Genomic DNA, 576716 nt, shown 5'->3' with positions numbered 1-576716 from the left:
AGCTAACCATCCTGCTTCTCAGTAATTGCTCTTTGGCTTCTTTATCAGAATGACTGTGCTATTGCCAGCATCTGAAGAGTTTTGTGTAAAAGAAATTCACATGTAATTCACCTTTGGTTATCTATGTATTAGTTGGCATTTCTTAACACCATAGGCTGTCTTCTTCAGGACACGTATTCTCCTGACAAATAAATAAATATATATTTTTCAGGGTAAATATCTATACTGAAAAAGCTATTTTAGCTTTTTCATATAATGACAAACTTCAATCAATACACTATCCAGGAACCTGTCTTGCCAAGATTCACCTTAGTTTTCAATTTGTTTCAAGTTAGACATCTTATTCACTAAGTATGCATTTATACTTAGAAAGTGAGACATGGGGTAAACAAAGTTTTCAATTACAGGCCATTGAATATGGCCTATATGACTGACATATAACAACCATATTTGGTTGTCCTTTATGGTGGTTATATAATAACAGAAAAAAAACAAAACAAAACAAAACTCTGTTTTTTCTCTCAGATCTGCTTTACCGCAGGAAATATTCATATTGGGTCATTGTTAAAAAATAAATAAAATGTTGAGGAGGGGGTGTTGGGGAGAAAAGTAACACAAACAAAATTAATGACGGTGATTTGAAACTTTAAATGTCACCCTTCCCCATGAAGCTGGCAGGAGAAAGTCACAGGGAAAAGATATGCTTTGCAGTCTATTGTGTGATAAAGACATGGCAACCTCCTAGGAGAGAGCTGCCTTGCTGATAAAAGGAAAGGTTCACTGGCTGTCCATGCCTCACAGATTACAGCCCCTCGCCTGAAGTGCTTCCTCCCCGACCTCTCCCTGCAGACCCCTGTTGATAGCACTGCAGCCTGAGAAAGCTGGCCTTCAGTTTTGGGATAAGAAGAGATGGTGATTCATTACCATATAATGACCTTCCAGAGTGGGAGCTCATCTCAATAGTATATTAAAGCAATCTATTCAGGTATAACAGAATAAATAGTTCAAACTAGATCAAAAATCCCTGAGCCATACACTATTTATTGCCAATTGAAAGATAAGCTTCACAGAAGAAGCTACTGTATATTTGCCTTCTGGTATAAAACTATTTTTAAATCTTCAAAGATATATTTAAAAACTCTTTCAAAGCCACCTGTCAGTCTAAGGTCCGTGGGAAGAATGGGCTTCTAGCTCAAAGCTTCCAACACTGAATAGCATTAGTTTTTGGATTAACATTCCAGAATTTCATATATTAAACTTCATATATATATATATATATATATATATATAACCATATACATATATATATTTGAAGTACACTGTCATGGCAAGAGGACTTGCTAACATTAAACTTAAGAAAATTGGGCAACATATACTCTAACAACAAGTAAGCAATCACCTGCCTTATTTACAAACATGGTTCAAAAGATATTTTTTGGCCATATACTGCCTTGCTATTACCACCTTGAGAAAGCAGTAGTTAAATTTAGGACCTGAAGCTGTAGTCAGAAATGAGCAACCACTCAGTGACAAATAGGCATGTATTAATATAATACCAATCTGTATTAAAAAAAACCTAAACATTTGTGATGTCTTCTGGAATAACAGGAACAACAAATTGTATACCAGCATTAGTGGCTGTGCTTACTCGCGTGCATGCAGCTCCGTCCAAGCCAACCTTCACCTTACTTCAGAAAAATGATGTATCTGCAGAACAGTAAGTAGAACTCTCTATTGCTTAGAGAACAGGCAGCTGAGTCTGCCACTGGAGATGAGAAAGAAACAGAATTTAAAAACAGCTTTTGCATATCCAATCACTATAAAGAGACTAGAGATCATAATTTGATTTTTTTTCTGAAACAAAACTGCTTTCTTTCTCATTATGTTTTAAAAAATAATTCCAAAGTTCTTGTAAAATGCTTTTAGAATCTAAGCAGTAAATGACTGGGTGGTGTGGAGAAGAGTTTGATAAAATGCATAAATGTGTAGGAATGAATGTCAAAATCCATATTTGTTACAGCTTATATTGTGGGAGGCATCCTTCAATTTGCCCATGTTGTGTTTGAATGAATAGTCTTAAGGTATAGCATAAATTTTAGGAAAGCTTTCTTCGTACAAATTCTCAACACTTTTAGGCAACACTGCTGTCTGCTGGGACCCTTGTTCAAACCATATTGAAGCCCATAGAAAGGGAACAGAATAAAATTGCCATGGCAGCAAACTTGGCAAGAAGTCCAAGGCGAGGGCTGGATGGTGAACAGCTGAACCCCACGGAGGAGCCACCGTCACGTTGTGTAAGAAATCAAACTGTGCACTTGTAGGGAACCAACAGCTAAAAATCCTGCTTGAAGGCAACGGGAACAAATACTCTGAAGGAAGTTTCTCCATGTTCTCCCAACACTGGTAGGTTTCTGCACCAGTACAAGGGCATAATCAGTGATAAAAGTTGTAAAACTTGTCTGAACTGCAAAACCAATAGATTCATGGGTTTCAACTGAAATAAAACCACTCTAGCAGCAGAGACAGATACTGTATTAGTCTTTCTAGGAGGTATTTTGTTCTGCAAGCCAAAACTTGCTCAAGATACCTGTAGTGTGATTGATTTTTAAAAATTATAGTTACCTGCAGAAGCAAATCAACTGTTATGAAAAGCTAAACATCTTCTCAACATACCACCTAACAAGTTTTTGTGCTAAGTGCTTTCAGAATAATTGTATTTAGATCATAAAAGCTGAAAATGTTAAAAGTAGGACCCTTTAAAGAGGAGGATATTGATTAAAATGAAAGCCACAAATGGTATAAAGTAAAAGTATCCTGGACATGCTTAGAAGCGTGCATACAGGCTCCAAAAGACTGAAGATATGATTATCTGTAGAACCAGTATGCTTTCAGTCTCATGAAGATTTGCTTTGGACCTGCTGGTCTATGATAAGAACACTGATGGTGACTACCAGCCACGAAGTCATTTAATGGCTCATCAACAAACCATGCTTAATTCTCTTTTGGGAGGTCACAGGAAGTGGAAAAAGCTCAGAGGGGTAGAAACGTTGCACTACATAAATTCAGTCCCTCCTGCTCTCTCCGAATGTCCAGGATCAGCTTCTCTCCCTTACATGCTTCAGGGATACAGAAATACTTGTATTGGCAGAGCAGTGAATGGATAAAACCAACTCTAACTGCTTTCATTCGCTTTTACATACTCCACCACCTTAGTTGCTACCTCTCCCTGGTACTAAAGGTTACTGGCAATTTATTCTTTAAACTAAAAACTTAATCTAGCTTCCAGAAAGGGAGGTCTTGTTCCCTTTCATTTGGGATTGGGAAGCAGAATGGGCTCAAACTGCAGCACCTTAACATATATTTTCAATTTACTCTAGTGAGCATTAGACAGACTATATCAAATCAGCCACAAACCAGTTGATATAAAAGAGACATTCTTTTGCCTAGATGATTATACCTATTAACACAAAAATTCATTTGATGTATATGTGAAGAATTCCAGCAGTTGTCTTTTTGATGTCAAGTATGAAAGAGAATACACCTCATTAAATGGCACATCAAAAAGATGATAATGCGATCATTAATCTATGTTTTATGACATTCTCCTAACAATCTATTGTAGAAATCCATATTGCATCAAGTAGCAAAAAAGTCCTGGAAAATTCCTTGCAGGGTAGAAGCATTCTTTTCTTTTCTGCCTTTGAAATTTCCTAATCTCTCCATTTTACACCTGAAGACAGCCATACTCGCCCTCTTCTCACTGATGCAATTTTAAAGTCTGAACAGCAGAGTCAAGGTTAGAGATGTGAAATGTAAACATATATCCACTGTGCTTAAATTCTTTGTTTTGGCAACAAATTACTGCGTTTGATCTATTTGGCACTCTGAGCATACTGAACTCTTGGTGCTGTGTGTATACCCAGCCCTAAATTAAAGCAGGCTAATTTCTTCTCTGACTCACTTAACTCCCCCTTCTAATGTACTAAGAAATGTCTCTACATCTGGTGACACCATCCCAATGTCAGAGTTAAATTCCATTAGATATTGCTTCTAATCAGCAAGGAAATCCATAGCTGGCAAGTGGGGCAGATCTCCATCCTCACTAGTAAGAGAAAAATGGGCTGTAGCTTTGGGTCAAGGTGTCCCTCACCAACTTTGGTGAGAAGTATTGTAGTTGTGGACAGTTTGCCTGACAGGACTGAGCGTGTAGCATTCAGCTGATCATCTCTGCTGCTCGTGGTAGGGAAAAAGAATTATCTGAAGTTTGAACATATTTGGAAAGAATCTGGCTAAACAGGAACAAATCCCCCCCAGGAAACACTGGTGGAGGCAGAACAGAGGGGATACAGAGTGGTCAGTGCATCACAGGCTGTGCAGTACTCACCTCCCAAAGAGCTGCTAGGGAAACTTTGAGTTAATACAGTGCTGGATCCCTCACCTGCTTTCCTGGCTGCATCTCTGTATCAGGACCTGTGATGATATGAGCCAGATGAGACACTGGAGGAGCTCATTTCCCAGTGAAAACCTGCTGTATCTGGCCACAGATATCTGAGCTCCTTTGCAGTATCTGAGCATTGCACTGCCTGGAGAACCCCAGCTTTTGTGGGGTTTGTTTTTAAAGAATGTCTCTATTTGTTGTGGGATTGGTCTTAAAAGTTCAAAACTATGACTATATTTTCCGGTAGTTCAAAACCACTAGAGCAAATAAAAACTCTAAAATGTACCATGTCTTTAAAAGTAAGATACTTTTTGAATAAAACAGTGAATTAAATCCCAATTTAGATGTTTAATATTTGAGAATGATAAAACTGATTTGACTGTGACTGTGTCCTGAAAGCAGCTACATGGATGATTTCTGACTTTCTTCATTTCACCCAGAGCTTGATCAATTTTCACCCGATGAAGAAATGTAGTTTAATTCACTGTTGTACCTTTCCTGTTTTATTTGCATTCCCCGAATGTGCTACTGAACAAGTTTTCTGGCAAGAATGTTCACTTAAACAGAAGCTGAAAGCAAATATTGCAGGAAATTCATGGAAGATTCCTTCTTCTCTGACCTGCAAATGAGAATTTTAACACTGGAAATATGCTTCCACAGTATAATATTTATCTAGTAACGATGATGTAGCCTATTTAGGCTATTAAAATCAATCAATATAGTTGGAAATAAACTTGTAAATGTTCATTAGACTAGAGAAGATACTCTACTGAAAATATTTTCTTTCTAACTACTTAGTAAAATTAAATACAAAAGAAGGAAAAACAGTTTGAAATACATACTACCACAGGGGAAGAAGGAGAATTTAAGTTTTCAGGTTGCAGGATTTGTCAAAGCAAATTTTGCTATTTAAAAATAGCAAAATTTTACCTATATTACCTACTTGTAGGGACATACATCATTCATTCATGAAACAAAAGTGATGTCATATGACTTAACAGGATAATTTGCTTTCCATGCTTCCATTATCAGATGCTAAGAATAATCTTGCAATATTTCTGAGATACCTGTTGTAATGGAAAATCTACTCTAAAAAATGTTAGTAATTCTGAATGAAGGATAAATTCAACATGTCTCTAGTCTTTACAAAAGCTTTTGGAAAAACACAGTTTTCCATGTAATATACCCTTTTGATAGCAGTCATTTACATATTCTTACTACAAATCCAGTGTTTAGCAAATAGGGATTGCGATGTTTGAAATATCTGCTTTATGTCTGTAAACCTACAGGTGAAAGACCTGACCAGAGGGCACCAAGGTCTTTCCAGGCCCACATGGGACCTCACTGAAGAGGAGAATTGTCCCTGAGACATAGACATTCCTTTCCCTCATCCTTTCAACGTTACACTACACAGCAGGTAACAGTATAATCTCACCTTCTGTATTGACTTTGACTCAAACTAGAGCTCTCTACCGTGTTTAAATCTGAAATTGGCAGCAGACATCCACAGAGCAGGTGGGGTGACAGTAAGGATGTCTGGAGATGAGAAGAAGGTCTTGGACCATCAAGGACCCAGAGGCTTTTGTGATCAAAAAAAGGCAAAATAAAGATAAGATAGTTCCTCAAAACCATGGACCATCTTGGAAAATGAAAACACATGACAACAACTCAAGAATGTACTATGAGATCTATCAAGGGTTGGTCTCCTGACCAAATGTTCAAATATTTTTGGAACTTAGAAGTATTAATCGATTGTGGGGATATAATACAACTGGCTTTTGTTTCCTTGCTAGGCTGACAGTGAGTGGTGATCTGCTGCCTGCCATTTTTAATGTGACAGGGCACATGCAGAGGTGTCTGTCCTATTACTGTCCTCAAGTGTGCATCATGCAGAAGAGCTGCACCAAGGCTGTGACTCAAACACAAGCTTGCATCTATCACAGAGGTATTGTGAAACATCTGTTTGGGGTGTTTGACCCACTGTCCTCACGCAAGGTAGGGAGCATCCCCATGCCTGGCCCTGGATGATGTGCCCAGGGTGAGGGACTTTGAGGTGTCCCCTGGTTGGGGGTGTGGGGTGAGTAGGCATCCATGGGGGCATATGGGAACCAGGAACAGCTAAATTCCTTGGGACAAGTGTTCAGGAAAGCTTTCTGTAGCAGTCAACATGTCAGAAGTGCATCAGCACGTTAGGTTTTGCAAGGGCAGTGGAGCTGGGTTCAGGTCTTAGAAGTTTTCCCCACAAGCCTCAGTGCTCTGTGAAACAGGCCCTTATTCTTCATGCAGACAAATGACTTAAATTAAACCCTGACATATGTACATTTAATGGCAATTTTGCCTATTAAACTCAGGCTGAATTCAACCCACATTGCTTTAGTAGAGCAACTGATATTAAATCACACGTGTGCGGGGGTGCAATGTCACCTGTATGAACCCACTGCTGCGTATCTGAACCATCACTCACCCCAGTATCAAAGCAAATGTGAACTACCAATTGCCAGGTGCCTTGAGCTGTGCCCAAGCCTTGCAGCTTGCTTAGCTGTGCTCCTGCTGCAACCCCTCCCCTACTGTTTATTTGCATTCAAAAACTGTGCTATATCAGATTATGCATTAAAATACACTTTGAATCAACTAAGACCTGTTTGAAAGCCTAAGAAGAGTGAGAAGGAGATTTTTTCCAGTAGTATTTCACAGGCAGGGAAGGATAAGTTTTAATATCCTCTGCCTAGGCTTCACAAAGGTGAGATTTTGTCTTCCATCACCATAAACTGTTCACAATCTTTATCTATCTCACATGCAGCAAATAGCTCAAACAGTAATATATCTGTCAATAAACCAGCTGAATCACTCATAAAATAATCGTAATTAAAGAGAAAATAGTACTTTAGAGTTTTCAGACTTTTCAGCATTCAGCTAGGGAACCATCTCTGAACATCCCCCTTTTCTTTCAGGTTTTTCTCCCTTCGCTCTGAAGGTCAAAGGTTTAATTTGTATGCTCGTCTGTCTCTTCCACTTTCCAACATATCCCTAATTGAAATTTGACACATATACCCATTAGGTGAATTTATTCTTTTTCCACACTTCATTAACAATGCTCTTTGCTATATTACAACGCTAATGCTCATCATAAAATGCTCTCCTATGCAATGTGGCTTACAATGGATGGTGATTGATGGTATCAAAGGTAACATGGAATCTAGAAGGTATAACTTTAGATGCTGAAATTGCAAGTCGTGGCAAGGATCTCAACAGTTAGGGACATATCCTGACTTTCCAAGGTCTATTAGAGGGTGTAAAATGTCAGCAACTTCTCTGATGCCTCAGCATCAGCCCAGCTAAAGCAGAATCCATCCACATCTGTGTTCTCCAAACCTGAGTCTGTCACAATGCACTTCTGGCTGAACCTGATCTTAATCTACATTATTCACCTCAAATGCAGAATATAATTTTCTCCACTAAATTGTCCACAATTGGGTCTTGTAACTAGAAAATGAAACTCAAAACCATAAATGCAAATGAGCTTTTCATTTTAAAACTGCCATTTCCTTTCTGATGTACTGTACCACTTGTCCATGAAGTTCTGTCTTTTCTAGAAAATGACATTTTCCTATGGTGTATAAGTTTCATAGGGTTGTCATGGAAACTGGTCTTCTCTTTTTCCTTCTTTCTCTCTGTCTCCAAGTCTTTCACCTTGAGAGGAAAATGGTTGTCATTTACAGCACATAATTTTGCAGGTTAAACTTTCTATGATCACTCAGATAGCGACGAAATACAATCCCAGAGTTCAGGGGAAAGGGAAGAGGGGAGAGTGCACTTGTATTTCTAAAGGGGACAGTTTAATCCTTCACTGTCTTTTACCCTCACTTTAGCTGCAGGGGCAAAGGGTGCAGGTCCAACAGGCTGAGTAAGCGACTCAGGCTCCCAGTTTTACAGTCTGTTTACACGGCAGAGCAAACAGGCTCTGGCTTCTCCTGCCCTTGCTCCAACAGATGCGCTGGGCTAGACCTGGCTCAGGAGCAAGTCAGTGCTTGGTGGCCCCCAGCAAATCCACACGTGCCCCAGGAGCCAGGCAGCCTGGCCATGGCCCCAGAAACATCGGAGATTGCCCTGAGGGAGGGGGAGAGGTGGCTGTTTACATGCAGTGACCCTGAAAGCTGAGCAGAACGGGAGAGCAGGGAGCGCACAAAGAGCCGCAGAGAGCGGGGAAATGCCTTTGTAGCTAAGGAAGCTCGACTCGGTTTTACTGTAATAGTGGTCAAGGTTAAAGCAGGCTCTCATAAGCCTAAGACTGGTTTGGTTTAGTCCTCATGCAGGGGTCTTAAGTGTCGCAAGCTGTATCCTGTTGGGAAACAAAATCTGTGATCCCAGGCACCAGCACAAAGTGGATATTCTTGGAGTGGCTGCACTTGAGGGATCAGACATCAGTGACAGTGTGCCCAGCTATGGGGGCTTTGCCATGGCCACATGACTGCATAAGCAAGTCCAGAACATATTGCCCTAAACTCAGAATCCAAAGGCATTCTCAATCTGCCGTCCACTTTGCCCACGTAGTCTGAAGTGTATAAGAGAAACATCTGTCTATATAGAAAGTATCTTAAGGAAAACTGGAAGGCAGCACCACAAGCAAGAGACCTACTGCTTTTTGTGGCCAACCTGAAACAAGGAAAAAAAGGCAATCCTTGCTGAGGTTTTAGCCAGAGGAGGCTGAGATGAGTTTGGATAAATTTTGGATAATCATCTGAACCTCTGAATGTTGCCAGTATTATCTGAGCTCTACAAACCACTCGCTTTAACCCCTGCAAACCAATTAGCTAATGTGTATGAATGTTTGAGGAATGATTACTAAAATATGCATTTTAGTAACACATATTTAGCAGGGAGAAAAATGGATGTTAAAAAGGAAGCTATTTATCAAATGAGTGCTTGAAAGGTAAAAGCAGTAGAAAAAAGGTTAATTGGGTTTTTTTTTTCTTTTTTTTGCACTACCAATTTCACATATGGGAAGCTGTGCAACTTTATATTCTCTGTGTTAGAATATTCAGGTCAATAGAGGATTTTTTTCAACTTGTAATGAATAGCACTGCTGTGTGCTGCATGATGTGAAGAGGTCTGAAAAAGGCTTTGTAGGAACAGTACATTGCATTTTTACTTGAAGAATCATCACCTGATATGTTTTCCAGCTGTTTCCTACAGATGTTGTACATATGCTTAAAGGTCAGTGTTCTTTTGAGAGCATCCATAGCCCCACTTACATTTAGATAACAAACAAACATCTCATGCCAAGATAAAGTGTTTTAAATTCGAAATGCTACAAAAATAGGAAATGTCTAATCTGCCTGTTATTTTGACTGCTGTCTCAGCTTGGAGTGCTGGGACTGGTTCCATGTGAAGACACCTTGCAGGTGGCACACTGGGAGATGGAGAAGCTGTGCTACCTTGTGGTTCTCTCTTCTCCAGCCACCCTGTCCCTGACAGAGCTACCTAAGCCCGTTCCCCTGCTGAGCCTCAATGCAGTCCACTCCAAGAAAACAATCTGCCTTGCAAACTACCATGAAATGGGAAAATAGCCACTGTCTCAGAAGAATGATGAGACTTTGAGACATCAAATGTTAACATTTCTATGATATTGGGGGATGGTGGGGAGTGGAAAGAGAGAAAGAAAACAAATCAGATTGATATCACTCTTGAATTTCTGAGAAACACAAAATGTAGAAGGTGCTCAATTCAGTGCTGGTTCCTTTAGGAGAATACAGTGTAGTCTGGCTGTAACATCCTATCTGCCCTGAGAATTACTGCAGACCAATAGAAATAAAGTTACAGGTTTCATTGTGGGAATTTTTTTTAATTATGAAATTTATCCTCTAATTGATGGCAGTGTCTTTTATAAAATATAATCATGTAAAACTGAACGGTAAGACTTCTGCACGTTGATGTTTGAGTCAGCAACAAATAGTTCTTAAGACTGGCCTCCAAATGACCTCCAAGAAAATCAGTGAGGAAGGTTATAGTTTTAGTAGTTCCAGATTAATTACTGAAAAGTAAATTGCAACTCACAGGAATTTACCTTGGGGTGTTTGGTCTTCATATCCTGGTGCAGCCTAGGTGGATTTATATCATGAAAGTAAGTGCCCTTTCCCTTGAATCACCGTGTCTGCCTGTGATCTCTGCATCCAGTCACCTACAGACCTGCTCAGGAACAGCTTGTACAAAGACAAAACTGAGCAAGTTACAGTACTATTATAATATCCCCTTATGCACCTGGCAGTTTATGAGGGGTTTCACAAATCTCTTTGCTTCAGGTATTTATTCAAATACAGTGGTACATTAGCAAGCTGTCATAGTACTTAAAGGTATCTCTCAGCTGCATACAAAGGAAGTGCACATAATTACCATTTCTTTCTTTATGGTGTTTTATTACAAGAAAGTAGCACAAATTGTCCTGAGTTCTGGTGTGGAATACAAATTCTTTTCAATATCCTGGTGAGTTAGTCAAAAATATTTTATAATTCCTCTCTCTTGGTGTGCCCATTAAACATTTTCAGGCATGTTTTTCTTTCCTAATGAAGACATCTAGTTCTCCTTAACAGCTCCTGCTCTTTAGATTAAGTACATTAATTTTTATCCCCAAATTTGTTGCACAGACTAGTCTCATGTTATGCTTATAGCCAGCTCTCCACAGGCTTAGGGTGACTGGGTTTGTCCCTCCACCTTTCCCTCTCACAGAGACTATGGTTGTCCAGGCTTCTTTTCACTCATGATGTGTCAGTCTACTGTATTTGCAATATAACTTTCCTTCTTGAATGTGTTTATACAGAAAAATGAGGCCATCATCCTGCTTAAGATTCCTCAAAACTAGCATGATATTGATAGATAAAGAAACAAACCACTGTGTATTGCTCCGAGGGGAGCTAATTGACAAGAATTCTGCATTTGAATTCTGATGCTGTCTCAAAGAAGGCTGCTGTTGCTTTGTTTTGATTTTTAAAACAACAACAAAAACACAAACAAACAAATTCTCCTCACCCAAATTAATAAGTTGTTGTTGTTGTGTATTAGTGGAGTTTTCTACAGACTCTCTTTCACTGAGTAGAAGGATGAGGGCATGAGATGTGGGTGCGTTCTACTAGCCCAGAGAGATCACTTATGTTACTGATCTGTTCTGTCTTTTGATAAAAGTGAATGGAAAGCCATTCACACAATTACTCTAAGCTGGGGAAAAAAAAAGAGTTCTTAGACCGAAGTGATAAAAGGTCTGAACCTTCTAGCAGTCATAAAGAAAAGCAGCTAAAGGCAGTCAGCCAAGAGGAGATAGCAAAAAGGACACTCAATGTCATGCAAATGTCTGTATTTTTGTAATACATCTCACATGGAGAAGCATTCTTTCAGGTTTTAAGACAAGATAACTTATGGAAAACAATGTAAAGTTTCCTATTAACTTCTGACTTCAAAATACATATTCAAAGGAACAGGGAATCTTCACTGTACAGAGGAAATTTTCATCACTTCTTCTGGTTCATCATTTCTCAGTGAAATACAATAAAAAAGGAAAAATCTTTTCTTTCAAAATTTCATCTGAATTTGTGGACAGGTGTTCTCATGCAGTATTTGCTACCAGCTCTTTGGTACCCTGAAGCAAACTTGAGCTTCCAACTGCCTGAAGAATGAATGCAGGATACTATGGAGTTGTAGAGCTCCTTTTGTCTGCTGCATTGATCCAGAACTTGCATCAGGGGAAAGAAAATTTAGTAGGCTATTCCTTCAGGCTACCTGCAGCCCATATAAATCAGTCTTGTTCCCATGAAGCACAATAAATATTGTGGTAATTGCCAAAGTCACTGCACTGATTTCTGCTGTTCTTGCACACTGAGCTGCAATATCCCAAGCTGAAAGCCTAAATGAACAGAGATGTTAGCTTTGCTCAAGCTATCAACCCCGTGTACAGGGTGATTAAATTTTCAATGAGAAGGCACTGTCCATTTGCAAAATTACCTTGACTTGTATTTAAAAGTTGCACTCTACCTACACAGTTGTAATTCTTGGTGGCTTTCCTTTCAAGTGGACCTCTCTGTGGGCACGGCAAGTTAATAAACTATAAAACAAAGGCTTAATTACAGGAAAAAATTATAAGTTGGCTATGACCAAGAGGTTTATATATCTAAAGTGTTTCTTTTAGTGTTTTCCAGTGTGTTATTGATCAGACAACTCCCCCTACATTAATTCAGTCACATTTGCAGAGTGCAAAATGCCACGGAGGCATACAGTGGTGCCCAGGCCACCCGGGTTATCTTCACTCCCAGTCAAACCCAAATCTGTTCCCAGTTTTGGTCACTGTAAATTGATGGTGGAGGATCCCCTCCTCTTGTCAATACACATGTACTGCTAATCCATAGCAGTATTACTGTGATCATGACTCTCTACATCTGTAGATGGGGAAAATGGAGTAAATCCGGTGCAGCTCCATAAATAACAGTAAATGTTCTTTTTTCCCAGGGATTTTAGAATGCTTTTGAAAGTGCTTTGCTTATTGCACATGGTAAGAAGTGACTATCCCGGAAAAAGTATTCCCAAGCCTCAAAGCTCTTGCTAAATACTCAGTATGAGAATAAAGCAATTATTTGCTTTATTATTATTATTTGATTACCTCTAGCTCTATTTTTAAGGGCTACACAGCGATTTAGCAGAAGTGTTCCCCTTCTGCTAAGAAGCACTTAAGACATTTGCTTGGTGTGTAGGCAAGTGACCTCTGGGACTCATCTGAGGATGAGGCAAGGCACAAAAGCAAAGCCACAGCAGCAGGGAGCTGACAAGCCAGGAGTGTACATGCTTAAACAAGTTTGACTTACTAAAAGAAAATTGTAAGCTTCTTTCCTGTGACTTGTAGTGCACAGACTGATTCCTATGATTACATGGTGTGCCAGTGTACCCTAATCTCCACCAGCCAAAGGAAATAGGTCAGCAGAACAAGTGGGACCAATGTAGTGTGTAGCCTCCTCAGCTCGAATTCCTCAGGTGACACCTGCAGGTTGCTTCAGCTTTAGGCACAGATAAGATGGGCTGCAGCCACAGCATAAAGGCAGGTGGATCCGAGATACTCCCCAACAAAAGTCCAAGCAAGTACCTGTCAGTTTGCTGGATTTTACTGATGGTGACATTCTTGACTATTACTCACAAAAGAAAACAACTTGGTCTATCTTTTATTACTACCCATAGCCATGGGCAATGAAATGTAAGGGCACAGTTATGGAGATATTTATTTGGCCTTCATCTCAGATGAAGTAACAAATATTTGAATTTTATTACATTCCTGATTCTAACACTGAAAGGAAATAGCATGTAGTTTATAATAGACAAGGAGAAAGACACTGGATTTTCTTGTATTGAAGATCTGACAGTTGGGAAACCACAGGAAAGCACAGGAGTGCAAATAAAGCAGCAAATAATGCAGACACACAAGCTAGCCGGGAGGGGAAAACCAGGCTGTTCAATAGCTACAAATTAGCTAAGATATAATAATTTGAGTGGGGAAGACTTTGATGATGTCTTAATTGAAAAAATAAAGTTTCTGTATATGGCAAAAACTGATAAGAAAAGGGGAGAAGGTAATCTTAAGAGATCTATTTAAACTTTCGTTGTAACTTTTTTTAATATAGTTATATAATCCTCCTATTTTAAATGCAAAAACTGCTAATGGGGTAATTATGATAACTGAAGTTCCCTATCTCTGGTAGCCTTGAGGTGAGGAAAACAACCACATTTAGCTGGATCTATCTTCTATTAAGTTAAGGCCCAGGAAAAATGTTGATGCCTTCTGGACTGCTTCTCCTGCTTAAGGGAGAATATCAAATATTTTAGTGACTTTTTTTATGCTGAAAGATTTCATGGTTGCTGTCAAATTCTTCTTCATATAGAAGCACTGAGTTCATTGAGGTTGATGAACATACTGGCTGCCTGTCTGTCATGCTGAAATAAAAAAAGCCCTTCTGCTCCTATAATGGATATGACAGGTTAAACAAGAGAAGCTGTTCACTAAGGTACAAGACCTTTGCAGACAACAAGTCAGGTTTTGGAGCGTTAGGTACTCCCAACCACATTAGGAGAACAGAGTCCATTTGCCTTCTCTGAACTAGTTTCTGATTTGGGGGGCTAATAATCATGCTCATAAAAGGCCCAGCTGAGAGGTGACCTCCATGTACAGTATTTAAAAGTGGCACACACCCTTTAGACGTTGGCAACTGGACTGCAGGGAAGCATCAGTCAGGCCTTAATGACTGGATCCCTGCAGAAGATGGAAACGGGGTTATCATCTGAACTATTAATGTATTCCCAGTAGAAACAATCTAAAATGCATTGAAAATAGGGAGAAGTAAAGGAAAGCTATGTCTGAAATTATAATGAAATGAAATATGGAATATGTGAATAGTGAAAGTGTGTGAGCAGAGAAGACAAGTGGGATCATCAGAGTAAATGGAGACCTACCAGAAATTTCCTTTAGAAGTTGTTGCTTCAGGATGCCTTTACACCCCTCAAAGACAAAATGGAGTCCAAGTACTTAATTATCTCTTATGATATGGAGGTAAACCACTCCTAATCCTTGCCTATTTGACCTGGCACTTTAATTTCTCACTTTTAAGAAGCCAAGAGTTCAGAAGGGTTTTGTTTGGGTTTTTTTTTTTAATTATTGCCAAGACTTCAAACTCCTTCGCAATGAAAGAGAAATATTTGCTGCCACTCAGAAATCTCCCTTTACCTTGCAGAATTAGTCCCTCTGTTAATTGCTAAGAGGCAGAAGGTTGCAGAAGTTAACTACTAATGCTTTCTCTAGTCAGGAAAGGGTCATATTACAGCTGAAATAAGATGTTTGTCTCATTAAGACAATAAATTTTGGACTAAGATTTAATTATTGATCCAGGCACAGATTTGTCACAGAGGTGAAATCAATTAAAATTTCTGTTACCCACCAGTAAATGGGATAATTGTTTGTTCTCCAGACCTTTTTGTATTTGCCAATTAACCCACACTTGTTTAGCCTACAAGTTCTTGAGGGGAATGCCTGTGCACATCTATGGTGGGGCCTTAGTACCATTCAGGATTAACCCATAGTTAATGCTCTTAGTGTGTGCCAGACAGCAGCAGAAAATTTAAGCAAAATGAGTGTCCACAGCTATTGCTCATTTAATTTATAAAAGCCAAAGAACAGAATTCAGGCTAATTATGGAAAAAGCAAGGCTACTGAACATAATCAGAAATAAAAGGTAATATTCTACGGATGACTCATGTTGATGCTCTATGTTAGAACTGCAACTGTAACTGACAGTACATGAAAAGAACAGAAACCGATTAATTTTTAATCTGTTTCCCGTTAAATTGTTAAACTGTTTTATAAAACCAGATTTCATTATTGAACTAGACCAGGAAAAGGATAATGACAAGATAAAACGAATACACAGTCTCCGATTTGAGCTCAGCCATCTGATATCATCCAAGTAGTGGAAACCTGGAAGAGTTTTTAAGAAGGATGTCACAAAACTACCGAGTTTAGTAAAGAAGGCAAAACTCTTTCACTGCAGATCCAGATTCTGTGTCAAAGCTGAGAGAAGGTAAATTCTCCTAATCAAAGTTACAAATTGACCTAATTAATTTTATAATTAACCTTGATAATTGAAAGGAAAAAGGGTCACCTTCACTGAGTTTGTTCAGTGTTTAGTTTCAGACTATAAGCAAATTCATTCCTGATAATAAGGCTACTACTCCCAAATGTTGATGCAATAAAGTAAAAATTAATTAGCACATGCAAATGAAGAGTACTTTTATTATACTGTGCCATAGTTCCTAATTTATTATTCCAAAACATAGAGCTATCTTAATACTAACTTTTGAGGATATCATGTCTTAGTCACATACAAATAATAGACTTCTATGAGAAAGCCTAAATAAACAAGTTTCTAACAATAAGCTTGGTATTTACTTTGAATATGTTTCGTATAAAATTAGGGGTACCCTATTTTTTTTTTGCCAAAGCTGTGAATAATTGCTACTCAAAACACACCATGTTATATACTTGGGCTTACCTGAAAGGTGGTGAGCAGCTTCTGCTTTCTTGTTAAACTGACTGGAACAGGAGAAGCTGGCACCTTACTAGTTTAAATCCTTCTCAAACCACAAAGCTGGTAGCTTGTGTACTTTATCAACAAAATTGTATTCACTTGACCTCCATATCATTCACCTGGGAAGAGTTCTCTCAGCTAGTAATACCCAGGGAGTTGGAAGTTAGGTTTTATTCTTAGGATTGCATAATAATATTTTGACTTTCTATAATAATGAGTTTCACACAAAGATCTCAAACTCTCTGAACAACCTTTAATGTAGATAAATACAACTGTATCTATAAAGTAGAAGCTCAGAGGGATTTGGTCAACACAAAAGGAGAGCTTGCCTGTGATCACGTAAAATATATTTTATCATTACGATGGCCAGCTGCAATAGAGCACCTTTACAGGCTCTATAAACCAGGGAGGTTTTACTATTTCCTTAGAGTGCAACTGAACATATTCTATATATTTTTTTTTCTTTCACACCCTGCATACAATAACCACACTCAGAATTCATTACACCTCCTTTAATTCTCTAGTACAAGGGATTGCAGACAAAAGCTGTATCACATCTAGTAGTACTGTGTCAAGAACCTGTGCAATTTTCTTGGTTAGACTACTCAGGGAATTATCTTGGTTTGTGATATAGAAATTTAGAATTATCCTCTAGCTTTTTTGAAAATGCTGTAAAATTATCTACCTATAGCCAACAGCAGGTTCTCAATATGACTTCCAGTTTCAACGAAGAATCTCTTCAACAGCTTGTAGTACACATTTCTGGTATCATTACACCCAGCTTTACTGAAGCAGATGCAATATTTTTAAGATATATATCTGTTCATCACTGAAGACTCATGGAATGAGAAAAGTGAAAGTACAGTGCATTCTGCCCCATGCACAACAACAGTACCTATCCTATGAAGAATCTGGAGACCTATTCTTTATTTCAATTTATAGTGTAATTTAGCTCTTGCTGTGTTACCTTTGAAAGAAAAAAAGCTAAAATTTCTAATTATCAGGAATAGTGAGCAACTTCACAAGCCACAAACCCCATTCCTTGAAAACTGAATGCCCTGTTCCCTTCAATGACTCCTTCCCAAAACCCTTTGCAAGCCTACTCACTTCAGACACCATTTGATCCAGGAGAGGAGCACAGAATCCTGGTCCTGACACCATGGCCAGCCAGGAGTGTTCTGCAGGCTGTCTCTGCTCCAGCAGCACAGCTGGGAAGGAGGCAGAATGACCCTGACTTACTTTACTAGCAGCATAATAAGTCATAGGGAGTAAAATTCCCATTAGCAAGACCCAAAAGAAGAAGAAGCTTAGAAGAGTTTAAGGCTGCTTTGCTTTATTTCTACCAGTGTTTTCAGGTTTTATCAATGTCGTTCTCTAAAAAATTATGATAGTCCAGCCTCCAGCTCAATATTGAAATTACATATTCTAGAAATAAATTTGATTTTGGCATTTATTTGTTGTGAAACTCAAAATTAAAAAGAGACCTCTGGGAACCTTAGGCTTGTATGTTTTATGAGTGCCCCTCATCACCCTTATGTGCAACACTGCCCTAAGCTCTGATCCCTTGCTGTGGGAAGGGTGACAAGCAAACAAAGGAGGGCTGCTTCATAGTTTCACTGCCTGGCTTGGACCACGTGCATCAGAAGTACTGCAGGACACCTTCAGCTTGACAAAAGCACCATGAAAGAAAGAGGAGCAGTGCTTCCAGATCTGGGCATGCATGTCCACACACCGACCTCCAAACACAGCTGCCAGCGCAGGCATTTATTATCACCCTCTATCATACTGTATGGATGTGCCCAGGGACTCACAGGAGCTCTCTGAACCCCAGAATGCTGCTCTGGAGCCCTTCTTTTCTGTACTTCTTTCCTTGGGCTACACAAATATCTCTCTCTTGTGTTAAGTAACATGAGTTCACCACCATGCTCAGGGCTATTCTGGACATTGTCCTGCAGTAGAGGAATAGCAACACCACCAGTGCAAGCAGGTTAGTCAGCCTCTGAGCCTTCAATTTTTTCCTGAAGAAAAGGGCACTTGGGACCTGTGAAAGGCAAAAAACGGCCCGGAGTCTTTCCTTCAAGAAACATGTTTCAGGAAGATCTTTTTGCAATGTGGTATCTATGGGCTCTCTCAGTCTGGCAAGGAGCTAATGTGGCCAATTGAGCTCTGTCCGTCTTGACAGGAGTTCGTGATGGTGTTACTGATTTATGTGATTATGAGGATTGCCTCTGAGGGAGCCAATTACTTCAGCATTCATCTGAGGGGTTGCTGCAGAACTGCTATGACTTCTGAGTTCAAAATTATGCAGATCAATGCCTTAAAATAATGTTACAGAATTTATTTGATCATACTAATTAATTAAGTGTTGGAAATGACCAAGTAATCAGAATTAATGAAAATAGGAAGCTGATTATCTTATTTATCACACATGAATGTTAAAATTATCACTCAACTATCCAGTTTTAGCTGTACAAAGAAGCATAATATGGTTACCTATAAAAAGACAAGAGAAAAAGAAAGACAATGCAATCTGTTCAAAAAAACAACTGTGTATGAAGGACTAACATTTGAATATTGTCAAAGACTTATTTTTCATTTTCTGGGGTAGTATGTAGGCATCTCATAAACTTTTTCAAGATTTCTTTTCAAATAAACTAAAATATTCTTTTTAGAAATCCTGATTTTGGTGAATGAAAAATTTTCTAAGCATCTTGAAAACACCAGCAAAAACGTTGTACAACATCTAACCTCTTGTAATCAAAAAGTTTAAGGTTTTTTAACCACTTCTGTTTAAGTCATTAATTTGAGAAAACTGCTATGAGGTTGAAAAATCCTTAGGATATTATTATTCTTTGACCAAAGTCAGCTTGTGTTTTTCTTAATTTGAATTGTGCTAAAACATGTATGTACTTAATTTTAAAGCACACAGAAAACCAAGAAGATAAAAGAACATGCATCAAGAATGATGGCCAAAAATACAAAGATGGGAACCACTGATTACCTTGCGTTTATATTTAGCTGCAGATTTGAATACTACGCTCCTTATATTTAGGGCATTAAAAGTATATTTACAGATTTCTGCAAGGTTTTTGTAAAATGTTTCATCCAAGACTGGTTGCATATCCCACTAAAGAGGAACAGCAGGTTCGTTGTTAACAGCACAGCTGTATTGAAGTGGTAAACAGGATTAGGTGCATTATGTTATGAATGGGATTGCTCTTCTTACCATATATCACACCAGTGAAGGAAAGGGTACAGATCCTCAATAAATCTGCAGCTGGGACTTGCTATATTCCAACACAGTGTAACTGCATTTAACTGGGACTGACTTACTTTTGAAAGTAATTTGCAAGTTAAAATCCTCTGCCAGACTTGTTTCTTCCTTCAGAACTAAGTCTACAGAATTGCAATGTCAACACAATTCCTGTGTTGACATTGAAATGATATAAAAATACATTAATCTATCACCATCTCCTAACTACTTAACAAAAATCTCCAGAACATTTGTAAACATTTTCTTTTAATAAAATAACTTGTTAAGTGGGGGGGGGGGAAACTGGATGATGCAGTGGGAGATGAATGGGGGAACATGACAACTTTTAGAAAATTGTTACATCAAGAATACACTTTTAATTGAAAAACCATGAATCATCTATAGAGGATGTATCTGCCCAAATATTGATATATATTCATCCATATATCACAGGAATTGACTAGAGGCAAAATGATATAAATCATCATTTATGGAAAGCCCAAGAAGGAATTACTTCCTGTTATTTAAAATTCATCTCAAGAGCAAAGAAATGCCATAAGAAAATTGCACAAGATTTCCTCTCCTGTGCATATGCAAATATTCACTCACTCATTTTTCTCCCTTTACTTGACATTTACTTTGTTCACATCCATGATGTAGCCCTTCCTTCTCTGTTGGGGAAGGAGGACATGAAGCCAAACAATTTAGCTGTTTAAGTTCCTAATCTGTAGATCTTGCAGATTTTTCCATTTCTGATCAGTGTTTATATATACATGAGAAAGGAATGACCTAGCAACCTCAGCAGAGTACTAATAATCCTAAATCTTTCAGACCAGTTGTTGCTCTTCTCTTTCTTTTGGACAAGCAGAGGGAACACAAGCTCTGGAAGTGGGTCTCTCCCTTATCCAGAGATTGGGTCTTTACTGCTAAACAGTTGTGTCCCTAGCTGAGAAACTGTCCAGAAAAGTCCAGGGAAATAAAAATTCTCCATCCTTAGAAGACAGCCTTATGCCCATGAGTGTTAAATGTAACCCAGCTTGTTATTATCTTTCCCAACAGCATCAGCTTCCACTCAAGAGAGTTACGAGGTGCAACACTCGAAGGCGACCAACAGGATAGCAAGGTATTTGTGGTTCACGACTGTCATAAGATACTGTTTGGGAGTGTCAGACTTTCTAATATTTCCTGAATTGGTATAGAAAACACTGATTTAAACACCAGCAAAGGTGTTTAGAACAAAATCTAAATTTCTATTTTAAGATAAATTCAATTCTATGACATAATAAAAGACAGCAGTAGTGCCTTCAGAAGCAGGACACGTGGATAAGCATCTGGGACTTAAATGAGATTACATGCTTATTCAACTTAAAACAACTACAGAAACTGTGATGAAGGTTGAGTCTACACAGATAATGTTTACACATGAAGATCGAAATGCAGATAACACACATAAGCATAGCAGGAAGATCAGAAGGATCATGTTATATCCAATTTTCTCACAGCTAATGCAAAACATTGAAAGTTGCATATGAAAAAAAAAAAAACCAAAAAAAAAAACAACCAAATCCTGCAGTTATAGTGCTTGGGGAGAACAAAGACTGGTGAGACTTTCCTCCCAGGAGGAGGATATCTACTGCCAGTTCCACACAGGCAGCCCTCTGATCAGGACAGAAGCAGAGGAAGGGGTGGATGGCACAGGGCTCTAGCAAGATGGGAGTCACAGTTCCCTGATCATCATCTCCCTTCCCTGCTCAAAATGTTCTGACTCCCTCTGGCACTGAGAGGGCAAAGCGTTGGGCTGCATTCTTGCCCTTTGCCTATCTGTATCTCATCTTGTATAAAAATTGATGGAAGGGCTCCTTGGCAGTGGCTGGATTTCTTATTGGACAGCTGCCAAGGGAAGGTCAGCATCTTTCTTTGCGTATGGACACACAGGCACACCCTCATCCATTTCAACATAGAGCCTTAGTATTAGGCAGCACTATCCCTCGAAGGCAGCACGTTCCTGCAAGGCTTGAAAAAGGGGAGCAAATTTCCACCATAGTCCACTGTGCCCTTTTTCAGCGTCTTTCACATTCACTAGAAGTCCCTGGTTAAAAGAATACTTTTAGCATATGTGTAAAAGAAAACCCTTCCAGGAATGGTGATTATTGGCTTCCCATTTAAAAGAAAATGGAAAGCAACTGAAGTGAGATAGGAGATATATTGCGGATCAAAGCTGCATCAGACACAAGTCACTGCAGGAGGCTGGAGGCTATGCCAAAGCACCAGCAACAGAGGAGAGAATTTTTTAGTGTGAGCTGTAGCAAAATACATTAAAAAAACAAACAAACAAGCAAACAAAAAAAAAAAAAAAAAAAAAAAAAAACAAACCTGAAAGCAAATAGTCAGAAAATTGATGTAAAAACCTGATTCATTGAGGGCACAAGCTCAGAAACAGCAGTTTCCACCCCTTCCTGCTCACGAAGGGCAGAGAACATACCAGCATAATAACTGATAACAGAGATCATAAAAGGAACTCAGGAAGTCCATGTTTTGGAGGAATTGCTTTAGAAAAATGGAAGCACTGACCAAAAGGCTTACAGCTATCAAGGTGCCTTTTTCACTTGTAGGCTGGTCTCTCCAACGCCAGCAGATGAAACGATATTCAGTTCATGCTCTGAACGGCACCTTCATTTCCTGTGGGTCTTGCAGAGCTCCTGTGCTTGGCCAAGACACTTTGCAGCCTTGCCCTGTTATCTTTTGGCATCTTAGGCTCCTACAAGGAATTACTTTTGAAGGAGAGACAAAAGTTGTTGCTGGTTTTCTGTTACACAACAGCCTTTTTTATGGACATGGGGGATTACAGCATTACTCACATCCACTTTAGGGCTTGTAAAATGTGACTCAAAGAGCGGTGCTGTAGGCAAGGAACTGCCAGCTACTGCAGCCATCCCACAGTATTTTGCATCAACACCTTACCAAAACTCCCTGGTACCCTTGGCATGACAGAGCAATGAACTCTGTGGTGTTTCAGAGACCTTGTAGGACATTTACCCAGGCAAGGTAGGGCCCCCACTGCTCCCTCTGCACATGCACAACCTGGCTCCTCCTGCAGGAGGCCCTGGAGTACAGGGGACATGCCCGACCCATTGGACTGCAGCAAAGGTGCTATTTTCCCCTTTGGTAACATGTTTTCTGAGGTCATGTAAGAGTTGTCAGGAAACACTGTTGTACTTTACCAAAACACACGCTATCATCCCTTTTTTTTCCTTTGGGACCAAAAGGAAACACATTAACATTTCACAAGGGAGTGACATGGCTCTGAGCTGTGTTCCCCATCTCATTACAAAAGATGATGTTTGTTAATCAAGAACTCAAAGACTGATAAATGGTCAATTGGAAATTAACTCATTTCTTAGAGAAGCAGCTGGTGTCAAACTAAAAGCTCCTGAGCTCCCTTATCATTAGAACAGAGAGCTGCCTAAATTCCTGTTTTGCTTGCAACCTTTATCATTATACTAGGCAGATCCAAGATAGCCTGAACTCTGTAGGACTTAAAATCTGAGTCCAAATCCAAATATCACAGCTTCTGCCTGTCTCTCTTTCTTGTGAGTTTGAAGTCATCAGTGTTTGAGATAATTTTTCATGACAGTGCCAAAGTAAAGCATCACAGCTGGCCTTTGCAGGAAAGCAGAATAGATCTGACTATAGCCAGTAGATACTGGCAGAAGTGCTAAGGAGAGACAGTCACAGCTCACATGGTCTGCTGGGACAGATAAAGCAAACCCACTTGCACAAAAAGGTGGGGAGGGAGGGAGGGAGGGAGGGAGGGAGGGAAAGAGAAGTAAGGAAAGGATTAAAAACTAAGCAGAAGTGTATTTATACATGTAAGAATAATGCTTGCATGTGCATACACATGAAAGCTCACAATAGCGTATTTAATAATTTTCTAAGAGCTCTGGGGAGGTCAGCTCAGGTCACAGAGCAGACATATTGTAAGCACAGAATGGAGAAGAAAAGCTCATAGGAAAAGGGAAACGAAAAAGTAAAGTGAAAAGAGGGCATTTAACTTTTTGGGGAGAAATTCTGAAAAGAGCTGGCTAAGATAAGAGAATCTAATGCAACCTGACTTCTTCATTTCTTATTAATGTGGAGCAAAAAGTGTAATGAGGATATGTGAGAGATTACAACAAACACTTTGCGGGGGCACCTAGGAGAGAGAGAAAATCCCTGAATCACTTGCCAAGTAGATAAGAAAGCTTTGATATAAAAATAGCAATGAATATCAGCTACAGATGCTTAGTACCTTTGTTCCTCTACCAAAGAAAAACCCATCAAGTGAGACCTGGTACTTCCAGTTTCATGTCTGATAACAGATCTACCTCGAAATGAGAGCTCAGGCGCTGGGGCACAGCTCACTGTAGAGGATTTCACCAGCACTCCCAACCTTTATTTTAATACCCTATACTGTAATAGCTGCAAAATAAAATAAAAGACTAACTTTTTTTAGACTTTCAAGTGGAAAGTTAAAAAGAGAAACTTAGGCAGTGGCCATATGCCAAAAAAGTAATCCCTGGGATGCTGTGCCCTGCACTGCTCGGCACAAGGGGAGGGCAGAGCAGGACTGCAATTTCTGACAGTCTGGGGTAGCCAGAGCTTCATCCCAGCTCACAGAGAAACCCAGGAAAGACCAAGGGAGAAACTGCCAGCAGACAGAAAAGTTCCTGGAGGCTTTTTCAGCAGCAGCACTCTCCTCTGGGCTCTCCAAAGAGCATTATTTTGGCCTCTGACCTATTTAGCTTATCCCCTCCAGGAATCTCCATGGCTAACCAAGAGGATGGGGTAGTGCAGGGATGTCTCCAGCAGCCCTGTGGTCTCTCTGCACTAGGCAACTTCTCAGTCAGCCCACGCTGCAGAAGTTTAATTTTCCCTATTGTGCTGCCACATCAAAATGAGAGGGAATGATGTGTGTGGAACTGCTCCTGCAGCCACATTATCCAGGCAAAAGTCAACAAGCCAACAAGTGCTGAGCCTTGAGATCATGAGTAATATGGTACTAATACTTCCATTATGCATTTTCAGAACTTTCACTTTAATAAAACAACATATTCCCCAGAGCACAAGGCAGCAATTTTCAGGCCAAATAGAATTAATGAGGCTGGGTAATGTTTATATCTTTCAGTATTCTCAATCCTGTGAGAAGATATGTTTATGTTCAGCAATCTGAACATTACAGAAAACATTTGTTTTTACCATATCACTTCAACTGGGCTTGGGTTAAAGACTAGCAAATTTTGCTTATTATAACTAATACTCCAACCAGAAAAGAACTTTAGCTGTGTGTTCCTGGTTTCTTCATTTTTGTGCACTTTTTAAACACATATACATGTGCCAGCATATTTCACAGGCCTTTTGATGTTTTATTATCTCTTTATGTGGGTGGTTTGTTTCCAGCTATAGTTTGAAGTGCAAATTTCCTTCTCAGTTTTGCTATGTGAAGGTTAAAAATACAGTCATGAAATATCCCCCACATATTTTTTTCTGGGTTTCCAAAGCAGAAATCTAAAACAAGGTACTTCTGTACTTCTCTTCAAACATTTTCCTTATGTAAAAAAAAAAAAAAAATCAAATAAATAAATACACTCAGCTTTTAAATAAACATAAAGAGGTTGAAGGACCACTGCCCCCAGATATTCCTCCTTATCCCTGAAGAACTAGCTATAATGCCCACCCTGACAAAAATCTCTTGGGAGCAACAAGCATAGCAGAAAAAGGAATCTCAATCGTTTGGAGATTAACTCAGTGTCTGCTCTTTCCAGCCCACTGTGCACTCCTGGGGCTTTGCATCTTATTGGGACTCACATGGAAATGAGGAGTTGGATCCAAAACAGAGCTTTACATTAAAAAAAACAAACATAAAATCCTCCACTTCTTAAATGAGCATTTCCATCTGACATACTGAAAATTAATATGAAAGTATTAACTATGAGTCATTTTTCATTCTTTATTTCATGTTCTTGCAAACCAGGACAGCATTTTCCCAAATCTGTTTGTCCATTGGCCAATGGTAGCAGCAATTCTATGACATGGCTCCTGGGAATTTGGCTGTCTGGAGGAATTTTGAAATCATATCAGCTGTCCTGTACATGCCAGTGAAGAAAGAAGGCAGCAGCATGCTATTTGAACATTTTGTTCTCCATGTCTGAAAAACATAGGAGTGTTTCTAGATTTTTCTATGGAAATGAATGTTTAAAAGTAATCCCAGCACTCTCAAACTTTAAGTGCTGTCATGAAGACTAGAAAGGGCTCAAGGGAACTCACTAACTTTTGAAATTAACACTTTTTTGAAAGATGAAAAGTTGAATAAGGGTCTTTCCAGGAAGGCAGGTATGAGCAGAGGGACCAGACTGTGCCTCAGAGGGGTGGTACTGCCCTCAGCCAGTCTGGCTGAGCTGGCTTGGAGCTGCCTAGCAAACATTTGCTGCTGGTGCAGAGCAGCAGTAAATTATTACTTCCATGCAACAAAGGACACCAGGGAGAAAAGTATGGTTTGTTCAGTCAAATTTTCTCCCTGCAATGATCTAGAGGCACTTTGCCACATATGGCCCTTTATCAGTGCAGAAACCTGTGAAGAAATTGAGCCTCTCATTGAAATAGTCAGGCAGTGAGAGAAAAGAACTAAAAAGTAGATTTTTTTTTCCCCCCAATTCCTTTAACTTCCAGAATACCAAGGTGCTTTTTTTTAAGCTTAATGAGAACAGACAGAAGTGTGATTTTCAGATTGTGGATGCTCCTTTTAATGGCATCATCAGAGGTGAAATAGTAGTTGCAGACACACAGCTCTGAGTGACCTGGTCCCATACTGCTGATATACTGTACCTTTCCAGAAGGTGTCTGTTCTGCTGCTGCCAAGCATAAGCAAAATAGGTGCAATACTGATGATGATAAGGTGGGGTTTTTTTTTAATCCATGCTGGCCAATGGTAATAGGATTCTTAATCCCCCAAATGCTACAGTGACAGAAGTGAATTTGATCTGAGGGTTGGTCTTTCCCTTATTCCTTTCAATTCATTTTTGGTTTGTCAACATTCTTAACCCTTGCCCTGCAGACAGCTTTTTTTTCCCCTTCTTTTCCTGGTTTGTGATCCTTTTTGTTTTGCTTACCTGAGACTTTCAGTGTCCTTCTGCCAATGCTCTGTACCTAGTTTACTGACACTGTCTTTCCCCTTTTTATCCACCCTCTCTCTCAGGATCATGTGAATTGTGTGTTTTCCAGCTAGACCAAACTGTAAGAGTGTGTCTTTTCATTTGTGGGAGATATGAAATATTAAAACCAACATTTGCTTGCTTCACTCTCAGTAAGAGCTTAAAGGAGCTCTTGCAGGGATTATTTTTCCTCTACTTACTGGAAAACAAAGATAAAAATGTAGCTTTCAAGTAGGTCATTTAATCTTAGAACATTTAATTGTGAGGTTGCCAGCCATGATTTGATTTCTCATCTTCTATTATTCCAAGGTTACAAACCTTCCAATTCATTTATATTTATAAACAATGTTCCCACTATATTACATGCATGGATTATTAGGAACACCTCCCAGTAGAGTACTGTCAACTTTTTGTACATAATTAATTAAAAGCCTTAAAGCTACCTTTTATCAAACTTTCACAGAGGTTTAGCATATCAGAAATCTCAAAATAAAAGAATTCTGTTTAGACCAAAGGGCTATCCAGCTTACCCAAGTAAGAAAATACTTTATATTTCACAAGATTTAAAAAAAAAAAAAAAAAAAGAATTAAAGCCAAAGTGGAAATCACCTAGGGAAGAATGTGGTTGCACTGATAACAGAATTATATTTCACAGTAAAGACAGCCAAACCCTGGCTCTAATTAACAGTCCAGTTCTGATAAAATAAGTCAAAGGAGAAAACTGCTAGACCAAAACTATGATCTTACCTGCAAAAGAATTGAGATGGGAGTAATAACTGACCCCTAACAGTTAAATGCTTATAAATCATCCATGAGAGGGAAAAGGACAGGAAATGCCAAGCTCTGCCTATCTGCATGGCTGCTGCTTTTTACAGTAGTTCCTCAAAAGCAAATTGAGCCTTTCAGCTTCAAATTAACTTGCAAAACTTTGGCTCGGAGGCCAGGACAATCTCACACAGGCCCTGTGCACATGGGAGTCCGCCCATTATCATCCTAATTTTGTACTTGCATGTGCAGCATGTGTGAGTAGGTCTGGGATGGCTCTTCAGCACCAGGGGTGAGCTGACTAATAGGAGAAACACACATTTGTCTTTGTATGCCTTAAAAAAACCATTTTTTAGTGTTTCCTTACCATCCTAACTCGTTCTGGATCACTAACTGTGAGCTCTCTGCCAAGGGAAGTACCATGGCCAACATGATTTATAGGCAGCAAATGTCCCTTTGATTCAGACCATCACTGGCACGTAAAAAGTAAACGCAAAATTCTCAACATCATGTTGCAATGTTTAGCATTTTACTGGGAGTTTTGGGGCAGGGCTCATTCCCTATAAGAGCATTATTACTTTGCATAAATTTTGCCATGAAAGTTAAAATGTTTGTGGAACTTAAAAGACTATTCCCCTTCTTTCCCTTACTACAAATTACCCTGGAAACCGAGGCAGCAGCGTGGTGTGTGCTCATGATTTCACAAGTTGGTGGCCTGGACCCTTTCACAGAGCTGGATTATATGGAATCAAACCAATGGTTACATTCCCACCATTCACTCTGATGGCCAGGAGATAACGTGAGATATGAGAGGAGGAAATCTTTGAGCCACACTGCCAGCTCTTATCTTTTTTAACAGCAGATTGAAACCATTCCCCAGGATCAACAACTTTGTGTTTTTCAAATGCTATATAAAGCAGCTTTGCAACGAGGCTGACTGCCAAGGAGTTCTCCTTCTCCTCGCAGGTCACTGCTGGTGCAGCAGCACTTTAACTGAACAGACAGTTTCTCTCTAGAGAAAGTCATATATTTAGTGTCCCAAATGCTAGGTTAAATGTCAGATTTAATTTGAAACCTGAGATGCTGTAATTCCAAAGAAACTCTTGGCAAAGTATTTGTGATTAAACAAGAGGACATTGGTTTAAGTAAAATGAGTTCTTTCATACTTCTTGATATTAATTATCTTTAATGAGTAATGATTTACCTAAAATAAAAAAAAATAAAAAAAAAAAGAAAAAAAATGAAAAGGCTATCAGGCTTCAGAGAAAGTTCCCTGTGGTACTAAAAGACAACAAAAGATCCTAATAGAGTCTTTATTCTTATCTGCTCTCTTACCAGTGCCCAGAGTACCATTACACTGCCTATAGCAAAGAAAAATTCCCCTTCCCAGAGACTGAAAATGGAATTTTGATGTAATAAAATAGGAATGCAAATAATTGCAGCTTTCTGAATAATTTACTACATGAACCTTGAACACAGTGATGCATTTTATATTGCACTTATCCTAAAATGTCTGTGTATCTGTTGTATACACGTAAGCCAAAATTCACATGTCTGTTCTAACAGAAATATCTTGGTCATCTTAGAAAGTGATCCTTGTTTTACTTCAGTGAATCAACTCACCATATTTTATGCATTCCCACTATACATTTCTACATCTAGGGTCCTTATCCTGGGTTTCATTCATATTCAGTGGATATCTAGCAAATGAGTCTAGTACACAGGCTATCTTAACATAAAATAGATGTTTACATTTGCTTAGATTTATCCTGACATCTACCAATGGTGACAACTAAATATCCAATGGTAATAGAGAGATCCGTGGGTAACTGCCTCAGATGTAGACACAAATACTCAATACCATGGCACCAAGTTCCTGTCACAGCTCTATATATACTGTCAAGCATGGACCTTCAGACTTAGAAATTTGAAGATGTATAAAATAGTCAAACATTTTCCTTTTCTTTGAGTAGATACAAAGGAAGGCTAATGTAACATACTAGCCAAAATCAATTACCTATTAGTGATCTATAGTTTTTCATCAAAGGGGTGAAAATTTTCTATCTGTGTAAGTAGCAGAAGTCACTTGAAAAGGCCTGAACCTTGCCAACTTCCATCATAATTTTCATAAAATACCGAGATTTTATGAACTGCAGTAAAAAGCACTGATTGCCACTTCAGGACTTCTAGTTGAAAGCACAGGACATTACTGTTTTTCTCCATCCTGTGTAATGACTTGCAGAAATTCTGTAAACCCATTTTCTCAAAGAAAAAAAATCATTGCCATTAGTGTCTTTTGGGACACCTCCTATAAATAGTTAAAATTGCCCTGCTTTACTCAGTTTAATTATTTATTTGCAGAATAATTACTTTAGATGTCAGATCCATTATCATGGAAGTTGTAAATGATCCTGAAACCAAAACAAATGCCATCTTCTCAATATCAGTAACCTTAGCATTATAGACATTATTTTAATTGTTGTTTCATTTTTGAATCCATATAGAATAAGAATTAATGTGAACCTCAGACTGCCCTGAATTTATTTTAGAAGAGCTAACAAAACCTACAGATAACAAGAAGTAAAAGATTTCCCATTGCAGATGCTTGTCTGAGCCTGTCAAAGTCTTGCAGAAAATAATATATCCCTCAGCAGCAGTGGAATAGGTAAAAGAAATAGCATTAATGGAGAGTCAGTATAAAATCTGAATATATTATGATAGAGTATTGTTTTTAAAGCTAGAGCCAATCAGTTTGAATTAATTTCTTTCCATCAAACTTCATCCTTTCAATCATACCTATGTATGCAAAGCCCATGCCTACCAAGACCAAAAGTGAAAATGCTTCTATTCATTAAAGGCAAAATTTATTTATTACATTTGTTATATATCCAGTTGAGTTCCTAATCATTTGCACACATCTGCCCAGTTCTGTGAAACATCAACCTTGCCCACCTCTCAAAAGGACACTGACTTTGTCTCTAAACATACTGTTTCTGTTAAGCACTTTTCACAACCTTCATCTCCTGTCACTAAACAGGAGAAAATGCAGACTGGGTGAGACCACAGATCTGTGGGAACCCAGCCACTGATCTCCAGGAGTGGCTGAAGGCAGATGGCCAGGGGAGAGCTGAAGGCTGTGGCACGAAGTCCGACACTTCCCACAACAATCCCTCAGCTGCCAATCATCCACAGTCCAGGGACTGCTGCAGCTCTGTGGGGTTTCTTTGCTCTTAGTCACATCCATCGGACATCCTCTCCCACAATGTCCTGAGTCTTCCCCTCGAGCCATGGAAATGTTCAGCTTTCAGTGCTTCTTTTAGCCCAGGACATTACATGAAGACTGATCCTTTCAAGCCTCTCTGCAGAGGAGTTGGCAGTAATTGCATTCTGTCTGGGCAGATTTTCCAGTTGTGCCTATTTAACCATTACAGCCTTCATTTCTAATTCTGTACTGCACTTCTCTGTCACATCCTCTTCTATACATGGCATATCTGCACTCACACATTTATGCTTTATTATTGTGCTATTTGTTTTTGTATTTTGGTGCTTATGAACTAGGAGAGATTCTTTATTCCTGGAGTACTAATTCAGAACTGCTATTGGAATTGTTCAGGTTGCACCACATAAAAATATTTTTTTCCATGCCCTAAAAGCAGCCCAAGTATTTCCCTTTACCCAGAAAATCAATTGTTCCTCCAAAGGAAACTTCCATAACATAGAGCGTAGTAAGAATGCTTTTAGGTACAGACTAAGGGGTTAATTTTGTTACTCAGAAAAGGGCCTACTGTCTGCCCTCAACTCATAAGGTTCACTTCCACACCGACCTTTATCTTTAGGGTAAATTAGATTAAAAACATTTAGGGCCAGGTTTTGTGTTACTTCTATCAGAAGCCAGCTTTCTAATTTCTGAACATATAAAGCATTGTTACTTCAACTATCTTTCAAGACTTATTATATTGGATTTGAAACCTTCTCTACACATTTACTATATGCCACTTTTTTTTGATTGCAACCAAAATACCATCTGTGCTGAAATTTGTTACATGAGATTTTTGCTGTGGATATCAACTGTTTCTATAAAACATCACTTAAAATCAATTAGTCATTTTGGACGTAAAGATAAACTAAACAAACAGTTCCACATATCTTCCTATGCTTTTTTCCTTTAGCTTTATGGTATTTTGAGAAGCACCAGATTCGCTTGATGAATGGCTGTCTATTTAACCACAACAGAAAAGAATCCTGTAACAGCAGTTGGAAAAAAGTATAGAGGAAAAAATATATCATTCTACTTATCATCATCCCAAATGAAGGAAAATATCCTGAAGCTTGGACTAGTGACTAAGACGACTCAGATCTCCATCTGTCTGCGAGGGTGGTGTCAGCCACGGGATGATGACTGATGAGGATCCCATCCCCTTCAGCAAGGTGGTTAGTCTGGGAGGCAGACTCAGATCCCAGCCAGGAGAAACTCCTGATGCAGGGGTGGGAACACAAAGTTACTGATACAGCTGAGCCAAGGAGGAGCGTGAGCTGGGAAGGTAGCTCAGGATCTGGGTTTGTATTCAGGCAGAAATACAAACTACAGAGGCTAGGAACAAGGTTTTTTGGGTTTGTTTTTTTTAATCGAGTTAGAGATTGTCTTTTCCCTCTGCTGCCAACATAATTGTTCTAAAATTGTAAATTGGGCCCCCAAATATGACAGGTCTGACTTCAAAAAGCATAACTTTAAAAAAAGTATTGGCCATCTTTGTCCCAGAACACCACTACAATAATGTTTCTGAGGCTCTGAGGGATACCAGCATTACATGTCTGAACTCCTATGGCTGCAACAGCTACAGACTTCACTGAAATTCATTTAGGGTTTTTTGCCACACTTGTGTTATTGGACATCTCCACAAAGCAGGCCTTTAATATCACACAATGCCTTGACACCAGACTCCCAGGGGCCACAGGTGACATTAGATAACCATTCTAGGGTCTGCAGGCTTCTTTGACTTTCACTAGGTAACAAAATTAGCCATAGAATACTCCTCCCTGTGCTCTTGCCAAAAACACCTTCATGAACTACATGTTAATATTTACTCTGCTGGTGTCTGTGGCATGCTGGGCACTGCCTACATTCCATCTGTGTGCTCATGATCAGGTTAATCTCATTTGGGTGTGGATAGCTACTAGGAAGGAAACTCCATCCTTCCTTGGAACTTGGCCAACCTGTAGAACAGACACTGTGACAGTGGAGGAAGCGGGCCATGGAAGTGGTCTGGTTGAAAAACTGACCTGCCAAAAAATTACCAGATCATTTTCAACATTGGCTCCATAAGGTAGTTCCCTGTGCAAATCTTAAACTATTAATGCCAGCACAGAGGAGAGCTCAGGGACACAGAGACATCTCTCTAGTCTGCAGATTGACACACTTGAATTGCGGTCATGGAAATAGAGATAAATTCCCTGAGGTCATTTGACAGTCCTGAGTGGTTTTCTGCCATGGTTAGATCCCAAGCTCTTTTTAAAGAGGACCCAAACATGGAATGAGAAAATATAGATATTATACTTTTTTCTGTCATATGTTTTCAGTCAGATGTTCAGATTACAAACCCTTCAGGGCAGGGTTCACCCATCTTCTTGCTTCTACAGAAAGAGCCTTGCTTTGCGTTTCAAATAAACATGCTGGGTAATAGGAAAAACAGAGGTGGAGGGTGGTGCTACTGACATTTCCAGCATTTCTTCCCATGTGCATGCAGTTTAGCCCTCTGATATGAATTTTACAGGATTGAAGATCTTGGGGCCTGTCACTAAGAGATGAGGGATTTGGGAAGTAAAAGAGCAAGCCTTGCTGTTAAACAGTTTACATTCATGTGTTAATTCTTAAAACACACAAACAATTGCCTTGAGAAGGCAGAGTCCCAAACAAAGCACACTCTGTAGGCCTGCAAATTAGCTGAGATCTCTTGGTATCAGTGAGATGATACCAATGTACACATCAAGGCTATGTTTTTATTGTTACTTTTTGCTATATAGCTTATATAAATGAAGATTAAAACTTCTTAAAGACACTCTAAGCTTAGGCCTTCATTTCAGGCCAATACAATGCTATATTTTGAAAGATAATTCAATAATTCAATATTAATTCAATGATTAAAAGGTAGTTTAGTTAAGATTTTGCATGAAAAACCTCACCATGTGGCATCTACTCACAAAAGCAGCACAGGGCAATGTAACCACATCTTTAATTTGCCTCTGCTACTGAGCACTTTGGCTTGCCCTTGTGCTGTGATTAGCTTTGGTTACACTTTTCTTGATAAAGTCTGCATCTGACAGCATAGAACACATGTATTTCAAATATGGAAAGAAATAACAGTAATAGGATCTGCTGCTTGCACGTGAGAGAGTGAATGAGAACATAACAAATTCACCTATGCTGTTATCTCTCTCAATAAAGTCAGAATTTCAGCTCCTGGGACCTTGTGGTCACAAGGATCACAAATTGCAAGGCAGAAGAGCTTAAAAGAAAAGGGCTTTAGTTAGTCACTTGTACATTGTTACAATACAGCTTGCAGTTGTTTTATCTCCAAAACTAGTTTTCTTAAGACAGAAATAAAGCTTCTCCTAGTTAGTGCTGTTCAATAGTTTACAAACCACAACTCACAATAATTCACACTGTTGTTCCAGAGCAATAACAGAAATACATCTTCATTTAAAGATGAAGAAACACCAAAATGGAAGAAAACAAAGAAAGTACCAAAAATACAGACACTAAAAATTTCACCATGTGAATTTGGCACAGCCCTGCATACAAGAAAGTCCTTTTTAAGGGAGTTGTAGCTGAAGTTCAGCCAAATATAGTAATATTGACAGGAATGTCACGGTAAACTTGATAGCAAGAAAAATCAAGATTCTAATACAGATAGAAAAATATGTTTGGTGGAATAAAATAATAGAAATGTTCCTACATACAGAATTAGTAATACATCCAGTTCTGTTTGCTTTATACCGTGTATACCAAGCTATAACCCATCTGGATGGAGCTATATGACTCCTAATAGAAGGCTCTGTCTTGTAGGCATTCCTAAACCCCAAAAGAGACCACAATCACATTTTGGTTCTTTCCAGGCTGTAAAGACACAGAGATGTTACCCCACAGCTTTGAAACTCACATCTCTCCCTGCTCATGAGCGGTCAGTCTGCCAGCTCATGGAATACCACATAGCCATCAACACCACCAAAATTAAAAATATATGGCTCTGTTATGAACACCAGAGTCTAGATCTCTGCTGCTGTTCACATCTAACTTTTCATGCCACCTTATTAGGACTATGTGAGTATATAATGTAATTTAGAAGAGCTTTTCTGCTCATAAAGCTACAGCCTCTCTAGAGGAGTTAATATTTGTTTTGGGGATCAACAGGCACTATAACTGAAATTAAAGATGACTTTTTCATCTAAAAAAGCCTTTCTAAGCCTCATTGACTTATTGCCCTATACACAATCTAGAGTGTGGAGCAAAAACAGAGACCACAAAGCCATGCAGTCTGATGACAGAAAAAAAAGCGGTTATTGGAGGGTTTTATCCAATTTGATCCTACTCACAGGATATCTCACACAATGTTTTAATCAAAGTAAGCTTTTATGAATATCCACTTCTACTTACTCTAATGGATCCTAGGACTGAGAAACCCACATGCTAGGAAGCAGGATCTAGCTATTAAAATAATTCTCATTAAGTAACATAAAGTTTAGAGAAATATATTTCAAGAGTCACTGAGTTAAAGGAACTAGGACACAGTTGCAATGACTAGGCATTTATTAACTTCCCTTAAAAAACAACTGTTAATTTCATAAACAGGTTACAAAGAATTATGCAGAACCAGATCAAGCAGGTGCACAGGCTGTATGTGATTTGTTAAGTATCAGAAATGCCATGACCTGTGTAAAAAGTGACACCAAAGTGGAAAGGCATCAGTCATCTCCATACTGTGCCCTGCCCTCCCAGGAAAAGTTTTTTGAGGTTGGCTATTTTGAATGGCAAATCTCTTCAAAGCCTCCAGATCCCAATTAAAATATGTTTCATTTCCCCAAGGATATTAGATTGAGAGAAAATTCAAAACACAGGATTACTTTCTAAATTTGTCTTTATGCAACTTCATGTTGCAAAGAATTAATAAACAGTGCCAAAAGCTCTATGCTAACAATGAGAACAATATCTCTGTTAGTCTTTTTCTTTTCAAGGCTAGTCAGTACAATATTTTAGGGAGGTATGCTACCCAGACCACCTTAGACCATTATTCCTTATTATATTTAATGGAAGTAAACAAGCATGAAAGATAGAAAGGTGTTTTCATTACAGTTAAACTGTTTCACATATTTGTTTTGTGATATGGTCTGCAGTCCAAATTTGATAAATCAGAATATATAACTAGTTAGGGCAGGGATGATCACTACAAACCTAGCCAATGAGACCCTTTTTAGAAAAAAAGGATTCGTTCTCAGAGAAGAATCAAAATCCCAGACTGATGAAATTAGGGCAAAATTCATTGTGTGGAATTGAGTATGGCTGGGTTTGTCAGGCCCATGCAACACTGCAAACACAACCACAATCACTGAATGCTTGCCTTGGGATAGAGAACATATTGAGCTTACAAAACCCATCCATCTCTCAGTGAAAGCAAATACCACAAAGGCTGTTCCACTCCATGATTGTTGAATGTTTCAATTCAAGTGTGCTCTGGCTCCCTGTTGTCAATACTTTGCACACATGTTTAATTTGACATACAGAGCCAAAGATTAGTTCCAGCAAAGTCCTGTGATTTGCTTAACAGTAGGATCAAAAAACACTCACTGACTTTAAGTGTGAAAGATCAGAGACTGAAGGATCAAACTTTATAGCAAGTAGGGTCAAGCAGCAAGTTCCCAATCCACAATATGAGTACTGTTTTTTGTTATATATCACTGCTCTCCTCTGAAGGACTATACTCTTTCCAGTGTGACAGTTTTTCATTTTTTCTGAATAGCCATTATCAGATCACAGCTTTACACTGAAGTTGTTTATAAATGTTCCTTATGACATTGCCTTTATTTTTTTTTATCGAGCCATTTTTCCCACCATGAAACAGGACATTTATTGTTCATATATAAGAGGCAATGAACCTGCAAAAGCAACATTCATAAAACCTGGAAACCTCCTCAACAAGCAAAATGACTAACTGTGATGGACATTCATAAATCACTCCATATCAATCATAATTCCTGGAGTTTCATTAATTCCTAGAGGAAGACATAAATGTAATGTGCATCTTAAGGAGCCAGCAGGCAGACTTGCTTTCTAGGCACAGAATAAATATGATGCTTTCTCTCTTACTGCAGAGGTGCAGGTTTTGCATGTGCACACAGCAGGAAATCAATGTCATTCAAAATGTTGGGATATTCTAGGTGGCCCTACAGGCATCACTTTTGCTTTCAGAATGTGCAAATGTTCACTCCTAATCCTGCCCCCGCTGAACTTCTCTCAGTGAAGCTCAGGCAGAACTATATGTATAATCTTTTAATCTACCTCTGACTTTGAACAATCAGGTTAAGAGTGCAGATTTGATTTCCAGAAGAACTGAGGGGTCAGCAGTGCCTGGGCCAGTGCAGGAGGTATCCTCTTTGAAGGGTCCTGAGCAGCAGTATAAGGTCTAGCTAAGCTGTAACAGCTTGGAGGATCACAGAGACAATGTACCTCTATCAGAATCCATAAAAAAAGGACAACAACAGAATCTTTTCTTTTAAAGCTGGCAAGCTGATATAAACAGACAAAACAAGCCTTTTCAGTGAAGCCTGGTGCTACACAAGAATCTGCGTTGCCTGCAAATGCTAAAGCAAGTTTGACATCCTGTGGCCAGAGCCAGCATGGGAATAACTCACCCTTTCAAACCCTGGGCTGGCTCACTCAGGAGATTATCCTGCTCCTGAGTGCATATATTTTTGTTTGAGATGGGTATGACAGTCTTGTGACAAGTGAGTAAGTATTCTGGAAGAAAGGATACAAATGTGCACACTAAATATTTCTGTCAGGGCATGACTGGGAGCTGAAAGAGAGCAGTATCACTTGAAAATCCTCAGAGTGTCATCAGAGGGTAAACACAGGATGGGTCCCAGAAAGTCTGTGTGGCCCCTCTGCTGGAGGTGAACCCCTGCCCTAAAAGAGGATGCAAACACAAATAGGGGACCAGAGACTGAGGGGGAGCAGAAAAAAAAAAAAAAAAAAAGAAAACTTAACACAGAAAGACTAATTTCTGAGACTAACAGGTGCAAGCTGAAATGAAAACATCTCTGGAAAGATTATTTAGTCATAATCATAAGGTCTGCTTAAAAGTCTGGTGTTTCTTTTTCCAGTCCACATTTCACAAAAGAAAGAGAAGCTGCCTTTAAAATATCTGTGATAATTGTTATAAAACAATCACATGTAGCAATCTCAGCTTATTGATGCACATCTAATGCATCACATCAATCTTTGTAAACCTTTCCAAACCTACACGTGCACGTAGTTTGGAAGAGCTCATTGTACAGCAAAGATAGCAAGGCAGTTTGCTAGAGCTTAATTTGTAACAAATTATTCCTGTTGAAAGAGCAAATGATAACAAAGGGATAACTCTAGATTTATGGATGTAAGACCCAGCGTTTCATCTGCACAATACCTTGGGATAAGTCATGTTCACACAATTTACGGAAGATTGTCTTTGAACTCTCAAAATTGTTGGTATACTTTTAAACTGAAGCTAATAGACTTATTGATTCATTAATATAGAATGAGTATTTATTTACCCTTCTTTTCTTTTCCAGGGCAAAAAGAATTAATAACAGTTACCCAGCATGTAGTATACGCTCAGCCATTGCAAACTTTCCAGGTAACAAACAGCCTCAGAATCAGATTTCAGACTACAAAATGGTTATGTTGGATAAAATAACCAATTTCTACATAATCTTACTCAAAATATTGACCCACTGTGAACTGCTTTCTAGTACCTTTGCTAGAGACAGATATAAACCGCTCACCATTTTTGAGTGGTGGTGTTTTTGAACTTACAAGAAGTAAATGGTTTTATTTTTTAACAGTTGTTATTCCAACTATTTTAAACCCTCTATATTTTATACTATCTTAGAATATGCAGCAGAAGGATAAAAATGAGAGACAAAATACAATCCTGACAACACAAAGGAACAAAGTATTTTGAGGATTCAAGTACTTCATCGTGTTTTGGTTTTGGTGGGGTCCTTTTCGTTTGTTGTGATTTTTTCCAAATGATTTCAGAATATTATGGTTTAGTTCATGTTGACCTCATCACTCTCTAAAGCTACCTGAAAGGGGGTCAGTCTCCTCTTAGGTAACTAGCAACAGGACAAGAGGAAACGGCCTCAAGCTGCACAAAGGGAGTTTCAGTTTAGATATCAGGAAGAATTTCTTCACTGAAAGGGTGACCAGGCATTGGAACAGGCTGCCCAGGGAAGTGGTGGAATCACCATCTCTAGAAGTGTTCAAGAAACAACTCAGTGTGGCATTTAGTGCTATGATTTAGTTGACAAGGTGATGTTTGGTCAAAAGCTGGACTTGATGGTCTTGAAGGTCTCTTCCAACCTGAATGATTGTGCATTCAGCCCAAAGCAGATTCCTAACTGGAAGCTTTAACTGTGTAGAATGAAATGTCATTAATGATAGGCAAGAAGATGCTGAAATCTATTCCAGCTCATCATAAAAAATAGGTTTTAAGTCTAAACATAGAATTAGTGTAGCTAATAATAATGTTCAAGCATGGTTTTGGATTCAAAGAAGAGTTCCTGGGCCTTCAAATTTTTTTAAAAAATTACTTTCATAAATTTATTATCAAATTAATTCCAAGAAAATAACCCCTGTGCTCTTATCTCACATAGCCATTCCCTTAACTATAAACCTCAGTTCAGCTGATTTGATTTCATTCCATGCCTTCACATCCAAAAACCTTCATTAGACCAAGATCGTGACCAATTGTCTGTTTAACCTAATCTATGTTTCATCCAAACTAAAATGAAGTTTTCAGCCACTTCTATTAGCCAATGCTGACTCAGTAACACAGGCCCCTGGTATTTTACACGGGTTCATAAGGTGAATAGGAGAACAGCACAACTCTTTGTGCTTAGTTTATTTATTGAAAAAAGTGTCATCAACCTAGACACTATACATTAAATAGAGTATAATCATGCACAAAAACATGTAATGTATGTTAACTAGGGATAGAGAGCTACTCTAGAGCTAAAAACACATTGGTGAAAATAATGCCTGCCTCTTTGTAGGGTTTTTCATTTACACTTTTTAATTATCCCATATTAGAAAATTATGTGCATATACTTACTATTATCCTTACAGTGGATAGTCAGTGAAGACAGGTGAATCTTATCCTACCCAGCAACATGCAGCCACTGATATTGTAGTTTGTGGAATGATGAGCTATTTAAACTCTCCTTGGTTAAAGATGAGTTCAGCTGTGCAGATGAATAATCAGACTATTGTTGAGAGACTGGGTTTCTTTAGCAGGTGTGCAAACACACAGGCTTGTGGCCTTCACTTTTCAAAAGTAGTCGATGGCAATTACAATCAGAGTGAGGATGTGTCACTCCAAATTTGTGAGCTGTTATTCATCAATACTTGGAATAGGAAACATTAGATTATTCTGCAAGATGCTGAGTGTTCCTGTTGATTGAAACTATTTAATGATGTCAAATCAAGGCTTTTCTCTATGCTGAACAAAACCTGTTCAATTTCTCTTTTATTGTTGTCACAACTGCAACAAAAATAAGCACTTCCTGTGCAAAAGGCCCCATTAATACTCCCAAAGACGAGAATTTGGTTTGCAAACTACCATGATTTGTGGACTAAAAATCTCAAGGGTACTTATATAATTTTCAAACAGCATCAGGCACCTTAGAACCAAAATTTCAATGGCATATAGTCAAAATTTTAGGTAAAATTAGATCTTTAAGAAGCAGCCTCATATCAAATATACATTGTTTAAATATGTGACCGTAAAAGCCACATTTTAAAAAAGGTTATAATTCTGTTGCATGCCAATGTCATTTCTGCTCTTATGACATTAACAGTCCCTCTAATGTATTACCCCAATCCTCCATACTGAGCATGTCACTACCAGACACTGGCTTCTTTACCTTTGTAAAAAATGCCACAGAACCCATGTCTTTCTCATTCCACACTTACCTTCAGGACAAAAGCTGTATGAGAAGCATTTATTGGACAAGCCAGCAGGCAAAATTAGGTGTGAGGGAAGTGGAATGGACTGGAGGGTCTGTTTTGGAGGGCAGTCCCCTTGCAACTCTCCTGCTTGTGGCTTAAACATCTTCCACAGGAGTACAAAGTTCTTTTAAGGCTTAATCCAGTCTGTGCCCATTTAGAGGGTTCTGGCTTCATCTATGCATGGAGCACATTGTATAAATGGAAGTCAAGCTTGTGAGAGACTGTTTCTGCTCCCTGGCTGGATGACTGAAGTTTTATAATTAGATTGGCAATCACATGCAGTATAAATAACAAATACCTCTCCAGATGCATATTGAGCTCTGCATGTATTTGTGCAATCAAAACACAATAGTGGGAAAAGAAAAATCAATAAAAGCTTAGGAACAAAGAAAAACCTGGGCTGCAAATAAACAGAACCGTTGCTGCACTGATAGATCTTTTCCAGCAGGTGGAATCTTGCTATTACACTGTATCCAAAATACAGCAAGAATTGTTTCATGTGCTGACACCTGGGCTGTCTATGCTGCACATAACTTCAGTGCAGGCTCAGATGAAATTAGGAACATGACTTCCCTGCAGAAAATAGGGATAATATTTGTTGGCTTATAGAATGAATGAATGGTGATTTAACTGCAGATTCAAAATGCCAGCAGTGAAATATTGGTGTATTTAGAGTTGGCCTATTTAGCAATTTAACTGACAGCTGGTGATTAATGTAGATATAAAACTTTGAAACTACTTTTTCTTGAAGTAAAAAGTTTATAGTAGTTTATGTTCCAGTTTTTTGTTGTTTTCTGAAATGAAAATTTTCTAGAAGCTGGAGAACATGAATGGGAATGCTGAAATACAGCAGCTTTCAAAGCTTTCAGAATAGCCATGATGAGAAGAAAGTTGTTTTAGGCTTTAATTGAATTGATAGTAATGGTGTGGGACAAATGTTTTGATTTGTTATTCACCATATTTTTGAAAACCGAATGACAGATTCAAGTGCATTTTTAAAAGTTAATTACCTGTTATCTCCATTGTGCTGCATTATATTTATATTTTCCCTGGTTACTAATACAGTTTTGTAATTGAGCCACTGGGTCCCTTATTCAAATCACTATTTTCAATTATTGACACATAAAGCAATCAAATGAGATGCTTCAGCAATAAATTAGCATCATATTAGAGGGGAAAAAATCTGAACATATTCACTAATGTTGTTACTTGATGACTCACCAACATGACTTCAATCTGCACAATTATGACTGTTGTACTAATCAGGTTTTCCAGCAGTTTGCAGGCAAGTTCAACAACAAACAAAGGTGCCTAAACAGTCTGAGGCAAGAATAGCTCTCCTTCAAGGATCCAGTCCAATGCTCATCCAGGCAAGAGGACACTATTTGCACAGGCAATAGATCACAGCTTTACTAATAGATTTGAGGGAGGGAGAAACCATCCTTTTCCTGGTCACTGAAAGAACTTCCAGTGATGGACAAGAAGGACTGTTTAAATCTGTGATAAGTTACAAGATCAACTGAAAATAAAGCAAAACTACTAGGCTGGAGATTTGCTGACTTGAATGCAGCCTTTTCAAACTTGCCCAAAACCATCAGCATTAAGGCTATTGACTGGTTTGCCCTATACACGCGCTCAGTAATAGGAGTAATAGGAGATGGGCAGACAGGCTTTGACCCCAGAGGAGCAGACAAACCAGTAGAGCTCAGCTAAGCTGGAATAAAAGGGGAAAATGGGCCAGAGCCTTTCAGTGTGGCATGTACTGATGGACCACAGTACCTTGCTGCTGCTGGGTACCAGCAGTGAGGGCTTACACACAACACTCTTCACGGCCTTTATCTGCTTGCTAAGACAAAACCCTTGAAAAAGCATTTGCTGTATGTGATAAAAGAATCTATGATCATGTGCTCTCTCGTGTCAAAATCTCAGAAGGATGATACATCAGAGCATTATGTACTGGGACTTGCACTGAAAATGAGAACCCATGAAATATGCAGGTCTTTGCAGTGTGTTTTGCTCCTCATGCCATCTATTCCCTCTCCTATGAAACTGCTCTGCTGTCGTTAGTGGTGATGTGAAATGTTTAGCACAGAGCCACTCCACCTTGGCAGGGAGAGAGCAGCTGGGAACTGAGTGCCACCAACACTCCTCTGATCTGTCCAGGACCTTCATGCAGCTGCAGCCTTGGCAGGTTGGCACTGTTACAGCCACTGTAAGATGTAACATTTGGATCTGCTTGTTCCAAATCGGATGTTAATATTTTCTCCCCACGCTTTTCAATCATAAATAATTATCTATGAAGAAACAAGTTGGGTATGAGATTTTTCTCACCTTTCTACAGTGTTTTGAAATTGCTTTTACATTGTCTTTTGGTTTTCTGCTCCCTCTTCTGCTCTTCCAACTGCTGCTTGGCAACACAGATTGTTGTGCAAAATATGAGCTCCTGAAGATTGTTCACTTCAATAAAACTTTAACCAGAGGCAAGCATGCAAAGTAATTGAAATGTGATGTTTCAAAAGCAGAAGTGTGGGTTTTTCATTATGAAAGATTCTATCTTAGCAGAGACAACATGGCTTTTGCTCAAGTGGACCACGTAAAGCATATGCAAGAACTTGCAAGATTAAAGCCTTGCCTTTCTGGGGACTGTTGTAACATCTCTACTGGGAAAGGAAACTACTCTCTGCCTTACACACTAGCTCCTAAGCACTGTCCAGTGCCCCGGATGTTATGGCATGAACTAATGCACACTGTTTAATGCTAAGCATACGAGGGTGTAGAGGACATTAGTTGCATGCTAAAAATTAGGACACATAAACAATCTCCTGCATATGCACGGCAATTTAATATGGCCTGGGGAAATTTCCATCACTGTTTGAGAATGCAAAATGGGTTGTTTTCACAGTCTTCACTGCTCCTTCTGTGATACAAGGTTTTTCCCTTTGCATAACCGGCTTTTTTTTTCTGAGAAATCACTTTTTTAAGGTATCTAATGAATGCCTTTTCCAGAAAAATCCTGGTTTTCCACTGGTACTTCTTTTCATTATATCATTTGCCTTTAAAATAGAGCTGGCATTAAAAAAATAACCAGGCTTCATATGGGATAAAATAGCTGAGAGATTTTGTTCTTAGATTTTTCCTTTTTTTTCCCCATATATTCTCTTCTCTTTGACTCATTCCTCATTTTGTTTTTCACATTCTGTATTTTTCACATTCTCAAATTATCTTATATTTTCCTTTTGATGTTTTTTGTATTGTTGCCCTGGGCTTTATAGTACAGTGTGTGCTAACTAGACCCCAAGTAGGTGAATTATACTCTCCAGGTTAGTTGGAGTTGTGAGAGAGTTTCTAGCAGAGTCTCTCTCTCTCTCTTGCCTCTCTCTCTTTTTATTAATCTTTGATAACCCTCTTTTTGATCTGCACACTACACCCTTCTAATTTACAGATGCTTTTAAACCTCAGGCATGGGATTACTTCATTTGATTCATGGAAGACCATGAGCAGTTCAAATTAACCTTTTGCTTCCTTGGGAAAAAAAAATTTACTTTGGGGATTTGGTTCACCTGTTGAGAAGGAAGCTGTCTCTTCTTATTTACTGAGATTGCCTCAGTACCATGGAGATGACTCATGCATACTCTGAAGGGTTTAGATGGCACCATAAATTCACTGCTGGACACCATGGACCCAGTCCAGAGCAAACTGAGGTCAAAAAAATCATTCCTGTTGACTCCAATGCCAAACCTACATTACACTGAGTGCACTTTGTTCCCACAGAAATTAATGGAAGATGGTGTTTGGTATATCAAAGAACTATCTAAAGGTGACACTGTGTTTGTCTACTAAAAAACAACTGGATGAAGTGACATCATCATAATACCAACAATTGTATCCTCTGAACTTTCCATATCTGTTTACCATCATTTTTTTTAAAAAGGTGTCCAGAAAGAAATGTGATCAGTGACCAAAGCTTGTGTTAAGCCCTGTTTTTCTGTCAGCCCACTGAGCAGGCACAAAGTTTGCAAATACCTCAGTAAAATGAGCAGAGGAATAACTGACTAAAGGAAAAAGACATAGAGACCACTTGAAAGGAAAGCTTGCCTGGTAAAGGTAAGGTAAAGATCTACAGGACTGATCAGTATGAACTTCTAAGAGTGCAAGGGACTGCTTTGTTGGAGTCTGCAGAAAAGAGCTAAGGAAAGCATTCACACAAATATCACCAAAAAGCTGAAAGAGTTATCCTGTGAGCAAAACAAATATGATGACTCCATTTCCTGATACCTACATCAGAATTGGAGTGTAATATCTGAAGCACTGGATGTGGTTGCTGTTTTCCAGAAACAGCTAGATCAGAGGTTTTTCATCCCTGTCTCTGTTTGCCACACCATAGTGCTGAGAAAATAAAGCAAGGCAAGGGGTGAAAGAAGAACAAACAATGAATTTTGTTTCTGCTTTTCTAAGCACTTTACAAACAAGAACATGGCAATTAGAAAATGAACCCAGAAACTGGGTCAGTATTCATGTAAAACGGCTTACTTTCTTCACAAGTTTCTCCTCTGTTCCCCTCAGCATTCAGAGACAAATCTGACTCTTTAAATCTGGTCCACAGCCTTGGTCTACTTGCTTGACTGCAAGCTCCTTTACATACCTTGATTGTATTGTTCTAAAACTGCCCGTGTGCATACCATTTTACAAGCCCACAGGAAAAGCCATGAACCTAGGAGGGCAACAGCACTTTATGAGGGTTTAATACAATACCACATTGTGTGTACCCAGCAAGGCAGAGCAGGGCAGTAGCAGAAGCCCTTTTTATTAAAGTGTTTCCACTCAGACCATCCATTTTCTGCCTCCAATAGCGCAGGTTGCCACGATATACAAAAAAATCTGAAAAAAAAGCATAAGAAATGTCAGGATGAATGTTGTCTTTTCATCTTCACAGAAGCTGCTTCCTGGCATTAAATTTGAGCATTACACCCTGCATAGCTTATCCTACTTCCTTCCTGTAGCCTGTCTGCCTCTTTACCTCTTAATGAATCAGGACTCAATAAAACCTGGCTGGGTCCATTATACTTGTTCACTTATTGCAGCTGACAATATACAGGGAATACCTTAACCTAGGGTTTATTGTGCCAAGTCATGGTGCAGATTAGTAGTTCGTACAAAACTATATATGATGTTCAAGTTATCTCATTTGAACATCATTTTCTTGCTTTTGATCCCCCAGTGTGAGGGCGTTCTGCACCAGGAGGTCCCAGTCGGTTTTGACTGCACTAAGAAAGCCTCTCAGGCTTTGTGAAGGACAATTCAGAATGCTATTTATTAGAGCTAGCATTATAAGAAGAAATTAACATAGATAATTTTATGTTCCTTTAGATAGTAGGAACCGTGAGAGGTTTAACGTCCAAGGGGCCTCTCTCTGATCTACATGCAGCACACCCTGTCCACAAAAGAGATTCCACCCTTTGTTGTTCAACTTATGTGACTTTTCTTACAAGGAAACAACTCTATTCATCCTTTCCACTGACAAACAACAAGGATATTCACACGGCAACTTCTTACTGTGTTCCTAGATAAAAGTCAGGCCATGCAAGTGAAGCAGTGGTGGGACCCAGTGGGACCTGCCACAGACTCCTCTGTTAGGCTGAGTTCACTGTGTTTATTCTGCAGCTGAGAGGTTTGTGCAGCACAACACAGGCCTGAAGGTCACACTGAGTGTGCAGCACAGCAGAGCACAGCAATACTGGCAATTTACACACTGTGGTTTCATTCACATTAACAAGGAAGTCTTTGGATCAGAGTGTTTTTCCTGGAATTGCATTGACTCTTTTCACATAAAAAGCTATCTGGGACACATAACCAAGCTTCTTCTTCCCTTTCTTCCTTCTCCTTTGTTTCTCTGCATAAGCCAAATACTCTCATAAATCAACCTTCTCAAGTTCTTCAGGAAATAACTCAAAGGCATGAAGGGACCAAAGAAAGACCAGTAACTGGTGACACCAAAATCCACAGCAGCACCTGGACCTGCACTAGCAGCAAAACATGCACGATGTATTAGGCATTACTGAGCCAATGCAGAAAATATGGCTGAATTCATCAGCCTAGAGTGAAGGAAACTCACTGTGCTGTGGTACTGGTGGAAGATTTTGCTTCAAGGTCAGGCGATCCCACAAGTTCCAGTGTTTTTTGGGAAGAAAATGTCTGTAACATACATGTATAGTCCTAGTTTTATGCTACTCTTCTTTATCTCCCCACCAACCTACTTGGAATTACTAGTGTGGCGAGACATATGAATGGATTATACACAGCCTTTAACTGCCAAACACTTGACTGCAACAAAAAGCATAAAATTTCAGCACAGTGTAGAAAGGATATAGGAAGAAAAAGGAAAAGAAGGAGAAAGAGTGAAGTATCAGGATAGATTGTTCTGCTCTGCATAATTCAAGTGACTATAGAAGAAGACTATGTGTCCTGCTGACACCCTTGCTACCTAGAGTAACTCTTTAATATGCATGCAGCTAGCAAAATCAAGCTTAAAGCCAGTGCAGTTAAAGACAGAGCAGAGTTGAGATTGTCTCAGTGTTCACAGTCAGATACATTAAAGAAGAGGTATGAGTGTTTATTTGTTCCTTGCAATGATATACTGCTAGATGTCCAGTATAAAAGTGTTTAGTTGTAGCTGACCTCTCTTACAAAATACTACATGTCTATGGGTTATGGGTTAGCTGTGGTTCAACCTTGTGAGTCATGGCTTCATTCATTTTTGATGAGCAACTGCTGTCTTTTCAAAAATTATTTCAGGAAATGGCAGAACACTGTCTCTCCTACAACCAGTGCAACAAGATAGTAATGTCAGTCATGTGTAGTCCTATTTTACAGTAAATAGACCAGAAAATAGGAAAGAATAACATGAATGTTTCCATGTGCAAACATAGAAAACTTCTCTTCACAGAATCATGGCTACATTACAAGGAAAATCAAGACCAAATGCCAGAATCACATAATTCTTTGAAATCCTCAGTAATCCAATATTAACACTTTCTTAGTACAGTGTGACATTATATACAAGTGTCCCAGCAGGAGAGACAAAACAGCAAGACAGTAAGCAGTGAGCAGAACTGCCTTTATTGTCCGCTTAAATTACATTTAGCAATGAACAAGTTAAATTGTCTCTGTTTGACTTCACTAGCAGCATGCCTCAGTACAAGCACAAGTGAGAGCTGAACAAAAAATGGACTCTGTTGCATTATTTACGGCTCTTAGTGCAAGTTGCTTTGCGTGAGCACTTATTAATTGCCTGCAAAATCAGCGAAATATGTTCCGTGTGTGTCAGCTCAGCATATATTGAACATAATTGCACATTTGAGCCACACGGTTGTTTATGTCACTTTGTAATCATGCTAATAATTACCGAACAACCAAGTAATTCAATGAACAGTAAATGTAACATTTAATTACTTTATTAATTTCCACATAACACGGAAGAAGGAAAATAACCAGCTCGATCTATAATTTCACTGTGCTTGCAAACCCTATCTTTATGCAGATATATGGGAGAAATTATCAAAACACAACACAGGAGATGCACAAACATAACTCAGTGTTTGCTTGATGTTTTTCATGTTGGCATCTCTCCTACATGGAGCTTTGAAAATTTATCCTATAACGTCAGGCAACTTCAAGGCATCCTGAACTTCGAAAATTAAAAGGAAAAGAAAAAAATAAATAAATTCTGCACTGAGATACAAATTCCACCTTCTGTCAGGAACTTACTGATTAGAAAACTCTTTATAGGTTAAGCCAACCATTACATTTTTATGTTGCTATATATTTCACAACATAAAAAATAAAATATTTTCTCCATAAAACCTTTCAAAACCGTAAATACTAGCACACTCCACAGCTCCAGACGAAGATGCAATTTATTATTTATCTGTTTTTATATTCTGCTATGGTATCTTTTCCTTTTATAAGCCTGGCAAGTTTCCCACAGAAGTTTCTTCATCAGCAGTTATTTTGAACTATAGTCCTTCATAGTCCATGCTGCTCATATGCTGAACCAGACCTCAAGAACCAAGTAATTTTTAGCAGCAACGTGTCTTGGTTTGGGGAGACACAACAAAACCTCTGCAGTTAATGAGCATTAAGAATGCCTTTTAAAATTCAAATGCATCATTCTGAACCACACCTGAACTCGTGCTGAGCGCGATTTTTTCCCAAGTATTTCTGCATTGACGCTGCGTGTGGTAAACATGTGCAAGACAAAACTCAAGTTTTCAGTGACAAATTGTGCAAGACAGTTGCATCCACTCTCAGAGGAGAGCATAAAATCCTGAACTCAAATTTCTCTGACTAGAGCCTCTCTCATCTAGAACATAAGCCAAAGAATGGGCTATTTTTAAGGGCCACCAGGAGAAATATGTTTGAAATCTATGCTAACATGGAAATATAGATGTAGCCTCTAATGTACATAAGGCTATTTCTCCTAGAAAGTACCATGGGTGTACCTGAGTATTACCAGAAGATTGCACCTTCCCTGGGAAGCAAGGACTGGCATCTCTGATCAGACTATTAGGCAGAAATAACTCTTTTGCAGTGCTACCACATAATGTGTTTCATTTTCAGTGACAATGGCAAAAGGTCCAGGCCAGCTCTCACAGAAAAGATGCTGTAATGGTCAAAGGACTCAACCAAACCTTCATTTGTACTAGCCTGCAAAGAATCAGGAAAAAAGTGATAATTTGTGCTTTTTTGAAATTGCACAATGATGTGATCTTTTATTGAGGTTGCTATTTAATAACAGGGCAAATGGGAAGGGGTTAGTACCTCTTAAACTACAGCTTAGACCTACTATGTAGATAACATACCTCAGATCAGAGCTGAGCCCCACCTGTGCCTACACCAGAAAAATCACACAAGGTGAGCCTGGAACCAATCTCCTCTCAAAATAATTTTTAACTTATCTGTTCATTTAAAAAAATTGTTTTAACTTGTTTTACAATTTTTCTACATTTTCAGATATTCCTTGACAATTGACCACCTGTATGGTTTACCAATAGATAGAAGAAGAAAATAGAACAAGAAAATAGTGAAATAGAATTAGTATAAAAAAGGATTTAGTGCAAAATGTAATTGCTTTGCTCTGTCCTTGATGTTTAATACTCATATCTTTCAGTTCATCTACTTTATTTATTATACTTTCACCTTATCCTTCATATTTACTCTCACACACAGAAATTCTTAGTTCAGAGAACAAATATAGTACAATGAAAAGGGTTATGAGCATAAAAAATACATTAGAGAAAAATGTAAATGCTCAGATTTTCCTTGATATTTAATACTCACATCTCTCAATTCATCCACTGTATTTATTAGACCTTCATCTTATCCCTCACCATTGCTTTGACAGTAAAAACTTCTTGTTCACCAGGAGGTAAAACTATTTGTGTTGAGTACTGAGCAGCAATCCTGCTGCAATTGCCAAACTTACCATGGGGTTTGTAGCTGGAGACCCTGCTTCTGAGAGAAGAATCTGAGAAGTTTTGAGTGAAGTCGTTGGTGCAGAGGCTGATATAACATCAGTTTGTTCTTGTAGTTAGAGAGGAATTAGTCATTTCTGTTTGAAAGTGTTGCACTGGGAGCTCTACACGCATGTTAGTATTGCTACCAGCGAGAGTCTGTGGCCATTTTCATTTTTAACCTCGTCAAAGAAAGTGATGGATCTCTATTTCCAACTGCATTAGGTGTTATAAAACTGAGATGTAAGTCAGCCTGGCTTCAAAGAACACGTTGACTGATCAATTCATATCAGTTTTTTTACTACAATTTTTTAAATCTACAACTGCAAAAACTATTTTTTTTTCCATCAAGTTAATAATTAGTGTGATATATAGGTGGATGAAGTTTGAACAAGTCAATCAACAACTACAAATGAGGGTGGAGTTGTGCTGGTCAGAGCTGTCCTAACAATCTACACCTTCCACCACTGTTGGGAGTAATTAGGATTTTGGACAGTCCAACACTCATTGGACTGACTTTAGTTTTTAAGAGCTAATTTTCAAAATTCTTTGATAATGTATCTAAAGATGCTTCACTGCTGATCTAGAACCAAAGCTGAAACAAAAATCTCACTAGTTTCCCAAAAGAGAGAACAATAAGGGTCTCTAGAACTGAGACAGTTTATAATAAATACTGCTATTTAAAGAAATAAGAAGTGAAAAAGAAGTAATGAAAAGATAATAATTTGATGAAGACAGAGTGTTGAAATGTTGATAAAAATATAACTTACATAATACAAAGACAAATGCAAAGGATTAAAATACCATATAATTTTGAAACCATTACAATATGCCTGAGTGATTCTTTATTAGGGAGTCTCAAAAAAGCATGTAATTTCGCCTTCCACAAAAGCTGTAATCTCTCTGCTGGGTGTGTTAAAAATGGCATTTCAACCTCCCCTGTGAAATTCTGATTTGGGGAGTTTCTGTCAGGCTGCTCTCATTACTTTAATGCATTTTGTGTATATTCTAATAACATAAATGTTTTAATGCATTTCTTCTCAGATCAGTCTGGACAGTTATCTCTAAATCACTCTTGTGTAACAATAGGTAAAGAAGTTATAATTGGATCAATGGGAACTGTTGGCAATGAAGAAGCATTTAAACTTTACTTTGTTCATTTCCCTTAGCAGAACTTGAAGTAATAGACTTCTGAAAATTACTCTTAATTATATTTTTTAGTTCTTGACTTTTAGAAAACATTTATGTGAGATAAATGAATTTGGAAATGAACATTAAGTGCAAGCTATAATGCATATTTCCCTCACAAATCACATGCAAACCATTTTTACAAAATGCAATTAGCCATGTACAATGATGGAAAGAGACTTACTTTTGAACAACTGGAAACCATCATACTGAACCTGTCAAGAAATAGCCTCCAGAGAATATGGAGCTGGGGAAGAAAAACCTCACTGTTCTTTAAAGTCAAGTTGATTTCCTAGAGTTATTAGACAGAGAAATTTTGTTTGACACGTGACATCATCACACTTTATACAAAAATTTGTAACTCAGTATCAGGAAGATAAAACCCTATCAGTTCTTGGAAAGACCTCAAACCTGCAATTTTTTTCTCATCCAAGTCCAGTCCCCTCCACTAAGATAACTAGAATTACCACAGAGTAACAGAGCATAGTGCTGGAAGCATGACTTGGGTCTAGAAAGCAAGTCATTCAGCACAATGGCCATATAAGCAGTAAACCACTATCACTATTTGGAAGCAAATATCACCAATGTGAGGGTCTCTCTAATGTCTTATACTCTTACATATAAAGGTGATGTCAACCTGACAATATTTAACCTCTGTCTTGCACACATAATTGAAGGAATAAAAATAAATTAGTTCATTTAAGAGGGATATCTTGAAGTTCCATTATAATCATTCACATGCCATTTTCCTTTCGTGTGCATACTCTACTTCTGTAAGCATATTATCATTCTAATGAAGTAAATAGCTTATTCATTAGAGAAAAATAAAAGGTTGAAGCTTTTAGAGTTCAGCTGGGCATAATTTACTGATAGTAGCAAGAAAAAGGTCAAATTTCCTATGTAGGCAGAACCATCAGGCAATTACTTAATGGTATATCAAATAATAACACCACAAGGCAACAGAAAAGTTTACAAGTTTTTGTATATTAGCTAAAACCCTTAAACTGGGTTGAAGATGTGTGAAGATACAGTTACTGAGTTCAACACTCCGTCATTTCAGAACCTCCCTGTTCCAATAGCCACTACTTTCAGTAGCCTAATGAGCTATTATCCAAATTGAATACTTGGATCAGGATTTAGCCCACTGAATGGAAGATGCTCACCCACATCAGGTTCCTTTTAGTGGTTTTTACTATTACCTATGTATCCTTGAGTGCTCCCTGAAAGGTTCTTGAATGAATGCTGATCAATAACCGTAAAAGGTTTTTAGAAGAGACAATTTAACACCAGCACTGCTGGCAGAGAAAGCCAACACACACCAAGTCCAGTGTTCAACCTGATCTAACCACAGTAATCAGACACTTCAGATGGGAGCCTTATGCACATGGCCTCTTGCTCAGTAGAAACAAGTTTAGCCTTTGGCTTGACCTCTGGCTAAAATCAATGTGAAACAGCTCACTCGTAATCTTCCTGAGGATTGTAATTTGATCCCACAGATCCATATTTCCTATCATTAGGGATATGTTGTATAATTTGCAGGAAATATCACTTTCTGAAGCTCTGTCATTCTGACTTAAAGAGTTTTCTGATGTTCCCAGTGAAGTCTTTCTTTGCCTGGAGACTGGGAATAGATTATGAAACAAGTGGCTTTTTGGATCCACTGCTTAACTCTGAGGTTTTGCTCTTACAGTTTGGCCAGGTTTTCATTCACACCATTTATTAGGATGAGGAACTGGGTTTTGCTTCACTTGAAAATTGGTTTATACGAGCAAAAAGCTGTGCTATGGCCTCAAAAGGACTCCTGACCAGCTCTCTTGGGCTAAATATACCAGTCCTAGATGGGGAAGATCATTAGGAGATACCTGTGGAGCTAAAGAAGAGAAAAACTATCTGAAGCCATAATCAATATCAATGAGACGAAATTAAGAGAAGGAAAAAAATTTTCTCTGTTTGTGGCATTTATTGTTTTAGTAAAATACCAGGTATCAGGCCTGCAATGGCAAGTCTCAGGCTCAGCTGAAGGGGCTCAGTGTTTAAACTGCCAGGATAGTCTAGGAGATGCATAAGTACAGTCAGCTGCACAGGGAATAGGATACCTTTAATATACAACTTAAGCAACTGAGTTATCACCAGAAAATTATTTTGGAAACTAAGTAAAAGATTTTTAAAAATAACCTCCAATGCAGAGAGCAGCTCTGTGTGAGGTACTCTGAAATGTAAGAAAATTATTGACTCATCCATGCCTACTGAAGATCAGGGCCTGATCTGCTCTGGGGCTGTTAAAACACTTTTCTAAATTATCACATATTTATGCATCTGGCCACTTTTTGACTCTGAGCTGCCTAAAATTTTTGAAAAGGGAAACTAATTCCTAAGCTATTAATCATCCCTGAGCAAGCAAAGCTTTACTTTCCTATTCCTGAACACAAAGTACTGATGAATTTGCCTTTGTAAATGTGGCCACTACACCCACTGGTTCTCTGTGCAAAATCAAGCTAAAGTTACTGCAAGTCAATATGTTTTTTCTTCTTGTTGTATTTTATAATTAGCCAGGATTATGACTCCTTTATATATGTGCTTTTATTTCTATAGCTCCCAGCATAACAGGGAATCTGTAGACACTGCTGGTTCATTGGTACATTTTCATGTACCAATCCACAGGACAGAAATAATGCTTTTGGAGTTACATCACTTCTCTCTTCCATTTCTAATATGGATTGGAGCAAATTCACTGAAGAGAAACTGGGCTCAGAGCAATAATCAGCAGAGCCAAGGGCCCTAAAAGCAGCAGATCAGACTGAAGAAAGTAGCCCATATAAAAGTTTTTATTTTCTTTTCTCAGAGAGAGCATTTCCTGGATTTCTTTGGGTGGCACAGGTGCTAGAGGTGAAGAGGAGGGATAAGCAGAGAAGACCTTAGCAGCTCGTTTAAAGTGTCCATGAAACTGCAGCCTTAACCTTTGCTAAGTGTTTAAAGGAAAAAGATGGAAGATGGAAGAACAAAATATCCCAGAATCTTTCTGTGCACTTTCACAAGAAAGTGTATGGGTGTATAGGTAAAATAATTTCTTTGTAAGGTTGAGAGCAATTAAAAAAAGGAGGACCATGTTTTCTATCAGCTTGCTAGGCAAAACATTTCTCCTTTAGCTATAGGTTAAACTGTATCTTTAGACACCTAGAGAATTTTTTTATCTTGCTGTATTTCACAAAAGGCTTAACTCTAAGGGTAACCAAACACTACTGTCCTTGCAGAATAAAGACTGTAGTTACAAGAAATTTAAAGAATCCTACTTGACCTTTAAAAACTGCACACTTAACAAACATATTTATGACTGCACACACATCCAAAAATCTAAACTTTGACTGTGATCACACTAAAAATCTTTTCTTTCTTTCTGTTCTAAATTGGGACAATGCTTAAGTATGTGTGGGAGCATCGCACAGATATAAAAACTTTACCTGTTTTTTCAAGTGTTGATGTGTCCTGCTAGTAAGACATAAGCAACTAAGACTATCCATATGTAAGGCAGCTGTTAGTGCTAGTTAAAAGAGAAAGTTGGGAGCTGGAATAGGTCTTTCTAACAAAATTTGTCTCTCCTTCCTTAGACAACAAACCTTCTTGTGGGGCATGTGGGGAAAAGAAAACTCCTGTATTAATTCCCTGACCATAAGCTCATTCAGTATGTGCTATTCTTTATGCATATTACCAAATATGTGTTAAAAACAGTGCCTCCTGGGACAAAGTCATGGGACTTGTCAAGGTCCAGTCCTTTGCAAACTGCAGTATTCAAACAGAGCTTTGGAGCACAGAACTGCATGGAACAGTCACTCCTCTAAGTACGTATTTTCAGTCTTCTCTTCTTGGGAATATGAAAGAATCTTTCTTCATACTTTGAAATGCTGACATTGGCATAAATCCAGAATGAAAATTGCAACACAAAAGGGAGATGTTTCATAAAGTTTTAAGTGATTGAAAACAGGGAGTTACAATGCTAACTACTTTTCAACGTTAATTATAGAAGCTGCTACCAGGCATATTCTATAAATACACACCCTCTTCTCTATAAGTAATAAGAGTGTTTTCTGTGATCCTGTTATCACATTGAAACAGGAATTCCCATCCTTTTGCATTGTTAGCTGTATTTTGATACAGAAATTTTCCTCGCATACAGAGAATTTACAATTCTGCATACCAGAAGAGGCTTCTTCTGTTCTTGACTGCATAATATATCTGAAGTAGAGTAATTATGGCAGTGTTTTATTTATTTGATTGGCAGACTTAGAACTAGTCATCTTTCTTGGACTGCTTACTCACAAAAGAACAAAATTTAGGAATCTGCACACATTTAAGTAAGATTTTCTGATTGAGGCATTTCCTGAGCCTGGTTTCTTAATTTGGCATGAAGAGGAAGCCAAGTTCTTCACAGGTGCAAGGACCCAGGAGAAAAAGATGAATGCACAAAAGCGGTACCTAAGTTAGTGTCAGACCACAGGCAGGGCTCTGAATTAACTACCAAGGTAGAGTGAGTGTTCCTGTATTTCCATCTCATTTTGTTTGCAGCCTTGGGCAGTCACTCCAAGTAATCTGGGTGTGTTCACTCATTATGCCCTGCTATGGTAATGTTAGGGTGTGCTGTGATAACAAGGATGTGATGGCAACCTGTGATACTCACAATAAAGCCCCTCCTCCTGATTCCAGGAGCTGAAATGGCCAGTTCAACCCCTGAATTCCACAAATGAGGAAAATAATGCTTAATTTGCTCTTGTTTTGTATTTCCAAGTTGCTTGAGTATAAGCATGGAGCAGTGGTTTTAGGAAAATAAAATTTTGATTGTATACTGTTAAGTCCAGTCTAAAAAGTATGAAAAAGAAATATTAAGCTCTACAGCAGGACTTCATGCTGTAATCTTTGGTGAGACAGTCTGAGATGTTACTTAATAGCTATCTTATTTTATACTCTTAATAAAATCTGTGTAGTCTGTATGTTGAGTATATTATCATTTCTTCTTCTTCCTTCATACAATCCATTCAATGTGATATATGTTGGTTGTAAATATCTTAATATCTTTCTACCAATGGAAAAACTTGCATAAGGGTGATTGATCTAAAAACTGATAAGCATTTCATCCTGGAGACATGTTTTTTTCCCTTTCTCCATCATAAAAATCTTATATTTCCTTACAACAGTAAATGCAGTGACTCCCATTGAGTTAGAGAACCCTATTTGAAAAAGTCATAATTAAATAGGTGAATTCTTCTCAGAGTGCACTCTAAAAATGTCAAGAGATATTTCTGATCAGCCCATAATTGGTCTTTCACACATTTCCTATGTCAAACATTTATAACTAACATAAAGCTCTTCTGTAGACAACTTTTGCCAGAACTAATATCATAGTTTTGAAGCACAATAGCATAAATACAAGATCTGTTTTTACTGCATAGCACAGAGGGAGGAAAAAATAGTTTAAATTAATGTTATCTGATGGAAATATACTCACAGGTACAAAAAAGTAAAATTCAGCATGAATTATGTTCTTAAGCTTCTTTGCAGCCTTTAAAAGTTTTATTCTCAACATGGAACTCTTTTACTGGGAAAACGTTAATAGCAACACTCTCTGAGAAACTTGAAGCTCTGGGATGTTGGACACAACCTCCCTGGTGGGTATCAAATATCTGATTAGAGATCAAAGCATGTGCATACACTTTAAATACCAGTTACAAATAAGGTTAATTGCTATACCAGGCTTCTCATGAGGTGGGAGGCTAAACCAGAACTAAACTATTTTTGTTTCATGAAGTGTTCGTTTTTTGACGGATTTATTAGAATGTTGTTCTCAGGCCACATATGAGAGCAGTTTTCTGGTTAGGCATCCATAGCTGGTCATTTGTCAGATAGCTCCAAAGAAAGTACACTTCTTTAAACAAAGCTATGGTGTTTTGGTTTGGTTTGGTTTTTTTCACATAAGTGATTAAATATGACTTAAAACTATTAGAACCCCCAAAATTTGGCATATTTGAAATGCCAGTGAAGGAATATTCAGATTGTATCATGGAGAACTTTCATGTTGTTCCTTCTCCCCTTTCTAACAATTATGCTTTTACATAAAGAATTTTGTGTGTTCCCTTTGTAAAAGGATTTAGTAGGGATGCATCTGATAGTACGTCTTACAAGGTATTTTCCAAGAAATTTCAGTTTTTGAGCATTTCTGCATGCTCATAAAAGTATGTGAAGATGATAGATTTATAGTTACTGTATACTACCAGAATAATCCCCAAAAACTATTTTAAATCAATGTCTGTTCTGATTTCTCCCTAATCAGACTTTTTTTCTTTAACTTCAGGCTGTAAATCCATGAAGAAAAACATTAGCAATTGCTCCCTGGAGTTAATACAGTGCTTCAAAGAAGGAGCATTTAATTCCCCTAAGTAGAGAGATGATTCAAAGAAATCCTGTAAATGATGAGCTAAAAAGAAAGAAGCATTTAACTGTGCAGAAATTACATGTTTCATTGTTCCAGTACCAAGAAATTGTGCTGTGCAATCTGGAGCTCCATCTCCTGGTACTTTTCAAATAAGTAAAATAATTTCCAACTGTCTCCTAATCTATACACAGATACCTCAGAGCACCAAGCCATGTTGCAGGGGTAATTGCAAGATTCCTCATGCCACAGCAAATCCAGTTTTAGGTTTGTAACCCCTGTGGACAGGGAAACACAGCTTTGCAGAATGCTTTTCAGGGTCTCGTGGGACTCACTGGAGCAGTTCACCAGCTCCTTCGCTGTACACTGTGCTTAAACAGCATTATCCTGCATTTAGTGAAAATCATGGGAGTGGTGGAGACTGCAACTCTGCTCCAAGGGTGGAGACTGCAACTATGCAAAAGCACTGAGCAGAACAAAATAAATATTATGCATTCTAATTTACTTATTTGGCTATTAAGTTGTGAAAAAACTGTCATTTGAGGGTCAGAGTGTTGTCTAGTAAAGAATTATCTGAATTTCTCAGTTAAACTTTTAATTTAAAGCCTTTTATATTTATATAAATATATATGTACGTGTATAATTCTCAGTGCAAATTTGACTCTTAAAACATGATTTCTACTTGACAAAATACAATGTGGCCAAAGGAAATACCATACAGGTGAGTTAAATGTACAATAAACAAGTGAATGTAGTACACAGGGGAATACATCAGTCAAGGTTAGGATGTCAGTTTGGAACAATGCATTGTATGTCACAATGGGAAGGAATTTTGTCTATGTATCAGCCACAAAAACATCAATAATAGGAAAAACACCACAGATAATACATTTCAGGAATTTTTCCGAATAAGAAAATTTTATGAATATTGCTTATTCTATTAGAATCTCTTTCTGTCATCTGGCTGATAAATGTGCCCATTCTTGTCATACTTGTATTAATTTTTCTCCATTAATAGATTTAGAAGAGAATATCTCATCATTTCTTAAGAAAGATCATTATATAAGTCACTTAGAATGGTTTTGCTTCTATTAAAGTATTTACAAGTAAATAAGCTATTTTATTCAGCCAATCAAAACTACTGTAACTAAAATACATTGCTACTGCTGTGTGGTATTTGGATCATTAATTTAATATACTGGCTTCCTTTTAGACACGGGCTTTTTATCAGCACTGGCAGTGCAAACCTAGTCAATCTAATACTTCAGTTTACAGCTTATCTATTTTTGTTTTATTTCTTCGTCATTTGCAGGCTTGCGGGATCACATGGAAACCTAAATCTGTTCAAGGGAGGACTCTTGTGAGAGAAACAGATCGTGCAGTGTGGGATGGTGGTTTCTTTGGCAGTGAGCAGTGTCTGTGATCTGCACTTAGCTGAAGCAACCGTCACTTGTGCACTGCTGACGAAGGGCACATTGCCCTCCCCATTTCATTTACAGGCTGGCTATCAACAGGTATTGAATCCAAGTCCTGCTTTGTTATCCCAGTGTAAAAAGATATTAGCCCCACCATTTTATTCCTGATTTGGCCCATGTGAGAGCAGACATTAACCTGTAAATTGGTATAACTCAGCAAAGTAAGGTGCACCCAGTTCTCTTTCAGGAGCTAGTCTTAAATTTCATTAACTGAATAACACATATGTTTAACATAAAGAGGAAAGAATAAATATGAAGGGGAATATGAAGAGAAAAGAATAAAACCGTGAGCAAATATTATTAAAGAGCTTTTACAATATTTTTTTAGAGTAGGAGTAGCATACACTTGTATCTACTCTGAAGTTTAATCACATGTAGTGTTGATCCTAAAAAGACAGCTAAGAATTGATTTGGGACTATGAACTGCCTTTCTTGTGAATCATTATGCAGCAAATTCCAGTAATATATGTCCATCCTCCCACAGGGAGCTGAAAGTACTGGCATTATGTATGTGGCAATTCTCTTAGAAACTATTATTGCTACTCAAATTATTGCAGATTCTTATTAAAAGGCACATGCTTGATCAATAGCAAGCTTTTATTGGTTCCCTTACCAACCTTTCAACACATTAGACATGGCTGATGTTGTAGCTTAAAACTTGTCAGGAACAACGCAGAAAATTTTCAAAGCACTGGGAAAGTTCAAGTAGCTATGCTTTTCTGCTCTTTTCTTGCAGCAGTCCGATAATCCTTTAATGAACTCTGGCCTCAAGCTCAGACTCCAACACACAAACACATAATAATTCTTGAAGGTGAGCTTGTAATTCTACCCTAATATTTCTCCAGGCATTTATCTCTCTGACTTTGTGTGGTTCACAGCTGAATGTGACAGAGAATAATGCTTGATCTGCATCAGGTTTGTTACACAACCTGTGATGATTTTTTTCTTTTTGATGGTATAATTTATAATTATTTTTATAAAATAATTATTGCACAGCTTGTATTATTTTGCCTGTTGCCACAGCTATTAGAGAAATGCAAGAGCTTTCCAGCTGAGGTTTCCTACAGGAATTCAATCATCTGGGCCTGGACCTAGTTAGGCCTGTATCCTAAAAAGGAGATCAGAGAGCTGGCTCACTGTTCTTACTGAAGGATGATCCAATGGTTAGAAACAGTATAAGAAGGAATGAACTGTATAGCTCTCAACAGACTTTGTGTGAAGCTTTTATACCACTTAGTATTATCTCAAATGTGTCATATGCCTGTAAAGATACCAAATCTAACTATCCCAAATATTCTGCTTAGCCAAACAATCTGTAAGCTGCTCTTTAGCTGTTCAACCTCACCCACTGCTATAGTGTGCAACTAGTGCTGTACCTGGCTCCCAGCAAGTATGTGCTAATTTTTACAGTGGTAGCATGTTCTTACATATCCACAGAGATCATTACAATCATGACCTTTTAAAAAAAACCTAGAGCTTCCAAATACTAGACCCAAAGACCTTTGAGATATTTATGATTCTGGAACCTTGTTGTAAAGAATTACAAATACAACACCAAACCAAGCAATCCTGATTGTGACTATCATTTTGCTTAACTTACTCTAGGATGGACAAAAAAAAGCTTCTCATAATAGAAGATCTCCTAAATACATTCCTTGTCCTCCTAATGTTTATTTCCTCTATTGATGAAGATTTCCAGCTTCACATCAATAACAATTTCAACAGCACATTCTCATTTTCTGTCACATAATTAATGAAAATATTGACTGATATCTAATGCCAGGTCAATCCTTCCAATAATATCTCCTCTGCAACCTAATTATTCCCACTGTTTATGACTTATCATTAGCTTCCCATTAGCTAGAAGCTTACCTTCCTTACTATCCTTGTGATGTTCTTCAGCTTGAACCACACAATCTCATGAGATGTATCAGTTGCATTAGTAGGACAGAGAGAAATTAATTCTACCATTTTCCCTAAACCCACAGACCAATTCTCCTCACCAAAGAAAGGCAGTAGCATGTTTTGCCACCACTGTCCTTGGTGAATCTATGGTATAATTTATTAATTATATTTCAGGGATTTTAATTAGTCATTCCTTCAAACTACTTTAAACCTATATATTATTGAGTAAGAGTCAACAAGAAGCCAGTTTGCACCTTAGGTGCATAATCAGTTGGCTACTACTCCCATTTTTATGCCATGGCAAGTACTACAGCTGTAGTCCAAAGGTACATACATATTCAGATTTGAACATTCAGATTACAGTGACCTGGTTTTTTATATTATCTCAGATTTACAGTGCCTAACATTGACAAACTCATTGCAAAAATATTAGCTTGTGAGTTTTGACCAGACATCTAGAGAGAACTAACATCTTCATCTACTACTATTACTGTAGCTAGTGTTTCAAGTATGTGTAGCACACTGACAGAGCACCTTGTTTAAGGAACACTTAATGTGTAATGTACTTACCAAACAAGAAGTAATGGCTACAATAAGCAGTGGACTTTAAGACAGGGTGACTGACAAGGAAACCACTTAATGTGAATATAGCAGGCATTACATACTGTGTAACCTTGGGCACCCCTCAGCTCTGGAGCCTGTTTCCCCACCTCTGTGTCACAGAGGGCATGCAAACTGCCTTCTTCAAGAAGTGCATTGAGACCCATTAATGTTACATGTTAAGGAAACTACTATTAACTATTTCACTAGACCAGAGTTTCCCAAAACCTCACTAAGTGAACCCAGTCAAAATCCCACAGGAGGTCTTCCAGCATGCTCCTTCTTGTATCCATGGGGTGTGGTTGTCACCTTTCTCTTCCAAAAGAGACCTCCAAGTCTCATGGTTAAGAAGTCACATCATTTCCATTAGGCATTCCTGTAATGTAGGATGTCATGACATGCCTCGGTCTCATATATGAGTATATCCATTGATGCTGAACAACCTCTAACCTTTTCTTCTTTTAGGTTCAAACTTGCAATGCCAGATTCGGGGACAATCAAGAATTTCCACTAACTGTGCAGTTCACCTGCAGATTTAACAAAACAAGTTTGTCTTGTGGGTTTTCTTCTTGTTCCTGTTAAATTGGCCTTCTGAAGACTGAGGGTTTCTGAGCTTTGCATGTTAAAGGCTAAAGTCTCATAAGGAAACTGATTTTTTTAAGGCTTGAGAGATATTGAAGGTAAATTGAAAAAACCACCATGGAGTCCTTGTGCAAGTCATTCACCTTGTAGAGCACTAGGCTGAGAGAGCTCAAATGCCACTCTACATAACAAGCTCAAAAACACTAATTTAAATAACAAGCACAAACTCCACTTGGGATCCACACTGAGGCATTTGTGGATTGTGCAGCCTGAACTTCCAAACAACATTATGTGAAGAAAAAAAAGGGTAATTCCTTTTTTAAAGTGGTAATTCTGGGATCAAGTCTCAAAAGCATTTGAACATTTCAAGGACTATTGCTATACTAAATTGTTCTTAACTACAACTATTAAACTTTAAAAGGGACAGAATGCTGTTTTCAAATTCAAATTATTAGCTTCATCTCTCACAAGGATAATAATTCTATGCATATTCTTGTCACTTCAACTTTAGCAGAAAGTACAATATCTGTGCTTTAAAGTTGGAAAGTTAATTCTTGCTAACAAGGGATGTAGAAGATGTCTCAATGGCTCAGAAATTATACACAAGAACGAAACCTAAAACTCCTATAGCTAATACTGATCTAGTAAAAATATTTTGGAGAGTGTAACAGTCAGATTTCATGGAAGGAAGGTGCAACATAAACCACTAAATAAAAAGATATCGCATCTGGCCAGTGAAGTCCTTTCATACGGACCTTTGTTAACTGGAATGCCACACCAAGTACTGCTGTACATCTGTTCCACCATTATAACTTCCTCAGGTCTGCTAATGCTGTAGTTAAACTCCAGTGGATGTGTTTGCAGCTAGTTTGGACACCTCTTCATGTTTAAAAATTTGTCATAACTAAAAAACATTGCATTTTCAACAGTATGGAAGAATATTTGCTGGTTTTCACAGAAAAACTTTGCATTTTGAATGAAAATATTTATCCATAAGACTGTTTAAGTTCATGTTAGAAATTCAGGTATTTCACTTGATCACCATTAGTGTTGAAGATTTTTAGTTCACAGTAAAAGGCAAGAGTCTAATCTTGTTTCTTTAAAATGAAGAAAAATGAATATTTAGAAATGGATCTTTTGTCTCTAAGATGACAAATTTTACAAAAGTCTCTCTTTTGAATCAGCTGAGCTCAGCATTTTATCGGGTCTGACAGATTCTTTTTCAATTCAAAAGTGATTTAAAATTTTTTTTCAGATCTGAGTGATACTCCTTTTTAAGAACTAGATACTGAAGAAAAAGAAAGTGAGCAAGATCTCCAGAGGTATCTTAGTTCCCATGACAAATTTTTAAGTACTTACGTTAAATTGAATTATCATTGTTAGAACTAGGCACCCCCTTTTTAGCTGATGTGAAGATGATGAATTGTGCAAGAAATATATGTAGATGTAATGCAAGTTCATGAATCAAGACAAAAGCAATAGGTAAGAAATTAAACACCTGTTTTCAAATTCAGTTATTTTCAGAACAGTGTAATTTTTCCTTATTAGTTTTTCAAGCCAGTTTTGAGGCAAGTCCTACGATTCATCCACAGTTAAAGCTCCCATTCAGTCAGTGGGAACTTTGACCACTTCCAAGAGTACAAGCTGTAGTACTTGGCCCTAGGAATTTAATATTGTTATAATGACTCATTATTGAATGTTTAGTTTAATAACTGCTGCTTATTAAGTGTATTAATCTCAGCTGTTGAATGCAAAAACTGTGAAAAGCTGTTTTTCTTTACATTAGTGTGCAATTATTTAACTGAAAGGTTCAAAGAGACCCATCTAATTACAGTGTTGCTTTAAAAGTATTTAAGCATCAGTTATTAAAATATCATTTGAAATATGCTTATAGACCTCCTGTAGTGTTGTTAAAATGCAAAGTTCTGTTTTCAGATTATTATTTACAATAGGTTTCCTTTCAATACTAAATAATTCCTTACAAAATCATCTTAATGTAGAGGATTGAACTGTTTCCTGTAAAACAGAACAAGAAGATGCAAGAATTTCTGTGTGTGCAGAATGTACATCTCTATGCTCAGGCTGAGATTACTGATTGAAAATCAAAAGTAGTGATGCACATTCACAAATTAAGAATCCTTTTGCTGAATTGGCATTTACAGGGAAAGCATCTATTAATACTAAAAGAAGCCTGCCAGGCAGTTCCCTATAATTAGGTAAATAAAGACACTTATCACTATCTGCAGCAAAACTAATTCTGCTTGCTATTTAGCATCTTCAAATATTTGTCCTCAAACTACATCTACTTGCCTATAAGAAAATGTCACAAGTATCTTAGTTGTTTACTGGTGTTTTAGTTGCCTGGTTTTTGGGGACACTTGTTCCTCCATCACGTGTTTCCAGCAGTTTATGGAGGACAGATGAACAGTGAATATCAATCCTGAATAATTCCTGCAAAGCTCTGTACACCTGACACATGTGAAAAGAACAATCAGAGAAGGTATCTTTGGGGGGTAATGTAGCATGACAAGCATCTACTAAAATTCTGGTTGGTCAAAGACAAATAAGGTGTCTGGATAAAAAGAGGCAGAGCCCTAAACAGCCATATGGATGATAAGGGCCGGGAACTTTTCCAGCAACTTCATCCTTCAGAGAAAGGGTGATGCAATAGAGCTGCTCATCTGCTGAACCTCATCAGGAGCCATAGAACTTTGAGAGTTCCCAGCCTCAGAAGAATTTCTCTGCCCCATGGCTTAGGCAGATAATAACTATCCTTGCTGAACTGTTAAAGTACAGGTTTTCAGTCTTTCACAGATGCAAGACGCTAAGAAAGCCTGTCATTTCTCACTAAGCCACTACACTGCTCAGTTAACCTCTTTCCACACTTAAGCTTCAAGCTTGCATATTATTCTGTCTTTCTTTTTCCTTCTTTCTTTCTTTCCTCACATTGGTGTTAATGTTATTGTTCTTTCTGACTCACACAGTAGTCCTGTCACTTCATTTTCCTCTCTGCCATCTGATTCTTATTCCTCATGGGGAGGAGATCTCAGTTCTCCTTGTTCAGGGCTCAGGCTGTGTACCTGGGTGCCTCCAAGGTCAGTACATACTGTGGTTGTTCCAAATACAGACAGAAAAGTTGCAGACAAGGAAGGAGTGCAGAAAAGCTCCAGTTAGAGTTAATTAGCCATAAACCTCCCTAGACTGCTGAACCCAGGAACAGGCTATTGGCTTGTTCTTTAAGATATCTTGTCATGCTGTCAGCTTTGTGTAAGTAATGACTAAACTGCAAGAGCTGTGAGTTTGTTGCCTCTTTCACAAACTGTATCCTTGATTTGCTTTGCTCCATGCTCCCTTTTTGCATGCATCTGTTTTCCCCTATTGTACCAGGATTGCTATTTTGTCCTGTGTTTCTATTGCTCTACCAGAATCAGGGTATCAGGTTCTGCCAAGTATCAGAGTTTATTAGTAGGACTGTGGATTGCACCTTCTAAACAGAAAAGCAGTATCACAGCACTCTTCTTTACCTTCTCTCTGTAGAGACAGTCACAGCAAGCCAAGCTCTGGATGGCTTTACGAGCCTTGAGAAACAGGACTTGTTTGGGGGACATTCATGTAAGAGGCAGGGAGAGGACCACCACCTGTGCAGAAAGCCCTGCCCTCAAAGGACAGGCACTACTCTCAGCTCCACACACACACAGGATTTCTGGCTTAGACAGTTTCCCCAGGTAGAACAGTCACAATACAAAGAATACACAAAGAATTCAATATCACATGGAAATTTCAGGATTAATTTTTCCAGTCAAATAATAACACAGTGGAAATACGAGTCATTTTCTGTGCAGGGCAGCTAATACAAAAGTTGTGACCAGTGCAAGAGGCTTTTACCTTCACTGTGGTCCAAGAGCCTTGGTGGCTCCTGCACTAGTGGCCGTAGCAGAGAGATTCTGGGTACATCACCAGTCATCAGCACCAGCAAACAAATAAACAAACAAACAAAACCAAAACAAAACAAAGAAAAAAATCTACCAGGTCTAGGACTTTTCAACATCAACTTGAAAGTAAACTTCTTTAACTTGTGATCTAATCCCAGACTCACTCTCAGGATTTGCAAACGTCCTACTCTATTACTAGACCTGGAGAAGATTTCTGTAAATAAAAACTGAAAAGCAGAAAAAAAGAAAACAGAGTGAAGTTTTTAGTAATAGCATCACAACATTTGCTTTCCCAGTAAGTAATTATTATAGTAAGTAATTAGTAAATATTAGGGGCTCAAAGTCATCAGGGGAAGAGCAGTTGGTGTTAAGGCAGCTCTATGGTAGGTGTACTGGGGAACCAGCTTTCAGACTAGAACAACCAAAATTGCATTCTATTTTCTTGCCCCAAAAAGTATCTAGATACACTAATACTCTACTTTAAAAATTACTGGATGCTAATTTGCAAAAGATATGCCAAGAATAGCATGCCTCATAGCAAAAGTTCAATATTATGGTTATTGTTCCACATTTCCTTTGCAAAAGTGGCCTTGCTGATTCCTTGCTTTTTGTCTCCTAGTTCTGCCTTCAGTACAGAAGGACTCAGAGAAGGGAATAGTAAGACACTTTCAGTCTCCTATAAAAATCCTAGCCTAATCACAGTGCTGGTGCCTCTTTAGACCCCAACAGCAGGATCTAAGGGGCTCTTAGAGGTGATTATGGGCAACTCCCCAACACAACACATGAAAAGAAGAGCAAAGTAGCAATAGGAGTCCTGGTCCCTGCTGCGAGACCTAACTGGGCCTAGAGGCAGCTATCAGACTCTCTGCATGGGAACCCAGCAGGGGAATGGCAACAGCTCTTAAACCCTCTGCAGGACATTAGAGATGAGTACTAAAAAATACTAGAAAATCACACAGGAGTACTTAAATATTACTTGATCATTAACATAGTAATTACATCAGTGCTGCTCCTGCCTGATGCCATAATTTAAGAGGTTTCAGCATTTTCATTATCATCAGTAGCAGTTATTTCCTGTGGTTCATTGCCCATAAAATGTTAACCATAGGAAAAAAAAAGAGACAAAGAGACTTTGCCATGATGGCAATTAACATCCACTGTGGTGCTTGTGCATCCCCTGAAATACAAATCACTCTGGTCAGTGCTTCATCAGGCTTCAGGGGGCCACACAAGGCACATTTTTTCCTGAAAGCTTTTAATAGAGGCTTTTAACTAAGATTTTTAATGGAACCTTTTCTGAGGAAGTAGGACGCTTTTCAAGTAGGCCTATATCTATTTTTGTTTCTCTTTTCACCAATATTTTACAGAAAAGGTTCTGTATGTAAAAGGTTATGTGGAGCTTGCAGTAGTGCTTCTACAATAATATAGACTGAGCTACTGTGCAGAATGCATTTCTTAAGAGGCTATAATTTCTGACATATAGAAAGTGAACGATCAAGCTCTGCTGCCGTCAAAATGAAACTTCAAAAAAGTTATCAGATATGAATTTATCAAACAAGCTCTCACACATTTTGCAAATGGAAATGTAAATGATGGCTTCTATATACCAACCAGATTGCATGATTAATTAATGCATTTCAAGAGAAAAAAGTTTTATGTTCAAAGCAAGACTGGGTGACTATCTCAGTGCATTAGTGTTTACAGTTTTGATCTGATCTGGGCAAAGAATTACATTCAATCAACTTCAACTGTTTGTATTGATCTGCATAGAAGATTGGGGGGGAAAAGATATATTGTCTCACTATAAGCTTTTTCCTGGTTTTATTTGCTTTACAAGGGAGCAATATTTTTCTGAGCACAGATTGAGTGCAATGGCTCCATAAAACTGCCCAGGAGGCTTCTGCAGCACCATTAGAAGTGTGTTCTCTCTGCTCAGAAGCTGCTGAGAAATACTGTTGAGGAAATGGAGTCCCCTGGTATATTATTCCTACAGCTGCCATGACGAACGAGCACTTGAAATTCACTTGAAATAATTCTGGGATTTGGTGACCAACACAGAAGTAGTGTATTTCTCCCCTAAAACTTAGCTTGCCATGTGAATGACTCCTTTAGATATTAAATACCTTGGGAAATCATTTGATATGAGAGAATTAACATTAGTATTATAATTGTTTTTCAACTTCTTGCACACAGCTTTATTTTTTTTCCCCTTGTTCTCCCTTCTTTTTTTTCTTTTTTTTTTTTTTTAATTATTTCTTGCTTTCTGGGCTCCAGTTTTCCAGGAGCAGATTGTGGTTGCCTTGAATTCATCTGTTAAGTGAAATTACCCTCCAATCACTGAAAGAATCTGTTGGACTCAACACAGATTTGGGCTCTGGCACACAAGGAGGTAATTTGGGAAGAAGCTCTGACTTAGAGTACAGTTCCTCCTGTTTTCCCTTCACTTGCATGAGTTAGGGAAGAGGTGGGGTGCAAAGTGTGTTCTCTCACTCGTTCGCAGGATGCAGCTGGCCCAGGCTGCCATAGCACACTGCTTTCATCTTCTTTGAAGAGGGTTTCAGGGACTAGAAAAGATGTTAGCAAGAAATGGTAGGCCAAGCATGGAACAAATTCTATCGTACTCTCCACAGAAAGACCAGGCAGTGAGAATTAACAGACCATCTATGCAACACTCTTTGCATGAGAGCAAAGGGGAACCTTCCTGAGAATATGTAGGCATCTCCCTCAAATTAATCCATGCCGTTGAATGGCTGTAACTGAGAAGACTGTTTGTTCCCAACTCTTTAACTTTGCTGTATTTTGTACCACCTGCAATGACATTTCATTACTGTGGAGTGACAGCAGCAAAACCACCATGCAGCTATCAGCAGGAAAGGAAATTAGTGATGTTATGATTAACAAAACAGCTTTGACTTGGCCAATGCTGAGAGAAGACAGCCTCTAAAGGGATCAAATGCTACAAGTATCAGGAATGAAATACCAGCACCACCCCGTGGTTCCCTGGATCTGCTTCCTCCTTTTATGGGTCAAAAGGGACTGGACGTGGCCAGGCAAACTCAAAAGGAAAAGCATTGTTTCCTTCTGGATTTCCTGTCCTGTTTCATATGGCTGATACTAAAAACTCACCCTTCTGCCCTCTGGACATGAAAGAAATCCAAAAAATATTCAGAAAAGACAGGAGGTTTTGTGGGGCTTGAGGCAATACCTAATGAATATCCTTGTCTGCAGCTGGCATTCTGTCCTGTCTTCTTCAGGTCTGCAGCTCTTTAAATTGTTCCCAAAGGGCTATACAATCTGATGGCAAGCTTAAAGAAACACAACTAAAATCTAATCAGGGTTCTGTCATAGTTTTTTTACAGATTTCCTTATCTTCGTAATCTCTGATTCAGATAGTTAAGTGGAAAATGGGTGTAAGTGTTGAAGAAAACCTCTCCTGTAAAATCCAACAAACACAACAAGTCTTGTCATAATTAGAGTGGTTTGGTTGTGCAAAGCAGTACACAAATGCTATCCTTATTCTAGCAGAGTCTTCGTTAAGGTATCAAATTAAGAAAAAGATTTTACTAGCTAGATATCCTTATGGTGTAATTTTCTTGATAAAACAACTACTGATGGAATTTCAGCTAAACTAATGGACTCATATAAAAACAATAAATGTCATTCAAGGAGATACTTATGATGCATCAACAGATGTGAGGCTATCTGTGCCTTCCCCATACAGCTTATTAGTTAAAACAACAAAATACAGACTGAGCTTCTATGCTACACTTTTTGGTAATAAAGGGGCAAAGTCCCTGTATATATTGATCACTAAAATAAATGTAAATTTTCTTTCATTTTCTCTTCACATTAACAAGTCTTTCAAGGATTTGATGTATTTGTGCATGAAATTCTGTTAATCTTTGTCTGCATTTTTCTGCCTCTTCAGAAAATCAAGGAGTGACATATGCATAACTAATAGCTGGAATTTAACACTCTCTAAATGGGTCACCCTTTCCTTTTGACTGAATTGTACAATGAAATCCAAATGATGTATTTGTCCAAGACACACAATAACTTTTGGTATGCATGTGACGAGCTGTAGTACAGGGTGCTGTTACCACCTCCACACTGGTTGACACAAAATGAGAACACTGCAGATGCACCCCAACAAAACATTTACTTACAGCAGATGCTCACAAATGAGCAGACAATCACAGCCATGGCAAATCACACCATTGGACCAGTCAGCTCAGCAATCTGTCCTGAGAAAGACCCATGTCACCAGTCCAAAGGGAACAGCAAGTATTAAACAGTAAACAACCAAGATCCCAGCACATCCTGTTCCTCACCATCATGAACAGGGGAATCTCTAGCAAGTCATTTTTATAAAAGTTCAGGTTTGTTGAATTGCTTCCTTCCTACTCTTTGAATTACCTCTAATTTGTTTGAGGTCTAACTTTTTGTAAGATAATGTTTTGGGGCAGTGTTGAGGGTTTTCTTCCCACAAGGAAAGAATGAGAAGGAATCTGTGTAGGAGTCTGTCGAACTGAGTGATTAGTTTAATACTGCTGAGATTTTATTGTAATATTAATGATGTGTTACAGTGCCTAAGGTCCTGGGTAAGCATAATTTATTATTTTTAATCTAAATAAGTAAATAAATACAAGAGTCATAGGAGAAGCTTCTTACTTAATCTTATCGTACTGTGGCATAACCACAGTCACCATAAAATTAAAATATTCTATATATTCTTCCCATTTAAGAACCCTCACACATCAAACCTCTGACTTCAACTTAAACATTAAGAAAAACATCAAGATGATGAAATTTATCACCAAGGTGTATGTTGCCATTCTACTAGTTTACTACAAGAGTAAAGAAGGAATTCAGGCCACCATATGGAAATGCAACTAGCACTTTCCCCTGATTACGAGATACTGAATGAACACTTTGAGGCTTGTTTGTACTGCAAACTAGTTATGTACATGAGAACCAGTAATGTCCTTATTTTATTTACACATTTTAATCGCTACACAACTTTCTTCAGACAACTCCATATCAGCTTTTAAACTTAGTAAAAAGAAATAATTTGCAGTTAATCTAGGAAAATAAACCCAGAAAAATAAATCCAGCTCAAGATTTACATTTTTCCATGTTTTCTAACCTTAAATTTAAGGAAAGAGAATAACTGATTTTCTCACTGCTATATTTTTTTCTTTTTAATATGAGTAGAAAACATCTGGCTATTGAATGTCATGTTTTTTATACATTTTGAAAACCTCATGGGCATTCTGAGTGCAGGTGTAAGGAAGCAATTGGTAATGCAGATGCTAAGCATGACCCTTTCTGTATTTGTCAGAAGCATGTAATCTGGTCCTTCACTGTGACAGAAAAAGTATAGCAACAATTAGGCCAGAAGTAGTTTCAAAATTAATTTCATCATAGAACTATCTTTATTAATATACTAATACCATATTAGTGATGTGTAGAGAAATAGCTTTTGTACATCCATTCCTAAGGCTTACTCAATCTAATGCCATATCAAAACCAGCCATTCAAATCAGGGAAAAAATGCACATAAATACTAAAAAAGACAAAATACTCTAGTCTATGATGCTGTCTTCTATATAGAGTTTTTTCATTAAGTTGAAGTCCCCTTCAGCTTGTACTCAGGGCCATGCTGCACCCTCAAAAGGCAAATGGGACTGACAGTGCCTGTCCGTGTGTAGTTCAGAATCACTACATTCTTTAGATAAATGGATTTAAAAGAATGACCTACTCCTCAATATAATTAAGCCAAACCTACAATACTCTCCACTTGGAAAAAAATATGACACTGGGTTTTCCTAATTCAAAAACCCAGAAACATGTATAATGTCGTGGTGGTATCATCCACTCTTATCTGTCTACCTGAGATTTCCAGACCCATCTTACATTTAGTGAGAAAACGCAAAGAACCAATGCTTCAGTTTGTTATCCTCTTCTCACCTCATTTTCTTTTAAATTTTCATTTTCAAGCCTTTCTGCATTGCAGAGAAGTGTGTGTCAACAGACCAGAATTAAAAAGGTGACAAACTGTGAAGAATTAAAACTTCTAATTTAACAGATGAGCAACTGCAAATAACAAAATCTCAGAAAAACACAATTTTAATGAAAGGTGACATGCTGGAGATAGGAAGTTTTCCCCTCTCTCTTCATCATGTAACAACAAATTAGTTTAGGAGGCCATACAATAATGCTGCAAATGCAATAACAAATTCATATCCTGTGCTGTTAGTTTTGTTTGCTTGTTTGCTTTCTGAAACCATATATGACACTTCTTTTGTAATAATACATTTTCTTCACTCTAAATGTGTCACCATTTGTTCATGTCTGGACTAGCTCTCATTCTTATTACTATCAGGTACAACTCTTCACCTTCTCGGCAGAGCTTTACATTTCATCCTGCTGAGTGATGGGGTGAGGGCTGGCACTGCAGCAGCCTTTCTTGGAGTTTTCTAGCACCTTGTGATATTTCTCATGTAGAAATTTGACTGGATACATGTTGGCCACTTGCTTGTCATGAAATTTTCCGGTGTGATAAACACCAGGAGGAAATATAAACATGCATGTAAATGAACATAGTGAGCATGAAGTAACACTCTTTTACTGCTTTTAGTGGGGCTACATCCAGGTAAATCATTAACATGAGTGGATTCCCTGAATCCAGGCCAAATCCAGACTGAATATAAAGTAAAAAAGCTTTAATGAGTAGCTACACTAATTTGTATATGTAATTTGGAATTTTGGCCTAGTCAAATGCATTCTACCTATCTTAAGGATGAATGCAGTATTCTTTGAGTACATCCAGCAGTGAATTAAAAAGCCAGCAGAGCGCTAAAAACTCCTTTTAAATAAATATCAGTACCTCCCTTACTCAAAGGGATCATTTGGATTAATGCATTTTATGGGCAATTCGCCTACCATTGGTGAGCATCACTTGGCTGTCTCTCTGAAGATCTCACTGAAATAGGTTTTCAGATGTATACAATTAAACTCAAGTGAGCAAAGAGAGCCTGAATAACTTCAAATGACTTATTAACAAAATGCTGTGTTTAGGACATAGCAGGTGGTCAGCACAGGTAGTCTTAAGAAGGTCTTAACTTAGAATGCATTGTCATATATAAGATTACTGAAACTTTTTGTCCTACTATGCTTCAAAATATGAAGTATATTAAGGACTTCTTAAAATTAAAATTATGTTAATCAAATAACAAAAAATTTTATCAGGATTCTGTGAATGAGCTTTCCAACCCAGTGACTGGGAGTCAGAATATCAGGGTACCTTCCTCAATAGCTCATAACGTGTGGCATAAATTCCCCTAGATAGAAGAGTACCCTAATTTTTACCTTTTCTCTACTTATATACTTGAAAAAACTCTCCTTTATTTCCATGCCCATGTGGCAGGTGCCACAGTAAATCAACCAGTGGGAGTCTCTCATATGCACCTCTGCCTTACTGAGTATTAATGAGATTTTTCATTTAACTTCCATTAGGGAATAGTTTCATGAATTCAGCATATGGGACTTACTGTTTAAACTGTTTATGAGCGACAATTTTGCTCTGCAAATGTAAAGTATATATGACAGTGGGGGCTGTTTTCCCATGTAAACCATCTGTGATTAATTGTTGTGTATTTTAAGCAATCATCTGAGTTTAAAGCAAAGGCTACAACTTACATTTTTCCCCTCTTGACACATAAAATATGTTACAGTATGAACCAGCCTTTTTAGACCTCAGCTAAATTTCATCATAAGTTAGTCTGTTTTATGTACGTTTAGGGAAAAAGGTCTTTAACAGTTAACAACATTGCAGAATAAATAATGGAACTAGGAGATCATTTTGCTGAAATTATACCTGGCAGTTGAAAGGCCAGGAGGTATTAGCAAGCAAATATTGGAAATTATTGGAAGAAAAATTAGATGTGTCCAATGTAAGCAAAGCAAAATTATGACTTACAACTTCCCATGAAGTCAAATGACATCCATTGTTTTTACACCACAGTGGAACTAAACACAAACCTTTCTCACAGCAGCTGGGGACAGCGGTCTGGACTGTTACCTCACTGTGCTGACTTGGTACAAACAAATCAGAAAGAGACAAACACTTTCTCTAATATTTGCATAAATGAGAATTAATGATTTGGAGGAGAACATAGCCCCACAGTAATATTTTAATCAGCAAGACAGGCAGCTGATTTTGCACATAGGGAAAATTAATGTCGGTGTTTGGGAGGCATTGTGGAATGCAGGGAATCTGATAAATATAAGAACTTTGATTGTTCATGGCAAATTGGTTCTGAGTTGGGGGTGTAACATGGAAAAAAAAAAAGACATTAATGTACTTGTTTGAGATATTAGCAACAAGATAAGGAAGATTAACATCATAGGCTAGAGATAACTTTATAAAGTACCTAAAAGGAGCTGGTATGAAAGAGACGGGTAATAAAGTGCCCAGTGATAAAGACAAGCAACTCATGTTTCTTATTACAGGAGCATGTTAGAACAAAGATAAATGCAACACAAAAAAGTGACACTACAAAAGGGACAAGGTAGGGAAGTGGTATGTAAAGCTGCATTGGGTTAATAAAAGCTGACAAAATTTAGAGACACCTGAAGGACCTTCCAATGGAAGGATCAGAAATTAAATGTGCTTCCTGATATTAGTAGTTGGAGATCTGGGCAAGGACAAAAATGATTCACTGGGTGGGAAAGTGTGAAAGTAAAATCATACTTTCATTACCTAGAGACAGAGGCTGAGACAAGTGAGTAGTTAAGACTATGGAAAAGTGGATGGAATAAACCAGGAAAGAACGGGAGATGGGTCAAATAGGTTTCTCCTCATTTCTTCTGACAGGAAGAAAGCATAGGAGAAACCTCTGAATATTTCTAATAACTTCAGCCCTACTACTGAAATCATTCCTGACACAACGAAGGAGAATGCGGACCCTGTCTTGAGAAGAAAAATATCAGTCAAACAAAATAACTAGTCGATACAAGTATCAAAGACAAGATTATCTTGAAGGTCTCTTACGACCTTGATGATTCTGTGATTCTGACCCTTGAGCAATCTTTAGCACAGCATATGGTGCCAGGACCATACCTGCACCATCTCAGTGACTGCTCAGTGAAGAGGATTCACAAGGCTGTGATTTGAAGTGGTCTGATTCCAAACCCTTCACATGGTATGACGGCACACCCATTACATTTATTGCTCCTTAAAAGAAAAAGAACACCCTCCCTGGTGAATTATAGTATTTGTTAGCTGGTCACATGAGGATTGCTATTTATTTTTCAAGCTCTCTGATTTTGCTGCCTATTGACACGACTTTTTATTCCAGAACATTTTTTCTCATCACTCCTATAGATTTTTTCAAGTGGGTGACAGAGCCTTATCATATACTTCCACTGTCACCTAAATCTTCCACACCTTCCACTGCCTTCTAAATCTCTAACATAGTAGTACATATTCCAGCCTATAGAAAAGCCTGGATCCTGGCTTTATCTATAAGATCAAAATCTAGTAACAAACTCCCACTCACTACAAAAATCAGATCCTGCAGCAGGGGGTCCTGGCTTTCCTCTCTCAAATGGAGAAGGATATCTTTAAATTAGACCTTTCCTTAAGAAATTAACTACGATACTGGCTTTATCAGAAAGAAAAAAAGAATAGATGTCCCACTTGTTGCAGCTTCTTTCTGTTGCACAATATACTGAATAATAAGCCGGAGTATTAATTCAACAGGGACAAAATGTAATGTAGAAATGATGTGTAAATTAAAACATTCATTTCAACTAACCAAAAAAAATGATGGTATGATGCAAAGCCATCTGTACAGTGCCATATGTCAGGTAGAAGGACAAATAAAAATCAGACAAGATCATTAATAATCTTTCAGGGAATAGTTAAATATTTTCAATACATTAGATTTCAGAGATCAGTACATTTTTTTAAATGGGAACATACTATTGCTGTTATTTATGTGTAAGATACAGACTTAATGTGTAATATGTCACCTAATTAACTTAAATAATACTACAGTATTTCATGGAACTTTCTTTATTATTTAGGAAATTTAGAATCCTGGGAACAGGCTATCCAAGTTCCTAACTATCCTAACTTTGACCTGAAGGGGAAATGGGAGCACAGGTAAAATTTAGGATCTGGAATCCTTGTAGGTGAAACAGATGTTCCTCGACTTAAAAAATCTAAAATTAAAGGGAGAAGGGAGGTTGTGAGTCACATAGGTCATGAGGAGTGCTCTTTGTGGAGTCCCAAGGACTCATGGAACCTTTGGAAACAAGTAGGATCTTGCTGCACAAAACTGTTCCTAAAAATCAGGTCTGTTTGTTATAGCTAAAAATAGAAAGTACCATCACTTTGATAAAGTAATCGTCGGAGAACATGAACGAGACAGTCAGGCTGCACATCTGCACAAGTTCCCTGAAAACAGAGTTGTGGGAACAAACCACAAAAAATAGTTTACGAGCACCTGCAGAAGGTAAGACAGAAACACCACTGAGACCATTTCCAACCCAGGCCCTTGGCTGCCTCGGTAAGACTGTACAAAACAGTGTAAAATATTCTGTGAGAAATAATCTAGTTTGAGATTTCCTGCACTGTCATTAACATGAGGTTTCCATTGATTGCTTTACTTCCCAACTGATACATCTTAATATACTAGAGGTTTTCCCAACAATTTTTTCTTAATCACATGCCTTCTCATGCCTTTCTCTTTTATAAAAGATCCATTTCCATTTTCTTCATGCACATTCAGCATTACTAGTTTCTAACATCGCTTCTTGTCTCCCAAATAAACCATATTTCTCTCTTTTAATCTTCATTTTATGTAAATTCCTCCAACTATAATAATGATTCTATGGCTCATTCATCCAATTTGCCCAGACACCTCTCTCCAGGGAAGATATCCCTTCTAAAAAGCTAGAGAGAACCCTATTTTTTTGCTCCACAGCCTAATGATTCTGCGTGCTTCTCTAAATTTTCACTGCTAAATTGCAAAATAATCTCTAATTTCTGATGTTATCTCCCTGAACCTCAGTACTGCTATGCTTTGCTGGATCTCTCCCTCCCTCTGTATTTTTTTCTACTAATGTCCTCTAGATACACTTTAATTTTCGAAGGTTCTAAAGATTCTAAAGCTTGCCTGTTGTTTCTTGTCTATATTTTAAGCTCTTTTTTCTTTGGTTTTGGTCTCTGGTATTTGCAACTCTTCACAAGTTAATGTCATCTATGGATTTCATTAATTTTATTTTTCTTTTATCAACTTTACTTTTCTGCTCTTTTTAAAACTCTAGAAAAATAATACAAGTATCTTATGAGATTAAGTACAGGAAACATTCTTGTAGCAGCCTGTACACTGCTACTTCATAATTCAGTAATTTATCCTTCCTCCAGATTCTAATGTACATTGCATGTCCATACACAAACCGATTGCTTTGGGTGCACATTTTCAGATACATAAAGAATTAATGTAATTCATATCACATGCATCATGCTCTCCTCAGTGCCTATTGCTGTAGTAGGTCTGCAAGAACAGTATTTGAGTTTAAGTGGCCAGGTCTATCCTCTGTGAACCCAAATCACTTCTGCTTTATGTCTCCAGGTCATTAAGGGCTTTCACCCATACTCACTTCCATAGTCAGGGGGAGGGGAGGGGGGACTAACTCCTTTACACACTGGTAGCCTCTGGCATCACAAAGAGGAGATCCTGTCACCTGTACCTGCTGCGCCTCAAACTCCACTCTGAGGCCTCAGACTCATGGAGAGATCGGGATTTCAGAGGAAAACAGGACCAAAGTAATGCAGAGGATTAGTTTCTGGACCTGCTCTATAGAAATGCTTTAAACCAACATATCTCTATGGCAGAGTATGCTACAACCTACTGTATGTACAAGATTCCTGGTTCAGATCATGCTGTTCAACTTAATTCACTGTAATTATTGACATTCAGAGCTAGTTGTGAGATCAAACCACAGGCATAAAACAGCAGAAATTCAGTCATAGACAAATGCAAGCATTGATAGGGTGTTGGGCAAATTATGGCATCAATCCTACAAACATCTACAACTGTGACATGCAAAAATGGAGGGAAGCAGCAAAAGCTCCATTGCCTTTAAAAGCTGAGATTGTCAGGCATTTGGAGCAGTACTACCCCATGAAATTTTCTAAGGAGCAAATTAATTTCCAGAAGTTTTGCAGATCAGTCTTAGAATCTACTTTGCCTGTCTTTTTAGCCAGGGAGAGATGGCCACAAAAGTTTGTGGCTACAAACAGCTGACAAAATGTAAGCACACAAGGAAGTTTTCAGCTCTTGAACATCAGATGTTGCACCAGCAGCCATTTCCTGACTCCTCCAAAGATAAGAGACAATGGGTGGATAGTAATATAGGGCATTACTAGGAAATTGGAGGTGTTGATCAGCATGGTAAGTTCAGCACACCAGACAGAGGGTATAACTGGCAGCCTTGCAACAGGGAGACTGACCTGGCTCAGATGTGCAGGTATTTATTGGGGCTCTCAGCTCTTCCCACCCACCGGGAGCCTGCTGGGAAAGATGAGCTGCTGTCCTTGGCAGGAGCTGGGGAACAAGGTCTCAGTTTGTGAAATAAGAGTGAGGAAGAGCTATGAAAGTGAAGTCCTCCTGCTTATTACATTCCCAGATATTTTGTGAAGTCCTGGGAATACAGATGGTTTAGAATTTAGAGTTAAAGTGTCAATATCAAAGATTTGCTTGATCTATGTAGTCTCTCCCTGGCTGGTGTTTATTTTATCTAGCTTGAAAAAGCAATTTTGTTTTCTCCCTGTGAGTGTATATATGTGTGTGTGTGTATATATATAAAAAAAATGCATATGTTTATAAAATACATATCTAGTACTTCCCCTAGTTTCAGAATGTCATTCCCTGTGGCCTTACCTCTATTACACACATCATTCATTAGATTATGAAAACCATTAATGTCAGGCAGCAGAACCAAAGGAATTCACTAAGGGAGCACCATTAGCATATCAAGTAGCTATTTCTCAGCTAAATATTCCTGACAGCCCTCATTACATACGATGGATGGGCTTTATAAGAGGTAGTATTTCCAGAAGAAAATAAAACCTCAGCATTCTACCACATGTGGCCCAATAACTAGATATCATTTTTTGACTGTCTGTTTGCATTTCTTTCCTTTTTTTTCTTTCAAAATGAAAGAGTTGTAAAACTCACAAATAGATTAACTGCATAATTCAAAATTCATTAAAAATTGTGAGCCTAATTTAGCCTAGTTTCTGAATTCTGCACGTGCTTTGGTTGTGGGATATCAAACAGTGTGTGTCATCCTGGCTATATTAGCAGCAACCTGTCAGAAATAAAAAGAGATCTAACTGAAAAAGCAAGTAAGGCTGGATTCTAATAGACCATGTAAAGCTGGAACTTTTTGTGAGTTGAAACCCAATATTTTCTGAGGTAACCAACCCAATTTTAAAAGAAAAAAACATAAGTGTAGCAATGTCTTCAGGAGTCAATGAATAGTTATTGCATCACCTCATGAAAAATGGGCAATTGCATGTGAAGCCACAAACAAGTGCACTTAAATATCTACTAACACTTGCAGTCTCCTGCTAGTTGGACACATCTGTGGTGACTCATAACACGTTTTTATGTGCATACAGACCCCCACACTCCATCAAAATATGATGGGAAATAGTTTGAAACTTTCTGCTTGCATTTCCCTGTATGTGACAGTAGTGAAGCACGTGCAACACCAGCAGATTTCAGCTTACATGCATAAAGACTGATTTTGCTATGCATTTTTAAAATTCATTTTTAAATTTCATTTTTAAAGTAGAAGGGACTTTTCTATTCTTGGACAGTTAAAAACAAATGATATTCAAGGGATCAAGTGATCTTTCACTTACACTCGTGATGACAGAGCAGGTGAGGAAAGTCTGAAAAAGTCAAGTGAAATCATGTAGGAAAAATCTGTATTCTCACTAAAGGAAAACCTGGCTAGCTATCTTCAAGTGGACAGTTCCCCAAACATCTACTAATCCCATGTGATAATTAATTATTCTATTTGCTAGTTCTAGATCTGGTTCAAAGTTGGATTCAGTATTTTATTTCCCTTCTTCTCTCTCCCACATAAATAAACATCCTGAGTGGAGATGTTTTACCTCCCCAAAAAAACCTAGTCACTGATACTGGGACAAATAAGATATTCTCAAAAGATGAGTTCAAATATGGTTTGCTACTCATTCACACAGTTTTGGCCTGCAACTGTCACTCAGGTTGAGGATATGAGCACAAAGTGAGCTCCCACCTTCCCTGCAGAAGCCATTTACACCTGTCTATCAGAGGATGTGTTTCTGCTGCCTTGGCTGCCCCCCTTCTTCTGCCAGTGACTGTATGAGACAAGACCCAGGATCTTCTCAAACATAGGAATTAGGACAAAGGGTGTAGTTTTGGGAAAAGTATATTTTGCATACTTGACCACTTTTCATTTTATAATACATTAATTTTGGAGTGTAGGAGAATACTATATTCAAATACCTTTAAATCCTGCTGAAATTTACACCCAAAGAAAAAAAATAATACTTCTAATACTTACTGACTTCTGCAAGTATCTGGTGAGCAGTCAGTGAAATCTGTCTAAACTTTTTTTATGGCAGTACTGCCTGCTAGACCAGCAAATCAAACTCTCACACACTAGCCATTTCCATCTCACCCAGAATGCCTTCAAATATTTATAGCTTATCAACAAATTCCTATGTGTAACCTTTCGGACATATTTTGCTGGATTATGTAAAATTTTCTAATTAATCAATTTCTCTAGCAACCTGATCCTTATTTTTTTGAATTATAGCTGTACTTAAAGTTAAATATCCTGTGTTTAGTGCAGCTGAGACAGAAGGAGAAGCCCTGGATAGCAATGGCCCTCCATGTGACATCAGGTCTTTGTACAAAAGCTCCAAAATATCTGATTTTTCCAAATGCATTATGGCATTAAAAACCATATTACATTTATTGGAGAACTTTCCTTTTTTTCCCCAGTTGGCTATATTTTTCCATGCACATTTATCACAAATTTCTCATTTTATATTTGCCATTCTAGGTCTCATTTTCTTATCCTTCACTCTTCTTTGCAACTTCTTTTGTTGTGGATTTTTTCTTCTTTTTGATTGCTTGTCCTGAATGCTCAGAAGTTAATGTCATTTACTATTCCATTCCTACCTTGCCTAATTCTCCTTCCATTGCATTCATGAAAATATTAGTTAAGATACAACTTCAGGGACACCTGCTACCCCCTTTATTGTCCCTCAATTATAATGCTTTATATGGGTTTTTCCTTGGCCCAAAGTGCATTGGTCATATTTTAAACAAAGTAAATTAACTTCCACATCTGTTTTCATGGAATCACTATCAAATGTTTTGCTAAAATCTAAGTACATATCTCTTGTGGTTCTTTCTTGTGCTGATTTCATTTTTTTCCCAAGAACTGCAATACCATTTGTCTAGCTTGATTTATTATCAACACTGCTAAAATTTCATGCTTCTCTTATCCTCTAAATCTGAAGTTATTTGACTTCAATAAGGCAGAGAACTTCTTTGCAAACCAAATTATAAAACAGCAGGGTATTAATTTATTATTATTCAGAAATGAATTTTATTGCAGAATCAGGAAATAGACTGGACACCTACTGCACAATGATCACCAGTGCACATGTTGATGTGGCAGGAGGATGTATTCAGCCAGTTTCTTTTCCCAGATTTGACTCCTGCCTACTACTTGTTAACTGGTTTCGGTTATTGTCTTTTTTCACTGTTATTTAGAAGAAGAGTCTCACCAGTAGCGGAAAGAGGTTCATTAAACAAGTCATTTAAAACCAGAGTGAGACAGAGAAGCCATTCCTCAGAAAATTGCTAAAATCATTGGAATAACACTGTTTAATTCCCCAAAGAACTTTTTTTCCTTCCAGTATAATTCTTTAGCATTTGAATGTACAAGCTCCAAAGTGGTTATAACACTTCTGAGGTACTTCCAACCAACCCAGGAAAGAGCCAAGACTTTTTAAATGTCTCAGCATTTTAAGAGCTACTTTTGTGGGGGGTTTTGTGCTCAAACTCTATAAGTGTGCTTTTTTTCTTAATGTATGATTCTTCAGAAATGCAGAATGCTCACATTTTGAAAATAAGTACTCCAAAGCAAATGAAATTTGCCACACAAGCACTAAAGGGCCCAAAATATATTTTCATCTTTGACAACCCTGTCTGATACAATTATAAGCAATTACAGAACCATTGAAAAGCAATTAGCTAGCATAGCACAAGATTCCTGGCCAAGATGCATATTGAAATATCTTAGATTTTAATGGAGTTTAATGAAATATAATGACAATAATACTTACTTCCTATGAAAGCACTAAAACGTTTACAATGACCTTTCCCAAGCAATTAATTTCAACATAATATTTAATACAATTGTGATATTTATTATGCAAAAATAAAACTGTAAGGGCATATTTTCAAGACATAGTCTGAATAATTTTCTTCAGACTACCTCACATTTATTCTGATATCAACAGTTAAATTTAAATGAAAATGAGCAACTACTGATGGAAGTTCAGCGTGGGAAAATCAACTCTGGCACATGTTGTTCCTAAAGTGTTAGTTTAAATACTCAGTTTTCATCAACCAGTGTGAACAATAAATCCCAGAACACTCCACAAATTATGTAAACTGTCAAATAAGAGTAAACATATTCATTGCTTTAACCTTAATAATTACCTGTGTGTCGTAATATATTAATACTCATAACTCTCACTGCCTGGACAATTGTTTAAGCAGAAGTTTATATCCAAAGATGTGATATAACTTGAGAATGTAGAGTTGAAAATTCATTTACTAGGGCCAAAACCTCAGTGTTCCCTAGCTTGATATCACTTCAGAAGCTGTTCCAGTGAACTGTAGGAGTCAATAGGACTGAAGAAAAATGTAGTATGTTTGAGATTTACCAAAACAGCCATTGGTCTAGTTCTGCCATGGAGTTGATTTTCATGTACTCTTCTTCATGGTATTTCATTTATTTATCATTTCATTTCTAAAGAAAACAGGGACACTAATGCTGGCTTCTTTTGTAAAATGCTTTCAGGCTTATGTAGAAGAAATATATTAAAGTGAAATCCAGAAATAGTTATAGATTAGTAGATATCACTTTTGTAAATCTTGAATAGCAGAATGTAGTAGTTGTTCTGTATTATTAGGAAAAAAAAAAGCACAGGGATCAGAAAATAGATCACACTTGTGTCTTCTTATAAGAAGTTTCTTATAAGATGCATCTTTTCACAAGGTGTGATTGATGATTCAGATGTCACCATCCTTATGGACCTCATTCTTGACAAATGTCATTCACCCTGCATCTTCAGTCACAAGATTCTTAGAATGCATTTGGAGACATTCAATATACAGACATTCCTGCAACACATCTCCAGATTACAGCAGAGAAATGTACAGTGCTACTGAGTTAGACCTGAGAGTACACAAAAGTTTACAGCATATTTTCAGTATGGTTTACAAAATATTGTCATGCTGTAGCGTGTTGTTTCAAAATCAAAGCATTAATAAGAAATATTAACTGGAGGTGCTAGATTTTACGTGATGTAAGTCAGCAGGCAGCATGCTTTATTTCCACTACCATCTTGGGCTGCTTGCTTTCCCCAGCCAGCCTCCACACACAGCAGTAATTGATGTTAACAGGAACACACAGTCGCAGTGGTGGTGCTCCCTTTTACCTTTGTTCAAGACAGGCTGCAATCAGGGGCAGTGCCTTGCAGATCCCCTGGACCCCTCCTACACGCTCCCCACGCTGCTGAGAGCGAGTGTGCTTTGCAGATACACAGCAGCAACCTTGTAAATGTTTGATGGCAGCGCAGCCAGTGGCACATGCATTATTTTTGCATGGGTTTACACCTGCACAGTGAATAAAAACAAGAGCAGTTCAGATATAAGTGGCATGTTTACACATTAAAACAGCAGGAGGCTGTAACAGATGAGCATATTGCCTTCATGGCAGCCCTGCTCATTGTGGTGCTTGCTGAGATGATCTTCAAGGGAAGCCATTGCCCATTCCCTCTCACTTTGACCATCTAGTCATTTAATCCCAAATGAATCCTTTCTCTCTTGTAGGATTGAGTAGTTTGTGTTCCCAGAGACATAAAGCCACAGCAGATCTCAGATTGAGACCAATTGCAAACAGCATTTCATTTTCACAGTGTGTGGTGCAGAAAAGGGAAAAGAAGCAGATAAAAAAATGCCTTATTCTTATCTTCATCTGCATTTGGGAAATCATGCAATGCACTTCCAGAAGAGGTAGTTTTCTTCTAACATGGTATAGGGCATTGGCTGGATCAATATTGTTCCCATCTTATTCCAAGGTCTCTTTTACAGATGAGAGTGTACATGATAATATCAGGCTCTGATATCTTGACATAGTATCTACTTTGTGGGAGGATATTTCAAAATAGGAGGTCTAAGTCTCCCCTGTGAATTTTCTATGCAACATTTCTGCGTTGCTTTCTCTCTCTCATGTTTATAGAAAACAGACATGTATTGGAGCCATCAGAAACTCTGTTTTTAGGAGATTCATATTTCTTCATGAAGCTTTTCAGACTGGCAGTTAGTCAGGAGGGAGAGGGAAGAGCAACATAAGGGTACTTCTTGAGGAATGAGACACAGGACTATAAAGAAAAATAAAGTAAAGGAGATAAGAGATAAACATGAAGGAAGGAATGAGGAAAGACCTGGAAAACAGACAAAGACAATGACAAACCCTGGTAGGGATTCATAAAGAAAAGCTGAAATCTTCAATAAAGGAGAGAAATGTAGAGAAAAGTACTATAAATCCTAGTGGGGAGTTGGGGATAGGCAGGCAGGAAAGAAAGAAAAAACAGGAAAAGTAACTATATAGGAGAAGGGATAAGTAAAATAGTAATAAGGGTTTCTTTGGGGCTGGAGTCTGTAGGAAAAGGAAGAAGATATTGAGAAAGCAAGTGCACAGACTAAAGGAATGATCTCAGGAGCAGGGAACTGGCTGCCTTAAGCAAATACACAGCGCTCTCTAATCCTAAGCAGATACTGCCCAGAGCCTAAAATTTGCCTGAAATAAAGCTTCAGACCAGAGGATAGAGAGAAGCTAGTGCAGGTACTGTTAATATATGATCTTCCTTTGACTGAGAATGATGATGAGACATGAAAGTTTGACCCTCTCCAGAACACCTGATATTGCAGTGGTATCTCTGCCTCACCAATATAATATTGAGATGATTTCTTTCGTTCTTCTCCAGTGATTTTTAGGCAATTATCCTTCTATTTCTAAACCCTTCATTAGCTGATTACCATAAATTTCCCATAGCACCTTCCATAATAACCTAAGATAAACAAAAGCACCAGCATGTGTAAGTTGGGGAAGAGAAACAAAACTGGAATTATATCATATAGTCATATCTCCTCCCTACAGAGACAAAAGGAAAATTAATCTTTTGTTGTGTATATTTGAGAACTTTAATGATATAGTAAAAAAAAACACTTAAAAACACTTTTACATTAGTTTATCTTTTAATTGATTAAGTAATACAGCAATACCATATTGCATAGGGAAACACTGGGTTTAAAAACAAAAGCTGCAGCTAACAGTATTTGAAACAGCAGTTTTAAAACAGTACCAAAATCCTCCAGTCCTCTGTGATATTTCAGATAGCTATAGAAGTTAGGTCTTTTCCAGTTCTTCCTCCCTTTCTCTTATTCTCTTCTCTCCCAAATGGGAGTGGAGAGATATGAAACCTGAGCAGAAAAAGAATAACTGTCTTCATGCAGAAATGTGCTCTTATCAGAACTGACATAAAGAAATGAACTGTCATTTTCATCCTAAAAAGAAGTAGGAAGTATAGGCACACAATTCTCATGAGACTCCCACCTCAAGTTAGGAAGAAGTATTCGGCTGACCATATTATTACATTGAGAATTACTGAGTTTAATTCTCAGGAAAGTTTGACTTTTTTCTTGCCCCTTTACTCCTTCCTTCCTACTAACCATGAATCTACTATTATCATGACTTGCACGTAAGCCTGAAGATGAATTAATAAACATGGCATGATTCCCAAGCATACTCATTCCGACAAAACACATATTTCAAATTTAGGATTCTCTCTGGGAGAGAAATAGGTATCTATCAATGGCTGTGAATTTGAGCAAGAGTAGCTGACTAAAGACTCAGGTGAAGAAGTGCAGAGAAATACCTTGTGGATCACGATGATTAATTTCTCTGTGTTTATAGACTTTCAATACATTAAAATTATTTACTTCCCTATACGTGCAAGTAAAGACTGTTCACTATTTGCCTTTGAGAGAAAGAGCTTGAATTAAAAAAAAAAAAAAGACAGACTAGTACTAATTCAGAAATACTGCACAAGTAAATACACCTCCTTTTTTTCCAAGTAATACTTCCATGCAAGGATATATGTTGGTGCAGTTTGCCCTTTGCAAGTGCTATATTTTTCCCTACATTCAATTATCCTCTTATATACATATCTCAGTAAGTTATGGCAAGCATAAAGCCCTTAGGTTTGCATGAAGTGCCATGCTCCTACTGCTCCAAAACTACAAAAAACATACAAGGCCACTTCTAAAATCTTCACCTTTAAGTCAACTTATATCTATTTCTTTACTAAGCACAAAAGATGCCTTATATGACAAACAGAATACTCAAGTTTTTCTCACCCTACCAAAGTGACATGAAATTCAAGAAGTTCAAATGAGAAATCATATTCTGTTTTAGTAGTCCAGGGCAGTTATGATTTGAATAAATTAGAAAGAAATTTTGTCCTTCCTCCCTCTGTAAAACAGTTCCACCAGAAAAAAAACATTTACAGGTTAGATGGGTCAAATTCTATGTCCTCTCCAGCAAAAAGATATTACTCTAAATCGTCTTTCATTTCTAAAAAAAACCCATAAAATATATTTAAAAATTCAAAATTATAAAATTTCTTTTATCGATGCGCAAGAGGTAAACATGCCATCCATATTGTCTCAGTGTAAAATTTCTGTTATTCAACATAATGAAAACCAAATTAAACTGCAGTTTATTTTCCTAAATTGTTCATGACTGGCTGCTGTCATGGTTTTCCTTTTAAAATGCAGTTGTTATTAAACCTGTGCTCCATTCAATTACACATCACAGTCTTCTTGATAGCATGAGATACTTCCTTGTTCTACAGAATGTGAGAGCTGAACTGTGCCCTTTTCTCTGCAGTATTCAGAGTGTGTTTTCCAACATCTAAAGTTGGAAGCAGTATCCAAAACACTACAACGTATCTTACTTAAGCAACAGAATGAACGCCAAATTCCTGAGTCTCAGCCTAAATCAACACATTCATTTTCATTTTTTTGGCCCTCAGAAGAACTGTGGAGCAAATAACACACCTTAATCTACTAATTTTTATGAAACATTGTGCCAGAGGAAATCTTTTGAAAGCATGGAGTATCCAAATGTTTTCTGCATGAGGATGTGATAGATATCATAAAGGTGCTTGCCACAAGAGACACACGAATCTTTAATTCCTCCCACAGTGGCTGGATTTTCTGTAGAGGAGATCCAGAAAAAATCCCCAAACTAATTAAGCAAACATCCAGCATTATTAAGCTTTGTCTTGCAAGGCACAGAAAAGAACAGCCTGATCTTAGCACTGCACAGCAACTGGGAAACAGAACAGCACTGCTTCAAACCCTTCTCTGCTCAGTAGTGTCTGAAAGGCTTTTGGTTCGACTGTTAACAGTGACTCACATTAAATGGGTCCATTGGATGCATTTTAGAGAATTAGTCATCAGTGTGCTTGGCTATATTCTGTCAGGATTGAGTCAGGTCCATATTACAAAATCACTTTCATAACTGAATAAAATGCCATGCTGACAGCCTGAGGAAAGACAAAGGACTGAAAAAAATGAGACAGAGTTGTCTTATGGTAATTCCTACAGATCATGATAGAAACAGCAGGGGAAAACTTTCTTTCCTCCTAACCTGCTTACATGCAAATATATCAATTCATTCTCCACAGCCAATGCATTCTAATTAATCAAGAAGTTGTGTGGGGAAAAAAAACCAAACAAACTGGAAATGGAGAAAGGAATGAAGACTTTTTTTCTCCAGTGTGGAAAAATGACAACATTTACCTGCATAGAGTTCCTTGTAGTTACACAGAAAAACGAGTGGGAAAATAGCAAGGGAAAATGATTGTGTGGTGGAAGGGGCCAGCAACATTCATTGTTGTTTTAGGGCCTGGTTTCAATTTGTGTAAAACTCCCTTTAATAAGTTTGCCTTAATAAGATGAACCAATAACTGTCCAAAATGTTAAGCTAATAGAAATAAATTAATTACATTTTATTAGATCCTCCCATTAACAATATTGAGCTTTAGTGGCTTTCTTAATTAGACATTAATGAGAAGAGAAAACAATTAGCAACAGATTGACCAGTTTAAGCTTGGGAGGTTTATGGACCTGACAGCTAAGAGTAAAACAGTTCCCACAGGTATCTTCTCAGGTTGGATTGGGAAAACACATTTCATGACGTCACTAGAGAGGAAGTTTAGAAAATGACCTTATGGGTTGCATTCTCTTGTTCATATTTCTAAACTTGAACATTCTAAAGCATCTCTCTTTAGTGTTGGATTAGCTGCTGCAGATACAGACCTGTGACTTAAGCCCAACCTATGCATTTTTTAAATCAAAGTCTGGTGAAAGCTGAAAATCTCAACTGAATTTTTAACCGTTCCCTGTCAGTATCAGAGGTTTTTCCCATTTCTGCAGAAAGGACTGTGCTTTCCCTCAGCAATATTGCCAGTGGTGTAGAACTTCTCTTGGAAATATTCTTTGAAGTTCATATAACAATGTGAGAACTGTTTCAGATAAAGAACCACAACCCATCTACCCACCTTTCTAGTTGGCCTCTTTCTTATTCTCCATATCTTGTCCAAAGTAGTATTGGAAATAAATGAAGTTTTGCTGCTGTTGCTACAGCTGCAGTTTCTTCCAAGAGAATATTGTCTTCAGCACCTGAACAACAAATCCAGTTTAGCAATGTCTGTTAAGTAAACACTTTTAACATCTCTGGATAAGCACAAGCTGTGTCAGAAGCACAGTTTTTAGGACATAGTCAGGGCACTGTGACGTTTGCTTCACCAACATGTTTAGTGCTTTTTCTTCTAATATCGGCATAAAGGTATTTGAAGTTCACTTATGCATATGCATAATCTGAAATAGCAGACTAGTATGCCTTGCCTTAATGTGGAAACGTAGTCTGAAAGACTTCACTTTAGTTATTGATGTTCTTTAAGTCAAGAAGTGCCTCAAGAACTCTATCTGACTGTGGTCTGCAAGAATTCTGGTAAGTGTCTCACAGTTTACTCTTTCTTGGAGGTAATTATTTCCAAATGCATTCACAATTTCTTTTTCCCATACACCTTCTGTCAAATCTCACTTTTGAAGTTATGAGAATTATGTACTTCTTGCTACAAAGCCTCATTCTTTTGGATTAGATTGCAAAATTGTCCCGAATATTGTCTTTGAGTTTGATGAAGTAGTTTTTCATTCTTTTCATCAACTCACTTTAACAGTCTTTTGGTTTTGGCACTATAAGGCATTTTTATAGCTTTCAGGACCATTTTTGTAGTTCTTTTTCATCCCTTCTATTTTTTAACAATATATAAGAGTCTGACGTTTTGATCACAACCGAGTATTGCAGGATCTGAGTCACCAGTGCCATATGAGACCAATCTTTTCCAAATTATTAACTCAAGTTTTCCATACTGCACAAACCAGAATGTCACTCAGAGGGATATGCTACATTCTTCTGTAGGCCAAGACCTCCTGACTACTACTTTCTGATACCTGGACAAGCAGACTATGTGTCTGGTTGTTCCTATGAACTTGAGGTCTGATAAGTTTTCAAAGTGAAGTGAGAAAGTCCTGGGTTTTTTTCTTTTATGTTCATGTCTTTTGACTGATTAATATGAAAGTCTAATTGATTTTTTTCTCTAATTGATCATCTAATTGATAAGGCAATTTTTTTTTTAATAAAAAATCACGAGGAAAGGAGGGGGAAGAACTTTGCCACTATTCATGACCTTATTGAGCCTTAAGTTCTCCAGAAAAACAAGACACATTGGACTGTTGTTTTCTGCCTCTCAGTTTGTTAACTATTTGCTCTTGGGTGCATTTTCCACAGCTATATCTTTTTACACTCGATTTTGCTGCTTGATATAGTCCCATCACATGCAGTCCCAGCACACATTCTGCTCAGCTGCTGTATGTGTCCTTCAGTCTTCTTTAATTGATGCACAGTTTGCACTCTTCACAGGGATTCCACAAGGACAAAATTTGTGCAGGCAAAATGCCAGAGCAATCTTCACTGGAAAGCCAGATGTTTCATTTCATCGGTTGGCTGGTTGGCATGGTTCTATCAGGGGAGAAAAGGAGAGATCTGGGCCTTTTTTTAAAATCAGACACAGAGTTAATTCACTACTAAGTTAACTGCTTCAGATTTTGAAGGGAATTGGGTTTTTTCACTGTTCATTTGGAAAGAATTTGAAAGCAAAACAAGCAGAGCCAATCAAAATAATTGCAACCCCGAGTAAAAAGAAAAAAAAAAAAAGAAAAAGGAAAAGAATTCCACTGAGGCTTTTATCACCTTATAAATTGCTTCTCAGTTAAGACATTCTTGAAAGACACATACAGCAAAATGCTGTCATCCAACTATAAAATAAAGTATGATGATTGTGCTTGCTAATTGTGTTTGTTTTCTTATGACTAATTTATTAAGGACAATTGAGAAAGCTAAAGCATTTGAACTGATTTTCCATTTGTTTGGCTATTAAAGTTCCTCTGTGAAATGTATGTTTACTTAAAGTATCTCCAGCTACCCATTTACAATGCATTTGTTAAATTAGTTAAGAGACTTTAATTGGTCATTGGGGATTTGTTGTGCTATTCCCAAATCCGTTTACTAAAAATACATGAGAACAGTGAGCAATTTATTTATAACCTTGTTATATTAGGACATTACCAACATCAGGATTTTTTCTTAACATGTTTTTAATTTGCATTGACAAAATTGAAACCATGTTTGCTTTTCTTTCTATTTTAATAAAGCAGCCTGAATACTGTTTCCAGTTAAATATAGTATGACCACCTGTTATATTTGGAACAGCATTCATAATATTTGCAACAGTGTTCATGGATGCAGAGCCCAGAAAAAAAGCAACAATAATGAATCAGCATTAGAGAATTCTGTCTTTCTTTTATATCCCATTAAGATCAACAATTTGAGCAGTTAAATATATTTGAGATTAAAAATCCACTGTAATCCATTGGCATTATCATCAAATATTCACTTCCTTATTTTGATCAGATCCCAGACATTTCATATCAATTAAAACACAGCACACCAGTAAAACTCCTATTACAAGGCTTTGATTAGTGACTGGCCTATTTTCACCATAATACTGAGCCAGTCTACCAGACCCTGACATTCCTATAGCAGAACCTTTTCCAAGAGACGAGAAAAAGGAGAAGGTTTTCAGAACCCTTAGCTCAAAAAAAGCTAGTTTCCTCCAAGGAAATAGGAAGGAAAGACAGGATCTTGGCTAGAGTTTTAAACATCAGAAGCCTAGATCTGTTTTGTTTGCCTCAGATATTAGAAAAATAGGTATTATTTACAGGGTGGTAGTTTGACAGATTTTCAGATTTTATTTATTTATTAATATTTATTTTATTTTCATTATGTCCCTTTATCATCCTACCAATTTCAGTATGTCGTATGCTACATATTCTGAAAAGAAGTGGGAACTTGGTCTTGCGTTTTCATGAGAAAAAAAAATGAAGAAAATACCTATAAATCTTTATGCTTTCTTTTCAAATATCTTATTTGATGCTTTTTCTTAAATATCTCAGTTGACCAACAGGCAGAGATGTATGTTGGAAGGATATAGATGTGGCTTAAGCAGGGGCAACCAAGGGAATTCTGCCTGAGTTAAAAGCCTTGGACCTGGCAGAATGAATGATGCTGAGCTTCTAGAATTTCAGTTCCACATCTTGTCTACCAGGCTTCCTGCTTAGCCACTACAGCTTTCCAGATGATTGTTATTTTATTTTATTCTAACTCCCCTCCTTTCATTAAACAATCATAAAAATCAAACTACCTCCACAGAAAAAGAAAAACATGTTAATGTTTTGGCTTTTTTAACCAAGGGTTATTTTGTCTGGTGAACCCCCAAATGAGTAAACTATGTACCATGCATTTGACTAAAGTTCATAGGTTAGGCCCTTTCTTTATTGAAATCAGTGAGAAATTTGAAACCCGTTGCTCCTGAAGTGGATTACACATATAGTATGGTCAAATAGGCTGGATTTGATATACACTGTCTCCTAAATAGTGAGTAAAAGGAATATTTTTCATGTCCCTGTAAAACTTTAGCAAGAAAATAAGCAAGAATTTTGACTAATCTTCCTGCATTACTAGGGGGGAAATTCTTCCACTTTAACACCAATTTTAAGTTTAAAGCAGAGACTCTGTGAAAAAGAAACCAGATTCAAAGTTTCATCCCTCTGCTGGCCTATTCTATGCCAGGGTCAAAAGAAAGCAATGGGATTCAAATGCCCCTCTGAGATGAGGATGTCTGCACACCTCTTCAGACAGGCCATTCACAACCAAGACCAAGTTATTTCTGAACCTGTCCTGCTGTTAGAACAACCCCATACAAGCAGATCTCTGTGCTCACCCAGAGACTAGGGAAAGTCATTGGATTGCTGTGCCAAGGCAAGTGGTCCATTCTCAGGAAACAGCATGTAATTAAATGTTCCAACTTTCCAGAACTAATTTTTTCTGTCTTGTTTAATCCAGTTGCTTTAACACAATTTTCACTCCAGTTGACACTGATCTGTTGTGATGGAATGAGTAAGTTAGCAGCTGTAAATGTTAACACACTAATTTATTTAAGCTGTTACAGAAGTAAGACTGCTTTCATGGTAGGGGAAATCAACACCATCATCTCTATGCCAAATATTTTTACTGAGCATAATGTTGTATGCAGTTTGAGCCATTTTCCATAGCTCAATGAAAAGTATTTCACAAAGGACTGCATAGCCCTGGTACAAGAGGATCGTCCTTACTGGTACAAATTAGTGCACAGGTCCATTTCAATGGAACTATTCCACTTCACACTGGCTGACTTCCCAAACAAATATGTATTGTTTAGTGAGAAAGAAAACATTAAGAAACACAAAATACTTCAGCAGGGTAGGTACAATTGTCATAGATACACTCCTATCATCCTTCAAAATGCATCCAAGATAAAGTTTTTTCCTCTTTTCCATCAAATTATTTTAATCTGCAGAAACTTGTATATGTACAAAACTTCTCCAGACTGTGCCCCGTATCTTCTAATTTAAGTTTTGGGGTTAATTTCTCTTCCTAGCTTCTCTTTGATTAGAGCTATCCTTGCTTGTTTGTTGAATGCTGTATTTTTCCCCTTATTGTGAGAACCTACAAACAATAACAGTTTGTGTGCAGACCAAAGCACTTCTTGAAAGACCACAAATTCTTTCTGCTGAACCAGAACCTGATTTTTAAAAACTTGTTCAGAACAGTTTTACTTAGGTTAAAACTTCTATTTCTTAAAAGTGCTCCAAGCACATGGAACTAAAACTGAAAAAAGCTTAATGAGTCCTTTTGGGGTTTATGACTACAATCAAAAGCTTAGAAAAAATAGAGGTAATAAACCAATTGCTAGTACTGTACATCCTAGCATAAGCAGCAAAGGGTATTTGCCTGACTTTGCAGGAAACTTACAGCTAAATCTGATATTCAAGAATAAGAAATAAAAAATAATATGATTTATAAATAAATAAATGTGATTTTTCTTAAAAGACCATAGATATTCAAAAATGTATAATAGCAGTGGGAAAATGTGGAGACAGTTTTAGTTAGTGAAAATGTTTAAATTGCCGAGTTGATATTTATGTTGTTTACTTACATGTTATCTCACATAGCTTAAAGCAAATGTAGTTTGAAATCCTGGGCCAGATAAACACTGACTAGAAACTCTGGGGGAAAAAAAAGGCAAAAAAATGACAAACATCTCACACAGCTTATCAGGAAGCGTCAAGAGCAGCCTTTTGGTGAACAAAGAGTTCAGCAGCTAGCAGCTAATATTCTCACAATGCCATCTTGACAAATTTAGCACTCCAAATCCTGAGAGCCCAGATTTATACCCATCTGGCAATACTGAGAGGCAAACACTCATACATCAGATGTGCTGCAGAGCTAACATTCCCATGCAGAGAGCAACACTGGTCCTGTTTTGATCTTGAGCTACCTCCAAACATCACGCATTTCCCGGTTTCCTTGTCCTGAGCATTGTTCTGTGCCTCAACAGGGGAGACAGATCCAGACATTTGAAGCTGCTGGAGAGCACTCATAAAAGGCCCATAGGCAATCTGGGGAAGAAAGCTCATGCCAGTAGTATCGAAAACTGTCTAAAAAGGACATGAAAACATGCTTGCTTCTGTGACACTGATGAACAAATGCATCTTTAGAGCAGAGAGCAAGCAGAGACGGCAGACACCTGTAGGCTGGCTGGCACTGCAGTTCAAGGAATGAATCTGGTGTTACATTTGAGTTCCAGTGAGTTTCCTGCACAAGAATTGTATTTTCAGTGATGGAGGAAAATGTCTCTTTTCTAATGCAATCAGTGTTGATTACACTATCTTTTCCAGGTGCATAATTTCATTTCTATGAAATTTCTGCAGTGGCAGAAGAACAAAAAATAGACGGGACCTGATCTGCTCCTTTTCTTCCTGTAGTAGGAAAACAGGGCAGCAGAACAACACTCCTTGGAGCAGGTGACTTTTCCTTCACCAAAACTGATCTTAGCAGAAGCTCATAGAGCACCAGAATGCCCACATTTACTTATCTGATATATAGGAATAGTGCCTTCCATATAGATTTTAAAGTTTACTGATTAAATCCCTGGCTGGAAGGTGTCTTTCTTTCACACTTACAAGGTGTCTAAAACAAATGGTCTGTTTTCACATAAGAACTCCTCTTTAGAGCTTTCTCACTTTGTTCACAGGGGAACTGTACAATTTAAGGGCCATTTTTATCAAACAAGAAAGCCCTATAGTGAAAAATAATGTATTATTTGCCATGGAATTCATTTCTTTGAATGAAAATGCTGCTTTTTCAGTGTAATTAGAAATCAGGCTCACCTCAGGCTTTTAGGAAATGTTCCTGACAAGGAAACAGAACTACAAACTCATCCACCAGATAGCACAAAGAGCCACAAGGAACAGTTAAGGTTAGGTTACCTTCTGTAAGGTTGTTCTAAACTTTTGGCCCTTCAATGGCAGGGACGAGGAAAGAAATTAAACTAAAAAATAAAAAAGAAAGGGCAGAAAAAAAAAGGTTGAGGCACACAGAGAACATACAAGAGAGGTAGTACTGTACAGATGTCTAACTTAACAAGTATGCTTTATGTATGCTCAAGGAAAGAAGTGAACAGAACAGCCAATAATTAATACCCAGAAAGAATATGAAAAAAATTAAACTTCTAGGGGAAAAAAAGGAGTCATGTTTGTTTGTTTCATGATTGTAATGATGAAATAATGATGATAGCTCAGTTGGGCTGCAAATGAAGTCCAGGCTTCCCAGTGTCACAGACATGTTAATAGTAATAATATTCATAAAATTATAATAATAAAATTAATAAATAATAATTGTAATAACAGCAACAAGAATGTCATAGTCTCAATGTTGATTTTGACTACTTTCAAAATATAAATTGTATTGTTTCAAGGGGCATCCTTTTCAAATATTCAGTAACATCCTAGAACAGGCCTTTTATAATATTGACATACTACGAAGTGGAAATGTTTATACATTCGTTGGACTTTAAATATAAACACATACCTACATTTAGAGGAGCAGTTCACTCATGCATAAGACCTTGCAGTTAAAGATTTTAAGCCATACTTATCTTAGCATGAGTAGCTAGATTTTCAAAGGGAACTCCAGCATATAAGCTCCTTCTTATTTCAACACCAACTAAATAGCCATGACATATTTAAGTTTCTTGCTGTACATACAGGTCTACAGTCATTAGCTTCCCCCCTCAAACATACCAACACCTACTACAATATATATGCATGTATATCTATCTATCAGTCTCTGAATACACACAGACACATTCAAATAACAAGGTCAAATGAGCCCTCATACACAAATGATTAAAAATATAGAACATCAAATTCTCGTGTTAACGACACCTCTAAAGGGAACAGCAGGAATAAGAAAATAAAAGTAGACCAAATACTCAACCTAACAACTCCCCAGTGCAGTATGGCAATCTAGGAAAGCATAATAATGAGAAATATACAAATTGCAATATGAAAAGTGAAAATTCAATATGCAAGTATGAATAATAAAAAATTTCATTAGCAAAGTGACATCTTCTATTAGCAGAATATCCTACAGTATATGAATCCATCTACTTTTGCAACACACCCAGGCTCTTTTGTATTTCCCAGATTTATATATACTAAAATACATCATGGTAAAGTAGCTGTTTTCATGTGAACTGGAATACTTCAGAGGCAGTAGAAAGCCGTATTAGCAGAATGCCTAACCTCCACCTTCATTCCTTTTCCTCAGAGCTGACTGCAGAGTGTAGCTGCACAAACACCCCACACAGAGCCCTGATGGGGCCCAGACAAAAACCCTCCACGTAAAGAAGGCTACACAAAGTTCATCCTTGTTGTATCCAGAATTACCCTTTTCAAAGAGAAATAGTGTTGTCTTTTTACCTGATAAGCAGTCCTCCAAAACCCCCCAAATTAAGTTGTAAGGAAAAAACATAATAATTCTATTTTCTTCAGATATATCAGGAAGTAAAACTAAAGGTACAGCATGGATATGCTTCCAAGATGACGGCCAAGGAACATTGCAGTAGCATACCTTAAATCTGCGACACTTGACAGGATGGGTTGTCCCTGGTCTTTATGGATACCAAAGAGGTCAAGTCTCCCCCTCCTTCCTGCATGTGAAGAGAAATCCCATGCAGCACAGTGTTGGCAATCTTTGGCTACACTATTTGCTCTCATTTGTATTTCTGTATTGGATTCAGCACAGTGGGGAAAGCTCCTGAGCAATTTATTTTCTCCAGCCATGCTGTTCAGCTCCTCTCACCCCTGGGGACTGAAAAGAAATCTTTGACAGGTAGACAGCTCCCTGTGTATAAAAAGAAATTCCTAATGTCAGAGGGAAATCAGTAATTGACCAACTACAGTAAATACAGTGAAGTAAGAGAAAGAGTAAAAGGAAGACATTTGAGATAAATTTGCATTCAGAAACAGTATATGAGACAAGTGGCTGCCTACCAATCCATTTGAGGGTGCAATGGGTATTGGGAGCAATGGCAATTGGGGGCAATGGGTATTGGGAGCTTGCCATGTTATCTGTATCTTAGCCCAAAACTTCTCAGCTGAAAGGTGGGATTTCCTGGTGAGATGGTCAAAGCTGTACACAGAGCTTTAATTACCATTAGCTGGGGTAATTTATTCCAGTAAAATAAAAATGTCACTGGTGAAAACTGCTCTTGCTGATGTGATGATTGTTAGGAACACCGACACATGCTAACTCTGGCTTTAATGAGGTCACTTGGTTGTTTCTCAAAGAAATGTTCCTTAAAATGATATATCATTAGGAAGCTGCCAAACACATAAAAAACAATCCTCTCTGCCATAAAAATATTCACTCTTGTAAAGAAGGCAGAGGAGGACCAAGACATTTAAGTTCCAAACATTTGCTTTGGCCAAATGATTACATTCAAACAGTAACACACAAGACATCATCATCATCATTTCAACTCTTTGCAGATATTCCATAATGCTGTGCTTCAGCACTAAAGTCCACAGGCACATGAAAATAAAAAAATATATAGCTGAGCATAAAATTGTGGATTGTCCCTCCACCATAAATGATATTCTAAATCTTTTTAATAAAAAGGGGTTTTTTTTGGTTGGGGGAGTGGGGTAGGGAGAGAAACTATTATATTAGGCTATCTAGTTTAGTGCAGGAATAGCTGGCAAATAGGTAAAATTTTCTACATAAGAATTTACTATCAGTAAAACTGGAGGCCTTGAACTTGCAGGCATTCCAGTAATTTCAAGTTCTATATTTGAGAAACAACACTGCCTTCATTATTTTCTACTTCGGTGCTTCTGAGCAGGAAGAATTTAGGTCAGTGTTGAGTCTGAGTTACTGCTGATAACTGTCAACAAATAAAATTCTGCCCTATACTTCATTCTTTATGAAAAATAAATGAGCACAGGGCAAGGAAATTGCCTATCTTTCTGAGACAAGAATCTGTTAGCCAGTGCATTTGCATTTTGAAATTACTTTTGAAGACATAGTAGTGGACTTTCCACATTGAGCTTGAGACACATAAGACAGCATCAGAGACCTGCCTATATTTGCCTCTCTTGGTCCATGGCATATGAATCTCATCTTCAGATAAGATCACAGGTATGTCTGGGAGATCTGGTATAAGAATTAACTAAACTGTAATAAGTAAATTGGCTTTACCTCTGCTAAATATGGCAGTGACAAAAGTACAGGAGGGAGAATTTATTTTCCCATGTGTCAGAGACTGAAATAGTTGATGTTTTATGCATTCTCGGGCTTTTGACACACCTGCTGGGGAGTCCTCCTAAAAAACAACAACGGACCTCGGGCTTTGACACACCTGCTGGGGAGTCCTCCTAAAAAACAACAACGGACCTCGGGCTTTTGACACCTCTGCTGGGCGATTAGTTACGCTGTCCTGAAAACAACAACTGACCTTGGGTTTTTGACACACCTGCTGGGCGATTAGTTACCTCTGATAGCCCATGAGGAGTCAACCTTGCAGGCTCTTGCCTATTGACACCTCTGCTGGGCAAACAACAACTGAAAAGACAATGTGCCTCTGGAGGACTAAGTCCAAAAAAGGGAGGCAACCCCTCATGCCAGGGAGGCGCCAGAGCATATAAACTTACTGGTGACTTTGGGAATTTGGGAGTTCTTCTCCCCCACCGCCTGCGAATCAAGACCATCAAGCATCGCTGGACCCCGTGGGCGGTGACTATGGACATCTATCTACTTTCAGCTTTTCTTTCCCTTACTCTCCCTGGCTCTTATCCTGCCTTTCTCTCCCCTATGCATTTTTCTCCTCCCCAGAAAGCTTATGACAGCACCCAAAGGTGTTAGTTTACCTATTGATTATGACAGCACCCAAAAATGTTAACCTATCTGTTGATACAAAACTGTTGAAATAAATCTTATATATTTTCATACACCGATTATTTAGTGTCGCTTCGCTTTAATCCACCCCAAAGGAATTTTTGATAAAACCTGAGTTACCCCCCCCCCCTCTCTTTTCCTGGGGCGGGTCGTAACATTTTTGGCGTCACGGACAGGATACTTTGGATGTGGTGGAGTAATCGGTGTAGTCTAAAACTGGTACCGAGGGCGAGTCAAATGGTGACTGTCCCCTCGCAGTAAAATTATAGTAAGAATTTTTCTCCTCTCGGTGTGACCCGGGCACATCAGACCTGTTGAAAGTTTTCCTGGTGTGGCCTGGACCTGTTGAAAGGTTCTCTGGTACCTGGACCTGTTGAAAGGTTTTCCAGGAGAGAGTCAAACCAGCCCTCAGAGGGTTAAGGGGGAGAAAGACATTAACCTAAGCTGGGTTAATGACTGAGGCGAAGGGGATGATGACACCCCGGGTTGAGTTATATGGGGATTATTCCCTCCTGATAGCTATCCTTGGTTTAGAACTGTTTTTTTTGGGTGCTGTCTTAGGCGTATTCCTTAGAGCAGTGCAAAGGCAAAAATTAGCTATTCAAAAATCTGTAAGTGAAGTGATAGAATCTTCCCAAGAGTCAATGAGAACTTTGCAGGACCAGCTAGGAAAAGAGGCTACTCAAAAATCTACCGGTGAGGTGATAAGGTCTCTTCAAGAGACAATGAAGGCATTACAGGAGCAATTAGAAAAAGAACGCCTGCAGTTAACTGCTGAACGCCAGGCACTGGAGAAAGAGAGAGAGATTAACTCATTGCTTAGGTCAGCCCTTGAAGATGAGGAGGAACAAAATGAAAGGCTTAAAAAGATACTGGAAATGAAAAATTGTGAATTGCGAGACATCAATTCAAAATACCCTAAACCGGTAGATGTTAACAAATCCCTGTACCCCTCTGGGGAATTAGAAGAATTGAAGCAAAGTTACCCGGAGGACGGGGTAATACATATGCGTCCCCTCATTAAAACTGAAACCACTGGCCTGGGGGCAGATCGGCAAACTACCACACGAACTACCCCGTACACGGGGGAAGCACTGGCCAGAATTCAGGAGAAATACAGCCGTAAGGCCAGCGAATCAGAGACTGAATATGTGTGGAGGGTGTCCCTTACTGGGGGAGACCGAATTTTATTAAGTGAAGATGAGGCCAGAGGATTTTGGGGCCCAGGGGTTTTCCTGACCACAAATGATAACCGAGCCCCGTGGTCCCTGACCCAGAGAGCTGCCTACTGGGCAGGTGGGTTAGACCCTATAGAAAGGGGAGATCCTTACACGATTAAAACACCCACAATTGGCCACATTGTAAAAAGTGTACAAAAAACCGCATGTCTCCAGTTAATGCATACAAAATTATTAGACCCACAACGACATTCCCCAATGGAACTCGAGGCAGATCCACAGAGATTTCCAGTTTTAATTCGAGGCCTGCCTGATGCACTAAAAGTTTATGCTAAACAATTACAGGAGCGCATAAAGGCAACCCCCAGACCTAGAAGAAGGGGTGCTCCATCAGGAATAACCTGGTTGGAAATAGCCCAAGAATTAATAGCTACTGGTCAGCAGCTGGGGCTCCCTGGTACCAATGGCCAGAGAATACACTGCAGGAGGGCAGGGAAAGTCCAAAAACCTGCCTCGCCAGGTATTTGTCAACAAAATGTGTCATCTAGCGGAAGAAAGAGATACAGTCTGTGGAGAGAAGGTGTTGCAAAAGGAATTCCTCTAGAAGTGATGGATAAATTACCCACTGCTAATTTAGAATACTTGATAAAGCACTGGGATGAGATCAAAGAGCACAAGGCACCCCCTAAGGGCAGCCCCTCTAAGGAGTCCAACACTGTGATCCCCTCAGCCTCTCCAGAAACCGGAATAACCAGTTTGACCAGTTCTGAGTCAAGGAACTGGACTTACTGCCCTCAAGTAAATAAGCCAAAAAATAGCCAGTGGGTTTATGAGAGAAAGCTTACAGAAAACAACCAGGGAGATTTGGTAATCACTTTTCCTCTTGGCCCTTTTAAATCTTTAGTTACATTCATGGTAGACACGGGTGCACAGGTCTCAGCACTCCAAACTGAAGCTGCTACCCAGTGTGGCATTAAGCCAGACAAAAAGGAAATATGGGTAACTGATGCCTTTGGCAAATCCCAACCCCAATACACTGCTCGAGTGAAATGCTGGTTACCTGGAGATGAGACAGCCCCAGAAACTACCATGATTGTGGGACCACTACCAGCTAACATCCTGGGGTTAGATTTATTAAAGGGTCGAGCCTGGAGAGATGCCAGAGGGAGAGAATGGGTGTTTGGTCTCCCACCCCTCTCTGTCCGTCTGAGTTTATTTGTTTTTTGGAGAAAACATGTTCCAAACTTCTCTATTATTATTGCCCTAGTAACATTATGCCAGATAAGAAAAGGAGTTGGATAAATAGATAGTTCCTTCTTTTTAATAATGGGTCTGTAGTGGGCCAGATTTGTTCTTTTGCAGAAACCTGCCAGCAGATGAGATCAAACTGCATGGAACCAATGGAGCCTCAATTACAGCAAGAGGCAGCATGAGAAAACGAAATAGCAACGAGACTGAAGACTTATACTGTTCTTAATGTTTTTATCTTAATAACTTTGTAATATGCATGCCTATATGTATTTTTGTCTCAAGTCTGCAATATGTAAAAGTTTGCCACAAACATTGTGTTTGTGCTCCCTCTACTCCCAGAATTACTTGTGTTATCAGCTTATTAATAATTGTTAACTTATCTAGGTTTTGTTTTTTTTTTTTATTATGAACAATTCACTGATAAGATTGTGTAGGACGAGCCATTTTATGTACTGCTAATTTCGTTTTGCCAAGTTTGTTTTATTATTTTGTTGGGGGGCAGGTTAGTTTGGGAGAAGCTTTTGAATGTGAACAACTTACTGGTAAAATTGTATAAGATGTACTGTTAATTTGATTTTTGTCAAGTTCATTTTGTCCTTTTAAATATCTCTCTCGATTGAGAAACTCAACCAAATATAACCTGGGAGTTAGTACAAGTATTTGTGCATATTTAGAGTTATATGAATATGCATTATATACATTAGCCTTCTGCCTTGAAAGGCATTGAATTTTATATTTGGTTAAATTTAACAAAAACGGAACTAAATTTAGGCCTAAAAGAAAACATAAGAAAGCCTTTTACCAGCTCCCAAGTAACTCAGTGTTTTTTGATGTATAATTTCAAATATTTGTATGTATGTTTGTAACCTCATTAATGTTAAGAAATTTGATTGTAGTCATTGAGATCCTATTACATCCCCTATGACTACTCACGGGGTGGAGAGAGTAACTAGTGCAAATTAGCTTACTATGTTATTATACAATTAGCTTGTTTTTTTTTTTTGAAGGGGGGGAGAATTGTAATGCATTAGGGCAATCTCTTCCTTTTCTTCACTCTTCTGTCTCCCTGTCCACTATACGAAAAGCACCGCCCACAAAGAAGATTCACAGAGAACGACAAAAGAAGAAAAACTATTGAATGCATAAATCACGGGGTGGTGTCAGAGACTGAAATAGTTGATGTTTTATGCATTCTCGGGCTTTTGACACACCTGCTGGGGAGTCCTCCTAAAAAACAACAACGGACCTCGGGCTTTGACACACCTGCTGGGGAGTCCTCCTAAAAAACAACAACGGACCTCGGGCTTTTGACACCTCTGCTGGGCGATTAGTTACGCTGTCCTGAAAACAACAACTGACCTTGGGTTTTTGACACACCTGCTGGGCGATTAGTTACCTCTGATAGCCCATGAGGAGTCAACCTTGCAGGCTCTTGCCTATTGACACCTCTGCTGGGCAAACAACAACTGAAAAGACAATGTGCCTCTGGAGGACTAAGTCCAAAAAAGGGAGGCAACCCCTCATGCCAGGGAGGCGCCAGAGCATATAAACTTACTGGTGACTTTGGGAATTTGGGAGTTCTTCTCCCCCACCGCCTGCGAATCAAGACCATCAAGCATCGCTGGACCCCGTGGGCGGTGACTATGGACATCTATCTACTTTCAGCTTTTCTTTCCCTTACTCTCCCTGGCTCTTATCCTGCCTTTCTCTCCCCTATGCATTTTTCTCCTCCCCAGAAAGCTTATGACAGCACCCAAAGGTGTTAGTTTACCTATTGATTATGACAGCACCCAAAAATGTTAACCTATCTGTTGATACAAAACTGTTAAAATAAATCTTATTAACTTACCTGTTGATACAAAACTGTTGAAATAAATCTTATATATTTTCATACACCGATTATTTAGTGTCGCTTCGCTTTAATCCACCCCAAAGGAATTTTTGATAAAACCTGAGTTACCCCCCCCCCCTCTCTTTTCCTGGGGCGGGTCGTAACACCATGGTAGTGAGAAGAAAAGTTACAGGGCTTTAATATATGTTAATTAACATGTGTTCAAAACCATTAATTTAGTCCATCCTTAGCCCTAATGGCCCCTGCCAGCTTTCTGATTGTGTATGTCCCGGTGAAACCATCAGGATTTAGGCACACACTTCAGCTCTGCGTGTCATTCAGCATGAGTGAGCATAAAAACTAAGGACCTAACCATACAGAAATCAGGCCTCACACTGTAGTAAATTGCCTTGTAAGTTTTACTGGCATTTATACTTCCAGCTCTTTCTTTTATTGCCTTTCACTACTTTTTCTCTCTTATATATAAAACATAATATGAAGAATTTCTTTTAACTGAGCTTACCTAAGTGCTCTTTCTTGGTAGTAAAGGAGAAAAACTAGAAACTCTAAGTAAAAGCCATTCCTTTTCAAGTACTTCTTCCTTTAGAAACATCCAAGGCATTGAATATGTTAATTAAATTTTAATTAGTCATTTTCTTTTTGCTAGGAAAATGCCTATTTAATTGTTAGAACAAGCAACTTAGGACAGCGTGACACTATCTTCAGAGAGCATGCTGCTAGTTCTTCTTTACAGGGGAAAATAAACCACCCTCTTAGAAGAGGAAAGTTATGCTGAAGTGTTTAAAACTGCAGCACATACCTTGAACTGGCACAGAGCAAATAAAGGCTTTGATGTTTTAATATATGTTTCTGTTGCTAGGTGTTTTGTGTTACCAGAGAAAACAAACACTTGGGAGAACCTCAGCAGTTTAGTCAAGGTGAAATCCTAGCTCCATCAAATCAGCAGTTTGAACTGATTTTACTGGGGTCAGGATTTCATCCAAGTCATTTGTCCCACCTTCCCTCTTAACTCTTCATGTTTACAGTCTTTTTAAATCAGAGTGTCAGAAGAGACCTCAAGAGAAACAGTCCTGGCCTTCACAGCCACAAAGTCTGAAAATAAACACAGGTAATACTCATCCCCTTCCCTAAGCCTATCCAGTCCAATCATAAAAGTTGCCTCTTTCCCTCAGTTTCTCCCAGATGCAGATGTATATTAGATCTCACACTTCACCTTTTAGAACTCATTTCTCACCTTGCTTAGGTGTTTATCACTTCTTGTGCTAAGATTCCCCTGAAATCAACCGTTCCCCTCCAAGACTTAGAGACACCATACACGTCCTCTGCACTGTGATTTTACCAGGCTGGGCAAGTTAAGCCTTTCAGGTATTTTCCATAAGGGTGTTCACTATTGCAGACACAAGCTGGCTCAGCCAAGACAATCCTGAAGTCTGAGATGCTTAAAGCCAAGGTCTGTGAACTTGAATTCAGCACTGCACTAACAAAGCTGACTAGTACACAGCCAACACCAGGCAGCATCAACCACAGTCATTCCCCTTCCTTCTGACCATATTCCTAGCCTGCTGCACTTCTTTCCAGTACAGCTGGAAAGAATAGGGCTGTGCAGAGCTCTACCAAACTCATACAAAGTTAGTATGCTACAACCCTACTTGTATTTTATCCCGTTTCCAATTCATCTGCCTGTTTTCAGACATGACTTGCTTTAAAATGTGTCTGAATTTTCCATCCTGCTAAATTTATATTAAAACTCCTGCTGCTGGCTAAACCACTTTTAATTCAGATGTGATAATGTTAGTTTCCTTATTTGCAATGAATAATCAGTGTTATTAACCCTGCTAAGACTGAGGTAAACCCTTCATTCTGCGTGGATATCATTCTACTTCACTTATGATCTCCGCCATCTTCACAGCAGAAAGATGTCATTTACTTCAGTTTTCTCCTAGGTAAAGCCACATTGCCAGTTATATTCTGTTAAACACTTGAGGTGCTTAATCATATTTGATTTAAAATTAAGTTCTTTGAAAGGTTTGCTTTTGAATTTCCATTCACCAGCAGCAGAAGATAGCATAATTCTTCATTTAGAGTGTGCAAGAAAAGAATTACTTTACAGAAGCGAGGTTCCTGTCTTGATCATTGTATTATTATCACATTAAATAAAAATAAATTTGTGCACAATATATATGCTCTGTGGTAGTATTGCAAGAAAGCCAGAAAGAAAGCCAGAAACCCCTGCTCTCTACCAGCTAAGATACAAAATTACAATGAGATTAATTATGTCCGAAAAGTGTGAAATCATTTGAACATAGAAATAAGATAGTACAAGTTTTCAAACTTGGAATAACTGAACATACTTTACTAGAATGTCATCTTAAAGGGACATGGCCAAGTGGAAAGGCACATTTCTAGCTTTGTAAAGTAATATAATTCCTTGAACCACTGGAAAGAATTGATTTATGTGTCTTTTATTGTAGAAGTGTAGTAAAAGTTAAAAGATTAAAAAAACCTATTATTTCATCCAACACATAGCAATATATTCACAACTGCCTTGTCCAAGGAAATTTTAATCAGCTCATAGAATAGCATTTCAGATATTTTCCTTATCAACTATTTTGCAGTCTGTTAAATTTTAGTGTAAGGAATTTTTCTTTTCCCAAATCTCTTTCATCCAACAATTTACAATCTTTTCAAAGTCAAATCCTGAAAAAGAGTTTTGTTATTGACTTCAAAGTATCTATGTTTTCCCCCTTAAGGTCTGCCTATTTTTGGTGGGTTTTTTTTAATGTATAATTATTGTGCAGTTCCATTAAAAGACATTACAGAGCTTCCCAGGTTTGGGACCATTTATCCAACTAAATAACTGTTTATCACTGTCAATAGCTGCTTCCCACTGGTGTCTGCAGGGCTATGCAGTCAAAATGTACATATTCCTTCCCATTTTCAGCCCATTCTCCCCCTCCCTTGATGATACATAAAAAGTCAATCTCTCTCATCGACGTCAGGATTCATATCTGCCATTCCTTTATCATCAGTCTGAGAAAAGAGTGAAAGGCTGAAAAAACTCTAATGTTGTTTCTAAACCTCTGTTCTAGGAACAGATGTGGAATAGAATATCCTTTTCTGATGGATTCTGTGATCATCTGCATTTCCCATCTTTCTGGCACTTTTACACGCTGCCAGGTTCCATTCTATGCATCACTGAGGGAGTAGCTTAAAAAAAAGGAAGAACCAGCAAGCTGGGAAAGCAGAAGCAAACAGTCAAATCTGGTTGTGACTTCCTACAATGGAAAAACAATTCTTGTTGGATTTCAACTTACCACAGCAAAAACCTGATGCATGTTTATCTGGATTTTGGCTTTCTGATGCCTTGCTTGAATGTTGCTTTAGTGTATTAACAGGGTTGGGTGATCATTTTCGTCATTCACTTCAAATGTGCACTGATGTGTCATTAACTTGTATTAATTAAAAAATTGCCATATAAGTTCAAAGACTATGGGGGCCTATTGTATGCCTCATTAAGCTAATACAGCTTAAGAAATTGACTGGACTTCCAAGCAGTAAGAATAAGCACTCAAAACTAAATTAAATAAAGTACTAAGTCAAGTAAACTATACAGATGGAGTACAATGAATTTTGCACTCTTGCACATTCCTAAGAAAAAGTTTTGCTGTATCTGTTAGTACTGAGTCTTCCTGTAAGTGTTTAAATTTCTAGTTATGAGAACACACATAGAGCTGTTCCTCCTAGGAATCCACCCTAAACGTGTTAAACCCAAAGGCTGCTGCAGCCTTATTGCAGAAACACAGAGATTATAATCCTAAAGTGCACAGCTTTGCTATCTTTCATTTAATTGCAAGATGTTTTAGAGATATCTTTGAGCAGGATTCAGAGTTCATTTTGATTATCATGTCATATAGATGTTTGGTGTCATGAAGGTCTAGAATTAGCCTTGATTTCTGTTGCTAGATTCAACAGTAAAATATGAACAGAGACATATGGCCTGCATATGCCTAAATGTCTGCATATTTGAGTTTACAATGGAGAACACAGAGTCAAAAAGTTAGATTTTATATATGATTTTCTGCGTAACTTTTTGTTTGGGAATTTCATTTTGTCAGGGACTTCAGCATGTAGAGATTGCAATACAAGATTAAGTTCTGAAAGGGGCTCCCTAAAATATCAAGTCAGTCTCAGCTATTAAAATTAACCACAATCATTAACCAATGGAGCTTAATGTCTTAGGTTTATTACAAAGCTTTATTAGAAAACTGTTCTCACATCTGATCCCTCTGAGGATTAGAAACCTTCTTTTAATGTATTCCTAAATGTATTCATGACCATTTGCTCCTGCATAAAGTCAGTCTTTGGCAAATGCAAGAGTTCTGTTTCCCTGATGTTTATCCACTGATGTAGTTAGAAACAATTCTCCAATCAGTTTTCACTTGACTGTATGTTAAAAATATATGTATTTTAATCCTTCTTATCCTGACCATATGAAAGTATGATAAATTAAAAAAGATGGAATAAAAGGAAGCTTTTGATGGGTTTGCTTTTTCTTTTAATTGAAACAGCTCAGATGTCAGTTAATGCTAAATTTCCTGTTTGTTCAGACTAGAACACCCATTCCTGAGCAATCCATGAGCAATACAAAAATTAGCATCTCAAATTAGCATCACAACCAATACCTAACCATAACATAATACATAAATACACTGGCTATTTCCTTCTACACTGGACAACTAGCAGCACTAAAATTACAGCCCTGTGGCACTTCTGAGAGAAGTGACTGGACTAAAAGCTCCTGAAAAGTGTGCTGCTAATGGTCTCAGAAGAACCATAGGTCAAGTGATACTAAGAAGACATAACTTTTCTGGCCGGGAAAAGCAAATCATGTTCCACAATAGCAGATGGAAAGGAAATTACTCTTTTATAGGCTTTAGAAACTTTCTTTAGCCTGTTCTGTCTTTTGCCAGTGTCTAGCAAGTTCAGCTGGATAAGAGGTGCAGGCTGACTGCCCAGGTCCTGTTTAGCAAGGCAATAGAGGCCTTCCTCATGATTTAATCAGCACTGGAATGCCTATTAGTGACAACTGGGTTTCGGAATGCAGAATAGACAAAAGAACTCAGCCTTGCTGTGTTAATCAGAGATTCTTATTGTTGAATTAATATGCATTGTCTGAGTAAATACTTTGTCCCAGTGATTTCAGCTTTTTCAGGACAAGCAGTTCAGTAAAATGTAACAGAACTGCTGCAGATATCTATAAGATAATATATTCAAGAATTGTGTGATAATAGAGATGAAATAAGCAGTCACGATAGTCAGTGTACCAGAAGAATGCAGCAACACAGATGCTTTCAGAAGGAACATCAAAAGTCAGTCAGCCAACCTGAAAATGAACTACAAGCCAGTACAGACTTCAGTGTAATGGAAAACACAGACAGCAAGCTACAGAATGATGCTTTAAAATGCAGAATTAAAATACTATTGAAAGCTATGAATCACTTTGGTTCTTTCCATAACTTGAGAGACTGATCAAATGATAACACCTAATAAAATATCTGGAATATAAGAATGCACTTGGGAAATAAAGAGGTGGTCAGAATTTACATGTGTGCAGGTATGATCTAAAATCCATTTTTAAAGTCATGCTGTTCCCTTTTCATTTTCTGCTTTTCTCCATGTTTCTGTGAGTAAAGATACTTTGAGGGGTAAGGGGGGTGGGGAGGATTTTGCCACAAACATACACAAGGTCAGGATCCTTCTGGCACATATTAACTCTCTTCATACTTTCTAGGGACGTGGTGAACAAAGAGGGTAGTAAAATGGCATTTTAGTTTTGCTAACTTTATCAACTTTAACTTAGAGATTTTAGCTCTGATCTACTGACACTTAGGAAGATAAGGATTGACATTTATGGGACTTCTAGCATTTCAGAGAAAACTGCTCAGTGTATGCAGTAATCCACTGAAAAGGAACCTCATGGAGCTCAAATGCCAAGTGAACATGTGAAATACCAGGTTTTAAAGTGGAGTTTGCACAGCTGCCATGCAGGTTTAGCAGAGAGTGACTGCAGCCACAGCTCTGAATAATAGGAAAACAGAACTTTGAATGGAAACTACCTTTCTGTTTTGGCAGAATAGACCAGTAATGCACATTGCCTTAGCTTTAGCTTTCCCTCCTGTTCATTCTTCTTTCTATTCTTCTGTTCTCTCTCTCCTACTATGCTCTGTATATTCTACTTATTAAAGATAATTGTTCAAATTACTTTGCATTTTTACAGATATTAAAGATTTAGTATCTGAGTCAGTTACAATGAAAAGGATTCCAGCTCCAACATCCAGCTGAGCTAGTTATCTTGTAATTTCATTTATGGTGCAGGAAGAACTGTAAAACATTTGCAGCAAAATCAGAGTTTATTTTTTTTGTTGTCACTGATTATAGATCCAGATCAAACAATTAAAATTTTTGTCACAAATACCAAATACTGCAGATTATAAATAATAATAGCGCCCAATTTCCTAGCAGCTATTATAAAAGTCAGACAATAGTCGTTGATATTTTGCATATTGAGACTCTAAACATCAGAGTTCCATTTTGTGCCTTGAACAAAACAACACTTTTCATATTTTTTTGCTGTATTTTGGATGCCACTGCCTTCAGTATTAGCATTTCTTTGGAATAAAAATACATAGGGAAAGCTAAAGGAGTCTTGCTACCATGATTAGATTCTGAGATGTATCAGTATGACCTTCTGTATGAAAGAGAGATTTAAGGCATGGGATCCCACAAAAGGGACCATTCACCCAGCAACTTTTCCCAATAATATATTGCACAAGGCATAATGTGTTTCACACTAAATTTATGTCTCAGGTTAGGCACAAATCTTGTTACTTTCTTGGCCTGACTAATATATCTTAGTTCATTGAGGCTCTGTGATACCCTGAATCTGTGAAAATTAAGCCAAAGAAGTGTTGCCTTCTGGATGTGCACTGAACAAGAAGACTTCACCTGAGACTCACTACTGCATCAAGAAAATTTGCAGTGTGAAATGTCAAAACACGTGAGAAGAAGACAATGTAAATCCACAAGGAGATAGAAAGTGTGTAAAAGGTTTTTGTTATTGATGAAAAGAAAAGAAACAACACACTGGGTTGGATGTGAGCAAATGTTTTGAGGTAAATACATGTTTCTGTGGAGGGTTTGGTGCTCCCATAAGGTTTTACGTACCAGATGGATTCGTTTCAATCCTGTTGACACAAAGAGACTAAATCCCTCATACATTTGCTTCATATTTGCTCGTTCAAAAATGCTGATTCTAATACAAACCCCTAGAATTTTACTTCTAAGAGGCTGTTTCAAAACAAACAAGAAAGAGAGAAACATTCAGATTTCAGATATATTTTAATGCATTCAGGATTTCCTTAAAGGATTATCCTCTGCTTTATTCCTCCCCATGCCTGTTTGTTTGGCAACCATGAGAAAAGACATTGTGTAGTCAATTCTGCTTCTTTTACATATGCATGTATTCATATTCTGATAAACTGGGCTGGTTGCCTTTGTAGCAAAATACAACTATATAAAATGGTCTCTAATGCTTTGCTTCAGAGACCTAATATGTAAACAGGGTGTGAAATAAAAACTCCCTTGGATTATAAGAAATAGAGTGAGTCTTTCTTGCATATTCTTAACTGAAATAAAGCTGAAACCATCAAAGTAAGAAATTTCAGCTTCAGCTGAATATGTTGATGCGATCAGAATTTTTAGTGTCCTTGAAACATAACTATTTAGAATTACATCAAGTGCAATGAATGTCTGAATTAATTTCTTGTCATTTGTGGTAGTATCTGAATTTTTATTTCAAGTGATTTTCACAATTCATAGAAATGTTGAGCTTTAGCACACAGATCACCTCATTAACTTCAAGATGGCTATTCATGGAATTAAGTTGTCTCACACTGAGTCCTTAGTTGGAAAAAATAAGAAAATAATATTTTATTTTAAGAAAGGTCAGGGAAAAAAAAACACTTTTCAAAAACTCAAATTCAAAAAATCAAATTCAAAAAATCAAAAAGATTTTTCACAAAAAGCAAAATTAAAAATACGTATTGCTTCACTATGACTTGGTAAACAAGCTTAATTCAAAATTTACTGATGTGATTTGGAAATATTTAAATTTATTTCAATATGATATTGAATTGAGCCCATATTACTAAACTATGTAAACAATTTCTTCAGCTATTAACTGATTCACCTCTTAATTACAACTTTGGTAACTCCTTTGATTTATATAGTTTGTCTTGATTTATACCAGCAGGTATCCACCAGGTATCCAGCAGGTATCCCACATTATCACTGGTTTTTTTTCTGTGTGTTCTAGTTATGTATAAGTACATGAAAAATTGACCTTACCTAAAGCCTGTAGACATTACAAAGGTTATCAGAGGCTCTACCTTCTCTTAAAAACACACTGGTTTTAATCTCCTCCAATGAAATTATGTTTATCACTCTTGAATAACCTTTTCTTGCTATCCTCTGCTACAGTACCATCTTCTGTCTGATGTAGCTGATGTCACTGAATTTGAATCATTATTCAGTCATATTACCAACTGAATGAGATAAATGAAATCAATATACTTTTCCTTACAGGTGAAATGAATTTAGCAATGCATAACAGCAGTAAACCTTTTCTTCTTTGTCCAGTTCTACACTGCAATCCATCAAAGTATTCTGCTTGGCACTTGAATTAACGTAACTTAATTTGTGGGCAACAACTCCTTCTTCGAAATGAAATCTTTCAGTCTTTGATTTCAAATCTATTCCATAGTCTGGGCATTTTCACCAACTACCAATGATCTTTGTTTGGATAGAGAATAAAACCCACATATCTTAACAGTGTATCACTTGTAGTTCTAATACCTAAACAAGAGTTTTGTTTATTTTTTAAGAAAGACCATCTTTACTTAATTGAGATTCAAGTTTATGCAAAATATTTTCATAGAATTTTGTTTGTATTGAATGAAAACACCAGGGTGCTTCTTTTTTTTTTTTTTTTTTCTGGCTGAAAAGATGCCAGCAGGAGCAAACTAATGAGCTCCAAAAAGAGAACATTTGTACAGCTCAAGCCTCAATGTTAGCAAGCTGCTTGTTTTCGATAGACACTGTAACAGTCATGGTAGTGGAAGGTGATCAATAATAACCCCTCTGTGACAATGTAAATAGTGTCATCCAAGAGTGATTGCCAAACAAAAATACTCAGACACTCGGCTCAATCTTTTTTCTAAGTGCCTACCCCATTGGGGTCTCCAAATTTCATTCAAAAAACAGATTGGTCAGTGGCTTGCTTAGAGCATTCAGGATTGCTCCAGCATAGGGTAGGCAGGAAGCACCCCAACGAACAAGAACAGTTTTTAAAATTAACATCTCTTAAGCTTTTAAAACATTGACTGTGGAAAAGGAGTTTTACTCCTGCTATTTACTGTGAGCTAGATCATTCTTCCAGTCTCAATTTGTTGTGTATTTAATAAACAGAGCAGCTACCATTGGTTTTCATGTTAATATATGCAGCCATGTACATGACACAAGTTATTCAAAAATTTACTGAACTGCATGATCTTAATTCAACTCCATTGGAGATAGACTTCCCTAGAAATAAGTAAAATAGAACCCCTACCTGAATACAAAGGGCAATAGTTTGTCACTCTGGCCAAAATTGTGCTTTTTTCCAATCAATGCAGGAGAACACTTAAAACAGAAAGATGGATGCATCAAAAGGGGAGGAGATAAGATTACAGGAATGAAGGTTATAGATATAGATGATGAAGGGCTGTAAGCAACACTTGTGTATGTTTTTCCAAGGTTGTAAGAGTGCTGTGCCCAGAGCTAAAGCAATAAGGTTCAATAGTTTGGAGAAGTAGAGGGTTTTTTTCATTTTTATTGTGCTTTTGGAGTATTTAATGCATCACTAGACCTAAAAAACCCTTGGGTCCCATGCTCATTTCAATTCAATTAAGATATACAGGCTGTGCAAAATATACATCGATAGGGAGCCACATTTTCAGAAATAACTGCTTATCTGTGCACTTTTTAGCTCATTATAACAGGCTCATGGAATCCAACTTTAAATAAAGGCTGTTGGTGGACTAAATTACAACACAGTATCAAGAGACTTCGTGAACTAGATATATTCTATTTTATTAAGCTTTCATTATATATAGCATGAGTCAGCAAAGTATTCAGGCACTGCTAACCAGAAACCCTGTACTTTAAATCTTGAAGGCAAATATTTTCTGCCAAGGGCAGCCTGTAAATGAACAGTAGGTTTTGGCCCTCTCCCTGTTAAAACAGACTTGACAGAGTGTCTGTCTCACAGGCATACTGAATCTCCATCCAGAAAGCCTGTTAAGCACCCAGGGAGAGAGCACAGTCCTCACTTCCACACCGTATGGCATCGTCCTTCCATGACAGTATTTCTGTGCAAATACACCAATTCCCAAAGACTTCATTTTCAAGATTATAAAGATTTTTTTATTTTTTTTTTAAATTCTGAATAAGTGAACAAGTTATTTCTCTTGTTAAATTGCTCTGGTTTCAGGCAAAGACAGGACCTTTGTGCCTAAGTCTTTCTACAGTGACAGCAACGATGCTCTGCCTCTTTCCCTCCATGTACAAGCAGCTGTCACTCAACATGCAATGGCTGGTTGGGGTTATAAATGTGTTGGTATATGCCAGAAGGTAAAAAAATGCTCCAATTCTGGTGATGCTTGTAGGAACTCAGTACTTTTTTACGTTCCTGCCTCTGTCAGATGCTTGAAATCAGCCCAGATTTGCAAGGTGCAGGGAGGCCTGCCAGGGAATGACAGCACATCTCCCCAGGCAAACACAAGTAGTGTCTGACATGGCTTCTAGTCCTTTTCTCCAACTCTTTCTTCTCCAGCAAGGAGGACCATTTATCAACAGCACAAACACTCACTATGTGCAGGTCAGGGAGCACTGGTGCCCCTCTGTCAAAATGCAGTAAACCCCTTCCAACCTGCAGAGAGAGCCCCTGTCAGCACTCACACCGTGACTCACTAGATGAAAGAATCACAGCCAGTGGAAATGTCTTTGATCGTTACATTAATTTCCTCCTTCTGGGTCCTTATCATTTAGGTTAGGAAGGTGCCTCTGGCTGCACCTGGGATGGCAGTCCCTGAACGCTGCCTGGCTGAGGCTGCAGGGAAGCTTTGAGTTTGCTCCCAGCACAGCTGAGGCCACTGAGTGGGGAGAAGGTGATGGAAGGGGCGGGGTGGTTAATTTAGGAAGAGTAGGGAGCCTTTCTCTTGTGGCAGGGTTTGAGTGTGCTGAGGGTGCCTGGGGGAATTCTGCTTTTGGGTTTGTGTGGTCTAGGCTGTGTTACCTCTGCAGCAGAGTTACTCACTCAGGTGTGTGCTCAGGTAAAGAGCAGTGTTGGTGCAGAGCTTTTCTGCTGGGTAGGGGAGCAGGCAGGTCCTGTTATGAAGTGTTGGACTTGCCTGGGGCCAGCCCATCAGCCAGGCTGTATCTGACCAGGGCAGTGTTTTGGGGGGCCAGCATTAAAGCATCAGCAAGTAGAGGGTTGGTAGCTTTTCTGTGTAATTCGTGGGGAGTCCCTGAAGCAGCGAGGAGCTGTAGGACACCCTCTTTGCTGAGACCAGCCCAGAGGAACAAGTGCACTGGTTGGGCTGCTGTGAGCCTGCACACCTCACAGAGTGAGGGACCTGGTGGGAAAAGGGGAGCTGAGATTTAGGGGAGAAAAAAAAGTCTTTTGCAAGAAAAGGTGGGAAAAAAGCAGCAAAATGGCAGACTGAGAGGAAACTAGGGTTTCAGAGGGAGCCACCAGGCTGGCCTGGGTCCCCTTCCCAGCTGGCTGAAGCACCTGTACCTCCAATGACTGGAGCCCAGCAGGAGAAAGGGAGAGCGCTGCTGGCACCGGAGAGGGACCTGCTGGAGCTGGTGAGTTACCTGTGCCTTGTTGTTTGTTTGTTTATTTGTTTCCCTGGAAATCATGTCTGACAGTAAACATGATACCAATACAGCCTGAAAGCACAGCCAGGTGTCTTCACACACCTTCAAGACTCAGTTTACTTGTTGCAAATGCTCTGTAAATGGTGATGATGAAAAACAATTCCTTTAGAGGAAATAAAAAAAAAACATAAGTAATGATTCAGTGTTGGTACAGTTCTTAAAGGGCCTGAACAAGGGACTATCTTATGCTATTATTTTCTTTTTGCATTTTCTTCTGGAAATATAATGGCAGAGGTAACAGTGGCGACTGTATTTTGCTCCACTTCCTTGAACTGTAACAACTACAAAATGTATCTCTTTTCTTTGCTAATGTTTCTGTTATAGCAACAACCTTTCTGCTTGTAAATGCTAATATTTCCTCACTGAAGGACATCAGAACATTCCCATTATAAATAATGATGGGACTGGATTCACCTTTGAAGTCAATAGGAAAACTGCAGTCAATTTCTTAAAGTATTTGATTATATTGTAAAGTACATGGAAAAATTATTTTTAAAATTGCACTACTCTAAAGGATGTAGTGAAAGGTAACACAAAATCATCAATCTCAATAGTATATAATTATTTCTCTGCTTTACGTACAAGATAAAAGAATGAAGAGCCTTGTCCTATTTTTTCTGATGTGCTTTCTGGAATCTTCTATGTCTCTCTTATATCACAAGTTGGTACAAGCATGTAGGTAGTTACAGTTAGCTCCGACATTAAAGTGATGTGTGACAACATCAGAAAAATAGTACCCAGTGAATCAACTGGTATTGTAATATGTAAAACAAGTATTGAACATATGTACAGGCAACACTAACAAGTCTGTCTTAATTACCAACAAAGTATGAAGTTCTTTACCACAAAAAACTTCTGATATAGTGAGGTCTGAGATAAGGCCTCATAATCGCTTTCTTAATCACTAAGAGATTTGCAAATTCATGAAACAACAATAGTTTAAATAAAAGAAAAAGAGCTTGCAGAACAGACACTACTTTCTTCTAAATGAGCTTGCCTGTCTTTCATGGCATTATTCAGAGGTTGGCTGATGTCACAGTTTACGTTCTTGTCAAAGAAATAATCCATATCAGCTGTTTCTTACATAATATAAATATAAAAATCAATTGAATACATAAACCAATAAGAAGTAATATGTGAGTTAATTTATTAGCAATTCTGAATTGCTAAAATGAAATATAGTACCTGGCACAAAGGTTGAGCATTATTTTTAACTCTTAAACATCATTCAGATGACTTCAGATGACACTGGATGCTGAAGAATAGTATAAATTTTAGCCTATCTACTTACAATCTATATTTTGCATGTTTCTGGTATTGTACCTTCCCAGGGTTTGCTGGTAACTGTGTAGTCAAATAGAGATGCAGTAAAATAAAGTAAGGGTGCCTCCAGTTGTGCTAGGGAGCTGGAAGATTTCACTCTATTCCTGTTCCACTGAGAGTACTGCAATTTTGAATTTGACTCTACCAGTGCCAGGTTTGAAGGCCATGGTGGCAATGAGTGGTTAGTCTGTGGATGTGCAAATTGCTCTATCCCTTGTTTCCAGCTACCAGGAGCTCTGAGATGGTCTTTTTTCTGTCTTCCACGAGAGAGAAGGGAAAAACCTCAGTTACTGCAGTTCCTATGCCTAATTCCATGTATCAGTTCATGTGAATAGAGCAAGTGCTGAATTTCAGTGACTGAGTGTAGGACGCATGTAATTCTGCTCTTGAACAGCTAAGAGCAATCATCTCTCTTGTTGTCCCAGTATGAAGTATCCCTAGTCTCATCTAAAGGTACCTTGAGTGAAGAAAATAGTTGGGGCTTTTTTGGGGGGATGAATATTTATTGTTTTAGCTCACCTTAGAAAAGCAAGTAAGGGGCAGGGGAGGGGGGAAGGATGGGGATCTGATTGGGTTTGTGTCTCACATTTGCATCACACCTCCCTAATTGTTCCCAGAAATTTGACTTACTTGCTGAAACTCGCCACTTGAATGCAACCGAAGTCAGCATAGAAAGTTGGAAAAAAACTTATGGGAGTTACACTGGAAAATTAGGGAAGATAAAGTTAACAGTGAAAAAATTTAACAACAGAATCAAAACATCCAATTCAGAACCTTTCAAATTTTTTTATTCCCTTCTTAAGCCATAGCAAAAGGCAATAAGCTCATTTCTTTCTTTTGGAGGTCACTGTTAAAGGTGATTTATAGTTTATGCTGCTACAGTAACTTCAGAAGTGATAGGGGGCTGAGGGAAAGCCACTGAGACCATCAAGATCATTGAAAGCTTGATGATAGTGGCATCAAATTAAAGACAGGCTCCTTGTATCTCAGGCAGTCCTAGGGGAAAAAGAAAGGAGTGGTTTTTATCTAAAGTAGTAAAAAGTATGGTAGTGGGTGTCATATAACTTTTTCATTATCCTGTCACACTTTGAAATTCTGCATTGCAGTACCTCAAAGTTAAGAGCAAAGCAAATTTATTGCAATGTATCAGTCCTTTAGGGTATTTGGGGGGGGGGGGTGGCCACTTTTCCTCTCTAGATTTCAGCTTTGGTATTAATAATTACCCATCTGCTCTTGAGATGAGATGAAATAGCATGGGACTGCAAAACTAAATTCAGATCAAAGGAAGATGCTGCTTTCCATTTTTTTGATTGCAAATCTAAAATGATGAGATAAAAGAATTATTTATGTTAATTTCAGTGCCAGTTTTGGGGAGAGGATATTCTCTATTCTCACAAAAAGTTGTCTGTGTATTAAATAGTTTCTGTGGCGTTTTGAATACGGCAAGAATTCTTTTGTTAATTTTTGGTGCTCTACTGAAAGTAAAAAACCATGCAATTTGGGCCTGGAAGACATTTTGTCTCTCTTGCATGGATACACACATTTGTGCATTCTTTTTTTAATCTAGCTGCAAAATAAGTCCTGTCTTCTTTACATAGCCAAATTTTTATGGTTTCATGAAGTTGGTTTACTTGTGTACAAACCCATGTTCAATTAATGATTACAATGTGTAAGGTTCTACACACGCATGTAGATAAAACAAAAAAAACCACTACAACACAAACAAAACAAAAAAAATAAAAACCCCCAAACAAACAAACACACAAGCAAAACTGAAACCAAAAGAAACCCACCACATGCACAAAAAACCCAACCAAAACAATCCACATAAACAGGCACCATGGGGGGCATTCAGACTCACGGCAAGGATTTGTGATGGGCAACTAAAAATAATGCATACAGGTGATTATTTCTGTAATTTTTTTGTAGTTTAAGGGGTTTTCTATAAACCAGAAAAGGTTTTATTTGTCTTTCCTATTTTAGCCTCAGTTTTTGTAAGCCAAGGTTAAAGGAGTGAGCTGAAGCACTGGGACAGTTCCTTTGTGCAGGCTCTGCCTTGGAACAGTAGGTGTCTGGAGTGGAAGACTGGGGAACCTGCAATGGCACATCATACCACTGCCAAATAGATGTCCAGGTAGATCCATCTATATAGTGTGTGTTTGAATATGGGTAGAAGTGTCTTAACTTTGGCTGTCTTAATGTCTGCCATGTGCCCCTTTAATCCAGAATGTCACTGAAATGTGAACTATAGCTAGGACTGTATCCTTTTGATGGAAGGTATGTTGCATAGGAGCTCTCCAGTAAGTCTGACTTTTTTACTCATATGGACTTATATGGGTTTTCCTTCTCCATGAACTAAAACCTAGTGTTTTTCATTTTGTGGTGCTCCTTTGAATGTTCATGAGGTATAAAGGGGTTTAAGTAATACCAGAATGTCAGGGTTTTGACATTTAGTATTCAAACAGGAGCAACAGACTTCTAATGCCCAAAGGAAACTAAGGAGGAATTAGATCATAAGAGTTCTGCTTAATTTATAGTTATATTAATTAGTAAATCACTTCTGAAATCATAAAGTTTTTGGAGTCTGGACAGTACTGAAGTTTAACTTTGTCTACATATCAGAAGAGAAAAACCTCTTCTTATATGAGAAGAAGAGTTAGATTTGAACAACTTTGGCAATCAAAGACCAGAAATTCTGTCATTGTCATTGTTTTTCAAAATTTGTCATTGTTATTCAAAATATACTGTTGTAGTTCCACTTACTTGAATAGGAACGATTTATTGAATTACCAATTTTGGATCAAAAGCAAGATTCTGTCATTCAGGTGATCATAGCAAAAGGAATAGAGGAGAGGATGAAAACTTTGAAGGTAGAATATTTTCATTCCTATCTAGTGGATGACTTCCAAACAAGGTCACAGCTAACAGAAAAGGTTTTATGTAGCTGTTTTAAGGAAAACACAGTGCTTCTCACAACCCAGTCCTTTTTTGCAGCCTTTATCTGTGATCAAAATAGAGAATCATTAGGGATTTGAAAGTGCATGTCTAGAAGTAAATTAGAAAAATGCAAAACTACTTCTGCATTTCAGAAATATGTAACGTTGGGAAAAAAAAGCAGGGTGCACCAGCTGTAACTATCAATACTGGTACAAACACTTCCTTCCCTTCCACTTTTGCTCTGTACACATACACAGCAATTACTTGCAAAAAGAGTTCTTGCAGCTGCAGTATCTGTTGTCACAGCAGGTACCACCCTAATGACAAAGCTGAAAGCTGGAACTCTGAACTCCACTCCAAAGCATGAGTTTATTCTGTGGGCTTCTTGTTAGGTTTTGCTTTACTCTTAAGAGCTTCAGCCTACATCAGAGGCAGGTGCATCTGAGAGGTAGTTCAACAACCTCAGCCCATTATGTCAAGAATTGATAAGAGCTCATGAACCTGAAAGGTAAACTACCTGTGACTGTGCAGCAAGTAGGGCCTGTGGTCTCACTGCTTCTCATCCTGCAAGATTGCAGTGTGTCATGGGCACATGCAGCTAGGACCCTGCAACTTGCAGCTGTGAGACTTGAAGCTTAGTTCCCACAAAAAAAAAAAGGCCAAAAAAAAAAGAGTACCTTTTAATGCTACAGGAAGCCCTTCATGTGTGACTCTCTTTCCAGTGTCTACTTGCTTACTGCTAAGCAGCTGACTATGTTCACTGCTTGTCTCCTGAATTTCTCCTCCTTAAACCAGTTGATCAGTCACATCACTGCCATTGTGACAGTCTGCTCTGGTATCTCTGTGTATGTTACCATGTCTTAATAGCAGGTGAATGGTTTTAGTGTTTTTTTTTTTTTCTTGTTCCAGATGAGAAAACATATGAAGGCTACCTTCCATTCTGTTGCCTTCAACACCACTAGACACATAGAACCTGAAACACGAAATAGGTAGTCTACATGCTTTAGTGTAGCATCTCTTCAATGGGAGTAGTGTTTCCTGCCTTCAGGATAAAGACCAAGTGAAGAAGAGAATAAAATGTTAATATCCTATATTAATGACAGTGAGCTAAGATAGAAAAGCAACTCCTTCCAACTGATGCAATAAATTTGAGATGGCAAAATATCAAACTCTGGGTATTTTGGGTACAGACTGATATTTCTTATAAGATTATTATACTTTCTAATAAGACTGCCCTTTCTGTTTGAGGTTATCCTGTCTGTAAAATGTTTGTTTCTTTAGGAAAAAGTAGGTATAACCTTTCCAAAAAGAAGCAGCAGAAAGAGACATTCCTGAGTTATTGTGGATGGAGCAAGAGGACCATGATTATTTAGAAAAAATGCTTGCTGAGCCCTTGTGAGCCATGCTTCAGCCCACAGTGGACTTGAAGGGTATTACAGAACAAGCATCTAAAAATGGGTTTATAATGGAAACCTTGGCAGGCCTAAAAGCAAAGCAGTACACAGGTGCCACTATAATTAAGATCAGTGACCCTTCAAAGAAAAGGGTGGCCAGAAGGTAAATAAACTGCCATTGTGCAACTCACCTCGTTAAACAGGAAAGTTTGGAAAATGATTGGAGGAACAGCATCAATCAGTGTTACCTTAGACAGTTGTAAGAGACAGCTCCCTGCTGTGGGATGAACATAGTGTACATACTATCAAAAACAAGGTCTTTGTTCTGAGAGCCATGCTACAGGTAATCTGAACCCTTGAATTTATATCCTGTTTACAGTTGTCAAGTTCTGTAATATAAGTTTTAATCATGTCTTATCCCACCTGCCCCAACTTTGATGTATGTAATACACTAGGTCAGGCAGACAGAAATATTCAGATGAGTGAGCTGAGCTTCAGACAGCATCTCATGTGTAGTTGATGTGCCAACATAAATCTGTAGGCATGCTTCCCCCCTCCCCCTGCCTTTTTCTAATTTTACATTTCAATATGTCAGGGTAATTGTGCCCTGTTTTGACTGTTTCAGGGGTTAACTGCAGCCAGTTAAATCTGGGTTGTTTTGTATGTTTTCTGGTTGTTGGGGTTTTTGTTACAGCATGTGTTGTTTCAGGCACCTTCAGAGAAGCTTGGTAAAATTGCTGAATGACCATGGCTGCTTTGGTTGGCTGTCACAGCTGAATCCTTGCATCATCATGGGCTGCAAAAGCAATATCGTTTTCAGACTAGTGAAAGAGTAGAGCTTGGAATAGTTTTGTTTGTTATCATATATCTCATTCTGGAGATTTATTTTGCACACTTTTCCCTGCTTGCAAGTTCTTCTATGGGGCAGTATGGTGGTGTGATTTCTGCATGGAAGGTAGCCAAGTTGTCTCAGTTACTGGGGTTACCTCCTGTTACTGGGGTTTTGGGTAGTTTGGGGTTTTTTTGGGGGGTGTTTTTTTTTCCAAACTATCTATGATGTATATGTCTTGAGAGGGAACACTCTGCTTTTTTTAATCAGGGATAATGATTTGGACTTGCTAGACACTGGTTTTAAGACACATTTAAAATTTAAATAAGCTTACAAATCAGTTGAGTTAAAGTGCTGCAAAATCTTGTATAATTGCTTTCAGTTAGTTTTTAACTTATCTTGTTCTGCCATAAGTTCAGTTTCTAAACCTTAACTGTTTCTGTGCTGGGAAATGAGAAGTATAATTTTACATTTAAATAGTGACATCTAGAAAAAAATCAATTTTTTTCCCCACTAATTTGATATTGTTAGATTCTCTTTCTTGAACTATTGCCAGAAAAAAATTATGCCAATCAGTGTGAACTCCAAACTAAGGACTGTGGGTTTTGAAGCAGCAAGATTTTTTTATTTTTTCCCCCTCTGGCAGTCTTCTCAGCGTAGCATGACTTGTTAGCATTTGCAGACTGGTACTGGGTTTCTTTAGCAAAACTGAACATGTAGGTTCAGTCTTTATGAAAATTAATCTATAAATCACCCTGTATTTTTTTTGAATGATTGGTTAATACCTGGGGCATGGATGTGTGTGTTCACAGTGATTTGAGAGAAGCTTAAAGCCATAAAACTTACAGCAGCTGTAATTTTGACCACTAAAGAAGCAAGCATGGTTTCTGAAGGTGTCACTTGCTTAATCCCTTTTTTAACTACTCACAGATTGCTTGTTTATCAAACTGGCTGCTTTGATAAAGCTGCTTATCTTGGATCAAGAGCACAGTATCTATCAACTTTAATTTATTAAATTCTAGGAATAAGAGTCTATCAGTTTTGTTATCTGGATCTTCACAATAATTTAATTTTGGAATAACAGGCTGCACTTAGCAGCTTTTTTCTTCTAAAACATGACATCCTGGAGCTGCTGTTTGACAGCTGGCTGAATATGAGCCAGCAGTGTGCCCAAGTAGCCAAGAAGGCCACCAGCATCCTCACTTGTATCAAAAATATTGTGGCCAGCATGACTAGGGCAGTGGTCATGAGGCCATACTTCAAATTCTGTGTTTGTTTTTGGGCCCCTTGCTACAAGAAAGACTTTTTGGTGCTGGAGTGTGTCCAAGCACCAATGAAGCTGGTGAAGGTTCTAGAGCACAAATCTTAGGCAGAGTATCTGAGGGAGCTGGGGGAGTTTAAACTGGAGAAAAGGATGTTTAGGGAAGACCTTATCACTCTCTACAACTACCTGAAAGGAGATTGTAGCAAGGCAGGTGTTGGTCTCTCCTCCTGGGCAACAAGAGATAGGATGAGAAGAAATGGCCTCAAGTTATCCCAGGAAAGGTTTAGACTGGATAGTAGGAAAAATTTCTTCACCGAAAGGGTAGTCAAGCATTGCAAGAGGCTGCCCAGGGAGGTGGTGGAGTCACCATCCCTGGAGGTGTATTAAAGACACGTAGGTGTGGCCCTTCAGGACATGGTTTAATGGTGAGTTTGGCAGTGCTCAGTTAATGGTTGGAATCAATCATCTTTAAGCTCTTTTCCAAACTAAATAATTCAGTGATAGGCTTTTATCTTTGTTGAATTTTACGAGGTCCCTCTTCTCCCATTCCTCAAGTATTTGGAGGTCTCTCTAAACAGCAGCCCTGCCTTCAAGCATGTCAAAAGGTGCCACCAGTTTGGTTTCATCTGTAAACTTTACAGCATACTGTCTTACCTCCTCAGAATCACTGATAAAGATGTCAAACAAAACAGGTCCCTGTGACATTTGGCTTACTGGGCTCAATACGAGTTATGAGCAGGTACTACACATGCAGAACAAACACAGCACGCTTTCTATGTGTGATCATCACTTGCATAGCTTGAGGAACTCATGCTGCATCTTTTTCATGACTGTTAATGGGCAACAAAGGTTGGTAACTTCACTTCCATTGCTTATGAGTTCAGTGTGACCTCACTATATTGTCCTCATGCTGTTTACAGTGGTAGCCCTGTGTTTCCCTTGGCCCCTTGCCTTGCTTCTCAGGCTGTTGGCTGTAGGTAGTCCTTGTACACATCTGTTCTGCAGCTGCAGCAGCTCTGACCAGGAAAGTGAAGTGGTCAGCAGAGGCAGTCTGGGAAGAGAATCCCATTTATTCTTAAATGTCTGTCCAGTTGCAGCTGGTTTCTGACCAGACCTTGTCTTGGGCAGTACAAGCTATGCAGTAAAAAGAGGGGAACCCTATGATAGAACCAAAATGTGCTAAAAGAGCAACTGCTGGTCTCATGGCATCATGGTCTCATGGCATCATTTTATCTCAGCATTTTAAGGTTTTTGATTGGAGATTGATACTTTGGGGGTTTGAGGTCTGTTCTAGATGCCTAAAATGCCTTTCCTGCGCCAGCTCAGAAAAATGCTGTCATTTAAAATGGAGAAAAAAGGTCCTACTAGCTCAGAATCAGACTTACTGTTGCAAGAACTCATTTAATGCAAAGAATGGGTTATCTTCCAGTTGTAAAACAAAATCGCAGTAGTGTGTAGCTGTTAAAGGGAAGAGAAAATCCAGGAGGGGTTGTTTTGGTTTGGTTTTAATTTCTGATTAGAAACCTATTATATAGGTTAGCTGGAATAATGACAGATTCTTTATTAATGCGTGCTGGAAGCATATTATGATAACAGCATAGAAAAAACTTGTACTTACCTTGTTTTCTTGTCTTGAAAGATATGTGAATCTCTAATGCTTTAAGTGAAATATTAAGCTTCTGGAGCCATCTGGTTTAACTAGTTCTAACACTTTGAAATAAGCTTGTTAGGAAGCTACTGAAATAAACGTAGCTGCTTCTTCCCCTCAGAAGCTTTTTCCTTTGGCAATTTAGCTTGCCTCTTTCACGTGAAATATTTTGAAGATACAAGATCTTAAAGAGACTACTCATTAATCCATATTTTGGAAAAGTATACTGACCTTGCACTTAGAGATGTGGGTGGGTGAGGGATGAGTGTGATCATCCACTGTCACATGTAGTGCTGGACAAAGTAGAAAGAGCAAATTACTGCACTCAAAAAAGAGGGTAAGCCAGTGATTCATGATATTACCTCCCAGAGCTGTTTTTCAAGCACCAGGATATGGTGTGGAGCAGCATGTTCTCTGTGAAAAGAAATGAAGATATAAACTTTTACTTCTTTGTGACATTGAGGAGCACATTCAACATTCACCCATGAAAATTTTGCAGCTGTTTATTCAACCTTTGGAGCTTGCTGTCTTTGCCTGAAGCCTGCCTGAATATTTGTGTGCTTCTTATAAGACTTACTCATAAGACTTGCTCTCTTGCCTGCTGCTTGGCCCCTGGGAGTATTGCTCACGAGACTTAAAATCCTAGTGACATTTGAGTTCATTGTTAGTGTCTGAAATTGAACATTACTTACCCATTTAGTGCTTACTGCAAACAACACAAGAAGGTATTCCCTACTAGATTGTAACAATGGTCCTTTGATCAGTGCTGGATTTTTTTAATTAGGAACAGTACACCAGTATCAGTTGTCCATTCCCTCATACTTGCCCAACATCCTGCATGGCTGTATTAGGGATTTGTCTGTTACACTTATCTGTCTATGGGTATGTTTTACAAGTACAGAAATAACAGTATTAATATGAGTGGTGAGAATAAACCTTTTGTCTTTTCAGGCTTCAACATGCAGTTTCTGAAGTGCTCCTAATGCCACAATGTTCTTTGTCTATGAACCAAATTACCAAGATGACACAACACTATTTTGTTGCAGAAATTTTTTTCTCCTTAAAATACTTTAACCCTTTAATATATTTCAAGAAACTAACATTTGAATTTCTTATGTCATAGAGGGTTAATCCATTCTCCACAGTGAAGTGAAGAAATTTCTGAAATAATGCACTCAGTTCCACTGCCATCCATATGAAATATTGTTTACACTCCAGGCCTATTGCTTCAGGAAATTATTGATAGGAACAGCTGCTCCTTCATGAAAAAAGTAGAAAAGTCCTTCCTCTCTGACCAGGGGCACTTTTCAGCCACCTTTACTTTATCACCATGACACAGAAGCATGGAAGATTGGATTTCAGACTTTAAATAATAATAAAAATGTGTAGGAAAGAAACTCTCTAAAACTTCACTCAGGAACTCTTGTGAAACTCTGAGCCATCTCCCAGTGCTCAAAAGGATTTGTTCAAAACAAAATGAAATTCGAAGCATAAGATAGACAGCACAATCAGAATCCAACTTCAAATGCACCTCATTGCTACTGAGTTGAACATTATAATTACAATTATAACTTTGTAGTGCTTTATGCATAAATTATTTAAATTAAACCACATCGATTATTCAAATTTTATCTCCAAGAAACACTTCTAAAAGCCTGCTAACACTCACGTTGCAACTCACTGCCAACACAAAAAACTCTTAAAGGCTTGATTATTTTTTTAAATCTTTTTGGAACTAGACTCTGTACAGTGACTTGACTTATTTCAAGTTGAATGAGTCTTGGGTTAAATGGATTTGGTGCTGGTAGTATATTTTCAGATCCACCTTCAAGCTCAGTTGAGCAAAAGACTAAGCTGGTGCTATTAAGTCTTTCCTGGTTAAAAAAACCCCTAATATTCTGTGAGGTTTTTTTTAATGCAAAGCAAAATGTCTACAGTAAAAAAAAAAAAGAACTAGCACTTTTTACCTTGTCACACCAGCCCTGGCTGGTGTAGTTATTTGACATGATATTGACAATTATTCACTTGAGACAATCCCATCAAAAGAATAATATTTGCAGGTGAAAAGATCTTCATGAAAGAAAGTCCAGGCAGGGTGAATCTGACTCCTGGAGGACATCCCCTGTTTTGAACATTTCTTATGGGTGGCTAGGAAAATAAACTTGATCATTTCATTCCTCTGTTATAAAAATAGCTACCAATACCTGCAGAGAGACAGGTTACAATACCTGTAGCAAACCATAACATTTTTATCTTTTCAGGAGAACTAAGATAAAATTTGCTTCTGGGAAGTAATTCAGTGAAGGCTTTAAACCTTCTCTCAAAGTCAGTACTTTTGTCCAGTAAAATCACCTTAATAATATAAATGTCCTTAAATCTGTTACTGGCTGTAGACAGTGTTAAAATAAATCAATGAATTGTAGTATACAAGAACCTGGTTTGCAATATACAAAAGACTCTATTGTAATTCTCTTATTCTTAGATATCTTAATTTTAAATTCCTCAGTGTCACTTAAGATTTTCATTTAGTATAGTTCTGTTTCCTGGGGGAAAAAAAAAGAAAAAAAAACCACAGAAAATAGAGTTAAGCCAGTGTAGAATGTGTCTAAAAATCTCATGCTTAACATCTGTTTTATTCATATTAGACTGACAATTTACTATTGCAGAATATGTAATGAAGAAGGGTATGCTTTTTAGTGTCATATTTTCTGAACAAATAACTGACATGATATTACAGTTGATTATTTGGAGAAGAAAATAGTATTGCTATGACCATTAGCTACCTGATGAGGGAGAAAAATAGACCAGTTCCAAGTTGCTGGAACTGTGGAAGATATCTGAAGACCTAAAATTCCTCTTTGGTTTTGTATTTCTTAAAGTAAAAATGAAAGGAAAAATTTTCAACTTCGTATCCTTCATCACAAACTGAATATTAAGTTAGCTATAAATATGTAGTAGCTTGTAAGTGGTCAATAAAACTACACAATCCCAGGCCGGGGGTAGAAGCTGAAATAGTTATTGAACATGCAACATGCAATATAAGGGTCTTGGAGGTAGGACATAATGCAGAGGATGGGTTATGCTGGTTTCTCCCAGCTGCTGCTGTCCACAGCCTGCTACATAATCTCATCAGCTCCTTCTCTGCTGATAGCAGAGTTTTGGATTCCAATAGTAACCCACTGAAAATAACACAAGGTTAGAGGGTCTGTATAGAGTTAAAACACTGCGTAAGAAACATTTCTGCTTTCTTTTGTGGGCAGCTCAAACCTTTAGTCTGCATGATCAAGTAATCAGGGCTGTATGGGGCAATTTTCCTCAAAGCAAATGGCCACAGAGTTAAGAACCTCATGAAACACAGCTGCTGAAGACCAGCAGCAAGGTGTTCCTTTCTACAGTGATGGAAATTATGATTTTTCCGAATGTTATTTCTTGCTGGTAAGGTTTTATTACCTCTTTCAGGTGTAGTATTTGTAGCACCACATGACTTAGATCTTGACTTGCACTTTTCATCTTTTCAGTTCTGGAAAGAACCACAACTGTTGCCTGGTTTTGCGGGGGATTTTTGGATAGGTTTTCTGTTAATTTGGTTTGGGGTTTGTTTGGATTTTTTTATGTGCTGTCCTAGTTAGGACAGCTGAGATCAGTTCATCATGGTGGGTGTAACCCAAAACTGTATTCTATAGCCTTCCATGTCATTTCCCAGAAACTAGACTATTGTTGTCAATAGACTATTTGCACCCTCTGCCCATAGAGCATGGTGGGTGTAACCCAAAACTGTATTCTATAGCCTTCCATGTCATTTCCCAGAAACTAGACTATTGTTGTCAATAGACTATTCGCACCTTCTGCCCATAGAGCCTGACTCCTCAGGCTATAAACTAGGTGTTAAGAGGCCTGTGAGATAGGAGGATGTTTCTGTCCTCACACCCTTTGTGAACTCCCCGCCCTGAGGAGAGTACCAAGCATTCCTGCCTGAACTGGAGGATATATAATCTTAGAGTTTTGGAACATTTTTCAACCCACTCGTGGGATCCAGAGGACGGCTGCATCTCATCGCTCTCAACCAGACTTAGACCACCACTGGACTGCGATCACCAGTTCTGGCCAGACTGCAGCAGCTCTCCCACCAGCAGGTTCTTCCCCTCTCCCTTTACTTTGGACTCAAACAGGGCCCAAGGAACACCACTTTGTTCAGGCCCCAGGGTACTGGGTTACACATTTGGGTTTTTGTGGGTTGAGACCAATTGTTTGTTTGTATTATTGTACTTACTGTATTATTTTAATAAATTGTTATTCTGACTTATAATCTCTCCTTTGAGTTGGGTTCATTCCCCCTGCTGGTTAACTTTTAAACCAGCACATGTGCCCAACCCAAACCTGTGTGTTTAGGACTCACAGGAAAGTTCAAACCTCAATACCCATTTCAGATCTGGTTTGTGATGAGTCAAAAGGAGAAACAATCTGGAATTTACTAGAGTCTCTGAAATGCAACAGACAGTTTGTATATCAAATCAGTGAGTATTTGTATACCTAATTCAGTGGATAAACAGGAATGCTATTTCTAAACAGAAGTTCGAAGATGAAAAACAATAAACATATTTTCTCCTCCCACCCTCAGTTTCCTTAAATATATGTTTAACTTTATTGGACTCAATAGCCCTGATGAACCCCTTTCAACTCAGCATCTTCTATTCTACTTCCTTCGTTGAGATTCTGCTTTCCAGTTTCAAATACTGCAACAAATCAAAAATAAACTTTAATGTTGCATGCAAATTCTAAATCCATCAGCTTTAGTTCCATAATAAAATCATGTCCAGGCACAGTGTGACATGCTAAAGATGGTGTTATTTCAAACCCCCCATGGTTTATAGCCCACAATTCTGTGATAATTCTTCCAAAAATATCTTTAAGATTCCCCATGATATCACTGAAAATACTTCTTTGTTGTCTTTAATTACTCTGACAGAACTGTGGTAGACTGTAAGTTTAATGTGTTATTAAACACACTACGATTAAATGTGTGTTTCAAAGGCGTAGTTCTCTACTTTTCACAAAGAATTGAAGGCAAGTATTCAATGAATTAACTCTGTTCAATAGCTCTCACCGTTCAATAATGGCAAGACATTGGTCTGCTGTTGCAGAGGTGACAAAAGGTAGTAGATTTAATGTTTCTTTTATCTATGCATACCAATACAGAGTATTCATATCTAATATTGTATGTGTAAAGTTGTTAAAAATAATCTTGTGAAGCGATTTGCACTTGAATAGAATCTGCTTGTAGCAGGGTTTGCCCACTGCCCTAACATAAAAGGCAAATCTTCATACACAACAGAAATATGATTTATTTAATAGGAAAAACCAGTGCAGTTTTCAAAATAATTAAAAGTTGATGAAATCCAAGTTAACTTTAAATCTTAGGCAAAGGTTTATTGAAAAGAGGAATCACTGTCTCATTTGTAGCATGAATTTTTCATAAATGCAAATGGTTATAAACACTTGTTTCAAAAAAAGAAACCATTTACCTGAACAGCAGCTTCTCTTCACCATTATTCTTGGTTACTGTTGCCTGCCTGATGAAGTCCCACACATGCATCATGAAAAGCTTTTAGAGAGGTTTTCTGTTGGTCTAATTTGTTTCTTTACTATCAGACAGTTAGTCAGCCAACACGTAAAATACAAGAAAGAGCTTACAGAGGTCCCAACAGCCTTTTCTATACTGATAGTGATCTTAAAAAACATTTTTCGAGGCACTCAAAACTGCTTTGTCTGAAGAAGCTCTTTTCTCTATCTTCTTTTCTCTTTTGCAGAAGCAGCCATGCTTTTAACTATTTGTTCTGAATGTGCTTTTTCACTAAAAGCATTTCCCATCTGCTGACCTTTATTTTAGCACTTATGTACTACTTTCATATTTTAATATGATGATCTGTAATGATAATGTTGAAGGATGAAACCATTTCTTAAAACAACTTCCTTTTCAAGTATTTTAGGTTTTATGTAAATGAAGTATATGTTTAAAATATGAAAAACAAAGTTTCTTGGAAAGAATTGTTACATGAAAGCTTTTTATTGCAGAAGAACAGGGATATTATGGGTCAGATACCGCTGAAGATCCCAAAGGCCTGTGCAAAGTAGAGAGATGCCTGTTTCCAATGAATAAGCGTTTTGTTTTTTTAAACCAGGTCATTCTACTATATTATAGAATCCTGTCTCTTCATTTCAGTAATAGGACAAAAAATCCTAGTAAGAGTTACCTGTAGGAGGGCATATTTTAGAGAGATTTATAACTTGTTATGGTCATATACTGTTAATTTTACTTCCAGTCACCTTAGTAATCAATAATTGACTCCAATTTATGAAGGTATTTATGTTGCCTTTTTTTTTTTTTTTTTTTTTTTTTTTTTTTTTTTTTTTGTCATTCATCAAGCTTCAGGGAAGCTGTTGTTAAAGGAAGCTTGAATTTCAGTTTCTCTGGAATTGGTTTCTGGCTGATGTGTTTTATAACTGGCTTATGCTAATGAACTCCATGTTGGAGTCTTCAAGTCTGTAAGTAAACTGCATCTGCAACCCCGGAAGCTATAAGTTAAGGAGTAGGTGTTGATCTGACAAAACAGTGGAGCCAGGTGGCTTCCAGTTTTCTGGAATTTACAGAGCTGAATGAAGGAGTAATGTTATTACAAAGGAAAGACAGCAGGAAACACATGAGTCAGAACAGGCTGTGAGCTAGAGGAGGACTGTTAAGATCTTAGATATGTCCCAGAATGGCAAGAAGAAGCATGATGCAATCTCCACCACCCCCTTGCATTTGCTATCTCAAGTAAAATAATTACAGCTTTTGAGAGCTTGGGTAAAGTTGATGTGTTGGTTTGCTTTCCAGTAGTACTAAGTAAATCACTGTAAACATAGAATTTATGAAGCTGCATCTCTAAAAGGAGTATATTATGAACTGTTTGAGGTATTTGAGAATCTGTTGTTTCTGGCGTACTAAAGCTGTTAAGCTGAACTTTCTCACTGATACAGAGTCAGTACTGAGGAGGAGCAAAAAGACTGAGAAATAGGGACTGGAGCCTACAAAGGCAGTAAACCTAAAATCTTACTAGATTATATATGGCAGTAGTATTTCAGCTTAATGCTTCATTTCCCTTTCTCCTAACAAAAAAAAAGACTGTAAACACCTGAGCCTGAATCTTTGTTGCCCTGTCTTTTGTGTCATCCTCAGTGCTGAAAATCGAAGTGCTTGTGCATTAGACCACACTGTCAGTAACAAGATATGATACATGTCAAAGGCAAGTGTGACTCAGTACATACAGCTCATCTTAAATAATTTATATCATAGAATGATAGAACATCTCAAGTGCAAAGGGACCCATAAGGATCATAGAACCCAGCTCCTCACTCTTCACACAGCTATGTAATGCTGTTATTGGATCATAATTCTGTAATTGTTCTTGGTCTTGTCTCAGTTATTTCACTACAGTGTGTCCTTTAAGACTCTTTTTTTCTGTTCCAATATTTCCCCCAAAGTTTTCCTCCTAAGTGTTTCCAAAGCAACAACAAAAATCAAAGGCTTTTTTCTTTCTTGCAATCTCTCTCTCCCCTGACATATGTTGACAGATTCCTATGCACTGAAAGGAGGCAGAAGATCATCTTGAATTTCGTCTGTATTCTAATTTCAGCTGTTTCCCTCCAAAAATCCAAGATACCTCTCATAGCAAAGAGGAGTGTGATATTTGAGTCAATTTTATGTTAGCAGAATCAGGTCAGCAAGGACAGCCTGACCTCTCTGCCAGGGAAGGTTACAGAGCAGATCACTTCAGTTATAATGTGGCACGTGCAGGATAACCTGGAGATCAGGCCCAGCCAGCAGAAATTTGTGAAATCCCTTGTGATCTCCTTTTATGGCAGGGTGACCTGCTTGGTGGATGAGGGTAAGGCTGTGGATGTTGTCTACCTTGGTTTTACTAAAGACATTGACACTTTCCCACAACATTCTCCTGGAGAATCTTTTCTAAGTCTCAGTGAAATATTTAATCTGGAGCTCAGAGGACTCTTTCTTGTTGTCCTTGCACTTTCAAGAGTATATCTAGAAGTTTTCTCTTATGTCCAATATGCTGGAGAACAAGTAGTGTCAGTCCTGTCTCCCAGTATGCATTCATGTAATCCTAGCATCATTTTCTCTTTGTGCTTCTAATGTTCTGGCTAACCTCCAGTATTGTAATATTTGCATCTGCACCACCTGTATTAAATTAAATTTGTAAATTAAAAATAGCACACTTGTTACAGTTTCAACTGTAGCAATTGCTAACTGTGTTATGTTCAGGCAAAGTAGTGAAACCAAAAAAGAACTTGTAAGCATTTTTCAAATTATTACAGGTAAATAACAAGCAACTTTTCCCTACTGCTGTTATATGTTGATAGCTCTTTTATTTTCCAGCGCTAAATTAATTTAACAGTTGCTTCAGACCTCAGTAATTTACTCACATTAAATGCACAACTGGGAGAATTCTGGGGATCTGGAATGGAGAGGTAAAAAATGCAGTGCACATTGTTATTATAAAATTGTTTTTCTTAGCTTTGTTCTGTGATTGTGGCTGTAAGTAGATGGAAAAATACAGAAACATAAATAATCTATAATACATATTAAAAGAGAAGATTGGTGAATTGAGCCTTTTGGTCAGGATTTTGAAAGACCTTCGGGAGCAGAATGCCTATTTCCTATAAAATTGTCATTAAGTTAATGGGAAATCCATCTCTTTAGATACATTTGAAAACCTTAGTCTTTTGTTAATTGCCACCATGAAATTACACTGAATTTTTGGTGTATTTTTTTTCTCAGAAAAAATGTGATATAAAGTTTAGATTTGTACCATACAACAAATGAAATCATAATGATCCCCCTTGGCTTTACTGGGCTTTGGAATAGACCTTTTCAAATAAGATCAGGGAGATATTTACATGGACATAGAATAGGATGCACTAGAGGAAAATCAGCATTATGTTGCTGATTTTCCTCTTGCTAAAATAAAATAACTTAAAAGATTAGGGATATAGCCTTTCTTGGATCCAAAGCATTTATTGCTTTGGTACCTTTCCTTTCTCTTACTGGATTTTTTAACTCAGGTGTTTGAAGAAAATGCCTGAATTGTAAGGAACCCAGCCCTGAGCATGATGGTAATATGATTGAGAAATAATTGTACCAGCACAACTTAAATGTTATAACCTCTCATTTTGCTTCCAGGGCAGGAAAAAAAAGGTGTTTTGCCTGGAGTGATTTCTTGTTTGCTCTTACAGCATACTTTCTTGATATTGTGGTTTGCTATACTCCAAGAACAAAATGTATTTTCTAGCAGAATCCCATTTCATGTTAAGGAAGAACAATAGAACAACAAAGAATTCCTTCAAACTCTACTGGAGAGAATGTATTTCACTCCAAGATGATTCTGGAAAGCTTGGTAGCATGTTTTTCCTCAAAGGCAAAAATGCAAATATAGTCATCAAGGTGTTACTCTTGCTTTCTGTGCCTTCCACAACTGGCTTTCCTAGAGCCAGCACTTATTCCAGTTTCATCAGTCTTGCAAGCCAGAGATACAATTTCCTTCTTTTGGCACACAGTGGAAGTTTTCTAGTTGAGTTTTTTTTTTCTGGATTTCTGTTGTCTGACAGATCTAATATGCTTCTGCTACCAACATTAGGTACAGCATCATCTTTTAAAGCTTGTCAGCGAACTGAATTCATTGGGCAAACTGGGGTCACCATCCTGACTTCCAATAACCTTTTTCCCAGTGGCACCTCAATGATACAATAGCTTTATGCTACCCTCAAATCTCCTGTTTTTCAGAAGGAAACACTAAAGTACCTTTCTCCATAAAATTTGAAGCAGCCCTTGGTCTGATTATGCCCCGTGACAAACTCCTTGCAGAATGCCTGTGGGATACCTGTGCTCGTGGTGATATGCTTTTGTTAGCAAAAACCAGTTGGGCTATCTAAATTGTATGTAATTTAGATATGTTTTGGAAATGTCTTTAGGCTCTTAACATATACTTAAGATTGCAGTTGCATGCAGGTACTGGAAACTGACTGCAACTGAAGGTGGTTTAGATTTAAAATGAAGTTCCTTAGAGGTTGTATAGTTGCTTGAGAGGATAGGGAGAGCTGCTCTCTTCTTATCTAATTCTGTTTATCTGTATTTATAATTGGTTTCTGTTATTGGAATTTTTTTTTTTTTGGTTTAGCACTGTTGTTAGCTTATTTTTTGCTTTATTGCGTGATACCATTGTGCTTTCCCACTAACCAGACATGCAGATTTGCATCTTGCCTGTATCTAACATTGATTCCTGAAACGATGAGGAAAATAGGGCTTTTACGGATCTGTCCCTGTAAGGCAGCAAGGAAGAGTCTTCCAACAGGAGAGAGTTACTTCAGATGCAGCTGGTGGAGTGCAGAATTTTAAACCTGAAAACATGGGTGAAATGTAAAGAAGTGGACAAATAATTCTTCCAGAGAAAAAGTACATTTCTTCCTCTTCCCTCCTGTGGAAGATATTTTTTGAGATTTTCATGTTGAACTCATAGAAACTGCTTCTTGTTTAATTTTTTATTAATCAGGATTTTACATGAATTACGTGTGATTCCAGGAACTGGAAGGTGTAAGGTGGTTACCCTTAGCAACCTCCTTAGTTACTCTCCTTGGATCACCAAAGAATGACCCCAGTATATGTAGCAGGTGTTCCCCATAATAACTGCAGGGGAGCAGAGAATACTACAGTAATATCTAAATTGGAAACAGCTCACTTAAGGAGAAGACTTTTAGTTTTCGCTTTACAACCTTGTGTTTTCATGTTCTGCAGTTCAGAAACTTTGTTTCAAAGCCAGTAGAGTAGGGGGAAAAAAAAAGAAATGTAGGAAAAGTAGAAAAAAATAAGCGACGAGAAAAGGCAGGAATCACTTTAAAACTCAGTGCTTTGTGACTAAGATATATATATCAGTGAGTGGAGTGGCTATGTGAAAAATATTTGGGTTTTTTAATAACCTAACATAAATGCTTATTTGTGATTCAGATAAAACTAGGAGGCTTGTTTTTTACCATGAGAAACTCATTTTTTTCCAGACTGACTTGCCAGTGGAAGGAAGGGAAAGCAATCCACTCATGGATTCCGAGGAAGGGATTTTGAAATCTCTTGATGCTTAATAATGAATATGGCCTTTTTCACTGTCATTCATACAGAGCTCCACAAAAGAGGGGTGGAAGTGGAGTAACTTACCTCTGTCTATTGGGGATCCTGGAAGCCCCCACAAGATAATAAAGAGGGGAAAGCTAGTGGATATACATGAGCTGCTTCATGGATATTGCAAGTCAGAATGACTAATGCTTTTTCTTCTCTGACTCTTTCCTGCTTCAAAGCAGACATGAGAAATGTCACTTAAGAAATTCTCAGGCACTCTGGCAAACAGGAGAGTTCTTTACAGCACAGTCCCATGGGAGCCATGCCCATATGGAAGGAGCCTGAAGGCAAAGAAGTTTCTTTTGACTCACTCTTTCCCTGGCAAACTGGCCTCTGGGGCAATAGTGACATGAGTTTTGGGTGTCATTTTTGCCTTCACATGGAACAAATTCTTAGCAGTTGAAATGAACAGCAGAAAACCAAGGCATAGGTCCAGAGCTTTGAAGGTCTTGGTTCTGTTACTTGTCTTCTGGATTTCTAGCCAGGGTTATTTAATTTACCATTTCTGGTTTCAAAGCCTCCTTCCCTAAAGAGGCTTCTGCACCATTAATCTGCTACGAAGCTTAAAAAGCCTAATATCTTGTCCTTTAATCTAACTAAAAACAGTCACCTAGAGACAGCAGTGATCTTGAGACCCTCCCCCTGTGTTCATATGTATGTCTGCCCTTCAGGTTGGTCAGATTTGAGAAATATCACTCCACAGGACAAGATAAACCTCTAGAAAAATAAGATCTGGGGGAGGGGAAGGGGGAAGATACTTAGATCTTTTCAGCCTAAATATTGGATAAATAGTTTTCCTCTGAATTCAAGCATTTAATTAAACACTGAATTAACTAGTCCAGCTATGGTAAACTTATATTTTTGTACTGGTTTTATTATGTGGGCTCAGAGTCAGAATGTTTGCACTTTACAGGTGAAAAAATTCTCCTTTACAGTTGGTACCTGCTATTGCTGCCTTTACTGTGGGGATGAAAAGTTTACTTCTGTGAGAACTGAATGTTCAGCATCTCTATGGAGAAGACTTGTAATCTACTTTTAACAAATTAAAATCTAATACGGTTTGTCTATATTTCATTTATGCCTCAGGACAAATTAATGTTAAAAAAAGCCTTTGAAATGAAAATGGTGAGACCTCAAATTAACCTACTTGTAGTGTTTTTATTTCAAGTTTCATCTGGGAATTGAATGTAGCTGCTAAATTGCTGGTAGGTAAAACATCACTAAAAATTTGCTTGCATTTTTCTGCAAATAGATTTTCACTCAGAAAAGTACAGTGGGATTTAGAAAAAGAAATTATGAAAGTGACTGCAGCTGGTCTTTTCCTTAAAGTTTTATTTTATGCTTCAAAACTTTAAGTTCCATTAATAAAGCAGTTGCAGTCCTAGAAAGTTGTATTGAGAGTAGTCAATAATTACTTTATTTAATGCCAGGTAGACAAGGGTCAGGTCATGTTAAGCTTCCTGTGCAGAGTTTGCTGTTCAAATGTGTTAGTCTTTTCTGTGCTGTAAGATGGCTACAAGTTGAAATGAAATCCGTTTTGATGTGCAAGGCCCAATAGAAAGAGGGATAGTGTGATTGTAGATTGACCAATGCCCAAAGGTGAGGACATCCTCCCAGGCACTTTTCAAAGGTTTTGTCAGTCAAAAGGAATCTTAATGGAGAGCAAAAAGTCCAGCAGATTGTGTTGGACATAAATCACTTCTTTCTGCAGAATGCCCCTCGTGATAAAGTCCTCTTGCCTTCAGGATTGTTACCTGACAGGCTGCTTAGGACACCAGAGCCCACTGGGACCATTTCCACTTTCTGCCTCTCAACCACTAGGACATCAATTTTCAGATATGTGTGGAGAGGGGACCTCAGCACATGTGACCATGTGTTTTTCTCATGATAAGAAATAGCCAGCAGTAAAAAAAAAAAAAAAATTTTCTTCTAGACTCACCGTCACATTTTCAGGTCTTAGAGTGAAACGTTCCTTTCAGCAGCAGCAGGTATTTATTCATTGCATCAGTGTGTGTTGTGAAATGAGGGGGACAGAGTGAGGGGCTGTCCCAGTTGCATTTTGTTTTTTTCCAACTGAGTTACAATATGTTGGTCTGACTTCTGTAGGCTGAGCAAGCCACTTCTGTATGTGATGCCTGACAGCAGAACTGCTGAATGCAGAATGGTAGCACTTCATCACATTATAATCAACTTTCAAAGTAGCTAAACAAAGCAGAATTCTAATGAGGAAAAAAGTATCAAAAATTATTTCCATTTTTGTTTTATTTTATTATATTTATAGTTTACATACTTGAAAGTTACTTATCTACGAGGCAGAAAAATGCTTCTGTTATAATCTGTTCTCATCTAAAGAAATATATACATGCATTACAATTTATTTAAAATACATGTGTTTTTCTACTCTCCACACAAAGTTTTCCAGGTTTTGGAATTAAGGTTAGCTTTTCACTTTTTAATATAACAATAAACCTAATTCTTCTACAGCTCACTGTCATTTCTTTTCACCAATTAAATCTGACTGCTTCAGTGTGTAAGGAACAAATGTGAAAACTTACTGTAGCAATTTCATCCATGGCATATAAGCCCAGAGGGTGAGTGTCAGGAAGCCAGCAATCTGCTAAATGCTTTATCCGTGTTATGCACAATATATTTCATATTAGTTGTGTTTTTCATGTTCTGATTTAAGAGAGTCCATTATTTTGTGAAGCCTAATTTGACTTGCTACATGGAAATGCGCCAGCTCAGTAGATACTCTTCTGTCTTGTCTGGGATAGTTACAAGGGTTGTTAGTCCATTTGCTTCAGGGCAAACAGATCACCTCAGAGATCAGAAAGCAATTGCTTTCCATGGTGAAGCAATACTCAGTGTAATAGTTGGCGTAATAAAAGGGATTAATTTTGCAGTATTTTGTATTGTGGTTAGCCATGGTAGGTTTCTGCACTCTGCATCAATCTCACTTTTGGCAGATAAGAAAATAGTGACTTGTGTGTAAAAGCTTTCCTACAAGACCTTTGGTATTAGACCCCACCAGAATGAAGATATCAGCCCAAATAGACTATTGATCAAATTCAGTGCAATATTGTTGCTTTTGCAACCAACAGTGCAATTAAAAGAATCCTATAAGCCTGATATTACCTACAGTCTTGCATATTACACAGACTTCTATTTGCTCAAGGTGTTGCAAGGTGATGTCACTGCATTTAACACTGGTATGAGTCACTTCGAATGGTAGAAGTTACTGAAAATGCAGGCATTGCATCTTTTGGTAAGGACTACACTTGGGAAGCAGACTGCAAGACATGGGTATCTATTATATATGCTGAATGGATACTTTTGACCTTTATAATTTGTGAAAAATAGGTATGAAGTGTTAGAAGTCATATAAGCATAAAATATCTCTGCCCTTTATTTTTATCTGCACCAATGAGTGTTGAAATAGTGTGTACAGAATCAAAAAAGCATATTTACTGTTTTTTCTTTTAATATATTATAGTTCCACTATTTAAAATTTATTGTACCATTAACAGCTTTTCATAGAAAGGGGTTTTTGTAATTTGGTCCTAGCAAACACTTTTTTTTTCTGTAGTGCTTAAGATTTGACTGCTTACATGCTGTATCCATGAAAGAAAGGTATACTCCAAGTTTTATGTGCTTGGGTCTGACTGAAGAAATTTACCAGTTTGGTCTTGTTCACTCCATTTCTAATTTAGAGAAAGGATTTGAATTGGTGAATGTCACCTACTTAATGAGCTCTAAAGTACTTTGATCTGACACGTTATTTTAGCAGGTTCTTATTATGCATGCAGGGATAAAAAGTTAGCCCTAACTGACTGCCCAGGCACAGTTCTTGAGTATATTGAAACACCTGGCTGCAGTTCCCATGTCAAACAGATTCTTGGCTTTAGCAGCACAATAAGCTGTGACAACAAGGATGCCAAAAAAATGCCAGAACTGACACAGAAGAAGTCAGGATTCCAGGATTCAATTTTGCTTACATTCATCATATCAAAGCACTTTAATCACACTTACACAGTGCATTCTCTTCCATACTGATTCCCTGTGCAAGAATTTTGTCATAATGGCATGCTCTAGTTTGATGTGGTGGCACTGTGAAGAAATATAGAGATTTGAACCAGATACAGGTTCTCAACATACCCATATCAGGAGAACAGTGGACAGGATAAAAGGAAAGATTGATAACACAAGTCTAAATTTGCAGGCAAATATTCTATAAGAGCTAGCTAAAGACAGTAATTTAATGCTTTTTTCTTAGAGGTCCCATTGAGCAATATTCTAGACAGATCTGGAAGATCAAGTCTCTTTACTGCAGTAGTAAAAAACCTCATTTACAGAGTGGATGGTTGTCCCTCACAGGAGAAACTGGCTATGACAGTTCATAAGGCTTTTTCACTTAAAAATTATTTGGTATAACACAGTGGAGTTGTAAGTCTGTTTTCCTGCTATCTATACTGAGCTGGAGAAATGTTACTATTTTTGTAGCGTTGCTATTAGTGGGGCAGGGGCATCTTTTTTCTCTCTGTAATAATTAATATAGGGAAATTTTTAGATGCTCATAGATAAACTTACAGAATTTTTGAACGATTATAAATCACGACCACCTACTGGCACTTGTGAAGGTGACTCATAAAACAGGATGTCAAGCTCAATGTGTTGCAGTCACAGCCCAGACCACACAGTCTTGCCCTGCTTCTATTTCCACAGCTTGGAAAGCTCCTTGTGTACAATCTAATCCACTCTACTTTGAGACACAAGCCGCTGTTTAGATGTCATTAATTAGCACACAAGCAGACAGGAAAGAAAGTGACCTTTCTGTGGCCTAATTCTCCAGCTTCAGTTCACCAAGAGCCAGTGAAGTGCCATGCAATTAATAAGAGTGCAGAAAGAAGTAAAGGTCTCATTTTATGGTCGGAGAGATTAATTTCACAAAAAGGGACTCGAAGTAATTTTAGAAGCAGTTAATATGCATGCTGTAGCACAGGTGCTTAATTGAACCATTCCCTATGATTTACCAGTATGTTAAGAGAAGAATACATTTAATAATGTTTTTTTCTGCATTATGTTTCTGTGTGGTTAGTTATCAAACCTGAAATTACATCTAGGCCTAATTGGTCTTTCACAGCTCCTCAGGGCAGTCATTCCTTGAATTGTCCATGTTAGTGTTTTTCTTGTTGAAGAATAGATGAAATGAAGCATTTCTCACTGGTGGTTTGGTAGTAAGGCAAATCCAAAGGAAGAAACTGCTATAGTTTCACACTATTTATTGCCTAGTAGTGTGCTCAGCTGGTATTGCTCTATACCTGTAATATTAGCTCTGCTTCCTTTTATGAGCAAGAATATGTCAAGAGTTAAACACCAGGGCACGTGTTGACAGAATTGGGCCATGCAGCATCAATATCAAGAGAAGTGTGTACTTCATTTCCTCCTTTCATTTTGATAGAGTTTTAGGCAACGAGCATGCAGGGGGAAACTCTGAAGCCATGGCTGCTGTCATTAGTATTTAGAGATAAAGGCAAAGGAAGAAGTAGAAACAACAGAGTTGCACCTGTCTGCAGTAAGGAAAATATTACCCTCTTTATTGTGACCAACATAATGGGACAGAAGTCTGGTATCAGAAGATGTAGTTGTTAGTGTCAGCACTTTCAGTCCTAAATCTTCTGTGGTCCAGCAGGAGTAGCTCCCATGGATACCATGCATATGCTTTTAAACTTGTGCCAGCCAAATTTCATTGCTCCAAATGTTCACAGAAGTAAGTTCAAAGGGGTGAAGGCATGGTTGGGGTAAAATCGTTTAAAAGTTTAAACGTATTTATTGGAAATGTTTCAGATGACTCCTCTGTCTCTATTGGCAGTCTACCTCAGGCTCATAATAATTATGGGAACCTACAATATAAGAAACAATTCCCTCCAGCACCACCATTTTCATTTGCATTTCTGTAGGTATAAAACCTGTTCTAGCAAAGCAGAGCAGATTTGCAGATGCAGTCAGCCCTAACCCAGAACAGCCTTGATCTACACATGTGTCTGTGTAGTAGTTCTAGTGTTCTACTGCCACCAGCTACATAGAACTGAGCCTCCAATTATACAGCTTTGCAGGCACATAAAATGTCTCCAGAGACACCCTTTTGTTTCAGGAGCCTAATAAATACTTTTAAGACAGTTTTTATGTCTATATCTACCAATAGCACATAACAGGAAGAAAAAAAATACAGCAGACTGTTGTCGCCACAGAATTACAATGAATCCTGGGGTGTTTTAAATTAAACTCTTCATAAATTTGGTTTTTGGTCCAGAAGCTCCTCAGAATAACTCTCAGATATAGGCTGGTCAAAGCAGTGATCAACTGGAGTCAGAGGTCAGCTGCATATGCAAAGGTTTTATGTCAAAGGAACAGGGGAAGGGGAATGGATGTATTTCTGTGTCTGTAATGTATGCATATGCATGCATATACTTCTGGTGTGGGTTAGGGTTTAATGAAGTGTGTTACTTTTCTAAAACAATTTATAGGTATCTGATGCACATCAGCTTGTGGTATTGAGGTATCTCTGAACATGCCCACCTATTAGGTACTCACATGCTCAGCACTAAACAGTTGCCAAATCTGGAGAAGGCAATATGTCTTTCTCTGACAACAGAGGGAGACCCCGTGCTTTGGATATGCATGTTTGACAAATTCTGTTATTTCCCTTCTGCTGCAGGAACTGAAGGTGTTAGCAGGGTAGCTGATGCTTCCTTCTTTTTCGCTCTAGTGCCTGATAGTCTTGTAGCATTTGTGCTTTGTGTTAAAATCTGTATTAATATAGACTGATAGCAATTAGCTTGTGATTTATAGTGTAAGAGGTGGAACACTTGTTTTCTGAACTTCTTTTGATTCATTTACTGTTTGAATTTTATGTTCTCTGTATCGGTTTAAAGTATAGTTGCAATTAGAGTAAGACGAAAACTAATACTAGTAATTTTTTTATTTTATACTTTCCATTATGTATATATTCTAGCAATTGTCTGTCACCATTCTAAACACACTTTCTGTGTAACCAGGCACTCTTTTATTGTATCATTATGCCTTCACTTTCAGTCCTTTTCCACATATTCAGGTGTGCACAAACAAAACAATTGTCAGGCTGGATTAACCTGCAACAAAATCCCTGATATATTTTTTTGATTCACACACTTTATTTTCCCTCTGCTTCCAAGCACTATGTTCTTTGACTTCTTACACAGTCACAAACATAATGCTTGCTGTGCTCATCTCATTGTGCTGCAGTGAGAAAGAGCAGTTTTGTTATAAACACTCCTGATGCAGCAGATGAAGCACGTAAGAGTTTTGGGGAAAAAACACAAACCACACTTAAAATTATTTCAAAAAGCACATGAGACTGTCACCTGGTTTCATGTGTTTTGCAAAAAGCAATTCAATAATCTCCCAAAAATCACCTAAATTTGATTCATTTTGTTTAACAGCTATATTATTTCTGCCAGCAATTGGAAATTCATGTGTCTGAAAAGCAAGTGTCTCAGCTTTTATTTTGAGATGTAATATGCCATAATATTATGAAAAATGAACAAGGCATGCCTGATTGGTTAAAAAGTGTGCATTTATGTAAAAATGTTCAATGGGTTGAGTATTATGTGGGAAATGCCAGCATTTTAAACTTTGATGTAAAGCTAATGTCATGAGACATTTTAATATAGCAATGTATCATGCAATAATGTTTCATTAAAAGAGGCATTTGGAAACATTAGGCAAAGTACAATTATGCAAAATGAAATATTTTACAATGTGGTTTCCACTCAAATATTAATCTCAGTACTTTATGGCAAAATGGTAATCACAGGTGAAGACAAAGCTGCCTACACCATAATCCACAACTGGTTCCTCTTATGTTTCTGTATTGCACATTATATCAAGAAAACAATAGAGAGGGGTTTTTTGAATGCAGTGCTGTTTAAAGTGCCCCATTTTGAATTTACTTGAAGTCTATGAAGATGTATGGTACTTGATTACTGAAACACAGTATTTTTTGTCTTTCTGCTATTAGGAGTTCTCTTTTTTATGTTTTCTGTGCTCTGGAAGAAAATATTGCTGTCACCTTCAGTGGCATTTGCCTTTCATCTCGCTGTTTTTCAATGGCTTTCAAGTCTCTAAGTGGTATCCAATTTATTTGTTATTCTGATGCCACTTCTGGGAAGCATACCTTTCTGTCAGCTGAGTGCAAGCTTTAGGTGGTTTGTATTTGGAAGCTGAGGTGTAAACAAATTGACAGTATCAAGTGCAGACTATTCTCTTTCAGATAATTTCCACATGTTTCCTTTAGACCATTATTCCTCCAATTCATTCAGCAAAACCGTTTACTTTGATCTGGGCAGGGTTGGGGTTGACTCAGTCCCCAGAGCTTGATTTAAAATCCCTTAAATTTGTGTGGAGGCCATATGCTAAACACGAAAGTAAGTCTCTGTATGTCAAAGACTGGAGGCAATTATTCCCTTCACTATATTTTTTCATCTCTTTTCTTCCAATATTTAAGTTTTCTTTGGTGTTTAAAGTGGTTTTTCTGCAACATCTTGTTGATGAGTTTGTAACCACCTTACTGGGGTCTAAATTTGCCTTCAAGCGAGCTCTTAAAGATGCTAAATTTTTGCTAGCACTTAAGAGTTTATTTTCATACTTGCTTTTCCTTTTCCTACATATCTCAGCCTGCTACAGCCTTTATAATTTACTGTTTATCAGCAATTGGCAGTAATTTGTCATTTATAGTACCTTCACCATTTTTGTGGGTGTCAACAGCTTTTTATGTGCATAGCTTTGTATATTTATCACAAAAGAGTAACATATATGTTTGCAGAATCAAAATATTCTGCCTAGTTTCATCAAGAAGAATAATTTGGGTCTTTTAAACACATAGGTATCGGTATGTTTTAAAGATAACACATGAATTACAACTAAAGATAAGGCAGATGGGAGAAGATCGTGGTCTTTTATCTTATAGGGATTTATTTTCCTGTGGGGTTTTTTTTCCAATATTTGAAGCTTAAATGATAGCCACAATGGAGTACAAATACTACTATTACTGTTTTTCAAAAATATATATAATTAATTACTAATATAGTGATTTAAAAATAGTCAAATAACCCTCTTCAATTTAAGGTCTAGCACTCTTTAGAATGTAAGTTTGGAAACATGATATCTTTCTACTTTCACAGTAATTCATTCCAAAAATAATGGAATCTGGATCACTTGGTCAAGGTTTTAAAACATAATTTAGGAAAGAGATATTTAAGATTTAGAAGAACAACAAATAAGAATTAATATTAAAATACATTCTATATAATGTGGTTTATGTCTGATTTGTTTTAATGTCTACAGCTTTATATTAGTGGGATATGACTAGGTCCTATACCTCTAATGTTTGCCTGGATATTTAAAGAGCTGCTAAGTCACAATGGGAACCAATTTTATCTCATTACTGTTTTAGTAAATTCTTCAAATTTACTGATCCTGACCCAGTACAAACAAGCATTGCCTATTATCACTTCTGAATTGTAAATCATTTTTATTTTGAAGGGTTGTTCTTGTTTATGTATCAATTATAATTGATACATTCCCTTTTGCCTCTTTTTTTTTTTCTTTTTAACAAAAGTTGCCTGTCTTAGGTGTCTTCTCAGGGAAAAAATCCTACCTATAATCTTCTCTGAAGGTCTATTTTGTTTCATAACTGGGTGTGCAAAGCTAGGTAATGAACATCTGAGAAAACTAATGATGTATTAGTCAGGGAAATTGTAGCTTGGACATATATAGGGGGAAGATAGAGAAATTATGTCTGCCTAACTCAACAACCAATAAAAAAGATAGATGCCAGAACACTGCAGTCTCCAGTGATGCTGTATTTATCTTGTGAAGGCTTGCTGAGACACCTGGGACTCCTGGTATCCCAGCCAGCTTGTACTTCAGTTTATCCCTATGTCTTCTGCAATTGGATCTCTGAAATATTCCAAGTCTGTGTATGTCTTGCTGCATAAAGAAAATCCTAGTTTTCAGAAAAACAATACATGGTAGTGAGTGCTCTTGAGAGATGCAGTGCTGTTTTGATTGATACATCTTGATGCCAAGTGTTTGTGTAGCTCGAGGATTGCCCAGATTTTGTTCATCATTTAATCCTATCCAAAACTCCTGAAGGAGAGAAAGCATAATGAAATGGATCCCTGCACTGCAGTTCAACCTCAGTCAGGCTTGGAAAGCATAAAGTTGTGAAGGCAGGCAGAAGACAAACTGTTAGCAAAGTTCACGACTCTCTCCAAGGCAAGCTGACATCAGTTGAAATCTTTCAGCAGATACCGATGATCTTTGTTTTGATACAAACAAAAGTAAACAAAAATGCTAACTGACAGGAAGGGAAGAGAAAGTGGAATAAAAACACCAAGGGAATAAGAATTTTGTCAGTAACTTACAGGGAGCCAAACCAAGCAACATCATCTTTGCTACTAATCATGAAGGATTTCCAGGCTATTTATCTCCCTCAGTTTTCCTGACAATACCGTAAAATAAGTCCTGAGGAATTTTTCTGCCAAAATTAACAAAAAAAATGCATTCTTCTTTGCTATTCCTTACTGGTTTTTTTATTGCACTCATGGTTATCATTAGGAGCACAAAGATGTCAAGAGAGCATGCCATGCCTCCAGCAGGCACTTGAGCAGATTTATGATGGCAGCAAGCTTCCAGTTTCCCTGGTCCCCTTTTATAGATTTACATGCTGGCTTAATAAGAATGAACAATGAGCTGTTTGTCAACTGGGAGAGATAACCTCTGAATTTTTAGTTTTTGCTTTAAAGTATATGTGGAAAAACAGTTTCTTGCATATAAAGTGAAGGGCATGCAGACTTAAAAGAAGCACTAGAGATCAGAAAAACTGGGAAGTTTGAAGAAGTTGGAAACTTGACTCACTTTAGAAAGTTATAAATACTTGTAAAGGGTGGGATGATAGGATACAAGGATAGTTGTAATAACACAAATTTGACTTGTACTTGTGTGAACGTCACTAGTGTAACAAGACTAGAAGATGCTTCTGTTAGGAATTGGCTCCTGATTAGTTTTACTTGCAGTTGGCATGAGGGGAAATTTCAGCATTTTGGTCTAGAATGCTGCTCTTATATTTCTGAAAGGACAGAGATCCAAGCTGGCTGCTGAATTTTCAGTGAGCTAGAGGACTCTGGGCATGTTAAGGTCCATTTGGGTCAAAAGCAAGTTAAGCTGTCTGTATAGACATAGTCACAGCAATTTAAAAATGAGGGCATTATTCTTTCACAGTATCAGTTTCATAACTTCTATTCTCAGGTTTTTGTAGTATGTGTTCTAGTGCAGTTCAAAGAACTCGAAAGTCTTACTTATACTTCTTGACTTAGATACTATATGAAATTAATGAGAAAGATGTGAAGATATTAACTGAGGGGAATTTTAAAGTGAAGGATGGGACATCTTTTAAGAAAGCAAAAGAATAGGTGGTCTAATATTAATGTGCCTGGAAAATTTCATCTGCTTCATTTTAGTACACTGCAGATGCAGTTATTATCTGAACACTCTAGTAAAGTTAGCTGTTAACTTCCCTCTCCCAAAAGAATTGAGCTGTACAAAAGCCTGAAAATTGGGAAGGTCTAGAAATTGAGAAGTTTTGCATTTGTTCACCTCTCCCTTAGGCCCTCTATCTATTCCATGTTCAGAATAGGAAATATGTAAAATACAGAAACTTATTTGATGTTTCTGATTATGTGTTACTAGACAGTTACTGTTTATGCAAAATAGCTACCATATGGCCACAACTAAACAAAATTTTGGTGGGCATCCAGTCTTCATAGGAGTAGGTCCTGTACTTGTGCTCCTGTCAACGAGTCAGACAAGAAATCCAGAACTCTCAAAAGTTAGCCCAGACTTTGTAGAGGACTGTCAGAATTTTCCAAGATTATAATTGTTACCTCTAGAGAGACTGATGTTTTCTCTTTACTCCTTGCATAAATCTTGCAATTTTTCAAATATGGAACATACTAAAGAAGTCAGTCAGAAATGTGTTTTTTTTCTGTGAAAGAGGATTCGTTTGATGTCTCTTTTGTGCATTTTTACTGTGCATGCAGTGTTTAATATGTAATGACCAAATGCTGAAGCACCTTCCTCATTTTTCTCCTGAGCAGAGTTCTCACTGATTTCAACAATAGTAGTTTCTCAGAACTTGGCCTTAAGTCTAGACACATACCTATTATTAGAACAGATTGCCTATAGTCTGTCTGGCTCTGAATATACTCCCTCTGTTATTGTGTCTTAGCCTCATCACAACTAAGAGGGTTGAGGGGGTTTTGTTTTGTTTTTGCATCCAGATCTGACCACAGTGTGTAATGGCTTTAAGCCCTCAAGCTTTAGGAAAATTTTAATTGGGATATTTTTCTTCTTATCTCTAATTTACACCCTAGAGTCTTATTAGGGTGGCTTTGTTGTTTCTGCTTGTAAACAACATTCCTGTATCTGAGCTGAACTGGCTCGGTTATGTTTAACCTCCAACCCTTCCAGTGTAGCACTGGACTGCTGCAGCAATAAATGAGACTGCCATTGAAAAAATGTGGGTTTGGTTGAACTTAAAAGATCATTTTGCCACATTTAATGCAAAGGCTTTTTCAGATATAAATTGTTACCTACTGGGAAAATACATCTTACAGCAGTCTCAAGGCTCCTTATTATTTTTTCCTCATAGACACATTTGGGAGTACCAGTCACTGGTCATAAAGGGATGCCATTGCAAGAAGTATGTTGCCTATTAAAATTCTATTATGTATGTAGGAAACTGAGTGCTCTTTTAAAGTGTAAAGGTTATGCTGCCCTCTGCATCGTCCAGCATCCAGACCTTGAATCTGAAAAAGGAATTTGAAGCTTGCAGAGATGACAACCTCCAACCCACCTCCATTCTGCAAATAGGAACCCTCCAGTTCCAATAACTTTACTTGTTCCTTAGACAGGAATAAATCTGTCTCAAAATGGGAAAAGAAAGGCTAGATTTGCTCTCTATTAGCCAGCTGTCTACAATGAGGAGATATCCATGCCAGGCCCTATGCTGGCATGTGTGAGGCATCCAGCAGAGCACAGAAGCATCAGCTTTGTCTTGGGTGCCTGACCAGCTGCATTGATTCGATGGCATTACTTCACAACTGAGCTTATCTGGTTTCAGGGGATGTGACCTTGGGGAGCTGAACTTGAGTTCCATCTTGACAGATAAAGTTGATCGTACAGACATCACCATGTTTGCCTCATATTAGTTTCTAAATCTGTCTAAAGTGAGTGCAAAGTTATGCTGTTGTACAGACAAGTTATTGGGAAAAGTGTACCAAAGCAGCAAGCCAGCTATTCCTACTCTGCCTGCATTGAACTGATGGAAAACAAAGGTTTATTTCTTTCTTGACCTAAGAATTTTCTCCTCTATGCAAATATAAGACAAGAAGGCACATTCAGCTAAGGAATATGTAAGAAAAAATATCCTCTGTCCTCCATCCTGCATTCTCTTCTAGCAAGCTGCAGTGACCTGTGTGTTTGCAGTGCCTGAAACAAAACACAGGTAGCATGCTGATAGTTTTGTAGAGGCTGAGGAGAAGATGTTATTGTTTTCCTTATTAATTTCTGTGAAGTTCTGTTATATAACCCAGCAGCAAATGTAATAATTTGCATTTCTGTTTCTGAGGAAAGTTCCACTGGGCAGAAGTGAACCTGCATAAGAAATGTAGCCATTGGTATGCAGAGCACGCTGCTGTGTCAGTGCCTTATTATAGCATTGCATTTGCCTTAAAACATGTGAAGCTGAATAGAATGCATATCTCACTGATATGCACCAAAAGATCTGTTTTCCCTTGCCTTGATAAGAACTTAAGAAAAAACACATTCTGGGAAGGAATAGCCTGTTGTAGCTTGTTTAAAATTACAGGTTCACAATTAAATGCTCACTGTGTCTAAGGAGATGTTTATATGTATACACTGTTGCTACGCTTCTCCTCCAAGGAATGTTTACTTGTTTTCTCCCTAATGTTGGGATAGAACATAACTATGTGGATTTCCAAACTGCACCTGAACTGCTAAAATTCATATGCCACCTCTGTACTGTTTTGTGATTCCTATTGTGGAGTTGTGCCTGTAACCTCTTCTATGGAATTTTGTGTGCTGCCCTGTGCCAAACAACACATCTTTAAAATAGTGTTATATACATCACCCTTTAGCCTAGGCCATGTCCCTTTCTCATGACAAGCAATTTGTTTTGAGGTTGAGGTGGCTTGCATGGGATCCTGGTGGAATGTTGTGGCATTATTGCTTATTACTTTGTTTAGATTCAGGCAAACATCTGCAAAGTTGGATTTAATAAAAATATGTAAAATAAGGTGGCAGTTAAGCTCCGACTTAAAAACAGAGTTGGGGTGGTGGGGGGATTTTCTTGGAGAGTCATTGTAATGTAGGAATGCTTTTATCTTTTTACTAAAGCAAAACATACAAAACCAATGAGATTTAGATAATTCTCAGAACTCCTACAATCTGTTGACAAAATAAATCTAAAAAAAAAATCCCTAAGCACCTCTTACAGGTGAAGAAATATGCCTGCTTTGGCAGATAAAGTGTAAAAAAAACAGGGAAAGTGCAGAGATATACAAATAACTGGAACATGAATGCTGTAAAAGCCTGTTTTCAAGCAAGAATATGAGCTGGTGCTGTAGTAACTTTTGCTGTTACAGCATCTTCTAAGACTTTCAGTGAATTTTACAAATTGCACCTTTGATTATAAACAGGAACATTTTCTTTCATCTTTGGGGATGACCTCTCACAGGACCTGACATAGTTACACTACTGTCAGTAACTTTGACAACACCTCTATTTGTCATCTGAACTTTTATCAGCAGTTAACAGACTAGTGCTTCACACTAAGACACAAGTGCCTCCTTCACCCTCATTTTTTTGCCTTTCCAAGCTCATCTTCACACGCCCTTCACTATTCCATACTGTAAGCCTCACAGAAAAAAGGATTTCAGGGAGGAGGAGTCAGTAAATCTGAAAGTTTGAAAACATTGTTTCTTGAGCCCATAGAGAAGTACAGCATCTCTTACAACCTCTTACAGACCTTTGATAATGAGCTGATTTGTAGGTTGGAATCTCAGAGAAGTGTTTGTAAAAGGGGAACATCTATCCAGCTATCTAAAAGGAAGAATATTTAGCAGCTGTAAAAATTTGCAGCACTTTGCAGACATAAACTTAGTATGCACAGTGTTCACACACTTGCTACTAAGAGTTCATTAAAACTCTGATCCTGCAAATGTATCATCTGAGAAATGAGAAACTAAAAGTAGCCACATGTTTTCTACCTGAAGTGATCAGTTAATGCTTTGGTGTTGGAAGTTGCTTTTGTAGTTCTGTATTCTTACACATTCACATGTGTCATTTCAGTTTTCATCTCCATCTTTGGACTCCTGGTGGCAATTGTTCAAAGTTTACAGGGCTGTACACTAACAATAATGATAAATTCAGGAAGTATTAGAGAAAAGGAAAAGCTCAATGATTTTGCATATCCCATAAATCTTTTTATTTTAGTGTAGAATTAATTTTTTGTAAAATTAATTTGGAAATTAAAATCCTTCACAGGACTGTGAAAGCAGAAAATTTAATAAATTAATTTCATTAGGTATATGAAGCTTTTTAAAACATGCACTTTTTAAAACTGGAAATCAGTATCCCACTTCAGACTGCAGATCCTGCACCAATAATTAATTCACATAAGAAGGAGCAAATGTTTAAGATGTCTTAATATTTTCCATCTGAATAATTTCTTATGTGTGTAAAAACTTGCTATCAACGTTGCCACGTGCCTGTTGCCTTCATACTTGCAAATACTGGTTCTAATAGATAAGTGGAAAAAGTGAGAGATGGCAGGAGTATGAACAGCCAGCATGAAAAACCAAGAAAAGTCAACTCCACTCACAAATAGTTCAGACCTTAGTTGGAGACACTGTGCAGTTACAGATGGCTGTTTGTAAATATGTCTTGTGTGCTGCAAACACTCATAACTTCTTTTTAAAAAAATAAAGGAAGGCAAATGTTTACTTTGATAAGTAAAACCAAAAAATTAAATTGAACATTCAAGTAACAATAGAATACATGTATCAATGTGCATAGATCACAGCTGATTCTGGCTTGGTGAGAGGGAAGAAAGTAAGCCAGATTCAACTTGGAGGCAAAAATAAACGTTTGCAATCTCAATCCAGTAGGAATTGCTCTGATAAAACTGGAGTAAATTTTGCCTACTGTACGGTGGGAAAGTCAATTCAATTAAAAAATAAATAATTTACAAGTTTTACCAATCATCTAATCTTTTATTTCACCTCTGCAGACTCAGAGCTCTTTTAGGGAAGTGCTGAGATTTCATATTCTCGGGGGGGCCCTTCCAGTTTTAGTTTCTCCTTAACCATGAACATTCAGGGTTTTTTCATTCATAGACCATAGATGAAAAAAAGCTGCTATCTAATTTGAAAACTTTCAGTGTCTGTGCTCTAGTTTCCTCTTTAACATTTTGACATATCACGTAAGGGGTGGGAGGGTAATAACATGGGAGAGAAGAGCAGCATCTTCTTTGTTCTGGTACTGGGAGTACAATTGTTTCACAGTATTTGTATTGTCTTGAAAATCTACACAGTTTTAAAGAGAAAGAAGGAATATTTTCTCTCAATTCTTTTGAGAAGCAAATTTCCTTTTGCTGCACTGATGAATTGATATTTCAATCAAAGTAAATGAGCTACTGAAGTACAGTAAATCACCTGCCTCTCCTCTTTGTACTAGCAGTGTTCTCCTAGGGGTGTTATCGCTCATTAGCAGTTTTGTTTTGCTGTTGTATCACTGTGTTATTTCCTGCAAGTCATTTTAATCATATCAGGGTGGATCAGTAAGGTAGACTCATGATTTCTCATGACTTCTAAAAGCAATTCTTAGGGAAGGAGAAAAGGCACATTTGGTTTTTCACCATGAACTGCTAGTACATCTTTGACATTCAGAACTCCTTGTAATCAAGACAGGCCTAAAAAAAGTTCCTGCCCACCAAGAGTTTGATCTAAGATTGCCTAGTGATCATTCATATATGTTTCCCACCTCTTACTAGGCACTTGAACATGATAGTCTAAGGATTCTTTCACATGGAGGTATGATTCACAGCTCCTAGTTCTATTGCAAAAATGTTACAAATGTTCCTCTCAGACTGATTCGTTTTATAAAGACAGAGGGGATAAATTAATCATCTGTTCTCAGATTTTGTTTAAATACAAATAGGATTTCAGTAATTGAATTCCCCTAGAAACTAGAGCATGTTTTTGGAGGATGATCTCACATTTTGGTGTTAGGTTTTTCAGTAGCACATATATGTCATCATCTAGAACAGTTCTCCATTATTCAAAGAGCTGTTCCAGACAGTTCTATTACTTCAGAACTGTCCTTTCCTAGCCAATTTTAAATTATTTGTAGCTTTGGTATTTTTTTCCTTTAAATTAGAAATGGATATATTGTTAAAATGACAAATTTTACTGCAGTTTTTAAACATGCTCTGTCACTTTATTACATGGAAAGTGTTTAATTTTTGTCCCATGACACAGATATGTACACTCTTTTTTTTATTTATTTCTATTCCCTTTTAGTTGTAGATCAGAGTTATTATAGAACTGTATTATTCCTGACATGAAGGTAAAAACCATGCCTTATATTCACTGATTCTGCTATCTGTAGATTCCTGTCCACTTTTTTGCTTTTTTTACTCCTTTTCCAAAATTTCTAGCTCTGGTTTATAGTGATTGCCATCAACTCATTCATATGTGATTTGATTCCAGTAGGAAAACACTGACTGAAAGTAGTTACGCTCTTCTCCTTTCAAATTCTATTTTCTAGTGCTTAAAGGTCAATCAATTCCCTATGGTTTGAGTACTACACTGTTTGTTTATACACTGTCTTAATGCTTTCATTACTTCAAGTATGTTTATGACAGTGGATATCAACACCTGCTAGACCCTCAAGAGAATCTTTATAATATTCACAATTTCATAGGCTCATTTCCTCTCCAGGCTGGAGGCTGCTCCTTACTGATGAAGCTTTGTCTATATATAATGTCTTGTATAGTGCTGGAATGAAGATTTCATCATTTGGTCTCTGATTTCTCTATTGATGTTTTTCTAAGCTGCTGCTTCACTACAAGGAGGAGGGTGAAATCATTCAGAAGTTGAGCTAACCACCTAATATTTAATTTTCCTTTCATTTGATTTCCCAGTAATTAGAAATTATTAGTCCCAAAGAAGGAAATCTCAGCATTCTGATCCTGGATATTGTCCCTGGTGATACCTTTCCTTCTAATGAGTAGATTACAATGTCTTGCATCTACTCAGAAATTCCAGTGCAATTTCTTCATCTATTAAGCTGGTTTTGTCTTTCTTTTTGCTTTTTAACAGAATTCTTAAGTAACTTATATAACAGTCCATATTTTTTTCTCTGCTCATGTGTTTATTTTGATATTTTACTCCATGGGCAAGCAAAGCCCTCAAAGACCTTTCTGATTATGTAATGTAATCTCTATAGACTTTGGGTAATGTTTCCTGAAACACAACTGTAAAGAAGCTTATTTGGTAGAATTTTAGAAATTGTAATAAGTACACTGTTCTCTTAATTACAAAATAGGCAATGTAGGGAGTATCTGAACACAAGAGATTCCCTAAATTCTAAACCTGAAAAAATAATATTCCTGGAAATCTCCTAATTAGCCTTTCTGTAGTTTGAGGAAAAACATATAAGAACTAGAATTCCATTTATGCACTGAGATGTAACCAATGAAGAAGAAATTTCCTGTCTTTTTTTGTTGATCTGTCCCATTGTTTTCTGCAGGATCTGAGAAAAATTCCAGATAATATCACTTACCATACCTTTGATTTCAGTTCTGATAGATATGTATTCTTGGGTGCCCTCTGAATTGAATCTTCTTCCAGGGACTGTTGGTACCTTTGTCTTCAGGCTGGAACATCAGCAGTTATGAGTTTCTTGGAGTCTGAAGTAAAATGCAATCCAATTTCTTCAGGGACAATGTTAGAACACAAAAGATAATAATATGGCCCTGTAACCAAGAGTTTTGAAAACAGATAAGGTGAAGAAAATTCTCAGAAAACAAAGAACTTTTTCACTGAAATTGTAATGAGTCAAGTTGACAAAGGATTAGACTTCAAATACTTGAAAATGAAACAATATTCTGTTGTTAAATACAGGGCAGAGTTAAAGTAAGAGCGTATACAATAACTTTCCTAAAATATTTCTTAAGGAACAATTTGAGAGACAGTAATACTCAGATTGTTAGCAACCCAGCTGTGTACATTTGTTGCAATTTCTAGTTGAGATGAATGTACATATGGGATTGAACATGCAGAGTTGAAAGAGCCTCTAGGCAACTAAACAGTTGGTTCTCAAAAATATTATTATTTTGTCTATATACAGATACATATGTGTTTATTATAAGTAGTCATGACCTTCATGAATAATTAAAAGCACACTTTCAGTGTTTTATTCCTTACAATAAAAGCACAGGCCTATAAACCTTTCCTTCTAAGGAACAGTTCTTAATACAAGTAACTGCCTAATTAGTAGGACATTAAGGGTTTAAGACTGGACTCAAGCTGATTTCTCAGTTGCATTTCAGGAAATTGGTTCTAAGTAAAAGACAGATTATTTGGACAACTCAGTACAGCACCAGATATGTAGTAATATATATGGGTTTATAGTAATAATAATAATAATACTGTTTCACCCCTGATCAGTGAACTGCAAAGTGCTGTAGTGATTAATGATGATATTCCCTTTTCAGAAACGGGGAAAATTAAGTATAGATGAGGGAGTAACTTTTCCAAGGCCCAACAGCAGGCAAGTGGCAGGGATGATAATAAAATGACTCTAGAAAAAGGCAATGGTGCATAACTTTTGAAAGCTAACATGCCCATCAAATCCAGGTGACTGTCTTGAATACCCTGCTGTTATTCATGCCTTGACATCAGACAGCAGATCTGCAGCACAGCAGTGGAACTGTAAATATGGCTTTTCTCTTACAGGGTGAAAATGTGGAATCAAACGTGATTCCATTCCAAGGGATCTTGTTTGCACAGGCCAGTAGTACTTACGCAATTATAACTCTTACCAACTTTAATGTTATTGTTCCCTGGTAAAATGGGGTTATGGCAGTAACAATCAAAACTGGAACCTGCAAGCTGGCAGAGACTGCAGGGTGGGCTTTTGTTTCTACACAAGTGTTCTAATAGCCTGTCATTTTATAGAGTTAAATTAACTAAGATGTGATATATTTAACTTAATTGTTCTTTCAGGTCAGAAGGACATGTGCATAAAATAAAACATGAGTCCTTATGATGAGAGGTATTGTTGTGGGTGGCTTTAGGAAAAAAAAAATGGATTTAAGTCATCTTTTTTGTCATCTTTGAATAGAAACTGTGGACTGTATAAGCATATAGAAGAACATGTCTTTCCACTTCAAACAACTGGCTGCTCCAAGCAGACCGAAGGCATATTAATGGCTTAGGAATTTTGGTATTTTCAATATCAGAGCAGTCTGAAAATCAAAACAGGTGGACCTTAAACCTCTCTTTATCCATTTTCTTCTTTTTGTGTCTTTTGACACACTCAGAAACACAGCAGCATATGTAACCAGTAGCACTGCACTCAAAATATCCAGTGAATTCTGGCAGCATATTTATTATGGGAACATTTTTGAGATGTACCTTCGCTTTCTTAGTTACAATCAACTGGCCAAGGATTTGACCTCTGAACCTCGAGCTGTGATTTTTATCATATTTCTGATTTTTGTAGATTAAGGGAAAAAAAATAACTTGTCTCTGAAATGTGTTTGTATGATTTTAATGCTGTCCTGATGAAGTAAAGCAGGAATACTCTAGTGCTTCTATGGAGAATAATTAATGGGTACCTTATTCTGAATTTTAAAGTACATTAATGCAGAGTTGTTCATGATGTACCTTATGTAGCGTAGAATTCAGGTTAAAGTCAATTTATTTTTTTCTGGTGGCTCATCCATGGTCCATTACAACTGTTCTCCAAGGTAAAAAATGACATGACGTCTGCTAAAAATAACTGCACATTGCACAGGCTTGATATCAAACATGCAAGGTGGAACCTGAGTCTCAAAGGGGAGCCTGTTTTCATGGACATATGTTTGAGTCAGCAGCCTAATGTCTAACCTAAAATGCTGCTGTTACTGATTAGGTCAGCGTTTTGACCTGGTGACAGGAAAGCAAGTTTTTAAGTCTCAAACAAACTGACATTTACCTTTGGGAAGGAGGAAAAATGACCCATGAAGTTTCCATCTGCTGATAGAATAAACATCTGTAGTTCTCATGACTGGCATGAGTTCAGTAGCAGTGGAGCTTGCAGTGAGTGATCTCTGGCCTCCTAAGTTACTATTGCCATCAAATAGCAATGGCTTCAAATGGAAATTACCTTCGAGACTCCTCGAAAGACTGGATTCTGTCTATTGAAAATACCGGGAAAAAATAGGGCTTGAGGAATGCACAGAGTTTAAAGACATATATGAAGGGTGAATAGGGAAAAAGAAATAGTCACAAAAATATATACTGAATAGTTAAAGGCAACCAAGCCACGAGGGCAATTTGGCAGATGAATGTGTTCGATGGTTTGGTGTTTGTGACCACAGATGTTTCATACTGGAAATTCCAGATTCTGTGTCCACTCATGCTTGTGAATATATTTCTCTATAGTAGTTCTTTTGATATATTAAATAATTATACAAATAAACTTCAATCAAATATCTTAGTTCTTTAGTGTCCAAGGACAAGTATTATTATACTGTAAATAATAGACACATCACTGCACTGTCCTGAAACCCAGAGATTTTCCCAGGACAGCTTGGAAGATAAACCTTTTAACACTTCACAATAAGAAAGCAGATATTCAAAGAGGAGGAAAGCTCTTGTGATTTAAAAGGAAAGCAAGTCTGGTTAAAAAGTCGTCCACCTTAGAAATGGCTAAACTGCTTTGTTTAGCAAAACTGCTTCTTGTATTAATAAAAGAAATTACATGACTGATTCTGGAGCCACAGAATTTAACACTAGCTACCCACTGATATTATGTCTAGTGAAGGCAATGTTAGGAAAAGGTGGAATCACTTGAAAGCAGAATATTATATTCTTTTCTGGACTTAATGCAAAAAAGCAAATTCAGTGGCAATAAACTCAAGCAGACAATTCCAGATTATTATGTTCATTCCTTAATTTCTACTGTCACTGCTGCATATTCAGCTCGCTATTCTAACTGCAGCATACACTTCTAGAAGTACGATCTACTAGGAGCACTAATAAAACTGTATTTAAATACGTCTAATATTCTGATTTATAAAATAGTTTTATGCAAAAATTCATAATTGACATGGTGCTCGTTCTTAGTCCTAAAAAATGTCATTAAGTTAGTTGCCAATGTTTATTCTGCAAGTGATATGTAATTACTTTGAGTTACTTTATCTGAGCACTGAAGGACTGAAACAAAAAAAAATCACCAAAAAAATAAAAAAAATCAAACAAACAGCAACAACAAAGAAACAGAAGTAGGATAATTAAAATTGGAAATCAGCAAATTGAAACAAGTATAAATTAAAGAGTCAAGAATTACTCAGATTTCCAGCAAAAATTTTGGCTTCAAAAGTTATTCAACTGTAAAGACTAATAAAAATGCAAAGCAATTACATACCAGGTATGCTTTTATTTTATAACTATTATAATTTTAAAAAGATGGAGACTAGCAAAATAATTCTATTTCAATATTGGTTTCTTTTTCTGCTTTTAATCTTTAAATGAATGTTCACTATTTCACACATTAATCTGTGTTCTATGTAAATCAAACTATTTGATAGCTCTTTTGAGAAATGGGGAACACAGACTTTCACAGAACTGCTGTCTACCGTCAGTTGTCTTAAACACTGCTGCTATTTCCCTGGTGACAATGTTTCTGTCATCATTACACTTTAAGAGGACCCAGGAGAAAAAAAATACCCATAGTCATCTTCCGTGGAAAGCTCATTTACATAATCAACTCAATGATCTAAACAAGTTGAACGCACATTTGAATCAATTAGACAGACAATCCCAGCTGTTTCAAGCCAAACCATTCTACCCAGTTGTAAATAGAAATGATAACATGGATTCCCTTCCATGCTTAACTGTCTTGTGTTTTGTTTTTGCAGGCTCTGTACCTCATAGTGAATACTATATGAACAGTTCAATATGTTTACTTAGTAAATGCATAGCTGTTCCATAAAATATTGCCTATGCAGTATAAAACTTTGCAGTATAGCATTCTCTGTCAAAGCCTGTTAAAATAGTTCATTAAACTGAACTTTTGATTGTACCTTTAGTAGCAGAAAATACCATAGTTTGGATAACAAAATAGTTTTGATTAGTGGATGTGTGGTTCAGGATCTGGGCTATAAAACGCCCTTTTCATCAATCCAGAGGTATTTCTTTGTTTGTTTTCTGGGTAAGGGTAGCCTCTTTGTGTACTTGTTGTTGTTACTCCTGTTTAACTATTTGATTACCAGGGCTCTTGTTCCACCAAGCTCACAAAATAAGCATGATTTATGATAATGTCATAATTTTCACCAAGTAGAGTTTTCAATCTCTAAAATTGATTTGATCCATTTCCATAATGAAAATAGGGATTTATTTGGAATTATCCTGCCCTATTTTTGGTGGACTTCCTTGCCCTGCAAAGGAATTGAACTACAAATAAAGTTATGCCCATAGAAATTGCACAGAGATTGGGACTGAGTGCACACAGGGAAGATTGATTAGTTTGGTTATCAAGTTAGTAGCCACTGAATTTAAAGGCTACATCTTCCTCAAGCAATATTGGACGTTCAAGTCCATGATCAACTTACCCTAACTTTGCAAAAACAACTGTGTGTGTCTTGCTTCCCTGCTTTGTTCTGTGACCCAATGAAAGCAGTGATCATTTGGTCATTTGGAATTATGGGGGACAGCTAAATATTAAATTGCTTATAACGATCACTCTCCAGTGGGCTGAAGTACAAGTATTTGGTCAAGCATGAAATACATGCTTCCCTGAAAAGTTATGAGGTTCCTAAATTTCACTAGCTTCAAGTTAGAGCGTTACACAATGTGTACTCTTAGTCTGTAGTTATGATATACCACGTTGTTAGTCCCTAGTAATTGCTGAAGCCAAGAAAATAAAAACTAGAGAGACGAGGTGTGAGATTTTCTGAGGTGAACTGTGCTTCCTTTTGAAATCAGATTATATTTCTTTTTATGTAAAAACTCATTCCTTCTGTAAAACTGAATTTTGTACCACCCTTCTTACCATCTGTGTCGTGGCACATTGAGGTATTAAAGCATGGTGATAGATGAATGCATACAACCATAATATTAAGAAATTCACCTCCTTAGTGCCCTCTGTGAAGGAGAAAGGTTTTACAGTTACTGTTCTTTGTGTTCTTACTAAATAAGTCAACAAAGGAATAATCTTCAATTATCAACTGGCTTGTTAAAAATCTTTATTACTAGAGTTTATGCAAGAAGTACTTGCTTTCTACACTTCAGGATATATTTGCCATGCTAATCTTTTACTTCTGAAAAGTCAGTGTGGTATGAAAATAAGAAAAAAAATATGAATGGAACGTTTAATTAGAGTACCTTAGAGAGCAAAATTTCACTGTAATTCCAGGCTCTGAGTGGACTGTGTAAAGAAATCAGCAGAAAAATAATTTTAACTCAGATCTAATGTAATTTTTTTTCAGCTTATAGGAAGGTGGGTGTTTCTTATAGCAAAGCAAGTATTAATTACATTTGATGTAAAGTGCATATGTATTATAACTTTTAGTTGCCTTCTAGTGTGTCATATTTCCACATGTGTTTATACATCTATATTTAGGGATCACTGAATGCTTATTGAGTGTGACATAAAAGTTCAAATAGTAGCACAAGAAGTAAACTTGCAGCTTAGAGAAAGCTTTGTACAATCTTGTTGCTTTTTATTTTTTTCCAGAATTTGAAACTGAAATATGGGAAGTCAATGTGAAATCTACATAGAATCTATTTTAAGATTGATTCTTTTTCTCAGTTCTTCAGATTTTAATAGAGAGTAATACAGGCTTTGTCCTTAGGGGGGAAAAATTATTACTAAGGAAGCACTTGTGATTTGTTAGTCTTCAGGACAGCTATAGTTGCAGCTTCTTGGTTGACTTTGAGCACCACTGAGATTGTAGGTCTTGGGAGCAGGTCTGTACAGAACCCAGAATGTGCAACCTTTGACTTCTTGAGGCTTCAAAATTTGGTGAGGCTGTAGTGCCTCACACAACTCTTGAGAAGAAGCACCAGCCAACCCTGTTCCACAGTCCTGTCCTTCTGCTGTCCCCTACCAAAGCTGTTTGTGTTATTGAGCAGTAAATGACAGCAGGACTCTAATTTGATTGAAAGAAGGTTGGAAGGGGAAGTGCCTTATTCTTCAGCCACATTAAATCCAGTTTCACTCATTCCTTTGCTGACAGCAAAATAGAGGGATTAACTATGTAGGCCGCCTTGAGCAGCACTAGTATTGAGTATGAAAGCACAGCCTACCACTGTAGATTCATCTCCAGTCCAGGATAGGAAAATAACTGAAACTACCCCTGTCACAACTGCAGTTAGTGTAGCTCAAATCCAGTGATAAAATACCATGTCACAAGATAGTGCAGCTGGAAGACACCTCAACAAATGATACTTAAATCCCAGGTCTTACCTTTGAACAGAAAAGAGCTATCTTAAAAGATCATAAGCCACAGTCTTGTGATGCATCTCTGGAGAACCTCAGTCCTGCAGAGGACCTTGCTTGCTGTTAGCAATGCAGGAAACTGTGGAAGGGAAAACACATTGCAGTTGCATGTTTTCCTAGTTCATTACTATTCCCTGGCAAGTGTGTTGTCCCCTAGCCACAGCCCACTGTCGTAACTCTCCAAATACCATGGCCACCAGGGTGATGAGCTGATGACCAGATCCCCTCTGTTTCTTGTCTGAGATGCATTCATCAATTTATCAGTACACTTTCCTGGTCATGTGGTGTGTTTTGCTGAGTTGAACAGCGGAATGACAGAGATATTATTTATAAGTCTTCTTTGTATGTTCTGTTAGTGAAGATGAATACGCTCCTAATTTAGTTTAATTTGCCACAGATCCGGGCACCTGTCTCTCTAGCTGAGCTCTTCCATATCTCAGCTGTGGATATTTTGAAGCACTTTGGCAACTGAGCTACAACTTCACTAGTTGAACAACATACTTCAGCTGCAAAGTTATTTACAAACTTTACTGATCAAGCTCCATATTCTTGGCTTGAATTTGCTACAGACAGCACTTTGCAGATGGAATTGAATTCTTTACTAATCATAAGCAATGAATTAATTTATTTGATTAGCAGTAATTTGCATTATTTGCTGATTATGTTCTTCAATTCCCACTGTAAAGAGCTGTGTTGTGTAGCTAGTGCTAGTTAATCACTTACTACACCCTACTCCAGGGAGGAAGGCATTTTGGTTGCAGATAAAGAGATCTTTCTGTCTTCAAATACTTCCTAAAAAACACTTCTTCCATGTCACGTGGGGCAAGATACCAGGTTTTTTTGGAAAATAAGAGTACAGGTGAAAGCCCATTTTCCTACGAAGGCAGTCTTTTTTAATTCTTTGTGCTACCATTTCTTTTATTTCTCATTATTTAATATGGTTATGCAGGTACTGTTTCTGTGGCCATTACTATAGCAATACCACTCTTTCTGTAACAGTGCCAAGAAGGGTTTTATGGATGTATGGGTGCACCCATTGGGGTCAGGTACCCTACAGGACTAGGTTGCAGTGTAAGCTCACACTAAGCTGCAGTCAGATGTGCAGGGCAGAGAGATGGGAAGGTGCAGCAGTTTACTTGCCAGTGGTGCATTATGAGGGTACCACAGTGCACTCTGCACAACTCACTGGACCAAACTGCCTTTTTTTTTTTCTTCTTTGGTGTGTATTGAAGCATATCACGGTGTAATTCCTCTGTGAACAAGCAAAATTTATGCAGGAAACAGTGTACAACCTAGTCTTCATAAAAATTTACCTCTACTCTCTCCTTTCATCCTCTGCTACACAGCTTTTGCAGGTATTTTTTACAAAACATCTTTACAATGCCCGACAGTCTCTGTTTTAGGGAATTAAGTCTTCCCCTCCACCTTGTGCAAAGAGAATATTCTTTACTTATCTATGTAGTGCTGAGAGTAAGAAATTTTTCTGAGTATCGAGTGTTCTCACCAACTTTAGTGGTTCCCAACCATCATTCACAGAACTCAAAACTTTTCAGGAAAGTTTGCATGCCCTTGCTGGCTGAGAGGGCTGGCACAGAGGCAAGTTTATCAGCTGGAGATGTACCCTATTCTTTCATTAACAAAGGGCAAACTTAGCTCACTGGTAAATAATCTGAAGAGTTAGATCAGTCCTGGCCCCTAAATTGGATTCGGGTAGGGAAATGAATTTTTGCATATTTGGCTAGTTAAGAAGACAGTATAAAAAGACTGAGGTTAAAGACTGCAAATGAGAAAAATGTGCCTATTGCTTAATAGAGGAAACAAAGTACAAGTGGAAGGGATATGACTTAGTCAAACACATAAAAATGTGGTGATTAATTTTTTTTCAGTTGACTAAAATTTATTGAAAATTAAATAAGGATAGAAATGGAAATATTTTTTACATTTCCGTGTTGGACAACTTCTCTTTTTAAGTTTAGTTTTTATTCCAGTTTTGGGTTCTTTTGCAGCACCAATCAGGGATTGCTGAAAAAATCATGGTTTCATTTCTCAAAAAAAAAGATGTTTCAAAAAATACAGTTTGCATCACAAGTACAATGAGAGCTTTCTGAAATCTTCACCAAAAGTATGCATGAAAAATGGAATTCAAATTCAAAGGCCTATCTATATGTCTAAAGTTGCAATTGTTTTCCCATGTATATCACTTTAGATTTTTGTACATTAAATTTTATGTGGCCTTTTATAGCTTTATCCTTTGATGTCATGAGATCATTCTGAAACTCCTTGTAGCTGGCTTTCTAGTCTGTAGTTCTCCAAATCCCCTAAGAGCTGTCTTGAAATCTTGGTATTACATTAGCTACCTCTATTTTTCTGGCACCAAGGTAGTTATAAGCAAAAGGTTACATATTACAACATTACAGTAATTTCATACCTGACTGCCTTTAGAACATCTTACTGAATATCACTTGGTCTTGGGGATTTGTTGCTTATTCATTTTACCAATTTGTTCCTGATGCTACTCTACTGACACTTCGATTTGAGATGGTCTGTCTGACATGTCCATCATAAAGGACATTTGTGGTATAACTTAACTAAATTTGTTTTCAATAAGTGTAGGAGGAAGAATTCATTCTCTTGGCTTCTTTAAGGACTTATTTCTTACTGTAAACATGTATTGGTCCTACAGAATCTCAGACACTAGCTCTGCTTCTGGCATGTTTGGAAGAAGCTCGTTTTAGATTTTATGCTGTTAACAAGTTTGTTGGTGGTTTTGGTCTTCCTATTACTTTTTATCTATCTTGTCTATATTTGTATAAAAATAGAAATTAAAAAAATACCTCCTTTAAAATTATATCATTGATTTCACTTTTCAATATCCCAGCTTTCTTTTCATTCTAAAACCTTTTAGTAACTAATGTGCATTTTCTCCAAGTCCATAACCTTGTAACTATTGTAAGCAATCTTTGCACACTTCCAAATTCTTTAACCTGTTGAATACACCTTTTAAGTAAGTTACCATAATAAAAGGAAAGATTTTTTCTCGTAATAAACTTACCCAATTTTATGTAGCTCTCACTCGGAAATTAAAAACTGATAGATCAGATCCCTTGGCTCTTTTCAGTGTGATCTGACAAGTATATTGAATGCAAACACATTACACTTTTTGTAAGAGTAGTTTTATTTTTTTGTGCATCACTTAAATGGAATTTTCTTCACAACATTACTCCTCAGTTTTCTTCTTCAGGTTTTTTTTTTCTTTCACTCTGTCCTTGACTTTCCAGCTGCAAGAGGCATCTGGGGCTGGCTGGGGCTTTCTGCCCTTTGATACCCCTTGACTTCCCCACATTGTTTCTGGTTACTGAATGACTTGCCAGTACAAATTCTACTTTCCATTGTAGACCATGTGGGATCCCAAGACTCAGGAATATGGGAACAGGCTTTTCATTCTCTGAATTCGAGTGATTTTTAAGTAAAGTTACACTTTTCAGACAGTGCAACTCTTTTGTTTAGCTCCAGTAGGTTTCGTATCATATTCTGAGACTTTCATATTCTCTCAATTGAATTATAGTAACTAATTCTGTTGTTCTCTCATTCTTGATAAAATTTTATTAGAGAATTTTTAATGCCTCCTGAAATCCACCAAAGTGGTAAAAACTTAAGGAAAAACAAAGTCTCCTATAAAAAGATGTATTTTCTATGTACCATGTAAAAACAGTGAATTCTAGTGAGAAGGTGCCCATGCAGTTTTGCATCTCAAGCAGAGCTGCTATAGATTGTTACTCTGTTCTGGTAACATAATTGGTCTGCTGGCATTACACCCACATTACTTCAAAGGATGAAAATAAATGTATAAAGTGCTGCATAAAACCTGAAATGGCCACCTTTAAGTTTAATCTTCCCCTTAATGCTGTAGAGTCTATAAAATATGCATTAATTCAAGTTTTTAATAGTTTTTATTAATCCATCTTTCCTTTGTAAAGGAGACAATATCTAATATGTATGGTCCCTCTTTTTATGCTTTTGACCTCATGATAAATCTCATTATCTTACCTCATTGTAGAGTTACTTCAAGCAATGCTTGGTTATCTGGAGCATGGAAAGCAATAAACATCTCCTTCTCTGCTGATATCCTTAGACCCAGGCAGTGAATACTCAAGGTGTATACTATGGGTGTACCCTGGTTCAACTGACTGAATATCAGTGCCTTTCCACACAAGCAGAAAGAAAATGGTTCATAAAATGTTAACATATTGCTGAAAGAATCATTGCTGTGTGATGTACACCAATTAATATGTTTCTATTGACTATGTACTTTTCCTCTAAGTACATGCTTTCAGTAATATCCCTCAGCTTACTGCTTTCCTAATGAACCTTCTGTATTATATAAGAAAACAGTGTAATAAAAGAAATTACATGAGTAGAACAAGACTATCACTGGTTTCAAGTATTCTATCACAAAATAATATTAAAATGTAATAATGGGATGTTGCTTCAGCACCTAAAAGTATAATAATTGCAGTAATGCTTAAAAATTGATATAAAATACATAAAAGCCAGGGTATGACCGGGAACAAAGAAAGGAAACATAAATGTCTCCTCTTTGAACTACATAGACTTTGTAGGGTTCAGCATCTTAGAGCTACCATCTTCCTGGGGGGTGAAAAAAAAGGGTGCAGGGAAGACTCCTACTGGTTTCTGTCAATCTTGTGATTTTTATCTGGAGCAATGCAGTTTGTCACACCCTCTGTCCGGGGCTTTCTTAATGATGGCTGGACAGAAGAGTTGTAAGACTGCCTTCACTCACATCTCTAACTACCCTTGAAGTGCATTAAATTCTTTAACTCTTGCTAAAATTTCATTATTATAAACCATTGAAAAAAATCTCTCTTGAGAATAACTGGTTAATATTTTTAACTGAACTTTTAAGGTCACAGTGAAACTTACTACCACCTACCAAATACTTGTTTAAATTCCATAAAGGGCAATACATTTAGACTTTTTTGAAATAATCAATGCTACATGAATAAGTCTCCAAAAATACTTCACGCTTCAAGACTTAATCCAAACCTTAAATACTGACATTAGTGTTAGATGCTTAGAATTTTATTTCACAAAAATACCAAACTGGATGCTTGTTTCTCTTCCCTTTCCACTCTCCCTTAGTTTTTTTTGGAGCTTCGAATTACTTCTTTAGGTGAGATAACAAAACAGGTGGCACTTATTCTGCATCCTGGTAGATTGAATCCAATCATCATATTTCACTTCACACTAAAAGTGTGGAGCAGCTAAAAAGCTTCAGCTTAGAGAACAGTGACCTGCAGCAATGGACCACAGCATGTTTGCCAGTATGTATGTTAGAGCTCTCCTTGATGGCTCTGGTGCAGCACACCTGAGTTTTAATGCAATTTTGTATCTTTTCATTCACTAAAATCCAGCTGAATCAACCAAAGTGTATTCCCTTTGTTTTGTAGGAAAGAAGGAATAGGGAACCTGCTGGAAAAAGTGAGGGGAGAGTGACAGAAAACTCAGGATCAGTGATTACAGGCATTTGTAGATGAAAGCAGGGTTTGTGCCAATGATCAAAAGACTAAACACTGAAGAGATTTGAGATAAAGGAAATGAAAGAGAACAGAGGAGATCATCCTTAATTTGTCCACTTCTGTGCATGTGGCCTGTTATTCCCACAACCTGGGTGCCAGGGAAAGCTGCCCATTGCTGGCTATTGTCAGAGGCTGTTACAGCTGAAAGGCAATCCCTGAATAGCCACCTGAAGCTACAGCTTGACATGTTAGGATGAACCAGCACTGATACTTATTTTCCAGTATCTGTGCATCATTAGCTGAGCTATTTTTGCAGAGGACAAAGTAACAGGAGGCACTGCTGCAGGGTTTTCTGAGGAGAGACGGCCTTACTCATGAATTTGAGTGCTAAATTGGAAAACAGGCTGTGTGGAACTGATGAAGGGCTGAAAGCCTCTGTGATGGGAAGACCAGTAGATGGTAGTATTTTGTCAATCTCAGCTGATGGGTTTATAGGCTGTGCCACAAATCCTGACAATAAAAAGGAAAATGCTGGCTTTGTGACTGAAATGAGCAATCAAACAATGACTCTTCGAATGGACCCTTAATAGCCCTCTTGAAGATTTCTTGTCTTTCTATGCCTGATTTAACCAGTTTGTACATGTTTATTGGTGGTCTTTTAATTTAGATACATTCTGAGTGAATGAAAATTGGTTTGATGCATCAATATGATGACTGACTTGTCAATGAGCTGAAAAGACTATTGTTTTGTGCTAGCAAGTTTTGTCAGGTGATGCCCTTGCTGTGAAACACCATTTCCGATAACTTTCCTTTTCTAGTAGAGTCCTGAGTCACCTGTCCTTGACTGCTTAGCACAGCTATGGATAACAGTGCATCATTAGTGCCCTTCCCTTCTTTCAAGGTGCTCAGCATTCTGGAGTTAATGTCACTATGCTGCAGATCAGCTTTCTGTAACATTACATTCCAGTACAGCTGTTGACTGCAGCTCTCATCTGGTTTTATTCCAACTCATAGTCAGAATCAGAACTGAACCTGAAATATGAAAATCCAAACAGGAGTCTAAAGTAGCCAATGAAGATAGCAAGGATGGAGCAGTGTAGCCTGACATTCAGTGGGCTTCAGTTCATTTCTTTGCTAATCCAAAGAATTCTTCTATAAAACTGAACAAACCAATCTTTTCCTGCAAACCCCCTTTCCTAAATTAGAATGAAACTTTGAGCTCACGGGAGAAAATCTGAAAGTAAAGTAGGTTAACTTAGATATTATCCAGAAAGACTGATAGCAAGAGAGGAGAGCTTACAAACTATTGCAAGAATTGAGAGTAGAGATACTAATGAGGGAGAAAGTGCCGGCTAAGCAGGGGATGGGGATAGCAGTTTCTTTCCTGCACTGCATCTCATTGAGTGACTTACCAGTAATGTTGTTATGATTCACTAGCACCATATTTGCCTTTCTGCTGCTAGTACCAGGAAGAATGACTTCACGTGGTGCTCAGAATTACCCAGTGGAAGAAAGAGGGAATTGAGCATTGAACAAGATGGTGGGATGAGGAAAGAAATAAGGAGAGGTAAGCTTCTTTTCTCCTAATACCTCTTGCAGTAGAAAACATGCAAAATAAGTAGAAAGATCTTAAATTTTAAGAAAAAATCTGATATGCTTTCCAAATATCCAACACCAGGAGCATTGCCAGTAAAAAGGAAACCTGCAGAGGAGACCTTTAGTGCTTTCTCATTACTTTGTTTTTTCTTGTTATCACTCAAGTATGAAAATCCAGGAGCATGTTATTTCTAAATTTTCATTAATAAGCCACACTATAAATATAAGTATGCTGTTTTATAAATACTGCCTTTCTAAATTCTCTGTGGGCAATAAATATGAAAGTCTATTCCCTGGAAACTAGCAGAATTAAGAAGCTGTAATGTTGTAGCAGTGTGCCTTCTCAGCCATCGTTTTTCAAGCAGTTTGTGATCAGGTGAGTGTTGCTCCTTCCATTATTCCCTCTTCATCCCATTGGAAAAGCCAAAAGAAGGGTGCATTGTCAGTGACATTTCTGCTGAGAAATAAAGCTATCTCACTCCAAGTAACAATGCCAGTGATGCTAGTGACAGCCAAATGTTGTTGCTAACATAAAGCTGGGGGAAAAGTATCCATGGTGGGACTTCATGATCTCCCCACTGCATTGTCAGGCAATGTCCTGTGCAAAGGCTGAACAGGATGACTGAGGTGGCTGGGATTGTTTTGCATGATGCTTGTTGGCATGGAATAGAGTGCTGTTTGCACTTGCCAGCATTAGTATGATCTATTTGATTGGGTTTAGCCTATGTATTATTTTAGGTGTCCTACGGGAGTGTAGATGTCAACCACCAATCTGGCTTTTGTGGCTACTATTTTAGAAAGTCTTAAATTGGTGGTTTGCAGGTTGCTCATATAAGAAGTCCAATCCTGCACCTAAAGCACAGTTATTCACTAACCAGAGTGATTAAGACTAGAGGGTTTTGACATTTTTCAAATAAGCTCATTTCTACTGAAAACAGTGCACAAAGGTAGCTGCTGTGGGACACTTCCATTTGTGATACCTGTTAAGAACTAGAGAGGGGATGGTAACAAATCAAACAGTCGGGTTTAATGGATAAAGTTTGCAGATGACAGGGACTGTGGTTGTTGTCTACTTCAGGGACAGAAAGTTGTGAAACATGTCTCCACCATGCAGCCTCTAGAGAATAGTTAGGTCAGTCTACTTGAATCTCTGAACATGTGAATTTTCTTTCCAAAATACAGCTAGTGAAATCCACCCCAGTTTGTCACTTTTCTTTATTACAGCTCAGTCTCCTGCAGGCATAGATAGTGCTGAGCTGACTCAAGCACGAGTTAAGAGTGACACCAAGTGGTTAAGCATTGTATTTCTATTTGATTTTTTTTTTCAAAATATCTTTCTGGTTTATCTTTTATTTTGAAACATCTCTCTTGGGTTTTTTCTTCTAAATAGTCCTGATTATGTCACTGAATATTTTTTCTTTGAATAAGCACACACAAGCTCTTGCTTGTTTTATAAGTAAGCATAATCCTCAGATTTATGCCCTAATTCTTTCTGCCCATATAATATTATTTGCATAAAATTTCTTTTCTCCAGAATGAGGCAGCTTCTGGGGTTTCATGTTTTATGTGTTGAGAAAGATTTGGCAGTGTTGTCAAAGAGAAATAGGAAAGCAGTAACTGCATTGTAATTTTTTATTGCAGAACAGTATAAAGAATCAGCAGCAAAATGTGCTTCTGGGTAAGGAATCTTCAGGGCAGTTATGCTAGAATAATGCACACCTCTCTTACACTTTGTTTTAAATGGTAGATATCTACTGGCAAGCTGTTCCCCTGTACTCTTCCTCATCTGAGCTCTGTGAAGGACAGGTGTGAAGTAGCACACTTACAACCCTACTGAGACAACCAAAATTGACAGAACTCTTGAATTAGAGCCTACTGCCAGAAAGCTCTTTAAATGATGGCCTCATTCATATAATCAGCAAAATAACAGCTCTGATGATAGTTGTCCCTTCCCTTATCAACCAAACAATGATTCCTGGTAGCTGTGTGAACAGCCATTTTTCTCAAATTAAGTATTCATAGTTCTTCCAGAAAGAAATTATCTACTAGCCTGAGCTATTGCTTCCTCTGTGGCAAGCAGGAAGACTAAGTAAAAGCAGACTTTCTTACCAAGTAACCTGATTATTGTAGACAAAACTTACAGTCCACAGAGGTCCAGTACTTTCCTATTTGTGGTTTAAACACAAAGGAAAGGGAAGCAATGTTAAAGAACACTCAGACAAATGATAGACAGAAAAAACATGTAACCTGCCTGAAGAAAAACCAAACAAAGGGAGTATTGGAGAGAATGTGGATATTGCAGAATGAACACTAGTTTGAAGAGGAGTATTTGGAAAGTCTCTGACTTAATGACCAGTTCTGCTACCCACAGGGAAAATAGTTGTAGAGTTGCTTGCATTAAAAATGATACCAAATACAGATCAGTTAAAGATCTGTGAATAACAAAATAGTTACTTAGGTCAATCTGCTACGATTTCTAAAAATATCATATTTAACTAACAGATATTAAAAAAAAAAGGCAGCTATTATAACTGCGGGCACAAATATGTTTCCATAAGTGAATTTTGGCATCAGTAAGCTCTCTGCTGTTCATGTAGGACAAGTGTATTTGTACCACTGAGTTGGAAGATGACAATGTTTTTAGATGATGCCCTTGTGATCTCAGTAATTATCACATCCCTTGCCAGCATAACAAACTGCTGGACTAAAATACAGTTTGCTGCTAGAGTTGTGAGAATTCATGTAATTCAACTGCTGCCTGATGTGTCAGGATGGACTGAGAAAAAACCACTAGGGATCACAGTGTGTGTGGAAACCTAAGAGCAGGATCATTATAAAGGCACTGTAGCCATTTTATATGAATTGCTCCAGTTGGTGCTGTAGTAATTTCAAAATTTTAACATTAAATTTTTTTGTATGTTTCAGTAAGTTCTGCGTTTGGGCAATGCTGTTATATTTTTGTTTCTTAGCAATCAGAAGCTGCTAATTGTGAGTCTTTCAATTTTGCAGTTAAAAGATTAGTATTTCTCAGTCCATGTATGTGTTTTATATAGAAAGTATGAAGCTCTTTATTAATGTTCTTTGTGTGCCCATTAACTGGCGTTGCTTTGGCAACCTCTTCTTCACGTATTCCATTTATCCACTTAATGGCTCAAGAACTATTATCTTTGTGTGATATTGTTATCAGTCTAATTTTGGAAGACATAAAATGAAGTTTGTTGGTAATAGTTGCTTTCATGATTTAATTTTTTTTTAGTTTTCAGTTATAACTGGGTTTGCACATGGGGGGTTTTATATACTTTTGAGTTTCAGATGAAAAGTAAATATTCTGGGCATGAGGCAGTGGTTGCCACATCAGCTGCCTTCACCTGCAACAGACAAGTGCATAAATGTGTTCTCTTCAGTGGTGACTTTTCATAGTATACCATAGTGTAACCTTGTGTTTTGGAGCCTCAGGTGACTTGATAAGGTATGAAGTGCCAGTAATGGCAAAATACCCAGCCATTTCTGGCCATGCCTCTCCATGCTCACCTTCAGGGACATGGTAGTTGTTTTAGTGCCAGAGTTGCTTGGTTTCCCTAGAGATTGGGTTTTCTCTCATTATGAATGCTGAAAGTTGCTTAATAAGAAACCTCCAAAGAAAATTCCATATGGCTTCACATTTCCCACATCAAAAATCATTTTGCTATTCCTCATTCATGGTTTAGCAAGTTGTGAGTTATGTTACCATCTTCTTTTGCAAAAGGGCATCAGAGGTAGCACAGAGAACATACTAAATGCAAGAAAAAAAATTATTGCTGTCAATCAGTGCCAAATTAGGACCATTCCAAATCTTTCATTTGAAATCTGTGTCTCAGACCTGAGGCAAGCATTGGAGGTTGTATCAGCAGGTGTTTGAAGATGCTGCTGTTTGTCTCCATTTGCAATAGGAAGTAGCTTTGTCTGAATTTAATTATTCATAAGCCAAGTTCTTCAGTAGTCCATGCCTGCAAATATCAAGAGAGTCCCAAGACCCCAGGTAGTAGTCAGGGAAAGATAAGTACTAAATATACCTCAGGTGTAAGCATAGAGCAACATAAAAATAGCATTTTTGCATGATAGAGATCCAAGGGAGAACATACTTGTGTTTGGTTTGTTGTAATGTAGATTTAAGTCCTACAGGAAAAAAAAAATCACCTTCACTTTCAAGATCCAGGCAGGTTTTGTGACATATGAGGCACCATATGGGATATTCCTGAATTGTGGGAGTCAATTTAGCTCTTTCAGCTAAAGCTGCTTTATCTAAGAGATATTTTGAATTGTTTTCATACAGTTTGCAGAAGTTAATAAAATATCGTATGAAACAGTCTCTGAATCCATCAAAAACATTTTGATTCTCTCTTCTACTGACAGGAAAAAAAAAAGGCAGAAAGCTGCTTAATATTTACTGGCCTCCCTTGAGGTGCCAATCAAATCAGCTGTAACAAAGTGACCATGAAATTTGACAATATTATAAGGAACACCTTAGAACTGTTACTATTTTAATGCCAATCAAATGTATATTTCTGGTAAGCTCTCTGTTGACCTCAGCAAAATGGATATGATGCATGACAATTCCAGTCATTTTTCTGCCTGGCACTAGAGTAGTGGAGCTCCAGACTTACAAGGAAAACTCAGAAAATATTTTATACAGTTTGTGTTTTCAAAAAACACGGGTAGGACCAATTTCCCAGCAAGATTTAAAAGTCAGTATACTCAGTTAGCTGAAGGTAAATAGGGTGAATTCTTGGCTTTTTTATTTTCAGGGAGTCTCCTTAGGTTCTATTTGCATAGTATTGGTACAACTGTTTTCTGAGACTGAGTACATCCTTAGCTATGCTCTTATTAAACTGAGAAAAAGTCATCCTTAAGCCCCAATGTAGGCAAGTGGCAATAATAAATGGTCTCTGACTCCATAACTAAGAGTTGCAAGCTGGTCTTTGGGTTAAGTACCCAGATCAAGCTAAGTTACCAGTTGTTTTAGGATTTTGCAGGATAGTTATCCTGTTTTATTGTCAAGAAAAATATCCTTCCTCTTAGTGAAGACGTAGTCTCATGCCTTCTCTGCTTATGTATTCTGTCTTAAGGTAGGCATCGTCAGAGATGCTAAACCTCAGCTACAGGAAGCCCCCATTTGCCTTTGTTCTTTTTTCTCTTTATTTTAAATAATTTGTCAAGGTTTTCAAAGGCTTTTATATACTTATCTCTTAAAGTCTCATTGCCATAATCTTAGCAGAGAATAATACAATACAAAAGAAAAACAATATGCTCTTTCTCTACCAGTACAATACTATCACCTCTCTCCCAGCTAAGTAAACTCTTACAGTTTTCCATAGAAATTCTGTATCTACCAACATAGAAGAACTTTAAGGGAAATGTGTTAAGGAGCCTAAAAGCAGCTGAGCAATCTGCTGGCAAATGCATATCATCAATATATAAAATAAAACCTGAACTTGTATCTCTTAATGATATACAGCTGATATATGACATGAGACTAAATTCTCTGTTAGGAATTCTTAGCTAGTTAATGTGCACTTACCAAAGTGCCTTCTCTGAGAGTGCTGCTTTTTCCAAGTTGCATTCACCTCCTCAGGTAGGGGTTAAACCAGTGTCCTGGTTTAAAAGTTAACCAGCAGGGGGAATGAACCCAACTCAAAGGAGAGATTATAAGTCAGAATAACAATTTATTAAAATAATACAGTAAGTACAATAATACAAACAAACAATTGGTCTCAACCCACAAAAACCCAAATGTATGACCCAGTACCCTGGGGCCTGAACAAAGTGGTGTTCCTTGGGCCCTGTTTGAGTCCAAAGTAAAGGGAGAGGGGAAGAACCTGCTGGTGGGAGAGCTGCTGCAGTCTGGCCAGAACTGGTGATCGCAGTCCAGTGGTGGTCTAAGTCTGGTTGAGAGCGATGAGATGCAGCCGTCCTCTGGATCCCACGAGTGGGTTGAAAAATGTTCCAAAACTCCAAGATTATATATCCTCCAGTTCAGGCAGGAATGCTTGGTACTCTCCTCAGGGCGGGGAGTTCACAAAGGGTGTGAGGACAGAAACATCCTTCTATCTCACAGGCCTCTTAACACCTAGTTTATAGCCTGAGGAGTCAGGCTCTATGGGCAGAGGGTGCGAATAGTCTATTGACAACAATAGTCTAGTTTCTGGGAAATGACATGGAAGGCTATAGAATACAGTTTTGGGTTACACCCACCATGATGAACTGATCTCAGCTGTCCTAACTAGGACAACCAGTATCAGCCCTTATTATTGCACATTTCTAATTAACAAGATATAAATGACTATTCATTATTTTTCAATGAGGTGATTATGCATGAAGTCTTAGCAAATCATTTAATGAAATCATCATGCTGTGCATGTTAACATGTGAGTAGTACCCTACTCTCACAGGGGAGAGAGGAAAAGAAAAAGAATCATTAATGAAGGACTGAAAACTAAAAATATTAACTCATTTTTCTACCAGAATTAAACTGCCTTGCATAAGACACCAGGAGAATCTCAGACATTTTTTTCCTAGGTTTTCTAATTCTTCACTGTATTAAAAAATACAACTAATCAACACAGTCTTGCCACCTTTATAAGTGGCTGCTGCATGTTATCTCATGCTTCTTAGGTTCTTACATATTTAGGGCTTGAAAATCAGTGGTACCTTTGTGCATGGGCCACTTTTACTCAAATTTCTTAGAGGAAAGATTAAATTGTTTTTACAGATTATAATTTTTAAAGAGAATGGGTTTACCAATTTTATTCACCACTTTTCACATATACCAACTAAGTTATTTTACCTTTGCTTACTTCTGCTTTTAATTACCAGGACAAATATGTCATTTGCATTTTTCATGAAAAGAGTGACTAGTTTGATAACTGGCGTAAATAGAAAATGGAATAATCAGGCATTTCAATAAATTCCTCAATGCTGGAATAGAAGAAGCAGTCATCTTTTGCTTTTTTCATGGTAGTGTTATATCAAGGAAAATCATTGTTCAGTGTACTCTGAACTCTTCTGTTAATTTTAGTGGAAATGTGAGTGTAAATATTCAGGAGAGTCTTGAACCTAGTGAGTAGTGTTTTTCTCAACTTTGAAACAGTCCTGTGTGTTCCTAAAAGAATTAAATATAATTATATAGAAATTGTTCAAAATGGGTCATCACTCTTTCTGTTTGATTTTTAATCTTTTAGAAAATAGGTCTATTATACTTCTTTTAAATGGTATAGATTGGACCAAAATACAATTAGGTTTATTTCTTTATATTAAATTATATATGACTATCTCCATTGAAAATTCGTAATGAAATTTGCAGTAATAGAGTTGTCTTTGTGATTGAAAAACATTCTGCATTCTGATATATTTTAATGAATATTTCAAAAACCTCAGAGATTAATTTAGATTTTCTGTGACATTTTGTAAGTGCTTCATTAGAGTTGTTTCCTTCAGCATTGGCAGACATTCTTAAAACTGAATGAATGAATAAACATTGCAACACTCATCTAAAAATAATTTATGTCCTTGTCCCTGTAAACTTCTTATACATTCCATAGCAACCAGAAAACATGGCCAATTATGGGAAGCTGCTTTATGGAGAGACTAGGGCAAACAGTATTGATTTCAGATATCAGAATTAAGAACAAAATGTTTACATTTTGTCTCAATTCCCACAACTGAGAAATATTTTGTTGCCTATTTCTTTAATTCCTGTGTCACTGTTTACTGTTGTAAGGCACATGGAGAATTTTTTACAGGGCTCTGTCACTCAGCCGTGATGGCCACAGAGCAAATCAAAGAGCTTTGTGAGATATTCCAACAGCCTGGTCAAAACTCTTGAGCAAAGGTCTAGTCTTCTTTCACTTTGAGAGTTTAAGGACAATGAGGAAGGGGGGGGGGGAAAGTGTCTTCATAGTATAATATTGATTATGGATATTTTGTATTCTTTTACCTCGAACTCAGTCTCTCTAGTCACCACCAGCTAAACAGTAGAAATATTTCCAAGCGTGGAAAATATGAATGCCCATTGCACACCAATAACAACAACATAAAGGTCAGCAGTAAGTAGGGGTGCAAAAGTACACCAAAGCTGAGGACTTTTAAGGCATGCTGTTCAAGACAACACCAACCCTCTGGTTTTTCCTATGTGGCCCCAATTATCATACTGAAGCATTGATAAGATCTGAACAATCAAATTTGTATTGCCTGCAGACTCTCTGCTGCAGCTTCCTTTGGGAATAATGAACACAGAGTGTGTTCCAGGGCAGCTGTAAGTCAAAAGTAGGAAGTTTTTCTCAGCAGCTGCAGAGATCACTAGACCTGCTAACATTGTGATTTGCAAGTAAATACTTATGAGGGACAGGGAGCATGGATGTATTGGAAGATTTTAGACTCTCAGGCACTGCAGACTGGATAGACTTAGACAATAAGGCACTTTAGCAGTCATAGAAAAGCAAATCAAAGATGTGATGCCATAAAAAAATGTTAACACGAGTTGCAGTTGAATTTTGTTTTCGAGGCAGAGACAGAAAGAGCAGCGAGGAAAAGGGATGGCTTCTAGGTAGCATTATTTCAAGTCTTAAAAAAGAGCTGTGGGATTTTTTTCCTTCAAAATACTAGTTGTTCTGTCTGTTTTTTCTTTTCTTCCATTGTGTGGGGGTTAAGAGAAAGTTAAAAATTCAGAGATGGTTTTGCTTGTTGAAAGTGTAATTATTATTGCAATCACTTATAATTAAGTACATAACATTTCTGGGGGTTTATTTTTATTTACTCGGTTTTTTGCATTAAGTAAAATAAAACATTTTCAGGATCTTCATAGCAGTGCCTTGGATTTAATATTAGAAAAATACTTTTATATAATGGCATAAATGGTTTCAGGATCAAGAGAGTAGCCTTTCACTTTTTATTTTCCAATTTCACTTTGGTTTATTGAATCCTTCTTGAGGTCTATACACTTCTGTGTTTTGTTGCAACTTTCCATGCAAGAGAAACACCAAGTTTATACAGTGAACATTCCCTTGGCATTGTCCCACCCAGTTCCTAGCACAGGTTCTGTAATCTGGACATACGGTCTCGGAGAAAAGCTTTAAGTGCTTTTTCCCAATTTTCAGTAGTAGTGGATGATGGATGATTCCCTGTCATCTTGTCAGTCAAGTTCATAGAAAGAGCTAGGATTTCAACTGTTCAGTTAGTATTTTTCTATACTGTCATTAATTTGTGTAAAAACCTTTTAAATTTAAGGTGGAATAGCTATTTCAAATTAATTTGGGGGGAGATTCTTACAATAGAATACTAGTGCTTTTGAGTCCAAGTTGAGAACAAAGCATTTTAAGCTCTAGAATAAGAGTTAACAAGGGTTACCTACTCAGGAGTTGTTCCCTCATGTGGATGATCTCCTTAGATTCCTTGCCTGGTTAGCTCTTGAGTGACAGGGTACTACTACTGTTTTTCAGGTTCAAATTGCTTCCAATCCAACCAAAATCAACACTGCCATCACAGTGAGCATGTAAACACTCACTGACATTTTTTGCCAGTGCATGTTTCATGCTTAAAAATAAACCCTTTCTAAAACTTCCTGAAATCTTGGGCCCAAATGACTAATCATGTGTGGTTTGTTTTCTTTTTTAGTCATTCATTATTTTGTACAATGGTTACTGCATTATATTCATTCCTTGCAGAGAAGTAAATCCATCTCTCAACACGGAAGCTGCTTTCAGCAGCTGCAATTTGTTGCTTTTCTGATTAATGTTAGCACTAGCTCAGAGAGGTCTGACACTTGGGAGGCAGCAGCTGGTTTCTAAAAGCCTGTGCCCTGATCAGCACTGCTGTGTGTGGCTGCTCTGGTGTGACCAGGAGCCCCCTAATGAGGGACCACTCCATCACCTGCCAACTGCTGCAGCATCCCAGCCATGTGAGCTCAAAACAAACAGCAGTGCTGTTTCAAATGGCAGGGGTTTACTAGTTTAAAAAGTTTTTAGTTAGAAATTGAAAAACACCTGTCTGTTCTGAAGAAGATTGTACTTGAACATCTTTGAGTTTTTGGGACTTCCACACTAGATCTGGCATTTGAGATGGAAGTGACTGTTTTATCAGGAATGAACCATGATGGACTCCAGGGCACTGGTGGGGTAATAAGATACAACTTTTGTGACCTGGGGGAAAAGTGTTGATAGACAAAAGGATTTTTAATTGCAAAGAGGCAAAATATTCCACGATTTTTGACAGAACAAATTAAGTGTTATATTTGAAAAAAAAATTGTTCTAAATCTTTTGTCCCTTTTTAAAGATCTACTTTAAAATGAAAAATGCTATTTTGAATAAATCTCTATTCAAAATGGAAGCATTTCTTGTAAAATTCCCTACTTTGAATGAAATTATTTGTCAAATTTCCAGATACTTTTAGCTTCCTGAAATGATAACAAGTGACAAATTTCCTGCTCAGCAAATACAAAATTTTGCCTATCTCTTTGCCAAATACCTTGAAACTCAGCAGAAAATATAGATAATTGCACTTCCTGCAAGCTCATCTTTACAATTAATTAGGTAGTAAAGATGGGCATGACTCCTGAGCCTAAATTAAGGCAGCCTGGGGTTTTAAGCATATTTCAGCACCATGACAGATGCCTTCAGGCTTTCAGGTTTTTTTTTTTTTTGGTCCACAATTAAGAGCTAGAAATATTGTCTCATTTTTCTGTTAACAAATCTGAGATTCTGATGTAATCGTGTTACTTACTGTGGGTGCTGGCTTTGAAAACTTGAGTATGCTCTGTTTTCTTCCTAATCTGGCTGTGACAATAGCAAAGATAAGTTATCCAAACAAATATTTTGTGCAACTGTCTGGTACAGTTACTTGCATTCCACAAATGAGCAACCACATGAAATTTATGTGCAATCAGATCAGTTCCTTCCACTCTCCGGCCATATGAGATACAGCAGCTCAGTGGTGATTTGGTGCTCTGCAGCACAGCAAACCTGAGTATATTCATGCAGAGAAACTGCAAGTGAAAATCAAACTGGAAAGATGGACCTGAACCAGAGGAAGGTTTTTAAAAATACAGTTTAGAACTCTTCAGGACTAATTTTTTTCCAAGATAGTTTCGTACTCCCTTGGGTTGGCAGGTAACAGAAGGAGAGCACAGGGAATAATTCCTGTCCCTGGGCTTTACTGCTTAGTTAACCAGCTGCAACAGCACTGCTGTGTTTTCCATAACAAAGGGCAACTGAATATTTTTGATCTGGTTTTTATTAACACTGTGAAAGAAACAGAAGTTGAGGTTTCCATGAGGAAGTGCTGCGTGTGTGAATGCTGTGAACCACAGTCAGAACAAAATGGTTCCTGCCTCCATGTAAGAATGGCTGCTCTTAGAAACTTCAGTTTTAAGTTTATGGAATATAAGAAATGTCAGTTCATAACTACTGCATGTCACAACAACTATATTTAAATGAAAGTTTGTTCAATCCATCCATCCCATAAGTTGAGTGTCCTGTATCCAATAAAGGAGGTAAGACTGACATATGATAAAAAAGATCTTCCTTTACTATAGGGACACTCAAAAATATGAACTAATTACTAGGCTTAAAGTTCCAAAGACATTGGCTGAAAACACATGTAGATCCAATATATACCTTAAACTGGATACACCCATCCAACCATGCTTTATATACCCATTCTGGCAGCATCTGTGAGAGAGACCAACTTCAACCTGTGTTTCAGTGGTGGTTCTCCAAGAGAGGGAGAAGTGCTGTGGGAAGGACTCCAAGTGCATAGCTATTAATCCTGTAAGGTGGCAAACTGTGGTTTCCAAACAGTTTTGAAAGTTCACTGCTGCAGACTTAGATGGGACCCTGAGTGAAGCCAGAGCCACAGGTGTATCTGGATGCTCTCGTTCTCTGGGCTGAGCGTTCTTTGGGCTGTGTCTCTTACACTTCTAAAATTTCCATCTTCCCTTTCATATGTGTACTTGGGGGATGAGAGAAATGCTCATGTTACACACTGCTGCCTTCCAAAAATAAGAGAGTGACTTGTTTAGAAAAGTGGAATCACAGTGGGGGAGGACTGGTTTTAGTTTAAAAATGAGGTATAGGTCAAATCTTAAATTCTAAAGCACAATCCTGAACTTCTGTACTAAATGGAAGAGAAATGAGAAAAAATAGGACAAGTGTATGCTCTGTAAAAGACTGCCATTTTTATGAGATGCAAATAATTGCTTTTAACTCTCTGGTAAGCTGAAGAAAATAGTGTCTCCAAAATTTATGATGTTTCTTCCTTTTCCATGAAGGTATCCAATTACAGAACTGTAACCTACAGGCAATGTTAACTTGCAAGCTGTGTTATCTGTATAGTAGGATGCAATGTTGCTGATAAAGTGAAACTTCTCTGAGATTGATCTGATTTGCAAAGAGATAAGAAAAGGGTCAAGACATGAATAAATACCTGGGTGTATCAGCGTTAGAATAATGAAAAAGGGAGTTTGGTTTAAGTGTTCTATCTGTACAAACAGCATTTCTTTTTTCTCTCATTGAGAAGGAAACTGCAGAAACAACTATGAGAATATTAGTGTGCTTGGTATTGTTCATAAAAGATCCTGAAAAATTAAGCATCTCTTAAGACTTAAATATTCTTCCATTAGACAAGTTTAGCAGAAAAGTAGTGGAAGTCTTTTACTTTTTCTTTTTTTTTCTCAACACCACATTAAATTTTATTTATTGAAACACATCTATGCTAAAGGCCAAGGCTGTTTTAAGCATTTCAGATGGGTTTTATTTATGGCCTTGCTGACTTTTTCCCAAGCCATTTCAGGAGGTATATCTCTTTCTCACAGGAATAGTTATTTCTGGTCTCTAAAATCTGCAGAAATTATGCTGTCAGTCCAAAAAACAGGTGGCCTGTCCAAGCTTGGATGCAGGAAATTTGAGGCTCCCCAAAGCCTCTCGTATCTTTGCACAGTTAGTCATCAGGTAGAGTTTGTTCCAAGGCCCTTGGGCATCTGTAGATGTTGTTTTTAATTCCCAAGTAAATAGGATCAGAGCAGTATCAAACAAAAAAGACACACCCCAAAAAATTAAATTCATTACCAATATTTGTATCCATTTTACTTGCTTCATGATTACGCTCTGTTATCCAACATCACCAGTGTTATTTTGTCCCCAGAGCTCTGCTCTTTTGAGGAGGCTGCTCTGAATTTCTAAAATGCTATTTGGCACATATTGACTTTATTAATGTCTGGCTGATGCTTTCCCATGCAAAGGAATATACCTTGAATGGGATTTGCTCAGCTCTAGTATTAAGAAAAGCAGAGCTTAGGTAATTCATGATCCATTCTCTTTCTGCATTCAACTGCATTAGTAAACCCACAGTAAAAAAAAATATATATATATAAATAAAAACTGTAACCTTAATGACCTCTACAAATCTTTAATCTCCCCTCTAAGGACATATTTCTGTGTATCCTGAATTGTGGTTCTAAGTAGGTAAATCAGCCTGTGAGCAAAACACAAAAGAACTATCCCAAATTTCAACTCTGAGTTTGATACCTTAAGGACAAGACCACCAACTGAGAATTTACAAAATGTGACTGAGAAATAAAGGCAAATGTTCCACTGAGAAAGGTTACAAGATGGACAGGAACAATGGGGAAACATTGGTTCAGCATTTTATCTTAGGTGAGAGTCAACAGAGAGCTGATGATTTTAAAGAGAGTACACATCTAAAATACTAAGGGGCATGAATCCATCTTTATTTGTGAAGCTGGGTATTTTAAGAAAGACAAATTTCCCAGTAGTCTAGATATTAAAAATACTATTGAGCAAAGAAGAGTGGAATACTAGAAGTCAGACTAAGTAAACCTGCAATAATTTTATAACAAAGGATTCCAAATTAACCTCCAAAATACCTCAGTTGCAGAAAAATCATAAAATAAAATTTAGAAACTGTTCAATGTAACTGCTTCTGATAGCATTCTTAATCACACAGCTGCAGTATTTTAAAACAATTCTGTAAGAAACTGGGGTGTTTTTTACATGATTGGAATATTCATAAATTGGTGAGTAGTACAACTAAATCTCTTCTAAATGAGATCCTTATAGATTTACAATGGATGCCTCCCTCAATGGAAGTTGCCATGGTTACGGCACAATTCTGCATGGAGCACACTTTCATCACAAATTGTTACACATTTCTATACAAATACTTTGAGCACATTTTTCCAACTTCTTTTTAAATGAGAGCTACAAGGATTGTCTTAAAGGAAAATTCCATATTTGTGCCTGGGCACAATGATGGTCCAGCCACACTCAGAGTCATCTGATAATTCAGACTGGGATGGGCCTCAGGAAGTCTCTAACCAGACCTTCTATCCAAAGCACAGTCAGCTCTCAGATAAAACCAGGTTACCTGGGGCTTTGGGAAATCTCCAAGGCTGGAAACAACACAACTTTCCTGGGCAATGGCCTTGTGTGCAAGGGATGATGATGCTCCTTTGAAAACTTGTCCTCCTTCCTTCCTGTGGCTGGGGTAGAAAGCACTTCTGTATCGTTTGTCTTAGGAGAAAGATGTTACTGACTCATACTCAGTCAAGTATACTCCAAGCCTGCCATAAGCCTTTCTTTCCACTTTTTGCTGTCCTGTTCACAATGTGAAGTACAAACAGCAGAGCCCTTGCTCTGGTCTCCTTTCCTGTAGTGGTGCTCAAAGGTAATTTCAAAAGCCACCTTCTGTAAAGACAAATGTTTGCTGAGTGACCAGTTGTGTCCTGCTAAGGAGGTGTTATTAAAACGTTTTTTTCTTTATTACTGTGCTGCATTTTATTGCTCTGGCTGCATCAGAATGTGCTATACTTACTGAACAGAATGGTAACTCCTGTATGATCTCGTGTCACAAAATGACTAGTGTTCAGAGGTTATCTTGTTTTTCAGTGTGGGTACTGGATGATTTGCCAATGTTTAAGATAAAATTCAACATCTAAACATTCATCTATCTATTTTTATTAAACAACCTTCATGGTCATCAGTGTCTAGACAAGTCTTTTTTTATAAAGTCATGTTAAAGTACTGAGGATTAATTCGGTTGAAGGCCTCATGCTATAATTCGGGGTTAAAATAGGAAATTTCCCATAATTTTGCTTTATGATTCAAAGGATAAATTGAAAACAAGCTAACAAAACCCCACAACTACACAACTCTGAGAAGGAGGGAGGACAATTTCTTTTCACCAGTTTGATAAATGCAGAAATAAACCAGCGTTTTTAATGATTTCCCTGTGATACTCATGTGACTAATTTGGCTCAAGGCTTCTTGGCATGGTTTAGAGTTCAGGGCACAATCTTTTTACATCTTTTCCCCCTCTCCCTTCCTGGTCCATGATAACTAACATAAATTAGAAAAACTTGTAGGGGGCCTAGATTCTCCTCTAAATGTGAAATAAATTTTCAACATATAATTATTGATGGTTTAATTGCAAGTACCTCTCAGAGGCAAGAAGGAAATTTAAATTTCTAAACGCACTAACATTTAGTATAAATCAGGCCCAACTGCTATCTATGCCTATTCCTAAATATTCCTGTTGAAATTTTTGCCTACTTACAAATATGTCTACATCGAAACACTTGAGCATTGAATGCAAATTTCTCTGCTATGAGGAACTCTAATCTTATTAAAGTGCTTGGAATCTGTCTTCTCTCTGTTTAAAACTGAGTGTGTCTTTTGTTCCTCTTTGGAGTTTTTTTAACAATTTTTGAAATAATTGCAAACCAAGTCTGCTTATCACTTACCCCAAGTCCAGCAAAAACCTTCACTGTGTGAAAGATGTTGTTCTATGTGTGTGTGTGTGTGTCTACACAGCATGCACTGCTCTTTCCTCATGTTCATCAAAAAAGAAACATTGACTTTGTTGTTTGACATGAGGAGTTTTCACAATACTCTCTGGCCAGCTCTGCAAATGATCACTTAAAAATAAAACTCCAAGTTTATTTGTTGATCTCATTGTTGAAGCTATCATTAATTGGCACTGTTTCCTCTACTTTAATGTCTTTCAGAATCTTCCTGTAGAGAAGAGAGGATTTTAGTGAAGTTATTTTCTTTATCGTTCAGCAATTGAAAAATCTAATCGCTGCTAAAAATCTTCTGGGCTTTTATTAAGTTAGCTCTGATTTATGTAATTTGCCATAAAGTTCATTAAAGACTTCATTAATTTTTCACCAATCTGTAACAGTCTTATCACTGCTGTTTTTATTAGCTGAGATAAAATTAACTAGGTTTGACTTTTTAAATTTGGGGGCAAGTCATTTACCTGCCCTATCACCACTTTAATAATAATTACATTTTGCTTTGTCAGATGTGAAATGGTTCTCTTCTTATCCCTCAGTTCCAGTGATTAGGACTCAATATTTCAGACCAATTGCTTGTACTGACACTTTGATCTCTTCAGTTTATGTTCTCATTAGCTGACTGAATCTTTGGTCTTGATTCTTTCCAAAAGAATCATGATACTTCTAATGCTTAAAAGACACAGAAAATTTCCATCAACCTGCAGTTCAACCATGAATCCTGAATGGATTGATGTCAACCTGGATTTCAGTTGTATTTTTCTGTCTGCCTTTCCTAGAGCTCAACAGTCCTTCCTTGGAGCAAGGGAATATGAAAACCCTGCAGAGGTACATTTCCTATCAGACCACAGCTCAGGGCATTCTGTAAAAAAGGATTTTTTTTAACCGTTTTCTGTACTCTGATAAAGTTTTTCCGTTTCCCAATGCGCCATCATCTGTGCTATACCAACACCATTGCATTTGACTTCAAATCTCTACCAGTGATTTCCAAAAAGACTGTCATTCCAGCACTATGAGGGGTATGGACTCATTAATGTCCTGGCAGATCAGCCTGACCATTCTGTTATATGGACCAGTGCCCACCAAATCTAGTAGGTCATATCTATTGACATTTTTCTTTCAACAGTCTAAAAATGGCTAAAAGTATGATAAAAGTATCTTCAGAGGAAAAATGAAGCCAGTATCTATTCTATTTTTCTTTCAGAACTGCCCCTTAATAGTCATTTCTCTAATATGTGTCAATAGTAATTAGAGAAGAAACATGATCTTGCAAGAGAAACCCTGTTTTATTCAGTATTATTGTTATAGTTTCAAATCCCCTTCCTTTGCCCCCTTCTGTTTGCACTTAGCCTTGACAGGGTAAAATAGCTGTGTAAAGGGTGACACTGTCACCATAATAGTTGGAGTGCCAAAGGAATGTTTCAATGCAAAAAGCAAAGCAATACCCTTGGTGGGCACAGAGGATGTTTGACACGTTCAAGTGAACTCTGTTACAAGCACAGTGACCTGGCAAATACGTGTGCAGTCTCTAATACCTTAAGTTCAGTGGTTTTAATCTCTACCTTTGTGAAGATTTTGACAAACTATCCATTTGAAGAACTCCTGGGATGCACTGGTAACTCTGGTTCACACAGTGATTTTAAAGCTGTGTCCCTTGTATTTACTTAGTAAAGAGAAGGCATGTAGAGAGGCTAAGGAGGAGACTCTGCACATATTTGAAACTCTACTTTGAAGCAGGAATATGTTCTGACATTTAACTGATAGTTTATTCAGGGATATATCCTTTAAATTTAAACTTTATTTAGTGGCAAAAGAGTGAAAGTATCTCAGTTACCCATACTTCTGATTTTTCCTTTCAGAAGTTGAGAAATTATGAATATATTTAATTTTTAATTCTCATGATTGCTACAAATAGTGCTTTCCTTCTGCACAATACTATTCAGCTGAAAACCTGGAATAGTCTTGGTCAGCATGGGCGACAATCACCATCCTGCATCCAGATCTTCTGATCAGACTCTCTAGAGGTTATATGCTCCAAAATGCAAAAGCTTCTAGTGCACATGAAAATTGAATTAGACTTGATTGAATGTCTAAATTAAAATATCTATTTAGGGTTCTCGATTAATCCTTTTACAACTATTGTTCCAATCTTCAGGTTTTGTCTAAATTAGAAATATTTCCTCTTCAGATTGCTCCTAAGAGGCAGACCTTCTATTTGCACCAAGCAACATTAACTCCAATGGGAACTGGAGCTTGCTTACATAGAATTCACAGCTTTGATGACAAAGATTTAACCTTTTGATAGTGTCCATGTCAGCTGAATTATCTTGCCTGCAAGGAAAATGCTGAACTAGGATTTCTTATTGTATACTTGAAATTTTGATTTCATAAAGATGAAAAGAAAACAAACAGAAGGAAAATTAAACAAAGTACTTCCTTCTCTCCTCTTCCATGTTTCTTGGAAGTGGGTGTTTTGTGTGTTGTTTCATGACTTTTTCCAACTTGAAGGTAAAACAAAAACATTATTGAGATAAGTTCTTAATGTCAAAAAATTAAAGAAAATCTGTCAGTCTGCAATAAAAAAAAACAATTTCTGCTTTGCAATTGAAAGATAATAGAATTTTTCTCACAAAAATGCAATTGCAGGAAGATTTTTTTGCAATTCCCTTTGAGACTGGAGTTTCAAGGGCTGAGCACCTCTAAAATCAGAATTTAAAAGCTTTTTAACGGCCACCATCTTTCAGGATAAGGAATCTAGACAGCCTGAAAAGCTGGAGAGAGCTGCCTGTGCTTTATGTCTGTTTGCAAAGACATTCTCCAATGCTCACAACAGACATGAAAACCACAGGGGATGAAATACCCCTACTGACTGATCAGTGCTTCTCACTGTGCTCCTTCTGATTTTCATGTGCAGCTCTGCATCATTTTAGCCACTGTGCAGTTAGTTGCAGTTTATCTTTTCTAAGGGCTGTAACAGGGTCTATTGTTGTAGCAGCTGACCAGATGTAGGTGAGGTTCTTTAAAAGCATCTAGTCCCTTCTGACGTATGTGACTGCATGCCTGTGACTCCTGCTGCCGCTTTTCCAAAGGCCTCTCAAGCTCCAAGGTAGTTGCAACCCACTGTTCTCCTCCCAGATTTTTCTGTCACTGAGTTCATGCCATCCAGACCAGGGAGATCTGTTGCTCTTTGCTGTCTCTCAATACCCCATCAGTGCTATCTTAATCCAGTTCTTCCATCTGTTACTTCTGTACTTCAAAGCCCTCTTCCCACTCTAAAAAAAAAGACACTCCTCACTATCACTACAGTTGAAAACAGAGGCATGCACAGTCTGAATCTGCACTTGTCAGCAAATTCTAGCTTGGTTATTTTTCTTTTTATTTTCCTTTTCCTCAAGTGGGTATTATGCAGGTGGAGATTTGAGAGCGACCTGAGCAAGTCTCTGTTGGAGACTTTTCTATGTCCTGCATTAATCTCTTATTCCAGCCTTATACTTGTCTTGTACACAGAATGATAAACCACAGAATTGCTTGTTCATTTCAGTCAGGCACACCCACATACAGACAAAAAAATCCTTTAGAGAATATAAAAAACATACAGACTCTTTTGAAACAAGATACATAAAATGTGGTCTTTAATGGGAGCAGCTGGTATGTTATTCACTCTAGCTGCTGGCTTACCAGTACAGATGCTGTACTTAAGAGTTCAGGTTCTTTTTCCAATGAACACTTCACTTCATCCTCATGAAATTTTTGCTTGGCCTTCTTCAATAGCCTCATGAATATTTTAAAATGCCTTCGACCAGCAGTACTCTTCTTACACACTATTTCCCCTAAGACTGGTTCTCAATTTGGCAAATGTCTTGCTCGGAACAATCATGCACTCCATAATTCTGATAAGCATTCGAAAAGGCATAAGCTTTGAACATGTGCATAACTATCCTGTGAGTCAAGTACAGCAAGGGAACAAAGATCTGTCCTGTGCACATGCAGGTTTTTCTCAGTATCTTCTATATTGCCCATGTTTTAAATGTGTTTTGTGCTGGGTTGTAAGAGCAGAATACCATGGGGTCTGCTGTGGTGTGAATTTTGTAATGTTAGCTACTCCCTGGTAAATATCAGTGCATAAGAATAAACAGTTAAATGTTATTTAGACATTTATCATGTACCACTGCCCATACATGCATTCCATTAAGCAAAGGTGTTTGATGAGTTTTTGTCTCAACTTTATTCTCATTATCTATTAACAGTAGTTCTCTGTAATGTCTTATTAGACCATCTTTCATTGGAGGATCTTAGAAGTTAGTTACAATATATAGCACCTAAGAGAGACAGTCAAGAAATACATTCTCACAGGAATCTCTTCAGTCATCAGGCAAAAAATGTCTTCTTTGAGAGAGAGTTGCAAAATATACAAAACAAGACATGGTGCATAGTGGTTTCCAACAATATGAAAAGGAAAAATTATATGGTATTGAAGCTGTTACTCTCAACCTCATTTTTTCCAGATGAATCCTGGAGAGTTTTTATGCATTCTTTTAAAGGCAATAAATTACATCATGTTGTCATCAGACTAATTTTTAATATAGAAATAGCATTTGCACAGTGATTTTCTTTGAAAACTAAAATCAATAAGAAATTGGTAAAGCCACCATTTTAATTGAATTTCAACACAGTGCATTATACATTCATTGTCTGATCCACGAATGTGCTTGTTTTATTACTGTTTGTCTCATGAGCACATCTGTTATTGCATGCACTCTTCCAGTATTTAAACCCATTGTTAGATGTGAAAGCACGCAATTTCACTTATGTATAGTCAGAAGAGAAGCTTACTTTTTTTGCCAAATCTACCTAGAAACTGCAGCCCTAATATCCTTTTTTAAATAAGGTGAAAGATAGAGGGAGCCTTCAGGCCAGTAGTAAAGGCATTTTTGCATTCATTGTACTTTTAATGAAAAAATCAGACTCTGATGATTTAAGGTTATTAATTTATGACAGGGATATGGAACTTGCTGAGGTTAGAAGTAGAAAAAGCATCTCTGTCACATTTTGGAGTACAAACAGGATATGGAACCCTGATCTTAGGAGAGTGTTTGGAAAGGACAACAAAACTTATTTATACGGTCATGATAATAACAGATGAGTTGCCAACAGGCCTTAAGGAAGTCTGATGAAGAGCTGGCAAAGCACTTGGACTACGGGGTGGGAGGCAACAGGGAGCAGAGTATAAGTGGAAAGCAAGTCTTTTTTTTCTCTTGTCGTTCAGAATCTGGGTTGTGTTTCTTCTCCCATCATTACGCTGTCTTCTGGATGTAGAGTTGAAAAGATTACTTGAATTTCCTGTAAAAATTACAAATTCTATCTTCCTTCTGCAGAGTGCCTTTCATAAGGCATTTTTGGCATGAGTGAGAATGTACTGAATTTTGGAGGTTTTTTTTTTTAATTCTAACTGAAGAGAAACAGAATATCAATATTTTTCAGACGGTAGCACTCTGCAAAATGCTGAGGTGACTATTTTAAGTGCTGTGTTTTTTTAGCAAGACTGTCATTTCAATTCAGGGTAAAAATAGGATACAGTCATTTAAATGCATTGTGCAACAGACATTTTAATATCTAGTGCATTATTTGTTAAACAGCAAGTAAAAGAGTAACTGAGTTTTTGAAGGTATTACAGAAATAAAAACCTTAAGAACATATAAAAAATAAGCTATATTTTGTAATTCTGATTCACTAATATTTTGAAATTTGGTGTCGTGTTCCCTAAGTGGATCCTTAACTTTTCCTGAGTAAACCAAGGATAAATTCTCTGGGCAGAACTTAAGACTACAAGATATTTTTTTTTAAGCTAATGAACTGATGCAATTTTCAAATATTTTGGAAGTATTTTCATGTTGCATACAGACATATATCTGAGTTTACTCAAGTCCTGTAGTCCTGAAATATTTATGTCATGCAGAAACTTGTCTGACTATAAATGTCATCAAAATCTGGTGCATTCAAATTGCAGCTTCTCAACTGAACATTATTTCTGTAAAGAACTACATCAAAACACAGATCTAAATACATCTAATCTTAGTTTAGACCCAGATCTGAGTTCCACATTCCTATTCTTAGTGTATTCTATCCTTAGTTGATCAATCTTGAACCTGCAAGAAAAATAGATTATATTTTTAAGTAAATATTATTCATATGTCTGTAATAGTACCCAGTGTTGTTGACTATAAAAGCCTTTCTTTAAATTTGAATGAAGAAGTCCAGTTTTAAAATTCTGTCCTATGATCAAATTGATTCACTGACTGAGCTGTATTTAAATAATCAAGGTGTATGCAGTTCTTGGAGTTGTAAATCATGGCTTTAAAAAGTAATTTTTTCTTAAAAGTTATGTAAATCCCTGTACAGACCTGTAGTAAATCCAAACCAACCAGGATTTTGTGTGATTTACTTTTGAAATATCTTTTCTTTGTTCTTTGCATCTAAAATAAGAAATATTTATATTTTCTAGTCTGCCAGAACAATCTGGTTTGTGTCATCAAAGAGGGAACCTATTTCCTACACATGAACCACGGTCTCTGACCATGTAAACAGGAAGAAGTGCAATGCTCAGGTCAAGTTATGGAAACATGAAAGAATAGACACTTCTAGAACTGTTTTTACTATAACATATAGTTCTTATTGTTGCTACATGCACACACATTTGGAAATAATAGCCAGTGAAACAGAGCAGAGGTGTGACACATTTGTATATAACAGATCTGTACTGTTCCCCTCCCACAGCTGTATTTCTTTGGATTTTCATCTATTGTCTTAAGCCCCTAAGCCCTCTCAAGAAGTCAACAATTGTAAAAAAATGTTTCCATTTCACCTAAGTATGGAATTTCCCCTAATCTTTCATATGTTAGCTCAGTGGGTGGCTTGTTCTTGGTGTGTTTTTAGAGCTACGCCTCAAAAGAATCATGATCAATCATAAATAACAAAGAAACGTGGGGGGAGAAAACTGGCAAAAGAAAGCCATTTTCTCTCTGTTTCCCCATAACTGAAAAATAGAGTGCAGTTTCAGTTTACAGCAGTGGGAACTAAAATGTCACAGTCACTGCAAACTCCTCTGCTCCATCCCTATTTCAAGCCTGCCTCCCCTGCCGGTCTGATTGTCCTTTTCTGTTCCTGGTCCTTGTTCAAATCTCATTTAGCAGTTTACCCAAATTCTTGACCAGCTTCTCTGTGCTCCTGCGAGGCCTTGAGATCTGATCACTTCTGCTTCCCTCCAAATTTTTCTTTGCTCTTTGTCTCTTGCCTCCTTATATGCCTGGACATGATACATTAAGACTGAAATATCATTATTTACTTATAGGTAACATGCCAGTGCAGCTTGCTGCTCATCACCACCAGGGCAACTATGAAAGTCTTGCTAACAGAAAATAGAGCCAAGTTTCTCTAACCCTTTGCTAAAGGTTGAATGAGCAGTTATCCTTGAAAAGTTCTTGGGCCAGATCTGAATTTCACCACGACACAAAAGACATGGCCTTATAGGAAATGCAGCTCAGCATGGGAAATACAGCTCCTTGACATTCTGCTGATGTAAAGCACTGCGGAATCCTGCCAGAGAGCTATGAAAAGAAATAGTAGGTTTCTCTTATAAAGCAGGCTATGAAAAATAGAGAAGATTATTCCAGCTATACAGCAGAACCTGGATTTAAATTAAACAGTGACATGCTGCATATATTTCTTAAACTCATTACAATTATTTAACAACATTTGTGCTCTGGTTGAATAAATCATGGAAAGTAATGCTCTGTCACAAAGGTACTCCATGATTACCATTGAATAACTGCTTTACTAAGCACCTCTTGCTACTCCTGATAACAGAAGTAGCTGCTTACTCTCCATTATATAATTATCAGGTTCTAATCCTTTTACAGACTATAATCTAGCTTTAGGATTTTCCCCATCCATAGCTATGTCTTTAAATGAGTTTACTTAGGAAGTGAATTATGCAGTTGTCAGTAACAAAACTGACAGGCTCATTTTTCTACCTCTCAAACAGCTAGCCGTGCAAACAACCATAATATCTGGCAGGATCTTGCTATTTGTCTGTCAACTCAACATTTTATCTTCATCGTTTGTCTAAAATACCTTCCCTCTCTAAAATAATTTACATTTTCCTATGGCTTCCTGAAAGGTAGGAAAGCCTGTAAAAGTGTTGTCAATGTGGTGTCCAACAACACAAACTGATCTAGTTATTGTATTAGTCTGCAAGTTTTTTTAAAAAGGAAATTTATTTACCTAAAGCAATCTATCCAGAGTCTAACAGAACTGTGTTCTGTCTCGGTTCCGCTCACAGAAGTGGTGTAAGCAAATCATAGGAAGACAAGTACTCCTCCCTTTGAAGCCAATGTTGAACCTGAAAATGGAGATAGAAAATACAGTTTTGTCATTGACTTGGATTGAAGTAATGCAGAGCCAAAAGGCAGTCCCTAGTTTCAAGGGACTTTCAAATGAAATAGTAAGAGGGAACTGATAGGAACAATGGAGAGACAATATCTCAGGAACAATACAGAAAGAACTGGCTTAGACATGGCTTAGACATGTCTCTGGAATCAAGGGAAGCACTTGGTTTATTGTGTGATTGACACAGAGGGTGGTGATATGTTCACAGAAATGCTAATGGATAGAGATTCTTGCCATGCCCTTTTGGTGATTTGCAAAGAGGAGAACTGAGGACATGCTGCCTACAGTCCAACACAGGCTAGCATGGATTGCAGTGTTCAGTCTGTTTCTGGGTGGACAGAGAGCTGCTGTGCACTGGGACCTGTTCAAAAAGTGGCCATTAAGAGAAATTGAAGGAGGTACAAAAAAAAAAAAGTGAAAATTAGACATGGCACGAGTCGTCTTTCAGGTTCAGATACCACAGTGCATCATCAACAGACATAAAGACGATTCCAGAGTGAAGAAAACCTTTAGCAATTCTGACAGTGACAGACTGAGACATGACTTGACACACAGAATGAGAGGAAGTAGAGGTGATTGTTTTTCCATCCCTCTGAACAAGGCTGCACTCCTACAGATGTATATAACTATCAGTGTGAAAGGTATTGTTCTTCTTCAGGGTTAAAGATCTTTTAATTTACCAGTATTATCATTTCAGCTTGGTACTGCCAAGGTACTTGTGGGCCTCAGATGAAAGTAGTGAGTGCAGTGAGTAGTAGTGAGTGCTCCCAGTGAATGCAGGAGCAGGCATACATTTCTTAGAAAATACTTATATAATAAAAAGCAAACCAATTTCTGATTTCAAACTCTTAAGTGCTCACCTTTGTTGCCCCATATTCCAGTAAAACTGAGGAGGGAGGATGAGAAGTGCTGTGAGTGGCTGTATATCAGTGATGCTGAGATGGTAATGTTGTGCCTGAATGGGGGAGCAGCTCAGAGTTTAGAAGCAGCACATAGAGCAGTTTATGCATTGAGCCTGAATAACGTATTTCACCCTCATGCTCACGAAAGAGGAAATCTTCCTGTGGGTGAACACTTGCTTATTGCAGTACAGGCCCAAGTTCTCTGTTCAGCAAAAATCATGTTTCAGTCTCCATCAGGTTCCAGCAGGTGTTTATATTTTCGCTTGTATTTGCAAAAATGTAAAGACTATGAATTTCTGTACTTACTTCATTGCTTTCCTAAATGGCGCCATAATGCCACTAAATAAACCTGTTCTCACCAGTGCTCTAGCTTCTCTGAGATTAGTTTCACAGTGTTTCATAACTGAGTTAAAAAGCATTTCCGCAGACATATAGTATAACACAAAATCTGCTGTTCATCTAATCTCCTGATTATTTGCAAGTATGACTGGCACTCTTAGCATTTGCCAAAATAATAATAATTAACTTTGTTTCTCAGGACACTTCTAGTGTCTAACACGAAAAATCTCAGCTTCTGAAGAGTTTTAGAAACATTTATTTTCTTACAAACTTTTAGAAATGGCACAGAAAAAGGACAGGTATTTTTTTATAGTGTGTGCATCTTTCTGAGTGCCAGTGGCAGTTTATCTGGCTAACCATGAATGGTAAGTAATCACACTAATATTTTCATTGTAATGACGCCTGCTTTCCCTTTTTAATTCCAAGTGGCTTTCCTGGGCAAGATAAACTTACAAATATAAAAATCCCAGAAATTACAAAGCATTATAGCTCCAGATACTGATTTTTTTTCCATCTGCTTATAATCTATAATTACTATAGTAACACATACAGTGCTCTTCTCATTGAAGTACATTATTTCTTAAATAAAGGTCAGAGTATCTAACATATTTCTTCAGAAGCAGTACATGAAGCACTGCTGTAATGAGTCAGAGAATAACCAACAAAATATTGTGGTTCATTTTACTTGAGCAATGCCTCAGCTCATAATTAGCATACATTTGTTTTAGACAGCTAAATGAGATTACCTCAATATCGCTAAAATCAGAATGCAGTCACATACAAAACCACAAAAAAAGTAAAAGTTTGTTACCTAGAGTATTACTTCTTTTTATTTCAATGCCACTGAACTCTGCAGGCAACCCAGAGTGCTCAAGTGTGATCGTTAAGCACTTAAGTAATACTGAATATCAGTAACTTGGGAGAATCAGGGAGAAATATGACCTTCAGAAACACAGAAAATTTGCATAAACCAATAGTTTGTACAAGACTTTTTTGTGTTACAGAACACCAGCAAGCTGAAAATCTAGATATTCTTTTATTATGTAATGATCAACATTAAAAATTCCATTATCAGAGCTAATAGCTTTGTGGTGGCCAAGGCATGATCAGAATATACTGTCTTTATTATCTGTATTAATGTCATCTTCCCATTTGCTGATAATACTAAAACCTATTTTTATTATGAGATTAGGCAGATTTGACTTAGAAAATATAAATACACTCTGATACATATGACATTGTTGAAGGTGCTTTTTCCTCGTTAAGTTTAAAATGTGTTTTTCCCCAGGAAATTCCCTGTTGTATATAAATTTTTGTTTAAAACATGCAGCTGCTTTTCTTCTCAGAGGCAAAATTGCTAGGCTTTTTATTTTAATTTCCTTTTGGACAAAACTTTATTCTACATCTCCTAGAGGCACAAGAAGCTCTGAAGTGAGATTGCTTGTGGAAAATTCTTTTGGAATGACTTTTTTCAGAATAAAATTAAAGTTTGATGATTTTATATAGGAGAAGAGGCACCATGCTGCAGCATATCTTCCTCTTGCTGTTTTATACAAGCATATCAAAGTAACATTCCTTTAACTTTGTTTTCTATGTATACAGACTTTCAAGACACACCAAAGGTCAACATCATTTTTGACTTGGTCTTTCAGTAATAACAAGTACTGCATCATTCTTATTTTGATGTATCTCATATCTAATGCTATTCATCAGCAGATGAACCTCAGACTTTTGTCAGTTAGAAAAAAAATAAATAGCTCAAATCTTTCCTCTTTGAGCAGAAAGCACTGGGAAAGCCAGCTGTTCCCCTCAGCCCTTCACAAGGGAATTCCAGAGAGGTTCAGTTCTCTTCCTTTCTCTAATCCACCTGTATGAAGCTACTGTTTGAAATGATGCTCGGTAAAGGGCAGCAATGCAGGGGCAACAACAAAGCACAAGGAAAGAGTATCACCTTAAAATACCACTGGCAGGTTGAAATTTATTAGAACCCCATTGAAGAATATGACTGAATTTAAAAAGAAAAAGAGAGATGATGGTAATAAATTAACAGGAACACAGTTAAGTCACTAGACCAGAGGCAGTGGCCTCTGTTCACTTAAGAGATGTGCTGTCTGGAGACTTTTGCTGCACCTAAATACCCACACTAGTGGCTGCTAAAATGTCCCCTTCTTTCTGCAGAGCACCAGAAGATTGTCCTTTCTTATCAAACTCTAATTTGGCAACAGCAATTCACACACACAACTTCTAGGCTTGATTACTGCAATCCATTACAGCCAGGGACGAAGCCATTTGCCTCGAGACAGCTCCAGTTATATCAACCCGCTCATTCAGCAGTCAGAGCTGCCACTTCCCTGCCATCAACTTCCCACCCTATTCTCTGCCCTGGATCCCTGCACAATCCAATTCCAGGGTCTGATCTTTCCAAAGGGCATGGGCTGCCTAGTCAGCAACCACCACTGAAGCTGGCACAGAGCAGCACCCGTGTTGGCACCAGCTCCTGAGCATTGGATGTGCCTGGAGAATGAGCTGACCACTCCCTCACAGATGGACTTTCTCCACCTGATTTCTAAGCCAGCTCCTGTATTCTTTGCCTACTCAAACCGCCCACTGAAATGAGGGTGATTTGCATGCACTCAAAATTAGCAGATTCCCAATCTCTTTCTTCTGGAGAATAATAGTTAATTAAGATGTTAAAATAGAATCAAGGCCTTTACAGTTATTACGTAAATTACTATTATATGTCAATATTTTTTTGTAAAAATAGCATCTTATGGTATTTGGAGTTCATAAAAGACTCTGAAAGTGTAGCTTGCCACTGTTGTTGTACAAACATACATTCTGTGATCAGAGGCTCGTGAGACTGAACTTGCTCAGAATGGACTAAAAGCCTCTGACAATAGCTAAAGGCAGATGTCTAAGCAAGAGCATTGAAACCAGGTAAGAACATAGGGACAGTTTCCATGATATTCCTTCCCAATTTCCTATAGTCTTTTCCTTAGGAACTTCCAGAAGGGATTACCCCTGCTTTTGCACTTAGTAGACCTTTCTTATATTACATATAAATTTTGTAGGAAACAGTTATGAACAAATAGTCATTCTCCTTGCCAAACACATGACGAGAATAGGTGTAAAAGTGAGACTACATTAATATTGTAAAACAAAATTGAAGGGCATTTGTTGGAGCAAAATTGGCATTTGTTGGAGCAAAAATTTTGAACCTGTGACCAAGAAGAAATGTTACTGTGACACCGACCTCCCCAGCTACCTAAACATAAGTACAGATGCTCATGTGGAACATGAGTTATCTTTCTCCTTTAATTGGACAGGTATTATAGCACATAAGCAGGTTAAAAGTCTCTTTGCTCTTTGGCCCAATTTTAGCAATTGCAGGGCCAAATCTAGTGCAGCCTCCTGGCAAAGTCTTGTACAGGTTATTCCCAAACCATCCTCTATTGAGGCAATAATGACACCAGGTTAGGCTTGAGGTTGAAGGACAAGAATGCAGCCATGGAAAAACAGCTGTTTCATTGATGTCTTCCTCAGCAGCTGATAGAGAAGAAAAAAGGTGCAGGACATGGGCTGCACTAACAATATTCTCCTGAAAGGAAAACTGAAAAATGTCAAATGTGAGTCTAAAGCCGCTAGAGAAAATCAAAGTTTGTTTTAAAACATTAAAACACGCGTGCTTACACAGTTAGCTGGATTTCCTTCTGAATGTTCTGCAGAGACACTTGACCACAGGATTTCCTGGTTCATCATAATACCTGGGGTAATTTGTTAGGTTGCCACCTATTTCATTAATGCTTGAAGCAGGATTGAATCTGGAAGCAGTGTTCCTTTAAATCCATAATAGAAATCAATATCCAGAAGGCTTTTCAAGGCTAGAATATGATGTGATTGTAAAGCAAACAAAGGAGCAGTAGCATGAATGACAGCTTTGCTAAAACATTAGGCTTCACCTAAGGCCAAAATCATGTGTAAGTGGAATAAAATTGCCACTAATGATCTTGGTCATTAATGTTTAATTATGCATTTCATTATGTAAAGTTCTTATTGTAAAGGACTTAATCAGTAACAATTAGAGTACCTCTCTTCTAATTTATATGCACCTGTTCTTAATTACCATGGTATTGAAATCAATACTGAAAAATGCTTAGGTACTTTATAATCGACATAATGTGCTGTATACAGCTAGGATTACAACAATTACAACACCTTCCATGAGCTCTGCTGACACTGGATATATCTCCTGCTCTTCAGCACCATACAGTTATTAGCTGACGATCAAGTCAACATCTGCTAAAATATGTCCCTATTTTTTCTAAAATGGGGTCAAATCATACTTTCTCTAAAATCCAAGTTCCTTAGTGAAGGCAGAAGTTATCTGCTAAGAATAAAATTGATCTTTGAAAGCCATTTTAAAATAACCTTTTCTGTTTTGTATCACTTTTAACTTCTCCATTCCAGAGACTCTGTCACTATTATATACCACTGCTGTGTACAGTATACATGATATAACTGCTTGGCATCCATTACCACATGATGTCCTGACAGAAAGAGTTGTTAGGGATCATAACTATGTGCAAACAGCAAGATAGTCAGCCTCAGATATTTCATGTGATGACACACCAGAAGCCCATTATCAATTCACTGCTCACACATACTGGTTCAGCTCTAAAAATAATTCTTATTCTTGTATTTTTTCATACATAGCCAGACATTCTGCGTGGAAATCCAGTTTCTAAAATATTTACATTGAATGGGTAATGGTGTTTTCTCATGCAATTAATGAAAATGTTTCTTGATATGTATCAGTGATTTTATTTATCAAGCAACCCTTCAATAAGTAGACAATCCTTCAGCAAGGCATCAGTGAAATTATGAGGCTGAACCCTAAAATTGCTCAGACAGAGCAACAAACATAGGAGTAGAATGAGAACCCTCCAAAGTTCTCTCTTCCCTCTAGCATTTGGGTTTTGAAACCATACAGCCCACTGAGATTTCAAACACATTGCTACTTAAACCATTGAAGCTAAAAAATTGCTTGTGGTAAATTGAACCCCAAACATACCAGACACCTGAAGGAAGCCTGGTGTGGCTTTCTAGATTGTATCTGGTTCCTCAACTGTCAGGCATGCTCCAGGCAAAAAGTGGCTTAGGGTGGCATTTCAGGTACCAGACCTGCTCTGGTTTAGTCTTAGGTGTATTTGAATCAGGTCAACCACACCACCTTTCTCTTTCTCACTTTCTTGGCCATCCTCCCACTTATTCAGCTACAGCAGCATTAGAGCAATGGTTCTAAGTGATGAATGGTCTTTAAACCACCTAAATCTCTGATCTGATCCGTGTGCTCACTTGTGTTCTAAGTAAAAGCATTTTGACATATACTCTTGTACACCTGTCCCATGATTCACGGTATGCTCTTCCCCTCTAAAAGAAGAAACATAGAAAGTGAGGAAATATCATAGCACCAATATGGTTACAGGAAATACTCACGATAGTCCATGCAGCCTTTTTAGCACTTGAAAGAAAACTGACCCATGATACACTAATGCACAGAAAGAACAGAATCAACCTGTTTTTCATAGTTACACAGATGAAAGTTCATTCCCAGTTATGACATAAAAGTATGATATGTCTATAATAAACTATAGCATCTTTTTCACATGAGAATGGAGTTCTCAGACACATTCCCTTGCATGAAGATTTTCTGTGCATCCTTCCACGCACTAAACATTTCCAGACAATGCCCCAAATTTTGCCTGTGAGATTCACAAGGTGATAGGGGGCAAGACTGTCTTCATAAGATGAGTCTAGAAGGAGGAAACTTCAAAGAAAAACTGACTGGTGTGGCAAATACATGCAAAGCATAAGAACAAAGCAATAAGCTCAGTTGTGGGGAAGTTAGGATTTGGATCTGAACACTTTACACTTAAGTAAGCAGTAACAAATCAAATTAGCACTGGCAAACAACAACTAGAGCTTGCTTCTAGTGCAAATTAAAGGCTATTCTTCGGGGTTTTCTTCTGAAATATGATTTACAGATGGTGCATTTACAACCCATATCTTAATTGCATTGCTCTGATGTTCTCGCTTTAACGCGTATTTTTAAACATGAAGCTGACAATCCAATGGCATTCCTTTAAAATATTAATTTATTGTTTTGCATTCATTTCTTTAATTATTTTTATTTAAATAGCCATTCAAATGAACAGTCCTGAAAGATCACTTTGTTCAGAAGGGCAATATCAACACTGTGGAAATATCTGCAATATAATTATATTGTCAATGTATTTTAAATTATGCAGATAATTACAGTTTATCTTCACAGAAAAATACTCTAGATAAAAACAATTGTCAGATGTAATCACAGAATCTACTTAATTGTCTTGCTCAAATGTGGTACATGTAGGTCTAGGGCTTGGTTTAGTGTTTGTGGAAGACTAAAGAAGGGAAGCAAGTAACATCCTTGCACTGGACAAGCATTTCTGATTATATCCTCCAGTTCACCAGAGACTGATTGTTTCTATTTCTGGGACTTTCCTGCATGAACTGTTACTTATACTGGACTGTGTAGCAATTTTGTGACATGCACAAATTATGTATCCTTCTCCCTTTCTCTTTGTACAGAGTCCCAGCTTTGTGATGCAGGACAAGGCTTTTGTCTGGTTTGGGATCAATCACTGAGACTCTTTTGCTATAAAGTGACTAGAATTGTTCATTCGTCTTCCAGACCAGTAGTTTTGTCCTTCATGAGGTAAAATTGATTTCCTTATCTGAGCTTGTGAAGAATGTGCACCTTCCTTGATTCATAGCTCAGGATGGACAGTAATGGAGAAGCTCTGAAAGCAGCAACTTTTAGGACCCCAGAAATGGCAGATCTATGTGCAACAGTCTGATATTTGCTCATGGATGAGCTGCATCTTACACTACATAGTACTTTGAAGATAGGATACTTATATTTTAGGAAATTAAACCCTTGGGAAGCATTAGCTTTTTTACAGATTTGGTTTATTCATTCTCTGCTGGAGAGCTTCACAACAGTTTATATAGCACAACAAATCTCTTTGATTGCAAGAGGGGTAGATTTATTCCACTGTGTTTGAATCATCTGGGAAAATTAGAAGTAAATTTGAGTTGAACTACTGAGTAATTTACAGCTTCCTTTTCAAGGATCAGCAAATCCAGGAATAGATAGAATCTTACCTATTTTCTGGCCACATGGCAGCAAGAGGCATTGGAAATCTGATTAATATCCTGTGGTGTTTTATACCAGCTCTCTGGTTACTGGCCTTTCAGACACTTCTCCAGACCTTTTGAGATTCTTCTGTTCTTCATACATTTGTACAACACACCTCTTTGGGCCACTAGAAAAAGGAGTCAAATCTCGGTTTTCTTCTTTGATGTAACCAAAGTTCTGTGGCAGTTTCTTATCCAGAAACTCACATTTGAGGAGCTATACTGTTTCTCATTCCTTTCTGGTGTAGTCTGAGAGTGATTGTGCAATCCTTGCGTAGACACCAAAATGAATTCTTGAATCAAAGCCTGAAAAAGAGAGTCTGCATTACTTTGAAGTTAGTCTAGACTTTAACCTTTTATTCGCCATCTACCTCATCTGTGCTGCAGTAAAAATTCAAATTATTTTTAAGCCTATAGTATAATTAGTATTCCAGACTTAGATCCCAGTTCCACGTGGCTGCTCTTTGACTAATTTCTTATTTTGTCCGTTTTCTTTCCACTGAAAAGATACTCAAAGTACTGCAATAATGTTCCATGGACATAAAAGAAACAGAGATAAATCAGCTAGGTATACGACAGTTATTCCCTGGTCTGCAAAATAATTGCCTTGAGAACCATTTTTCTTACTGTTTCCTCCTACTTCCAGAACCGTCTGCATTAATAATGAGGCTATGCATCTAGATACTACTATAGTAGGGCATAATCTCTGCCAAAGTAAAATTTAACATTCACTGTTTGTGCAAAGATACTTTTTACAGGTTCTGCCCATGTGGTTAGTTAGAAGAAGCAGGGATGTGCTTGCATCTGCATTGCACCAATAAACAGAGCAGGGAATATGTACCACTAATGACAGGTAGAAAACCCACAAAAAAGCAAATGTGTAACACAGACCTTTGAGGGTTCTAGCTTCTATTTCTTATTCAAATTAAATAGCCCTTTATCCCTTATAAATGCTTGTGATTACAGCAGGACAAACATTTTACAGAGGTGTTACCCAACATGTGGTGGTGTCACTGTGTAGGATTGCTTCCAACAGCTGGAATCAATAACTGAAACATAAGTCAGACACTGGAAAAGTAAAAGCTTTGAGAGTGGGTTCTAACAGAGCTTGGAATTGCAGCAGTGGGATCTCTGACCCATGGACACTTGCAGTTTGGGATCTCCTGACACAGTGATTCCTCTCTGAGTTCTTGTAGGACTTAGGACTTAGCTAAGCATGCAAGTCTGAAATAAGTACTCTTTGTGTTCCATACAGCCAGAATGTGAGGATCACCTTAGGAAAAAGGAAATCAATATATGCCAAGAACAAAGGGCCAACACAAAATATAACATACTATTATCCCAATGCACAGTGCTGTCCATAGCTTACTGTCAACAAATGCTCAGAAATAACAAGAGAGGTGGACTGAAATCCCTCTTATCATAGCTGTTTGGAAAGAAAAGCAACTGGAAACAAACACATTCAACCAGGAGGAAATCTTGATCTCCTCCTGTGAAGTGGCTGACAACTGAGCTGTCTTAGACCAGGGCACAGAAGGAGGATCGTAAATAGATTAAACTGGTTTTATTTACCTATTTATTTGATAAGTGTTAATTATCTCAATCTTCTTATTAACATGTAATCTACTGTACGTAGTCTTTCAGTGTTATAAGCAAGTTTTGTGCTAGATGCAGTTTGAAGGATCTGTTAAAATGCCACTACACAAAGAAGACTGGAACAACACAAGGTTATAATCAGCAGTGCCTTTTTATGGATTACGGTTCATCTTCGTTTACCACACTCTTAACTGACTTCTAAACTGTGGTAGAACTGACTCTGCAGACTCGGGCCCCTGCAGAACATACAGGGTACACAGTGCAGGAGACATGAACTCATTCAACTCTGCAGATATAGAAAGGCTTAAGCAACTGTGCCATTCAAAAGGCATTACCCAAATTCCTCTCAGAGAATTGCAAGCCTGGTGAACCACATAAAATCTAGATGAGATTTCTGAGGGCTAACTGCTTAATCTCAAAAAATCAGGATTTGTTCATCACTTCTGCAGGGATGAGTGAGGAGGGTGGTTTTGGAAGTACTTTTGAACAAAAGAACAGATCAGTTGAGAAAATACAGCTTTGGTATTTCCCATTTGCTTTGTCAGCTTAATGGAATCAAAATAAAGTGAGGTATTGAGTATTGCTTCTATGGGGCTGAAGTTAAACACCATTACTGTACAAATGCCAGCACTAAAAGTGAGGGGAAATCCAACTAAGAGTGCAAGGTAAATTCCTGCATAGGAAAAGAAAATCAATGAGCTATGGCAGTTGTCTGAAAACTTTATTAGTTCAATGAATCACATTTATACAGACACTAATAATTGTAATATAAATAAGGCAGTCAGAGTAATATAAAGTAGCCCATCATAAAATACTCAGTATGTCAATGTTATTACCATAGTGTTACAATTACTGAAGTTTAATAGAGAAATATAAGACACACACAGAAAGTAATTGAGATAAAAGAGCACAGTAAATTGGTACAGTATTGCAGAGAGTGATGAACCACAGTTATTAATTTCAACAATTACAAACTTACAGTCCAAGTTCTGCTCCTCTTATCCCAATGAATGATTGTGTTAAAGCAAATAGTCCACACTCCTAATGGAATTCCCTACTTCATAAAACTGGAAGGTCTGTTAAACATCCCACCTGGATTTTCTGCAATGCTGCACTGCCTGTATTTGAGTGTTTCTTCTGCAGCGTTAATTGCAGATGGGGAAATTCCTTGAAGTGCTGTAGATTGTCTCTGCACTTTGAAGTGTCTGTCACGAATGTAGCAGACGTGCCATCAGCCTGCCTCAAAGATAAGGACCTTCACAATTTTTCACATTAAATAAACTAGTTCTTTTTTGTGTTTCCCTTACTCTAAAAATACCTCTCCTTTACTGTCCCTGAAGTTATTTCATGTGCTCCCACCCTTTTGAGTGGCTTCTTCATAGGGAGGTAAAGAAAACTGACTGGCTGTCAAAACAGCATTAAGAAAGAAAAAAAGAAAAAAAAAAGGAGAAAATAATCCAGTAAGATACAGTAGTGGTCAAGTTTCTACATGGCAAGGAGAAAAGGCAGGACAGAGTTTGGATAAGCAAAATAATTGCCATTACAAGGCACAAGTCAAATCTAGAGAAATACTAAAAGTCTAACACTAAATTGAACCTGGTGGCATCTTGGCATGATTTACATCAGACATTTCCTAGAGAATTTCCACTGGAGAGAGACAGAGAGAAGCTCTGCTTGTAGCTTAAGGAGCACAGGATGCAGTCTGATCCAGTTGGCTTTGGAAGTCAGATGAATGAGATTTTATGATTAATCAGAAAATGCACAAAATAAAATACTTATATGGTAGGATATCCACCTTGTTAAGCTCCTCCTTGTTGAGCTCACACATCCTGTGAGCTCTCACAGTTGTCCAGATGTCTATGACTTGTCTAAGACTTGTCTAAGAGCCCCATCAAAACTCTTTGGCCTTATTACACTACTGGTTTCTGAGCAAGTATCTGATCTTAAAATAGACTAAAAATTAGGGTGACCTAATTTTGCACACAGCCACAACATTCAGCAATTAATTCTTCTGTTCCCAAAACAATATTTCCTCCTGGTAGCTGCACATGTGTTCCTTCTGCAGCTTGTTCATCACACCATCTCCCTTAATCCCAGAGGGCTGCAGAAGATTCTCAGCCTGACTGCTCCACAGAGCAGCAAAAAGTGCAAACAGAAAGCATAAGATTTAGTGTCTCAGCTGGGGGCCAAGGGGAAAAAATAAATATGCAGGTATCCTGAGATGCTTCAATGCTTTTGATGAATGAAATTGTGCTGTGAATGAAATGCTTTCAAAGAGAGACGGAAACCAATTTTTAAATGTTTGCAAATTCAATTTAGTAATTAATACTTTGCATAGATATTACTAGGGGAACAACTAAGACTGGGTGAGACTGAAAATACCTGTTCTGAATTTGAATTTTCGCGGGCAATCAGAAGGACAATTAAAAAGGATAATGTACAAGTGATAACAGCCTGAAAACTCATTGAATTAGAGCCTCAAAATCTTTTCATTTGCAGAACCCCTTCAGTACAGTATTTAATAACTTTTTGCGGCATTCTTAGGATTTAAAGTTGGAAATCTTTAGACTCTGGGAAAGATTAGAGGTTTCTGCCTGTTTAACAGTATCACCTATGAGTCTGAATAGAAGGAAAAACTACGTAAAGCTGGAGAGGGAATTACTGCTGGGACATATGTATGCATTTTCCTGCCACTGTAGGAATGTGCGGAATATCAGTCTGGGTCACTTTGTCTCTGGAAGAAATTCAAGAATTTATCTGTAGGCCTTGTTTTTCCAGCTGCTTTTCTTCAAAGGTATCCAAGTGAGCTCTGTCAGCATAAATCTTTCCATGAAAGAGCAGCATCTGCATCCTGCCCCATAATACTCACACACTTTTTCAGGCTGCTTCATGGGAGATTAAATGTCCTGTCTGATGAGGTGGAGGGGCAGTAACAATTGCCTATTGTATGGTTCCTCTAGAAAACTGTATCCAGGTTGAGATATTTCAGAGACACCAGAATAACTTCTTGCTCTTATGAGAAGTGTCTTTATGTTTCTCTGTCTTAGCTTAACTAGAATATGGTAACAGAGGTTGCTACTGATAAAGCCAGATCTGTCATGTGAAAAACTATAAAGTACTATTTCAAGTGTAAACTTGCATCTCTTTGAATACAGACCAATTCCTAGGATTTAATAGCATAAAATATAAAGTTGAAATATACTTTATATTAGAATAGAGTCAAAGCAAAAAAGGCATTACAGTTTCTTAAATGAGCTATTTCAAGCTTGAGAGCATTTTCGGAATTGCATTTCAGACACAGAAAATCCAAATCTTTCCACAATGGTTCATATCCAAAAGGGATGTAGAAACCTTGAAATGTTTCATACGATAGAAATCCTTTTCCCCTACTAATTATACTTTTATCTTTTATTCCTCCCCCATGCCCCACCCCCCCAAAATAAGCAAACCAACAAACAAAAAACACAATAAAAGGAACCCACGATGTTGGTCACCGAGGTATTCATACAAAAATTAAAAAGGAATCTCGGGTTTTCATAACATAGTTATGTATGCATTCCCTTTAAAGTCTGATCCAGTATCCACTGACATCAAAGAAGGGACCTTTATTGTCTGAGACTAGTCACTGATGTTTGGATGATATTAGTCACTGAAATGAAGATGCTGTGTTCCCAGACTCTCTGGCATATTATGAATCTTAGTTGAACACCCCATTATTAGTTTTTGCCCAAAACAAGCTTTACAAATTACCTCAGTATCATTAAGTTACAGTGGTATATTATCTCTGTAATGTTCGAATCTCTGCAAAATTCTCTCCGTGTCATTAAGAATTATATGTAAACATACTGTTAGCTCATAATCAGGCTGCAAAATTTATACATAAAAAAAGTATTTCTCTTTTGAGGAAGCTTACACTAAGCTGGGGAAAAAAAACCAGCAGAAATCTGTCTACCCATAAACTAACACATCATACTTTCAGATTTAAAAGAAAATGTTATAAATGTAGAAACTTAAGACATTTCCTTAGCTCAGTCAAGAAATTTCATGTAATCTATGGGCAGTTTTATCAGTGTTACATTAAATGATCCTTTCCTGCATTTGCTTCATTGAGCCCTAATAACATTTGTCTTTCCTTCTGAATTGAAATTATGTTAGCATGCCAAACATTAGAAGAGAAATCTGCTGGGAATTATTTATGAGGAACTTGGTAGAGCAGCTTTTAACAATACCTAGTGCTTGAACCTTAGCCATGACATTCATTAACCAGAGAAACACTGCCAATTACTAAAAAAGATGAACTCCAGGCACCAAATTTTACTTAAAAGCACAAAAAACCAACCCCACTAAAACCAAAATCTTCCCCACTGAGTGCCAAAACCAGGAGGCATCAAGTGGATCAGAAGGATTCTGTCCTGAAGGGTGTCTCCAGCACCCTGCAGAACACGGACTCAGACCTCACAGATAATATAGTCTTGTTCTTTTATACCAGGGTTGAAGAAGGGGGGGTTGAGGTAGCACCCATTCAGGAAGCTTTTTGAGAGGCATGTCAATAAACTGGAGAATCTGAGGGCAGCTAGAGCTGTTCTTTATTATGGTGGACAGGTATATTGATACAATACAATGTTAAGCCCGGCTAAGGTCCACAAAGTCTTTGCAGTAAACAAGGACATTTTTCCTTCTGGAGAAAGGCATTACTTGGATAGTAAGTGTGGGAAAACACTCCTTTATCATGCTCTCTGCTGACAGCCTGTGCTTCCTTGAGGGTGCTGAACAGTAGGTGCATGGCTGCAAATCCCAAGCAGGCCCTCCCCCGCTCCATTTGGAGGAGGCACAGAACAGATGAGACCGAGGCTGTGTTTTCCTTGGCTGTGACAGATTTGCACACTATCCTAAACTTGCTGTGTTTGGTTGTTTTCCTTCTATCAAAAGAAAGATGTTACAAAACAGTTTAGAGTACAAATGAACCCATACTCCATATGTTGCTATTTGTGTTTCTATATACTTAGGACACGCAGCAGACCTGGTTATGGAGCAGGTCCTTGGTGTTTTCGGTTACTATTTTGCTCATAAACATTTAAATGTGAACAACTAGGTATTGCCATGTCTGCACTTAAATTGCTCATTGTAATTTCACATCAGCTTCTATTCCATACCAATTTTCTATGCAACATATTATAGTACCTGCTCATGTATTTTGTGCAGACTGTGTAGGAAGAAGTTTAATCTAAAACATCTGCGGCAAGTCGAGATGATCACATAAACATTATTTCTTTCAGAGGTTCTGTCTATAAACTACACTGAAGTATGTTTCAACTGCATCAGCACAATCCTACTTTTGCATTTACCTTTTATCATCAAAATGGAGAACAGAAGGAAATAAAATACAAGAGGAAAAGTCAAATTCCCAGGCACATAAACAGTGTGTTCAGACAGAAACTGACAAAGCTCTGAAAATTATGTCCCTAATCTGAAACCTGTTCAATAAACTGCATTAAATATCACTGCTGAGTATCTGTTTATGTGCCTAAATTCCCAGTAAGCCATATGGAAAATTACTTTCTAATGTGGAATCGCCAGAGCTTTTTTGATAGGAAAAACTCCACACACATGCTAAACTGTTCCAGAGTAAGTCAATAGTCAGTGATTTGCAATTTTTAGAGCCTAATGGATACAATAGACACCTAAGGGATATCTCAACTTCAGCAGCAGCACTGTGCTCCATCACATTACCCTGCAATAGAAGCAGTGGCACACCACACAATCTCGTAAAAGAGGGTATAAACTATCCTTGTAGTTGAGATTTAACCTTGGAGGTTGGTATCCATACCCAAGCAATTTCTCTTCAATCATGCCTTTCAGGCATTTTACAAAAAGATAGCAAATTTACTTGTTATCAGATATGTTTCAGCTCTAAAGTTACTTAAATGCAGTCTTATCTGCATATAAAATATAATACGGAAGCAGCTTGCCATCAACACACAAATAGCTTTTGTCAGCAAACATGCTAATTAACAAAATTTGTGTTCCAAGACTTTCCATGTTAGTTCCTTAACAAACTAAGCACATTAGCTGTTTTCTCATTACATCATTTTGAATATGAGAATGAATGCAAGTCCCAACACATGTTTCAGGCACTAGAGAGGGTAGATTATAACGATTCACCTAATAGTTGAAAAATTTCACAAACAAAAGGATCATTTTTACACAAGAAAATGCTCTGAATGGAATATCTGTTAAACACTTAATGCATGCCCCTTGGAAGCCAGTGGAGCATTTGGATCCCCTCTACCCTTGTAAGATCTTTTCAATAAAAATCTAGTAAGTTTTCAGGATTTGTAGCCTCACATTTGATCTTTTTAATTCAGAATGTTTTTCAGCATCCTCAGTGGAACATAAGCAGAAGAGTTACATATCTGTACTTCTAAATGCACATGAGGATTTTTCTCTTTATTATGATCCACCAAACTGCAGTGAGATTGAACTAATAAAACATACTGCAACTGAACTATAATATTGTAAGTCAGAATATCAGAGACATTGGTGTAAAGGCAAACATGTCAAAACTTGAATGTCTGGTGACAAGCCATTAATTGGCTTCTATAATTTTAACCAAAACAAATTACTTTTGTGGGGGCATTTCAGAAGTCCAAGTAGACTGTAGGACTGTAGGAAGAAAACTACTCTGGCTTCTGCAGCTGAAATAGCAAATGGAGTAAGAGCAACATTCAGCAAACAGGAAGTAAACTTGAAGGAAAAAGGCTCATTTTCAAACCTCAAAACTTGGTTCTACGCCCCAGAGTAACCTGAGGACACAGTACTGTTACCCACTCATGAATTCTCTTCTTTCAACTTTAAGAAGCCTGGGGGTTGAATAACAATAAAAATCCATGGAGGATGGGAACGCCTTTTTTTTTCAGGTGGTTATGCAGGAATAAAAACACAGCCCTATGGTGCTGAGTTCAGTCTCAACTCACAGTGTAATCAACACTCCTGTGCTCGGTGCCCAGGCAGAGTCTCACTGATGAGAAGAGGTTCCTACACACACAGGCACTGACACGTCAGGAAACTGCGGGTTTAATCACTGTGCCTTCGGTGGAGGGGGGAAAGAACTGTGAGAAAAAAAACTTGAGGCCAAAAACTGCCTAGAGCCTAAACACTGACAAGGACTTCACTTTCCTATTTAGGACAGAAAGGAAGGTTGGAAGTCCTATTATGTGGAGGGAAGGAACAAAGTCATTGGCTCGTTGGTGAAGCCTATGAATTGAAAAGCACTAATTTAACACATAGATAGTAAGTGGAATGATGGAATCTCTTCAAATGAATTCATAAATTAAAAGGTATTCTACTTTTTTAAGGGAACATTTTTGTTGGTTATGAAGAAATTAAGAAAACTGAAAACCTCTGAGTAAGACATTATAATTGTATTCACAGATTATCACTGAACGCTTGTGTTAAATGAGGAAAATAATGTCTACAAAGGGTTTGAGCTTAAAATGAAAACTGCAGCAAGTCAGTCTAAAAGTCAGTTTAGTTCTTGGCAACTCTTCTAAGAACATATTGACTGATCTCTGCCCACATAAAAGAGGAGCCTATACTTAGTGCCTTCAATAAATTGAAGCTTTGGATATTCCAAGAAGGTGCAGAGAATACGGGGAAAATATAGTTTTTTTAAAAATGCCAGGTATTTCCTTCTGTACAGTTACTGTGCTCAACACAGTGAAAGCTGGATGAAATGCACTGTATATGGACTAGAAGTCAGACTAGATAAGCTCTTCTGATCTTAAAATGGAGACACAACTGCATTTTTGGGGACTCGGTAACGCAGGCATCTGGACAAAACAAGTTCTGTGAGAGTATTCCTTTGCATTATAGTTGTGTATTTAATAACACTTCATACTTTTACTGTAAAATAGTATCTGTATCAAAGTACCAGGTTGTCTCCCATCTGCTTCTTGGGTTTTTTGCTTCATGTTTCTCCTCCTTCATATTCTTGTCTCCAATTGTTTGTCCTTTTCCATTTTAATGTCCCCTGCTACTTACTTACTTTCAGTTTTTACTTGCATATGGCAATTCTTTTTGCTTCCTGTTTCTCTTCATCATCTTCATCACAAAATAGATACTGATAATGTGACATTTTGCTGCTCTGCCTGTATTACTAAACATATTTTACAGCTGGGAGACTGGCACAGGTAACAAACAATTTGCTGTTTTACTAGTGCACCTTTAACATACGTATCACTCCTAGAAACAGGAAAAAGATCTTCTGCCTTACTGGACAAAGCCCTCACTTAAATAATGTTTTTCTTTTATTCTACAAAACTGAAAGAACCCTTATTACAATTAAAAATATAACACACACTGTCAGAGATAAACACACTGTTTCATCGGTGAGAAATCTTGAAGAACAGTTTTGGAAGGCCTTTCTCTCATTCCCCATCTCTACTTTCGACAGGCAGCCATGTCAGATTCTCTGCCAGTGTTCAAGTTAGCGAATGCATTGGCACCACTGCCATTAAATGAAAGTTCTTTTACAAAACTACACCAATTCTAAATCTGCTCCCTCCTTTTTCATGCAACAGTTAAGTTTCATTTCTGTGGTTTTGTCATCTGCACTAACTAGTCATGCCATGCCCCAAATTAGACATTGACCTGGCTTCCAATATACTCTCTGTAGAGGATGCAGAAAACACAGAAGTGTCTCACAGAACTCACTGATCATGCTGTGATTTATTAAGAAGTAATGAAAAAAATGATTGACATTAGTTACAAAGCTTTGGCTCAAGCCCTTTGAGAATAGATGTAAATAGATTGTATGGTATTATAGCAGATTTAAAGCATTCTTCAATTTTGGGTTGTATTACAAAATATGCTGAAGGTATTTATTAAAAAAAAAAATCAAACAGCCATTCCCCTATTTGTGAAGGCAAGAGGAGCAAATCAACCACTTTACAAAGCTGAACTATGATACCCCTAGCCAACTTCATCATCTGCTTTGTAGTGAATTAAACAATTGTTTATACATGTGACATTATCACTACAGGATTAAATTCATATTTATTCATTGTACAGCAATTCAAATAGAAACACTGATTGAAAATATGAAGGCTCTAATCAAAACTATTTATAAACAATTGGTACTAAGGTAATTTTTCTCTATCAATAATTTACCAGTGGGGAAAAAGGAAACACTCTGAATTATTTATAACAACAAAATTAACTAGTTAATCAAATAATAATTAATTTGGTTCTTCTTCAACTGTTATTGCTGAGAATTGAAGTGCACGGGTGTTAAGCAGGATCTTGTTTCATGGCAGTCATAGATTTTATAGTGCATGAGAAACTGTCATGACTATAATTTAAACTTTTGCAGAATCAAAATTTTTTTGCTGCACAGGGTCAGGATTTTTTTTATGCCTCTTTGAAATCAAAAAGAGAGAGAGATTTTGTTTGTAAATGAGCATGTATTCATCTTTAAGCAAATGGGTGAGGCTACAACTTGTTCATTACCACAATTACTGACCTAGCCAGAATTAAATGAACTCTGCATTTAAACTAATATTCAATTAGCAATGAATAAGAGTACTTAAACAGCAATTTAAATATATCCATTTTGGTGGAATGAGTATTATAAAAGAGACACCTACTTCATATTAGAAGTAATTTCCTGCCTAACTCAGCATCTTAATATTATCTCCTGTGCTTATTTACTTTTCATATCATTACCACTGTGGCTTTGCCAGATCTTTTTTTTTTTAATGATAACATCAGTTCCCCTCAGCCAAGACTCTTATGTGCCATAATTGTTTTTCATATTAGAACTTTTCAGAAATTAATGTCAACTTGGCACTTATATGTGAGGTGATGCTGAGAACTTTCTAGACATCCAGAAGAGACAGTGGTAAGCAGTTCCACTACTAAATGTAGGTTCCTAATTCAGCTGGCAATGCTGACCAACACTAAGCCAGCAAGTGTGTTCAGAGTACCTCTGAATTAAGAGAAGATAACAAGGTTCTGTTGCCCTTGGTGTGTAGTTTAGGCATTCTTTCTCTCTGGTGAGACACTTTTTTGCTGCTTATTAGAGTTGATTCTCAATTTTATTTTTTTTATATCTATATGATTACTCTTTCAAAAAAACTAAATTTCTTGTAAAAGGGCAAAGGACACTGCTGTTAGAATTAGGTAGTGCAGAGAGAAAATCAGGATTTTTCAGAATGGCATTCAACTTTTCAGAAGAGAGATCAGGTTAAGACCAAATAAGGTCAGAAACAGTGACTTTATATTTTTACAATCGTTGCACTTGATACAGTCTTTTTTCATATTCTGAACAGTCAGAATTCAGTGATGAATCCAATTACTTTTTTTAGAAGTTTAACTTAATTTATCACTTAGTTTGTGTAAGGTGGAAAAATTATCTTTTTATAGTTGGGATGGGACAGATGAGTAGCTGCAGATTCAGAAAGCTGATGATGAAAAGACATTGTAGTTAGGAAAGTAATCCTACCACCTTATCAGAGCCATGCCAGGTTCAGAATAGTCCTAAAGGTGAACTGGAACACTGTATTCATTGTCCTTATTTAGCCATCTCCTCTCCTGTCCCTTCCTAGATCTCCTCCACCTAGAAATATGCATGAACACTATAGTAAGTATCTGTTGGTTTGGGCTGGGATAGAGTTAACTTTCTTCACAGTAGCTAGTATGGGGCTGTGGTTTGGATTTTTGCTGCAGTGCTGATAGCACAGGGATGTTTAATTACTGCTGAGCAGGGCTTACACAGAGTCAAGGACTTTTCTGCTCCTCACCCCACCCCACCAGCGAGGTGGCTGAGGGGCACAAGGGGCTGGGAGAGGACACAGCCAGGACACCTCACCCTAACTGACCACAGGAATATTCCACACTATATGGCATCATGATCAGCACATAAACCAGGGAGAAGAAGGAAGAAGTGGGGAATGTTTGGGGTGATGGTGTTTGTCTTCCCAAGTAACCACTACCCGTGATAGAGCCTTGCTTTCCTGAGGATGGCTGGACACCTGCCTGCCCATGGAAAGTAGTGAATGAATTCCTTGTTTTGCTTTGCTTGTGCATGCAGCTTTCCCTTTTAAACTGTCTTTATCTCAACTCACAAGTTTTCTCACTTTTACCATTCTGACCCCCTCCCTCATCCTGCCAGGGGAGGAAGGGGGTGGGAGGGGCACATGGAGTTGAGTGAGCAGCTCTGTGGTGTTTGGATGCTGGCTGGCATTAAAGCTTGACAGTATATCATCTGTTCTCCTCTGAATGAGGTGCCAGAGGGCAAGTTAAGCAACTGAACTAATATGAACAAATATTTAATTTTCCACAGCAATGCCTTGAACTCAGTAAAAATTCAGAAAAATTCCATTTGTAACAATATGACTGAATAAAGAATTTGATTATTTTTTTTATCAAGTTGGGGGGAAATAGCACAAATGTGAAGTTCAAAATCAGTGTCTCACAACAACCTTTTCCCCACACTGTTTTCTTACAAAGTTACAAAAGCAATCTTTATACCCTGTTGGGTATAAAGCAGAGTCTGGGAACACTGAAGACTTCTTGAATAAACGATGGGGAAGAAGGTTCTGCAAGTGTTTAGAAGCCCTCAGAAACAACACCTACTAAATCAAAATATTATTATCTTATAGTATTGATATTATGAGACAGCAACAGGCATATGCACTGATTCATTTTCAGGCCCAAGTCTTCCCTCAACCCACATTGTGGCTGTATACTCATGGTCAAATGCATCCTGTAGGCAAGTTGGACTACCTGCTGCTAAAAATCCACTCACTGCAGCATAGTTTGATGGGCATGCTGCTCATGGCATATTTCATGTATTCTGTCTTACAACATCCACTGGCCAGAATCAGGAAAAGAAAATATCCCTCGCTACATGTGCTGCAGGTTCAGGCTGCTGTTGTGGCAATGTGTAGTTAAGGACCTGAAAAACATCTGCCCTATATCTAGTATCAAGGACATGCAGTCTCCTGTTTGGACACTGTAATCAACAAAAATGTTTTCTGGGTAGTTCTAAAAATAGGCATGTATGTGTGGGAATACTGAGACATTAAAACCACCCTTTTTTAAATGATCTGAGTAAGGCCAATTCAATCAAAATCTAACACAGTCTGGGAAGACTTTTCCTATGATTGCAGCTCATGTTTAGGTCTTCTGAATATGCTACAGAAATTGCATAGCTGTATTTTAGGACTTCATCAGGTGACCCAGATTTTCTCACAACTCAGTCGTTGGTTCTATAAAATTATTCACATACTTTAAACATCTTGATGAGAAGTCCAAATATTCTTAGGCTAATGTTCTTAGGCTTTCTATAAACATTGGTGGAGGGTGGGGGCTATTATAGGACATGGTTCAGAGTAACTGCTAAATTAGGTTCAAAAGGAGCAGCATGAATATTCCCTCTTCCTTCATGACTCCCAAAACTGGAACTGAGATGGCACACTCCAAAACTTAGGAAGGACAGAGGCAGTCTTATGTTATCCCTGAATTGCCAGAGATGCCCCAGGTACTAAAATGGCACCCAAAATACAGTAGCATAGGCCCAGAGCCATTTATATTATGCTTATGTTGCTTTTGCACAGGTGGAATCCTGACCTGGCCCCTCCAATCCTGAAATCTTTCTGAATTTTATGTCCTGAAGTTAATGACCTGTAGAATCCAGAACATCTTCAGAGTGCCTGATGGCAGGAACCCCCAGGAGCACAGCCTCACTGCAGAGAACCTGGTAGGGAGTTTCCACAGGCTATAAATGATCCTCACTCCTTTGACAAACATAAGTTAAGGTTCAACCAGCTCCTCCACAGAACAGTTCTGCTGTTCACAATTGTCGGAACAGGAAAATGCTCCACTGGCAACACTTTATAACCTTTGAGAAGAGAAATCTCTATGGTAGCAGTCCTGCTAGTTCCTTCATGTAATAGACTCCTTGCTAGACTGCAGCAGAAATTTGGTGCTTGGAAAGGCAGGGCACGCGCTCTCGAGAACCCTTTGGGGTATGACAATGACAGTGCTTTTGTAAGTCTGTCTCATTTTATCCAGCATTAAGAAAGGTCTAATATATTTCATGGCGCTGTGTGGCATAATTGCTTGCATCTTTTTTTCCTTTGACTCTTCCAAAGTGAAGGATGTTATTTCCATACATCCTCACAGGCTATGCCTCATTAATGGTCATCCAGGCCACATCTGTATATTTATTTCCACGCATGATTTCACAGTGTCTCTTTGAAGTTTTTACTTTGAAAGTCATTCAGTCTTCTCTTGAAAATGTGAATAAGAGGCCAGCTGATTTGTCCCCAAAGATAATCAAATTCTGCAAGTCTCTGTGCTGTTTTTTATACACTACTCCTACCTCTAAGGACAGAAGTACTTTTTAGGTCGAAGTGTTAAAGCAAGTCAAAGGCAGGAAGGTGAATCAACCATGCACTCAAATGAGGATGAGATAACTCAAATGCTTTCATACTGCAGGATAGCTATTTCATTATCTTTTGCTTGCAAAGGGAAGCAGCAGTTCTGATTAAACAGTATTTTATCTGTGCTCTTTGTAAGCATAACTCAGTGAAGATGACGGTATGATATGGCTGAGATTTGAAGGCTTGTGCTTAAAAGACATATATCTTTAAGGCTGGTACCTTACGTGGATTCTCTCCTAATTAAGAACACCTGTAGAGGCCTGACCAGACCCTGTGGTTTGCAGCAAAACTGCCGAAGGGCTCTGAAAAGGCAGAAACTTTGTGTTGTCTTTTAACCTAAATTATAACAGGGTTCAAGCCTGTGCCAAGCAGAGTAAAACTATATAATTTATGAGCTATGAGGGCAGCTCTGGGCCCCTCTGAGGTGATTTTTATCAGTGCAGTAGCATAAACAGCTCTCCTTTACTTGAACATTGGGAACAGGGAGCAGTGGAAGGCCTGCTGTATAAAGGGGATCCAACCTGTGCTAGTACCTATGTAGCCCACGGATACTCAGGTAAGTGTGTTTGCACTCCTCTACTTCTTTGAGCAACGTCTGAGGAAGAGGTTACGCTGAGCTCCTCTGCAGTGTGCTAGAGACTGAGCATGGGCTGTGTGCTGCGGGGTTGGAGGAGCTGCACTTTGAAGCCAACGATTTGCTTTCTGCTGTTAAAAGTTTTAAGGTTGTTACGGAGGATCTACTTTGTTTGATTCATTGTCTGCCTTTGTTTTGGAAGGCTCAGTTGTGCCAAACCTCACCAGTGGTGTAATAGAACTACCCACAGTATTACAAACTCTAGTCAGCTCTGATGATGGGTTTGGGCCCTTGCTTTCCTTGTGTTTTAAAGAAGTCATATTCCTATGCACAAGCAGGTGCTATTTAAGAACTGGTCCTTGAGTCAAATGGAAAACTATTAGATATAAGCAGAACATATAAAGAATTCTTCTTTTTTTTTTTTTTTTTTTTGCTAGGTACTAATAATATAGTTATATATAAACCACAAAGGATAGTTTGTTACAAACTCAAAATGTTCTGTATAGAGCAGAACTCAATCTATTTATTTTTCCTGTCAGGGTTAGAGAGGCTTTGGAAGCCTTAAATAATAAGCTATTACTGCAGCTACATGTTCTTTTCAGTAAATAGTAGGCAAGAAGTGAAAATAGCCTAAAAATATCAACTATCTGGAAACAGAACTAAGGCAAAGTCCAGCTGACCCGGCTCCAGGGACATCTGGCTTTTGTTTCTGTTTCAGGTGGTTAGGTTTTTGCAGTGTGGATGTTGGGAGGGGAGCAGGGGGAGGCAGGGTTTTTGTTTGTTTGTTTGAAACCGTCATTTTGACGCTAATCTTTATAGGAAAACGGACGCCTTGAAATTCCTAGTGCTGTGCTTCCTTATTGCATATCTCCAGCAAGAATAAAATGTAAAATGACCTTAAAAGCCTTTGTTGGTATTGGTTCCTGATGATTACTATTAAAACAGCTACAGCAGTTGGTGTCTCAATTTGAAAAAGAAAAAAAAAAACCTCTTTGAAGTTGCGCTATTTTTTCATTTCTCTGTAATGTTAATTGCAGGCTGCTGCAGAGAGAGAGGTGGGGAGATAAATTTCAGGCTCAGCTTGCCAGTTGCAGCAGAAGGGGACTTGTTATTTAAAAGCTTTTTCTTGATGAGGAGCTGGAGCCCTGCCTTCATTAAGCACTGTCAGTTGGCATAGCTCTCTTGTGCTGCCCAGTTATGCCCCATAAGTCTGGGATAAGAAGCACTTCTTGCTAAATGATCAAGAGGGAGACTCTTAGAAACATTTTACAGCATTATGTAAGAACTGAGTCAGGCTGTAGGTTGTCCTTGGACTTGAAACAAGCAGGGTCACAGTTCCAGCCTGAACATGAGCTTGATGCTCTTCTGTATTTTAAGCCATTATAGTCTGTGACTAACTCTGCAGTATAGATTGGCACAGCCTCAAAGGAAGGTATTTCCCTGCATCTGGGAAAAAAGTGGACATGGCCAATGGCCTTTTAAAGCATACTTCAAGAAAACAATACAACAGCTAGAGGCATCATGTGTAGGTTGTTTAATTTCTTCAGCATAATTATTCTTTTAATAGATGTGTGCAAGTAGCATAATTCTCCTCTCAGAATTCCAGTAGAAGACTAAATGCTTGGCTAGTTCAGGCCTATGACTTCTATGGGATCTGTACTGTTGTTTGTTGCACATTTAATGTAATGGCCTTGTTCTATAAACAAAAGATCAAAGTCAGATTTCTCCTGTAGGATCTGAGCATCAAGAAAAGTTAAAGTCACTTTTGATTAAAAACTTGCAATATATGAAATATTTTATGTAATGCTGATAGCATTGTTCATAGTGTGATTGAATAATAGCATAACTTTATACAAACAACCTTATATGAGTGTATAAAAAACATATGGGGCTAGTTTGACTGGGTGATTATGCAAGTTGTATCATCCACTGCAGCTCATTTTTGTTGTACCTTTCTGCTCATTGTGCATCTGTTTAGCATTGATAATATTTTTTATCTTCTGTTTGTCATTTCAAATGTTCATTTTGCTTTCTGAATCAACGGTAGTTTGAAAGTTTCCCTCTCCTCTGGTCCCCAGGACTAGCTCTGAGATGGATATTTTCCTGTATCTGAATGGAGGAAAAGAAAGTTGTGCCTTAGAGCAGTACAATGCTATATTGCTAATAGAGCAGTACAGTGCTATATTAGGGACACCCTTTGTCCTTAAAATAATGTGTTTAAGTTATAAAAGCTGAGGTGGTTATCCTGTTTATCAGTGTGAACATGGCCAGAATGCTGACCAGATGAACCAGGCAGCATTCTTATTGTATATTTAAAAGTGTTTTGCTAGCTGAGGTGGATTTTTTTATAATACCTTACAGGATGATTCCCTGAAAGAGAAGAATGTGGAATCCAATTCTGTTTTTTCCCCATGCTATCCATGGTTTGCCACCTGACAGATAACAGGAGTTCGTGTAGAGGTTTTTTGTTGCTTTATATAGGTCTTCATTAAGCAAGCAAGTCTGCTGCTTTTGCCTGACAGTTGTAGTGGTCCTGGTGCTGAGAAACACAGAGATCTCCCTTCTTCTCAGCTTGTTTTCTGTTCTATCTGCATTTAAGACTCAGTGCTGCTCAGAGAATTGATTGGAGTCAACTATAACTAAGATCACTATCTACTGATCTCTAACAAAAAGTTCTGAAGATTTCACACTTTGACAAAGCCTCTTTAAAAGGCTATTTGTGCTTGAAGACAGATTACTGTGTGAAACAGTTCTTCTCATAGGACTGGACAGTGGAAGTCTGTCAAATTCCTTCTCTTCCTTCAAAAGCTTCTGTTGGATGTCCTCTGTCTTGTATGTCCTGTATGGATGTCCTCTGTATGTACCTTGTTGCTATGACTATTCTCCAGAACAAACAGAATTAGTTTATCTCACCAAACTGAGCAAGAAAGCTCAGAAAGACTGTAGGAGACGTCAGACCAGGATATGTATTACAGAGAACATATCTTCTGTAATGTGAATGGCCTGCACTTAAATGAGAAGGTAATATCTGTCTCAGATAAGTGCAGTGTGTTGATGAGTACAGAGATAAGCCCCCTCTGAAACAAAGCCATGCATGGTAGCTGCTGAAAGACTGCTGACAGCAGACATCAGGAATGTATCTTCATGCAAACAGGATCCCTGCAAGTGAAAGTAGTGCCATGACCTGAAAGGCCGAGAATTCATGCTGACAAAAGATGAACCTGTAAATCATCAGTTTGAACCAGCCTACAGTTTGAGGCAGGCAGGGCAGCAGGCTTGGGAAATCTGAGCTTTGTGTGCTTTGCACTACCTATGCTGTAAGGCCTTCAGGGGAGGGTATAACTTTCTGTGATGGTGGAAGATCACTCAGTAACAATCACACAGGAAGCTTAGCAGTCAGTTTGAACGCTGGCAAATTGTTGTCCAGCCACACTCCAGTCAGTACTGGTGGCATAGCAGCTGGGAACAATACACTGGGAGTTTGGGTAGGTCCATGATGAAATGTCTGTTTTACTAGAAGAGAAGCACAGCAAAACTTGGAACCCTTATTTTCACTACCCTCACCTCCAGTCGCACTGTAGAGAGCACCTGGAGAAGGATGTTTGCTCATCCTGTTCTTCTTTTGGTGGACTTGGCAGTGTTAGGTTTGCAGTTGAACTCAATCTCAAATGCCTTTTTCCAACCTAAGTGATTCTATAAGATCTGTATGCTTCCTATAATGGTACTGTTTCTAGCCTCAAAACCTGATAAAAGAGGGCAGGAAATATTTGGGGGTATGAAGGGAGGCAAACCTATTTTGCACAGGAATGGCATGTTCGAAGAACAAGCCTACAATGGATGTTGTCAGGCATGGAATACACAGCACTGGGAGGCAAAGCTTCGTATAGTATCATATAGCTTTGAGTTTTCTTCAAAAGAAAACAATAGGTAGCTGTCTCCTGGGTAACAAGAGAGAGGAAAATGGTGCCACATGGACTAAAAAGAATCAAATCCAAATTGTGAACTTTGGCTGTGCACATTAAACTCTCACTAAGCCAGTAATAAAGTACAGCTTAGGTTGGCAATCTCATTTAGGGGACAGAGATTGCTGTACTCCTATAATTAACTTCAAATGCAGCTGGTTGATTGTACTGAAAGGTGTAGGAAAACTGAGATAAATTGTTTTCTCTGTAAGACTTCTGTCATACTCAAGATAAATATTTCAATTTTGAAAAGAATTCTGCAGATTCCTTCCCTCCTTTACTTAGGCACTTCTTGTATAATGTTGATACAATCCTTTCTCTTTATCAAAATAAAAGTCTAACCCTGCAAACTTGCTTTACTCACTTTCCCTGTCAGCTAAACCATAAAATTCCATGTGTGTGAAGTAGCTTGTGTGTTTTACAGGATCAGAGCCATACCATGCTATAACTTTAATCTCTCAAACTCTTTGGTACTGCCATGCTCTGTCTTCCTTGGACACTTAATTGATGAACATTGCTTATTCACAGTAAGCTTCAGCACAGTTCAGCTGGAGCTGCTCTAGTTTTGATCCATTGTGCAAACAGAAATGTCAGTTTACTTTGCTAAATATTAGCTGTGCTTTATGATTTCTTTTTAATCTGTACTAATTTGGGGGATAGTTGGCAGTAGTACATAGTTTGAAAAAGAGCATTAGTGACTCAAATATTGTTGCCAGGTTTCTGTGGTTTACTTTTGCCCATACCAAGCATTAAGCAATTAATCTCAAAAGTCTTAGACAAAGCAAAACAAAACAACCTCTCAGATGTGGCTTACATTTGTTTGAGGAAAACTTTCATTGGAAATGAGGAATTTGAAAGAAAGAAGAACAGAATATTTATAAACAATAAGTATATGACAAAATGCTTCTGTAAGTAGAGATTAAACCTAGCATTTGTAAGATTTTAACCTGTTTTCTGAGTATTGTCAAGCACAGGTAAACCATTTGATAAGTAAAACAAAAGATCTTGTGCAAGTTGTCTACAGTCCTCACATGTATGTCTTTATAACATCTTCCTGAGAACTGCTTTTTTTTTCCTTTAAGACTTTTTTCTCCATTGGAGAATGTTTGATAGATGTGCCTCAGGAAAAAAGTTGTCTTTGAAATTGATGCCAGATATTGTAGAGATGAATTAAATTGCCCAGAGCAAATGTGGAGTGAACAGTGACTGTACAGCCTATGGCTATCCACAATGAAAGTGACTGTTCCTTTAGTGGTATAGACAGCCACACAACATCTACAATGCTGGCAACATTTGATGAGCCATATAATTGTGCATAGCTAAAATACTGTATTGTCTGGGATTTTTTCATGCTACAAATGCAGTGAACTCACTGGAAAACAATAGAAAAAGATCACAATAATTTTTTTTCCCTAGCTCTGCACCATCTAAATATGTAAGCCAGAATAAACCAGCTACAGAACTATGTCCAAAGTTTTGGACGACATAGGACAGTAACTATTTGCATACCTGAGCCAGGCATGAACTTTCCAGCACTGCTGCATGACTTGTGTAGCTTGTTTAAAATCAGGCTAAACCGTGGGACTCAGTAGATCCCAAGTTCACTAACAAACTGTGCACCATGCTAGCTCAGATACTGAGCTCACAAGTGTGCCTGCATGGTGAGGAACAAGTGAGAAGCTTTTCAAAATACTCCTGGAAAGCCTCTGGACTTCTCACCACCGGCTGGAGAGAGCAGCTGGGCTGGATCCTGGCTGTGCATGAATGCCTGGCACATGGGGCACAGCACCTCTTGCCTGAGACACACAAACCAAGGATCAGGGATCATTCATGTGCAGCCAAGTTCCATCCTCAGCTGTGAATCCCTGCACTGTGGCTGCAGGGTGTGCCAGCTGCCTGTGCCCCGCTCTGGCAGTACAGCAGTCCTTTAGATCAGCTGTGACCACAGGTAGCCGTGCTGGAGCACATCAGCCTGTCTCCATGACAAGCAGCAGACACTGCAGGCTCTGCCTTTCAGCTGAAAATTGTTCTTCTTCAGCAGAAGTTCACGACAAGGGCAGCCACTTGGGAAGCAACCTCATCTCTCTTATGTTTGCTGATGAAATCAGTCTTTTCAGCCTGCTTTTTGGGTGCTCTTAGGTTTCCTCCCCTTCTTCGCTAAAATCCCCGAAATTTGCCTGAGACCATCCTGAAGGATGAAATGTGAGTGCTGCAAATCTTCATGAGCCAAATCACATCAGCCTCAAGGGAGTTTTTCTAATAGGTCAAGATGGCCAAATGCACAGATGGACTGGCCAATGACTACTGCAAAAGGCCAAGGTTGGGCAGCCAGACAACAGCTCTGGAAAAGTATTTCTCTCTGCCTGATGTCAATACTTTGCTGAGAACCAGGATCAACTCTGTGTGTGTAGGTGACAACATAGAAAAAAAATATGGGTATTTAAACCACCAAATTACTTGAAGCAAACAAAGATTTTGATGATACAGGTTGATTTAAAAATATAACTGTGCCTCTAATGCAAGTACAAACAAGCTCTAATATTTCCTCTTCCCATCTGTCTCGGCACACATTCTGACTTCATGATGGATTGGAAGGGTTGCTGGTTTTGAGGGGCTGGAATTTTCTTTTGAGAAATGTGTGGGACTTTAAACAAAAAATATTTGAACAATACACTGTTGTTACTGGAAAGTTTCTTAATTGTGATAGTTCAGAAAAATCTTAGCAGTGTTATCAGAAACGTAAAGGAATCCAGGTAAAATGGCTTTTGCAGAGAAGGTAGCAAAGGTATTTCTGTTTCCTGTCATGAGGCATGCTTTTAAGTTCTTGTATGGGGAAATCAAAGAGGCTGGGAGGAAAGAACCATTAGCCAAATACTTTTGGTATTTCTAAAGTGTGTCCAAAAGGAACATAATTTGCTACAACCTTTGCAAGGTTCATTAGAATGCAAAGATAAGGACCTAGGATTAATTATATTGCCTCATTTTTCACAGCTTTGGAGATGTTGGACAGTTTCAAACAAATTTGACAGGAGAGCTTTTAAATATAGTGAAGTTCACCAAGGTATTATGAGAACTGTGGTATGAGCAAGGAAGAGAGTTCCTATAGTTGTTCCTAGAGAAGTTGCCCATGGATATGTTAGGTGTTGCCCAGGCTGATCCTGCTGAGATTTGAGACAAGCTGCAGGGTATTCCCCCAATAAGCACAGTGTAGCACAAGAAACACGGGGAAGCAGAGCAAGAGTAACTAAGGGTGTGGATCTGAGCATAAGAGTGTGGCTTGTCTTTCTAACAGGATTGTTCTATGCTGCTAACAAAGTAATTTTTAAACCAGCTTTTCATAACAGCTCACTAATATATGCTGTCAGTGATGTGACACAATTAACAATTAACATTTTGGAACTTGTGAGGATTCTGGACTGTCACTAAGAGGAACTGTGAGCTGGAGACAAGTATTTTCTCCAGAAAGCAAGGAACATATTTGCTCTACTGGAGAAAGAGCTGCTCTCTCCTCCTAACTGTTCCTACTATTTAGCAAAGTGGAGATCCCTCTTTTCTCCTCCTGTATGAAGCAATGGACCCAGCTTTCTCACAGTCTGTCTGCACCACCACTTTCTTCCTTAACACATGTAACCCAAACAAAGCTCAGCTATGTGGTTCCCCAAAAACCCTTTCCCCTACCTTCATGTTACCTGTTATCATAATCTCATTCATTTGAAATGGTTGGTCTCTATAGTTACACCTTATCTTTATCCCCTCAGAGGTCTTATCTGTCCTACATTTGTAGGCCCATTTCCTGTTCTGGTGAGTCCTTGGAGTGCTTTCTGCTTTTCCATGTAACTGTTTACAAGCTGCTTTTGAGGGCCCAGCTGTCACTATAAGACTAAAGACTGAATCCAAAATCAACTAAATATAGCTGTTCCACAGGGAACCATCTTTACTGATAAGACCAACAAATTACAGGAAAAAATAGAGATGCAGAACATAAGTCCTGTACAGCCAAGAGCTGAACAATGGCTAAAACAAAAAAAGGTTCAATACAGCCAGGAAAAAAAACCAACGCAGCAAGCAAAGTAATGCTGTTCAGGCAGCCTTACCTTGCCTCCTACCTAGGTAACTGAGATATAGCCTGGACTTTTGCTTGCTGCCCAGAAGGCATGATTATCAGGGGGTCCCTCAAGGAAGAAGGCCACAATGATGGTGGGTATCTGCTACAGGTGAGATAGGAAGGATAGCTGCTTAAGGAGTGGGGAAAAACTCAGATGTTTTCCAAAAGATGAGGCCATTCCTTTCTCTCAGCTCTGAGTGTCTGTACCCTCATGAGGAGGCACCACAGGGTCATGGGATGGAAGGAGGGGTCGAGGTAGGCAAAAAATAGCAATTTCTATATGAATCGGGTTGTATAGGTAAGAACTATATGAACCCTTGAGAGCACTGCAGTCACAATGATATAGATTGGCAGGGACCTCTGAAGATCATCTTGTCATCAGCACTGGAACCAATCAGCCATGTCTTTGTCTACACAACTCCTTAAAATCTCCATGGGGTGAAGATTCTTCAGTCTCTTTGGATAACTTGTTCTAGTGCTGCACAACTACATTCCTTGTGAACATTCTGTTAATATCCAGTCCTAATCTCCCAATTTGCCCTTTGCCATATCATCTGCTACTACTGAGAGGGGTTTTTTTTCAAGGCGGAAAACTAGCTATTATTTTCCATATGGAAGGCAGAGAATGAACTTGTACGTGTACACCGTGGGTCACTAGGGAGTCAGCTAGAGTGAATAACATGCCACACCAAATTCACCACTAATAGTGCCCAGAATGTTCACATGCCTAGGAATCCCATCACTTTCTTCCCTCACCTTAATTCTTGACTTAAAATTGGGATCCTGTGATGAACTAAACCCTACAGCTTCACCTTGTTTAATAGGATTTGATGGGGGGCAAGAGGACAGTAAATGAAGAGGCAGCTTTATTTCTACAGCTGCCACTTTAAAGCAATATGGAAATGATAGCCCTACAATAACTTTGGTGACTTGTAGAAGGTCAACTATCAGAAAATGGACTGTAATAGAGGTGCTATGTAAGGACAACAAGCTACAAGAAGCTCTGAAGCCTACAGTTCAACTTGGGATAGGATAGCTAACATAGCTAACGTATGTTTAACTTAAAAAGCAGGCACTCATTTGCATATTGCTGATATTAGGATAAGATTTAGAAGATAAAAATCTGTACAACCCATTATGCTGTTCTCCCTTTGTTAGCCTGCAGAGCTAGTAGCATGATGGGATTGGAAGGTATTTAGATTTTGCATTCATCTTAATGAGTGTAGTGTCACTCATCAACATCAGAAAAATAAGATTTTCCACAAAAAACAAATAGGAGCAGGGGAACTTGCAGACTCATTTCCTACACAATTTTGCAAGGGACCCAGCTAGTGAAAGAGTTAGCTTATTTACAAGTAGCTGAGAGGGTCTTGCAGACCCTTCCTTGACTTTCATTTCATTTCATTCCTCTTCAAAATACTTTCTGGCCTTCTGTCTTAAAACTGAAAATCTTTTTCCTCCTCTTCCTGAATGTCATAGAATCATAGAATTATAGAATCATTAAGGTTGGAAAGGACCTTTAAGACCATCTAACTGTCACAGAAAAGCAATCTTTAGGAATTTAGGAAAGGTTGACAGGCTGCTCCTGCTTTCAGTGCTTGCCATGGTCCAATGTTAGCTCCAGTAGGAATGCCCAGCTTTGTCACTTTCTGGTTTGAATAGATCCAATAAGTGCCAGGAACACTAAGGAACCTGGGCACAATCAGCAAGTGTAAACCTACACCTCTGTCAGACACTAAGATGCTGGCACGGGAGGGTCCAAGTGGCATTTATCAAAGAGCTTCTATCAAAGGCTCACAACTTGGCCAAACTTGGATGGATTTTTCTTTTTTTTTTTGCTCCTGAAGCAGCACATGATCGCTCTTTGACATGTGTTCCTCTCATTCTCTCATTTCGTTTTTGTACATATAGTCTGCTGTTTGAGGCATAAAAAAGTAATGTTAACATAATTCTTGGTAAATTGCTACAATTGACAGAGCTTTACACACACACATTAAAAAAAAAAAACCTAATTCAGCCATGCACTGGGCATGGAATATTTAAGCCCAAATGATAAAAAATTATACGGTAGAGAGAGGAGTGATGAGCAAGCATATTAATATGTGTTAATGTTACAAGCTTTGCCATTAACCATTTCAGATTATGCTTTATCTGTTGTGTTCACTTACCTGTTATGAGACTAGTTGAGTTAGAAAGAAAAATGAGACTTAGTTCTTGGAGGGTTTAAATTGTAACATCTGAAATGCAGAGTGCTATTGATGAGTGATTAGTACCTATTGGAAAACAGTATCAAACACTGCATCTATTTCTCTGTAATTCCACATCAAATATTATTAATCTTGTAAAATAGTAATAATAAGCTTTTCTTTTAAGTGTTAAGCTTGCTCTTAGTTTTAGAGATGGAAGCCAAGATAGGTTCCTTCATTTTGTTTCATCATCATTAATAAAATGGATGTAGGTCAAACTAGTTTTTCATTGGCAATTGCATAACTTTATAGAGTTGCTACTGATTGAAAATAAGCAATTATCTTTCAAGCCTCCTTTTTCTTTTTTTTTTCCCTTTTTAAATGAAGAACTAGGAAAAAACAAGTCTTCAGCATATTCTTGGCTGGACTTGTAGACCCTAAAAATTCTTGCATTAGTAAAGGAAGCTATTAATCTACCAGGACACAGAATTTATCAAATGAGTGAGCTGAATATAAAGGTGAAAGAAAGATGGAGTGCCAGATACTCTGAAATGTGGTGCTGCTATTGATTGGTGGCGTTGGAAATGCCTGAACCAAATGGTGCAAAGGTAGTGGAGATGATGAGCATCTAGACATTTGTAAGGTATAATGGTTTTGCATTTTAGAAGAGATAGCATAGGGGCAAAGCCAGGAACTCAGCTGGAAGTAACATTTATATGGCTATATTTTTCTGTGTAGGTAAATCAATGCATTTTTTTCCTAACAAAATCTCCAAAGGGTATCCTACTGGTCTGCATGACTACAGCATACATAGTAACAATAAGTCTCTAGAGGGTCAATACCACCTTGTGCAGATTTCAAGCCTCCAGCTTTTTGTGTTGCTTCGAGAACGTGGCTTCTTATACAGCCTGTCTAATCAAGAGCTTGCAAAAAACCCTTACAATTACTGTCTAGGAAGTAAAGTTTCTGCAGAAACGGAAACAGGATGTAAACTAGCACAAGTTCTGCAGCACAAAATGTGCTGACGGTAAAGATCCCCTGCGGGACCGTACACAGCTCCAGGCTGGAGGGAAGCTTGATAGATGGAGCACTTAGTTTCCCTTCTCTTTCCAGTCTCTCTGTAGGAGGGCAAAGCTCTGAGTGGTTATATACCATACCAGATGCAGCGGGGAGGGAGGATGTGGAAGAGATGTTTATTGTAAGAACTGAGTGAAGACACATATTAACTCCAGCAGTACGCTGTCTCATTCGTTGTGTTCAATTATTAACATCACAACTGAGCCGCAGATGTTCAGTTTAAAGTTGGTTTAAGGAAATTAGGGGCTAGAATTAAAAAGCTTCCAATTCACAAGTTTTAGGGAAATGAATAAAAGGACAGCGGAGAATGAAGACAAAATTGGGCCAGTACAAAAGAGAGTACAGAAATCTCAGCACACAAGCAACACTCCAGGAATCTCATGCAGAGCAGGAAATTACCTTAAAGCTCTTGGGGCTTTTTCTGCTCCAGTGAAGTAATGGAAATGGACATGGAAGAAGTATTTGACCTCCTTGACCTACAGGTGGCTTGAGCCTTGCTACTACTTCAGCTAGTGGTGACATGAAGCTCTCAGAAGATATAGTAACATAGTTATGGTTCAGAGAGAAAACAGACTTCTGTAGCAGAAAGATACTTAAGTTCTTAAGAGGTGGTAGCTGATGGTCAAGTAAATGACAGAGAACAAAACTCAAGACAGACAAAGGAGAGAGCACACTTATAAGTGTCCTGATGGAGGTAAAAGCAGTGCTCTAGGTTGACATCCAAATGAGTAAACACATGAGTGAGAGAAATCTTATCAGCACACTGCTAAAGGAGCAAGTTTTAATCAAGGCCTGAAACAACTACAAAAAATGGAGCGGTCAGAAGTGAAGGGCTGTCATGTGTGAAATCTTGAATTGCTCCCTCATTTTCTGCTCTCGTCAGTCAGATTCTTTTTCTTCTGGTTTTGCTTGCCCTCTCTCCCCTTCCCAGTAAAATTCCTTAGTGGTCAGAAATGATTAGTCAAATTTCCTTAGTATCAGTTCTAACATGATCTGATCTTATAATCTCGCAGCTGAGAAGTGATAACATGGTGGGATATCAAACGTGGGGGGTTTGTCATTGTTTTGGGGGGATTTTTTTAAATATTCAGCTCTAGACAGTACCCTGATCTGACCACTGATGTGTACAATTTGCTTTTGATTTAGTCTCATTGTAACTGAGTAGAACCAGCTTCTCTCCAATGATGTATTTTTACGTCATTAGTATCTAGACAAGCCAGCTGAGATCAGCTCGCTGTTTTTCTAAATACTGTGCTCTACACAAAACTAGACTGTAAAACCTTAGCAATACGAAGATTAAAGATGATCAGCCCTTAAATAACAGTCTGTTGGGGAGTAGGCTGCAAGCTGAAAATCTGAAATAAGAGATAGCAAATCTTTGTTCACAAACTGGCTGAACTGTGGTTTCAGCACACAATAAAATTACAACCTTTTACAAATAGCTGCCTGCCAAATGAGTCACAATAGTATCTACATGGATACTCTTTATCTGTCCCCACAGTGAGGTAATGCAGTTTAGCTGGAGTATGCATGGAAGAAAAACATACCACGTCTTTGGAAGAAATCTACTTCCACGTAGAAACACTGACAGTATCAAGGAAACTGAACAGACAACAAATCATTTTATTGCCTCTTCTATATAAAACTCAAATGAGAGCAGCAAGTCTTAGAGCATTAGGGAAATAAATTCTGGTGGTCTTTTTACTGAAACACAAGACAAATGGGTGCTTGGGCAGCACCCCCAAGCACAGGCTCTGAAGCTTCTAGAGATACACTATAAATTTTAGGAATAGAGGATGTGTACAGGGAAAACTGAAAGTCATCTCTTCAGTTCAAAACTCTTAATAGGTGAAGTTCATGTCACTGCTTTTCTCTCTAGTGAACAAGGAACCTACTATGTTACAAATTTGTGTGTTCATGTTAAAAATGGAGTGTTCAAGGTTCTGAGTAGTGAAAATCCGACATGCTTAGCTGTGGAAGAGATGAGCAGAAATTTGAGTCCATAGCCTTTGGAGACTTTCGTGTATGTTTATTTTATGCACATAAATAATCTTGTTTATTCCACTGGAGTACCTCCCATGTAAAGCTATGTAAGTCTTTGTGTGCCACTAAAATGCCTTCTGCTGATCCTGCAGGGACTGTCTGCCTCCGTTTGTAGAGCAAAGCTGCTTGCAAGCCTGTATTACTGAGTTTAATCCTCTGTGTGTATGTGCATTGTTATGTGACAGTGTTGCATCCCTGTAAGCATTCCAAAGCTTTAATCCTTTTCTGAGAACACTTTATTGCTGACCTAATGGTAAGCACACAGAAATGTGGAGAAATAGACTGCTGATCTACAGGTTAAAAATTTTAATAAACAGGAATTTTCACAGTCAAGTGGCAATAAATATTGTGGGTGTTCAGTAACAGCAGATTGATCTTACCCTGGTTTGAAACCTAACTGTAGTGTATTGTATAAGTATCATGAGCTATTATCAGCAGTAATTCTTGCTACAGTTGCACTGAAAAAGGTAAATAAACTTTAGTAATTGGGCCCTTACTTGAAATGCAAACATACACTTTAACAGATTTCTGGAACAGATTATATACATAAATGAACCTGGATCTTGTTACTTCTTTAGAGTATAAACTGAGGGCAACAAATGCTTCACGAAGAAAAAGAAATTCCCCAGAATTCCACTGTCAGCAGTTTAAAATGCATTTATTGCTAATCTTGAGAAAAGTGTGCAACCAACCTCAGTTGGAACTGGGGTTCTTGATTGTGTTGGCATTGTGATTGTTTTAAACTGAATTTCGGGCCCATCTCTCTGGTGTTGCCATACCATAAAAGGGCAATTATTATATTAAACTTACAAAGCATTCAGCATCCTCTAGATGTTGAAGAATTTTAGCAAGTGATGTGTTAGTTTATGATATCAGGATGAATAAGGTATGAGCTTGGAAATACATTTTAAAATGCCTTCTAGCTTTTCAATTCCAAAGGACTTAAAGCAAGGGAACAACAACAATCACATCCTGTATTGTCTTTTAATCATGTCTAGTGCCAGTAGCCATTACCATTCCTTCAGCCTTTCTGTCCATATTCCCAACTCTGCTAATCATTAAATCAAACATACTGGCTCTATTTAGAACCTCTGTAGTTATAATTCAACTCTTAATAGAGATACTTAATCATACTTCATTCTTTAAATTCATCTCTCCACTGGAAATGGCACTGATAACCAGACATTGCTTTTCCTTTTTGCTCTTTTCTCTTCTGGTATTTACTACATATAAATAGGGGGGGTTTGTTTGTTTTTTGAGTAGTGATGTTTTATGGATATGGGCTGAAAAGTAAAAGTAATTTTAGAGGTCAGGCAGAAAAATTTAATTCAAGGAACTGAATTTTCAAACTTAATTAGTGCTAGATTGTAAGGCTTGTTTGGGGTTTGTGTGGGGTTTTTTGTTATTGTTGTTGTAAGTACTAAAAAGCTCCATAATATTTGGTTCTTTTCTCTGTTTCACAGATAATGTTTTATTGAGAAAACTTAAGAGATCCAATAGCTTACAGAAGTATAATGCCCAGCTGTGTTTAGAATTGCTTGTTATCTGTACAGCAAAGTGGGAAACTCAAAGGGGCTAGTTTTTAAATTAACTACCTGAGCCATGTGATCTTGCAAGGCTTCCAAAGAATGAAAAGTATGTTTAATCTGGTAATGACTTGTTTGATCTCTTACTGCCAAAGCAACATAATTAGTGTTGATTTCTGGAAAGTTTCTCTCTTAAATCCACTTAACTTTACTCTCAATAACATGAAAAAGTTCTCCCTCAAACTGCTACAGCAAAAAAATTTAAGGCTGAGATTTTTGACCCCAGTAAAGCCCAGGTGCCCAATGCCTACTGAAACTCCTATGCTTTCCCATTTACACTAGCATACAGACCCATTTTAGTTCCTTGTACACCCTTCCTACAGTTGGCTGTTAAAGCATTTGCCATGAAGACTTTGTCTTCATTCTGGAGAAGTAGTGCTTAATGTCCAGCATTCTGTAGAAATATTGGTAATTAAGTTTTTCTTATTACATTTTTCTTCATAAAAATAGTATATTAAGAGATTCCTTAGAGTAGCTCATTCCTGTTGGAAATAAGGAGCAATCATTTTTTCACATAGCTCTTTGTGAATAAGGATAGCAGCTACAGCCAGACTGCATTGACCAGCATTAGGATGTGGTCCTGGACATCGTTGGCTTCTGTTCCACAACAGATCCTTCAGTGGCTCAGAAAACGTAGCAAAAATGGTGGGAAAAATCGTTTTCCTACCTTTTTGATGTCATGAGATAAATTTACATTTCACTCCTTTCCTGTACGCAGCTGCAAAATGATGAGGAGAGAGAGAGGGAGGGAGAAGATGAGAATCATCTTCATTATCCACACAGCTCTTCATCAGTAATTTGCCCTGCTGTCACCTCTGTTCTCCCTTGCATCTGTTCTCCATTGATAGGATCATTACAATTTGTAATAAAGTTCAATAACTATTGATGTAGATAGTTAATGGAATACCTCTGCATCTTCAGTTCTGCAGCTTGATCCACCTCACAGGTGACTTCCCAAGTGGCAAATGTTGCCCCATCTTCAGCAGAGAGCTTGTCTTTAATCCATCATCTGGGGCTACTATTTTGAATGGTGAAGTTTCCTGTATCAAAAGGAATCATGCGCATGTTTGTGTGTGGCTATCACTTGCCTGTTTTGCTGTCTTTCAAACACATCTTTATGCTATAACACATTAGCTTTTATGTCTAAACATTTGACAAAAAATTCACAGTTAACAGTGGTCATGAGCTGCAGAGCTCTGATCCATAGCTAATATTAGCATATCTCATAGCTGCTGAAGGGTTACTTAGATTTTGTTTGGGTCTATCTCAAAAAAGCCCATGCTAATAGAAATTTTCCACCTTTCTTCTGCTTCCACTCCCCCAAAGCATTTACAATATTTGCTTACCTTGGGGCTTGGGAGGGAAGCAGTCTTTCCAGCCAAACTGCTGTGTTAGCCTTTAATCAGTTGTTGGGAGGAGCCAAAGTTAAAACTTTTTTCCTAGATTGATGACTTCCTGGCTTTCCTTCATTCTTTGTTTCTTGCTTATGATTCCAAACCTATGCTTTTGGACTCAATGAGCACCAAAGGTACAGGGGACTTTGAAGGCCCATGAAGCAAGGACTGTTTCTTTTCAGCTTAGGAGCTAAAGAGAACAGCAAAGGCTAATCAGGAGCCCAGCTGTTGGACTAGATTGCTTTTACCATAATTTTCCTAATTTGTAGTGGTGAAAGTCAAACATATAAACTGATCAATAGCTTTAAAAGCCTGATGGATTCTCTGTCTTTGAAACCTTTTCTAAAACTTTCCTTCCCAAAAGCACAGGATAACTTTGGAAACTTCAAGCTTGCCAGAGCTTCGTCCAGTCTGCAGTAGAGCTAGTACTTGTTTCTATCTTCTTTCTCTTTTGGACATGCTAGAAGGAGATTGAGAGTCTAAAGAAGCTCCATCTCTGTAGAACTGTCAGTAAAAGTTTTTGTGCTCTGACAAGACCTTTCTACTACCTCTGAAACCACATCTCTGTGACCAGGACACTGATTTAGCTCCAGCTGTCTTAGTAGCAGGACAGGCATGACCTTTCCATTGACAGACACTCAGGCTTACTATAAGAGAGGACATAAAGATGACAGTCATAAACTTGGAGAAGCAGCTTGGAGAGTAATAAAAGGTTACCGAGTGAATGGAAGAAAATGTTTTTTCCACTGGAAGATATTTTCACTCTTGCCAGGGAATTACCTATCTCCTCCCAGTCATTAACCAGAATATCCACAGCTAAAATCTGTTGCCTGCACCATCTTCTCTGCCCCCTATATCCAGTCACAACCAAATGCAATGAGTAGCAGCTACTACTGTCAGTCTTATGGAGCCACATTTGCCCATCTGCCCTGCCTTCAGTTTTAGTACTGGCCTCAGGGTCTTTGCTTTACCTTCCTGTATATAACATAGACAAGTCATCAAATCATCACACTGCCTCATCTTACAGAGGAGGCTTTTCCTGATTTAGGATCATTGATTGCTTTGTCCTGAATGTTTCTTTCACAAACTGGTCCTTTTTTCCCTGACTCAAAAGTTGTAAATGTTGTCAAGAATACATTTCTGCACAGAAGGACAAGATAAGGTAACGTAGAGTGCCACTAAATATAGTGGCATAAACTTCTTATGAACATACGCAGTTTGCAGGAACCCCTTTTTAATTCAGCTGATTTAAAGAGCATGCAAACAAATATGTAATGCTTAAAATGTGTGTATATATGGGTGCCCATTTTAAGGATGGGAAAGAGCCTAGAAAATTCTTAAACTATACAAGATTTTTAACTAGGCTTCACAAACAACTTTCCCTTTGGGCTTGGGCCCAGTGTAACCATAATATGATCTCTTGGCATGAAACTGTATCTCTTATGGTTTAATTCTTCTGTGAATGACTAACACTTCACCAGAAACTTTATTTAAGCACAGAAGAATGGATGACCTTCAGACAAATCATTTTTCAGTACCTGAGAACCTGGCTAGGAGCAATACAGGAAGCATGTGGAGCTGAGCATTGTACCATGAACACCATCCCCTCCTTTTATCTTGTACTTCATGCCACCCTTAGGCCCTCTCTGATTGGTATTACTGCAGCAAAGTAGCTTATTCTTTGTGAGAACAAAGGCCTTCACAACCTGGTTGCAAATCAGATTACTTCTTGCAGCCTTTCAAAGGAGCTCACCAGGTGGTACTTTTTCTTGCCAAAAGGGAGGCTAAGCTCAGCTCTTGGGTTCCTGTTGACTTCCAGACTCACTTGGAACTGGATGCCCTCAGAGTTCTGCGTAAAGCAAAAAGATGCATCCTTGGTTACCAAATGGTTGTTACCTGCCATTACCCTTCAGCTGCTCATTAGTAAAGTAGGTAAATGGCTGTAATGCTTGGGGGGAATACCAAACAGGAAAACAAACATTTCCACATTTTATGTGAGCTGTTTCCTTGCTCACAAGATCCTAAGCTCCAAATACTGTTAGCACTCACTTTTGATGTTCACGTTGCTGTTTTACGAATAGGAGTGAAAGGAGTGAAATGGGCTTTATATTACTGTGGGGAAACATGTCTGATCTGGAAAGGGTCACAAATATATTGGCAGTGACACCTACACAATTCAGAAAACCCATTTCCTCCAAACCGCCAATAACCTTTCATGCTGGCAGCCTTCTTTGTCAAAAAATTAACTATAACAGGGACAACTGCTGACTGTCAATCAGCTCAAACCAAAGAGCTGCTGGATGAGAGGAGGTGGGTATGGCATTCTCCTCTCCTTGAGAATCTGCTAAGCCCCACGTTTCAGTGTGGTGCTACTGCTGGGCATAAGAACTCTGCTTTGACTCCACTATCTACAATTTATTACTCAGTTACCTTCCTTCAGTGCTAATTAGCCAAATTCATAAGTAATGCTGCTGAGTGAAGCAGCTCCAGGTATAGGCTCTGTGGAGATGACTTTGCCCTCAGAAAATAGTCCAGATTTTAATCACATTTTGTGAGTAAGTTAAGGCCACTGTGTTTCTTATTTAGGTGATAGATATGGTTCATTGTAAGTCACCTTGCTGAGAGACTGTTCTAACAGCTTGGGTTCTTACTGAACCTCAGTTCTTCTGCTGGTGGGCGTCCACATGAAAAAGCAGGGAACGCTAATTTTGTGATCCTTCAACACCAGGTTACCTGGTTGTGAAACACAGTGGTATTGCAAAAGCTGCACTTGATAATAAGTATATTAACTATCAAATGTATACCCTGCAGCATGATGTTCTTTCCAATAAAACAGGCGGTAACAAAACCAGATTGCACTGGATAGGGAGTGTTTAACAGCCCAAATGGGATTTTGGCAGGATGAACATCACAAACAGCAACACGCCCCCTCTTTTTTTTTTTTTCTTCTGCAAAAGACATTAAATTGTTAATGACCATATATAATCAGAGCTTTGATCTCAATTCCAAGAAAAGACACCTTAAGCCATTAGTTGAAATCTCTAAAGCAGGCACAGACATTGGTTTAATAATGGCACAGGCTAAGTTTAATGATGCTGCCTGCTGCTAGCTCTCCCATTTTGCTTAGCCTATGCCTACCTACTTAATGTACAAAATCTAGTAGGCTATTTGGTCTTTATTGATCAACAAAGACCCTTAGGGTTTTTAACTGCATTCTACAAAACAGATAACACTATTCTCTGAAAAAGGATGTCCTGTGGCAGTCCTAGCCATCACTCCCCTTGCTTCCTAAGCAAATCTGAAATGATTACAACAGTTTGTTTTGGTATTAACTTCCTTAATGGATAGCTCTGTTTCAGGGTGTGGAGTTCTTATCCTTTCAGTGACGTGTTATGTGTCAAATCCTAAATGTTCCAAATCTTACCTTCTTGAAAACAAATTAATTCTCTTGCTACTTCATATTTTGTGTGTGTGTAGAAACTGGAGGTTCTCTGACAATCCTCCAGACAGCTAAGAAATGACCTCCAGGACTGTACTTTTGTGTGGGTTTTCATTAAACAGTTTGTGCAGAACTCCTGTGAGCTGGTAAATGCAAGGTGAGCTATAAGGGCAACAGAATGACAGCAAGGAAGAGGAAGATTCAGCAGAAGCAAGTTGAGGCATTGAAATTACTGTGATTACAGCAAAAGTTAAGTATTGTGTGTCTTCAAAATTCAGGCCTTAAGCAACAGCTTTGATTTTGCTGTAAAGGATTCCTTGCACAGTTCCAACTTTTCTTCCTGAGCATTTTGAAATATATTTATATCTCAAGTCTGGTTTGTGTTGTAATTCAGAAAAAGGGTTGTATTAAGGGACATCTAAAAAAGGATAAAATCAAGCCTCTGCTGATGTTTACTATGTAAGAGGCAACTTGGACATTTCTTTGCTATAATCCACCCTTCATTAAATAGTGATGTTCTCCCAGATCACTTTGGCCATTTCAGGTGTATCTTGAACAAAAGATGTGCCTATTTTTACTTCCCCTGCACTCACACCTGTTTCTTTCTTATCAGTACCTATCTATTCATTGGTCCTATCTCATTCTTCTACATCCATCTGCATTAAATGCGTGTCACTCATTAACTCAGGATTTGTACATAAATTACAGTCTCCTGCATTTAGGAGTTTTATTATTTCTGGTTATTGTATCACCTAAAAAGAAAATCATTTTTCATTTATAGCAGATACCTGAATTATCTTAATAATCCCTTAACTATTTCTTAGTTTAACCAGTCAATTTTTGCAGTTAGATTGTGTTTGAAGTCCTGTGAGTTTGACAGAGTATTTGTACTCAGAATGTTCTCTTTCCAAACTTGAGGGACCTAGAAATCAGAAAACCTATGGTTTGTTTGGGTTTTTGGTTTGGTTTTGGTTTTGGTTGTTTTCATGCAAGAAATAAAAGGTTTATGACTCTTTTCTAAGAACTTTGAGAATTATTTGGATTGAAAACTCATGAGTTTACAAGCCTGAGCTCTACCAGCCTTCCTCAGTAATAAGATCCCAGCATCTAGAAGGCAGTTCATATTTAAAGATGAATTTCTAGTGAGTTACTTTTTGTTTTCTGTCCTAGAAGTCTACCTGACAGAAAATCTTTGAGCAGTCCTGCTAACTGCTATGTATTCATAATGACTTTTCACTTCTCAGTGTACTAAAATATTCTCTATGAAGGTATGTTCACATTGTTTTTTCACATAATTTAAAAATCTTACCATACATAATATAATTTCTTGTAATAGCATAAGATGTTCATGGCAAAATGTTATATTATACAGAGAATGCATTAGTGCAAAAATGAAAGGTAAACTTGATCATCTAAATTAGGTCTTGATCATTGATGCTGATGTGTAATTTCTGCCCAGTAGAAATGTAATAAGCCTTGACAAACAGTTGCATGAGATTTGTAGCATTTTATCCAGGTAAGTAGGTAACTATCCCAGTTTAACAAATATTTAGCATTTAAATATGGTTTTGTAATGGAGACAGTTTAATTTGTTTCAGTTACCCATACAAATAATTCTAATCTACTTAATCTATCAGTTGCCCTGGTTTGAATAATGTGCATATTTAGCACAGAAAAACATATGTCTAAACTTAGCTTGTAATGCTGTAGCAACTTATTAAGACAGGTAGATATTTGATATCTTAGATATGTACAGCTGATAACTTAAGTTCATCATACTAATTCTATTTAGTTAAATGTGCGGTTTTTCCAGCAGAAACACAAAGAATATTAGCATCATGTCTGAACAAACTACCTGTAATTAGTTCCTGTCTAAACTGATGTAAAAGCAAGAGGAAACAAGTTAACTCTCTTCATTTTTTGATAGTTGATTTCTATTGTCTAACGTGGGGGGGGGGGAAGAAAATCGTTTACTACTACCATAATCTTATTTCTGTAGTGCAGAAATGATTTCACAATTACATAACCATATCCTTTACTCACTTTGGTGCCTTTTGTTTGTAAATCATCTCAGGGGAATCCACTAAGCCACTACCGGCACTCAGAGAGGTGGGAATTTTACGTAGTTTTCATGACAAACTTTTTCCCAAAAGTGCCGTGTTTTATGGTCAGTTCCTGGTAGCAGTGTCACGTAAACATCCTCCATGTGTTTTAAACCTCCTTCTCGTTAAAATGTTGCCCCAGCAGCCTTCTGTGGCACTGCTGTGGGTGACAGGCTCAGGGAATGCTTTACACTTATTAGAGTAAATCTCTAGTCTCTTTTCTCTCCCTGTGAAGACAGTGTCCAGTCATCTCCAGGATAGTAAGTATAATGGGATATTTAAGTTCTTTCTGGTTCTCCTTGCTGAGCAGATAGTATGTTACCAGACAATGAAATGGTGAAATATAATAAACTTCTACAGAATTCTTAAGAAAGTTGCAGATGCAGAACAAGTATTTGAGTTTGTTCCAATCTCCTTAACTCTAAGGATGTAGGTGTAAAAGCAAGGATGAAATTTGGTTGCTTTATTAAACCAGGAGTTACAGCTTGTCTTGTCCCAAGGACTGCTTTTGAAACATTAGGGAGAGAAAAGAAAGAAGTATTTATTCAGCTTGTGAACAGAAACAATTAACCTGGAAGTATAGGCTTATACTTCCAGATTAAAATTTGTTGTTGGTATAAAATATTCTTCCAGGAAATCAGTTCACAAGTGGGAAACATGCTATCAGATGTAATAATGATATATCAGACCATTTCTTGTCTTAATTCAAAAGTGGTGTCAGTTTTGCAACTTCTTCACATAGCAGGGGGTTGGGTGTTAAAGCTCTAAATGGAGCTTTATGAGGTGGTTGGAAAGTCTATTGCACACTAAATGCACTCAGCAGCTTGATAAATAGCATGTGGCTGGCTAGCAGCATGTGTCATTTACTTTGTAAACAGGAAGCTTCATCAGTAAAGACCTGCTGGATGATCAGGAAATAAAAAGAATAGACATGTATGGAATAAGAGAAGACTGTAGATGTGTCAGGTGTGTTGAGCAGTAATGAATGATGGAAATATGCTGTTAGTGTGTTCAGCACCAGTCTTTAATGACACAGCATAAGTATTTTCCCATCATTCATGTATAGATGTTAATGGCATATACTCAGAAGCAGCTCAAAAAGGAACAACTAAATTACATCACTTTCCTTTTGAACAGTTCTTTAGAGCTGTTTTAGACATTAAACAGATGAATAGTTTGTGAAAGTGGTAGAGTAGAATATAACATAGTTGTCCAAAATGGATTCACCAAACAAAAAGGATTATTGTAAATTTGTTACATTTTGATCATGCAAGGAATGTTATATAGTGTGCATAAAAGTGTTTACTTCTTTTAGATTAAGAAATGTGTTATATAATTGAAAATTTAATTTGCCAGTGATGGCTTATCAGTAGCTAAAGACAAGCAAGAGTTAGAGCTGCCACCTCTAGGGGTGGCAAGATCATAGTATCACCCAAAAACAATTTTTGGAGGGAAAGACTTGAGAGAGCAGAAGGGATAGTCTTCCCAAACCCATTTTTACAAAATGGTGCAGGGTTTGATTTCAGATAAGGTCTGATCTTGCAAAACTCCAGATAAACTGAGTTATGCAATTAAATCAGACTGGCAGGTTGCATACGCACATGAAACATCAGGTTGCATGACAAACTGTGGGGAAAAAGCATCAGCCTCTGTCTTGAATTGCTTGAAAAGAAAAGGTGTTTTACATCACAGCAGGTTAAAACTTTATTTAGAGTTCTGGAGCACTATTAGCATAATCTGTTTACTGTCTAGGCAGGTGATGATTGCTCCTGGATAGTCCTAAAGGAAATGAACATTCTGAAGGCATAAAGGAGTGCTCAGTGGCAAGGAGGGAGGAATTCTGAAGTTATTTGGGACTGAACAAATATTATGAAATCCTTCTTAGCTGGGTGGAGTGAGGAGAAAGTTCTGAGTCTTAACCTTAAAATAAGGATTCCCAAAACCAGGCTCTCTGGATCCTTCAGGATACAAGCTGTGCAGAAGGAGCAAATCCCTGAACATCTGCATAACAGCATATTGGCTGGATAAAGGGGAAATAGAAGAAAGTCCTGCTTTTGCAATAAGTAGATTTTGTATGGCTCCCTCTCAATTCTCTCTTCTGTCTGTAAATGGTTTGTATGCAATTCAGTTATCTATTTTGCATGAACAATATTGCTACTTGCTCTTAAATAATCTGGATTTTAATTACTTAAAGACATGTAACTAATATCAAGGTATGCCACCCTTTACAGGCATGGTAAACTATAAACTGGGATGCTGGACTATTTTCATAATGTGCCCTCCCATTTCACTCCAATATCATTCTAAGATATCCAAAGAATCACCATGTGTACCTCCATTAAGGTGTATGGATTAGATTAGGATTGGCAGTGACAGCCAAAAAGCTCCTTGGCACACATTAAGACAGTGGGGCCTGTGCAACCAGTAATATTACTGAGCTTTGGTAGCTTCTGTTCTGTGTGTCAGCTGCTATGAGTGGTACATGTGCCACAAGGTATAGGAACATGAGGTGTATTTTACAGACAGGGTACATGGACTTAAGCATTGAAACATTCACCACGTGTGTTCCTCTTGAGAGTCTAGTCCTAGTTAATGTAGAGGCTTTCAAAATTGTAATCACCTTGCATAAACCCTACCTGTGTAAATGTTTTTATGTATTTACTTCTATATGATGAATATTCAGGCTCCTAACCAAAACTAGTAACTAATATTGAAGTAATACTACCTGCAATACCAAAGATGCCAATTAATCAACAATACCCTCTTTGGAAGTTATGTGTTTGGTAACCTTCAGGGAATTCAGAAGCAAAATCATAATCAAAGAAGGTTTTAGGGTTTTTTTCTTTTCTTGAACTGGAACTGTACTAGCTCAAAATCAATCCTGATAAATTGGAAAGAGTGTCTTGCCAGTTCAAATTTCTTCTTAAGGTTTGAAGTACTGCTTAACCTTTCACTCTATCAAACTTGTTCTTCAAAGGTCATTGCACTTGTTCAGGCAACAAAACATCCCCATGACTTTTTCACTAATCACTTTTGCTGTCTGTCAGTTCCCTTTTTCATTTCACCTCATATTTGCATTTTTAAAATCTATTCCTATTCATTGAATTTACACCCTCATGTTTATTCCAGAATATCCATTGCTTTTATGAACTCTTACTTGGTCCAAGAGACATATTTTGGTTTTGGTATTTTTGGTGGGCTTTTGGGTTTGTTTGGTGGGTGGTGGTGTTGTTGCTCTTTGGGGATTTTTTTGATTGGTTGGTTGGGTTGGTTTTGGTTTTTTTTAATATTTCTGATTATCATCTTCTCCCCCATCATTTTGCGTATTCCCATTATTATACTCTCTAACTCATTCTATTAAGCTTCCATTTAAACACTAATATCTCATTCCAGGTGCAGCTGTGTTAAAGTAATGCTGGCCACTAAATTATTTTAAAGTAAAGGCATGGGTTGTACTCCTTCTTTCTAAGCAAATTAGCATTTACTGTCAAAGAGCCAGGGTGAAACTGTTAAAAATCCTGTATTGTGTTTTCAGTTGTGCATCTCTCCTGCGATTTTCTTGTGCTTCTCATTTCAACCTCCAAGCCTAGACATTGCAATGCTTGTCTTAATTCTTGCTAAGGTATTTTAATTATTCGTATTCATTTACAAGTCTTGCTCCTCAAACCAGTGGAAATGATCCTGCTAATTAAGTGTGTCTAATTGAAACACTAGGTGTGCTTTTAGGTCCATAGAGGAAAACTACTAAAAGTCAAATATAGTAAATTTTCTGAATACTAGATATATTAAATGGCTTCTAGGTTTTACCCCTCCTTTCTCATCACTAGTTTTAAGTCAACTTTTCCTGCCTCTGCATAGGGTTGCAGTAGCACCAGAAATGACAGTGTGCTGTTTCTTTTTTTTTTTTTTAATGTCATAATTTATAACACAGTTAATGTTAAATTGAAATGTCAAGTGCCTGTTCATTGTCCAGAACAAGACCCTCTAGACACCATTGAAAAAGAGCTCTAGAAAAATATCCCTAAGATTTTATGCAGTTTGAAGGGCCTGTCTGCCCAAAGCTGCTCAAAGAGGAAGACTGGAATCACTGTATCTTCCTCTTTTTGCCTGGGGAGAAGTGGCCTATACAGAAACTGTCACACTTCAGGGTTACTGTCTGTCAGTGCAGGATGTCTGTGAGGATGGTAATGCAAGGGCACCCTTTGCAATGTCACACAGGAAATGTGACACATCCAGGGAACATCAGTCTTCCTGCATGTAAGCTGCAGTAGGATGCCTGCTCAGTGGATGCCACAGATTTCCAGACAAAAGACAGTTATGGGTGAAAACCCTCGTGCTATTGCATGTATCTGCAATAAACACAGGTGGGAAGGAGCTCTGAAGCCTTTCACTGAGAATGGGACCAAAGCTGCTCATTCTCTCAAACAAGATTCTATCTAGGACCTGAAGACTCCTGGAAAGCATAAAGGTATCATTGACTGGATCATCTCACGCCAGTAGATGTTCCCAGGGATGTCCATGTATGTCATACTTGAATAGTAGGACTGCTAGAGAGCTTGCCAAAGCAATTCTTGGACTTTTTTCCAGAGACATAACAGTGGGAGAAATTAGGATCTGGAATCTTAATCTGAATGGTGGGAAGAGGGACTTATGAATGACAAATAGTTAGAACTGCTTTCCAAGAGCTTCGGGGACATTACTACACAGTAAGAAAATTGCTGCAGCTGAAGCTGAAAAAGGATCTCTCATAACCTGTGTCACTTCAAAAATTGGTTAAACATGTCAAATGAGCTATTTTAATGTTCTCAGACACTTCCTTTCAGGCATTCTTCCAGCTCAGTAATGCCTTGCGAATTTTCCCTAAAATACTATTTAAACACATTGGGAATCCACCTTTGCAAAGGGAAAGGTGGGAGCAGAAATCTTTTTGACACTGCCAATTCCTTTAGGCACCTGACTCAAGTGGCACTTGTATGTTCCAGATTAGTTTTCATTTTCCATTTCAGGTCAAACCTTTTTTTCCTTCTATTAAAGCAGCGAACGTATAATTATGTGCGTTTTCCACCTCTTTAATTTTGTCTGAAACTGATTCTTACCCTTTGATTTTAATTACTCTGAGACAATCTTGAACTACATTTTCAAACCCTTTATGAAGCAGACCCATTATGTACATCTTAACTGTATTTTTCAAACTAAGGATTCCTGCTGTCCAGTCTTCAAATACATCTGAAATGCATCCTGAAATAGAGGTTTGTAGTTAACATACACCCACTCACACCTCCTGCCCCCACCAAGTCTTTTTATAGAGCAGTATCTCCAATCAGAAAGAACATCCCCAATCAGAAAGAACATCCCGTTCAGATGTGGAGCAGCTGGTAGACTGTTACCCTTCAATCTTCTCAGGAGAGAACTGAGGGCAAGGCAGTGCATCTGGTTAAGAGCATTAGTTGTTCACTTTGTGCCTTTCTTTTATTACAACTTTCAAATGTTTACCCTTAGCATAAACAAATGAGGCTCAAAAGAGCAATTAGATTAGCAGAATTTCAAAAACTCGTGGCTTTTTAAGACTGTATCTGTCTTGTCTTGGCCAAGAAGAATCATTATAATTCCATCTGCATAAAGGATGCTTACCACCTCCTCAACAATTTGTTCACTGTTATCTCTATTGGTGTGCATTCCCATATCCTTCTCCAAGTTCTTATCACTGGTTGCTAGCTCTGGAGGAAAACAGCAAGAAGCAGGACTAATGGGAGAGTTAAATTAGCCCACTTTCACACACCACCTCCAATAAATCTGCACCTGAGTAAAAGTCTTCAGTAGTAAGAAGGAATGATATAAGATGAAAATTATAGCTCGAGAGGGGAAAATCTCTGACTGAGTCCTCAGATGAAGGACATTGCTGGTATGCCCTGCAATGATGTTCTAAGTCCATCTCCTCTTACTGTGCACCTAATGCTACTCAATGCATACAGCTCTGGCATAATTATTGGCTTAACCTTAAACTGTCCTTTCTCATACAAAAGAAAGCACCTTGCCTCTGCATAGATGAGGTGTCAGCTCTATACAGTGAAGCACTACTACCTACTCCTGATACTGCAAGGAGAAACCTCATGCAGATAGTGTAATTAAGCTGTCTAAAAATACATCCAGCATCATCTTGTCTTTAACAGAGAAAGACAGATCACTGCTGGGATTAAAAACACAGCTTTACTGCCTGGAAGGGTTTTTCTTGTTCTTGTGTTTCATTCTGTGTTTAAAAAATCACTGAAAAAACTCTAAGCTTAGAGTTGATTGTATGAATAAATGTTCTGAATAAGGAAATAGAAGAAAATACCATCATTAATTTTAGTTAATGTGAGGAATCCTAAAACAAACCTGTTACTTACACAACAGATCTCACACTCTGGAAAGAACCTGGTAATTTATGCTTGACAATACAAAGTGTAATGCATGTATTTCCCAGATTTATGCCAGATAAATTATGAGCTATCATTTATTTTCAGTTTATTGATCAATAATCTATCTGGTAAAACCCCAAACTTCTAATAAAAAACCCCTGATCATATGAGAAGTGTCAATCATCAGAGACAAAGTCTGTTAACAAGCTGAATGCTGTGTACCTAATTAGGTTTGGATGAACTAACTGCTCTCTAAACGTGTCTTTCCAGGCTTCAGCTAGAAAACCATCCTCAGGGCACAGCTAGTTTTTTATTCCTGCTGTGCCGCCTTAATCTAGCAAACTTCCACCTCTGACCTAATAAATATTTTATTTCCTTAATTACAGGATGCTTGCTTCATTCTTCTGCAAGACCACTTACACTGATTCCATCTCTGCATTACCCATTTTTAGATTTGGCCATATCTGTGAAAAAAAATATATTTATGCATGGCCATATGACATATCTATGAATATATCATACGAACATGAGCAAGAGAAGGCAAAGCAAAGAAGCAGACAGTACATAATTTCTTGAATAGCTGTGCTGCATACTTTTTTGCAGCAACTTCTGGCAGTTGAAAGCAATCAAATGCCTCACTGCTTGCAATAAAATAAAGTCAGAAATTTTCTGTGGTAGCTCAAAGAAACTAAAAGCTAAAACAATTTTCTTGAAGGGAGTAAGAGGGAAGGGAACCTTTGTTCATGTGCAAAGATCTCTATGGGAAAGAAAGCAAGCCATGGCTCTTAATGATAGTTGAGCTTTACTGCTTCATTGTAGATGTTGGGTTTCTCTTTTACATTTTTCTCTTTCCTCGTTATCAAAAAATCCCTAGTGAAATTGAACCTTGAGAAACAAAACTAACTTTGAAGTTTATTCCAGAGTTTATTGAAGTGAGTACATTAATTTTAGTGGATTTTGTATCAGTTGTTTGGTATACTACATTTCTTATACAGACACGTAATATTTGAGAATATATTTCTCTGCCTACTAGAGGGGCCTAAATGTTACTATCGAATAGAGAAACACTGTCATCTTGGTTCATACTGAATTCAGTGTGTATGAAGTATTACTTTAAAAAAGTAGATTTGTTATGTTGTTATGGTGGTTGTTATGGTGTCGCGTGCCTGGCAGAAATTAAGGTGGGGGTTTTTTGTTTGGGTTTTTCTGTTGTTTTGTGGGGTTTTTCTAATGTGTACACAATGTACCTAAAGAAATAAAGTGTCTTTCAAAATGCCTGGCTTCTAGGATCTAGAACTTCTCTAGAAAAGTCAGAATCTGGAAAAGATCTAAATCCTTGGTAGTCTCAGAGCTGAAAACATTTATTATCCTCCCCCACCCCCTATCCCACCATTCACACACACACATACCAGATTGATGTCATGCCATGTTCTACCTTCCATAACAAATGTTCTTGTCCTAATTTGGTGTATGGTCACAACCGCATTTTTCAGTAATGACTTTGACATGCAAAGGACATGATTCAGCAAGGCCCTAAAGCATGTGCCTCACTGGTAGCACATTTACATTCCTATTGATTTGAAAGGAGCTACTAAGCAACTGAGTGAGGTAAATACTTGCCTGTGTAAAGCCAGGAAAATGCTTTAAACTCTTGAACTAGAGCCTGATAAAGGGTAAGTACTGTGTTCCTTTATAAACTTGTTTTATCATCATTTTCAGGAAAGAAATCAAACCAAGTGGACTTCTTTTAGGTTCACAAGGTGACTACTGGAAATTACTGTTTCAGGGTAATAGAAACCTTTAGAAAACTTTTTTCCATCTTCTCTTGGAACTCTACCAGCCACAAGCACAATGGGGGGCGGAGGGAGGAAAGTCTTACATCCCATTGTCTCCACAGGACTCCCTGTTCCCTACTGAACACCAGTGTCAATTTTTCCAATGGCTTACAGATTTGTCAGAGGGTGAGCGTCCTTCTGCCAAAGATAATGTATAGGTTTTGTGTATAGGTAAAAATGAAAATTGTGTCCATCACATTTCAGTAACAATTCTTTCCTTGTGGTTTGTGAATGCTTTGCTGTACTTAAGACTAAATTGTATTAAAACTTAGCTTTAAACATCTCAATGAAGTAGTTTAGCTATAGATATTTCAAAATACTGTACATCACTTTATATATATTTTTATAAGGATCAGTGTTGAAATAAGTTCTCTAAAAAAGCTCTAGCTGTCACCTTTTTTTTTTCTTTTTTTTTTTATGGGAGATTTCTGGTGTCTGGTTTTGCTCCTCCTAGAACACGACAAAGTGAAACTAAAGGAAAACATTTTCTGCCTCCTTCCTGAACTCATTTTAACAATGTGCTTTTTTTCCAAAAACAGAAGAGAGTTCAGGACCATAAAAATATTATTGCTAAATTTTAATCCCCTGAAAATAAGGTCAGGCTAAAGCAAACAAAGTCCATTGAGGAGAAGCTGTTTTCATTAGGGCATTGACCTCAGTGTTGCTGTGTGAAAGACAGCTTCAGTGTAAATTCACTATGCAAATGTCAAATAGGAAAGTGCTCTCAAGCTATCCCCTCCTACCTAGTATTGAAGGATAACTGGTTTAAAACCTAATGCTAGGAAAATTATTCCTCAGGAACAGAATGCATATGTATCATATAGCCTCTGTATCACCAGGGCATGGCTGGCTGAGAGAGACACTATGTAATGGTAGTCAGTGGCTGGAGACTTCGAGGGCCTGCAGTGAGAAGAGTGACGGGGCAGTGAAGAGAATAGTCAGCATAAGTTTTACATTTGAGCCCTTATCAGCACCAGATTTTTCTTATTCATTTCTCTGTACTCGTCATTCTGCTACAATCCCACCTTGGGAAGTGCTGCCACAGAGGGACTGTCAGTTTAAGTACTAGTTTAAGTACTGTGTTTCCTGTCCTTCAAAAAAACCTTCAACCAGCTTTGCACTTGGCCCTGTTGAACCTCATGAACTTCACATGGACCCACCTCTCAAGCCCATCCAGGTCCCTCTGGATTCCATCCCTCCAACGTGTCACTTGCACCACAGAGCTCGGTGTTGTCAGCAAATTTGCTGGGAGTGCACCCGATCCCACTGTGCCTGTCGTCAGGATGTTAAACAGTGCCCATCCCAATACCCACCCCTGAGGAACACCATCAGTCACTGGGCTCCACTTGAACACGGAGCTGTTGACTCTGAGTGAAACCATCTACCTATTCATTATCCACCAAGTGATCCATGCATCAAATCCATGTCTCTCCAGTTTAGAGACAAGGATGTCACGAGGGACAGTGTCAAATGCTTTGCACATCTCCAGGCAGGTAATGTCTGTTGCTCTTTCCTTATCCACCAGCACTGTAATCTCATTGTAGAAGACCGCCAGATTTTTTAGGCGTGATTTGCCCTTAGTGAAGCCATGTTGACTGTCATCACTCACCTCCTTTCCATATGCTTTAGCATAGTTTTCAGGAGAATCTGCTCCATGATCTTGCCAGGCACCAAGGCAAGACTGACTGGCCTGTAGATTATGCTCTGTTGAGCGCTGTCAGAAAAGCACATGGAAATGCTGTCCCCAGAAGAAACAGAATTGCTGGCCTGGTTTTCTACACCTGGAAACCAGAACACTTGTCTCTCTGGGGCCTCTGCCCCGGTGACACCGTAAATTTAACTCATGTTTGGAAAAAGAAGGTGGGTTGCTTTTGCAGATTCGTGAAAATATAAACTATTGCCTTATGAAGACTGAATCAGCTCTGAAAAGAGCCAAAGAGCTGAATATGAGCCGTAACAAGACAGAGAGCTGTGGGATATGTAAGGAAGACAGAACTGCTATGGGTGCAATGAACAGGCAGAGATGTTCGGCGTAAATTCCGTCTGCCTCAAATTCTTGATGTCTTGTTATTTCCTCCTCACTCAGGTTTCTGTACAGTTGCTGATCGGGTTATATAAGAATGAAAACTAACTCTGTCTTTTGCTGTCAGGAGACCATTGACTTTTCAAATGAATGCAGTTTCTGTGCTGTTTTGCAGTACAACAAAAGTGGCATTAAAAAAAAATGGAAAGAGTTGCAGTAATATTGATCCACCTCACTCTACCCTGTAAAAATCGCTTTCCTCTGGGTTATGTTTTGGATTACAATTAAAACCATCAGCAGTAACCTCTGAAAAATTGTCTACTGCTGCTTGGCTGTTCACTGTAACTGGGGCTTGTACGCTGCCTACCTCTCAGTGCTCAACAGTCAAAAGTTCTGTGCAGCAATTTGAAGTGTCCTCCTGTGAAAACAGCGGCTCTGGTTTTAGAACTAGAGCACTACCATAATATTGTTTTTACCAGCTCAAGGTTCAATTTCAATACAATAATAAATAAAAAAACCCCGTTCAAACAGTTCCCTAAAAATACAGTGGTTTAAAAAAGAAACTGCATAGATAGCAAGTCTTCCTGTTTAGGGAAGTGACTAAAGGCCATGCAGTCTCTCCCTTTTGTAAATGAGGAAGAGGAGAAAGAGAGAAATGACAAGAATCAGTCACTGCTGTCGTGAATGATGAAGTTGGCACTCACCATCCTGTAAGTGGCCTGATCTGATCTATAATGTGTGCATGCTGCTCTCAAGAAGTGGGTGCCTGCAGCACTTTCAGGTGCATTAGGGCTGGCAGTTCATTTTCTGATTCACTGGTTTTAGAAGCTGCATAACTACTTTTGTCTAATTAGTGATAACTGTGATAATCTTGATATCTTCTGAGATAATGGGGCTAAAATTTGTATACTTCTTTCAGGGTAAGAAGAGTAGATTACCTTAGAAGCAAAGCCCCCTTGGAGTAACAGCAATGAATTCTTGTCATTCTTATGTTATGAATTTGACACATCCTGTAATATAAATAATATTATCCCAGAATCATGCTGTCCAAACTAAGTACTTCCTGGTCATTTGAGATAACTTAAGTAAAACTCTATGAGCTGGTTTGGGATTGAGAATTTCTGAGAATCTGGCCTCTGCTTCACGTGGGAATTTGGCAATGAGCCAGTCCAACCCAGGTATACGTGAGCTGGAGAGCCCCAAGCAGTCTCTTTTAAAGTAACTGGCTTACCTAAAATATTCTTATTTCAAGCTTCCTTGCAAATCATTAGTAAGTATTGACTTTAGTTTTAGCTTCTGTTTATCTGTAAGAAGCAATGTCTTGAAGCTTCTTTGTACTATTTCCTTCTTTTCATTTTGTATATTGATTTACCAAAGGACATTATGTTGTGCTTCAGAGACTTATTCTCGGAATTTTAGTAAACTGGAAATTTGACAATTATAGGCTTTCAAACTTCAGATTGCACTTGCAATTAATCCAATGGATTTCTCTCATATATTTAATAATTAATAGAAAAGTAATTCTGAAAATGTAAATGAAATTAATGTCTACCCAGCTACATTGACTTCTACTAAACTACCTGCAAAAAACAGAGAAGGTTATTCTCTGAAGTATATACTGTTCAAAGTGAGGCTATGATTTTATGAACTATTTTAAGGTACTGGGTTTAGGTAACTACTTAAGTGGTCTGACAGCCAAATGCTACTGGGAGACTGCTTTCAGTGAGAATAACTACCCACTCACTTTCATATGTGTACAGGGTGAAGCACCTTTTTTTTTCTTCTGAGAAATAACTAAGAAACCTCAGCATGAGAGAAAAACTCTCCACATGTTTAGAGTAAGCTACATGTTGGAAGCAGTTACGTGAGCAGACATATTTGTTGAGAGATGGCACCATGATTAAATGAAAATATAAATATCAGTTCACTCCCAAGACCTTTAATTTTGCCTCCATCTGTCCATAAGGCAGTAGTATTTGGGTTTTTTCAATTAATTTTCAGCCTTGAATTAGATCACTGCATGCCTGTGGTGCATTTTGGTATACATTCAATAATGCAAACCTGTTATAAAGAATGAACAGCATTTACTGTTCAACAGTTTATTTTAAATATTCTTGGGGTGCTTTGCTTTACCAAGAAAAGGTATGATCTCAAACTCACATGTTTTTCTGGGAGAAGTCCACAATAATTTCATTAGCACTACCACAGAAGCTCATCTGAGTTTACCCTTTGTGTATATGGGAATGAATTTTTAGTTGTCTTTAGAGAGATAAGAGATACAAGAAGGGAAGGTTATCTGAAAGGAGTGGAAAGACATAAACACCATGAGTGAAATCAAACATTTTCAAATTTAACTTTTTTTTTTTTTTCTTTTCAATTTCAGTGTTGACAAAACTGGCATTAAGTTTGTCTCAGATTGGTTTTCTTTCCCTGAGTTTATCAGTCAATTTTCTTGGATGACATATCCATGGATGGACAGACTGGATGTCAGTACAACATTTCAGCAAAGTTAGTCCAACCCAACCATAGCAGAAAAGGCTTTATTTTCTACCTGCTTGTTTATTGGCATTACTACCCTTGAGTTCCCTCAGAGCCTTCTCAGTGCTCTAATACGTCACAAATAACATCACCTGATCTGTCAGCAAAGACATGTGACCACATCCCCTCTGTCACAAGCAGTGTCTTTCATTCCATGCTTGAGAAAATGCTTCGAAATTTCTCTTCCTTTTCTAACCATAATGGGATTTATTCATCACTGTATTAGTCTATTTTTCTGCTGCTATAGGTTGCTCTCAGAGGAGTTATCACTGTTTCACAGCAAGAGGTATCAAATGAGGTTACTAAGTCATGCAGATGAAAAACAGCCATGAAACAGGCCTCCCCATTTGTCTGCTCCCTTCCCAGTTTCTCGCTGTGTAACATCCACGTGGCCTATCTCTCCATGTAATTTCACTGATATTCACCCCTGATTTTTACATTTCTTGTCATTTAGACCCCATTTAGGTGTCCCTGTGATTCATCTTTTTTGTATATCAGTTAAAGTTTACTCTCTTCTTCATAGCTCTTTCTATTTAAATTCGCATTCCTACTTGTGTCATTAAAACTTAATTACCATCCAACTGTGCAAAGCATTTTGGGGCAGCAACATGGAAAATAAACTGCAGTACCTTGTAGTACTGTAAATAAGTGTAGTTAAAGATTTGGAAATCGGGGTGTTTCCTAGCATCATTCACATTGCTGGTGTGTCCTTATTTATTTTCTGTACAAATCACTAAATACAGGTGTAAAAATTAAAACCATGTAAATTATGGGAAGAAATTACCCAACTTCAGTGCATGTCAGCATTTTAAAGCTGAGGTCATGTACTTTTAATGGTGTCTGCCAATATCCTACTACTCCCTCCAATTCCCATTTATGAATTATCAGGCATGGATGGATAAACACAGCTTTCCCAAACTGTGGGCCAGTCATTGACAATTTTGATTTTGAGAGCCTGTCTGTTGATTTTAGACTTTGCTACTTGTACAGCTGATTTTCAGAAAAGCAAACAAAACACCCATTTCCGAATTTGCTTTATTTCTGCAAACAATACCTTTGTCTTCCCTGCCAGTGCATGTTCTTGTCACATGTCTTCTCTGGGAATCTCTTTGAGGTTTTGGACCTTTGATGAAGAAGGGATGAGGCTGTACAACATCCTTGTCCATTCATTCAAGCTCATGTTAGCTTCCCTTTCACTGCTGAAATTTCATAGATGAGTAATCCCTCCCAAGATAGCCAGTAGCTTAAGGATGTTTTGGCTTCCTGATTCTTCCTGCTGATAACAGAGGAATTGCAGGAGTTTAAAAATTTGTCATATCCACTTCTGTGTGTAACAGAGGCAAAATGGGGAAATTCATTCCAGCTGCCTGCTAAAATCCAGCTTTAGAAGAGCTATCCTTCTATTACTCAGCTAAGTTTAGGTCATATATAAAAAATGCCAATTCACCAACCTAGTGGTTAAAAATTGACAGGGACTGACAAACAAAAAAGATAGTGACCTTTGTTTTCTTATTTTGAGCTGCTCATTGATTCTTTCAAATAATGTCAGGGACAAGTCTCATTAAATTTTTCCATTCTGTTTGAGAAGAGGGTGTAAAACAAATTCCTCAGCATGTTAAGAGATTACACTAAAGTCAATATTTCTTCTTTGGTCAGGTGGGTCAGTTTTGGAATCAATCCAGTTTACTTTTATAACTGAAAGCCTTTAGAGGAATTTCTACCCCACCCAGCCAGCTAGCACAGCTTTGTTTGATGTTTTGAACCCTGCCTGGCTCCAGCAGATAATATCCATATTTATTGATACAGAGCTCTGGTGTGGCTATGACCATAAGCTCTTTGTGGTCAGCAATCTCAGCCCAGTCATGTGCTGAAGCAAGTAGCTGACTGGCCTTTACCTCCCATTACATCCTTTAGTATGAAGGTGATATCTCTCTACAACCAGTGTGTACAGAAAAGATGCAAACAGGTGACTTCAACAGGCAGGAAGGAAGGGAGAAAAATAAACGAACCCGAGCTTGCAAGAGAGGAAGAAGGCTGTGGCACACTGTCCTTGCTTTCTAATATCTTCCACTTAGAATTTTATCCCAGTCCTATGACCAGCAAATCCTGTCTGTCTCAGATCCAATGAAAGGGTTTGTGACTGCTTTAGAGAGTAGGACTAGAAAGTTATGTTTAAAACAAATAACAATAAATCAAAGGGATATTCATTTAACAAAGCAAAGTTTGCCAGCAAGAGTTTTCCTGTGGATAAGCTATACTAGCGTTTGCCAGCTTTGCAAAATCAACCAAAGGTCTATGAGTCATATTGGCTTCTTTTCCATATTGCAGGAACACCTCTGTGTTTACCAAAGATTTCAGTTGCTGCTGCAGCATCATGCCCTCTTGTTTATGTCCTTTGATGTTTATGTAACTTTAAGTCTTGAGCCAATGACAAAGGTTTTATATTTTTTCACCAAAAATATCAGCCCATGTTTAAAAACAAAACAAAAAGCCTAGCCCTTCCCTTCAAAGAGGCCAACTCAAAAACTTCTGAAACAAAGATCTTTAAAACCTATATCTTGTTTTGTCAGGTTAAAAAAAAAAATCATGGGTTTCTGTCTAAAGTAACTTCCTGCATTTACACAAGTACCATAGTTAAAAGTATGCAGACAATATCATTGACATTGACATTTTTGCTTCAAAACCTACACATATGCTCATACATATTTATATACTATCCAAACAGAGGGGTATCTACATGTTGTTGTAATGAGAAGGATAACAATAGTTTTTTTTAAAAAAAAAGTTAGATGGATTTATTTCCCTTTTTGTCCCATCTTATGAGTAAAGTAACTTTCAAATTGTACTTACTAGTTCATGCAAAACTGACCAGATCTACTTTGAATTATCATTGGAATTCGCACAGTTGAAACCAATTAGAGCTAAATAAAGAAATCTGCCAAGCAAAGGCTTAAACGAGAGCACCCAGTTTGGCAGGAAAAAATCATATATAGTCTCTACTAAAGGTACCATATTTATACACAGCCTTGGAGTTATATAAACTTGGGCATTAAATTCATTGCAAAAAATCCAAGCAGTCCTGAGGCAGTGAAATCCCCCAGAGAACATCATTGCCCATTTCTAAGCACAAGCTTTAATCACAGAATCACTACCTGCTTGTTTAAGTGCACTCTGATGCTTAAACACCTTCACTTATGTCCTTGCCATAAGCAAAGTCTCTGCTGCTTCAGCACCCAATCTCAGCCCTCTTATACAGCCTGGGAATGAGCACATTTCAGTGCCAGACAGTGAAAACGAGCAAATCTGTAAAACACAACTGACCATACAGATGGTTACAGTGTAAGTACATCAGTAAATTCAGAGCAGAAGAGATAACTTCAGTTAAACAGGTTATATTTGAGATACAGATTAGGAAATTATGTATTAAGGAAAGAAATGCCTTCTATGTGATTCCCTGATATTTCACTTCAGCAGCTCTTGTTAGTGCACTTCTGAGCAAAGCTTTCTGCAGTAAAGCTCTTTCACTCCTAAGGAATTTCGTAAAATCCTTCTGGTTTGGCAAGTCTGCATTGACACTAGCTATGTCCTGTTAGCTGTCCTCAAGGTTAATTCTGCCAAGGTTAATTCTGCCAAGGTTAACTCTTTAGCAAACTGATTAATACTTGTTGGTCATTGGTACACAAGAAATGGCGTTTCTGACTTTGTTTCAGGCTCTCAGAATTCCTGAAAGGCAGGTACAGAAGCTAGAAAAAATGTTTTAAAGAACAGGAAAGAAAATATACAATGTAACATGTGCCACAAACCCAGCTACGTTGGCGTTCACACTGCCTTAAATTCTGATTAAATCTTGGACAGATGGTTTAAAATAAAGAAGGAAGTTAATGTTTCAAGCCATTATCTTGGCTTTTTCATAAGATATCAATATTTCAAAAGTAAGAAAATTAAGTTGGGTTCTTCAACCAAAAAAGCTGAATTTGGCAGAGGGGTAAAAACTTTATTTTGTCAACAAGTAGTGACATTTTTCTCCTACTTAAATAACAGAAGGTTTGTGTACAACTTCAACCACTAGCTTTCTAAATTAATTTCTCCCAATTAAAATATTTTTCAGTATTATTGTTCCTGACCTCCAAGACTTTCACTTCTGTTTACAGTCAGTGGCAGTATCAGGATATAAGAACTAAACCTGTGTGCAGAATTACTAATTCTATAGCTTTGGGTTCTGGTTGGTTGGTTGGTGGTTTTTTGTTGGCTGTTTTTTTTTTTTTAATGGGGGGTTAATAGTTTGTCTAAACAAAGTACTTTTCTGTATACATATATATGTTAACCTTTTGTCCCTCACATGCAGTTGGATTGTTATAAGGGAGGACAGGAAATTAGTGTGGGAGATCTCACAAATTCTCTCTAATCTCACCCTCTTTAAGCCTGCATCTCACAGCTAAATCTTGGCACCATACCCTGTCTCTTACTTTCTCATCTGCTGTGCTGACACAGCCACCTGACTTCAGCTGGGCCTGCTGTCCAAACGCATCAGGACCTCAGGGCACTGGAAAGAGGTCAGAGCATTGTACTGGAGCTGGAGGTGTGCTGCTAGACAGGACCCCATTGTGAGACAAGCCCTGCTAGAAGATACAATCTGCTTTTGCAGCATTATATCCAAAGTCCTTCTGTATTACATATACATATAAAATAATTCCCTTCCTGCAGCCCAACGTACGAGCATGCACCGTGCAGTGTTACTCAGCAAGGAAGTGAGCTGTGAGAGGAGAGGGGAAAAAAAGACAGTTCTGTTCTAAAAGTATGGTGATATATCATTCTTTTTGAAGCTTGAAAAGGCAGTCTGGATTCGTTGCATACATTTGTATACTCTCAAGCTCTCAGCACTCTTGCAGTGCTGGCTTCCCTGCAGCACAGAAAGTTGTTCCACGGGCTTTACAGGGAAGCACACTTCTCAGCTGCATGCTTTTCATAATAATGCCTGATCTAATAGTTTTTGGTTGGGTTTTTGAACCTGTGTTATAGAAAATCATACCTTCTTTTCTTCAAATATTGACGTGCAGGCAGCTCTTGTACCAAAACGTCTGGTTAAAACTACTGAGAAGAAACATAAATGAAAGATACAATGTACAACTACTGGGAAAATATTCTAGATACAAACAGGTTTTTCAGTGTATCAGCAGAAAGCCATGAGCTGACTAACTGGGAAGGTTATAACCTAACTCAAACTACAAATTAGACTTTCATTTGTTAGCAGGGAAGGATACTCAGATGTCTAATGACCAGTATCAGAGTGCTGGAAGGCCTCTTAATGGTCCCTTCTAGCTTAAAAATTAACAGATACAAGTTAGAGTGTGTAACAGCTGGAACCCACTAACACAGATTTGTTTATTGGTACACTTTGGTTGGGTCAGTCTCTGGAAAGTATCTGTGTAGCATCAGCACATCCACAAGGCAAAGCTGCCTTCAGAGCAGCTTCCTTACCCACCAAGTTTTCTAAACACAGTAAAACGAGTACAAAATCAAGCAAACCTTAAATTTTAAGTGACCTTTCTGTATTAAACATAGTAATTTCTATTCATCCATTGCAGTGCTTTTACTAGAGTTCTTAATTTCTTTTTCTTTTAATGTGGTTTTACGTTATTGGAATTTTACACAGAAAAGCTAACAAACCCCATATGCTCTATTTTATTACTGAGTACAATTCACTCAATATACTCAGAAGGGGGAAGATACAAAACTTTGTATTTTAATTCTATTTTGCAGTCAATGGATTTATTTCTAGACTGAACGGCAATACAAATCAGTCATGTCTACTGATCAACAGTGGATATTGTGTTGATGTCTAATGACCAATGTCAGAATCAGATCTGTATTTTATTTGCTGTACCAAGAGACATTCTAAGAGATAAAGGACCTGCTTGGAGGAAGAAATCATTCAAATCAACATACAAATGATCTAGTGCAACAGTTTGGTAATCATAATCACTTTATTAGTCCCTAAAACTTGATATAAGCTACTGACTTTGGACTAGTAGTGTTTGAATTCTAGTCATGGATTCAATAGGACATATGGAAAAAAATGAAGGAAGGAATAGAAGTGTTTTTGTCCCTCAAAATAAATACTAAAGAGAGAAAAAGTCGTCGGAGATTTGAAATTAGAAATGGACAACCACAGGGTATGGCTTGGATTTAAGACAGGACTAGGATATGATTGGATAGGACTGGATTCTAGATCTGCCAGGCCTGACTTAAGGTAGTACTGGTGTGAATCATCCGGTTTAACAAGGGAACAGTTTTGGAAATAATTAGGTTAGTTCAATTCAAGAATATAAGAGAAAAAACGTGTGCCTTCTTAACAAATAAGGGAGAGGTTGGTTTGCCTCTAGATTGAAGCCCATTATGGAAACACTAGTTATTTTTGGAAGAAAATGTGGCAAAAATCGTATGCAAATTTCTCAAGAGAGAAAAATGAAGCAGCTTAAAACTTACTTGAAACGTTCCTAGAACCGTGCCTCAGCCTTGACATGCTTCTTATAAATAACCATTGCAAAACACGCTGCTCTATTTTAAAATATGATTTGTTGTGAAAGACTCCCACTATATTGTAGGTCTTACGTTATAAGCCAAAATGTCCCCTGATCTAGTGAGGTGTTGGATCTAGTGAGGGGCGTTGATTTGTATAAGGCTGGGGGGGAGAGGGGTGTTTGGGGGGGTTGTTTTTTTTTAGCTCTGTAGCTGTTCTATAGGAATGAAGTGTGTCGTGACGAGGGGCTCCACCTCGGAACGTGGACACGTTTATCGCCTTATCAGGTTTTCATTTCATGAGAAAGCCGGGCAGGATTTTCTGGAGTTAAATAAACGGGGGGTGATGCGATTCTCGCCCTCGGAAGGTACCTCGCTACGGAATGCCCCGTTCTTGCTGACGGACCCTCTCCCCAGGCGGCTGCAGAGGCGGCGGCCCAGGCCCGGCCCGCAGGCCCGGCTCCCCCCGAGGCCCGGCCCGCCCTCCCTCCGGCGGGGCCCGGCGGCAGCCCCGCTCCCCGAGGCCCGCAGGGCTGTGCCCGGGGCCGTCCCGGCCCGCGGCCATCGCTCGGCGTTCGCCGCCCGCCGCCGCAGCGAGGGGCGGGCAGGGCAGGGGCGCTACGCCACTTTCGTAGCGCCGGAGCAGGGGTAGGAAATGGCTCCGCCTCGGGCCGCGGGGCCGCGCGGGCAGGGCGAGCGTACGCGGGTCTGTGAATAGCGGCGGCGGAGCGGCGGGAGGAGGAGGAGGAGGAGGAGGCGCCGCGGCGGTTTGGTACCGAGCGGAGAGGGAGATGCACACGGCACTCGAGTGAGGTAGCTATAAAACCCCATTTGTTTACATGCCCTCCCCCACAGCCGCCCGGCTCCGCGGAGCGGGTGGCGGCCGGCCCGGGCCGGCCGGGGCTGGGGGGGTCGCGGGCGCGGGCGAGGAGCCAGCACGGGGGATCGATCGGCAGTAGCGGACACCACCTTCCCCGCGATGCGGAGCGGCGTGAGGGGCGACACGGCGGCGCGGCCGCCTCGTCACGTGGCGGCGGGGCCCGGGTGGGCGCGGGGGGCCGGCGGGGTGAGGGGGGCGGCGGGCAGGGGGGCCGCGCCCGGGCTCTCCCCCAGGCGGCGGAGCACGAGGCGCCGCCGCGGCCCTGGCGCGTCCCCCCCGCCCCCTTTCTCGCTCCTGCTCGTGCGGCGACCATGCGGCAGGTAAATCCTCCCCGCCCCCGCGCCCGGAACTGGGGGGCCCGGGTCGCGGCGGCGGCGCTGCGGCTGCCCTCGCTTTTCGGGCGGAGAGAGAAAGGGGGCCGGCAGGGGTCGGGGGGCGCCGCGGGAGGCCCGGCCCCGCCGCACGGAGCTCCTTAGAGCCCGCTCTCCCGCTTCGCGCCCGCTCCCTTCCTGCCGGCAGTGCGGCTCGGGAGCGTCCCGGCCCCGCCGAGCGCTCCCGGCGCGGCCACGTGGAGGCCCCGGGAGGGTGGAAGATGCCGGCCCTCCCTTCCCGCCTGGCTCAGGGGCCGCGGGGAATCGCGGGGTGTGCGAGGAGGGAGCTGCCCTGCGGGACCCGCGGAGGACACTCGCAGTACTTGGCAATATTTGGGGGCAATATAGTGGTTGTGGATGATGAACGAGCCACGCGAGTAAACCTCTCTGGGCTCGGAGTTCCGAGTTCGCGTTAACAACTGGGGGAAAAGCACTCGGGCTGTAACCTGCACATACCCTAAGGGTAAGAGATGTAGGATCAGGAGGCTTTTGTCGCTGGCTGTAACGGGCACTAAAATGATGGGCGAAAATAATTGATTTCCTGTTCTCGACCATTACAGCTGCTTGCGCTGCATCCTTTGGAAACATACACCTAACGTTGCAACTTTGGAATAAAAATCACTCTTCAAAATCTTCACTTATCTTTGTCGTTTTTGGGGCCCTCTGTAGAAAGTGCTCATGCCTGCTAGCTCTTAAACTCTTGCCTCTGAGGAAGAGTTGCCAGAGTTAGAAATAACTCTGGTTTCTAACACTAAACACTGTGTGTCTGTAAGTAGCAATCGTAATGAGGGTTTTTTTATTAAGATAGGATCTTGAAACACTGAGGGAACCTGTGATAACCTCAAGCCTGAGAAACGCACACTGGAAGGCCTGGTTAGTTTTCAGACAAGCAGAAGCAATTGTCAGCTAGTTAACGAAAGTAATACCTGGTGTGTTCCAACTGGTATATTCTTGTATCCCTTTGGGTAGTAGTAACCGATACAATGACATTAAAAAAAAAGAAAACTATTTCTTTACAAAACAAGTGTCAGATTTGGTTTCTAAAATTCGATTTTAACAGAATTATTTTCTTTACTTTAGAAGATGCCTTCTTTAACTGCGTGGGGGAAATAGGTATTTGGTGTGGACTAACGCTACTCAACTCCAAGAATTTGACTTATTAATGGTTACTATTTAGGCTAATACACTGGTCTGATAATGTAAGAAAATAACGTGAAAAAGCTCTGTGGTTTCCAAGAACATGACCAGTGCCTCAATAGACTTTACTGGCTAAATTTCTGTTCTATAATAATGGTTACAATAGAATTGGTGATACTCTCGTGCAGCACTTCTGTCTTAAACTGCTTTCAGCTTAAACTTTTGAGAAAAAAAGTATGCAGCCATGGATTCTATTTCTAAAGGAGATTAGGCCTGTATGTGTGTCTGTATATCTGTAGACTGAATCAATCATGCATGTTTAATGAGATTAATAGTGGCAGTTCCATATGGGGATGTGTCTTAGTGTCCACGGAGGGTGGACCTAGAGGATCATACACAGTTGTCTGGAATAGGCAACATGAGAAGAGATTCTGGCTTCACAAGAAAAATTCTCCGAAACAATGAGGTTTGTTTTAGTTAATACTTGTGTAGGTCTTTGTGGTTTCCAGATTGGCTTAAATAAAAACCAGGTACTAAGTTTGCAACATGTATCCAGTCAATCATAAAATGTGCAATTACAGCAAAGTTGTGGTTTAAAGCAGTGCAAATATGCTCACAGGCTTTGTCTTACAACTTGTTTTTCCCATTGCAAGAAATAATCTAATGAAAATGGATCATCAGGGTGATTCAGGCATGTTCCGGAAAGTTTATGTAAAGAAGCACAGATTGTGGTGCTGACCATTATCTACTACAGTGCTTAGAAATACTTTATAATTAGTGGTCTCAAACTAAGATTTGTGTGATGTGACAATATCCATCTTCTAGAGTTACATGCGAAAAGTCAGCAGGAGAATACTGAGTGCCTGTGGTACTTGGGCCCTGTATGTTAATAAACCATTCCTTTTGAATGTTCAGGAGCACGCCTTGGTAAGATACTTTTCACGTAGTTTGACTTGCACAAGCAACATAAATGTATGCACATGAAAAAATTAATATATCCAACTTGGCATAGATGTCCTTTGTGGTCTTCACTAAATAAGTCAAGCAACTGTAATTTAGCTATTTCTATTCATAATACATTTTTTGCAAAGCAATGGCTGATTCAAGTATGAAGAGACCTTTTAACTAGTGCCCAGTTCACATGAACTTCTAGCCTGGGTGTATATAGTCCCAAAGGAAGTATGTTTGGACTTGTTTACCTTGGCTGTCCAGTTTTAATGTCGTTTGATCATGATTGTGCCTATTATAAAGACTGTTGTTGCTGTCTCTGTCACAGTTCTTACAGAAGTGGAAGTTTATTTTATTATATGAGCACTTAATCGGTGATAAGGTAAATCAGTCTGGGTTTTGAAATATTTATGTTTTCTCATTAGGTGGAATTACTGAGTTAAAATTACATAAGCTAATTAAAAGATAAACTCCATGAAAGTTTTTCTGTTAAGTTACAATTCAGTCCTTCACTGTGGCAAAACTCAGTGAAAAGGTCATGGCATCTGTACAAACTGTTGCACAGTATCAGGACGGACAGATGTAACTGCATGTGTCACCAGTGAAACTGATACAGAACAAGAAAACCTCATTCTGTTTTCTTCACAGTGACTATGAGCTGTCAGAACGTTTGCTGTTTCATGGTGTGTTATTTTATGGCATGGTTTCAGAATTGTCAAATGAATGCATCTTGACTTCTCGTAACACATTGAAAAACGTCAGTAGAAGTTTCAGAGAAGGAAAGCTTGGCAGGTATGCTTTTCCCAGGATTGAGCTTTAGGTGCAGGGCAAGTTCTGTGAATACTGAGAATTTATGCCTTTTGAGAAGCAATTTCTGTTTTCCTAATAAGAAGAAAATCAGTATAACTTCCTATTTTTTCTGTGGGAGTCCAACTTAATTTTGAGAGCAATTATTTAAAACAATTTCATCATAGGAAAAGTATTCATCTTTGCAGGTGGGCTACTGAAGTTATCTTAAATGAGAACTAGTAATTTTGTCTTGCTGATAAAGGCCTGAAGTAACAGCACTTGATGCAGAAAGAATTTAGATTGTTCTTAGGTCATTCTTAAATTGCAACTGAGATATTTGAAATACACCTAATAAAGTCTGGTAAGGAAATGTGTACCAGTTAGGCTAAGCTGATAAAAAGAATTTTTTTCAAAGTTTCAAAAACTGATTGAAATACTGGAAACCATGTCCTGCCTACGTTGTAACCTCCTAAAGGAAGGAAAGATATGTCCTGCATCAGTCCACCTATTCATAATATTTTATATGCTATTGAATCAGTACCATTTCTCCCACGTTTTTTGATGTAATAAAAATCTGAGGAGTAAAGTTTTTTCCAGTCACTTTTGTTTTGTTACCTCTTGTGATAATCCAAAGTCTGTACAGGTTTTAATACCCAGAAAGCCGGAAGGCAGCATGAAAGACTTGGAAGATGATTGTTTCCTCATGTCGGTTTCAAAAGCTTACGGGAAGAAGGGATGTTGGAATTATGCGTAGTGTGTTACACCCATACTGGGGGATGCAGTTCATTTCACTGGAAATGTTCTCATCTTCTAGATATCACATTGTGCTGCCTCATCTTCTCTCCATTTCCTGGCTTTGTCCATTGCTGCAGAGAAGGAATGACTCAGCAGTTGTGGTTTTTCTCTCAGCCGTCGATGACCCAGAAGCTTCATTCTGTGGCTGTCACCTTGGCTGTAGCCTCATGAAGTTTGCTAAAGAAACCTGACCCTCCTTTTCTTCTGTATTGACAGTCACATTTCAGTATTAATCAATGTATCATATATATATACAAAATGTGGAATATTAACTAGAGAGGAGTTAGAGCTCTATAGTTTCTGGACTGTTAAGAGGTACAGAAAATTGTATTCTATAAGCATTGGTGCTGAGGTGATAAAGAGACATGGTTTTGAAGTCACTGATATTAGGTAGATAAAACAATCCAGAATTGAGATAAAATCCGTGTAATACCGGAAGTTGATGTAAAACTATGATCATGTCTGAAAGCCATTAATCAATCCAAGTCCTGTGGTTACTTAGGTAAGATAAAATTCGTATGTGAGATAAAATGCTCTTCAGATTAAGAATGTATGAAAGAAGTTTTATTCAAGATTGGAGAATTTGCATAGCATAGTATATATACTCAACAGAGACTTTGTACAGTGTTTCTGCATGTAGGCTTTAAATGCTTTAGAAATAGTTTCCAATCACAGTTCCTAGTAAAGACCACTATAATAAAACATGAATTCCAGACAGGTGCTGTCATACAGCTTATATATAAAGATAGATATCTCAAGATTACCTAACTTGCACCTTATTCATAGACTGATCTTTAGTGTGAGGATTATTAATGGGCAAATATAATAACCTTGAATTCTGAAAGATAACTAAATGATAAATTATTTACAGCTGGTGATTTGATAACTATAAATAGTTCCTCTTTTAACCAAGCTAACTGCTGATAATAACATGCAGCCATACTGAGATTGATGCAACAAAGGAAAAATACGTGTAATCTTCAAGGTAGTCTCTTTGAATAGACATTGTTCAATGTGATTCTTCATGTGGATTTTTTTTAATTAATACTTATCTCTTTATTAATATTGATTTGCATTTTAAATAGAACTGAGTAGCACTGTATCCTAGGATGACTGGTTTTAGGTTTTTTTGTTATGGTAGCCATATGTCATTTGTTCAGCTGAAAGCTGAGTTCAATTCACCTTGCAGAATAACTGATAATGCCACAACTGAGTGTTTCTGTAAGGGAGAGTAGTGAGTAGGGATGTCTCTTAAGTCTTTGCCACTGTAGGCAGTGCTTCATTCGTATTCATTCTTACACAGCAGTCCAGAAGAACTTCTTTACTGTCAAGTGGAATATTGTACTCTATATTTCACCTGGTGGTTACATTACTTCTCAAGACTCTATGCAGTTTCTGTAATCCATTCCTGCCAAGGAAGACCTGTTTTCGTCAGGGCTTCACTGCCCTGATAAGTACTCTCATTCCATGAAATGCAAACAGTATCATTTAGGCCATATATATTGACTAGTTCTTTTTGCAGAATATAGAAGCATTTTTTTGTACTGACCTGTATATCAGTCTATAGGAGACAGTATCTCAGCCTGAAGGTACAATTTTAAATCATGCTAGATTACATTAAAAGAAGAAATGGTACTTCGCTGCAGTCCAGATAATGTGGTAGCCTTGCATTAGTGCATTTTGATGCTAAAAATAAAATATTTCCATTTATTTGATGTCTGATATATGTAAACAGGACTGTTCATCATTCCTGTTCTGAAATGTGTTTTGAGACAATTGTCTAGCAGAGTCAATTAGCAGTGTCCACTTGCTCTCAGACTATATATTCAGTAAACACACAGTAGTTGTAGCAGGATGTATATACAAAATTTATCTTTTCATTGTAGTATGCCCAGAGCTAATTATTTTTCCACAGAGTTACTGTCTTTGTACTCCAGATAAGAGTTTTGTAAAGTGTGTGGTCTAAATTTATGCATCTGGAATTCACAGAATATTCTGAGTTGGAAGGTACCAGCAAGGATCATGGAGTCCAGCTCTTAAGCCCATGTGGAGATCGAACTCACAACTTGCTGTTCTCAACACCGTGCTCTGACCAGCTGAGCTAATCTCTGACCAGCTCAGCCAATCTCAGGGTATCTGCTCCTGCAGAGTGAGGTACAAAGTCAGAGAAGTTCATTTGTAGTGGCTCTACAATAAGGCAAAAATTCTTATGCTGGCTTTTGCTAACTGTATGTGTTCAGTAGTAGGGAGAGGTAGGTGAGGGGTTTATATGACTCTTAAAAGAACAGATTAAGATGAGAAGCTTTAATAAGAATGCAGCAACTATAGCAAATTATTATTCCGTTTCCTCTGTATCAAACTTTGTGGTTCAAATGAATTGCAGTTATGCTAGGTGATGTAAAATACTTTAACCATCTTTGAAGACCATACTTGGTCTTGTATTCCCTAAAAAAGGGCTATTTTGTCAGTGCTAAGTGTCTGCATTTGTCTAATGAAAGACTGTATTATGATACATTTAGACTTTGGCACATAGGAACACCTCTCAGTTTACCGTATAGTTTAAACCAACAACCCCTTAAAAATGTATAGATTTAATATTTTAATTTTGGGGGGCTTTTGCTATGTTTTTCGTTTTGTTGATTGGACTATGGACAAATCAAAATAATGTTTTGGAATATGGCAACATACTGCTGTTGTGTTCTTAAAGTAGTAATAAAATTGAAAAGGGCAAATTGTCACTTATTTGTGGAAAATTCTGAGAGTTTCTGCAAATTAATGAATTTACTGGAATTTTCTCTTTTATTGTAGCTTAATTGTTAACAATTCAGAATGTGGACATGAGAGGCAAGGGATTAGTTGAATTTTATAAACAAAGTATTCTCAAAGTGAAACATCTAGAGGAGTACATTGTTCTTCACATAAAAGGAATGTATTTTAACAATGAAAAAAACCACATTTTTTGCTGAATTATTGTCCATACCCTATCAAATATGTCATGCAGTAGTTCCAAGCAGTGATTGAAAAACAGTGAAATACCAAAATGATACCTCATGTGCTCTGCAGTTTTTTATTCTGTACGTGCAGTTATGGTTTGCTTCAGTTTTACTTTTCTTGACAATAAGCAAAGCAAGATCCTTAACATTTCTGCCTTACATGTTACCAGTAATATAATTTTTAAACATTACATTTACATTATAAAAGTACATGTAGTGTAATCAGAAATGTATAAACCTAGCGTATCAAGTTGGAAATTTTTTTTTTGTATTTTCACTTATTTGTTGTGCTTTCCTTTGAGGACACAGTTATGCTAGTCAAAGATTGGCTATATTTTTAGCCTTACCAAATTTCTGGGAAAAAAAGGCATTTCAACCTTTATTATTCTGGGATCAGGTTATGAGGTTTCCCCCTATATTGAGAACATCTCTGATCAGGGGTGTGTGTATAATATTCCTAGATGTGGATGACAAATGGCCATTGAAGTATTGTCAGTATTTATTCAACTCCTTAACCTGGCAATGAAGTGTCCTGCTAAATGATAGCATATTATTCTAGTGATCTAGAAATAACAAAAGTGAGGCCTCTGGCTTTTTTTAGCAGCACACAAATGTTTAGGTTTCTTCAGCTGTGATTAACTAGAATCAAAACTTTGTCTGTTCTCAGGATTAAACTCCCACACTTTTTAATGATATTTTAAACTGAACTATTTTTTATGTTAAAATAAGTTTGGAGGTGTAGATGGACTGTATTTGTCTTGATTCTTAACTGATGCTTCCAGTAGTTTTTAATTTTGCTGATGTGTATCACTTTAGTTTCTGTCAGTTTATCCTGATGGTTTAAACCATCTTCTACCACAGGTCTGTTTCTGTAGTCTGTTAGTTAGTTAAACACGTAATTTGAAATACAGTAGTTTTGTTTGGCTTGATTTTATAGAAAAGATGTGCAACCCTGTTCACATAATGCATTTCCTTTGGATAGTTGTAATATGATCTCAGTGAGTATTTTGTAATCTGGCTGTGATATGCTCAGCAGACTGGGAGGGTCTGAGGTACTCGTAATTACAGTAGCAAAAGGAGAGGGAAGGAGGGAGGATATTTTTAACAGAAAATGTTGACTCTGTGGAGTGGTAAAGCATTTGTTACAGAATCTCATGTTTACATTCTGTGACTCTCAAATATTTTTGAAGTTGAACCCATAAAGGTCACAACTAACTATTGACTCTTTGATTTTAGAGGCAGATGCCAGTTTTCATTTTGTTCCAGCTATGAGTGGCAAAGAGCATAAAACACCTTTCTCTGAGAAATTTGATAACCCATAATTTCAGTGGTAGGCTGCCAAACCATTTCTGTTCATCAAAAAGAGAACAACTACAAATATTTTACCATTGTGGAATGTGCCTCTTGCATAGTCAGAATAGTCTTATTCTTTCAAATTACTGGATTTGTTTTGAGATACACTTACTGATCATTTGTATTAAATGTTAGAGACAGCAAGTAGTTTTTTAAATTTTTTTTTAAACTGTTTCTCGTACCATAATATGGCAGTAGAACCAATTTCAAATTTTAATTCTGGAAAAATCAGAAGTTGGTTCATTTGCATATTAACTAAAATAGACAGGTTCACATAATTAGGAGGATCTGTTGAAGTAATATGTTCCTGATAAAAAGTATTCTTTCTTTACAGAAATGGCTTATGGAAATTACAGAGTCTGGAGAACTAATAGGATCATGTAAAACAAAGAAAGCCCCATTAGCATCAATAATCAATGAAGATGAAAGATGTCAATGATCCAGGGAGTGACATAGGAAACATTCATGGCCCAGTGATCCCACTGAGAAAGGCGGTGACCACACTAATATTAAACCAAATCAACAGTTAGTCAACAGAAAATCATTGTAATTAAAATTATAATGAAAGGAAGAAAATTACACTCAAGAAAAACTATATTTCAGGAGAAGCACTAGAAGAAGTATGTACCAAATTACAGGTACTGCAAAAGCCAGGAACTCATATTGGATCAAATTATGATGCTACACACTGCAGTGTAGGTTGGATAGATCTCATTGCAGTGTAGTTTTAGAAACACTGCAAACACAGCCCACTTCCCATAGAATCTGTCCTTACCTGTCTGCATTGCTGTTGGAATGTACCTGCAATTGCAAACTGATGCACACAGGGAAGTACATCTATATAATGACATTTTTAAGATTGCAATTTTAGCCTATCCGTATTTCTAATTTGGTTGACTAAGAAGCCATCTCTGCTTGCATTTTAGGTTAAGGCTCTAAGGATTGTGCTTCCTTTCCCTTCTTCTGTCTCTAATCTTACACTAAGAGTAATCTTGGGTATTAATATATGTTCACTATTTCACCTTAAAGTTGTCCCATCAAAGTTGTCTTAATACCTTGTTAAGAAAGGTTACTAGTGCATAGTAAGTACTTTTTGAAGCCAGTCAGTATTTGTATCAGTTTGAATGGTTGCTTCATCATCACACAGACCTGTTATGAGTAGCCATGTAGATCTTTCAGAATAATCTTGGCTAAAATAAATGAGAGCTAGAAAATGTCATGGCTTCTGTTGAGGTCTCACTAGGATTGTGGTGAACGGGACACATATTGGTTCAGCTGGGCATTGTCTTGGCAGATTTGCCTGTTGAAATGTGTAAAACTATTTTATGTCATGTGTCAGACAGGGTAAATGTTACTTCTGAATATGCCAAGACATCTTCATGAACACTTTTGTCTCTCACAGTTAGTGAATAAAGACACATTTGGGAGCCCACTAATTCAAGATGTGAATGGTTCCAGTAGCTGCCTATTGTCTTTGTAGTAGTTCTTCTGGTTTGTACTCTTGACTGAATAAATTTGTTTACAGGAATTTGAATGGCATGTTGACAGAAGGCCTTATAAAAGTCTGTGATGGTGGTTCATTAATTAAATCTATTAAAAAATGCAGATATGAGTCAATGGTATACGTTGTCAAGTAAAGAATTTGAAACTCTTTAATTCTAGAAATGGCCTTCATAGTCAACCAGGCACTAATTTGGCATAGCACGTGTAAGAGAAGCATTTGTTCATTCCATATTTCAGTGGACCTTCATAATTGATAGATTTTGTAAATTTATTTTTATGTGTTTTTAAAGTGAGAGAAGTCATCTACTTAATAGTAGACATGCATCATTCCTTTTTGGATTGTAGCTATGATAGAAGGGTTCTTATTATAATAGTACAGGTATTAAACACACATCAAAGACATGCCTTTTAACATACCACAAGTATTATATCATAATACCAGGATGAAATAGTTATGGTGGTTTAAGTTATAGTAAGAATAAAATTACTGCAACTGGTTTTAACACTTTATTGGAAACATTGTTATATTCTGTTTTGAAGGGAAAGCTTTCAGTAGGAAATATGTCCAGTGTTGCTTTTTCATTGTTATTTGAGTACATTTTGAGGTGACCAGTTGTTTTATTTGTGCCAGATCAAAATATTCTGTTAGACTGAAGATCAGTAACTGGTGTTCCCACCTAAAGCAAGGTGGCTCTTTTTTGTGTGGACTGTGGTGTTTGTGCAGCTGCACAGTGAACCAGATAGGAAAAGTAATCTGTCTTGAAAATAATCTTCTTTTCTTTTTCTAGGCTATTTTTCAGCAGAATCTAGTTGTACAGCTGCACGGCGAACAGATCAGCAAACAAATGTGCTGGTATACAAAAATGAGTTTTGTGGGAATGGGAATAAAGAGTGAAGCAGTGGGGGAGGGCAGAACTGCTGATTTAAGTGCAACACTGTCTTAAAATATTCTTTGAACATCAGCCTTAGTTCTAACCAAAACATTTGCTTACTTTCAGTAGAAAAATTACGTATTAAAATGCAGGTGTAACTGGATTGTCTTTCAGGTATTTCTTTCTTAGAAGCTCTGGTTGGTATCTTTTGATATCAGTTGAATAGTAGAATATTGGCACAAAAGCAAGCTAGCTCTGTTATAGATTTTGTGCATTAAGAGCTGTTTTATGGACTGCATACAGTTTCTATATGAAAGACTGAAAATTAATTCTTGGTAAGAAGAACTAATACTTATAGAGCTTCCAACTATTGTCAAGTTTTTATATTCTTGTGAGCTCTGAGAAAGAGCCCATTCTCAGCAATTTCTTACAAATAGCTAACTGTCCCTTTGAAGAAGGCTGTCCATTTTTTTATCCATTCCAAATAAAATAAATGCCCCTATCTGGATAATTGACCTAGTAGATTGCTACTGTATTGGTTTAGGATCCTTTTCTAGTTTGCTTGGGACTTTGCATTTCAAATACTTCCCAGCTGAGACTTTTTTAAAGTTTTCGTGGTGTGTTCAGTTATGCATAAATGCTTTCTGTACTATTTAAGTCTTATCTGGTATTAACTTAGCAAATAGGGCTTGGATCAGTTAGTTAAAGGTCTGTTCTTACAAAGTGCCCCTCCTACTGGGCTGTAGGTTTTCAAATGAATGAGTTTTACTTAAATCCACAAACTTGTTTCGCTGAAATTGAAGAGGGAAGAAAATACAGGAGATGGGTGAGAACTAAAGTTAGAAATGGTTAATTTTCACTTTTTGGATCTGTAGCATGTTTTCCCATTTGTATATGCAGAAGCTAATGGCAGTTTAAAACTGATAAAACACAAAGGGATTGTTATTTAATTAAAATGTTGTTATGGCTTTCTTAAAATGTCTTTCAATAACAACAGTGTATTAATTTCATATTAATATTTTTTAAATAATTTGTCTTAAAAATGTGTACTAGATTAATAGGACTTTGTATTCTAGTATTTGTTAAAAATGTAAAATTTAGGAAATAAAGAGTAGGTTCTTTGGATTTTCAGACTCCAGGCTTTTTTTTGAACCAAATACAAGTTTGAGATGGGGCAGAGGGAAGGGGGGCTGCAGACATTTCTCCTGCGTGTACGTTGGAGTGAATACCTGCAATATAGAAAGGCATTAAAATTTTCAAGAGTTGTAAGAAAAACTATCCTTATGCAGTCAGAAACTTTATTTCAAGAAATATTTCTCTTTTTTAAAAAATGGCATTTCTCACAGAGGTGTTACTCTGAGCAGTTCTTAGTAGAAATTAATTATGCAAGTGCTTAAATTCTCAGTGCTGAACAGAGAAAATGTCTTAGTTTGGTAGGAATATTGCTTTGTCTTTATTTTTAACACCTTTTGTCCTTCTGGGTTCTCTCTTACCTTAGCTGAAGCATGTGTTTGGTGTGGAACTTGTAGTTGCCCATGAAATATTGCTAAGACACTTTACTTATTGTGGCATTCAAGATGAGTAATTTAGAGGAGTCAAAGATGTTTTTTAAAGATGGGCGGTACATTCTTCAGACAAAACAAGGAAAGAAAGTTGAACAACAAGGGAGAGAAACTGAAATAATTTGGGAAGGAGCATGGGAAGGGGAGAAATCAGTGCATTTCTGTTACAAATATTTCAGGTTATTAAAATTGTTGGGAACAGACAAGAAAACAGGTTGGGGGAAGAAAGTTGGGCACTTAAAATATTCTAGTTAGCATTGTACACTAACAAAAATGCTGTAGTACGTGGGTTGCAAGCACTAAATGATAGATGTGGCTTTCAATTGAGTTTGCATTTTGTATGACCACATAATTTGAATCCAAGTTTGTTTTAAGTAAAGCCTAACTCTTGAACTAGTTTTCTAGTTTCAGTGAAGCAGTTGCTGATAGATAAACAAAAATTTCACCCAAAATCATGTTCGTATTCCATGCTCTAAGTCATAAATAAAATACAGTTGAAAGAGTAGGCACTGTGGGTAAGTTTCAGGAATCCAAGGGAAATTGAATCAAAAAGGCTTTTAAAAAACCCAAAACTAAACTCGACTATTGTCAGAGGTACCTTTAATTTAATAGATTAAATACCATAGGCAGGCAGTGGTTTAGCTTAGAGGTATGGTGAGTTTTCCATGCAGAGAGAAGGTAATTCTTTGCTTATGTACTGCTCAGGTACTGTGACCTCAAGCCTCTGATATAAAAGTCTTGTGTATGGATGTGCAGTCATGCTGCATTTAGTGTGAGTGATCTGCTTGCCCTGATGAATGGGGAGGGGGTGCACTGGGCAGCACTGTGAGCCATTTCTGAGATACCTGCTGGTAGGGCACACTGTTCATGTTTTCCACATGTACACATTGTTCTAATTTGGAGCTTATGTTAGGGTGGGGTTGTCCTGCTGCCTGAAGTGTCATGAAGGTCTCGTGTTGCAGCTCAGTGGAACATGGCAGGTGCTGTTGTTTCCAGCCCTGCCCTTTACAGTGCTGTAGTTTCTTACCAACATCCAGGAGATATTTTCCCTTGTGTCTCCCCTGTGTTGGGTGCCTGCCCATCAAAGAGCTGTGGAGGGAAGAAGGGGAGGCAGCAGGGAATCAAACAAGTGAACAGAATTAGGCAAAGGCTGACAGCAGTAATAGGCAGAACCTTTTTCAACTTTGGTGTAGCCTTGTCCTCAGGCTGCCCTTCCATATTCTCTTGAAGGGATTTGAGAGTCTTAATGTTCCTATGTTGAGATCAGCTATATAGAATTTTGTGCCACTGAAATGTACAGAATTTGGACTTCAGCCTTCCAGTATTTTAAACGTACAAACACTGCCTGAGAGGTTAAACATGTCAACTATTTATAGTTACCTAGAGAATAATTAAGCTTATTTTAAAAGAAACAAATAAATAATCGACTCTTTATGGTTGTTCTTTTTGAGACTTTTTATTATGGGTACATGTATTTTGTAAGCATCTTTGTTCTCTAACAAGAATTGCAGTAGAAGATGCAACATATTATATGATAGAAGATCTAACATATTATATAATAGAAGATCAAAAATATTGTACTAGGGTTATTACTATTTTAATTGAAAATAGTGAGACAGGTATTTGAATTTGAAATTGGTCTGATAATGCTCAGCTCTTGTATTTCAGCAATGAATCATGATCATAGGTCACAAACTATTTTAGCCATTAGGGCATGGAGAAAAGGTACCATTCAAAGCTAAACACCACAATTAGGGATGCATGACTAAAGTTTCCAAGTAATGTATTAGTAGTATTGTATGAGACAGTCACATGAAAAAGATCATGAGGTTGTGAAAAGGATTACGATCATGCTTTGGTCATGAATTTCCTGATAGAGATATTTTAGTCTGGATCGTGCTTGTTTAAATGAGAGTAATTTGACTTTGCTTGTTCTGGTTATATTACCAGTATATAGCAAAGAGGGAGAAAAGCTGTCTTGCTTACAAAAAAAAGTATCCTCTGAGTAACTGAATTCTACCTGACCTTGAAATGCTGTTTTCAGTACTGAGAAACTGAAGTAAAAAAGCTTCTTGAACAGTTTGTTTGAGCATGTACTTACCTGTTGCTGCCATCTCCTGTGCAAGCACATGGAAGTTCGCCTTTCTCCCAGGGCATTCATTGGTCTGGCTTGTGCCTTAACTGCTTATTCCAGATCCTGAACCTGCTCTTCACATTAAGTAACGTTCAACATTGTAAATCCTCAGTTGATGAAAATCAGCATATTCCTAAAGAAATGTGGAGCTGTCTTGATCTGTCAACAGTCATATTCCTGATTACTGCCAGAATGTTTCTGCTTCCTGGCATGCTGTAAGTCAGGGTCCAGATTCTCAGCCTGCATAAGAAAAAGCATATGTCCTTTATTTAAAGGTATTTCCAGGTGATCATACAGTCTGAGGGCTGACTCAGTCCAGTGACTCTTGGATAAAGATTTGCAACCTGTTTCATTCTACTCCACCAGTACCAGCATTTACCTGTTTCCTCAGAGGAAAATGGAAAAAACTTCTGGAAGATGTTTGAGAGACTTCTGATGGTTTCTTACTAATCCCAGTGATGTATTTATAACATTAGGGATGCCTTCAACAGACCCTGTGAGTGAAAAAGACTTTATGAAAATAATATCCCAGTAAATTTTGGGGGTTGAACTCATCACGATAAACTACTTGAGAAAGTTTGTCACAGCCCTTAAATCAGTAACTGGAATGTAGGTAATTGAGCTGGAGACAAACTGCAGTTATTCCAGACTGATGATTGAACAGTCGTTTATAAAAATAAAACAGTAATGTACAATGATTAGCCATTGACCTATCTGAGGTCCCTAGAACCAGTTTTGATGCAGATGCCTCCGTTTGACAGATATTCTTCTGGTCTTACATTTTTAAGTGGGACGGTATTGCAAAAGACAGTTCTGCCTTTTCTTAATTTCGTAAGCATTTGAAACTCCAGTGAAAATTGAATTTTCATATTTTGTATTTGTAGAAGTTTACGGGAGAAAGATTTTTTTTTCCCCCAGTCTTCTGTGTTGATTCATTTATTTGCTATATAAAGTCATTAGAACATATCCCTTTCCTGTTTTTCTTGAGTGCTTTTCTCTTCCTACCTGTTGCAAGTATAGGAGCTTCCAACAGGTTTTCTGTGTCTGTGTGTGTAATAATGTGGTTGCCAGTCCTTATGCACAAAACAATAAGCTGGTATTTTAGGAAATTAAGATGGACTTTAAATATTTGTGGTTTGGTGCAAATCACTTTCCTGAACAATTTCATGAAGCACATTTTAGTTAGTGGGGGGCTTGGGAAGGACAACTGATTTTACTGTGTTTTGTCTGAAAGTCAGTGTCATTTTAGGGTGTGTTCACCAGGTCACTTTTGTCTTTATGAATGGAGGGTCAGTGACAGCTCTAGTCAAGAGGCACATAAGAAACTAAAACTGCTGTCAGTGTTAAAAGACTAAAGCATGCTTGCCCTGTTTGCTGTTTTCTTACATCCTTGCATTTGCTGCAGTGTCTTGGTAGCATCATAGTGTACAGAAAACAGGGTGGATGGACCTTCTGTCCATGTCCTTTCTCTCAGCTCTGATTTCCTTATCAGCCATATTTTAATTTAAAAGCCCTACTTCTGTATTTGTTTCCTTTGTCTATTTTAGTCAATCCCATTAAACTGTTCTTAATCATCCTGTGGCTGTTCAGATTGGTTTGGAAGCTCTGTGCTACTTTCTTTTTGTTGTCTTCTCCTTTGCTGATAGAAGGGGTTGATTGTCTACTATAGTTATCTAGCAGAACTGTTGTGAATGTTACACATTTTATTTGGCTTGGTACCAAGCAGAACAAATTAAATGTTTCTAAAAAACCCTGGCGATGTTTATATGATTATGTATTTAAAAAGAAAACATGCATTTTAAAAGTTGTTCTCTACCCAAAATAAGTCTCTAGAAAATAGAAGTTATAAAGTACAGTTCTTGGCTTATATTTAGTTTTCTAGTTTGATAACATTTTTACATACACTTGGATTTTTTTCTTAAGTTTCATTTATAATACTTATTCCCATGTTATATATATATATTTGCTAGCAGATGTAAACAAGACAGCTGTTGTATTTTGTAAAATAATGAATTGTTTTCAACTCTAAACACAAGATACACTATTGCAGTGTCTTCTTCATAATCTGATGTTGAATCTTAAGTTTCTTATATGTACTACTAAATTGAAAACTACATTTTCTAGGTGATATAGTTTCTAAAAATCAGTATTAATTCCTTTAAGCTAGATAGTGTCAGCATTAACAGTATTTTTTGAGTTGCATAAGGAGGTGTTTTCCATATAACCTTACTTTTAAATGAATGTCCACGTAGATCTTTCAAGTCAGTGAACCTATGTAAGTAAAAGTGCTAAAAATATGAACATTTAAGCAATACACTGAAGTTGGTTAATGACATCTTATTTTTGAATTGGTAATGGCTGATTTCAAAGTAGGGAATTGTGCAGTGTCTGTGTTTAGTGGAGGTACTTCAGCAGCACAAAAGAGAACAAATGATGCATGGGATTTCAACTGTCTTGTCTACCTCTCACCCCTATGAACAAGAAAATACAGTATTGTTATTCTAAAACAATTTTTATTCTTTTATAACTTGGGTTTTAAGAAGATTTTCTATATTATAGGTTATCATAAGCATAGATGCCTCTGAATATATACACAAAAGTGTTATGACTGACTGTAAATGCTGTAAATCTTGTAATCATCTCCTGCAAGTATTGTACGTTAAACAGCATCTCTAAAATACACAGAGTCTATCTGACTGTTAGATAAGAAAAGTACACTGATAAAAGTACTGCAATTGTTATTCATTTAATGCCAATATATAAAAGGTTTTGTGAACCATTCAATTGGCATAAATAAGTACCAGACTGATATGTAGTACAAGTGTTGAGATTGCTTTTACACCTAAGTGCTTCCCCTTGTGTTTCTTGTAGGAAACAGAGATGAAGGTACACATGCACACAAAATTTTGCATCATTTGTTTGCTGACATTTATCTTTCATCAGTGCAATCATTGCCATGGAGATGGACATAACAATGGTCCTAAAAAGGATCGTGGACACTACCATAATGACTATCAGATCTCAAATGAATCGTACTTCCAGAGTGGAGGAACAGAATCTATGCCGAGTAAATTTTCAACGTTGGAAGCTGAAAATGAACAAAAATACTACATTGAAAAGATTTTTGATCGTTACGGTGAAAATGGAAGATTATCTTTTTTTGGCCTGGAAAAACTGTTAATAAGCCTTGGGTTAGGAGAGGTAAAAGTAGTGATGATAAATCATGATGATATTGGCCATGATCATGTTTCTCACTTATATGCTTTAGAAGTACAGGAAGGAAAGCATTTTCACTCTCATAACCATCCTCACAGCCACTCAGATTCAGAAAACCAAACTGTGATTGGTATGTCTGCAAAGAGAAATCATAAATGTGACCCAGAGAGAGACACAGTAGTGCCATCAGTAAAAGATGATGGCAAACACATTCATGACCAAAGTCGCCGTCACCACCACCACCACTCTCGGCCACATCGCCATGACCATAATGGCACCCATCACTCTCGTAATGATTCAGTCAGTCATCGTGAGCACGGGGAACAGAACCATGAACCTTCAACAGAGACAAACACAACTCAGGATCAACCAGAAAGAAAACAACGGAAACAGAAGAAGAAGCAAAAGAAGATCAGCGAGACTTCAGGAGATGCTACCTGGGATTATGCCCCAGATCATGATCCCGGTGATCAGTATGAGCACAATCGTGTTCATAAACATGATCATGTACATGATGCATCTCACTTGCATGTGCACCATCATGACCACAGCAGTGATCGTTCTAGTAGTCATGGACATCAAGATGCCAGTTTAGGTAATGACGATGGACACCGAAACACCAGCAAGCGAGAGGCACCTCGCAAGCAGATCAGTGTGAGGAAACGCGCCCTTGTTTCAGTGCGTAGTCACAAGGATCATGAAGAGGTGAGTATGAAATGGGGAGCTGGGAAGTTGAGTTCCGCTGTTGTTACATTTTGCTGTGTGGAACGTAATATGTTAGGAAATAATTGAAGGTGCATACCCACAAATAACAGAGAAGCACGTTTGTGACAGTGGTATAATACAAGTTGCAGAATGAAAATCCTAGAGGTTACTGTCACAATTTTGAGTTAACTTTATGAGTTTTCATTTCTGTCTGCCCATCACCCATCTTTTCTCAGAGATCTATCTTCTTGCCTATTTTTCTGTATGAAGTTGATCCTTAAAGGCTTTCTGAGATATGCTGCTTACAGGTGTGAGGTTTTTTCCCTTCCCAGTGTTGATGAATACTGCCATGACACACAGAAGGAAGCTTTGGACTTCTTTCTGAATCTGAGATCATTAACATTTTTGAAAGCTGCACGGACACTCTTTCCTTAAATAAATATCTGCATCTTTTCATAATGCTTCTAATGTGTTTGTCCTAAGAGATTATGAAGCAATTGTACATATAGCTTCTGTAGGACTGTGCTCAGTGTGAGATCATCTGTTTCTTCCTTCAGCATCCATTATATCTACTAGCACCATAAATAGCCCCTTACTACAGAGGCAGATAGGTTGGTAGATAAAGGTTGGTAGATAAACAGAAGTATTAGTAAACCTATTTTGGATTTACATTCTCCCACTCCTTACCTGTTGCTCTTTCTTCATTGCCTTAACTGTGTAATGGTAAAGAATATGGAAACTCATTTTCATTAATATTTATTAAGTATTATATAGGTGTTGGGAGACTTGAATTTGTAGTCCAGATATTTTTACTGTTTCCTTTCCCTCAAAAACCACTTAGGTCAGCTTAAAACATGTTTTAGCACTGGTGGAATGTTTTGACCAAAGGTTCTACTGTCTGTTTTGTGTTCTCAAATAATACGCTAAATTTTCCATAACTGTAGCTTTTAGTAAAACAGTTGCTTTTATATTTAATTTGTTTGTACAATTTGCTTGCAGTGCTTAAATGCTACCCAGCTGCTACGGTACTATGGTCTGGAAACCAGCTCTCTAATATCTCCTGAATTGTTCGTGTACATATGCCCTGCTTTGCTATACCAGATTGAGAGAAGGCTTTGTATTGTACATTATGATGAGTTTGAAGATATTATGAAAAGTAAAAATGCGTCAATTGACAATAAAGATAAAACAGGTGCATCAGGTAGGTGTGTAACATCTAAAGCTTTCTAAATCATTTTGCAATTTAAATATAAAACTTCAAAGTTTGACATGTCATACAGTTTATCGTTGCTTGTAAAGGAATGGTTGAAATTTAACATGCTAGAAGAACTTTAAGACAACATCATCCTTTAAGTCAGGAGACATAGCATTCTGTTAGGTGGTATAACAGGTTCTCCAAGGTAACCATGGATCAAGGAGGTATGTTTTTTTCACTATCATTTTCACTATTTTATGTTTGCTTATTTTTATTTCTTTTTTTTTTTTTGGTTTTCTGTCATTGAGGCCTAATGTCTTACCATTGGGCCTAGGCATTTTGCCATAGTTCTAAGCTAAAAATATCTTTACTGCTGTTAAAGCAATTACTTTAGGGGCAGAGTCATTGTTGTGATTTCATAACTGAAAGTACTTTTAAAATACATATTCAGTACTGCTATCTTTTATAAATGATAATGGAATTATGGTGTTTAGTTGCAGTGAAACATTAAAAATCTAAAAAATTTGCGTATAGTGTCTGTATTTTGAGAATAAAAGTATTGTAGTGGTGAATATTGATTAGTACATTGGTGCTTATTAGCATCACTAGAAATAAAGCTTGAACTAACTACATTCTCATAGATGTTGGCAACTGTTGGAAAGTATGCATTGTTCTTTCTTAACAATTCTGGAGTCGTTAAAATGGTTAACTTCTTATGCATAGATCTCCTACAGGGACACGTCTGCTATCTTGCTAACTGTTCCAAGATTGCTGTAAACCAAGTATACTGTGTGTTTCATATGGCAGCACATTGTTTTGTGGGGCAACCTCGTTGTAGTAAGAGTTGAACCCTGCCTTATCACCAAGAGCATTTCTAGAGCTGCCCTAAGCATTTTCTGCCAATTAAAATGTTGAAACCCTTTACAAAACTGTCATGTTGTTCATGCTTTGGACTGGTTTAATTAGAAAGTTTCTACAGTTGAGTGCTTCTTTTTAAAAGAACGCATTTTATTTCTCTGGAATGAGAAAGGGAGTTGATGAATAACTCAGCTTGAAGACCTTTAACGTTTTAAGAGACTTAATTTGCAAAATTAATGAAGCTTATCGTGAATATTTAACATTTTATGTCATCTGATACTTTGAATATAAATAACATCTTTGCCAGTTAGTTGTTAAAATTTGGGTTTTAACATTGATTTAGCTGTGAACATAAACAGTAACCCCTAAAACAGGTCAGCTTGATTAGATAATGATAAGTCATTCTTCATAACAATTTCCTCTATACTCTTGTATTAACCACAGCAAAATTTCAGTGATGTAATAATAATTTTTCCTTTTTAAGTAAGGAAGTGTATCACAAAATAACAAATTCTAACTGGAATGTGGGGACTGTGGGAAGTGTAGGACTACTTTCAGTCATAGGGTAACTGAACCTGCAGGTTATAGGATTTTACTAAAATGAGAATGTGTGCTCACACGAACTAATATAAACATTTTAGATAGAAGTATTTGCCAAAGTTAGGAGGATGCAGTCACTTTTAAACATAAGCTTTTGGTGATTTTCTTTAGTTTTAATTAGAACTTTCAAAAAAACTTAACAGACCAGTGGTGCTTCTTCTCACTGGTGAGGTTTCCCTTACCTCTGATAGTGCATTTTCTAAAGCAAAGTAATTTAATTAACTGATGACCAAAAACTTATGAAGCTATGTTGGGGTTTCTTCCTGTAATTTACAGATAGTTTCTGTAACATCTTCTAAGAGAGGAATTTCAAGGGCTTATACATACAACTGAACTTTCACAGTGTACCTGCTGGAAAAGGTGACATTGTCATCACTGAGGGCTCATAAGCAACTTAACCTAAAAGCAAAGACACATCTTACTATGAATCAAATTAGTAGAATTGATACAAGTAAACAGTGAGCAGTTTTTTAAAAGGTGGAGATCCCTTAGAGCTGATGGGTCGAAGTGTTTCAGATCAGATACAGCTTGTAATTCTGCCTGTGCAGATCCCAGTGTTCCCTGGAGGGGATCCGAGAGGTTCACAGATTCCGTATTCTAAATCTCATGTGCCTCATCTTAATCATGATGCCATGTTTAGGTACTGTATCATTCATAAGAGTATGTAAGCCCTTCAGAGGTGGGTTTGCCAAAATTATGCTGTGATATGTGAAACTTAAGCCAGTTTGCATAATCTCCTTTCCATTTTTCTCCATGTAAGGCTGTTGATCATCTAACCTGGCACTTAACATCATAATGTGTCCAGATGGAGTTCCAGTGTCCTGCCAAATGGCTGTGTGACTTTTTTTTGGGCTGCTTGTGCATGCATGCATGATTCAGCATTGAATGACAAGTCCATGTATGCTGTTTTTTTCAGCAGAGCCTATTAATCCAGAGCACGTGGCTGAAGTGCTCTGGGTATGAATCAAGGCTGTGTAGTGGCAGTATTTTGGTCCTCAAGGTCCACCTTAGACCTGCTTTCATATTCCCATTTTCCAACCTGTTTTTGAGTTCCTCATCTGATGGCAGACTTTGCCTTTTCACCAACTCTCTTTTTCCCTCTGTCTCAATGTGCATGTGTGTCAGTGCACACTGCCCACACTCTAAAGCTTTTTCCAATCAGTTTCTCCTCATGGATGTGGTCTTGTACCCTTTCATTTGAACTGAATTGTTTCCTTTTGTGCAGCACGGTGGAATGACAACTGCAGACTTTGTAAGAATGAATATCCCAAAATAAATTTTAAAACAGCGGATGTTGTAAGCTTTGGTGTTGAACTAGACCAAGCCTGCAAAGTCTTGGCAAATAATTCTGTAGTGAGTTTGGTACAGATAGATTTCTTGAGATGCTTGATATTTTAATATTAGCAGCTACAACATATTCATTTCTCCTCTCATCCATACTCAACCCTTGCTCCCCCATTTTCCAGGATGTTTTCCTTAAATGAGTGGGCCTTGAGAGATGTAAGGGAAGTCAAGTCGTGCTCTGAAATGTGGAAACACTAGTGATTTTGAATTAGGAGTTGTTGACTTAGATTAAAGTTGGCAAACTGTGTAGACATTTTTGATTAAAAACAAAGCTAGGAAAACCCTAGAAAAACCTGAGGCCTCTAGGCTAAAACTTAAAATAAAGAAAATATTTTATTGGGGTGAGATGCTGAGTGCAAGAGCCATGTCTCTTTGATTATAGAATCTGTTTCTTGAGTAATTCCTTCTTTTACATGTCATCTAGAAATTTGCACACCTTCCCTAATTAAGAGGATTATGTTGGGTGTACCACATCACATTATGACTTTTTTTTCTAATGACAACGGTAGAGGTTCTTAGATAAAATAAATGCTGCTTTTCATTGGTAGCAAGTTGCTTTCAGCTCTTCAAGCTCTTATTGTAGAATTAGATTTTAGAGTCAAAAGTTGAGTCTTGCTTCTTATTAATAAAAATGTATGTTTCAAAGCACCAGGTAAAATAAATAGTGCCAAACTAAACATGTGACTCCAAACAGAAGAGGAGATATATTGATTTCAGATAAATTTTGCATCAGAACCATGTTAAAAACAAATGTTAAATACATGTTAGTGTTTGTTAAGTTAACTTGACAAACTGAGCTTGATCTGAGCTTAAGTAGTGGAGGTGGTTCTGTTCCAATATGAAATCTTTTGCTTTTTGTGTTTCATTAAGGGCTGCAAAACTAAGCCTGGAACTAACAGTCAGGAAGAATTGCTGGGCTCTTTTTAACTAACTGTCTTCTGATGTCTTTCAGTATATCATACTGTACTATGAATAAGTCTGTGTATTTTTTTTGCTGTGGACTTCAGTACTGCTTTCATATTTTTCAGCACCTTTTGAATGAACAATCACACAGCTTAGGTTAAAGGAAAGTCACCTCTTTAAGAGATACTTGAAAGTCATTAATGAGTCTTGAAAGTTTTACAGGTGTTATGATAACCTTTCTGTATTCATTTCTTCCCACAGCCTGGTTTTGTGGTATCATCTCTATCACCGTCATTAGCCTGCTTTCCTTGCTAGGGGTGATCCTGGTTCCCATCATTAACCAATGGTGCTTCAAATTTCTTCTAACTTTCTTGGTAGCTCTGGCAGTAGGAACAATGAGTGGAGATGCACTGCTCCATCTATTGCCACATGTAAGTATTGTTTCCTTACCTTTTATTCTTAATTGTAAATGAGTCTAGAATTTTCAAGGAATTGTTTGATAGCGTCAATACATAAATGTTCACTGATACAGATGTAAAATGACTTGGCTATGAGGGGCATCCTGAAACACTGTTAGAGACTTTCTGTTAACAAAAAGAAAGAAAATGTGTTTTTCCTTAAAAAAAAAAAAAAAGAAAAAGAAAAAAGTAGTTGTGTATTCCTGGTTGAAATGCTGTCACTATTTTAAACTGCTGTTACTACTTTAAAACACCTCATGAGCCCAACGAGATTTTTTTAAAGTTAGCAGTATTGCTGTCTCGTGTCTACTGACAGTTGATTGTGTGTCAGTACCACCTAAAAGTATTTCCTGGGGATTCACCTTCATGGTTACTAGCTTTTGGGGAGAAAGTAACCTCTAACTTACTGAATCAAGAAATTGCCCAGGTTCTGGGGAAAGTAAGCACTTTTTAATTCATGATCATATACTGTAGTTCTTAAATGAGGAAGTGTTTTTTAAACTTTTGTTACCTTAATTCTTTTAACAGAAAGATTAGTGTTTACATGTTTTCTCTGTATAAATTCTAATACACATTTTTGGTCTTTTTTTTTTTAAGTTTGTATTTCAGAATTAAGTCTCTAATGGCCTATAATGGTTAAAAAAAATTCATAAGGTTTGGTTACTATTGGAAGTATAGGAATGGTAATTCTGTGTGATATTTCTGAGAGTTAGTCTCATTTATCATCAGCATTGTGAGAAAACATGAAGCTAGATTATCTCCCACTGTCCCAAAAAATTTCCCAGGTGGATTTTTTTTTTTTTTAATGATTAGGGTAATGAATAGTCCGATGAAAAATTTATATGGCAAAGTGTGTTAGTGTGGGGGAAAAAAAAAGGGGGGGGGGATTTTATGCTACTTTTCTGAAAGGTGGCATATTTTTTTAGTCTGAACTCAGAGCCATTTCAGTCTCCTGATTGCACCAGGTCGTGCTGTGTTATTATTTTCTCTCCTAATAGTCACATGGAGGCCACAACCACAGTCACCACCATGGCCAAGGTCATGTTCATGAACACAAGCGTTCCCATCGACATGCCCACGGACATGCAGTGCGGACTGAAGGCTTCCTAGAAGAAAATGATCCAGTGCTGAAAGGTCTTGTGGCGCTTGGAGGCATTTATGTTTTGTTCATCATTGAACATTGTATAAGAATGTACAAACATTACAATAAACAAAAGGTACGTACTGAAATTGCGTGCTGTTTGAAAACGTAGTACCTGAGGTTATCTTCTGAGAACTGAGTTGTTGTCTGGGTGATGAATTGTTATTCTGTGAACAAGTGCTGCTGATCTTTATTCTGTCCCATGTTATGTGAGAAAACTCTACTCTGTAGAGTGTAGAAATCTGGTGGGCAAAGTTGCAGCTTTCTGACCAGATACATTTGGAGGTAGATCTAAGTAAAAGAGATTACAACTCTCCCTCGAAAATGCTGTGATTTTATATTTTTTTCCCTCAAAATATGAAAAGCAGAGTGTAAGAAAGAACATAGCAATTGTCAGACAATTTACAAGAAATTTAGCAGTATATTGTTAGCTAACAATGCTGGTGTAACAGAAGTATTCAATTTTTCTACATCAGAAAATGCTAAACTTTTCAGACCTCCTGCTTTCTATAAATTGCCAGTCAAATTTTAACTTGTTTTTCTAAAAATTGTTGGACTATTAGTGCTAGAAGCATTCTGTATTCATGATGGTGGTACCAAAGGAGAGCAGGTATCTTGGGGAGTGTGAGTGTGCATGGAAATTCAATTTCAACTTTTGCCTTCATCAGTCGACTTTGAGGAGAAAATTATTTTGGTGAAACTGAAACTATAACTGCTTCTCCCAAAAGGACTGTGAAAAATTTTCAAGTTCTCTGTTTTCACATCAGACTTGCTGTCTTAGCTGGACAGGCAGCAAGAGATTTTCTGTGTTGGAGGAGGCATTTCTTACATCTGATAAAGGGATAAAAAGTGTCCCATTGGACATATCTTCTTTGAGATTAATTAAATAATTAAATCCCCTAGGCTGCTTTGGCAAAGCCATAAGCTTTGTTGTATGGCTTGCAGATAGAGAAAACCTTGCTATTTTCTTAAAGGAAAATACAAGCAAGTTCCAGAAGTATAAAAAAATTAAAGTTGAACAAATTAGAGGAGCTGTTCTTGCTGCATGCTTGCTTTCTTGAACAAAGTTAGCAAATATAATAGCTGCACACGCGTTTCTAGGCTGTGAGAGCAATCCTTGTCAGAGTATACTCTCTTACTAAAGTCAAATATCATCTGTGTGTGTTTGTGACATTCTGTGGTAGGTAGCTAATAATCTCCACTGGGATAGCTACTGTTGCTGAGCCTTACCTATTAAGCCTATGCTTAATTCAATATTCTGAAGTAACATACTTCTGTTAAACATGTTAAGAGAGAGTAACTTGGTCTCTTTAGAGGAGATTTTTTGACAACATTTCACTTCTGCTTATCTCCATCAGTGTCATTTTACAAACCAGATGTTACCTGTTTTCTGTTGCAGAGTAAGCAGAAATGGTGCAAAAAAAACCAGGCTGAAGAATCACCAATTGGAAGGAAACTTTCTGATCACAAATTAAATAATAGACCAGATGCTGACTGGCTTCAGCTGAAACCCCTTGCAGGTTGGCATTTATTTTCAGAATTTTCTCTGATTATGAGATTCAAAGTAGCAACATGTTACTTTGGTATGGTATTTAGCATGTAACATCTTGTACAGTTTGGCTGCTATTATGCAAATCATTGTTAATAAGACTTAATAGGCTTTCCCTATTAAATCTTTTTTTATTTTGTTGTCGTTAGATCTGAGAGCACTCTGAACACTTCCTAATGTGCCATAAAGATGGTTCTCAGACTTCTGAAGCAGTCAGGTTTTGGGTGGCTGTGGTTCTTCGGGAGTTTTTTTATTTATTTGTTTTCAGGGTGTTTTTTTGGTTCAGCTGTGCCTGAATAGCTCAACCCAGGCAAAAATTAGATCAAAAATGAACACCCACACAACCTGAATGCAGATATCTGTTTCACTTTGAAGATTCCAGCAGCTGAACCAATTATCATTTGGCTGAGGAAGCTAAACAAAATCTGTTTCTTTTCATAAATACAACTGAGTATCCTGAATATTCCTCAAGCATCCAAAACAACTTTCACATACTGTTCCTTCGTGACAGTCTGTGAATGCTCAGGCAGTGTGCACCCAGAAGGAATTGTGTATCCCCATAGGGGTGAGGGAAGGGCAAGGGCTTTGCTTCATAACCTTCCTGTTCTGTTGCCTGCATGGCTTCTGCATTAATTTGTTGATGAAGAGTCCATAGGCTGTATTTATACAAATTCAGTTTTGTTAATTTGATTGGTTTGTAGAAGGGAGAATTAGGACTGCAGCCTTCTCCAGTCAGTGGGATATGGGACATTGATATAGAACATAGAAAGACTTTAAACTGTATGGATAGTGGTAAATATATTTGAAATGTCCTCATTTCCTTTTAATGGGCAATCAGAGGAAGCCCATGCTGAATTTGAATTTTGAGCTGCAGTGCCACTACCACTGACCTGAATGGCCATTCCATTTCTTTTTAAACCACCTCCGCATGATGATTAAGACACTGTTTATCTAGAACTCTCTGCTGCTTAGGTACTCCATGACAGTTTTTTTAATTCCACTTATGATTTGCTTATTTTTGACTCTGAAATATTTTTTTTATGTGAGCTAATTGTCCAGAACTGCTTTTTTTTTTTTTTTTTTTTCCCCTCACAACTACTTTTCTTTCCTGGAGCATAGATTGCCCTCTTTGTTTATTTATTAATATTTTGGAAATATTAGTAAGCTTAAAATTCATTGTATAAGCCTTCTGCATTGTTTTCACTTTGTATTGCTTTGTAAAAATGGCTTTGATTGCTAGCAGGGTAATGAGCTACTCTGAAGAAGCTCAATGTGTGAGCACACAAGTGTGACACAAGGATTCATGCAATACAGCAGATCTGTAACTAGTGTCTGTGTCGGTGGCAGGTCATGGTATACTGCAGTGAAGGCTGAGCTGTGACCTGTAGGGGCATGTGTAGGCAGTAGCCAGTTAAGGTTTCCTGAGCCATTCAGATTCCATCTGCAGCAGATAAGACATTATTATCATCCTGGCAACTCTCCTTTGCCAATGTTGAACCATAAACTTTGTCAGTAGCAAAATTGCAGATACAAGCCTAGGCTGGGTTAAAACTGGCTTTGAGTGCTATGGACTCAGTGATGTTGCCTTGTAGTGGAGACTTTCATATGCTGTACATGCAAATTAGTGAAAAAAAGTATCAACGAGAGATTTATTTTTTTGGCTGAATATTGACAATGAAGTTACTAGACTTGGATGTGTTAAAATACTTTTTTTGCTTTCACAGAGCAGTTAATTCTTAGTTCGGTGATGCAGCAGTTGCTGGTGACGTGTTAAATACAAATTAACACAGTGTCTCTCTCCCAACTGGCTTCAATGCAGGAGCAGATGACTCGGTTTTGTCTGAAGATCGACTGAATGAAACTGAACTAACTGATCTGGATGGCCAGTTGGAATCCCCTCCCAAAAACTTCTTGTCTGTGGAAGAGGACAACAACATGCGCCACTCTCACAACGACGTCTCACATGCTGCTCAAGAGCATGATCTTCATGACTCAGAGTATGACAGCCATGGAGAAGATAAAATGATAGCTAGAAAACACAGTCACCACTGGCATCACAAACATTCCCATCATTCCCATGGCCACTGTCATTCTGGAAAAGACCTGAAAGATACTGGGATAGCTAATATTGCTTGGATGGTAATTATGGGAGATGGCATTCACAACTTTAGTGATGGCTTAGCAATCGGTAAGCAAAAGCACTGAGTATTTCTCAACAGTTTCTCCTTACCTTTAGTAACTCTGGTAATATTTTACTTATCAGTGATCATAGGTAAGGCTTCCAGTTAGCAGCCATGGTTACTGGCATTGCTTAATCTCCTTCAGGGCAGAAAGTAAAAGGCTGTCAATTGTAATAGTTACTACTTTGTTAATATTTTGTTCTATTTCCGCCGAAATTACTGTATTGGCATAGTGACAATCTCTGCCAAGTAAAGATAGGTGCAGGCAAACCTCTTTGTGATTTATGGAGCACAGTAATGCACATTTGTTGTTTGGATCTTAGTATTTGCCTTTGAATTATAAGTAAATTCAGTCTTATTTACAATTATATTTATTTATAATAATAATACTGCTATTTCTATTATTGTTAATACATAGAATTATACAGTACTTGTAAGTAAAAATACAATATGAGACAGGTTACAGAAATAATTTTTTTTAAATAATTTAATTTTTATTTAAGCAAAGTTTGGGTTTGGCTTATGGTCAGTATAGATTTATTTCTAGCCAAGTGCAGAACACATTGAATTACCAAACAGATTTTATTAGATTTATGAAATCAACTTTGATTCACATAATGCTCTAAATGTGATTTGAATCGTAAAATGCATTTAATTTCAGTATATGTCATGCAAGTCAAAATTACAGTGAGAGTACTGAAGTGCATACTTTTAATTTTTTACTTAAGTAGGTGCTAAGAATACACAGGGTTCTGAACTACTAGTAGGAGGAACACACACATTTTGAAGGATGGGGGATAAGCTACTTATTATGGTCTGTAGTTAACAGTGGAATCTACTCCACTTTCTCAAAACAATTTCTAAAGAAACTAAATTCTTTAAAAAAATAACTTTTTTCTTCATTTTCATATTAAACAGGTAAGACATTTAGACAATGGTTTCTAAGGCCAAAAGGATTACTATGACTACTGTTGAGAACTTCACTGTGTTGAAACTCCATTTCTAAATATTCCTGTGTCAAGTCCAAACAGCTGATTCTTTGGTAAAATGTAGATTTTAGAAAAGCATGTTCATATTTTTAGTGTATCAAGTTATGACTAATCCAGAGGAAAGTTAAATTTCCCCTCTGTCTTCAGATTGTGTCTTCTCTTTCTACTTTATGTTGCCTGTTTGACTGCTCACTGCAGGCTCTTTTTGTGCTTTTCTCTGCTACAGTACAGAAATTTAGTACCAGTTTTCTCATCTCAGAATTATTTAAGGTATGAACTTAAAGTTAATTGAATTAAATTAGCTTATGCAAGTTACTGAAAGACATTTATGGTAATGTTTTTATCTTTATTATTTTCCAGGTCTGGCTTATTAATATTGCTGATATGTGCTCTACATATAAGCAGAAAGGAACTAGAGAGGTTATGGGTTAAATATTAGTTTGGATTTCCAAGCTGGAAAGGAGAGGTTTAGACTCTTGCTCATGTGCATTCCTAACTGTCCTCATGTACTTGAGAGTTCCTAAAAATGTAAAAGTGGTGCTATTTATTAGCTTGTTGCCTTAATGTGTCCGTTTTGGTCAGTTGTGATCTCCTCTCCCAGGATTAGTCTTTCAGATACACTGAATAATAAAGCATGCAGTGGTAATGCACATCCAAGATACTTCCAGTACTTCCCATTTATATATGGACAGGGCCTAGACATACTGAAAAATATAAGAGTATGCCTCCTAACAGAAGGTTGTCATCCCTGGAAAGTCTGTTGATTTTCTGACTTGAAAATAGTGAAATATAATTTTAATTTTTTTTTCTTTTTTTTTCTAGGAGCAGCTTTTAGTGCTGGACTGACAGGAGGAATTAGTACATCTATAGCAGTATTTTGTCATGAGCTTCCCCATGAATTAGGTAACTAAGTCTAGAAACTCTGTGTTCAGTCTCTTCATATGTACAAAATATTTGTCTAAAAGCTGTTGTGATACGGTGATAAGCATAATGCAATGCAGACACTGAAGGGGTGACCAGAACTTCAGAGTGGAAGGGAGCAATGTTGCTTCACAGTACATAATGATGCAGGATTATATTGGCAGGTGTCTACTTACAGCAGCTCTGTGAAGCTATTTGAACACATTTTAAAAAATGTTCTTAGGAGCACACATTTGACATTTTGGTGTTACACCTCTGCATTTTATAGAGAATTTCACACTACTCTGTGTGGCCTTGTCTTACACAAAGTTAAGTTATATAAGTAAACACAAGCTTACCTATTACGAAATTGTGCTAGATTGAACTGTGCACATACTTACAGCTTGCTTACTTGGTGAACTGCTAGCTCTGAATGGTCAAAAGTGAGGTAAAACAAGTACTTCAAAAACCCTTAGAGGTGATGAGTGAAAACATTTTATATAGGCAGCTACTGAGCTATAGGTAAGTAGTGGGCACAGATGGGAAATAATAGAGCAGATGTTCATGGTCTGACACCAGTGGTACAATCATTAGTTAAGTGAAGCTGCTGCAGTATGTAAAGGATTGCAATACATAGTAGTATGCTTATAACTTGATAGCATAATGTGATTAAACTAACCCTGTGTAAAAGGTGAGTAGTTCACTGTACATATTTTTTATTTTTTTATTTTTATATGTTTTGATTCTAGACTAAGCAATTTATTTCTAGCATATGTGACATGAGAATATTTTGTTAATTACCGTCATGACTGTATATCATCTTACACTTCTGATATTCACAAGAATTCAGTATGAGTGGAGTAAAATGATTAAGCCTGATTACAAGACAGAAATCTAGATTTTTGTGGAATATCTACCTCTATCACCAGTTTTAGCAGAGCTGTCCTGAATTCAAAATAAATCAAGTTAACCTGGCATGTCTTAAACCAGAAAAGTGGTTCAGCATGATGTAAAGTCATTCTTTCTGAATGACTTCATCTGAATGACTACATCTCTTCCTTTCTCTGTGCTCAAATTCAAATTCATTGTTACCTTCTGTGGGGACTAATGCCTTGTTATCCTCTTCCTGAATTTGCAGGATGAGGTGTATATAGCTAAGAGGAATTTTCACAGGTATTGATAAAAAGTAAGCCTCTGGTTTTATGTGCCATGAAGAACTTCTGTGAAGTAAATGACTTGGACACAGGACTGGAAGGGATACTAAGCAGGTTTGCAGACGACACAACAGTCGGAGGAGCTGTTGACTCTTTTGAAGGCAGGGAGGCCCTGCAGGGAGACCTTGACAAGTTAGAAGACTGGGCAATCACCAACCACAGGAAGTTCAACGAGTGAAAATGCTGGATTCTGCACCTGGGATGGGGCAACCCTGGATATGTGTACTGACTGGGGAATGAGATGCTGGAAAGCAGTGCCAGGAAAGGGACCTGGGAGTCCTGGTCGATGGCAAGTTGGATATGAGTCAGCAGTGCCCTGGCAGCCAGGAGGGACAACTGTGTCCTGAGGGGCATCAGAGAAAGCATCACCAGCCAGTCGAGGGAGGGGATTGTCCTGCTCTGCTTTGCACTGGAGCGGCCTCACCTTGAATATTGTGGCAGTTTTGGTCACCACAATACAAAAAAGATATTGAGCTATTAGAGTGTCCAAAGGAGGGCAGTGAAGTTGGTGAAGGGCCTTGAGGGGAAGCAGTGTGAGGAGTGTCTGAGGTCACTTGGTCTATTCAGCCTGGAGAAGAGGAGACTGAGGGGAGACATCATTACAGTTTACCACTTCCTCGTGAGGGGAAGAGGAGGGGCAGGCACTGATCTCTGTGATGACCAGTGACAGGACCCCAGGGAATGGCCTGAAGTTGTGTCAGGGGAGGTTTAGGTTGGATATTAGAAAAAGGTTGTTCTCCCAGAGGGTGGTTGGACACTGGAACAGGCTCCCCAGGGCAGTGGTCACCAAGCCTGAAGAGTTCAAGAAGCATTTGGATGATACTCTCAGGCGCATGGTGTGAGTCTTGGGGATGGTCTTGTACAGGGCTAGAACTTGCACTCGATGACCCTTGTGGGTCCTTCCAGCTTGGCTTATTCTGTGATTCTGTGTATTCTCTGTGGGAGGACCAGATCTAGACTCCTCAATTCACCCTTCGTGATAAGTCACTATTACCTTTCTGACAATCAGCATGATGAATAGGTGCCTTTAAATCATATTTTAATCAAGGAATTGCTGCACATAAATACAGTTCTTACAAGAGTTGTCATTTTCTGTTGCTCAGCCTGACTTTGACTCTCTGTAGCAGCATTTTTACTTTGGCAGTTCCTTGGATTGGTGAGGTAGTAAGTGTAAGCTAATTTGTTTACTTGCTCTCCTGAGAAGAGTTTTACGTCTCCTGATGCCAAACCCCTGTGTTCTGTCCCTGTTGCAGGTGACTTTGCTGTGCTCCTCAAAGCAGGTATGACAGTAAAGCAGGCCATTGTGTACAACCTGCTGTCAGCCATGATGGCGTACATCGGGATGCTGATCGGCACGGCCGTGGGGCAGTACGCCAACAACATCACCCTCTGGATCTTCGCCGTCACCGCCGGCATGTTCCTCTATGTGGCCTTGGTGGACATGGTAAGGTTGGGATGGTGCTGTGCCATTTTTGCATGCCATGCATAAAACATAGGACTGCTGTGGCTGGGCCACTATGTGCTGGAGTTCAGCCTAGGGTTATCCTTCACTAAAATTTAACCTTGGTATATTCTGGGAAGTTCAGTACGGAACTTTAGCATGAGCAGCTGGTAATACATAGTTCTTGTGGGGATTAGCTTTTAAAGAAATTATCTTGTGGGAAAGTGCTACTGCTTTAGGAACTTATAGGTATGTTACCTTTAGTGTGTGTACACCATAGGTCCAGATCCTTCGGGCAGATTGTGTATTTATTGTCATGTAATTGTCAATTGATATGTATATGTAATGTGTCATTTTTTACATCAGTTTAGGTTCTTTTGTATATATTTAAATACTCAGTGAGTCAAATTAGTTGTCAGGTTATGTGTCTTTTAGAAATACAGTAATACAAGACCAGAAGGGTGTTACATATTTGGGTTTTTAGCAGCTTTGATATCATTGTCTCTTCAGAATTCAGGTACTCAGAATAACAAAAACTACTCTAGCCTATCTAATGAAGAGCAATAAATAGACTTGTGCTGTGTACTACCTGAAGTTTACATTTTCTTCTGTAGTATCTTTTTGCATACTGTGTCTTGAAGGAATTCCTTTGTTTTCACCTCCTGCTTTCATGAATTAATTTCTTTGTAAACATGTTATTTCTCTTCTGTATGTGTCGTAAAACATTTTGTAAGATTTATTTTTACATCTTCCAAGTCCACTATTATTTATTGCTTTTGTCAGTACTCTTTGACTTTTCTTCATAGATGAGGAACAAAAGGACTAGCCAGAACTTTCATAATTTCTTAGAGTTTCACATAGAATTTCTCTTTAATTGCCTGGAGCTATTATTCCTCTATTTTAAAGGGATGTGTATGTGAATATGTGTAAGCATCTAACATGACAAATGAATGGCTAAGTTAATCAGCAAAGTCATTATAAAGGGTATATTTATAGCAATGTAATTACTGTAGAAATAGGCAAAGCTTTTTATTACGTTTACTTGAGCATGACAATTTTAATTGAGTAGAAGTACTCAAGAGAGCAGAACTGCTGGGCTGGTCCTTATCTTGAGGAACTTAATGTTCAATTAGATGTGTGATCCAGTAAAAGCTTAAGAAAAAAAAAGTCCAAAGGAAAAGTGTTTTATGATATGATCGTGTTTTTATTGACTGTAGTGGTTAGGTAGACTTTAAGCTATGTCTTAGTGTTGTTTTGTAACCGAACCCTGGAGTATTGAGTCTTGACAATACCATCTTGTAAATTTGTCCATGTATAAATGGAATAGAGGTGAAAAAACTTTCTAAATTGTTTTTTTCTTTTTAGCTTCCAGAAATGCTTCATGGAGATGGAGATAATGAAGAGCATGGCTACTGTCCCGTGGGGCAGTTCGTTCTTCAGAATCTAGGCCTGCTTCTTGGATTTGCCATCATGCTGGTGATTGCCCTCTATGAAGACAAAATTGTGCTTGACATCCAGTTTTGACCTAATTCTGGTAATCACTGTGGTTACAATAATGTTGCTGTATGGCTTTGAGTCTGCACTGTTTCACTGTATGCACGTTGCTCGGAGGAAACGCGGTGGCTTGCACTACTTACACAAGTACAGGACATTCATTTCTGCCTAGATTAACTGATGCTTTTTTTCTAATTCAGATCAGATCAGGTCACCCAATGCAACTTCTACACTCGAGTGATCAACACTTAGGAAACACAAAATATGAGAAATAAAGGCCAAGTTCAGTGTACTGTATAGGGAGCACTGCTTGCTTAAGAAAGAAAAAGTACAGTGAATGATCTTCTTATTTGGGAAAATACCATTTCATTGGTACACTTGGACAGAACCAAGATGTTACAGTTAAAACTCAAACCTCTGCAAGGAACCCGAGCAAGCTTTTAGTGCCATATAAGTCCTGAGTAGTGCATATATGTATCTATATATGTATAGATCTATGTAGATATATACAGATATGCATACATATATATGTGTGTGTGCGTGTATGTATATATATATTAATTCTGCGCTGATTTTTCTGCATAGTGGTGACTTGAAATATTAAATCTTACAGCAGGACATGACTGGAAACCACTATGCCAGTTTAAATTTTTAAAAAGAAACCCAAAGCCTAAACACTGTTTAAATTCTCACAAGACATGTTAAGCTCACTCCATCATTTCAATCCTCCTGTGTAAGAAGGCAGGCTGTTGCCATGTACTCTGCAAAGTGTGACTTCTGTCGAGGGTCAGTTTGATGATGTTTTTCCCAACTAAGATTTATTTGATGTTTGTTCCTTGATATTAGTAGGAAAATGCAAAATGCAGTAGAATTAGTGTTAGCTTGGGGAAATCCCTGACGTTGGAGTTATTGAGCTATTTTTGGTTTTTTCTTACAGACGCTAAACATTTATTGTGTGCCACTTGCAGCATAAACTACTGAAGAATTGTGGCTGTGAATTTGTGCAAACTCTTTTAACAAAGAACCCATACAGGAATTTCTCCATTTTTTAAAAACAATTATTTTGAACTGTTTTCTTCTCTTCATGTTAAAACAATCCAAAGTTCAAGATGCTAGTTTCTGAACCTGGGCACAAAGGTTAAATTATGCTCTGTGTATGTTGTAATGGTAGGTTATTTACAATACTGTAATAGCAGATCAAATGTGTTTCTACAATGCCTTGTTATCAGACATTGCAACACCAGCCATTTCTGGCAGTAGAGAGTATGTAAGAAGATTTCTACTTCCAGTATAAAGGAGTTCATTTCTAAGATATTTTTTTACAATTTTGGTATTTAAATTAGATTATTAAAAAGCAGATGTGGTAGAGCAATGGTATGTGTCATTCGGAAGAATAGACTGAAACTTTGGGCCTTAACTTGCAGGGACCAGCTGTCCTAGATCAGATTGTGCTGATATGCGTATATTGCCAGACATGAGTTAGTTCTTCTTGTACCCATCTCCTTAAAAAAAATTGTGAGTTTGTGAGGAGTGCAAGTTGATTCTGTAGTACCAATCCTAAGCATGGTAGTAGCTTTTTTTAAAACATGCAGTTCGTCTATTTTATGTGTATGCCAGGTAAAAGCTGTATTTTGACTATGTGCCGTAAGTTTTGTTTCGGTCTGCTTGGTGCCAGTGTAGCTGCTAAGAACACTGATCCTAACGCCTTTAATGAGAGCCAGTTGGTATCTTCATTCCATTTCAAGTTAATGTGTTTCCTGTGGCCCTTTACTTTTGAAACTTTATTGGTCAGGTCAGCTTTTACTGAGAGCAGCTCATGTATTTTAAAGTAATCGGTCGGTCGCCAGTATTTCTTCCTAATTCAGTATCAGGAAACAGTATTAAGGGTCCATTTCAAAGAAGGGTGCAGTTTCTTCAGTGAAGAAGCCAAAAGCCCAGAGTTCAGGCAGGCAGCCATTTCATGTTCTGAACTCAGGTTTTATTTTTTGCTCTTTAAACATGTTTACTGTTGGACCCTAATTAGCAAACACACTGTTGTTAGCTTCAGATTCCTGAATTTCTGCAGTGTAAAGCTCCTGGGTGACATTTTAGCATAGTGTTCATGTTTGGTCACTGAGTACCGTTTTCAAAGAGACTTAACTCACTGGATACCTTCTGAGGATCTAAGTTTAAACAATCTGTGTTTCTTATGTATTAAACTGACTTAGTTTTTCTTTTCTGTTAATTCTGTCAAGTATAAAGGGGTCATTATGCAGCTGAACTGATGTTTTGTCAAATCATTTTTTAAAGCTTATTTCTCTTAATTCTTTTCAAATGAAGATTTCTGTATTTCAGGTAGTATATTTACTTTTTTAGTAGTTGTAATATGGTTATAGCTTAATACACTGCCTCTGTAGGAAAATAGTTAACTTCCTTCCAAGACCATCTTCAGACAAGGGAAAAACATGGTCATTGAAGGTAGGTACTGTATTTTTCATGGAATATAGGTTGTTTACTTTTATTTTCTAATATTTATTGCAAATGTAACAGAGCAGTGTAACAGCTGTGACTTCTTCTATGTGTTTCCGCCAGTATTGAATTCCAAAAGATTCTAATGTACACTTCTGTTACAGACAATCTGAATTCCACTACATTTCTACTTGGCTTCAACATTCCATTTTGCTTGAATCCAGAGTCTCATTTAACTTGTATTTGTTGGAGGGCATAAATGTTACTTGTATATTACAATGCTGTCACTGTGTGACATCCCATAAGAATTTTGATGTAAATCACATTGCACTCAATCCTCTGTGATTATGCTTAGAAAATGTTGTAGTTGCTAGATGCAGTGTGATTTTTTTTATTATTTTTTTTTATTTTTCTTTCCTCTCCCCATTAACAACTGAGTCTATGGTTTAAAATGTGATTATGGTCCAATAAGATAACTTGCTGAGCTATTGGTCTTTTTGTTATAACTAGATCATTTTTTAAGATTTTATAAAGCTGGAAATGATCAAATGCTGTTTTGTTCATTGTCAACAGTGTTGTGTTCATTTTATGTATGTTCCTTATACGTAAGGAGCCTTCAGAAAATAAAAGCTATTCAAGGAGCAGATATTTTTGTTGGCTTTTATAAGGTTTTGTTGTGTACTTCTGTATTTTAGTATTCTGTTTCAAATCTCGTGAAAGACACAAATGCAACATTGTAAAAAAACTCATTTTGATTTCTCTTTTTACATGGCATTGCAGGACTGACATGCACTCCTTATAAGTGGTCTGGAAAATGCCCCTACCTCCTGAAACTGCAATAGGTTTATGAGTTAAGCTGACATAATAATGCCACACCTGTCTGACCCGGTGTTCTTGTGGTTTGTCTGAAGAGAGAGTCATGACAACCACAAAGTTGGTGGAATGGCCTGTAGTTGACAGGATCCCTCTTCTCTCGCTGGTCTTGTACATTGAGGCCAGGTAACTTGGTCACTGTGGGATGTCTGCTCTCTTACATGGCTTCAGCCATGTCTGCAGCAAAGAACAAAGTAGTCCTTTTCATCTCTGACAGCCTTGGATTGGCCAAAGTATTTTTACATTGTTGGCAGGGTTTTTTATTTGCTTTTTAACAGATAGCTCTGAAAACTTCTTTCTTGTTTCCTCTTTCTTAGCAGAGTGCTTCCACTCCCAAGATACAAAACACCAAACTTCCCATTATTATTATTATTATTATTATTAGCAGAGGATTCTCAGCTCCTCTCAGACACTAATTTCTATTTCAACAACTTGTTTAGCACACTTACAGAGCCAATCCCAGTCATCAGTGATGCTGCCACCATAATTACATTCTCCAGTCATATAGTGAAGAACATCAGCTGGCACCTCTTAAAAAAAAGCCGGTGATCTGAGCAGCAGCTGAGCAATTCTCTAGGCAGCATATCCCTATCACTGTAATTTACTTGGAAGTCAACCAGAATTCTCACTGGAAAGTTTAAAAGCTGTTAATTCATGCTTGAACCATTTGATCTGCAGATCTTCAAATAATCATCCATCAGGTCATCCAGCATTGCTGCTTTTGAAGAATAATAGCACCAAAAATTTTCGTAGTAATGCAGCTAGAACTCTCCTGAGAACAAGTTTATGGAAAAATCTTCCAAAATTTTCTCTCCTTGTTTGGCATATTCCTAAAATAATTGTATGCTGTCACAGGGCCATAGCTGTGTTCATGATTTTTTTTTTTTTTTAGAAAATAAAGTCAAACATGCTTAAAGTCTTGAGGTTGGGAGAAACTGGACTCCTCTTAGCTACATAAAAGGAAAAAATTGTGACTGATAACAGATAAATTATTTGCAGAAAATCAAGGCAAGAGAGGGTGATACACTGAGAACTGGGATGAAGAAAACCAGTCAGAAAAGGTACCAAGAAATGTTTACTACATACAGGTTATTATCGTTAAGGGAAGGAAAAAAAAAAAGCCTCCCTCAGTGGTAGGAAGTATATTTGCTCCTAAGCCATCCCACTTCACTTAAACCTCTTATCTGTCTTCCACTGAAATACTCCAACTACACATCCATTTAATCTGGAACTATAAGATTCTGACAGTTTAAAAATACTCCTGAAAACAGTATGATCTTGCTCTTGAAGGATATAGAAAATCTACTATAAAATGCAAGATACCTTTGCAGTTTGGTGGCTGGAGACTTGAAGTATGTCTGTCATTCTCAACAGCAGAGAATGATAGTTCCTGACAGAATAATAGTCAGGAAATGCAAGAAATACATCTTACCCAAAAACAGCAACTTTCTAGTGTTCTAACAGTACTCTTGTTACATAAGAACTGATTTGGGCTACTGGGGATTTTTTTGTTGTTGTTGTTTTAAATGCCATAATAACGACAGTCAAAGTGAAAAAAATCCATACTTCAATTCTGCAATTCTGATGTGTAAATGTCACCCAAGATTCTAAGGTCCTATATTACTATGATGTTTTTAATTAAGTATTATATTACAATTAATGCATATTAGAAAAAAATAGCATTTTCAGATAAGATTACTTACAATAAACATTTAAACCATTACAGTTTTTTTCTTTTTTGCATTTTACATTTGAGATTACACAAACAAATTAGTTAAATAGATCATGACTTCACAAGATCATAAAATGTGCCAAAAATATTTAACCTACCATTTTCTTTAAATAATAGACAAATTATTCATTCCTGAAAAATGTCCTCTGCATTATTTAGTGCTTTTTGTTAAAGAGAATCAGAAGATCAATTTGGGGAGTTAAAAACTTTGGCATTTCAACTTTTACTTAAATAAAGTTCCTTGCTTCACACAAACATACACATATGTACACATATACACGCACAAACACCAACTATGTTAAAAAAGTCTGGAGATATTAAAATACTTGATCATCAGCAAACTACAGAAGGGCTATCATGGAGTCAGCACCAGGTGAAAGTGTAAATATCAGTGGTTGCACAGCCCAGGCTTTGAACTCTTCTACCATTTGTATCATCTAAAAGAAAAAGGAAAAATAGAATTAAATTGCCCTACTTAGGGTAACACATACTACTCTAAACATCTGAATATCAATTTCAAGGACAGCATCCCTGCATATAAAATTATATACAAGTACAGTCCCAGAGGAATCAGTGATTTAGCATGTGTAAATCTAGGCAAAAAAGATGCTCTAGTAAAGCTGAAATTAAAAGTCCTATGCAAATGTTCCTTAATCTCATTTCTGTCACCACATCTGGACTGACTGACATGCTGGGTTATTTTCTGCACTTATTCCATCTGTATTATGGAGAGGATTTAAATTTTTCAAGTCTCATAATGCAACACCTTTCAAAGGTGTTAAGATCTTGGCTTAGAAAGCTGCTGCATACAGCAGACTTGAACACACTGGTATTTAAAATTCCTGCTGAAGCTAACTGGGCTCTGTACCAAAATAAGAGACAATTTATAAAGTGACAGATTAATACTTTCATCCTGTAAACCCTTACAGATGTAATTCTTCAAAATATTATCACTAATTCTATCTCTGGACATACTCTAAAATATTTTAAAATAGAATAGAATATTTAGAATATTATAAAATAACCACCTCCTCTTTAAAGAAATACAATAGTATTTGCAAAGAGAATCCTAAGATTTAATATCTGAAAATGAAGTCTAAGAAACACTAAAGGATTCAACCCCTCTGTCACATTCTGTGTACTTGGTCACACTATATATTTTTTCCCTGAAAGCACCTGTGATAATTGCAGATTTTATAATTGAAATGTTAAAAACTTCATGTTAAAAATTCTAGTTACAAATACAGCAACTTAGCATATAAAATTTTAAAATATATTATCCTCGTTGTGACCAGAGGGGGGAAAAGTTCCAGTAGCTTCATTTCTCTTGATTGTCCTGCTCATAAACTCACCTGTGTTTTTGCTTTCTTTAAAAACTTACCCTGCTTTACAGGTGCAATGTGTCACCAATTAGTAATGCCTTAAATTTGAGAGCAGGAGAGAGGCTCTGGGCTCTGTTAACTGTGGGCTTTATAGATGGAGATGCTCTTGAAAGAGCTTAGTTCAGCTTCCAAGCTCTTGACTGATTTTAAGGAGATGTATGAGTATGAGAACCGTTTAAAAACCTTCACAAAGTGGCCTTTCCAAGAGAACTGCAAGTGCACTCCGGAGAATGTAAGTCTGAAAAATGGTTATTTTTCCTGTGCCTTATTTTTTATATACTGTGCCTAAATGTGGAGTCACTGTTAAGTATGTTCATGCTCAAGAAGAGTCCATTAAACTTGATGAAGATGAAAAGTTAAATACTCCAACTTTGCTCTGTTTGCTCCTCAGAAATACTGTAGTAGGATGACTGGCTTTTCTGTGTTCAGTCTACCAGTCTAGCTGCAGAACTTAATATAGTTACTTTTTTTTGTTCTTGTCACTGAAAAGTTGATTTCTAGTATTATGTAGTCTTTCTGATTGCAAACTTCTATTCATGGCGAAGCAGCCTACATTAGACTGGAAAAGTACACATCCAGCAGGAAGGATGAGGTAACAGAATGATGGCTACTTAAAATTCAAAAATGGAAAATATATAAACTTTAGAAAACTTAATGTTTCCGTCCCTGCAGGCTTCTAATTAGGCACACACATGAAACCTTCAAGCTGGATCTCAGATGAGTCATACTTCAGGAGTTATCTGAGAAGGTTTCGATAACTGAAATAAACTTAATTTTTAGTGTTCTGATCAGACATGATTCTAAAGTGACCGGAAAACATAGAAATCCAAGATGTAGCATTATACCCACATAATTTATATATAAAGGTTCTCTATGTCCAAGACATTTTTTTCTCTGAAAATATTCTCTAAAGTCCTAACTATGGCAGATCTCATGCACTGCTACAGGAATACCTGTGTATCATGGCATTTACTGGTTGTTATCTGGTACAACAAAGCTATTCCAGTTGCCTGCAGATACCACAGCTATGCAGAAATCTTTTCACTACTTGTAGCCTATTCCTTGTTCCTTTACTAATTGCTTTTTTACCTGCTTGCAGTCCTCACACTTAAAATTTCTTTTTCAGCCTGATCTGTGCTGATAGACATTGTGAGGAAAGGTGTTGTTTGCAAGCTCTTCAGAATTAAGTCTGCTCATGTAAACACGAGCAAATGTGTGGGATAAGGCTGTAAACTTCTAAACTGTCCCTTGCAGATGGCAAAGGCGGGATTCATCCACTGTCCAAACGTAAATGAACCAGATGTGGCAAAGTGTTTCTTTTGCTTGTTAGAACTGGAAGGCTGGGAGCAAAATGATGACCCATGGTAAGCACAGATGCAACAAAATTCTTGAAGTATTTCTCCAGACTTCTTTGACAACGTTCCCTTAGTCATTATAAAGTTACCAATTTCCTCCGCGACAGTTCACAAAACTGAAGTTTATCTTACCTAATAACCTTGAAATAGTTCAAATAGCTTTTGTCTGAGATCCACTACATCTATTTCTTGTGTCTTCTATATGATACTTGTTCTGCTGATAGACAGTAGAAGTCACTTCAGATCCTCATCTCTTGAAACATAACTTTTATGGGTTCAATATATGTTCTTATTCTGGGTTTATTTTGCAGGGAGGAACACACCAAACGTCACACCTGTGACTTTTTATCTCTTCCTAAGAACTTTGAAGACCTTACAATGGAGGAGTACTACATGCTGGAGATGACACGGCTGAGAACATTCATTGTAAGTGTTAACCAAATAATCTTCATATAAGATTCAAAGCGAGAATGTAAACAAGAACCTCTATCTCTAAGATTTCCAGGCGTCAGCCAGGAGTGATGGTATAAGGTTAGAACATGACTTATACTGAAGTAATGATTTACATGCATTATTGGCTAAGAAATCTGCACCCAGACACTTCTCAGTGTAGTCTATTGTCTGGCTTTTGAATGCAAACCTGTTTCCTTTAGAGAAAACCAGCAACTTATTACAGCAGAAAAAAATATATTGGGTACAATAACCAATGAGAAGCTCTATCATCTTCAGGAGGGATGAACAGCACATGTGAAAAAAAAAAAATTTGACCAGATCATTGCTTCACATGTCCAGTTTTACATATAAATCAGCCTAATTAATCTTTCAAACTTTAAAGCCCATCTCAAATGTTTTACAGTTCACCAGTTTTACTCCTTCTCCATCCCGGGGTTTTGTGCCACAGTGCTGGCATGTAAAAAAGCACACAAAACTGAGCTGCTCTGTTAATCAAGATCAGCTGATCTTTGATATATGAGCCCTACTCCCATGGATACTAAGAATCAAGTGACCCAAGCTCCCTGATAAGTTGCAGTAAAGGTTCTGCATCTTACTTCTTGGTGGGTTTGCACAAATAAGGTCTTTGCTTTGCTAATAATATTCTGTATTAAATACATACCTGGTGAACATTGTGGTGAGGGGTTAAGTATTTAAGGTCCCTATGCAACTGATTAAAATACATAAGAATAGGATCACATGGTGCAGTGGGAGCAGTCTGATAGCTTAAAAGGTGTCTCTAAGAGTGAGACGCTGATGTTATCCAGCCTGAACTGTGAATGATTTAGAGCAGTGTTTCAAGGTACAAAAAGGGTCTTAGAAATAATACTTTATTTCTAAGTAGAGTATATAGAAAACTTGAAGCAGCAGCTTCAAGTGGGAACACTTTGTGCCCAAGAATCCTGTCACCAATAGCTTGGAGGGCAATCCACTGGGCTTGTTTGCCCTCTTGAAGCACTGATGTCCTAACATGCCTTGAGGAGTGAGATCATGCCTCTTCACACAGAAGATCAAAGTTAAGTCTCCCTCCCTGATGTGATGTAAAATGCAGCTAAACAGTAGGGTCACATTTTACTTTAAAAGAAAAAGGTATACTATACATAGCCAGAAGTGGTCACTGAACTGACCCTTACTGGCAAGGCTGGTGGAGGAGTTTCTGAATCAAATGGGGGGGTGCATATGACACTTGCCAAACTGCTCTGCACCATTCCAACAGCCACAGACAAAAGCAGACTTCTAAGCTAGAATTTGTGGCAGATCAGTGGGGTTTTGAGGATCTAAGATTTGAATCAAGTTGAACTGGACAGTTAAATTTCTCAGTTGAAAGTCTCAATTTTTGCTTTGCTTTAAGTGCAAAATTGGCAGACGGATAATAAACTCTTTTGAAGAAGAAGTTGCCACAACTAGGAAGCATCTTGTGGATTATTTTGTCTCCAAGCATCAGTACACACCACCACTGCCACTGCCTCTCAGTGATGATCCATCCACTCAGCACTCAGAAGGCTCACACTGCCAGTCAAAATAAGACCAGGAGAAGTGAAGTGTCAAGTCCAATTCTAAAAGTTTCTCTTCTTTATGTGGTACAGTCATATCTTTATCTGAGTATGAATATAAAGGAGGAAATGTATGTAGAGAATTCCCTTCATAGGGTCTCTGGAACAGAGTTCAAAGCTGTTTATACTAACTCCTGTTTTTCATAATATGCTTTGTTGTTATGCTTAAGTGTGGACTAATAGTAGTCCCACTAACCTGTGAATATGTGAAAAATATCTAAGCAAATACTTATATTATTGTGGTTTTTAGCAGACTGATTTTTATTTTTTTTTTTGAATAAAGATTCAGAGCTCTGAGTACCTTTTGTGATATCTGTTAAAGGCTTATACCAAGACATACTCAAATCAGAACAGTTCTGCTTCACAACACTTCCCATAGAACCAAGTGGATCCCTCTGCTTTAAGTACCTACTTAAAGCACTCCTGCTTACTGTTAAATTATCTTTTGAGATTCGACAAAATTGTCACAGATAGTGACATCCAGCAGAAAGAGCAGGTGTACTGAATAAGGGAAGACACAAGGTTTGTAAGACAGTCACAAGGAAGAGCTCTGGGGATTTTTGGTGTGTACATTGAAACTTACAAAAGCTAAAGGCCTAATATTCTGTTCTGAAAAGTTTTTCTTGTTATAATTTCAAACTCATTGGGGTTTTTTTGAAATCTTATTAATTCCTGTTTTCCTTTATGAGAGGCTATTGTAGAATGGTTGTAGACAACACAGTTGAAATACATACATGCAAATACTTTTGATTTTTAAGATGGACAGACCTTTTTCAATAAGGTGAAAGTTTCATATATAGTTTGTCATGTCTTAGGTGATGAACAATAAGCATCCTTTGGAACTCCCCCCAACTTGTCTTGCCACTCTGTAGGAAAATCCTAAATGCTGGGGATCTTAAAAACATATTTCAAAGTTCTTTAAAGCATTTGTGAATTACCTGTAGTGAGAGTAAATTATGTTTTAACTTGACACATCATTCCATGAAGTGTTTTCAGTTACAGCAATGAGGCTGGCATGCTTAAGTCTTTTTTTTTTTAAAAAAAAAAAAACAACTTTAATTATAGGTTTATCTAAGAAACTTCTCTTAGAGAACTTAGAGTAATTTTTAAGTCTTCAAACAATAATAACTCAAAATCCTGCTCTAGGAAGTGAAGAAATGTTGTGGGGGAAACCTGACTATGCATTTACATCCCTCTTTCTGTTAGAACTGTATTCTAGTGTCAGTCTTTAATTATGATGATAACCATATAATCAATGAAAATCACATCACAGTATTACATGGTAGCTACAAGTTGAGTTGCAGCTGAATGCAGAAAATGATGGCAGGAAATCAAGAATCAGAAAATTAAAGTCCAACAATGCACCGGAGAACTTGGTTTGTAAATGGCCTGTGAACAATCCAGCTGTTACATTGTTATTGCAATTATCAGATTGGGAACAGCAGTTGTTGTGTGGCATTATTAGCCTGCAGTACAGTCCCACCTAGGTATGCCTTTCTGGAAACTGGTACTGCAGCTCTGCTGGTGAGCTTTTTGGGCTTGCCTATAGAGAGCTGGGCACAGAGCTATGCAGACAGACTTCATTCTGAGTAATTTTGATTTAACAAGTCATGAAGGAGCTCATGTTCTGCCTAGCATCCTCCTTCCCCAATTTCTAGGCATTTAGTTTCAGGTTCAAATTCAAAATGCTACATTCTTTTTATTTTAATATATGGGGGTAAATAGGGACCTCAGAGTTACATCTGTAACAGCTGTTGAAGAGTTTATCTAAAAATTTGCAAGCTTTATAGAAAACAGGGTGAATTAGGAAGCACTGAGGAGTTAATCAGGAAACCCTGAGGAGTGAAGGTTGCACTGAAGTGCAAAGTTGAGTTGTGCCACTGTGCCAAAAACTGTGCGCTTCTCTATGAGAAGAGATGGAGCAGTGGCTTTGGGATTAAGTCAGCCAGGCTGAGGAGAACTGAGTTGCAGTCCCTTCTTTGAGATATGCAGTACAACTTTAAATAAAACACACAGAATCCTCAAAGTAGGGAGTTGAAGTCAGGACTCCCCTCCTTTTTTGAAGTAACTGTCTTACAAGAAGAGAAGGATATGTGTTCCTTTGAAAAACATTCATATTCATTATATGGCTGATGATGATAAAGTGGCTCAAGTAACACTGATTTTGTGCCCTCTCTCAGATGTGCAACCATCCATGAAACTGCCCTTTATTTAAATTTGTGCATCACTCATAAGATAGGAAAAAGAGCTGGTTGCATATTACTGGAGAGAAACTATACCAGTATAAAAAAATTCAACTGTGAAAAAGGCATCTTCTCCAAGCCCTGTTAACTAGCATTTCTGAAAATTCTAGTATATCCATGTGTAAGTGGTAGTATTAAACCTAGATATGTAGTGAAAATGCTTTCACATAGCAAAAGGCATAGCAAATCTTCTACATCAGGAAGGTCTAGTAACTGTTCTTAGCTTCAGTGTTACTGTTTATTAGACTCATGATTACATGATTCTATAGATCTTATTGAATGGCACTTAAATGAAGGACTTCCTATAACTTCATTTTGTCTGTGTGAATGCACACATCTCAATTCCTTACTTCTGAAAGTCAGCACCTATCGCTTATTTTAGGCATTGCTTAAAAAAAGCTATAATCCCAGGATGCATAATAAAATAGTTCCCTCCCTCAAGCTTTTTCAAATGCCATCATTCATCTGTTCATTTTCCAAGTGACTATTTCCCAAAGAACTAAAGCCCTCAGCTTGCTGTATCTTTTTTGTAAATGCCCAAAGAAAGCTTTGTCTTGGCTATTTGCCCATTTCCTGCAATCTGCTCAAGTAAGCAGCTACAACTGCTTAGTTCCTTTAATGTGCCTCATTGTAGACTTATGAGTATTTCCAACCAAAAATCCATTCTATTCTCTCTGCATACTTTTTTTTAAAGTCCATTTTTTTAATCAGAAAGGATTTCTAAAGCCTTGATATTTACAATGAATAAAACACACAATATTTTTTTAAAGGGTGTAAGAAGTCCTGGGTCATTTGGCTGAATACTGGTGATAAATTTTCATCATTTAAATTAACAGTAATAAAAGTGGTTGAATGAATTAGCAAAAGTAGACAGTATTATCTGACCATGCAAAGTGGTTATGGTCAGATATGGTACAAGTAGGAAAGAAGGATAACTTTTTCAATTATTTGTTCAGGAGGTATGTGCATGATGAACACTTTGCATGTCAAGAAAGCTGAAGGGGGGAATGTTATAAAAATTAAAAAAGCAATTAACGGTAAGATTAAATATGAAGAAAGTGCCTAAATGAAGAGTAAAATTAATCCAAACATCTTAGATATTAAGGAAATAGCGATGAAGTTTGATAAAGCAAGTCATCAATGACTGTATCAGGTCACTGTGAGAATAGGGAGTCACAGGTCTCCTGAATCCCATTCTAATTTCTCTACATGGCAAAACCTGGTTTTTCTACTCTTATCTGGGAAAGTAGCATGCTACATAATAAAATACAAAGGCATCCTCAAAGCATGGTAAACAAATATATAGACTGACTAAGGACAGTGGTTGCTTGAAGTTCAGCAGATTTCACTATCACCTTACCACTCCAGGTTTTGTTGCCTTTTTTTCCATCCAAATCCAATCCAAGCCATGACTTGCCATTCAGAATCCACAAACTAGCAATGATCTACTACTACACACCACTCATGTATGTAAGAACATACCATGTGAAAGGACAGCACTTTCTTTTCGCAGAATCAATATTTTCAGTGAGTTAATCAGCTCATGAATGCAAGCAAACAGGACTGTTAACATACCGAGCTGTCAGATACCAACATCCATCCATCCTTCAGTCGTGTAAAATCCTTACGAGTATTTGTGGAGCCTGGAAAATCTTCTAGTGGACAAATTTCATCCCATGATTCTGGAGGAAGCAAGGTACAAGGATTAGGAAACAGATTGTCCAAACCTATGCCTCAAGTCAACAGAAATTTTCATTCATTCTCATTAAAGCAAAGTTGAAAATACTGCTCTCAGGACTAAATAAATAAAATCTAATGGGTTTAGTACATTATACAGTAAATCAAAACATTTATCTGAATTCTTGCATTAGTTCAGAAAGCTTCTAAACAACTACTAAAAGCTTATTTCTAAAGCATTCAGTGTCTGTTTTTTAGTTAAACACGAATTTAAGGAATCAAAAAACCTAATACATGAGCCAATTTAAAGAGTCATCTGCGTTCCTGACTTGGGAAATGAACAGTTTTAACCAATGAGATTTTTAGGCCAATTCTTGAAATCTAAAAATGTTGAAGGAAAAAAACTGGATGTATTTCAGGGAACCAAGCATTTTTCAACATGTTCCTATAATGCATGTCTAAATATGAAAAAGAAATATCAGCTTATTAAATGTCTCATTCTTCTCTATAAGTTTCTTTATTGGCTTGAATTTTTTAATCAGGTCCCTGGGAACGGGAGAACAATGTCCCATGATTATTACTGTCAACTCTTGAAATAAATGTATTCTCTAATATAAAAATTTCAAAAGTTTCTAAAATTTTAAATCTTTCCAGATTACACCAAAAGGAACAACTCTAAGCAGCTGTAAGTACTGTTTTGGTTTAAATGATGTTTAATGAAAAAAAATGTTTAGAAAAATTGTTATCACCTAGCTCAGTTTTGCCATACCTGTTAGTTAGGTATTTATTTTATTCTACAGAATCTTTTTCTATGCTTATAATTGCTTATTAAAATTAAAATAAAACAGAAAAAAATTAGACATAAGTACTGTAGTTATATGTAAACTAATTTTTCTATTCTTATCCTGCATGTTCCTATTATTGACAGTTTGTATATTTCATTTGATATATGTCATATCAAACTGCAAATTATTTTTAATTACTGACCAATCTTACATGTTTCAGGAGATTCACTGTTAGACAAAAAGAGAAGAGCAGCTTGTCCTTCTCAACGAGGGAACGACAGACATTGATATAAAGCAAGTAGACAAAATGATCCTTGAGAATCTTCAGCCTACAGGTGTCAGAAAAAAAACAACCTTCCATTAATATCACTTTAAAGAGTGTGCACTCTGGAGACCTATTACGAATCATTTAGATCTTCTTTTTTCTAATAAACTCTCTGGTCAGTTACCCCAAAGCAATCATTAAATGCATGTACCATTTTGTGAGCAAAATAATGTAAAATAAACCATTTAAGTGCAGTTACATCTCAGTAGTACATGACTTTCAGAGGAAGTGAGGGTTCCCTCTTGAGAGGGACAGAAAAGAGCAGCAATTTTAAAATTCGTTATGAATACCAGGGCCAAAATCAAGACTCCATCTCCAAAGGTAACCTGAAATATGTTTCCCACTCTACGGAGTATTTTTCTTAATACACTATAATACAAATATATTCAAAGCAAGAGGCCATCTGTTGTTTTATAAACATTTAAGTTTGAATACCTTGAATACCTCAGTAAAAATAAGGAAAAGTGTAAGAATTTGCACAACTACTTCAAATACTTTTTTCAAGGTAGGAACAAAGATGTGGAGAAGTGCTATGCCTTTTTCCCAGTTACCAAGGTCACCAATCCCTTTGCAGAGAGCTACTCAGAGGACTATTCCTGTATTTCAGGCATGGTGATAATTCTGAAACCTAAATGTTATTTATAATAGCTAAAAAGGGGAAAGCTTTTCACAGAAGATCGAGAACAAGAGCACGTTATGTTGTTTGAACCGTGTCTGCTTCTCAGTCTTGTGTTCAATCTATTTTTTTCTTCCATTCAGCTAACAAGAAACAGATCATTTTTAATATATAAATACTCCTGGTTTTTTATTAGCATTGTCCTTTCAAAGTTACTGGTTCCTCATCTGTTAAATGGATATACATACTATTTATGCACAAAATACTGACACAAAAATGACTGTGGGACAAAATGTAAACATTTTTCAGGTTACAGAAGTAATGTGGTTTCCATGAGACAAGAATGATTAAAAGAAAAAAATCTCAGCACAAAGCCTGTTGTAAAACAAGTCTGACTAGTGAAGATAGCCCAAGACAAACAGTCTTATGTGAATCATTAATTCACAGAGAATTTTCTGTGAGGCTTTGTGGACAAAATTATCAAAATGGGCTTACACCAATCATTCCCTGGGAATGCATATTGTTCAGCTGGGATTGAGGTCCTGTATGTTCATATTTCTGCTGACAGAAAGGGTCTGAATCAAAATGAGATGATTTTATTTATTGCTTACTTTAATTTAGGCACATAGGCATACAGGGTTTTTTTGAGATATAAAATAGTAAGATTTAAAGTCAAAGAGCTAAGTTTATAAAACACAGATTGCCCTGTTGGTAAAAGCTATCTCAAAGGTACATTCAAATATGATACCACAATATTAAGATCTGACTTAAATGATTACTAGCAGTATCTTTAATTTAACAGTTATGCTAAACTTGGATTGCCCAGACCTTGCACCTGACCCTAACTATACTACAGATAAAAAAGCTTATGTAGATTTTGCATTTGAGGTGATTATTATGTTAAGTCTGGTAAATATTGTCATAATAAAAGGTGACTAAATAGCATCAGGAGATCCAGACTGGGAAAGATGATAAAATTAATTAATTAATAAATTCCTGACTATATGAAAGAATGACAGTATTGCAAGGTGGAGGATTTGATATAAGAAACATCAACACTTTTAAGATGATACCAGTTATCCAGCAGTGAAAAAAAAAGTGTTGGCAAGGAATGAGGAATGAACAAATGCCAGAAACTCTTCCCTGGTTTTAGCCAAGGAACCATTTTAAAATTAAAACCTTGTTTTAACATTGTTAACATTGTTTTAACAAGTTGCACATTTATTTTCAAAATTCTCACCTTAACAGATGTTTCAGGAAGAGAGTGTGGATTTCCCAGCGTAGTTGTAATATAAAGTGGAACTCAGGAGCACACTCAATAGTGGATTCTCCAAGGCAAAGGCTTCCTGACTACTTAAATGTCTGAGTAAAAGTGGCTTTAGGATAGGATCAAGTTCTTCTCCAGTATTTTCCAGTAGCACTTCAAAATAACATAAGAATTAGTAGGACTTTCTTGGCTTTTATATTACTTATTGATTGTTCTTTACAAAACATATGAATAATGTGTATTTACAGTGTGCAAACAATAAAAATATTAAATGAGCAATATCTAGAGATAAGGAGAGTATTCAGGTGATTGAAAAATTAATCAAAGAAATGTACTTTTAATTTCTTTCTGTAATATGATATAAATTTGCAAGAAAGCAACTAAAGTGCTATCACTGTTACTGCTGCCAATGGCTTAGAACAGTAGTTTAGGGCTACCATTTCTAAAAAGCAAAATAACAGCAAACTAAATGCCACAGAAATCATTTTGGGTGACTAAGTCTGCTTCAGTTTTCACCATAAGCATATGAGAATGTCAAAATCAAGAAGAAAATAATGGAAAATAAACAATCCATCTCTACTTGAAGTCCAGTTGGCCTTTGAAAAATAGGTTGAATGTGTTTCATATAGTTTATTTCTCTTTGAGGTACTAAGAGTACTTGCAATAAAGATGCTACAGAGAACATGAGAAGCATTAATGGTCACAGCCTAGCAATCTGGTATTTATACTCTTGAAAAGAAAAAATAACATTATTTTCTAGAAATAATATTATTCCAACCTGAAAACAAAGAAATGGCAATTCTCATAAAGCAATAAAAAGATATAAATTAAACTGAGTATTATAGTGTGCTAAGAAGTATCTTATAACCTGAGGTGAGGGCTTCAATTACTATAGTACTCATTTCATTCAAAAGAAGGGGGAAAAAAATCTGTTTTCCTTAACTATAACATTTGATACTCACCAGTTTCATTTTTTAGCTAATTGTGCCCCCTCCAGGTCCTTCTGTAATTTACAGTTTGAGTCATTAACCCTCCAGGGTTGCCAAACTGAATCAGTTTTCCAGTGTTGTAATAAACTGAGGGTCACTGAGTTTGATTATATGCAAACTATTGGCTTTTTCCATATCCTTTATTCATTTATTCTAAGGATCTATCATCAGAGGGCATTTTCTTGCATTGCTGAAGGGAAAAATACAAACTTTCAAAATTGAAATGTAAGCTCTTCAAAGTATTTCTTAAGGCAATTTATTCCTTTTTGTCATTACAACAAAAGTGTGTCAGTGTGAAATCATAGTGGGCACATATTCATGTGCCCGTTCCCATAATCCTTGATGAATTTAAGAGGAGGTAGATGAATCCTTAAGTTCTTTGTTTACCAAAACCAATCTTCCTGCTTCAAAGACTGTACTTAGAATAAGAGTTACTTCCTAGAGAGTTTAGTCACATTTAATTTTATAACTTTCAAAATAATAATAATATCACTCTTAAGTTTTGAAACTTTGAACAGCTTTAATACAGTCATATACATTAGTGAGCATTTTCAAGTGAAAACAAATGGAATTTTCCACTAATGAAAATGGATATTGTGGAAGAAAGAGGGCACAGATTTAGGAGAGGAAGTTTTGGAAGAGAAATGCACCATGAGTGGCAGTAGCCTGAAATTATACACAGGATACTACAGAGGTTCCTTCTCCGTTATGGATCAGAACCTGTACGTGGGAGTGACCTTTCACCACCTGAAGGAGGATGGCTTTCTGCTCCCTTGTAGAATGATTTAGGAAAACAGGTCGTCTGAAAGGGATCCTGTCCATCTTACCCACTATGGAAGAAAGCTTTCATGGGTAAAATGCATGGAGAGATTCAGGAAATACATTTGTAATCTACCAGGACAGCAGGATATCAAAGCAGAAATGAAGTGTGGGCTTTGTAAAGTTACAAGTATTTTGAATAATTTAATACACACAGATAAGGGAAACTGTGGTAACACAGTAGTTCTAGAGAAGCAAACAGAGCATTTGAAACCTGAGTGTCTGTCACATGAGGCAGTAGCATCAGCAGTACTAGAAAGAAAATCTCACAGTAGGTAACAGTGTTCACCAGTGGATGAAAAGTGTACTGAAAGAATTGCTGGATTTCTAGGTGGTTCAGTCACTTATGAGGACCCAAAGGGAGACCCAAGGGATATATGGCCAGGTGATTTTAAGCATAGGATGATACAAGGCAATGCAGCAATTGCAAACTGTAAACTGAACATATTAAACTTATGTGTTAAGCAGAGTCTAAACCAGACTATATTTATTTAATTTTTCATAATAATTTTGCTTGTTCTTATTTTAAAACAGGAATTTAACATTTGAAAAGACCTCAGCTAAAACCTGCAGTATTTCTTTCCCCAATTACTTCAAAGTGTCAGTCACATATTATTTTCAGCATATTCCACTTCAGACATACTGTGTAAGAGACACAAAGTACTTAAGACTGAATAATTATAGTTCTCTAACAACAGCCAAATGCACACAGCTTTCATCTCTATAAAATCCTTCTTCATTGATGGCATTGCATAAGCAGTCCCTATGTATGTTTGCAAATTATCCTTGGATTGCTCACTAATTCTGCTTTTTAGAAAATTTGTTGTTACAAAAAGCTTGAGTTGCATTCTGTATGGTTCCTGTGGTCCATTAGCCTTAAACTCATAACTACAGGCATAATATGCATCATCAATTTGAGGTAGATTCTATCTCACCTTTCAAAATTAAGAGCTTTCATTATTTAGTTTTAAAATGCTAATCATCCTTCCATTAGTTCAAAAAGAATTTTGATCAAAGCTTTATAAAAGTTAAATGGTAGGATGTACTGTAGAAGTGTTGAATTCATTAACACTTGTTGACTGTTTAGCCAGAGTGATTGAATTGTTAATACAGTAATTACTTGAAAACAGTTACATATACAATCATAATCCCAGCATATATCCTCTAACTTCAATAAGCCATTTTGCTTCCTGAAGTACAGTCAATGCTAATTTTGAATGTCAGATGAACATACAGTGAGGTTCTTTAGCTAGGGCCTTATTTTTGTCTTACCTGTTTAATTTTTGTCACCTATCCGGTTGCCAGAGCTGAAGTGTTATCCACGCATCTCTACTTCCAAATGTGAACCTGTAATACACCATTTTGGTTATGTGTGAAACCTACCATTCACTCTACAGTAAAAGAGGTATTCAGTCACAGCACTATCCAAGGTCAGACTCCTCAAACAGTGAGGAGACTTTTCCTGTAAACAGTAGTGAAAATTAAAGATTTCTATTGGTAAGTTTGTGCAGTAGGATACTGTAGCATATGCAGCAGCATACTGTAAAATGATTCATAAATGGTAGGTACATCTTATCATAGACTTGATGCCCATTAACCTAGTTGTGGAAAACAATTATAAGAATACATTATGAATAGAATGAACAGATGTGAAGGACATGGGTAGCCATCACAAGAGGGAAAGCAGTTAAAGCAACACTGTTCCACGGTCAGTTCTGCCTCAGCTGTGCTAAGAACAAAAGCTACAAGTCAGTAGCAGTACATTGGCAAGCACGCTGGACAGAACTGAGAGGTTCTTTGTTCACGGTCATAACAAACACAAGTCTAAATGAAAATCTTAACTGCTTCTGCATGGCCACAAAGCTTAGCATTTTAAAACTAAATAATGACAGGACTTGATTTTGAAATGTGAGAGAGAATCTTCCTCAAGCCTCCAGGCTGGCATCCAACAAAGCTGTCGGTGCCATCTCAGTCATCAGTAGGCGTATTAAGGTAAGGCTAATTGCAGCTGAGCTGTGGGTATTTCTAGATGATAGAACATTAAGATGGTCAGTTCCCATGCTGTACACTGTCAGACAAATCACTGATGTTTGCACTGATTGTGACATGGATATATAGCAACACATTTCTGAAATCAGAGGTTATTGCAGGAAAGGACTACTTCACTTTTTCCTGTTGATGCAGTTTACAAGTACATAGAATACAATGCAAGAAAAAGAGGAAAAAACTGGCAAGAGCATATGGTTGGGATCATCCTCTGTAAGAAAGGAGACTAGAAATTCTCTCCATTCTAGCTTTTAGCACCTCCCCTAAGCCTTACTCATACACATGGGTATTTTGTTGTTGTTTTGTTACTGTGCCCTAGTAAATGATGATTCAGCTAATCAGTGTACAAACCAACACTTCCAACATGTCAGGGCTTTGCACACTTAATATGTTACAAGCCAGAATGTTTAAATCTCATACGAGGTGGCAACATAAACTGGAAGACTATTTATAAAGAGAAGTAATCAAGACATTATCTGTAGATACTTCATGGTAGCAGCTGATGTCAGCATATTTCTTTAAAAGCCTTTAGATTTGAAAGGAGAATTATTTCCATATCTACTGATTGCACATCAAGAATAGCGTTAAGAATTCTATTCCTGAAGCATTTTAAGATGTCTTAACCTGAATCCAGGATGCAGCACGTTTGTTAGAACAAAACAAAACCAAAAAGCACAAAAAAAAAAAAATAGGGGGTGGGGCAGGGGACAGGGGAAAGTATCATTTTAGGAATCCATAGGAGTTAGAAAGGAGGGAGGGAATTCACAGATCAAAAAACTTTACATTAAAAATTTAAAAGTATTATTAGTATTCCTTATAGACTTAAACGTTACAGTAATTTAATAATGTTGGTCATTAATCTGGATATACAGTAGAAAACTGTCTATAAAAAAATTACTTATTGGGGGTTTGTTTTCTTGTTTGTTTTTACTTATGGGACAATGATGCCATTATCAATAGAAACATGTCAGAAGGTAGTCCAGCAGTATTCCAAGCTCTGATTCTCCCAGGTTATTTGTTCAGGAAAAATGATCAGAACAAGGAATGTCTTTTGTTTTACACAGCAATACTCACTCTCTATTTTGCATCTAAATAAGAAGAAAACAAATATTAAATGAAGTTCTGTCTATTCACAAAACTTTCAAACTAATTAAAATGTATTTTTCAACCCATTTCCCATAACAGTTGCTATATACAAGATCACAATCTTCAAATGAAAAGAAACTCATTCTTCTGTATTAGATCTCTAAACATGCCTTTGTATATGATTTCCATATTTGAAATATAAGTTTATTTATTCAGAGCCTTGGCATGATTTTATTTACCCTTTCAGCAGGAGTCTTCTATGCTATGAAATCAGTGTAGGACAAATGCATATGTTCTATTGGAAAAAAATAGCTTCATTATTTAACCCTCGGGAAACACGTAATTTGCACTTGTCAGGACTTGACTAAATTTAACAACTTAACAAACATTTCAATAGCTTTTCGTAATACTCTTTATCATCTAACTCACTACTGTTGTGTAGACTGTAGGTTTTGTATGATGTGTAATAATAATGAAGACACACACCTTGAAATATGTAAATCAAGAAGCATATTTCACTAGGAAGAATGCTTCCAAAGAAGCAGAATTTATGGAAATAGCGTATTGATATGAAAGGCACAATCTTGTATGAAAGCTATGTACAAGGTCAGAGAAATAGTATTCTAAACTCAAATTTAGCTGTCAAAGCCTTACAGCAAAAAAAAAAAAAAAAAAAAAAGAGACAAAAATGCAACATTAAAGGAAACATCAAAGGTCTGGAGACATCGACAGAAGGGGGTGAATGAAGGATTCATCAGTTTGCATAAACAAAGTTGATATTCCAAAAGCTATTGTAACTTTTTCCTCTTAGGAAAACTGCAGGGGAAAAGAAAATATAGCAGCAGATGAAACGAAGAACTGCACGAAAGTGTTTATGCTATCCAACAATTTCTGGTGGAGATATCTACGTAGCATGTGCATGCCCAATCACGAGAGTAAGTAAAAGCAACCAGGAATCCATACCTAGCGTTGCACAGAGAAAGAAACTACACAGTCAGAGAGAATGAAAGTGCACTAAACATTTCAGGTGAAACCACTATGCATCCATTTTTTGTGAGGAGTCATGTGGATGTCTCTGCCCTTTATGAATATCATTTGCATCTGTAGCTACACTTGCCCAGAATACAGTTCAGCTCCCCTTAAGATGTTTCACCAGAAGTATTCCTGCCTACCCAGGCACAATGTTGTACACAATTCAGGTTGTGACCATAAAAGAGAACACTGAAAATTTTTTACTTTGGAACTCTATTTGGAACTGCAGACTATTTATCTACCCTATAAATAATCTTGCCATAAACTCTCAGTCTGTAAAGTTTTAAAATAATAACATCCCAACATGGATATTTTCAAGAAAATAATTGTTTGAAAGAACAGTACAAAATAAAGAAAAATGGCCAAAGTAAGTACATTGAAGGAAAAGGAGAAATAAGAATAATATCTAAATTCTATGTTCAAATGACAGACATTGACTTTTTTTCTCTCTTAATTTCTAGCAATTTTTGATAACTTGTACCTGATTTTCAAAATAAATGGACATTAATTTCTTCAGCTGCACTCAGTGGCAGGTTTTGATGTTCAAAAACACTCAAAGTCAGGGTAATTTTGACATCCAGAATTTCCAACATATCAAACCATCTGCCATGTAAAAATCTTCTTGTGTTCTGAATTTCTGTTTATTTCACTAAGAGTTACAGGCACAAATCACAGAATCATAGAAAGGCTTGGGTTATAAGGGACCTTAAAGATCATCTGGTTCCAATCCCTCTGCCATGGGCAGGGACACCTTCCACCAGACCAGGTTGCTCAGAGCCACATCCAGCCTGGCCTTGAACACTTACAGGGATGGGGCAATAACAGCATCTGCTTTATTGAGCTTCTGCTGTTATTTAACTACTGTTGCTTTAAGGAAGAAAAGTTCCACTTATGAATTCTGTGCAAGTATAATTTAAAAATATAAAATTTATATTAGAAGAAAAATTAATTAAATTTAATTTTTTTTTTTAAAGAGGGACAAAATCACTGTACATATCACTTGTCTGTAGCTGGATGTAAAAGCTCCTAGGTAAGGTTCAATTCCTGATGAAATAAGTGTATGTCCAGTCAAATTGATGTACTACCTTCCCAGCTCCAAAGCAGTCTCATGCCAGTGAATTTTCTCATCCCCAAGGCCACCAATCAATTGTTCTGTTCATTGTAGTTTTTTGCTGCATAAGTCAACCTCAGAATGGAAAAAAACACTGATTATATACATGATCACTTTGGAGACGTTTTACAAATAATAAAAGCATTCAAAGATTATTTTCCTGTGTTTTTCTTAAGTAATTTCACCAAATAAAAAGAAAACACCTTTTATTACAATGGAAACATTTAAAGAACAAAAACTATTATCAGGACCAGCGCAGCAAAGTCTGTTCAGTTACAGTGTCATGCAAATAAAGGAAGAAAACTGTGCAATAATTAAAGGAAATAAAAACATGCAATTCAAAATAGCTCTGTATACAATACAGAAAATATTAACAGCCAAGGAAATTATCTACATGTTATAAGAGAAACAAAAACATATGGAAAAAAACCCAAAAACATTGTCTCATAAAAGTAGTTACATTCTTTTCTGCAAAAAAAACCCTTGTGAATCCATAACTGACATTTATGTCGTCAGTTTTTAAACAAGCCATCTTTCCAGTTAGGTTTATAATCTAACAAAAAAATATATTTTAACAGGAATTTAATCCATCTCTGTTAGAATTCTTTACTCTCTAGTACAGACACATTTCAGACGTGGGATAGGAGGAAAATGATGACAACTCTTGCTGTGGTTACAATCCTCTCTTCTCGTAACCACAGCAGCCAGTTTACACCACAGTAACAAACTGCCTGTCTATCCCTCCCCTCTACTTCCAAACTATATCAGAATGCAGAAGAAACACACAAAGAGCTGACTAACTACAGACAAGGCTTAAGACTCCATTTCAAATTCCAATTCTATTTATAAAGAAAGAAAGTTGATGTACTGCAAATCTTAAAAAAAAAAAAAAAAAGAAAAGAATAAAATCTTCTTCCAAATGTTGCCAATTTTTGCACACATAAGCAGCTAATTACCAGTCAGGAACAGGGCTTACCAGAAACAGTCTCAAAATTGCATTAGCACAGAAGGTGTAAGTAAACTTTAAAAACTTTTAATGTGCTAACTTGCAGGTTAATAGATGAATCCAAACATTTAGTAAAATCACTGAAAATTTATCTCTTCACAAGAAAGCAGATATGAGTGAGGATGTAGGAGAGGGGTATCAGTTGGTAAATTAATAACATATACATTTTCTATTACTCTAAAGCATTTATTTTTCATGTTTTGCCCACTTATAAGTTTAGGACCATTACACCAAAATAAAACGATGGTTATCTAAAAGTAGGACTTGTTTCACATATTGGCAGTTAAAAGGGAAAATACTATTTGACAGAGAAACAAATTTTAAATCATTTTTCTGGATATCAATAGTTCACCTTTTGCATCATATACCTGATTTCCAAGTCAGCCTTCTCTTTTCTTCTTGGATTCCCATGTCTGGTGGAGTACAGCAACTTATCTTGAACCTCCCTCAGGTCTGCTTCTTTCTTTCTCAGACCAGTAGCAATCTTTAATTTTCCTTCATCTTGATTCAACTTCAGCTTTTTGGATGCAACATTTTTGTCACTCTAGATATAAAGTCAAAGAATAAATTAAATATCTGAAAGGTAGATCCTTCACTCCACGGTTATTATTTTAGAAAAAAAAAAACACCAAAGAAAGATAAAGGGAAACCTCAGCAACTCAGTAGCTCATGCAATATTCTGTTTCATAACTTGTTATCTGAAGACAATTGGTTTTTACCTTATCACTTGTTTCTGTGTTGATATTGACTGATTTATGCAGTCTTTACAATTTTTTACTGTAATAGCAAGTAATGATTCAAAGCAAAGAAGGGTTATGCTTCCACACTGTGTCCAGGTTGATCATAGTTTATAATCCATTATGGATTTGTGCCATAAGAAACACACAGATAATAATATATATAAAGTAACAATTACAGACACTGTACACACACATTCAGCTGACTGTGTACATAAAATAAAAGAAAAAATTAGCAGCTTTTTACATCCAAGGATCTATTTTCCACTTTTGAGGATTTCACGCTTTTGTACAGATATTTGAGTGAGGAGAATATTGGAAGTAACATGCAACTGAAAACAGATTGTTCATCTTTCCAAAAACAAGCATGAAAATAAGCTGGAATGTCCCTATGCCCAACTGAAACAGAATTTGACAAGTATTAGCCTCATCATTCATGAATCCCCTCTCATGTTGGTGTGAGTTGCAGATCTCCTTTAAAGTCCACCGTTTAAAATAATTCTCTAACAGTTGGTACTTGTAATGTTAACAATTTTCCTCAAATTGAGAAGTCTAACAAGTATGCATTTACTAATCTTTCAGCTGAGTAACAAAATGTCCTCTCAAATGAAGGCATTCACTGCCTGCCATGATTCAACTTTCAAATGGCACGCTGACCTTGGTCGCCCAGTACTGATTTACTGCTGAATGTGAGCTCCAGATGTTTCACATTAGGAAACACCATAAAAAGTAAGCACACTTTTTCAGTGCATCAAATACAATGCATAACAAAAAGTACCTTTGGGCTTGATATGACTACCAGAAGCTTCCAAAGACATTTAAATAATGTCCCAATTTTGTGCAACACTCCGAAAAGAAATTAACTTCATTTGCTAACTGAACAGATTGTTGCTTCCATGCCTTCTTAGAAAAATTCAGAACTGAGAATCAGCCTCTGCACCTTAACATCAGGTATCTTTTATGAATTAATCTTTGTTACTGTTTGTTTGCACAAGTACACCACTAGTAAGAAGTAATTTCATCTCTCTTTTGGTGTTAAATTACACTTATAGAGTGATCCCTTTAATCAAATGTACTTTAACTATTTTTTTAATACATACTTATTTGTCATAAAACTCCATGGCTATGACCCATTTGAAAAAAAATCCACACCCACCCTCAACACCATTTCCCAAGTTCTAAGAGGCCCAATGCTGTTAGAAACAACTGCATGGCAGACTCATGATTGCTCTGAGGCACTTGTTTCAATACAACACAAATTAAAAAAAAAATAAATTACAAATTAATAGATACTAAATTATCAAACAAAACGATCAGGTTTTAAACTGTTAATTAAAAAAGATCCTACTAACCATATTGCTGAGTAAAACTATCTTGTCTAGCTATTTAGAAAGTTAATGGACTTTCTAAAAGATAAACAGAAGCAATAGTGACCAGTAGCTGTAGTTATGGTCTAACTGATTACTCTGGCAATGTATAAGCCCAACATATATTTATTTTTTTTAAAATTTCATGTGCAATGTCTTTTGTATTATGGGAAATCTTGTCCTGTAAAATATTGTATCCTACCACTATCCAGTAAAAACATTGTTATTTTTCCAATAAATATAATGCACAAATAAAATACTATTGACAGGAAATCAGATTAAAATCTCTAACTGAAAATTGTCATCCCTATAACATTCTTAATCCTGCAGAATCACGAAGCCAAAATACAGTCTTTGAGTGAACAAATTCTGTCTGTAACACTCCCTGAAAATTCAGCAAATGTGCTGAGACTCAGCAGTGATGAAAAAAAGTAATTTTAATTAAAAACTGTTTATGTCTGGCTACCAGCCATTCTAGTTAGCAATCCATGAAATGATTGTTACAGGTATTCTCTTATCAGCAGAAATTCTCACAGTGGCGTAACCATTCTCTGTGTGAGCAAGGAAGCAGAAATTGAAAAACTGAACAGAAATTACCTTCTAATAGGATTGAGAGGTATCACTTAACTCCCAGTAGCACCTAAGCTGGCTTAACCATTCAAAGTCACTCTCATCTTTGACTTTTTTGCTTACTGGAGATGCAAGAACATTCCTAGCATGAACATCAAGCACAACAAGTGCTCCTCCAGTCACTCGATTCTGCTTAGACAGCTTTCCTTGCACCAAGGTGGCAATATCCTCAACCTATTATTCTGTTCCAGAAAATCCTCCAGTGCCTGCAAGAATTTTTAAAAGTTAAGAAGTTGAATGTCTGATCTAAGGCATGATTATTTTTTCTTATACTTCTTATTATATTACTTTTATTTCTCTGTATTAAAAAGTTCCATCTCAGTATAATAGTAGTACAATGTCCTTCATTCACTGGTAGCTCAGTAGGGTTTTGTGTTTGGAATGCTTTTTTCCTACTTTTCCAAAGCCATATGTAAAACATCAATGACACATATCTCCAAACAAAGCAACATAGACTACTTCATTCCTGCAACACAGGAAATAGTCCTTATCTTTTTACATCATTTCATATTAAGAAAAGGAAAATATCACATTGTGTTTTAAGGGTCTACTTATATGTGTGCAATATATTTGCAATATATGGTTAAGGGTCACTGTCACAGTAGAAAATCAGCTTTATGTCCCACAACAGTTAGAAACAATAATACACCTACAATTCAAAAAGTTAACAGGAAAATGCATTTTTTTATAATTTCTCAGTTTATTGACTTTTGGTTATAGTCTACGTTCAGTTAGCCTAGTTATATCTTTTCCACAATAATTAATAGTTCCTTTCATGCTAATAAGTTGCTGGTAAACAGGAAAGGCCCAATTAAGGAAAGCACTTGTATCAGGACGGTCCTTAAACGTGATGAAGTACCCTACTGAATTGAAATCAAAAAGTGTGAATGAACCTTGGTAATACATTCACACCAAAGCACGTTTCTGTGGAGAAATAGCTTCCATTTGAGTGGAGAAAAACTTATCTAGACCTGCTTTAGCTTTTTCTCCCTGCTAGCCTGCTGTTCCTCTCCAAACACAGTGGCACTGGTAACTCTTAATAGATTATTAAATGCTTTTGAGATCTCTTATCTCAACTAGTTACTTTTCAAATATTAAATTTGAATAATCATCTGCTTAGTAGGAATTCTTTTTATTTATGAGAATAAAGCAGTAAACAAAGTTCAAAAGCAGCAAAATGAAACTTGCACCTTTGATTTATGTACAACAGCTATTTGTTGGAAGCAATTAACTGAGAAATAGTTGAAAGGCAGAATGTGTGTGTATGCATGTGAATGTATATGTGAACATATTAACAAGTGGTTTAACAGAAAATACTGAAGTTCTTTAGGCAGGATGCAGTACTTTTGGCCTCTGACATGATCACTGACTGTCTATCATGTGTCTTTGATTTACAACATAGGAATGGAAAAGAGAAAGAACATCAAAGGCTGGAAGACAGAGTTCTTCTCCCTGCCAGATTTGTGACAGATTGTCAGGAGATTCAAGTACCTCTCCACTTCTTCACTACATACAAGCTGCTTTCCACTGCAGAATGAAGATTCTCTGGCCTGAAGCCAGATGAGCAGTATTCCCATTACAACAGAATTTGAGCTACAGGAAGGACAGGTTTTCCTGCCTGCTCATGTACAGAAAAGGCTGGATACAGACCAGCACAAGAGCTTTTATCTAGACTCAGAATTCTCTAACAAACATTCCCAAAAGCAAATTAATTTAACCCTTGCTAACTTCCTCTTTTAGTCACTTACTACAGGCTTGTTAAGCTGAGTATGGCTTTGATTTTTTTAAAAAAATCTAAAATCTGTAAGATTAGAATTTCTGTCTCCCTTCCTGAAAGCCTTTCACCAGTTGAGGATAAATAGTACAGTAAGCACAAGCCTTATTTCTTTTCCCAGGAAATGGAGGGTTTCATTTATTACTGGAAAAAGAAAATAATTTCAAATCTTTAGACATGTTGCAAGGTTCACTCCTTGTATTAGCAGATATTGTCCTCTTCTTCCTTTAAATCCCTCTTCCAAGACACTTGGAAGCTTTTTTTCCTTGCATGTCAGAATGCAGTTGCTCAAAAAAGCCACTATTAACAGGAGTCATTGCTTCAATTTGAGAATAAACATAAAATGTTACACAACCTTAAATATTGCTCCATATATGGATTAAAGATTAGATTAGATTTAACTTTGTGTTTGTGGTATAGCTCAGCTATATATGAACACGGAGAATCCAAAAATACAATACTGTAGAAGTTCTCTCGACTGATATAACAACTATTCACTCAAAAAAGTTATTCTCAAAGCTCTGATTTACTACTACATTTTATCAATTTGACATAAATTTAAATTTAAAAATATTGTTACCCTTGACCATTTCTAATAGCCATCTGTATTTGCATTGTCCAGAAAGTTTGGGATAGACAAAAAATCCCTATTTGTCCAGGCCACTCTCTTACACTACCAACACATGGAGTTTTAGGATAAGCATCAAGTGCATCCCCAATGATCTAGACAGAAAAAAGAACACTATAACTACATGTGAAAACAGGCAATATTCAGCTTTAGAATTAATCTAGATTAGACTGCTGAGAATAAAAAATAAATTTGTGTCTAGATTCAGCCTCAAGTTCAACTCTATAATAGCGACATCGCAAGGAATGTCTCAACAAAGCCCAAAATGACTTAACATGAACACAGTGATCACACCAAATTTCTGAGAACTGATTTCACAACACTTTCTACAATGATTTTGGCCATCAGGTACTTTGAATTGTCTAGTTCCATCTACAATGAAAATCGAAAACAAGTACAAATACAATTTAGTTAGACCAAAAGGTTGTTTTCATCTATTCCCCTATTTTCCCAAAGTGAAACCTTTTTTCATTTATTCATTCCAGAAAAATCCCAGAGCTTTTAATTTTGCTCATCATCTTATTTAAACTTATACCTAACTTTGAGTGTATTTTCTAATAATAGAATGATTAATCTGGTTCCAGCACCATTCAAAAACAATCTCATTCGAATCAAAATTTGCACATGAAAAAGTAGCAACAAATGACACTAGCACTTAAAAATTATATAACTTTTAAAGACTGAATTAATTTTTTTAATGTTCATGATGGATACAAAGAATAAAAAGCGATTCCAGTATATGTTAATATTTACTGAAGCAATCCGCACTGAATGACATTAGCCTAGAAATTAAGAGATTAGGACTTGTTACCTTGCAAACAGATTTCAACATAGCCATCTCAAATTCAACCAGCCAGCTTGACCTCTAGCTTCAGATGTTGAAATGTCCTTATAAGTTCCACAGTCTCCCCTTCACTGCTTTTAAGATGTGTAATATCTAATACATCATTAAATTCTACTCTTGCAATTCTTCAAAACACTTGTTCAAGGGAGAAAAAAAAACTAGTATTAAACAGCTTCAGACAATTTTTTTCTTGCCAATACTACCAAAGAATATATTATTTAAAAAGAAATTCAGAACAATTTACTTGAAAGATCATTTTAAGTTAGATAAAGTTTATCCCTAACAATAATTCTTGTGTACTACTCCCTACAAGATACTTACCACTGTATTTATGGAAGATCTCTTTAAAGATGTAAAATTTTGTTTATAATCTCTGTAACATATAAACTAGTGAGGATAAACATGAATTCTTTCTTTAGCTGGTAATCCAACTACAGGATATAAAATGCTGTTATTTATACCTTCCCAGCAAGCTATAGCAAACATTAAGGAATTTGAGTAAAGCAACCAAGCACAACCTTAACACAATACATTGTAAGGAAATAAAAAAGTCACCTTTCAGAATTTGTTCCTCACAAGATCTCATCCCGTTCATTGCACTGTGTGAATATTGCTCTGTGACTGAGCTAGCATTTTGCTTTTCATTTTTGTTCTTATTTTTGCACTGCATTCACTGCACACTATCAAGGCTGTGTATTGGGACTCAAACCCCAGTTCCTCTGCTTATAGCAAAGGTTATATTATTTAACAGGATCATTTCAGCAGGAATCCTCATAGAGTTAATTCCACTCAGTATAAGAAGGACTTAAGTTATATTTTTTGCAGTTTAATCCTGAATGAGGTTGGGAGTAGAAGTCCCAGCGAGAGTTAAAACACAGCAAAAAACTTCTGAATTGTTTAATTAGGACTGCCCCTAAAAAGAAGGTAGGTAGGCAGGTTTGTAAGAAATTTTTCAAAACATGAACTATTATTTCTGAAAGTAATTTCAAAACAAGGTTAATTCATCAAACAGCACAGCTCCCATCATTCTGTTGGAGCAACATCAATTTACACTAGCTATTCAACCAGGTTATTCAATTAAGCAACATAAACAATTAAAACATTTTGATAGATTTTTAAAAGTGTACTTTTATGACAACAGTGTAGTCAGACATTTTAACTGTTAATCATCTATCAATTCAATGCAAAAATTATCCTTTCCTACATATAAAATATATATAGGAGATATAAGTATTAAGCTGGCAAAGTTGTACGTAGGCAACACTGACATTTCAGTACTAACACTAACTAGTAATGTGATCTAAATAAAGGTATTCTTAGGATCAGAGAATACCTTTAAATGCTAAATACATTTAAAGAATTTTGCCTGCAACACATAAAAAGTTCTACTTGTTTCGAGAAGATAAGAAATTGTATTTTTATTTCTTTTTACAACAGCACCTGAATAACACCTGTCAAGACACACTGCTGGATAAACACTGGGTTTCTTACATATATATGCACTGTACAGATGACAATATATATATTAAGACGTATAGTGCTTTCCAAATTCTTTCTAGTGCTTTCCAAATTAACTTCTCAAACTAAATTAATGTAAATGCTTAGAAAATCTACTGCATAAGATAAAAGTTATCTCAAATAACACAAAATTTCAAAATACCTAAAGGTTACCAAGCTAAGAACCTTTAAAGAAATACAGTTGTCTGAACATCAGGTTCTGGCATTTAATACGCCTTATGACCAATCATTAATTTTTTTTAATCTTGCTCACCAAGGATGGGGTTTGGGGAGCAAACTCACACATTGAAAAGTAGGAAATTATGCAGATTTAGAATGAGGAAATCAGACCAAACAAATGCTTTTACTCAGTTCCAGCATGGGCTTGCATTTGGCTGTGACTGAATTTATTCTAGTTCACTTCCATGCCAGTACACTAACTACGAACTGACTGAAACCCACCCATGTTGCAATACATAACGTTCTATAGTGACAAAGTCCTGGCAAGGGAAATGAGGAATGATTAATACCAATCCCCTGCTCTATTTCCCAAACACAGGTTCTGCCATAGCATCTCCTCTACCACCTAAATCAGAATGCATTTCCCCAGAATTGGAACGGGACCAGAATGGCCATGGCTGAGGTGGAAACAGAGGTAACCAGAAATGTCAGTCAGCCCTGAGGTCCCCTCTGCTCTGCCCGGTCAGTCTGCACCTGTCAGCACACAGCTAGGGACACGTATCCAGGATCAAAACAAAAGCAAGGGTATATCCAACATAAGAAACTCAAAAGAGATTTGTGGGGAGAATTTCAGCCTAATCAATCTACTGAGGGCTCGCAAGAACTGCTGACTATTTCCCCTAGGAAGAGTTTTGTCAGAGCCCGTTATGAATCTAGAATGACCCGCTCAGGGAAGTCCCTGACAGGGTGTGCAGAGCAACACAGTCTCAGAGTATAAGGAGACACAGGCCAGATCTCTGTGTAAAGCCCAGAGGTGCAAAAGGTACAAACTCCTCACAGGGTGCCAATGCAGATTGGCAGATGACTGCTTCTCATCTTCAGTTTGGAGATAACATTTTGAAATTATTTGCAATGTGCATTCAGTTTTGTTTTAATCCCCTGCTCACTTTACATATATACTTCCCATCTACTGAAAGAAACCAGAACTGTGTGGTTATCTAATTGGTCTTCATGGGGGTGCACCTTCCTAATACAATAATCATAGTGTTCCTTTGCACATGAAATACATTCACCGTCGCTTGCCTCTTGCATCATACCAACCCACAACAAACTGCATATACCTTTCATCTATACACAGACAACTCAGCTGTCAGCATACAAACATGGTTCCTAATTGGTTTTATGAAACAGTTTTTAATGCACAAACAACCATTTAACTATATGTTGTCAAGAAAAAGGCGTTTTTGTTGCCTTTCCTAGTATATTTATCCTCAGTAAATAGAATGGTTGCAACAGAGAAAGCAAATCAGAGCTGTGTTGCCAGTTTTATAAATGGGATTCTTCCTGCTTGTTTTTACTTTCATATGAGAAAAAGCCAGGAAAAAAATAATTTATGCTTCAACATAGATTTCCTACTCACAGTTTTGCTAAGGCAGGATGAGAAAAAAGGAATGGCATCATTCTCAGTCATTCAAAACATCAGCATAACTTATTTTGTCAGTCACTCTGCCAGTGACAATTAGGGAGAAACATGTATCGAGAAAAGTGTATAAATCAAGAGTACAGAAATAGTTTGAGTACCCAATTAAAAGACCATCAACAATCCAGTTTCTAAATATAATTGTTAATATATTGCAGATTGCAGCCTGGGATTTTTTTTCCTTGAATCTTTTTTCTTGCATTTTTTTCCCTGCTTTCTTCCCCAGAAAGACAAAAAAGCTTCTGAACCTGAGATTTTTTTAAAAGTTATGGGAAGTGGAAATTAAAGCACTGAGTACTTTAATTCTCATTAACATGCATTGCTTAAATTTAAAATGAAGAAATAATGTATGATTATTCAAATTTGCAATGAAAAGCTAAGCAAATAAAGCAATTTTATAATGCAATGGCATATAAATGCAAAAAGTAAGCACAGGCAGACTCAAGTTAGCTTTATGCTTTAAGAAACACCGTTCACATAGTCTGGGGAAGAACATCCTTTTAAGCCATGAAACTCAAACATTGCGTTTGTGGAAAGAGAGTGCCATCTTCTGGAAAATGCTGCCTACTTGTTTAGCCAAAATCAAAGTAAGATTGTTAAACTTTTATTTTGGCATTTACACTTTCCTGGACAAAAGACGACTCTTTTTTCTACCGGTGACAACACGTAGCATATTCAAGAAAATAATTTGTATTTGATTAGCACAGAATATCTGAATTAGGTCATTTTATCAAAGCAGATAATTCAGTAAACAATATTCAGAAATGTAACACAGCAAAATTCTGAATTTCCTGCCCTTTTCAATTTTTACTGAATTTCTTCTCCAAAATGAATACTATTGATTTCACAGTTCTGTGGAATAAATTCCTGATTTTCTTCTAAATCAGAAGAAAGAACAAAGGGGAGGGATGGGAAGCATAAGGCAGAAGGAGTAAAAGAGAGGGAAGGATTTCTCCTTGGAGAGAAAGGTGAGGAACAAGAATAAAAAATAAATTAAAAAAAAAAGGGGGAAGGGAAAGAGAAAGAAGGGGAGAGTAGGAGAGACAAGGAAGAAGAAAAAGAAGAAGAAGAAGAAAAGAAAAAGAAAAGGAAAAGAAGAAGAAAAGGAAAAGAAGAAGAAGAGGAAAAGAAGAAAAGAAGAAGAAAAGAAAAAGAAAAGAAAAGAGAAAAGAAAAGAAAAGAAAAGAAAAGAAAAGAAAAGAAAAGAAAAGAAAAGAAAAGAAAAGAAAAGAAAAGAAAAGAAAAGAAAAGAAAAGAAAAGAAAAGAAAAGAAAAGAAAAGAAAAGAAAAGAAAAGAAAAGAAAAGAAAAGAAGAAGAAAAGAAAAGAAGAAGAAAAGAAAAGAAGAAAAGATGAAAAGAAGAAAAGAAGAAAAGATGATGATGAAGATGAGGATGATGATGATGAGGATGATGAAGATGGAGATGATGGTGATGATGAAGATGAAGATGATGGTGATGAAGATGAAGATGATGATGACGATGAAGATGATGATGACGATGAAGATGAAGAAGACAAAGAAGATGAAGAAGACAAAGAAGATGAAGAAGACGAAGAAGATAAAGAAGACTAAGAAGATAAAAAAGACAAAGAAGATGAAGAAGACTAAGAAGATAAAGACTAAGAAGATAAAGAAGACAAAGAAGATGAAGACGAAGAAGATGAAGAAGACGAAGAAGACGAAGATGATGATGATGAAGAAGATGATGATGATGAAGAAGATGATGATGATGAAGAAGATGATGATGATGAAGAAGAAGATGATGATGATGATGAAGAAGATGATGATGAAGAAGATGATGATGAAGAAGAAGATGATGATGATGAAGAAGATGATGATGATGAAGAAGATGATGATGAAGAAGATGATGATGATGAAGATGATGATGATGAAGAAGAAGGTATTTTAATCCTGGTGCCAGCGCCGATCTTTCCCAATGATGAGATGTTAATCCCATTTCCAGCGCTGATCCCGATGATGCAATGTTAATCCTGGTCCCAGTGTCGATCTGGCACTCCTCTCTGGCCGATGGGATGTCCACTTGGCCTCCTCCTCAAGTCCGGCTATGAGCCCTGGAGAGATCCTGGGACCTGCTCCCTCCTGGGAGCGTCTGAGATGGGCTGAGCTCTGTGCTCCTTATATACCCCTGGGGCAGGGCGGGGTCTCCGATGTCACAAAGGTGTCTGGGCATCGCTGTGTCCCGCATCACAAAGAGCCCTGGAAGGTGGCTGTGTCACAAAGGGCCACACCTGGCCCCCTCACGGATTTTGCAGGCCGGGATGGGCAGCGCAGGAAGAATTGGGAGTGGGCTCCATGGCCCAGGGGAGGCTGGGGATGAGGGTTGTCCCTCAGGGCTCTTCCTGGGCCCTGGGGCTCCTCAGGCTCTTTGTCAGCGACACACAGTGGCACCGAGTGCACCCTCAGCACAGTGGCAGGGGACAGGGGCATGATCCCCTGTCCCTGACACTGCTGGAATAACAAGAAGCATCATAAAATCTGCTGGAAAAAACAGGATATGGAATCAGTGTCATTATCATTTAGGTTTTCTGTTTCGGTTTGGTTTTTTTGTTTGTTTTTTGTATTCTTCAAAAGAACTGAGTTGCTTCCTGTATTTTTGGAAGTCAGTAGCAAAACTATCTCCCTCACTTGGGAGCAGCAGCGTTGGTAGTTTGGTTTGTGGCTGATGACAAAGACCTTGTCACCTACCATATCTGTGGTACCACCTCTAAGTGTTAATGCCAAAAGATGATCCCATACAAAGTGAACTCACAGATACATTAAAAGTAGGAGTGAAAAGCAAGCAAAAAATTATTTACCATCAAGAACAGTATAAAAACACCTACTTCAAACTTCATTTTAAAATATATGCCGAAATAAAATAAATTTTTCAATCCATCAGATCATATACTATATGCCGTTCAAAATTTAGGGCTTGGAAGTTTTTAAAATATTGTCATTACAAACCTTAAGACCATCCTGATACTGATTTGTTTTTTCTTTAATTAGCTTTCTGTGCTCTTCAAATGTATCTGGCATTCATGCATACCATTGGAAAACATCCCTGTCTGCTGGTGAAAAATTGACACTTTCTATCAGGAAAGCATCCACTAATTTCTGCTTCAATGCAAGCATGTCCCATGTTTCCACTTTCCATACAGCCTCGGGGAACAGAAATTAAAAAGGAAGATCTTTTTTATATTAACTTAAATGCTTTTTTTTTTCCCCAAGAAAAACTAAATAAAATTAGAAAAAATTACCTGAAAAGGTATTTATTTGGAATGGCGTGGCATTAGCTATTTTTACAGCATATAACTTGTTAAGAAAACTGCCTTACTGATTATTTTATTGAATAAAACTCAGAAGACTTAAGTGAAGCTGTATGCTTAAAGGCTGGGACAAATAGAAGCCAACCCAGACAGTCTTTCCCAGGTTTTTGAAAAAAAGCATGGTGCTACCAAGAAAAAAATTACTAAAATAACTACAAGAAAATCAAAGAATGGTTTGGGTTGAAAGATCATCCAGTTCCAACTCATATGCCACAGGCAGGGACACCTTCCACCTAGACCAGTTTGCTCAGGGCCCCATCCAACCTGGCCTTGAACACTTCCAGGGACTGGGGCTTCCACAGTTTCTCTGGTCAACCTGTTCCAGTGTCTCACTGCCCTCACAGTCAAGAATTTCTGATCTTTTAACAGCACTTTCTATGCTTCAGAATATATTCATTGCTATGGATCTAGAGAATATTTGGCTATTTAAAGAACACCTCAAATAAAGACTGATCCATCTTTTCAGCAATGAGACAGGAGAGTGATTAGAAGCAGTTTAATGCTGGTATAATATTACATGCTACCCATGATTAAATGCAATTTGCTTATTCTCCAACACAAAATTATACCATAATATGTATGCATTTTAAAAGCACCATATTCTCAGAGAGCACATATTTCAACTTGTAAACATTTTACTTTTTACTTGGAAAAATTCCTGCAATTATACCTGATATTAAACTTCACTGTAGCCAAAGTTCAAATCATTCAGACTCAAAATCAACCAACCAGCTGTATTCCAAACATTTAATGCTAGGCACATACATCAGAACTTTACCAAACAGCAAGTGACTAAAGACACGTTACATTTCAAGTGTGAATTAAGTGTTTTGCTGAACTGGAGCTTGAACATATCACAGAAAAAAACAGGGTTTTGATTACAGAAGTGGTATTTGTAAGTAAGGAGGTGGGATTCTACAGAACCGAAACTGCAAACTCTACATCTGCTAAATTCTAAATGATCATTCAACAAAGGCTGTAAAGGCAAAATTACTTAATACAACTTGCCAACGAGTGCTTTTTAAAGTTTTTCTTGTGAAGAATTAAATGTGTATTCAAGTTCTCTACATCTCGGGTTTCAACTCTTTGATTAGCTTAGGGTATTGGGAATGGATATTGAGTCTTCCCCATCTAATTCAACCGCCTGAATTTAATTCAGCAGAAACAAGAGATATTCACTGTTTGACTACACTATCTGTTCAGAAGCCTGAAGAACATGCAATTTAATTCTATTGGCACGTTGCCCACACTACAAAAATCACTTGTTATCTGCTTACACTAGCTAGGTGGGGATAGAAATACACCCATGAACTTGTTCCAAGCCATTATATACAAACATACTGCTTTCTGAATATCAGTTTAAAAATTTCCAGGTAATACCTACATTACTAGACAAATACTGACATTACTCACAGGTTCAGCCAGGGTTCCAGCCGCTATGCCACACTGCTTGCTGGCATACTCCCCTACAGCAGTGGTCTCCAAATTTTCTTACTTCTCAACAGGTAGTTTTTGAGCACACACCACCAAGATATGTACATTTATCTACAGATTGTACACACATACTACTGTACTAAGATATTGTGCACATAATAAAGCATCCACAAAAACTCGACATTAAAAACAGAATAAATTAAGATTAAACTAACAATACTTAAAATAATTTTATTAATTTTATATAAACATCTTTGTTTTCACTAATAGTATTATTATTAATACTATTTTCAGTGAGAACAATGTGATTGAATATGCTTCATTAGTCTTCGTTCAATACTTTGAGATTCAGAGATTGAAAGGTCTTTAAGTTCAGTTTATTTCAATACTTTTTTTAATGGCTGTCATAGCTAAAAAAACCTCTCAAAGACAGAGATTCAAATGGAAGAATTGCATGATTGGCTGCACTTAAAAAATCGTGATTCCAACCACCAATTATGAAAAGATTTTTGTTTAAATTCAAATAGTAAATTTTCACCTTCCTTGATGTCACTCAATAGTTCTTGCAAACTAATGGGAAGGTGTTGTATTTTTAAAATCACAGCAATTTTTTAAAAGAGATTGCACAGGGCCTTGGGATTTGAAGTTCTCTAAAGCCAAAAACTGGGCAAACTTCTCTCCTGCTTAATTGTCTCACTGTGAAGACCATCATCCTTATGCCTGGTCAGAATTTCCCTCCCTGCTGAGAGAGCTGCCCCTCCTGCTGCTGCTGCTGCTGCACAGCACCAAGAGGAATCTGGCACCACTTTCTCTCTAGTTCAGGCATTGGAACACAGCAACTACCTCCCTCCACCACCTTCTCTTCCCCAACACACACAGTTCCCTCAGACTGTCTTCACACACCAAAAGCTCCAGCCCCATGAACATCCCAGTGGTGATTTGATGGACCCTGGCTTGTCAGCAGCTTTACAGCTGACAGGTAAAGTCACCTTAGAGGGCTCTGAACTTTCAGTATAGACACACTCTTTGTTCTCCATGTCTTGCGTAATGGGACTGAAATATAAAGCTTAATGTTTCTCTGGTCCAGGTTCTAAAACAGATGGTGAATGCTATCTACTACCCTCTGAAGGGAATAGATGGGGAGAAAGATCTTTTCTATAGGAGAAAATGGGTTTGAATTCCTGAAAGAGTATTATCTATTTCTCTTGGTGACCAGGTCCATGGTCTTAGCTCTTAGATTACTTGTTAGGAACAAATAACAGAAACCTGGGTATTTTTACTAATAATAGGGCTACAAAAGTGACTTAAGACTATACTTTGTCTTCATATACAACGTTATACAGATTTGTTTAGATTTTCATTTGTTGAAAAACAGAATTCAGCATCACAACTTATACCTCTGAGTTGCCAGTACTCATAAATTCAGTGTTGAATGAAGATGGTGCCAATATTTTAAAATATTACAGTGCAAACTTACTTCTGGCAATAAGATGTACCGAAAAGAGTCCTGGACAGTGAGGACTACCTCAGTTATGAGAAGACAACTCACACCTTCTCATATGCACCTCAAGCTGAAATCCACATATGAAGAAAAACTGGTGAACTTTTGATTCACTGAAGAAAATTACTGAATGACTTCACTTGAAATCTCTCACACATTTCATTAGAAGAAAGCAAATCTGAATGAGGACATCAAAAGTACAAGAGACTGAAAGAACAGGATTGATTTATTAACAGGAGAACGACATGATTTAAGAAGGCAGACTCTTCCTTAACCAACTAACAACCCAACCAGGCCACTAGAGAAATAATACAAATTAGTACCACTCAGTGCCCAGTGATTTAAAACCATATTCATAGCTTAAAGCTTCAGTTAACACTTGTTTTCAGCATTTCTCCTGTTATGAGGAGAAACTGTGGGAGCTGGGCCTGTTTAGTCTACACAAGAGAAGACTGAGAGGGATTCTCATTAATGCATTTAAATATCTCAAAGGTGGGTGCCAAGAAGATGGCACCACACTCTTTTCAGCAGTGCCCAGCAACAGGACAATGAGCAATGGCCATAAACCAAAACACAAGAAGTTTCACCTAAACATGAGGAAGAACTTCTTTACACTGAGAGTGGCAGAGCAATGGAACAGCCTGTTTGGGGGGGGCATGGAGTCTCCCTCTCTGGAGACATTCAAAACCCACCTCGACATGTTCCTGTGTCACCTGTTCCAGGTGACCCTGCCTTGGCAGGGCAGTTGGACTAAATAATCTCTGGAGGTCCCTTCCAACCCTAACTATTCTGTGATTTAAGCTTCCTCCAATTATGGAAATAAACTGAATTATTTAAACATGAAGCATGAATATATTTTAATTAACAAAAACCCCAAAGTGGGAGAGGGCTTGTGACTGTCATGATTTAACCCCAGCCAGCAACTAAGTATCACACAGCTCTCCCCTTCCCTCATGTGAGATGGGGAGGAGAATCAGAGAAGGGGAAAAAAAACACCCCCCAAAAAAACCTCATGGATTGAGATAAGAACAATTTAACAATTAAAACAACATAAAATATTATAATACCACTAAAATACAATAAGAATAAAAATTGTAATGAAAGGAGAAAAAAAAAAAAAAGAAACCAACGGAAAAAAACCAAGGGAAACAAATGACACCCAACACAATTGTTCACCACCTGCTGAACAATGCCCATCCCATCCCTGAGAAGTGGTCAGACCCTCCCAGCCAGCTCCCTCGCAGTTTAAATAATAATTTAAATGGTATGGAATTCATACCAGGTGTATTAGTTCAGGTCAACTGTGCTCCCTCCCAGCTTCTTGAGCACCTTCTCACAGGCAGAGCATGGGGAACAGAAATGTCTTTTACTTAGAGAAAGCACTACCTAGCAACAAGCAAAACATCAGTGTGTTATCAATGTTATTGTCATACAGAGTCCATTATGCCAGCTACTGAGAAGAAAATAAACTCTATTCCAGCCGAAACCAGGACAATGACGTAACATTTTGTAGTTTGTACCAAGTTAAACAATTTTTGTGGTTTCTAAAGGGGTGCCTGTAAGAGAGTGTTATTGTCTCCGAAAACAGAACAGGAACAGCAGCCCAAACCAAAAACGTCCGCTTAAATTTGCACCGCCAAATTTATTAAAGGAGATCTGGGCAGCTCCAAGGAGGACTATGTCGCTTCTAAAAACCTGATTTGTGGAGTTCATGGCACAGACACCGCAGCTTGATCTTTCAGGGGGGTGCCAGTCACAGCCCTCCTGCACCTCAGCGGGACAGGGCCCCACAGCCTCCCCTCTGCCCACACCACTGCCCAGCCCGCCCCGCTTATGCAGCGCCAGCAATTGGCTCCCTGGGATAAAACCCATCCTTCAGTCAGAAGCTGAATTCAGGTGCTTGTCTTTAGCAAAGCAGTGGGACAGGTGCCCTATCAAAACATGGCAAAGAACTCAGCTGTGCTTGCAAAATCATTCTTAGTAAGCTAAAACGCTGGGCTGGGGTGTCTAAACTCCAACAGCAAACAAAGATGTTTCGGTTGTCACATCATGGCATCAGCCCATCTTGTGCACAACGCCCTGGGATTTAAACAACCTGCCCCCCACCCCCCTAAATCACAGAATACAAGAAAATATAAGTAAAAATTTCCTTCAGTTCCACTGGTAGTCAATGCATGTTCCCTTAATCATGAATCAAATGGTTTGATCAATCTAAATAACTGGCATGGTTTGCATGACTTCTAACACTCTGCTGTGACCAGTTTGGGATTTCAATGGCATCTGAAAGAGCTGTTGCCATGTTGGCTAGTTCGTGAATTTTGAGAGGTTTTATTATGTTTTCACAGCAACACATAAAACGTAGCACTACATGTTACAGAGTTACCCTGTTGGAAAATCCCTATAAATGAGCTCCAGTTCAGGCCTGTAATCAATCTTGTGAACTGCACACAGAACATTTAAAGTGTTTAGATAGCAAGTTTTAAACATAAAAGCCCCTCCGTTAAAATACCACAAGCAAAGAACCAGTAGGGTATTTCTGCTTTGTCCAGCTGCAGAAGGCTCAACATCACTCGGAATTCCCAGTGCATTTTCTAAATTCAAGCCAGTACCAGAGTCTGGTTTTGATTTTGAAATGAGAAATACCCTCATACTCAACATATCATAGGGAGATTCAAACAAGGTCTACGCTGTACTGGCTGTAACAGTCCAGCTGGAGACCATGCAAACAGAACTCCTTACTATTTCAACTATTAGAAACTATACCTACAGAAAGCAGTGGCACATTCAGCATGCATTGCCATCCACTGCCGGGCATTGTGATTCCTTTTGCTAGAATGTGACATTTTAGGGTTTATTAGGAAACTGGAAACAGCACACCTGCCTGTACTCTTCAGAGGAGGAAAGACACAGATTGCTAATATTAGGAACATTATAAAAAAAAAATCCTTGTAAATACAGTATTTTTCATTATCAGAAAACAACTTTCTTCTTACAGAGAACTAATAACATCTGTGTTGCTGTTTATTCATTACGCTGGGGTTTTTTATGTCCTAATCCATGTACCTGCTTTTAATTATTAAAAAATTTCCTTATACTCTCATACGCTGGTATGACTTGGCAATTCAGCTTTGTAATGTTACTATTAATTTGGTAGACGATCTACTCACTGACTCATTCTGTGTCTTGCTCACTTCTCCAATGCTGAGTGGGCCAAGCAGTATTTTCAATTCTGTCAGCTGCCAGGTTCTTAATGCGCAGGATGAGTGGTTTCTGAAACAAACACACAGTAATTGTACCCTTGTATCTTGCCCCAGTTTTACAAAATATTTTTTCAAGCTGAACTTCCCTTACTTGGCAAGAGTAGAAGCACAGCTGTCCTGGTAAGAAGATGGTCAGTTATTAACATGGAATCATAGAATGGTTTGGGCTGCAAGGGACCTTAAAGATCATATATTTCCCAACCCCCTGCCACAGGCAGGGACATCTTCCACTAGAGCAGGTTGTTCAAAGCCCCATCCAACCCAACCTTGGACACTTTCAGGCATTCACAACTCCCCTTGAACCTGTTCTAGTACCTCACCAACCTCATTGTCAAGAATTTCTTCCTAACATCTAATATAAGCCTACTCTCTTCCAGTTTAAAGCCATTATAATGCATTTTTCTAACAAGTCTTCTTCCCTAGAAGGCCTTATAAAAAGACAGAAATTTCAAGTTGTCTCAAATCACCATTAAAGAGAATAGTTTATTTTCTTGAGGTGCTAAAAAAATTAAAGAAAAAATAGGCAGCTTTCCTGATAAGAACCTACAGTACAGGAAACACAAATATTCAGATAATTTCTGAATTTAATGCTGCAACACCAAACCAAGCACATGAATACACTGTTTCTTTCACTAAAAAGAAAGCCCATTTGTGCATTTCAAACAATGAGAAAGCTTTGTCAATTAAATGTGCCTTTGGAGGAAACACATTAACCAGGCAACAAGGGGTTACCACCTTTGAGTGCAATTCCCTTTCTAAAGGCAACTTGTTGGTTTTGTTTGGTTGTTTGTTTTTGTTTCAGCCGTCTACTTGACAATGAAACAAATGTACCATTACTGCCCTAGGAGGTTAATATGTGTAACAAACATTCCATTTAAGTTTCCTCACATGGTCATTCAGCAAGGCTATTAGAATTTAACATAAAAGGTATCGATATAACTAGACCATTACATACAGGAACATCAACTTTTTATGTATAAAACCCAGACACATATAAAACAATTCCAAGAAGCTAGCTGCCAAGTTCATGAGTCATCAGTTAGTCAGCATGGATTCAGCAAGGGGAAGTCACAATGAGCAACCTGATAAACTTCTGCAGTGAAACGACTGGTCAGTAACTGAGGGGAGAGCAGCAGACATTGCCCACCTAGACCTCAGCAAGGCCTCTGACACTGTCCCCCAGATCCTCACAGGTAGTCCTGTTTAACATCCTCATTAATGCTGATGGGCAGAGCACACCCCCAGCAAGGCTGCAGGAGACACAAAACCAGGAGGAGTGGCTGATGTACCTGAGGGTCATGATGCCATCCGTAGGGACCTCTGCAGGCTGGAGAAATGGGCTGACAGGAACCTCATGGAGTTCAGTGCAGCCCAAAGCTCTCCACCTGTGCAGGACCAATCTCACACACTGACACATGCTCCATGCAGCTGGAAAACAGCTTTGGGAAAAGGACCTGGTGGACACTGAGTTGAACGGGAGCCAGCGCTGTTGCACAAAGCAGGCAAGGGAATGGGCTGCACGGGGCAAAATATCACCAGCAGGCTCTTGTCAGTGATGCCCAGGGCCAGGACAAGAGGGAATGGGCACAAACTAAAACACAGGAGGCTCCATTTGAACACAAGAACATATTTTTACTGTGAGAATGACTGAGCACTGAACTGGTTTGCCCAGAGATGGAGTCTCGGAGAGCAAAAGCCATCTGGACATCGTTCTGGCCAACGAGGCCTAGATGGCATGGCTTGAGCAGGTTGGGGTTGGGCAACATGACTTCCAGAGGCCCTTCCAACCTCAACCATTCTCTGATTCTGTGAAGGAATGAAAACAAAGAAGTTTGGAAAAAAAAAGGGAAAGTTTATTTTTTATTTTTTATTTTTTTTTAATATAAAAAGGTCATGAACTGCATAGAAGCATGACTTCAGTCATCTGAAAATGTTACTCATCCCTCATTAACACGGAAATTCCAAGTAATATGGCAGAAGCAAGACAGTCTAACAGTTGCCTGCAATATATGTATTTACATTCAATTGAAGTTACGAATGCACAATAGTATTTTTAAATAATCAAATGCACTTATCCAAAGTAAGTCTGATTCAAGGTATATTTTAAGTTTATATAAAGTACAAATAAAGTCTTCAAAACTTAAAATTCCTTGGAAAAGACCAATTTTCATTTCTTTAAAGATAAGTTAGCTCTAAAGTAGTAAGAAATGTAAACATCAGATACTGTGATAAAAATCTTTAGTAATAAAAACTATGTCATAAAGTGCTGGCATATGCTTTCAGATTTTTCAGATGAAAATAGTTGTAATTTCAATTCAGTAATATTTTTGCAGAATTTGAAAGTGTAACTTTTATAAACATTCTTTTTTACCTTTACAGATTTTTGACATTGTCTTCTTTACCTTAAGTGAACTTTAACTTCTGTGTAATTATGTAAAAGTTTGTGGTTTTAATTTACCCAGTTCAAACTGGAATCCATGCTGGTGGAAAAAACCCCAAAAAAGTTAAATAAGACTCCAACTGAGAAAAGCCAAGGACTTTGAAAACTAAGAGTATAAAGTACCTGAATGCAATCCAACAACCACCTCCTGCAAAGGAATTTTATAATCCTATACACTCTCAGTACCACTGAAAAAAGTTACATGAGAACTAATACATGGAGGAGACTGAGTGTGGTTCATTTAAACCTCGTCATGGGAGCTTTGTACGTGCTCAATATACTTTATTTCACATGAAATTAAGTCTTGGAAAACTTTTACTTCTTCTGGCAAACATAATCTGAAAGATAGTCTCACCTGCCTCACACTTCAGTCTGCTTTTCACTTGTTGACATGAGTGTCACCCAAATCAAGAAAACAGTCCCAAATTCCACCATATACTATGGTGATACCTTATATTGAATCTATTTGCAAAAAACCTATTCTTTCCTCGTGTGAAGGATGATAAAATACAACCTTCTACCAACCATTATGTTCACCTCTCAAACATATATTTTTCCAAGACACCAATCTGCCTAACTATTGACAAATGCACAGGCACACATGAAAAATATTATCAGATTGTGGTATTTTATTATACAAAACAAATCCAAATCAAAGACAATTAAACTTAAGCTCTCAGGAGTGGAAAATCCCAAAAATATTTTAAAGTGACACTTACTTTCAAAATATCTGTAAGAGTTTTAATACATTCCCTGCACAAAAAGACTTCCAGCCTCTGTTACTATTAGGCATTTATTTTGTCAATATTAGTTTCAGGCTGTTTAAGACACCACTGGCAATTGCTCTAAGTCAAGACTCGCTACATAGGCATTTCCTAAGAGCCTAGAAACAGGAATTGGAAGGGACATAACTTAAAAAAAATACCACTGAGCAAACCAAATTAAAAGCCTTAAAACAATTATCAGGTAGTTTGTCTTCAAATACTAACACACTGCAGTCCATTTCTCAGAGCAGGCATGAAGCTGAGTCATTAGGGGTAACAATAATTGACAAAGATGCACTGCACTTTTACATTACAGGGACATAAAGAAAAGTTGTTAATTCCAGCTTCACTGGCAAAAATGGCTATTTTCAGTTTATTCAGTTACTACTTTTAACTATAAAGAGGCTTTCTGTTTTTGGATTCCTTTGTGTGTTTTTGGGTGTTCTTTTGGAAGGGGGTGTTTTGTGGTGTTTTGTGGTGTTCTGGTTGGTTTTTTTAAGATAAGGAAAAGGTCAACACAGGTAGATGATAATATTTTAGAGGTTTTATAACAGCAAACTAATAAGTTCATCAAATATTCACATCAGCATAGGAACCTCATCTTCTTCAATTTACTGGTAAGAAGCCAAGGTCCACTAGCACAAGGACTGACAGTCTACCCGTTTTCTATTCAAGATCTGCAGAGATCCAACACAGCAAAACCACAGAGTGCGCATTACAACCCCTAAGAGGACCAGGTCTATAAGGCAGAAACATTTCCATAACTACTAGTTGTCCCAGAGGGAAAACAGTTTTCCAAGCAACCCCAACAGATTTATCAGTCCCAAAACATACCAACTTTAGCCTCTACTTAAAGTGATGAGAAGGGTCACAAGTAAGTTCAGTAAGACAGCTAGATTCAGTTTCCCTGCTCAGACCAATTTCTTATTAAGGCAAGTCATGAAAGCATGCATGTATTCAACCACGGTTTGGCAAAGGTTGAGTTTAAACAAACTCATTTTCAGGTTTCAGTTAGTTCACTCTAGCGTCATTTTTGGACTAGAAATCGAAAAGTGCAAAAATATTTATTTATATCTTCTTAAAAAAAAATAATTCATTTTATTGGCGCAACAACTCCAATTTCTCAGGAGTTAAATCCACTGCCAGCAATGGATAGAAAAGGAGGCATCAGCATAAAAGAATCAAAGTGCATTTCCAGTACGCCAATGCTACATGAATTGGCAAGCCATAATCTTATTTTCACCACTGGAATAGATTATGCTGAATTCATTTTATAAAAGTCTGCATTACACATTAACATAAGAAGTCTGTCGTGAAGTCTTGGGGATACTGCAATGAATCATCGAAACGGAAACGTTTGGAGACTGTGCTGCTGTCCTCTGGGATGTTTTCTTTGTCTTCCTTGTCGCTACAGGTACCATTACAACTGGATTTCACATTCCGCTCCTCTGAGCATTTTGTTGCGTGTCCTGACATCTGAGAAGAGCAACAGGTTTCTTCGGGGCCGCACAAGAGCGTGAACTCCCCTTGCTGCAACCACAAATGAGAAAGACAGTCCGCTGCTGTGGGTCTTTCCCTTTGAAAAAGAAAAGGAAAAAGTTGCTTTAGTGAATTTCAGAAATACTAAAAACTTAATTAAAATAACTCTGACGCACGTTAAGAAATCTTCAGCAAAACTGACACTAAAGCATCAGTATCACTGTTTTTTCAGCACTACCTCAGCTGCTACAAAACACATAGTTAAGGTTAAGCAGTGGCAACACACATCTAAATGCAGCTGACAGTTTCCCCCAAAGCTGGTAAGCTTTTCATCAGAACAAGGAACATAGTTCCCTTGGAATGTTTTCAACATGGTATATATAAATGTGCACATGCTTATGCTTTTGAAGTCCTATGCTTTATACTGACCATTGTAAATAGGGTCATAATAAATGCTAGTGAATATTCAACCATTAGGATTTCAAGGAATCATGGTATTAGGTATATAAATTAACATTCACTTTCTCTAGGTGCTCCACAAATTTAAGACTGTTGCCTGGAGGAGTTTGTTACTTACTCTGGATTTTTTATGAGAAGTTTTTGAATGAAGTCTTTGGCAGGCTGTGAAACTGATGCAAATGTTTCTTCTGAAAAATCCACATTAACTTGAGATATATTAAGGTAAGTTTCTTGAATATCAGCTCCCACGAATGGAGATTCTTGTGTCAGCAGCATGTATGAAATGACACCAATGTTCCTGAGATAAGAACACAATGTATAATCCTACATGAACATCTGAACAATGTATCCCGTATATTTACTGTGCTGCAGATCAAACTTCCTGATGTATCCCACACTTAGAGAATTAAAAGCATCATGTGACATCTCAGTTTTATGTGATTCAAGCAGGTATGCACAAACACACACAAGGAAAGCATCTCAGTGGAGGCATTTTTGAAAATTTCTTACTTTCAGTACACCCTTTTCTTTCCACTCAGATTGTTAGGAAAGCAAATGCATCACTTTTACACAGCCCTCTCTTGGACATACAGTGATTCCGGAGGACAGAACAGCGGAAAAACAGACTTTCTTATCTGCACGTAAATAAAACCCCAGCTTTCACTACAATTCTGGATGAATTATCAAAGACTGAGATTTAGTCAACCTTTCTGCACATTCCACATCCGAGCTGGGCTACAATATCCTCTTGCTCAGATGTTTTTCCCTAAGAACATGACACATCACGCAATCTATTATAAATCTTAGATGGTTTCCTGATGCATAATAAAAATGTTTTTGTGATCAGACAGATCAGGTCTTAGCACCCATTACACTGTAGAAACTGCAGCTGCTGCTGTGTTTGTCATTCTGAGTAGAGCACCAACAATTTGTTTTTATGTCTTCCCACAAAAGCACGCAAATATTAAGTAGTTAAAAAAACATTCATGAACAGATTTAGTTACTATTATGAGTTGAGGATTTCAAAGGAGCAATTAGATCACAGCAACTTTTAAAACTGAATTTTAATTATTAAGATGCTCAAGAAGAGCATATGAATATTTTATGTTTCTAAGGAAACATTTCAAAGCCAGTCTTTAAACTAACATAGTTCATAAAATTAGTAAGCCACAAATAAAGCTGTGGATCACTTTAAGGTATTTGTCTCATTTTTTATGACTCATTCTGCAAGTATTTCTCTAAAGATAAAAAGTAGAAACTTAAATACTTTTTATCATTTGTGTAATAAAATTATTTAACAAAAGTGGGGAGGAAAGAGAGTGTCCAAGAGAAGCTCATACCTGAAGCTTGTCATCCCAGAGTAACTAATACCTAAAGTATGCTATCCAGCCACTGTTATTGTTCCCTTAGAACAAATACCTATACTCCAGGCTCAGAAGCCACTGGCATTCCCTTCTAAGTGTGCAACAGACCCATTTACAGTAATTCCTTGTAAGCCCTGAGTTATATCCTCCTATCTCTCCCTCTTTTAGTCAGTCCAGCAGCAGAGTATTCTTGGAAGCCAGGAAAAAACTGCATCAGTGTCCAGATCTGGCCCCTAAGTTGTTAAGTGGCCCCCCCACCTCAATAAAATGAATTAAGATATACAACCTACCACATGTCTGTAGCTGTGGTAATAGGATCATAGTTTAGGATTTCTGGAGCTAAACAGATGGAGAGAAGAAAAATGCTTTAATAAATATATTACTCAAACGGCCTTGAATCATACACTACATTCCTGGCATTTTTTTGCCAACCATTATTATGAGACTAAACATGCAGTTTCAATAGTTAAGTTTATTATTTTCAAGCCACAGGAGCGTGAAAAAGTTATTTCTGTTTGACTAGACACACAGATGTTTAATTGAGTCACACTTAAACAGCACTACATGGCCTAAAGAGTCTATTCCTAGCCAAATCTCAAGATGTTTTCTAATCAGAAGTATCCACATAAAACATTCTTCTAAGAGGTTTTGAAGTATATAGCTTTTTTAGGGGAATGCATAAAGCCTTCAGTGTGTTAACACTGCAAAAGCAGATGACCAAGCCAATTTTAGGATCAGTGGCCATTAGCCTATGCTAGATAGTAAGTTATTCACTGTAGTTTGAAGTGCTCTTAAAATTGAGTGTTGGCAAATCATGAAGGAAACCTGTGCCTCACAGAGGGCCAAGTGCTAATGGCAATCTTCCCCTTTCCAAGGAATATTTGAATCTCATTAAACCATCACACTAAACAACATTCCCAACTCAAAGAACACTTCTTTGTGCATGCTAATGCTGTATTTCAATTCTAATCAAAAGAATTTAACAGCCAAAACTTTTTGTTAACAGCTGGCATCACAGCAAGTGCTATGGCACGAATTGAGAGCTGCACTTACTGACATAATTTGGGAATTTGTGGTGCAAATATTCATTGACCACTCTAAAAAAAGAACAGCTCAAAACACGTTGCTTTGTCCTATAATGTTGTTTCTCCAGTAATGACTGGTAAGTTCATAAGCATATTACATGAACTGTTTGTTTTCTCCAAAGCACAAATCAGACATTGTGAAGCAGCTCTTCCATACCCAGATACTCTGTTGTTCCCATGATGTGCCGCAGTTCACTGGAATTCTCAAGCTTCCGGGAAATACCAAAATCTACAATTTTTACATCACCAAGAGGATTGACACTGCTCAGCAAAATATTCTGAGGCTAGAATAGAAAAGATTTAGATCTCAATCAAATGCAACCTGCAAAAAAGCCCAATGTCCAAAATGACACTGTAGGTTCTATTATGCAATGCTTATTGCTAAATTTTATTTAAAAATATTTAATCTCTAACACACTCCTTTTTCTCTTCATCTTTGTTATGTATTTAACAAATTACTTGAATGTAATAATAAATTAAAGTACTAAAATAAAAAGTTTTACCTTTAAATCAAGATGAACAATATTGTTTTCATGCAAGCAGCAAAGTCCTTCAAGTATTTGTCTTATAAGTCTTACAATATCCCTTTCACCAATTCTGTAATCCAGATCTGGGACACACAAGTCAAACATTTCTCCTCCAGCAGCACTGAAACACATTCAAGAACACTTATGTGTTAAGTTTAAATTTTGAATCTTAAGTGAGGAAAAATGCTATATATTGCAATATATATTTATCTAATGTATATTTATAATCTCAGAGAGGCTGGAAATATTATTATTACTTTTTTTTTACATATTTATGCCAAAACACAAAATATAAGCACATAGAAAAGGAAAAAAAAAATCTGATGATGCTTTTTCTTTCCTAGTAGTCAGCAAAAGCAGTTGAGACAGCAAAATAGAACTTTGGTTGAAAATGTCATAAGACTCCGGTACCCTCTAGTGTTCTTTCCTACAAGCAGGTGTGAAGATGCCTTCAAAAAGATGAGTTCTGTCATCATTCCTTAACCAAAGAAGCCTCTCTTTTCAAGTCAAATATAAATTTCTTCCATTAGACCAGTTCATAAATAATGCAAAGCAAGAAAGCCCAGAAGTATTCCTATTCTCAGATTTCAGGAGCAAATATCATTATTTTTTACATGATGTGGCTGTGGTGTAAATGTAATAACAACAACTTAATAACAGCTAGACTGCTAAGGAATATTTCTGGAGTGAGGAAACGGCATACTTGCCTCCTGCCATTCTGATGGAAGACTCAGAAAGGTACCAGGAAGAAAATCTAGCATGCTACTGCTGATTAAATATACAGTTGCCTAGTCAGTTATTGAACAGTCCCTTCCAGAACTCTAGTAGACACAGAATATTGAGAAATACAAGGACTCAGTTCTGTCACTTTTAGTGTAAAAATGGTAGATTTCAAAAATAAGATTGACAAGGTTCATGTTTTACAGAGCATCTCAAGTTCATCTTCCTCAAAAAAGGCTTCCAGAAAACCCTATTAGTACAGTGTAAAGCAGCATGGAAATAACCATGTTGCACGTGGTTTATTAGTTACACTTCTACCCTTGGCCACAGCATCAGCTGTTTCCTTTCAGGCTGGGTTTGAAATCATTACTCAGCCTGCTCAAACTGCCTGAAGTTTCTCTCCCTTAAGAATAAAGAGCTACCTCAAAACTACAGATCAGTAAGCCTGATCTTCAATGCTAACAAAATGACAGAATCTATAAAAAAGTTAGATGATGGACAACACAAATAAGCACAGTCATAAACCTGCTCTGTGAGGTGTCCATGATGTCTCCTCTAGCTGGCTTTATGACAAAATGTAGATGAGGGAAAAGATGTAGATGTCATTTACTCCAACTTTAACAAGGTTTTGACACTGTCTCCCACAGCATTATTGTATCCAAGTTGCATTATGGTCTGGATGGGTGGACACTCAGATGGGTAAAGAGCTGAAAGCTCTGCAGGAAAGATTTGTGAGTCCTCAGAGACAGCGAGAGTTGAAGTGCAGGAAAGGTCAGCAGCACCTTGGGCTGTAATAGCAGGAGCACAACCAGCAGACTGAGGCAAGTGACACTACCCAGCACACCAGACCACTGCTGGAATGCAGCATCCTGGTTTGGGCTTCCCAGGTCAAGGAAGACGTGAACAAGCAAGTTCAGCACCAACAGAGAAAGCGAGTAAAAGAGCATCAGATGCCCTGTGGTGTATATAGATAAATAACCTAATGGAACACCACACAATAATACACTGAACTAGCAGGGATAGCTCAGAAAATTTTGACTGAAAATCGTTAAGAAATAACAGGACCAATGTGCAGAGCAGTTAAAACACACCTGGCTATCATCGGGGGGCTACTGAGAACAAGCAACAAAACAATGCTCAGTATAAAACCTTAGCATGTAGTTCTGCTTCTGTATCTTCATTTATGTAGGATTAATGAAGATACAAAGAAAGGCAAGTCAGAGGACAGACAGTTGCTTTACAACAACAACAAAAAAAAACCAACCAAAGAGATGCTTACTCTTCAGTTTGGATAGAAGATTGTGGAGAAGTGTACAAGTGATGCTTACAAAAACACTAAAGTTGGTTTAGAGACAAACAAAAACTATTATTCACCAGATCCTACAATATAAGAACTAGGAGGCATCTGATGAAACTAGCTGATTAGTTTGAAAAAGATAAAAGAAAATATTTCTTCACACAGAAGATAATGAGCACCTGGAATTTATTACCACCAAAGTAGACAGTATCACCAGGTACAAAAAAAGGACAAAACGCATTCAAAGACTCGGACAGGTCCATAAACTAAAAGGAATAAGCAGAAAGGTATTCTCAGTACAATACCTCTGTTTGCTGCAACAGTGCAAAGAGAGTGAAGAGTAAAAAGTGGGCAGTTATATGCTCCTTAGCTCTTCCTATAGAGCACCTTCCTACAGCCACTGCTGGAAATGGCAGGTGAGACAGAGCTCTGATCTCACTCTGCAGAGCCTTTCTTAGTTCTTCAGTGTACAAACTAGATAGACCTGGAAATTATTACAGTTGCACAAAGAGCTAGTAGAGCTGCCAGGTTTCTCTCTGAGTAACTGGATTCTTCCTTTGGCCCTCACATTAGAAGAGTAGCAACCTCCATGGTGGGGTTTTTGAAAAAGTATTCATATCTTTAGTGATTCCCTCTACAAAGATGGCCTTACTAAGAACTAGCATCCATTTCACCTTTATTAAGAAAATGTGCACTAACACAAACTGACTCTTACTCCTACATCTTCCAAACCCCAACAACACATAACAAGAGCAAGGAACATGTGCAGGGGGGAAAAATACAGCTGAAGATGAAATGCTTATAAACTATTTTATAAACTCATTTCTTGCAATTCTTTTCAAGTACTGCTTCAGAGTTCTGATAAAGAGAAATGAACATGAAAAGCTGTTTATTCTGCTACAGGGGAATATAATTTAAGTGTGTAATCCCCACAAAAGTAGGAACACGTTACTGCCAGACTTCAGAACACTACAAGGAAGTTACACCATGAACACCAATGTAGCATAAGGAAGATGTTTCATTACAGAGCTTTAATAAGCAAGAGAAAGCTAGCTTAGCTGAAACAGAAGCAGGAAAATCAGTATGGCTTTTATGTGAACTTGCACTTTCAGAAGTTCAAAACTTGCCATCTGGACTTTGTCTTGACTTCTACATTATTTATTATTTTAACCTTCACAGAACAACAAATAATATGTTAGGGATCATCTAGTTCCAGGAAAAAAAGCTTTTAAAGATAGAATCTAGCTACATTCTTTGGAAAATTTGAAGGGATTTATCATGGTGTATGCAGACCACCATTAACAGCACTTCAAATACTTTGTACATGAAAATCAAAGCCTAGAGAGATCTAACTTCCAAATCTGCCTTTTTGTTTCCTACATTCCAAACAAAAATGTACAGCAAATATGAGAGATAATTCAAATTCAATGCCCAAATTAGACTTTTTTTTTTTTCCAGATCTAATGAGAAGCTTCAGGGACATCTGAAACAAATATGGGAATTTTTTACAAAACAGTTCCAAAAGCCAAACAGTTTCAAAACAACAAAACTACTAAATTTAGAAGCTCAGAACCCACAAAGCAACTACAAGTCTCCAGTAACCAAAAAGCATCAAGTGCTAACTGAAGTTCACAGAGCATAGACGTGCTCAGCTTCTTTGAAGTCTGTGTACTTGGTATCAGCACTGGGCTATTCTATTTTTTTTTTTATCATTTAAGATGCATCAAAGCACTCTGGACTTTCGATGGGATTCAAGAACATTATCTCCAGTCAACTTGCCCGAAACACTCTTAAAGCAAAAAATATAAAGATGCTTAGAAAGTATATCCTAATGAAATATTAGCATAATATATACAGTGTACTGTTGTAATTCTGGGGCATTCAGGCAGCTCATGCAAAAAATTAGTATACTGAAAGATTTTTAACTACAAATGTGGAACATCTGATGAAGGCATACTTACTATTCCAACACCAAGATGATTTCATTTGCTGTTTCATAGACTTCATGAAGATTAACTATGCGAGGATTAGATTTCATTAATTCAAGTACAGCAATTTCATGATGAATTTCTGCTTTGCAGTCTTGGCCTCTTCTTCTCTTCTTTAAAAATTTAGCTGCATACTCTTGGCCTGTGGATTTAGCTATACATTTTCTAACCACAGCAGATCTTCCTCTACAAAATAAAAGGGAAAACATTAAGACCCAAGAGATAAAAAGCACAGAAATTACCACTAGAAATAAGAGGGCATGACAAATAACTAGAAACAAACAAAAAAATGTAGTAGGGAATGCCATGCTTGGCCTTTTCTTACATATTCCCTGAACATTCACTTTCAGCCACTGTAGAAGAAAGGATACTAAGCCAGATGAAGCTTTGGTCACACCCAGTAAAATTCCCTTTATAAAGACTAGGTAAACACTAAATCAGATATGGGGTTACAGGAACATTCTCACTGTAGGATCACAAAATAACTCCTCTGGAAAGGACTTCTGGAGGTCTCTCAAAACCTCCTGCTTAAAGCAGGACCAGCCATGACATCTTACCAGGCTGCTCAGGGCTTTGTTCAGGTTGGCAATACTATACTAAAAAACCCTCAACCTCCTCATAACACCTACAGGACACCATAATGAACAAAGCAAACCCCCTGTGAAATGCAGTCAATGAACACAGAAAATAAAGTATATTTATATGTACAGGGGGGCAGGGAGGTTTTCAGTGCAGAAGATTTTAGAAGTCATAAAGAGAATTTCCCTCCACAAATCATGTGGTACTGCTACAAAAATCTCAGGTATCTGCAAAACGTTGAAAAACATCTTAGCAGAAAAACACCCAATACTTGGCATTCTCTTCCTCAATTACAGTTAGACAAAGTGTGCTGCTTTATTTCCTAGCCAACTGTTTAGGTATGGAAAAAAAAAATGTATTCTGGTAAAGAAATGTTTTTAAAAAAACCCACATACTGTCATTAAAACACCAAGCTGATCATTTTAAAAAAATTAGGGGAAAAAAGTTGCAGTTTTTTAAGCCAAGTTATAAACTCCTGAAAAAAACAAAATTTTATAACCACTACTACTGCATTCCCAGATATGCCTAGTTGCATTCTTGCAAAGTGTTTTCAAATGATACAAGAAACATTATTTATAAAAAAAAAAAAACTTGAAAGGCTAAAATAAATTGTCTGAAGTTCTAAAAACAGTATAAAACTATGCACAAAGATCTACACTTATGTAAAAAAAAAAAAAGCCTTTCCACCCATATTTTTGTTACCACAGCATACTAAGAACAAACTTAATGGAACAGCTCGGCATGAGTTATTTGAGTTGTGGTTTTTTTAACTAAATTAGCTACTTTAGTAGAAAATACTGTGTTGCCCTGCTTTGCCTTTTTTCTGGTGTAAAAGCCCCAGTGCCTAAAAGGAATATTTCCTTAAAAAAAAAAAAAAAAAAGGCATGTCTGAGCCTTTTTGAAAAAAAATCTAGACTTCAGTGTTTAATCAAAAAAGGTATGAGCATCTCATGAAAAAAGTAAGATTTTCATAAGACATATAACCAGATATTAAGTAGTCTGCACAAACCTGCATTATTAAACACATAAAGTTTACCTCTAATCATACTACTATAAATTACTTAGAAAAAAATTCAACAAGACAGTTGCTGTCATCATTTATTTCTACATAAATTAGTTGTAGGATTTCTCTGGCCTTTTTTTAAAGCACTAGATTTAGAAAGGCAAGGGTACAAAATTCAAAGGAAAAATTAATTTCAGTGGTGGAAGTTATTTACAGTCTGATACAGGCACACTCTTCATTTTAGCAATATTTGTAAGCCTGCAATTGCCAGGTTCTTTCCCAATTGTTAAACCAGCTAATTACTGCAGAACATTTTAAGTTATTGAGATGAATTTCATTACATACCAAAGTTGAAAATACTCCCTGCCCCAGTTTACATTCTTGTTTTAACATCACATCACCCTGTCAACCACAAAAGTTTCTCTAAAATTACCAAAGGGGAACTGGTTGAGTTTCATGAGAACAGTAAGATCTTCCCTGATAGTTTTGGCCCATATTCCCCCTGGTTGCTGCGGGTTTAACAGCTTTGAAGGGTCAGTGGCATCTCCAGATTGATGATGTAAGAATTTCCACTTGTTTATACTCTATTTGCAGTGTGCCAATTAAGACAAAGTTAAGACAGAACAGTTCTTTTAGAGCAGTGGAAATTGCCCCAGAAGTGCAAAGAAGTCAGGTCGGAAGTGCTGCACCGAAGCAAGCAGAGTAGTTCCCACTCCCTGCTGCCTGCAAAGCAGCTGCATAACCATCACTCTTCACAGCCCAGTTTTACAAGAAAAACTGATTTCAAGATGTTTTCATATCTCAAGTTATAAACCACAGAAATCTAACAGCTTCAGAAGAAGCCAAGCCATGCACACACCAGGGACAAAACTACTAAACCCACTAAAGAGAACCCAACCTGCCAGCTTCGTGAGTCAGTGTCTTAAATACCAAAGGACCTAGCAGATAAGGGTGTGGGAGGAAGAAATGGGACTTGGGAAGCTTAAGCAGAGAACAAAAGAACTATTTACTACATAATCTGAAGAGGAAGAAGAAAATTGCAAGTGAAAAAAAAAAGCATATTGAATCTTTTAGATGGGCTACAAAGAAAGATGGATTTTACATCACTTACGAAGCATTTATACACTGAAAACATTAAAAAAATATACACACAGGCTAGGAAAAATCAAAAGTATGTTTGGAAAACATAGTACTCTGCTTCTGTTTTCTCTGCATTTTGGCACTTGTTTTGTTATGCCTGGTTTTGCATGTAACAAAGTGTTAAAGAATCCAGTGTTCTGGAATCCACAGAAAAATCCATAGTTTTGTTTGTTTTAGATGTCATCTCACAAGTACCTACAACAAAATCCAGCCTTTTAACAACACTGGAGTTCTAGAGGATGGCGCATATCAACTGCTTCTGCAGAGCCCAGATTTCAAAAGCAGAGCTGACAACAGTTAAGAAAAGAGGAAAGTTATGGGCTGCAATGTGCACTTCTGCAAAAGTCTACCAGATAAAGCACATGCTAGAAAAACAGAAAGAACCCAAGAGAACAATGAAGGCCAAAGAGCTTACAAAAACACATACAGAAGAACATCTCTGCTGACAAAACAAGCTGCAGGTGCAAAGGGTTGCTGTGTAGCCCAGCAAGGCACAACTGTGAGACTGACCCTTGTCACTTCTGTTCCAAGGAGCGTGGACACACGACCATGGCATTATGTTTGCATGGCTTTACACCCAATTCACCAAATATTTTCAAGGTGTGAACTAACACAGCGATTTCGAAAAACACATTCACTCGTATGTCTGAAACAGGATCACAAATACCAAGAGCTTGGGGTTTTTTGTTATTTCCTATTTTACTGCTGCAAACATGAGCAAGGGAAGAAGGCTGCAAAACTACTCTGAAACAGCAGGTTGCTCGAAATTGCTTGAGGGTGGGGAGAGAAAAGGTTTTATGGACTTCAGAAAATTCATCCAAACAACTGGATCAACCAACTCAAAATCCCCATTCTTTGTCTATGTCATTCTACGTCATCTCCTCTTCAGTCCATGTACCTGAAATCTGATGTGTGACTAGACAGGGAAAACGCAAGAAAAGGAAGATAATCCCAAATCTACATGCCTATGAAAACATCTCTCTGATGTGGAAAAGGTTGGCAACTTATGTCTCACTGTACCTTTTTTCCTGGTCCCCAGAGAACCCACTGGATGCTGCAAAGAAGAGGACTGGGAAGGATACTTCATTCTCCATCTACTACTATAAAAGTTTGCCAGAAAAATTCTATCACTGTACAAAGAATTCTCCTGCAGCAGAAATTTCTCCTGCTAAAATAAAATACACAGGAACAATCTTACCTTCCTAGCTGTTTTGATTCAAGAGTATAAAAATTGTGGAAATTCTCTGTCTTGATTGCTGTGTGCAGAGGTGTGTCTAACAAGCCAGAAAGGCTTTTATTCTCCAACTTTCTTCTTGACATTGTCAAGAACAGGTCTCTCCCTTCCACCAGTCACCTGCTAAAGCAAAACAATTAAGAGTTTTAGAAATTCCATAACTGCAGCACAGGCAAGTATACAAATATTAGAGTTTAGGTCTATAAAACTAGAATAGCTGTAACTTTGTTCCATAGTTACCGGAAAACAACACTTTTATTCACTGTAAAAATAAAACCCAAAAGGAATACTAATCAAGACATGCTATTTTAATAATTAAACATTTGAGATAAGCTGGGGTTTTTCCCCCCCTGGAGCATATCTGTAAGACATTAGGGATAGGTTTCAATTCTAATAAAAATGCTAATAACTACTTAACTATTAATGATATGTACCTTCCTTTTAGTCTTTCTGAAAATAAGCTTTAACACTTCTTTGGATTCTGGGTAAATTTCAGTACCTTTATACTTTTAACTGGTATTCTTGTGGGAAGTAACCAAAACTCCTTCCTGTTTGTTGACTGCAGCGTAGCAGGAATGGGTAACAACAGGACAAAAGTGTTTTTTCCAGTGGGAAGATTCACATTTCTTATTAGACTCATCCATAGCTCATCTAAGTTTCATTTTTAAGGCTAGATTAATTGTCAGAAAGCAGCATGAATAGACAATGTTCTCTTTGCAAGTTCAGATCATTGAAAATCATTCAGACGTAGTAATTCTGATTAAATTATCTTAATAAACCAGCAGAACAGCACATTATGAAGATACACCCACCCACATTAAGTCTACTACTGTTAAAAATAAAACCAAAGCCCATAAAAATACTAGATTTTGGCATTCACATTTATAGGCCTGAAGCATCTCTTCAGGTAAAATGCAAAAGCAAGGCAGAAAAAGGTTACTGAAGGATAACAGAAGTTGTAACTGATGGCTTTTTTTAAGTTAAAGAGCAGGTTTGCCTTTATTAGCAATGAAAAAAAAAACAACAAACACAAAGCAAATTACAGTTTAGGGACAGTTAGCAAACTCACTTTCACTTTTCAAATGACAGAAGTGCACTATCAGAAACTTCTGGGGGAGCACTTGAACTAGTTATGATTCAAATATAATCCAGTACCCATCCAGCACTGTTCACGTTCCCATTCTTGGAACATGGATGTTCACACTGGCACAATTTTGGGTTCAAATCATAATACAGGCTTTAGCAGGAAACAGACCCAAACTACACAGTCTAAAAATATCTTCAAAGTATCATTTGATAAGCATCAATTAGCTTCTTTAAAAATTATCAAGAGGCAACAGTACAAATACACAAGTCTCTGAATCACTTTTTAACAAACATGCATTCCTTTTCCCCCAATTATATGACAGTTTATCACTTAAGAGGCCGATTCTGATGTCTGAAATTTTATGTGACTCTCTCTAGTGCTGTACTCACTAGATACACTTGAACAGTTAAAGTTATCTCCCTACTGCAGTACTTCAGCACAAAAATATTTGTATTAGATAACTGACTGAATTGATTAAAAGCTTACCATTATGAGTTTATTACCATTATCAGCTATATTACGTAAACCTTAATTTTATATCTTCATTCTTACAGAGTAACTATTAAGGAGAACTTCTGCCTTCTGTTGCACTGACTTTATTTCTCCGGTAAGACACCACATCTCTCCTTTTTTTTAGCTCGGTATCACAAAGAATAGAGAAAAACATATATTCACAGCAGGCAGAAACCCACATGAGATCCAATTAGCTGTGGAAAAAAAGAAGGCACAAATTCTAAAACATTAACTATTTCCAAAATTAAAGGCGATACCTGTATTATTACACATTGCACCAATGTGTAACAGACATCAGAAATGTGGTTCCTACAGAAATCTGCAAGACTCTCATTAAAAAGAAAACTTCCCACTAAACTACGGAAGTTCAACCAGGCAAAAAAATCACCTCATTTAACTATTCGCGAAGAAGTCAAGTCCCCGCTCCGGGCCGGGGAAGGCGTTTGGCAGCGAAGGACCACGGGCGGCCACCAAGGCGGGACCGGGCCGGTGCGCGCGGTACAGCCCCGGCCGCCTTCACAGGCAGCCCCGCGGGGCGGGGAGGCGCGCACCGGCGGGACTCGGCACCGGGCTGGGGAGGCAGCGCCCAACACCCATCGCCCAGCGGAGCAGCCCCCCGGTCGGACACACACTCACCGCTCCTCGCTCGCCGGTCCCGGCCGGCCGCGCTCCCGCCGCCCTCCCGCTCCTTCGCTCGCTCTCGGCGTTTGAAACGCGCAGCCCGCGGGGCGCGGCTGCCCCGGCCGCGCGCGCGCCCGGCCCCGCCCACCCCGCCCGCCGAGCGGCCAATCCGCGCCCGGCCGCGCGCGCCCGGCGGCCCCGCGATTGGCGGGAGCGGCCCCCGGGGACGGGGAGCGCCCCCTGCCGGCTGCCCCCGCGGCGCGGCAGGTGCCGCGTGCCCGGCCCGCGGGCCCGTGAGGGCCGGGGCACCGCCCGGCTGGGCGGCGGGGCAGCGGCGGGACGGCCCCTGTGTGCCCCTCAGATCCCGGAGCCGCGGGACCTGGGGCCGCGTCTGCAGCGGTTCCGCTCCGCTGGGGTCCGGGGATGTGACAGAGCCCCGGCCGCGGTGGCACAGCCGTGTGCGCTCCCCGGCCTGGCCGCTCGCGGTTGGGCTCATGACGCAGCCGGCGAGGTTTCGGGCGACCGCAGCGCTGTCTGAGCCCGGCTAAAAAACACCCTGGGAAACCACTGCTCACTGACTTCTGCAGGGAGCAGAGCGCTTTTCAGTGCTTTTAGACAAGTACACGTCTCGCACGGAGCCTGCTTGACAATTTCATGCACTGCGCCTTCAGAGCCTCGTGTTTCGAGCCCAGAAGAAAAAAAAAAAAAGTTAAAAGACTTTAACTTGTAGTTTCAAAGACCCTTTCTGAGGATTCAAAATAGCCCAGAGCATGATTTAGAAATAAGTTGAAGTTAGAAAGAGTTCTAAAATAGCTGCAATTTGTTTGTCAAATTGATTTTCTCTGAAGCAATCCAACCAGCTGCTCTAGAAATTTGCAAACATCCGTTTTAAAATAGATTTGTCATGAAGGCAGTAATAGTAATGTAGCATAAGAGTTTAAGTTCTGTATTTAATTTCAGCAGTGCACCATTAGAAGTACTGGGTTAATTTTGTTTATGTCATGGCACTGCCAGTGAAATGGGTAATTGCTGTGTTAATGGTGAGTAAAGTACATAAGTCACGTTGTCACAGCTTGCATTAAGATGAAAGTAGTATAAATGAAGATAAGATATGCACTTTGAGAAAGCAGAAAGTATTCTTGAAGAGTTCAGAATATGTTATACCATGTAGCTGACACAAATATCCCTACTAAGAGCTGCCTTTCAATGGAAGCTCCTGCTTCCATCTAGATTTTTTAGCACTTTGAGCTGTGGGTATTTTTGATAAAATCAGTCTAAAATCTTTACTGTCTCCCACAGAGTTCCACCACATGACTCAAAGTGTGCAGAGTTTGAGATCATTATAACCTTTTCTTCATTATAACACGATCTCAAATACATCTGTCAAATAAAAATACAACATGTGGACAAGGTTGGTTTTGTTGAGGAGTGCTCTTTGTGCAGTATGAAAAGCAAGCAGCATTCCGAACATACCAAATGATCCACAGAGTAAAATTAAATGATGACCACAATTAAGATGTTTTAGGTTATTATAGCAGGTGGTGCCAAGAAGTAAATGACAGTGCTTATGTTTGTCTCCTTAGCTGCTTGTGTGCCTTTACCAATTCTTTTCAAGATTTGCTCTACTCTTCCTTGAAGTTTTGAAAACCAAGCAAATACTAAAAATGCTTTGTGACATGCATGTTATTGTAGTCCTGGTTATCTGTTTATGTAATGCCATAGAAACATGAATGGCACTTAGAGAAGGGTATAATTGACAGGACTCCACCCTGAGGACTTTGGAATTTTACTTAGATACACCACAACTGAGAATGACAAACAAGGGGTGGAGAAGGGGGAATGGTAGGCTGAAGGTCACAACAGTACAGGATCATGAACTATTATTATTCCTAATGTATACACCTGGTCTTTGGGATAATTAAAAAATAGTAATTAAAGGTGTTAGCTTCATAATTCCCATTCTTAGTTACTTCTTCTCTTGCTTACCTTGATTACCTACCCATTATGAAGCTGGCTTTTTAGAGTCTTTAGAGGCTTTCAAGATAATAACAATTTCTTCTTGACCAGTTATCCATCTAGCAAAGCTGTGATGTACAGCTCTCGTAGATCAGAACCACAGGTGTTTTAGGGAGCTAGCCTTATGGAAAAAGCTCAGCTCCCTCAAGGAGTGCTGATTTCAACTCAAATCTGTCACAAGGTTGATGTAGTTTGGACTGAATAGATGGTAACCTACCCTTCCCAGCAGGTAACTGTGTCATGGGGGTGCAGGGCAAGCACACAACTTTAGGAGCCACATAGCTGGAAGCTGGGAATGTCTGATCGGCCTTCTCCAATTTGTTTGTGGTAACTTTTTTGACAAGACAACACCCTGAGCCGTAGCACCAAAAAAAGGCCTCAAAAAACATGAGGCCAAAGACTAACTCCAGCAACCTTTTAAGCCTCTTTGCAGCACAGCCCTTCCACAGCGTGGTGTGTGCTTAAGTACCACAACACCACATGCAAAACAGCAGCTTACCTGAGCATCTCCAGCATCCTGCAGTTAAAACTCATGGGGAAAAGATACACATCTTCTACATGTTGCCTCTACTACTGCAGCCTTCAAGAAGCTTGAGCAAATCTGCCTGAAAAACGGGTGATGGTTGTTCTGCAAAGTAGTCAGAGCCATTTGCTTGAGGAAAGAACATGGAGTTGGCAGGCCAAAACAGCACACAGAGTGTGGCAGGCCAGCTGAAAAATGTGCTGACTCGGTGCATCTCAGATCATAGCATAAAGCAGCCTGTCTTAGGGGGGACACTCCTGTGCTTACCAAATGTTTTTCTCACTCTGTGGGGATAAAATAAGCAACACCACCCTATAGTGGTGGCATTACCCATGCCTCAGATATCTGCCAGAGCACTGTTAGGTGAAGCAACCTCTCTGATACCAAACAGTAACCTAAAACAGGAAATAAAGCACAGAACGGTTTTTTACCACAGGCCTCTCAGAATCAGCACAACACATCCTGCCATATTTGCAGTTCTGGACATGAACTAATAATTGAATACAGATACTACCCTTACCCAAAAAGAATTACCATGTTCTTATTTAATACAGGTCATTTAAAAAAAAAACAAACTGACTTTTCCTTTTTTTTTTTTTTACCTGTGCCACAATCTCTGCACCACCTTCTCACAAAAGGCAAACCTCAATCCAGTGGGAAAAGTCTCTAGATTTCAGCATGAGCTCCATACCAGTTCCAGTGTTTATACTGAGGGGAAAGTGAGCAATTGTGCAATATGTAGTGTCATTTATCGGTGACCTGGATGAAAATATGAGTCTAACATCAAGAATGACAACAGAAAACAGATTCTGAAAGGGCTCCAGTCTCAAAGCCTGACCTCTTCCCACAGCAGCTCTCCTTCAGTGATTTAAGTTAGCTTGCATCACAGCTCTGGTAGCAGCAGGAGAATGCAAAATTACCTTCTAGAAAAAGATTAAAATAATAGAAATATCACTTAACTATCAGATTCTATAAAGAGTTTACATAACACAAAAGAGAAGTGACAGCTTGCCATTTCACCATTCTCCTGTGTCTTGGTGGGGAGAACCCTTGCCTAAGTGCTGGTGAAAGACCAGTATCTCTTACTGGAACTATTATTATGCTAGAAAAGTAGAAGGAAATCTTGGGTGAGTGGAGGGGGAGCACTGACTTTTATTCAAGACAGAAAAATGCATTTTTCCCTGAAGATATTTCCCTGTGAAAATACTGTGCTTTCCTGTGTTACAGCCAGTCAAAAGCTCTGTGTTGCTCCAGTCAAAAGCAGAGCCTCTTACACAAAGCCTGGGCCTCTCCAATGTGTTACCTGTGATATCTGGTGCTTGGTTCATTTGTCATAGGGGGGTTTGTTCATATGTAGTTCTTATTCAAATTATGTTGCATATGGCTGCAGAATCCTTACTTTCTCCCCTTCCAAAACGATGATTTGTAATATGCCAGACGCCACAGGCCACCCAGATAGGACTTAGAAAAGGTGATGTCACAAAGAGTATCTTGTGGTTCTTCTAAACGTTTTGAAATGCTGCAAAGGGCATAGAACGATCTAGAGATAAAGGTACTCATTTAAAAAATGATGTTACAGTATATTCAGAGGCACAATAAAAGAAGTTATTTCCAAAGTGGATTTTGTAAGAAGATTTATTTTAATTAAGTGATTTCATGATGAAACATGGTCTTAAACAAAATAGAGATCAGTATGAAAATAAAATTATACACAGAAAAATCTTTTCCCCAAATGTTTTTGAGTAACAGGAAATACAACACAACAGTCCTGTATTCAAATTATGTAAATCTGTGAGCAGTCAAACATTATAGTACATTCCTTGAAGCCAGGCACAATGAAACACATTGTGCGCCCCTGTAACACACTCAACACATTTTCTAACTGTTCTCTCTGCCTCAAAGAAAAAAAGTGAAATGTAATGCAATGGAAATGGAGAAAAGGACACAGACCATCTTAATGCTTGAAGCACATATTCCCCATTTAGTGTTACGTGAAAGACATATACCAAATTCAGATGAAACTTAAATTGGCTTGTAGAAAGATAGAAAAACTTGGTATTGTATTTGATATACAGTCTTGTGAACACTTAACTGAAAAGTATGGAAAGGATTAAAAAATACACCGTGTTCTACTTAAAGCTTAGAAATAAATACGCACTCTGTATTCTCAGTGCCTGAAATTCTTTAAAAACAAAGAACTTGTTATAAAATTATATCAAGTAATTGTCAAAAATGAGGGAGATGCACCTATATACCTGTTAGATTCTGGATGCCTGCATCCCCACTACAAAAGCTTGTAAAACTATATGCCCTTTCAAACATGCAGAATAAACCAAACTGTAGCCTAGTCAGGGCAGGAATATCAGCTGACTTGGGGGTAGCAGTATTCCACACCACATCCCTCATTACCTTCTTGTTCTCTAAAGTTCTCCCTTCCCATACTGTACCAGCCCTTACAAGTACAAATGTTCAGTCACTTATACAAAAAGCAGCCTTTCTGATCAGGATTCACGGATGCCCTCAAGGCTATGTCATTCCAAGATTACAAAGAAAAAGCATCCTCCTAATATGATTTATGTACTTAATATTATTAGAATTCTTCCTCTCCCTGCAATGCTGATAATAAACAGCAGTCTCCTGAGTGTTGCAGACTCATTGCAGAAAAATGTCCTGCTGTATGGAACTACTGAACCATTATGGTTCAATGTACTAGTTGTCTTCTCATTTAGGACTCCAAGTTCATATCAATTCTTACCATCTCAGTTACCGTGTTGAAGAAGAAAACTCGCAAGGAATTCTTCTTTTGACTCTATACTGATGCATCCAATAGACTTGTCTTCTAGGTAAAGAGCCAGCTCAGCTTTTAGGTAGAGAGCCCCATCCTGAAGTCTTCCTACAGTATTTTTTCTGATAATGTCATTAGAGTGTGAATGGAGTCAAGACTTGCATCAGCTTGGCTAAAGCTAACTAGGTCATTGAGAATATTTTAATTACCTTAAGTAAGCTTTAGAAATGGCATAACAGTCCCTGTCTTTGTGGAAATGCATGGTTCTTACACAACCGTAACACAAACCCCAAGCATCTAAGAAAAAAACTAAATAAAAATCTGCATTTCAACACATCTAAGTATTAGGCATTTGGCCCATCACATTTTAAAGGAATGTCATCATTGGTTGTATTGATTTAACTTCTTACCAGATGTTATTTCTCTTTCCAAATGCAGATAGTAATAAACAGTCATTATTCGTACTAACAAGAGTAAAGAGGACTTCCAGACACCACCCTTACTTTATTTAAAGCCTTCATTTTCCTGAAAATAACCCAAATTAAAAGCAAAAAAAAAAAAAAACCACAACCCAGACCCAATACAACAAGAAAAAAATGCACATAGAAGTAAATTTTCTGACTCTGTAGTTTAGATTTTCAAAACCTAATAATTAGGTAAAGCATGTGTTGCAGTTGCAGTAACACTAAAGTACTTCAGGATGAATAGTACTTTTTCCCTAGGTGCATTATCATAGCCTAATTTTCAAACAAAAGGTATCCCCTTTTGTATACCCAGTGATCATTCACAGCTCACTGTCCTGCTCCCTATTTGCAAAGTGCAGTCCTATTTCTGTCCCTACTCCTCCAGACTTATCTTCATTCTATCACTGTTCCATGGCTGTATCTTGTATGCTTTCTGTGCTGCATGGAACTGCCCTATCTTATCACTACAGCACCTGCAATTACATTCCTTCCTTAGAATTATTTATGAGGCTTCAGAGATTTATTTACTTATTCATATAGTAATCTACTTTAAAATTACTCAGTTCCAATGTCTGGCTGCAGCCAGCATGGCAATCAAATATGATGTCTCAGCAAAATCTTCTTTTATTGACCTTATATTGCTAGATGAGTATTTCTAATTATAAAAAATGTAATTCTCACTTAAAATGAAAAATGTTGAATAGTCAGTGGAGCATGTCGTGAGCTGCTAGTATTGCAATTAGCAGGCATCACTGACTGGAACAAGCTTTTGGAGCAATCTCATTCAAGGGCTGTATGACAAAGTCTCCAGCTGTGGAAGGCACAGTCCTCACTAAGGTAATAAATCCCTGCTGCTGTGATTTCTGGATCAGCACTCACCTGCCTCACTGCACAGGCTGTGCACCCACCTAGCCAACAGCCTGAAGCAGCCCAGGGGGATCACAAATTCTGGCAGTATAAAACATTACAAGAAAAATCTCCTGCCTCATTAATTTTGCAAAACCAAAATCAAAGGACATTTTACCCTTGGATACATATTCAACTGTTTTCCAAAAATCTTTTATGACTAGTTTTCTTAAACTACTTAATCTGGATGTCAGAGTAACATCGACTATAGTCGACAGTCGATCCTATCGACTCTGGACTGAAGGATGCTGCTTTGAAAAATAAACAAACCCACAGTCTTACTCTGATACTACAGCTTCAGTCAGCGTAGGTGGTCAGCAATTGTCTCTGGGTGATTGTAGGGATTACAGGCAATCAAAAGGGAGAGGAAGGATGGCCTTTGGAAGGCAGCCCAGAATAAAGGAGACCAGAGTCCTGTGGAGTTCTGTAGGCCTATACATTTAAAAGCTAATTACATTGATGTCAGCACAAAAGTATGTTAAATTAGTTGAACAATATACCTCCTGAGTGCTTAACAAAAGCCCTCTAAGTAGACAAGGCTTATTCTAGAAGGGGCTGAATGAGAAGCTTCTGAAAGTTCTAAGAAAAGAAACAAAACAGAAAAGATGAGTTTCATTATTCAAAAGCTTTTTAATGGGAGAAAGGAGAGCAGCATAGCTTAGCTACCTTTTGCACTCACCATAATTTTAAGAAACTTGTTAGAATACCTCTCTAGTTTAAATTTGATTGTAATTATTCTGCAACGTAATCTGAAAGGAAACAAATTCAAAATTTGAATTATTGATTTAGAAGGGGGTTAATCAATGAGTGTACCAATTATTTCATATACTTCTTAGGTGGTATTTTTAGATACACTTTTAATACATACAGATACTCAATGGATTGTAACCATTCCACAAGAGTCTTTGACTGTCATCCTTTCACCTACAGTCAGGAGGAGTCTTTCTAAGAAGTAGTCAGAAAGTCATCATGTAGTTATACAAAACAGAACTCTCAATGATTTTACCTTAAAATACCTACAGCATAACATGGCTCTGAACAAAGCCGATGAAGCAAAGCCCTAAAAGAAGTTTCAACCTGAAAAACATCTTTCTTTCCACAAAATTATTTTTTAAAATACTAGAAGCGTTTAAATAAAAAAACTTCATAGCAATTAACACCCTAAATAGTAGTAGTCTAGTGCCAAAATTAGTCAATCTAAAATTGAACAGAAGTACTATGAAGCTTACTGCATATTTGAAAGAGATGCAAAATATAAACCATCTTTCATTGTGAAAATTTTGTGTTTAGATGGTCAGCTTTATAATTTTGCACACTGCTAACAAAAATGGGTTGTACTGGCTTTACAATAAAGTTCTTTTCCTCTACTATTTACCTAACATATGTTTATCCTCCAGCAAACAAGTAATTTCAAATTCGACCTCCCAAATTCTTTTTTACTGTAAAATATTTAGGCAAAAAATTAGACTAGTCCAAGAGTGACCTGAAAACCAAACTTCTGCTCAGTTCCTACTACTAATAACAGGAATAAATTGACCCTCCACATAAAAACAGTGGCAGGAAAAACAAAACCACTGTATAATTTAATGCAGATAAGTTTCATTTGCTGAAAAGAAGTAACTTGCTTTATGCTTTGGGAATTGAACTTATACTGGCTATTCAAACACAGCTGCTGCAGATTCCCCTTTTGTGAACAGGAATTCCCTCAGTCCAGAGACAGTGTGCTTCAAGTATCTCCATAAAATTCTGCAGCTACCACTGCAGAAAGTCAGTAAACATCTGCAATTAATACTGCTGAGATTACATTTAAAAACCAGATGATACCTTGTGAATGCTTCAGAAAGATTTTTTTTCCTTTTTTTTCCCCCCCTTTTTAAAGGATTAAAAATACATAAGCAACCACAAAACTCTTCTCTTTCCTATAATTTTAAACAGAGAAAACTACCATTCTGGTGCTCTGCCAGCTTAACTCATGCCAGCAACTTTGTCTGATGTCCTGCCAGCATGCTGCTGCCTAGATTTTCAGTTTCCCTGAAGATTACATATATTCCCTGTACCCTGTGTGACCCAAGGTTAGCTGCTGCAAAGTGGAGTTCATGTGGTGCCCAGCAGGCCTGTGTGCACACATGGATTTCACCCCAGATACTCTCTAAGCCACATTAACAATTTTTATGGTAGGTTCAGTACAAGGATAATGAAAATTATGTTTGAAAGCAAAAAAGGCAATTATTTGATGAATACGAAGGTAAAACAGCAGACAGGGGGTGGGGAACACAGTTTGGGTTGAAAGGCTTTCCCATCTTACCCTGCCAGGTGCTGCTGAGGTGTGACAGAGGTGGCAGATGGCTGCCTCCTGCTCTCCTGCCTGCTGCGGGCGAAAGCACCGCTGTCCTTGTCTGGCTTGCAACCTTGAACGGGTGACTGCTTGTTACAGTAGGTGCCACCCTGAGCAATTCCACTGATTACAAGCTTTTCTGGTGTATTTAGGAGTGTGATGGTTAAACTGACTGCTAGCAGTGCCAGGTGAGCAAAGTGCACCTCTGCTAGGCTGGGATTTTGGGACCTGGAAAGAGGTGGACCTGACCTTGCAGTGCTGGGGACAGAGGCCACTCTGCTGCGAGCCTGGCCGGGAGAGCTGCACTGACCTGCAGAGCTGCCTTTTGGCTCGTGATGAGTGGCTCCACCTCCCAGCAGAGCAGGAAACATGGGCACCTCACCTAAATTCTTGCAGGGACTTCCCCCACCAGACTGCCTGATGGAGATGCTGCGGGTTAAGTTAGGACAAGCTGTCATCACTCTAGCTAAAGAGTCTACTTCAGGTTGACTGGCTTTTTTTCTACCTAAATGGGAAGCTCCTTTACACCATCTGGAAGGGCTCTGAGGAGATGCAGAGCTTTCAGACAGGCTTCTCAAGTCTTTCTCTATCTGGACTCTTGTCCCTGTCACAGAGCATAACGAAAGCATCATGGTCACCTGTTGCAGTCAGCTGCAGGACATGCAAGTTGGCATTCACTTGGGACACATTTAATGGGAATGGCTTCCAACACCAAAGGGAGAATATTTCAAGCAGTTGCCAGGAGACGTGGGTGTTTGACAAAGCTCAGGCTTCCTTTCTAATACTCCCTCCTTGCTAATCTCTTCAGGGCAGCAGCATCACTTATACCATCACAAAGAGCCAGCTAAGGGCTCGAGGCACCACAGGTAGCTGTATCCAGGCAAATAACACCTCAGCTTTCAAACAGCATTTTTCTAGAGTCCCCCAGGTGATGCTGGCAGCAAAGGAGAAAGCAGCAGCTTCTCCTCAGTCTCTCTTGGGTTTAACGCTACAAAGATTCTGGATTTTTTAAAATTTATCTATTTTCTAACTGACAGCTGCCCCACTGGTGACCCTGTCACATCTTTACATAATACCAGATCATCATGGCTGATTTAAATTATTTTTACATGCATAAACACAGAACAAATGGGTGCAGTAGATATATTTAAATAAAAATTGACAAGATGCATTTATTGTTTTAGTTTTGTACAAAAGCATAACTTAAAAGGCAAACTAGTATAAACTTACTTTGTGCCAAGTATTTAAACTTTTCATTCCAAAGAGTATCTGGTTCAAAACTTGTAGATACAGTTTCCACCTGGGAAATCTCTTTTTTAGACCACAGATAACACAGTATTGTAAAATGAAAATTCTGTAGTCCTTCCAACATTTTGCTTCGAGTGCCAGAGTTTTAGCTACTCAGTGAATGGATCATATGAAACATGAGCCATGCTGGAGTGACCTGATGAAAAGTGTCAGTTTGCCTACTGCTCATTCATGTTCTGAAAAAAGATGTGCATTAGGATCTGTGACATGCAATCTTAGCAAAGACTGATAAATATATGTGTAGAAAGAGGGTGACGTGTTTGGATTTTTCTTTGCTACTTCATACCAGCCAGAAGTAGTGTAAGAAAAGCTATGTTACTTAAGAGAGTCCCAGATGTCATGCAGAAGCTCAATTAGTCTTGAAATAAAAAAATGCTTTCACTCTGATTTTGCTTTTCCTTTGCACGCGTAACATATTTTCAGTAATTCTGAAGGGTTTTCTCGGTCTCTGCTGCCACCACCACAGCTGCACCTGCCTTCTGACTTGGAGGGTGGACTGGCAGTCCCTGCTGACGACTTCTCCATAGATGTTCACATCCGTTGGAAAGAACCTCCCACAAGAACAAGGCAGGATACCTCCCTGAGATGCCCTTTCAAGAGTCTCCAAAGTGAGAACGTTACTTCAAAAGCTACTTTTCCCACAGAGCGGGGCTTGCTGTGCTTCGGTGCTACCAAAAGGGCTAGCACAAAGCCAGATTCATGTTCTTGTCATCCAGTATCCACGTGCAACTTCTGGAATTTTAAAATGTGGTGGGGATGCACTGCGTGACAGCAGCTGTACAAGACATGGCGTGCAGCTGCACAAGTGTTCCACAAGACCATCTGGAGGAAAGTACCAAAAATAGATGCGAGCAAGCCTCATGTATTTCAGCGAAATTAAGCATAAAGAAATTGGTGTCCATGCAGTGTTTGATATGCCATAAAAACTGTTTCAAATAACATTTGATAAGAAAACTATTTATCAGTGAAAATGCAAGCTTGGACACTACGAACCGTTTACATCTTGTAGGTGTTCACTGATACAAGACAGTGGCATTATGACCAGTGGCTCACCTTAAAGTAGGTTACTCATGGTTTTCCAAATGAGCTAGTGTTTTATGGTGCTGTACAAATAAAAATTTGTGGGGAGAATATGAAATATCTGTATTAAACTCCACTGCATTAAGTTATCCAATGCATGAAAAATGACCCAGATGCATTTAAAATAAATGCATATTACAATATCACATATAGTATTATAAAATTATTACTTAAGTGCACAGTCCTGATATCTATAGACATGGCACTGTGAAGAAAGCCTGGTTCCTAAGCGTTTTTATAGATACTTGATAGTGATGCAGTTTGCTATCAGTCAGATCATAATGTCCCTTCAACTTTGGTACATTCAGTGCAAAATATTTTCGGGAGTTTTTTTACTCTTATAAAAATAAAAGGCATTTTTTCCCCTTGAGAGTGCTTAAAGAATAAACACTAGCAGAATGTCTGTTCAAGCATGGAAGTGACAGAACAGAAATAGCGTTTTAGTTTGCTTGGTTCCTGTTTACACTCTAAGAAACATAATATAATGAACCTATAAAAATAAACAGAAGTCACTGTGTTAGGGGTTTTTTCCTGATATGATGTGATAAATTGCTAGTTTCTTCTTAAAATAGTTTCCATGCAGTATAAAGCACAAAATCAGTCTTATTAAGTTATTAAGTTCATTGTAACAGCTCATATTTTGTCATACACACCACTGGCAAACGCATTTCCACAAACCTCCTTAATGCAAGCTGTTGTTACGTCCTTTGTTGCTGACTTGCCTTCCAATTCACTTCTGCCCCAGGAACTTGAGCTCTATGGTGCACCCCATGCAGGCACTCGTAGTCTTAGGTAAGCAAGTGCTGGATATGCTTTTACAAAATATGGCATAAAGTAATGTACCTTCATGAATTTAAAAAAAAAATAATTAGTTTGTATGCTTTTTCTTTTATAATTTACTGGGTAGATAAGGGGCTGAATGATTTCACATTTTGACTTGAATTTTCTATTCAACAACTTTGATGAAATCCAGTGTTTGGGTACATGTCAGTTTTGCAGTAGCCAGATTGATCACAACATGGCATCACGTTTCTTGTTTGCTCAGAACATAAATTAAAGAAGCGTGGAAAAACCATGGATTGCAAGACTTGGTTCTCCCTGCACATCAGGCACACTCTAGTTTCACTGTAGAGAATTCTGCCACTACCACAACGCTTTTTAATTGCTTCGTAAGCTCTTTCGTGGAACCTCATTATTTGAATTGCACCATGAAACAATTTTCCTCTAGGAAATCCAATACAAAAGTTCATTCATTCCTTGAGAAGACAGATCCACAAAAGTCCAATGAGCTGGGCACTGTGGTTTGTGTATCACTCCAGTCCAAAAGTACTTGTCTCTTCAACTGCTGTCAACAGTTTTTCATATAACATAGAGAATGATGGGTAAGGGGGGAGGTCCAGACGATTGAAACAAGTGTGAGCCCTGAGGGGAAAAAAAGAGAGGAGGTGAAGAAGTACATTATTTAAAAGGTTCAAAAGAGAACACACAGACTGGTATGTGCTTGCACAGAGACGGGCAGATAGTATTTCTTTCAGAAGACTGTGTTCTGTCAAATCATGTTTTCCAAATGAACAGGTAGTGAGGTTTAATCTACTTTCTTCTCATTAAAATAAGCCAGTAAGAAGCATTTATGATGGTCTTTAGAAATACACTGACAGCCCAAAAGGCATGGGATAAATTTTATCCATTAAATGTGCATGAGAAAAAAAAAATTATACAGCATTCAATTCGAACAGTCTGGTCTGAAATCTTGGCTTTAAATGTGTCTTCTGAGACGCAACATTTCTTTTCTGTACTGATGACACTTGAATACTGTATTTATAATAATAAACAAGATATTTCCATACATCTCCAGATATATGGGAAACAACCTCACAGTAGTAAGGGACAGACAAATTAGATGCTCCTCCTTCTACAATTTCCTTGCATTGTACTCTTGGGAAATCACTGCTTGTGCTGATTTTCCCTAGGTACATACCTGGCCTTACAAGCCAATGACTTTTGTAATTACACGAAACTATGCAGGATGACCCTGTGATTTATTTCTCAGTTTTTGAAGTCCATCTGCCTCAGTTTGTTGACACATTTGGAACTGTCTCTCAAAACCTCTTCCAGAGAATGGAAAGGGAGATAACAAAGGTTTCTCTTCGTAATAGAATAATGGATATTATTGCCTGACCTCAGGGCAGGCTAAGGATTGGACTTTCTAAAACACTGTAGTGAATGAGCCTGCTTTAATGAAATAGATAGCGTAACTATGAACGTGATGCATTCTTGAAGATGAAATGATGCAAAGAGAAGCTGGAGGAGGCATCTTTTCTGCTCTGAAGCTTTGTAACAAAGTCTCACTTGAGATTGATTTTAGGCATTTTTGTATTTTGGCAGGTCTATATTTACAAATAATTCATTCTTCTGCAATAAAACACACCATAGAGTTATTTATATACAATCCAGCTGAAAACCAAAGTCTTCCTGCAGTGACTTGCCCTTCATCAGTATGATCTGCATTAAGTGTAAATATGTAGCATGTTAATGGAAGGACTGAACAAGCTCCCTCCTCATAGCAAATGTGACTCCTCATTTAACCTAACCAATCCAGAAATCCAAGTGTCTACCACAGACCTGTACAGACTTTCTCTGAACTAGAAAGTGCTGCCTTCCATGTGAGCAAATTCACTCAATGCCATTTTAAGTGGCTCTCAGCTCCTGACTATGGGGATGGAACATGAAGTGAAGTGGGTTAATCTCGCTTGTTAAAAAAACCTAAGAGTCCATTACAAACCCTCACTGACACTGAAACACTCAGTTAAAGCCTTGTAGTGTCATAAAAATATCAGGCTGAAGAAATGTGTACACAGTACACAAAGCCACACTATTATTATAAACACAGTCCAAACACCAAATATATAATTGTATATTTGAATTAAGCACCCTCCCCAAATACAGTACTCTTAGAAGTACACTGTTGGCATTCCCCCACCTGGTATTCCAGGAGCCTGGTAAAATTTCTGCACCCAGCCACCTCTCTAAGGCTCCTGGGGGAAACCTTGCATTTTACTCCTTCTTTGCCTTTCCAAAAACCTTACAAAATAGTATCTGTCATATAACTTAAATTATTGCATTTCTTCCTGCGTACTTAAAAAAAATTGAAAATATTATCTTTTGAAGAAAGAGACTGATTTAAGCCCAGCAGCAAATGGAACTCGGTGATCTCTTGAATTCAGTGTAGATTGTGGAAGAGTCTCGGGCAATTAACAGTCTAACCACATGCTTCTGCTGCATGGGGCTGGCAGCCACTCATTAGAACTATGGATCATGCTGTGTGGGTTGTAAAACCACAAATTATAAAAGACATAGTGTATAATTAGCAAGATTTCGTTACTAAATGGTTTAATAATAAGCCAGCATGTTGTTTACATTTATTAAGAGAACTGAGTTTTATCTTAATTTTGAGGGCAATTTTGAAAATGCAGTCACTTACTTCAGAAAACCAAGTAATTAAAAAAGACAAAACCAAGACCTTTGTCTTCTGAGGTGATGCATGCTTTTCTAACCCCAGCAAACAACTTCAGAAGTTTGAGAACAAAGGTTTGTCTCCCTTCTGGACAGTGTTTTCCCATTTCAAACCACATGGGCACTAACTGTTCATCTTCCTGGGCTCACATTTTATGACAACATTTCAAACCACCTTGGCTTCTAAAGCCTAGATCCCTGATTAATCTCCCTTTCATTTAGAGCGACTTAGAGTTGAAATCAAGTAGTCAGACATAAAAACTATTTTCACGTGAATCATCACATGCATATGTATATATAATGTACAGCAATGAACCTGGAACTAATTTCTCAGCATGTGTGTGAAATGAAAGAGTAACAGTCCCTCCCCTGATTTAGTCTAATCTACAACACAGTATAAAAGAAGGAAGTAGAAGTTATTATGCTAGACCTGTAATAATCAAACTTTTCAGGCCTTTTACATCCTGCCTTGTTAGTGTAAAAGACAGTGATACAAGCTAGGCAACCTGACATGCCTCACAGAAATCTCACTGTTGTGATTCAGCAGAACTGATTACACAGCAGTCAGAACAGTGGGAATTAGGTAAACATCTAGTGAAAACTTTTATGTTTATATTCACAGCTGCTTTGACCACAATCACGTATCTAAGTAACTAGACTAGTTGCCCTTTGGATCTCAAAATCAGGGAGAAGAGATGGGGATAGGTACGCTTATGTGTTTACACCACTGCAGTAGTGTTTCTAGAAACAGAGGAAGAAACAAAGTCCTCTGACTTGTTAAGCTTTTGCCACCCTCACACCAAGCATTATCAAATTTCACAAGCACTCCTGCTAAAAGGGCAATTTGTAGAGTTCAACACTGCTAGGAGCCAGTGATGGTGCCTTAACATAAATGCTTTAGTTATCTGAGAATCAGTGAGAGCCACAGAGTCCTAGGGCAGCATTCTCAGCAGATACAGCAATGTGTTTACACACGCAGGGCTTGTTTGGAAACCTCTTGAAAGTTTGCTACTCTGGGTCATTGCTAAGGCTTTCTTACCTTAAAGCCAGTACTACCCACTGTGTGCACGGTGAGGCTTTGAAGCTGGTGAGACACAGGCTGAAGCTACCCTGCACACAGGAACTAGATAGGTAAAAATCTAAACAGTGCTTAGGGCTTAACCCATTTATGTATAAACACGTAAGGAGTTTTACTTTTTACAAGATCAAGGTTCCCCACGTGCAAGCAATACCAGGAATTGCTTGCTCATGACAACTGTAGATGTTTGTCATGCACAGTTGTTTTTATTTTAGCAAAATAAGTGTGTTTTTGGTTTATTTTAACATTAACATTTGTGTGTTAAAAACTACCCACAGAGACAAAAATCAAATGTTTCCTAACCAAGGGAATCACAAGTGAAATTTCAAGGACATACTGTAGTCTCCCAAAAGTGAGGAGGTGGCATTTCCCCTACACTTGATGAACACCCTATGGTAGCAAAGATTCTCAACACATTTCTCTGTGTTGCACTACAGGAAGCAGTTTTATTCTGCAGTTTATTACAAGCAGTGCTCTGCATAACCTTTTCAGAGGAAATTCTGAACATCCTGTTCTGGCAGGTCCTGACCTTTTCCATTCTGTGAGCTCTGCTTGTTAGCACCAGGAATTCCAGTATTTGAGAATATATGGAAAAACTCAGGCAATCTCTTTTCTTACTTAAACTCACAAAAACAATCTTGAATTCTGAAGTCAGAAATTACTTTTAAAAAAAAATCACAGCTTTTTCTTTTTTAAACAGAAACAAAGCTAGTTCATAGGTCAGTCATAATCAAACTATAAACTAGACTTGTTGGGCTACAAGATACTACTAGGCCCCCAGAAGATATTAGAGTATTTGAGTTGTAATAGCAATTTCCAGAATTTGGTTTCTCTAATCCTCAGTCACCTGGCTCTCATTTGTACTGTGAACTGGAAAGATGGCTTTGTTTAAAGGCCACCTGCCGTGCCTGTGGATTTCACTGCATCCATGACTTTCTCCATGTGTTCAGATGGCAGCCCTGAGGCAGGAGCCAACCCAAGAGATGTCTCTGCCTTTGACCTTATGCTGGAGGAAAAAGCTACGGGTTGTTGGTCTGAGAAACTCTGTGTGTCTGAGCTGTGGTCTGAGAAACTCTGTGTGTCTGAATTGTGAGAAACTCTTGCCAGTGTCTCAGATGAGACTTCGAATCCAACTTATTCCTGAGGAATCTTGTTTATGAGGAGCGAGTTAAGATTAGGGCTGAGTTTCCTCCATGGATCAGCCTAATGCAAAGCTACCTCCACAAGCTGTACACAGCACATTAAAGCTGGCATCTGACTGAGTTAGGTTTCCAACACTGCACACACTAATCTGTGTATAACCACTCTTAACCCATTCTAGGGGCTACAGAATTATAGAACTGGATGAAAGGAAGTCTTCCAGAAACATATCAGTCCGATCTCAATACAGAAAAGGCAAGAACTCGTCATTTTTTGTCAATGAAGAATCCATGCTAGAAGATGTTTTTCGCATCGTTCACAAGCTATTAATCTAGTCCTGGCATTGTTACCATGGACCTCTGAAAACAACCCAACTCTTTACAAAATGGAAAATTTAGAAAATTTAGAAAAGCATCATCCTACTCCTCCAAACCTGCTATTATCCAATTTAAAAGCTGCCTCTTGTCTGCAAGGGCTTGTACAACTCAACTCCTGCTTTCGTATCTTGGATTTTCATACTGTTCCTTTACCCTCTTCACATATTTCAATTGATCCTACTTGTTCTCTTTGAAATCCTCACCTTCTCTTGTCCCTCCTGTTGCCTCTCAAGTCAAATTAGTCCCTCCCCCCTCTTCTGCATTCACAACTCAACTCTTCAGTATTTGTTAACACTCGACATCAGGGCAAGCATAAAAATTACATCACTAAACTATACCATAAAGGCTCTGTCTGATGCAAAAAACATGACAGTAGCTTTCACTCAGACACAGTCACAAGTGCTATTTAATTTTAATTCATATTAATTTTTGCTCTTTAGTGATAAACTGCATGTTCATTAAGTAAGTACCTGCACATTTAGTCAAATCTGACAAAAAATTCAGTAGTTATCATTCTAATATAATTTTCTGTGAGAAAACCCCTACAATATGGATGTCAGCCACATTTACACTGCCTTGTCCATCTTAAGAGAACAAAACTGAATTCAAACAAAAATGAATGCATCAGACACTGGATCAGACACAACGGGGAAGGAAATTTTCATGTTAAGGGAAAGTATATTTGCATATCCAATTAAACCTTGTTAATGTTTCTCAAACAGCTCATCTGTTATCCTGGTCACAGGTACTCTGAGGTATCTCTCACACTGGTATACACACTGCTGTACCTTGGAAGAGCAGTGATCTTCCCCCACTTCTCCACGCAGAACCGTCTTGGACCATTGCTCCCCCGCAGAGAGGCAAATCCTTCATAAGGAATGCTGGACGTGCCTGTCACAAACTGCCAGCACAAACAAAACATCACGGATTTTGGCTACACAGATGCTGTGGGTTAGAAACTTATTTAAATCAGCATATCCACTGAAGTCCAAATGCTCTTGTAAAAGCATTTGCAAAATAAGGAAATTTTTGAGGGACACAATAAATGCTACTTTAAATGGAGGTTAAGGGAAAACAGACCATTTCCTGATAGGGCTTTAGAAGAGGCAACTTATCAGATTAATTTCCTCCAAAGGTTTCTCTTTGAAAGAGCAATTATGATACATAAGTACTGTAGAATAACACACTATTAATATCAAGTTACTTAAACTTAAATCTAAGTGAGATTTTGCTACTGTCTTTATTCTGCATTAAAAGGAATTCATAAAAAAGTAATAATGTCTGATGGTTTCGTGCTATGCCTTTTTGGTTATGTGGATTTTATAAACTGCTATTAGATACTGTAAGAAAATATCTAAATCCTGAGGGTTAGGTAGAATGCCCACTGACATTTGCTGAAATCCTGTCTGTTGAGGAGATTTAGTTATAACCTGCCATGAACAGATCAAACTTAGTTTTTGACAGATCAGAGGCTACTTAATTTTTCATGATCTGAGTATTATAAAAACTTTTCACTAACAGATGCGATAGGAACATATAAGCAGACATTTCTGGCTCTCCATCAAATGAGATGTCCCACACTGCCTTTTATAGACCTTTTTTAAATATTTAAACAGACAAAAGGAGAAAATTCTTTGTAATCAGTGATCATATACAAATTCTGAATAGTTAAAAACAGTGAATTTCATCATAGATCCCCCTTGCAGTGGGGAGTTGTCTGTTTCTTTACAGATAACCTGAATTTAAAGAAAATTAACTCAATAATAAGCCCACATATATAAATATTCCTCTGTTAAGACATTTTTGTCCTCCAGCAGCAGCATGACTAGATCCTGAAGGTTCACTTAGTGAAAATGGGATTGGATTGATTTTAAGGTTTACATCATTATTTTCTAATTTGAGGCACTGGAACTTCCATCTAAGTTTTCTTCTTCCTAAGCTGTCACAGTTTTCCTCTTCTGTCTTTACGAGTCTTGATGTACTTTTAATCAAACAATAGTAAAAGATTATTGACATCAGACATCTTAAACATATTTTTAACTTAGAAACCTATAAAAATAGCTGTGAGCTTCAGTCACGTGAAATTATCGCATTTAGTCTCTGACTCAGGTTATTCCCAATAGCCAGCATCACCATAATTTCTGGATGTCATAAACCTAGATGGGAGTAGTTTAGCATCTAATGTCAGTGATGCACACTATTTCTACACAAATCAGCTCATTTCTTACCTGTAAAAGTCTTAGTCGTTGTTCATTATTGAACCTTTCCACAGCAGCCCAGAACCACCGAATTACAATGTGATTGTCATGATAACCTGTTAAGACAACAAGAGCCTTTATATGCTTAGGTGTTACAAAAGTGGTTGAGAGAATAGTTAGTTTTTCCTACTTCAGCTCTAGTCACAATAATGCCATATTTTTTATCCAATTGCATCAAAAGGCAGGAGGTACAAGAAGAATACTCGTAAAATGCTTAAAAATCCTGAAGGCAGAGAAATAGTGTACTATGACAAAAAGAAGTGAAATGTCTTTTGTAAGCATTTCTTTCATTAATCAATCACTAACAGGAATGCCAATTCTTGAAATATTCCAATACCATGTCATTTATCTATCTAAAGCTACAAATGATGCCAAAACCATCTCTCTCAAAGTAGTTCCCAAATCTTCCACTGTTCTCAAATTATCTCAACTGCCAGCCTGCAGTCACTGGGATTACTGTTGACTTTGAGCATGTAAAAAAAAAAAGGAATATCCAAGTAAGAATGGTTATCATTTCTCTCCCATGTCTGGGTGGTACTGTACTGGTGTGCAGCTGAGCACAGTACTTTCTGTGGAGAAGACTGCTCTGTCATGCTGTCCAGATAAGAGCAGTAAAGGAGGAGCTGCATGGGGATGCAACAAAGCGAACTAAAATGGACAAGTTACCTTCTCCTAACACTAACTTAACCAGAGAAATTCAGAAGGTACTAAAAATATATCCCATGGGATGGTTCTTTACACTTTTGGAAATTGGGGAGTTCTAGGCCCCCCCAACACTCTCACTGAACAAGTCACAATTAAAGTTACCTCCTCTGTACTCTGTATTATTTCTCCAATCACTCAAGTCAATTTCTGCTGTTCCAGCTATAACCAGTTCCAGTTCTCTGGCATCAAATACAGACACCAGCCTTGCATCAACCACCTGTGAAAGGAAATAAAATGCATAGCAACATTCCTTCATTTATTTATTTTTGCCTTCCATAAAGTCTGCTACTAAGATATTTACCAGGGATCATTTCTGTCACAAATGAATAGAATTCAGTTTTTGTCTTTTTAAGGGCAAATAAGTGGACTTCTTTTTCTTACAGTGCAGTTCCATTTAGTTGCATTAGAGGATCATGGTGACTGGAAGGAAATTTTATTGGCAAATAATACTGAATTATTTCAGGACAAATTAAGTTCATGACATTCACTTTAATTGTCTGGGTTAAAACAGGTAAGAGGGAAATACCTTGAAATACATTTTGCCAACTGTGTTATACTGAGTACGGCATGCACACAAAACCCTCAGGGACCCAATGACGAAATGAGTCACTTCAGCAAAAATTGTCTGCTAATCATACCAGTAGTGATCAGTAGTATTTTCCAGTGTAAAGAAGACACATAACCACAGTGTTTATGCCAATTAGAATTTTTTCTTAACCCCCTCCTCCCTTCCAGTATCTGTAAGGACACTTCTGATTATATTTGGGACTCTGAATTTTGGAAATGTATGTGAAGAGAAAAATATTTTGGAAGGAGAAAGAAAGTAAATTCATATGGGAGCTTTTTACCTCATAGAAACCACGAACTAGACTTTCTGTTTGTTGTACAACTCCTCTCTCAATTCTCCATTTCACCATTCTTTCTATGTATTCTTTCTTGTTCTTTTCAGTGACTGGGATGTTGGCACCTCCTGGTTTTAGTTCCCGTTCTGTGATCTTAGGAAAAAAAATGACCAAGTGACAACACAGTTATATGAAGACAAAAGAAGGAATTGTAATATTTTAAAATTTTAAGCTGAAGTAATTCCTCAAAATCACTAACCAAACCTGACTTTAGCAAACTGGAATATATGAAATAGGGGAACATAGGAAAAAATCTTTTTTAAAATAATATTTTAAATCCTATTTGGTCTTAGGAACCTTCATAATTAATAAGTTGAAAAACAGAAACAATCTTTACAGTAACTAAAGTAGTGAAGTCTTCTAAAGGTGTTGTAATACCTTTGAATGGCAACTTTGCTGCAATTCAGTTCAGGTAAACTACTTCTAGCAAAGCAATCCTAAAGTCTGATATTTCAGATACTCTCCAGAAAATCTCCTTAACCAGAAAAACACGTTTGACCGGTTACAAATAATAATTCCTCTTTAGACTTCAACATAGGTTTCACCAACTGGAATTTTATAAAAACAAGTTCAAATCAGCATGGAGGGACAATTATTCTTCTATCCAAATAAATGTTTATCCAGCAGCAAAATACACCAAGGAAATTAATCTTGCACACCTGTCCAAAAACCTCTTCATTTACAGTAAATGTAAGATCTAGGATATCGTGTATATCATTGTCTTTCATCCACTGCAAACTCTGGTGAAACTCCTCATCGAGATATTCCAGGTCACTCAGGTCACAGAGTCTAAGATGAAGAAAACACACAAATACAGATGATGGCAGTAGCATGTGCTCAGTAACTAAACTCAAATAGGACAGTCCTGAAAAACAGACTGTGAATGGGAGCCAAGAGAAAAGTCAATAAAGATGACAGTACTTCAAATCTCTGTTTATTTGCCTAGTAACAGCAGTTACTATATAACACAAAATGATTTTGTAAATATACAAAACTCCAGATTTTAATTTGAAGACACACTGCTGCTTAAGCTTACGGTGAGTCTGTCCCAGGTTTTCTATGAAGAATATTTAGGAATTATAAAAATATGTAGATTGAAGAGACATAATTCAAATAATAAAAGAAATTGTAAGATTTTTTTTAACAAGCAACTAGTATCCTTTTAGCTTATGTGGCTATACTGCCATATCTCTCAGCTCTTCATCACGCAAAGAAGTCTGTTCAGATACTCTGCCTGCCACAGAAATATCTTTTTACCTTTTTCCCTTCCCTGGTCCTTCTTTTACAAATCCAATCTGTAAGCCAACTGCCCCTTGCTGTCTTTAACAGTTACTACTCCAAGCTTTGAACATGTCATCTGTTAGTAATATTTAATACTGTGGTGGCGATTTCTGCCATCCTTCTTAACTCCTTAAATCCTGTTTTGTGAAACAGGACACTGGGGCTATTCATTAAGTAAGGAGCTTTTCAGCTGCAGGGTTATTTGCCTGTTTCTATTCTTGGGTCAGTATAAAGCCAGAAATAAGCCCTGTACTTGTAGTTGGATGCTCAAGTGTAGTTTGAGTTACATCCTGCAGTAACAGCCACTACATCAAAGCTGATGGATTGGGCACCATGTCCCATCTGGTCAGGTAGTCTGGATGGCTCATCAGTTCTGAGAAAAGCAAAGGTGCAGAGCTTAGGTGGGAAAGTTGCATGAATTAGGCTGTGTACAGAGGTGGTTGCCCCTCATTTTTAAATTTACTGTTTAGAGAAACACCAAGTTAAACAAGTAATTTAATTTGGCAGTCACACAATACTAGTGCAAAGTCCACCTGGGGTAAGTCCTCATTCTTACTAAAATGCTGCTGTTAGCATTTAGGTATTTTTAAAATATATGTGCAATAAGAACAGATGCATTAGTCCACACTAGTGGAATACGTGGCGTTTCATAGAAAAAAAAATGCTTCCAGACTTCTCAAAACCACCTTTCAAATGGAGGACAAAAGTGAAGCCACCTTAAGTTCATTAGGTCTTAAATTCCAGACATGCTGAGCAAGTGCAGCTCTCACTGTTTCAGCCAGAACAGGAGTAGCAGTTCTGAAAAACAAGTCTGAAGTATATCAAAGTACAGCTACTCAAAATGGAGACTGCCAACAATCAGTCCACTTCTGAGAATGGATTGTGTAGTCTAAGTTATGAAGTGATTCATATCCTATCCTGTGAGTCATTACACAAAAGAATAAGAACTTTATTAATACCTGGAATAAGCCTACAGCATTTCATTATATATCTGCAAATCTAAGGTTTTGTAGAAGAAAGCTGACAACAGGGCTAAAACAAAACATGAGGTTCTCACAGTGATCAGAAACAACATTCTTGAGGTAGTGGAAACAAGTAAATTTTTCAAAAAAGTCCTGGATTGGAATAAAATTATTAAATTAGAAATAATGGTCCTCCTTCTTTGTCAGTAAAACATGATACAGAATGGCATCGCTCATGTGGAAGAAACCAAAGAAAAGAGAAGACAATATAATTCTACTCACATTCGGAGGAGGGCTTTATAAAAAGGTCTTGTAAAAAAGGCATCCAGCAAATACTGATGTATCAGAGCAAGACCAAGAATCCGACCACTAAACCTGAACCTGGAAGAGAAAGAGTTATAATCGTTATATTGAAACTCTGTGGCTGGTACACTGCTCTGTCATCAAAACTTACATGTATTTCCAAACAACATTATTAAATCAGACAGCCATGTCTAAATTGTGGCATTTTTGTTTATTTCTTGTGTTCCTTTGACATTCTCAGTAAGGTACATAAAAAAAAACAACCAACAAAAAACACAAGTCTGCAGGGTGTGGAAAATCCCTCAGATAGCTAAGTTGCAACTGCTCAGAACTGTCAAATCCATATTAACCTAATCAAACCTCTGCTAGACTAGCCCTTTTATAAATGCATTATCTTCCAAAATGATAACCATGTTACTGGGAGGCCAAAGGTTTTTCTACCCTTCCCCCACCTGACAGTTCTCTCTGCCTGACAGAGTGGCTCCTTGCTCCCTCTTCTGACTGGTGGTTAAAGAATTCTATATATATTTTCACAAACAGTGTCTGAAAACTTTTTGATGTATCACAGTGCTCTCCAGCCTTATGTCAGTGGGATCTAAATCTCCTTCTCCTGCCTCTTGCTTTCTTCCCCTATTATCTTCATTTTGTTGGGTGTGTAAGGAGGAAGCTTGCCAGAGTTGAGATCAGATGGCAGCAACCTTGAAACAGTAGGGTCTTTGCAAATACTCCCATGAGAATCAAGATCCATTGTGAAAACTCCTCCACAACTCCGGAACTAGATTAAAGTCTAGTGTTTGTTTTCAAAGAAAATGTTTCCTGAACTTTCTGTTTATGCACCATTTACAACATTTTTCTTGGAAAAGCTAGGGCTTTATGATACCTGGTTGTACAATGTTTGCAAGATGAGGATGTGACATGCAGAGCCTTCTCCTTCCATGCATAACTGCTTGTCAGAGCTGCATTTTCTGAATTCCCCCTGAGGCTGTACAAGACCAGTGTTGTCACTGGCACCAGCACTCCCAGAAAGAGAGAGGGGTCATGCCTCCTCTACCCCCAAGGTCTCTGTTCCAGCACTGCAGAAGCCAGGAATGAAGACAAAAATTTGGCAGAAGCTACATAGCACATAAGGGTTTTCTCTCACCTTTCTGCCAGGCTGTTCTGCCTTTCCAAAACAGCATATGCCATTTACTGTTGAAGTATTGGAGTTCAACAGGCAGGCTGCTTAACTAATTGAACTGGAGGCTGCCAACCACTTAATTTTCTATTAATTTTTAAAATTAGCAATGAGATTCCCCTCTGATATTCATTCTTCATAACTGGTTTTCAATAAATAAGAACTCAGTACATATCTGTCCTACACAGATGAGGAGCTGTCATTTCACTATTACTGTAATCCAACTACTTACACAGCAGAATTCTCTGTTAATAGTCACAGCACAGCTTTACAGATTTATGGTGATGCCATGGCTTAAATCAACTGAGGGTGATTTAAACTGGCTTATAACTGTGAAAATGGGATTATGTCAAAATCCTTGATAACTATTTTAGAAGCATGTGTGTACGTACAGACTTGCTTAAAAGCTGCGTGATCAGCAGCTTCCCCCTGCCCCCAACTGAGATACCACCATAGATTTCCTTCCAATAGATATGTTGGGGTTTTTCCACTGAGGAGACCTCTGTACGCTTTAGGAAGATTCATAAAAACTACATACAGTAACACCTGATTGAAATCTCCCTTAATCTCCTTAGCTGACAAAAAGTCAATGTGTCATTATTTTTAATTTTTCTTTTAATGCCCAAGAGTTTAATATTGCCTTCATGAAATGACTGCTAATGTATAAGAAATGCAGAGTTGTGTTGTGAGACAATCCCACGGTACATGTTCCAAATCAGAATTTTGCTGACTTTGTGAGAAATAAGATCATTTAAAACCACAAGAGAAACCAAATTCGGTAAAGTCTAAAGAAATGCAATTATTTTGCTGCTGGTTAAAAGGATCAGATTCTGTGTTACACGTCTGAGCAGATTTGAGCAGCTGTCTACAAGTGGGAATAACAGAAAAGGTACCTGAAAAACAAAAAGACAAATAATTCTTACCACTCATGGTGATTGTCTACAAAAGCAGACATGGGACTTATTTGTACTGTATAGGTATCGTTGGCTGAATATTCAAACAAACCATAATACGGATTGAAGAGCTCTCTGGACACCAGGAAAAAAAACTCTCTTGATGGTCCACTGTAGTCCAACCTTTAAAGAGAAAACTGACATTACTATCAAGAAACATTTTTTTGAATCTACATTTCTTACACTATATTTTGATTAAAATTTCGTAAGATTTTGACCAGAACCCTTATCCTGCAGATTGCTTAATGCCAAAGTATGTGAAACTCTCGAGGGACTATTCTGAAATGGAATGGCTTGGAGGATTGGAATGAAGTGCTCCATGTGGGTTGCTCTCAGAAAAAATTTTGGCTCCAGCTGTAATGGCCTCTTTGCCACAGGAATATAACCAAATAACTGGGGGCAGCCAGGCATGGGGGAGGGAGGAAAAACATGAAAAGAGCCAACATTAGCTCTATCTGCATCTGACAAATTAAGAATGAAAATAAACAAGTCATATTTTGTCTTTGCAGACTTGCAACAATAGGAAAATTTGGGGGATAATATTTCTGTTTTCCCTAGCAATATAATATGAGATCATTTGAGTGATTTATATTTCTTGGTCTAAATTTTCTTGTCTGTCCTCCAAACTTGAGTGAATTTAAATGTCTTTTGGAGGGTGCACTTCCTTTTTTTTGTTTTCTTTTTTTTTTCCTACTTCAAGATTCCAGTACTAATGAATCTAAATAACCCCTTCTTCCTGAATGATAAACAAACTCACTGCTGACAACACACTGAGACTGAATTTTGACATTATGGTACAGGTCACCAGTGAAATGAGTTAAGTATAAAGTTAATGCTCTATTAGACTTGGAAAACAGAAAACGAGGGATTTTCCAGTGGAGAACAGAGCTTATTATAATCCTAACAAACAGATATAAAGATATATCTTCTATAGATAGAAGATTTCATACTTGACTCTTAAGAAGGCTTTGCTTTAGTTCCAAGACAACCCACAGACAGAAGTATCACAGAGAAGGGCAGTTTTCACACAGAACTTCTTCTACTAATGTTTTGGACTTCTACAGACGACAACCATAACTGAGAGTTGTTTTTGAGGATGAAGTCGTCAAGAAAGTAAAGGCCAGGTACCATTATCAAGCTGAGGACAAACCCTCAGCTGAATGAAAAACATTTTCCTTTCAGTTATTTGGAACCACTACACTTCTGTTAAGCTTCAGCAATGAAGTGCTGAAACAGATCCTTACCCTGGCAAGAAGGGTAGATTCCATCCTCAAATTACAGGAAAAAAAAACCCAACCAAAAGTGGTTTGATACCATGGACAACTGTTGAATCTTAATCTTGGCACAAATACCAGGATCAAGGTAAAGGGTCATCTGGAAGACCCTTCCAAACTTCTGGGATAGTCAGACTCGCTATGAAGTCTTAAGATGGAAAGGAAACTGCATGCTTGACTACCAGCCATTTCACACAGCTCCCTTTGTATGCAGAGTTACTGTGAGTCATGTTAAATAAATCAATCAGGAGAGTCCTGCACTGCCAGTCAGATTTATCCTACAATTAAAGGCTTGGCACAAGGGTGAGAAAACTTCATAAAAGAGGTATGCAACCACACAACAGCTGCAACTGTGGGGCATTTGGATATTCAGGAGTAGAGCAATATGTTGTTGGCAACATGACTCATGTCTCCTAGGAAGCACCATAATACTTCAGATTTACCACTCTTAAATGCAAAGCAGCTTCTGCTAAAAGTTCGTAGAACTTAGGGAAAACAACTTTAAGGAACCATATTCTTTCTATCAGAATTTTCTTAATGTATCCTCCCATGAAGTATGAGTGTATAAAACCCATTAAACTAACATCACAATTGTATGACTGTAGAAACTGAAGGTTCAAGGAAGATAACAAACATTATGAGACTTATGATAGAAATCACATGAACAGCAGTAACTATGTCTGAGCTGCCCCACTTACTAATTTATACACTAATAAATCAATGATTACTAAAATGTTGCAATTTGTGAGGATTTCACTACCCATTACTTTACGACTTGCATCTCCTTACTGAGAGGAAAAGAAATGCAAAGCAACCTCCTACTTAAAATCTTAAAAAAGGAGGAGTAAATAGGAAGCAATTAACTTTCAGTATTCCTCCTCTCCTCCACCCTGACCTGTCTTTCCACACCTACCCAAATGAATAGTTTGATGTGATACATATCCTTGCACCATCTCTGATGAAACAATACTGTTTGCACACATCCTTTCTTCATTCAAAACAGATTTGTAAATAGAGAACTGACATCATTTTAATTTGACTTTGCTCTTGATTCTTTTCCATTAAGACTAGAGTCTTGTGTAAAGCTGGATATAATGGGGACAGGATGTGTCACCCCCATTTTGAGGTCAATCTTCATGTTGCTGAGCGGTGAAATGCAAAAGCCTGACATCTGATGAAAGGAGACAGTCTATTTGGATCAATCTCTATCTCATGTTTCCCCTTAAGTTTTAAATGTGAGTTGAGATTGTAGCTATGAAAGTGAAGGTTAGTAGGGGCTGTGTGAAACAGTCCTCGTTCCTGCATCTCCACCCTACTGGGTCAATACAGTGTAATCTCATTCTGCACCAGCCTTGTCATTCCAGTTCTGAGTTTTTCCTCAGACAGCATGGTGACATATTTATATGAACAAGTCCACACTTGGCTCTCAGCTGTCAACATTCTTTATTTTAAGGCTTCACTGGGTCCTTATTAACACTAAGTGTTTCAGATTGAGCTTTAAACAAACAGGATTTAGGGGTTTTCAAAGACAGATTAATTTTATCTTATCTTGTAAGAGATATTTCTATTATGACTTAGAATTTTAAAGACTCACACACTGCATGGCAATAACACACATTCCAAGAGCTGTGCTGCAGTTTTCTAAATATCAAAGAATAAAATTTTGAATGTATTTACATATTCAGGAAATACATCAATAACAATACTTGTGCCAAAGGCAAGTAGGCTTTAAGATCTGACAAAGGGGGCACAAATCAAGAGACAAAATCAGCAAATGGTACTTTGTTTCAGTTTCACCTGCAAAGAAAAATCTAACCACATCTGGCTTTGCAATGCTCTTCGCTCAACCTTCAGACTTTCATTAGACACAGACTGAGCGTTCTCTGAAGTGACTTTGAAATGTCAGGAATATTTGTGTTTAACTGACAATTGGCAACAGCCCAGTTGCTTTTATTTGTGATGGAGGCCCTGGCCCGGAGAGGCAGTGATCCACCTCTTGGAGCACGGAGGGCTTTCAGCTCCCAATGCCTCAAAGACAGGAGCTGAATTAAGGATTGAGCCTCAAACCTGCTGGTGAAGCACTCTCCCTCCAACAAATGGCAGCTGTCTGGTAATAAGCACTGGAGATACAACAGCACTGACAGAAAACACATAAAACAGGAAAGCTGTTTGGTTTTTTTCTTTGCTTTCCCAGCAACATTCTGAAACACACACCAGGTATTGTGAAAATTCACACAAACACATGCATTACTTCTGCAAAGGCAGGATATGTTACATTTCAAAATGCTTCAAAAGTCATCTTGAACAGCTGTATATTCTAGGCTTATGTATGTGGCATTTCCTGACTGCAGCCCTTCCTCTTTTCACTCTAGACAAGTTTGGTGAAACAGCATTTGCAAGACACTGAGATCACATTTACACTTCCCTGTTCTACTCACCCTTCTTCCCCAACAAACGTGACATAGAGTTTATTTCTCTGCAGGTCTTTTCTTGAGTAGCCCATGATCTGGTTAAAGGCATCTTCTAGCAAGTGATCTCTCCGGATGATTAATCTGAAGAGCAAAATTATTTTGAAACAGCAATTTGTCAACATGAACCACAGTTGGAAATATCTATTTACACTGCAAGGTAGTAACAGGGGAACTTTATAGAGATACACATTTTTGCTGGATAATTTTATCCAGATCTGAAGTTTCTGTCTGTTAGTCTATCTCCTTCAATGCTCTACTTTATATTTCTATAAAATATCTCTTGTACAAAGAAGTGTAGTTTTGTTTTGTCTACTCTGGTTCTTCCTTACATTAAAGTCTTAAGGGGAAAGGTCCTGAAGCAGGCATTTTCATTAGGTCTGAAATACTTTTGTAAAGTTGGGTCCCTAAGTCAGTTTTACTGTAAGCAGCAAGAATCTAATCTTTTATGTAAAAATCAATTTCTTAACAAGGAAAAATATAAAACCATGGAAAGTCACTGTGTGGTAACTCCAGAACCACATACCCCTATATTATCCTGTCTAGAAGGAATGGCAGTTATTTGTACAAAACCACACTGAACCACCAGGTGTGAAAACACAATGTACCTTCTAAAGGAAAAATCGTGAAAGTGAGGAACTGTCATAAGATCTAAAATAAAGAGGTGAGAGAATCTTCCTTGCTTAAACATTTTATCTTCTGCCAAGAGAATGTGTTTAATTAGTTTCCTGAAACTTAGTTTGCTTTATATTCAAATACTGCTCTGTCAGAGCCAAGCTGGGAGCTGCTGCTGCCTGCAGAAAGGCAGCTGAACCCACCACACAGCCTCCTGCACCCTTGCTGGCCTCGTGCAGAGGTCAATGACTGCACTGTGCCATCCTGCTGAGGACACAGATGTGGAGAGCCCAGGAACTGGCCAGGTATGTGAGCAACAGGAGGACCAAGGCAGCAAGCAAGTTGTGCTGGGGCCCTGGTTTGCACAGGTCAGTGTGGTATGCCTGGGAAAGGAACCCAGGGAAAACTTCTGTTCAAAAATCAAGCTGTTGTTCTGCTTAAAAATCTACAGTGTGATGGCAAATAGGTCAGGGGAAAAAAAAAGGACTGGAATAAGAGGTCTAAGAAATGTAACAGATGTTACAGGGAGCAAATGCCATCCTCTTCTACCAGTTATTTGCCCAAGTGTTCATGACAAAACTTTCATAGATAAGGGTTTAAGTGTTTATGATTTCATTATATTATAGGCAGACACTGTCTAACCCCTGCCTCTCAAGACTGTCTAAACAATACCATTTTACTCCCAGTTCAGCTATGGAAAACTTTTAACAAGCTTACATAATTGAAGTCTGAGCTTTGCTCAAATTTCTACAAAGTGTGAGAAGGGACTGTCTGGGGGAAATAAAAAAAAAAAAAAAAAAAAAAAACAACAAAAAAACCCAAAAGCCTACCCTCTTCTTATAATAGTTAAAGAAGAAATGGTTAAAAAAAAGTTCTAGTGCCTCATGGCTACTATGAGAGTATCCAACTACAAGAGTTTGCTGGCTGGCACAAGGCTTGGTAATGTAGAAAATTATGAAAGTATCTTGTGAGGACAATCCTCAACATAACCATATGTAATCACATGATTACCAAATAAACGGAGGAGGGAAGACCTCACTCCAAGCACTCTAGCATTCAGAGTGCTAAAATAAAAATATCAGCAGTTTTTTAAGGCAATCCTTAGAATTTAATAACATTTAACTGTATGAATCCTCTTTACTAAAGAGGATTTTGGTATCAATACAGGCAAGGATGCACAAAATAGCCTGTCTAGGTTTTTCAGTGGAAAAATACATGAGAAAATATAACTGTTTGTATCATAGCAGTTGCTATAATGGAAGAATTCAGATGCCTCCTGTTCTGCATGCCTCTGCCCAAAGCTCTTTTTGGCACTGTATTGGTAATATTGTTTGTACAAAAATATAGTTGGAGGAAACACAGAAGTGCTCAGAACTTGCTGTATCCTCTGCTATGAATCACATGCTGGTATTAAGTCTTTTATTACAGGCTTCATATTTCCAGAAGTGCCTGGGTAACCAAAACATCTGCATTCCATCTAATGGGAAGAAGCTCGTAGATGTGCAGGGCAAGGCAAGCTGCCTGAGAAGCAAATCCAGTTTCATGAGATGCTTCAACGTACTTCAGTTTCCCTGGACCTTGTCCATATCCTTTAGTCTCCAACTTCCTGTAAAAGTTCCTCAGCTTGGCTTCAAAATCTCTTTTGTACGGAGCTGGAGCTCGGGCATTGGCACGCTGGGTACCTGCATGAAGCAATAAGCAAAGAATGAGCAGTAGTGACATGGACTGATCAATGGCCCATCTGCTACTGAAAAGACTCCTTAATAGCAAAAGGCATAGTATGTGTTTGGTTTAGTCACCTTTATAAAGAGAAAAAGCTGCATATCTTCAAATCTGCTCTGCATCCAAGACTTTTGGTTGCTCATTTCTAATAGTATCATCTTTCAAAAGTCAATCTTAAAAGAGCAAATCCAGGTCAATGCAAAAGATGGATTAAAAAAACAGCACTATCAACTAGAAAGACTTTACTTTTTGTTTTTCAAGTACACTTTATATCTAACCTTTATAATAGTTCATGCAATAAATGTTGTGCTCTGTTCTGATTTTAATATTATCAGGGAAACAACAACTTGTAAATGAAACATAAACAGACTGGACTCTGCTGTGCCCCTGTTTAGTACATCAAGATGAAGGAAAACATTTAGAAATTCCCTAGTATAAGGTTTTGCCTGGGGAAGTACAAAAAAGAAAAATATTGAAAGAACGGAAAGACTACCAAATTTAAGTTTGTGGAACTTCTCACGTGTGGTTGCAGAAACATATATGATGGTCATATAAATGAATTTAATTCTGAAAGACTGTTTTTTGAGGATCAGTTTCTTAAAAGCGGGGATAGCTGAGATCTCTATGCCAAAAAAATGGCATAGCCCAGAACTGCATGTACAAGTCTGGTATATACAAATTAGGTGTTTAGTCTGTTCTATCCTGAATATAACTATCATTAGACCTTCTACTGCCTCCCTGGGTAAATTACTTCCACCGATTTGACTGCAAGACAGTGTGCCAAAGAGGCAGTTAAATTTCTTCCCTGCATAGATGTGTAGACATCCTCCACAAAAAAATTCAGAGGACACTTAAAATTTTTCATGCCCTACAGTATACAGAAGTTGCTAACTACTTATCTGCAACCAGTGGTCAGCTAACACGCCCATAATGCACTGAAAGCACAAATGAACAGCTCAGAAGCATTTATAGGTAGAGTTCTGTCTTTTAAATGGTTCAGTCAGTTCCCTATGTGAGTTGGCTTTTGGCTCCTGGCATGAAACTAAGCCAAAGCAGAAACTTTTATTGCTACTATGGGTGAAGGCATGAGAGTGCAATGTTTCAGGTTATAAAAGAGAGAGAACACGTATGCGTTCAGCCTGTGGGCAGAGAGCAGCTCGCTCAGCCACAAAGCACACGGGTCTGACGGAAAAGGCAACAGCACATCCTGCGGAAGTGGCTGCTGGAAGAAGCTGTAGGGTCTGTCTCTGTGCAGAGATCAGAGAGAGCACAAGTGAGATCACTATTAACACTGAATGCCATGTAACAGGTCTTTGAAAGACCTGTCTGACTAGAAAGACACTTAGCCCTTGTTCCAGGCTTCAGAGTGATGTGTGGGAGGAATAGAAAGTATCAGGGAGTCCACAAGGCTCCAACAGGAACACGAAGGACCCCTCTGTAAAAACAAATCATGGTCATTAATTCACCTATAGTGGTTTTCCTCTTTTACTGACAGCACGAAGGGCTTCTAATGGTACACTCAGCTGAATTCTCCTGAAAACAGAAACTTGAAACTGTAAACAGCCTTTTAATTACTGGCCTTTCCCCCTCCTTTGTTTATTTTCCTTTGGGTCAAAGCAGGTACAAAAATGTAGTCACAAAGAAAAAAAAAAGGCAACAATAATATACTTCAATCTAAACCCCTGAAGGAAGGTGTTTTTTGAAGGATACCACAAAAAATTAATCTGATAGCACATTACTTCATGGTTCAGAAATCAGCATCATAATATTCTGTCAGCACATGACAAGTCCTCACTGCAAATCAGATGCATATGCCAAGAAATTCCTGGGCAATTACAGTGATTACTTCCGCCTTGGGAACAAAAGATGTTAATGGAAGAGCTAAAAAACACCAGTGATGTGATAATCATATTTGATTTTCAAAGAGGTTATATTCTAAAGCAGATATAAAGAGTAGCTTCATGACTATTCATCTTTCCCAAAAGAGCAAGTACAAGTGATTGTGACTGATCTGAACAATGGATCCTTAACACGCAACCTCGTGCAGTGCAGCACAGCACAGCCAGTTTAGCTGACGAGAAAAAACAGAGCCTCTATAGAAAACAGGCTATTTACAACTTCTCATCAAAAAAGTCATTTGTACGCCAACACAAACGTACATACTTGCGGACTGACAGGGAAATTCAATGGTCTCTCTATATTTTTCTATGAATGAGAATAGAGATTACAAATTTAAGGAGAATGAAACTAAAACCATCACTGTTCATCCTTTACTATCTGCTGCTGCTTTGAGTACATGAGAATATCACATGTTAAAGACTGAATGTATTTTGAAATTACTTGGTTGGAATGAAGCCCTGCCCAACATGCTTTGGAGCATGTACCAGTAATGAAGAAATCATAACTCTGGAAGTCAAAATTGGTTTTACTCATAAAAGACTGCCAGGTTTGCAGTTGAAAATAAGATGCATACATGCAGATTTCATTCTTCCTTTCTTCTCAGTAAAACAGTTATATCTGATATAACTGATATGTACTGAAAATATCAGTACATGTGAATATTATATTTCACTGCTTTGCAGAATGCCGTAGGATCATTAAGGTCTTTGGATATTTTCTTCAAACCTTCTACAAAGGTCCTACGTCCAGCAGCAGGAAAAGCTACCACTCAGGACATGTTTATGAATGCATTTCATCTTGTTTCTTGAAAAGGCAAAGCTTTTTATTATTGTGGACTGGGAAATGCCCATAAAAATCACAGTACTTTTTCTGATAAAAATTTCTTATTGTCTGGAACTATCCAGAGTTGCTTACATCCCAAATGTTCTCTATTTATCTATACTTCTGTTCTCAAATTTGTAGAAATCCCCTTAAGCAACTTCCGATTTTACTTGCCAATTATCATCTTGAGAAAACTAAGAATAGCAACACCTATAAACTTGAAATTGCTCTTCTTAGCCTTCAAATGGAACTTGTCACATTTGCAATAATTTAATTCTGATCTGCAACTTAGTTAATATCTCAAATATCAATTTTATTCCATTCTGACATGAATTTTCAGACAGCTGCAATATGCTATCTTTTGAGCTAATGTACTAATAACAGTCTGGCTTCACATAAAATGGTTACTCATTGCCCCACAGCCTCACTAACACCACCATTTTAATGCACAGTTATTAGATCCATGTTTTTAATTCTCCAGGCACCACGATACTGGCATGAGCAGTCACTTAGTTGTTTCGCATCAGTCAAACCCAAGTTTGCACGTTTTACAAGTCAGAACAAAATAACCACTGAAGTTGTAATACCCCCAGCAAAGTGTCCTGTGAGCCCAAGGCAAAGGTTCAAGTTTGACAGTCAAATGCAATCATACTTGTTGACTTTGCTCAAAAATAAGACTAAATCTTTGTTGTTGCTGGAGCAACAGAACTTGGATCTTCAGAGAGGTGAAAGGCATTGCACAGGAATTTCAATTTCTAAAGGAAATAAAAAGTTATAGTAAAACAAATTTTCTATTGTTTTTGTTCTCCAACTTCTGGGAAAGCAGCAAGAGCATGCTACTGATTTTACTGAGCTGGAACTGGTCTTATTAGGATGAGAAATGTGTTCACAGAGCCCCTGCAGAAGCCTTGCCTGAGCAACTTACCTGGAGAGTTCTGAGGCGAAGACACCGGCGAGCCTCTTGGGGACTGGCAATAACTAGGATGAAGTAAGGCATGTGGCGGCACATATGACATTATCTCCTCCTCAAACAAGCTGGTAAAAAGGAGCAAATAAGAAACAATATGTTCATTTGAATAAATGGTAGTTTTCCCTTTTTAGGAATAAATCCCTAGTTAATAACCTGCTTTCTTTGGTATTCACTCACCTATTTCCACCATGCACACTTAAGAGTGCTACAGAATATTTTATTGCCATTCCCTCAATCAGATCTTGAATGTACTGGAAAGCAATAATTGCTACTTTTGTGGGACACTGTTATACATAACAGGGTATTTGTTTTCAAGGTTAAAATATAGTTAATCAGCCTTTACAATTTGTGGGACCCCCTCTGTTGTTGTTGACTAAGGGGTCAATAATCTTAGTTGCACTATCCTGGAAAAATATCCTCAATACTGCACAAGGAGCAGGAACAGAAACAAACATTGTAAACCCCCAGGATTAAGAATCACATCTGAACTTGTTAAGCATATTGAATGGCAAGCTTGTTAGCATAAGTTATTTCTTCATTTTATCTTAAATCTAACACTGTTGCTGAAACAGGTAGCACATCTAGCCTGCTCAAGTTGAGTTATTTCATACCTCACCTGTTATTGCTACGCAACTTTTTACAAGAAAAAGATATACAATTTGCAGCCTAATCACTGCATCTGTGTACAGAGAGTCTGTGTATTTATATTAAAATTTCAGTCTTTTCCCAAATTTGACACAAGCAAATCCAAAAAGGCACAGAATATCTAATATCAGAATGGATCTGGTATCAAAGGGTATATTGAATGTTATGCACAACACAGATAAGAATAAACTGCTGAGATAACATGTAAAAAATGTTTTCAAAAATTGAGCTATAGAAGGAATTGCAAGCCCACCTTTTACTATCCAACTCAACTAATGAAAAAAATGTTCAAATAAAAGATGTTTCTTACTAAGTCTGTTCACCAAACAAATACCTAGAAATTTTTTTTGCATTAATTTTTTTCTTTTTTTTAATGGGTGTGTTCTAGCAGTTCTTTTTACATTCAAGACCATGTGTAGTTTTCCTCCAAGTTACATAAAAAATAAAAATCTTAAAAGTTTTTTGAGAAACAATAGTTGTGTTTTTAAAAAGCTCAAGCATGTTTTTAAAATGAGATTTTTTTATAGCTGTAATTAAATTGGAGATTTAGCTACCAGGAAGGATTGTCATTACGCAACCTGACCTCAAAATACAACTACTAATAACAATCCTATTTTACTAGATTCAATTTTAAAGGTACCTGTGAATTTCATGATGGAATGGATGAGAATACATCAACATATAAGGGTTTAGTTCTAGCAAAAAATCTGCCTGATTTTTTGAGTTAGCAGCTTAAATGAAAAACAGTAAAGAAGCAGCTTCCCATTTTGTGACATCTGTAACAGTATTTCCTTTATTAAAGGGGACAATTCTTGACAGCACAGTGAAGAGGCAAGCAAGATATTAAGTAATAAAAACATGTCTCAAGCATAGACCTTTACAAATAGGGATTTCCCAAAACACAGAACTAAACAGATGCATTCTAAAAGTAGTAGAAAGCACACCCTTGAAAAGAGGTCTAAACTGTACCAGCTATCTAAGCAGAGCTGGATGCAACAGGACAATAAAAGGTAGTCTGGGCAAACCCATATAAATCACAAGCACAGTACTCTTGCACTTGCCTTTTCTCAGACAGGATATCACGTTCCATCACTCCTATGAAAAAGTGTGACCTCCAAATACCATCAAGAAACTGAATATGATGTAAATAAAATCTGACCCTTGAGCTGTAGCTCTCCCAGCTGCAACTCCAAGGACTGAAGGGGAAATGACTGGGTCACTACATCAGCACTCACTGCTCATTGAAAGGCTCCTCAGCAGCTGCCAGGGCAAATTCCATACATGCATCATAAGCACCGGTGCCTACCTGAGTAACATGACAAGGTCTGCATCGCTGGATAAACGCACCAACCCAGGTGTTCCCTCTGTCCGGATGAACTGGATCTTCTCCCTGCACAAGCAAAAAAAAAACCTTCCAAAATACCTTTTGCAAATAAGGCATCAGTGTGTACCACAGCAACCAGAAAAAGTACAGTGTACATCAGAAACCTCTGGATTATGCTTTTCCCTATTTTTTTTTCCCTGCCACACGATGTCCATGCGAGCAGTAAAATATTACAGCCAAAAAGCTAACTTGTTCTGAGGAACAATTCTCCTGTTGCTCTCATCTCTTCAATGCTCATGCTGTTGCAGGTAGTACAGTCATCCGACCAGGAAAAAAAATAAAAATAAAAAAAAGAGAACTCGATCCTTCATGTTCACACTAGCCATGTCTCTGAATTCCAAGTAGGAGGCAGAGCCCTGCGGGAGGACATTTCTATTGTGAAAGTGAACTGTTTAAAGAGGTACTGTCTCTTCTGAACCTTTGTACAAATGCAAGCCATACATTACAATGCATACTTGTGATTTAATTTAAAAGTGTGGGTTTCGTACCACACTGCATTTAAGGTATCTTCCAAAAAAATCCTGTATTTCTCCCCTCTCTCTGCCAAGTACACATCCTTCCTCCTAGACCCAGTGTGCTCACTGTTGTAGAATCCATGCATCCTAAATTTTGAGTGTGGTAACACAGAGAATTTTAGGATCTATATTTAACATAACTCCTTGCTTGATTCCTGTTCTTTTTCTCTGCAGAGATTTTTCCTGCATTCTGAAATACAAGTACATCCCTCTTATTTTCTTTCATCAGTACAAGGCATATGATGGTACAGAAGACATAAATTCTAATTTGGCTTTACTCTTCTGGAGGAAAAGAAAACAAAAAGAAACCCATGTGGTAAAAACCTGTCCCAAATCCAAAGGAGAAAACCCCCAAACAAGAAGAAAAGTAAAGAACTCCCCATAAGAACAGCAGCACTGGCTCAGCTCAGAGGTTTGTCTATCCCACCATCCTATAACTAATGGTGACAAGAAGGTCCAAAAGGCTCCATGCAATCAGCATTGTAATACAGCTGCTGGCAGCTGCACACAGTTCAAGCTGCAATGTGAATTTCTGGAACACATCACTTCATGCACAGCACTTTCAACAAAAGAATCAAACTAAATTTCTTTAGAGGGTAAAACAAATCTTTAACAAAGAAGCCACATCACAAAACTTCTTACACAAGACTTTAGGAAACTGCTTCTTGAATTTTGAGAACTTGCAGGACACGGAGAAAAAGGGATCAGTAAGTAACACTGAAAATGGAAAAAAATGAAAATCAGTGCTGGCTGCCATGCCAGGCATCTGGAACACAGAGCACTGCACTGGCAGCTCTCTGCACAGGACAGACTGTCACCAGCAAACTAGCATTTTTTAGATTCAGGGTCCAAGGAAGAAGAGACACATTAATTTCAGCCCTGGTCACTAATATCCAAGTTTTCAGGGATTCCATTTCCAAGAGTGACAACTCTGATGGAGTTATAACAACTATACAACAATCAATATCAATCAGCCTTCATCAGATATTCTTGGACTATGCAAAAACCTGCAGATGCCCATTTTGTAAATTTTGGATAGACACCAAAAATTTTGATTGATGTAAGATTACCACCAGCATCATTAGGTCAGGACAACCTTTCTATAAATGTGCTTTGAGAAGATAAGGACAAAACCAAATGCCATTCTGCCTCATGTTCCCAGCTGTACACATACCCAAATGAACGGGCACATTTGCCATGCCACCCAGCTGTCTTGGCACATTTTGAAGACATCAGCAAATCTCTTATGCCAGCTGTTCCAAACATTTTCTTGTAGGTACCTTTATTTGATAATAACACATTACCTCTGCTCTCCTAAACCTTATTACACAGCATTACACAGAAATATAGTAAATAACTTCTTCCCACAGCCTTATGATACGTTCAAGTAGTCTACAATCTGCTATGTTCCACTGTTAATCTCAATGAAAGTACCTAATTGTAATTAGCATTTCGTATTGAAATGGGAATAGCTAACTTCACTAATTTTCTTACCTGAGTGAATGATTCCTGGTAAGATCTGGTTGACGCTCTTGTAGAATTTCAAAGATATTGGGCTGCCGCAAAAATGCAACAATCTTGTCATTGTAAGCTGAAAACATCAACAGAAATATCACGCTGAAGCAAGGAGATACCAAAACAAAGGATGTAATTCCTTCTAAGTTTTGAACAATAATGACAGCAGACTTCACTTTCACAGTTTTAAATTCATCAGTATTGTGTTTATACTTTTTTATATAAGGCTACTAATTCTACTGTCATTTAAGAAACACACTTCTTGATTATGAACCAAATCTCATTGGGACATATCCTTTCCACTGCTAACAACTAGGACTCTGTTAGCAATTTCTATTATATTTTATCACTCATACTCTTAGCTAAGGTCAAACCAGAATATTTATTGCTAGAATAAAATTGCAGGGACCTTGATTTCCACCGCACTGAAATCTGTGCTCAGACATTAACAGTCATTAGAAACACCCATATCAAATCCTCACTAACAGCTGAGCCTGCAGAGCATGCACACCATGGCTATGGCAAGGAGAAGGATTTAAATGGGCAGAGATTTTCAGGTAAACATGCCACAGTCCAAAGAGCCAGTTCCAGTCAATCGGATTAATTTATCTTGATTTAGCACAATGTGACAGCTGTTAGATTTAATAAGCTAAATTCTGTACGTGGTGGCACAAAAGTCAGTAACTTTGTGTGTATGTAACTGAGAACAGAAGTTAAGCTAATGAATAATTCCAAACTGATTAACACTTTCTGGAATCCTGCCAAAATAGATGCTCAGAAGCTAAAAAAAAAAAAAATATCACTGGGAATGCATGGAGTCCAATTAGGACCCCAGTCTGACTCACTGGCTTCAACTCATCCTGTCAGCACACAGAGTAAGCTGGGAAGGTAGAATACATCAATTATATGGTTCTGCACACTTTCAGTCCTGAAGGTTGCAACTGAACAAGGGGGAAATGCTGACTGACAGAAGAATCATAACAAATGAAAAACCCAGCAGTGCACACTGATGTGACACCCTCAGTCACAGAGAACATCTCTGAGAAGAGGCTTTATGGTGACATACCCACTGGAACCACATCCTGGTACTGAGCTCTGCTGACTGTATTAAACGTGCTAGACGGTCTTGGCAAAACTGGTGGTCCCGAATGACGGGAGTCCTCTCCGACCTGCAAATGTGCAAGTAACCACAGTGAGTGTCTCTGTGCCAGCATAAAAGTGAGAATTTATGTGGCTTAAAACCAAGCATGTGAGTAAAGGCTTTGTTTGATAGCTACCCCCAGTAACCACTGCAGCAGGAGCAGCTGTGCTGTATGACAGTTATCAGTAAAACATTATTTAGTATACTGGGTCCATTAGCAGGAAGAATCAAAACTGATGCAAAGTTTATTGCTATTTTTAAATAGTCCAATTCTGAAAAGGGACCAAAAGAATTAAAACTGAGATTCCTTCAGAGGGTCTTTTGTAATTCATGGACAACTTTATCCATACCAAATGCCCTAGAAATCAAATTCTGCTTCTTCATTAGCACTTCCATTACCTCAAATTCTACTCCTCCATTAGCATCTCTCTTACCTCTGTGCATGGAGTTTCCCTAAATTTGAAGTGAAAACAAGTTTGTGGCTGAAGCAGGAGGATAAAGAAGTGAGTTCACATTCAGGCAAGGCAAACAAGTCCAAAATTGGTAAAAACACGGTTCCTAGAATCATTCAGTAAAACTATTCTGATGGTTTTTTGTATTCACATTCTGGGATTGAAAAATGTTGTATATGAACATTTTTTAGGGTAGAGCCACAAAATAAAATTGTTCTTAGTGGCATTTGTGATGTCAGGGCAACTGCTGCAGTTTACTGCACGATGAGGTTTCACTCATTTCTACGGCGTCAGGATTTGGTAGTTTATCTGTCTAAAACATTTGCTCAAGCTCTTTTTCATCCTGCTGGACTTTTATGTTTACTTCTCAGTTTATCTTCCTACATGTAATAGTTAGCATTTGAACTACACTTCCAAGTTTCAAAGATCTCTAAAACATCTAACTGCAAAAGATCAAATAATTATAAAGGTTGCTTTTAAATCCAGTCTCTTAAATCATGAAGAAGCAAATGTCCTGAGATATCTCCCAAAACCTTTGTGCTCTCTGATAATACTCTTTCAGAAAAATGAAAAATTATTTCCTGTTAGGCAATGTACTGGAAAAGGAATGCCATTATTATTAGCTCTGGCTTCACACTGCAGTTGAGCTTTAGCTAAAAAGGCATTCCTTATACTGGTTCATGTTTGCTTTAGAGCATCTCCCTGTAAAAACTGGGTCAGTGGCTTCAAAACATCAAAGTTCACGACAAGACAAATCCAAAGAAAGCATTTCGATAATTTTTTTTCATTAAGTATTCATCTTTTGCAATAATGTACAGTTCCTTTATGCAATAGTTTAAAAACAGAAAAAATATGCAAATATATACTTAAGTTGTAAGCACAGAGGAAAAACTGCTGTTCAGATTCATACATACGCATACAAAAAGAAATCATGGCATCATTAATCCCAGAATGGGAATACTGTATTGAATTGCTGTGTTTGACATTGCTATCTGGAAGTATACCTCAATTCAAGTTACACCTGTAACAATGTCAAGGAAACACTTCTATAATTGCACACAGAAACATGGTTCAAGGTATTTCATGTATCTAGATGGAGTGGGAAATTTTGACAGGTGATCAGCACTATGTATATGCAATATATATGATGATTTCCTGTAGGATAAACTACACTTATTTTGCAGCATTGACAACTTCAGCAGCACGGTTGGCACAAAGATCTGTTTTAAGTGCAGAGCTACTGAATGCTGCTAAAAGGAAGATAATTTCAGTACATACTGAGTAAAGTGAAGAAAAAAATATTTCTGCTCTGTTACAAATCAATCAATCACAAGAAATACTTGCTTTACCCTACTGAAGATCTAAATAGCTATGTGAAGACACTTCTAGCTTCCTTGCCTGCTACATGACATCACCAAATTGATGAAAAAAGCTATTTAATACCTTTTTAAAAATATACCTGACATTGGGGGGGGGGGGTGACTAAAGCCTGTTCACACAGGATATGACAAGATCTGCAGCCAGTGGTATGGCACTCACTGCAGCTCAGTGGAAGCCTTCTTAGAAAAGTGGCCAAGAAGATTCATGTCTGCTCTGAAACACACGTCTGGCAGAACCTCATCTACCACAAGACTGAGCTATAAAAAGGATAAATCAGAGCACTTCTCTTGCTATTCTGAATTTTATTATCTTTAACTCCTGGCATGGAATAGCCCTCCCCTGAAAAGACAACTCACAGCTAACAGTACAGAGGTTAAATAAAGTACAAGCAAAGTCCAAGTCATTGTACATATACAAGGCCACAAGTAAAAAGAAGTGAAAACAAAACTATGGAGACTGCTGTTGAAAATGTTCCACAGTGACATATCAACAAAATAGTGGTTTCCTTTTATTTCTGTTCAGAAAGTGGAGATGAAATACATATGCCAGTGCATATAACAGTCTGATAAGCCTGTATGTGGTAAGATGTTTTTATACTTATTTGGAAAGTTGCACAACTAGATGTATAGTCACACATGCAGCTTTTCCCTTCTCTTATTTGCAGAGTTATATATCAACATAATTGGCAGACACCATGCTAGACAACAATACACATTTTGTCAGTGAAAGACAGGCTATAGGTACTGGTAATCTGTAATCAGATGCTCTCCTGTGGTTAAATGGGGTTACTGCGAATTAAAAGCAGGAGAAGCTCATGTTTCATATTTTTCCTCTGAATACATACATTTTAAAAGCAACAGTGGCTAGCAGATAAAATAATAGATCTTTATGGATGACTACTGTACACTTACAGAAGAATCATGCCCCTCACAAGATGGAATTGTGAATGGAACACTGTGAAAGAGGATGATCTTAAAGACCGGGTGGTTCCCAAAGAGAAGGCACGAGTGCAGCTTACCTCACCAGCACTGTGGCTGCGTTGTCTGGTTAAGTGCTGCCGATGGACTAACGCACTAGTGGGCCTGCTACTCTGCAAGGGGAGCCGGGGGTCGATGAACGTCGTGGTGCGGGAATTGTGGTCAACAAAGAAAGCCTGGAGAAGGTGAAAGGAGAAAGAATTTATAGCCAGTACTTTTTTATTTTTTTTTAATTATGCCTGAAGTTAATGCCTGTGCGGGATCTATGTTTCATTCACTGACGTGAGGCTCTGGAACATCTTCCTCGTGTTACTGGGGTTTGCATTTCCCTTCAGCAGAAGGAGGGTAACAGTTTTCCACCTCACTTGAAGGGATGAATTGTTTAATGCCTTACTTCATTCATGTCTATAAAGTCCTTTGAAATTCTCATCTGACAAGCATTAGAAGTGGGAAGCTTTATTGTGAGTGTCAAGAAGAGAAGATTTGAATGTTTAATAAAAGTAATCCTGGTGTATTCTCCTTTCATTTCCTTATAAGCATCTAAAAATATGTTATTAAGTGGCAAACCCATTCCCTTTTGTGACGTATTTACCATATAATTACCAACACAATTGGGTGTATATATGTCAAGTGTATGCCTGCATCCTGTAATGAACCATGATTACAGGCCAATAAGCATTTTTTCCATCTTCCTGATATAATTATTCTAAGTTCATTAACCTTTTTTTTTAAAAAAAAGGAAAACAACAAAAACCAACAAACCCCCAAAAAACCCTAAAGCACCACCCCAAACAAAAGAAAAAGACCCCTCAAAACTAAAAAGAAAGTTCAATCAAGGACACAAGGATGATGGCAACAAAAATATTTACATCAGGCAATTGATGAGAACTACCACAGATTGGCCAGTCAACCACTTGCTGAAAACAAGGTCACAGAAACATGTATCCTGTAAAATGAAAACCTCTTACAGTTCTGTCCAATTTGAACCAAGAAAGGTTTTTAAGCCCTGAAATTTAAACTTTTTGCAGTGTTAGTGTTGCACTTGGAAGCCAGCACTGTTCTATTTCAACACACTTCATGTTTTCAGTCACAATGTGGGAAACGTGGAAGTGGCAAAAAAAGATCTTGGTCTTGAGCAGGACAATTACAGGAAAGTGACATCTGGTTTGAGGACTCAAAGAATCTGGCCCAGCAGAGAGGTGGTCAGGGACTGCGGGAGCCATTTCTGTGCTTGGTTACCAGTGAGGTACCTCAACCACAGTTTCACAAGCAATTTAGTCCTGCGCTGTCAGCAAAAACAAAGATTCTCATCTTTCCCCCTCCTGACCACTTGTTTCATCCCCTGTGTGCCCTTCCTGCCTTGTGCTGGCACAAGTGTTTGTGTGGCCATGCAGTGAACCCAGCTGGGGAGCTGGTCCAGGCTAAAGTTACTCTTTTTGTCCCTCTCCCTGCTGGCTCCTCTAACCTCGGTCAGCTCACCAGGGGTGAGAGCAGAGCAGAACCAGCTCTTCTGGCAGCAACACCAGCTTTTAGTATTCATGAAATCATTGCTTCAGACTGCTTGGTGTAGCCAGATCAGAGAAAATGCAGTTCTTCTGACTTCTATGAAGGTAGGTAGACAAACCAGTGTGTCATGCTATACAGCAACTAAATGCCACTATAGATTGCAGTGAGAGAAAATGTTCATACTTCCATTTCCCAAGGAAGGAGAAGCATATGTAGGGACACCACAGTTTCAAAACCCTAAAAATGCTCCAGAAGAGAGTAGCAAGCCTCCTACATCCCTAATAGCAATCACCTGTACCTGTAATATGTGCCTAAAAGGAAGGAATCACATCACTTAAGCAGTAAGGAAGAACTCCATTCTGACCATCTGACACAGTCAGAGACACGTAAGTAAAACCAACAGTTTCACAGTTCAAACACTCTAAAATATATTCAATACATACAATTTTAATTGCAACATTTGAGCTTGATGCAGGACTTTTATACCTTGAAAGACAATCAAGGCACCTGCAGTGCCAGTGCACAGATTAGAGATTATGAAACCAGTCTGAAAGCAGAATGAAAACCATCATGAAATTTATGTTTGGGGCCTGGAAAATGACTGAGACTGCTAGAACATACCCAGTCTTTCTGAAATTTATCTCCTGATTGATAGTTTATTTACCTTCCTAGCAAGTGATTGGTATAGGGTTTGGGGTTTCTTTTTAATATCCTTCTAGCAACTATTTTACCTAGTCTGTCTGTGTACTTTTATAAGTGAAGCACTTTCATCAAAACAAAGGTTGATTTCATTAAGTCAACATCACACTGAAAAATTACTTATAAAAACAGTACTGATTCAATATAGGAGGAGGTACCACCTAGAGTTGCACTACACAGTTCTTTGAGTTAATGCAGCACTTTAGTACTGCATGCAGTGTTCCTTTGCATTATATTTAAATAAACAACTCAGTTGAACATGAAGTTAAAGACTATAATGTCTTATTAAATATGAATGGTTGCAGGCCAGCTAGTAGTAGCCTATTTTAAAATAAAGCATAAATTACCACTTTGAAGCTTCAGTGAAGATAACCACTGGAGCTTCAAGGCTTCAGGCTATTCTGGACATTGGTACACAGCTCAAAATACAGTGTGGCTCAGTCTCCTTTCAAAAAAATTCCTCTCATAACTCCTGCCTAGCTATAATCCATAAATCTACAATGCTTGAAGTGACTGACATAAGATAGGTAGTGCCAAAACTATATTTAGCCCATTAAACATGGATAGTTGCCCTAGTTATCCTTACATTAAAGTCTGTGAAGCTTGCTAAAAAAGCTTTTCTTCCTATTGAAGACATCAGTAATCAATTACTACAGATTCTTTAACTGTAGAAAGAAAAAACAGAAACGCCCTCCAATAACTTCTTAGGTATTTGCACACCTTACAGAGGTCTAACCAAAAAGTATATACACTTGCATCTGTCTTTAAAATACAGATATGTGCTTACACATATTCCAGAAATGCACTGGGATGTGTATTTGTGCAATGCCTGTGTGTGTGCATATGGATGCAGCAAGGCAGAATTTTGAAGTTATCAGACTGAGTGCAGCTCAGGGACCTATTTAGCCGGTACGATGCCTCCTCCTGCCACCTTTTCCAGCAGCCTTTTGCCTCCCTGTGGTCAGTGACTGATGAAGGTTAGTCTGTAATGCCCATCAGACACTACATGCTAGTCACACCAGACCTAATTTTAGGCAGAACTGCATGTCAAATGGATGCTATCTCCTGTAGAGGAGTCAAAGGGGAGCAGGCAACTGGGCTTTGCTGTGCAGCTCTGAAGGGAGTTCAGAGGTGGGGAGTCCCCAGCTGACCTTGGAAGGCAGCCTGCAAAGAGGACAAAGCAACCAGGACCACACTGACATTAGGAGTGAAAAAAACTCTACTACTCTGCACTGCACAATAGCCAGAGCCATCACTGTGCCTTGTGAGCAAGAGCACCAAGCCTCTTACTATGATACACTTGAAAAAAAAAGGAAAACTTCATCTCGGCAGGAACGAGTAGTCAGGGAAAGGAAATGTAACTATATATTATGGTATGGCTAATTGCTACTTGCTTCTCTTTAGGTTAATACTTTAATAAAGGCAGGTCCAGTTTCAGTTTGGTCTCACCAAGCAGTGGTCTCACCATGTATTGACCATCATCTCTCTCGAGTGCTGAATAGGCTTTTCTACTAGCCACAAGTGGTACTCATGACAAAGGCAATTCTACATAATGAAAATGAGCAATGATGAGCCTAATTCAAAGTGAAGAAATCCTAGTGGGAATTTGTTCAGTGCTTCCTCTTTTTGATTAATGTTGTGGTAGTACTGCTGTTACCAAATACCACACCAGAAATCCAAAGGTCTAAACCTCTCCATGGTGCTTATTAAAGTGAAAATTGCTATATTCTTCAGGAGAAAACTGGCCTCTGAAGAAGTGAACAGCACAAGAATGACTTAAATCAGAAAACAGTAAGGCAAAGAACAACTTTACTGTAATTGCTCATTTGCAATTGTGTGTCAAACAAAAAACCAAAATGCTATCCAAAGTTAAAAAAAAGAAAACAACCCTCAAGCACTTCTTCTACCCTTCAGTTAAGAATTTGTCTGTAATCTTTCCAAGCATCAAGACCATTAATTATATCGACCCTCAGAGCTAAGAGTACTAAGAGTGATAAACGTAAAAACCAAGAAGCTTTATATGCCAATAGTCCTAATTGGGACTTCTCACATGAACTGATAAGCCTTATCACTTGCTCACATGCTAATCACAGTCTATTTTTAACCCTCTTAAAAAAATATAATATTCTACATACTGAGGATGCAGTAGCATAAAGTTACATTAAAATTATATTCTACTACATTCTACTACTGTTCTTTGATTTCAAAGTATTTTTTTAGAAATTGAGAATTGATACCTGTTTAAAAAAAAAAGCAGTGAGACTGGCAACTATTTAAGATCCCTAATCCCTACTAACAAAACCTACTACATACCATGTCTTTCCAGTTAACCAATAGATTTATCCAACATATAAAACCAACATAACCAACAGAGTGATCACTCCCAGAGCTATCCCAGACCATCCATTTTATCTCAAGGGCACCCATTTTACCTCAGAAACTGATGGACACAAGACCTCACTTGGCATCACACAGTTACCTTGCCCTGATGGTCGTGTTTCATTTCCCAACCTCTGGGTAGCTCCAGCTGTTTGTTAGCAAACATGTTGAGGAATCCCACCAAGTCACGATTATGCTGGTAGCGCTCGAAATGGTGGGTGTCCCGCCGGACTTTGGTGATCATGTGCTTCAAACACGTGTTATTTGTAAACATGCGGTAGGCACTCTGCAAAACAACAACAGGAAATACTTGTAAAAGGTAAAACTTCCCTCACCACAAAAGACAGCCCTTCACAGTAAATTAACCATCTAATCATCTATGAAACGTTAACGAATTATCTACAGCTAAGCCGCAGCGGTATGAAAAACAGTGGTTCTCTTTCTTAGGTTTTGGGGTAAGTGTTTAAAGTTTGTTATTTCACTTGAGACACCCAAAATTACAAAACTTACTCACTTCAGTGAAGTGTGAAATACATTGGAGATCGCATTTACCACACTTGTCCCTGGAGCTGTGAAGAATCCTGTAACATTACAACTGCTTTAAAAGCAATTATTTACTCAGAAGTGTTTTCCAATTTCTGGAATAATGAGTCAAATATAGCCATAGAATACAGCAATAAAGCTGGTAAGGTTTTCAGCAGAACAGAGATACATAAGCTTGTGAAACTTATCACAAATCTACATAAATATTGTCTCCACCTATTGATTTTTCACAATAATACTCCTATCATTGCATGCACTCCATACATTGCATGCATGTATAATTTATGGAATAAAATTAAAATAGGGGAGTATAAGGAGAGCACTAAGGAATAGGGAAAACTTTAAATAAAAGAGGTAAAATAAACAGTTAACACCCTTCTCTCCCAAAACCCCAGCCAATGAGAAACCAAGCCTTTCTGCTGAGATCAGCAGTGGACAGAAGACACAGGCCCTCCTAAATCACACTGTACCTCTACACCTCTATTCCCTGGCCAAAGGTCTCCTCTACTTCTGTCCTACTTCATATATTCAAGAAAAAGCTATGTAAGCTAAGCAGGATCATTCATACACAGAGAGGCATACATATAGATCAAAACCAAACTAATACTGACCAGTAATTTAAAAAACACTAAATTACTGACAAGTGTCCTTGCAGATAAGAAGTTATTAATTCCATTACTTCTGTTTACACTCTAAATGCTGTTACACAAAGAAACATTGGGGAACAAATGTATATAAAAAGAAGCAATGAAGAACAGGCAAAAAAAAGGAAAAGGAAGATAGACATTAAGATATTTTTTAGTTCAGTGTGACCTCTAATATATTTTGATATAAACCAAGCAATCTGGGGGAAACACGCCATCTCATAAGCAGCAAGTTCATTCTCAGAATTGTGTCTCACCCTCTGCAAAGCACAGTAAGAAGCTATTGCTTCAATAAACAAATTACTTTTGTATCATGAGAAAGATGAAGAATTGAGTGAAAAATAAAAACTTCTATAATGCAGAGCTAGGATGGCTCTGATAGCCCAACAATTGCAAGTGAATTTATTCGGCCTCTCCGTGTACTAACAATATATTATCATCAAACATTGAGCAATATCTTTATACACAAAGCAACTGTATTTATAAGCATGTATTTATGGAAGCTTTTTAGCTTTAGCTACCATACTCACAGGGTTAGAATGCAGCACTGTAAAGAACTCCGGGCTGATGAGGAATTTCACAGGGGGAGACTGGAGCAATAAAGTAAGTCTGGATCTGGAGGTAGAGTGAGGCAGCACATTCTCTCTTCGAAAATCTAACAGCAAAGTAAATGACAAAGACATCCAGTAATTATTACCAAAGCATCACTGCAAACAACTATATTGATTTGAATCACACAGGCAAGAAAAGCACTAAGTACCCAACTATTTCAGATTTACTGAGTATTCTCCCCCTAAGTGTACCTGAATTTCTTCTAACATAGCACTGAAGTTTCTGAAAATATTACAGATTTAGTTTAGCAACTTTTACTTGCTGCTTTTGGTGAACAATCATTTTTTTAAAAAATCACATCCAATTATTTGGGTTATCAAGTATGTACCTGTGTATAAGATGCAAGAAGGTCCCTGAGCCATGCCTGCATTGCTATACTGCAGCTGTATGCAGGTAACTTATCTTTTAAATGCTAACTAATGGATATAAAAGTCATTGTACACTTAAAAATGTTTCATTCCTTCTTTAAAAAAAAAAAAAAAGAAAACAAACAATAAATCACTGCCATTAACACAGCCCCAATCCTGACACGGTATTTAAGCAGCTTATGTAAGTAAGAAGCAGGTTGCCAAGGAAGTACCTTTCAAGTTTCAACTTCCAGTAAACATTTGTGTCTTCTCCTAGCAACTGCAGAAGTGCACTGATTTTTATAAAGTACCAGGAACTGAAAATATATCATGAGTGGTGTTTGCTACAACATCAAAACTGTTCCCGCCAATTACCTTCGAAAATGAACAGGATATTTGGATGCATATTTTGATATGCATTTTTAGGTTCAGACTGGGTCTGCAGTGATTTTACACTAAAATGTGTGCTGCCATCTACATTTCAGAGTTTCTTTCTTTTACACATTGCAGTATTCACACACTTTCCCCTCAAATGAACATGAATCATGTAGAATACAGCTATCATAAATAGAAAAGATCATAATCCACAAGCAGAGCAAGCAATGAATGAGACTGTAAACTGAGGAAAAAGTAAGAAGAAATTACAAAAGAAGAGGAAAATAACAAAGACAGTGTAAAGGTCTAAATATGGATGGGTAAACATGGAAAAAAGGGAATAGGGAAAATAAAGATGCTAATTCTAAGCATTAGATGAAGCCAGAAAGTGGAAGGGTAATAGGTTAAACAAATGAAAAAGAAGATTTTTAGAGACACTTCTCCAACAATAGACCTCCAGCTGTCCCACATGAGGCATGTCAATGGCAAAAGCAGAACAGCACAAAGGCTCCTGAAGCTCTGCCTGAATACTTGGGCTGGGAGTGTCTTCCAGTCCTCACTGTGGTTACATGTCAACTCTGTACTGATACAAAACCTGGCTGCACACCAGTCAACTCCCACAACCTGGAAGATGCTGTGACACACTGCAGATAGGTCCTCTATCATAGTCTGGGTAATCTAGAAACCAGAATGGGTCGCCAGGTGACTCATTACTGCAGTTTAGGGGCTTGTGAATTTGGTTTATGAAAAGCTTATTCAGCCGAACTTGCTGGTTTGGCCTGAATTTACTGTAAACTGAATTGCTGTAAACTGTTGAGTTTACAGCACAACAAACCATCTGGCTGCACATGCACGTGCACAAAGATAGAAAAGGAAAAAGCTACGACAGAAGTAAAGAATACAAGTAATAAAAGGGAGCACTTGGCTAAATCTCAAGTTCAACAATGACTTGAAACTCAAGGAAGGGTGACACTGGTTGCATATCAGACTAATTTAGGAGAGAGTATTATAAGAGAATATCAAGAGCAACCAGAGACAAAGCCAAAGCACATGACACCACACAGCTACACAAGAGACTGGGTGGGTAACAAACTTTAAAATTGTATTAGTAGGAAGATGACTACGGAGAGAACTGCTGAGTGAAAGGAAAAACTAGTAACGATGCTTAGAAATCACTAAAAACCATCCTTCTTTCTATCTTTAATCAAAAGGTCTGGCCAGACAATCAGAAGAACACAAAAAAAAAGGGAACTGAAAGACAGCTTTCTTTTTAGGCTACAATGGATAAAAAGCAGGTGGTGCAAACTGAGGGGTTTCAATCCCTTCAGGCCTGGAGAAGTGCACTCTAACAGTCAGGACTCTACATGAAGCCATCGCCGAGACATTGGTGGCTCTTTTGGAGGTCAGAAGGAGTTCTCAGAAGGAAAGGGATAAATGTTGTAAGGGTACACTTAGTGATGTTTCACCAAAATCTGTCTGGGTCTGGTCCTATTTATTATTTCTACTAATGACTGCATAGGGTGGACAGAACTTGCTCCAATTAGAAGATGCTGCAGTACTTGGACAGCAGGATGGACAAAATTCAAAACTATAGCAGCACATTAGGAAAGGACAAAGACTTGTGTGCAGGTAGGGGGAATCAACTGCACAAACACCAGATGAAAAACAGGCATCTGTGCCAAAGTTCTGCACACAAGAATCTGGACCCAATTTTAGCAGAACAAGGACTGAACACTAGTGGTTAGTGTCAAACTATCAAAAAGAAAAGTAATGATTATGCAGGAATGTACAAGAAGTATTTTATGTAAGATGTGACATTTCCATAGCCTCTTCAGTAAGCAGAATCATAGCTTTATTTGATTTTCTGAAATACTTCCCAGAAGCTGAAGACCAACTCAAGACAATCCTGAGTAGGTAAACAAAATAATTTGAGACCTAAAAACACAGGTCAGGAAAGACTAGAAATAACAGATTTAAGGATATGTTATAAGGAAAACAATATGAGTAGACTGTCTAAAAAAGTTAAAGAATGTCCATCAACTGGAGAACACGTTACAAGAACACGAGACAGCATTTGCCAGGTATAGCACATGTACAGCTCATTCTACCTATCTACAGCACGGAGATGAAGTCAACGACTGCTTAAAGTCCTTTCTAGTCCTATATTCTACTAATTGAAACTGCAGAATATTTTTAAGCCAGACCAAAGAATTTTATACTTTTTCACTGCAAAAATGCTGGGTTTTTAACCAGTCCGGTACTGACAGAAAGATGCTCTGAATCTCACAGTCATCTCCTCAGCACATTGAACAGGTTGAGCCATAACCTTCAAAACTAGACAACAACGAAAACAAATGCCTTCATTTTCACCCAGACTTTCAGAGGTAGAAGTTAGGTTCTGCCTTATGTCACTTCCACTAAAAAGTGAAAGATGCTTTATGTCATTTATGAGTGTTCCCTTCTTTAGAAAAGGGAAAAAAATATTTAGGGTTTTTTTAACCTGCATTAGAATGGTGAAAGTCAGCTTCCTCTGTAGCTCCATCCACAGCATTTGTATGCTCTTCAGGCCTTTCATTAGTCATTGTTCTTCGGATGCTCTGGTACCTAGGGTTGGAAAACTGGACTTTATATATAGTATATGGTAACTATGACCCAATTTTGGCTCCAAGGGAGCCTGTCCATCTTTTCTGCCGCATAGGTCAATGTATAGACCTCTAACTTCTCCATTTCTAATGTCTCCTTTTGAATTTCTGCAAAGCATTATCAGATGTATTTTATTTAGCCACACAGCTTAAGACCACAGGTGGAATACAAAAGTCCTAGAAGCCCACCTGCAAACTAAAAGCAACAGCCACATAAAAATAAACACGTAAGACCAGCTGCGGTAGCAACTGTGCCCTCGTCTCCGTGCTCGGTGTTGCAGTGGTGAGTGCAGCTCTGCAAGCACACAAAATTCACAAACCACAAGGGCGGTTCTTACCGGCGATTCAGCTGTTCCATCTGCTGTATGGAATTTGACCTCTGGAGAATCTGGGGGGCTGGGGGGGCTGTGGGTCGCTGCCATGTCGTTGTCCTGTTCACGTGGTCCACGTAAAAAATCCGTCCGTGGCTGTCAATTCGAGCCTCCCAGTCTAAGGAGCAATAAAATGCTGTAAGCTATGGAGGGCTTGGAGTTTATTTAGTTCTTTATTTTAGCTCTGTTGCTTTTGTAACCAAATCTATTGTTTCAAGTTTCAAGTTTCTATTTCTCTTTTACAGGATGACTTCGACACTGAACCTTCTTACTGAATGTTTAAGAGAGACAGCTTTTCCATAATTAATCCCATAAATTAAATTCCCCACTGTAGGTAAGGTTCTGTGGAATCCATATCTAAAAATTCTTATTCCTGTCTCTATTTTATTTCCCACTAACCAGTAACTGTCCAAGAATAAAGAACAAACAAAAAAACAAACAACAAACAACAAAAAAAAAACCCAACAAAACATCTGGATACTCAGTAATTCTCCCAGACTGAAGTAACTCAGGATCCAATCTCTGAGGCTTATTCCAGTGCAAAAGGCCTATGGGTAAGTACCAAAAACCTTGCAAAGCTTGACACCTGCCATTGTTTTTCCCCCAGGTAACAGTAACAGTAATAAAACAGATGCCAGTCCTCCTGCCAGAAAAGATGGACAATTATAAAACTCCTTCACATACGAAATGCATGTTCCAGAATTGCCAATTATGCAAATATCATAGAAAATTCATACTTCTTGTGTAACTGTAATGCTGTCCACTGGTTTTGCAAAAGAAGCTGCAGACAGTGTTAGAAGTCTGCACCATGGTGACATCCTGGGAGAGCAGAGAGGAAGGCACTGGGACCTTTCCCCAGCCACAGCAGAAACCAGGTGTATCACCACACCTAGGCCTGAGTCCATAGCCTTTTTGGGTCAGGACCACTGTCTGCCTAATAACTGCTGATAAAATGAGCAAGAAATCAAGATACTGATCATAACTGGGGGCCATGTAATAATAATAATAAAAAATATATATATAAAAAAATAAGTATCTATATGGAAATAGACATGCCTGATTCTTGGATACCAGCAACTTCAGAAAACATGCAAACCATTTAGTACATCAGTTGAAAAACAGTCTTTGAGAACTCAGAAGGTTTCTAGATGAGACTTTCTATACTGCAAGTCTAGGTGAAAACATCAGTCACTGTAACAACGTTTTAAAAACCACTGACAAGCAACCAATCCTAAATGATTGCCACTCCGTGAAGAAAGAGGGTATAAAAATGTCTTGACAACAGAGAAGAAGTAAATTCTACTACATTATATTTAATACTGACAGCCTTAAAACCTCAGGCTTTGCTACTGCATGTGTGCTATGCCTTTTTTCAACTTTTGGAGGCAGATAAATGGTTGCACTGCACTGTGGGGGCTGATCTGGCTCACAAGGAGGGAGGAGAGGCAGGTTTTCAGACAAACTCATTGTGTCTCCTCTGCACAAGAGCTGTGTGATTTCACTGGCCACAGTGCAAATTACTCTGCTATCTTTATGACGCATAATCAAAACAGCATATTGGTGTTCACAGCACTTCCAGTGTGAACAGAGCTACGTATAAAAGGTATTTAACACATTTGAAAGCTATTTAAAAAATAATTTCATTTATATCGCAAAAAAGCAAACAAGCATTTCAACCTTTTCTGAAAAATGTTTTCATTTTTTTAAAAAGAGAAAAATTATTGAACCAGATGCTCCTGTGCAAAAGTCCCATAAAAAAAAAAAAAAGCAGTATCTGCTGATACTTGAAATTTTTAACCAGAGTTTGTAAACAAAACAAAACATTGAAGTATTCCAGGAAGAACAGAATTATCCACTGGGGAAAAAAACACACCAAAACAAAACAAAAAAAACCCTCAAACAGTTTAAATTTGTGAATTCATTATCCTGCTTAAATGTCAAACCCTAAACCACTGTATAATAAGTTGAGATTTTTGTGGTGTTTATGTCCAATTCTGACACAGTCACCATTTCTGTAACATAGTCTTGCAGAAGAAAAACATTTTTGCCTGCATTCAGTTTTAAATACCAAGTTTAAACTCTTGGGCAATGGTTTCCAAAGTAAAGCATCTGCATTAGTGTTATGATGGACAAGGATATCTTCTTTTAGTCAAATCACTGTTAGTCACATGTGTTACAAATAGCTTGTGGAACTGCAAATATGTAATTCCTCAAGGTTTCATGGTCAAGCTTTGTTAATTTTTCCCTAGGAATGAAGGAACTGGAGCATGTCATTGCATGTTATAGGCACAAATACAAGATAAATATTTTAATTCTTGTTCTTTGACTTAACCTACACTCAACTGGAAGAAATTCACCTATTTTCCTTTCTTATTTTAAAATTCTGGTGAAGCAAATAGAATGCAACTGAAATTACAAAGAAATTACAGTTTATAACCAAAACCGGATTCTCAATGTTTTCTCTAATTTTTCATTATTTAAATATTAAAACTGTGACATATCTGAAATCAGAGCTTTGGAGAGAAAAACTCAATCTAGGCAACAATTAGTATTTAAGATTTTATTCATATTAGCAAACAAATAGTTTACATAGAGACTGCATTGGGCTTTGACTGTAAAGGGGCAATGGGTACATGCATGCCCATGTATGACTGTAAAATCCCAGCCAAACCTTTTCCATTAATATTCCAACAGTTTTTCCAAGTAGTTATTGTAGTGTGCAGTTTGCTTCTTTGTATAAACCACGGAACTGTGTATTTCTCATTACACCAATCGCTGACTATTTATTTCCTATAATGGTCTCTGCCTTTCTCAGTATGAAAAGTGATAAAAAGTTCAACTGAAACATACAGCTCCCAGATACACTTTTGTAAAAGGTAAGATTTGTGTACTGAGGTGGTAGTTAATTAACTACTAACACGCAGGACTAATTTGTTAGTCTGTCAGCACATCTGTTAGCACTGATTATAACAGAAGCAGCAGGGAGTACAACCTTATCATCATCCTGGCTTTCCACACACAGTTATATCTGTGTTCTGCTATTAAGCTCCTTCCAGTTACTCGCTCCAATTACAGAGCAAACACAGTCCCATACCATACTGGGAAATAGGGATCTATTCATTTTTTCCTAAATATCTGAATTCATGACTCCTTTAAAGTAACAGAGCTTTGCCACAGATTTCAGTGGGTCTGAATTTAACTTTCTTTGGCGTTTTTTGCTTTGATGCAATGCTTTTCTATTAGCTGTGTAGCCTTTTTGGGAGGTCCTTTCTTTAAATACCTAATACTGAATAGATTTCCACTGCCCAAAGTTTAAGTAAGTGAATCAGTCCAATAATTGAGAGCACTGTATTTTTCATATGCATTAGAGAAATTACAACTTTTATGTTCATTTAGGCTCATCTAACTGTTGCTTAATATCTCGGTTTATTTTAATATAAGATCTTCACACTGCCTCAAAAAATGCATAATCTGCAGCAATTAAAGATGTTATATATTTCTTTGTAAATCATTACCATACAAGTATTCAGAGATTTCAGGGTGCTTGACACCTTCCTGTGCCTCATGAAGTGTATCACTTCACCTCCCTACCCTTGTGCACTGCATACCAAAAAGGCAGCACAGTGCCTTCCTACTTCTCCACAGGCAAGTCTGTATACACCAGGTGGGATTATCATAACATATCCTGAGAGTTTGCAGACTGAGCACAATGCCTTTTAAAATAACAGCATTAGACTTAATCATCATCACTCCTCACTTTGAACTTCTTAGCTGTTCATTCTCAGTTGTCACATTTAAAAAAGAAATGCAAGGAGATCTCAGTAATGAGATCCAGGCAGCTTATCCCCCAATTAAAGTATGAAGAACCTCACTTGGTGGTAGAGCCTCATCCACTCTCTGGTACCGGCTAACATCCTGACGTACCGAAGGCAGAGACCTCAAGGGCTGATGGCCATTGGCGGGAGAACCTGGAATCAGAAAACCCACAAATTATTTTTCAGTCAATGTGGGGAAGCCTCAGAGTTGCCTCTAAACTGAGCAAGACACGTTAAAGCTTCTGCAGGACTATGATATTTTAGAGTATATCTAAAAGTCATCTATTTGTGGGGTCAGAATAAGTTATGCTGACAGTTCTAGGAAAGTGATTTCTCTTGGATGTGCTTCAGTTCTGGTCCTGAACGTGTCATCCCTGGGATATGCCACATCTACCCGTGAGCAGCAGAAACCAGGGCACAGAAACAGCATGTGCCCGAGCCACATCCCAGGACAAAGCTTCACTTGGCCCACTCAGAAACACTCCTTACGAGTGGGAGGTGAAACTGTCCATTGACCTCCCTTGCTGCAGCCGCACTGATCTGCAAAACATGATGCAATCTGACAACTGATAAAGAGCATCCCAAATATCTAGAAAATGCTGTAAAGTATTGACAGTATTTGAAATAAATACCAAAAATTTTATCACCAAATCAATGAGCTGTCTATGAAGAGAAGGAATTAACAGATCCCAAAACTCTTGATATGTTATGAAAAAGAGGCATTCAGAAACCCACTTGATTAAATACACTTCAAACCCTGAAGAAACTGAACAGGTAATTGTTAAATGTGCTTGGAAACAATCCACTAGGGACACATTTCTACTTTCAGTGATTTTAGTGAGACAGAAAAATTTCAATTGTTAAAATAATTTTAAAATCAGTAAGAGTTTTACAACGTTAACTTGGGTAACACATTCCTCTCCTCTCAAGGTTCCAGTGTGCTAGGATGTGTCTACACAGAAAAGGAATTGGAAAGGGAAGATAAACAGCCTGAAGCATGACCAAAAAGCAATCCTTGTTCTTTTCCACTTTCTTTTGATTACCCTCATGTTTTAATGCTAATATATAAACATTCAAAAGCTAAGAGCCAAATATAAATTCTAATTTGCATTTCACATTTTGGGAGTTTTGTCCCTCCTCATTACCATTTGTATTAGTGAGGAGCATAATATTCTGGATTTCTTCCCTCCTCTTCATCCTGCTCACTACTCTCTTAAGAATTAAAATATATCTAATTTCAAAATAAACATGTTTTGGATATTTCAGGTTTGAATTTTTGTTACATCAAAAAACCTCAAGAGTCTCTTGAAGAAGGGAATAAATTCAAAGGAAAAATCTTGAAATATAATAAAAATGAGAAATTAATGATCTTTATTCTCAGACATTAATTTCTGCAGTATTTTTTTTACTGTCTGCATAAAGATCACTTCAGAAAGTGCCTCCTGAAGTCGTTACCTCCAGTAGCTCCTTCAAGCTGTGCTGTGGCACCCTCACAAGCTGCTGTGGCTCCTTCAGGTTCTTCCTCCTGAGACTGGTTGTGGGCAGCTGCTGCTTGCAGGCTTCTTCTTCTTTGCCAGATTTCTTCTGCTTCCTCTTGGTCTTGCAGTTCACCTGCCTCAGCCTCCTGTACTTCCTCCTGAGGTAACTGTACCGCAGGCAGAGAACCAGAAGCACTTGCAGAGTCCTGTGTTTCAGCACCTGGCTCAGCTCTAGCTGCATCAGTGGCACAAGCTCCCTCTTCCTCCTCCTGAGAAGAAAAGGCTGGAGTCTCAGGGAACCTGGCACTCTCACAGGAAGAACACCGCATTTCAACCGAGGAACGCCGCACAGTCGCGCTCTCGTTGCAGGAGCTGTCTGCCCCTTCCACGTCACTCTCCCCTTCCGGCCGGGTGCTGGCCTCGCTGAAGCTTTCTGTGCGAGCAGGGTCACTCTGCTCGGTTTCTGATGACAGCTGGGAAGGTTCAGACCCTTGATCAGTGGACTCCGTTTCACTAACACCCCTTCTGCTCCCACCAGCGGCATCAGCAGCTCCCGTGTCCGCAGTGCTGGGAGGCTGCTCTGCCTCCTGAGCGGCACACGACTCGCTGCCAGCCTGCTCTGCTGGTGCTTCGGTTTGGGAATCTGGAAGGCTTTCAGGTCCTGCAGACTGTGACGGCAGAAGCTCTGGGAGAGTCTCTTGCTGGTCATCAGCTGATGGCAAAGGAGCATCAGAGGCTGAAATGCTTTCATTCTCTGCAGGCCCTTGCACTACCTGATCTGATGAGGAACTCACACCATTTCTTTCAACATTTCTTGTAGCACCATTAAGCATTACTAAACCACCATCGTCTTCCAAGGAAGACGGAAAACCCAGGTCTTGATGTAGCTCATGCTCCTCTTCATCTGAGTCAATGTGAAGCATAGCATTAAGTCTAGTGTCAGTAGGGAAACTACTCCTCAGTTTTGGGGAGGCTCCACGTGGTCGGTCACCACAGGCAGATGTCCCTGGTCTGGGATGGTTATTGTGTTCTATTGCATCCAGATAATCATTTAGTGAGTCCTGGCGACCTCTGGTAGGTGATGATCTTGAAGCACCAGAGGTCAGCTCGTCCTGGTCGTTTTCCAGAGTCCTACTAGTCCTTAAAGAGTGCCTTAGGATTGCATCTCCAGAAGATTCCTCAAACACTGGACCATTGGAACACACTGTGGAAGTATCATGTCCTGCTGGCATGTCCTCATCATCAGAGGGGCTCCCCAAGTCTCCATTTACAGAGTTTGTTCCTAGCAAAGTGCCAACTGTTTCTGGTGAAGCATCTGCAGAGACAATAAAGACTGAATGTGAAACACAACGCAGCAACATACAGTTCATTCTCCTTTGTCTGCATCCCTGAAATCATTTAAAAATGCACATCTTTCAAGATGTTTGCTTATTTCAATTAGACAACTAAGGGAAGAAAATTCAATGAAAATATCAGAGGCATCTACAACATTGGAACAGCAATTTTCTCTGTGTAAGTCTGCACTATTTTGTAGGACACAGAAAGTGTGAAGTATGACTTTAAAGGACTCCCATTTTGCTTTCTAAGACAAAGCACTGACAAGCATCTTGCCAAACTGTCAATAAAGCCAGTGTCATAAATATGGAATCAATTTTTCACAATGTATTTCTCATTTCCAAAAGTAGGATTTACATAAAGCTAGTCACTGACACCAGTTGTCATCACACCCTTAGCAGCATGCAAACCAGCATCTGAGATCACATGAGGAGTCTCAAATTGTGTACAGATACCAAATTTTATACACAGCATTTATTTTGATTTAGTTTACAGGACTTTCCACTGTAAAGAATGGGAATCTACTTGCATAATGCATATTAGGTATGCTATGGTAATAACAAAATAATAGTCATAATAATATGGTAATACATACCAAAAGGAAACAAACATAAGCCACCTCACTTTAGAGACGAGATGGTGACAGCCCACATGGAAATCAGATGTGCATAGAGATGAACAACCCAGCTGTAAGTGTGCTTACAGCTAATTATTACAACTATTATTTTGCTAGTTCACTTCAGAACAGGACAAAAGGGAAATAAAGTAATTGCCAAATGAAAGCATTTATTCTCATAACCTAACAGATATTCTTGGCTCTAAGCAGGACAGAGTCCTGTGAAAGAGGAACAGGGCAAAGTGACCTGCATGTACACTAGAAGAGGAACAGAGCACAGGTAGAACCTTACTTGCAACTGCTTATCTCAGCCCAGGCTGTTAAAGACTGAAGAGAAACAGTGACTTTGATTACCCAACCCATCCCATAAAATGAGAATCATAAGCAGATTCATTTAGAATCAATCTAACAAATCAAAAACAATATGCCAAGTGTTGGGTGTTTTGGTATTACCATCTCCAAAGCAGTGCCTGACATATCTAAACACTGAATCCCAATAGAAAAAAATCTATAATAGAGGCACTGTACACAATCGAAAAAGTATATTATCTCTGCAAAACCAGAAAAGCCTAGACACAGAAATACATACAAACTCTCTCCATTCAACTATCTGGAGATCCAGATCATTGACAAATTCTCACCTTCGTGAACAGAAGATGTGATTTCCACTTTGAATTGGAGATACCCACTAACGTGATCAGCTGGGAGCCTTCTGCCAAGATTATAGCTGAGAACCTGGTCTCTGCAAAACCAAAGATATTGGGACTTTTAAATTTTAACCGGTTTTATTTTTCCAGTATTTTGTATCAGACACTCTTATCAGTTAAGTGACAGTGTGATAGGAGGTGATTTCTATTACAGTCTTAAAATCAGCCACATACTCTGGTTTGTATGGAACACTAACAATGGTGTAAAATATCTTTTGTTAACAGATAAAACAGCCTAACAAACTATTTTTTATCAATTCCAAATACACATTGTGCCCCACCATTTCTTACATGTCCCTAAATATCTTAAGTTCTAAAGAAACAAAACAGCAAAGGATCCCCCCTAACCTCCTCCTTCCCCCAAACCAAAATGTTTTATAACTAACAAAACCTTTCTGCCCCCTTGTGGTTTTTACTATATACAAAAGTCACAGATAGTCTCTTCATATTTTAGTTCTCACTCAATAAAGCACTTCTGCATTCTGATTTTGAAAAGCTATTAATGCTTAGATTTAACTTCAGATACATTCTTAAGAGTTATTGAATTCAGTGGGACTCAGATTTGATTAGACATTTGTATCAGCTTGAGACTTAGGATCAGATCCTAGGCTATACATTCTTATTTAGGCACAGCCAGAATTCACAGCCTCAGCCCCCCTCAGCACATCTGGGGAAGCTGAAGGGAGAAGAGGGAGCTACTGAAGACCTCCCCAGGAAATTACTGTTATTTATGCGTATAATTTTATACTGGTATAAACCACCTCTCCTTTACTGGGAGCACTCCTAGTGCAAAATGAGTAACAGACTAAAACAAATGCAGCTATTATTGAAATAAGTTGCAGCTGTTGGCTTAAACTTTGAGCAAAAGAAGCCCTGAGTGGACACAATAAGGCAAAGCAGCCTCCTCTCCCCATGCTGCTCTACAGCCCTCAGAACACTAAACTATTACAGTAGTTTCTCCAGGACCTGTCACAGATTCATCACTCTGTATGTGATGAATGTGATGGTGTGATGCATGTGAACTCATCTACAATTCTTCATCTAGACATTTGAGGTTTCCACAGCTTTTATACTACTCTAGGCCACTCCAGATTAGAAGAAGCCATGGCATGAATGATGCCTTCTCTGTATTCAGCTGAATCAATTCTAGGTGATTCTCATGGTCATTTATCGTGTCTTCCAGGAAATAAAAAGCCACTGGCCACTTCATTACACACACTTGTGAGCTATGATGACAGATAAAAGTGGGGCAGAATTTCAGTTCAGTCTGTCTAAAAGTGGCTGGTTCTGCATTTCACATTTTCATTCATATAACCAGAATGATGGTGTTATGCTTGCTTAACCAAAAACAAAGTGCAAGAGAATTAGCAGTTGGTTGTACATTTGGTACATTTCTACTTCATGTCTATATTAACCACTACTTTACTTTGCAAAACCTTCTGTGAAATACTGTCTATCTTTACACAGAAATTGTAAATGGACAAATATATTACTGAAGAAAAGGCAAAACCATTTTAATGTCAGTTCTAACAGCAGTATGGTAAACCAAGCAAATACTTACCTATATTTATTATACTGCCTTTCCTTTCCTAAAAAGATTTGATATATCACATATACAGAACAGAAGTATGGAGAAGAAAACAGGAAATGTCTTCCAGAACAACGGTTTGAAAAAACACAGACAAGAACTGATGAACACAGCAAATGGGTAATTTTCAGAAATCACAGCCCTAGGAATCCCAGAGCAGAGAAACATTTTGGTGTTTAGCAAAATGTTGCTAAAACATTTGGTGTTTAGCACAGGAATAAACACCCTGTGCTAGGTTTTGAAACCAGCCTGTATCACAGTGCTATTTTTGAGTGTATAGCAGTGTGCAAATTTATTAGAAAAAGCTGCTTGCTCAACTAAATACAATTTGTTGAAACTCAAAGGTGAAGCATTTCTTAGAAAAGTTAGATTGTATATACACCTGCACTGCTCTTGGATACCGCTACAGAAAAAAATGGGCAGGTTTTTTTAAAAATGTTTTTTAATAAAATCTATATCAGAATGCACTATGAAAATTTTAAGCTACTCTTACAATTTTATTCTTACTTTACTTACCAGTGTAAACACTACTTTGGAAACTTAAAGCTGAAAACTGTTTTCAAATTGAATTTGATTTTCTCCATTTATGCAACTTGTTACTTTGATGGGAATATCTGTGAAAAAGGAGGCCAGCTGATTATATCCTGATTTTTGTGCAAAAGTGTGATGATACTGCCATGCTCTTAAGCTTTCAGGGAAGAATATATACATTTTATTTCACCATCGTTCCTCATTGGCCTCATCCAGCAGCTTTTTTAATTAAGGGAGACACATTAACTTTAGCAGACTTGGAGTCAGGGCCTATAGAAAATGCACTCGAATAATTCAGTTCCTCCCATTGTCTTTCAAGGAACTCTTCTAATTTGTCAAACAGAGCAAATATATGCAAATAGATGTTAACAAAACAATACCCTCTACACTTACTGCTGTCCTGAATGTAAATGACACTTCTGCACACATCTCCTGCAGACCTGGTTTCACACCTGCAATGCACCACAGTGCCTAATTACCAAGTCTCAAGCTCTTCTCAGTGCATATGGAGGTATGAAGGCCTCATTGGATCACCCACCTGGGAATGCTACAGTTCCCTCCAGTAACCATCATAAGGCATAAACCATCTTAAAAGTTTCTAAGTGACTTGCATCTTTGTACCAGAACAGTTAGCTATCAAAACATGAACAGAATTTTTTTTCAGTAGCACAACAGGTGAATTTTGAGTCCCATCAATGTGCTATTCATAGCAAAAGGCAATTTTAATTGCATAGTACCAAGAGCACTCTCGAAAATAAGGGGTCACAGCCTGCAGTGCTGGCCAATTAGCTGAAAGGATAGTAAATCTCTGATTATTGAACCAATCATTAAAAATATTTGAACTGCAAAAGAAGTCAGTCAATAAAACCCGCTCCTTCTAAAAAATTTGCACACAATCATGTGTGTGATAATGCCTTGCTTCTGGACTACTTAGCCCAAGGGTAACACTTTTTGTGAGAATAACATTTTTTATGTAAAGAAATATAGACACACAAACAGAAATATGTGTATATGCATTCAGGACGAGGTTAGAAATATTAACATTTTCCAGTCAGGCAATAAAGTTATTAATTTACTACTAAATTTCTTACTACAAATGTAGTTAAAATTTGATGGTCTGTGCCAGTAAGCCAGAAAGGTTACTCTGTGCCAGTATCCCGGATGCTGAGTCTTCCTGATCAAAACAAGTTAGCATTAAGAATCTATTACTTTACCCAATTGCATGTCTCTCCAATAGTCTCTGGACTGGTATGGTTAACTTCCCAAGAAAGCGCTTGATGATCGGACGGCTCTTGGCAAATTTGTCTTTAACCTCAATTTCCAGGACATCCGTTAGAAGTGCAACAAAAGAATATTTCTGGAAGGAAACAACATATTTGATATCGTATCAATACACCTTTATTCAGAAAGTATGTACCAAAGTGCTAGCTACGTGCAGTGAACTCCAAAAGTAATGACTGATGACAGCCCTTTCCCTATTGCAAAGTAATGTCAACATCACTTATTAAGCACTGTATTTTTTCATATGTCACCAGCTTTTTACTGTTACCCATAACCTTTTTACTGTTACCCATAACCTTTTACCTGTTTCTTGAAAAGAACTGTCCAGTAAGAAACTGCACCAGGTAAAAGCACTTTCAGGGTCTAGGTCAGAAAGGAGAAAGCCATGTATCCTACTGCTTTCTTTCATTTGCATAGTAGGAAGCAAAAACAGAAGGAAACTTTGCTGTACTCTGTCAGGTTATGGAAGAGTAGCCAGGCCAATGAAGGAAGAAGAAAGTAAGTGTCTCACTCCAAGCTCTGCTTGGAAGAACTTCCCTTCCAACACCATTCTTTGCATTAAATTTTGCATGCACTGAGAGGAAGTTAAAAGGGCAGTGTGGATATACAGAATATATACAGATATATATTCAGATGCAGTGTAACTAAAGGAGAAGAATTTTCTATGGAGTTTTCCCCCAGCATTCAAAAGTGTTCTCAGTAAATTCCCACAGAAACTTTTCCTGCACTTGCAGCCTTTAAACAACATGGTTCTAATTTACAGAAGACTTCTTGATGTCTGGTAATATCACAGTTACTCTCTTCATTCTCCTACCTTTCCCTACAAGGGGAAAAGGTAGCCAAAAATGTATTGAATAAGAAACAAAAGGAGGAACTCTTCAGTTCAGCTGCAGACATCAGATAAAAATATTCAAAAAAAGCAATTAAACTGGGTCAGGAATAAAAACACTTCCTCATGCTGGCACAACTATCAGAGCTGGATTCCTGTGATAAACAGAACTTAAAAAATTGTCATTCTCAGTTTGCTATAATATTGCAAATTATTTTGCAGAAAGTATTAGATGGAAAACAGGATCAATTCTGCACCACTAGGACAGCATATGTAATGGGATCATATCTGCTGTTGTCAGAGCATTGCTACAGGGAAGATACAGCAGCTAAAGCAAGCTGATACAGTGTGTGCACCACTGAATATTATCACTTTTCTAATAAGCTTCAAAACCAAGGAGAACTGGGGGAGAAAAAAGGGGATAAAATAAGAGTAAATTTTCTTTCTAACTACTGTATAGATGGATGGACAGAGAGAAGGATGAAGTATCAATTTAGAGATCAGAACTCTGATTTTTCTTTTTTTTTAAGATTTTAAGACTTTGGCACATCTACAGTCTGTCCCACAACCAAGCACCCCAGAGGAGTGCTAATGCTGGCCCTGCTCTGTTCTACTTTACTGCTTGTTTGGTTTGATCGTGATTTGTGGGAACATTTTCCAAAGCCTGCTCAATTTTCATCTTCCTAAAGAACACATTAACATTCATCACAGTACAGGCATCATTAGAAAACAGTCACAGATGAAGAAGGCTGCCTGCCAGTCCTGAAAGTGTTGTGTCAGTACTTTCACCTTGTTTCCCACATAAACATTTATCCTCAAAAGCACAGCCTGGCTCTTCTGCACTCAGTGACAATTGTTGGACTGAGTTCTTTCTCTGAGATCTGAACACTTCACCCAAAACAGACACATATAGAAAAGTGGCTTCTGCCAGACTGCCTTTTCCCCCCCTCCTTGCTGAGTGGTGCTGTAATGCTTCCCTGGGTTTTCTGTCCTACAGCAGTGCAAGCAGGGGCTACACCAAAGAGCATCCCCTCTGCCTGACAGAACTGAAAGCCTGCCACCTGCTATGCATAATGAAAATATCATTTCCAAATGAACAGTTGTTGCAATCACTGAACATAAATGCTCATATACCGTAACTTTCCTTAAAGGGTCTTCTCACAACATATAATCCATTTTAATTAATTTATTTTTGCATTTTCAAGAAATCTACAGGGCAGCTAAGCAAGTTCAGCCCTTTTTTAGCAGAGAAGGGAATGAAAACCTCACAGCAGTGCAGCTTAAATACACAGCTTTAATACACAGATGATACCTCTCCACCAACAGGGTTCCTAAAATTACTACAATTACTGTGTCAGTTTAAATAACTAGCTACAAAATAAGCTCACAACTTTCAGAGGGTAAGGACTAATGCATGAAGAGAAAATGCAAGCCTGATACACTCCATCAGCTGGCAGACAGCTCTCAAAAGGGATGCATTACCTCTCTGTGCCAAACAGGATTAGTCGTGTTACTGATGATAGTCGACCTTCTCTCCTGGCCATGATGAGCAAAAGTAGGAAATGTACTTTTCTTGCCTGGCTGAATGGACATCTTTAGATAAGGATCAGGGTTGAAGAACATGCCTTTTTTAAGTCCAGCTGCTCTAATATCTACAAAGCAAAACAAGAAGGAAGGAATTGAGTAAATTAATGCCAGTTCACAAAGTTGCGTATTCCTAAAATATTACCCAGGAAATCAATTCACTATAAATTACTAAATAAAGCAACTTAAAATTACTCATACACTAACTGAATCCACTGTACAGCAGGAAATCAAGTGTTTTCCCAAAAGAATATAAGGAACAAAGGTATCAATATCCTCATTTACATTTTAGCCCACAGTTATTTGTAAAATGAAAAGCATAAACTTGTAGCTCACCTACAAATACTTTCCTCAGTAAGGCATGTAAGGTATTTCCACTCAAAGAATGAAAAGAAAGACAGAACTCCCCCAAAATAAATCACACAATACTTGTTTTGTTTCTGGGTAAGGAGAAGAGATAAAAAACTGTATGGGAGGTAATGTAGTGAACTCAAACTTTCTCAAAGTTCAGTCTTTGATAAATGTAAAATCAATGTAAATATCAAGTCTGCACTGGAATATGATGCCCACTTTCTCCCAACCCATAAGAAGATCACCTATCTCAAATAAAAGGAGGCAAAGTTTTCTGAAAAAGCTGCTTTCTTCCTATGGAAACCTCAGAACTGCAGCCCTTGCAACTTGCAATAATAAACAGTAATTTCCTCAGAAGCATATTCTCATGACTAAGGACTTCAATGATAGTGCAGGCTTCAACAATAAGAAAAAGGAAGAGTGGGTTTTTTCTATAATAGTAGATTTTAAGCTTAACTGTAAAATATTTCTCTGTAGGTTTGCTAAAGCACAAGACTTTTGTGTTTTTCTCCATTAGGTACTATGGCATGCAGTCTTCATGACTAACACAACTGGCACATACAATTTATACATGTAGGCAAAATTCACTGCACTAAAATTGTCATGCCTGTGGATTCGGTAAAAAAAGGAATACTACCTAATATCCAGAATTAAGCCACACGTTAGAAACATGATGAAATAAAGAGTAATTTGCAAATGAAGAACCAAAAGCCTTACAGGAAACATGTCACAGATCGATCAGTCAATACACCTTTCAAAATAATTTTGTATGACTCCTCACAATGAGTCATAACCATCTATTAAAAAAACAAGTTTTTCAGAATTCAAAAAACAATTATTTGTAAAATATTCCAAGTGAGTCTGTACGACTTATCAGCTCTATCTCAGCTAACTGCTGAAAGGCCATTTCAAAATGCAGTGGGTTTTTCTGCTCTACCTCTACTATCTCTAAATGTTTTCATTGTCAGCTCTTCAAGATTCAGAAGCAAATTTCATCTGTCTATGATCAAGCTGAACATGCCTTAGTCTCACACAAGACTTCCCTGGAATAAAGTGTTAATCAAAACAAGTGAAGCTGGTAGACTGCACCCCTACACCTATTTCTCTGTAGTGACAGCTTAGCTCTGTTACAAGTAAAGATTTTTTTTTTTTTTCTAAACCATCATTTGCAGCTATTGTTTTTTTTAAAGTGATGGAACCAGTTTGCATTTTAGTTAGAGGTTATGTTTTCCACTCTTAATCTGAGAGGAACTGTCCCATGTGCAAACTGGAAATTTCTCCAAGTTTTTCATGCTGGGATCCATCAAATCCATTTTTTCACTCCTGGAGATTCGTGATTCTGGCTGGTTTTCAACAAACAGAAGTTCTAAAGAAATGACACCTTTCAAGCCACTAGAGTGTGCTCCTACAGAGGCTAATGAAGAAAAGAGTTCCGTCTTTGATGTTATTTAGAACAGCAATTTACTTTCTTTTTTAACAATAATTTGTCAAACACAGAGTAGTGTTGTTTCTTACCTGATAGGGTAAAGCTGACTAACTTCCTAGAGTGCTGGGCTCCAGAAGCACCTTCATCCGTGCCTTCTACTCCCATCTGAAGAGAAGAAAAAAAAAAGTTTTCATCTGCTTTGTACATGCTTGAGGATGATAAGGCAGTTTTAGGTAGCATGCCAGGGAAGGATCTGACAAACTACTGCCTATTACCACAGACAGGCTCAGCTACAGCATTTGTTTATAGCAAAATATCTATTATTTATGCCACACAGTGATAATACACCAGTAGCTCAAATCTTCCAAACAGGACACGTACAGGCTAATACACATGCAGACACTGTTAATCAGAAAAAAACTGCACTTTTTTACAAGTTTCCCTTTTGTAAAATAAGAAAAACAGTATGGATTTTCAATACATACCAAAGCACTGAGCCGGCCAGTGACAGAATATGGAACTTTTGTCACTTTCCACAAATAGATAATTTAGTGTGCAACAAAAAAAAGCAAAGAGATCAAAGAGAGACTAACAAAAGCCTTCAGATCTGTGAACAAAAGCTCCTCTTAAAGAGAAAAGTGCATCAGATATCTAAATATAAACATGGTCTAAAAGCTTATGCTTCACGGATTTTTAGGTTTGGTTTCTACTGAAATCCCTTGCTAGGTAAAGCACTACTTCAGAATAAAAAGTTCCTCATGTATTAATGTCTATCTCTTTCAACTAGCAGAAGAATTTGTCTTTCAAGACAGAGGAGATGTGCATCCAGCTGAATAATCTATCATGGAGACATCAATGGAGCTATCTTTAAAGACAAATGGTTCCCCAGGCAGGCACTGCACTCATTCCCAGGCAGAAGAGGTGACACAGAAAAAGTTTCAGCCAAACACAGCACTGGGGATTAATACCAGTGATAGAACAGAGCCATCTGATCCATAGAATGATTAAATAAAATAAGCTGAATAAAAATTCACACACCTATGTGCATAGATGGAGTATGTAAGGCAGCCCTGAGCAGCTGAACAGTGGTTTGAAATTACCAGATGGATAAATGATTCTTGAGCTGTGGAAGCCGCAGGGAAGCCGCTTTGCATTAACCGAACGTGTAATCATTCCTTTTTATATTGCTTTAAGCTATTTAATATTATTAGCTTTCAAATACTTCCCACTACGATCAGCAAGCACATTGGAATTTCACAGCAATTAGAAAATGTGCAGATTTCTCCCACTGAAAAAGTCAAATACTTCACACGTAACAAGCAGTCAGAGTGATGAAGAAACCGCAGTGACGTTGATGCCTGACATCCCCACGGGCCTCAGCGCTCTTGTGAGGGAACACACCGTGCCAGCAAGTGCTGCCACCCACCAACCAGCCCATTCCCTTTCCTTACTGGCTTCATCATGCACTTCTCCTTCCCAGGGCAAGATGTGTCTTGCCAGAGTGCTCAAAACTATCCCTTTCCCACCCAGCATGACATTATTCTGCCAATGATTTTATATGGATGCATAAGCAGTGACAGGTGGCAGTAAAATTATGAGGGCATCAAAAGCAATGGGTTAATTCCAGCTGGATCAGTGTCCCCTCATCTACAGACAGACACCCTGGAAGTAGCAAGGAGTGCATCCCACTGTGATACTGTCCACGTAAGGCCAGAGGAATTCCATGTATTCCAGTTTATTCTTTTGGGCTTATTTTAGCATACACTGTTTTCTTGTTAAAAACATTACCCATGAACAAAAAAGGCCTTCCTCATTCTATCCCTCTTTGTCTTTTTACACCCCTTTTCCAAGCTACATCTTGGGCTTCATATAATTTACATTACTAATCATGACTTCACTTTATAGAAAATACGATTTGTGCACAATTCAGCTATAACAAAAGGAATGGTAACAGTGTTCCCTAGCACTTCCATGGTTTCCCTATATAACCTTTTCCTGTTTCATTACGATCTGAACAGCAATTTCAATTTTTTCTGTGCCAAGTAAAAATCTTCATCTCAGCATACATGCTCAGAATTTTGCAGACAAAGGCTACCTTATCTGGTGTAACACAGTGTTTCTGACCACTCAGTCAGGCCTTCTATCTTTCCTGGTTCAAAGGAACACAATAGAATGTTAGCTGCTTATCCAGTAATATGATGGACTGAAATGCCTGGTGTGATGCACCATCAGCATGAGAACATCCAGAAACATATCTCCCACTGAGCCATATCTCCCATGTAAAGCAAAAACACAGAATGATCCAAGTAAGGAGTTAATTTATTGCAGCTTAAAAAATGGGAGGGGGAATGCCATGACTCTCTTTCCACTTCCCCAAACAGCATTTCTGTAACAACAGACACAACCAGCAACAGGAGAAACCAGTATTGTCTACTGCACAGTGCTTAAGCTCAACACCAAAACCACAAAAATGGTGTGAGGTATTAATATTCAACAATAGGTATGCTTATGTATATCTAACCCAATAAGCCATTTTTAGGAAGTATCATCTGAACTGTCATACAACATTCTCATCAGGGAAACTAACAGCTCACTATTACTGGAAGTCTGTACTGTTAATGCAAACAAAAACATTTATGTTAAATTAGCCCTTCTAGCAGGTGTGTAAATTCTGTACAATAGTCAGGGTCCTGAGTTACTTTTCAAAGGAAAGAAATTTAAACAGCAACAGCTGGTAAAAGCCTTCAAGATTGACCAATGACTCTGAAAGACATATCTTCACGTAGCTACCAAGTAAATAAGTGCATATTCAGGTAACAGAAGTTTAGATGTCCTTTTGTTCAATGAACTTCAAAATTACTGGGGGCTTGCATGATAAGATCAAGAAAATACACAAGTTCAAATGGTTTCTCCATTCAGCATACTCACTCTGCTTCTCAGTAATGATATAGTGCAGCATGCAGCCCATTTTAAGGGTTATTTTGAGATGCACTTTTTCCCTTGTTCGAAATAAGACTCCCTTACTGTCTTCAGTTTATAAATTGATATTAAAGACAGTAGCTGTCAAGCTCATTCACTATAGCACATTTTCTTCTGTAAAATAGCAAGAGTTCATATGCCTGCTGTGAAACTATATTATTCATAGTCAGATCTGAAAAAGATCTGACAATTAAATGATGCTATCACCTATGTCTGTAATTCTAAGAGAAAAAACACACACATTTGGTATATTGAGATATGAAGTCTAGTGTAGCACACATAGTATCACACAGCCATAGCATGCACCTGCTGAAAAAGCATGAGTTCAGAATAAAAGTTATTCACTCTGATTAACTTGTGCACTACTGTACCTTCAACACTGCAGTTGTCAGGACACCATTCTGACAGATATGACCTTAAATATTTGGCAGCTAATATCAATGAATCAATTGCACTGTGAAACTTGATGTCATCTGAAGAGCTAACCTGTTAGATAAATCACTTCCATCAAAAGCACCGTGATACAAGTCTGGAAGGCTTTTCTTCCACTACTTATTTAAACAACTAAAAAAACTCCTCTAAAACTTTTAGTGTTTCGGAAGAACAAGTCTCATAATGAAAGCACAGTAAGACAATACTTCTTGATAATCAAGGAATTACTAAATTTCAGTGGTATATGAACGTTCAAAAAATTCAGTGATTTTTACAAGAGCAGACTTTTGTTCAGTTTCATTTACACTAACAATTGCTATCTCAGCAACTGTTTCATTATTAATATTAAAAAATAAGGAGAAATGGAGACTTTGGATCAGGATTCAGTTTCAGTTATATGACCAGTGTGAAAAATTTCTACTATGGTGTTAAGTTACAGCAAACTGTAAGCATCAAAACTGGAAGCATGTAAAATCAAATTCTTAGCATAAAAGAGCTCAGTTAAGCTCAGCGATGTTTTACTGTTATTTTACCATGAGCAATACAAAACCATGAAAGGCATTTCCCAGCTTTTGTAAATTTTGTGACATTTTTTCGAAAAAAAATTCTGTCAATGGTAAGACTGGGAGACTTACATTGCTAGGTTTGTTTGACAGTTAACACTATCATCTTATACAAATACAATGAGCAAATAGGCTAAACTTACCATCACAGCAGGGTTTTTTACAGTGATACATGGAGTAGTAGCTCGGAGGGCTCCACTAACACCATGGTAGTATTTAAAACAGATCTTTATTTCGGCTGGAAATAAAACAAAAGCCACATTAAAACACTTCATAACCGATCCTAGACAAAAGAACAACAATGAAAGCATCCATCATTCAGTGATCCATCTTCAGAAATACTTCAACAGGAAATCAAAAATAGAGCTGCTGGTTATCTCTTCTTTGTGTGTTGGGTCCTCCTGTTACTTAACAGACAAAAAATGTAACTTAGCTAATTCTTCAACTTGTATTTCTGCTACTATATCAATATCATCAGCCTCAGAAAAGGAGTACCAAGACATTTGCCACTAGGACGGTTTTGTAGGACTTTGGAAGAACATGATGTATATCTGAAGGAAGCTGGAAGCACTTTATATACTGGAACACAGGAAGGGTAAACCTTGTACCATGTTTCTGGTGCCACTGAATAAAATTTTGTTTGCTAAACTGCATTTATGGCACACAAAAGAGTATTATGTTTAACTGAAGCCTGACCTCCCCTGTTGTTCCTCTGCATTCTTCCAGCCAAGCAGAACAGCTATAATTACAGCTGCCCTTGATCCTGTGGGATTTTCCCTATCTGGAACAATGTCTGTTTTCCTTCTCCATTGGGATAACTCTTCTGTGTGAGGCTGATGAGGTACAGAAATGGCCACAGGCAGACAGCAACGGCCACTGGCAGGCAGGAATTACAGCAGCCAGTTCAGACAGACCAGAGGACGCGTATGCAAGTCTTGGCAGTTCAATTCCTCTGCTTGGTTTAACAATATGTTGGTAGCCCTGAAGTACAAAAGTGCAATATTTTGTATAAGGTTTTGAGATACATATGGCATGATTCCTTGACGGTTGAGGTATTTCATCACTGCAAGATAAAATACTACTTATCCCTACTCAGAAGGATCAGAAACCCACCCTGCAAGCCTGCTCAGCCAAAAAGGATTATTTATTTTTAAATTTGCTGCAGTTACAGATCAACATTTATTTACTATCTTCCTCCCAGAACAAAGAGGAGACACCTCAGAACAACTCTTCAAAGGAGTCTGACAGTGCCTCCAGGGAATCAGGAGGTGGAGGAGCTGCTGATCCCACTTCCTCCTCCTCACAGATGAGTTCACACACACAGACAAAACATGCTCTATTTACCACAAGCTTTACAGTAAAATTCAAAATGCAGACAGGATTTCTGATCACCTGTAAAGGTTTATCAAACCTAAAAGTTATGGGTCAGGACCTGCAGTTCCTTTCTAAACTGCAATTCTGCTGATCTACCAACAATGCTTATATCTAGACTGATACACAAGAACTTCCAGCTCGCGTAAAACTGAAGTTTCAGCACTTGCAAAATTTGACAGGATTTATACCAAGTGTTGGACTCTCCACACTGTAAAATGCATATATTAAGTAACCAGAACTCAAGTCTGGAGCACCTCTTATTAACACTGAGAACATATTATGACTACATGAAAGCATAGTAAGATAATAAACTATTCCACCAAGACTTCCAATTTCCAGCTACCTTGCTTACTTTTATTGCAACCTAAGGTTTATTTTTCAGAGAGTTTCTGGAGCTGCCGTTTATCCAGTCTGTTGTCACTGACTATTTTCCTTCAATTCATCACTTCTGAACAGAACCCAGCAATGGACAGGTTATCAGCTGCTGGTTCTATCCATAGACAGTCCGTAATGTGAGGGTGGACAGATATTCTCACTACACTGACAGGTACATTCATGTGAAGGCTGAAATGCAATGCTACAAGTTTTGCATCCTCATTTTTGTTTCCCTCAATGACTTCTACAAGCATACAGTACTTTTCAATAGCTGTATATGGCTGGTGATAAAGGAAAACAACGTTTGAGTCAAGAAATAGATTTGACTATCCCTTTCAGATATGCTAAATTAAAACCCAAACAAACACAAACAAAGAAAACAAACCCAAACAAACCAACAAACAAAAACAATCAAACTTCAGGACTAATTGCTAGAAATATTTAGAAAGAGTAGAGCACTTAAAAACACAACATGGAGACTTTTTCTCCCACTTCCCAACAGAAGCAGCACTGATTTAGTTTGGGCTTTATAAAGCACTACAAGAGGAACAGCAGATCTGCTGTTTGCATTGTGTCAATGGGATTAACACAGGAGAAGCCGGGCTTGAAATTCAGCACAAAACTGAAAAATAAGCTACCCACCACATGCATGCAGATGTTGTCAAAGTGAACATGGGCTTTTTGAAGACTGGATCTTATACACAGCAATAATATAAACCCATCATAGGATAAGAGGCAGCTAAGTGATTCTTTTTCATGGCTATCAATGCTAGAAACTGCAGTTAATGTTAACAGAAGAAGAAATCTCAGAGGAGCCCTGTCAGTTCAAAGCAGCTGAGAATCTAGCTTTTTGACATGTCTTGTACTGTGTTATCAGAACAAAAAGTTGATTAGAAGAGGTTTTTCTTGATGACTGATGGATTCTTGAGCTCCAGATATATTGAAAATAGGTATCTGTGGCTGTTCCTGACAGTTATAAGTGGTAAACTGAGAGGTGTTCTAAGGCCCCATAAATATGCAGACCTCTTCAGAAACAGTAAGTTCAGTTATCTGCAAACAGAACTTCAATGCTTTGAGAGTTGAGTTCAATACCACATTAATACACAGGCTTCCTCTGAACTGTCACATACTATAAATGCACGTTAGCATGTGAGTCACTGACAGTGTTTTTCCCAGTTTCTTTCATTTCTCCTGCCACCTTGCTTTCATGTGTTTCCTTCAGGCGAGAACTGGCACTTCTCTTTTTTTAACCTACTTTTTCCTCCTCAACAGGTTAATTAAATTGCTTTGTATGTGATCCTTAAGGAAAAAGTTAATAGTAAACCCAGCAAAGGACAGACATCTGTACCTGACCACAGGACCTTTTGCTGTATCACTAAACTAAATATGACATTTCAGAACACAAAAATATTTTCATTCAGGTGGGTGGGTGGTGGTGTGGAAATTATTCTTGATACTACACATGCCCTGTTGTAATTGACATTCCTCCAGACATCATACAGACCACAATAAATTCCTTCTTCATCTAAAAATAAGCCAAAAATGAAAGTGGGGGATCTATAATTCTTTAAAAATTATCACATGGCCATATAAAAAGTGATATATATGATCATTAATCACAACACTCTGTACAACCATAATCCTCTTTAAAAGCTAATAGCTGTTACCATCTTATAAACATAGTTTTATAGCTCAGGTCTATTACATAAAAATGTTGGAATCAGTAAAGGTTTCTGGGACTCCAACACTGACATTTGAATTTCAAAAGAACTTCTGCATGAAATTACAGCGCTGTTCCCTCCATGGACCATATACTCTTGCCTCTTCAATACTAAAGAGATCAGCTTACACTAAATAATAGCTTGCTTTTAAAACATCACTAATTCCCCAAAGTTCCCCACTTTAACTGTTTTTTTACTGCCGTTAATACTTTACCTTTGCCCATCAAAATAATGCTTTGTGAAACAAAGATACTAAGAACACATAAACACATGAACATAATCCTAGAAGAATGCATTCTTTCCAGAAGACTGATAATGCAGGAAAGCAAACGTGTTTGCTGTAAGAACAGTTTGCTCCAGACAGATCCTAGTCAAATGAAACGCCCATACTGGAAGTGGAATCACGCTGCACTGAGAAGGGATGGGCAGAGACACCTCCAAAAGACAAGTCCAATCCTAGTTGGGTTACAACAGTCTGTGGAGGCCAACAGTGCTCCCAGTTAACTGTATGGAACCTGGCCAGCAGCTAATACTTCCTGGACATTGCAGCTGCCCAGATGCCCAGAACCTACTTAGGCTGAACCTGTGGCTCTCTGCAGATAGAAACATATCTCCTCCAACATTCAGTGAGGAAAAAGCTGACAGCACATGAACTCATCAGAAAAATAAGAGAGCATGTTCTGTGAAACTCATTTAAGAAAACTTTGCCACTAGAACAAATTAAGTCACTCACATTCAGGCTTTACAAAGCTATAAAGGGAAATGTAATCCACGGAAAAGGGACAGTGTTAAATCCTATTTGTCTCCCATCTGAAATCCAACACCTCACAGACAACTGCAGGAATGTTGAAGTGCTCTGCATGTCCTGCCAATTGAATTTCTTTTCCTTAGCAACAGTGACAGTTCAGCAAACTCTACGTTTTGTTTGGACATTAAGCATTCTCTTCTCTGCATCTCTTTAAGCATGTACATTTTCAATTACTTCCTACTGGGCAGTAACAAACACACCAGCAGAATGCAAGGGCCAAAGCTGGCTGCCTCCAGGTACTTGCCATCTCTCTCAGCAGGTGTATCACAGAATTTGTTTTACAAAAGGAATGATAAGAAAACCACCTAAAAAGTGAGTTGAGCAGACTTGCAGAAAGCTTTTTAGATAAATTAGGATCAATAACAGAAAATGCTTATGTCCCAGTGGTCTCTTCATCTAAACTGCTTCAAAGGAAACTACTTGGGCAAATGGGAGGTAACAGAGTTTACCCATCCCTGCCAGCCCCGCTCACTTTGCCATCACTCTGAGACATCCTTATTTACAGCCATGAGCACTGACTATTCTGCTCTAATTTGGCAAAGCATTTAATTATAGTCTAACCTTTAAAAAAAACACTGGGGGTATTATGTGCTTAAGGAAGTCAACAAGGCTTGCCACGAATGTAAAAAATACAAGACTTGATCCTGTTTCAGTTGTGATACTCAAAAATAGCTGTTAAGAGACAACAGATAAAAACAGCAGAAGAATAATAGAAGTATTTCTAAGTCAGTGAATATGTTTATAAATAGAGTAGGGACAATAACCCTGAGTCCCCAGATAGAACACTGAAAGGGCACTGGTTGCAGGGCACTACACAGATGAATGTTCCAGGCACAGAACAATTCCATGTGAGAAAACCATGACCTTTACAGAATTTAATTTGAATGGTAAAAAACAAAGATTGGATAAAAGTAATGAATTACATTCATAGAACATTCACTGATATTGACCATTTTGGTCATAACCATTAGTAAAACCTAAACACTGTTCATATCTCTAGTAACAACTCTGCTACAGCAGTCCTTAGAAGCTAAAAGTATATAAAGTTTAATTATTTAATTGATATTTTTTCCCTTCGATATCTATCAGCTTTTTACAAAAAACAGAGCTGTGAGTCTGCTCTGCTAGCTACAAAGTATTGCAATTCCAGTCCTCATACACTATTTCTGCAAAAGTTACAATTTCATGGAAATAGGGACTGAATACTCCTCACAAAACCACATATTACCACATTTTCTGAATATATCTCATAGTCTACTCATGCAGGTCCAGAGGAGTTCACCAAGGTGATTAGAGGGATGGAGACCTCTCCTAACAATACAGGCTGAGAGAGTTGGGTTTGTTAGCCTGGAGAAGAGAAGGCTCCGAGGAGAACTCATTGCAGCCTTTCAGTACTCGAAGGGAGCTTATTAAAAAGATGGGGACAAACTTTTTAGCAGGGCCTGTTGTGATAGGGCAAGGGGCAATGGTTTTAAACAAAAGGAGAGTAGATTTAGACTACATATAAGGAAGAAACTTTATATACTGAGAGTAGTGAAACACTGGCACAGTGGGGCAATAGGTGCTCCATCCCTGGAAACATTCAAGGTCGGGTTGGATGGGGCTCTGAGCAACCTGATGCAGTTGAAGATGTTCCTGCTTATTGCAGAGGCATTGGACTAGAAACCTTTAAGGGTCCCTTCCAACCCAAACTATTCTCTGATTCTATGCCACACACATGAGATTTTAAACACAAAACACACAGCATCTGTGCAGTCACTGCATCCAAGTATCACAGTGTGGCACCAGAAGTAATTTAACCACAAACATCCCAGGGGTGATTTGGAAATGATTGATGTGACAAGACTGGCAGTCTCTGGATAAATCCCAACAGCTGCCACTCTGGATTACTGCTCAAGACATAAAGCCATAGCATTGGTAGAGAAAATATATGCAAATCAATATATTTCTATTCTACTCACAGTAATGACTATGACATCAAAGGTTATAAATAACAACAAAGGGAAAGTAGGTGAAGGTGTTTCTTGTGGATACTGTAATTAACAAGGCCAACACAGTCTCAAAGCAACCCTTGGCCTAAGCCCATATTAATAAACCAAGCAGGACCATGGCAGAGACTCAAGCATGAGCACACAACCATACATACTGCAGAGTGGTGACCCCTGACACAGGGGAAGGGGTGGCTGCACGGCTGCAAGTAACAATGGCACTTGCTCACAGCTGCAGAAAATAGCCCCTGGCCTGTTTTACCTACTAGAACACATGCAGCCTTTAACTTCTGGGCACAACACATATGGAAATGCATAAGCAACCTCTTGTGTGGCAGTGACTGTACTATACTGAATCTCCTCCTTCCCATGGCATCTTCAACACTACTTGTCCTTCCCCATATTGCAGAAAACTGACTTAGAAACTGCAGATTATGAATGAGCAGCAGCTGTTATCAACTAGCCCTAAGTAAAACTCGAGCTTCCTTTCATATATTTTTTCCTATCACCAGCCTTCTTACAGATCATTTCACTCCATCTTTCTGCTAGCCCTGTTCTCCATAAGGAATACCATCACCATCATCTCTGTCTCCACTAAAATGTCCCAAGGGAGCCCTGACATCCCAAGGAAGGGAGACCTGAACAGCCTGATGCCATGCTAAATACCAGATGATCATACCAAATGCAAAAGCATTAAACTGTGCACTTCCACACTATTGCCACCTGTTCAGAATAATACTCCTTGAACCTGTTTCTTTTTACAGGAGAAGGATGAAAACTCTACGGCTGTGTTTAGCAATGCTTATGTAGTTTACAGGGCAAAAAACTTGAGGGAACCATCTAGCGAGTCATTGTTTTCCTTCCCTCACATTTTAGCAAGCCTCAGAGCAGGATGTTTGAAAGCCACCTCTACTATGTAAGGAAAGAGTATATAAAGCATATTGATTCTCAGATTCACCTTCCTGAATCTCTGACTGAGGTCCCTTTCATGCCTATATAGCACTTCTTCTCCTTCCCCAGGGAAAAAAAAGAAAAAAGAGGAGCACCTGCAGTTCAGAGCCACTCACTGTGTCTCGAGGTGACAGCTTAAGGACACCAGCTGTTCCTGATGGTGAACTGGACTTTGTATTTTGCAAGTATTTTCCTTCTCTTCTGTATAATCTTCGCCCCCTCCCCTTCCTCAGCCACTCCCCTCAGAGGCTGCTTGCTTTTCTGGAATACATTAAGTTCATTTCTCATTACGCCACTGTTGATTCCTTTGATTATCCCTTCTCAGGGTAGATCCTACAGAATTTTTGTGTTGATTTTTGTCTAAAGCAAATAGAGTTTCCTTTGATCATCCTTGTTTTGCTAATTTTGGATGCTTTGAGGGGAATTAATGTCTGTTTTTAGCATGAAGATGAGACTCTCCCCCATCCTTTCTGCAGGTTGTTTGATGTGAATAGAGCAGATCGCAAACTATGCCTTTACACGCTTCTTTCTTGAATAAAAAAAACAGAAGATGCTGAATCCACGGGGAGGGATTTTAAGAGGAATAAATTAAATGACCTTAACACTGAGTTACAATACTGAGGACACACAGTAATACAAAATTCAGAAAAATGCTTATCCAACGCCTATCTTTAAACATAAGCAAAAATTTGACAGACCTTGGTGAAACTATAAATAAATTTACAATTATGCTCACAGAAAAACAGCTTCCCAAATTAAGGCATAAGATGTTTTTCTTAAAAGATACAAATCTTTTTGCAGAAGGAATTTGCAGAAGAAATCTCAGGCCTAACCCAGCTGACTCCCACTGATTAACATTAACGCAATTAAAATGGAAATGCTCCTTCTGCATGAGATTTGTTTGCATATGGCTTGTTAGTGATGCTATAATCCTCTGCATTTCACCCTCCAGAGATGTGACTGGTGAAAGATAAGTAATGTCCCTAAGCTCTGACACTGCTGGGGGGAAACCACATCCAAAGTCTTTGGGATAAGTGCACGCTGTGCACGCTGACTGATCACAACTCATCATTCAACATTAGTAACTTACGTTCCCATTCTTGCCAAAAAGATGCGACAACTTTAGGTCAATTTCGACTGTAAACCCTAAAGGATTATTGTGGTTACTTAGCAGTTGTTCAGCACAATTCTGTTAACAAGTATCATCAGTCCTTATTGCTGGCTCAATGCTTCTGAGGCTTGCAGCAAACATTCTTCCTCTCTCCTTGTGTAGAGGTAGAGCAGGGAAACTGCAATCATACAGGTATTGCAGTGTATAGGTGGTAGAAATTAAGTACTGTCCATGCTCCAAACATAAAACAGCTGCAATCCAGAAAACCCTGTAGTGACGGGAGTCCAGCTCTACCTTTGTTCCATACTTAGCTTTCCATCAGCCTCCTGGAGCTTCTCTATACCTAATAGCATAAGCAATAGGTAGAGGATTGGTCAACAGCAATGTCACCGAGTTCAAGAGGCTTGCAAGTGTCTACGCCAGGGGTGGAGCAATCCCAGGCATCGCCAGAGCCTCTGAACAGACTGGCAAAGCTGCAGCCCTGCTGGAAAGGAACTAGGCTCAGGATGACTACCAAGTTGAATACGAGCCAGCACGTGTTCTCACTGCAAATAAAACAAATCACTTCACAGGATACATTAAAAGGTGTGTGACCAGTGGAGAAATGGAAGGTAATGTCCCCCCCTCTGCATTGGTACTGGTGAGGAATACTCTGTCTAGTTTTGGGTCCCTAGGTTCAAGAGCACAGAGAACATGGAGAATAGAGAGCAAAGGGCTACAAAGATGATTGGGATGGAGAAAATGTGACCTGCGAGAAGAGGCTAAAGGAACTGTCATTGTTTAGTCTGGTGAAGACTAGGTTGAGGCAAAATAGATGTTACTATCTCAACTCCTTCCCATTCTATCAGAGATTTTAAAAGGGACAATGGCCCCAAATTTAAGCTACAGCCACTCATATTGGATGCCAGAGAAATCTTTTTAACTGGGACAATAATGCAGCACTGGAAAAGGTTACTTACAGAATCTGTAAAATCTCTGTCTTTGAGGGTTTTCAGTAATGTGCTTCATAAACCACACTTGACCAGGCAGGTCAAGTGTTGGTCCCAGTTTGAGAGCAGGAGGTTGGATGCAACCCATATTACTATGCTGTGATTAGTCTCCAGATGATTTTAAATTGATTCATTTACATATTTTGTCCATGTCTCTTACTGGAGCTGCTGCTTCAAAAATTCAGGGACATTGCTAATGGTCTGCTGCATGTCATTACTGTGAGGAATAAATATGACAAACCCTATGTGCCATGACCTGTATCTGACATATTCTGCCTCTCAGCAAAGATATTTCTAAACAAGAAATCTACAGTTCTAGAGTTCTTTCCCAAATTTGGAAAATAATGGCAGATTAAAGTAGAAATACCTTATACTCAATAATCTGGCACACATTTCCTGGGAACATTAGCCTCTTCATTTGTTTCTCCCTCTTGCTATGACAGTAGCATCACATGCAGTGCTACACTGAGTGACAAATTATATCTGCACCGCAACAGAAGAAAGAGGCCAACAGGGGAGCTAAGTTTGTCTCTGTGGCTGGCACGGGCTGGGCAGTGACACTGTCTGCAGAGCATGGTGAGCACCCTGACAGCACAGCTCTTCCCACACCCGGCCTGGTGCTGCACCCCAGTAACACTGTGGCTGTACCTGAACTGCACAGCCACCTGCTGTGTCTGCCTGAGCCAGGATTTAGTGATCTCAGGAATAAAAAAGAAAATAAAAAAAAGAGCAGCTGCCTGTAGTTGCATCAGAGTTGCTTCACCACCTCTAAGCTACAAGAAAAAGGCTTGCAGAGCAAACACAGTCACATATCCGTGGAGCCCTCTAGTATAAAAAGTGGAATCAGAAATGCAGATAATTTTTGGCCTCTCACTAGAAATACAAGTGTCACTGGTGACATATTTATCTTCCATACTATGTGCTATAGCAACATATGCTCATAAACATTCCTTTTTACAGTTCTCAGGTGCTGCATAATTGCTTGTCTCTTTTCCATTGTATGGCAGCAGAACTGCTCCTTAGTGAAGATAACCATGATCAAAGAACATACATCCTGCACTCCTTCTGTCAGCTGATTGTGAGGTGCAGTTGGTTGCAAAGTGCAAAGTCATTTGCAGCTGATTTTAAGTCCAAACTACTAGTCCTTGAAGCATTAGTTTGGGTTACTCACATGAACTGAAAATGTTGTTTGAGAGCCTCATCTCAAAACATAATGGAGCAACGCATAACCAGCTAAAAGATACAAACATCTTTGAAGTCAAACTGCTCCTATTGGCAACAATACTGATGGAGTATATGTACAAGAAAGATGAGGCAATGAATTTTACTAATAGACATTTTAGTCTGCTTTAATATACCACTGTCTTTGGCACAGGACAGTTAATTATCTTTATTATTTTCTTGATCATTATCTTCAGTTCAATCATTTTTTCCTGTAATGAACTCCTGAAATGGAATTAAATTTTATCCTATTTAAGTTTTTTTTTTATTATAAAGTGTGTTGTGTAACACATAGGGTACTTGGCAAGATGCAGTGATGAGTTCTAGAAACAGGAAGCTTTAATAATTATTTTTAGTACAGAGTATAAAACACCTCTTGAAATACATGTAGTGCTGTCATATCAGTTAATTAGAATAAAAATTTCTGCCAAGACCTACAGTTAGCAGTACTGCAGTGTACAGTGAAGAGTGGGAGTATTTTTTTTCTTTTAACTTATGCAGGAAGATTCATTACTGTGAGGCTAAACAGGTGGTAGAGCAACTCACAGCTCTTTTGGGACTGATTGCCACTTTGATGCTGGCACATCAGAGTTTCCAGCAAGCTCTGATACAACATCCTAGGATTTGAACCTCAGTTTCTTTAGGGGATCATGTACTTCAAATGGTAAGATACCTCTGTTTCATGAAAAAGCAAAAAAACAAAGAAAAAAAATAGCACAGAACAGAGTAGCTTAGTTTCCTATAAATCCCGGTTGTCTAAGGGAGTGGCATAGCTCTCTGATTTGAATCTTGGCTACTGATAGTCCTTACAGAGTCCAACTGAAGACTTTTTATTTCAGTCATATAGAGACTCTCAGTATTTCCAAACTGCCCAGTGGATTTCCCAGCACGACAAATCTTCAGCTGAGAAATTCTGATGCAACTGAACATGAGGTTGGCACTTCCTAGAGACAAATCTACCCTTCATACTAACAAACATTAGCAAGCACTACTACATCGTTACCTTCTCCTCCACATGCATTTGCCATTAATACTTGTTCAGCTGAAACTTGAAGCTACTTTGGGAAGAGACTTCAACTTTCACTGTGTATATAGTATATGACACTGCACAAGGCAATTTCTCCCTCCCTTAAACTGAAACATGCTAAGAACATCCCTAGAGTACAAATGTACATCTAAGATCAACTCCATTTTTATAATGTCCAGAAAAAACACTGGAAAATGCTGCCCCTTAGGGCAACACAATCAATTCCCTTAGTTTATCAGAGGGACTGATGAAATGGATATCAAATGCCATGCCGTAGACTTGCCTTGACACAAAGGCACTCTTGCCTTGGAATACGCACTGGATAAATGAGTACTCACATTCCATAAAGTAGGGGCCAGGTTCAATGCGCCATACAATTTGTCCTTTCTGCGTGCCAGTCACTCCCCGATTCTTGGAATCCCAGAAATTGGCTGGAGAGTTCTCATCTGAAAAAGGGAAGGAAAAAAATAATTTCAGCAAGTAGTATTTATAATAGTAGCTTTCTTGGTTCTCCGTTTCAAGAGGCTCAGACACAAAAAACTACTTTTACTAAATAAATAAATCAAACTAACTGGCAAAAGATAAATGGCTTCTCTTTTACAGTTGCTAGATCAATTTATGCAGAGGGAGCAGACATACACACAGCCAAAGTAAATATATGGTTTCCTGTAAGAGGTGACCTGCCAAGGTACAGTATTAAATTCCCAAACTTCCCTAACTCAACAGAGAGGCTGTTGGGAGTGTAGAGCTGACAGAAACCTCATCACAGAGTTACTGCACTGTTTTATACACCAGTCCTGCTCTGTGATGTGAAAATCTAGCATTCATTCCCTAGCTAGGAAGCGTGGACTTGTAAGTAATCAAGTTAGAGGCCCAAAGTGCAGAACTGTCACTTGGTAAACCAGAGCTAGAAATGAGAGATTCAGCAAAATACATTCAAAAGAGAACAGAAAAACAAGCAGTACCTGCAGAGAAGCTTAGCAACATCAGTATTTTCCCCTCTGAAATCAAGATTTTTGTCCTAACAGTAACAAACATGGTCCTTAGGGCCTTTTTTTATTTACCAGCCTGTATTCAGACACCCAGAAAGCCGTATTAATGAAAGAAAATCAGAGTGAGAAGCTGCTTGAAAGGCACGAAATTTAGTTATGATGACACAGACAAAGCTGACATAAATTCAACTGAATTCTTTTGTACAGGAAGTTCTTTGGAAGTGTGCATTGTAACGTTATACCAATGCCTTTTGGCAGCTGTTCCTTAACTAGACAGTTTTACCTGTGACCTCAAATACGACGTCCTAATTCTTTCCAGTGGTACTGGATATTCTTTACTCTTAACTCAAAAAAATATAAATTCCTGTTTTATTGTATACATTTGAATGCATTCTGCAATTTTAAAATTTTTCACTAATAACTAAGCCTACTGTGGGGTTTTGTGCATGAAGCTCCTATCCATTCAAGCACATTCCTTTGCCCTTTGGTAGGAAATCCCAGAGAAGATTACAGAACTGTCACCTACATATCAGAAATCCATACGCTATTTATGGAGGAATAAGAAACAATGCAGCTTTCTTACTGTTATCTTAAAAATACAAACTTACACTAAAGCTTCTCTTTTTCCTTTTCACTCTGACTGCTCACCTCAGCGTATACATGGTGACTCCACCGAACCAGGGTTACTGCAATCTGTACATCACATCCCACCAAGCTGACATGCACAGCATTACCAGACATATGCTGGGCTTTTGTGGTTGCTCAACAGTAACTTACACACTGCCCAAAACCTCAAAGAGCTCTGGAAAGTCAAGAAGCAGCCATGGAAAGCTACTGACATTTTTATGCCTCCAGGCGTGGGTGACTTTGAGAATTTTTAGAAAGCTGTGGTCTGAACACCTTAACGTCATGACAGGTCCAGAACAGTTTCATAATTATCTCAATGACAACAAGAAGGGACAGGAGGGTTCTCCTGACACCTGTGGTCCTCAAGCTTGTAATACCCCCAGGCCTAACTTTTCGTGTGGAGTCAACGTGATGGCACATAAACTGTACACGCTATAAAGTCAGGCACACAGGTAGTAAAATCTTAAACCATGCATATTTATTCTCCATTACAGAAAAAAACTTTTGGCATAAACAAAGCTGTACCTCACCCATGCTTTTGGGTTTTTTTCAAAGCAATATAAAGAGGAACGCTGAACATACAGCCCGTATAACCACGCCACAGGCCTTAAGAAAAATCTCTATGTGGTTTGCAGTGACACTCTAACCAAAACAATACACTGTTGATGAATTCATTTTCTTTTTTTATTTTTTAACGGGCCTTCCTAACCCAAGGTCCTATTATCTTCCAGACAGAACCCTGGCAAACCATGAGATACCGTTTAACTTTCAGCAGAACTACACTAGTGACTGTTTTGGTCCACTATACAAACTTGGTTATCCAAAACATCTCTACCAAAAGCAAGCAGATTCTTGAAAAATTCCAGTTATCTGAAACACAGAGTTCTAAACTATTCAGCATTCTCATTTCATCTGTGTAAATGAAGATGTATTGATGACAATAAACACCTCACCTAACATGCTCTAGTCCTGCATTTCTCTATTTAATCAAATGGAGAAGAGTCTGTTCATAATTTTAAGAAGGGCAAATGTTAGATATATTATAACCATAAATACTAATACTTTTTATTCTTATCTAGTTCAACAAATGAAGGAACTGTTAAGCAATGAAATATGCCTTTTAATGGTGAGATTTCCAACAATAAGGCACAAGCAGTTGTTCTTTGTTTTTTTAGTCAGTTACTATGTAAAGTCAATGGTAATGTTTACAGGAACATTAGTGAGCTTCAGAAAAGGCCCTCCATGAACTGAGTCTTGAATTCTGAGCTGGTAGTTACAAGAATGCAGAAAACTTTCTTTCGCCTTATTTAATAAAATAAATTTGCAGAAGTCTCTGGATTTTCAGCCCTTACATTAAGAAACAGACTCCTTTGCAGCAATGAAGACTAAATCATTGATACACTGCCCACAGGCACACTGCCACTGCAACAGAAGGTGGTGGACACAGAGGGATGGAAAACACTGACAGACCACTGCCTGTCAGCAATCAACTCAAATTACAGAATTTATTTTGGTCAGCTTTGATTTTTTTCTGAAACAGATGGTTTTTTTCTACTTCTATGATGTTATTCACATCGGGGAAAAATTACATTACTAAAACCTATGGAAAAATAACTGCAAACCTCAGTTCACGGGTTTGAAAAAGAGAAACTGAAGAAGAAAAAAAATGCATAGCATGAAAACATTAAAGTACACAATACTGACAAAAATACTGACAAAAAAGAGAAGTGCTTGAGAGCACAAAAAGCAACATCAGAATTATTACTCCCTCATTTCTCCACCTCACCAAAACATACGTGTGTATTTATATACACATAAACACTATGTATATACATTCCATAGGGAACTTCAATTCTACGCAGTTCTATTCCCTTTTTAGCACATTAATCATTGCTGTTTCTGAAACTGGCAGTTGTTCTAGAATCTGGGCCAAAGAGTAGATATAAATATCCCTTCCCAGAACATAAAATATGCAACAAAATACTGTCTTACTGCATCAGTATCTTGTCTAGTGAGTCTACACTTCTGAAAGAAATTAAACAATGCAAGATATCTTTCTGTCTTCAGTAACTCTCGGACATAGAATATTACAGGGCATAACTTCTGAGAGCTGCAACCCCTGTACAAATCAGCGCATTTGAGACAATGTTCTACAATGAAAAGTGGGTAGCAGTAAATGTATCACTGTGTGGAACCTGACACTGAGTAGTGCTCCTTGAAATCACTGTAAAGCAAACGCATTCTGAGTAATAATGTTTTCTTTATTTAACTGCTAAGCAATCAGCCAAACCTGGCATTAAGAGCTGTACTCATTTTTTCCCCATTTTCAGGCTTCACCGTGATTACAACATCCTTGAAGTTAAGTTAGACACCAACAGCGCCCGCAATACCCACAGCTTGAGCCCTCCATGTCAACACTGTAGTGAAAAGCAATAAAGAAGTACTGGATAAATGAATGAACAGCGCAGTGGAAGAAGAAGGTATTGTTTTTATAGAATTAGTTTTTAACAGTAAAATTACGCCCATAAAAAGAGTAAGAGCCATAAGAAGCTCCAGTTATGTCCATGCCTTCCCTGTACTGGTAGCCCAGAACTGGGCACAGCACACAGATGTGTCTCATCAGTGCTGAGTAGAGGGGAAGGACCATCTCCCTCAACCTGCTGGCTCAGGCTCTTCCTAATGCAGCCCAGAATGCCAGTGGGTGACCAGGGCACACCGTTGGCTCTTGCTCAACTTCTTGTCCTCCAGAACTTCCAGGTCTCTTTCTGAAAAAATGATTTCTAGATGGCCAGCCCCATCCCAATGTCAGGGGTTATTTCTGTTTGCCCATTTTCCAGCCTTGTGCTGAATGGTAGCACAACCTTCTGTTCTATCAACTGCTACTCCCAGTTGTGCACGAGGATGTTACAGGAGCATTGAAAGCCATGCTAAGCCAGTATCTGACATCAAGGATCAGGAGGCTTCTGAGGAGATCACATTTTGTTCATTGTGTCCTATATCTTTCACTATTTCTGCCTTAGGAAAAAGGATAAACTACTGGAAATCAATCACCTCACAGAGTTATTTTGCATAGTTTACAGCAACAAATAAATAAGATACAGTATTTTATAAGACAGATAAAGAGGAACTGCCACAGATTAATTATCTGAAACAAGCCTTACAGCCCCAGTGCACAGACTAGTCATATCAAACCATCAGTCTTCTTCTGGTCCCAGTTTCAGTGGTCAGTAGTGTTAGGTTATGTAATAAAAGGCTTACTTCCATGAACACAAATGATATTTATTCTTCAAAAGACATCACAGAAGTCACAAATTCCTGGTGTGGAAACGTCACTTGCTTACTGCCTAGGATAAAATTTAGAAGTTCCCTATAGCAATCTAAGAGGTTCAAACTTTTGCATACTGATCTCTTTTCTGTAATACATTTATAAAGACGTTCATGTGCAGAGCTCAGAGAGAAGGTGATGTTAACAGATTCTGATTGTCAGTGAATGGCTTTAATGATACACAACTTTACAATTTTCATCTTTTACTACCATATATGGGTTTTCTAACTCACAGCACTTTAAAAATCCATGCAGTTTAGCTCAGGAAAGATCAATCACGTTGGTAACATCATTGTATCCTTGCATAATTCTGTTATCCTTATTTGGGACTTATATGCCAATATCCGTTTTTTCATCCCTTTCAGGAAAACGCTTTACACAAAATCTTTTGAGGTGTTTGTACTGTTAAAATTTTAAATTAAGTTCAGATTGTCAAAATGCTGACTTCTTTAGCATTTTAGTTTAATTTCATTAAATTCTTGAGCACTGAAGATGATGCAAGCAATGCATCCAGTTATTAAGGTGGGGGGGGGGTTGTACTCATCCCAGGGAAGCTTTCAAAGCATCAGTCTAATGTTATTTCTCTTGTCAGGTGTTCTCCTACAGTGTGTATCAGTGGAGCTGGGAGGCTGGTAGACAGTAAGGCTACATCTAGTTTCGTCTCAAGCTGAGATTCATGGATTTGCCACGAGTTTCTCTCATAAACATGATATCAAGGATGGTCATCCTCCACCTATTTTACTCCACCATTTCACTTAGTCTTCAAGAAAGTAACAGGTTTTTGGTTAATCTGCATCAGAGGATATTTCTGAACTTAATTTTGAGCCAACCATCAGGAAATCTCTAGGGTGGCATTTCTGACGTAAAACAAAAAATTTACATGCATTTTACTGCTTTACTTCCAAAACCTCAATCTCAATGCCAGTAACTGCACTCTGCTTTTTGGTGTGAGCATAGACTTCTAAGCAGTAAAACAGACTGTCACCAAAATGTGAGACTAGCAAGAACATTCCAAAACGTACTTGCTGTGGATTTTGAGCAACTGACTGAGAAAGTTTGTAACACAGCAACATTTTCACTTTGTTAACCTCTGATAATTTTAATTCTAGAAATACTAAAAATAAAAATCTATGGGTAATCATTAAAGAAGTAGCACAGTGTTTACCGAAATAATGAACTAAATAAATTTCTTTCTTATACACAAAATATGTTTAAAATCAATTGAAAACTGAATCAGGACACATTTTAAGGAAAAGAAAAATTTTATCACCTTTTCTAGAAAGCCAGCAAATAAATAAACAATTTCAAGACAGGGTTTCCACTGCAAGCAATTACTATAATAAATCACATTATGTCAACCTCTTTAAACTACTCTATATATCAGTTAGTACCATAAAGACAAATGTCAACCCACTACACCAAAGCTTATGTTCTGTGATTTTCAGAATTCCCCATCTCAGTTTGTGAACAGTTCACAGGTTATCTGGTGGAGCCAGAATATTTCTCATGAAAGATAGCACCCGTCTATGCAGCACATTGCTGAAATTAAAGATCAACACTCAGTTGTACCTTCTAGCCTTACCTGGCCATTCCAAAGGATGCCTGCGGATCTTAAACTGCATTCCTCCATCAGAGCCCAACTAACAAACTGAAGAATGAAAAACAATAATGTTTTACAGGAGGGATACTGAAAATAGCATCCTTGTTCCCAATCACAAACGGTATCTCCTACAGAAGTTGCCTTCCGCACCCAGCTTGTGCAGCTCAAGTTCGGAGGCTTTAGCTCTGTATTAGCACTGTTGCATAATCTCAGCTCCACGAGGCACGTCTGTCCTCTCCCTTCCTCTTGTCATTTGAAGGAAAGGGTTTCAGAAGGATGTTCTCAAACTCTGCAGTAGTTTCCAGCAGTTACACACCATCATCTGCCTCTTCTCCTTTAATCAAGGGTTTATCTAGGTTCCAACAGCCCGTGTTAAAACACATAAGGTATTACGTCCTTCAAGCTCAGCTATTTGCAGCCACTCCCCTCCGAAGGGTACAGGATGCCGAAGCCCCATCCTCCCTCCACTTCCTTCCTTGCCTTGTCCATGGGAGGATTCCTAAGCAGGGCCACAGCCCCGCAGCATGGGGCGGGCTGATGTAAACAGGAGGATGGTTAAATCCTAGAAATGACGGCAAGGCAGCCACAGCAACGAGCACAGCAGGAGCTCACTGGAAGTGCTGGCTTTTGTTTACACAGTGCTTTGCTCTCCCGCATGACTTCCCCACAAATCCAGTTATTTCAGGGAAGACGAGACTGCTCCGTGACATTTGGCTGGGACGGAGCTGCCTTTAACCCAGGATAACTCTGCACAGGGCACTCCTGAGCAGGAGGATAAGCAGGTGCCAGAGAGCTTCTATTACTACCTCTCCTCTTTCAAGTTGGTAAATGCCACCTCAGCACAGGGGTTTGGACAAGGCTTGGTTCTGCCAGATGCTCTGACTGCTCACAGGCCTCCTGGTGGATGCTACAACTACTCCAGCTTTCCGCAAGAACCCAAATTGTGCTGAAGCAGCCCCAGTACTGCAAGAACAAAAAAGGTACTTAAAGGTATCTGGTCCGTGGTCTGTAGATCGAGTCTTTTGCAGCACACATTTCATGAAATTGCACATTTGTACAGTACCAGGTTCAAGATCTCAAAGCAAATCTTGGTTTTCCAGCAATACTCAAATTACAGGAAAAAAAAAATACCCACAAAAACCCACCAACAAAACCCACCAGGGGGTGAGGGGAAAAGCCTCCACCTCTTACAGAAGTATCTGCTCTTACTTGGTTTGAAGATTTTCAAAAAAATGGTTCCAGTCAAAGAAATTAAGACAGACTCTTTGCTAATGAAGAACTGAAAGCTACTGTATTGCTTACGTTTTCATGAGAACCTCTAGAATTGTATTTTCAAAGGACAGAGGGGGAAATAACACCAGAACTGGACTAATGTAAGAGAAATTTAACACACTGCTGTGTACTAAATAGCTGGAAACTGTTCTCCCTTGAATGCCAACAGAGCACCCCAGAAAAAGTTGAGAATAAAATTCTAGAACAGTCTTAAAAGCTGCCTAAGCAGCTACTAGATCCTACTATATGCTATCACAGTTGTCTTTACTCTTCAGAACACAGAAAACTTGGAAGGTAATGAAAATATAAGACACAGATCTTCAGCTGAGAAAAGCAAGAGCAGAAAAGAGACAGAGAACGGTACAACAGATGCTCTTACAGCCTCAGATTGGAGAGAAGCAGCTGTCGTGGTTCTTCCTGAAGGTAACTGTGCACTGCACTGCCAGAGGGTGCAGGACAACACTGAACTCCAACCTGAACACAAATCTTGGCCTTCTGGTTACACAGTCCTGCTATATTAGCAGTGAAGAATCATCATCATCTACCATAATTAATATCATGACCTACGGTCAAAAAAACAAAGAGGTGTTTGTTCCTCACTGCAAAGCAGCAATTTTTTCTGTTGCACAACCAAATTTAAGGTTCACACACCTTCACTTACTGCCCCAGAGCTGTGGGCAAGAAGCACCTCATGTGTTCCCCATGACCCACTACATACCACAAACATGCTGCTGACTTCTATTGCACTCTATTACTTTACACAGCAAGAGAAATTATTAATTTTTGTACCTGTGACTGACAGGTAGGTCAGGAATAACACTGACTTCTCTAGCACTTTGCTCCTACTTCAGCTGCAGAAGCAGAGCATAAAAGCCGTACCATACAACCCATCAAAATACTAAACCATGAAACCTTTTTGCTACTGAAATTTAAATTAATAGGGTGGGGAAATTCTTGCTTTCTTTTTCATACATAGCTTTAATTCACACACTAGCCATAAGATTGACTATTTCTTTTTTTTTTTCCAAAAATTATACTACTACATTCTGTTTCCTTCTCTACGTACTCTAACAGTTCAGCATGGGGATCAGAGCACCTCCATATGCCCTCACACAATGTGATATTTCAAGGCACATCAGCAGCTCAAAGGATTAGTCAACTAGAATGCAAGACACAAAGATATTGAAAAAAAAATACAAGTAATTTTCTCAGACATATGACACTACAATAGCAGGAATAAAGTGGAATTCCACTTCTCTGTATTCAAAGTAAAGGCATCATTGAAATTCAAAGCATTCAAAGACAAAAATAAATCCTTTCACCCATCTCACTGGCAGAGATTCAAAAGCATAAGAAGAGGAAGGAAATGACCTCAAGCTTAACCTCTTTCCTGAAAATCTTATTAATCCTTCTCCATAAAATGATGTGCACTTCGTTCCCATCTATACTTCAGGTTTCACATATGTGCCAGCCCCACAGCACAAGGGCTCTGTGCATCATGAGTCACCTACCAGCTGACCCAGCTCACCTGGAAACCAGATCCTACACAACACACATACAGAATGCTTGGCTGTTTTTGCAATGCATTACAAAAGAATGGCTACTACGAGAAAGGTATAATGTTAGGAAAAAAAATTAAGCTAGAGAACTACACTGAATAAGCTCTGACAGATGGTACTGCAATGCCCTAAGACATAAAGACTACTAGATACTTAATCATATTGCAGAAAACTCCCAATATCTTTGCAAAATGCTAATAAATCACCTACCATTTAGTTCAGTGAGGTCCAGTTGGCTGCACGTGGGGGTAAATATAACACAGGGGGTGCTTGCAACTCCTCCTGAAGGAAGCAACAAGCAACTGAGACAAAAGCTGCACTATCTCTCATGTCAACTCACAGTCCTCTCAGCTGCTGATGGCTTGGGGAAAAGGATGTCTGCAGAAGATGGGGACAGCCAAAAGCAATAGCCACCAGGCAGGGAACAGTTCAGAAATCAGATTTAGGCCACTAATAGGTACTGAAGCTGGACTACACCTATAATGTAACATACTGCACCAACTCAGTAGGCTATTATATTATAAAGATTAGAGGACAGGAGGACAGCAAAGATGCAAGCAGTATACTAAGGAAAAGAGGAGTCTGTCTCTCTCCTGCAGCATCATATTTATTTTTTTTAAGCACTTCACTGCATCTCACCTCTTGTTAAAACTCCAATACAAACCCATCTTCACAATCATAATTCCTCTTCAATACGCTCCTCCTCCTGTGATATCCAGTTCCCTACCATATCTCCAAACACCTCCCAACACTTGCACAATTTTGTATCCTAAAGGTGATTATCTTTTGTTTTTAACAGTAGTAAGTAGAAGAAAGAAAAAACAAAGCAAACAAACAGAAACAAAAAAAAAATAAACAAAAAAACCCAAACACAAAACCAAACCTGTGTGCATCAATATCCTCAAGGCTATTATTCTGGGACAGGATCGTTTAGCATATCTATATACACAAGTCATTTTTTTCTAATTAACCGTAAAAACTTATTTTGGGGATAAATACCGTCAGTTAAATTAAATAAGGAAAAAAATAATCTGTATCTAAGCTTTTCTGTGCCATATTTAATCTGCCAGTCTAAGTTTATTGTGGAATGTTTTTCATCATTTTCCTCCTCAACTACAGCCTTATATGGTGTCAGATAAGCACTTGTTTGCTGGCAGCACATGAGCTGCTGAGCTGGCTTTAGCTGCACGCAGAAGAGGATTGCAGCTTCCAAGGATAAAGGGCATGCACTTTTATCTGTGACCACATTCCCATCACAAGTCTTTGCCAGAAAAAACTCAAAAATACAACAAAGTATTCCTGCTGTGGAAGACATGACACCAGCAAAGCTGAGCTCTTGTCAACATAGCCTATCCTGCCCCTGGGGAAATTCTGTTGATAAATAAACATTACCAACAAAAGCACAATTTTGCTAGCACAGCTGCACTTACAGAGAGGGCTTTCTCTGGTGTGGCTGTCTTGATACAGATCATATGTAATCTCACAGCCAGCAGAAAAAGTGAGGGGTCATTTATTTTATGGCATTCATGCTGGTTTTTTTATTAACCAGCAAGCATCTGGTCATGTATGCAGACACCCAATGCAGAAGGGTCCTAGAGAAAAATGGGGGGTTTGCCTGGTGTTTGGTTTTTTCTGGTCAAACATTTCTGAAGTGGAAACAGTGGAAATCACTTCAGGAAGTGCCAGATGGTTACAGCAGCCCTGTCAAGTCTACCATTAGGGTCTGCATGGCCATCCCTCTTCCCTCCTTCACAACCTCGAAATGTACTTGGAGCAATTCCTCCTCTGCCATAAGACCATTATTACAATTCAGTCTGCTGCTGCTCTCTGACAACAGTCACATTTTCATTTTCTGAGAGCAGGAATATTCAGGCAAGATGAAATTTGGACAACACTGAGTGGCCTGTAATAGATAGTAAATCAGACTGAATGATGTCATTATCTCTTCTGGGTTTAATTTCAGTAAAATGTAGGCTAATTTGAGAGCCATTACTAGCTCATAAACTAACCTTAAGTAGACTTTACTCCACATGTAGATCTTCTGTAACTGACTTGCCCCTCAGAAAGAGGTTTTTCTTGTGGAACTGTCAGCAAACACAATTGCCATAACTGAGAGGGCTTTAAATAGAGTCAAGATGACTGTATGCTATTTTTACTTTTTTTTTTTTTTGCAAATCTAAAAATAAAACACCATTTTAAATCATTATGAAATGTACATCTGCCCTTTAAACACCACAGTCATCACTGCAATGCACATATATGAAAGGTACAACACACTAGAAGAGATTTCTAAAACATATGCATGTTATTTTAAATCTGTAGTTTCAAACCACTGCAAGTGCATTTGTTCTGTTTATATTTATGAAATTTTAAAATCAGATACCAGCAAACAAGTACTTGGCAAGTGTCTGCCAAAACTGACTAAAACATCAGACTTGAGTACTCACCTTTATCTCCAGATAACATTTTGCAATATGCCTCATGTTGGCTACCCATGAAGCAGAGTAAAATTTATTATGAGCATATTTGCTATCACTGGTCTGTAGGTTTGCACACAACACTGGCTAGTTTCCTGCTTTCCTTTTTGTCCATCCTTCTGCTCCCTTTTCCTTTTTCCTCCAGCTGCTCATACAGCAGAAGAAACTACCCTATTTTACACAGTATTTACAGTAGTAATGGTACACTACCAGCTGAAACCCAGTCAGCTGTAAGATGGGTATCCTAAGTAGCAGTTAAGGCAAATATCAAGCCTGTAACTACTTTATAATAAACTAAAAAACTTCTTGCCCTAATTAACAGGAGCCATTCCAACCCTAATTATCAGCAGCCATCCATTCCCTTGCCCTACAATTTAATAATGATAGGTTTATACTTTTATTTATAAGTACTTTTACTTTAAAGTATATAGTATATCTATAAGTATTATAAAGTACTATAAATTATTATAAAGTATTTTTACTTTATAAGAGTACAAATTCACATAAATTTGCAAACACTTTTTGACAAGGATTGTGCTTATTTCCCTTTTTCATCCTCTGGACTTAAAAGTGAGGTGATGACAAATAGTAAGAAACTGTAATTTATTAATATAGTTTTTAAGTTAATAAATTTATCAATTAAAAAAAACCCCTCACCTAAGAGATGATCCTGAAAATTGCTGAAAAGCCAGAACAGGTTACTGATCACAGAAATAATTTTAAAATCCTCATTCTAACTTACTCAAGTGACACAAATTCCTCAATTTCTGCAATTATCTGCTAAAAAACTGACCTGAATTCACTGGTGCATTACCCACTTGATGTGCTTTTTTCCCATTCATATTACTGACAGAAATATTTACATTTTACAGATTCTAGTAAATATTCATACAGCACAAAGGATGAGCTCAGTCACTTCAGATCAGTCACCTAGTGTATGTCCAATATCTTGACCAACAAGACCTTCCAGACACTGGAGAGATACAAACACCGACCATAAGCAGCTACACCTGAAAAGTAACTTCACCATCTTTACCCAACAAAATAAAGGAAGCCATCAGCATTAGAGCAGTGTCATTCAGCAAGAGCTCATAATTCTAACCCTCAAATTATGTCACAACCTTCAATGAAAGAGCCACAGACCCAACTAGATTTGTTAGGTGTATATATAAATTCTGAATAAATTGTAAAAAATCTTTAATTGTATATATGCAAACTGCAAGCAAACAAAAGGCTAAGTTCAGTAAATACATTTCTTTTCTAGAACTGAACAAAAAAACATGCAACTCAGAAGAAAACACAAGAGATTAAAGGTATGTATTTCTTCTTAAATCCCCATAAGGGCATAAAGTATCTTAATTAGCTGAAATCTCATTTGTGGGAAGCTCTCAGATGTGCAATGAGAAGGAGGAGTTCCCTTGCCAGATGTCAAGTTCTGCTGATGGCCTTGAAGGAGAACCAGTGTAACCATGAAAACAAATGAAGTGTTTTAACTGCCCACATGTGCCTTCCCTCCAGCAGTTATAACAAGTAGCTTTTTGTGCCAGCGAAAGTTTCAACCTGAAACACTGAAAGTTTTCCGTAAGATTTTTATTTAAAAAAAAAATTAATTCATCATTAGCAAAGGTGTTAAACTCAGAGCACAAAACATTTTGAATCACAGAGCCAGCATCATCCAAAAAGCTGACCCAGCCCTTTGCACACAGTGATCCATCAGCTCCTTTTATGGCCAGCTAGTTGGGTGTTCTCATTTTGCTTTTCATAGTAAGTCCCACCTTCAGGCTTCCCAAAGCTCTATTTTCTTTCCTGGAATGAACCATCAAGGAGAAAAGTCTGTGCCAAACACACTCCCCAAGGGTCCTGTGGAGGTTCATTTAACCACTCAATCACTTCTGCATTTTCAGCCCTTGTTTCACTTGTTAATTACCAAGATTTATTTCTTATAAAATGCTTTGCATGTGTTAAAGTGCTATTTACTGCTAGGGGTGAAGGGCTAGATGCAGAATACACACAGAACAGATCAGACACACAGAAAGAGCAGTTTGCCTATACAGAACAGCTGACATGTAGGAGGATATCCAGCTGACATCCTGGATCCAGGAGGTTAGTTTGGGGTTTGCCTTCTCAAATGTTTGATGGTTTGAACTCTGGAACTATTGTGATGGCACAAATATCTCTGAATTTCCAGCAATGTGGCATCCTTTAACACTGGGGGAAGACAACTGATTGACCTCTGAAAGGAGAGGAAAGACTGCCCCTGGATTCCTCAGCTTCACCTTTGATTGCGCTTGATTATTGCTTGCAGTTTCTGACACTGTCTGATCAATATTCTTCTTAATCTGTTCCAGCCTTTTGACAGTCACAGTGTCAAAAACTCTCACTGTTCAAGTCCATTCCCATGTCAAACACAGAAACATTTCTAAAAATTGTTCTTTTTTAGAAAAAAAGAAACATTTCCTTGCCTTTTAGAAATCCTTCCAGTTTCTGAAAGTTGTAAAAAAAATATGGCTCTGCAGCACACATCTCTTAAGGATCTTGTGGGATTTAATATTCCCTTAGCAGCTGTTGTTTTTAACTTTATTTTCAATATTATGAGCAGTCTAAGCAGGAATGCAAACCAGTCTACTGTTGTCATTTGACATTAATAGGTTTTTTAGGGAATTTATTATAAAGTCAGGGAGCTTCCTGGTTTGGAATATAGAAGAATATCTATATTTAAACAATATTACTTTTGTCATACTTCAATTTCTCAGTAATCTAACCCACTAACAAAGAGAGAAAAGGGCCCAAGAATACAGGTGCTAAGCCAAGGCAGAAACGGTATTAATGCTTCCCCTCTCATGCCTCTATCAAAGAGTGAAACCATTAACTGTCATTCTGTGAATAACTCTGCAAAAGCAATTTCTCTTTTCCCTTCTACAAACCACATAACCTCTAAGCTTAAGTAATCAGCAACATCCTCCTGTTTTATTCACATATTATATGTTTCCTAAGGCATCCAAATGGCTGATAAGTAATGCTGGGGAAAACCAACAAAGAAGAATAATAGGTTGGCATAAAGAGAGCACATCCATGTAGGTAAGCACTGTGTTAAGGAAGACTTTTCAAGGAATATGCTGAATCATGAGCCTTCATTACCTTCATCACCGTTAACACTTAATTTTCCTGGTCAGCTACACTTTCTACCTCCCTTTCATTGCCTCATGATGGCAAGATCTGATGGCACATTGCTCTCTTCCAGAGTTTCCACTGCTGAAAACAGCTCTTCCCAGCTTTTTACAGTCTTTTCACCTGAAATGGGTTTATTCAAAACCTCTGTTCCAAACTGGCATAAAAACAGACCTGAGCATTACAATATGTTGAAAATTATTAATGAGGCCATTGCTATCACTTGACTTCAAATGTCCTGACATGCCTTACTGTTGTGAGAAGCATTTCATACTCCTAGCTCTAACCAGATTCTTCCTTTTATCTTTTGATGTAAGGATTCAAGATTTACTTTAGATTTGATATGGTTACTGATAACTTGCAGAATTAATATATTATATAAGATAATATGAAGCCCAGCAAAGATGTGCAAAGCAAACATCTTCTCTAGATATTTACTACTAAAGTTGCAGCTGAAGTAAAATATTTTAAATGTTTCCAAATATATGTATTATTCCAGTGAGTGTAGCCAGCACTACTCAGGGTGACGGTGTGTATCAAGAAGCAGGCAAGCAAAATACAAAAACAACAAAAAAGAAACCTATGGCTTTTGAAAGTATATAAAAATGCAAACAAAAAATCCTGTTCAGATTGGTTGTATCACACCTAACTAGCCAAAAGTTTCTACAGTGGGCTCTGATCCTGAAAACTTCTTTGTTAATACAACTTGTGAATCAAGTCCCTGGGGCATAATTTTCAGACAAGCTGTGTTTTCTGCATTTTTGCATGATTTTATATCATGTGTCATTGATTAATTGCAAACACAGACTGTCCCATTTGGGGATCTGGCACTAGCATACTGACATTGCAGAATTTAACAGCACAGTTAAGGAAATACTGTAGACACTAGGAGAAGAGTTTTTTTGGATGAGCACATGACTGAAGTCTGACCCAGTTCACTTTACAGAAGCACATCATGTTTTTCTCAGTCCTTTCTACCAAACAATACAGTGTGCTTACATGTTGTATTAATGCTCAGGCAAACAGGGGACAACCCAGAAATAGATCAGGAGCACGTACACTTTCAAAGATGGTATTTTGCACAGTATACAGACAGAGGAAGCATAATGTGTTCAGTTCTGTGTCAGTACCTGCCTTTTTGTACTGTCCCTGACCTGATTCAGGTTCTCTTGGACTGTAGCCTGGGACTTGTTTACTTGACAGAAATTCAGCAGTTTTTTACTGGTTCTTTGCCGAGACCACCAAACCCATTTTGTCACAATGTGCTGGCAGTTTGTCACGGTGGCTGTAGCCACCTACTTTTGCTGATTTTCTCTACCACACTCAGGATACCATCCCCTGTGGCTCAAGCAGGAGCTGCAAGCAGGTACATACACCGACGTGCAAGTCAACCTGCAAGTCAAAGCATTGTTTTTATTTTTCCTTTCCTGCATTCCTGACAAATCAATCAATAATTTCTTGAGATTCTTCAACAGGGACACTTCTACTGATACAATGCTTTTGTTTGTTTTTTAGTAAACCATGATTCTGCCCTTTTCCTTGTCCTTGCTGAGAGAATACAGCACCCATTCCCTGTCCATGAGGTCGCAGAGATCCAACCTTGCCACCTCCACAAAACCAGGAATTATTAAATAAAAAATTAACTACAAAACAAAGTAGTTGGACTTTATATGATAAAAGCATGGAGGGTTGGAAAAATTTACAAGGAGCTGGAGAGAAACTATAAGAGATATACCACATGTACGTATCAGGAAAATTGGAGGGGAAAAAAGCCATTGGTGTTCTAAATCCTCAACACAGTGAAGTGGGACTGCTTTAAAACTGCTCACAATCATAGCTGTTTTTTGGAGTTATTAGTTCGTTCTTTCCACTGCCCCCTTCAGAGTTCACTCTCTTCTCTTAGTTCGTCCCTAACTAGGAAATAGTCGTGCTCCTCCCTCGGAAAATATTTCAGCTGCACTAAATGCCAGGACAGAACCACTGTGGCACCTGCAGCTACAATTCCTCATCCACAGTGCTACTTTACTCCTAAAGGTCATATTAAAACCTTATAGATCACAGTATCAAACCACCCTGGCCAACACTTATGCTCCAACAAGAGAAATCTAGCATGTTAATCGTTTACAACTGCAAATCATGGGCAGACGCTGCTGACAACCACAAAACCAGAGGAAGAGCCCTGTACCATCCTCTGACTCCCTCCACCACAGTTGGGTTTTATTGTACCTGCATTTATCCAACTCTCAGTGTTTTGCAACACTTTACACACCAACAGGGTCAACTCCTTGCAGATGCTCGGCACCTTCTTCTCTCCATTGTGGTGTGCATGTATTCAGATTTCTCTGGAGCACCTTAAAAGCTGACAGTGCACATCATCTGTTTGGAGATGTGGTATTTATTGCTTGCATCAGGGACTTTCTGAGTAATACATCAAAGCAGGGCAAGCTGCCTCATTACTTGCTGCCTCAGAGTTCAAAGTTCAGCTCCAGATCCAGATGTCGAACTTTTTAAACATTAAGGATCATCTGTTTTTACTTTTAGTTTGGCTCATCTGAGAGAAAATCCCAAATCATGGTGTTTGGTGCTGGTTTTCTCATTTCTGTCCATGAGTTGCTGAGTAATCCTTGGGAAGCAAAGAGAATCCCAAAGCCTTGCCTACCTAATGTATAAGACACATATGTTACTAAAATGGTGTCCTCTCACTTATTTTTAAACTAACTATGTGGGACTGCAGTCAGTTGCCAGCGCAGTGACTCAGCACTGCCCTGTGCAAGGAAACTCCCTGCTGGGACTCTTCTCCAGGTCCTGGACCTTTCCTTACAGAACAAACACACCTGCTTTGGGCGCCAGCAGCAAGGGCTCCTGAAATCAGGATGCAAATTGTTGCGAGTAATTAAATAAGAAGCAAAGTACCTTGCCCATGCAGCCTTCAGATTTCACAATGCTATTTTATAAAAGCTTGGTAGTAGTCAACTCAGGATCTGTATATTACTTCTCTCTGTTTACATTCAAGTTCAGCAAGGTCCTTAATTTTGCATTACAGTCTGCCTGTCACTTCTCAGTCTGCACCTCTCAGGCTTATACCTCTGTGAGTCTAAAAGCATGGCCCACATTCATAACAGCAAAGCTCAGAAGCTCTTTTGGGATATTTGTCTTCCAAATCCTCTTGGAACATGGAGTATATATAATAGATTTTCAGAGACTATTTATTAATTAGCATCCACAGAACTATCAAGGGCGTCTATGACTTCAAACACAGTATCCTCTATTCAGTAAGCAATTTATTTCAGGAGGTTGACTCATTTCCTTAAAGCTTTTTCAGCTATCTGTTGTGACTGAAAAAAAATTCAGAAAATTTAGAAGTACTCAAGGAAATGAGCCAACACATCCTGGAAGAAATTCATCCAGTATACGCACACAATAAGATAAGTCAGTCTTAGATATCTAAAGGAATGAGCAGGAAGGAGTTCTAAAAGAACCTGAAATATTTTCTGTGAAACACAATGTTTGTTTCCCATCATCTTAACTCTCCTTACACCCACTTTAAAAGCAACATACTATGGCTAATCAGGAAGTGTTTTTTCTAAGCTGTTTTTTTTTCTCCCTGCAAAGAAAAAAAAAACCTCCCCTGAAATAGTTCAGTGAATCTCCCCTATATTTAAAATAAAAACACTGCTGCCAGTGTGCCTTATGAGAACTTTCAGATCCCTGAAAGTTCCTATCCCTAGAGGCACAGAGTCCATGGTCTCTGGTACCTATCCCTAGAGGCACAGAGTCCATGGTCTCTATACACCCAAGACAAAGCCTCCTCACCGAGATGCATAATGCACCACTGAACTACCTCACCACACACACATTACCTTCATGGGTTTCCAGCAACCTATCAGTGTATCAAGACACTAGTAAACATTCTTGGGTATCAAATAAGCCACCTCAAAGTAACTGGTAGAGTTCATGCTCTAGCTAAACAGAAGACAGCTTTTATGCTTTATTAGTTTTGTAATGAGGTGGATGACTTCTTCAGGGTTAAGATTTACCTCTGAAACAAAAAGGATACCAATATAGTTATTTCTAATCTCAAATCTTAAAGCTGATGTCATGAAGATGAGAGAAACAAAGTCAAACACTGCTTATGATGTGTACTAAATAGCTCTGAAGATTAAACTGGACAAGATCAAAGCTAAAAGAAACACAAAGGTCATGCTGCAATTCTTTAGAAGCAGTATAATTTTACCAGTGCCAAAAAAATCAAAGGCAAATATATTAAAATCATCACTAGAAGTCAAAAAAAGGAGATAACTATTTTGATTATTTAACTTCTTAGCATGAAATCTCAGAAGTAAAAAGCTTTCTCTCTCTCATGGTGTTAAGAGGCAACAGTAAAAAAAGGATAAAAAACTATGTAGACTAATGCAGGCAAAGAGGTTTTATTAATTTGTGTGAATGTCTTGAAATCACCTAGAGATAACATTTCCATTATTATTTCTTTTACATTCCTAGCAGAATATTTTTCAAGAGCATTAATTCCCTGAGACTGTGCAGGCAAAGAACAGACCCTGGAATTGAATAGAACTAGAAACAAAGGTTCACCAACTCAGCTACTCCCAGCAATACAAGTAAACACAGGCCATAAATAAGTAACTGCAAAAGGTGCAATCAGACTTGCACTCCTATTACAGCAGTCTACAAATCCTATTCCATCCCACCCTCTCTGCTGGGATCCCTTCTGCACATTGCATCTGAGCAGGTCCGGTGGCAAATTACGGACAAAGAGCCTCCCTCTCACTCCTGCTTACACACTCCTGCAGGTACCCCTGCTGCTGTCCCTCAGCACCTTTGAGATGCTAAATTGGCACAGAGCTGTTTGTATTGGGAGAGTAAATGCTCTGCCATGTTAGTGCTGCAGCCAATAGCAGCACAGATGACAGTAATTCACATGAATCTAAAATACAGTCATTTTCGTTTAACTGCTTGAGCAGGAGAGGAGAGTACTCAATTTAATGTCCTGTAATTAGGTCTGCTTTCCAAAACCAAAATCTTACCTGCCAATGACTCAGAACATTCAGCAGAATGGACAACAAAAGCCAAAGCATCACTTGGGGCAACAGCACTGATGTCAGGTGGGATGTCTGGGATTTTACGTGCTGAACAGGCAGCATGGGTGTGTTGGGGGCACTGGACTTTTCACCCTACTTCTCAAATAATTTACAAGTTAAAGAACACATCAAAGAAACTGTTGTTGCTTCGAATTAAATACTACCTCGTTGATAACTCTTAAAAATCTTATTCATTGTTGACTTTGGTAGCTTGTTCCACCCTTATTCAGTATCTGGAAAGCAACTGCCTGCCTGTTTCTACTAAAATTCAGAGATGCATCTATGTTGAAAAATTTGTCAAACTGAATTTTCTCCCACCCTGCAGGCTACCATCTGCTGAACTATGTCATGCATGAAACTCTATATAAGAATTAAACTACAGTGAACACAGAAATGTATTTTTTTTTCAGTTTTTTTATGAGGTCATTACGGGAAATTTATCTCAGTGACAAGAGAATGTGCCTGTTATTGCACTATAATGTTTTTCTATGCATATTTCATTTTATGAAGTCAAATCTGTTTAGGCATAACTGGCTTCATATGCAAGAAACTGCTTCCACATTTGATGGCAAAGATAAAACATTGATTAAGTTCCTGATCTTGCAAGGTATGGAATGTATTCAGTTATTAGTCCTCTTCACAGATGACACCTATTAGATCCAAGCTTTCAGTTTTCATCTGTTGAAAATTATCTTCAAGTATGATTCCACTCACATGAACTAGATTTTTTACCATCAGATAAAGCTTAAATTCTCAAGGAAGGGAGCATTTAATGGAGCATGAGAGTTCATACCATATCTGAATACAAATCTATCTTTTCCTCTTTGCCTTACTACAGTACATGCAAAATGACTGTGTTATATTTATGGAAATTGTAGGTTCATTTTTTGCATTACTGCACACTGGGAGATAAGGGATTAATTTATTCCCAAGGTTAGGGCAGGAATGACAAGGGCAGTGAACCTACTAATTTTTATGCACTTTCAAGGACAACTGACACATTAGCAACGGAATGAGTGGTCAGTGACTTGAAACACAACGGAAGACTAAACAGTTTGACATTAACTCTGAATGACTGTTAGACAAAGGAGGCTGATCTCATGAAGAGAGTTTGACCAGACCTTGAAACAAAGCTCAGAAGCACAGAATTTGCTTGCCTGAAAACTGGCTGCCCACCAGAGTGAGAGCAATGGAGTCCTGGATGCTGCTGGGCACAGAGTCAAGAAACACTGCCAATGCAGAGTCTGTAAGCTTTGTTGTTCCCAAAGAGGAGTGCCAGCTAAGCACAGTCAGTTTAACTGCACTCTTGTAGCATCTTCACCCCAGATCAGTACCTCTCTTATGGCAAACTGGCAAATTGTACAAGGGCTGGGTACTGTTCAGGCCCAGCTGAAAATTCTTGCACACCAGAGGAGTTCTCAGATTGTCAGGTCTGGCCATTCACTGGATCTTTTCTGTTCTTTTACGCTCTCAAAGAGCATAAATTGCAAGATACATCTTAATGAGCTTTGGTAGGAAAGGAGGTCTATCAAGAGCAATACTGGTACCTTCAGTAACCTTCTTCAGTTATCATTTAGGAACCTGTGTATCCAGTATCAGCATATATTAAAAGATTGTTTTAAACATACCCACCAATAAAGTGTTAATTTCGGAGTCCTAATGTGCTTGTGTCTCATCTTTTCATGTGCCACTGGTTTTAACCACACCAGTCATATCCTTAACATACCATATTTAACACTCAGCTTATAACACTTCTCCATTAATTCAGATTCCTACACTCATTGACAAATCCATGCAGATTCAGGAGCCAAGAACTTCATAAAAAATTTACAGGAGGAATTCTAACACTATGTATAATGCAGAACTAAGCCATAATCTATTTCTCACATAAAAAAAAAAAAACAATAGATGAATTAATGCAACTCCTTTTTCAATCCAGTTGTCAGTGATCTGGAATAACTGTTTTTCCCCAATGATTTTGAAAATACTATGGGGTATGTTGATTTGATGATGGAAAACAGCACAGAAAATGTCTTTTAAAAACAAAATTAAAACCAATCTCTTTCAAATTAATTCAAATGTAAGCTTAACAGAAGGCAGTTTTATGGTAAAGAGCAAATATTATGAATTCAGAAGTCTACATTGTTTTCCATTATCCGGTGTTTGCCATCTTCCCACCTGCTAGAACAGTCACTTCAAAAAGGCAGGGTGGGGAGAACACCACTTTCTGTCCAAAGGATTATAAATGTTGTCATGCCAAAACCTCTTGCAGTGAAAAGATACTGACAATGCAGCTGACAGAGTCCTCCCTGCAGCTATGTTTGTCTAGTTTTCAGGTCAGGGGTATCTCACAAACTTAAAAAACACAATTAACTGAAAAGTTTGGATGTTCTGGTAAGACTTTCTCTGTCACAGTCTAAACCTCTTCCAGACATAGGTATCATCCTATGAGATTCTAGTTTTTAGTTTTGGGGGTTTTTTTAGCAGGGAAAAAAATAATTTCTTCTTAAAACTAATAAAATGTATGTACTTCAATGGAGTGAGTGTATCTTTTACAGTATCTGCTGCAAGCAATGAAAATACATAGAGGAAACACTTTCTATTCATGTCTTCTAATTCTGTGTTAGTAAAAAAGTAGCTTTCATGTGGTCAGGATCTAGGAAGAATTGAAAGAATAAGACTGGAATGCAGTACCAGAAGGGAAAGCTTCTGAAGACCCTTCATTTGTTACAGATTGGTTTTTTAAACCACTGAAGCCTCACCATGTATGATTTTAGGATACAATTCCTGTATTAGACTGCCTTCGCTTTTCATTATCCTACTCTAGAGGTGGCCTTTCCTTAAATACTAATGAGTCACCAGCAAATGAAATATTTCAAGGTGGCTTTTTCCACACACTGTGGTTGATGACAAACCGCTCAACACCAGCCTCCTGGAAGCTGAAGCCAGACATTGCCATGGAGGCAGCTGGGTAAAGACTGACTCTTCAACACAAAAACTCAGATTTCGGCAGCAGCCAGAATGAGGAGTGATCACAAATTAATAATGTTATGCCTAGCAACTAGTCAACAGACATTAACCATACTGCTCGGATTTTAAAGTACAGAAAAGGAAAGGAAAGAACAGAACAGGAAGGGGGGGGGGAAATCAAGGGAATAATCAGACTTTTCTGGAAGATAATAAAGATATTACTTTGTATGTTTTCTATAATGGAAACCAGACAAACCTCCTGGGAATAAAGTATCTTAACATTTTATAATCTCTCTGTCTAATGTGAGTCACTATTTTAAGTGTATTAAAGGCAGTTTGTGCAAAAGCTTTTTTCTTTTTAATCTTGTCTGACCTCAAAAGAAGAGACGCCAAACTCCATTATCCTAGGAGGCTTAGTATAAATCTAGATTCTATCTAAATTGCCCTATATAACTTCACATCAGGGTGGGGGTTTTTGTTTCTTTTGGGGTTTGTTTTATTTTTTTAATGCTGTTTTGGATCCATGATGTAGGCATAACAAGAAGTCAAATGGCCTGTGTAAAGCAGCTGATGGAAACAAATGTAATGACCTTTGATAGCCAGCATTTTAAATGTGCTAAGGATGTCTAGAATGAGGGCATGCATCTCATAAATAGGACTCCGTAAATTAGGACAAAAATAGACCAATCTAGGTAATTCGGCCATGGGAGATAATCCATTTAAAACAGAATTAGGGTTTGCTTCTCTCTCCTGACTTTATATTCTTTATTTTGTACTTCCTGTTTTCTTTAAATATAAAACTTCATGACAACCCATAAAACTCATCAAGATTCAACTTCCCTCAGCATCCCACAAGCAGTGCAGAGTCCACCTGCTCATCTTCTTGAGCAGTTCTCACTTTCCAAGGAAGTCTTGGAACTCTGTTGCTATAATAACACAGTAGCAAGAAAACTGGGAGGTCTCATAAACCCTTCAAACTGAACATCCATTTCTCTTCTTTGATTCCAACTGGGTCCAATATTTTGCACAGCCTCACTCACTATAAGACTCCCACTCTTGCCATAGCAAAATGTAGATTCCTCTTAAATAGAATGGGAAAAAAACCCCAACCTCCAATATATTAAATACCACTTGTAACAATTTTTAAAACAGGCATATACAAAACAAAAGCTGAGTCAGTACTGAACAAGAAAACCTCATGGGTCTAACAGGATGTTTGTTAAATTCTGTAGTCTTCTACAACTTCAAAAGATGAAGATTTTCACTCTAAATCCTAGTTAAAAAAAAAAAAAAAAAAGAGAGAGAAAATGGACTTCTTCCTTCCTCTTCATCAAGACAGGAAGACTGAAAATTTACCTTTATTTCTCAAAGTAAGCACAGGTACAATACCTCTACTAAAAGCCCACTCTTCAAACTTCATCCCACCTTGTTGTCACTTCCAAGTGACAATGCTCATAACTGGTCCTGAAGAAGAAGTGAAAAGTCCATTCTAGGCAAAGTTTAAAGCTCAACTCAAAATGTATTTCAGATTTGACAATTTCACGTTTCATGCAACAGTGTCTGATTTACCTAAAGAGAGAAAATAACATTTCTGCCCTGCATGTAGTCTCAGTGGGACACCTCTCTGTGCTTTTATAGATGTGTTATCTACATTCTCCACACATCTCGCCTCTGGAGGTGGAAAGTTGCTTTAACAAAACTTGATGGATGGGACTGTTCAAGAAGTGCTACTGACACTTTCAAGAGTTCAGCCAGTACAAAACCAGAAATATCCAGGAAAAAGGATGTTTGCCTTCATAGAATACACTGTGTCCCTCACATACACTTTTCTTCTGATAATCCTTAGGAATACACTGGAAAGGAAAAAGAACGTCTGTACAAAGCAATCCCTCAGCAAGAAAACAGACCATGTTTTAACCATACACAATGATGAAACAGAGGAAGATACAAGTATGGTACAAGTGAGCAAACTCACATATATATCTAAAAACATCCCTTAAAATAAAAAATTGCAGAAAAACTGAGCATGGATTTAGTTATGTAGAGCTTTGTAGAATTTTTCAGTTAGGTTCAACTTTTTCCATTTAAAATGAAAGACTGAAAGTTACTGCAGAGCAGTATCCTGTAATTTAATGTCTCATAAAATACACAGCCTTTTCTACAAAGTATTTGTTCATTTATGACTTCCTTCCCTTTTTCAAAAAAAATAGCCAGAAGTCCAGAAAAAAATCCACATGCACTTAAAAAATAAAGAATCAGTCCTTCAGAATGATTCTGTGTTTCTCCCCTGAGGTTTTTCTCATTTTAAAAAGGTAACATCTATTTTCATAAGCATTTAGGAGGCCAAACATTTCACTGAAGTTGTACTGTACTAGAAAAAGCTCCATCTACTATTCTCTAGTGTAAGCAAATCAATCACCTGCAAATCAATCACAGTCTTGTGACCAACTGCAACATCCACTGCCTGGGTGAACGTGTACAGTGATTTCTGACCAGTCTCTTACAAAGAAAAGGATTAAGGAATTTTGGTGGGATTCCTAGTGAGCCACCAGAGAGTGGCAATGAAACCACACTCAGAAGCACAGAATCGTCTTCTCATTATAGAAAACTAATGAGAGTAAATTTGAGTAAATTTACTCAAACAAATTGAGTAAATTAATGAATGAAGAGGCAAGTTTCCAGAGTGTCATTTTCAATGCCTTTTTTAATGGATGTAATCCTATGTAACTTGAGGTGAAAATGTACCTGGATTGCTTCAGACATTTGCCAGATCTCTCGGTACAAATGCCTGAGGTCTGAATGATGCTCATTTTAGGATGCTTATTTTCTCTTCACAGAATTAACAACCACATTTTTCCCCCTCAAAACATTGATTCAGCTTTCATGACAACTAATTATACAACCAACATTAAAAAAAAAAAAAAAGCCACAGGACTATGCTTTTGGTCATGCAATGTGGTTTTGGGTTTTTTTAATAAGAGCAAAATATTTTCCTTTTTCTGATCCTAGCTCCTTGAAAAAATGGTGCTTTACTAGAAGACATGGGGGAATATTGGAGGTACAGCCACAAGCTGGCATATCCCCAGTGCTGTCTTGTGTTAGTGACCACACACAACTTCCACTGCCAGAGGAGAGACTTTGTAAGTTAAATGATTCTCTTTTTAAACAGAGACCAGGATGGATAACCTCAAGCAATTACATTAAATGTTAATAATGTGTTTGAGAGCTTTTATTCTTAAAAATATTCACCAACTAACATCCCTCTCCTGAGAAAATACGAAGTGCATTCAACTTGCAAAGGAGTAAGTGGAAACTGGGGGTACTTCACAGCAATTATTACAAAAGACTGAAAATCCTGGATTATACCTGTGCAATTTAACTTACCTTAATTGTGTCTATAAAAGTTATGGAAATTAAAAGTTTTTTAGGTCACACCCTTACGATTATTTTTTTTAATATTCTTTTGTTTTTAAAATACTTGAAAGTGTTTATAAAAAAAATTAAATCAAAGATAACAGGCATGCCTATCAGGCTGAATACACCCTTACGTCTCTGTTCTCTGTCGTTAAAAAAATGTACAATTCCATCATTTAGAATGATGAAACCACATGTCTTAAAAGAAAGACTGCTCAGATCTATTTTAAATCAGTAACAAAACTCTCACCACTGCCCATGGATTTCAAGCGGCAGTAGAGACAAATTTAACAAGAAAACATTCACACACTCTGGTATTACACAGTAGCATGATGGGGGGGTTAGGCCCAAAAAGGCATAAATTTGGTTGTTCCTTATAGGATTCTTACTATGTGGTAACAACATTGTTTTGTACGTTAGGGACTCAACAGACTGAAATTGGAAACATTTTTAACCCCGAAAGTAAAATAAAAATCACTTGTAGCCTATGACCAGACCCAATCAGAATTTTACAGAGCTGTGGCACTTTAGCATATTCAATACCAATCCTGAAGTGCTCTGAACCATCAAAAAACAACAGGAAGGGGTCAAGCCTTTATGCAGATGAAGCTCTCAAGGTATTTAAATTAGAATGCTTAAGCTCCATTTAGCAGTCTGTGCATTTTGCAGGAGAGATCACACTTCAGTTGCTAATGCTGTTGGGAAGATCCATTTCTGTTTATTATGGAGACACTTCATTTAGGTGATTTAAATGTTAGTGTATATCCACAGTTCATTCCAGGAGAGACTGCAGTTCATGGAGCAACTGCAAAACAGTTTTTATAACCAGGTAAGCACTGAATCAACACAAGTCAATATAATTTGTGGAGCTGCAGTAATGCTGGAAAGTAATATCCAACCAAAAAAAAAAAAACAGAACTAGAAACAGTATCTCCACAGCATGTAACATTAAGGGGTGCAGAGAGGGAACATCTTGGAAAAAGGTAGCACAGCATCTCTCCAAAATCCTACTGAGGCAAATTTCATTGCACTACACTTAGTCCCAGCACAGCCAAAATTCCGGTGGTCAGAACTGTTTCCATCAGTTTCTGCTACACCTGATTTGAGCAGCTTGAATTGACAGCTCCTTTCTACACGAGTAATGAGGTTCAGAGAAGCAGCACAATTTTGAAACAAATCAACACATCAGTCCCACTTCCTGAGCAGAGAGTAATTTTAGTGCATGTGAACTGATTCCTTGAGAAGGCAACTAAACCCCACATGCCACTTCAGTTACCCAGGTGCTACCTGTGCTCCAGCTCCTAGTGGGGACAAAGACTGTCCCTTGGACAGGTCCAAAACACACATGCAGCAGAGATGTTTGCATCTAGGGACCTGATTAAATATAACACAGTGGAAAAATCACAATCCAAATATGTAACTGATGCCAGGCTCTCAGCTCCAACTGCTTTGACCTACCGATCCACTCCTTTTGAGACACACTATTTGCTAATGCACACACAGCCCACAGGCCCTTGCATGCCAGCCTAGAGCTCTTTCCAGCTCCCTCCTATGAAATATCCTGAACAGCACAACAAAAAGAACATAAAAGAATCTCTGCAGAGGATTTTCTTCTACAAGAATTCCTCATAAACAAAAATTCTCACTCCTTCAGCATTTACTCTGAATTTTCCAGTCTGTAAGCCAGCCACCAGCAAAGGTGAAAACAGGGAATGGTATGCACATTTATTGTTTGAGAATAATGCATTTCATCCTCTAGCAGGTCACTGTAGAACCAGATCTACATTAATTAAAATCATGTTTTTGCATAGTTCACTGCACAAGAAAAGCAAAGAGGAATCCAGGGTAATTCTCTGCAATCTTAACCTCAACTTGATCTTTAGAGTAATTATGTAGTATGCCACAACACGTATCAGAACAGAAAATATGTAGAGGCAAAAGAGCAAGAAACACACCAAAATATTACAACACAGTTCTGACTTACCTATGTGATAAAGTCCTATCCAGTCAGTTGGGTCTACTTCTTCCTTAATATCCCAGAAAATGATGAGGTTCTGAGATTGTCCCAAGGTGTATTCGTACATACTGGCTGTCAAACTAGACCTGCTATCCGAGGTCACTAAATCAGTGTCACTGTTGGCACGCTGCAAGTTCATGTTCTCAGCCATGGTGCCCTGAGAGGCCAAGCTCTGCAGATTCTCTGGGCTCAGAGTATACCGGAGCTGTGGGTTGCGACGTCGCACAAAAAGCAGGTGTTCTCGGGCTGAACTGGCCATCTCCTCTCCACTTCTGTTAATTCACGTAAAAAAGTTGTTGTTCAGAGACCTATCAAAAAGGAGGAAGAAAGTTTAAAGTGAGACAGGAGGTTACTCAGTCAATTATTAAATGGATAAGCATTAGTGCAAAAATGCTCCCACACAAGCCTAAAATGGACTGAGTACAAACCTTTTCTTCGTTACTCTACCGCTGCAAACACCTCAGTGTCTGTACATTAAAAAAGCAAGCATGATTCACTTCCAATAAAACTCAGAGCCAGCCACACACCATGAAATAACATTCACAGGCCAAAAAATTGCAGAAAGCAAATCACCCAAGACAATCTGTGAAGCAAGAACAGGCACAGTAACAAAGCTAATTTAAGTCTGGCCTTAAGAGTGAAGTAGCCTTAAGACTGAAGACACAATGAATTCATCTTCCACCATAAAAATCACAGTGGTACATGATGTATATGGTAGTTTCAACAACACTCTCTACGTACTGTTTGTTCAGCATGAGCAAAATGTTGAAGATATTAAAAAGACTGGACACATTTCAGTAGAAATATGGTATTCCAGATTTATGCTACTATAAAATCATTTTGTAAGGATTTTATTTTATAAGATACAAAGCATAGCTTCTGAGATCCTGTATACCATACAAAAACACTTCAAACCACTGACTGGGGTAGTTTAGACTATAGATATATATTCAATTAGCCCATGTCAGTTCATATATGCAGTCAGATTTTGTTGTCCTTTTCCATACAGCAGAAAACAGAGGCCTTATAAATTCAACAGTTTTCCTCTAGCCCTGAGGAGACACTTCCCTGAAGTGTCTTCTGTAAAACGGTCATGCCAATATCACACAACATACATTGAGAAGCAGAACTTCCATCTCATTATCCACAGCTACTAAAAGTCCTGTCATTTGAAAATAAGCCCTCACATTACTCACAACTTGAGATAAATCATCAGAAAGGAAAGAATAAAAAAATATTAAAATAGAGGGAACAGCTTATAGGAGGGCAGAATCAGATGATCCTTTTGCCATTGAAGGAATACAAACATTTCCTTATCTTAGTTACAGGAATTGGACCAAAGCTGTTTGCCTTTTCCAAAAGCTATAGTTTGTATTAACTCATTGTTTCTTTATTTTACAGAGGAAATAAAATAGTTCTCATCTGGCAGAACCACTTGCTTTCAGAAGAAACTGAGTCTTCTAGTAATCTGTTTTTCAGTCAAAACTGTGAAAATTATCTTCTATATTATATTCAGCTGGAATAGGAGCCAGGTGAATATTTCTTCCAAAGCTGAACCAAACCAAAGCAGTCCTCCTGCCCAGCAGTAACTTCAGAGCTTACAGGGAAGAAATTGTGTCCTGGGCTCCTTACTCTCTTCACAAAACTTGCAAACAGTTTTTCAACATTTCTGAATAGTTTGTAGCTAAACCAGTGATGTCAACTATTACACTAAAGTGTCTTCTGTGGAGGACGTATACTGAAGGAAAGATATCCTTATATACATATATAAATAACCACATAGAAAAAAAATGGGTGGGTAACAATACACAGATACCTGTGTATTATTTCATGGTTTTCTTCTGGGTGTCAGAGCCTTCTGCTGTCATACAGAGATACATTTGTTCTCTTAAAATAACCCAAGCATTGTCTGACAGTGCTGTGTGTCACCTGTTCCTGGTTTCAAGCAAGAAAAACCGTAATGCAGAATTAAGTAGAACCGAGGAGAAGTAAATGAATTGGTTGGCCACTTCCATGTGTATTATCATTTTAATTAGACCTACAGTACACTACTGCTATCAATCAAATGTCTGACAATTAGAGATAAATACCAAAAGATATTAGTTATTAAAAATAAAAAACAACACTTGCAGATCCCAAGACTGTGATTAAGAAAAAAGAATTGGGTCTTTTGAGGTGTCTTTTTTAAAGTGTTTTTTAAAAGAAAAGGGCATTTTATATTTTAAGGGTTTTCCTATTCTTTCCTCCTTCCCCACATCATGCATCTTCAAAACCTGTCTCTTCATTTCCATTTCCTATCACTCATCTGTAATTTTCTTTTCAATAATATTTCAAAGTATGGACTACATAAAAAAATTCCTCTGCTATTTTTCAGCTTTTCTTAAATGGGAGATGTTTTGAAACATTAAGAACTAACAAAGGGGAAGAACAAAGTTCAACTCATCCAGCTATATGCAGTTCATCACATACTGTACATGGTTCAGCACCAAATAATGCAGAAAAGGAAGGAAATAAAAGGTCAGTTCAATACTTTTACCTATACAGTAGTGACATGGAGATGACCATATTTACTTCACAAAGTACATGACAAAGTCTTTCCTGACATGAGCAATATTTTGGCTGCACATACAAAGCCTACTATTTCTGGTGTTGGACATCAGCAGAGTTCACTCAGTCTTCTCTGTCATGTTCCTGTGCACTCTGTCTCTAACACCAGCGCCAGTGATGAAAAGGAAACTTTGTTATAAAAGGCTTTTTTAAATAAGAGTCAGGGAAGTTAGAATCTTGTTTCTCTCTGAGAAATATTACCCACTAGATTTGAAAATCCTGGATTGCTTTGAGATCAGAAGGGCAAATAAGAATAGCCACCAACTTCCCTAGAAGCCAGTGAAACACACCGGGATCAGCCAGTCCCTGTGATTCGTCCTCTTTTTTGTCCTTCTTTTTTTCACTTTGTGATCTGAGTAACAACACACACTACATTTAAGTGTTAAATGTCACAGTGAAAGAGTTGTACCACCAAGTCAGGAGGTCCCAGTTTGCACCTGAGCCTGCCCACCACAGCAAGCAGCACGTGCACCTGCCCAGGTACCACCACACTCCACACCAGGAGATCGGGCAAGATTAATTAACAGACTGACAGCGTGCTATTCACTTTGTTTTCTTCTGTCCCACAACCACAGATTTGTGTCATTTTGAACTACTGTATGCAGTGGTTTTATGGCAGAAAAATCACTGCAAAATAAAAGTCACGCAGGAGGACTACAAGTTAAAGACAAAGTTTTAACAGGAGGGATGAAGAAATTTCCTTCAGCTGCAGAGCCGTATGCTGTACCCAGGGCAGCACTGGCATTTGTTGGAACATATTGAAAATTTATATGTGGCAGATGGACAAACTCATCCACGGTTAAGGACACATGAGAACTAACTTGTACTAGCCAGGACTATACCACAGTTTGAGAGATGAGAACAACCTGAGAAAAATGTTAACTCCTTTGCAACAGCTCATTTTCATAAGTCCCAATGATTATCACTCTGCTGAATCACAGACATCATTACAGTTTCTGAAAGGAAAGAAAACCACAAATCTAAATGCTGGGTAACTTGTCTGATCCCACTCATAATACCAAGTGTCTTGAAGTTATGATTGAAACAATGATCCCAATAAATCATATAACAAAGCAATTGAAATCAGTTTGCAACCAACAAGTTAAACTCATGTGTAAATTAGCTCCTATTATGGAAAAAAGTACCTGCAAAAATTAAGGACTTGTAAGCTTTTAGAGTATTTTCTAAATTCAGTAAATAGGTTGTAAAGGGGCCCTGGTGACAAATAGTACTCTGTTATGTACTATCTCACAGTAAGCTGGGAGGTTAATTAAGGATATTTGTAAAGAGAGATATACGACACTCATATCGTCACAGGGGAAAAGATGATAGCCATAAACCCCAAGCCATAAGAAGTGATAGAAGGGAAAAAAGAACCACTAATTATTTGCAGTCTGGAAACAGGATGAAAACCTTACACAATGTCTTCCTGCCTACAAAAGAAATTATGTATCTGACATTGCATTAACAATTCCCAATGTCTGTCACTAACAACATAACCAAGAGAACACTAACACATACATCCTACCAGAGACTGAAAATAAGAATTATCCTCCCACCTTCAATTCGTGCTAAGCGCCACTGGAACAGCATTTGCATCCAGACTGTACTGTAAGGACAATACTCAGGATTAGCTCTTTGCACCTGCCCTGCCATGAAGGTTTGGCTCACCAGGCTGAATCTAATCACAGAAGCAATTTCCCTAAGTATCAGACCAAGCTGGCAAGGCTCATTGTTTTGTGATGGCAAGCTGAAATGTGGAATCTGAATCAAAAAGCATGGGGGAAAAACAGGCATGCAAGAAATCAGCAGATACTAACTCTAGCCAACTATTTCAGATGAAAAGTGAAACCTGCACCAAAGCTGCTTATCCGTATCACAGCTTTTTCTTCAGTAATTGACAAGAAGCTTAGAGAGAAATAGGACTGAATTCCTCTTAATCTCTAAGTGGCACAAATTCAGGATTATTTCTACCTAAGTACACTCCTCAATTACTAATCATAGAGGGACCAGAACTGGGAAATAGTTCCGCTTAATATACAACATACAGATAGGAAAAATCCCCTGCCCAACTTTCTTCAGTAAAGGACATTGAAAAGAAACATCAGACCTTTTCATACAGTTAAATATTCAATAGCCTAAAAAAAAAAAAAAATACATGAATGGAAGTCAGAGTGCCAGTACAGGAATAACTAAAAAAAAAATCCCACCCCACCATGTACAACAAACCAGCGTTCCCATGCTGCCTTGTTTATCTTACTCATAACAGTGATTCATTTCTTGTTTATGTAGTGATCTTTGATGTGGCTTACGGGTCTCACTAACAGCCTCTTCCCACAGCGTTTACTGTAAAACAATTCCATAGGGCTGGCCCTGAGAGCATGACCAGTCACCCTGGACAAGATCTGTGCTCTAAGGGGGTGGCTGGGGGTGTTGCTGGGGAAGTGGTGATTAACCCATTTCACTGGGGGACTGGCTTCATGTCACTGCACTGCAACATCACATCACCCACAAGAGGAGCAAGGCGAGGAGCTGGGCACTGCAGAAGCCCACAGGCCAAGGCTCAGCAGGGAGAGCCCTTGGGGAGTGCTCTGCACCAGTGTCTCTGTTGCTGTATGTCAGTTGGGCAGCAAGAACTGTCCTGCCCAACTGACCCCCAAACTTCCCCCATCCATAGAATCATTGAGGTGGGAAAAGACCTTCAAGATCATCCAGCCCAACCATTAACCGAACACTCACAGGTTCACCACTAAACCATCTCCCTAAGTCCCATATCTACACATCTTTTAAATAACTCCATGGATGCAGAACCATTTTCCTGGGCAGAGGGTTTCAGTATCTGACAACTCTTTTGGTAAAGAAATTTTTCCTAAGATCCAGTATAAACCTCCCCTGGGGCAGTTTGAGGCTGTTTCCACTGGGCCTTTTGCTTGTTACCTGGGAGAGGAGACTGACACCCAACTAGCTACAACCTCCTTTCAGACAGTTGTAGAGAGCAATGAAATATCCCCTGAGCCTCCTCCCTGTAAGACTTTGCTCTAGCCCCTTCACCAGCTCTGTTGTTCTCCTTAGGACACGTTCCTGGTGTTATCTCTCAAAGCCACTCCCACACTGAGGTAAGCAATCCACGTAATTATACAGAAGAACACACTAAGAATACAAAGAACAGAAAACATGCTGGTTTTCCAATTATACACTGTGTGACACAGCTTTGTTCAGTACAAAGACCAAACTGACCATCTCTCTCTGAGGTCTACATGGCTGAGAAAAGAATACACTTCTTGAATAAATTAAGAATTTTTTGAATTTTTCTCCACACAGAACTCAAAATTAGTGTATTTTCTGGGATAAGGTAGGACTCCAGTACATACACTGTCTTCAACTGGCAAAAGCAGAATAGTCAGAATTTACTGGCAGCTGCAAAACCTGCTTATGAAGCTGGGTGATGGTTAACCATATGGTTCACTCATATGCTTAACCTCCCTGCACTTATCCTGCTTTCAGTACTAAAGAGCTTTCAATCTCCTTTAAAGCTGCTGTGTACCCTCTGCCAGCTGGACAGATGGGCCCCTCCCAGTAAAATGCAACAGCTACTTACTCAGCAAGATCATCAGTAACTGATTTTGTCTGAGACAAAGAGATTAACTCGATAGCTCTTTAACTCAATAGCTTCCTTCCAGGCCTGTATTCTAACATTTCAATGACTATTTGGAAACACAGATTTGGTCTATGAAAAATAAAAAATAAAATAAATAAAAAAGCCCCAACAAAATAATAAAATCAGATAAAGCTCACATGGAGCATCCTTTTCTATACAGACAGAAATAAGAGAAAAGCTTCATCTTTCTGCCTAGATGTCCTTTTCTTGTTATTCTTCCTGGAATATTTCCAAGAATTTCTACTCATCAAGTTCCCTGCAATCCACATAATAGAATTTCTCTCAGAAGGTATTTCACTCTCTGATCAGTTGGATTTTTCTCTGTTAGCTAACATTCTGTCAGATTCAAGTCAAGCTAACACATTTGGATGCTCCCTACTCAGTCACATAGATAAAGATGAACATCAAAGCAGCCACAGTATTGAAGAGCCAAGAAAAATCAGCTCTTTGGGATCTCTATTTTTCTCCACTGATAAGAAAGTAGAGGGTAATAAGGGCCTTTTCACTTACATGACCAGGGCCATATCCTAAGTCTATAGGATGATTTAGTACATTAATTAATCATCTCCTATCATGTAGTGGAAATTTAATTTTATTGCAGTAGATCATGAAGTTCAATATTTCAAAAATATAATTACCATTGTATTACATAACTGTACAGTTCTGAGCATCAGCACCAGGCAGAAAACTGATGAGATCCTTCAGCTAAAATATAATCATAACTGTTCAATATTGCTACCCAGAATACGTGAATCTCCGTGTTTTAAATAATTATTTATACAGGTAGATGATACAAATAAGTCCAGTGATGGCTATCGTGGAGGAAAAAAGTGATCTTTCCAAACCTAGAGAATTTGTGATTGAATGAAACCAAAAGACAGATGTCATAAACTTCAAAAATCAAATCATTACACTTCTGACACCATTTTTCTTTTAATTACAAGGATACTCAGGATATATCAGATTAAAAGGGAAAGATGTCTCTCTTTTTTCACCCTAGTTTTTCTAATCTGAACATTTGACAATAAATTTGTATTCACTGTTTTTCCTTGAACAGCCAGTTCTGGATATTATTTTTATTTGGGGAGCTCTTGAAAGATATTAAAAATAATGGAAAACTACTATCATAACTGACAAAGGACTTAGACACAGTTGAAGCACTTAAATGTTCTTTAATTTCTTTCCTTTTAAATGGAAGAAAATTAGAAGTTACTTTAATTCAACTTTAGCTAATCGGTTAGTAACTGTCTTGAAATATAAATTGTTCTTTCCAGAAGCACAAAGAGACACGTTAAATTCAGAAACACTTTTTTTTCTGCTGATCTGCTTACTTTCTCCTTTAACAAAGCCCCCCGGACTTTCATAATAGGACAATCACTGGATACTCTTAGAAGCTGCTTAGCCTGAAGCAATGATGATGAAAGAACTTAATAAACTTGCCAGTTTCCAGAAACAAACCTATAATGAGCACGATCTTTTAACCAGGTTTCCTTTTTAACCCAGAAAATTGCCAAGAAGGTCATCTGACGCATCTTGAAAGGCACAGCACTTTGTAGATCTTCTTTGAAGAGAAATGCTTTGACTTCCCCATTCAAACCATCTCCAAAGGAGTGCCAGAATAAATTACATCTGACACTGGGCAGGCTGTCCTAGGTAGCTGGCCTCCTAGGAGAAGAGTCAGAAGCTCCAAAAAGTAATTCAGAGTACTAAAACCACTCTCTCTCTCATCTGTGGAGTAACTCGAGACTGAGCAAAAGAGGACAGAATTTCATCTAGATGTCCTTTTCCTTTGTTGCCCTGCTCTGAGCCATGCAGGGAAGAAACTGATACTTCAGTCTGCTACCTCATCCTCTGAACTCACTGTCAGGAAATCACAACTAGCAACTTCTGGAAACTGTATTCAGAAGTTTTAAGGTAAAGCTAAAAATTACTGTGCTGAAATCTGACAGGGGATGTTGCCATACAGGAGAGGGAGAGGGAAAAGGAAAGAAAGTGTTCATGCGTTCCTAGTCTGCTTTGGACTCAAACCTGGTGACTCAGCTCAGATGTTAAACATCAGCTCAGATTACAAAACCACCATATAATCTAGACTGGCTGAAAATCTACCCTAAGGGAAAAATCATATAGTTCACCATAAATATATATTGGAGAAAACAGTCTATGCAACACATTTGGCCAGAGAATAGCTCAGTTAATTCAAAGTGTAACAGAATACCTATTTTAGGCCCTTTCAAGTGATTTTCATACAGTTCACTTGTAAAGTGAGTCCTATACAATTTTGTATCTACCTGGAAACAAATGCCACTCTCATATTACCCTAACTGTTTGAGTAAGGTTTCCTTCTTCCATCCCACCAACTGCAACTTCCTCACATCAAGCAGAAGTTACTGCTCAACCCTGTTACGAAGGCCATGAGTCTGAGGGGTTTGTGTGTATTTCTGACAGGTCTACACATCCTCCCCAGTAGCCCATCAGGCACTGCCAGGCATTCAGTTTTCACAATTTATTGTAGTAATTCTCAAGCAAAAGCTTCAGCATGGAGCCAGCTGGTACACAGCAGATCTGGCCACTGGTCACAAGAGCAAAAGGTCATAAATATGCACCCATAGACTAGTGTACACATACATATACATATGTATAGCTTGGCATGCCTACAGCTATACCAGTTTTAGAGGGTACTTAATGACATACTGTGTTGTCAATGTACACAAATGTCCCACGTCCCTTCATGCCATCTCCGCAGCCAAGATGGAATCAGCGAGCCCTAAAACATTTCAAGCTAACTCAGTCAGGTGAAATATGGTGTTCAACACTGAGGCCTTGGATAACCTGTCTGAAACTGTATTGAAGAGATTATGGAGGGTTCATGTAATCCTTTCTGCTGCAGCTGCCAGGCTGTGAGATCTGTCTGGCCTGCAGATGCACCTTAGTATTGCTCTGCAGACATACAAGAGATGTCCATTGCCTAAAACTCATCCGTGTCTTTCACGAGAAGTAACAATATAAGAACTGCACCTAAATTTAAGTTAAACACACCAGATAAGCTCCTATCCTCCAAACTATTCACATAAGAAACAAAACTTGACTGGAAATTTTAGAGCAATTTCACAGCCAACAGGCTATGCTCTGTATGTATTATACACCCCCCCCTTTAACCTCCTCCTGGAGTGGCAACTACATAAACCAAGTTCATTTATTTCAGTAATCTTACCTGTAGCACCACCACTCAAAGAGTGGAGTTTACAAATGAGGCAGAAACTGAAGGTACAGAAATATAGTCATTAAACTCTGCATATCGTGAACTATGGCCTTGGATAATTGAGGATACAGTGTTACTCTGCATAAACTTTAAAACCAAAATCCCCACTGCCAGGGTTTGATCTTCAGTGTTCATGACACAGATGTGCTCCTAGCTGCTGTCCATTGGTTGTCCTCAAGAAATTCCCTTGAAGTACTGATGCAGCTGCCCTCAGTTTAGACTTTTGATGCCAGGTCACACAATCCATCTAAAATACAGCTCCCTTCAAATGGCTATACCAGAGAGACAGAATATAATCACTACGAGAAGCTATTTTGTCACAGAATGAAAAAATGTGAATTAAATTATTCTGTGAATAAACTGTAATATATGCTCATTTCGCACATGTGAAAGCCTGCAGGAACACATTAATGACAGGATAATGGGTAGCCCATTTAACTCTCTTGAAACCCTTCCTTCTTTAGGACTTGCAGAACATCAGCAGCACCAGCCCAGAGTTCTCCAATTATATGTCTTCTCCCAAGGTTTTTTCACGAGAGACAGTAAAGACTGAAACAGAGAACTTCTACAGAAAAGAACAATTTAGCATTTGTCTGTCAAGGAAAGGAAATAAACACGTAACCAGGAGAAAGAGTACAAAGAAAGCTTGACAAACAGCAAAGAAAAGATCTGTTCCTTTGAAAAAAGAAAGGAAATCTGCCAGGCCAAAAAAGCCACCATTCAAAAAGCCATTTATAAAATAATGCACTTGACAGAAGAAGTAGTACAATTATTTACTGCTTACTATGAGAGTAGTTCTGCAGTTTCATTCCAAGTCCCTGCAATCTGTACCACAGCACATACTATTCAATGAGTGTCACATCCATGAATGACAGCTGTATTTTAGTGATACTTAACAGAGCCTGATTGAAGCATTTATTTGGCAATTATTAAGAGCTAGTGTGTCTGTATATATATATATATATATATGAGATGTAATAAGTATCTATATAAATTTATTTTAATTCAATTTTAAACTGGAAATCCATTCTATGCTGATGGAAATTCTTGGAATGTACAATCAGTATGAATCAACATCCATTCTTTCACCCATCAAAGTCCAAATCCAATACAATCATTCCCATTTTCAAGCCTGTACGAGCTCAATTTTATACCACATAAAATTGATTTCACCCACTGAAACGGCACCAAACCACCACAGAACTGGAACATCTCTCATGTTATCAGGAAACACAGGAACATTGTTTCTCTCAAAGGAGCACAGCCCTTCAATTCATTATGGTACTTATTAATTTTTGTCACAAAGGAGATATTATCAACTTGAAAAAAGGCATTTTCTTGTGTAAAACATATATCCCCTGACTTCAAATTCAAGAATTCCATAACTGAAACATGCTCTAGACTAAAAATAGAATAAAAAACAGTGCCCACCAGTCCACAGCTAAGTAATTTTCCTGATTCCCCACCTTCTAAAGTTCCAGCCTGGTAAAACTGGCTGTAAACTGGGGGTGGGAGATGTTTAAAAAAGACTCAGTTGATCTCCTTAAAGAACAAAGTAAAATTAAAAACAAAACCAACCCAAAGCTTTGTGTACCTAAGTTTTATAAATAAACTATAGATACAATCAGTAGATGAGGAAAACAGGAAACAATTATTTTTAAGAACTGACAGATTTTGCTGGAGTGAGTTTAACTGCCCATCAGTGTACACGCAAATTTCCATCCTCCTGCCCCTTTTACCCTTTTGCTATTTCAGTTGGGAACATTTTGCCAGTTATAATCTCCCCATCACCACAAAAAAAGCCTGCATTTCCACAAAGATTTGAGGAGACTCTTTGGCTGAAATATCAGAACATTTCTGCTTGCCTACAGTTTAGTGGAGCTTTTTGACTGATAATATACTAGGCAAACAACAACTAAAGACATCCCCCAAACTAGGAGGAGAACTTTTGGTCAGGTCAGCTCAAAGGTAATGTCTTTTGCTTGCTGACTGTACAAGGTATGTCATTAAGGAGGAGGTGCCACTAGCAAAAACATTCCAATACTGTAATATTTTGCATAAAAGTATTTCTAGATTCACTAGGAATTTCTTTTAATCCTCTTTTCCTCAGTTCCCTGTTTTCATAACACTTCAAAACACATGAGAACTTGTAGCTAACAGATAAAAATTAAGCCCCAGACTCATATACAGGTTTTTTGAGTTCACCTTATGGTGTTCAGTGTATTAAGTTAAAAATATTTCAGAGAATCGAACACCTATGAGTACAATCTTTGCAGAAACGACAGAGATTGAAAGCCCTAAAGATTTCCTCCTCCAGAAAACTTATCTGCTCTACATTCTTTAAATCACTTCCCTTTAACCCACAAAAGTGGGGTCTAGGGATAAGAAAATAGATCTTCAGCCTAAATAAATCCAAATGGTAGGGCTGTATACGAAGGTGTTGATGATACTGCCCTCTCTACTTACAGGATACATCACTTTTAATACTCGACACCCTCACACTCCAAAGCAAACCAGTTCTGATGCTTGTCTTTTACAAACCAGAAAATAGCAACACAAACACATTTCCAAGTCAAATGATTTGTTTTAAAGAAATACAAATTGCAATCTTTTGTCCTAATTCAAGTTTTTCCCAGAAATACATTTTAGCTCAGAATTTCATGCTTGAACACGGTAATGGAATTCTTATTCACCAACTGCTTTACTATTTTTTTGAAAACACTATTTAAATAATTTTAAGCAAGCATTTTAACTGGATAATCCAAGAAACTAAGTATTAATTTCAGTAAAAAGAAGTCAGATTAGTATCTAGTTACACTCTTCTGGACAAATTCTCTTTCACAACTGTGCGAGTCAGATGAATTAATTTATACCAAAAGGTTATTAACAGAAGATGCCTGCATTTGTTATGGTGCAGCAAGACATCAGTAGGACACTTAGACATATTCTACCCCACACAAATTCCCTCTGCCTAATGCTGAACAGCTGCAGGGCAGAGGTGAGGACCACAGCTCAGGAAAACACAGTCCACTTCAGGGAACAGCCTCGATGGACAGCGACACACACTAAATTTCAACTAGAAGGGAAGAGGGGAAACAGATAGAAAAAGCTTCCCCTATTTAAACTGATTTACAGTTTACAATCCATAATCACACTCAATAGAAGAGAAAAACACTTAAGAGTCCTGAGGAGCACCACTATGACAGCAGTGATACTGCTAGGGTGATTCCCATGCGCCACCATCGCCTGCAAGTGCATCCCAGTGCACGCTTCTCTGTGTCTGGTCTGTGCTCTCGAGATGAGAAAATTGTTTGAGCTACAATGCAGACCACTAAGGAGTTAGAGATATCAAAGCTATCACCACCTGTGCTTCCTTGCCTTGTGAGTACACATGACAATTAATTATTTAGTTCAGTGATCATATGCTGTAATTTTTTCTCCTTGCAGGATTATTGCTGCATTTGCTGCTTTCCTCGGTTTCTGCAGTAAATGAAGCAGAAACCCTTCAGAATCTAAATGAACAATTAATGAAAAGACAACAATACAAAGTGGACTATATAAAGATGAGGCTTATTATGAATTAATACTTTTACTATTAAATATGCATGAGTTTTTAATAAGTAGAGCTAAAAATAGAGACATGTATCACAGGATTTCTCCAGGCTGTACAATTTTCATTCATCTTTATCCTGCAAAGAAATGGACCACTGCTGAAAGGACTCACATTTTTCCACTGCTGTCATTGGCCCTAATTCATCAAGGCATAAAAAAACCCCAGCATCTGGGATCCTGGCATAAAGGATTCTGAAGACCTCCACCCTCTGCCATAAGGTTTGAAGGAATGTGCAGCAATCTCACCCATCTCCCAACGGGCACACAGCAGCCCAGTCCCCATCTACAATTTCTGTGTTTAGAAAGAATCTCTTTGTAAGAAGACTCCAGCATGAGGTAACAAACAGCAAATAGCAGCAGATGTACCCATCAGACTTAATATAAAAACCTGAAGTAACTACTTAAATCTTTACCTTTTAATCTTAGCATTTCATTTTTAAGAATAAATGTATTCTCCTCATTCCTTCAGCCCCCCACCAAGGAAGGAAATCTAAAATTAAGCCAAGTGCAACAAATTTTCTGTTTGGATTTTAACATTAATTTCTAACATCACATCATGTTACAGATACAAATGAACAAAGGATTTTAATAGACTGCACTAGTTCTGGCTGAGGGTGCATGCATTCAGGAACACAGCACAATTCTATATAAATCCACCCCAGGGCGTAGGTGCTGCAGCACCAGGAAACGGAAGAAGATTGAAATCAGTGTTTATAAATACAGCCAAGAAATCCTAGCACACAAACCACCAAATATATAAACAGAAGTTAAGATAATCTCATCTGGAGGCCTAAATTTCCTACACTTATTTATGTTGGGGAATTTTTAATTTTTTTTTAAGACGTTTCGTGTGCTCACATTTTTAAAACGACCTTGGGGCATTTGAATCAAAGGAATTGCTTTGATTGAGTAAGGAGTTGCTAATGCCATGTGACAAAAGGAAACAAAAACAAAGAAATCACAGCATACTGCATGCTAGTATGATCTTAAATTATTCTGAAATCTGTGTTTTAAAAATAATTCTGGTTTGATTTTTAATTTTCTCTATTTCTCAATGTGCAATAACAAAATGTAATTTAATCCACATCAGATATACAATTAAAAAGCAAAACCAAAACACATTACAGCACAGGTAACTTTCACCTTTTTATGGATAATTGGGGGGTTTTAAATCACATACCTATTACCATTTTAATCTTTTTTTTTGGCAGACAGTAGGAAAGGTGCAATAACACGAGAGTGATTTTCACTGGAATGTCCTTGGCTTACTCTTTGTGAAGACAATTTAGAATTTGAGTTTTGCATAGATGTACAGCTACTTACAACTAATAATTTGGTGTAAAATTCACATGACTTACTGGAAACCCAGAATATTATAGGCAAAGCTTATTTCTCCCCCCTCCCCTGACTCAGCCTTGTAAACACTCCTTTGCTTTTCCTGTGACACATTACAGTCATAATGATCAGAGACACCAATTTTTTCAGATTTTTCGGAAACAATTAGTCTTTTACTACAGCTGCAGAAACACACAGAACCAGGAAAAAAAAAAAAACCAACAACATTTTGTTATTTTTGGTGCCCTTACTATTCTCAATAGCATTTTGGGCTTCAAACACAATGCTTCACCCCAGCCATCCAGGACCCATTTGTTCGATATTGCCTGTGTAAATCCTCTGCCCCAATGTCCAAAGAATAATACAAAATCCTTTGGTTTGTAGAAAAAAGAAAAAAAAAAAAGTCTGAAAATCGCTATATACAACTTGATCAAACCCCAATGACAAACAAAAAAAAAAAAAAGGAAGAAAACGGAGTGGGGGGAGGAGGGAATAAAAAATAAACTATACTGGTTGGTTGGGGTTTTTTTCCCATTAATGGAAGTGTCCCTGCATTGTTCTGCATTTGGAAGTTGACTTCATAGGGTGACCTTCCCAAAAAGTAAGATGCAATGCAGTTTTCTGGTTAGATAATATCACTGCCTCTGTGTCAGGCCTCTACTTGTGCCAAATTACCACCGCCAACCTCTGTTGTAGGTTATTACTAAGCAGAATTAAAGAGAAAACACTAGAAACAAATACCCACACACAGACTGGACTTGATAGTTTGCCAAAACTGCAATGTCATTATTTGAAAAGATATGAATGAAGTCTCCTATCAACAGTACTGGCTAGCTGGTGGTTTTCAATGCAGTTTGAGACTGTTTTGATTCTTTAAAATCATTTGTCTAATAAATTATATGACTATATGATTACAGACAAATTACTATTTATTACCACTACATTGTTTTCTCCCTATGATGTAAGTACAGTAGCTCAATAATAAAAATCAGCAGGTTAAGGTAACCACCCTTCATCAGGTTCCAGAACAGCACATTTAAGCTGTTCCCTAAACTGCAGTAACAGCCCACTCTAGCAGAGGATGTTGTACTTCACTAACAATCCTACACCACACTGTAATGCATACACAAACCTCAGATTAACATACAAACAAATCTTACAGCTGACAACATCAAAAACTCGTGGAGGATGCTGGAACTGCAAAGGAATGACAGTTTTTAGAGAGAGCAGTGATATAATAGAAAAAAATATTTTAAAATAATGCTGAACCCTTCAGAAAAATCAAACTCCATTAGAAGCAGCAATTAGCTATTCTTGCTAATTGGTCACAACCAATGTCTTGTGACAACACAGGCCTGCTGTTGAAGTGCAGTAGCTTTATAGACACTCAGGAAGCAGAGCACTCATTCATTCCAAAAGCTTCACTGGAAGCCTTTCATATCACCCTGCAAGACCCCAATACACATCAGTGATGCCAACTGCAGCTGGAAAAGCAGCAACTGGTGAAAACAGCTCAGGCAAGCCTCAAGTACTAATGTAACACAGACTGTACCAGTTAACTTCAAATTAATATCCCTACTGGACATGGCAAAAGCTCTTAATCCAAGTGTCATAAGACTGAGTCACTAATTTGTGATCAACAGAAGAAATTCACTGGAAGTTCAGTCTTCCACTAGTACTGACTGTAGGAAACAAAGCAGAGTATTTTTGAAGTCCTCAACACAAGTGGGTTGATTTAAAGCAACACTTGGTTGCTTTAAATCCATTTCTCCTTGGTCAGAGAGGAACACATATACCAGCATTGCTGACATCCCATCAGATGCTGTATCTTGGCTAAAACAAAAATAGAGCTTCAATTATAGAACATGCTATCCTCAAATTTACTTTCTAATATTTCTTATGAGTAAAGAAAAAATTGCTTTACTATTGTATCCAACTTAAAACAATAGTAAAAGTAGTTCCCACCGCAGCTGACCAGAAGTCATGACCAACTCTGATCACATATACACAACATACACTCATGCCAACAGCTTTCCATGAAAATAACTTTCTTAAACCTTTGCTTCTTGGTATTTTCTAGAAAATTAGCACCAAAAGTGCTGGGTTATAAAAAACCATCTGTACTGTGGATTGGCAGTGTAAATTTGGATCATCGATGTAATTGTGTATCTTCCTTAATACCTTACCTAAGAGCTGCAGATCCTGAAGCAAATGGTAATAAAAGACCTAGCAAATGTACAAAGGTACACAGAGTGGCAGAGCACACCTGAGGCATTTAAATGTTAAGATATGCAAACTGATACTTCTGATGCAAGGGAAAAACCCTAGGAAAACACACCAAACTTCAGAGCAAACTGGCAAATACTTCTTTTAGAGTAAAGGGAAAGGACTGGCACACATAACGATAAGCAGTTTCAAAACTGAAGTACTGCACAATTGCACGAGATTAAGTGTTAAAATGTGCATTCTCTGCTATGAATTTCAGTGATGGAGCTAACTTCCCAGGTCCTGAACCACGTCCAGCAGCAGCCAGAGGCTGCACATGCCTGTGTGTCAAGATGAGATGTACTCAGCCTGGAATCACACTCAACTCTCGCAAAGCACTGGACACCAAGGCAAGGGGAAGCTGGGGATGATCTGCCAGAGTTCAGCTCTGACCAGCAGATGCACACGGAGCAGAGGTTACACAAAAGCAAATACATAGGCTGTTAAAAAGTGTCAATAGCACACTTAGTGGTTGAACAGACAATTCTGGAGGGAGACACGTGTTAATTAAAAGGTCAGAAAATACTGCCGCAGATCCAGCAGTGAAGTTTCATGCAGGTCAGGAAATTAAACTGTTCCCATTATATGTCGTGACATCAGCCTTTTAGAGTTAATCAGAAATTCTCTCACTTCCCACTTGTTCTCTTGTGTGCACAGGGAATGCAGAGGGTCTCCGGGCCCCTGAGGCAGAAATGCAGCTCTAACAACGTGCTTGGAAAAGTTTGCAAAGGTTCAGAGTATGCCATGGGCACCACATCCAAAACAGCAACCAGTTATGATGCATACACTAAGAAATGTATGATGGAGCTTTTTGTTGGTTTGTTTGCATTTCTTTTTATTTTTTAATTGGGCAGGGCTACTGGAAATTTAAACCACCACAATACCTACTGCTACCTACAGGCTACTGGCAGGATTTAATCAAGGATGCCTGATGTAATAGGCACTGAAATTCCTGGAGATTACAGAATGCTGCAAAGGGTGTCAAAAGGTATCATAAGGCCAGGTAACAGAAATAAAGTGATCTAAGCATATGAGACCAGAAAAGCAATCCATGAAAAATACATGACTCCTTAGTGCTAAAAAGTATAATTTTGGATACAGTCTACATTTAGTGAGCAATAACCAAACAGAGCCAAATATAACATGAGCTTTTATAGCTGTCTTACAATCTACATCTAGACTGAGGAACCTTTTCTGTGTTGAGGCACAAATATGTCTCCCAGTTATATTTGGTGGAGCACACAGTAAAATGCAATTTAACATTATCCAGAAAGAGTGTGGCCAGTGAAACATCATTCCTGAAGTTCCAACTGCAGCCAGAGGATATTCCCTCCCAACATTTAGTGGGTCAACTCAAGCAGGCAGAGAAACCTGTGCTGACCACGTAAAGGCCAGCTCACTGACTGCTGGAATCAACAGGATCCTCTCTGCCACGTCAGAGGGCTTGCGACCAGGACCAGACTGAAAGGCTGATTCACCACTAGGGTAGAGCCTGAAAAGCAATGTGCCTTAGGTCTTTCAAATAAAATAACATTCTCATGACAGAAAGCTCTAACAAAATTGAGACCTCACTTCATCTATTCATAAAATAAAACAAGCTCAGAAGTACATTTAATGTAGCAAATAGGATTTTACTCACTTCAGATTTTCAATGTGAAGATGTCATGTCCTGCAAGCACCACTAAGCCTAACTTCATAACAGAGGTTATGAAATACAGGGCTAAGGTGCATTTCTTCTCACCTAGAATTCATAATCATTCCATTATTAATCCACATTCACAGTTCAGATATGACTGAACTCTTCTATTATTAACAGATTGACAGTGGAATATTCAGCTTCACACAGTCAGCCCTCTCAGAGGCATTAAACAGTTGCTCTGTGGGTGGGGGTTTTTTTGTGGTTTGGTTGGTGGGGTTTTTTTAAGCATTATGATTTCCAATTAGTCAAAACAACGATGTAGACACCCTGCATTTCAGAACATGCCATTCCTTTTGTTAAAGATGGAGATAGAAGTAGGTGAGATACTGGAAATACAAGATCTATTTTATGTCTAACATCAACCTCACATAATCCTAGCTACGTTTTTCTAAGAGAACTTAAGTTCATACAGGGCAGGTTTTACTAGGGAGTAGGAAGAGGGTGGTGAAGAGGCATGAACTGCTCAGAGGCAATCTGAATGCACATAATAAAGTTCCCTAAATAAGGAGAGTCCCAGGACTAAATCTCCAGTCTTAATGTTATTCTGTAAACCACAGTAATGACTATTACTTTTAAAGCACATTTTTCGTTACTTTCTGGATTTGAGGCTCTTCCTCCTCCCATTTGCTTCAAGATTCTTTATCAGAATGTGTCTCCATCACCTTAACCATCCCTGAAACCCCCTTCAAAGCATGATGCACTAAAAGAAGTGTTTAAACTCTCCCAACAACTCCCAATTGAGAGTTGCTACATGAGTTCTCCTCACTTCTCCTTCACAGCGTCCATGACAGCTTCTCTAGTTAATACCTGAGAGATGTTAGCACTGTATTGCCACTATGTAAGTATTTTAAATTACTTTCAAAATATTTGTGAAAAAAGACCAAAGAATACTGTCAGAATTCATATTGTTGTTCTCGTTTCCAATTACTTATTCTTAATACATACCACTAGGAACTAAGATTTAAAAAATAAATGATAAAACACTATGCACAAGCCATGCTGCCAAGAACAGTTATCCAGAGCCATGTTTTATTTGAGAGAAAAACCATCACCCTCCAATAAACAGAGGATTTTATTAGCAAGCTGTTTGTTAATCCATGCAATTTGTATGTAGCCAATGAATCAAACAGATAAAATTACCTTGAAATGCATAATTAGATATTTAGAGAAGCAGAGAACTCCTAATGATTTACTGAATACAGTACATTTACAAAAGTAGGTTTTGAAGTTAAAAATTAATAAGCTATTAATAGGATAAAACAGCTTGTGACTCACTGTCTAACAAAGGAAACATGTCAGGGAACAAAAAAAAAAGGAAAAAAGAAAAAAATCAGTAGACTCCAAGTATGACTCTTTAAAGCTATATGCACAAGCAATTTATTTTAATTATTAAGCACAACAGGATGGCATGTTCTCCAAGGGGATAAAAAAAGTCAACAAAAAGAAGCAAATATGCCAACCTGAAAAACATGACCAACATTCAGTAAAAACCAGCTGTGTCAGAAGATAAGTCATGTCATAAAAACCAAAGAGGGCGAAGCTCTCTTGCACATCATAACTAAAGAGATCTCTTCATTAAAACTTTTTCATTAGGCTTTTTACTACCACTTTTTCTGTTTTCTTGAAGTTTTTATCCTCAGAAATCTTTGTAGATTTCATTTGATCTAATCCCACATCTGCAAACCAGGAACAGTAACAGAGGAAAATGTGCATGCTTTGATTGTCAGAGAGTAATTTGAAAAAAGCACAAATCTTGCTGCCTGCCCTACCATTCTCTTTTGCCTCATGGAAAATATTAGTCTGTGTCTTGCAGGATGTAGAAGCACAATAGTTTGAAACTAGGCATTTGAATAGAGAGACTGGAGTTTATTTCAGCAATGACTCTCTAAGATAACAAAGTTGCCACAGTTCTTTTAAATTGACAATTAAACTGCACTTCTCTCAAATATTGCCATATTTTTTATAAAACCCAATTTATTTATTAGGAGAAATCCACTCTTTTTACAACAGTTTCTTATCAACTAATCACTTTTCTTCTCCAACTCTTCTTGTGAGAGAAGTTTAAACTAAAAGGGGCTGACATTCCAGCCTCTGTTAGACAAGGAGTTAATTCTAGCCTGACCACATCAGTATTTTACCCAAACTCTTATTCTCACACTGCATCTATGAATTTTATAGTTTACAGCTACAGTCACTAAACACACTTATAATTTGGCATGCTTCTGGCATTCCCTTTATTTCCTTCTTCTCCTGAAGATAACAGTCTCAACTGTTTTTATTCACTTTTTTGGAATGGTATTTTTCCATGCCTCTAATTACTCAAAGTTATTGCAGTGATCAAATGCACGTTCCTAAAGTGCTTAGATGTGTTATAAAGGGAATGTGTAAGTTTGAGGCTAATCACACAACTCTTCCAGCACTCAAAGATATCATCTGAGCACAATGAAATAACTAAAAGATTTATCATACATCCATCTTTTACATATACCATCTTTTCCTATACAAAGAAAAGTGTACCATCTTGTTTCACAAAAAAAAATCCTTTTCAGAAAATTGTGATGTTTCTGATAGACCAGTACAGTGCCAGCAAAGTTGGTCAAAAATAATGGAAAACTAGTCCAAATTGCCTAATTTGGAAAGACTGCCAAACTCTCCACAGTAAGTGGCTGACATTCTCTATTTTTGTGTCAAAATATTTATAAGGTTTTCTCAACAATAACTACACTGACTTTATTAACATGGTAGTGAATATCTGTAGCACAGTGTATTTTTTCATAGGCAATGTATCTTTCATTCTCAGTTTTTTGAACGACAGAAATTTAAAAGGTTAGTATAATACATGTCAAAAAACAAGCCCTATGGGCAGTCTCAGCCCTCTCTGTCTCTTCCACACAGACATGGGATGGAGAACCCTTCTCTGCACTACTTTCTCAGTACCCTGGCAGCAGCTTTCAGCCAGCTGCCCAGAGGAGGGCTGAAGCATCCTTCTGCTCTTTCCTTTACCCCCTCCATCAAACCCACCAGATGCACTGCCATCTCTCTGCCACCTTTCTAAGAAAGGGATCCAAAAACCCACAAAGGACCTCAGTGTTGCTGCCTCACAGCTGATCACTGCTTTCAGAGAACTACTCTGCTCTTTCACACCTGAAATGTAACAGGCTTACAGTCCAACTAAACGTGCTAAATGGCAGATTAAAATAACACTTTCCTACCAGGGTGAAACAGCTTTAAATAGCAGAACTGTTTTAAATGAAACTTCACATCTTTATGCTATAATTTTATATGTTTGCACCTTTTCTTCATATTACAGCCTGTCTCTACTATCACTCTGAGTTACTTAAGCAGCCTGCTAACACAACCCAACTTGGTCAACTAACACTATAAATAAGCAAAGCAAAACTGGTAGCTCTACAAGCAATCATTAAAAGAAACCAGTCCAATACAAGCCAGTGCTCGATACAAATATAAATTCCTTGAAATATTACTAATGAATAGAGCTCTGAATTTCTAAGATTTTATGTTTATGAAAGAATTTTAAAAAGCCAATTTATATTCTTTCAACACAGTTTTGGGGTAATATGAAGAAACAGAACCTGCAGTATGAATTCTAACTACACATAATGAATGCACTTTATCACATCTCATCTCCATCACTGGGAAAATAAAATCTTTGCTACTTTCTTCCACGCTGACACTGCAATTGCAAAGAAAAGACTGTGGTTAAATGTATACAGCCAGCTCCAATGACTCCTACTGATGGTTTTTATTGGTGGCAAAACAATTTCCCAGCATTTTTCTTCCCTTCTGAATTAAAACCACAACGCTTAGTCAGGCAGTATTCCTCCTCCCAAAAATCTCCAGTAACAATTTATACTTAGTGTTCTCTCAGTGACATGGGAAAGCGGTGCAAGATATCTCCATGAAGGGAGAGAGCAAGAGCTTCCTGACTAGAAGAACGTAAGTACATTTTCTCCTATTAAAATCACAGAATCATAGAGTTGGAAGGGAGTCACAGGATCACCAAAGTCCAGCTCATGGCCCTGCACAGGGCAGCCCCAAGAATCACACCACATGTCTGAGAGTGTCGTCCAACATTTATCAAACTGGCAATTCCAACACTGTGAAGGTGAGCATATAGCAGTCTTTTCATCTAAAAGACTATCTGGAGGCCACCAGTTACTTACACTTCTCTCTTTTCTCACTCAAGAATACCTATTCTGTTCCAGTTTTCTGCAAATAAGAAAAATAAACAACTAAACTTTCACATGGCTTCAGGGTCATAAGTACCAGACCTGTAACTACAGATAAAACAAGGAAATAAAAAAAAAAAGATAAATCTACTTTCCAATTAATGCAAGGAAAAAAACTTGGATTCTAACGTTGTTCTCCACTTTTCTCAGAAGGACTGGTGGGAGACCATTATGTCAGGCTACCTGCTCCAAGGAGAAAGAAAACACACTCTGTAAAGTCACCATCAGAAAGAGTGCCCTGCTCCTGCTCCATTTGAAGTTGCTCAGCTATCCAGAACCCAATCCTACAGCACAGAGCCAGGGGTCTGCAATTAGATTTAATATCAGACTTAAGAGCATAACTCTGCTGTGAATCCACTGCCACGGGAAAGGACCCTTTGGTTGTTTCTCTCAGCAGCAACAAGACCCAACTCACTGCCACTGCAAGTAGGAGCTGGACAAGGAACTGTCTCCACTGATTCAGTCTCTGAAGAAAATAAAAAGGAGAAAAATAGGACTATTCAGGAATTTAAAAGAAAGCAAGATGAAAAGAGGTCTGCCTAGGGGTTTGGAGTAGCTTTTTTTCCTTCTTAAACCAAAAATTTCAGAACACAGAGGAGTTACAAGTAAGCGTTCTTTGGAGGAAATAGTTTTGGAATCTTCATTTTGTCATCCTACTAAATACTAGCCATATATCAATTTAATTGCAATGGACTCCAAGTAAAACACAAAACCACAGGTAGTACAAAAGATCGAACTAACACTTCTATTTGTTAGCAGAAGACTGCAGAATTTGGTCTCATGATAAACACTACTTGACAAAAATAACGGTTTAAATAAAAAAACAAAAAACACACACACAACCAAAACCAAAACAACCAAAACCAACCAAAATAAAAACTACCTTAGCCACTTTCACTATTCAACTCACTGTACCTGTGTGAGTATCCTTCAGAAAGATTCTTACATAACTTTATTAGTGAAATTACTGTAACACTTCTTTCCCTTTTAAAAAAGACTAAAAAAAGACTAAAAATTATGGAGACACAGTATTGTCAAGAAGTAAATTAGTTGATTTTATCTCAGACAAACTACTACTTAGAAGGAAATAATTAAAAATATTAATTGTAAATTGGCACAGAACTTTTAGATGTAATTAAAATCCTGCTATATTGTAGCTGGGATTTAAGAGGACTCCTTTCTACTTTTGGTAAATTCATAACGTAATGAACTCAACCTCTGTAATATAACAGAAGAACTGAACCTAATCAGCAAAAAATCAACAATAATTTAATTTTATCATGCATCAAGGCATCTATGGGTGGTAGGTGAGAGAAGCACTATGTATAGCAGTCATTCGCCTCTTATCTCAAGTGATTTTTTTGGTCTTAGTCCTTTCTCAGTAATGAATCTGACTATCGAAATATTAGTTTCCTAAGTGTATTTAGAAAGGGCAGAGGAAAGAGAAAGGCATTAAGACACTTAACAATTCATTAATTCATCACTGATTGGAATTGGAAATCAGTGCTCCCATCAAGTGTTATCAAGTTATTTTTTCTTTAGGTCACTTACAGCATCATCCATTACTGGGTTAGTACGTACATTTACAGTTTTTGCACAGAACACAAACATGGGTGTATCATGTGAATAGTCATATCATATGATTACATAAATGCTACAATGAAAGCAGTTTTGTTATTACCTGTGCTGTTTCTCTGGACATTCTCAGTGTGTATTAGATGTTTTCCAAAAATCAAATACAGTCAGAGAACTTTTTCATAAAGATTTTCACTCTGAAGGGACTGTGATCCATTGGTGGACTGTGAAAAACCTCATGAGAGTTTCTAGTAGCTGCAGATACTTTCCAGAGCCTCCTGACACCAGCAAAGCTCACCAGGACTCTGTCAAAATTATGTTGGTGCTACTGGAGGAATCTACCTGCAACAGGACATGAAGGTTCTTGACCAGCAAAATGGTGTAAAAAAGCATTACCCAAAACCTCCTATCCTTCAGCAGCACTGGAATATTGAAGGCTACAGGCTGGTAAAACCTGGGAATCAAGCAGGCAATACAGATAAGACAGCTCATAAATCACAATATAGCAGGCTACAAGCCTGGGTTTTCACAGCATATTGGTGAGAATCCCACCAGGCATCTCTTTTCCAGCACTTGAAGTGTCTAGCAGTCGTTAAATATATTTAAGGAAACTATAGCTATACTAAAGTGATATTAAGGACTTAAGCAAAACATAAAAAGCTTTGGGTTTTCACTGCTTTTCACCGCAGAAATAAATTTCTGATTCTTCATTTCCTATTGTGACCAACTACTATGGTAACACCTTTATAAAACATTTTCTGATAAACATTTTGAATAAGGATTACAGTACCTTATTTAATGCACACCATGTTGTTTGCATCTATATGTATTACCGAAACAGCAAGCTGCCTGAAAACCCACCCTCAAAAGAGCTAAACTCCATTGCTATCTTCTTTTACATCATTGTAAAGTAAAGACCCAAATGTTGCACAGGCTGTCAAATCTAGACTAAAACACCATTTCTAAAGTCCAATAAATGCTCTTTATGCTCACACCAGCAGTCAAATCATGGTAGGTTGCAATGGATGGAGGCTCTCTGTGATCAGAATGAATTCCACACAGGAATGTTTCTCAGGTCACATGAAGATACCGAGATAATACTGAGTATACCGTGAAATTTGTATTTACAACATGTTAGTAAAATAAATGATAAAATGAAGTTGTACAATGCGTTTTGAAAAATTAATACAATCTTCCAGCACAAGGATATCAGTAAGTCACAAGCAGAGTAGTAAAACAGCAAAAAAATAAAAAATTGAAGCTGCTTTCACAAAGCTGCAGATTTCAGGAGGTTTCAGATAGGATGTGGCACAGAGAGTAAATTCCAGGTGTGTTTAAACTCCATAAAAATGATATATTCCCATTTCCTTCCAAAAAGCTTTCCTTGTAAGATGTTTTGCTAATTCCTTTCACTGTATTAGCTAATTATTAACAATACTTCACTGTATTAGCCCTTCTCTCACTTCTCTCTCCTGCTGCACCCTGGGCCCTGGGGGCTGCCAGAGGCTTTCCCTTCCCCTAACCTTGGCTGCTGAACTGCGCAGCATTAGGCACATTCCAGAGGGAATGCTCAGCTCTGCCATCCTTCACTCTCTCTTCTTTATATTCACACTTCTAAAAGGCATTTCCTGAGCACAGGAAAAAAAAACCAGCGTGACACTAAAATTGTTTTACACGTGGCTGTGCAGTGCAACGAGCAGAAAGCCATCCTCACTCAACATTGCTCTTAAATTACGCCCCTTTTGCTGCTGCAGAAGAGTAAATCATTCACAAGTTTAGCATCAGGGAACTGGCAGTGAATTATTAGCTACAGTGTGCTCTGATACATCGTAACTAAGTGTGAGCCAAACTGTTAGGAAAATATCCATACATTTCACTATTTAAATACTATACATTGATTCAATAGTCCAGAAAAGACTTTGCCCCTGTAACCAAGGCAACAGGAGCTGCTGTGCAGCTCAATCCTACTAGGAGTTCTGGATTTTCAGTTTCTGTTGTAAAATGGAAAGGATGCCTGTGTTGTGTAGGCACATACACACAGGCTTACATTTCATATATAAGTATAAAGAATGTGTGTGTATACACATACACGTATTTATACAGACACAAACACGAATGGAAATTACCAGGGCTGAAGTTATCATTTCTTTTAAAATATCAAACTCAAAACCTCAACTAAATAAAAATTAGGATGTTTTATACTTGCAGTAGAGGCCCTCACTCTAGCAAAGCTCATCTACCAAAATTACATGGATCTATGTTCACTCATGTATTTATGATGTTTCATTATACAATCCTTATGAAGCACTTAAGAAACTCATGCCAAGTGTTCAAATTCAGTTGGACATGGGTACAGATTCCTAGATACTATCAATAAATTAAAATCACTAATGTCTGGATGAAGGAAGGAACTCATAACAAAAATCTGTTAAGAGTTAAGCCTCCAAAAATATTTAATAGTGTTCAGTAGAATCGTTCATATGAATTTATGTCATTAGTCCCACACAAAGATTATTTTTTAGGTTCCTAAATACAGTTGTGAAGGACAAAGTGTTTCTTCCTTTTGAAGAGGGATTTGTCTTCACACTAAATTACCTGTACATTCATCAAATTTGATATATCTACTTTTTCCAGGATGAAACAGAAAACCATTTTCAGTGAGTGACTGATACATAAATACTTTCGATAGCTGCTACTTAACTCTTCTAATGTTATTTTTTAGGAAGTTTTACTGGTGTAGCAGAAATGATATTAAAACACTCGTTTTAATTTTCTACTCATTTCTGTAGAAAACACGCACTTCAGCTTTTGCCACATGCTAATAATTACTTTGTGGAAGACCTCCAAAAGAAGACATTGCAACATCTATCTGATCTATTTATGAAGCCTGCAGTGCTGCAATATTCCAGAGACACCCAAAGATTAAACATTTACCACCAGTGAGTCATCGCAGTATCTGCATTCGCTGGTATTTATAACAATGGCAATGCACAAGAACTCCACATGAAAACAGATGGATATCATGGACAGACCACCATTATGGAAGAAAAAAGATCCTCAAAGTTACAGATGTCCCTCATCTGTGTATTGCTGGAGAAAAATATGATATGGTAAAACAACAATCTGTTTCCATGCAATACACTTAAATGAGGGATGTCTGAGTAAAATTAATTTAATTCAAAAATGTTCAAAATCAAACAGTGAAACTGAGGAACTCTGCTGGCATGCAAGAAAAACTGGTAACAACAGTACAGGCTAATACCACTGCAATATAGTAACAATCCTTTGCCTTACATAGTATTATTTTATTTAATATGCCACAATCTATAGCTCATCTTCCCCTACATTTTCTGTAATATTTTCTCCTTGTGTTTCTACTACTGGTACTTTACTAAGTCATCTAACAACACAAAACAATACTACTATGATACTATGATTATCAGATTTTTGTTTCCCTTCATATATTAAAAACCCAAACCTATAAAGACAAAATATTACACTCACTAACATCTCAATAACAATCCAATAAGATTCATAATTTAAAATTAGATGTATAATATTGTAAAATCTGGATTTAGACAAGCCCTTTACATCCAAAACCAAAGCAAATTAAAAGGTGTTACTTGCGTGATATTCACAATTACTAATGAACTATCAATGGAGAAAACTGGAATCTTTAAGAGTGAACTAACTAGATTAAGTATAGATAATACACAGTAACTTCCCATTCACCTTGAAAATTATTTTTATGTAAGTAATTTGTAAGAACACTTCTTAACCACATTCTAAGGATATTCAGGTTGGCATAAACCACGGTTGGCTTCACTGATTTTTCCAAGAAGCTATGCCAGTTACTACATGATAAGGACCTGGTACTTTACCTTTTACCTCTGTGAGAATGGCCTGTTTTCTAGTGCCTGGGCACTAGTGCACTGGTTTACTGCACGTCAGAATTCATAACTAGAGCTGCTCAGCATGAAGCCCACAAACAATGGGGGTCACAAAGAAGCTGTCAGGTTTTGTTTGAGAAATGACCCCTGCTCTTCACTGACATTCTTTCCACAATATACCTGCACACTCAAACCACTGACATGGAAACCTCACTTGTGAAATCCTAAACTGTGTTGACTAGAAGGGGAAAAAAATGTAGATGGTACACACGTGCTACACAAGTGGATTAGACTTCTTCAGCATGGGTTAAATTTATCAGTCTTTCAGATGTGCAGAGTGGGGGTTCTTTTATGGCATAATCTCTTTATTTTTCCATGTTTGCAAAGGGAAACTTTCTTGTTTACATGGAACTGTGATGGTGGACTTTGCTCTTTGTGTGTCTCAAGCTTCATTTGTTGCAGTCATGTTAAAAATATAGGAAAGAATCCAACCCTCAAGTTTTAATTTCTATTCTGATGTCAAAAGCTATCCCAAAATTTCACAGAATCATAGAATATGCTGAGTTGAAAGGGATCCATCAGGATCATCGAGTTCAGCTCCTGGCCCTGCACATGACAGTCTCCAGAATCACACCATGTCCCTGAGAGCATTGTCCAAACACTTCTTGAACTCGGACAGGCTCGGTGCTATGACCACTTCCCTTGGAGGATCTGCTATCCTACGGATATTCTGCAAGTGGCACAAACATCACAGAACTGTGGGGTTGCACACAAGCAAGATCCCTTACTTTGACATTCCTTATAGTGACAGAGGTATGATGGCAGCAGTTCAGGTTGTGGGTGTCAACTCCAAGAAAAAAATATAATAAGAATTTTTAAATTTAAAAAAGTCCAACCATCTTGTCTAACAGGCAGAAGTGAAAACCTGGATGCCTCAGATGTTTTGCATCCTTGGGAAGAGGTTGTCTGTACTACAAAGAAATCTCTATCAAACAAAATCATTATTGATTGGAAACATCCATAAGGATCAACTTTGAGAACCTTCCTACTTGGATTTCCTCGTGTAATTTAGATTGGTCTATCCAACTTTAATGCACTTGGGGAAAAAAAAAATACTCCCTTGCCCAGAGAGTATTCACGTGTTAAGATACTTAGCAACATCCCCAAGCAGGGATCAAGTAAAATGTTCGACCCAGACAGTGTGAGAAACAATTCCTGCCCTAAAGAATGTAAACAAAAGGGAATTAAAGAGAGACAATGTATACCAAAATGAGAAGCAGCTGGCAGGGCAACAGCACAGCAAAATCTCAAAACAATGTCCACCTTGCTAGAGCCTGCACTTCAGAAAGCACTGAGCTCTCAACAAGTCGGTGGGAACTTAGTTATATTGATCCAAGATAGAACTTGACATCTTTTCTCTGCAGGTCTGCCAGAGCAGAGCACTACGTATGACTGAAATATCCTGCTCTCAGCTGACAGTGTTCAGCTAAAAATGCAGACAAAAAGGCCAACTTTGTATTCTTACCACTGTGGAAACTCTACCACTGTAGGAAGTCTCTTTAAGCCTTGAACTGCTTAGCAGCTCCCTAGTGTTCAGTACAGTTTACAAAAGGCCAAGAGCATCTTAGAAGCTGAGAAAATATGTTTATTTTTGTAAAAACCTTAGAAGTTATGACTTGTAGAATCCATTCTCCCTGTTGCCTTCTATCCTTCTATTTCTCCAGACTGAGGACCTATCCTCTTATTTTCTTCTCCCTTCTCCCTTTAACAAAACAATACTACACAAGAGCCTGAAATACTGTTTCCTTATCTAATACATCAGACATGCAATACTGAATGCCAGTTGTGCAGCCCACTTTTACACAAAAGAGCAAATGTGAAGAGTCACAAATAAAGCCACCCTGAAGACAAGAAGTGCTAGGCTTGTCACACACGTTGTATAAACCAGCTTCTGTTGCCTTTTCTAAATTTTATTTGTGGAAAGCTTATTTTTCTGCACCCTTAATAGAATCACAGCACAATCCATTAGGAAGGACTTGAGGAGTTAATTCTCACAGTTAGGCAGGATGAAACCGATTCCCAAGAAGGAGACAGGCACACATTTTAAAATTTTTAATTCCGCAGCTTCTTCTTTGTATAAGGATTAATAATCACTCTTAGAAGCTTATCCAGTATTGCAGGGGAATACAATCTTTCACCCAGAAGTGTGCATGCTACTATAAGCATTATACAAACAGTAATCCACAAAAGAAATACCTCTTACACTAGCAAACAATGAAACTGGAATTATTTATGGACGTGGCAAGGGTGTCCCACAAACTGCAATGGGACAGCACAGTCCCAAAACAGCACAGTCCCAAAACAGCACACTGCTGGTTTACACCAGCAGTGAAGGAATAAAAGCATGCACAGACTTCCAGAACAGAAAGTTTGGACTTGAAATTTCACTGCTTGGAAGAGAGAACAAAACTTTAATTGGAAATGATACAGGACACATCCACATATAGAAAGGAAAGGAGGTTGGCCAGCGAGCAGTGGGTACCCAAATTACGATGTATATCATTAAAGTTAAAATTTGGACGGGAAAGAAAGTTGAAAATTGCAGACAACAGTCAGCCAGAATATTGAGATTCATACAGAGTATTCTCAGCTCTACAAACAAGTATGAAGACAGGCTGAGAGAGTTGGGGCTGTTCAGTCTGGAGAAGAGAAGACTCCAGGGAGACCTTCCAGTACTTAAAGGCAGCCCACAAGAGAGCAGGAGATGGACTTTTCACAGGGGTGTGTAGTGACCAGACAAGAGGAATGGCATTAAATGAAGAAGGATAGATTTAGACTAGCTACCAGGAAGAAAATTCCTTCCTGTGAGGGTGGTGAAACACTGGAACAGGGAGTTTGTGGACTCCCTACCCCTGGATATATTCAAGGCCAGGTAGGATGCAGCTCTGAGTAACTTGCTCTAGTGCAGTGTTCCTTCTCTTGACAACAGGGCTGGAAGCAGATAATCCTTATGGTCCCTTCCAATCCAAACATTCTATGATTCTATGATTTTAAGTCTTTTCCTCAGAACAAACGGTTCTGTTCTAGGTCAAGCTGTAATTCATTCTATGTTGCATAGGCTCTGAAGAGGTAATTGTAAAGCTACCATTACCTATTAGCCTCAACAAATGCAATGTAAAAAGCTGATAAATCAGAGCAATGCCACAGAATTTCAGACACCCACAAAATCAAAACCCAACATCAAATAAAAATTAACATAACATGCAGCGAGGGTTAATAGAGGCTTTCATTCAATGAAAGGAAGCACACAAAGTGGAGACATCCTGACAGAAACAATTATCTGGTGTCCCAGTGAAAAAGAAGAGGAATTCATCTTTTCTGATGGATTAGAAGCCACACCACTGGCAGTTGCAAAAGCCAAACTCAATACAAGAACATCTTTGATTAATTCACTATCTGGTCTTGTTACTGTGAAACTCTCATGAATTTACTACGGACTACAATCAGGAGCATAGAGTTAAACAGGATTCCTCACCTGGGGGGAAAAAATCAAAACCAAACAAAAAACCACACAGGTCTTGCCTTCAGTTTTCAGGCCCAAAAATATCCCAATATTTAGTTAGACTATGCCAATAATCAATAATCCCAGATTCAGAATCCTCCATTGGGACCAACTGTGCAGAAAACCAGTTTTAGTGGGAGTTTTAAAAGGGATGGGTCACCTTCCCTCACTTCATGCAGGAGTATTTTTTTACACAAAAGTTCAAAGCTCATCATGGTTTTAGTTTATCTTTACAATGATATTGAATATATTCATTAGTCTGTTATCTCCCAACATTGTAATTTCAAGAAAAAATAAAGTCAATTGCCAAATCCTGCAGCACATTTTTATCGAACTAATGAATTATCCAAAACTTCATTTAAACATTAGACACTGGTTCTGAATTTGTCAGAACAAAAAAATGAAACCTGACAAACTAGGAGTAAGGCCAGAAGAAAGTAAAGGAAACTTTGTTGCATTGTTTAAATAGCTCATTACTCTCTAAAGCTATACATATTTCACTTAACCTTTAAAATCACTCAATTCTTAAGCCTAGTTAAATGTAACTATGAGTTAAAGCTCACATTCACCTGCATTTCACTGTATTGCTTACATAAAGTTTGGTTCAGAATTCCTTCTAGACAAAAGCTTTAAGTTTATTTAATGATCCATATTCATAGTCTTTATTATATATATCCTATTTGCAATGTATCTACAGTATTATCATCAATCTGAAAGCCAGTTTGCATTTCACTGAAGACAAAGCAGTAAGAGACAAAGGTGACTTTCTCTGAGCTGATTCAGCTGCTCCAGTACTTTGAAGCATGTCCATTTTCCCTACTGACAAAAAAGTAAAAAAATAGCAAGTCTACAAGACTTAGAAACACTGAACACGATTCCCATTCAACAAAACCCACAGCTTTCAGCTAAAAAAGCTTCCTTGAGCTACACGTACATCAAATTTGCTAATACCTCTGGGATTTCCTAAAAACATGGAGCCTCTTATTTTGCACAGTGTATATAAACATCGGTATAAAATACAAAGCTCATGCTATTAACAGTGTTTTCTTGTAAGTGCTCCACTACTGTCTCTGAGGCAAATATACCCATGAGACAGCTTGCCTTCACCCTGTGATGCAGTGTGTCTTGGAGCAAGGGAGGAACTTGGCACTTCCACAGCCTGTCTTCCCAATACACACACTCTCCGCTCACTAACCAGCTCTACACCAAACATATGCATACTTGGGGGCTTGAACTAAAATGAGCTTGGGGCATATTTAACTAATTAGCAAGTAACTCCTAACTTCAGCAGTGCTGCACTGCTGTACTATTTACACAACAAAATCACGCAGAAAAAAAAATAGAAAGGTCTTTTCTGCCCTTCAGTGTTGAGCAATTTTTGTTTTCTTAGGGCGACACAGCATGAGCACGAGAAACCTAATGTGACAGCAGTGAAGACAGCATAAATTACTTTAAACACTCAGCATTGATGAGGCCACACCTCAAATCCTGTGTTCAGTTTTGGGGCCACTCACTACAAGAAAGACACTGAGGGGCCAGAAAGAGTCCAGAGAAGGGCAAAGTAGCTGAGGAAGGGGCTGGAGCACAAGTCTTATGAGAAGCAGCTGAGGGAGCTGGGGGTGTTTATTCTGGAGAAAAGGAGGCTCAGGGGAGACCTTATCGCTCCCTATAAATACCTGAAAGGAGGCTGAAGTGTGATGGGGGTCAGTCACTTCTCCCAAGTAACAAGTAATAGGTCAAGAGGAAATGGTCTCAAACTGCCCCAGGGTAGGTTTAGATTTGATATTAAGAAAAATTTCTTCACCAAAACAGTTGTCAGACATTGAAACCCTTTTCCTAGAGAAATGCTTGAGTCACCATACCTGAAGGTATTTGAAAGATGTGTAGATCTGATGCATAGGGACATGGTTTAATGGTGGGCTTCACAGTGCTAGGTTAATGGTTGGACTTAATGATCTTAGAGGTTTTTTCCAACTAACTCCAGGATTCTAAAGGATAATGGCATCAACTGCTGTGTCATTAATCACACAGGCCAAGGAAAAACAGGTATCTGAGGGGTTTGTGGTTACGTGCACATCACCACCAATATCACCTTACAGTCAAAATCCAGCTTCCATTCAAAAGGAAAAAAAAAAAAAGAAAAATTCAAACTGATGAGATCCAAGTCAGGTATTTCATTTCCAAATGAGGAAACTTGGGTAGATTTTGTTTCCAGTCATTCTTCAGCCTTTCCTGGCTTGCTTCCAGCTATCTTCAGCCAAGCTGCATTTTTTTCAAATGAAAAAAATGTTACACCAATAGGATCAGAGCTAATAATTGCTGGAAAAAGCTAAAAGGACACAAAAGGAAAGCTAGTAGAAGGAAAGACAAGGAAAACAGAGGAAAGCAGTATATGACACCTGAAAATGTACAAAGTCCACGGACGATCACGATCCCAAAAGATGCAGCAACTACCACAGAATTACCTTTTGAGGACAGAATTCAATATAACTATCCTGCCTCCCAAGTGACACAGGATGGAGGATGCATCCATCAAGTACTGCATCTCATCTCCCCAGAAGCTATGTATTACCTCATCCAACAAAACTAGAAAAAGTTTTGAGCTGTACTCAGGAGGAGAATACAGTACCTCCAGTCTTCTTGACCAGGTAAAACACCTGAGATACTTCCAGTTTCAATGGCAGATCAAATCCTGAGTTTCTTCTCTGTCCCTTGAACTTCTTTATGTGCAGCAAAGTCTGTACATACATAATTACTGAGTTACATGCCCTACCCTCCAACACTTCTGAAAAGGATATTTTGCCAGAGATCATATGCACATGCACACCTCCTGATTTGCTCTGAAATTGAGCCAAAAAATAGGAAACAGGCCACAACTGCCCACATCATTCATCCAGCATGTTTTCTGGCACAAAGAGAGTGGGCTGCAGGCTGGATGAATGGCTCTGGTAGTAGCAATCTTCAATCACCATTTTTCTAGAGCTATTCTTAGCCCTTCCTCTGCTACCTTACAAGTCCTTAAATTCAGAGGATTACAACACACTGCATCTCTTTTTGTGCAAGCAGACTTTGCATCCATAATGCATGCAATGGAAATTTGCACAAAAGTAAGTGGTCCCAAAATTAGGTCTTAAATCAACACTGGATACAGATGTATATGGGAAGCCAATAATGTTGGAGGGGAAAAGTGTTTTAAACATTTTTATATACCCGATATTTCTTCTGTTTTTCTTAAGGAAACATGTGGATTAATATCCTAAATACTAATTCTGAGAAGCATCATTCCCAGCACCTCAACCAAGCTGGAAGTTTATCTTAACACCTTCCTGTTTAATGGTCATTGCTTTAAAGGCAGTCATTGAAAATTGTAATGCAGTGCTTGGCCAAGATCCACACTGGCACCACCATCTATACCAGGCACTGTTTCACATGCTATGAAAGACTTTAAGGGCCTGGGAAAGGACCTGAAGGTCTACTTATATTTTCTCAATGTTTCTGTCTCTGAAGTGGGAGATGGTTCATAAATGTCATCTTATTTCCTTTACATCCTACACTCTTATCCTCATCTGCCATTTATTTTCCTCTCCCATCCACTTTTTCTTAGGGAGCCCTGTCCATGTCAGCTAAACGAAGAGAAGACTGAGAGGTCATTTGATTACCAGAAATAAGCACTTACCCTCTGAGAAGGAGATCTGGTGGCAAGACCTTTCCAAACTTGCTGATAGTAATGCAATAGGATCCAGCAGTTAACAATTAGAGCTAGATCAATTCAACCTTGAAATGGTCTGCAATTTCCTAGCAGTGACTGCAGCAGAACCTTGGAACGGTTTACTGGGAAAGACAGAGGGTGAATCTTTGTCACATGATGTGTTTATAAAGTGAAGGCTTTAATTTATCTCTGGAAGAATTTATATACAGGTTGTGAAGTGAAAAGCATTTATTTCTGGGGTCTCCATCTCTTGATCTACAAATGTATTTCTTAACTTGATGTCCATGAGCCACAGGGAGAAGGTGGTACTTTAATACCCAAACCATGTTCTTTAGATAAAAGTTCCCAGACGACCTGCAGAACACTTTAAACACAGATCTGGTGTAGGAACAGATTATTTCATCCAGTTAGACTGTTAAATCTTTTGCTTGAATTTTAGCATGTGTTTTGGCCAGGGAGCTGGGAGTTGGAATAAAGGATTACTTTGGTTTTTTCTGTTCCATGGATTGTATGAGCCTAACAGCCAGGCCCTGAGCTTTACTGACCACGCTGTTCTATCTGGTTTCTAACCACAAAATTGTTCAGTTCACCAATACTGTGGTCAGGGTTGTATCTGCCTGAAACCAAACTGACACTGATTTACTGAGTTGCACAAGATCAGGCTAAAGCCCCAGGAATCCCATTAAACCCCAAATACTACAAAAATCACAAAAAAGAACATTCATCTGCATTTCACATAGGGCATGATTCTACCAAAAACTGCATGTCATGTTAACTTGGACAAAATATTAGCATTTTAATATACAGGTTTCTACAGCAATCAATAAGAAAATAACAGATAGAAGAATATTCTGAGTAATAACACACAAACTTATCTGCATTTGTTTTCAAAAGTAATTTCCAAAATGGGAAGCTCTAATATTCATTTCATCCATACTCATAGTTTTTCTATATCAATAGGAAATTCTCCATCTGGTTTTTTTATTATTTAAAACCTTTTCTCTAGGGGGGGAGAAATCCTTATAAGAACCTGCTTTTAAAAGATAATCTAGGGATTCTAGCTGATTTGCAAAAGAGGAAGGAGGAGTCCGACTTAAATTTCTCCAACATCTGCAACTGCAGATCTGATTAAGCATCTATGGAAATTAAGTAGGCACTTCAGCATTCTGCCAAACTGGACTGAAAAGTATGCTACAATGCTTGGATGATTTGGGATTTCACCTTCAAAACAGATCAGGTCTTAAATGCATTCCACTATAAAACACAGATTTATTGCTCAGTGCTCAAATTTGGCGCATAATTCTTTGGCAACTTTTTTCAAGACAAGGACAATACCTTCTTTCCTTCGGGCCAGAGTTTGCCATAACATCCCTAATTTTTAGTCCCACAGAAGTAGGTACCTTTCAAAGGATGATAAACTACATGAAACACTTTTTAATAAAAAATATTATGCAGAACCCCAGACCTGCACTAAGCCTCTGCCTGCGAGGTCCACATGAAAATGAGGAAAAAAGTCTGAGATAGAGTTCAAAATTAAGTTTGCAATACCCTCTCAGTCTCTGACCTGAAATTAAACATTTGCAGCTCCTTTCACATGCCTAAAGATCAATTTTAACAGAAATATATTTTAAAAACATTTAAGACTGCTTTCATTTTATGAACCAAAGTTCAACTACATAGGTACTTGAATTAATATTGATTTTTTCCTGAAAAGTACATCAGAGCCAGAGTCTGAATGCTTGTAGTGTTTATTAAACCATTTCTTTTTCCCTTCTTAAAGAACAAATTTTTACATAAATTCCCCTGTACAATTATTTCTTGTTCTGAAAAGTACTATTAACATAAATTCTTTATAAATACAATAAATACAAACACATCTCTGATAGTGAGCTACCTACACACCTAATTTCACATACACATTTCACTAAACAACTACTCACATGCAAACATGTAAACATGAGTACAGCTACCACGTCACCACAACAAGTTCTTATGATTCCAAAGTGTTCTTACACACTCACTGTGTTCCCTAAAAAAAAAAAAAAAAAAGACAACCACAGTCATCCTGACTTGGAGCCAATGATATTACTTTAGCTTGGGCTCTGCAGCAGACAATCCTGAAAAGTTAAAACAAGAAACTATTTTTTCAAAAATAAGCATGGTTTATCCTGTGCACACTATGGAAGCAACACAAAAATATGCCTGTTATAGTCACATTCTACATGAATTCCAACATTCTTTCTTATCCTTACTTATTTTTCCTTCTGAGGATAGTAGCTGCTTGTTTTCTGCTCTCAGCCAGTTAAACAATTCCTTCCCCCCCTTCCCAGTTTTTCTCACACATTTATTTTCCTTATTCTGAAACACCTCATAAAAAAATCATGGTAAGTTATATAAGGTATTCTAAAGACCTCTCTTAAAGAATCCAGAACCATTTTAACAAGCTTGGCATTTCGGTCGAAAAAAGTACAACATTTATTATTGAATCACAACTGAGTGTATTTAATTGTCTAGAAAACATTGTGGAAAAAAACAAATGTACATCTTAGTTTAACTAAAACTCAGCATAGCACAGGTCTACCTGTATCTTAACCCTCCTATAGGTCATGATGAGTCACAGTTTTCTGGAATAGCAGCCAGAGTAGCACCAACTACTTGCCAAGGGGCTGGAAGGTGATTAAGTTACCCAAAGCTTTGCTCTATCAGGAAAGTCTTCTCTTACACAGAATTATTGCATGAAAGCACTGACATAAAACAGTTTTTCCAAAGCAAGTATCATTTCACCTCCACACTGAAAACAGAGCATAGACAGAATAAAAGGTTTTTACCACAACAGCAGTCAATTTGCTTTTCTGTTTTTAAGGGTAGCTTTGGGGAACCAAGTTACACTGACTTCCAGTCAAATTCTGCCTCTTCCTTTCCTCCAGTTCTTTCTTTCACTTTTGCAATAAGGCCTGGCCTTGAACACAGCCATTAGGAAAAGTTTAACACATTCCTGTGGACCCTAATCACAGGGGCTGCTGGGTGCTAACAGGAAAAACGTCATGGGTATCTACTACATGTGAACTGTTACTCATTCTTCCTTGAATTTTTTCCAAAACATCAGGGTATTGAATTATCCCTGCAAAACTGCACAAAAAACACAATAACAGTCATGCAACTGCAGATGCAATAATTACAAAATATTACATAATATTTCCTGTACCCTTCAATGTTTTGACTTTAAGAGTTTCAGGATATTTATCTCAGAGGCTCTTTCTGAACCACACAAGTTGACAGACCTTCCATCCACTTACAAAAATAATTGCAGTTGCCACTTCCTAAGAAGTTAAACAATAAGTTAGCTTACACTCCAAGATCCTAATGAAAACAAATGAAAACATACAAATCCGTTATGACTCGCAACAAACTTAATCTTCCTTAAACTGCTACCCTTTACGATAAGCCTGGCACTTTTATGTGCTATTCTTTATCCAATCCATTTTGTTGAAGGACATTTTCAAAATTCTCTTCTTACCATTCCTTCTACTTTTCTATTTCCCAGTGAAAACTACCTGTTATTTGGCAACCAAGTATAACTGTAGAGCAACACAGTGCTAAGCACCAAGCTATACCGAGTACTTACAATGAAACTGTGACTAGTGACTTAGATTTTGCAGAAGTGGTTCATCTCCCATGAAACTGCTTGTTTGCCTCCTCAGATTTCCAAAAGAAAGGGTATTCTAATTTTACTAACTGATCTTCTTGTTATGAATTATGTACCTGGCGTGTTAATTTGCAAGGCAAAATAGTTGCTGCCCTGTAAGCATTACCCAATGCTAAATTCCCATCAAGGAAAACAGCGAGTCAACAGCATGGCCTACAATTTTGTGCCTTGGAAGAGACAACCAGAATTCAAGTGCAACATATGGATTCAGGCAGACCAAAAGAACAGAGAACACTGATACAAGTTAATGACTGGAAATCTTTACACAGCTGCTTTTTAAATTCTTTGCTGTGAGCAACTGACTCCAACAAGACCATTAGATAGGAAAAACAAAAGGATCAAAATGCAGAATTTCAGATGCAAACACATTTCAGTAGGATCAGTTATGACAGCAAAAGTTAGCCTATTTAGAGTTTCCAAGTGCTGATGCTAATCATAATATTCAAAGCTAAAAAAGCAAAAGAGAAAACAAAAGGTTTCTGGACAACAAAAGTGCCAGACAAATTATTTTGCCCAGTAATTCAAACAAATATAATTGTCTATGCCAAAGAGTTCCAAGGGCAGATGCAATTAAAATAGCACTGTCCTAAAAGAAACAGGAAAAGGTTTTCATTATTCAGGTATCTCAGTTGCTGCATGTTAGTGCTGCTTCTATTTCTGCAACACTTATGTCTGCCTAAGTACATATAAGTCACTTACATTTGCTTATTACTCACACTCCTGGCTTCTGATAAAATTACTTTTCAAAACCTAATAAAGCATTGCCGATCACTCGAGACTGATACTTAAAATCACCATATGCAGAAAGCACTTTTAAAATTTTACAAATGTGTTCTCAGCTCAGAAATGGTTCTAACAATTTCATGATTTTACTAAAAAAATCTTACCTAAATTTAGCAGTCTGTGTGTAGGCATACCACTATATTTATAACTTTTTGAAGACACTAAAAAAAATTCTATGTACTAAACTTGATCTTTTATGGCCAAATTCTATGGAAAAAAACCCAGTAAAACTCACTCCAACTGATTAAAAAAAAAAACCCATAAGCATACCTGCAGCAAATGAGTTTGCAGATTGAACCCAAACACTCCTTGTTCCATTTTACCTTGTTTTGGAAAGCAGCATCCCACTCTTACATTAAGGAAGAGAGGAAAAAAATCTCAAGTGTTCCTTCTTATTGTCGATGCACAGGAGCTGTTGGAGGTGAAAGTAAAAACTCATATGTGCCACCTTTTCCTGGCACATGGGAGAAAATCTGACATCAAGGACTTTCAGTCTCAGATACAGTGTCTTAGAAAAAAATGTTACAGCACTGGCAGAGTTCAGCAGCTGATAAATAAAGGTGACCCAAGGCACCTGCTACAAACCAGGAAGGAGGGAGATGGAGCTGAATTCTAATCACATCCTCTATTTTATGAGTACAATCCTCCTTCCAGTTCACATTTTGACAGCCCTATGGTTGGCCAACGTGGCATCTCCAGAGCTGCCCTCAACAAATAGAGTATTTCCTTTTAATGAAGATTTTTTTTCCATTACCCTATGCAAAGGTAATCAAAACTTCCCTTCACTCTCCAGGCTCCCATCCTTACTACACCAAAAAAGACAAGAAAAGGATGACCAATGCCACCAGAATATGCATGCAGACAACTGCAGAAATCCTAAATCACTGGAGTTCTGAGGAGGGATGAGAATGACAAGATAATTGCAGAGATGCCTGAAGACAAAACAGAGAGAAAGAGAGATTGGCAAAGGAAGGAAATCACTTTGGGACATACAGGATGATAAGATAGGAAAACTTCAAAGAAAGTAATCAAAAGAATAATTTAAAGATAATGGATACGTGACATTTCAGAATATATATTCTTAAAACACTAATTGTTCCTGTTCTGTGGTTAAATTGATTAAAGTTCTGTGGTTTTGCAATTAAAAAGCCACATTAAACACACACATATGATAATTAGGGGGAAAAGAATCTCACAATCTCATATTACGTAAAACCACTTGGACTCTTACAATAAGCAAGTTTAATTTAAAATAATCAGATCCATAGTGTTTGAACTATCACTCAAGAACTGGATGGTAAGTCAAGCATAACTCTTTATAAAACACTATTTCTAGGAAGGTGTGATACTTATAAAGCTTGAAAGCTTAATTGTGTTTTGGGGATCCATTACCTTCCCAGGCTAAATTTCAAAAGCAAACAGGAGGATGCATGCTGGGTTTGGGTTTTATGCCACCACCAAGATCAACACTACAGTAATTGTAAAACAAAAGCAATAGTGAATTCCTTAACAGATTTAAAGGAGGTTGCCACATTTAAGGAACAAAAGCACTGTTTATTTTACTACATGCTTTTGAGAGTGACAATAATTTGGGAGTTGGGGACTAGATGATCTTCGAGGTCCATTCCAACCCCTTAACATTCTGTGATAAGGGTGGCAAGAGGAAGCTTTTCACATTGAGACATCACTCATCATGGAAGGGCTTTCTCAGAAGTCTGGAAGCACTTAGAGGAGTTCAGATTTCCCTGATCTGATTTAGAAGACTGTTCCATAGCTGAATCCTTACAACCAAGAGCATTTTATCCCCAGTTCCTCAAGCGTTAATCCTGGGCTTTGCAAACTGCATTGTGCCAGATCCACACACCTATGGGGTAGTTCACAGCTCAACTCATTCTCTCCACTATAAAAGCCTATACAAAAAATTTTCCTGCATGGTCCAAGAGGAACAGTGCTATAAACACTTTTAGCTCTTTATTCCTTGGGACCTTTCCATGAGCGAACAACGGATCAAAACTTAAATCAGTTCAGAACTCAAAATTCAGTTTCTGCTAAATCTGCAGATAAAAACATGGCTATAGCACCTAACTAACACTTGGAATATTCATGCTCTAAGAGATTGCACATGGATGATTTTTAATTTCAGGTAAGTAACAACAAGAACTGAACTTTTAAGTAAAGACCTACAAAACTATGATTACCTACAATAGCATTTTAGTGAGATAAAATGTCTTCACTCAAGTCTATCTAAGGTTTTACAAAATCACAGAGCATGTGCAGTAACAGATATCCAGTGAGTAACTTGAAGTAGAATATTTATAGGAGAAAACCTTTTTCCCCATATAAAGGAAATGGGAATGTATCATGCCATACTTCTGCTGGTTTTCTGTAGCAAACTACATTTCACCAAATTGTTAAACTAGTTTGTAAGTACATTGCACAGACTGGAGGAAAACTGATCAGATACACCAACAGGAACAGATTACATTCTGTTAATCCATTTAACAATTTAAGCTGTACTTGGCCTGATCTAAGAAGTGCAAATCACAGTAGCCCAATTAAGCATTAGGCCCATCTAAATTAGCTGGAATCAGGCATACAAGCATCTCCTTTTTGAGTAAACTTACACTAAGTCTGAAAGCAATAAGAAAAATAATAACAATAGTATAATACAAGACCACTTTCCCGTATTCAAATCATTAAACACAGAACTCATTTTTTCTCCACAGAATGCAAAACTTCCCTTAATTTCTCCTCCCTTAGAAGACACAACCTCCAGCCTTCAACAATCCACACTGCACTTAGCTTATCAATGTGACGGTAAAAGATTTCACGACTGGTTTCCCAGGAGGTAACAAATGAGATTTACACTCAAAGTATATTTTGGATAGAGAAGGAGCAAAAGGACAAGTTACCCAGGACAGCAAGAAGACAGGGAATCAGAATCCACTGTGATACTGTATGTCCTGGCTGTCAGACTGCAGGACAGGGAGACTTCACAACCCGTTCTGTACTAACAAGGAATGACTCCAATATTGATTTTTCATGGGGTTATTTACATGAGTAAACGTTAATCAACTTATGTTAGGGTTGCAAATTAAGATCAAAATAATTATTTGACAAATAAGCCTTGCTTGCAGCTGACTTACAGCCACAAGTCACGAAACGTATTCCATAGAAAGCTAAATCTTTTATGCTTTCAATCCTGCTTTTTGTTTTCCAAATGACACATAACCAGCTAAGACACTAAGTCAACACACAACGTTTCACACGTGGGTAATCAATGCATATCTCAGTTAACAAAATCTTTAAGATAGCCAAAACTGTCTTAGGTATTAATAAAGGGATGTCATTGATTTAAAAAATCACATTAATCTGTCAGAAATGTCCATGTGTTAGTGCCAAAACCCCTCTAAAATGACAGAGAAGAAAGATTTAATAGAAATTATTTCTATTTTTCCAGACTGAGTACTTGAGAGTTTGTCAATGCTTGTGCTTTGTTCCCTCACAGCAGTCTCCCATTGGTTTGGGTGGATTTTTATCAAAGCACTGGAAAGTAAAGCACTTCTGTGTTGACAACAGCAGCACAAACCCTGGAAAGGAGACAGTGTGATGTGCACAAGACCTGAGGCTTACATTTTCTTCTATGAACAGATTCAAAATGGACTACATCACTTAAAAAAAAAAAAAAAGCAGCAGTGTAAGAATGACCAACTTAGAGTAAGAAAATAAAAAGCTGTAAGATTAAAACAAAAGCTTCTTTCAAGTCAACACATGGCAGTTCTTTCATTAAAAGAAAAATTAAATATATGCATCAGTCCTCTTTATATTGACTTTATTTAGCCCACCCACTCATAAACAAGAAATGTAATAGAAATAAACGTGTCTACAGAAGAAACAAAAATTGTTAGCTTTTTTCCCTTAATAAAGGTCTGTCTTCATGCAGCTGACAACTGATGAAGCTTATGCCAAGAGGTGTTGAACATATTTCTTTTGTCTACAGAACCTCAAACTCCCTACAAACCGAGATAAGCATAAGCAAGCTTTAAAAGAGGCTGGAGTAAGCAAGCTTTAAAAACCTCCCAACTTCATGTTCCTAAAGCCTTGGCAGTTAATTGTTCCAGTCAGTGATCTGCCTTATCAAGATGAGGCAAGTGTATCTTAAGCTCAACGCAAATCAAAACCAGACCTCTTTGTAGTGTATCTATATAGGTAAAAATAGCCTTTTACCTCTTAACTTACCTTAGCACTTAAGTCCATGCCTTTGCACACAGTCAGTATCATTATCAGAATTAAGAGGAAACAAAACAACTTAATATAAAAGTAAAGATTTCTTTCAAAACAGTGAGTCAGTTTTTAAGTCACAGCATTTCACTGGAAATGAGTGTCTCAAAACCACAAGGCAAAATTAAACACAACACCCAACACACTAAACAAACAAAAAAACACCCAACCAAATTCAATTAAGTAAAATAAGGATAACATTTTAAACCAGCGATTAGCCCATCTCAGAGTATCAAGATTAACAACTGGACTTTGTTTAACTATTTATTATAAAGATATCCATACATCAACTCTACAAAAAGCAGCCTTCTATAATTTGCAATATACAGTATGTTTCACAGAATGCCTAAGGAGGGAAAAAACAAACCTCTCTTTTTAGGAACGAAAAAGCCTATATACTGTAGTATCAGGAACAAAAACCATACGTACAACTAAATATGTGACACTGAAACTAAGGCAAGAAGTGGGAATTATCAAAGTTCTGTGGAACATCAAGGAGTGTGACAATCTACAGCTGCTGCGCAGCAGCACCACAGTGTTTTCAGAGGCTCTCTACACTAACCTGTAGCTTCATAATGAAAAATATCAACCTGTCACACTTCACAGCCCAACACAGGACAGATCATCCAGGTTCAGAGCAAATTAACAACACACACTTACTCAGGTTAATAGGACTTGTTTATAAAAGTTGAGCTATGTCAAACTTATATTTTGCTGAAAGTTATTTCCTTCCAAGGAAGTCAAAACACCTTTGGAAAATGAACCAGAGAATTGGTGTCATATCTACACACTCAGAGATTATTTGGTGAACATTTGAGACAAAAACACCATGCAAGACAATCAAGAACTCTGACATTCATTCTAGTTATGATACTTTGCTACATATGCTTACAAGATCTTAATGGCATCTTGGGAAGGTCTGGATATGGCATTATTCAAAATGGTATTATTCAAATAGCATTATTCGAAACATAAGAAGGTAGTTGTTACATGAAAAAAGTGTGTGTGCAAATGTATTTTTTTTATACAGACACACAAATATGAAACAACAACGTGCACTAAACTTCCATAAGTGTTGCTTTCTCATAAGTGACAGTGGGTTCTTGTTTTTCTCTGGACAAACAGCATTCAGTTGGAGCTTGTTCTTATCCAGAAATGTGTAGCAGCATCTCTATGGCTACATCTGCACCTGTATGCAGAACAAGCCAGGAAACAGATGTTGAAGCCATGCAGTAGGGCACACATGCTAAATGTTCTTCTCCCACAAAACAGGGCTGTCATCCCTAGTCCATTTTGGGATAGTCCCTATCCCATGGCTTTCCCTGAGCAGTGCCCCGTTTGGGCTGTGACACTGTCCCAAAGCAGGCCAAGGAGCCCATTAACACCTGAACAGTGCCACAACCCTGTGACAATGCTCCAGTCCAGGCTCTGAGCCCATTCAGATACAGTTACAGCCACAGCCATACTGATCCCAAAGCAAGGTCTGCAAGTCTCAGAGAGCACACCACAGTTACATTCGGAATTTTCCTATTTTCCTTCACAGTACAAGTATTTGGGAAGTATTTCCCTGACAACAATATTCATGTTCATGAAGACAATGTAGACATTTTTATGAGAGCAATGACCCAAAAAGTATAAATTATGGTTTTTATGCAGCTACATTTTAAAGAGATGATACATTTACAATCTCTACTCCTTCTTAGTTCTAGTACGAGAAATCTCTTATCAAACTACCAGCTCAGAACAGACTCAAATCACTAATCATGCAGTAGAGTAACAAGATTAACCAAGCAGATTAGCCTTTTTAAAATGCATCTTAAATAAAGAAAACACACTGTTCAACAAGTACACCTTTTGAAGCTACAATGCACTAGGAAGCTCACATGCTCTTGAGAGAGTTAAGGAATCACTCCAGGATGGACATAAGCCTTTTATGACAATCAGGATCCAAAGGGAGTTGCTGGTTTTGTAATTTTTTTAATTGCTATTTTGCCAGGACTCAGTATCTATAATAACCAATGCCCTTGATATAAGGCACCCAGTGAATTATCACTTTTGAGCCCTTTTTCAGCAAGATCCTTACAGACCTCACTGCTTCCCACCAGGCTGTGGCTGATCCACTCCACTCATCATCAGGTGATGCAGTTTCAGCTGTCACATTTATTCCTGGAAAACTCTTTGTTCATACTGTGGCTACTCTATCTGACAAGGATCAGTGAATGCTTTCTTTTTTTAAAGATGCTGCTGGTCATTCCTGGAAGAAAATGAAATTTACTGCTGCATGCTTTGGACTCATCTAATTACAACACTAGCCTTCAGGGAATTATTAAACTAATGACATTGGATTTGTCAAGCACAAAAACTTTTAATCTGATTTTTCAAGTGGATCCTAGCCAATGGATACCGGCCACCACAGCACTTAACAAAACACATTTGACTGTTTTTCATGCAATATTTAGGTGGGCTTCTTATGGAAATGTTAATTTTTGTTTCCTAATGTCTTTCTCCAGTGGTCAATACACAGCATATAAGGATATTGACAATGTTATTAAAGTGTTTATGACTAAAAGTCCACGAGTCAAATTATATGTGTGTATATACAGCTTCACAAATGAATGGAGGCACACACTTCGAGAAATCTGAACCAAAACACTGTATGAACAACTCCCCAGTTTGTCTGCTGATCTCATAATGCAGCATCGACAAACACTAGCTCAACAGTAAAGTTATTTTTTATTTCAACATCCTAGTCTTTATTTTCAACATTGTGCTCATACAAGGAAAAAAAACCCCAAAGTACTAATTATGTCACAATGACTCCTTAATCCCCCCAAAAGCAAACAGCTCACATGACCCATCAATCATCCACTTTTGGGTGCTTCCTTAGTTCTAAAGGACAAATACTGCACTATTTCAGCCATTATGTTTGGTTTGACTGTACTAACTGGGTATTTTGGTCAAATAATGATGGACTCGCACTTGAATTCCAAATTCATTTCAATTATTACTGCTTTGCACACACAGGCTGCAATTGTGCCGTGTAGAAAGTTTGATAACTACATTTCAAAGAAAAGATCCTCTTTCAAAACCTTCTTTCAAACATAGTTATTGTATATTTTTTTCAGAACTGGATACTTTAGGGCAAATTTACTAAACTACTTAGGAAATACAAGTATCATTCTTCATCAAGCAACTGGTATCAGCATACTAGTCCTCCCCAATCATACAAAAATACAGCTGTAACACAAAACTGTGCAAATGCAACAAAACACAAAATAGCTGCACAATCAAATGGCTAAATTCAAACCAAACTTAGCCCCAGCCACTTATCATTTTCTCCCCAGTACTACCAGGTATCATGAGAAGAAGGATCAGCTCTCCACAGGTAACACAGAGAGATGTGACTAGCCCATTGCTTCCAAGGCTAAATTCATAAATTCTGTCAGTAGAACTTGGAAACCCAACACCAACATTATCAAAACAAATAATAGGATTCCAAGGTGTTGGAAGGGATGACTGAAACATGTACACTTGTAACATGAGTGGCTACAGCTCCAGCAGTCCAGGGCTTGCACTTCCAAGGAGAATTCACAATTTTACTGCAGTCTTTTAACACAACTCCCCCAAAGTTGTATCGAAATACTCAGTAGAGAGCATGCAACTACTGTGCTACTTTCTCCAAGTATGCGACCAACTTTAGGAAAATATACAGATTTCAAGCACTGATGTCTATGTTTCTGTAAAAAGCATGAAAAAAAATTAAAAAGCCTTACTTAAGCTCTTCTACAAGTACTACAGTACTTTAGCATCGCATCCTACTTGCCATCTCACCCCACGAAGACATGCCCTTGTAACACACGTACGTGCTACACAAAGCTTTATCACCATTTTCTATCTTATTGCCAGTGAAACAGGTATTTTTCAACCTTTACATCAATATCACAGATATTCCAACTGATTTCAAACAAGCTGCCAGGGAAAAACATCACAGGGGCTCTGAATTATTGTCGATATAAACCATGCAGTTTACTTCAATTTTAATGAAAATGACATGGAACTTCACTTAGATGCTAAACTCAAATAAAAAAATATTATTCTCATTCTCATCTTGAAAAGGGCCCAGATTTGATTAGAGAAACACCTCATATACCACCAATTAGCTTCAAAGCACCAAAACAGGCTCACAAGGTTCCAAGGGTACCTCTCCTTTAGGTTAGAGAACTTCTACATAAAAGGTTCAATTCAGTTCCATCTGCTGGGCAATGAAATTAATACCCTTCCTACTGGTAACTTCACTCCAGCCTCTCCCCCTCTGTAAACACAACCAAAGATCAGCAACAGATGATAGGAAGACAAATGCTATGACCATACCATGCATGATGACAGCAGGATCAAACAAAATCAGGTTCAGCTACCAAGAGCATTCTATACTATGAAAGGCAGCACTGTTGGATACAGCCTCAAATAAGGGGTTTTGAACATGCTACTAAATTTTAACATAGTTATATTTCATTTTCAATGATTCAGTAACATTACCCAAACAGGTGTTTCACTAGTCAATGGAGTAAATGCAATATCCTAAGCATCCTGCTTAATTCGATTTCTTCTCAGGAAATCTGACAAAACAGTATATTGTTCCTGGCTGGCAGCCACTGTACTATCACAGAGGTTCTTAAAGATGTAGCACTGTGAATTCTACCAGGTTTGAAAAAGCATTGGAAGTGTAAAACAAATAGAAACACAAATTAGATAAAGTGACTAAAAACAAATAGCAAGGTCTTTAAGGAAGGCAGAGGGTCCTTGCAGAGCCTAGCAAATGCTTCAAGACAAACCAATTCCATAGTACTAACAAACCACAAGTCTGCACTGGCATCACCAGAAGGCTGTTTATAAAGACAGATGAACGGAAGGGAAGCTTTTCAACTTCAATTCTGTCAAGCTAAACTACTACCAAGCATAACTTTAAGAACGGTCTCCAGTCAACCATATGAGCTCCATGGAGCCCATGAGCTCAGAGCCCAGTTTAAGGTGATGTAAGTAAGGACAGAAAGACAGACACACACATGTGGACTGCATCTAACATCCACTGGGGTAGCTCCAGCTGACACGAAAGCAACCACCACATGTTTTGAAATTTGGAGCCTGAACAGCAGTGCTGATTGAAAGGCACCATTAGGCTTGTTCCTTACATATGCTAATAATGACAATTACGCCTCATGGCCCCAATGCTGCAACCATACACTATCATCTTATGAGGAAGTTTTTTCCAAAGAAGTTCAAGAACTGAGCAAAGAGCTCACCTACATATAGGAAGAAGGGTTTTAATCCATCCATGACATAGATTTCTTTCTGTACCTTAGTGCTGTGAATAACTACTACTGAAATAATTCTAATGCTTTGACTTATTTTCTTACTTTTTTAAGAAAAGTAATAAATTGTTGGGGGCAGAAGAAAAAAAAAATCTAGAAAAGAAGTTTTTGAGCACAGAGGAGGCGGCCCTTGACACTGACAAAGCAAAGCAAGGTAAGGCCCCTATGGGATTTTGGGTACAGAAGTGATTCGGGGCTGAATCTCTTACAAACATTCCACTGCAATGTAGTCTAGTGCAAAGATTCCTTCACACAACATCCCAGAAAAGGGGAAAAAAAAAAAAAAGATGTTATAAATATTCCCTCCATGCTCCTGATACATATCCAGGAACAAGATATGCGAGAATAAATTATGTAACTATTACCATCTACATATACAATACTCTTTTTATTTTGGCATCATACAGGCCAAAAAGGAATTTTATTTTACTTAAATACCCTGGTTTGTAGCGACATGCACTGAAAAGGTTAAAAGAAAAAACCCAAATGTACTAAGAAAAAATGAGATCTCCACATCAACAAATAATCCACAGAAGGGTGAGAATATGAATGTAAACCTATTTTTCCCTCAACCCACACTGTCATTGTGCTATTATTTTGTGCGCACAGGAATAGAAACACACATTAAGCCCCACTGTTTTGAAAACAACACGCTTGAAATATGCAGTGATCTTTCTTCCCCACCACGGACAGTGCTACACAGAATGTAGAGGACAGCCTTACGCATAAATAAATAAATACACGAAACGGCGAGGGGGGGAAGCGTGGAGGAAACAAGCGCGGCACACAAAGTGCCGAACGCCTTCTCCGGGCAGGAAACGGGTTACAATTAAACGGCCCAAAAGCGATATAAATTTAGCCAAGGGGAACCCTGCGGGTCTCCGCGGCAGCGCAGCGCCCGAGCCTCCCGCATGACGGGGCGGGCGCCGGGGATGGAGCGGAGCCGCGGGTCACCGCGCCCGGGGCCGCACCTGCCGCTCGCAGAGAGCCCCGCGCCGGCCCCGCCGGGCCCGGTGCCCGCAGGATGAGCCGTCCCGGGACCCTCCCCCGGGCTGTGCCACGTCCCCCATCCCCGCGGGCGGCTCCCGCCGGCCCACTCACCTGGCCGAGCGCGCACTGCGGCTCCGCGCCCGCGGCGGCCCCGGGCGAGGGCGGCTCCCGCGCTGTGGCTGTGCCGGTGCCGGTGCCGGTGCCGGTGCCGCTGCGGGGCCGGGCGGCGGCCGCAGTCACCCCGTCCTTGCGGCTCCCGCCGGTGCCGGTGCCGGCGGCCCCTCCGCGCCCACGGCGGGGCGAGCGCCTCCCGCGCAGGGGCGCCCGCGCCGCCCTCCGCCCCCGCGCCGTCTCAGCGGCGGGGCCGCGCCTCCAGCAGCGCCCGCCCCCGCATCGCCCCCGTGGGCCGTGGGTCGGGGGACTGTGGGGGCGGCCGGGCCGGGCCCGAGGCCGCAGCCCCGCGGGCCTGGGCGGCGCCGGGGGCGGGCGGAGGTAACAAAGCCGCCCGCGAGGCTGGGGACGCGGCCGCCCCGCCGGCGGAGGGTGCGGGGATTCCGCCCAGGCCGCGGCTCCGCAGCCGCCCGGGCCCCGCTGCGGGGGATCCCGGCCCGCACCCAGAGCCGCACCCCCGGCGTGGGTGAATCTGGACCGCGGGGAATGGTCCTGCGCCTGCTACATCGTAGCCGCGATTGCCGAAGCAGCGGCGCTGAAGCGGTGCTTTGAAGCGCCGGTTCCTTTTTGTAAGTCACACACAGTTATCTGCATTGACGGCTATCGGTGTCATCAGCGTGAGCATGAGCCAGCCTCCGCCGTCTCCGCGGGGTCAATTACCCGTCTACTTCAAAGCAGTGAGGTGCCATCGCTCTGCATTTCCTACTTTTTCGGCAATTTTACTAGTGCTTTGTCCACCACAGTGATTTCAAGGAATGTTTTCACAGGAAAATGTGGTTATAAAAAAAATTTAAATTAAATGAAAACTTAAAACACTGTAATTATCAGAGGACCAGAGATGTGAAACACTGCAGAATCACAGTCCAACAAAAACACAATGCCAACGATTTGACAGAAAAGATGGACACATTAGACTTCACAGAACCACAGAATATGCTGAGTTGGAAGGGACCCACAAGGATCATCAAGTCCAACTCTTAGCCCTGCACAGGACCATCCCCAAGAGTCACATCATGTACCTGAGAGTATCATCCAAACACTTCTTGAACTCTGTCAGGCTTGGTGCTGTGACCACTTCCCTGGAGAGCCTGTTCCAGTACCCAACCTTATTCTTTCATGATCTAGGTCCTGGTTATTATAATGAGACAACACCACATGCTTTGTTTTCTGAGTCACATAAAGACCAAATCTTCTCACAAGAAAGGAACACATCAGTCCTAACTACTTTGTATTCTACATCTGTTTTCTAAAGTATAGATACCTACCGATATATGGGCAGCTCTGGGTTTCTGTAGACAGTGTTTCTTCAGAATAACCAGATGGCAATTATATTAAATTAATGTATATTAAAATACAAAGTAAATATAGAATGTTCTTAAAGCCCTGGGCTTGAAATCCTTTTTGTACTGAAGCCCATGGCACTTTAGTCTTGGGCTTCAATAGAAGGAAGGGATTTGCTCTTCAGCCCTTCTGTACGATACTTGATAAACTGCTCCAGATACGAGTGTATGCGGCTGTATTCCAAAGTAGGTCAATATATAAAAGTCATTAACACTCTTCCACCTACCTGAAGCTTTAAAACTTTGGTTTGTTTCTTTTCTGGGAATTGCACACAAATTGGCACGTTGGTGCTTAGGTTCAATATGCTTATGATCAGTGCAAATGATCAGTGTGCAACTGATTAGTCTTACACAAAGTTTCCCTGATTCCTTATACTCAAGAGTGTACTCTGATGTGAGATTGCAATAATTATTTGGATTTACATTAAAGGCTCAGATTTGGATGATCATATATAGGTTAGTGGTGATTTGGGCATTCTTAGACACATGTCTCTTTTCAGCAATACCTTAACTTGGCATTGTTAATATAACTCCTATTTTACTTTCTGAAACAAGATGAAAAGAGGAAAAAAAAAAAGATGTGCAATGCCAAGAGTTTCATAACATTTATAAATATTTGTGCTTTATTTTTGGTTATCATGACATTTTTTTGATGATAAGATGAGAAACTGAGAGATGAAAACCATTAGCTAATGAATTATTCTCTGGATTTGCAAGCTGTAAAAGACTTTGGATTGTGTGACATGAGTGCAGACTTTCTTTAAGTTAAGACTTCTCATCTGTCAAATTAAAAAAATACATAAATCCAATGCATTGGATTTTTGTGTTTCTCTGCCTCAAAATAGGGATTGAGAATGTTCTTGTGCCCATGCTAGAAAAATCCTATTTCTACTAAGCAAAAATGTTAATTCATATGGATACTCTTGACTTCCCCCCAACGATAAATGGCAGCAATCACAGTAGTAAAATCTAAAGTATTTGTAGAAATTCAGAAACCACTGTTTCCAGTAGTTACAAACCTGTCTATTTCTATGCATGCATTTCTGATATATTCACTTTATATGTGATGCTACATGCATAGTCCTTTATTAACAGTTCCTGTGTCTTTGGTACGATTTAGGATTCTTTTCTATTTCCCCCAGATGTAACTCTGCTGTACCTGAAGAGAGCTGAGTGCACCCTAGAAAACAAAGACATTTCATAGAGGAATTGCTACTTCTGTCTTTGTGGGTGCTCACACGTGAGCAGACACCATGCTAGTAAGCAAGAGGCCAACTTTTCAGAGCCACGCGCTGAGGCAATGGGTAGTTTGAGATGGACTTCAAATTGAGAAAGCCAGCCTGCTTTTCTGGAGCAAACAGATGCCTTTTCTCCTCTTTCCAGCTCTATTGTTCTCCCCACCCTCCTTTCCCCTGCCCCGCCCCATCCAGCTCATCTCCCCTTTGCCAAAATATGAATATGAAAGAAACAGAAACTCATCCATCATACAATCAATCCAATCATCATCCAATTGGCTTTGCCTGGTTGGGTGTTCCTATTGCCTCCCCTAACACTCTGTAGCAGAGAATGCTATGAACTGTAGAAATCTTATATCATAAACATAAATTAGACATCCAAAATTTCTAATTAATGCTCTCAAAATTCTGTATATGACAAGAAGTTATGACATAGTGACATAAGGATGTACCCTCTATGAAAGGGATTTTCAGCTGCTTTAACTTTGGACATTGATAGCTTAACAAAAGAGGACATATACTCAATATATTAATTCATTATACATTAGTATTAAAAACAAATATACATTTTGCCTGGCAGTCTTAATTATTTCACACACAAATACTTAAGACACAAGTACAGAAAAAACAAAACTTATTTTTTTTGCAAACCATAAAGAAAATAAAGCAATATTCCAATCTCCTTTCTCTTTTATTTAATTATCATTTAGAGCAAACAAAGAAGGACCTGATGAATTGTTACTGAAGGTCATCATTTAGCACCGTGGAATCAGCAGCAGAGTAAGAAGAACAGTGCCCCTTGAGGGGGTAAATTTCCTATACCACAGGTAGAAGTGTTAAAAGACAAGGAGCACTATCCTATATTATATGAAGGTTTCTTATTTTCCCAGTAAATCAGTTCTTTGCAAAACAATACTGAATACCCAAGCTGAATACTCAAAAGAGGAGTTTCTTTGCTATGACCATTAAAAAGCCAAACATAAAAAGCCTAAAATCATGTGAGATGGCAACATAATCTTTCATAAGACTTCTGGACAGATTACTGTGCAGCAGGTGAAAGTATTAATTGAAAGAACCACCGTAGGTGCCAAAATCTGCAGGCTATATTCTCTGACCTGTCCCACCTCTTTTGTGCTGCACAAAAGACTTAATGAGAGTGAAAACCATCTGCAGCTCCCCAGCTGGGGGTTTTTTTTGTGATATAAAAGAGTTCCTGAGTGACTGTAGAGTTGTCCACCCCATGAGAGGCCACACAACCCTGCAGTCTGAGAAGAGAGAGGAGAGAGCACAGTGAGGGAAAGCATTCCTGGGGTTTGCTGCTCCAGCCGCCTGCAGCTGGTCTGTGGGCCCTCGGGAGCTGTTGCCATCTGGTCCTATCAGTGCCAGGGCAGGCATTTATCCAGCCAGAGATTCAAGGGGCTTCACAGCAGCTCTCCACTCTTTTGGAACACAGAGAAGAAATCCACTGCACCAGGCCATCTGGGCTAATCCGGTTAGAGCTCAAATCTGCAGCCCCCAGTCTGGCAAAACTTCCAAGGATATCTTTGAGCACTTACCTGAGTCGGCCTTCTGGTCTTGGACTTAGAGGAATATTAATATATAAAACTCACATGGCTGAGTTTTGATTTAGAAACATTTAAACCCTTAATGAGAAGTCTATTAATTGTCAATACTAAAGCAATCTCCTACCAATAACATTTTATGAAATTATTGAAATAGTTCTTGAGTACAGAAATGAAATCTGGTGCAGTTCCTAATGCTTCTAGACAGTCACTGAAATGCACATAAAGGTCACTGAATTGTAGTTGAAGCTATGATGATAAAAGTAATTGTGAGTTTCTGTTGGTGTTTGCACAAATTGAATTTTAGAACTGTACCTTTAGGCAAGTAATATAGGATTAGACCCATACGCACTGCATCCAAAATCATACTGAAAAGTCATTTGTAAAACATACCTTCAGTCTTATAAATTGACTTATAAATGTGTCAGTCTGATCTGCAGAGAAAGCCTGCACTAGGATCATGGATCATGCTCCCATAAAATCAGGAAGCTTCCATAACTGAAGAAAATGAATGCATTGTTCTTTTGAAATATTCTTGCTGGCAAGTAAATGGAAAGCAGGGGGAAACAGTCCAACATCATGAGACAAATGACATAAAGATGGCATCAAGGCATTAGTAAGGCTGACAGGAGGATCCCAAATCTGTATCAGAACCCTGGAGAATTTAAAGATGTGTACTGAAAGTAGTGTAGCACTTCTTGGGTTTACCCAGTGAAAGGACAGCTGAACAGGCTCAAGCAGGTAGCAAAGAACTGCAACAGCACTAATATCACTAGGATTCAAATCTCAGAATATTTGTCTGGCACCCCTCTCATGTTAGTTTACACATGTCTAGACAATGCCAATGGTTATTTGAATTACACATTTAGTCAATAATTTGACTCAAATCTTCAAATTATCTCTTTAGGAATCTTATCACTTACCACAACAGCAACAATTACCATGTAAATGCATTTAGTAAGCAAATGGAGCAGATAGTGAGCAAGCTATACTACCAATGAATTTTCTTTAAATGATTTGAATTCACTTCAAATGATTTGAAGAAAGCAGTAACTTCTCTGGCAACTAGGCAGCAGGTTACCCTAGTGACATTAATTACTTCTGCATCTCACGTAGGACTGAATATGGAATTAGCAGAGCTTGAAAATGCCCCTGCAGCTCAGGCAGAAATAATTTACTTCTCACTGTAAATGGAGGCTTCTCTTCAGGAGACACTTGTGCTTCACTGGTCTTTATCAAACAGGTTAACATGAATATACATTTCACGAACAGCCATGATCAGCAATGCAAACTCAACTTATCACGAACTGAGAGAGAACTGTCAAACACTTGAGCCACATTTATCCTGCACAGGACAAATAAACATTAATGTCAGGAAAATAAAGCCACTTGGAAAGCCTGGAGAATCAACAAAGAGGCTTTTTGCCTTTGCCTAATCCAGCTAAACCTTCTTAAAGTCCCATTCAAAATAGATACTTGACATGATTTCTATCCCCAATAGGTTTCTTACACATTTTATCCTCTTCCATTTGTGAGAGGACTGTAAGTTTATATTTAAGAATCCACAGAGTCATCTAAAGTACAGATGCTGAGACTATTATTTTGGCTAAGAATTCAATTCAGAATGGTGAAAATTAATAGGGCTTTATCTTCCCAACCCCTTTTTCCAATTCTATAGAGAGAAGATATTCATTCAGTGAGTGCATAATATACACATAATATACACAAGTGATGTGACCTTGTGGTAAATCACTAGTTTGTGATAATGGCAACATTCATTCCACAAGAATATAAATCTAATCTATTGTATTTATTTAATAAAGTGTAAGCTGACCACCTTGAAATATTGCAGTGTATCCATTCCTAATGAATATTCACTCAACAGTAGCTCAGTGGGCAGCTCTACTGCAAGAGACATTACTTTTGTCCATCGATCAAACATTCAAAAACAACCTGAGGAGTAGAAAGAGACCTGTAGGTGCTTCTTTTTCTTAGAAAGTTTACAAAAAATATTATACAAATAACTTTTTTTTAACATGTTCTTCTGCCTTATAATACAAAATTTTTACAAAACTCAAAATTCTTACTCAGATTTCCAGTATCTGTTGCACATATTAAAAAAAAAAATTAAGGAAAGAAAAAATTAGATTTTTGAGGTTTATAGATTCTGAACACCCAGCCTTGGTGATGTGGTAGTGTAGCAACCAGTATGACTGAGAATGGGGACCTCAGCTGAACAACACATGAAAATAAGGGCTCCAAACTAAAGCCACAATGAGGCATATTAACATGCCATAAAATCTGAGCAACCTGGTCTAGTGGAAGGTGTCCTTGTCCATGGCAGAGGGGTTGGAACTAGATGATCTTTAAGGTCCATTCCAACCCAGGCCATCCTATGATTCTATGAAAATGCTTGTACATTAAGAGTGCACTTAAATTCAAATACAAACTTAACTGCTTAGCTGAAGAAGGACAAATTTAAACATGCACCTCAAGTTAAGCCAAACATCAACAAGGAAAACCATCACAGGAAATCACATTCAAAATTTGCAAGTGACTCAGGAGAAGAGTGCTATGACACATAGAAAAGAATTGAAATTAACAAAGAACGTTAGAGGAAGTAACAATATTTGATATCTTCACACTGTGAAAGAGCAACAAATAAATATTTGTGTTCACAAAGTAAATAAAAACACACTAGTGAGTTTAGGAAGTAAGGCCCAAATAAGAACTACTGAGTGATGCATAGTACAGTTAACTGCTGGGCCTTGTACCCAGAACACTGTCTGCCTGTGTTACCTGCAGAAAAGAGCAGTGGTGGTGTACACTGCTTAATATGCAGTAACTTTTGGTGATGTAATATGCGTACTGGAAACTAAACCTGAAGCCCTGCAGGTGCTTTGGAAGAGCAAAGCCAGGGACAAGAATTCTCGAGAGGAACATTAAAAACTCAATGATACAAAAAATTAGGTAGAATAAGGTCAGTTCAGAGTATGGCTGCACAAACTCTCTAAAAATTAAAGCATGGAGAAAACAAAATCTCTGCAAGCATTTACAGTTTTAGATATTTTGATAAGCAGATGGCACACTGCAAGAATATCTGGAATGCAGTTGGAACTGATCAGTCACCCTTATCCTGGCATAGTTGGATCAGGAATACCTGTCAGCTTTCAGCTAAGGTCACATCATTGTATTAGGCCCCATTTAAATCTCATGCATGATTTTGGGCTGGTATGTGATTTCAGAGCAGGAATCCAAACTACCACATGGCAATTATGCCAGGAGAACGTAACCACGTGCAAGTGTTTCTCTCACTCACGAATGTGGGTTTGTTTTTATAGCAACATTAGTAAGCTGAGGTGGGCAGCACACTCTTCTACATTTGTGGCTTTGCCTACTTTGCTTCATACAAAAACTGAAATGTCGTCTGTCTTCCTTATTCTATAGTGCAGTTCACAGGACACAGAATTTTTGCCATGTCAACACCACCCTGCTATTTGTGTTTGATAGGTGCAAGCCTTAGTTTTGTGGTTTACTACACCATTTGTTTTACAAGGCAACTTTTGAGACTCCACTTGCACTCCATTTTCCAAACTTTTTTTATAATAGAGACCCACTTTCTAATCCCTGAAGCAAAGTACCAAACAGTGTATTATGAAACTTGGATTTACATGTTGACAGGCTGAAAGTATGGACATAACAACGCCACCACCCAGGTACTACACAGAAAGATATCCAGATTTCCATAGTGAGGTTTTTGCCTGCTGATGGACTGACGGCATCATGCACTTGCAACCTGTAGGAGCTATTCTCCACTGTCTAGTGTCTTGTATGAAACACCACCTCCCATTTTTAATGAAGCCTGAATGTGTTGTACAGATCATAAATACAGATTTTTAAAGCATGATTCCAGAGAGTGCTTTCATTATTCTACGAAGAATAATCCTGCAGTGACAGAGTGCAGTCTACACGTGCAAAAATGTATCTCACTCTAAGGACTCTAGTTCAGGGGACAAAGATGCCATTACTTTAAAACAGAGACTGGAAACTTTTGATCATGTCAGTTAGGCTGTGTAAGGGATCTGGTTATTATGTGACCAGATTACTGCAAGGTGAGTATACTGCAAGGTGGATATTTGTACCTGGATTTTACCAGGGAAGGGAAAAGGACTTTAAATTCTGAAAAGTCCACTCTAATCACATTTGAATAGCACACTTAATTCTAAATTAATGCATCTCAGTGAAAATGAGTGGAATCAATTTCCTAGTAAAAAGCTGAATGTAGTACAATAAAAAAAAGGAATAAATGTTACTTAGCTTAGCCTTGATGGCTAATTGGGGTACTTTAACACACTATTATCAAAGGTGCCTAAATAACTTCAGTAAAGTACTAAAATATATTACTGCAGAAAACATCATTTCCACATAATATTCTTATGAATAATGAATGCTATTTAGGCATCAAGCTACTGCTTTCACATGAAGTTGTAACATTGCTTCCACAAAGGCATGACATTCTGAGAAAAACAAAATATTCCAGGTAATATAACTATTTTAAAATCATTATGATTACAACTTGCTGTATTTTGGAGGGTATTATTACTGTATATTTGTTAAACCTCATAACTTACCTCAAAGTGCACATGATTTGGAGAATCTTGCTGCTATTTTTTTTAATGTATTAGGACTATTTTTTTCTGAGAAATTCAAGGTTGACACATGAACAGAAAGTGGCAGGAAAAGAAATACTGTTCCTCCCATAGCAAGCACACTACTGTAAAGCTTAAAAATTAAGCAGCTGCAGCACATTTTTGCTTAGACCTTTGAACTGCACCATATGGTTGACGTTCAATTAAGCAAAGATTTATCAGTTCCTGATTGGAATATGTCCAGAACTTGCTATTTTCTTAAATCTTTGAACCAGAGGACTAGAATCGAACATACAGTTTTATTGACTCACACAAAATACTCCACACTTTCAAATCTTTGAATGAAATGAGGAAAATTTAATGTATATTTTCTTGGGTATGCATTTTTACATTTCAGAATTAAAACACACCAATGCTATAAAAGCTACAAGACGGCAGTTTGATGTTACAACTTCAGCCAAGTTAAGATCTCACCACCATCAAAAAGGTGAGGTCCAAACCCCTACCAGTTCTCCTCAAGCCATCCCATCACTTTACATCTGCTTTAGCAGCCACCAGACTGCACAGCAAAGAATATTATATTCACTAAAATGACAGAATACCTACCCAGCAAAAGTGTGTGTTTTCTTGTGAAGTCAGCAAACTGAACGGGTTCACCACGCAATCCAAGTGGCACAAGATATGACAGGTGATTCCATGACTGGGAAGAGACGGCAAGGGAGAAGGGAATGAGACAACTTCTCTTTGAAAGCACAACGTTGATATTTTGACTTCTAATTGAAACATTGACTGTTTTCTACTCCCCAGACACTTTGCTTCTTCTTTTAGCTGTATGCCTTACAAGTACATTTTCATCACACTCAAGTGCAGCGCTAAATTCTTGAACAACAGACAAGTCCATGACTTCAAGTCTAAAAGTGCTAAGAGTGGATTAAGAAAAAAGATGTAACTTTTTGATTCAAGACTGTAAATTTCATTTATTTGACAATGGACTGAAACACGGATACAATATTAGACAAAAGTAGGTCATGAATTTTTTCCCATCAGATTATTCGAGGCAATAGAAATGTCACAAGAAAGTTGTTTACAGTGAAAATCCTAACCCAAAATTTGGCAATAATTAAGTAAGTCAAACATAAAGCTTTTATGATAAGTTGTAAAAGCTTGATTTTAAATTCCATGTAAGACTCTATGGTTAAATTCTGCTTTTATAGACAGATGGTAACATTTTTTTTTGCTTGTTTATTGTAATATACTTGAGTGCATCTATTCAGTTCACTGAAAAAAATCCTGAAAACATAATTTGCAGTATTCTAATCCACAAGGCTTAACTCCTTTGCAATTGTCATTTCAATGTAGCAGTAGATTTCACTGTCACTATTGCTACAAAGGGATTAACCTCTCCCTGTCCATTTTTTATACTGGGGGAAAATTTTAATTGAAGGGTTCAATTAGTTTTGAAGGTTTTTATTTATTTGTCTTTCCTTGTCATAAGTGTGACCTCATCATTGCAATTTTTCATAAATGTGGGAATATTCTTCTACTAAAATAACACTACAAAACATTTCTGTAGTCCTGCTTTTCATAGAATGGTTTGGGTTGGAAGGGATTTGAAGATGATCTAGTTCCAACCCCCCTGCCATGGGCAGGGACACCTTCCACTAGACCAAGTTTCTCAAAGCCCCATCCAATCTCGCCTTGGACACCTCCTGGGATGGGGCATCCACAGCTTCCCTGGGCAACCTGTGCCAGTGCCTCACTGCCCTTACAGTAAGGATTTTTTTCCTAATACCCTTAAACCTACCCTCTTTCAGTCTGAAGCCATTCTTCCTTGTCCTGTCACTACACACTCTTGTAAAAAGTGTCTCTCCATCTTTCCTGGAAGTTCCCTTCAGGAACTGGAAGGCTGCAATTATGTCACACCTGAAACTTCATGGAACAGTAAATAGCCTCTAACATAGCAAATGTAATATGGGAATGAAGAATACTGCTTAAAACCAACTTCAACTGTAAATTTATTAGCAGCACTATACAAAAAAAAAGTCTATTTACTGGTTTTTACATAGATTACAGAATAATACTGAGGCATTACAAATTGGGGCTGCTCTACTTTCATGACTTTTCCTACATGCTCCACCAAACTCTTTGATCAGGGAAGATGCTCTTTCTTCATTTGACAGATTAATGCAAACTTTATTACCTTAACAGAGGGGCTCAAAAAAAAACTTGCCTGCTGCTCTGACATTAAGTATTTTTATCATTATTATTTTACAGATACAGTATAGTTCAACAAAGAAGTTTCAGTTACTTTGGCAAAACATAGCCTTGCTACACTGATAAGACACTGTAGGAGATGGCTGGGATTCTTAGCTATGTGTGTATCAAGGGACAAATGAAGATATTAAGTGATTTAGCTGGAGTTACTCACTAAACAGCACCTTAGCTGGAACCAAATAAGTCTGATATCAGATTCACAACCAGAACACTGCATTCCTTCTACAATCTGGTTGCACTGTGTATGTTCAGATCTTTCTTTTTTTTTTTCCTTTGGAAAGTATTGGAAGGAATAGGGAGTTCATCTAGCACACTGCTTCCAAACCCTTCTTAATATCCAAGGACCAAATAGTACTTCAGGAAAAGAAATCTATGGAAAATGCCATATTCTTTTTTGGCAGGAAGGCATGGGATAAATATTTGCATTTAGACAACAGAAGCTGTACTACTTAAAATGTTACCATATGTATCATCTTCATTTCAAATATTATTATTATTAATAATAATAATGGCTAATTCCTGACTTAGCCAGTCAGAAGTCAATGACACAAAGCTGCTAACTCACACAAAAACTTATCTGTATGAGGCTTATTTTGCTTTTTTTACCTGCAATTCTTTACACTTGATGAGGCCACCACCTTCTGTTTAGGGTATTATCAGGATCTATGGACTATGAATTTACTTGTATAGGTCTAGTCCATCCTTCTGTCATAAAGTAGAATGAATTATGACAGAACAATCTGTGAGATATTTTACTCAGGACATCAGAGCAAATGGTCAGAACACTGCCTTTGGCCAGGAATTCTATAAAGAACAGTGATTACCTTGAAAAGGCACAGTGAGATTACAACATATACACTTCTAGCATACGTAGTTATGAATTCTGATTATAAAATATGATGGACAAAAAAATCTGTCCTTGTAAACTCAGCAAGAAAGTGCTACAGACTTCTGTAAAAGCCAACACTTCATTCAACCTAATTTTTCTATGATCCAGTAATTTTGACCATACAGGTAAGGATCTGTGCCCATTGCATCCTGCAGCCTACCAGTTACTGAAATATATTCCAGCTCTGGGATATGTTTTAAATGGTCTGACACTGCTGTGTTGAATGCAATTGTGCATTCTTCCTGTAATCACAGAAACCTTTGTAAGCATCAGGAAAAGCTCCTTACAAAGTCTCCAGTGCTACAGTACATATCTGTCTTTTTTTAAAAAAAACAGGAGAAAACCCTTGAATTCCATATGATGTAAGCAGGCTGACAAAGGCAAACGTTAGCAGAAGGATTTTAATGTTCTCTTTAAATAAGTACTATTTATTCATCAATACCTTATTTCATGAGTTGGAACCAGGATGTTGTCTGCAGTTTCATGTAGAAAGTTAAGAACACAAAATCTGTCAGAATTTAAGGAAACAAGGTCTGAAGGGAGAAATAGTATTTTACAAAGCAGTATTTAGGACAATTGCATTTTAACATAATTAAATATTGCCCCATTGGAAGTAAAGAGAACCCTGCACTGCTTATAAATGCAGTAAAGCCTTTTAATCAGAACATCACCTTTTCACAAGTACATCAACAAAAGTGACAGCCAGTAGATAAAAATAAAACAATTAATAATAGAATATTGCTTAGATAGATTAATTAACTTCAGGATGTTCAAAACAATAAGAAGAGTGATGTATTTTGCTGAACATATTAAGTTTTGAATATAAATTAAACTCTGCTACTCAGCATAACTAAACGTGTTAACTGTCAGTGCATCTGTCAGCGATGCAAGTTGTTCTAAGAGATAACAGACCAGATTCTCTGGTGTGGAACTGGTATTTTGCACCTCACTCTACTGAGCTCCATTAGACCCACAAGGACTCCAGCATAAAATGGATGCTTACAACAGTGGTTAATGCTCCTCCTCTTTTTTCCTACTGCTGTCATAAATCAAGGCTCAAATCCCCCAGTCCTGTGGTTCAGTTCCCACAGGCCCACCATAAATTTGAAGCAGATAAATGACACTTTCCCTCCCACTGACAAATGAATTCTGTACAAAGTGGACACTGGAATTTGAGGTGAAAAAAGGCAATCTATACTCTCCTTCTGTGAATCATGTGGTAATTTACAGCACATGTCAGTCTGCAACTCCCAGGATTTGGGCCACGCTCCCCAGAGCTATGCAGCAGTCTCTGGTTATTCACATAAAACTAGGACACTACTTCAAAGAGTGCAGAATGCAGGTTTAGTATATAATAAGGTAAAATCCCTCCCAGAAATACATGCTGAATTTCGATTATATTCAAAAATAAAATGTTCCTCTTAAGGAATGCACAAACAATTCCTGAACTCAAACATAAAATGTTAATTAAAATTTAATGTATCCCGTGTGATGCCTTCGCTTGCTGTGCATGTCTGGTTTAAATCTGAGGTTAGTTATCTTAATGACTGATGGGGCTCTCCTGCTTTGCCGTTCACTTGTTCTGAAGGAGAAGTCATTCTTCCAGTAAACACAATAGTCATTTACCTCTTCTATCACGTCAGTGTCTTACCCTTAGAGACTCTTCAAAAATAGGCCAGCAGATACATTAAGCTTATGTGTCACTGGTGTTAAGGCAAGAGGCAAACCCTTACTCAGAATTTAATTCTGTTTTATGAAAAGCACTTCAATAGGATTTACAGTTTTCAATTTTTTAATTTAAAAATAGGAAAAAATATTACTAAGAGCGTTGTTATTGGTTTAAAAACTGGAACTTGTGTTATTACTTACTCTGACTGCAGATTTTTAGCCAGAACATATAGAAAGTCATAATATGAAAAACAATATTATAAATCTTTTTGCATTCTTGCAATGTTTTTCACAGATTAAAAATCAGTGTATCCACCGCCAGCTCCTAAAATATGAGAAAAGACAGAACTCCATAAAGAAGAGATTTTTCCTTTCATTTTCACAAAATGTATGCAATTGTTTCACACTGTTGAATTACACAAAGGAGGAATGTTACTGTTTGTAGGAGTACTAATGACAATCTGTTTAAAATGGATTCAAACACCTAGCAGAATGCACTATAATCTGCTTACATGAAATATTGTCTCTCAGCAGGAGTGCAGGTCACTGTTCTATAATCTAAGTGCACCAAATGTTCCGGTATAATTTTGTTTGATTTCAGTGAAAGAGCCGCAAATACTGACAACTGAAATAATGACACACATTTCTGTCACTGCAGGCCTATTGTGTTTGACTCCTTTAGATTTCATTTAGACTTGTCATGTGTCTTTAAATCTCTTGAAATTTACGCATGAACTTATCATGTACAATGACACTTTGATTACACTTTAATTCTGTATTCTTTTAGTTCAGTGCCTGAGAAGGGGGCACTTGTCTTTGAAAGGTAAAAAGGAAGGAATGTCTAGTGCCATATTAGGTTTTTAAAGTCAAACCCCTGAAGATCTGAAGCTGGTCTGATAAGCTGACATGAACTAATTAAGGTAGAAGCTGATTCCGCTCCCATATCTCGGAGTGAAAAGTGTTGCCATTATTTCTTGTGCTTCTGCTTTCCTATTAATGTGCACAGAAACTAGAAATGGTAAATCATTGCACTTGCTGAAGTAAACCTGAATGCCATAGAAACATTTTAATTTAAAGCAACAGGACTCCTATATACTCCTAAAGGAGCAGATGCCATCTCATATATTGCAGACTTCTCAGAGAAGAGTTGGACAGCAAATTGACACAATTTCCAGATATTGATTGTCTCTTGGTCTAGTGCTTTATATATAGTCTGTTTCCTGATTTCCAAAAGTGAGCGTTCTGATTCAGAATCAATATGACACTTGAATTGCCATCCTACTGGACCCTTCTTCAAGTGAATTAATAGAATCCAGATAAAATGCCAATTTTTGTGTAAGTGTTCCACACTTCTCATATATGCATTTACACACCAGAAATATTTGCATTATCTATTGGAATGTGCATTATGATGAAGTCTGAGAAAAATGTTATTTATTCCGTTCATAAAATTGTGTGGAAAAGACTGACATCCTCTGTTTTTTAGAGAATATGAACATTCAGAGCCAGAACATTGTACATGATGCATACAGCATGTTAATTGTTTAATTACTGAAATTGTAAGACATTGAAAGGAAAACAAAAGCGGGAGAAACATGAATCTCATTTTTGCAACACTTTAACCAGGGCCCTCTTACACCCTTACAAAGTAAAGACAGACTACAGCTGCAGAACTTGTATTTATATTTCAAGTGTGTCTGACAGTGTTCTGAGCTACAGTTACTAGTGTTTACTGTGAAGATAAACTACATGTGAGAGTCAATGAGATCTGTATTTATACATATCCAAAGTTCAAGACTTCTTTTGTTTAAAGCTTTCAGTCTTGGCTCAGCAGCACACAGAAAAAGGGTCTTCTAGGAGAAAGCAGTAAGCCAGAAAAGTACCTAGTAATTCAATAAGTGTGAAGATTTAGTTAAGTAATAACTCAGATACAAATTTATTACTATATTTTCTGCATATATATGTATACACACATATGCAGACATAATTATCTCCTTGCATGTTTCTTATTAAAGACATTAGACTTCATACAAAATCTGATGGGTTTAGATTATTTGGTCCTAGTTCTTAAACTCATAATTCTCAGCATGACATCATTAGCTGTCATCCTAAAGATCCCTCCCTGTACGAGACAAAGCTCTCAAACTGAAGAACTATTGTATTAACTCACTACAAAAAATGGGGAGGAGGGGAGAAGGATGGCAGGTCAGAGGCTGGTAAGCATAGAGAGATAAAAACAAAACATTTTTTCTTTCTCTTGTATAAAAAAATAAGGATTATATAAATATTACCATAAGCATAAGGAGGAAAAATATATTACAAAGCATACTTACAATGCTATATTATTATGTAAAATATCTAATATACTTACTTAAAATTCTACAGCAGCTAATAACCCTAAGCCAGGGATGATCTTTTCATGACACTTCACTCAAAAGCTGGTCTCCAGCTTTCCTAAAGATCTAACATCTTGCTACAAAGAACAGGCAGATGCAAACAAACTGGGTAGAACAAAATGCAGACTTATGCCAAAAAGCCATCACAGTGGTAGAAATACTGATAACCTGAATTCTCACTAAGTTTTGGAGACATAACAGTGTAGGAGAGTTTTAAGGATGGATCAAAGAACAGTGCTTTCAGCATATACGTGTTGATACCCTTCTCAGTGCAAGTGATGTCAGTAAATTAAAAACCCACATATGTGCTTGTAGAAGTATGTTGGAGTCAGGCAACACGGGCCTAACAAAGAAGTCAATTAATTATAAAAAGAGCAGACAGGATAAAGAAAAAGCACGAAGGGTTCTGATGGGGAAATTTTCAGCTTAAATTTCTACAACTTGTATCTGATGCAATAAAAAAGGGCAATTTAGAAGAACAGGATAAACTAATTGAAGCAACGTTCAGGGAAAGCAGAGTTACAGCAGTAAGAGAATAGAGCTGAGGCTCCACTCCTACTACCTTCCTTTGCAGAGTGCCAACCTGGACGGACAAACTGATCCAATTTAGCAGATTTGATTTATCCCACCTCTCAATTCAAGCTTGCAAGTTCCACCTACTGCTGCAGCATTATTTCATACTATCCAAGGAATCCAAAATATTTGTGCTAGTGTTTGCTCCCTGATTTACCCTCATACCAAAACATTCTGCGTAAGCAAGTAATTGACTGAGATGAAAAGAATTCTAAAGACAAGCACTGCAGAAGTGCTGGCAGCTCAGACTACACCTTGAACAAAGACTTCAGTTCTACCTCAAAACAGTAGAAGGAATTCAAGAAAGATCAATGAAACTGAGGCAAAGTATTTTACATGGGCTGGAATAAAACTTTGTTAACTAATAACAGTTGTAGCACTTAATTATCTACAAATAGATGGCAAATCTAAGTAGAAATTAAAAGAAATTATCGGAATAGTAAAAAGGTTGTAACTAAAAAAAATGTCATTACAAGAAAGGAAAATGAAGAAGCACTTCAAGCAGTGAGCTCTACTGGAATATGGAAAAACTTCCCAAGGAAAAGCCCATTCCCTGAAAAATTTTAAATCAGACTAAAAATGTAATTAGAGACAATACAAAAAAAAACCCTGGAGCCATAACATTGCTGAAATAATAAAAACAGTACATGAATTATCTGATTTTTATATATAAAATACATATAATTTACATGAAAGCTTTACTAAGATATGTGGGCTGCTGTACACATCACACAAAGCACAGGTGCTTTAGTAAGAAACAAAGGTACAGCTGTGTTCTTAACTACAAACCAAAATATTCTCCTATGCCAGTTTAGCTTGCAAACCTGTACAGCAATGATAATTCCATCACATATATATGTAGGTGGCAAAGCTTAGAGGAAATGATACTGATTTGAAGAAAAAAGTAGGTGAGCTGTCATCGTAATGCACCTGCCTGCCCCATCTCCTATTGCTGTATAAATTACGTTAAAAATAATACTATTTTAACTTATCTTGAAGACTCCTGTGAAACTCCTGGGGAGAATATTTGGAGCAGAAAAGAACATCTCATTGTTTAACTTCAACTTTCAATGCTCATTTCTTTGATCACCATCATCTTTAAAGTTTCCCATGGAAAATACGCTACAGACAGTATGATGAATGTTTTACTCCTATTTTTTTTTAATATGAAGTCACTCTTACCGAACTATACACCAACTTCTAAAAGTAAAATAAAGAATGTGAACCAAAAGCCCAGATCAAGCAGTTTTCTTAATGCAAACTAAATTAAGAATAGCATTTGATCTGTTTGTTTCAAAATTTATAAGGTGCCTTCAGAATTAGTTATCCTTCTGTCAAATACCGTCACCCTACCTCAGCTCATGAAAGGATTTGTTTCCATTTGACCTACATATCAGTTGCTCTTTTATGTTCTCATCTCCTATACATACTGCATATATCCTACTGCATAAACCAGGCATCCCTACATTGTTGTTTGACTATCCTCTGATTAAAGAACAGCCTAAGTACAACACCAGTAGTTATCAAGGAACTATACAATAAAAAACAATTATATTTTTAATATTCAGTGTTATTTATGCATCCCTTCCTTAGGTGAGAAACTTAAGAGTTACTTAATTTATCATTTTAATCTCTTTCCCAAGTGATCTTTATATTCCCTCACATCCTACGTTTCTTCACAAGCCTCCTAGCAACATCCCCCAGGAAAAGGCTTCCTGGAGCAAATTCTCAAGTGGAGCAATGACATCCTTACACCAGCTGAGGATCTTTTTATTACATACATTGATCAAATGCAGTGTTGCCCTGTCTGCAGTGTCACACTCTTTGCTGAGAGGAGCTCCCAACCCTTCCTCCAGAATAAAACAGTCATGCCATAAGATCCTTAAATCGAAATAATTATATTCATCAGTAAAATGCAAAACATTCAGCATTAATGGAGAGCCACCAGCTGCAGTTGCACAAATTATAAAATGCATAGTCACCATATTTAGAAGTTCCAATAAATATCATTCCTCTCTGCTGCCATCTACAGAGGGATTTCAAATTTTGCAAAAAATCTACTTTTCACTTCTAGATATGTATTTAATAATAGCCTGTCAACATGCCCTACAAACCAGTTCACTCCAAACACATATTATATCAACAGTACTACCTCAACATATTAGAAGCTTCAGGAAAAGCTGAGCCCAAGTGATGGGTTGTTAAAAGGTACTTTGATGTTGTCACACTGCATGACAGTGATGCCTGATCTTGGGCAAACCCCTCAGCCAGGAATTAGTTGCTCATGGTCCCTGTCCAGCGCCTGGGAAGAGTTGAGTCATACACAGAGGTCCCTCAGAAGACAGAGATGAGCTGCAAAGGAGATTCTATCTCTAGTATGGACGTCTTAAACACATTTGATAGTTAACCATCCATTATCCCTGTGGAGGCCAAGGTAGCATTTGTGGGAGAAAATACACTGTGAACAAACTGTAAAACACTGGTGAACCAAACATGCCAGTTAGAGAGTGTTGTACAGACACTGAAATTTAACATCTTCTAGCTGCAGACAGAAAAGAGCCTGAATCCAAAGAATGCAGGTAGTTAAAAAAAGTTTTTTACCACTTTGCTCTTCACTGTCCCTCCAAATTATTTTCCTGTCAAAGTTTTATGCCTTTTCTTTTTGGTAGCCTGCTCAGAACAGTGCCTGAATGCAATTCACAAGGAGCATTTGCAAGAATTGAAGGTTGTACAGCAAGAAGCAGTGAAGTTGCACTGACACGAAAGTGATATAAAGAGGCTGAAGAAAAGGCAAAAGAAGTTCAGAGACTGAGTACTGCTCTGGAGATTTCAACTGCATCCAAGGTACAAAAAATTATCATATTAACATAGTTTCAAGTATTAACATATTTGTTCTTAAGTGTGTTCATCTCTGACATAGTTAAACAGAAAGTATACTCAGCTGGAAAGAGGAATTTGTGATACATTGTCAGTAAGAGCAAACACTTTTAATAATCAGAATCTGTGCTTCCATCCATTGAACAAAAAATTACTTAGGAAATCAAGAATAAAAATATTTGAGATTTGTAATTCTCTTACCTTCATTACTTAAGTACATCCTAGCTTTCTTATGTAGAGTTCTTGATGTCTTTTCAGTGTTTCAGGAATTTAAGTCTTTCTGGTATTTCACTGTTGCAGAAGAGCTCTCTGAAATAGGAGAGACTTATACTATGTAGTGCTGAGGTTTTGTGCTGTCCATGTACTGTGACTGTGGAAATCTTGAAGCGTTACAATTAAAGCTGGATTTTCTTGTTTATATCTAGAAATGATTTCAATGGAATTCACTTTGCAAACACTAGTGGAAGAGAACAAGAGGCTATTGCACTGCTTGGATGCATTTGTACATGAGCAGGTAAACCACTAATGAAGCAGATAACTGATGACCTGGCTGCTGACTAACTGTAGCAGGAATCAAGGTGCTTTTTGAAGGAGCTGTCTTTCATGGAAAGTGACTGGTCAAAGCAAGGAAAAAAACCTAAAGAATTAGATATCACAAATGTTACTCTATCTGTTTAGATGTCTCTGTGGGATGAGCTTAGAGGACTATATAGAACTTGAGGTACTAGACATTTAGGTATGTCATTATGATCCTATGACTCCATTCCATTTTCTAGTACAGGGACACAGCTTGTATATCTGTACATATATATACAGCTTACATACATAAAGTATTAACAACAGTTTTATGCCTTTTCTAGACAAAATTGTACTTGGGACATCATTCCCAGTTTTAACTTTTTCCCAGTCCGTTATTTCTCACTAGTCTCAGTCACTTGGATCAGGATACTTGACTGGTTTCAGAAAAGCTGAGTAAAAGCTTATTAATACTGTGCTACCAGTGCTTTTACCTTATTATTTATTTTTTTTTTCAGTTTTGGATGTAGTGACCAGTTTTATACACTGGAGATCCTAAGAAACACTTAGCTGCTGATAAGGTCCTAACATGATGCTAAAGAAGAATTAACTGAAACACCTTTTGAATGTGTTATTCAATAATCAAAGTTATATTTCTGCAGTAGTCAGGCTGTAACATACCAAAACCTTTTTTTCTGTTTGACACAGAACTCCTCTGTCATATTCCTTCAGCTATATTAAGCAACAGAGCATTCAGAACATTAAAGAATTCATATTCTTTACTGTCTAAGTTATTTTAATTCTCTCCATGCCTTCTTATTCTTCTAGTTATTTTTTTGCTTCTCTGTTCCCTGTTGTCAAAGGTTTCTTTCAGCTCTCTATTTCTTCTGGTTGTGCTTTTAGGACAGTGTCCTTCTTATGGCCATTGTACTGATTTGAGCACCTGCTCCTAGAAATTAACTGTCTTGGAGGAAGTTATGCCATTTGGATATTTTGGGTTTTTTAATCTGTTTTGTTTTTTCACCTAATTGAAAATTTATACCTGAAGCAACAGAAGAAAGTTAAAATACTCAGGTAGAAAGAGGACACTGAGCAACTTCCTTGTTGCCTTTTTTTTTTTTTCTTATGGGGTGGTGACATCTGCTCCTTTTTCCTCAGTGTGTCCAGCAGCAGGTGCAACAGGTGATGGCAGAGATGACTGACTGCAAGAATAAGCTGATCTGTGGCAAAGGAACACCCCAGGTATCTCTCTGCAGCTCAAAAAGGAAACTTCTTTTTACATTCATCTAAGGTAAGGTTGTTTAACCTGAGCTCTTCGGGAGCTCTTTGGAGGGAAGTGCTTATTTATCTACTCTACTTAATATGTGTGGTGTCAAGCACATATATTAAAGGGGGTTGTGTATCAAAATCATCTTCGATTCTGTTCATATTGCCAATAGGTTCATGCTGTTGATGCAGCACCTCTGCGGTTCAGGATAGTTAAGCTGCTTAATGTGTGAGAAGAGTAGAATGGTTAAGAGCCACCAGGGGGCATTAAAACAAAAGAGATGGGTAGAAATTGCTTGAAAGATTAGAAACTTGAAAAACTTTATAAAAAGATCAGATTAATAAGGACGGAGGCAAACTGGGGTGGTAATGAAAAATAAGCTGAAAGTAAAGCTCTACTTCATTGTGACTTGTGTCATAGAATTTGGGACAGTGGTGGAAAGATTCCCAACTTTCTTTTAAAAACAGCACAGAATGTTAGTGTGAGTATTAGAGAGCAAGAAAACTAAATTTATGCAACAGTCCTAAGTCTGATGTAGTGACAGAAGAAGGTCAAGACATCATAACTAGATTAAAACTAAGTGAATTGTAATCTTGGAATTATTTCTATGGAAGGATAAATTAGAAGTCATTCCTTTGCTGCTTCTCCTACTATGAGACTCAGAGAAAAGAAAACAGTTGCCTTAGGCAAAGAGGCATTGTCAGTCTGCTTCTGTGTTCCACTTAAAGTAATGCTTTGCTGTTTCTGCACTATAAGAATGCTGAGCTATTTTGTCATATCTCTTTTCTCTAAGACTGAAGTGCAAAAGCTGGAGAAAGAGCTGTGGATGCATGTGTAGATAATACTGAGCTTGGCAAGTGCATCATACAGAGACCAAACACACTTGGGTGAAAGAGAATTTCAACTTCATACCACTTAGACGTACTAACGTATTTTCCTAAAGAACAGAGCATATGTTTAATGTTATCTGTAGCATTCTAGTCTGTAGCTGAAAACAGAACCTGTTTTCAGCAAATCCAACGTGAAAACTATGGAAGCTCAGCTGAACACAGCTGGTTTTCATTCAAACTGATTGCATATATTCAGGCTAGAAAACACACACTTTACATGACTATAAAGACAGACCCAGGATTTACTATTATTACATCCCAGTAGAGAATAATTGCAGATAATATTTATCTAGCTATATTGCTGGGAGGCAGATAGTTATTCTGTTTCAGTCTGTTCACTCAGTCTTACTAGACAGAAGTACAGAGAAAGGATGTGTTATTATGGGCAGGGAAACCAAGCTTGTAGGTGTGAGACTGAAGTGGACTCTGCTCTGTCATGACTTCGCTATTCAAAGCTGTAAGTTCAAGTAACTGCATTGAGACTTCTGTTTACAAGCAAGAATGAATTTGTAACAGTAAATACTCTCCCTTGCTTCTCAGATACCAAAGCAACCTTGAAATTCTTTTGAGTAAGCTGATTCAGACTCAATATGGGCTGAAAAGAAACTGAGCATCAACAGCTGATGGTCTGCAGGTAAGACAGATCCGTGACATGATGGTTGAGGAGAAACATGCCTTTGCACTAACATCAGAGCTTTATGGCTTTACTTACCTATCTTTACTTTTAACTGTATGCTGAGCAGCATGATAGATTTGTGCAGAGATATGGAACTGGGCTCTTTCACTCATTCCCATAATAACTTTTCCATCTACTCTGCTGTAGCAAGGAACTGCGTAAAGTAAGATATGCAGGTATCCCCAGAAATGGTAAGACAGGGGAAAGAACTGAAAAAGTTGATTTAGAAGGCCAGAACACAAGAAACTTACAAAATACCAAACTGAGCGGTTTACACACCAGGCCACGGAGAAAAAAGCAAGTTCTGGCCCTCTCAGGGCCTCTTTATCCTGTTTCTCCCCTGCCTTCCCAAGGCCTCTGTACATGTCTGTTAGGGCTATTTCTCTCTGGCATAGGAAAGAGAGAGAGAGTAATACAGCTCTCTCTGCAGCCCCCTCTGGACTGCAGAAGGGGAAAAAAACATGTAACCCCCTTGAGAAGGTACTTTGCAGGCTACCTAAGCAAAAACAAGGATTTCTAACTTTCCCGCTACAAATTCTTCTGAAAGCAAACTACCCCTACAAACTGCTTACCCAGGGTCATTACAGTACTGTTACAAACAGCTTTTTCATGAGGATAGCAAATACCACTTCTACTGTGAAGTGGCCTGCAGCAGCTAGAGCAAGGAGACACAGGATAGTTGTTTAAATTCTCCACCCAAAGCTGAACACTAGAAAGTAAAACCTGAAACTTAAGTGTAGGTGTGGTCTGAATCTCCTGTCTAAGCAGGCTTAGCTATTTAATTTCCTGAAGGAAACTAAGTGATTGTTGTCTCGAAGTGATTTTTTCCAAAATGTAACTATTTTGAACTGCCTTTTAAATAAATGGAATATGAAATATTAGAAAACACATTCCAATCTTTAAACAGTAGTGAGGCAGAGAGTATATCCAAGACAAAAGTATTTAAAATAGAATTATCTTTCATATTCTTGTGCTTAAAAAATAAAGCATGTTGAACAGAAATGTAACTGAATTTGGTTCTTCCCTTTAAAGGGAACAGTTAATGGAAAAAGCAAGACTGAGGAAAAGGTATATTCTGAACACTTAAGAGTCTTTGAAGAAGCAGATTCAAATTGATCAAGAGGCTTCCAGGAAAGCTGCCTGTCAAGAATCTGCTGTGGTGAGAAGGGATATAATTAAAAGATTTCAGTGAGCGATTTCCAAAGAGGTCTGCTTTACACTTTTCCAGCAGAACAAGAGCAGCTCAAGACAAATATTTGTCTTCTTTTCTATTCATCATGGAGTTGTCCATCACTTATATATAACGAACAGAACTTAGTCATGTCATGGACAGACTTTTTAGTGACCAGGAATACTGATATTGTGCTCTCTTCGCTTTTCCAAGTACCACTCTGTATTCCCCAACACTATAGACCTCCTTGTAGCTAAGATTTAGACATTGATATCAGTCCTTCCAGTGACTTCAAAAGGATAATCAGGTTGTACAGCAGTCTCCAGGGATAAAATCCTAGTTTGAAAGTCTGTTTTGTTTCTTGGGGACTGGATCATAAAGCTCAGCATAACCTTTGTATTACTCAGATCTCAGCATTCACTTTTTTACCTTTGTTAGAAGGGGATTAAAGAAAAGTCTAAACACCAGGTGCTGTAGCCTACTTCAGATACAGCAGATCAGCTGCATGTGCTGCTTATTACTTGCTGTATAGGATGAACTAATTCTTACAGTTAATGTGAACTCAGTTTTTCCCCTGGGTAAAGAAATCCCTTGAAGAATCCTCCTCCGAACTGGCTGAAGTTTCTTTTGCTAACAGGGTGCTGCAGCAGAAAGTAGAAGAGCTGCACAAGTCTTTGATCAGTTACAAAGAAAAGCTGAAAAGCCAAAGAGCTCAAGTCAGACAATGCCTGGCCAATAAAGCTAATGCAGAGAGGGTAAAGGTACTCAGATTTTTCAATAAAGACAGATATCCTACTTAGGAACTCCTTGCTGAAATTCTCAACAGAAGCTGAATAGGTGGACAGTAATTGTGTGGCTTCCCCTGTTGTCCCTCCCTCCCGTTATACTACACTCCATGTGCAGTCAGTCATCTGTAGTTCCCATGTAACAGCCAGTGAGCCTGAAAAATTCCAGGTTTGTTTCTCTCAACGATTTCCAGGAGACAAAATCTGAACTGAGAAAGATGGAGGCAATAAAAGACTATCAGAAGGGCAGAACAAGTGAGTTTTCTTGACCATTTTCCTAGAGAGACTGATCTGTTAAAATGTTACTGGAATTTCACTCCTGTATTGTCTTCAGTCACCAGATATCCAGAAATTTGTGTCAGAGCTGAAAAGTGTGCAGAACAAAATGCAATGTGAGGTGCAAGTGCATAACAGGCAGCTAGAGACCCAGCTGGAAATGGAGAGAAGGCAAAGGCAGCAGCTGGAAAATGAATCCCAGGTAAAGCAAGCACAGCATGAAAAGGTGGTGAGATACCCATGGAAGTGTTTTTGGCAAAACCTATGGTGTTGTAGAGAGGTAGCAAAAAGACTTTATGAACTCAGTCAAAAGATATTCCTATAAATCTTAATGTGTCTGCTCCAGAAAGCCTGAGTGACAACTTAACATAAATTCACTATATATATCTGATTTTACAGAGAGACAGGATTTTTTTATAAAGGAGAGAATTCTAAGCTATTTACAATAAAGATGGAAGAGTCTTTCTGTTATATTGAAATTTTTCATTTGTGTTATGAAAAAATTGTAAAGAAATTTTTTTTCCCAGTTTCTAGGTAGAGAAAGTCAAACTAGAAACTAGAGGAAGCCAGCACAGAGTCAGAACAGGTGAGACTGATGAGACTAATGCTAGTGGTTAGCATTAACACAGTAATTCATTGAAAGTCACAAGATATAAATCCAGCATATGCACCAAGTAACCCTTTCAATCCCAGCTATAACCCTCTGGTGAACAGTCAGGTGCATACGTGACCTTTTCAACTAATTGGCATTTATTATACTTTAAAAAAGGTTTCATCTTTTCTGTAAATCACTTCAATTTAGTGGGGTTGGTAAAAAGAGCATTTGTCCCCCACAGCCTATTGTTTTATCAGGCTCAGGACATCTGTGTTAACCAACCAAACAAAAGTGTCGTGGCCAAGTAAACTGCCCACCTGAGCTGCTCTTGTGTCATTGTATGTGACATCATGCAAAACCACCCACCCCACCCCTCTCCCTGAGAATCATTTGTCTTTGCATCACCTCATTCTTGCACTACTGTTCCACAATATCCAAATTATTATAGTGTGTGTGTATTACTGTAGTAGTTTGGTGTGAAAATCTAGGGGTTTCAGTGTTTATAAGGTATTAACCAGCATAAAGTAAATGAAACAAAAAAGTAATAAAGGTTCCCCAGCCTCAGGTCTTACATGTTCCCAGTCCAAGTATTGTTCTATGATTAGAAAGAGACCCTAAATAGCAAGAGAGTATTTCTACAGCATTCATCAGGCAAAATTAGTCTTCCCTCACCTTTCTCAGGAGTTTGTGGCACTCAGCACCCATATTTATCCACCTTCTTCCCAATGCCTCTGTATTTTATCCTGTGTTAGAGACCCATGTTGACTTCACTATCCCTGTAAGAGAGGGGCAACTCCTCTTCACAGCAATGCAGGAGGGCATCACAGAGAGCTCCTACCCCTGTGTACAGGAGAAAGATGTGAAAGGTCTGCTGTTCTCACCCCTCTTGCACAGAACTCAAACACTGGAACACAGTGTGCAATCACTGTTGTCTCTGCAGTTCTAATTACACTGCCCTGTCTAGATCACAACTGGCCTAGAAGCAGCAAGTCACCAGTGGGTCACATCTCAGTTTGACAGCCTGCAGCTACAAGTTGTGAAAAACCCCCAGCAAAAGAGCCCTGAGGAGAGCAGCTCCAAAAAAGGAGGTAAAGAAAGTAAAAACATTCATTTCAAATGGGGAAGCGAAGAAAATACAGCAGGGAGGTACTCGGTAGCTTATCAGTCAGGATTTCAGTTTTCTAGACTTCCTTTTGTAGTTCCTTATACAGGGAGGGAGAACAGACTCCCTCTTCTGGTTTAGTTTGTTTCTGCCTCTTGCCAAAGGACATACTGAAGCAGTACAGAGTACTACAGGTACAAGATAGCTTCAAGGCACTGTTTCTGTTCTTAGAAAAAGTGTATTGTACATAGTTCATGCTTGGTTGCTGTTCATTAACCAAATATTCATCTGAAAGCCAACAGCTGGCCTATTTTCCTCTGTATTTACTCCCCTTTCAGTGGTTTACCTTCCCCTTGTCCATGCTCTTTAGAGATACCCTTCCAAAAGCTGTGCTTACCTTCTTTGTGTAGGTTCGTCAGCCTTCTCCATAATTAGTTCTTGTACAGCCATGTAATTAGCTCTTTAGAGATGTCGGTATTAAACTGCCAAAACTTCAATCTCTTCTTTAGTAATGACAAAGATTCCCCAAAGAGTCATCAGTTTCATGGAACGCTGCATCTTCTCCCAGGAGAAAAAGCAAGAGGAGCTTCCCAGTCACATCTCCCTGGACACACAGGGCAAAGACAGGCCTACAGCTCACCACTGGAGAGGCTCACGTGAGCTGTGCAGGAAATGAGCTCATGTGAGTGGTGATTCCCAGCCCAGGGAGAGCATCACCTACTGTCAGGAGACTCCCTGCTAGCATCCAGGTGCAGGAAGAATCTGGAACTTTACCTGATCTGACAATTAGATAGGTGTGAATTGCTGAGGCCACCTGCAGATAAAAGGTTCTCACAGGGCACCTAAGAATACTTGTTTAAATCCTAACCTCTCACTTGAATTACCTCACCTCTCACCTTGTCTTCTTGACTCGAGTTCTTTGCATTGTGAGGCTGATAATAAAGCTACTATTTATAACAAAACAATTATTCTTTTTTATAAACTATACTATAAACTGTATAGTGTTGATATGCTACATGTTTGCTTTTATCACTTTTCTTTTACCAGCTTTAGACTGAGGCCTGGCAGGTGCTATCAAAACAAAGACTGGTTTGCAGAGGGTTCAGGTGAATTACTGAATACCAAGTCATGTGCCTGTGGTTGGATGCTGACGTGAGGGGCAGGGAGGAACTGGCAGGACTGGCTGCTTATTATGGTAGATGATATCTGGGTCATGAGAGAACATAGGCCTTGGGCTATTTTAGAAGCATAGAAGGAATTCATTAGGTGTGACGTTACACCACACATTACCTTACCTTCACAAGAATTAGTGGAATTTGTTCAACGTATCCTACTGTGGAACAACAAACTGGGGAAACAGCAGTCAGAGCAGAAGACTATGTCATAATATGCTGAAGATGACTATAACAGGGACAAGTTTTCAACATCAAAGATCAGCTCACCTTCATCATGCCCTACTCTTCCATGTGGTGCCAACACAACCTGGCTGCAGGACATGTGGTGTTGCCCTCCATCTGCTTCAACAGAGCTGTTCACCACCTCCTCTGTGATCCATGGCACTACTGTTTCTGTGAGACTTATACATCTTATCTACAATTATGTTTAGTTTAGTAGAGAGAAAAGGCTTGCATACCTCTGGTACCTAACCCAAGAACATGCTGGAAGTAACTCATTCTGCTCCTCCAGAAATTTGGCCCTAAACCCTAACTTATATGGTAGGACTCCAGACGAATTCGTGGCGACAACAGCCTCGCACCCCTTGAAGCAAATGGCTGTTCCAAGGAACAAGGGGTGGCTGAGCACACTAGTAAAGCTGAACACATCTGAGCTTAATAAATTGTGCTGCTTAAAAGTAGATCTATGCCATATGGCTTTAGGTGTGTCCCAGTTAAGCTGGTTCTGTCAAGAAATCAATTGGCATCTATCTGCTCTGTAAAGCTGATTCAGTTTTTAAGACAATCAGCAGTTTGAAACTGTTACTAATTATTTTAGTGGGGCTTGAGGAAGATTTCCAACATGATGACAGGTGAGGTTGGTAATGATTTAAGTAATCTCTTGTTCTTAGTGATTTACAAAAGCTTTCCCAAAATTGTAATGGCTGTATTTCAAGCTTTTCCTGCTTTGCTGTTTGTTCACACACACTCAAGTTCAGGCTGTACTGGGCTCTGAGCAACCTCACCTAGTTGAAGATGTCCCTGCTCATTGCAGTGGATTTGGGCTAAAGACCTTTAAAGGTCCCTTCCAAGATAAACTATTCTGTGATCTGCTTTTCCTTAAGCAGGTCAGTTCACGTGGGCTGTGCCCATTTAAAATACTCTTTATTGGTGAGCCCACATTCCTACAGCATCTATTTTGTCCCTTGCTTTTTCTGAAGCCTTGTCTAGTCTAATCTGTCACTGCTGCACCATTAATACAGGCAATTCCACAAGACTTGTTTCTTAATCATTGATTGCAGTTGTGTGAAATGATTACAGAACACAAATATGTGTAAAAGTGGGCTGAAAGCAAACAGCAGGTAGCTGTGATACTTTAAGTAACAAGAGTGCCTAGCAGGCAATAGCACAGTTTGTTTTCTACTCAGCAAACTACCAAGCTGAGAAATATTTTTCAGCCTTATTTTGCTGTAGGGCAAAACATATATCCATTTCTGCATATACATATAACTATATACTCCTTTAATTTATGATAAAGCACTGTATCTGGCTTCTATGCTACTGTTCAACTGTCAGAAAGAATGAAAACCCCAGATCATTTGCAATGTACATGAAATAACAAGCTGTATGTTTTGCTATATGCTATTCAGTAGGATATACGTTTGCTGAGAATAAGTAAACATCATTAACATCAGAATTTTTATTAACAAGTTCAGAAGAAGAACAAAGGTCATGCTGATTTCAGTAAAACAAAAATAAATCCCTTTCAAATAGAACAACTGCTAGGAATATGAACTCCTAGAAAATTTTGAATAATTTAAAGATCTTGAAACACTGAGTTCTTCATCCTCTAGGGATTAGTATGAGCCCATTGCTCCTATATTACAGTAATTTAATGCTGCACATTAAAAAACCTTCCTCACCAGTGAATGTGGCTTCTTCAAAAACCTCACTGGTAATTAGTTTTAATACTGCATATTGTACATCTTCCTCCCAAAAAAAACCCAGCAACTGGGCCTCAGTTTTCATTGTTTGATTCTATATACAAGACTGAATGTCAAATTAGAGAGCAGTGCACCAAAGGAGAAGACACAGGTGAGCATGTCAGCGCTGTGCTCAGAACGGACAGTTCCCATCCACAGATGAAATACAGTTCACATGTCAGAAGGAGAAGAAGTCCACAAAGCCATCCACAGCACGAGCCAGGGCTCTGACCATCTACAGGAAAAGCTGTACATAAAACCAGTTTCCCCAGCACTGCATAATTGTCAATACAAAGGGTATCAGTTCTACCCGCCACAAACCTCGTCACACAACCGCGTAGGTGTACAACATTTTCTGAGCCATTCTGGTATTGCCACTGCTCTGGTAGATAAGTGACAAGTTAAAGGCAGTGTCTCTTCTCAAGTCTGTCTGATCAGCTTCTATTCCCTGTAAAAATAATGATTAAAAAAAAGTTATCCATATACAAAGACAATATACTTGAAATATGAGCAGCAATTACAGTGGAATCAAATTACATATTTGTGGTTACTATAGGCTTTCAGCTGTTTGGAAACAAAAGAAGTATTCCTTGCACCCTCCCTCTTTAACAAGTTTCCACATCATGTTGTTGATCACCAAAGAGTTACAAAATTACACACTCAAAACATTAGCTGTAAGTTAGATATACAGCTCATAAACCAGGAAAGTACTATCTTAATTTCTCTTTGTATGCAAAGTATTTGTTTCTCCAACCAGAATGTGAATACTGCCTGTACCTTTCACCTGGTTACAAGACTGCTGCTTTGAACTCCCAGGGCTGACTAACAGCCACAGGTCTTACTTTACCAACTCTGCTCGTTTTCTAAATACACTTGTAATGTTTCTACCTACCCATGCCACAGCTAGGCAAAAACTTTCAGACTAGACTTGTAAATGTATGACATGTCACTTAGGACCTAATACGGATCAATTAGAGCTAAACCATGGCTCAGATGCACTTAGGCATTGTTAATACTGGTTCATCTTGCTCCGCCGTGCTGTTCTATAGCATGACTGATTATATAGAACTTCCTGGTCAGCTACTTCAGGTAAAGTTGTTTAGCAACCCTTTTTGCTGCTACTTTAGCTTATGAGAAAATCCTTCAAAATTCAATAACCCTTGAAGTTAAAACATGCTTAAATATATTACATGGTGACAATCAGATTTGGGCTTCCAGTGGCAAGGAATCACAATACAAATTGAAGGAAACCCAACTACACAGACTTCATGTATCTATTTTAACTATTCTTGACATTTACCTGACTTCATTCTCTGTACATAGCTTACAAAGTTACAGTACCTCTAAGGTGAGAGGAGGAAGTTCAAGTGCTCTTTGGTAGTAGTGGATTGCCAGGTGCAGCAATCCCAGCTGGTGAAGGCCACGGCCAAGGTTGTAGAAAGACTCTTGACACGGACCACGCAGGTCCAAGTAGCGGTGAAGGAAGGAGAATCCCTGTACACATATTATGCACATTTGTGAATGTTCCTTTTAAGAAGATGGCAATAAAATATGGTGGGGAACAGGTGTTTAAATGTATCCATTTAAACTTTTGGTTTCCCAGAAAACCACATGCAAGTTGAAGGCAAAAGATGAGTCACATTTGATGGATGATACCACAAAACCTGTGCTCTGTCAGTCTCACTGGCACTGATAACAATGAGTAGATCTTTTTTAATAAATTAAACACACAGTTATTTAGCATAGTGACTTATGGAACTAGCTCGCTAAATATCTGTGTGTATGTGTTTATATAATATATACACAAGACTGGTTCATGACTGGAAGAGCTGATCACCTTAGAAAACATGCAGGCAAAGGACAGGCTACAGCAAGACCTTATTTTTCTTTAAAAAAAAAAAAGATTTTGAAAGATAATCCTTCCCCTCTTTTTTTAATGGAGAAAAAAAACTCCAAACCTTCCTTCACTCTATGCCTTGGACAGCATCCAGAAAGGGTTTAATTCTACAACTTTTCAGAATTTCCCAAAATTCTAAAGTCCACGAAAAGTATTCTCAAAGTATGATTTCAGCAATGCAAGCATATTCTTTTCCTGATCTTGTCCTCCATGCAAATGTTTACTCCAATACCAGTTACCAGGGAAATTAGCAGTATCTATAAAGCGACCAAAAATAAACTTCACTGAATAAGGGCATGAAAAATCAATATATCCTAAGCAATAAGTGAGAGTTCATGTCCTCTCTCAAAGCCAGCAGATGTTTTACTGCCAACTCTCCAGCAGAATTTGAAAGCAAACTCATACCCAGCAATTTCAGTGCTATGCTTTAGCATATTTAAAGTCAAAGCACTCTGCAAGTGTTTCTTATTTCTTTCTTATTTTGCTTTTAGTTTAAAATTAAAATATATCCTCATATATTTAAGGTATATGAGTAGCAGGATCTCAGGAGTACATAATTTTGTTGCCAACCTTACTCTGAACACCCGCTCCTCCTACACTGTGGTTCAGAGGAGCAGGACCCAACAGTTTCTCCGTGCCTATTCTGGTGCTCATGTCCCAGAAGACGTAAAACAGGGCAATGCATAAAAGGACAGTGACCAGGCACTGGTGGAACAATTACTCCCATTTACACACTGACATGCTGTGAAGTGAGAGAAACAGTTTGTTTCTCATCTGTAAGATGTCACTGCCTACAGCTTCATGTGTAATGACAATCCTGACTCGGGGTTGGTAAGATGCCATAAAGATGAGTGGCATTAGACCAGAGCCACCTCTCAAACACAACAGAGAGGCAGACAGCATTATTTTACATTAAAATGCAGTGCTTCCTTTGACACTGAAGGAGCCCTGGGGGAAACTTCGAAGGGACAAGTAGATGAGGTGAATTCAGAACCTCACAACCTTTTCATCCTCTCCCATGCATTTTGTTTTGTTACCACTTTGGACCGTGCTGATTCTGTTGTAAATAGAGGACCTTCTTTCTAGGGACTGTGTTGGTAATCAGAGAAGTTACCTCCTTCAACATACAGAATTAGTTCAGACACAAGCAGCTAATGATCATAATTTAGGTCACCAGTGGGTCACTGTGGTTGAATTATTAATTAACTACAATAGCAACAAGAAATGATGTAAAAATACCGAGTATAGTAAGCAAGAAATGAGAAGAGAGAGAGAGCAGGGAACTGTATTGCCTGGGGGTAACATAAATAGGATGTCGTTTGAGTATATTATAAAATGAGAACAGAACAGCCCAACTAAGAAAGGCAGGCTGATTACAGAAAAAAAAGTGGATAAAAACATTAAAATTAGGCCAAAGTTTGTAAGTTTGAAATGTCTTAAGTTGGCCACTGTCATAACTGGTTTAGTATTAGAGTGACTGAGGACCTGTAGGTTTTGTCAAAATCAAACAGTTTTCAGGAATTTCAGAAGTCACAAGAGCTCGGGATCCTCATCATATATTGTGCTGACTCTGAGCTCAGCAGCCACAGGAATTAAAAGGCATTTCAAGTTAATGAAAATAGTTGGTGGAAAGTAGAGGAAATTACTTCCAAGATTCTGTTTGGGAATACTCAGTCTGTGGTTTGTACCTGGTTCTGGTAGATGAAAGAAAAATGTGTATAAGGAAGCTGAAAAATTGAGGGTAGCCTAAACTGAAGCTCACATGATCTTTACAAAGAGAGCTATAAGAGGCACCTAAAAGGGGAAAGGAAAATGAAAATAGGGAAAAAACATTTTCTAAGTCTGTAAAATTTGCTTCAACAGTGCAGTTTATGAGCTGTGTCTACAAAGAGCATGTGACATAGATTCAATTCTACAGAACTTCTTCAGAGCAAGGCAAGGCAAGAAAAATTTCGAAGAAAATCCATATTACAGCCATCAAGAAATTAGCAGTATTTTCACAAACAGCTGGCAGCTCCTAACATAGATGTGAGTCTCCTATAAGGAGAGGAGATTCAGATGGGTGCAACTATAGTTCAAAAGTATATTCATCTGCGTTCATGTTTTGCCACTTCTCTCTTTTGAAATGCCACATTAATCATGAAAAGTTATTTAAAAAGAGTATGTTGCAGCCATACTTGTCTGCAAGATACAAAGCAGGACACACTAAGTGTAAAAATAATCACACTAACTCACCTGTACTATAAGAGCATGTCTCTTCAGGACGTATTTCTGAGAGGCCATGTGGATGAAGGTCAAGCCAATACAAAGACTGTACAGAGGTTCATCTGGGTTTGAACGAAAGGCTTGCACATACTGTCCTAAAAGCAAATAACTGAATCAAGATGTTTGCTGTGAAGAATATTCCTTAAGAATTTAAGGGTAAAAAAGAAAATCTTTGAATTAGAAGTGTAAACTAAGGAAAGAAATGGTTTAATATACCTACATCAAAATACACAGGAAAAAACACGAAAGAAAATTGTATATTTTCAGCACTCCTTGGATTCTGAAGAAAAATGCAGATTGTGATGTAGAAACAGAAGCAGAAATCAATCAGACACAGAAGACAAACATGGTCCTTGCTGGAATTTATATTCTGGAGGCCACACATCTTAAATGTGACATTTGGAGGGCTTGACTGAAAGCAGTAGGTTTACTTCAAAGGCCTGCTTAAAATGTGCAACCAGCTGTATTTGCTGTTTAAATCGGGCTGGTTCTATCCTTCTTATAATTATCATTAGCCTTCAATTATCTTTGCAAGTTAGTTATATTTGCAATGTGTGCTAAACTTGAAACGTGCCAGACTAATTTTTATTAGCAAAACTCTTTAGCAATGCGCTGATTTGGGCACAAAATAATTAAAGCACCAGACTAACACTGTAAACCTGTAATTTTCCGATGAAAAGAAATAATTTGATAAATCTTTCTCCTGTTATAAACCTTTGCTTGTTATTTTTGTTGATATCAGAAGATGAAAGATATTACCCAGAGCATGCTTGAAACTGCCAGATACAAAGGCATTGTGGCCGTTGAGGACACACAGCGCGTGGTTATCGGGATTTTTCAGCATCAAGCGGAGACAAAAGCGATGGTGACGGACGTCCTGAGACTGCATAGTAACTTGATTGAAGATGTTCCACAGCTGAGGTTTATTGACATTTTCCATTACCATGATTCTGCAGAACGAAAAGTATTCAAGAAACCAGTAAATGCTACATAGTAAATGCTGTCTCTGGAGTAAAACCTCAACAGTTTAGGGAAGATAACAAAGAGACCCTCAAAGAGGGTCACCCCAAAGGTTGGTGACCAAGGCAAAGACGAAAGACAGACCCAATGACTCTGCCCAAATCAACCAAACTACTGCACTGTGTACTCTTTGGAATCAGAGGCCATTGGAAAGCTTCTTTAGTTTCTATAGCCTTATCTGTTTAAGCAAATGCTGAAGAGCATCAGCCTGCCTCCCTCAGCAGTACTGTCAGCAGTATGACTACAGCCTCAGCAGAGGCAACCACAAAAGAGACTGCTCTACCTTCTCAGTAGCTCACCTGATATAGTTGTAAGCTTTTCTGAAGTTCTTGTCCAGAATTGCAGCAGAGAGCCCAAAGTATTCCAGCTCCTTGCGCTTTTGTCTATCATCATAAAATGAGTAATATTCCAATGAGGAATCCACCAGTAGCTCTGCCTCCTTGTACCGGGAGAGGTCACACAGGGAATATATAGCCTTCAGGAGGAGGTTCCACCAGTCATCTTTTGTCAGAACACTTGTGAGAACAGCAAAAATTGCTAAAAATATTGGAGCCAAAAAGTTGAGAAAAATTAGAACAAGAAAGATAAACCCTTACATCAAACTGATCTTTTCAAAGACATTGTAGCATTAACAGCCTATATAAAGTATTTACTTTTTCTCAGTTTAAGTGCAGTTTGTAAAACACCAGCAAAAAAAGCCAAAATGTGGGAACAAATTGCAAACAATACACACAGTTCAAACTGTAAACACACTACATGAATTCAATAAAGTTACTCTTCCTAATTTACCAAACAGTGCTTAAGAATGTGCCAGCCAAAAAAAAATCACACCACTTTTAAAATGTATTTCTGGTACATTCTACATTTGTGTGTATTATATTTGCATTGAGGAGAATGCTGGCCCATATGATCTCTAGAGGCCCTTCTCAATCTGAATTATTCTGTGATCTTACTATTTTTGTCTGAATGGGGATTGTTCCCTTAAGATATATTATCTTCATTTTTGCTGCCTTCTTTGCCCTAGAAACAAAGCAATGTTAACATTGGCTGCTAGGATTTAGCATGCAAAATAGTAACATTTGTATCACTTTTCAGAACTGTGCTGTTCACCTTGTCACTTTGCTTTTAATAAACAATCTGTGAGTTGTTACCTTTTGCATCGCAATTTGCTGTCTCTTGGTCATCATTGTCAGAAATTTTATCCCTCGACACCTTAATAAGATAGAGGTGTCTCTCTCCAGATTTGGAACTAGATATCAAACACACCTGAGCTCTGCTCATTGCTACCTAGAAACAAATTTAAGGGCAGCATTTCAGATGACATTGTAACATCCTGTGACAAAGGCAGCTTTATGGCCAATCCATCTTGCTCATGCCAAAACAGTCTGCGACTTAGAAACACCACAATACAGCAAGAACACGAGAGAGAACATTCCCAAGAGGAATATTATCTCTGCACTGTCTCCTGCTCCAGTGCCAACTGGGCTATGCAAGAGAAAGATACAAACTCTTTAAATTATTTAAAAAGATTTCTCCTGGGATTGGAGCATCCCTTTATATACTGAAATCAAAACTATTTGCACAGAGGTCTAACAAGAACACTGTCTTTCTGTCAGCTGTCGAACCATACAGTGTCATACAACAGTAATGGCACTGACCAGATGGACAGAGGTCTAAATATTTCCCTCCTTCACTCCCTATTTAAAAATAAACAAAACAACAATTAACACAAACCACCACTGTATTTACTGGCTAAACAAATTCTTATTTTGTCATTTGTCACAAGAAAAAGAAAAAAGGGAAATTAGGAAGAACATTGTTTAAATAGAAGTGGTATAAACACTTCAAGAAAGCTCTGTGCTGTCTGCCAAAAAGGTAAGAAACAGCATTAGCATTCAGTGTGTTGTATGTACACTGAGAACAGGGAGTTGAAATCACTGTATCAATAATTATACACACAAACAATCCTCTGTTCTGAACGCCACAGGTAGGAACACCAATATTGCAGGATCCCTACAAGATTATTATATAACAAAATTATGAAACCCTTTGTGTATAAAAAACTACTAACTTTCCTCCTGAGTTCATTTGTTGCTTGTCTTGACCCAACTAACAGCTGTCTAATTTCTTACAGTGTAGCTGGAAAGACTGGCTTACCTTCAACAGCATCGACAGCATAGTGAGTAATGTGTCTATGTAACCATACATTTTGCCTTGGGAATACAGCAGTGTTGAACGATGGAGGAGTAGTTTTAATTCCTAGACAATATTAAACATTATTATTCAACCTCTTGCACAGAGTGTGAGTTTATAAAACAAACAATTTTGACTGAATACAGTATTAACAGTATTGTGAAAGCTTCCAGAAAGCTGTAAGAATCTGCTGCAGCAGGTAAGCTCTCCCTGAACAACCTTGCAGTAGTTACTCTGAAATTCTTCCACTTCAGAGAAATTTGGCATGACTCTTACCTATGGTGGAGGTGCTGCTGGTGAGGGCATACAGAACCCCTGCTTACAATCAACAGAGGCCAAACCATGCAGCTCATATGTAGCAACTGCTGATCAACTTGATGCAAAGTGACTGGTGTCACAACAGGGTCTTAGTGGCCAAGAGCTTGTGCATCACACAAAAGTAATCAAGTGGGACAGGACAAATACTGATAAAATGGTAAGGGAGAAAGAGCCATGAGGATGAGTCCCTGACACTGTAACGAATCCCTCACTGTGCTCTGAAGGCTCTGAAGGCTCACCATGGTGAGATAAGTCTCAGTCCCTGGTCCTATGCAGTTGACATCTCTGACCACTACCACAGTTTGGCAGAGTAATACATCCTCAGCTGAAAGCACAGAACACTTTACCCACCTGCTGAGCAGCATTAGCATCCTGAGCCAGTGTATCTGGATCATACATTGGTTCCAGAGCCTCCAGAGCTTTCTCAGGTCGGCCCAGCTGCTGCTGAAGTGTTGAAAGTGAGATTCTTGCATCCAGATGCAATGGAGCAAGATCAACAACTTTGGCATAACTCTCTGCGGCACGCTCCATGTGTCCCAAAGCCTTCAAGCACTCTAGAAATACCATAAACAACACAAAACACTTAAGTGGTAGAAAAAAAAAGACTTCAAAGTTTGCAAAATAGTTAACATACTTTTCAAATACCTTTTTAGTAAAACCATCCAAAACATGTATTATTAAGTGAAAATATTCTGAAATATGTACTTATGCATGCACAGTTTTACTTAAAACATCATCAGATGACACAGGATGGAATGTAAAAGAGGTGCTGCTTCACTTACATGAAGTATTTTTAGCTGAGGTAAATTTCAGTGTATGTGAAGAACAAGAAAATGCTTTCTGACAGAATTGTCATAATAAACTTCACCTATAGTTCTGCAAATACCAATTATCATTCAACCACTGAATCTAAAATTCCTGTGATCTTAGATAAAGGTCCCTGGAAATGCTCAGCACTGTATTATCATTCTCAGTACCACGTGCTCAGCAATCCTGCTTTTCCTTACCTGCATGCCGAAGCCAGACAACAGCCAAGTTGTATCGTTCCGAACAGACAAGAGAGCTCAAGAGAGGCAGTGCTGAGTTGTATTCTCCAACATCCAGAAATGCCTCTGCCACATCCAAATACAAGTCACCCATTTCTTCTGGATTTTGTTCCACCAGTGTGGTTAAAAGAGGCTTTAAAAAAAAAACAAAAACCACAAAACACTAAGAGCATAAATAACCAATGAGAACATTTCTTTAAGATATGGTTATTGGAAGCTTACATTTTTATGCTATGATTTTTATTCTATTTCCATTCTGAACTACACTTCCTTTATTTAAATATTTTTTTAAAGTGAAAAATGAAAGATCTGCATTTTGGAATTCCTGAAAAGCCCACATTTTTCTATTCCAGACATTTCATATATCCAGTGTGTTAAAGTGTTCATCAGTGAGGAGTATTCTTTATGAAAGAAGAGTCTTCAGATTTAGTACTGCTGTGAAACAAAGTGAAAAAGTGTTCAACAACTTTGCAGTGTGGTCCTGGGCCATTCAGGACCAGCAAACAGTGACTTAACTGTGCTTTAGCAATACTTCCACTGGAGGCACAATTTCTAAGGACAAAGACAGTATTTCTGCTATTATGAGTCTGTCAGGTTTCTCTCTAGGAGTGGGAGAGAAGTAAAAAGAATCTCTGCAGCTCTCTCAACAACCTCCATCATATGAGAACAGGAACAATTACTTGCTTTGGTAATTTCTTAGAACATTCCCCATCTTCTGAGTTGGTTTCTACTTACACTAAGTGGTTCCAGGATGTTCAAGTGAACCAAGCACACCATCAGCTTGACTGTGATGTCTATGGGAACACCCTCAGGTATGCAGCAGGTGACCTTCTCCACAGCTGTGACAAGACAAAGAATTTCTTTCTGAACTCATAGGCTTTAACAAGCACTTCACAAGCTTCACATCCCCTCCAGGTCACATTCAGTTCCACTGAAGAAAATACTCTTATAAACTCTTGCAAATGTTTGTGTAGGCCTGGCCTCTCCCCTTCTTTTATCTTTCCCCAAAGTCAGAACAACTTCTCCCTACTGTCGGTGATACCAATAATTCCATGTGAAGTATCAAGTGCTGTTGATTTCAAGAGTGAGATTCCATGGAATGTGTTTAGAACCTTTGCCTACTTAAGGTCTACTTGCTTAATAAAGTTTTCCTTTAGCAATTTATGCACCTGTACCCGCTTCTGCTTGTTTTTTGAAGGAAATACCCTGCATTAAGGTATTTGTTCTTACTAAGTTAAGTCCTGTGTCCCAGGGATCAGGTTGAACACATCATTAAACACTGCTAACTAAAGAACTTCACATAACATGTAGAGGGAACACAGTCTGACGAGAATGCAAACACGAGGCAAGGCAGTTATCCATGACAATGCTGGCAAATTAAAGGTCACACACTAAAACTCCATGATCTTATGTCCTTCACATGCAGTCATGACACCTTCTCAACTAGCCTCTTTAAGTTCTCTTTCACCACAACGCTTACACCAAAGAGTGATTGCTATAATCTGAGAAAATTGTGATTTTCAAAATAAGGTTTCCCTGTTACCTCCTACATCCACATCCCATTACTGCAAATCACAACAAGCAGATTAGTTCATCATTCTCTGAACATCGTAATACCCAGCACAAGAATAACTATTCACCTACTGGTAAATTCTTACAAAATGAAAAATTTTCTTCTCTAAGCAAGCAAGCCCTGGAATGCTTTTGGCTTTGGTGGCTGACTAGGTTAGAAGGCAGTTCTGAAAAAAGAAGACAGTGCAAAAGAAACCTTTTCTGGGTGAAGCCCTATTTCTGTGCTGTTAGAAATCTCCCAATAGACTGCAAGCTGGCTCCTGAGCATATGATCAGTTCACAGACTTGTACAAAACTAAAAAAATGAATTACTTACCTGGAGCACTGGATTCAGCATCTGGATGACTTTGGTCATCAGTCACTGCCTCTTGGCCTTCCTGAGTTTCTACCATCGCACCTGGATCTTTTTTAAAAGATTAGTAGGTTAACCAGTAGCATCAGCTAAGCCAAAAGTTACTTGCTTGTAAATCCATAATCAATTGATAGTTTACTCTGAAAAGTGGACTGGGTTTTTTGATTTAGTTTGTTGTGTTTTTTTGTTTGTTTGTTTTGGGTTTTTTTCTCTTGGTTTGTTTTTGTGGGTTTTTTTAAGGACAGCAGAACAGGAAGCAATCAAAAAAGTTAAAGAAGTTCCAAAGCAACAGAAGGTGAAGAACCAAGCTCTTGGGTAGCTTAGAAGCTTTGTCTTAAGCAATTGTTACACACACCAGGTAACTTGGAAAGACTGTGATCTAATTCCAAGACTCATAATAGTTTTGTTTCTTATGAATTATCTGTTAAAAGTCTCCATCAGGACAGTTGTTCATAAATCAAGTGTACTTTTGCCTGGTCAATCAAAGCAAAAAGCCATATGAAGGATTCTAAACCTCCATCGGGTTTGGACCTGACTGCTAAAACAACCAAAGAGTTTAATCATAGAAAATGACTGCATGTCTGCTTATGGAGTTGGCATGCTGTGTTCATTCTACAGCCCAAACATTTTCACAATAAAGCAATGACTTGCATAAAGCAGGTTTCTCAAAGACAACCTACTTTATTAAATTACAAGCTCATATCCCTAGTTTTCCATACACTGAAACATTTAAATGTTTAATAACAGAAGCAGAGTTCATGGAGAATATTAATCTCAGGTCTAAGGTTGATATTCTTGAGTATAGATGCCACTAAGATTACCTTTTTTCTTTTTAAAGAAGCTATTTAGATGGCAGTAATAACTGGTCTGATGTAAACACTCAGAGGAACATTTAGAACTTCAAGAGGCTTCCAGTTGCCTGGAGAGCAGTCCTTGTCTTTAATGAGTTGCAGGGCTAACTAGACACCAGAGTAACTTCTTACAGAAAGCTGAGGTCATGACATGTAATTCATTAAGAGCACTGACAAATTTCAAAAGAGAAAAGCCTGTCAACATGCATCAAAATATACCCATGAGTTGAAAAGGTATGGAAAGATGTCATATTAGGACAGCAAGGCCATACCAACCACTTGTTAGCTACTTACCTTTCTTCTCCTCAGTTGGACCTTTTTCTAGTACCTTTTTTTCGAGTACAATCCCTGCAAAATCTGTAATAACCTAAAACAGATAAATAACTTGGATCATTTTAAAGATTTAAAGGACAAATGCAGTAACCAGCCTACATGGCAGCTGTTTTAGACATCACAAAAGTTATCAGAAGAAAAGCTGCATTCATTTCACATGGGGTTAGCTGACTAGAATTGAGTTTGATCTCGTTATGTCTTTGTTCACTGTTTTTGAACTACATGGATGATCCAATCAGCAGCTCTTTAGCAAATACAACAGTTACAGTTCATCACAACTAGAAAAGTGTTTAACCTTTACAGACTTTTTTAATGCCTTTTGGAAGATTGAAAAAGAAAGCTAAGCTCCAGGTAAACAGCTAAGCTCTCCACAGATCTTTCCAAAGTGCTCCAAGGATTCCTCAGCTTAACACATTGCAAGGAAACCATGTGGTTTTGTCTCAGTTAAAATAAATAATTACATAAAATTTACAGTTGCATACAGGTATTCTACAACAGCCCTGGTCATGCACATAAATAAAACTCAATAAAACTAGTATAATTCAACAGAACAACGAATTAGAAAAAATAGAAACCAAAGACAGACAATTCAAGACATTCACTTGGCAATGGGGTAAGTGCAGAAGTGTAAAAGACTGCTGGTCTAAGTCTCAATGCAGTTTGGTATTTTGTCCATGAATTGAAAAATAAGTATTTAAGTCATTACTGTCAGCAGAGTGACAGTTTATACAACCTTCAGAGGAACATACCAGATGACTGTATTGAGATAGTTATTTTTAAAGGCTCAGTTTACCAGCTCAAATACAGGTCCAGCTATACTTGAACAAGAAGCACCATCGCAGCAATAGAATCAAGAAAAACCTTCAAGAAGAAACAGGGAACAGTTCTGCAACTACAGTTCTGCTGTATTAATAACTCTGGTAGCTAAATAGTGTGTACATGAAATTGATTGATTTTTAAAAAGAGAAGAAGTACAAAGAAGGGTCAGAGGAATTGTTTGCAGGCTCATAGTGCTTTTCACTGACAAAGAGTAAGCTATACGAAATCTTAAGGAGGAAAAAAACACGAGGTAATTTAATATAAGAATTATAAGAACAAAAAAGAATGTTCACTAGAAAAAAAGTTCCAAATAATAGTCTCCTCATTCTATCTTGGAATGTCTGATACTACAGTCTTTCCTCTCAAAGCCAGACCAAATCAAGTTGGAAATATGCCTCAAATGTGAGGATTAAAAACCATTAGAACAAATTTGAAATAGATAAGCAATCTTCTCCAATTCCTGATGCCTTAGAGTCAGGATGTATTGTCTTTCTGGAATGCATGTTTGGTGCTTAATGCATAAATTATTAGTTGTAACACAAGTATGCCAGATAAAGCACAACAGTGTGCCTTTGAATCATCAGACCACCCTTTTAATCTTCCACTTAAGAGAATGCCCTTCACTGGTATTACACACAAAACCAGCTTGAAGATCTTCTCTGGCTACTAAGATTGTGGCCACTACAGAGAAGCAGAGGAAGGATTCCAAAATTTTAAACCTCGAGCAAGATACAAATCTATCAGCCTCCGACTTATTAAATCAAGCCATTAGCTTAAATGCTAATTACTACACAACTAGTAGCAAGCAATCTGTATCCAATCAGCCCTATCATTACAGAAGCATGACCATATTTAAGCTTCTACAGGAACATAAACTGACTGTTCTGACTGGCAAGAGGTGCTGAACGTGACACACGAATGCATTTAACTCTCCGTACCGCCAAAGCTTTGTCGTACTGCTTGGAAGAAATGTACAGTTCAGCTGCAATGTTGACATCTTCCATGGAGACAAGGCTGTGGTGTTTGGCAAAGGCCTCTTCTACTATCTCAATAGCAGAGGTCACATCATTGGCTTCATAATAACTCCTATAAAACACAGAGGTGAGATACTAAGTATTTGAGGTAACTGACAATATGCACTTTGAACAGTAGCAAAAGGATTTTCATACCTCTTTAATTTTTGCCTATTAGGCAATATTTTCATTAGCAAGAATAAGTTAAATAAGACAGTGAGAAAGCGGCTGTTTTTCCTTTCCTTACAAGTGTTGACAATTTTTACATATTTCAAATAATTACCATTTTTTTCTCCTATGTATATTATGACATTACAGGACTTTTCATCACAATCTCTCCCACCTCGAGCCAGGCATCAATAATGTACCACATTAACCTGGTTTCAGAAAAAACCTTCAATAATATTGTTATAACACACATCCTTGCATTTTTTGGTGCATTTCACAACCATGAAGATCAAAAGACCTAAACTGTTTTGAAATAGGCCAATAATAGCTTTCTACACATTATGCATGAGGAAGCTGAGATACAAAGCAGAATATAACTTAGTAAAAATTACTGTGAAAGCTACACACTTTAACCACAAGCTTTCTCTGCCTTAGGCAAGCTTCTATGACTTGCTCAGCTCTCATTATTAGAAAAAGGGAGTAGACATATTTCTACTTGCTCCAGAAACAAATCACAAACGACATATAAACCATATTCTGTTGCAGATGGTTTGTATTTCAGACTGAACACTTTGCTTCATTCAAATTTGCTGGCAATAAGTTTCCAGGTCTCTAGTGTTTTTATACGAATTCCAATGTACTGCATTTGTATATAATTGTATACTACTGGCATTTATCTGGTACTCAGTATTTGCATTTTATTCTCTTACTCTAAGAGAATGCAACACTTCTAAGCTTGAATCAGCTGTGGAGCTTATTAATAACAGCTTTTGAGAAACTCTGGACAACCAGATCACAGTACTTCTTAATCCAACTCACTTTGCCATGTCTCTGGCCAACTGCATGAATCGCTCCCCATCAGAGGGAGAGAGGAGGTTCAAAATGCGCCGGTAGCCGTCCATGGCCATCTTGTGTTCCCCCAGCTGCTCATACAGGCTGGATCTCTCCCACAGGTAACGCACATTGGTGGGGTCATATTTCAGAGCTACAGGAAGAAGCAGCAGCATAACAGTAGCCTAGTTTAGGAAAAGGCAACAGTGGATTTCACATTCATTTCCCTGATGAATGTCAACGGACACGCACAGGGGTTTTGTAAAAAAAAGGACATCCTATATTACAGATTCACTAATCTTTTACCAAAGTGGGACAGAGGCACCAGAATCTTAGCACACTGAAGCAAACTAAACTAGAAAGCAGAAGAAAACAAAATTACCGCCATTAGCATCTAGCATTAATTTTAAAACTATTAAAATTGTTGCCACAATACCTTTTGTGTAGCAAAAAACAGCCTGTTTAATATTGTCCTGTTCCAGCGACATTTCTGCCAGTCTAACCCACTCCTCGGTATCACTAGGATTTAAGTGAGCTGCAATCAGTTCAAACTGTAGTGACTTCTCCATATCACCTTGGTCTTCATAGATCATGGCAAGAGTGGAAAATGGCTCATGAGCAAGAGGAGCTGTGAAAAGACAAAGAATAACTAAGATCTATTGTTTTAAAACCATCTTGGAAAAAAATAACTTGCCTTTCTGCAAACAATAGATATCAGAATTACATGAAACATCCACACTGGTCTGTTTAAATTCAGGAAACACTCACAGACAAGTTTCTGATTCTTTCCTGTAAATTATTAAATAGTCTGACTGAATCTAAAATCTAACAACAACCGTTTACAGAATTATTCTACACTAAGTCATGCTGATGTTTATCCCTTGCATCTACAAAGACAATAAAAGCAAAGTGTAAAGCTAATCAAAGGCCCAGGCCTCTGCAGAACTAGGATGCTGGTTTCTTTTCATAAGCAAAACAAAAAGGAAATGCACCACATATTCTTAATTCCATACTACTTATACACTGACTTTCCTTATAGTGATTATTTTCATCTTCAGAGAAGCCCCACTGAATTCCCTCATGCACACAGAGATTTCAGCCCACCCTTGAAGCCCAACAGTTTTCCCAGTGTGACACACCTTGCCGAATGATTTCCATGCACATCAGAATGGCCTCCTCGCGCTCTCCTCGAGCAAACCTGATGTTGGCCTCTCCCATCAGACCCCTCAAGGCACGAGGAAGTTTGCTGCGAGGTCTTTTCTCCTAAATGGAAAAGGGACATTACTTCTTCCAAAGTTTAAGCTGTGACCAAATTCAGGAGACATCAGTCACACTTGTGCTTAAGAAAACCTAATAACAGGTTATTTAAGTACTAGTGATATTAAGTGACCGACCGAAAGATTTTCAAATTTTCATAGCTGACAGAGTAACTCTGATACCTAATATAAACACTGGAATCCTGACACTGGAAAAACTGGTTTCATGATTTTTGAAAGTTTTCAAACAGTAACCTACAGTAATTTTTTTTAAAAACAAAGACAGCATAACAAAAACCAGCATAAGCAGAGGTATCCTATGTGGGACTGCTTCCAGACAAATTTCTTAGCAAGTAGCTAAAATCACACAAATCTGCCATTTATGCAGCATGGTCAGGAGATACAGGGAAGGTACATGAAAGTTTAAATACTTGCTTTCATCATTTTCTTGGTCTCTCGATTAAGTACCATCTCCAAAACAAAAACATCTCCAGCTGTCGGCTGCTCAGTAGTTTGTTCCTCTTCTTCTTCTTCTTCTTCTTCCTCTTCCTCTTCCTCCTCCTCTTCATTTTCCCCAATCATGGATGCGAAGACCCGATGAACAGATTTACTGACACCATCTGATGTTTCTCCTGGTTGAGAAAGAAGCAAAAAAGGTCTATGATATAATCAAGAGTACAAGCTGCTTATCAGGACAAGTGCAGAGAAAACAACAGCCCACTTGAAGCAGCTATTCTGTAAGAATGCTGCCTGCAGAAATGAAGAAAAACTATTAAGAGCCTCTGTGGTTTTAAAACTCTGCATTATTCATTACCAATGCTCAGTATACCCCAGCCTCTAACATTTTTTGGATTTTTGAAATGAAAGCACAGAGGAACACAAAGAATGAAGCAACAGTTTATTCAACATTTTTCTCAATCCATCCAAGAGAAGCATATTAATTTTCAAGCACCAAGCTGGCTGGCTGGAATAAAGCTTTTCAGCTGAAGAGGCTATAAATGAACAGATAATTCTACTACACAAAAATGCAGCAACCAATTTTTAGAAGTGATTTAAAACAAGATCTTGTGACTATTCCATCCATGACAATAAGTACCTTTTAACATGTGTTAATGCAAAATCCAGATTATTCACATTTCTCTAGAAAAATAACAGAATTCTTAAAATAAGTAAGAAAATGATGCAATGTAACCCAAATAAATATGCTTAAAGTATACAATTTTTTAAATTTTCACATTTTTTATTTACAACTTCTCATTACTAAGTTAGCCCAGGGTTATAACTGACCACAGCTCTACATGCAAAACACCCAAATATGCAGGGTTCAAACGTTTCAACTGGGGGACTGGGCACCTAAAGATTTGATGAAAGAATAATCACAGTATCAAGTTGAGACTGAAAAACAAATCTATCATGTATTGCCTATACAGAAGAGGGAACTGGGGACTACACCTGAGTTTATGGTTGGTTTTTTCTTCTTTTTTTTTTTTTCTGACTTGGATATGTTCAATTATTTTTATTCTGACTTGGATATCAAGCATCTAAAAATCAAGATTTTTCTCCCTCCTCCCTCCATCTGAAAAAAAGCCTCAATTATTAATTTAATTTCCCTTTTATTTCAGTATCCTTGGCTGCAGGAATCATCTGAAGATTGCAGCAGATTACATCTGAAGATCTGGGTATCAAAAGTGACCTTAACAATGACCTTACCTAATATTTTTTTATCTAACATTTTTTATTCTTCTGAATATCTTAGGTCTGATTCTAATACCAACTCCTTAAATAGTGATAACTATTATCAATGTTTCCTTGCTCTTGACACTTCTGTGTTCTCTGTAGTAAGAGCAGAAGTAAAACTATCACACAAACCTATGAGGATATCTTTTTCTTAGATAAAGATGATGTGCATTAAAAAAATATGGGAATACAGAGGTGGAATACAGAGCAGAGCAGAGCAGCTTGGAAGTATTTCAGAGATATGAGCAAAAGGAAGGGGTCAATAAGGAACCACAGATATCTGGCTCTGACCACACTTCAGTGTTCATTTTATGTGCTTCTAGGATGAGGTCTGGCCATACTTTCAAAACTGAGGTACCACTGACACACCTTTTAGGTGGGACAATTTAAGGTCTATTTTCTAAATTTAAGAAAAGGAAAAAATCCAACAAAACAAACTTAAACAGAAGGATGAGAATTTGCAGTGAAAATAGCAAGAGGAAGCTAAGAACCAACACAAAGGGATCCAAATTGCACTCTGCTATCTCACAGCCTTGGCAATCCCACAAGACTATGCCCCAACCAGAGTACAGCTTCTGAAGAGAAGGTGTCTGAAACAGACTGCAGCACTCTGGATCCCAAGCTCAAATCCAGAACCTGAGGCATGGGATCAACAAGCACTGATGCAAACTGCAGTGAGAAGTGCTGCACCTACCACTTCCTGCAAGTCCTTTCACTGTGTAAGAACTCCAGAAAGTTAAGCTTATTCTGCTAAAGACACTCAGAAGATATTTCAGTAAACCACACAAAGAAAGCCAGCAAGGGAATCTGTAGCTAGGAATAGCCAGCAGAAAATAAGAAGATAAATAATCATTGGCACTCCAAAAAGGCCAAAGCATAACTGAGCAAAAGAAAAGAACCCAAAAGAAAGAGAAATAAATAATCTCCTCCTTACAGCTATTTTGTTTCACTTTGGTTGACAATGGAAGAAGGCAACACTCACACAGAATACTCTGGAAAAAGTCAAATCTCAGCAGAAGACTAGCAAAGATATGAACACCAAAAAAAAAGTCAACACAAACCAGAAAAGACTTCCTGAGATCAGCTAAAAAGTTCAATTTATTTGTAACTTTGGAGAGAGTAAATAATTGAGACCATACAGTTAAGAAGCCAGAAGGAGAAAAGTGGAGCCAGGTTTTATAAAAAGTCAGTTACTGAAGAGCAAATGCTTTCAAAGACTTTTTAAATAAGAATTATTATGTTAACATATACCATCAGCTTCATCCTGACTTTGGGACTTCGCAGATGCTTTTTTGGATGAAGATGGAGCCTCCACATCTTCGTCATTTTCCTCAGCAGACGCATTTCCCCCATCCTACACACACCAACAATATTAGTTACCAGCTTTACCGTATGACCTATTCTTATTTCCCCTAATATTTACAATTATCATTTAGACCATGGGTTTTCATGCACTGCTAGTGAAACAGGTGGAATAAGTGCTGTATTTTTAAGTGAACAAAATCCAGCACTACTCGCTTTCAAGATATTTATATTCTTATCAATGTTAAATGAATCAGTAATCACATTACTTTTGACTGAAGAGATTAGTCCACTGTTTATTTGGCATTAGGTAAGATGACATGGTTGACTATATTAAAAAAAAACAAACTTAGAAGTGTATGACAAATCCTTCCAAAAGCCTGCCTTTTTAAACACAAAATGAAATATATCAAAACAGCACCTGTTAACCCCGTAAGAATGTTACCCTAGGATAACACCAGTCCTTCCCTAGGATAACACAGGTGAGTTCTGCTGAATTTGCTCTTGAAATACAGAAATTCAGTTGCATTTCGACATAAAGATGAAGTTAAAGTAAATTGCAACAGTCCCATAAATCATACAGATTTTCTCTTAATACCACCGTCTGCTTACTTTTAGACACAAAGCTGTGCCTCCCTGCTTTTACTGCTGCCAAGAAGCTAAACAATAAACACGAGGAGCCAAACTGCACCTCTGCCTTAGACTTCTCACAGAAGAGGGTGGGGGAGCCGTAGCAGTGTACACTGGAACATTTTATATCCCACCCTGCTTCTGCTCCGTGCTCCGACCCGCAGCACCGATTAACCGCGGGGCCGGACGGTGCTGCCCGAGCTCTGCCAGGGCCGGCGCTCCGACCCACCCCGGCAGGACCCGCAGGGCTGCGCTACCAGCACCGTAGCAATTAGTGCCCGGTACTTTGTGCACAGTTCACAGCTCCATGGCCACTATCCCCGCCTGAGCTCGGCAGCAGTTCGCGCCAGACCCCATACACACACAGAGCAGCGGTCCGTGCCCTGCCCGGTGCTGCCATGGACGGGGCGGCCCGGGCCGTGGAGCGGCCAGGCGGGGCAGACTAACCTTCTCGCGGCTCTTGCGCTCCTCCCGGCGCTGCTCGAACTCCTCGAAGGAGATCTTGCCCTCCAGGTACTCGATCAGCTCCGGGCTGAAGCCCGACATGGCCCCGTCTCGACCCGCTCCGGGGGAACGCTGTGCAAGGGGCACCGCGTCCCGCCCGCTATGGCGCCCGCTGCAGCCCGCACCCGCACACTGGAGTTCCGGCCGGCGCCAGTGCCGGGGGAGGCCGAAGGGGCTCCCGATCCCGAGGGGCTCCGGGAGCCGCGGGGGCTCCCGCCCGGGAGGCTCCGGGCGGTGCCGCTGCTGCGGTCGCTGCCTCGGAGGGGCCGGGGGTGAGGTCACCGACCTCAGCGCAGGTGTGAGGTTATTTCCTCAGAAATGGGGGACCATTTTACAGGAGAAGGGGTTTTGTAACTCCATCTACAGATACGGTGATGGTGCAGGTGACTTATTGCCTGGGGCAGGGGCAGAAACGGGTGTGCGGGGCTGGGGGTGAGGCACAAGCAGCCACTGGCCAGTGTTCACTTCAGCCACCCGAGAAATGAAAGGGCTTTCAGCAAAAACGTATCTGAAAAATTGCCTCAAAACACCTTAGGACATATCTAGTTCTAATAAATTGAAAGCTAACATTTATTTCTCAGTTTTGCACAAAGACACTTAGCAGTAACCGCAAGCACTCTGTTGCACTCCTCGTTTATTCACACTCAAACACAATTCTGCTCAGCCGACTCAGCCCACAGCTGAGTAGCAGCCAAACAGCCAAACATTTGTCAAGAGACCGAATATATGCTAATTACAGTATGACATCACATTCCATAGGTAGGAACTGTGACAGTGAAGAACATTTTAAACTATCAGGTAACAATTAAAAAGTCAAAGCAGTAAAATTTTGCTGTGAAGGTTATCACTTCGTGTGAAGTTCTACAGCCTGTAAAAGACAAAAAAAAAAAAAAAATGACACAAATACAGAAATATCTATATGCAACCAAGGTCTGATCCAAACCAAGACCTGGTAACACTGGCTGAAACAGCCTAACTGAGCACAGCAGACCTCAGCTTCCAGAAAACAGTTCAGAACACTGAAAAGAACGGCCGTGACCATCCTGAATTATGCAGGACAAATTACTTCCACCAGTCACTTTCTCACTGCTGCTGTGACTTATAGTAGAGCTACAGCATCCTTTCTAAAGTCCCTTTTCATTTATTTTTCATGCACAATATTCAATCTGTGGTGCTTTTTTTTTCCCCCTGGCATAAAAGCCCAGCAAAAAGAGAACCTAGTATTAAAATCTGAGTGCAGTCTTCATTCTGATTCATGATAGTAAGAGTAGTGGGGCTTCACTTTTGATTACAAAGAGCAATGTGGTTAAGCAGGCAGAGATGGAAATCCTAGGCCGAGTATTGATGACAAATTAAGCTCTTTAAGATACTGAGTAAATCACCAAAGTGCTTAGATTCAAATCTTACTGAAATCCTCAACTATTTGTAAAACAGAGGAAAACAAATATTTACCTTTCCTCAGAATTGCCAATATTCACTTTCAAAAGGAGATACAAAAAAGATACTTATTTGTTACAGAGTATAGTTATTCATACATAAAATAGCTGAGAAGTACCTCCTATAAATTGAGGCTGGATGTATTAATAATGCAAGTTTAACCCAGTTCAACTGTTTTACATTTAAGGAGAGATGTGGATAAGGTGCAATCCTTCTATCAACCTTCAATTTTAGTCGAAATAAGTAGAAATAAGTAGAAATTTAGTAGAAATAAGGAAAACAGCAATGGACAAAGATGTAGAAGATAATGTATGCTTGGGTAGTACAATATCTTTTGTCTAAATTAATTTTCTTAATACACATATAGCCTAAGAAACCATTAGTCTCAACTTATAATTTTACTGGTATCAATTACTTAAATAAAATCTACATTCCCTATTACCTGTACATTTTCAGAATGCTTCTCCACATGAAAGAGAGGAGAAAAAAAGAGAAAATAAAAAAGCACGGTCTATATAGGTCTGCACAAGAACCATGTGTTATTTTATTTAAGTAGTAAACACCTCATAAATCTCTAACTCAAGAAGTTAAAAACCATTTCAGTCAAGAGTTAAGGTACTACATTTTTAGTTCCTTCTAAAAAAGTAGTTGTTTTTACACTTCAATCAGATGCAAGAATCACTTGAATCCAAATCTTTCTCTTGGTTACCTGTAACAACATCAGAGGAAGAGGCCTCCTCTTTTACCTTGGTCAACAGCATCTTTCAGCCTTTGAAATGATTTGGAAAAGAATTTTTCCTTTCTTTGTAATCTGCAAATGCAGAAGCAATTGGATCTGCGTAGAACATGAGAGGCCTTGGTCCTTCCTTGTTCACAGTGACAGTAGCTGGGAACTTCCTGAGATCAAGCCCCCTGCCCGAAAAATAAGCCTGGAGCGTTCTGAAAAACTGAGCATATGGCATACGTGAAAATAAGGAGAGCATCACCAATGGAGAGTAATCATTTCTACTGACACAAATTAGATGTAATATTTGTTCCTCTGTGGAATGAAATCCTCTACATTTTGATCATAAATTGATACAGTATAGGCAACATAATTCAGACATGCCCACTCCATCCATGGCTTGTATGTGAAGTCAAAAGACCACAAACTGCTGTTTTATGCTCCCACTGAATCACTGGGGATTCAAACTGTATCCCGTCATAAAACAGGTACAGCCAAACCCTTGCTGAGAGGAAACAGGACAGTTCTGTTAAACATTTCTCTAGGAGTCAGCAACAGTAGGCAACTGATTTGAATTGTACCCTTATAAACAGTTAAAAGTAGAAACTGATGCTTCCTAAAACAGTGAGGAAGAACTATGGGAAACAGTTTTTTTTCCTTCACAAATTCTTTTTAAGATTGTGTCAGTGTTCTCATAATGGTATTTTCTTTGCTATAATTCACTTTCAGATCTTTAGTCACTGTTCATGACATGTTGGATGCAAATGGATTTGCACTTCCATTTAATGAAACAACATGAAATCAGAGTACATATCTGAAAGAAACATAGTAATCATTCCTCTTCTGTTTCATGAAACAAGTAGTTGTATAATCAAAATACATTTTTAAAAACTAAAACTGCTGGAAGGAGATATAAGGAAGCTTTATGCACTACTGCACACTGAGAATGTCTCGTCAGTTAAGGGTACACCTTGACTGAAAAATGGTTATTGACTATACAAAGTGCACAGTTGCTAACATTTCATCTAATGGACTCCTATTATCTTTAAATTTAGAAGATAAAAAGTCTCTTGATGGAAAACAAGAAAAAAAAAAAACCACATAATACTTTATCTCTCTTTCTTGAAGCATTTCCTTACCAGGTCTCTGTTTCTCGGGTTATCTAGAGGTTTCCATTTTTCTTCTGGTTGGAAAGGAGCACCCTTTGCCAATCCTCTCAGAGCTAACACTATGTATAGACCCAGGAGCACCACTTTCCACATGTTGGAGATGAGTAGTCTGTAAGAAGGACAAACATACATGCTCCTTAAATCCTACAGAGCTGTCACTAGTAACACATAAACCAACCATGCTAATCCAAGGAAAATCTGCCTATTGCAGATTACGTCCATGTAAAAAAGTTACCAGCTTTTTTTTTTGTTGTTGTTTTTTCTAGTACTAAGGGACTAGGAAGAACAAATTATTCTCAGGAAGTGTTTCCCATACCAAAGCTACTTTTAGACACTGAGGGACTAGTAGAACATTTAACAGAAAATACTACATTTGTAAATTTGCACTTGTTATTAGAGCCATTTTCAGTGGCTGATTAGCTACAGTATCAGAACTCTGTGTGCTCCAAGAAGAAGCAAAAAAATGGCTCGAGATCCAGATAGTTCAATCTTTAAAATCGCATTAAATGAAGTTGTACTACATATATTAATAAGTGCAATAACAACATACCCTGGTACAATATACTAGGGACACAGTTCACAACTTGACCCAAGGGGAGAAAAAAAATTCACCCTTTCACATTATTTAAAATAAAGCTTACCAGTGAATTTGGCTCTGGCTTGCCCCTTCTTGGTTAGTCTGCCCGTAATCTGTGAACAAACTGATCTCTGCTCTTATATTTCTAGTGGACTGTAGGTGGGTGTCAATGACGTTAGCAGGAGCTCAAAAATACAGTAATGATTCCATTTCCATCCATGACATAAAGACCCTTGAGAATTTCATCCTTGATACTCTTCAGACATGTTGCTATCGAACAAATTCCTCCTAAGCCGTATTGCAGAAAATTGGTGGTAAGAACATAATAAGTTTAAAACAATTCCAGCAGAGACAGCAGAGCTGTATCAAAATATTATTTTTAATTAAAAGTAATTAGCCATATCTCTAGAATGGTGACTAATGGTTCTCAAGCAAATGAGATATGGATCATTTTCTTGATGCTGAAAAAAAAGAGAGAGAAAAGTAAGGTCTGTTTCAATATCCAAAATTATAACTTTTTAATGGAAGCATTGGTTTCCTACTCTGATTTTATCAGCAGTTAATATCCTCCTCTCAGACTAGAAACTAAGACAAGGAGGACTATGCTAATTTACCCTGGCCTTATTTCACAGAATTCTTCATATCCGAGCTGCTCATATTTTCTGTTTATAATTTCACTACACTGTTTCCTCCACTATATAGATGATACTTGATTAGGTATCACATAAAATATATCTCTAAATAGACATGTTAAAACTAAAGATTTTTGATCATTATCTTAATCCAGATTATAGATGTTTATTTCTGACTAGAAGCTTTACATTTTTGTTTTAAATTTTGAAAGCAAAACAAAAACCTACCATCACCCTTCCAGAAGACAAAGTTTTGGACAGCCAAACATCATTAGCAAAACAGCAAACAAAATGCTAGCAGTATTATTTTCATGTCTGCAGCAGCATATAAAAATTCAAGAGAATTTATCCAGCTTGTGTATTATTCTGCAGATATGGATAAAAAAAAAAAAAAATCATGCCCTCAAAAAGACAATCCATCAAACCTCCATCAATTACTTTTTATAACAGCCAACTTCCAGATAGTGGACTCATCAAGAACACAGCAGTAGCAACTGAATAACTTCTAAATAGGAAGGACCCAATGTAAGGGAACTTCCTTTATTGATTTTCTAGGTAGATACTTATTTCAGCCAGAAGTAGAAATATGCTCCTCTAGAGAAAATGACAGAAAGTGGAAAAGGCATGGTTTACAGTTTGGGATTAGATTTTATTTCCTTATTTAGCTTCAGGAAGAGGTTAGGGGAAAAAAAAGCCAGAACAGCCCCTTTTTTCCCCTCAATTAATTTATTCCTTTGATTTCTTTATAAAGAACAAATTGGGGAATACACAGTATATCCAGTTAGTAAAACATACCAAAGTCATCTGTAAATTTGAAACGAGTTTTATTACTGCAGGAATTCAGGCAGTCTGCGTGACTGATGAAGTATGCAGATATGCAAGAGATTCAGTTGGCATATATCTTCTGTGAGCTGTCTTTAAAAAAAACAAAAAAAATCCTTACACGCTTGTATTGTTGCTTCCTCAGCTAAAAAATCTGAGAAACTATTGGAGCTAAAAGTCTGTTCAGACTTATGGCTCATTTTA

At 38.0% G+C, this 576716-nt stretch overlaps 7 protein-coding genes and 1 long non-coding RNA gene across 31 annotated transcripts; 3 read left to right on the top strand and 5 right to left on the bottom strand.

Annotated features, from left to right (window-relative positions):
• The first annotated feature begins 218206 nt into the window (after positions 1–218206).
• Positions 218207–299799, top strand: SLC39A10 (solute carrier family 39 member 10). Of its 7 annotated transcripts, none has more exons than XM_051786619.1 (11): positions 251276–251294; positions 277779–278828; positions 279828–280029; positions 283990–284159; positions 285185–285403; positions 286727–286847; positions 288696–289064; positions 290868–290948; positions 293413–293603; positions 294966–295134; positions 298323–299799. In XM_051786619.1, exons 2-10 carry the CDS (start codon positions 277788–277790, stop codon positions 295122–295124), a joined length of 2553 nt encoding a protein of 850 aa, XP_051642579.1. In that variant the 5' UTR covers positions 251276–251294; positions 277779–277787; the 3' UTR covers positions 295125–295134; positions 298323–299799. The 7 variants fall into 7 exon arrangements, with proteins under 7 accessions (XP_051642582.1, XP_051642583.1, XP_051642581.1 ...); XM_051786618.1 differs by lacking the exon at positions 298323–299799 and adding an exon at positions 296032–297027; XM_051786622.1 differs by lacking the exons at positions 251276–251294; positions 298323–299799 and adding an exon at positions 218207–218345 and having other exon boundaries at positions 294966–297027.
• Positions 299800–301392: 1593 nt separating this feature from the next.
• LOC127470770 (baculoviral IAP repeat-containing protein 5.1-like) lies at positions 301393–308762 on the top strand. Its single transcript, XM_051786624.1, has 4 exons — positions 301393–301761; positions 302784–302893; positions 303196–303310; positions 304728–308762. The coding sequence occupies exons 1-4, from the start codon at positions 301624–301626 to the stop codon at positions 304899–304901; spliced, it is 537 nt and encodes a 178-aa protein (XP_051642584.1). The 5' UTR covers positions 301393–301623; the 3' UTR covers positions 304902–308762.
• Positions 308763–318890: 10128 nt separating this feature from the next.
• On the bottom strand, positions 318891–325109 carry LOC127470771 (uncharacterized). The gene is made up of 4 exons (XR_007904387.1): positions 325020–325109; positions 322633–322871; positions 320300–320475; positions 318891–319000 (listed from the first exon to the last, which is right to left on the bottom strand). It is a non-coding gene; the product is annotated as an uncharacterized LOC127470771 (long non-coding RNA).
• Positions 325110–328073: 2964 nt separating this feature from the next.
• LOC127471213 (glutamic acid-rich protein-like) lies at positions 328074–331283 on the top strand. Its single transcript, XM_051787928.1, has 3 exons — positions 328074–328173; positions 330198–330521; positions 330735–331283. Exons 1-3 carry the CDS (start codon positions 328074–328076, stop codon positions 331055–331057), a joined length of 747 nt encoding a protein of 248 aa, XP_051643888.1. The 3' UTR covers positions 331058–331283.
• A 10458-nt stretch (positions 331284–341741) lies between these two features.
• STK17B (serine/threonine kinase 17b) lies at positions 341742–357004 on the bottom strand. 10 transcript variants are annotated; one of them, XM_051788013.1, is made up of 8 exons: positions 356905–357004; positions 354633–354791; positions 350686–350898; positions 346684–346828; positions 346338–346464; positions 345386–345434; positions 343850–344029; positions 341742–343369 (listed from the first exon to the last, which is right to left on the bottom strand). In XM_051788013.1, the coding sequence occupies exons 2-8, from the start codon at positions 354752–354754 to the stop codon at positions 343087–343089; spliced, it is 1119 nt and encodes a 372-aa protein (XP_051643973.1). In that variant the 5' UTR covers positions 354755–354791; positions 356905–357004; the 3' UTR covers positions 341742–343086. The 10 variants fall into 10 exon arrangements, with proteins under 10 accessions (XP_051643973.1, XP_051643974.1, XP_051643975.1 ...); XM_051788014.1 differs by having other exon boundaries at positions 354633–354788; positions 356905–356964; XM_051788015.1 differs by lacking the exon at positions 356905–357004 and adding an exon at positions 356641–356898 and having other exon boundaries at positions 354633–354770.
• A 3344-nt stretch (positions 357005–360348) lies between these two features.
• Positions 360349–521301, bottom strand: HECW2 (HECT, C2 and WW domain containing E3 ubiquitin protein ligase 2). Of its 2 annotated transcripts, XM_051787997.1 has the most exons (30): positions 521108–521301; positions 470414–470754; positions 442268–442375; positions 430508–430602; positions 426480–426555; positions 424512–424681; positions 422134–422276; positions 418735–418835; positions 416120–417457; positions 414722–414817; positions 410817–410967; positions 410337–410440; positions 407033–407157; positions 405416–405601; positions 400773–400907; positions 397848–397950; positions 396761–396857; positions 394674–394757; positions 392678–392787; positions 388871–388991; positions 386665–386778; positions 382923–383075; positions 380805–380903; positions 378939–379068; positions 378226–378372; positions 377480–377594; positions 376643–376728; positions 375203–375315; positions 365889–369728; positions 360349–360947 (listed from the first exon to the last, which is right to left on the bottom strand). In XM_051787997.1, exons 2-29 carry the CDS (start codon positions 470703–470705, stop codon positions 369617–369619), a joined length of 4704 nt encoding a protein of 1567 aa, XP_051643957.1. In that variant the 5' UTR covers positions 470706–470754; positions 521108–521301; the 3' UTR covers positions 360349–360947; positions 365889–369616. The 2 variants fall into 2 exon arrangements, with proteins under 2 accessions (XP_051643957.1, XP_051643958.1); XM_051787998.1 differs by lacking the exons at positions 360349–360947; positions 470414–470754; positions 521108–521301 and adding an exon at positions 448456–448907.
• Positions 400916–571325, bottom strand: GTF3C3 (general transcription factor IIIC subunit 3). Of its 6 annotated transcripts, none has more exons than XM_051788000.1 (19): positions 571095–571316; positions 569967–570069; positions 567414–567610; positions 566862–566985; positions 566159–566350; positions 565711–565876; positions 564649–564796; positions 562857–562925; positions 561672–561759; positions 560519–560622; positions 559745–559916; positions 559089–559291; positions 558384–558485; positions 557378–557513; positions 556526–556763; positions 555966–556156; positions 555177–555301; positions 552386–552538; positions 550747–551492 (listed from the first exon to the last, which is right to left on the bottom strand). In XM_051788000.1, the coding sequence occupies exons 1-19, from the start codon at positions 571191–571193 to the stop codon at positions 551370–551372; spliced, it is 2733 nt and encodes a 910-aa protein (XP_051643960.1). In that variant the 5' UTR covers positions 571194–571316; the 3' UTR covers positions 550747–551369. The 6 variants fall into 6 exon arrangements, 4 of the variants coding, with proteins under 4 accessions (XP_051643961.1, XP_051643960.1, XP_051643959.1 ...); XM_051787999.1 differs by having other exon boundaries at positions 561672–561758; positions 562853–562925; positions 571095–571315; XM_051788001.1 differs by lacking the exons at positions 550747–551492; positions 552386–552538 and adding an exon at positions 400916–402445 and having other exon boundaries at positions 555176–555301; positions 561672–561758; positions 562853–562925; positions 571095–571324.
• Positions 571326–571703: 378 nt separating this feature from the next.
• Positions 571704–575912, bottom strand: CUNH2orf66 (chromosome unknown C2orf66 homolog). Of its 3 annotated transcripts, none has more exons than XR_007904606.1 (4): positions 575123–575912; positions 574452–574590; positions 573298–573535; positions 571704–572019 (listed from the first exon to the last, which is right to left on the bottom strand). XR_007904606.1 is itself a non-coding variant. In XM_051788034.1 (4 exons), the coding sequence occupies exons 2-3, from the start codon at positions 574572–574574 to the stop codon at positions 573353–573355; spliced, it is 306 nt and encodes a 101-aa protein (XP_051643994.1). In that variant the 5' UTR covers positions 574575–574590; positions 575123–575912; the 3' UTR covers positions 571704–572019; positions 573335–573352. The 3 variants fall into 3 exon arrangements, 2 of the variants coding, with proteins under 2 accessions (XP_051643994.1, XP_051643993.1); XM_051788034.1 differs by having other exon boundaries at positions 573335–573535; XM_051788033.1 differs by having other exon boundaries at positions 571704–573535.
• Between the last annotated feature and the right edge of the window lie 804 nt (positions 575913–576716).

The sequence above is a fragment of the Manacus candei genome, unplaced genomic scaffold, assembly GCF_025592945.1.
Source record: "Manacus candei isolate 608988 ecotype Guabito, Panama unplaced genomic scaffold, ASM2559294v1 h1tg000023l, whole genome shotgun sequence".
Classification (NCBI taxonomy): Eukaryota; Metazoa; Chordata; class Aves; order Passeriformes; family Pipridae; genus Manacus; species Manacus candei.
Note: the sequence above shows the minus strand (reverse complement) of the source record. Positions and strands in the feature narration are given on the sequence as shown.

Excerpts from the sequence above, each read along its gene's own strand:
- LOC127470770 (XM_051786624.1), top strand. The coding sequence starts at position 301,624 with ATGGAGATGCTCTTGAAAGAGCTTAGTTCAGCTTCCAAGCTCTTGACT. Across the intron at positions 301,762-302,783 it reads GCAAGTGCACTCCGGAGAAT|ATGGCAAAGGCGGGATTCAT; the intron begins GTAAGTCTGAAA and ends TGTCCCTTGCAG. Across the intron at positions 303,311-304,727 it reads CACGGCTGAGAACATTCATT|TGCAAAATTGGCAGACGGAT; the intron begins GTAAGTGTTAAC and ends CTTTGCTTTAAG.
- GTF3C3 (XM_051787999.1), bottom strand. The coding sequence starts at position 571,193 with ATGTCGGGCTTCAGCCCGGAGCTGATCGAGTACCTGGAGGGCAAGATC. Across the intron at positions 562,926-564,648 it reads AGTACGACAAAGCTTTGGCG|GTTATTACAGATTTTGCAGG; the intron begins GTACGGAGAGTT and ends TATCTGTTTTAG. Across the intron at positions 561,759-562,852 it reads TCCAACTGAGGAGAAGAAAG|ATCCAGGTGCGATGGTAGAA; the intron begins GTAAGTAGCTAA and ends CTTTTAAAAAAG.
- CUNH2orf66 (XM_051788033.1), bottom strand. The coding sequence starts at position 574,574 with ATGTGGAAAGTGGTGCTCCTGGGTCTATACATAGTGTTAGCTCTGAGA. Across the intron at positions 573,536-574,451 it reads ACCCGAGAAACAGAGACCTG|TTTTTCAGAACGCTCCAGGC; the intron begins GTAAGGAAATGC and ends CCATATGCTCAG.
- HECW2 (XM_051787997.1), bottom strand. The coding sequence starts at position 470,705 with ATGGCCAGTTCAGCCCGAGAACACCTGCTTTTTGTGCGACGTCGCAAC. Across the intron at positions 414,818-416,119 it reads GCTTGAAGGAGCTACTGGAG|GTTCTCCCGCCAATGGCCAT; the intron begins GTAACGACTTCA and ends TTCTGATTCCAG. Across the intron at positions 394,758-396,760 it reads ACCAGGAATCATTCACTCAG|GGAGAAGATCCAGTTCATCC; the intron begins GTAAGAAAATTA and ends TTGCTTGTGCAG.
- STK17B (XM_051788013.1), bottom strand. The coding sequence starts at position 354,754 with ATGTCAAGAAGAAAGTTGGAGAATAAAAGCCTTTCTGGCTTGTTAGAC. Across the intron at positions 350,899-354,632 it reads GAATCAAAACAGCTAGGAAG|AGGAAGATCTGCTGTGGTTA; the intron begins GTAAGATTGTTC and ends TTTATTTTGTAG. Across the intron at positions 343,370-343,849 it reads CTTCTCATAAAAAATCCAGA|GGAAAGACCCACAGCAGCGG; the intron begins GTAAGTAACAAA and ends TCTTTTTCAAAG.
- LOC127471213 (XM_051787928.1), top strand. The coding sequence starts at position 328,074 with ATGTCAGTCAGCCCTGAGGTCCCCTCTGCTCTGCCCGGTCAGTCTGCA. Across the intron at positions 328,174-330,197 it reads GGATCAAAACAAAAGCAAGG|AAGAAAAGAAGAAGAAAAGA; the intron begins GTATATCCAACA and ends GAAGAGGAAAAG. Across the intron at positions 330,522-330,734 it reads TGATGAAGATGAAGATGATG|AAGACGAAGAAGACGAAGAT; the intron begins GTGATGAAGATG and ends AAGAAGATGAAG.
- SLC39A10 (XM_051786619.1), top strand. The coding sequence starts at position 277,788 with ATGAAGGTACACATGCACACAAAATTTTGCATCATTTGTTTGCTGACA. Across the intron at positions 286,848-288,695 it reads TCAGCTGAAACCCCTTGCAG|GAGCAGATGACTCGGTTTTG; the intron begins GTTGGCATTTAT and ends GCTTCAATGCAG. Across the intron at positions 293,604-294,965 it reads ATGTGGCCTTGGTGGACATG|CTTCCAGAAATGCTTCATGG; the intron begins GTAAGGTTGGGA and ends TTTTCTTTTTAG.